Source organism: Orcinus orca, unplaced genomic scaffold (genome assembly GCF_937001465.1).
Source record: "Orcinus orca unplaced genomic scaffold, mOrcOrc1.1 scaffold_96, whole genome shotgun sequence".
In the NCBI taxonomy this organism is placed as follows: domain Eukaryota; kingdom Metazoa; phylum Chordata; class Mammalia; order Artiodactyla; family Delphinidae; genus Orcinus; species Orcinus orca.
The window spans coordinates 344926-917057 of NW_026043972.1; the positions used below are offsets into that span (position 1 = coordinate 344926).

Genomic DNA, 572132 nt, shown 5'->3' on the forward strand with positions numbered 1-572132 from the left:
TTTAAAACAAGATTGAAACTTTAACCAAGATTATTAGATGTACATCCTTGGAAAGAAATCACTTCATTTCTCTAATATTGACCTGACAAATAAGACAAACCTTTTCACTGAACTTGCTTATAATAAAGTGATGGAAATATCAAATGGAAGTGTTAGAAACATCTTATTTTACCCGAGCCTTATAAACTGTTCTATGTTAACTACAGTTTGGCTCACACATCTGTTCATTGAAGTTACAGTAGTCTCAATTTCTGTTACTGATCCTCCAGAGTGGACCCCAACAAGGGTCCCCCTGCCCAGTGTCATTGGGGCCAACAGATCGAGACTGAGTTTGGTTCACAAGCAAAGGAAACTTTATATTTTGATCAGAGAATGGAGAGGTGAGAGCATGCACTACCCCGTGGGCTGTGGGCTGGGCTGCTGTGTAGAGATCCTGTCAGAGTCAGTGGGAGGGAGGGGGCGGAGCTCTCGAGGGCCGGGTTGGCTGCAGCTCAGGCTCTATATCGCGGAGTCTGCACTGGGCCCCAGGAGCTGAGGTGTCGACCCAGCCATTCTGCACTAGGAAATCTGGTCTGAAGTGCCGGGTGTGGAACCTCTGCATGCGGGACCCTAGGAGCACGTGAAATTAGACAAAGCACAAAGGATAAAAAAGGTCAGACTTGACTTTATTGCCCAGATTCTATTTTTATCTCCCAGGGATTTTTAATGGGCTTTGCTGGGGACAAACCCCTCCTCTGCCTTTTGTCCCGTTCCTCATTCTTGGAGTGCTGAGGGTGCAGACCCTTCTTCTGTAACTGCTGAGTGCTGAGTTGGGAGCCCTCATACCAGGGGACGAGGGTCAGAACTTCTCCCCAGCAGCCTCCAGATGACGTTGATTGGCCCCAGGACCCCTGCCTCCCTGCTCGTCCGCCTGAGCACCAGCATTGGAAGTGTTATAGATTCTAATGACCTTTAAGGGTCCAGGAAAGAGATGTGCAGAGACGCTGTGGGGGCCGATTTCACCCCGCCCCACATTTGTTCGGCCACCTTAGGCTGACCGTTTCTGCCAGCCTAGATGCTCTGACCAGTAGTCTGCTCTTTCTTCAATTAGGCCCCTGAATTAATGTAAAAACAGCACCAGGTGTCAGAGCCCTGCCCGCTCAACTCCCAGACAGTCCAGGGTCAGTGGTGATCAAGGACCATGATGGCCACTGAGTCAACAGCCTTTTGAAGTAAACAGGAGTCCAGCCGGTCTTATTGGCCACCATCATCACGGTGTCTGTAGGCTTTTCTATGGTGACAGTGTGATATACGGTTCCCCCGCCAAGATTATTAGCTCCCCTCCGGGTGCAGTAAGTCCTGCAAGCAGTAGTCTACTCCTTCGGGACACACTATTGTTGTTTTATGAGAGAAACTCCAGGTCAAGTGATGTTCACACGAGTCGTCATGGTGCCCTGTTGCCCCTGGTTATCTCTCTGGATGTTGGAGTTGGAGGGCCTCCTCACTCGAGGTCGATGTGCCCACGGAGCGAACTCTGCAACTTCAGGGCATGGTTGGTGATTAGGATCACCACGTGGGGTCCTTTCCCCTTAGGAGGGAGGTGGCCTTTTGGGCTGCTGATTTCCAGGTTTTTAGATACCGCCAGTATCTTGGCCAGATGTGGCAGTGGGCCAAGCCCCTTGGTGACTGTAGTTTATCCTACCTGGATGGCATTCTTGCGTTGTTCCATTTCAAGTGGTCCCAGTTTTTGCACTAATTCTCCAATGGCGATTCACCTTTCACCAGGAATGGAAAGGTCAAAGGGTTTAGCTCAATTAGGGAGTTCCAGGGCAAGGGTCTGAATTGACTGCTCTTTCCATTCTTGAAAGGCCACTTCTGGATTATGTTCAAAAGGATCATCATCTTTTCCTTTCAGTGTTTCATATAGAGTCCCAGCTAGTAGACTGTAGTTAGGGATCCAGAAGCAGCAAACCCTGGCCTCCCCAGGAACCCCTAAGCTGTCTTCTAGTTTTAGAAAGGGGTAAGGCTGCAAATGGTTTCTTCCCTTTCCTGGGATGGGCTTCTCTGACCTTGTGTGAGAATGAAGCCCAGGCAGGTCACCGGAGTCTGTGATATTTGAGCTTTTTCTTGGACAACTTCTATCCTTTATTGGCTTGGTAGTTCAGAGGCCTCCTTAGTAGGGCTGGTGATCAGAATGTCATCTGCATATTGAAGGAGGGTTTCCTTTTCCAGAGGTAGAACTTTTCGGTCTTTAGCTAAGCTTTCCCCAAAGATGGTGTGGGAATTTTTGAACCCTTGGGGCAAGACGGCCCGGAAGTATTGTTTTAGTTGTATGTTGAGTCCTGCCACTCACAAGCCAAAATTTCTTGTGACTCTGGGACTAATGGAATACAAAAGAAGGCATCATTGAAGACTAATACAGAATACCAGTCCTGGTGGTTGGTAGAATGACCAGCAGGGTGTAGGAATCAGGAGCAACTGGAGGTATATCCTCGGTGGCTTCACTGACTGTCCTGACATAATTTACCAGGTCCCCAGCAGCCCATGGGGCTCTCGTGGTCAGGCCAATCCCAGGATATGGAGCTCTCCTGGGCAGGTACCCCACCCCCAACCCAGCCCACGGGGCTCTCATGGTTAGGCCCCTCCCAGGATACAGAGCTACCCTTGCAGGTACCGTGGCAGGGCTGGGCACACAGGAACTGTGCACATAGCCCTCATTGAAGAGCACCCCCAGCTCACCTGTCGCTCAGAGCTGACACAGAGCACCTCAGAGCAGGACTTGAACTAACAAACAGCAGCTCCGACAGGTCTGTGACCCTGGGCATCACTCTGTGTGGCCTCCCTCCACCTGGTCTTCCAGAGACTTCCACTGCACCCGGGGCAGCAGGCCTCTGTCTCCAACCACCACCCACCCCTCCTCTCCCTGACTCCTGGGTTCCTCTCATTAGGAGAGGGTTTTCTTGAAGTTGTCTCCCACTCATGGGCCAGATAAAATGATTAGAAAACAAGCCAAAGCTGCAGCCCCTTGTCTATCCTGACTCTCAGGAGCCCACACCTGTTCCTTGGATCTGGCCGGTTCAGCAAGTTCCATTTTCTGCAACTGTGAGCCCCTGAGGGGTGATGATTGGCTGACCTGGGCAGCCTTACCGTGCCGGCCAGCCCTCCCCAGGTGTGCCTGGGTTGCGATCAATATAAATACCACTCCAGGCAGCAAGAGCCCCTGCAGCTGTGCCTGACGCCATTTTCTCTGCTCTGTCAGCAGTCTCGGGGCTGGGCTGGTGGGAGGGAGTGAGAGGCCACAGCTTTGTGGGTGGCCCAGTGTGAGTGGGGCTCTGCTGGACTTTCTGCAGCAGTTGCCAGGCTGCCACCTGCTAAAGAAGAGGATGTGTCACCCATACCTGCTGCTGGAATTTCTCCCTGGGCAGAGGTGAGGAAGGAAAAAAGCAGTGGGGGCAGGGACAGGACGGGTATCTCAGGCAGGGAAATGGAAATCTTCCAGAAGAGCACCCAGGGCCAGGACCATCCTGGCTTGCCTGCAGGCACCAAGTCAGCTGGCATGCTGTCACTCGTGTGGCTCCATGGCCCTTCCTCTAGGCTTTCAAGTCCTTGTATATATTCAGGTGTTTTACCTGGGACGGGTGGGAATAGTTCAGCAGCAACTGGCCTGGGGCTCAGCTCACGTTTACTCACAGATGCCTCGGCACGGTGCCCCAGCTTTGCAATGAGGACGCTTGTTGTGTGGGGGCTGCTGGCTGAATGGGAGACGATTCCCCACCACTGACCAACTTCAGAATTGTTTACAACTGGAGCAAGTGCCCTGATACGGTTTTCCTCTGAGTAACTGGTGGGTTCTGTTTTTTTTTTTCTCTTTTTCGTTTTTGGTTCAAGGTAGATTTTATTCCTCTTTTTTGTATTTACAGATATAAGCATGGAAATAATTTATTCATATAAATACATGTATGTGAAGGGAATAATTGTTTTTTCTGTTTTATCTTTTAAATTTTATTTCTTTTTAATTTTGAATTTTATTTTATATTTTTATACAGCAGGTTCTTATTGGTTATCTATTTTATACATATAAATGTTTACATGCCAATCCCAATCTCTCAACTCCTCCCACCCCCACCCACCCAAGAGCTTTCCCCCCTTGTTGTCCATACGATTGTTGTCTACATCTGTTGCTCTATTTATGCCTTGCAAAACGGTTAATCTGTACAGTTTTTCTAGGTTCCACATATATGCATGAATATACAAGATTTGTTTTTCTCTTTCTGACTTACTTCACTCTGTATGACAGTCTCTAGATCCATCGACGTCTCTACAAATGACCCAATTTCATTCCTTTCATGGCTTAGTAATATTCCATTTTATATATGTACCACATCTTTATGCATTCGTCTGTCTGTGGGCATTTAGGTTGCTTCCATTACCTCGATATTGTAAATAGTGATGCAATGAACATTGCGGTGAATGTCTCTTTTTGATTTATGGTTTTGTCTGGGTATATGTCCAGTACTGGGATTGCTGTATCATATGGTAATTCTATTATTAGTTTCTTAAGAAACTCCATATTGTTCTCCATAGTGACTGTATCAATTTATATTCCCAACAATAGTGGAAGAGGCTTCCTTTTCTCCACACCCTTTCCAGCATTTGTTGTTTGTAGATTTTCAGATGATGCCCATTCTAACAGGTGTGAGGTGATACCTCATTGTTGAGTCCATTTCATTGAGCAAGGGGTAGGTCTTGTCTATCACATATTTGGCTTATGGAACGGTATCTGTGCTAATTTCAAACTCTGGTTTTATGCAGCACCCCAATTCACCTTTCCCCTTAAGCAAGCATAAGTTGGTTTTCTAAACTTGAGACCCTGTTCTGTTTTGTAATTCAGTTCCTGTGTAGCCAAGTTTACATTCCGTGCATTAGTGATATCTTATGATGTTTCTTTTTCTGTGTGACTTATTTCACTTAGAATCATCGTGCCTCAATCCACTCATTATGCTGGTACAGGCCTGGTGACAGATTTCATTGCTGAGTGTTATTCTGTTGTACGTAAGTACCGCAACTTCTTTATCAATTATTTGTTCTCTGGGATATTTAACTTGTACTGTAGAAGAGGTTCCTGTAAACAGAGCCGTCTCAAATTTTGGGGGTGGCTGTGTCTTTTTGATTTTAATTTCCCTAAGCTATAGTACCATAAGTGGAAATGCCCTAGACTCTGTTGCTTTGTTTTTCAGATGTATCAGGAAACACCATACACTTCTCCAGAGTGGCTGTTGGCAATTTACATCCCGCCCATCAGCATAACAAGGCTCCTTTTTCCCCATGGCCTGTCTTGCCTTTCTGGATTTTACACTTTTTTCAGATGGCCCTTTAGACCGGGGGGAAAGTGACACTTCATAGTAGTTTGGATTTCCATTGCAAGCTTGCTTGGTTTGCCAAAAAGGGCGTATGTGTTTTTTCCTGAATATATTCAGGAACAAACTCATACGCCCTTTTTTGCCAAGTGCATCATTGTCGATGTTCTGCCTCTTTTCCTATGCTTTAAATGCAAATCCAGTCTGCCTCCTGAAATCGGTTTCCTGAAATTCTGCCCCGCTTTCAAGTCCTCTTCGCAGCCTTACTTCAATATATTTTTGAACGTTATCTGTCATTTATAACTCTGCAGGCTTGTGAATTACAGGGCCCCTGAGCTCCTTTCTTCAACTCGCTTTCTTGTGAGCTGGCCGCAAACCCACAAGACTGCTTCAGGCCCTAATCTGCTTCTGGCAGGGCACGCTGAGCCTTTGGTTAATTCCTCTTCCTGGTGGGAAATGAGTGTTAAATATGCCCATCCAGACACCTACCTCACTCTCAACCCCTTGGTGATGTGGGTCCTCTGGTTTGTGGCCACCTTTGCTGGGTTCCTCACCTTAAGATGATGTGGCCCCACTAGTGTGAGGACACTCCTGCCTGGTTCTCATCCACGTGGTTATGTGGACCCCCTGGTGAGGGTCTGTTCCTGGCTGTGTTCCTCACCCTTCTGTGAGGGAGACCCTCTGCTGATAGGTCACTCCTGCATGGCTGGCACACATTGCCTTGGTGAAGTCAGCCGTGTGGTGGCAGTTGGAGCATGCTGCGAATCTCCTCCCACCGGTGATGAGGGCCCTCTTGGGTCAGGCCCTAACTGCTGGGCTCACCAACTTTTCTTAGTGAGCCCAGTGATGCTTTGGCACTCCTCTTAGGATCCCATCTCCATGGGGATGTGGGCCTTCTGCTCTGAGGTCCCAACGGCTGGGTTGTTCACATTTTCATGATGTGGGCTCTCTGGTGTTAGTTCACAGAGGCCTGGATCCCATAGCCTCTGTGCACTTGGCCGCCTGCTGGGAGGTTCCAACTGCTGGATTCCTCACTTTTTTAATTTTTTGGGCCCTCTGTTGTGAGGATCCTCCTGCCTGCCTCACTCCCAGCCCCTTCGTGATGTGTGTCGTCTGGTTTGAGGCCACATGTGCTGGGTTCCTCACCTTTCGATGATGTGGGACCAATGGTCTTAGGAGACTCCTGCCTGGTTCACATCCCCTTGGTGATGTGGGCCCTCTGTTGAGAGTCTGATCCTGGTTGGGTTCCTCACCCATCTGTGAGGTGGGCCGTCTGCTGTGAGGTCACTCCTGCCTGGCTTGCTCACCTCGCCTTGTGGACATGAGCCCTCTGGTGGCACTTGGAGCCTGCTGGGAGCCTCCTCCCCTCGGTGATGAGGGCCCTCTGGCGTCAGGCCCTAACTGCTGGGCTCCCCACATTTTGTGATGTGCGCCCAGTGGTGCGAGGACACTCCAGCCAGGTTCACATCCCCACTGGGATGTGGGCCTTCTGCTCTGAGGTCCCAACGCCTGGGTTGCTCACAGTTTCATGATGTGGGCTCTCTGCTGTTAGTTCACTCCTGCCTGCATCCCATAACTTCTGTGCTCTCGGCCGCCTGCTGGGAGGTTCCAACTGCTGGATTCCTCACCTTTCTTATTCTTTGGGCCCTCTGTTTTTAGGCTACTGCTGCCTGCCTCACTCCCATTCCCTTTGTGATATGTGTCCTCTGATTTGAGGTCACATGTGCTGGGTTCCGCACCTTTCGATGATGTGGCCCCACTGGAGGGAAGACAGTCCTGACTGGTTCCCATCCCCTTGCAGATGTGGGCCCTCAGGTGAGAGTCTGATCCTGGCTGGGTTCCTCACCCTTCTGTGAGGTGGGCCCTCTGCTGTGAGGTCAATCATGCCTGTCTGGCACACGTCACCTTGGCGACGTGGGCCCTCTGGTGGTAGTTGGAGTGTGCTGGGATCCTCCTCCCCTCGGTGATGAGGGCCCTCTTGCCTTAGGCCATAACTGCTGGGCTCCCCACATTTTCTGATGTGCGCCAAGTGAGTGAGGACACTCTTGCCAGGTTCCCATCCCCATGGGGATATGGGCCTTCTGCTCTGAGGTCAAAACGGCTGGCTTGCTCACAGTACCATGATGTGGGCTCTCTGCTGTGAGTTCACTCCGGCAAGGATCCCTTATAATCGGTGCTCTGAGCCGCCTGCTGGGAGGTTCCAACTGCTGGATTCCTCAACTTTTTTATTCTATGTGCCCTCTGTTGTGAGGCTCCTCCTGCCTGCCTCACTGCCAGCCCCTTGGTGATGACTGTCCTATGGCTTGAGGCCACATGTGCTGCGTTCCTCACCTTTCGATGATGTGGCCCCACTCGTGTGAGGACAGTCCTGCCTGGTTCCCATCCCCTTGGTGAGGTGGGCCCTCTGGCGAGAGTCTAATCCTGGCTGGGTTCCTCAACGTTCTGTGAGGTAGGCCCTCTGCTGTGAGGTCACTCCTGCCTGGCTGGCACACATCACCTTGGAGACATGAGCCCTCTGGTGGCAGTTGGAGCGTGCAGGGTGCCTCCTCCTTTTGGTGATGACGGCCCTCTGGCGTCAGGCCCTAAATGGTGGGCTCCCCACATTTTCTGATGTGCGCCCAGTGGTGCGAGGACACTCCAGCCAGGTTCCCATTCCCATGGGGATGTGGGCCTTCTGCGCTGAGGTCCCAACGCCTGGGTTGCTCACAGTTTTATGATGTGGGCCCTCTGCTGTGAGTTCACTGTGGCCTGGATCCCATAGCCTCGGTGTTCTGGGCCGCCTGCTGGAAGGTCTAAATGCTGGAATCCTCATGTTTTTTATATTATGTGCCCTGTGTTGTGAGGCTACTCCTGCCTGCCTCACTCCAAGGCCCTTGGTGATGTGGGTCCTCTGGTTTGAGGACACATGTGCTGGGTTCCTCACCTTAAGATGCTGAGGCCCCACTGGTGTGAGGATAATCCTGACTGGTTCCCATCCCCTTTGTGATGTGGGCCCTCTGGTGAGAGTCTGATCCTGGCTGGGTTCCTCACCCATCTGTGAGGTGGGCCCTCTACTATCAGGTAACTCTTGCCTGGCTTGCTCACCTCGCCTTGTTGACATGAGCCCTCTGGTGGCACTTGGACCCTGCTGGGAGCCTCCTCACCTCTGTGATGAGGGCCCTCTGAGGTCAGGCCCTAACTGCTGGGCTCCCCAACTTTTCTTAGTGAGCCCAGTGATGCTAGGACACTCCTCTTAGGTTCCCATCTCCACGGGGATGTGGGCTTTCTGCTCTGAGGTTCCAACAGCTGGGTTGATCACAATTTCATGATGTGGGCTCTCTGGTGTTAGTTCACTGTGGCCTGGATCCCATAGCCTCTGTGCTCTTGGCCGCCTGCTGGGAGGTTCCAACTCCTCGATTCCTCAACTTTTGTATTCTATGGGTCCTGTGTTGTGATGCTCCTCCTGCCTGCCTCACTCGCAACCACTTCGTGATGTGGGTCTTTTGGTTTGAGGCCACATGTGCTGGGTTCCACAACTTTCAATGATGTGGCCCCACTGGTGTGAGGACACTCCTGCCTGGTTCCCATCCCCTTGGTGATGTGGGCCTTCTGGTGACAGTCTTATCCTGGCTGGGTTCCTCACTCTTCTGTGAGGTAGGCCCTCTGCTGTGAGGTCAATCCTGCCTGACTTGCACACATCACCTTGGCGATATGGGCCCTTTGTTGGCACATGGAACCTGCTGGGAGCCTCCTGCCCTCGGTGATGACGGCCCTCTAGCATCAGGCTCTAACTGCTGGGCTCCCCACGTTTTCTGATGTGAGCCCAGTGATGCCAGGACACTCCTGTCAGGTTCCCATCCCCATGGGGATGTGGGCTTTCTGCTCTGAGGTCCCAACGCCTGGGTTGCTCACAGTTTCATGATGTGGGCTCTCTGCTGTTAGTTCACTCCTGCCTGCATCCCATAGCTTCTGTGCTCTCGGCCGCCTGCTGGGAGGTTCCAAATGCTGGATTCCTCACCTTTTTTATTCTTTGGGCCCTCTGTTTTTAGGCTACTCCTACCTGCCTCACTCCCATCCCCTTTGTGATGTATGTCCTCTGATATGAGGCCACATGTGCTGGGTTCCTCACCTTTCGATGATGTGGCCCCACTGGTGGGAGGACAGTCCTGACTGGTTCCCATCCCCTTGGTGTTGTGAGCCCTCTGGCGAGAGTCTCATCCTGCCTCGGTTCCTCACCCTTCTGTGAGATAGGCCCTCTGCTGTGAGGTCACTACTGCCTGGCTGGCGCATGCCACCTTGTAGACATGGGCCCTCTGTTGGCAGTTGGAACCTGCTGGGAGTCTCCTCCCCTCAGTTATGAGGGCCCCCTGGCGTCAGGCCCTAACTGCTGGGCTCCTAACATTTTCTGATATGTGCTAAGTGGTGCGAAGCCACTCCTGCCAGGTTCCCATCCCAATGGGGATGTGGGCCTTCTGTTCTGAGGTCCCAACGGCTGGGCTGCTCACAGGTTCATGATGTGGGCCCTCTGCTGTGAGTTCACTGCGGCCTGGATCCCATAGCCTTGGTGCTCTGGGCCACTTGCTGGGAGGTTCCAACTGCTGGATTCCTCAACTTTTATATTCTATGGACCCTGTGTTGTGAGGCCGGTCCTGCCAGCCTCATTCCGAACCCCTTGGTGATGTGGTTCCTCTGGTTTGAGGCTACATGTGCTGGGATCCTCACCATTCCATGATGTTGTCCCACTGGTGTGGGGACACTCCTGCCTGGTTCCCATCCCCTTGGTGATGTGGGCCCTCTGGTGAGAGTCTGATCCTGGCTGTGTTCCTCACCCTTCTGTGAGGTGGGCCCTCTGCTGTGAGGTCACTCCTGCCGGGCTGGCACACATCGCCTTGGCGACGTTGGCCCTCTGGTGGCAGCTGGAGCCTGCTGGGAGCCTCCTCCTCTCGGTGATGAGTGCCCTCTAGCGTCAGGCCCTAACTTCTGAGCACCCCACGTTTTCTGATGTGAGCCCAGTGATGCCAGGACACTCCTGTCATGTTCCCATCACCATGGGGATGTGGGTCTTCTGCTCTGAGGTCCCAATGTCTGGGTTGCTCACAGTTTCATGATGTGGGCTGTCTGGTGTTAGTTCACTCCAGCCTGGATCCCCTAGCCTCTGTGATCTTGGCCGCCTGCTGGGAGGTTCCAACTGCTGGATTCCTCACCTTTTTTATTTTTGGGCCCTCTGTTATGAGGCTCCTCCTGCCTGCCTCACTCCCAGCCCCTTGATGAGGGGTGTCCTATGGTTTGAAGCCACATGTTCTGGGTTCCTCACCTTTAGATGATGTGGCCCTACTCATGTGAGGACACTCCTGCCTGGTTCCAATCCATTTGGTGATGTGGGCCCTCTGGTGCGAGTCTGATCCTCACTGGGTTCGTCACACTTCTCTGAGGTGGGCCCTCTGCTGTGAGGTCATTCGTGCCTGGTTGGCACACATCACCTTGGCGACGTCAGCCCTCTGGTGGCAGTTGGAGCCTGCTGGGAGCCTCCTTCCATTGGTGATGAGGGTGCTCTGGCGTCAGGCCCTAACTGCTGGTCGCCCAAAATTTTCTGATACGTTCTCAGTGGTGCGAGGACACTCCTACCAGATTTCCATCCCCATGGGGATGTGGGCCTCCTGCTCTGAGGTCCCAATGGCTGGGTTGCTCAGTTTTATGACATGGGCCCTCTTCTGTGAGTTCACTGTGGCCTGGATCCCATAGCCTCGGTGCTCTGGGCCGCCTGCTGGGAGGTTCCAACTGCTGGATTCCTCACTTTTTTATGCTATGGGCCCAGTGTTGTGAGGCTACTCCTGCCTGCCTCACTCCGAGGCCCTTGGTGATGTGGGTCCTCTGGTTTGAGGACACATGTGCTGAGTACCTCACCTTTCGATGATGTGGCCCCACTGGTGTGAAGACACTCCTGCCTGGTTCCCATCCCCTTGGTGATGTGGGCCCTCTGGTGAGAGTCTGATGTTGGCTGGGTTTCTCACCCTTCTGTGAGGTGGGACATCTGCTGTGAGGTAACTCCTGCCTGGCTTGCTCACGTTGCCTTGGCAACGTGAGCCCTCAGGTGGCAGTTGGAGCCTGCTGGGAATCTCCTCCCCTCATTTATGAGAGCTCTGGATAAAACACATATGCCCTTTTTTGCCAAGTGCATTATTTTCCAAGTTATGTCTCTTTTCCTATGCTTTAAGAGCGACTCTCGTGTACCTTCTGAAATCGGTTTCCAGCAATTCTGCCCCGCATTCAAGTCCTCTTCGCAGCCTTACTACAGTATAATTTTGGATGATAGCTGTCATTTATAACTCCGGAGGTTTGTGAATTACAGTGCCCCTCAGCTCCTTTCTTCAACTCGCTTTCTTGTGAGCTGGCCGCAAAACCACAGGATCTCTTCAGGCCCTAATCTAGTTGCAGCATGGCACGTGGAGCCTTTGGTTCATTCGTCTTCCTGGTGGGAAATGAGAGTTAAATTTGCCCGTCCAGACACCTACAGATAGTCTCCCATTGCTTCTCCTTATTCCTGTTCATCTTCCGAAGAAATTGCAAACTGGGCCAAACAGGAGGTTAAAGGCACTAACTCTCCAAGTGGGGAGAGTGTTAGTAAAGTGTCTGGAAAGTAGCACCGAGTAGCAGTGGACGAAAAATGAGATACATTTGAACACGTTTCCCGATCACACGGTGGATCATACTCTGGGTTCCACATACATGTTTTAGCTGAGGGAAGAATCCCTTACACCAGGATAGTTGGGACCCATGGAATGTGTACCATGCAATATGATTTCAAAGGGTCTGCATTTGCTCACCAAACCTCACCAATCCTATAACTGCTGCGTTTATGCCGTTGTACACACACTTAATTCTCTTTTGGAGACATATAAATCCATAGGTTTTAAGATTCTTACTAGTCAGGTATATTCTTAGGCGTTTAATATGGCGTGTTGAGTCCACTTCACTGAGCAAGGAGTAGCTCTTGTCTATTACATATTTGGCTTATGGAACGGTATCTGTGCTAATTTCAATCTCTGGTTTTATGCAGCACCCCAACTCACCTTTCCCCTTAAGCAAGCATAAGTTGGTTTTCTACATTTGAGACCCTGTTCTGTTTTGTAATTCAGTTCCTGTGTAGCCAAGTTTACATTCCGTGTAGTAGTGATATCTTATGATGTTTCTTTTTCTGTGTGACTTATTTCACTTAGAATCATCGTACCTGAATCCACTCATTATGCTTCTACGGGCCTGATGGCATAGATTTCATTGCTGAGTGATATTGCATTGTACATAAATACCACAACTTCTTTATCCAGTTTTCGCTTTCTGCAATATTCAACTTGTACCGTAAACGAGGTTCTTGTAAACAGAGCCATCCCAAACTTTGGGGTGGCTGTGTCTTTTTTATTTTAATTTCCCTAAGCTATAGGACCATAAGTGGAAGTGCCCTAGGCTCTGTTGCTTTGTTTTTTAGATGTTTCAGGAAACACCATACACTTCTCCAGAGTGGCTGTTGGCAATTTACATCCCGCCCATCAGCATAACAAGGCTCTCAGTTCTCCATGGCCTGTCCTGCCTTTCTAGATTTTACAGTTTTTTCAGATGGCCGTTTTGCCCGGGGGCAGTGAGACTTCATTGTAGTGCAGATTTCCTTTGCAAGGTTGCTTGGTTGGCCAAAAAGGGCGTATGCGTTTTTTCCTGAATATATTCAGGAAAAAACGCATACGCCCTTTTTGGCCAAGTGCATCATTGTGGACGTTCTGCCTCTTTTCCTATGCTTTAAATGCAATTCCAGTCTACCTCCTGAAATCGGTTTCCTGCAATTCTGCCCCGCTTTCAAGTCCTCTTGGCAGCCTTACTTCAATATATTTTTGGACGATAGCTGTCATTTATAACTCTGCAGGTTTGTGAATTACAGTGCCCCTGAGCTCCTTTCTTCAACTCGCTTTCTTTTGAGCTGGCCGCAACACCGCTGGATTGCTTCAGGCCCTAGTGTGGTTCTGGCATGGCACGCTGAGCCTTTGGTTAATTCCTCTTCCTGGTGGGAAATGAGAGTTAAATTTGCCCGTCCAGACACCTCCAGCTAGTCTCTCATTGGTTCTCCCTATTCCTGTTCATTTTCCGCAGAAATTGCAAACTGGGCCAAACAGGAGGTTAAAGGCACTGACTCTCCAAGTGGGGAGAGTGTTAGTAAAGCGTCTGGAATGTTGCACCCGAGTACCAGGGGACGAAAACTGAGACACATTTGAACACGTTTCCCGATCACACGGTGGATCATACTCTGGGTTCCACATGCATGTTTTAGCTGAAGGAAGAATCCCTTAAACCTGGAGAGTTGAGACCCATGGAATGGGTACCATGCAATATGACTTCAAAGGGTCTGCATTTGCTCACCGAACCTCACCAATCCTATCACTGCTGCGTTTATGCCGCTGTACACACGCTTGATTCTCTTTCGGAGACATATAAATCTATAGGTTTCAAGATTCTTACCAGTCAGGTATATTCTTAGGCGTTTAATATGGGGTGTTGAGTCCACTTCGCTGAGCAAGGAGTAGCTCTTGTCTATTACATATTTGGCTTATGGAATGGTATCTGTGCTAATTTCAATCTCTGGTTTTATGCAGCACCCCAACTCACCTTTCCCCTTAAGCAAGCATAAGTTGGTTTTCTACATTTGAGACCCTGTTCTGTTTTGTAATTCAGTTCCTCTGTAGCCAAGTTTACATTCCGTGTATTAGTGATATCTTATGATGTTTCATTTTCTGTGTGACTTATTTCACTTAGAATCATCGTACCTGAATCCACTCATTATGCTGCTACGGAGCTGATGACATAGATTTCATTGCTGAGTGATATTGCATTGTACGTAAGTACCACAACGTCTTTATCCATTTTTCGCTTTCTGCGATATTGAACATGTACCGTAAACGAGGTTCTTGTAAACAGAGCCGTCCCAAACTTTGGGGTGGCTGTGTCTTTTTTATTTTAATTTCCCTAAGCTATAGGACCATAAGTGGAAGTGCCCTAGGCTCTGTTGCTTTGTTTTTTAGATGTTAGGAAACACCATACACTTCTCCAGAGTGGCTGTTGGCAATTTACATCCCACCCATCAGCATAACAAGGTCCCCAGTTCTCCATGGCCTGTCCTGCTTTTCTGGATTTTACACTTTTTTCAGATGGCCCTTTTGACCGGGGGGCAGTGAGACTTCATTGTAGTGCACATTTCCTTTGCAAGCTTGCTTGGTTGCCCAAAAAGGGCGTATGCGATTTTTCCTGAATATATTCAGGAAAAACCACATATGACCTTTTTGACCAAGTGCATCATTGTGGACGTTCTGCCTCTTTTCCTATGCTTTACATGCCATTCCAGTCTACCTCCTGAAATCGGTTTCCTGCAATTCTGCCCCGCTTTGAAGTCCTCTTGGCAGCCTTACTTCAATATATTTTTGGACGATAGCTGTCATTTATAACTCTGCAGGTTTGTGAATTACAGTGCCCCTGAGCTCCTTTCTTCAACTCGCTTTCTTGTGAGCTGACCGCAACACCACAAGATTGCTTCAGGCCCTAGTGTGGTTCCGGCACGGCACGCTGAGCCTTTGGTTAATTCCTCTTCCTGGTGGCAAATGAGAGTTAAATTTGCCCGTCCAGACACCTCCAGCTCGTCTCTCATTGGTTCTCCCTATTCCTGTTCATCTTCCGCAGAAATTGCAAACTGGGCCAAACAGGAGGTTAAAGGCCCTGACTCTCCAAGTGAGGAGAGTTTTAGTAAAGCGTCTGGAATGTTGCACCCGAGTACCAGGGGACGAAAACTGAGACACATTTGAACACGTTTCGTGAACACACAGTGGATCGTACTCTGGGTTCCACATGCATGTTTTAGCTGAAGGAAGAATCCCTTAAACCTGGAGAGTTGAGACCCATGGAATGGGTACCATGCAATATGACTTCAAAGAGTCTGCATTTGCTCACCGAATCTCACCTATCCTATGAGCCCCATGTGTCCAGCCTTATGTGTCACCCAGCTCTAGGTTTAGATGTTGTAAATCCAGGTTACATCACAAGCCTTGAATGAGTTACTTAAGTATTGCTCTCTATTTCTCTGTCATTGTGTTTTGTTTAAGAAATTTATTTTTATTATGGGATTTAGCTGATTTTCACTGCTGCATTTATGCCGCTGTAGACACGCTTGATTCTCTTACGGAGATATATAAATCCATACGTTTTATGATTCTTACTAGTCAGGTATATTCCCAGGCGTTGAATATGGGGTGTTGAGTCCATTTCGTTGAGCAAGGAGTAGCTCTTGTCTATTACATATTTGACTTATGGAACGGTATCTGTGCTCATTTCAATCTCTGGTTTTATGAGGCACCCCAACTCACCTTTCCCCTTAAGCAAGCATAAGTTGGTTTTCTAAATTTGAGACCCTGTTTTGTTTTGTAATTCAGTTCCTGTGTAGCCAAGTTTACATTCCGTGTATTAGTGATATCTTATGATGTTTCTTTTTCTGTGTGACTTATTTCAATTAGAATCATCATACCTGAATCCACTCATTATGCTGCTACAGGCCTGATGACATAGATTTCATTGCTGAGTCATATTGCATTGTACCACAACTTCTTTATCCATTTTTTGCTTTCTGTGATATTGAACTTGTACCGTAAACGAGGTTCTTGTAAACAGAGCTATCCCAATCTTGGGGTGGCTGTGTATTTTTGATTTTAATTTCCCTAAGCTATAGGACCATAAGTGGAAGTGCCCTAGGCTCTGTTGCTTTGTTTTTTAGATGTTTCAGGAAACACCATACACTTCCCCAGAGTTGCTGTTGGCAATTTACATCCTGCCCTTTGGCATAAGAAGGCTCCCAGTTCTCCATGTCCTGTCCTGCCTTTCTGGATTTTACACTTTTTTCAGATGGCCCTTTTGACTGGGGGGAAGTGAGACTTCATTGTAGTGCAGATTTCCTTTGCAAGCTTGCTTGGTTGGCCTAAAAGTGCGTATGCGTTTTTTCCTGAATATATTCAGGAAAAAATGCATACGCCCTTTTTGGCCAAGTGCATCATTGTCGAGGTTCTGACTTTCTTCATATGTTTTCAGTGCAATTCCAGTCTACCTCCTGAAATCGGTTTCCTGCAATTCTGCCTTGCTTTCATTGCGTCTTCATAGCCTTACCTCAATATATTTTTTGAAAATAGTTGTCCTTTATAACTCTGCATATTTTTGAATTGCAGTGGCCCTTAGCTCCATTTTTCAGCTCTTATTTTTGTGATTTTGCCTCACAACCACAGGATTCCTTCAGGCCCTATTCTTCTGGGGCACCTTGCTGTGCCTTTGGTTAATTCTTCTTACTGATGTGAAATTAGAGTGACATGTGCCCATTGAAACCGCTACAGCCAGTTTCTCACTGGTTCCCCCTATTCCTATTCATCCTCCGCACTAACTGCAGACTGTGCGATACCAGAACTTAAAGGCATTGACTCTCCATGTGGGGATGTTGTTAGTAAAGTGGCTGGAATGTCGATCCGGAGCCCCAGGAGAGGAAAAATGAGGTGCGTTTTAGAAAGCTTTCCCGATCATATGGTATACCAGTCGCTGGGTTTCCCAAGCATGGTTTAGATGTAGGAAGATTCCCTTCAACCTGGAGTGTTGGGACCCTTGGAATGAGTAGCATGAAGTATTGCATTAAACTTTCGGCAGTTGCTCACCAAAGCTCACCAATCCTCTCAGCCCCAAGTGTCCAGCCTTATGTCTTATCCAGCTGTGGGTTTATATGTGGTCAATCCAGGTTGCATCACAGCCCCTGAGCGAATTTTGTAAGAATTTTTCTCTCTTTCATTGTTTCTGCATTTTGTTTTTAAAATTTATTTCTATAATGGGGTTTAGCTCATTTTCACTGCTGTGTTTGTGCCGCTCTGCACACGCTTGATTCCCTTATGGACATATATCAATACATGGGTTTTAAGATTCTTATTACTCAGATATATTTCTCTGCGGTGTATAGGGTGTGTTGAGGCCAGTTCATTGAGCAAGATGTAGATCTTGTCTAATACCTATTTGGTTTATTGAACGGTATCTGTGCTAATTTCAAACTCTGGTTTTATGCATCACCCCACCTCTCCTTTCCCCTTAAGCTGACATAAGTGTGTTTTCTAAATGTGAGACACTGTTCTGTTCTGTAATTCATTTCTTGTGCAGCCATATTTACCCTCCGTCTATAGGTGATATCTTATGATATGTTTCTTTTTCTGTTTGACTTATTTCAAGTAGTATTATCGGACCTAAATCCACTCTTTATCCTTCTACTAGCCTTATTACATTGATTTCATGGTGAAGAGATATTCCATTGTACATAAGTACCACATCTTCTTTATCCATTGTTCTCTTTCCTGGGATATTTAAGGTGTACTGAAGTTGAGGTTCTTGTAAACAGAGTAGCCCTAAACTGTGGTGTGCTTGTGTCTTGTTGATTTTTAGACTTCCCTAGATATACTCCCATGATTGGAAGTGTCCTATGCTCTGTAGCTCTGTTTTTTAGATGATTTAGGAACCACCATACACTTCTCCAGAGTGGCTCTCAGCAGTTCACACACTGCCCATCAGCGTATAAAGGCTCCCTGTTCTCCATGGCCTGTCCTGCATTTCTGGTTTTTACAATTTTTTAGGATGGCCCTTTTGACCGGTGGGAAATGAGACTTCTTTGTTGTGCACATTTGCATTGATTGCTTGCTTCGTTGACCATAAAGTGCATGTGCGTTTTTTCCTGGATATAATCAGGAAAAAACGCATACGCCCTTTTCGGCCAACTGCATCATTGTCGAAATTCTGCCGCTTTTCATGTGCTTTAAAGACGAGTCCAATCTATCTCTTGAAATCTGTTTCTTGCAATTCTGTCTTGCATTCAGATCCTCTTCTTTGCCTTACCTCAACATAGTTTTGGACGTTAGTTTTCATTTATAACTCTGCAGGTTTGTGAATTGCAGTGACCCTGAGCTCCATTTTTTAAGTTGCTCTTTTGTGAGCTGGCCTCAAAGCCACAGGATTGCTTCAGGCCCTATTTTGGCTGCTGCGAGGCGGGCTGAGCCTTTTTTCAATTCTTATTCTTAATGGGAAATTAGAGTGATATGTGCCCGTCCAAACCCCTACAACTATTCTCTCATTGGTTCCCCCTCTTCCCGTTCATCCTCCTCACAATTTGCAAAATGTGTGAAACAGAAGTTTAAATGTGCTGATTCTCTAAGTGGGGAGATTCTAAGTAACGTGGCTGGAATGGTGAACAGGAGCACCAGGAGAGGATAAATGAGCTGCATTTTAGACACATCTCCCGATCACATGGTGTACAGTCCTCTGGGTTTTCCATGCATGTTTTAGCTGTAGGAAGATCCCTTGAACCTGCAGATTTGGGACCCATTGAATGGGTACCAGGTAGTATTACTTTCAAGGGTGTGCATTTCCTCACCCAACCTCACATTTCTCTTAGTGCAAACAGTTTCCAGCCTTATGTCTCATCCTGCTGTGGGTCTAGATGTGTTCAATCCATGTTGCATCACCGTCCCTGAGGAAAAGTTGTAAGAGGTTTTCTCTGTCTCTCTGTCATTTATTTTTTTCAATTTATTACTATATTGGTTACAGCTGATTTTCAAAGCTCTGTTTCTTGCTGCTGTACATCCACTTGATTCACGTACAGAGAGACATCAGTAAATTCTTTTTCAGATTCTTACCAGTCGTATATATTCTTTTCTGGTGACTTGAGTGTGCTGAGTGCAGTTCTTTTAGCTACTGCGTAGGCCTTGTTGATTATCAGTTTGGTATTTGGAATGGTATCTTTGCTAATTTCAACCTCCTGGATGATGCCTCACCCCTCCCCACCTTTCCCGTTTAGCAGCCTTATGCGTGTTTTCTACATATTTGACTATGTTTTTGTTTTGTAATTTATTTCATGTGTAGCCATTTTGGATTCCACCTTTAAGTGATATCTTATGATATGTGTCTTTTTCTTTTTGAATTATGTCACTTAGAATGATCATACGTAACTCCTCCGGAGTTGTTACAACTGGCCATATTTCATTGATTTCCAGGCTGAATAATATTCCACTCTACCTAAGTACCATATCTCTATCCATTTTTTCCCTCCAGAGACATTTAAGTTATATCCTAGTCGAGGATCTTTTAAACAGAGAGGGGGTAAACATTGGGGTGCCTGTGTCCTCTCGATTTTTGTTTTTCCCAAGATATACGCCCATGAGTGCAAGTGCCCTATGCTCTGTAGCTCATTTTTTAGATGCTTTAGTAAACACAATACACTTCTCCAGAATGGCCGTTGGCAATATACATTTCCACTATAAGTCTCACAGGGCTCCCTCTTCTCCTTGCCCTGTCCTGCATTTCTGTTGTTTACACTTTATGAGGATGGCTCTTCTGACTGATGCGAAGTGATATCTTTTGTAGTATTGATTTCCAGTGCCCACCTGTTTGGTTGGCTAAAAAAGTGTATGCCCTTTTCTTGAATATATACAGAAAAAAACGCATACACCCTTTTTGGCCAACTGCAATGTTGGCAATGTTCAGCTCCTTTTCTTGTGCTTAATGGCGAGTCCTTTCTACCTCCTCAAATCCCTTTCCTGCCATTCTCCCTTGCTTACAAGTCCTTTTCTCTGACTTTCCTCAAGACATTTTTCAGTGATGGATATTTTCAACTCTGCAGTTTCGTGAATTTTACTGCCCCTGAGTTCCATTGTTCAACTTGTGTTTATGGGAACTGGCCACAAAGCAGCGGGATTTCCTCAAGCCCTATACTGTTTCCATGGGCAACCCTAGCCTTTGGTCAATTCATCTTCCTGATTGGAAATTAGAGTGACATGTGCCTGTCTGAACACCTAGGACTTGTCTCTCATTGTTCCTCATCCTTCCGCTTCATCCTCTGGACAAATTCCAAACTGTATGCAACAGGATGTTGACAGTGCTGACATCTCCAAGTGGGGAGACTGTTAGTAAAGACGCTGGAGGGGTGAACCCGAGCACCAGTAGATGAGGAGATGAGATGCCTTTTCCAAACTCTTCCCGATCAGATGGTATACCATCCTCTGGGTGTGACAGACATGTTTTAGCAGTAAGAAGAGTCCCATTCATGTAAGGAGAACACCAGGGCTTTTTCAAAATCAGTGTCTCCCCGAAACCCAAACTGGGGAATTTTTTAAGCTACGGCTACACATATGTTCATTAAGGGTCTTGGGAAGTAGGCAGAGTCCAAACTTTAGATGATTGAAGTCTTCAGGGTCAGAAGCACTCACCACCAGCTTCCCTTAGGTTACACTTTAACTGTCATTGATAGATGATGTCAATAAAAATATCTATTCTTTTTCAGATTATTTCCCCTTATAGGTTATTGCAAAATGTTGAGTGTAGTTCCCTGTGCTATACAGTAGTTCCTTGTTGATGATCTATTTTATACATAGCAGTGTGTATGTGTTAATCCCAAACTGTTAATTTATCCCTCCTCCCACCTTTCCCCTTTGGTAATAATAAATTATAAGATTTTATACTTCTCAGAAATGGGGGAGCTGAAAGAGAGGTATCATTTTCAATGGAAAAGCATTTAAAACAAGATTGAAGCTTTAACCAAGATTATTAGATGTACATCCTTGGAAAGAAATCACTTCGTTTCTCTAATATTGACCTGACAAATAAGACAAACCTTTTCACTGAAGCTGCTTTTAATAAAGTGATGGAAATATCAAATGGAAGTGTTAGAAACATCTTATTTTACCCGAGCCTTATACACTGTTCTATGTTAACTACAGTTTGGCTCACACATCTGTTCATTGAGGTTACAATAGTCTCAATTTCTGTTACTGATCCTCCAGAGTGGACCCCAACAAGTGTCCCCCTGCCCAGTGTCATTGGGGCCAACAGATCGAGACTGAGTTTGGTTCACAAGCAAAGGAAACTTTATATTTTGATCAGAGAATGGAGAGGTGAGAGCATGCACTACCCCGTGGGCTGTGGGCTGGGCTGCTGTGTAGAGATCCTGTCAGAGTCAGTGGGAGGGAAGGGACAGAGCTTTCAAGGGCTGGGTTGGCTGCAGCTCAGGCTCTATATCGCGGAGTCTGCACTGGGCCCCAGGAGCTGAGGTGTCGACCCAGCCATTCTGCACTAGGAAATCTGGTCTGAAGTGCCGGGTGTGGAACCTCTGCATGCGGGACCCTAGGAGCACGTGAAATTAGACAAAGCACAAAGGATAAAAAAGGTTAGACTTGACTTTATTGCCCAGATTCTATTTTTATCTCCCAGGGATTTTTAATGGGCTTTGCTGGGAACAAACCCCTCCTCTGCCTTTCGTCCCATTCCTCATTCTTGGAGTGCTGAGGGTGCAGACCCTTCTTCTGTAACTGCTGAGTGCTGAGTTGGGAGCCCTCATACCCAGGGGCGAGGGTCAGAACTTCTCCCCAGCAGCCTCCAGATGACGTTGATTGTCCCCAGGACCCCTGCCTCCTTGCTTGTCTGCCTGAGCACCAGCATTAGAAGTGTTATAGATTCTAATGACCTTTAAGGGTCCAGGAAAGAGATGTGCAGAGACGCTGTGGGGGCCGGTTTCACCCCACCCCACATTTGTTCGGCCACCTTAGGCTGACCGTTTCTGCCAGCCTAGATGCTCTGACCAGTAGTCTGTGCTTTCTTCAATTAGGCCCCTGAATTAACGTACAAACAGCACCAGGTGTCAGAGCCCTGCCCGCTCAACTCCCAGACAGTCCAGGGTCAGTGGTGATCAAGGACCATGATGGCCACTGAGTCAACAGCCTTTTGAAGTAAACAGGAGTCCAGCCGGTCTTATTGGCCACCATCATCACGGTGTCTGTAGGCTTTTCTATGGTGACAGTGTGATATACGGTTCCCCCGCCAAGATTATTAGCTCCCCTCTGGGTGCAGTAAGTCCTGCAAGCAGTAGTCTACTCTTTTGGGACACACTCTTGTTGTTTTATGAGAGAAACTCCAGGTCAAGTGATGTTCACACGAGTCATCATGGTGCCCTGTTGCCCCCAGTTATCTCTCTGGATGTTGGAGTCGGAGGGCCTCCTCACTCGAGGTCGGTGTGCCCACGGAGCGAACCCTGCAACTTCAGGGCATGGTTGGTGGTTAGGATCACCACGTGGGGTCCTTTTCCCTTAGGAGGGAGGTGGCCTTTTGGGCTGCTGATTTCCAGGTTTTTAGATACCGCCAGTATCTTGGCCAGATGTGGCAGTGGGCCAAGCCCCTTGGTGACCGTAGTTTATCCTACCTGGATGGCATTCTTGCATTGTTCCATTTCAAGTGGTCCCAGTTTTTGCACTAATTCTCCAGTGGTGATTCACCTTTCACCAGGAATGTAAAGGTCAAAGGGTTTAGCTAAATTAGGGAGTTCCAGGGCAAGGGTCTGAATTGACTGCTCTTTCCATTCTTGAAAGGCCACTTCTGGATTCTATTCAAAAGGATCATCATCTTTTCCTTTCAGTGTTTCATATAGAGGCCCAGCTAGTAGACTGTAGTTAGGGATCCAGAAGCAGCAAACCCTGGCCTCCCCAGGAACCCCTAAGCTGTCTTCTAGTTTTAGAAAGGGGTAAGGCTGAAAATGGTTTCTTCCCTTTCCTGGGATGGGCTTCTCCGACCTCCTGTGAGAATGAAGCCCAGGCAGGTCACCGCAGTCTGTGATATTTGAGCTTTTTCTTGGACAACTTCTATCCTTTATTGGCTTGGTAGTTCAGAGGCCTCCTTAGTAGGGCTGGCGATCAGAATGTCGTCTGCGTATTGAAGGAGGGTTTCCTTTTCCAGAGGTAGAACTTTTAGGTCTTTACCGAAGCTTTCCCCAAAGACGGTGTGGGAATTTTTGAACCCTTGGGGCAAGACGGCCCGGAAGTATTGTTTTAGTTGTATGTTGAGTCCTGCCACTCACAAGCCAAAATTTCTTGTGACTCTGGGACTAATGGAATACAAAAGAAAGCATCATTGAAGACTAATACAGAATACCATGTCCTGGTGGTTGGTAGAATGACCAGCAGGGTGTAGGAATTAGGAGCAACTGGAGGTATATCCTCGGTGGCTTCACTGACTGTCCTGACATAATTTACCAGGTCCCCAGCAGCCCATGGGGCTCTCGTGGTCACACCAATCCCAGGATACAGAGCTACCCTTGCAGGTACCGTGGCAGGGCTGGTCACACAGGAACCATGCACATAGCCCTCATTGCAGAGCACCCCCAGCTCACCTGTCGCTCAGAGCTGACACAGAGCACCTCAGAGCAGGACTTGAACTAACAAACAGCAGCTCCGACAGGTCTGTGACCCTGGGCATCACTCTGTGCGGCCTCCCTCCACCTGGTCTTCCAGAGACTTCCACTGCACCCGGGGCACCAGGGCTCTGTCTCCAACCACCACCCACCCCTCCTCTCCCTGACTCCTGGGTTCCTCTCATTAGGAGAGGGTTTTCTTGAAGTTGTCTCCCACTCATGGGCCAGATAAAATGATTAGAAAACAAGCCAAAGCTGCAGCCCCTTGTCTATCCTGACTCTCAGGAGCCCATACCTGTTCCTTGGACCTGGCCGGTTCAGCAAGTTCCATTTTCTGCAACTGTGAGCCCCTGAGGGGTGATGATTGTCTGACCTGGGCAGCCTTACCGTGCTGGCCAGCCCTCCCCAGGTGTGCCTGGGTTGAGATCAATATAAATACCACTCCAGGCAGCAAGAGCCCCTGCAGCTGTGCCTGAAGCCATTTTCTCTGCCCTGTCAGCAGTCTCGGGGCTGGGCTGGTGGGAGGGAGTGAGAGGCCACAGCTTTGTGGGTGGCCCAGTGTGAGTGGGGCTCTGCTGGACTTTCTGCAGCAGTTGCCAGGCTGCCACCTGCTAAAGAAGAGGATGTGTCGCCCATACCTGCTGCTGGAATTTCTCCCTGGGCAGAGGTGAGGAAGGAAAAAAGCAGTGGGGGCAGGGACAGGACGGGTATCTCAGGCAGGGAAATGGAAATCTTCCAGAAGAGCACCCAGGGCCAGGACCATCCTGGCTGGCCTGCAGGCACCAAGTTGGCTGGCATGCTGTCACTCGTGTGGCTCCATGGCCCTTCCTTCAAGTCCTTGTACATATTCAGGTGTTTTACCTGGGTAGGTTGGGAACAGTTCAGCAGCAGCTGGCCTGGGGCTCATCTCACGTTTACTCACAGATGCCTCGGCACGGTCCCCCAGGCTTGTAATGAGGACACTCCTTGCGGGGGGGCTGCTGGCTGCATGCGAGACGATTCCCCACCTCTGACCAACTTCAGAATTGTCTACCACTGGAGCAAGTGCCCTGATAGGGTTTTCATCTGTATAACTGGTGAGTTCTGTTTGTTTTTTTCTTTTTTGTTCCAAGGTAGGTTTTATTCCTCTTTTTTGTACTTATGGATGTAAGCATGGAAATAATTCATTCATATAAATACATGTATGTGAAGGGAATAACTTTTTTCCATTTTTTAGAAAATTTTATTTTTCATTTTATTTTATTTATTTTTTTTACAGCAGGTTCTTATTGGTTATCTATTTTATACATATAAATGTATACATGTCAATCCCAATCTCCCAACTCCTCCCACCGCCACCCCCCCCATGGCTTTCCCCTCTTTGTGTCCATATATTTGTTCTCTACATCTGTGTCTCTATTTCTTCCCTTCAAACCGGTTCATCTGTACCATTTTTCTAGGTTCCACATATATGCGTTAATATACAATATTTGTTTTTCTCTTTCTGACTTACTTCACTCTGTATGACAGTCTCTAGATCCATCGACGTCTCTACAAATGACCCAATATCATTCCTTTTTATGGCTAATAGTCCATTTTATATATGTACCACATCTTTATCCATTCGTCTGTCTGTGGGCATTTAGGTTGCTTCCATTACCTGGCTATTGTAAATAGTGCTGCAATGAACATTGTGGTGAATGTGTCTTTTTGATTTATGGTTTTCTCTGGGTATATGTCCAGTAGTGGGTTGCTGGATCATATGGTAATTCTATTTTTAGTTTTTTAAGGAACCTCCATACTGTTTTCCATAGTGACTATCAATTTACATTCCCACCAATCGTGGAAGAGGGTTCCTTTTCTCCACACCCTCTCCAGCATTTGTTGTTTGTAGATTTTCTGATGATGCCCATTCTAACAGGTGTGAGGTGATACCTCATTGTAGTTTTGATTTGCATTTCTCTAATAATTAGTGAGGTAGAGCAGCTTTTCATGTGCTCCTTGGCCATCTCTACGTCTTCTTGGAAGAAATGTCTATTTAGATCTTCTGCCCATTTTTGTATTGGGTTGTTTGTTTTTTTAATATTGAGCTGCATGAGCTGTTTATATATATTGGAGATTAATCCTTTGTCCATTGATTCAGTTGCAAATATATTCTCCCATTCTGAGGGTTGTCTTTTTGTGTTTGTAGTTTCCATTGCTTTGCAGAAGCTTTTACGTTTCATTAGGTCCCATTTGTTTAGTTTTCTTTTTTATGTCATTACTCTAAGAGGTGGATCAAAAAAGATCTTGCTGTGATTTATGTTAGAGTATTCTTCCTATGTTTTCCTCTAAGAGTTTTATACTGTCCGGTCTTACATTAAGGTCTCTAATCCATTTTGAATTTATTTTTGTGTATGGTGTTAGGGGGTGTTCTAATTTCATTCTTTTACATGTAGCTGTCCATTTTTCCCAGCACCACTGATTGAAGACACTGTCTTTTCTCCATTGTATAGTCTTGCCTACTTTGTCATAGATTAGTTGACCATAGGTGTGTAGGTTTATCTCTGGGCTTCTTTCTTTTTTATTTTCCTTTTACACCTTTATTGGAGTATAATTGCTTTACAATGGAGTGTTAGTTTCTGCTGTATAGCAAAGTGAATCAATTATACATATACATATATCACCATATCCCCTCCCTCTTACATCTCCCTCCCACCCTCCACATCCCACCCCTTTAGGTGGTCGCAAAGCACCGAGCTGATCTCCCTGTGCTATGTGGCTGCTTCCCAGTAGCTATCGATGTTACATTTGGTAATGTATATATGTCCATGGCACTCTCTCACTTCGTCCCAGCTTACCCTTCCCCCTCCCCGTGTCCTCAAGTCCTTTCTCTATGTCTGTGTCCTTAATCCTGTCCTGCCCCTAGGTTCTTCATAAACCTTTTTCTTTAGATTCCATATATCTCTGTTAGCACACGGTATTTATTTTTCTCTTTCTGACTTACTTCACTGTGTAGGACAGACTCTAAGTCCATCCCCCTCACTACAAATAACTCAGTTTTGTTTCTTTTTATGGCTGAGTAATATTCCATTTATATATGTGCCAGATATTCTTTATCCATTCATCTGTCGATGGACACTTAGGTTGCTTCCATGTCCTGGCTATTGTAAGTAGAACTGCAATGAACATTGTTGTATATAACTCTTTTTGAATTATGGTTTTCTCAGGGCAAATGCCCAGTAGTTGGATTGCTGGGTCGTATGGTACTTCTATTTTTAGTTTTTTAAGGAACCTCTATACTGTTATCCCTAGTGGGTATAGCAATTTACATTCCCAGCAACAGTGCAAGAACGTTCCCTTTTCTCCAGTAAATGCCTCTCCAGCATTTATTGTTTGTAGATTTTTTGATGATTGCCATTCTGACTGCTGGGAGGTGATACCTCACTGTAGTTTTGATTTACATTTCTCTAATGATTAGTGATGTTCAGCATCCTTTCATGTGTTTATTGGCAATCTGTATATCTCCTTTGGAGAAATGTCTATTTAGGTCTTCTGCCCATTTTTGGATTGTGTTGTTTGTTTTTGTGATATTGAGCTACACGAGCTGCTTGTAAATTTTGGAGATTAATCTTTTGTCATTTGCTTCATTTGAAAACATTTTCTCCCATTCTGAGGGTTGTATTTTCGTCTTGTTTATGTTTTCCTTTGCTGTGCAAAAGCTTTGAAGTTTCATTAGGTCCCATTTGTTTATTTTTGTTTTTATTTCCACTTCTCTAGGAGGTGGGTCAAAAAGGATCTTGCTGTGATTTATGTCATAGAGTGTTCTGCCTATGTTTTCCTCTAATAATTTTATAGTGTCTGGTCTAACATTTAGATCTCTAATTCATTTTGAGTTTATTTTTGTGTATGGTGTTATGGAGTGTTCTAATTTCATTCTTTCACGTGTAGTTGTCCAGTTTTCCCAGCACCACTTACTGAAGAGACTGTCTTTTCTTCATTGTATATCTTTGCCTCCTTTGTCATAGATGAGTTAGCCATAGGTACATAGGTTTATCTCTGGGCTTTCTATCTTGTTCAATTGATCTATATTTCTGTTTTTGTGCCAGTACCATATAGTCTTGCTTAATGTAGCTTTGTAGTATAGTCTGAAGTTAGGAAGTCTGATTCCTCCAGCTCTTTTAATTTCCCTCAAGACTGCTTTGGCTATTCGGGGTCTTTTGTGTCTCCATACAAATTTTAAGATTTTTTTTTTCTAGTTCTGTAGAAAATGCCAGTGGTATTTGATAGGGATTGCATTGAATCTGTAGCTTGCTTTGGGTACTATAGTCATTTTCACAATATTGATTCTTCTAATCCAAGAACATGGTTTATACCTCCATATGTTTATATCATCTTTGATTTCTTTCAGCAGTGTCTTATAGTTTTCTGAGTACAGGTCTTTTACCTCCTTATGTAGGTTCATTCCTCCGTATTTTATTCTTTTTGTTGCAATGGTGAATGAGATTGTTTCCTTAATTTCTCTTTCTGATCTTTCATTGTTAGTGTATAGGAATGCAAGAGATTTCTGTGCATTAATTTTGTATCCTGCAACTTTACCAAATTCATTGATTAGCTCTAGTAGTTTTCTGGTGGCATCTTTAGGATTCACTATGTGTAGTATCGTGTCATTTGCAAACAGTGACAATTTTACTTCTTCTTTTCCAATTTGTATTCCTTTTATTTCTTTTTCTTCTCTGATTACTGTGTCTAGGACTTCCAAAACTATGTTGAGTAATAGTGGTGAGAGTGGACATCCTTGTCTTGTTCCTGATCTTAGAGGAAATGCTTTTAGTTTTTCACTATTGAGAATGATGTTTGCTGTGGGTTTGTCATATACTGCCTTTATTATGTTGAGGTAGATTCCCTCTATGCCCACTTTTTGGAGACTTTTAATCATAAATTGGTGTTGAATTTTGTCGAAAGCTTTTCCTGCATCTATTGGGATGATCATATTTTTATTCTACAATTTGTTAATATGGTGTATCACATTGATTGATTTGTGTATATTGAAGAATTCTTGCATCCCTGGGATAAACCCCACCTGATCATGGTGCATGATCCTTTTAATGTGTTGTTCAATTCTGTTTCCTAGTATTTTGTTGAGGATTTTTACATCTATATTAATCAGTGATATTGGTCTCTAATTTTCTTTTTCTGTAGTATCTTTGTCTGGTTTTGGTATCAGGGTTATGGTGGCCTCATATAATGAGTTTGGGAGTGTTCCTTCCCCTGAAAAGTTCTGAAGAGTTTGAGAAGATTGGGTGTTAGCTCTTGTCTAAATGTTTGATAGAATTCACCTCTGATGCCATCTAGTTCTGGACTTTTGTTTGTTGGAAGATTTTTAATCACACTTTCAATTTCATTACTTGTGATAGGTCTGTTCATATTTTCTATTTCTTCCCGGTTCAGTCTTGGAAGGTTATACCTTTCTAAGAATTTGTCCATTTCTTCCAGGTTGTCCATTTTATTGGCATAGAGCTGCTTGTAGAGGTCTCTTAGGATGCTTTGTATTTCTGTGGTGTCTGTTACAACTTCTCCTTTTTCATTTCTAATTTTATTGATTTGAGTCCTCTCCCTCTTTTACTTGAGTCTGGCTACAGGTTTATCATTTTTGTTTATCTTCTCAAAGAACCAGCTTTTAGTTTTATTGATCTTTGCTATTGTTTTTATTTCATTTATTTCTGCTCTGATCTTTATGATTTCTTTCCTTCTATTAACTTTGGGTTTTGTTCTTCGTTCTCTAGTTCCTTTAGGTGTAGGGTTAGATTGTTTATTTGAGATTTTTCTGGTTTCTTGAGGTAGGCTTTTATTGCTATAAACTTCCCTCTTAGAACTGCTTTTGCTGCATCCCATAGGTTTTCAATCATCGTGTTTTTGTTGTCATTTGTCTCTAGGTAGTTTTTGATTTCCTCTTTTATTTCTTCAGTGATCTCTTGGTTATTTAGAAACGTATTGTTTAGCCTCCATGTGTTTGTTTTTTACGTTATTTTCCCTGTAATTGAGTTCTAATCTCATAGCATTGTGGTCGGAACAGCTGCTTGATATGATTTCAGTTTTCTTAAATTTACTGAGGCTTTATTTGTGACCCAAGATGTGATCTATCCCGGAGAATGTTCCGTGTACCATTGAGAAGAACTTGTAGTCTGCTGTTTTTGGATGGAATGTCCTATAAATATCCATTAAATCTATCTGGTCTATTGTGTCATTTAAAGCTTGTGTTTCCTTATTAATTTTCTGTCTGGATGATCTCCATTGGTGTAAGTGAGGTGTTAAAGTCCCTTGCTATTATTGTGTTACTGTTGATTTCCTCTTTTATAGCTGTTAGCAGTTGCCTTATATATTGAGGTGTTCCTGTGTTGGGTACATATATATTTATAATTGTTATATCTTGGATTGATCCCTTGATCATTATGTAGTGTCCTTCCTTGTCTCTTGTAACATTCTTTATTTTAAAATCTATTTTATCTGATATGAGTATTGCTACTCCAGCTTTCTTTTGATTTTCATTTGCATGGAATATATTTTTCCATCCCCTCACTTTCAGTCTGTATGTGTCCCTAGGTCTGAAATGGGTCTCTTGTAGACAGCATATATATGGATCTTGTTTTTGTATCCATTCAGTGAGCCTGTGTCATTTGGTTGGAGCATTTAATCCATTCATGTTTAAGGTAATTATCAATATGTATGTTCCTATTATTATTTTCTTAATTGTTATGGGTTTGTCTTAGTGGGTCCTTTTCTTCTCTTGTGTTTCCCACTTAGAGAAGTTCCTTTAGCATTTGTTGTAGAGCTGGTTTCATGGTGCTGAATTCTCTTAGCTTTTGCTTGTCTGTAAAGCTTTTGATTTCTCCATCAAATCTGAATGAGATACTTGCTGGGTGGAGTACTCTTGGTGGTAGGTTCTTCCCTTTCATCACGTTAAATTTATCATGCTACTCCCTTCTGTAGATTTTCTGCTGAGAAATCAGCTGTTAACCTTATGGGAGTTCCGTTGTATGTTGTCATTTTTCCCTTGTTGCTTTCAATAATTTTTCTTTGTCTTTAATTTTTTCAATTTGATTACTGTGTGTCTCGGCATTTTTCTCTTTTGGTTTATCCTGGCTGGGACTCTCTGCGCTTCGTGGACTTCGGTGGCTATTTCTTTTCTCATGCTAGGGAAGTTTTCAACTATAATCTCTTCAGATATTTTCTCGAGTCCTTTCTCTCTCTGTTCTCCAGCTGGGACCCCTATAATGCGAATGTTGTTGCATTTAATGTTGTCCCAGAAGTCTCTTAAGTTGTCTTCATTTATTTTCATTCTTTTTCTTTATTCTGTTCCATGGCAGTGATTTCCACCTTTCTGTCTTCCAGGTCACTTATCCGTTCTTCTGTCACAGTTATTCTGCTACTGATTCCTTCTAGTGTATTTTTCATTTCAGTTATTGTATTGTTCATCTCTGTTTGTTTGTTCTTTAATTCTTCTAGGTGTTTGTTCCTTAATTCTTCTAGGTCTTTGTTAAGCATTTCTTGCATCTTCTCGATCTTTGCCTCCATTATTTTTCTAAGGTCTTGGATCATCTTCACTATCATTATTCTGAATTCTTTTACTGGAAGGTTACCTATCCCCACTTCATTTCGTTGTTTTTCTGAGGATTTATCTTGTTCCTTGATCTGGTATAAAGTCCTCTGCCTTTTCATTTTCTCTATCTTTCTGTGAATGTGGTTTTCCTTCCACAGGCTGCAGAATTGTAGTTCTTCTTGCTTCTGCTGTCTGCTCTCCAGTGATTGAGTCTATCTGAGAGGCTTGTGCAAGCTTCCTTATGCAAGGGACTGGTGGTGGGTAGAGCTGGGTGTTGCTCTGGTGGGCAGAGCTTTAATCTGCTTGTCTGTGGATTAAATAAAAGTTTAATAAAAAGTTTAATCCGCTTGTCTGCTGATGCATGGGGCTGGATTCCCTCCCTGTTGGTTGTTTGGACTGAGGCGACCCAGCACTGGAGCCTACCTTGCTCTTGGTGAGGCTAATGGTGGACTCTGGGAGAGTTCACGCCAAGGAGTATTTCCCAGAACTTCTGCTGTCAGTGTCGTTGTCCCCATGGTGAGCCGCAGCCACACCCCACCTCTGCAGGAGACCCTCTAAAACTAGCAGCTAGGTATGATCATTCACCTATGGGGTGACTGCTCCTTCCCCTGGGTCCTGATGTGCACACTACTTTGTGTGTGTCCTCCAAGAGGGGAGTCTCTGTTGAGACTCTGAGTCTCTGAGTGCAGTTGAGACTCTGAGTGGAGTCACACAGACTCTGGGTCCTGTGAAGCTTCGATGTTTTGTGGTTCTAGAAATCCTATAGGAGACGGTCCACAGCAGGTGAAGCTAATGCTGTCATAGAGGTGGTGAAACCAAAGATCTGCAGTTCCGACTAGAGGTGCTGATGTACAAACAGGACAAAATCATCTCATGTGAATGTACTTCAGGCATGTTTAAAATGAATGCAGTCATGTTAATGCCTAACATCTTCTATCTTGTGCCTCTCCTCAAGGACCCCCTCCTCAGTTCCTGAGGCTCCTGTAAGTCATGTACAGGGGAATGGAGAGTGGGCTCTGTCCAGTCTGAGCCCTGAGTTACCCTGTGTGTATCTTAGGATACTTTGTATTTCTGTGGTGGCTCTTGTAACATCATCTCTTTCAGTTCTGATTTATTTGGGCCCTCTCTTTTAAAAAAAGTACTACTGTTGTCTTTTATTCTTTACAGAAGTTTAATAAGTGTTTGATCTACTACCCTTACTCTATGTATACTTTTTGCCGTGAGATTTTTACTTTTGTTTGTTTTCTTGTTACTGTCAATAATTAGTGAGAATTCTTTTAAGCTACCTTCAACATTGCTTATAAAGCTGCTTTATTAGTGATGACAGAGCTTTAATGGAAGTCGTGTTCTGGTTGTAAACTAGAATGCAATGTGCCAGCAAAAAGTCCCTTAAGTGTATGTCTCATTACTTCTTGTTCTTTTTTTTTTTTCCTTTTTTCTCTGTTTTTTTTTCTTGTTCTTTTTTTAATTTTTATTTTTTATCAGAGCAAATTTGATTAAAATGTTTTGTTTGTTCTAGGTGTGTAAGATGTGGTTCTTTTACACATATACATGTATCTATACTTCTTCAGATCGTTTTCTCATGTAGCTTGTGACACAATGTTGAGTAGTCTTCTCTTGGTATTCCGTAGGTCTTTGGTGATTATATATTTCACATGTGTTTCTATATCTATGTTAACCCCACTATCCTAATATATCCAGTCCTCACACCTTTCCATTTGGTGAACCTTAACTTTGTTTAATGAATCTGTGATTGCCTTTCTCTGTGGAAATATCTTCATTGGTATCAATTTTTAGCTAACACCTATAAGTGATATTATAGGATATGTGTCTTTTGCTGTCTGACTTAGTACAATTTGCCTGATTACCTCTAGAATAATCTACGGTGCTGCAAATGGCATTGTTTCATTTTTTTCCCTAGATAATATTCCATCTGTACATGTACCAGTTCTTCTTTGTCCACTCACCTCTTGATGGACTTTTTGGTTGCCTCCATGTCTCAGCTATTGTAATACTGCTGCACTGCACATTTGCCTGCCTGTGTCTTTCCAATTCTGTCTTCTTATGTTATAGGCCCAAGAGTGGGCCTCCTGTATCATATAGTATCTCAGGGTTTACCATTTAAATGCACCACGATTCTGTGCTCATTAGTGGCTCTTTCCAGGTTACATCTCACTTAAAGTTGAGGGTATGCATTTCTCCACAACACCTTCAGCATTTATTTATTTATTTATTTTTAACATCTTTATTGAAGTATAATTGCTTTACAATGGTGTGCTAGCTTGTGCTTTACAACAAAATGAATCAGTTATACATATACATATGTTCCCATATCACTTCTCTCTTGCGTCTCCCTCCCTCCCACCCTCCCTCCCCTCCAGGCAGTCACAAAGCACCGAGCTGATCTCCCTGTGCCATGCTGCTGCTTCCCACTAGCTATCTACCTTACGTTTGGTAGTGTATATATGTCCATGCCTCTCTCTCCCTTTGTCACAGCTTACCCTTCCCCCTCCCCATATCCTCAAGTCCATTCTCTAGTAGGTCTCTGTCTTTATTCCTGTTTTACCCCTAGGTTCTTCATGACATTTCTTTTCTTAAATTCCAGGTATATGTGTTAGCATACGGTATTTGTCTCTCTCTTTCTGACTTACTTCACTGTGTATGACAGACTCTAGGTCTATCCACCTCATTACAAATAGCTCAATTTCGTTTCTTTTTATGGCTTCAGCATTTATTGTTTGTAGTTTTCTTGCTGATGGATATTCTGACTGGTGTGAGCTGATACCTCTTTGTGGTTGAATTTGCATATGACTCATAATCCTTTGAAATTGAGCTTTAAGGCATGTCCTTTTTATTTTTCAAACTGTGATTACAGCTTAGCTCTTCAAAGTGTTTTCTAAAGTATGTGTTACATTTTGAAATTTATTGGCCATTACCTCCCTCAAAACATTTTGAGGGCAGGTTTCATTTACAGCCCTGCAGTACTTGTTCACATGAAGTGACCATTAGCACAGGCTTTAAAGCTGCTTTTGCAGGTAATGGCCAGATTGCGGCAGCCTTTCTTTGTTCCCCATGTTGGTACTAGGGAAACAGAGCTTCCGGCCAGTGGTCTTCCTCGGTTATAAATTAGAGTGGAATGTGCCCGGATAAACCCCCAAAGGCTGATGTCTCCTTATTTTTGTTTGTTTTTTAAATTTAATTTATATTTTTATCGGAGTAATATTCCATTGTGTATATGGACCACTTCTTGGTGCATAGCTCTGTTGAGGGACATTTTCGTTGCTTCCAAGTGTTGGCTATATTAAATATTGCTGGAGTGCAAGATTGCCAGCCTGTGACTTTTTGATTCTCATTTTCTCAGGTGATAGGCCCAGCAGTGGGTGTGATTGATTGACTAGTAGCTCAATGTTTACCTTTTCAAAGCACCTCCATTGTGTTTTCATTAGTGGCTCTTACCATGTCTCCCTTAGAACCGAGGGTACGAACTTCTCCACAATCCCTTCAGCATTTATAGTTTGCAGCATTTTTGCTAATGGCCAATCTGACTGATGTGACCTGATAAGTTTTTGTAATTTGGGTTTGCATGACTTTAAAAATTCCTAAAATTCATCATTTTCCATGCCTTTTTCCTTTCTGTTAAAAATCAAGTGTGAGTACAATATATCTCTTGAAGTTCTCTTCTTGGAAGGTTGCCCTCTTTTGAATTTTTGGTGGATATTCGACCCCAGGATTTTTTTGGAGGGCAGATGTCATTACAGAACTGCAAGTTTGGTGAATATTTAGTGACCATTAGCACTGGGTTTAAAGCTGCTGTTGTGGGAAACGGCCACAAGGAGGCAGCATTTGTCCTTTCCCAAATCTGAGTACTAGGGCAGCAGAGCCTTTCTGGAAGTCGTGGTCCTAGGTTTTAAGTTAGAATGGAATGTGCCAGGAGGAACGCCCATAAGTTTATGTCTCATTACATCTTGGTTTTTAAAATTTATTTAATCGGGGTAATGATTAGATATTGTTTGTCCAGATGTACACAATCTGGTTCATTTGTACAATATATATGTCTATTCATGTTCAGATCCTCTTCCCATGTAAAATATTACAGTGTTCCGTAGACCTCCCTTGCTATATGGTCCGTCTTTTTGATATATGTTTATTATATGTATTTGTATACGTATGGTAACGTTAATCTTAATTTATCCATTCTGCCCACCTTTCCTTTTAGATAAGCATACTTAATTTCTAAGTCTGTGAGTGTCTTTCTCTGTGGAAATATGTTCATTTGTGTTAGTTATTAGATAACGCCTATAAGTGATATCATAGGATATAGGTCTTTTGCTTTCTGACTTACCTCATATTCTGTGATTATCTCCAAGCTCATCTATGGCACCTCAAATAGCAGTGTTTCATTGTTTTCCATGGCTAATATTCTATTGTGAACGTGGACCACTTCTTCTTCATCCATACATCTGTTGATGGACATTTTGGTGGCTTCACTGTCTTGGCTATTGTGAATAAGGCTGCAGTGCAGCTTTTGCAGCCCACGTCTTCTCGATTCTGGTCTTCTCAGGTGAGAGGCCCAGTGGTGTGACTGCTGCATCGAATGGTATCTCAACTTTTACTTTTAATCATAGCTCCTTTCTGTTCTCATTATTGGCTCTTACCACGTTACATCTCACCAGCAGCTAGAGGGTACACAGTTCTCTAAAACCCCTTCAGAATTTATTGTTTGTAGACCTTTTGCTGATGGTCAGTCGACTGGTGTGAGTTGAAACCTTTTTGTACATTAGATTTGCATGAGTCTAATAATTCCTGAGGTTGAGCTTTCACCCATTTTCCTTTTTTTAAACAAGAGAGTGAGTCAAACTTACCTCTTCATACTATCGTCTTGAAAAATCTGTCAGTTTTGAATTTTATTGTCCATTCCCTACCTCAGCACAGTTGTTTAGGGCAGGTGTCCTTTGCAGCCCTGAGTCCTTGTGAATGTTAAGAGAACATTAGCTGTGGGCTTAACGCTGCTCTTGCGGAAAACGGCCACAAGGCAGCAGAATTTCTACATTTCCAACTCTGGGTTTTTGGGCAGCAGAGCCTTCCTGGAAATCGTATTAGTAGGCTGCAAATTAGAGTGGAATGTGCCAGAGCATATCCCCAAGAGCTTATATCTCCTTACTTCTTGTTTGTTTTATAAATTTAATTTTTATTAATTATCAGAGCAAACTTGATAAAAATATTTTGTTTCTCCTAGGTGTACAGAATCTGGTTCATTATATCAATGTATCTGTCATTTATCTTTGCATTCTTTACCGTGTAGGTTATTACAGAGTGTTGCCTAGACCTCTCTTGGTATTCCATAGGTATTTTGTGATTATATATTTCATATGTATTAGTACATGTCTGTTAACCCTCATATCCTAATTCACACATTCCTTACACTTTTCCATTTGGCTAAACATAATTTTTTTTTTCTTAATCCATGCTTTTCCTTCTCTTGGAAATAAGTTCATGAGTATCAACTTTTAGGTAACACCTAGAAGTGATGTCATAGGATATCTGTCTTTCACTTTCTTTCTTTAATTTGAGTGATTATCTCTAGGTCCTTATATGGTGGTGCAAACGGCATTGTTTTCCATGGCTAATATTCCATTGTTTACATGGACCACTTCCTCTTTGTGCATTTTTCTGTTGATGGACATTTTGGTTTCTTCCAAGTCTTGGCTATGTTAAATATTCCTGCAGTACAGGATTGCCAGCCTGTGTCTTTTCCATTCTGCTCTGCTCAGGTGATAGGCACATCAAAGGACTTACCAGATCACATGGTAGCTCAATTTTTACCCTTAAACGCACCTCCATTATGTTCTCACTACTGGCTGTTACCAGTTTACATCTCCCCAGCAGCTGGAGGGTACACAGTTCTCTGAAACCCCTTCAGCATTTATTCTTTGTAGACTTTTTGCTGAAGAACATTCTGACGGCTGTGAGGTGAACATTTTTGTAATTGGATTTGCATGGCTTTATTCATTGCTGATGTTGCGCATTTTTCAATTTCCTTTTATTTTAAAGAGAAAAAAAAGAAAAGACAAAATGTGCGTAAAATATGCCTCTTGACATTGTCTTCTTGAAATGTTGACGTCTTTTGAATTTTCTGGTCGATTACGACCCCAGGACATTTTTTGAGGCCCGGTGTCCTTTACAGTGCTGCACATATTTTGAATATTAAGTGAACATTACCTCTTGGTTTAAAGCTGCTGTTGTGTGAAACAGCCACAAGGCGGCAGCATTTCTCCTTTACCAAATCTGGTTACCAGGGCAACAGAGCCTTAATGGAAGTCCTGTTCTAGGTTGAAAATTAGAATGGGATGTGCCAGGAAAAATTCCTTTCAGTTTATGTCTCATTATTTCTTGTTCATATTTTTAATTTAATTTTTATTTTTTATCGCAGCAAATTTGATTACAATGTTTTTTTTTTTTTGTTCTAGGTGTGCAAGATGTGGTTCTTTCACACACATACATATATCTATTCTTCTTTGGAACCTTTTCCCAGGTAGGTTATGACACAATATTGAGTAGTCTTCTCTTGGTATTCCGTAGGTCTTTGGTGATTATATATTTCACATGTGTTTCTATATCTATGTTAACCCCAATATCGTAATGTATCCAATCCTCACACCTTTCGATTTGGGGAACCATAAGTTTGTTCAATGAATCTGTGATTGCCTTTCTCTGTGGAAATATCTTCATTGTTATCAATTTTCAGGTAACACCTATAAGTGATATACGTTAGGTGTCTTTCGCTTTCTCACTTACTACAAGTTGCATGGTTACCTCTAGACTCATCTATGGTGCTGCAAATGGCATTGTTTCATTTTTTTCCCGAGCTAATATTCCATCTCTACATGTAACAGTTCCTCTTTGTCCACTCATCTGTTGATGGACTTTTGGTTGCTTCCATGTCTTGGCTATTGTAATACTGCTGCAGTGCAGATTTGCCTGCCTGTGTCTTTCCAATTATGTCTTCTTATGTTATAGGCCCAGGAGTGGGCCTCCTGGATCATATAGTAGCTCAATGTTTACCTTTTAAAGGCACCTCCACCCTGTTCCCATTAGTGACTCTTACCAGGTTATGTCCCACTTCAAATTAAGGGTATGCATTTCTCCACAACCTCTTCAGCATTGATCATTTGTAGTTTCTTTCCTGATGGTTATTCTGAATGGTGTGAGCTGATACCTCTGTGTGGTTGGATTTGCATGTGTCTCATAATCCTTTGAAATTGAGCTTTCAGGCATGTCCTTTTATTTTTCAAACGGTTATTACAGCTTAGTTCTTCAAATGGTTTTCTTGAAATATGTGCCACATTTTGAAATACTTTGGCCTTTACCTCCCGCAAAACATGATGAAGGCAGGTTTCCTTTACAGCCCTGCAGGACTTGTTCATATGAAGTGAAAATTAGCATAGGTTTTAAAGCTGCTTTTGCAGGTAATGGCCAGAGGGTAGAGCATTTCATAATTCTATGAAACGTAACTGAACACACAATATATATTTTTTCTTTTAAATTTCCATTGTTACTTTTTTAAAGTACAATTATAATTGAAGTTCTTTGTAACAAGTGAAATTTAAAAAATTAAAGGAAAAGATAATATTTTACCACTTGCCATCCTTTCCCATTTACTGAAACGACCAGCATAATGTGTAGAGTTCTCATTTTATCCAGGTGTTCTATACATCTGGAATATCATGCTTCTCACTGTAGAAAAACAGATTTAGCTCTCACACTTTTTATAAGCTACATAACAGTCCATAGAACAGAAGTACCAACTATTTCAGACTTAGCTTTTTGAGGGACACTCAGGTTACTTTCTGTTTTATTTTGTTGTTCTTTTTCTGGGGGGGGGTAGGAGTTTATTATTTATTCATTTATTTTTGTTGTGTTGGGTCTGAGTTTCCATATGAGGGCTTTCTCTAGTTGTGGCAAGTGGGGGGCCACTCTTGATCTCGGTGCATGGGCCTCTCACTATTGCGGCCTCTCTTGTTGCAGAGCACAGGCTCCAGATGCGAGGGCTCACTGGTTGTGGCTTATGGGCCTAGTTGCTCCATGGCATGTGGGATCCTCCCAGACCAGGGCTCGAACCTGTGTCCCCTGCATTAGCAGGCAGATTCTAACCACCGCACCACCAGCGAAGCCCCCTATTTTGTTGTTCTGCTAGTTTGTTTTAACCCAAGAAAATATTTTTTTAAATACAAAAAAACAAAATTAAGCTAGGGGTAAGGATTAGGGTTTAGGGTAAGGTTTAGGGTTAGGATACAGGTTAGGATTATTGTACGGCTTAGAGTATGGTTTAGGGTTATGGTTATGGTACGGGTTAGTGTTAGGGTACAGTTTAGGGTATGGCTATGGTTTAGTGTTAGGGTACGGGTTAAGGTATGGGTTAGTGTTAGGGTATGGGTTAGGATTAGGGTATGGTTTACATTCAGGGTTATGGTTAGGTTTAGTGTATGGGTTAGTGTTAGGTACGGGTTAGGATAAGGGTTAGGGTTAGGTTTAGTGTTAAGGAAGGGGTACAGTTTAGGGTACAGTATAGGGAACAACAAAGGGTTAGGGTTAGGGTACGTGTTAGGGTACAGTTTAGTGTTAGTGTACGGGTTAGGATTAAGGTATGGTTTAGGGTAAGGTTTAGGGTTAGGGTTAGGGAACGGGTATGGTTTGGGGTACAGTTTAGTGTATGACCACGGGTTAGGAGTAGGGTAAGTGTTAGGGTACGGTTTAGTGTTAGTGTACAGGTTAGGATTATGGTACGGGATAGTGTAAGGGTTAGGGTTAGGGTTAGGGAATGGGTACAGATTAGGTTACAGGTTAGGGTATGACAACGGGTTAGGGTTAGGGTACGTGTTAGTGTATGGGTTAGGATTAGGGTATGGGTTAGGTTATGGGTTAATGTTAGGGGATGGGTTAGGATTAGGGTACGGGTTATGGTACGGTTTAGGGAAAGGGTTAGGATATGGGGTAGGGTAAGGATAAAGTTTAGTGTATGGCTATGTGTTACTGTTAGGGTACATGTTAGCATACGGGTTAGTGTTTGTGTACAGCTTAAGGTAAGGGTTAGGGTTAGGGAATGGGTATGGTCTCAGGTACAGGTTAGGGTACGGTAGCGGGATAGGGTTAGGGTACGTGTTAGGATGAGACTTCATTGTAGTGCGGATTTCCATTGCACGCTTCCTTGGTTGGCAAAAAAGGCCGTATGCGTTTTTTCCTGTATATATTCAGGAAAAAACGCATATGCATTTTTTGGCCAAGTGCATCATTGTCGAAGTTCTGCCGCTTTTCATATGCTTTAAATGCAGTTTCCATCTACCTCCTGAAATATATTTCCTGCAATTGTGCCGTGCTTTCAAGTCCTCTTTGCAGCCTTACCTCAATATATTTTTGGACGATAGCTGTCATTTATAACTCTGCAGGTTTAGGAATTGCAGTGCCCCTGAGCTCCTTTTTTCAACTCGCTTTCTGTGAGCTGGCCACAAATCAACAGGATTGCTTCAGGCCCTATTCTGGTTCCGGCATGGCACGCTGAGTCTTTGGTTAATTCTACATCCTGGTGGGAAATTAGAGTGAAATGTGCCCGTCCAAACACCTACAGCTAGTCTCTCATTGGTTCTCCCTATTCCCGTTCATCCTCCACAGAAATTGCAGAGTGTGCCAAACAGGAGGTTACAAGCACTGACTCTCCAAGTGGGGAGACTGTTAGTAAAGTGTCTGGAATGGCGAACCTGAGTACCAGCGGACGAATAATGAGATACGTTTTAGAAACCTTGCCCGATCACACTGTGGACCATCCTCTGGGTTTCCCATGCATGTTTTAGCTGTAGGAAGAATCCCTTAAACCAGGAGAGTTGGGACCCATGGAATGGGTAGCATACAGTATTACTTCAAAGGGTCTCCATTTGCTCACCGAACCTCACCAATCCTCTCAGCCCCAAATGTCCTGCCTTATGTCTCACCCAGCTGTGGGTGTAGATGTGGTAAATCCAAGTTTCGTCACAAGCCCTGAACGAATTATTTAAGAACTTTCTCTCCTTCACTGTCTTTGTGTTTTGATTTTGAAATTTATTTTAATAATGGGGTTTAGCTGATTTTCACTGCTGTGTTTATGCCGCTCGATGCACACTTGATTCTCTTACGGAGACATATAAATACATATGTTTTAATATTCTTATTGTCAGATATATTCCTCTGCAGTGAATAGGCGGTGTTGAGTCTAATTCGTTGAGCAAGGAGTATATCTCGTCTATTACTGGCTTATGGAACTGTATCTGTGCTAATTTCAATCTCTGGTTTTACGTAGCACCCCAACTCATCATTCCCCTTAAGAAAGCATAAGTTTGTTTTCTAAATGTGAGACTCTGTTCTGTTTTGTAATTCAGTTCATGTGTAGCCAAGTTTACATTCCCTCTATAAGTGATATCTTATGATAAGTTTCTTTTTCTGTGTGACTTATTTCCTTTGAATCATTGTACCTAAATCCATTCATTATGCTTGTACGGGCCAGACGACATTGATTTCATTGCTGAGTGATGTTCCATTGTACATAAGTATGAAAACTTCTTTATCCATTTCTCTCTTTCAAGGATATATAATTTGTACCGTAGTCGAGACTCTTGTAAACAGAGCAGCCCTAAACTTTGGGGTGGTTGTTTCTTGTTATTTTAATTTTCCTGAGTTATAGTGCTATAAGTAGGTTTAGGGTTAGGGTTAAGGTTAGGGTTAGGGAACGGGTATGGTTTAGGATGCGACAATGGTTTAGAGTGAGCGAAAGTGTTAGGGTACAGGTCAGTGTTAGTGTACCGTTTAGGATTAGGGTAAGTGTTAGGGTAATGCTTCAGGTTAGGGTTATGGTTAGGGAATGGGGATGGTTTAGGGTAGAAGTTAGGGTACGACAACAGTTTAGGGATAGCGTACATGTAAGGGTAAGTGTTAGTGTTAGCGTACGGGTTAGGATTAGGGGACGGGTTAGGGTAAGGCTTCGGGTAAGGGTTAGGGTTAGCGTTAGGGATAGGGGACAGTGACCGTTTAGGGAACAGGTTAGGGTATGACAATGGTTGAGAGTCAGCATTCATGTTAGGGTATGAGTTAGAGTTAGCGTATGGGTTAGGATTAGGGGACCGGATAGGGTAAGACTTCGGGTAAGGGTTAGGGATAGGGTTAGGGGATGGGGAAAGTTTAGGGTACAGGTTAGGGTACGACAAGAGTTTAGGGTGAGCGTACGTGTTAGGGTATGGGTTAGTGTTAGAATACGGGTTAGAATTAGGAGACGGGTTATGGTAAGGCTTCAGGTAAAGTTTAAGGTTAGGATTAGGGGACTGGGAAGGTTTAGGGTACAGGTTAGGGAACGACGATGGTTTAGGGTGAGTGTACATGTTAGGGCATGGGTTAGTGTTAGCATACGGGTTAGGATTAGGGGACAGGTTAAGGTAAGGCTTCGGGTAAAGGTTAGGGTTAGGGTAAGGGGACGGGGAAGGTTTAGAGTACAGTTTAGGTTACGACAATGGTTTAGGGTGAGTGTACGTGTTAGGGTACGGGTTAGTTTAGCGTACGGGTTAGGATTAGGGGACAGGTTAGGGTAAGGCTTCAGGTAAGGATTAGGGTTAGGAGAGGGGGGCAGTTTAGGGTACAGGTTAGGGTGTGACAGCGGTTTAGGGTGACCGTACGTGTTAGGGTATGGGTTAGTGTTAGCGTACGGGTTAGGATTAGGTGACGGGTTAGGGTAAGGCTTCAGGTAAGGGTTAGGGTTAGGGTTAGGGTTAAGGGACGGGGACAGTTTAGGGTACAGATTAGGGTACTACAACGGTTTAAGGTGAGTGTACGTGTTAGGATAAGAGTTAGTGTTAACGTACGGGTTAGGATGAGGGGACAGGATGGGATAAGGCTTCCGGTAAGTGTTAGGGTTAGGCTTATGGGACGGGGACGGTTTAGGGTACATGTTAGGGTACAACAACGGTTTAGGGTGAGCATAGGTATTAGAGTACAGGTTAGTGTTAGGGTATGGCTTAGGATTAGGGGACGAGTTAGGGTAAGGCCTCGGGTAAGTGTTAGGGTTAGGGGACAGTGTCGGATTAGGGTACAGTTTAGGGTACGACAATGGTTAAGGGTGAGCGTACATGTTAGGGTACAGGATAGTGTCAGCGTACGAGTAAGGATTAGGGGAAAGTTTAGGGTACGGCTTCCAGTAAAGGGTACGGTTAGGGTTAGGGAATGGAGACGGTTTAGGGCATAGGTTAGGGTACAACAACGGTTTAGGGTGAGCATAAGTGTTAGGGTATGGGTTAGTGTTAGCGTACAGGTTAGGATTAGGGGACGGGTTAGGGTAAGGCTTCGGGTAAGGGTTAGGGTTACGGTTAGGGGACAGGGACGGTTTATGGTACAGGTTAGGGTACGACAAAGGTTTAGGGTGAGGCGTACGTGTTAGGGTACGGGTTAGTGTTAGCGTACTGGTTAGGATTAGGGGACGGGTTAGGGTAAGGCTTCGGTTAAGGGTTAGGGTTAGGGGACGGGGACAGTTTAGGGGACAGGTAAGTGTACGACAATGGTTTAGGGTGCGCGTAAGTGTGAGGGCACAGGTTAGTGTTATCGTACGGGTTAGGATTAGGTGACGGGTTAGGCTAAGGCTTCGGGTAGGGGTTAGGGTTAGGTAAGGGTTAGGGTTACTGTTAGGGTTAGGTGGACAGGGACGGTTTTGGGTACAGGTTAAGGTATGACAATGGTTTAGGGTAAGCATACGTGTGAGGGCACGGGTTATTGTTAGCGTAAGGGTTAGGATTAGGGGAGGGGTTAGGGTTAGGGTTAGGGTTAGGGGACGGGGACGGTTTAGGGGACAGGTTAGGATACGACAACGGTTTAGGGTGAGTGTACGCATGAGGGCACGGTTTAGTGTTAGCGTACGGGTTAGGATTAGGGGACGGGTTAGGGTAAGGCTTCGGGTAGGGTTAGGTTTAGGGTTAGGTTTAGGGGACGGGGACGGTTTAGGGGACAGGTTTGGGTACGACAACGGTTTAGGGTGAGCGTACGTGTGAGGGCACTGGTTAGTGTTAGCGTATGGGTTAGGATTAGTAGACGGGTTAGGGTAAGGCTTCGGGTAAGGGTTAGGGTTAGGGTTAGGGTTAGGGGATGGGGACGGTTTAGGGGACAGGTTAGGGTATGACAACGGTTTAGGGTAAGCGTATGTGTGAGGGCACGGATTAGTGTTAGCGTACGGGTTAGTATTAGGGGACGGGTTAGGGTAAGGCTTCGGGTAAGGGTTAGGGTTAGGGGACGGGGAAGGTTTAGGGGACAGGTTAGGTTACGACAATAGTTTAGGGTGAGCGTACGTGTGAGGGCACGGGTGAGTGTTAGCGTACACGTTAGGATTAGAGGATGGGTTCGGGTAAGGCTTCGGGTAAGCGTTAGGGTTAGGGTTAGAGTTAGGGGACGGGGACGGTTTAGGGGACAGGTTAGGGAACGACAACGGTTTAGGGTGAGCATACGCGTGAGGGCACGGTTTAGTGTTAGCGTAAGGGTTAGGATTACTGGACGGGTTAGGTTACGTCTTCGGGTAAGGGTTAGGGTTAGGGTTAGGGGACGGGGATGGTTTATGGGACAGCTCAGGGTACGACAACGGTTTAGGGTGAGCATACGTGTGAGGGCACGGGTTAGTGTTAGCGTATGGGTTAGGATTAGGGGACGGGTTAGGGTAAGGCTTCGGGTAAGTGTTAGGGTTAGGGTTAGGATTAGGGGACGGGAATGGGGACGGTTTAGGGTGAGCGTACTTGTGAGGGCACGGGTTAGTGTTAGCGTACGGGTAAGGATTAGGGGACAGGTTAGTCTAAGGCTTAGGGTAAGGGTTAGGGTTAGGGTTAGAGTTATGGTTAGGGTTAGGGGACGGGGACGGTTTAGGGGACAGGTTTGGGTACGACAATGGTTTAGGGTGAGCGTACATGTGAGGGCATGGGTTAGTGTTAGCGTACGGGTTAGGATTAATGACGGGTTAGGGTAAGGCTTCGGGTAAGATGTAGGTTTAGGGTTAGGGTTAGGGTTAGCGGACGGGGACGCTTTAGGGGACAGGTTAGGGTATGACAACAGTTTAGGGTGAGCGTACGTCTGAGGGCATGGGTTAGTGTTAGCGTATGGTTTAGGATTAGGGGACAGGTTAGGGTAAGGCTTCGGGTAAGGGTTAGGGTTAGGGTTAGGGGAAGGGAAGGTTTAGGGAACAGGTTAGGGTACGACAATGGTTTAGGGTAAGCATAAGTGTGAGGGCACGGGTTAGTCTTAGCATACGGGTTAGGATTACGGGATGGGTTAGGGTAAGGCTTCGGGTAAGGGTTAGGGTTAGGTTTAGGTTTAGGGTTAGAGGACGGGGACGGTTTAGGGGACTGGTTAGGGTACGACAATGGTTTAGTGTGAGTGTACCTCTGAGGGCATGGGTTAGTGTTAGCGTAGGGATTAGGATTAGTAGACGGGATGGAGTAAGGCTTTGGGTATGGGTTAGGGTTAGGGTTAGGGTTAGGGTTAGGGTTAGGGGACGGGGATGGTTTAGGGTACAGGTTAGGGTATGAAAACGGTTTAGGGTGAGCATACGTGTGAGGGCACGAGTTAGTGTTAGCATATGGGTTAGGATTAGGGAAGAAGTTAGGGTTAGGATTAGGTTTAGTGTTAGGGGACGGGGACGGTTTATGGGACAGGTTAGGGTACGACAACGGTTTAGGGTGAGGGTACGTGTGAGGGCACGGGTTAGTGTTAGCTTACGTGTTAGGATTAGGGCACGGGTTAGGGTAAGGCTTCGGGTAAGTGTTAAGGTTAGGGGACGGGGACGGTTTAGGGGACAGGTTAGGGTACGACAATGGTTTAGGGTGAGCGTACATGTGAGGGCAGGGGTTAGTGATAGCGTACGGGTTAGGATTAGGCGACGGGTTAGGGTAAGGCTTCGGGTTAGGTTTAGGGTTAGTGTTAGGGGACGGGGACGGTTTAGGGAACAGGTTAGGGTACGACAATGGTTTAGGGTAAGCGTACGTGTGAGGGAACGGGTTAGTCTTAGCGTATTGGTTAGGATAAGGGGACGGGTTAGGGTAAGGCTTCGGGTAAGTGTTAGGGTTAGGGTTAGTGTTAGGGTTAGGGTTAGGTTTAGGTTTAGGGAACGGGGACAGTTTAGGGGACAGGTTAGGGTATGACAACGGTTTAGGGTGAGCGTACGTGTGAGGGCACGGGTTAGTGTTACCGTACGGGTTAGGATTAGGGGATGGGTTAGGTTAAGGCTTCAGGTTAGGGTTGGTTAGGGGACGGGTACGGTTTAGGAGACAGGTTAGGTTAAGACAACGGTCTGTGGTGAGCGTACGTGTGAGGGCACAGGTTAGTGTTAGCGTACGGTTTGGGATTACGGGACGGGTTAGGGTAAGACTTCTGGTAAGAGTTAAGGTTAGGGTTAGGGTTAGGGGATGGGGACGGTTTAGGGGACAGGTTAGGGTACGACAATGTTTTAGGGTGAGCGTACGTGTGAGGGCACGGGTTACTGTTAGCGTACGGGTTAGGATTAGGGAACGGGTTAGGGTAAGGCTTCGGGTAAGTGTGAGGGTTGGGGTTAGGGTTAGGGTTAGGGAACGGGGACGGTTTAGGGGACAGGTTAGGGTACAACAACGGTTTAGGGTGAGCGTACTTGTGAGGGCACTGGTTAGTGTAAGCGTACGGGTTAGGATTTGGTGATGTGTTAGGGTAAGGCTTCGGGTAAGGCTTCGGATTAGGGTTTGGGCTAGGGTTATGGTGAGGGTTAGGGGACAGGGACGGTTTAGGGGACAGGTTAGGGTACACCAACGGTTTAGAGTGAGTGTACGTGTGAGGGCACGGGTTAGTGTTAGCGAACGGGTTAGGATTACGGGATGGGTTAGGGTAAGGCTTCGGGTAAGGGTTAGGGTTAGGGTTAGGGTTAGGTTAGGGGATGGGGACGGTTTAGGGGACAGGTTAGGGTACGACAACAGTTTAGGGTGAGCGTACGTGTGAGGGCACGGATTAGTGTTAGCGTACGGGTTAGTATTAGGGGACGGTTTAGGGTAAGGCTTCGGGTAAGGGTTAGTGTTACGAGAAGGGGACGGTTTAGGGGACATGTTAGGGTACGACAATGGTTTAGGGTGAGCGTACCTGTGAGGGCACAGGTTAGTGTTAGCGTACGGGTTAGGATTAGGGGACGGGTTAGGGTAAGGCTTCGGGTAAGGTTTAGGGTTAGGGTTAGGGTTAGGGGACGGGGACGGTTTAGGGGACAGGGTAGGGTACGACAACGGTTTAGGGTGAGCGTACGTGTGAGGGCATTGGTTAGTATTAGCGTACGGATTAGTATTAGGGGACGGGTTAGGGTAAGGTTAGGGTTAGTGTTAGGGTTAGGGGACAGGGATGGTTTAGGGGACAGGTTAGGGTACGTCAATGGTTTAGGGTGAGCGTAAGTGTAAGGGCACGGGTTAGTGTTAGCGTACGGGTTAGGATTAGGGGATGGTTTAGGGTAAGGCTTCGGGTAAGGGTTAGGGTTAGGGGACGGGGACGGTTTAGGGGACAGGTTAGGGTACGACAAAGTTTTAGGGTGAGCATACGTGTGAGGGCACGGGTTAGTGTTAGCGTATGGGTTAGGATTAGGGGTTGAGTTAGGGTTAGGATTAGGGTTAGGGTTAGGGGACGGAGACGGTTTAGGGGACAGGTTAGGTTACGACAACGGTTTAAGGTGAGCGTACATCTGAGGGCATGGGTTAGTGTTAGCGTATGGGTTAGGATTAGTGGACGGGTTAGGGTAAGGCTTCGGGTAAGCGTTAGGGTTAGGTTTAGAGTTAGGGTTAGGGGACAGGGACGGTTTAGGGGACAGGTTAGGGTATGACAACGGTTTAGGGTGAGCGTACATTTGAGGGCATGGGTTAGTGTTAGCGTATGGGTTAGGATTAGGGGACGGGATAGAGTAAGACTTTGGGTATGGGTTAGGGTTAGGGTTAGGGTTAGGGTTATGGTGAGGGTTAAGGGATGGAGATGGTTTAGGGGACAGGTTAGGGTACATCAACGGTTTAGGGTGTGTGTGCGTGTGAGGGCATGGGTTAGTGTTAGCGTACGGGTTAGGATTAGAGGACAGGATAGGGTAAGGCTTTGGGTAAGGGTTAGGGTTAGGGTTAGGTTTAGTGTTAGGGTTAGGGGATCGGGACGGTTTAGGGGACAGTTTAGGGTACGACAACAGTTTAGGTTGTGCGTACGTGTGAGGGCACAGATTAGTGTTAGCGTACGGTTTAGGATTAAGGGACGGGTTAGGGTAAGGCTTCGGGTAAGGGTTAGGATTAGGGTTAGGGTTAGGGTTAGGGGATGGGGACGGTTTAGGGGAGAAGTTAGGGTATGCCAACTGCTTAGGGTGAGCGTTCGTGTGAGGGCACGTGTTAGTGTTACCGTAGGGGTTAGGATTAGGGGACGCTTTAGGGTAAGGCTTCGGGTAAGGTTTAGTGTTAGAGTTAGGGTTAGGGTTAGGGGACGGGGACGGTTTAGGGGACAGCTTAGGGTACCACAGTGGTTTAGGGTGAGCGTACGTGTGAGGGCACGGGTTATCGTTAGAGTACGGGTTAGGATTAGGGGACGGGTTAGGGTAAGGCTTTGGGTAGGGTTAGGGTTAGGGGACGGGGACGTTTTAGGGGACAGGTTAGGGTACCACAGCAGTTTAGGGTGAGCGTACGTGTGAGGGAATGGGTTAGTGTTAGCGTACGGGTTAGGATTAGGGGACGCATTAGGTTAAGGCTTCGGGTAAGGGTTAGGGTTTAGGGACGGGGACAGGGACGGGGACGGTTTAGGGGACAGGTTAGGGTACGACAACGGTTTAGGGTGATCGTATGTGTGAGGGCACGGGTTAGTATTAGCGTACGGGTTAGGATTAGGGGACGGGTTACGGTAAGGCTTCGGGTAAGGTTTAGGGCTAGGGTTTGGGGACGGAGACGGTTTAGGGGACAGGTTAGGGTACGACAACGGTTTAGGTTGAGCGTACGTGTGAGGGAATGGGTTAGTGTTAGCGTACGGGTTAGGATTAGGGGACGGGTTAGGGTAAGGCTTCGGTTAAGGGTTAGGGTTAGGGTTAGTGTTAAGGTTATTGTTAGGGTTAGGGTTAGGATGAGGGGACAGGGACGGTTTAGGGGACAGGTTAGGGTACAACAACCGTTTAGGGTGAGCGTACGTTTCAGGGCACGGGTTAGTGTTACCGTACGATTTAGGATTAGGGGACGGGTTAGGGTAAGGCTTCGGGTAAGGGTTATGGTTATGGTTAGGGTTAGGGTCAGGGGACGAGGACGGTTTAGGGGACAGGTTAGGGTATGACAACGGTTTAGGGTGATCATACGTGTGAGGGCACGGGTTAGTGTTAGTGTACGAGATAGGATTATGGGACAGGTTAGTGTAAGGCTTCGGGTAAGGGTTAGGGTTAGGTTTAGGGGATGGGGACGGTTTAGGGGACAGGTTAGGGTATGACAAGGTTTTAGGGTGAGCGTACATGTGTGGTCATGGGTTAGTGTTAGTGTACGAGTTAGGATTAGGGGACGGGTTAGCGTAAGGCTTCGGGTAAGTCTTAGTGTAAGTATTAGGGTAAGGTTTAGGGGATAGGGATGGATTAGGGGACAGTTTAGGGTACGAAAACAGTTTAGAGTGAACGTATGTGTGAGGGCAGGGGTTAGTGTTAGCGTACGGGTTACGATTAGGGGACGGGTTAGGGTAACGCTTCGGGTAAGTGTTAGGGTTAGGGTTAGGGTTAGGGGACGGGAACGGTTTAGGGGACAGGTTAGTGTACGCCAACGGTTTAGGGTGAGCATACGTGTGAGGGCACGGGTTAGTGTTAGTGTACGGGTTAGGATTAGAGGACGGGTTAGGGTAAGGCTTCGGGTAAGTGTTAGCATTAGGGTTAGGGTTATGGGATGGGGATGTTTTAGGGGACTGGTTCGGGTATGACAATGGTTTAGGGTGAGCGTAAGTTTGAGAGCACGTGTTAGTGTTAGCGTATGGGTTAGGATTAGGGGACAGGTGAGGGGAAGGCTTCGGGGAAGGGTTAGGGTTAGGGTTCGGGCTAGGGTTAGGGTTAGGGGACGGGGACGGTTTAGGATCCAGGTGAGGGTACGATAACGGTTTAGGGGGAGCGTACGTGTGAGGGCACGGGTTAGTGTTATCAAACGGGTTACGATTAGGGGACGGGTGAGGGGAAGGCTTCGGGGAAGTGTTAGGGTTAGGGTTCGGGCTAGGGTTAGAGTTAGGGGACGGGGACGGTTTAGGGTCCAGGTGAGGGTATGAAAACCGTTTAGGGTGAGCGTACGTGTGAGGGCATGGGTTAGTGTTAGCGTACGGGTTAGGATTAGGGGACGGGTGAGGGGAAGGCTTCGGGGAAGGGTTAGGTTAAGGGCTCGTGCTAGGGTTAGGGTTAGGCGACGGGGACGGTTTAGGGTCCAGGTGAGGGTACGACAACGGTTGAGGGGAGCGTACGTGTGAGGGCACGGGTTAGTTTTAGCGTACGGGTTAGGATTAGGGGACGGGTGAGGAGAAGGCTTCGAAGAAGGGTTAGGGTTAGGGTTCGGGCTAGGGTTTGGGTTAGGGGACGGGGATGATTTAGGGTCCAGATGAGGGTACGACAACGGTTTAGGAGGAGGGTACGTGTGAGGGCAAGGGTTATTGTTAGCGTACAGGTTACAATTAGGGAAATGGTGAGGGGAAGGCTTCAGGGAAGGGTTAGTGTTAGGGTTCGGTCTAGGGTTAGGGTTAGGGGACGGGGAGGTTTTAGGGTCCAGGTGAGGGTACGACAACAGTTTAGAGTGAGCGTACGTGTGAGAGCAAGGGTTCGTGTTAGCGTACGGGTTAGGATTAGGGGACGGGTGAGGGGAAGGCTTCGGGGAAGGGTTAGGTGTAGGGTTCAGGCTAGGGTTAGGGTTAGGGGACGGGGACGGTTTAGGGTCCAGGTGAGGGTACGGCAAAGGTTTCGGGGGAGCGTACGTGTGAGGGCACGGGTTAATGATAGCGTACGGCTTAGGATTAGGGGACGGGAGAGGGGAAGGCTTCGGGGAAGGGTTTGGGTTAGGGTTCAGGCTAGGGTTAGGTTTCGGGGACGGGGACTCTTTAGGGTACAGGTGAGAGTATGACAACGGTTTAGGGGGAGCGTACATGTGAGGGCACTGTTTAGTTTTAGCATACGGGTTAGGCTTAGGGGACGGGTGAGGGGAAGGCTTCGAGGAAGGGTTAGGGTTAGGGTTCGGGCTAGGGTTAGGGTTAGGGGACGGGGACAGTTTAGGGTCCAGGTGAGGGTAGGGTTAGGGTTAGTGGGAGCGTACGTGTGACGGCACAGGTTAGTGTTAGCTTACGCATTAGGATTAAGGGACGGGTGAGGGGAAGGCTTCGGGGAAGGGTTAAGTTTAGGGTTCGGGCTAAGGTTAAGGTTAGGGGACGGGGACGGTTTAGGGTCCAGGTGAGGGTACGAAAACGGTTCACGGGGAGCGTACGTGTGAGGGCACGGGTTAGTGTTAGCATACTGCTTAGGATTAGGGGACGGGTGAGGGGAAGGCTTCGGGGAAGTGTTAGGGTTAGGGTTCGGGATAGTGTTAGGCTTAGGGGACGGGGACGGTTTAGGGTCCAGGTGAGGGTACGACAACGTTTTAGAGGGAGCGTACATGTGAGGGCACGGGTTAGTGTTAGCGTACGGGTTAGGATTAGGGGACGGCTGAGGGGAAGGCTTAGGGGAAGGTTTATGGTTAGGGTTCGGCCTAGGTTTAGTGTTAGGGGATGGCGATGGTTTAGGGTCCAGGTGAGGGTACGACAATGGTTTAGGGGGAGCGTAGGTGTGAGAGCACGGGTTAGTGTTAGCGTACAGGTTAGGATTAGGGGACGGGTGAGGGGAAGGGTTCGGGGAAGGGTTAGGCTTAGGGTTCGGGCTAGGGTTAGGGTTAGGGGACGAGGACGGTTTGGGGTCCAGGTGAGGGTACGACAACGGTTGAGGGGGAGCGTACGTGTGAGGGCATGGGTTAGTGTTAGCGTACGGTTTAGGACTAGGGGACGGGTGAGGGGAAGGCTTCCAGGAAGGGTTAGGGTTAGGGTTCGGGCTAGGGTTAGGCTTAGGGGACGGGGTCAGTTTAGGGTCCAGGTGAGGGTACGAAAACGGTTTAGGGGGAGCGTACGTGTGAGGGCACGGGTTAGTGTTAGCGTACGGGATAGGATTAAGGGACTGGTGAGGGGAAGTCTTCGGAGAAGGGTTAGGGTTAGTGTTCGGGCTAGGGTTAGGGTTAGGGGACGGGGACGGTTTAGAGTCCAGGTGAGAGTACGACAACGGTTTATGGGGAGCGTACGTGTGAGGGCATGGGTTAGCGTTAGCGTACGCGTTAGGATTAGGGGACGTGTGAGGGTAAGGCTTCGGGAAGTTTTAGGGTTAGGGTTCGGGCTAGGGTTAGGGTTAGGGGACGGGGACCGTTTAGGGTGCAGGTGAGGGTATGACAGCAGTTTAAGGGTAGCGTATGTGTGAGGGCACGGGTTAGTGTTAGCGTACGTGTTAGGATTAGGGGATGGGTGAGGGGAAGGCTTCGGGCAAGGGTTACGGTTAGGGTTCGGGCTAGGTTTAGTGTTCGGGGATGGGGACGGTTTAGGGTCCAGGTGAGGGTACGACAACGGTTGAGGGGGAGCGTACGTGTGAGGGCATGGGTTAGTTTTACCATACGGGTTAGGATTAGGGGAAGAGTGAGGGGAAGGCTTCGGGGAAGGTTTAGGGTTAGGGTTCAGACTAGGGTTAGGGTTAGGGGACGGGGACGGTTTAGGGTCCAGGTGAGTGTAGGGTTAGGGTTAGTGGGAGCGTACGTGTGAGGGCACGGGTTAGTGTTAGCCTACGGTTTAGATTAGGGTATGGGTGAGGGGAAGGGTTCGGGGAAAGGTTAGGGTTATGGTTCGGGCTAAGGTTAGGTTTAGGGGACGGGGACGGTTTAGGGTCCAGGTGAGGGTACGACAACGGTTTAGGGGGAGCGTACGTGTGAGGGCATGGGTTACTGTTAGGGTAGCGGTTAGGATTAGGGGACGGGTGAGTGTAAGGCTTCGAGGAAGGGTTAGGGTTAGGGTTCGGGCTAGGGTTATGGTTAGGGGACGAAGACGATTTAGGGTCCAGCTGAGGGTATGACAACGGTTTAGGGGGAGCGTACGTGTGAGGGCATGGGTTAGTGTTAGCGTACGGGATAAGATTAGGGGACGGGTGAGGGGAAGGCTTCGGGGAAGGGTTAGGGTTAGGGTTCGGGCTAGGGTTAGCGTTACGGGACGGGGACGGTTTAGGTTCCAGGTGAGTGTACGATAACGGTTTAGGGGGAGGGTACGTGTGAGGGCACGGGTTACTGTTAGCGTACGGCTTAGGATTAGGGGACGGGTGAGGGGAAGGCTTCGGGGAAGTGTTAGGGTTAGGGTTCGGGCTAGGGTTAGGGGACGGGGACGGTTTAGGGTCCAGGTGATGGTACGACAACGGTTTAGGGGGAGCGTACGTGTGAGGGCATGGGTTAGTGTTAGCGTACGGGTTAGGATTAGGGGACGGGTGAGGGGAAGGTTTCGGGGAAGGGTTAGGGTTCGGGCTAGGGTTAGGTTTAGGGTTAGGGGACGGTTCAGGGTCCAGGTGAGGGGGCGACAAAGGTTTAGGGGGAGCGTACGTGTGAGGGCACAGGTTAGTGTTAGCGTACGGGTTAGGATTAGGGGACGGGTGAGGGGAAGGCTTCGAGGAAGTGTTAGGTTTAGGGTTCGGGCTAGGTTTAGGTTTAGGGGACGGTGACGGTTTAGGGTCCAGGTGAGGGTACGACAACGGTTTAGGGGGCGCGTAAGTGTGAGGGAACGGGTTACTGGTAGCGTACGTGTTAGGATTAGAGGACGGGTGAGGGGAAGGCTTCGGGAAAGGGTTAGGGTTAGGGTTCGGGCTAGGTTTAGGGTTAGGGGACGGGGACGGTTTAGGGTCCAGGTGAGGGTAAGACAACCATTTAGGAGGAGGGTACGTGTGAGGGCACGGGTTAGTGTTAGCGTACGGCTTACGATTTGGGGACGGGTGAGGGGAAGGCTTCGCGGAAATGTTAGGGTTAGGGTTCGGGCTAGAGTTAGGTTTAGGGGACGGGGACGTTTTAGGGTCCAGGTGAGGGTACGACAACGGTTTAGGGGGCGCGTACGTGTGAGGGCAAGGGTTAGTGTTAGCCTACCGGTTAGGAATAGAGGACGGGTGAGGGGAAGGCTTCGGGAAGGGTTAGGGTTAGTGTTCGTGCTAGGGTTAGGGTTAGGGGACGGGGAGGCTTTAGGGTCAGGTGAGGGTACGACAACGTTTTAGGGGGAGCGTATGTGTGAGGGCACGGGTTAGTGTTAGCGTACGAGTTAGGATTAGGGGACGGCTGAGGGGAAGGCTTCGGGGAAGGGTTAGGGTTAGGGTTCAGGCTAGGGTTAGGGTTAGGGGACGGGGACGGTTTAGGGTCCAGGTGAGGGTACGACAATGATTTAGGGGGAGCGTACGTGTGAGGGCACGGTTTAGTGTTAGCGTACGGGTTAGGATTAGGGGACGGGTGAGGGGAAGGCTTCGGGGAAGGTTTAGGGTTAGGGTTCGGACTAGGGTTAGGGTTAGGGGACGGGGAAGTTTAGGGTCCAGGTGAGCGTACGACGAAGGTTTAGGGGGAGCGTACGTGTGAGGGCACGGGTTAGTGTTAGCGTACCGGTTAGGATTAGGGGACGGTTGGGGGGAAGGCTTCGGGGAAGGGTTCGGGTTAGGGTTTGGGCTAGAGTTAGGTTTAGGGTACGGGGACGGTTTAGGGTCCAGGTGAGGGTACGATAACGGTTTAGGGGGAGCGTACGTGTGAGGGCACGGGTTAGTGTTAGCGTACGGGTTAGGATTAGGGGACGGGTGAGGGGAATGCTTCAGGGAAGGGTTAGGGTTAGGGTTCGAGCTAGGGTTAGGGTTAGGGGACGGGGAGGGTTTAGGGTCCAGGTGAGAGTACGACAATGGTTTAGGGTGAGTGTACGTGTGAGAGCACGGGTTAGTGTTAACGTATGGGTTAGGATTAGGGGACGGGTGAGGGGAAGTCTTCGGGGAAGGGTTAGGGTTAGGGTTCGGGCTAGGGTTAGGGTTAGGGGACGGGGACGGTTTAGGGTCCAGGTGAGAGTATGACAACGGTTTAGGGGGAGCGTACGTGTGAGGGCACGGGTTAGTGTTAGCGTACGTGTTAGGATTAGGGGACAGCTGAGGGGAAGGCTTCGGGGAAGGGTTAGGGTTAGGGTTCAGGCTATGGTTAGGGTTAGGGGATGGAGATGGTGTAGGGTCCAGGTGAGGGTGCGACAACGGTTTAGGGGGAGCGTACGTGTGAGGGCACGGTTTACTGTTAGCGTACGGTTTAGGATTAGGGGATGGGTGAGGGGAAGGCTTCGGGGAAGGTTTAAGATTAGGGTTCGGGCTAGGGTTAGGGTTAGGGGATGGGGACGGTTTAGGGTCCAGGTGAGGGTACGACAACAGTTTAGGGGGAGCGTACGTGTGAGGGCATGGGTTAGGGTTAGCGTACGGGTTAGGATTAGGGGTCGGGTGAGGGGAAGGCTTCGGGGAAGGGTTAGGGTTAGGGTTTGGGCTAGAGTTAGGTTTAGGGTACGGGGACGGTTTAGCGTCCAGGTGAGGGTACGACAACGGTTTAGGGGGAGCGTACGTGTGAAGGCACGGGTTAGTGTTAGCGTACGGGTTAGGATTAGGGGACGGGTGAGGGGAAGGCTTCTGGGAAAGATTAGGGTTTGGGTTCGGGCTAAGGTTAGGGTTAGGGGACGGGGCCGGTTTAGGGTGCAGGTGAGGGTATGACAACCGTTTAGGGTGAGCGTATGTGTGAGGGCATGGGTTAGTGTTATCGTACGGGTTAGGATTAGGGGACGGGTGAGGGGAAGGCTTTGAGGAAGGGTTAGGGTTAGGGTTCGGGCTAGGGTTAGGGTTAGGGGACGGGGACGGTTTAGGATCCAGGTGAGGGTACGATAACGGTTTAGGGGGAGCGTACGTGTGAGGGCACGGGTTAGTGTTAGCGTACGGGTTAGGATTAGGGGACGGCTGAGGGGAAGGCTTCGGGGAAGGGTTATGGTTAGGGTTCGGGCTAGGTTTAGTGTTAGGGGATGGCGACGGTTTAGGGTGCAGGTGAGGGTACGACAACGGTTTAGGGGGAGCGTAGGTGTGAGGGCACGGGTTAGTGTTAGCGTATAGGTTAGGATTAGGGGACGGGTGAGGGGAAGGCTTCGGGGAAGGGTTAGGCTTAGGGTTCGGGCTAGGGTTAGGGTTAGGGGACGGGGACGGTTTGGGGTCCAGGTGAGGGTACGACAACGGTTTAGGGGGAGCGTACGTGTGAGGGCACGGGTTAGTGTTAGCATACGGGTTAGGATTAGGGAACGGATGAAGGAAAGGCTTTGGACAAGGGTTAGGGTTAGGGTTCGGCCTAGGGTTAGGATTAGGGGACGGGGACGGTTTAGGGTCCAGGTGAGGGTACGATGACGGTTTAGGGGGCGCGTAAGTGTGAGGGCACGGGTTACTGTTAGCGTACGGCTTAGGATTAGGGGACGGGTGAGGGGAAGGCTTCGGGGAAGTGTTAGGGTTAGGGTTCGGGCTAGGGTTAGGGTTAGGGGACGGGAACGGTGTAGGGTCCAGGTGAGGGTACGACAACGGTTTAGGGGGCGCGTATGTGTGAAGGCACGGGTTAGTGTTAGCGTACGGGTTAGGAATAGGGGACGGGTGAGGGGAAGGCTTCGGGGAAGGATTAGGGTTAGGGTTCCGGCTAGTATTAGGGTTAGGGGACGGGGACGGTTTAGGTTCCAGGTGAGGGTACGACATCGGTTTAGGAGGAGGGTACGTGTGAGGGCATGGCTTAGTGTTTGCCTATGGGTTAGGATTAGGGGACGGGTGAGGGGAAGGCTTCGGGGAAGGGTTAGTATTAGGGTTCGGGCGAGGGTTAGGGTTAGGGTACAGGGATGGTTTAGGGTCCAGTTGAGGGTACGACAACGGTTTAGGGGCAGTGTACATGTGAGGGCAAGGTTTAGTGTTAGCGTACGGGTTAGGATTAGGGGACGGGTGAGGGGAAGGCTTCGAGGAAGGGTTAGTGTTAGGGTCCGGGCTAGGGTTAGGTTTAGGGAACTGGGACCGTTTAGGGTCCAGGAGAGGGTACGATAACCGTTTAGGCGGAGCGTAGGTGTGAGGGCATGGGTTAGTGTTAGCGTACGGGTTAGGATTAGGGGACGTGTGAGGGGAAGGCTTCGGGGAAGGGTTAGGTTTAGGGTTCGAGCTAGGGTTAGGGTTAGGGGATGGGGAGGGTTTAGGGTCCAGGTGAGAGTACGACAATGGTTTAGGGTGAGCGTACGTGTGAGAGCACGGGTTAGTGTTAACGTTCGGGTTAGGATTAGGGGACGGGTGAGGGGAAGCCTTCGGGGAAGGGTTAGGGTTAGCGTTAGGGCTAGGGTTAGGGTTAGGGGATGGGGACGGTTTAGGGTCCAAGTGAGGGTGCGACAACGGTTTAGGGGGAGCGTACGTGGGAGGGCACAGGTTAGTGTTAGCGTACGGGTTAGGATTAGGGGACGGGTGAGGGGAAGGCTTCGAGGAAGGGTTAGGTTAGGGTTCAGGCTATGGTTAGGTTTAGGGGACGGGGACGGTTTAGGGTCCAGGTGAGGGTACGACAACGGTTTAGGGGGAGCGTACGTGTGAGGGCACGGTTTAGTGTTAGCGTACGGGTTAGGATTAGGGGACGGGTGAGGGGAAGGCTTCGGGGAAGGTTTAGGGTTAGGGTTCGGGGTAGGGTTAGGGTTAGGGGACGGGGACGGTTTAGGGTCCAGGTGAGGGTACGACGACGGTTTAGGGGGAGCGTACGTGTGAGGGCACGGGTTAGTGTTAGCGTACGGGTTAGGATTAGGGGACCGTAGGGGGAAGGCTTCGGGGAAGGGTTAGGGTTAGGGTTCGGGCTAGGGTTTGGGTTAGGGGACGTGGATGGTTTAGGGTCCTGGAGACGGTACGACAACCGTTTAGGTGGAGCGTAGGTGTGAGGGCATGGGTTAGTGTTAGCGTACGGGTTAGGATTAGGGGACGGGTGAGGGTAAGGCTTCGGGAAGGTTTAGGGTTAGGGTTTGTGCTAGGGTTAGTGATAGGGGACGGGGACGGTTTAGGTTTCAGGTGAGGGTATGGTTAGGGTTAGTGGGAGCACACGTGTGAGGGCACGGGTTTGTGTTAGCCTACGGTTTAGGATTAGGGGACGAGTGAGGGGAAGGGTTTGGGGAAAGGTTAGGGTTATGGTTTGGGCTAGGGTTAGGTTTAGGGGACGGGGACGGTTTAGGGTCCAGGTGAGAGTACGACAACAGTTTAGGGGGAGCGTACGTGTGAGGGCACGGGTTAGTGTTAGGGTACGGGTTAGGATTAGGGGACGGGTGAGTGTAATGCTTCGAAGAAGGGTTAGGGTTAGGGTTCCGGCTAGAGTTAGGGTTAGGGGACGAGGACGATTTAGGGTCCAGGTGAGGGTATGACAACGGTTTAGGGGGAGCGTACGTGTGAGGGCACGGTTTAGTGTTAGCGTACGGGTTAGGATTAGGGGACGGGTGAGGGGAAGGCTTCGGGGAAGGGTTAGGGTTAGGATTCGGGCTAGGGTTAGGGTTACGGGACGGGGACGGTTTAGGGTCCAGGTGAGTGTACACCAAATGTTTAGGGGGAGGGTACATGTTAGGGCACGGGTTACTGTTAGCGTACGAGTTAGGATTAGGGGACGGGTGAGGGGAAGGCTTCGGGGAAGGGTTAGGGTTAGGGTTCGGGCTACGGTTAGGGTTAGGTGTCGGGGACGGTTTAGGGTCCAGGTGATGGTACGACAACGGTTTAGGGGGAGCGTACGTGTGAGGGCACGGGTTAGTGTTAGCGTACGGGTTAGGATTAGGGGACGGGTGAGGGGTAGGTTTCGGGGAAGTGTTAGGGTTAGGGTTCGGGCTAGGGTTAGGGTTAGGGGACGGGGACGGTGTAGGGTCCAGGTGAGGGTATGACAACGGTTTAGGGGGCGCGTACGTGTGAGGGCACGGTTTAGTGTTAGCGTACGGCTTAGGATTAGGGGACGGGTGAATGGAAGGCTTCGGGGAAGGGTTAGGGTTAGGGTTCGGGCTACGGTTAGGGTTAGGGGACGGGGACGGTTTAGGGTCCAGGTGAGTGTACGACAACGGTTTAGGGGGAGCGTACTTGTGGAGGCACGGGTTAGTGTTAGCGTACGTGTTAGGATTAGGGGACGGGTGAGGGGAAGGCTTCGGGGAAGGGTTAGGGTTAGGGTTCCGGCTACTATTAGGGTTAGGGGACGGGGAAGGTTTAGGTTCCAGGTGAGGGTACGACATCGGTTTAGGAGGAGCGTACGTGTGAGGGCACGGCTTAGTGTTTGCGTACGGGTTAGCATTAGGGGACGGGTGAGGGGAAGGCTTCGGGGAAGGGTTAGGGTTAGGGTTCGGGCTAGGTTTAGGGTTAGGGGACGGGGACGGTTTAGGATCCAGTTGAGGGTACGACAACGGTTTATGGGGAGCATACGTGTGAGGGCACGTGTTAGTGTTAGCGTACGGCTTAGGATTAGGGGACGTGTGAGGGGAAGGCTTCGGTGAAGGGTTAGGGTTAGGGTTCGGGCTAGGGTTAGGGTTAGGGGACGGGGACGGTGTAGGGTCCAGGTGAGAGTACGACAACGGTTTAGGGGGAGCGTACGTGTGAGGGCACGGGTTAGTGTTAGCGTACGGGTTAGGATTCGGGGACGGGTTAGGGGAAGGCTTCGAGGAAGGGTTAGGTTTAGGGTTCGGGCTAGGGTTAGGTTTAGGGGACGGGGACGGTTTACGGTCCAGGTGAGGGTACGACAACGGTTTAGGGGGCGCGTACGTGTGAGGGCACGGGTTAGTGTTAGCGTATGGGTTAGGATTAGGGGACGGTTGAGAGGAAGGCTTCTGGGAAGTTTTAGGGTTAGGGTTCCGGCTAGGGTTAGGGTTAGGGGACGGGGACGGTTTAGGTTCCAGGTGGGGTTACGACATCGGTTTAGGAGGAGCGTACATGTGAAAGCACGGCTTAGTGTTAGCGTACGGGTGAGGATTAGGGGACGGGTGAGGGGAAGGCTTCGGGGAAGGGTTAGTGTTAGGGTTCGGGCTAGGGTTAGGTTTAGGGAACGGGGACGGTTTAGGGTCCAGGTGAGGGTACAACAACGGTTTAGGGGGAGCGTACGTGTGAGGGCACAGGTTAGTGTTAGCGTACGGGTTAGGATTAGGGGACGGGTAAGGGGAAGGCTTCGGGGAAGGGTTAGTGTTAGGGTTCGGGTTAGGGTTAGGTTTAGGGGACGGGGACTGTTTCGGGTCCAGGTGAGGGTACGACAACGGTTTAGGTGGAGCGTACGTGTGAGGGCATGGGTTAGTGTTAGCGTACGGGTTAGGATTAGGGGACGGGTGAGGGGAAGGCTTCGGGGAAGGGTTAGGGTTAGGGTTCAGGTTAGGGTTAGGGGACGGGGACGGTTTAGGGTCCAGGTGAGGGTACGACAACCGTTTAGGAGGAGGGTACGTGTGAGGGCACTGGGTAGTGTTAGCGTATGGCTTACGATTAGGGGATGGGTGAGGGGAAGGCTTCGCGGAAGGGTTAGGGTTAGGGTTCGGGCTAGGGTTAGGGTTAGGGGACGGGGACGGTTTAGGGTCCAGGTGAGGGTACGACAACGGTTTAGGGGGAGTGTACGTGTGAGGGCACGGTTTAGTGTTAACGTACGGGTTAGGATTAGGGGACGGGTGAGTGGAAGGCTTCGGGGAAGGTTTAGGGTTAGGGTTCGGGCTAGGGTTAGGGTTAGGGGACGGGGACGGTTTAGGGTCCAGGTGAGGGTACGAAAACGGTTTAGGGGGAGAGTACATGTGAGGGCACGGGTTAGTGTTAGAGTACGGGTTAGGATTAGGAGACGGGTGAGGGGAAGGCTTCGGGGAAGGGTTAGGGTTAGGGTTCGGGCTAGGGTTAGGGTTAGGGGACGGGGACGGTTTAGGGTCCAGGTGAGGGTACGACAACGGTTTAGGGGGAGCATACGTGTGAGGGAACGGGTTAGTGTTAGCTTACGGGTTAGGATTAGGGGACGGGTGAGGGGAAGGCTTCGGGGAAGTGTTAGGGTTAGGGTTCGGGCTAGGGTTAGGGTTAGGGGACGTGGAGGGTTTAGGGTCCAGGAGGGGGTACGACAACCGTTTAGGGGGACCGTAGGTGTGAGGGCACGGGTTAGTGTTAGCGTACGGGTAAGGATTAGGGGACGCGTGAGGGGAAGGCTTCGGGGAATGTTTAGGGTTAGGGTTCAGGTTAGGGTTAGGGGACGGGGACGGTTTAGGGTCCAGGTGAGGGTACGACAACCGTTTAGGAGGAGGGTACGTGTGAGGGCACTGGTTAGTGTTAGCGTATGGCTTACGATTAGGGGATGGGTGAGGGGAAGGCTTCGCGGAAGGGTTAGGGTTAGGGTTCGGGCTAGGGTTAGGGATAGGGGGCGGGGACGGTTTAGGGTCCAGGTGAGGGTACGACAACGGTTTAGGGGGAGTGTACGTGTGAGGGCACGGTTTAGTGTTAACGTACGGGTTAGGATTAGGGGACGGGTGAGTGGAAGGCTTCGGGGAAAGTTTAGGGTTAGGGTTCGGGCTAGGGTTAGGGTTAGGGGACGGGGACGGTTTAGGGTCCAGGTGAGGGTACGACAACGGTTTAGGGGAGAGTACATGTGAGGGCACGGGTTAGTGTTAGAGTACGGGTTAGGATTAGGGGACGGGTGAGGGGAAGGCTTCGGGGATGTGTTAGGGTTAGGGTTCGGGCTAGGGTTAGGGTTAGGGGACGGGGATGGTTTAGGATCCAGGTGAGGGTACGACAACGGTTTAGGGGGAGCATGTGTGTGAGGGCACGTGTTAGTGTTAGCGTACGGCTTAGGATTAGGGGACGTTTGAGGGGAAGGCTTCGGTGAAGGGTTAGGGTTAGTGTTCGGGCTAGGGTTAGGGTTAGGGGACGGGGACGGTTTAGGGTCCAGGTGAGAGTACGGCAACGGTTTAGGGGGAGCGTACGTGTGAGGGCACGGGTTAGTGTTAGCGTATGGGTTAGGATTAGGGGACGGGTTAGGGGAAGGCTTCGAGGAAGGGTTAGGTTTAGGGTTCGGGCTAGGGTTAGGTTTAGGGGACGGGGACGGTTTACGGTCCAGGTGAGGGTACGACAACGGTTTAGGAGGAGCGTACATGTGAGAGCACGGCTTAGTGTTAGCGTACGGGTGAGGATTAGGGGACGGGTGAGGGGAAGGCTTCGGGGAAGGGTTAGGGTTAGGGTTTGGGCTAGGGTTAGGGTTAGGGGACGGGGACGGTTTAGGGTCCAGGTGAGGGTACGACAACGGTTTAGGGGGAGTGTACGTGTGAGGGCACGGGTTAGTGTTAGCGTACGGGTTAGGATTAGGGGACGGGTGAGGGGAAGGCTTCGGGGAAGGGTTAGTGTTAGGGTTCGGGCTAGGGTTAGGTTTAGGGAACGGGGACGGTTTAGGGTCCAGGTGAGGGTACGACAACGGTTTAGGGTGAGCGTACGTGTGAGGGCACGGGTTAGTGTTAGCGTACGGGTTAGGATTAGGGGACGGGTAAGGGGAAGGCTTCGGGGAAGGGTTAGTGTTAGGGTTCGGGTTAGGGTTAGGTTTAGGGGACGGGGACTGTTTCGGGTCCAGGTGAGGGTACGACAACGGTTTAAGTGGAGCGTACGTGTGAGGGCATGGGTTAGTGTTAGCGTACGGGTTAGGATTAGGGGACGGGTGAGGGCAAGGCTTCGGGGAAGGGTTAGGGTTAGGGTTAGGGCTAGGGTTAGGGTTAGGGGACGGGGACGGTTTAGTATCCAGGTGAGGGTACGACAACGGTTTAGGGGGAGCATACGTGTGAGGGCACGGGTTAGTGTTAGCGTATGGGTTAGGATTAGGGGACGGTTGAGAGGAAGGCTTCGGGGAAATTTTAGGGTTAGGGTTCCGGCTAGGGTTAGGGTTAGGGGACGGGGACGGTTTAGGTTCCAGGTGGGGGTACGACATCGGTTTAGGAGGAGCGTATATGTGCGTGCACGGGTCAGTGTTAGCGTACGTGTGAGGATTAGGGGACGGGTGAGGGGAAGGCTTCGGGGAAGGGTTAGGGTTAGGGTTCGGGCTAGGGTTAGGGTTAGGGGACGGGGACGGTTTAGGGTCCAGGTGAGGGTACGACAACGGTTTAGGGGGAGCGTACGTGTGAGGGAACGGGTTAGTGTTAGCGTACGGCTTAGGATTAGGGGACGAGTGAGGGGAAGGCTTCGGGGAAGTGTTAGGGTTAGGGTTCTGGCTAGGGTTAGGGTTAGGGGACGTGGACGGTTTAGGGTCCAGGAGGGTGTACGACAACCGTTTAGAGGGACCGTAGGTGTGAGGGCACGGGTTAGTGTTAGCGTACGGGTAAGGATTAGGGGACGCGTGAGGGGAAGGCTTCGGGGAAGGGTTAGGGTTAGGGTTCAGGTTAGGGTTAGGGGACGGGGACGGTTTAGGATCCAGGTGATGGTACGACAACGGTTTAGGGGGAGCATACGTGTGAGGGCACGTTTTAGTGTTAGCGTACGGCTTAGGATTAGGGGACGTGTGAGGGGAAGGCTTCGGGGAAGTGTTAGGGTTAGTGTTCGGGCTAGGGTTAGGGTTAGGGGACGGGGACGGTTTAGGGTCCAGGTGAGAGTACGACAACGGTTTAGGGGGAGCGTACGTGTGAGGGCACGGGTTAGTGTTAGCGTACGGGTTAGGATTCGGGGACGGGTTAGGGGAAGGCTTCGAGGAAGGGTTAGGTTTAGGGTTCGGGCTAGGGTTAGGTTTAGGGGACGGGGACGGTTTACGGTCCAGGTGAGGGTACTACAACGGTTTAGGGGGCGCGTACGTGTGAGGGCACGGGTTAGTGTTAGCGTATGGGTTAGGATTAGGGGACGGTTGAGAGGAAGGCTTCGGGGAAGGTTTAGGGTTAGGGTTCCGGCTAGGGTTAGGGTTAGGGGACGGGGACGGTTTATGTTCCAGGTGGGGGTACGACATCGGTTTAGGAGGAGCGTACATGTGAGAGCACGGGTTAGTGTTAGCGTACGGGTGAGGATTAGGGGACGGGTGAGGGGAAGGCTTCGGGGAAGTGTTAGGGTTAGGGTTCGGGCTAGGGTTAGGGTTAGGGGACGTGGAGGGTTTAGGGTCCAGGAGGGGGTACGACAACCGTTTAGGGGGACCGTAGGTGTGAGGGCACGGGTTAGTGTTAGCGTACGGGTAAGGATTAGGGGACGCGTGAGGGGAAGGCTTCGGGGAATGGTTAGGGTTAGGGTTCAGGTTAGGGTTAGGGGACGGGGACGGTTTAGGGTCCAGGTGAGGGTACGACAACCGTTTAGGAGGAGGGTACGTGTGAGGGCACTGGTTAGTGTTAGCGTATGGCTTACGATTAGGGGATGGGTGAGGGGAAGGCTTTGCGTAAGGGTTAGGGTTAGGGTTCGGGCTAGGGTTAGGGTTAGGGGGCGGGGACGGTTTAGGGTCCAGGTGAGGGTACGACAATGGTTTAGGGGGAGTGTACGTGTGAGGGCACGGTTTAGTGTTAACGTACGGGTTAGGATTAGGGGACGGGTGAGTGGAAGGCTTCGGGGAAGGTTTAGGGTTAGGGTTCGGGCTAGGGTTAGGGTTAGGGGACGGGGACGGTTTAGGGTCCAGGTGAGGGTACGACAACGGTTTAGGGGAGAGTACATGTGAGGGCACGGGTTAGTGTTAGCGTACGGCTTAGGATTAGGGGACGTTTGAGGGGAAGGCTTCGGTGAAGGGATAGGGTTAGTGTTCGGGCTAGGGTTAGTGTTAGGGGACGGGGACGGTTTAGGGTCCAGGTGAGAGTACGGCAACGGTTTAGGGGGAGCGTACGTGTGAGGGCACGGGTTAGTGTTAGCGTATGGGTTAGGATTAGGGGACGGGTTAGGGGAAGGCTTCGAGGAAGGGTTAGGTTTAGGGTTCGGGCTAGGGTTAGGTTTAGGGGACGGGGACGGTTTACGGTCCAGGTGAGTGTACGACAACGGTTTAGGAGGAGCGTACATGTGAGAGCACGGGTTAGTGTTAGCGTACGGGTGAGGATTAGGGGACGGGTGAGGGGAAGGCTTCGGGGAAGGGTTAGGGTTAGGGTTTGGGCTAGGGTTAGGGTTAGGGGACGGGGACGGTTTAGGGTCCAGGTGAGGGTACGACAACGGTTTAGGGGGAGTGTACGTGTGAGGGCACGGGTTAGTGTTAGCGTACGGGTTAGGATTAGGGGACGGGTGAGGGGAAGGCTTCGGGGAAGGGTTAGTGTTAGGATTCGGGCTAGGGTTAGGTTTAGGGAACGGGGACGGTTTAGGGTCCAGGTGAGGGTACGACAACGGTTTAGGGGGAGCGTACGTGTGAGGGCACGGGTTAGTGTTAGCGTACGGGTTAGGATTAGGGGACGGGTAAGGGGAAGGCTTCGGGGAAGGGTTAGTGTTAGGGTTCGGGTTAGGGTTAGGTTTAGGGGACGGGGACTGTTTCGGGTCCAGGTGAGGGTACGACAACGGTTTAGGTGGAGCGTACGTGTGAGGGCATGGGTTAGTGTTAGCGTACGGGTTAGGATTAGGGGACGGGTGAGGGCAAGGCTTCGGGGAAGGGTTAGGGTTAGGGTTCGGGCTAGGGTTAGGGTTAGGGGACGGGGACGGTTTAGCGTCCAGGTGAGGTTACGAAAAACGTTTTCGGGGAGCGTACGTGTGAAGGCACGGGTTAGTGTTAGCGTATGGGTTAGTATTAGGGGACGGGTGAGGGGAAGGCTTCGGGGAAGGGTTAGGGTTAGGGTTCAGGTTAGGGTTAGGGGACGGGGACGGTTTAGGGTCCAGGTGAGGGTACGACAACCGTTTAGGAGGAGGGTACGTGTGAGGGCACTGGTTAGTGTTAGCGTATGGCTTACGATTAGGGGATGGGTGAGGGGAAGGCTTCGCGGAAGGGATAGGGTTAGGGTTCGGGCTAGGGTTAGGGTTAGGGGACGGGGACGGTTTAGGGTCCAGGTGAGGGTACGACAACGGTTTAGGGGGAGTGTACGTGTGAGGGCACGGTTTAGTGTTAACGTACGGGTTAGGATTAGGGGACGGGTGAGTGGAAGGCTTCGGGGAAGGTTTAGGGTTAGGGTTCGGGCTAGGGTTAGGGTTAGGGGACGGGGACGGTTTAGGGTCCAGGAGAGGGTACGACAACCGTTTAGGTGGAGCGTAGGTATGAGGGCATGGGTTAGTGTTAGCGTACGGGCTAGGATTAGGGGACGGGTGAGGGGAAGGCTTCGGGGAAGTGTTAGGGTTAGGGTTTGAGCTAGAGTTAGGGTTAGGGGACGGGGAGGGTTTAGGGTCCAGGTGAGAGTACGACAATGGTTTAGGGTGAGCGTGTGAGAGCACGGGTTAGTGTTAACGTACGGGTTAGGATTAGGGGACGGGAGAGGGGACGTCTTCGGGGAAAGGTTAGGGTTAGGGTTCGGGCTAGGGTTAGGGTTATGGGACGGGGACGGTTTAGGGTCCAGGTGAGAGTATGACAACGCTTTAGGGGGAGCGTACATGTGAGAGCACGGGTTAGTGTTAGCGTACGGGTTAGGATTAGGGGACGGGTGAGGGGAAGGCTTCTAGGAAGGGTTAGGGTTAGGTTTCGGGCTAGGGTTAGGGTTAGGGGACGGGGACGGTTTAGGGTCCAGGTGAGGGTACGACAACGGTTTAGGGGGAGCGAACGTGTGAGGGCACGGGGTAGTGTTATGGTACGGGTTAGGATTAGGGGACGGGTGAGGGTAAGGCTTCGAGGAAGGGTTAGGGTTAGGGTTCGGGCTAGGGTTAGGGTTAGGGGACGAAGACGATTTAGGGTCCAGGTGAGGGTATGACAACGGTTTAGGGGGAGCATACGTTTGAGGGCACGGGTTAGTGTTAGCGTACGGGTTAGGATTAGGGGACGGGTGACGGGAAGGCTTCAGGGAAGGGTTAGGGTTAGGGTTCGGGCTAGGGTTAGGGTTACGGGACGGGGACGGTTTAGGTTCCAGGTGAGTGTACGACAACGGTTTAGGGGGAGGTTACGTGTGAGGGCACGGGTTACTGTTAGCGTACGGCTTAGGATTAGGGGACGGGTGAGGGGAAGGCTTCGGGGAAGTGTTAGGGTTAGGGTTCGGGCTAGGGTTAGGGTTAGGGGACGGGAACGGTGTAGGGTCCAGGTGAGGGTACGACAACGGTTTAGGGGGCGCATATGTGTGAAGGCACGGGTTAGTGTTAGCGTACGGGTTAGGAATAGGGGACGGGTGAGGGGAAGGCTTCGGGGAAGGGTTAGGGTTAGGGTTCCGGCTAGTATTAGGGTTAGGGGACGGGGACGGTTTAGGTTCCAGGTGAGGGTACGACATCGGTTTAGGAGGAGGGTACGTGTGAGGGCATGGCTTAGTGTTTGCCTACGGGTTAGGATTAGGGGACGGGTGAGGGGAAGGCTTCGGGGAAGGGTTAGTGTTAGGGTTCGGGCGAGGGTTAGGATTAGGGTACAGGGATGGTTTAGGGTCCAGTTGAGGGTACGACAACGGTTTAGGGGCAGTGTACGTGTGAGGGCAAGGTTTAGTGTTAGCTTACGGGTTAGGATTAGGGGACGGGTGAGGGGAAGGCTTCGAGGAAGGGTTAGTGTTAGGGTCCGGGTTAGGGTTAGGTTTAGGGAACTGGGACCGTTTAGGGTCCAGGAGAGGGTACGATAACCGTTTAGGCGGAGCGTAGGTGTGAGGGTATGGGTTAGTGTAAGTGTACGGGTTAGGATTAGGGGACGTGTGAGGGGAAGGCTTCGGGGAAGGGTTAGGTTTAGGGTTCGAGCTAGGGTTAGTGTTAGGGGACGGGGAGGGTTTAGGGTCCAGGTGAGAGTACGACAATGGTTTAGGGTGAGCATACGTGTGAGAGCACGGGTTAGTGTTAACGTTCGGGTTAGGATTAGGGGACGGGTGAGGGGAAGCCTTCGGGGAAGGGTTAGGGTTAGGGTTCGGGCTAGGGTTAGGGTTAGGGGACGGGGACGGTTTAGGGTCCAAGTGAGGGTGCGACAACGGTTTAGGGGGAGCGTACGTGGGAGGGCACAGGTTAGTGTTAGCGTACGGGTTAGGATTAGGGGACGGGTGAGGGGAAGGCTTCGAGGAAGGGTTAGGTTAGGGTTCAGGCTATGGTTAGGTTTTGGGGACGGGGACGGTTTAGGGTCCAGGTGAGGGTACGACGACGGTTTAGGGGGAGCGTACGTGTGAGGGCACGGGTTAGTGTTAGCGTACGGGTTAGGATTAGGGGACCGTTGGGGGAAGGCTTCGGGGAAGGGTTAGGGTTAGGGTTCGGGCTAGGGTTTAGGTTAGGGGACGTGGACGGTTTAGGGTCCTGGAGACGGTACGACAACCGTTTAGGTGGAGCGTAGGTGTGAGGGCATGGGTTAGTGTTAGCGTACGAGTTAGGATTAGGGGACGGGTGAGGGTAAGGCTTCGGGAAGGTTTAGGGTTAGGGTTTGGGCTAGGGTTAGTGATAGGGGACGGGGACGGTTTAGGTTTCAGGTGAGGGTATGGTTAGGGTTAGTGGGAGCACACGTGTGAGGGCACGGGTTTGTGTTACCCTACGGTTTAGGATTAGGGGACGGGTGAGGGGAAGGGTTTGGGGAAAGGTTAGGGTTATGGTTCGGGCTAGGGTTAGGTTTAGGGGACGGGGACGGTTTAGGGTCCAGGTGAGAGTACGACAACAGTTTAGGGGGAGCGTACGTGTGAGGGCATGGTTTAGTGTTAACGTACGGGTTAGGATTAGGGGACGGGTGAGTGGAAGGCTTCGGGGAAGGTTTAGGGTTAGGGTTCGGGCTAGGGTTAGGGTTAGGGGACGGGGACGGTTTAGGGTCCAGGTGAGGGCACGACAACCGTTTAGGGAGAGAGTACATGTGAGGGCACGGGTTAGTGTTAGAGTACGGGTTAGGATTAGGAGACGGGTGAGGGGAAGGCTTCGGGGAAGGGTTAGGGTTAGGGTTCGGGCTAGGGTTAGGTTTAGGGGACGGGGACGGTTTAGGGTCCAGGTGAGGGTACGACAACGGTTTAGGGGGAGCGTACGTGTGAGGGAACGGGTTAGTGTTAACTTACGGGTTAGGATTAGGGGACGGGTGAGGGGAAGGCTTCGGGGAAGTGTTAGGGTTAGGGTTCGGGCTAGGGTTAGGGTTAGGGGACGTGGACAGTTTAGGGTCCAGGAGGGGGTACGACAACCGTTTAGGGGGACCGTAGGTGTGAGGGCACGGGTTAGTGTTAGCGTACGGGTAAGGATTAGGGGAGGCGTGAGGGGAAGGCTTCGGGGAAGGGTTAGGGTTAGGGTTCAGGTTAGGGTTAGGGGACGGGGACGGTTTAGGGTCCAGGTGAGGGTACGACAACCGTTTAGGAGGAGGGTACGTGTGAGGGCACTGGTTAGTGTTAGCGTATGGCTTACGATTAGGGGATGGGTGAGGGGAAGGCTTCGCGGAAGGGTTAGGGTTAGGGTTCGGGCTAGGGTTAGGGTTACGGGGCGGGGACGGTTTAGGGTCCAGGTGAGGGTACGACAACGGTTTAGGGGGAGTGTACGTGTGAGGGCACGGTTTAGTGTTAACGTACGGGTTAGGATTAGGGGACGGGTGAGGGGAAGGCTTCGGGGAAGGGTTAGGGTTAGGGTTCGGGCTAGGGTTAGGGTTAGGGGACGGGGACGGTTTAGGATCCAGGTGATGGTACGACAACGGTTTAGGGGGAGCATACGTGTGAGGGCACGTTTTAGTGTTAGCGTACGGCTTAGGATTAGGGGACGTGTGAGGGGAAGGCTTCGGTGAAGGGTTAGGGTTAGTGTTCGGGCTAGGGTTAGGGTTAGGGGACGGGGACGGTTTAGGGTCCAGGTGAGAGTACGACAACGGTTTAGGGGGAGCGTACGTGTGAGGGCACGGGTTAGTGTTAGCGTACGGGTTAGGATTCGGGGACGGGTCAGGGGAAGGCTTCGAGGAAGGGTTAGGTTTAGGGTTCGGGCTATGGTTAGGTTTAAGGGACGGGGACGGTTTACGGTCCAGGTGAGGGTACGACAACGGTTTAGGGGGCGCGTACGTGTGAGGGCACGGGTTAGTGTTAGCGTATGGGTTAGGATTAGGGGACGGTTGAGAGGAAGGCTTCGGGGAAGTTTTAGTGTTAGGGTTCCGGCTAGGGTTAGGGTTAGGGGACGGGGACGGTTTAGGTTCCAGGTGGGGGTACGACATCGGTTTAGGAGGAGCGTACATGTGAGAGCACGGGTTAGTGTTAGCGTACGGGTGAGGATTAGGGGACGGGTGAGGGGAAGGCTTCGGGGAAGGGTTAGGGTTAGGGTTTGGGCTAGGGTTAGGGTTAGGGGACGGGGACGGTTTAGGTTCCAGGTGGGGGTACAACATCGGTTTAGGAGGAGCGTACATGTGAGAGCACGGTTTAGTGTTAGCGTACGGCTTAGGATTAGGGGACGGGTGAATGGAAGGCTTCGGGGAAGGGTTAGGGTTAGGGTTCGGGCTAGGGTTAGGGTTAGGGGATGGGGACGGTTTAGGGTCCAGGTGAGAGTACGACAACGGTTTAGGGGGAGCGTACTTGTGAGGGCACGGGTTAGTGTTAGCGTACGTGTTAGGATTAGGGGACGGGTGAGGGGAAGGCTTCGGGGAAGGGTTAGGGTTAGGGTTCCGGCTACTATTAGGGTTAGGGGACGGGGAAGGTTTAGGTTCCAGGTGAGGGTACGACATTGGTTTAGGAGGAGCGTACGTGTGAGGGCACGGCTTAGTGTTTGCGTACGGGTTAGCATTAGGGGACGGGTGAGGGGAAGGCTTCGGGGAAGGGTTAGGGTTAGGGTTCGGGCTAGGTTTAGGGTTAGGGGACGGGGACGGTTTAGGATCCAGTTGAGGGTACGACAACGGTTTATGGGGAGCATACGTGTGAGGGCACGTGTTAGTGTTAGCGTACGGCTTAGGATTAGGGGACGTGTGAGGGGAAGGCTTCGGTGAAGGGTTAGGGTTAGGGTTCGGGCTAGGGTTAGGGTTAGGGGACGGGGACGGTGTAGGGTCCAGGTGAGAGTACGACAACGGTTTAGGGGGAGCGTACGTTTGAGGGCACGGGTTAGTGTTAGCGTACGGGTTAGGATTCGGGGACGGGTTAGGGGAAGGCTTCGAGGAAGGGTTAGGTTTAGGGTTCGGGCTAGGGTTAGGTTTAGGGGACGGGGACTGTTTCGGGTCCAGGTGAGGGTACGAAAACAGTTTAGGTGGAGCGTACGTGTGAGGGCATGGGTTAGTGTTAGCGTACGGGTTAGGATTAGGGGACGGGTGAGGGGAAGGCTTCGGGGAAGGGTTAGTGTTAGGGTTCGGGTTAGGGTTAGGTTTAGGGGACGGGGACTGTTTCGGGTCCAGGTGAGGGTACGAAAACAGTTTAGGTGGAGCGTACGTGTGAGGGCATGGGTTAGTGTTAGCGTACGGGTTAGGATTAGGGGACGGGTGAGGGGAAGGCTTCGGGGAAGGGTTAGGGTTAGGGTTCAGGTTAGGGTTAGGGGACGGGGACGGTTTAGGGTCCAGGTGAGGGTACGACAACCGTTTAGGAGGAGGGTACGTGTGAGGGCACTGGGTAGTGTTAGCGTATGGCTTACGATTAGGGGATGGGTGAGGGGAAGGCTTCGGGGAAGGGTTAGGGTTAGGGTTCGGGCTAGGGTTAGGTTTAGGGAACGGGGACCGTTTAGGGTCCAGGTGAGGGTACGACAACGGTTTAGGGGGAGCATACGTGTGAGGGCACGGGTTAGTGTTAGCGTACGGGTTAGGATTAGGGGACGGGTAAGGGGAAGGCTTCGGGGAAGGGTTAGTGTTAGGGTTCGGGTTAGGGTTAGGTTTAGGAGACGGGGAATGTTTCGGGTCCAGGTGAGGGTACGACAACGGATTAGGTGGAGCGTACGTGTGAGGGCATCGGTTAGTGTTAGCGTACGGGTTAGGATTAGGGGACGGGTGAGGGCAAGGCTTCGGGGAAGGGTTAGGGTTAGGGTTCGGGCTAGGGTTAGGGTTAGGGGACGGGGACGGTTTAGCGTCCAGGTGAGGTTACGAAAACCGTTTTCGGGGAGCGTACGTGTGAGGGCACGGGTTAGTGTTAGCGTACGGGTTAGTATTAGGGGACGGGTGAGGGGAAGGCTTCGGGGAAGGGTTAGGGTTAGGGTTCAGGTTAGGGTTAGGGGACGGGGACGGTTTAGGGTCCAGGTGAGGGTACGACAACCGTTTAGGAGGAGGGTACGTGTGAGGGCACTGGTTAGTGTTAGCGTATGGCTTACGATTAGGGGATGGGTGAGGGGAAGGCTTCGCGGAAGGGTTAGGGTTAGGGTTCGGGCTAGGGTTAGGGTTAGGGGACGGGGACGGTTTAGTGTCCAGGTGAGGGTACGACAACGGTTTAGGGGGAGTGTACGTGTGAGGGCACGGTTTAGTGTTAACGTACGGGTTAGGATTAGGGGACGGGTGAGTGGAAGGCTTCGGGGAAGGTTTAGGGTTAGGGTTCGGGCTAGGGTTAGGGTTAGGGGATGGGGACGGTTTAGGGTCCAGGTGAGGGTACGACAACGGTTTAGGGGGAGACTACATGTGAGGGCACGGGTTAGTGTTAGAGTACGGGTTAGGATTAGGAGACGAGTGAGGGGAAGGCTTCGGGGAAGTGTTAGGGTTAGGGTTCGGGCTAGGGTTAGGGTTAGGGGACGTGGAGGGTTTAGGGTCCAGGAGGGTGTACGACAACCGTTTAAGGGGACCGTAGGTGTGAGGGCACGGGTTAGTGTTAGCGTACGGGTAAGGATTAGGGGACGCGTGAGGGGAAGGCTTCGGGGAATGGTTAGGGTTAGGGTTCAGGTTAGGGTTAGGGGACGGGGACGGTTTAGGGTCCAGGTGAGGGTACGACAACCGTTTAGGAGGAGGGTACGTGTGAGGGCACTGGTTAGTGTTAGCGTATGGCTTACGATTAGGGGATGGGTGAGGGGAAGGCTTCGCGGAAGTGTTAGGGTTAGGGTTCGGGCTAGGGTTAGGGTTAGGGGGCGGGGACGGTTTAGGGTCCAGGTGAGGGTACGACAACGTTTTATGGGGAGTGTACGTGTGAGGGCACGGTTTAGTGTTAACGTACGGGTTAGGATTAGGGGACGGGTGAGTGGAAGGCTTCGGGGAAGGTTTAGCGTTAGGGTTCGGGCTAGGGTTAGGGTTAGGGGACGGGGACGGTTTAGGGTCCAGGTGAGGGTACGACAACGGTTTAGGGGAGAGTACATGTGAGGGCACGGGTTAGTGTTAGAGTACGGGTTAGGATTAGGGGACGGCTGAGGGGAAGGCTTCGGGGAAGTGTTAGGGTTAGGGTTCGGGCTAGGGTTAGGGTTAGGGGACGGGGATGGTTTAGGATCCAGGTGAGGGTACGACAACGGTTTAGGGGGAGCATACGTGTGAGGGCACGTGTTAGTGTTAGCGTACGGCTTAGGATTAGGGGACGTTTGAGGGGAAGGCTTCGGTGAAGGGTTAGGGTTAGTGTTCGGGCTAGGGTTAGGGTTAGGGGACGGGGACGGTTTAGGGTCCAGGTGAGAGTACGGCAACGGTTTAGGGGGAGCGTACGTGTGAGGGCACGGGTTAGTGTTAGCGTATGGGTTAGGATTAGGGGACGGGTCAGGGGAAGGCTTCGAGGAAGGGTTAGGTTTAGGGTTCGGGCTAGGGTTAGGTTTAGGGTACGGGGACGGTTTACGGTCCAGGTGAGTGTACGACAACGGTTTAGGAGGAGCGTACATGTGAGAGCACGGGTTAGTGTTAGCGTACGGGTGAGGATTAGGGGACGGGTGAGGGGAAGGCTTCGGGGAAGGGTTAGGGTTAGGTTTTGGGCTAGGGTTAGGGTTAGGGGACGGGGACGATTTAGGGTCCAGGTAAGGGTACGACAACGGTTTAGGGGGAGTGTACGTGTGAGGGCACGGGTTAGTGTTAGCGTACGGGTTAGGATTAGGGGACGGGTGAGGGGAAGGCTTCGGGGAAGGGTTAGTGTTAGGGTTCGGGCTAGGGTTAGGTTTAGGGAACGGGGACGGTTTAGGGTCCAGGTGAGGGTACGACAACGGTTTAGGGGGAGCGTACGTGTGAGGGCACGGGTTAGTGTTAGCGTACGGGTTAGGATTAGGGGACGGGTAAGGGGAAGGCTTCGGGGAAGGGTTAGTGTTAGGGTTCGGGTTAGGGTTAGGTTTAGGGGACGGGGACTGTTTCGGGTCCAGATGAGGGTACGACAACGGTTTAGGTGGAGCGTACGTGTGAGGGCATGGGTTAGTGTTAGCGTACGGGTTAGGATTAGGGGACGGGTGAGGGCAAGGCTTCGGGGAAGGGTTAGGGTTAGGGTTAGGGCTAGGGTTAGGGTTAGGGGACGGGGACGGTTTAGCGTCCAGGTGAGGTTACGAAAACCGTTTTGGGGGAGCGTACGTGTGAGGGCACGGGTTAGTGTTAGAGTACGGGTTAGTATTAGGGGACGGGTGAGGGGAAGGCTTCGGGGAAGGGTTAGGGTTAGGGTTCAGGTTAGGGTTAGGGGACGGGGACGGTTTAGGGTCCAGGTGAGGGTACGACAACCGTTTAGGAGGAGGGTACGTGTGAGGGCACTGGTTAGTGTTAGCGTATGGCTTACGATTAGGGGATGGGTGAGGGGAAGGCTTCGCGGAAGGGTTAGGGTTAGGGTTCGGGCTAGGGTTACGGTTAGGGGACGGGGACGGTTTAGGGTCCAGGTGAGGGTACGACAACGGTTTAGGGGGATCGTACGTGTGAGGGAACGGGTTAGTGTTAGCTTACGGGTTAGAATTAGGGGACGGGTGAGGGGAAGGCTTCGGGGAAGTGTTAGGGTTAGGGTTCGGGCTAGGGTTAGGGTTAGGGGACGTGGACGGTTTAGGGTCCAGGAGGGGGTACGACAACCGTTTAGGGGGACCGTAGGTGTGAGGGCACGGGTTAGTGTTAGCGTACGGGTAAGGATTAGGGGACGCGTGAGGGGAAGGCTTCGGGGAAGGGTTAGGGTTAGGGTTCAGGTTAGGGTTAGGGGACGGGGACGGTTTAGGGTCCAGGTGAGGGTACGACAACCGTTTAGGAGGATGGTACGTGTGAGGGCACTGGTTAGTGTTAGCGTATGGCTTACGATTAGGGGATGGGTGAGGGGAAGGCTTCGCGGAAGGGTTAGGGTTAGGGTTCGGGCTAGGGTTAGGGTTAGGGGGCAGGGACGGTTTAGGGTCCAGGTGAGGGTACGACAACGGTTTAGGGGGAGTGTACGTGTGAGGGTACGGTTTAGTGTTAACGTACGGGTTAGGATTAGGGGACGGGTGAGTGGAAGGCTTCGGGGAAGTTTTAGGGTTAGGGTTCGGGCTAGGGTTAGGGTTAGGGGACGGGGACGGTTTAGGATCCAGGTGAGGGTACGACAACGGTTTAGGGGGAGCATACGTGTGAGGGCACGTGTTAGTGTTAGCGTACGGCTTAGGATTAGGGGACGTGTGAGGGGAAGGCTTCGGTGAAGGGTTAGGGTTAGTGTTCGGGCTAGGGTTAGGGTTAGGGGACGGGGACGGTTTAGGGTCCAGGTGAGAGTACGGCAACGGTTTAGGGGGAGCGTACGTGTGAGGGCACGGGTTAGTGTTAGCGTACGGGTTAGGATTCGGGGACGGGTTAGGGGAAGGCTTCGAGGAAGGGTTAGGTTTAGGGTTCGGGCTAGGGTTAGGTTTAGGGGACGGGGACGGTTTACGGTCCAGGTGAGTGTACGACAACGGTTTAGGGGGCGCGTACGTGTGAGGGCACGGGTTAGTGTTAGCGTATGGGTTAGGATTAGGGGACGGTTGAGAGGAAGGCTTCGGGGAAGTTTTAGGGTTAGGGTTCCGGCTAGGGTTAGGGTTAGGGGACGGGGACGGTTTAGGTTCCAGGTGGGGGTACGACATCGGTTTAGGAGGAGCGTATATGTGCGTGCACGGGTTAGTGTTAGCGTACGGGTGAGGATTAGGGGACGGGTGAGGGGAAGGCTTCGGGGAAGGGTTAGGGTTAGGGTTCGGGCTAGGGTTAGGGTTAGGGGACGGGGACGGTTTAGGGTCCAGGTGAGGGTACGAAAACGGTTTAGGGGGAGCGTACGTGTGAGGGCACGGGTTAGTGTTAGCGTACGGGTTAGGATTAGGGGACGGGTAAGGGGAAGGCTTCGGGGAAGGGTTAGTGTTAGGGTTCGGGTTAGGGTTAGGTTTAGGGGACGGGGACTGTTTCGGGTCCAGGTGAGGGTACGACAACGGTTTAGGTGGAACGTACGTGTGAGGGCATGGGTTAGTGTTAGCGTACGGGTTAGGATTAGCGACGGGTGAGGGCAAGGCTTCAGGGAAGGGTTAGGGTTAGGGTTCGGGCTAGGGTTAGGGTTAGGGGACGGGGACGGTTTAGCGTCCAGGTGAGGTTACGAAAACCGTTTTCGGGGAGCGTACGTGTGAGGGCACGGGTTAGTGTTAGCGTACGGGTTAGTATTAGGGGACGGGTGAGTGGAAGGCTTCGGGGAAGGGTTAGGGTTAGGGTTCAGGTTAGGGTTAGGGGACGGGGACGGTTTAGGGTCCAGGTGAGGGTACGACAACCGTTTAGTAGGAGGGTACGTGTGAGGGCACTGGTTAGTGTTAGCGTATGGCTTACGATTAGGGGATGGGTGAGGGGAAGGCTTCACGGAAGGGTTAGGGTTAGGGTTCGGGCTAGGGTTAGGGTTAGGGGACGGGGACGGTTTAGGGTCCAGGTGAGCGTAGGACAACGGTTTAGGGGGAGCGTACGTGTGAGGGAACGGGTTAGTGTTAGCTTACGGGTTAGGATTAGGGGACGGGTGAGGGGAAGGCTTCGGGGAAGTGTTAGGGTTAGGGTTCGGGCTAGGGTTAGGGTTAGGGGACGGGGACGGTTTAGGGTCCAGGTGAGGGTACGACAACGGTTTAGGGGGAGAGTACATGTGAGGGCACGGGTTAGTGTTAGCGTACGGGTTAGGATTAGGGGACGGGTGAGGGGAAGGCTTCGGGGAAGGGTTAGGGTTAGGGTTCGGGCTAGGGTTAGGGTTAGGGGACGGGGACGGTTTAGGATCCAGGTGATGGTACGACAACGGTTTAGGGGGAGCATACGTGTGAGGGCACGTTTTAGTGTTAGCGTACGGCTTAGGATTAGGGGACGTGTGAGGGGAAGGCTTCGGTGAAGGGTTAGGGTTAGTGTTCGGGCTAGGGTTAGGGTTAGGGGACGGGGACGGTTTAGGGTCCAGGTGAGAGTACGACAACGGTTTAGGGGGAGCATACGTGTGAGGGCACGGGTTAGTGTTAGCGTACGGGTTAGGATTAGGGGACGGGTAAGGGGAAGGCTTCGGGGAAGGGTTAGTGTTAGGGTTCGGGTTAGGGTTAGGTTTAGGGGACGGGGACTGTTTCGGGTCCAGGTGAGGGTACAACAACGGTTTAGGTGGAGCGTACGTGTGAGGGCATGGGTTAGTGTTAGCGTACGGGTTAGGATTAGGGGACGGGTGAGGGGAAGGCTTCGGGGAAGGGTTAGGGTTAGGGTTCGGGCTAGGGTTAGGGTTAGGGGACGGGGACGGTTTAGCGTCCAGGTGAGGTTACGAAAACCGTTTTCGGGGAGCGTACGTGTGAGGGCACGGGTTAGTGTTAGCATACGGGTTAGTATTAGGGGACTGGTGAGGGGAAGGCTTCGGGGAAGGGTTAGGGTTAGGGTTCAGGTTAGGGTTAGGGGACGGGGACGGTTTAGGGTCCAGGTGAGGGTACGACAACCGTTTAGTAGGAGGGTACGTGTGAGGGCACTGGTTAGTGTTAGCGTATGGCTTACGATTAGGGGATGGGTGAGGGGAAGGCTTCGCGGAAGGGTTAGGGTTAGGGTTCGGGCTAGGGTTAGGGTTAGGGGACGGGGACGGTTTAGGGTCCAGGTGAGGGTACGACAACGGTTTAGGGGGAGAGTACATGTGAGGGCACGGGTTAGTGTTAGAGTACAGGTTAGGATTAGGAGACGGGTGAGGGGAAGGCTTCGGGGAAGGGTTAGGGTTAGGGTTCGGGCTAGGGTTAGGGTTAGGGGACGGAGAAGGTTTAGGGTCCAGGTGAGGGTACGACAACGGTTTAGGGGGAGAATACATGTGAGGGCACGGGTTAGTGTTAGAGTACAGGTTAGGATTAGGAGACGGGTGAGGGGAAGGCTTCGGGGAAGGGTTAGGGTTAGGGTTCGGGCTAGGGTTAGGGTTAGGGGACGGGGACGGTTTAGGGTCCAGGTGAGGGTACGACAACGGTTTAGGGGGAGCGTACGTGTGAGGGAACGGGTTAGTGTTAGCTTACGGGTTAGGATTAGGGGACGGGTGAGGGGAAGGCTTCGGGGAAGTGTTAGGGTTAGGGTTCGGTCTAGGGTTAGGGTTAGGGGACGTGGAGGGTTTAGGGTCCAGCAGGGGGTACGACAACCGTTTAGGGGGACCGTAGGTGTGAGGGCACGGGTTAGTGTTAGTGTACGGGTAAGGATTAGGGGACGCGTGAGGGGAAGGCTTCGGGGAATGGTTAGGGTTAGGGTTCAGGTTAGGGTTAGGGGACGGGGACGGTTTAGTGTCCAGGTGAGGGTACGACAACCGTTTAGGAGGAGGGTACGTGTGAGGGCACTGGTTAGTGTTAGCGTATGGCTTACGATTAGGGGGTGGGTGAGGGGAAGGCTTCGCAGAAGGGTTAGGGTTAGTGTTCGCGCTAGGGTTAGGGTTAGGGGACGGGGACGGTTTAGGGTCCAGGTGAGAGTACGGCAACGGTTTAGGGGGAGCGTACGTGTGAGGGAACGGGTTAGTGTTAGCGTATGGGTTAGGTTTAGGGGACGGGTTAGGGGAAGGCTTCGAGGAAGGGTTAGGTTTAGGGTTCGGGCTAGGGTTAGGTTTAGGGGACGGGGACGGTTTACGGTCCAGGTGAGTGTACGACAACGGTTTAGGAGGAGCGTACATGTGAGAGCACGGGTTAGTGTTAGCGTACGGGTGAGGATTAGGGGACGGGTGAGGGGAAGGCTTCGGGGAAGGGTTAGGGTTAGGGTTTGGGCTAGGGTTAGGGTTAGGGGACGGGGACAGTTTAGGGTCCAGGTGAGGGTACGACAACGGTTTAGGGGGAGTGTACGTGTGAGGGCACGGGTTAGTGTTAGCGTACGGGTTAGGATTAGGGGACGGGTGAGGGGAAGGCTTCGGGGAAGGGTTAGTGTTAGGGTTCGGGCTAGGCTTAGGTTTAGGGAACGGGGACGGTTTAGGGTCCAGGTGAGGGTACGACAACGGTTTAGGGGGAGCGTACGTGTGAGGGCACGGGTTAGTGTTAGCGTACGGGTTAGGATTAGGGGACGGGTAAGGGGAAGGCTTCGGGGAAGGGTTAGTGTTAGGGTTCGGGTTAGGGTTAGGTTTAGGGGACGGGGACTGTTTCGGGTCCAGGTGAGGGTACGACAACGGTTTAGGTGGAGCGTACGTGTGAGGGCATGGGTTAGTGTTAGCGTACGGGTTAGGATTAGTGGACGGGTGAGGGCAAGGCTTCGGGGAAGGGTTAGGGTTAGGGTTAGGGCTAGGGTTAGGGTTAGGGGACGGGGACGGTTTAGCGTCCAGGTGAGGTTACGAAAACCGTTTTGGGGGAGCGTACGTGTGAGGGCACGGGTTAGTGTTAGCGTACGGGTTATTATTAGGGGACGGGTGAGGGGAAGGCTTCGGGGAAGAGTTAGGGTTAGGGTTCAGGTTAGGGTTATGGGACGGGGACGGTTTAGGGTCCAGGTGAGGGTACGACAACCGTTTAGGAGGAGGGTACGTGTGAGGGCACTGGTTAGTGTTAGCGTATGGCTTACGATTAGGGGATGGGTGAGGGGAAGGCTTCGCGGAAGGGTTAGGGTTAGGGTTCGGGCTAGGGTTAGGGTTAGGGGACGGGGACGGTTTAGGGTCCAGGTGAGGGTACGACAACGGTTTAGGGGGAGTGTACGTGTGAGGGCACGGTTTAGTGTTAACGTACGGGTTAGGATTAGGGGACAGGTGAGTGGAAGGCTTCGGGGAAGGTTTAGGGTTAGGGTTCGGGCTAGGGTTAGGGTTAGGGGACGGGGACGGTTTAGGGTCCAGGTGAGGGCACGACAACGGTTTAGGGGGAGAGTACATGTGAGGGCACGGGTTAGTGTTAGAGTACGGGTTAGGATTAGGAGACGGGTGAGGGGAAGGCTTCGGGGAAGTGTTAGGGTTAGGGTTCGGGCTAGGGTTAGGGTTAGGGGACGGGGACGGTTTAGGGTCCAGGTGAGGGTACGACAACGGTTTAGGGGGAGCGTACGTGTGAGGGAACGGGTTAGTGTTAGCTTACGAGGTAGGATTAGGGGACGGGTGAGGGGAAGGCTTCGGGGAAGTGTTAGGGTTAGGGTTCGGGCTAGGGTTAGGGTTAGGGGACGTGGACGGTTTAGGGTCCAGGAGGGGGTACGACAACCGTTTAGGGGGACTGTAGGTGTGAGGGCACGGGTTAGTGTTAGCGTACGGGTAAGGATTAGGGGACGCGTGAGGGGAAGGCTTCGGGGAAGGGTTAGGGTTAGGGTTCAGGTTAGGGTTAGGGGACGGGGACGGTTTAGGGTCCAGGTGAGGGTACGACAACCGTTTAGGAGGAGGGTACGTGTGAGGGCACTGGTTAGTGTTAGCGTATGGCTTACGATTAGGGGATGGGTGAGGGGAAGGCTTCGCGGAAGGGTTAGGGTTAGGGTTCGGGCTAGGGTTAGGGTTAGGGGGCGGGGACGGTTTAGGGTCCAGGTGAGGGTACGACAACGGTTTAGGGGGAGTGTACGTGTGAGGGCACGGTTTAGTGTTAACGTACGGGTTAGGATTAGGGGACGGGTGAGTGGAAGGCTTCGGGGAAGTTTTAGGGTTAGGGTTCGGGCTAGGGTTAGGGTTAGGGGACGGGGACGGTTTAGGATCCAGGTGAGGGTACGACAACGGTTTAGGGGGAGCATATGTGTGAGGGCCCGTGTTAGTGTTAGCGTACGGCTTAGGATTAGGGGACGTGTGAGGGGAAGGCTTCGGTGAAGGGTTAGGGTTAGTGTTCGGGCTAGGGTTAGGGTTAGGGGACGGGGACGGTTTAGGGTCCAGGTGAGAGTACGGCAACGGTTTAGGGGGAGCATACGTGTGAGGGCACGTTTTAGTGTTAGCGTACGGCTTAGGATTAGGGGACGTGTGAGGGGAAGGCTTCGGTGAAGGGTTAGGGTTAGTGTTCGGGCTAGGGTTAGGGTTAGGGAACGGGGACGGTTTAGGGTCCAGGTGAGAGTACGAAAACGGTTTAGGGGGAGCGTATGTGTGAGGGCACGGGTTAGTGTTAGCGTACGGGTTAGGATTCGGGGACGGGTTAGGGGAAGGCTTCGAGGAAGGGTTAGGTTTAGGGTTCGGGCTAGGGTTAGGTTTAGGGGACGGGGACGGTTTACGGTCCAGGTGAGGGTACGACAACGGTTTAGGTGGCACGTACGTGTGAGGGCACGGGTTAGTGTTAGCGTATGGGTTAGGATTAGGGGACGGTTGAGAGGAAGGCTTCGGGGAAGTTTTAGGGTTAGGGTTCCGGCTAGGGTTAGGGTTAGGGGACGGGGACGGTTTAGGTTCCAGGTGGGGGTACGACATCGGTTTAGGAGGAGCGTACATGTGAGAGCACGGGTTAGTGTTAGCGTACGGGTGAGGATTAGGGGACGGGTGAGGGGAAGGCTTCGGGGAAGGGTTAGGGTTAGGGTTTGGGCTAGGGTTAGGGTTAGGGGACGGGGACGGTTTAGGGTCCAGGTGAGGGTACGACAACGGTTTAGGGGGAGTGTACATGTGAGGGCACGGGTTAGTGTTAGCGTACGGGTTAGGATTAGGGGACGGGTGAGGGGAAGGCTTCGGGGAAGGGTTAGTGTTAGGGTTCGGGCTAGGGTTAGGTTTAGGGAACGGGGACGGTTTAGGGTCCAGGTGAGTGTACGACAACGGTTTAGGGGGAGCGTACGTGTGAGGGCACGGGTTAGTGTTAGCGTACGGGTTAGGATTAGGGGACGGGTAAGGGGAAGGCTTCGGGGAAGGGTTAGTGTTAGGGTTCGGGTTAGGGTTAGGTTTAGGGGACGGGGACTGTTTCGGGTCCAGGTGAGGGTACGACAACGGTTTAGGTGGAGCGTACGTGTGAGGGCATGGGTTACTGTTAGCGTACGGGTTAGGATTAGGGGACGGGTGAGGGCAAGGCTTCGGGGAAGGGTTAGGGTTAGGGTTGGGGCTAGGGTTAGGGTTAGGGGACGGGGACGGTTTAGCGTCCAGGTGAGGTTACGAAAACCGTTTTCGGGGAGCGTACGTGTGAGGGCACGGGTTAGTGTTAGCGTACGGGTTAGTATTAGGGGACGGGTGAGGGGAAGGCTTCGGGGAAGAGTTAGGGTTAGGGTTCAGGTTAGGGTTAGGGGACGGGGACGGTTTAGGGTCCAGGTGAGGGTACGACAACCGTTTAGGAGGGTGGTACGTGTGAGGGCACGGGTTAGTGTTAGCGTACGGGTAAGGATTAGGGGACGCGTGAGGGGAAGGCTTCGGGGAAGGGTTAGGGTTAGGGTTCGGGCTAGGGTTAGGGTTAGGGGACGGGGGCGGTTTAGGGTCCAGGTGAGGGTACGACAATGGTTTAGGGGGAGCGTACGTGTGAGGGCACGGTTTAGTGTTAGTGAACGGATTAGGATTAGGGGACGGGTGAGGGGAAGGCTTCGGGGAAGGGTAAGGGTTAGGGTTCAGGCTAGGATTAGTGTTAGGGGACGGGGACGGTTTTGGGTCCAGGTGAGGGTATGACAACGGTTTAGGGGGAGCGTACGTGTGAGGGCACGGGTTAGTGTTAGCGTACGGGTTAGGATTAGGGGACGGGTGAGGGGAAGGCTTCGGGGAAGGGTTAGGGTTAGGGTTCGGGCTAGGGTTAGGGTTAGGGGATGGGGACTGTTTAGGGTCCAGGTGAGGGTACGACAACGGTTTACTGGGAGCGTACGTGTGAGGGCACGGGTTAGTGTTAGCGTATGGGTTAGGATTAGGGGACGGGTGAGGGGAAGGCTTCGGGGAAGGGTAAGGTTTAGGGTTCGGGCTGGGGTTAGGGTTAGGGGACGGGGACGGTTTTGGGTGCAGGTGAGGGTACGACAACGGTTTAGGGGGAGCGTAAGTGTGAGGGCACGGGTTAGTGTTAGCGTACGGGTTACGATTAGGGGACGGGTGAGGGGAAGGCTTCGGGGAAGGGTTAGGGTTAGGGTTCGGGCTAGGGTTAGGGTTAGGGGACGGGGCCGGTTTAGTGTCCAGGTGAGGGTATGACAACGGTTTAAGGGGAGCGTACGTGTGAGGGCACGGGTTAGTGTTAGCGTACGGGTTAGGATTAGGGGACGGTTGAGGGGAAGGCTTCGGGGAAGGGTTAGGGTTAGGGTTCGGGCTAGGGTTAGGGTGAGGGGATGGGGATGGTTTAGGGTCCAGGTGAGGGTACGACAACAGTTTAAGGGGAGCGTACATGTGAGGGCACGGGTTAGTGTTAGCGTACGGGTTAGGATTAGGGGACGGGTGAGGGGAAGGCTTCGGGGAAGGGTTAGGGTTAGGATTCGGGCTAGGGTTAGGCTTAGGGGATGGGGACGGTTTTGGGTCCAGGTGAGGGTACGACAAAGTTTTAGGGGGAGCGTACGTGTGAGGGCACAGACTAGTGTTAGCATACGGGTTAGGATTAGGGGACGGGTGAGTGGAAGGCTTCGGGGAAGGGTTAGGGTTAGTGTTCGGGCTAGGGTTAGGGTTAGGGGACGGGAACGGTTTAAGGTCCCGGTGAGGGTACGACAACGGTTTAGGGGGAGCGTACGTGTGAGGGCACGGGTTAGTGATAGCGTACGGCTTAGGATTAGGGAACGGGAGAGGGAAAGGCTTCATGGAAGTGTTTGGGTTAGGGTTCAGGCTAGGGTTAGGGTTAGGGTACGGGGACGGTTTAGGGTCCAGGTGAGGGTAGGGTTAGGGTTAGTGGGAGTGTAAGTGTGAGGGCACGGGTTAGTGTTAGCCTACGGTTTAGGATTAGGGGACGGGTGAGGGGAAGGCTTCGGGGAAGGGTTAGGGTTAGAGTTCGGACTAGGGTTAGGGTTAGGGGACAGGGACGGTTTAGGGTCCAGGTGAGGGTAGGGTTAGGGTTAGTGGGAGCGTAAGTGTGAGGGCACGGGTTAGTGTTAGCCTACGGTTTAGGATTAGGGGACGGGTGAGGGGGAGGCTTCTGGGAAGGGTTAGGGTTAGAGTTCGGACTAGGGTTAGGGTTAGGGGACGGGGACGGTTTAGGGTCCAGGTGAGGGTACGACAACGGTTTAGGGGGAGCGTACGTGTGAGGGCACGGGTTAGTGTTAGCGTACGAGTTAGGATTATGGGACGGGTGAGGGGAAGGCTTCGGGGAAGTGCTAGGGTTAGGGTTCGGGCTAGGGTTAGGGGACGGGGACGGTTTAGGGTCCAGGTGAGGGTACGACAGCGGTTTAGGGGTAGCGTATGTGTGAGGGCATGGGTTAGTGTTAGCGTACGGGTTAGGATTAGGGGACGGGTGAGGGGAAGACTTCGGGGAAGGGTTAGGGTTAGGGTTTTGGTTAGGGTTAGGGTTAGGGGACGAGGACGGTTTAGGGTCCAGTTGAGTGTATAACAACCGTTTAGGGGGAGCGTACGTGTGAGGGCACGGGTTAGTGTTAGCTTACGGGTTAGGATTAGGGGACGGGTGAGGGGAAGGCTTCGGGGAAGGGTTAGGGTTAGGGTTCGGGCTAGGGTTAAGGTTAGGGGACGGGGATGGTTTAGGGTCCAGGTGAGGGTAGGGTTAGGGTTAGTGGGAGCGTACTTGTGAGGGCACGGGTTAGTGTTAGCGTACGGTTTAGGATTAGGGGACGGGTGAGGGGAAGGCTTCGGGGAAGGGTTAAGTTTAGGGTTCGGGCTAAGGTTAGGGTTAGGGGACGGGACGGTTTAGGGTCCAGGTGAGGGTACTACAATGGTTTAGGGGGAGCGTACATGTGAGGGCACGGGTTAGTGTTAGTGTACGGGTTAGGATTAGGGGACGGGTGAGGGGAAGGCTTCGGGGAACGGTTAGGGTTAGGGTTCGGGCTAGGTTTAGGGTTAGGAGATGGGGACGGTTTAGGGTCCAGGTGAGGGTACGACAACGGTTTAGGGGGAGCGTACGTGTGAGGACACGGGTTAGTGTTAGCATACTGGTTAGGATTAGGGGACGGGTGTGGGGAAGTTTTAGGGTTAGGGTTCGGGCTAGTGTTAGTCTTAGTGGACGGGGAAGGTTTAGGGTCCAGGTGAGGGTACGACAACGGTTTAGGGGGAGCGTACGTGTGAGGGCACGTGTTAGTGTTAGCGTACGGCTTAGGATTAGGGGACGGGTGAGGGGAAGGCTTCGGGGAAGGGTTAGGTTTAGGGTTCGGGCTAGGGTTAGGGTTAGGGTACGGGGACAGTTTAGGTTCCAGGTGAGGGTACGACATCGGTTTAGGAGGAGGGTACGTGTGAGGTCACGGGTTAGTGTTAACTTACGGGTTAGGATTAGGGGACGGGTGAGAGGAAGGCTTCGGAGAAGGGTTAGTGTTCGGGCTAGGGATAGGGTTAGAGGACGAGGACGGTTTAGGGTCCAGGTGAGGGTACGACAACGGTTTAGGGGGAGCGTACGTGTTAGGGCACGGGTTAGTGTTAGCGTACGGGAAGGATTAGGGGACGGGTGAGTGGAAGGCTTCGGGGAAGGGTTAGGGTTAGGGTTCGGGCTAGGTTTAAGGTTAGGGGACGGGGACGGTTTAGCGTCTAGGTGAGGGTAGGGTTAGGGTTAGTGGGAGCGTATGTGTGAGGGCACGGGTTAGTGTTAGCGTACGGGTTACGATTAGGGGACGGGTGAGTTGAAGGCTTCGGGGAAGTGTTAGGGTTAGTGTTCGGGCTAGGGTTAGTGTTAGGGGACGGGGACGGTTTAGGGTCCAGGTGAGGGTACGACAACGTTTTACGGGGAGCGTACGTGTGAGGGCACGGGTTAGTGTTAGCGTACGGGTTAGGATTAGGGGACGGGTGAGGGGAAGGCTTCGGGGAAGGTTTAGGGTTAGGTTTCGGGCTAGGGTTAGGGTTAGGGGACGGGGACGGTTTAGAGTCCAGGTGAGGGTACGACAATGGTTTAGGGTGAGCGTATGTGTGAGAGCACGGATTAGTGTTAACGTATGGGTTAGGATTAGGGGACGGGTGAGGGGAAGGCTTCGGGGAAGTGTTAGGGTTAGGGTTCGGGCTAGGGTTAGGGTTAGGGGACGGGGACGGTTTTGGGTCCAGGTGAGGGTACGACAACGGTTTAGGGGGAGCGTACGTGTGAGGGCACGGGTTAGAGTTAGTGTACGGGTTAGGATTAGGGAACGGGTGAGGGGAAGGCTTCGGGGAAGGGTTAGGGTTAGGGTTCGGGCTAGGGTTAGGGTTAGGGGACGGGGACTGTTTAGGGTCCAGGTAGGGTACGACAACGGTTTACTGGGAGCGTACGTGTGAGGGCACGTGTTAGTGTTAGCGTACGGGTTAGGATTAGGGGACAGGTGAGGGGAAGGCTTCGAGGAAGGGTTAGGGTTAGGGTTCGGGCTAGGGTTAGGGTGAGGGGACGGGGACGGTTTAGGGTCCAGGTGAGGGTACGACAACGTTTTAGGGGGAGCATACGTGTGAGGGCACGGGTTATCGTTAGCGTACGGGTTAGGATTAGGGGACGGGTGAGGGGAAGGCTTCGGGGAAGGGTTAGGGTTAGGGTTTGGGATAGGGTTAGGGTTAGGGGACTGGGACGGTTTAGGGTCCAGGTGAGGGTACGACAACGGTTTAGAGGGAGCGTACGTGTGAGGGCACGGGTTAGTGTTAGCGTACGGGTTAGGATTAGGGGACGGGTGAGGGGAAGGCTTCGGGGTAGTGTTAGGTTCAGGGTACGGGCTACGGTTAGGGTTAGGGGTCGGGGACGGTTTAGGGTCCAGGTGAGTGTACGACGACGGTTTAGGGGTAGCGTACGTATGAGGGCATGGGTTAGTGTTAGCGTACGGGTTAGGATTAGGGGACGGGTGGGGGAAGGCTTAGAGGAAGGGTTAGGGTTAGGGTTCGGGCTAGGGTTAGGGTTAGGGGACGGGGACGGTTTAGGGTCCAGGTGAGGGTACGACAACGTTTTAGGGGGAGCGTACGTGTGAGGCCACGGGTTAGTGTTAGCGTACAGGTTAGGATTAGGGGACGGGTGAGGGGAAGGCTTCGGGGAAAGTATAAGGTTAGGGTTCGGGCTAGGGTTAGGGTTAGGGGACAGGGACGGTTTAGGGTCCAGGTGAGGGTACGACAATGGTTTAGGGGGAGCGTATGTGTGTGGGCATGGGTTAGTGTTAGCGTACGGGTTAGGATTAGGGGACGGGTGAGGGGAAGGCTTCGGGGAAGGGTAAGGGTTAGGGTTCGGGCTAGGGTTAGGGTTAGGGGACGGGGAAGGTTTTGGGTCCAGGGGAGGGTACGACAATGGTTTAGGGGGAGCGTACGTGTGAGGGCACGGGTTAGTGTTAGCGTACGGGTTAGGATTAGGGGACGGGTGAGGGGAAGGCTTCGGGGAAGGGTTAGGGTTAGGGTTCGGGCTAGGGTTAGGGTTAGGGGACGGGGACTGTTTAGGGTCCAGGTGAGGGTACGACAACGGTTTACTGGGAGCGTACGTGAGAGGGCACGTGTTAGTGTTAGCGTACGGGTTAGGATTAGGGGACGGGTGAGGGGAAGGCTTCGGGGAAGATTTAGTGTTAGGGTTCGGGCTAGGGTTAGGGTTAGGGGACGGGGACGGTTTAGGGTCCAGGTGAGGGTACAACGGTTTAGGGGGAGCGTACGTGTGAGGGCACGGTTTAGTGTTAGCGTACGGGTTAGGATTAGGGGACGGGTGAGGGGAAGGCTTCAGGGAAGGGTTAGGGTTAGGGTTCGGGCTAGGGTTATGGTTAGGGGACGGGGACGGTTTAAGGTCCAGGTGAGGGTACGACAACAGTTTAGGGGGAGCGTACGTGTGAGGACACTGGTTAGTGTTAGCGTACGGGTTAGGATTAGGGGACGGGTGAGGGGAAGGCTTCGGAGAAGTGTTAGGGTTAGGGTTCGGGCTAGGGTTAGGGTTAGGGTACGGGGACGGTTTAGGGTCCAGGTAAGGTACGACAACGGTTTAGGGGGAGCGTACGTGTGAGGGCATGGGTTACTGTGTGCGTACGGTTTAGGATTAGGGGACGGGTGAGGGGAAGGCTTCGGGGAAGTGTTAGGGTTAGGGTTAGGGGACGGGGACGCTTTAGGGTCCAGGTGAGGGTACGACAACGATTTAGGGGGAGCATACGTGTGAGGGCACGGGTTAGTGTTAGCGTAAGGGTTAGGATTAGGGGACGGGTGAGGCGAAGGCTTCGGGGAAGCTTTAGGGTTAGGGTTCGGCCTAGGGTTAGGGTTAGGGGACGGGGACGGTTTAGGGTCCAGGTGAGGGTATGACAACGGTTTAGGAGGAGGGTACGTGTTAGGGCAAGGGTTAGTGTTAGCGTACGGGTTACGATTAGGGGACTGGTGAGGGGAAGGCTTCGGGGAACGTTTAGGGTTAGGGTTCGGGCTAGGGTTAGAGTTAGGGGACGGGGAGGCTTTAGGGTCCAGGTGAGGGTACGACAACAGTTTAGAGTCACCGTACGTGTGAGAGCACGGGTTCGTGTTAGCGTACGGGTTAGGATTAGGGGACGGGTGAGGGGAAGGCTTCGGGGAAGGGTTAGGGTTAGTTTTCGGGCTAGGGTTAGGGTTAGGGGACGGGGACCGTTTAAGGTCCAGGTGAGGGTACGACAACGGTTTAGGGGGAGCGTACGTGTGAGGGCACGGGTTAATGATAGCGTACGGCTTAGCATTAGGGGACGGGAGAGGGAAAGGCTTCATGGAAGTGTTTGGGTTAGGGTTCAGGCTAGGGTTAGGGTTAGGGTACGGGGACGGTTTAGGGTCCAGGTGAGAGTACGACAATGGTTTAGGGGGAGCGTACGTGTGAGGGCATGGGTTAGTGTTAGCATACGGGATAGGATTAGGGGACGGGTGAGGGGAAGGCTTCGAGGAAGGTTAGGGTTAGGGTTCGGGCGAGGGTTAAGGTTAGGGGACGGGGACGGTTTAGGGTCCAGGTGCGGGTAGGGTTAGGGTTAGTGGGAGCGTACTTGTGATGGCACGGGTTAGTGTTACCGTACGGGTTAGGATTAGGGGACGGGTGAGGGGAAGGCTTCGGGGAAGGGTTAGGGTTAGTGTTCGGACTAGGGTTAGGGTTAGGGGACGGGGACGGTTTAGGGTCCAGGTGAGTGTACGACGACGGTTTAGGGGGTGCGTACGTGTGAGGGCACGGGTTAGAGTTAGCGTACGGGTTTGGATTAGGGGACGGTTGGGGGAAGGCTTCGGGGAAGGGTTAGGGTTAGGGTTCGGACTAGGGTTAGGGTTAGGGGACGGGGACGGTTAGGGTCCAGGTGAGGGCACGACAAAGGTTTAGCGGGAGCGTACGTGTGAGGGAATGGGTTAGTGTTAGAGTACGGGTTAGGATTAGGGGACGGGTGAGGGGAAGGCTTCGGGGAAGTGCTAGGGTTATGGTTCGGGCTAGGGTTAGGGTTAGGGGACGTGGACGATTTAGGGTCTAGGAGAGGGTACGACAACCGTTTAGGGGGATCGTACGTGTGAGGGCACGGGTTAGTGTTAGTGAACGGATTAGGATTAGGTGTCGGGTGATGGGAAGGCTTCGGGGAAGGGTTAGGGTTAGGGTTTTGGTTAGGGTTAGGGTTAGGGGACGGGGACGGATTAGGGTCCAGGTGAGTGTATGACAACCGTTTAGGTGGAGCGTACGTGTGAGGGCACGGGTTAGTGTTAGCGTACTGGTTAGGATTAGGTGAAGTGTGAGGAGAAGGCTTCGGGGAAGGGTTAGGTTTAGGGTTCGGGCTAGGGTTAGGGTTAGGGGACGGGGACGGTTAAGGGTCCAGGTGAGGGTACGACAACGGTTTAGGGGGAGCGTACGTGTGAGGGCACGGGTTAGTGTTAGCGTACGGGTTAGGATTAGGGGACGGGTGAGGGGAAGGCTTCGGGGAAGGGTTAGGGTTAGGTTTCGTGCTAGGGTTAAGGTTAGGGGACGGGGACGGTTTAGGGTCCAGGTGAGGGTAGGGTTAGGGTTAGTGGGAGCGTACTTGTGAGGGCACGGGTTAGTGTTAGCGTACGGTTTAGGATTAGGGGATGCTTGAGGGGAAGGCTTCGGGGAAGGGTTAAGTTTAGGGTTCGGGCTAAGTTTAGGGTTAGGGGACGGGACGGTTTAGGGTCCAGGTGAGTGTACGACAACGGTTTAGGGGGAGCATATGTGTGAGGGCACGTGTTAGTGTTAGCGTATGGGTTAGGATTAGGGGACTTGTGAGGGGAAGGCTTCGAGGAAGGGTTACGGTTAGGGTTCGGGCTAGGGTTAGGGTTAGGGTACGGGGACGGTTTAGGGTCCAGGTGAGGGTATGACAACGGTTTAGGGGGAGCGGAAGTGTGAGGGCACGGGTTAGTGTTAGCGTACAGGTTAGGATTAGGGGACGGGTGAGGGGAAGGCTTCGGGGAAGGGTTAGGGTTATGGTTCGGGGTAGGGTTAGGGTTAGGGTACGGGGACGGTTTAGGGTCCAGGTGAGGGTACGAGAACGTTTTACGGGGAGCGTACGTGTGAGGGCACGGGTTAGTGTTAGCGTACGGGTTAGGATTAGGGGACGGGTGAGGGGAAGGCTTCGGGGAAGTGTTAGGGTTAGGGTTCGGGCTAGGGTTAGTGTTAGGGGACGGGGAGGGTTTTGGGTCCAGGTGAGGGTACGACAACGGTTTAGGGTGAGCGTACGTGTGAGATCATGGGTTAGTGTTAGCGTATGGGTTAGGATTAGGGGACGGGTGAGGGGAAGGCTTCGGGGAAGGGTTAGGGTTAGGGATCGGGCTAGGGTTAGTGTTAGGGGATGGGGACGGTTTAGGGTCCAGGTGAGGGTACGACAACGGTTTAATGGGATCGTACGTGTGAGGGCACGGGTTAGTGTTAGCGTACGGGTTAGGATTAGGGGACGGGTGAGGGGAAGGCTTTGGGGAAGGTTTAGGGTTAGGGTTTGGGCTAGGGTTAGGCTTAGGGGACGGGGACGGTTTAGGGTCCAGGTGAGGGTACGACAACGTTTTAGGGGGAGTGTACGTGTGAGGGCACGTGTGAGTGTTAGCATACGGGTTAGGATTAGTGGACGGGTGAGGGGAAGGCTTCGGGGAAGTTTTAGGGTTAGGGTTCGGGCTAGGGTTAGGGTTAGGGGTCGGGGACGGTTTAGGGTCCAGGTGAGGGTAGGGTTAGGGTTAGTGGGAGCGTATGTGTGAGGGCACGGTTTAGTGTTAGCGTACGGGTTAGGATTAGGAGACGGGTGAGGGGAAGGCTTCGGGGAAGTTTTAGGGTTAGGTTTCGGGCTAGGGTTAGGGTTAGGGGACGGGGAGGGTTTAGGGTCCAGGTGAGGGTACGACAACGGTTTAGGGGGAGCGTACGTGTGAGGGCACGTGTTAGTGTTAGCGTACGGCTTAGAATTAGGGGAAGGGTGAGGGGAAGGCTTCGGGGAAGTGTTAGGGTTAGGGTTCGGGCCAGGGTTAGGGTTAGGGGACGGGGACAGTTTAGGTTCCAGGTGAGGGTACGACATCGGTTTAGGAGGAGGGTACGTGTGAGGGCACGGGTTAGTGTTAGCGTACGGGTTAGGATTAGGGGACGGGTGAGAGGAAGGCTTCGGGGAAGGGTTAGGGTTAGGGTTCGGGCTAGGGTTAGGTTTAGGGGATGGGGACGGTTTAGGGTCCAGGTGAGGGTATGACAATTGTTTAGGGGGAGCGTACGTGTGAGGGCATAGGTTTGTGTTAGCGTACGGGTTAGGATTACGGGACGGGTGAGGGGAAGGTTAAGGGGAAGTGTTAGGGTTAGGGTTCGGGCTAGGGTTAGGGTTAGGGGACGGGGACGGTTTAGGGTCCAGGTGAGAGTACGACAACGGTTTAGGGGGAGCGTACGTGTAAGGGCACGGGTAAGTGTTAGCGTACGGGTTAGGATTAGGGGACGTGTGAGTGGAAGGCTTCGGGGAAGGGTTAGGGTTAGGGTTCGGGCTCTGGTTAGGGTTAGGGGACGGGGACGGTTTAGGGTCCAGGTGAGTGTACGACAACGGTTTAGGGGGACGGTACGTGTGAGGGCATGGGTTAGTGTTAGCGTACGGGTTAGGATTAGGGGACGGGTGAGGGGAAGGCTTCGGGGAAGGTTTAGGGTTAGGGTTCAGGCTAGGGTTAGGGTTAAGTGACGGGGACGGTTTAGGGTCCAGGTGAGGGTACGACAATGGTTTAGGGGGAGCATACGTGTGAGGGCACTGGTTAGTGTTAGCGTACGGGTTAGGATTATGGGACGGGTGAGTTGAAGGCTTCGTGGAAGTGTTAGGGTTAGGAGTCGGGCTAGGGTTAGTGGTAGGGGACGGGGACGGTTTAGGGTCCAGGTGAGTGTACGACAATGGTTTAGGGGGAGCGTACGTGTGAGGGCACGGGTTAGTGTTAGCGTACGGGTTAGGATTAGGGGAAGGGTGAAGAGAAGGCTTTGGGGAAGTGTTAGTGTTAGGGTTCGGGCTAGGGTTAGGTTTAGGGGACGGGGACGGTTTAGGGTCCAGGTGAGGGTACGACAACGGTTTAGGGGGAGCGTACGTGTGAGGGCATGGGTTATTGTTAGCGTACGGGTTAGGAGTATGGGACGGCTGTGGGGAACGCTTCGGGGAAGTGTTAGGGTTAGGGTTCGGACTAGGGTTAGGGTTAGGGGACGGGGACGGTTTAGGGTTCAGGTGAGGGTATGACAACAGTTTAGGGGGAGGGTACGTGTGAGGGCACGGGTTAGTGTTAGCGTACGGGTTAGGATTAGGGGACGGGTGAGAGGAAGGGTTCGGGGAAGGGTTAGGGTTAGGGTTAGGGTTAGGGGACGGGGACGGTTTAGGATCCAGGTGAGGGTATGACAACGGTTTAGGGGGAGCGTACGTGTGAGGGCATGGGTTAGTGTAAACGTACGGGTTAGGATTAGGGGACGTGTGAAGGGAAGGCTTCGGGGAAGTGTTAGGGTTAGGGGTCGGGCTAGGGTTAGGGTTAGGGGTCAGGGACGGTTACGAGTCCAGGTGAGGGTACGACAACGGTTTAGGGGGAGCGTACGTTTGAGGGCACGGGTTAGTGTTAGCCTACGGATTAGGATTAGGGGACGGGTGAGGGGAAGGATTCGGGGAAGGGTTAGGGTTAGGGTTCGGACTAGGGTTAGGGTTAGGGGACGGGGACGGTTTAGGGTCCAGGTGAGGGTACGACGACGGTTTAGGGGGAGCGTACGTGTGAGGGCACGGGTTAGTGTTAGCGTACGGGTTAGGATTAGTGGACGGTTGCGGGAAGGCTTCGGGGAATGGTTAGGCTTAGGGTTCGGACTAGGGTTAGGTTTAAGGGACGGGGAGAGTTTAGGGTCCAGGTGAGGGCACGACACCGGTTTAGGGGGAGCGTACGTGTGAGGGCACGGGTTAGTGTTAGCGTACGGGTTAGGATTAGGGGACGGGTGAGGGGAAGGCTTCGGGGAAGTGTTAGGGTTAGGGTTACGGCTAGGGTTAGGGTTAGGGGACGGGGACGGTTTAGGGTCCAGGTGAGGGTACGACAATGGTTTAGGGGGAGTGTACGTGTGAGGGCACGGGTCAGTGTTAGCATACGGGATAGGATTAGGGGACGGGTGAGGGGAAGGCTTCGAGGAAGGTTAGGGTTAGGGTTCGGGCGAGGGTTAAGGTTAGGGGACGGGGACGGTTTAGGGTCCAGGTGCGGGTAGGGTTAGGGTTAGTGGGAGCGTACTTGTGATGGCACGGGTTAGTGTTACCGTACGGGTTAGGATTAGGGGACGGGTGAGGGGAAGGCTTCGGGGAAGGGTTAGGGTTAGTGTTCGGACTAGGGTTAGGGTTAGGGGACGGGGACGGTTTAGGGTCCAGGTGAGTGTACGACGACGGTTTAGGGGGTGCGTACGTGTGAGGGCACGGGTTAGAGTTAGCGTACGGGTTTGGATTAGGGGACGGTTGGGGGAAGGCTTCGGGGAAGGGTTAGGGTTAGGGTTCGGACTAGGGTTAGGGTTAGGGGACGGGGACGGTTAGGGTCCAGGTGAGGGCACGACAAAGGTTTAGCGGGAGCGTACGTGTGAGGGAATGGGTTAGTGTTAGAGTACGGGTTAGGATTAGGGGACGGGTGAGGGGAAGGCTTCGGGGAAGTGCTAGGGTTATGGTTCGGGCTAGGGTTAGGGTTAGGGGACGTGGACGATTTAGGGTCTAGGAGAGGGTACGACAACCGTTTAGGGGGATCGTACGTGTGAGGGCACGGGTTAGTGTTAGTGAACGGATTAGGATTAGGTGTCGGGTGATGGGAAGGCTTCGGGGAAGGGTTAGGGTTAGGGTTTTGGTTAGGGTTAGGGTTAGGGGACGGGGACGGATTAGGGTCCAGGTGAGTGTATGACAACCGTTTAGGTGGAGCGTACGTGTGAGGGCACGGGTTAGTGTTAGCGTACTGGTTAGGATTAGGTGAAGTGTGAGGAGAAGGCTTCGGGGAAGGGTTAGGTTTAGGGTTCGGGCTAGGGTTAGGGTTAGGGGACGGGGACGGTTAAGGGTCCAGGTGAGGGTACGACAACGGTTTAGGGGGAGCGTACGTGTGAGGGCACGGGTTAGTGTTAGCGTACGGGTTAGGATTAGGGGACGGGTGAGGGGAAGGCTTCGGGGAAGGGTTAGGGTTAGGTTTCGTGCTAGGGTTAAGGTTAGGGGACGGGGACGGTTTAGGGTCCAGGTGAGGGTAGGGTTAGGGTTAGTGGGAGCGTACTTGTGAGGGCACGGGTTAGTGTTAGCGTACGGTTTAGGATTAGGGGATGCTTGAGGGGAAGTCTTCGGGGAAGGGTTAAGTTTAGGGTTCGGGCTAAGTTTAGGGTTAGGGGACGGGACGGTTTAGGGTCCAGGTGAGTGTACGACAACGGTTTAGGGGGAGCATATGTGTGAGGGCACGTGTTAGTGTTAGCGTATGGGTTAGGATTAGGGGACTTGTGAGGGGAAGGCTTCGAGGAAGGGTTACGGTTAGGGTTCGGGCTAGGGTTAGGGTTAGGGTACGGGGACGGTTTAGGGTCCAGGTGAGGGTATGACAACGGTTTAGGGGGAGCGGAAGTGTGAGGGCACGGGTTAGTGTTAGCGTACAGGTTAGGATTAGGGGACGGGTGAGGGGAAGGCTTCGGGGAAGGGTTAGGGTTATGGTTCGGGGTAGGGTTAGGGTTAGGGTACGGGGACGGTTTAGGGTCCAGGTGAGGGTACGAGAACGTTTTACGGGGAGCGTACGTGTGAGGGCACGGGTTAGTGTTAGCGTACGGGTTAGGATTAGGGGACGGGTGAGGGGAAGGCTTCGGGGAAGTGTTAGGGTTAGGGTTCGGGCTAGGGTTAGTGTTAGGGGACGGGGAGGGTTTTGGGTCCAGGTGAGGGTACGACAACGGTTTAGGGTGAGCGTACGTGTGAGATCATGGGTTAGTGTTAGCGTATGGGTTAGGATTAGGGGACGGGTGAGGGGAAGGCTTCGGGGAAGGGTTAGGGTTAGGGATCGGGCTAGGGTTAGTGTTAGGGGATGGGGACGGTTTAGGGTCCAGGTGAGGGTACGACAACGGTTTAATGGGATCGTACGTGTGAGGGCACGGGTTAGTGTTAGCGTACGGGTTAGGATTAGGGGACGGGTGAGGGGAAGGCTTTGGGGAAGGTTTAGGGTTAGGGTTTGGGCTAGGGTTAGGCTTAGGGGACGGGGACGGTTTAGGGTCCAGGTGAGGGTACGACAACGTTTTAGGGGGAGTGTACGTGTGAGGGCACGTGTGAGTGTTAGCATACGGGTTAGGATTAGTGGACGGGTGAGGGGAAGGCTTCGGGGAAGTTTTAGGGTTAGGGTTCGGGCTAGGGTTAGGGTTAGGGGTCGGGGACGGTTTAGGGTCCAGGTGAGGGTAGGGTTAGGGTTAGTGGGAGCGTATGTGTGAGGGCACGGTTTAGTGTTAGCGTACGGGTTAGGATTAGGAGACGGGTGAGGGGAAGGCTTCGGGGAAGTTTTAGGGTTAGGTTTCGGGCTAGGGTTAGGGTTAGGGGACGGGGAGGGTTTAGGGTCCAGGTGAGGGTACGACAACGGTTTAGGGGGAGCGTACGTGTGAGGGCACGTGTTAGTGTTAGCGTACGGCTTAGAATTAGGGGAAGGGTGAGGGGAAGGCTTCGGGGAAGTGTTAGGGTTAGGGTTCGGGCCAGGGTTAGGGTTAGGGGACGGGGACAGTTTAGGTTCCAGGTGAGGGTACGACATCGGTTTAGGAGGAGGGTACGTGTGAGGGCACGGGTTAGTGTTAGCGTACGGGTTAGGATTAGGGGACGGGTGAGAGGAAGGCTTCGGGGAAGGGTTAGGGTTAGGGTTCGGGCTAGGGTTAGGTTTAGGGGATGGGGACGGTTTAGGGTCCAGGTGAGGGTATGACAATTGTTTAGGGGGAGCGTACGTGTGAGGGCATAGGTTTGTGTTAGCGTACGGGTTAGGATTACGGGACGGGTGAGGGGAAGGTTAAGGGGAAGTGTTAGGGTTAGGGTTCGGGCTAGGGTTAGGGTTAGGGGACGGGGACGGTTTAGGGTCCAGGTGAGAGTACGACAACGGTTTAGGGGGAGCGTACGTGTAAGGGCACGGGTAAGTGTTAGCGTACGGGTTAGGATTAGGGGACGTGTGAGTGGAAGGCTTCGGGGAAGGGTTAGGGTTAGGGTTCGGGCTCTGGTTAGGGTTAGGGGACGGGGACGGTTTAGGGTCCAGGTGAGTGTACGACAACGGTTTAGGGGGACGGTACGTGTGAGGGCATGGGTTAGTGTTAGCGTACGGGTTAGGATTAGGGGACGGGTGAGGGGAAGGCTTCGGGGAAGGTTTAGGGTTAGGGTTCAGGCTAGGGTTAGGGTTAAGTGACGGGGACGGTTTAGGGTCCAGGTGAGGGTACGACAATGGTTTAGGGGGAGCATACGTGTGAGGGCACTGGTTAGTGTTAGCGTACGGGTTAGGATTATGGGACGGGTGAGTTGAAGGCTTCGTGGAAGTGTTAGGGTTAGGAGTCGGGCTAGGGTTAGTGGTAGGGGACGGGGACGGTTTAGGGTCCAGGTGAGTGTACGACAATGGTTTAGGGGGAGCGTACGTGTGAGGGCACGGGTTAGTGTTAGCGTACGGGTTAGGATTAGGGGAAGGGTGAAGAGAAGGCTTTGGGGAAGTGTTAGTGTTAGGGTTCGGGCTAGGGTTAGGTTTAGGGGACGGGGACGGTTTAGGGTCCAGGTGAGGGTACGACAACGGTTTAGGGGGAGCGTACGTGTGAGGGCATGGGTTATTGTTAGCGTACGGGTTAGGAGTATGGGACGGCTGTGGGGAACGCTTCGGGGAAGTGTTAGGGTTAGGGTTCGGACTAGGGTTAGGGTTAGGGGACGGGGACGGTTTAGGGTTCAGGTGAGGGTATGACAACAGTTTAGGGGGAGGGTACGTGTGAGGGCACGGGTTAGTGTTAGCGTACGGGTTAGGATTAGGGGACGGGTGAGAGGAAGGGTTCGGGGAAGGGTTAGGGTTAGGGTTAGGGTTAGGGGACGGGGACGGTTTAGGATCCAGGTGAGGGTATGACAACGGTTTAGGGGGAGCGTACGTGTGAGGGCATGGGTTAGTGTAAACGTACGGGTTAGGATTAGGGGACGTGTGAAGGGAAGGCTTCGGGGAAGTGTTAGGGTTAGGGGTCGGGCTAGGGTTAGGGTTAGGGGTCAGGGACGGTTACGAGTCCAGGTGAGGGTACGACAACGGTTTAGGGGGAGCGTACGTTTGAGGGCACGGGTTAGTGTTAGCCTACGGATTAGGATTAGGGGACGGGTGAGGGGAAGGATTCGGGGAAGGGTTAGGGTTAGGGTTCGGACTAGGGTTAGGGTTAGGGGACGGGGACGGTTTAGGGTCCAGGTGAGGGTACGACGACGGTTTAGGGGGAGCGTACGTGTGAGGGCACGGGTTAGTGTTAGCGTACGGGTTAGGATTAGTGGACGGTTGCGGGAAGGCTTCGGGGAATGGTTAGGCTTAGGGTTCGGACTAGGGTTAGGTTTAAGGGACGGGGAGAGTTTAGGGTCCAGGTGAGGGCACGACACCGGTTTAGGGGGAGCGTACGTGTGAGGGCACGGGTTAGTGTTAGCGTACGGGTTAGGATTAGGGGACGGGTGAGGGGAAGGCTTCGGGGAAGTGTTAGGGTTAGGGTTCCGGCTAGGGTTAGGGTTAGGGGACGGGGACGGTTTAGGGTCCAGGTGAGGGTACGACAATGGTTTAGGGGGAGTGTACGTGTGAGGGCACTGGTCAGTGTTAGCGTACGGGTTAGGATTAGGGGACAGGTGAGGGGAATGCTTCGGGGAAGGGTTAGGGTTAGGGTTTGGGCTAGGGTTAGGGTTAGAGGACGGGGACGGTTTAGGGTCCAGGTGAGGGTATGACAACCGTTTAGGGGGAGCGTACGTGTGAGGGCACGGGTTAGTGTTAGTGTACGGGTTAGGATTAGGGGACGTGTGAGGGGAAGGATTCGAGGAAGGGTTAGGGTTAGGGTTCGGGCTAGGGTTAGGGTTAGGGGACGGGGACGGTTTAGGATCCAGGTGAGTGTATGACAACGGTTTAGGGGGAGCGTACGTGTGAGGGCACGGGTAAGTGTTAGCATACGTGTTAGGATTAGGGGACGGGTGAGTGGAAGGCTTCGGGGAAGGGTTAGGGTTAGGGTTCGGGCTAGGTTTAAGGTTAGGGGACGGGGACGGTTTAGGGTCTAGGTGAGGGTAGGGTTAGGGTTAGTGGGAGCGTATGTGTGAGGGCACGGGTTAGTGTTAGCGTATGGGTTAGGATTAGGAGACGGGTGAGGGGAAGGCTTCGGGGAAGTTTTAGGGTTAGGGTTTGGGCTACGGTTAGGGTTAGGGGTCGGGGACGGTTTAGGGTCCAGGTGAGGGTACAACGGTTTAGGGGGAGCGTACGTGTGAGGGCACAGTTTAGTGTTAGCGTACGGGTTAGGATTAGGGGACGGGTGAGGGGAAGGCTTCAGGGATGGGTTAGGGTTAGGGTTCGGGCTAGGGTTAGGGTTAGGGGACGGGGAGGGTTTAGGGTCCAGGTGAGGGTACGACAACGGTTTAGGGGGAGCGTACGTGTGAGTGCACGTGTTAGTGTTAGCGTACGGCTTAGAATTAGGGGAAGGGTGAGGGGAAGGCTTCGGGGAAGGGTTAGAGTTAGGGTTCGGGTCAGGGTTAGGGTTAGGGGACGGGGACAGTTTAGGTTCCAGGTGAGGGTACGACATCGGTTTAGGAGGAGGGTACGTGTGAGGGCACGGGTTAGTGTTAGCGTACGGGTTAGGATTAGGGGACGGGTGAGAGGAAGGCTTCGGGGAAGGGTTAGGGTTAGGGTTCGGGCTAGGGTTAGGTTTAGGGGATGGGGACGGTTTAGGGTCCAGGTGAGGGTACGACAATTGTTTAGGGGGAGCGTACGTGTGAGGGCACAGGTTTGTGTTAGCGTACGGGTTAGGATTACGGGACGGGTGAGGGGTAGGCTAAGGGGAAGTGTTAGGGTTAGGGTTCGGGCTAGGGTTAGGGTTAGGGGACGGGTACGGTTTAGGGTCCAGGTGAGAGTACGACAACGGTTTAGGGGGAGCGTACGTGTAGGGGCACGGGTAAGTGTTAGCGTACGGGTTAGGATTAGGGGACGTGTGAGTGGAAGGCTTCGGGGAAGGGTTAGGGTTAGGGTTCGGGCTCTGGTTAGGGTTAGGGGACGGGGACGGTTTAGGGTCCAGGTGAGGGTACGACAACGGTTTAGGGGGACGGTACGTGTGAGGGCATGGGTTAGTGTTAGCGTACGGGTTAGGATTAGGGGACGGGTGAGGGGAAGGCTTAGGGGAAGTGTTAGGGTTAGGGTTCCGGCTAGGGTTAGGGTTAGGGGACGGGGACGGTTTAGGTTCCAGGTGAGGGTACGACATCGGTTTAGGAGGAGGGTACGTGTGAGGGCACGGGTTAGTGTTTGCGTACGGGTTAGGATTAGGGGACGGGTGAGGGGAAGGCTTCGGGGAAGAGTTAAGTTTAGGGTTCGGGCTAAGTTTAGGGTTAGGGGACTGGGACGGTTTAGGGTCCAGGTCAGGTTACGACAACGGTTTAGGGGGAGCGTATGTATGAGAGCACGGGTTAGTGTTAGCGTACAGGTTAGAATTAGGGGCCGGGTGAGGGGAAGGCTTCGGGCAAGGGTTAGGGTTAGAGTTTGGGCTAGGGTTAGGGTTAGGGGATGGGGACAGTTTAGGTTCCAGGTGAGGGTACGACATCGGTTTAGGAGGAGGGTACGTGTGAGGGCACGGGTTAGTGTTAGCGTACGGGTTAGGATTAGGGGACGGGTGAGGTGAAGGCTTCGGGGAAGGGTTACGGTTAGTGTTCGGGCTAGGGTTAGGGTTAGGGGACGGGGACGGTTTAGGGTCCAGGGGAGGGTACGTCAACGGTTTAGGGGGAGCGTATGTGTGAGGGCATGGGTTAGTGTTAGCGTACGGGTTAGGATTAGGTGACGGGTGAGGGGAAGGCTTCGGGGAAGTGTTAGGGTTAGGGTTCCGGCTAGGGTTAGGGTTAGGGGACGGGGACGGTTTAGGTTCCAGGTGAGGGTACGACATCGGTTTAGGAGGAGGGTACGTGTGAGGGCACGGGTTAGTGTTAGCGTACGGGTTAGGATTAGGGGACGGGTGAGGGGAAGGCTTCGGGGAAGGATTAGTGTTAGGGTTCGGGCTAGGGTTAGGGTTAGGGGACGGGGATGGTTTAGGGTCCAGGTGAGGGTATGACAACGGTTTAGGGGGAGTGTACATGTGAGCGCTCGGGTTAGTGTTAGCGTACTCGTTAGGATTAGGGGACGTGTGAGGGGAAGGCTTCGGGAAAGGGTTAGTGTTAGTTTTCGGGCTAGGGTTAGGGTTAGGGGACGGGGACGGTTTAAGGTCGAGGTGAGGGTACGACAACGGTTTAGGGGGAGCGTACGTGTGAGGGCACGGGTTAGTGATAGCGTACGGCTTAGGATTAGGGGACGGGAGAGGGAAAGGCTTCATGGAAGTGTTTGGGTAAGGGTTCAGGCTAGGGTCAGGGTTAGGGTACGGGGACGGTTTAGGGTCCAGGTGAGAGTACGACAATGGTTTAGGGGGAGCGTATGTGTGAGGGCACGAGTTAGTGTTAGCATACGGGATAGGATTAGGGGACGGGTGAGGGGAAGGCTTCGAGGAAGGGTTAGGGTTAGGGTTCGGGCTAGGGTTAAGGTTAGGGGACGGGGACGGTTTAGGGTCCAGGTGAGGGTAGGGTTAGGGTTAGTGGGAGCGTACGTGTGAGGGCACGGGTTAGTGTTAGCATACAGGTTAGGATTAGGGGACGGGTGAGGGGAAGGCTTCGAGGAAGGGTTAGGGTTAGGGTTTGGGTTAGGGTTAGGTTTAGGGGAAGGGGACGGTTTACGGTCCATGTGAGTGTACGACAACGCTTTAGGGGGCGCGTACGTGTGAGGGCACGGGTTAGTGTTAGCGTACGGGTTAGGATTAGGGGACGGGTGAGGGGAAGGCTGCGGGGAAGGGTTAGGGTTAGGGTTCCGGCTAGGGTTAGGGTTAGGGGACGGGGACGGTTTAGGGTCCAGGTGAGGGTACGACAATGGTTTAGGGGGAGCGTAAGTGTGAGGGCACGGGTTTGTGTTAGCGTACGGGTTACGATTACGGGACGGGTGAGGGGAAGGCTTCGGGGAAGTGCTAGGGTTAGGGTTCGGGCTAGGGTTAGGGGACGGGGACGGTTTAGGGTCCAGGTGAGGGTACGACAGCGATTTAGGTGTAGCGTATGTGTGAGGGCACGGGTTAGTGTTAGCGTACGGGTTAGGATTAGGGGACGGGTGAGGGGAAGGCTTCGGGTAAGGGTTAGGTTTAGGGTTCGGGCTAGGGTTAGGGTTCGGGGATGGGGACGGTTTAGGGTCCAGGTGAGGGTACGACAACGTTTTACGGGGAGCGTACGTGTGAGGGCACGGGTTAGTGTTAGCGTACGGGTTAGGATTAGGGGACGGGTGAGGGGAAGGCTTCGGGGAAGGTTTAGGGTTAGGGTTCGGGCTAGGGTTAGGGTTAGGGGACGGGGACGGTTTAGAGTCCAGGTGAGGGTACGACAACGGTTTAGGGGGAGCGTACGTGTGAGGGCACAGGTTAGTGTTAGCGTACGTGTTAGCATTAGGGGACGGGTGAGGGGAAGGCTTCGGCGAAGGGTTAGGGTTAGGTTTCAGGCTAGGGTTAGGGTTAGGTGACAGGGAGGGTTTAGGGTCCAGGTGAGAGTACGACAATGGTTTAGGGTGAGCGTACATGTGAGAGCACGGATTAGTGTTAACGTATGGGTTAGGATTAGGGGACGGGTGAGGGGAAGGCTTCGGGGAAGTGTTTGGGTTAGGGTTCAGGCTAGGGTTAGGGTTAGGGTACGGGGACGGTTTAGGGTCCAGGTGAGAGTACGACAATGGTTTAGGGGGAGCGTACGTGTGAGGGCATGGGTTAGTGTTAGCATACGGGATAGGATTAGGGGACGGGTGAGGGGAAGGCTTCGAGGAAGGTTAGGGTTAGGGTTCGGGCGAGGGTTAAGGTTAGGGGACGGGGACGGTTTAGGGTCCAGGTGCGCGTAGGGTTAGGGTTAGTGGGAGCGTACGTGTGATGGCACGGGTTAGTGTTACCGTACGGGTTAGGATTAGGGGACGGGTGAGGGGAAGGCTTCGGGGAAGGGTTAGGGTTAGTGTTCGGACTAGGGTTAGGGTTAGGGGACGGGGACGGTTTAGGGTCCAGGTGAGTGTACGACGACGGTTTAGGGGGTGCGTACGTGTGAGGGCACGGGTTAGAGTTAGCGTACGGGTTTGGATTAGGGGACGGTTGGGGGAAGGCTTCGGGGAAGGGTTAGGGTTAGGGTTCGGACTAGGGTTAGGGTTAGGGGACGGGGACGGTTTAGGGTCCAGGTGAGGGCACGACAAAGGTTTAGCGGGAGCGTACGTGTGAGGGAATGGGTTAGTGTTAGCGTACGGCTTAGGATTAGGGGACGGGTGAGGGGAAGGCTTCGGGGAAGGGTTAGGTTTAGGGTTCGGGCTAGGGTTAGGGTTAGGGTACGGGGACAGTTTAGGTTCCAGGTGAGGGTACGACATCGGTTTAGGAGGAGGGTACGTGTGAGGGCACGGGTTAGTGTTAACGTACGGGTTAGGATTAGGGGACGGGTGAGAGGAAGGCTTCGGAGAAGGGTTAGGGTTCGGGCTAGGGATAGGGTTAGGGGACGGGGACGGTTTAGGGTCCAGGTGAGGGTACGACAACGGTTTAGGGGGAGCGTACGTGTTAGGGCACGGGTTAGTGTTAGCGTACGGGAAAGGATTAGGGGACGGGTGAGTGGAAGGCTTCGGGGAAGGGTTAGGGTTAGGGTTCGGGCTAGGTTTAAGGTTAGGGGACGGGGACGGTTTAGCGTCTAGGTGAGGGTAGGGTTAGGGTTAGTGGGAGCGTATGTGTGAGGGCACGGGTTAGTGTTAGCGTACGGGTTACGATTAGGGGACGGGTGAGTTGAAGGCTTCGGGGAAGTGTTAGGGTTAGTGTTCGGGCTAGGGATAGTGTTAGGGGACGGGGACGGTTTAGGGTCCAGGTGAGGGTACGACAACGTTTTACGGGGAGCGTACGTGTGAGGGCACGGGTTAGTGTTAGCGTACGGGTTAGGATTAGGGGACGGGTGAGGGGAAGGCTTCGGGGAAGGTTTAGGGTTAGGGTTCGGGCTAGGGTTAGGGTTAGGGGACGGGGACGGTTTAGAGTCCAGGTGAGGGTACGACAACGGTTTAGGGGGAGCGTACGTGTGAGGGCACAGGTTAGTGTTAGCGTACGTGTTAGGATTAGGGTACAGGTGAGGGGAAGGCTTCGGCGAAGGGTTAGGGTTAGGTTTCAGGCTAGGGTTAGGGTTAGGTGACGGGGAGGGTTTAGGGTCCAGGTGAGAGTACGACAATGGTTTAGGGTGAGCGTACGTGTGAGAGCACGGATTAGTGTTAACGTATGGGTTAGGATTAGGGGACGGGTGAGGGGAAGGCTTCGGGGAAGTGTTAGGGTTAGGGTTCGGGCTAGGGTTAGGGTTAGGGGACGGGGACGGTTTTGGGTCCAGGTGAGGGTACGACAACGGTTTAGGGGGAGCGTACGTGTGAGGGCACGGGTTAGTGTTAGTGTACGGGTTAGGATTAGGGAACGGGTGAGGGGAAGGCTTCGGGGAAGGGTTAGGGTTAGGGTTCGGCTAGGGTTAGGGTTAGGGGACGGGGACTGTTTAGGGTCCAGGTAGGGTACGACAATGGTTTACTGGGAGCGTACGTGTGAGGGCACGTGTTAGTGTTAGCGTATGGGTTAGGATTAGGGGACGGGTGAGGGGAAGGCTTCGGGGAAGGGTAAGGGTTAGGGTTCGGGCTAGGGTTAGGGTTAGGGGACGGGGACGGTTTTGGGTCCAGGTGAGGGTACGACAACGGTTTAGGGGGAGCGTACGTGTGAGGGCACGGGTTAGTGTTAGCGTACGGGTTAGGATTAGGGGACGGGTGAGGGGAAGGCTTCGGGGAAGGGTTAGGGTTAGGGTTCGGGCTAGGGTTAGGGTTAGGGGACGGGGCCGGTTTAGGGTCCAGGTGAGGGTATGACAACGGTTTAAGGGGAGCGTACGTGTGAGGGCACGGATTAGTGTTAGCGTACGGGTTAGTTTTAGGGGACGGGTGAGGGGAAGGCTTCGGGGAAGGGTTAGGGTTAGGGTTCGGGCTAGGGTTAGGGTTAGGGGATGGGGACGGTTTAGGGTCCAGGTGAGGGTACGACAACAGTTTAAGGGGAGCGTACGTGTGAGGGCACGGGTTAGTGTTAGCGTACGGGTTAGGATTAGGGGACGGGTGAGGGGAAGGCTTCGGGGAAGGGTTAGGGTTAGGGTTCGGGCTAGGGTTAGGCTTAGGGGATGGGGACGGTTTAGGGTCCAGGTGAGGGTACGACAACGGTTTAGGGGTAGCATACGTGTGAGGGCACGGGTTAGTGTTAGCATACGGGTTAGGATTAGGGGACGGGTGAGGGGAAGGCTTCGGGGAAGGCTTAGGGTTAGTGTTCGGGCTAGGATTAGGGTTAGGGGACGGGGACGGTTTAGGGTCCAGGTGAGGGTACGACAACGGTTTAGGGGGAGCGTACATGTGAGGGCACGGGGTTAGTGTTAGCGTACGGGTTAGGATTAGGGGACAGGTGAGGGGAAGGCTTCGAGGAAGGGTTAGGGTTAGGGTTCGGGCTAGGGTTAGGGTTAGGGGACGGGGACGGTTTAGGGTCCAGGTGAGGGTACGACAACGTTTTAGGGGGAGCATACGTGTGAGGGCACGGGTTATCGTTAGCGTACGGGTTAGGATTAGGGGACGGGTGAGGGGAAGGCTTCGGGGAAGGGTTAGGGTTAGGGTTCGGGATAGGGTTAGGGTTAGGGGACTGGGACGGTTTAGGGTCCAGGTGAGGGTACGACAACGGTTTAGAGGGAGCGTACGTGTGAGGGCACGGGTTAGTGTTAGCGTACGGGTTAGGATTAGGGGACGGGTGAGGGGAAGGCTTCGGGGTAGTGTTAGGTTCAGGGTACGGGCTACGGTTAGGGTTAGGGGTCGGGGACGGTTTAGGGTCCAGGTGAGTGTACGACGATGGTTTAGGGGTAGCGTACGTATGAGGGCATGGGTTAGTGTTAGCGTACGGGTTAGGATTAGGGGACGGGTGGGGGAAGGCTTAGAGGAAGGGTTAGGGTTAGGGTTCGGGCTAGGGTTAGGGTTAGGGGACGGGGACGGTTTAGGGTCCAGGTGAGGGTACGACAACGTTTTAGGGGGAGCGTACGTGTGAGGCCACGGGTTAGTGTTAGCGTACAGGTTAGGATTAGGGGACGGGTGAGGGGAAGGCTTCGGGGAAGGGATAAGGTTAGGGTTCGGGCTAGGGTTAGGGTTAGGGGACAGGGACGGTTTATGGTCCAGGTGCGGGTACGACAACGGTTTAGGTGGAGCGTATGTGTGTGGGCACGGGTTAGTGTTAGCGTACGGGTTAGGATTAGGGGACGGGTGAGGGGAAGGCTTCGGGGAAGGGTAAGGGTTAGGGTTCGGGCTAGGGTTAGGGTTAGGGGACGGGGAAGGTTTTGGGTCCAGGGGAGGGTACGACAACGGTTTAGGGGGAGCGTACGTGTGAGGGCACGGGTTAGTGTTAGCGTACGGGTTAGGATTAGGGGACGGGTGAGGGGAAGGCTTCGGGGAAGGGTTAGGGTTAGGGTTCGGGCTAGGGTTAGGGTTAGGGGACGGGGACTGTTTAGGGTCCAGGTGAGGGTACGACAACGGTTTACTGGGAGCGTACGTGAGAGGGCACGTGTTAGTGTTAGCGTACGGGTTAGGATTAGGGGACGGGTGAGGGGAAGGCTTCGGGGAAGATTTAGTGTTAGGGTTCGGGCTAGGGTTAGGGTTAGGGGACGGGGACGGTTTAGGGTCCAGGTGAGGGTACAACGGTTTAGGGGGAGCGTACGTGTGAGGGCACGGTTTAGTGTTAGCGTACGGGTTAGGATTAGGGGACGGGTGAGGGGAAGGCTTCGGGGAAGGGTTAGGGTTAGGGTTCGGGCTAGGGTTAGGGTTAGGGGACGGGGACGGTTTAAGGTCCAGGTGAGGGTACGACAACAGTTTAGGGGGAGCGTACGTGTGAGGACACTGGTTAGTGTTAGCGTACGGGTTAGGATTAGGGGACGGGTGAGGGGAAGGCTTCGGAGAAGGGTTAGGGTTAGGGTTCGGGCTAGGGTTAGGGTTAGGGTACGGGGACGGTTTAGGGTCCAGGTAAGGTACGACAACGGTTTAGGGGGAGCGTACGTGTGAGGGCATGGGTTACTGTGTGCGTACGGGTTAGGATTAGGGGACGGGTGAGGGGAAGGCTTCGGGGAAGGGTTAGGGTTAGGGTTAGGGGACGGGGACGCTTTAGGGTCCAGGTGAGGGTACGACAACGATTTAGGGGGAGCATACGTGTGAGGGCATGGGTTAGTGTTAGCGTAAGGGTTAGGATTAGGGGACGGGTGAGGGGAAGGCTTCGGGGAAGCTTTAGGGTTAGGGTTCGGGCTAGGGTTAGGGTTAGGGGACGGGGACGGTTTAGGGTCCAGGTGAGGGTATGACAACGGTTTAGGAGGAGGGTACGTGTTAGGGCAAGGGTTAGTGTTAGCGTACGGGTTACGATTAGGGGACTGGTGAGGGGAAGGCTTTGGGGAACGTTTAGGGTTAGGGTTCGGGCTAGGGTTAGAGTTAGGGGACGGGGAGGCTTTAGGGTCCAGGTGAGGGTACGACAACAGTTTAGAGTCAGCGTACGTGTGAGAGCAAGGGTTCGTGTTAGCGTACGGGTTAGGATTAGGGGACGGGTGAGAGGAAGGCTTCGGGGAAGGGTTATGTTTAGTGTTCGGCCTAGGGTTAGTGTTAGGGGATGGCGACGGTTAAGGGTCCAGGTGAGGGTACGACATCGGTTTAGGAGGAGGGTACGTGTGAGGGCACGGGTTAGTGTTAGCGTACGGGTTAGGATTAGGTGACGGGTGAGGGGAAGGCTTCGGGGAAGTGTTAGGTTTAGGGTTCCGGCTAGGGTTAGGGTTAGGGGACGGGGACGGTTTAGGTTCCAGGTGAGGGTACGACATCGGTTTAGGAGGAGGGTACGTGTGAGGGCACAGGTTAGTGTTAGCGTACGGGTTAGGATTAGGGGACGGGTGAGGGGAAGGCTTCGGGGAAGGATTAGTGTTAGGGTTCGGGCTAGGGTTAGGGTTAGGGGACGGGGATGGTTTAGGGTCCAGGTGAGGGTATGACAACGGTTTAGGGGGAGTGTACATGTGAGCGCTCGGGTTAGTGTTAGCGTACTCGTTAGGATTAGGGGACGTGTGAGGGGAAGGCTTCGGGAAAGGGTTAGTGTTAGTTTTCGGGCTAGGGTTAGGGTTAGGGGACGGGGACGGTTTAAGGTCGAGGTGAGGGTACGACAACGGTTTAGGGGGAGCGTACGTGTGAGGGCATGGGTTAGTGATAGCGTACGGCTTAGGATTAGGGGACGGGAGAGGGAAAGGCTTCATGGAAGTGTTTGGGTTAGGGTTCAGGGTAGGGTTAGGGTTAGGGTACGGGGACGGTTTAGGGTCCAGGTGAGAGTACGACAATGGTTTAGGGGGAGCGTATGTGTGAGGGCACGAGTTAGTGTTAGCATACGGGATAGGATTAGGGGACGGGTGAGGGGAAGGCTTCGAGGAAGGGTTAGGGTTAGGGTTCGGGCTAGGGTTAGGTTTAGGGGAAGGGGACGGTTTACGGTCCATGTGAGTGTACGACAACGCTTTAGGGGGCGCGTACGTGTGAGGGCACGGGTTAGTGTTAGCGTACTGGTTAGGATTAGGGGACGGGTGAGGGGAAGGCTGCGGGGAAGGGTTAGGGTTAGGGTTCCGGCTAGGGTTAGGGTTAGGGGACGGGGACGGTTTAGGTTCCAGGTGAGGGTAGGGTTAGGGTTAGTGGGAGCGTACGTGTGAGGGCACGGGTTAGTGTTAGCATACAGGTTAGGATTAGGGGACGGGTGAGGGGAAGGCTTCGAGGAAGGGTTACGGTTAGGGTTCGGGCTAGGGTTAGGTTTAGGGGACGGGGACGGTTTAGGATCCAGGTGAGGGTATGACAACGGTTTAGGGGGAGCGTACGTGTGAGGGCACAGGTTAGTGTTAGCGTACGGGTTAGGATAAGGGGACGGGTGAGGGGAAGGCTTCGGGGAAGGGTTATGGTTAGGGTTCGGGCTAGGGTTAGGCTTAGGGGACGGGGACGGGTTAGGTTCCAGGTGAGGGTACGACAACGGTTTAGGGGGAGCGTACGTGTGAGGGTACGGGTTAGTGTTACCGTACGGGTTAGGATTATGGGACGGGTGAGGGGAAGGCTTCGGGGAAGTGTTAGGGTTAGGGTTCGGGCTAGGGTTAGGGTTAGGGGACGGGGACGGTTTAGGGTCCAGGTGAGGGTACGACAGCGGTTTAGAGGGAGCGTACGTGTGAGGGCACGGGTTAGTGTTAGCGTACGGGTTAGGATTAGGGGACGGGTGAGGGGAAGGCTTCGGGGAAGTGTTAGGGTTAGGGTTCGGGCTAGGGTTAGGGTTAGGGGACGGGGACGGTTTAGGGTCCAGGTGAGGGTATGACAAAGTTTTATGGGGAGCGTACGTGTGAGGGCACGGGTTAGTGTTAGCGTACGGGTTAGGATTAGGGGACGTGTTAGTGGAAGGCTTCGGGGAAGGGTTAGGTTTAGGGTTCGGGCTAGGGTTAGGATTAGGAGACGGGGAGGGTTTAGGGTCCAGGTGAGAGTACGACAACGGTTTATGGTGAGCGTACGTGTGATACCATGGGTTAGTGTTAGCGTACGGGTTAGGATTAGGGGACGGGTGAGGGGAAGGCTTCGGGGAAAGTTTAGGGTTAGGGTTCAGGCTAGGGTTAGGGTTAGGGGACAGGGACGGCTTAGGGTCCAGGTGAGGGCACGACCACGGTTTAGGGGGAGCGTACGTGTGAGGGCACGGGTTAGTGTTAGCGTAAGGGTTAGGATTAGGGGATGGGTGAGGGGAAGGCTTCGGGGAAGGGTTAGGGTTAGGGTTCGGGCCAGGTTTAAGGTTAGGGGACGGGGACGGTTTAGGGTCCAGGTGAGGGTAGGGTTAGGGTTAGTGGGAGTGTACGTGTGAGGGCACGGGTTAGTGTTAGCGTACGGGTTAGGATCAGGGGACGGGTGAGGGGAAGGCTTCAGGGAAGGGTTAAGTTTAGGGTTCGGTCTAAGGTTAGGGTTAGGGGACGGGGACGGTTTAGGGTCCAGGTGAGGTTACGACAACGGTTTAGGGGGAGCATACGTGTGAGGGCATGGGTTAGTGTTAGCGTACGCGTTAGGATTAGGGGACGGGTGAGGGGAAGGCTTAGGGGAAGGGTTATGTTTAGGGTTCGGGCTAGGGTTAGTGTTAGGGGATGGCGACGGTTTAGGGTCCAGGTGAGGGTACGACAACGGTTTAGGGGGAGCGTACGTGTGAGAGCACGGGTTAGTGTTAGCGTTCAGGTTAGGAATAGGGGCCGGGTGAGGGGAAGGCTTCGGGCAAAGGTTAGGGTTAGGGTTTGGGCTAGGGTTAGGGTTAAGGGACGGGGACGGTTTAGGGTCCATGTGAGGGTACGAACACGGTTTAGGGGGAGCGTACGTGTGAGGGCATGTGTTAGTGTTAGCGTACGGCTTAGGATTAGGGGACGGGTGAGGGGAAGGCTTCGGGGAAGTGTTAGGGTTAGGGTTCGGGCTAGGGTTAGGGTTAGGGGACGGGGACAGTTTAGGTTCCAGGTGAGGGTACGACATCGGTTTTGTAGGAGGGTACGTGTGAGGGCACGCGTTAGTGTTAGCGTAGGGGTTCGGATTCGGGGACGGTGAGAGGAAGGCTTCGGGGAAGGGTTAGGGTTAGGGTTCGGGCTAGGTTTAAGGTTAGGGGACGGGGACAGTTTAGGTTCCAGGAGAGGGTACGACATCGGTTTAGGAGGAGGGTACGTGTGAGGGCACGGGTTTCTGTTAGCGTACGGGTTAGGATTAGGGGACGGGTGAGGGGAATGCTTCGGGGAAGTGTTAGGGTTAGGTTTCGGGCGAGGGTTAGGGTTAGGGGACGGGGACGGTTTAGGGTCCCGGTGAGGGTACGACAACGGTTTAGGGAGAGCGTACATGTGAGGGCACGGGTTAGTGTTAGCATACGGGTTAGGATTAGGGGACGGGTGAGGGGAAGGCTTCGGGGAAGGGTTAGGGTTAGGGTTCGGGCTAGGGTTAGGATTAGGAGACGGGGAAGGTTTAGGGTCCAGATGAGGGTACGACAACGGTTTAGAGGGAGCGTATGGGTGAGGGCATGGGTTAGTGTTAGCGTACGAGTTAGGATTAGGGGACGGGTGAGGGGAAGACTTCGGGGAACTGTTAGGTTTAGGGTACGGGCTAGGGTTAGGGTTACGGGTCGGGGACGGTTTAGGGTCCAGGTGAGGTTACGACAACGGTTTATGGGGAGCGTACGTGTGAGGGCACGGGTTAGTGTTAGGGTACGGGTTAGGATTAGGGGACGTGTGAGGGGAAGCCTTCGAGGAAGGGTTAGGGTTAGGGTTCGGGCTAGGGTTAGGGTTAGGGGTCGGGGACGGTTTAGGATCCAGGTTTGGGTATGACAACGGTTTAGGGGGAGCGTACGTGTGAGAGCACGGGTAAGTGTTAGCGTAAGGTTTAGGATTAGGGGACGGGTGAGTGGAAGGCTTCGGGGAAGGGTTATGGTTAGGGTTCGGGCTAGGTTTAAGTTTAGGGGACGGGGACGGTTTAGGGTCTAGGTGAGGGTAGGGTTAGGGTTAGTGGGAGCGTATGTGTGAGGGCACGGGTTAGTGTTAGCGTACGGGTTAGGATAAGGGGACGGGTGAGGGGAAGGCTTCGGGGAAGGGTTAGGGTTAGGGTTCGGGCTAGGGTTAGGGTTAGGGGACGGGGACGGTTTAGGGTCCAGGTGAGGGTACGACAACGGTTTAGGGGGAGCGTACGTGTGAGGGCACGTGTTAGCGTTAGCGTACGGCTTAGGATTAGGGGACGGGTGAGGGGAAGGCTTCGGGGAAGGGTTAGGTTTAGGGTTGGGCTAGGGTTAGGGGACGGGGACAGTTTAGGTTCCAGGTGAGGGTACGACATCGGTTTAGGAGGAGGGTACGTGTGAGGGCACGGGTTAGTGTTAGCGTACGGTTTAGGATTAGGGGACGGGTGAGAGGAAGGCTTCGGGGAAGGGTTAGGGTTAGGGTTCGGGCTAGGGTTAGGGTTAGGGGACGGGGACGGTTTAGGGTCCAGGTGAGGGTACGACAACGGTTTAGGGGGAGCGTACGTGTTAGGGCACGGGTTAGTGTTAGCGTACGGGTTAGGATTAGGGGACGGGTGAGGGGAAGGCTTCGGGGAAGGTTTAGGGTTAGGGTTCGGGCTAGGGTTAGGGTTAGGGGACGGGGACGGTTTAGGGTCCAGGTGAGGGTACGACAATGGTTCACGGGGAGCGTACGTGTGAGGGCATGGGTTAGTGTTAGCGTACGGGTTAGGATTAGGGGACGGGTGAGGGCAAGGCTTCGGGGAAGGGTTAGGGTTAGGGTTCGGGCTAGGGTTAGTGTTAGGGGATGGGGACGGTTTAGGGTCCAGGTGAGGGTGCGACAACGGTTTAATGGGAGCGTACGTGTGAGGGCACGGGTTAGTGTTAGCGTACGGGTTAGGATTAGGAGACGGGTGAGGGGAAGGCTTCGGGGAAGGGTTAGGGTTAGGGTTCGGGCTAGGGTTAGGCTTAGGGGACGGGGACGGTTTAGGGTCCAGGTGAGGGTACGACAACGTTTTAGGGGGAGTGTACGTGTGAGGGCACGGGATAGTGTTAGCATACGGGTTAGGATTAGGGTATGGGTGAGGGGACGGCTTCGGGGAAGGGTTAGGTTTAGTGTTCGGGCTAGGGTTAAGGTTAGGGGACGGGGACGGTTTAGGGTCCAGGTGAGGGTACGACGACGGTTTAGGGGCAGCGTACGTATGAGGCCATGGGTTAGTGTTAGCATACGGGTTAGGATTAGGGGACAGGTGAGGGGAAGGCTTCGGGGAAGGGTTAGGGTTAGGGTTCGGGCTAAGGTTAGGGTTAGGGGACGGGGACGGTTTAGGGTCCAGGTGAGGGTATGACAACGGTTTAGGGGGAGCGTACGTGTGAGGGCATGGGTTAGTGTTAGCGTACTGGTTAGGATTAGGGGACGGGTGAGGGGAAGGCTTCGGGGAAGGGTTAGTGTTAGGGTTCGGGCTAGGGTTAGGTTTAGGGGACGGGGACCGATTCGGATCCAGGTGAGAGTACGACAACCGTTTAGGGGGAGCGTACGTGTGAGGGCACGGGTTAGTGTTAGGGTACGGGTTAGGATTAGGGGACGTGTGAGGGGAAGCCTTCGAGGAAGGGTTAGGGTTAGGGTTCGGGCTAGGGTTAGGGTTAGGGTTCGGGGACGGTTTAGGATCCAGGTTTGGGTATGACAACGGTTAAGGGGGAGCGTACGTGTGAGCGCACGGGTAAGTGTTAGCGTAAGGTTTAGGATTAGGGGACGGGTGAGTGGAAGGCTTCGGGGAAGGGTTACGGTTAGGGTTCGGGCTAGGTTTAAGTTTAGGGGACGGGGACGGTTTAGGGTCTAGGTGAGGGTAGGGTTAGGGTTAGTGGGAGCGTATGTGTGAGGGCACGGGTTAGTGTTAGCGCACGGGTTAGGATAAGGGGACGGGTGAGGGGAAGGCTTCGGGGAAGGGTTAGGGTTAGGGTTCGGGCTAGGGTTAGGGTTAGGGGACGGGGACGGTTTAGGGTCCAGGTGAGGGTACGACAACGGTTTAGGGGGAGCGTACGTGTGAGGGCACGTGTTAGTGTTAGCGTACGGCTTAGGATTAGGGGACGGGTGAGGGGAAGGCTTCGGGGAAGGGTTAGGGTTAGGGTTCGGGCTAGGTTTAAGCTTAGGGGACGGGGACAGTTTAGGGTCCAGGTGAGGGTAGGGTTAGGGTTAGTGGCAGCGTACGTGTGAGGGCACGGGTTAGTGTTAGCGTACGGGTTAGGATTAGGGGACGGTTGAGGGGAAGGCTTCGGGGAAGGGTTAGGGTTAGCGTTCGGTCTAGGGTTAGGGTTAGGGGATGGGGAAGGTTTAGGGTCCAGGTGAGGGTACGACAACAGTTTAGGGGGAGTGTACGTGTGAGGGCATGGGTTAGTGTTAACGTACGGGTTAGGATTAGGGGACGGGTGAGGGGAAGGGTTCGGGGAAGGGTAAGGGTTAGGGTTCGGGCTAGGGTTAGGGTTAGGGGACGGGGACGGTTTAGGGTCCAGGTGAGTGTACGACAACGGTTTAGGGGGAGCGTATGTGTGAGGGCACGGGTTAGTGTTAGCGTACGGGTTAGGATTAGGGGACGGGTGAGGGGAAGGCTTCGGGGAAGGGTTAGGGTTAGGGTTCGGGCTCGGGTTAGGGTTAGGGTTAGGGGACGGGGACGGTTTAGGGTCCAGGTGAGGGTACAACAATGGTTTAGGGGGAGCGTACGTGTGAGGGCACGTGTTTGTTTTAGCGTACGGGTTAGGATTAGGGGACGGGTGAGGGGAAGGCTTCGGGGAAGGGTTAGGGTTAGGGTTCGGGCTAGGGTTAGGGTTAGGGGACGGGGACGGTTTAGGGTCCAGGTGAGGGTACGACAACGGTTTAGGGGGAGCATACGTGTGAGGGCACGTGTTAGCGTTAGCGTACGGCTTAGGATTAGGGGACGGGTGAGGGGAAGGCTTCGGGGAAGGGTTAGGTTTAGGGTTGGGCTAGGGTTAGGGGACGGGGACAGTTTAGGTTCCAGGTGAGGGTACGACATCGGTTTAGGAGGAGGGTACGTGTGAGGGCACGGGTTAGTGTTAGCGTACGGTTTAGGATTAGGGGACGGGTGAGAGGAAGGCTTCGGGGAAGGGTTAGGGTTAGGGTTCGGGCTAGGGTTAGGGTTAGGGGACGGGGACGGTTTAGGGTCCAGGTGAGGGTACGACAACGGTTTAGGGGGAGCGTACGTGTTAGGGCACGGGTTAGTGTTAGCGTACGGGTTAGGATTAGGGGACGGGTGAGGGGAAGGCTTCGGGGAAGGTTTAGGGTTAGGGTTCGGGCTAGGGTTAGGGTTAGGGGACGGGGACGGTTTAGGGTCCAGGTGAGGGTACGACAACGGTTCACGGGGAGCGTACGTGTGAGGGCATGGGTTAGTGTTAGCGTACGGGTTAGGATTAGGGGACGGGTGAGGGGAAGGCTTCGGGGAAGGGTTAGGGTTAGGGTTCGGGCTAGGGTTAGGGTTAGGGGATGGGGACGGTTTAAGGTCCAGGTGAGGGTACGACAACAGTTTAGGGGGAGCGGACGTGTGAGGACACTGGTTAGTGTTAGCGTACGGGTTAGGATTAGGGGACGGGTGAGGGGAAGGCTTCGGAGAAGGGTTAGGGTTAGGGTTCGGGCTAGGGTTAGGGTTAGGGGACGGGGACGGTTTAGGGTCCAGGTAAGGTACGACAACGGTTTAGGGGGAGCGTACGTGTGAGGGCACGGGTTACTGTGTGCCTACGGGTTAGGATTAGGGGACGGGTGACGGGAAGGCTTCGGGGAAGGGTTAAGGTTAGGGTTAGGGGACGGGGACGCTTTAGGGTCCAGGTGAGGGTACGACAACGATTTAGGGGGAGCATACGTGTGAGGCCATGGGTTAGTGTTAGCGTACGGGTTAGGATTAGGGGACGGGTGAGGGGAAGGCTTCGGGGAACGTTTAGGGTTAGGGTTCGGGCTAGGGTTAGAGTTAGGGGACGGGGAGGCTTTATGGTCCAGGTGAGGGAACGACAACAGTTTAGAGTGAGCGTACGTGTGAGAGCACGGGTTCGTGTTAGCGTACGGTTTAGGATTAGGGGACGGGTGAGGGGAAGGCTTCGGGGAAGGGTTAGGGTTAGTTTTCGGGCTAGGGTTAGGGTTAGGGGACGGGGACCGTTTAAGGTCCAGGTGAGGGTACGACAACGGTTTAGGGGGAGCGTACGTGTGAGGGCACGGGTTAATGATAGCGTACGGCTTAGGATTAGGGGACGGGAGAGGGAAAGGCTTCATGGAAGTGTTTGGGTTAGGGTTCAGTCTAGGGTTAGGGTTAGGGTACGGGGATGGTTTAGGGTCCAGGTGAGAGTACGACAATGGTTTAGGGGGAGCGTACGTGTGAGGGCACGGGTTAGTGTTAGCATACGGGATAGGATTAGGGGACGGGTGAGGGGAAGGCTTCGAGGAAGGGTTAGGGTTAGGATTCGGGCTAGGGTTAAGGTTAGGGGACGGGGACGGTTTAGGTTCCAGGTGCGGGTAGGGTTAGGTTTAGTGGGAGCGTACGTGTGAGGGCACGGGTTAGTGTTAGCCTACGGTTTAGGATTAGGGGACGGGTGAGTGGAAGGCTTCGGGGAAGGGTTAGGGTTAGGGTTCGGACTAGGGTTAGGGTAAGGGGACGGGGACGGTTTAGGGTCCAGGTGAGGGTACGACAACGGTTTAGGGAGAGCGTACGTGTGAGGGCACGGGTTAGTGTTAGCGTACGGGTTAGGATTATGGGACGTGTGAGAGGAACGCTTCGGGGAAGTGTTAGGGTTAGAGGTCGGGCTAGGGTTAGGGTTAGGGGACGGGGACGGTTTAGGGTCCAGAGGAGGGTACGACAACGGTTTAGGGGGAGCGTACGTGTGAGGGCACGGGTTAGTGTTAGCGTACGGGTTAGGATTAGGGGACGGGTGAGGGGAAGGCTTCGGGGAAGGGTTAGTGTTAGGGTTCTGGCTAGGGTTAGGGTTACGGGACGGGGATGGTTTAGGGTCCAGGTGAGTGTACAACAATGGTTTAGAGGGAGGGTACGTGTGAGGGCACGGGTTAGTGTTAGCGTACGGGTTAGGATTAGGGGACGGGTGAGGGGAAGGCTTCAGCGTAGGGTTAGGGTTAGGGTTCGGGCTAGGGTTAGGGTTAGTGGACGGGGACGGTTTAGGGTCCAGGTGAGGATACGACAAGCGTTTAGGGTGAGCGTACGTGTGAGGGCACGGGTTAGTATTAGGGTACGGGTTAGGATTAGGGGACGGGTCAGGGGAAGGCTTCGGGGAAGGGTTAGGGTTAGGGTTCGGGCTAGGTTTAGGGTTAGGGGACGGGGATGGTTTAGGGTCCAGGTGAGGGTTCGAAATCGGTTTCGGGGAGCGTACGTGTGAGGGCACGTGTTAGTTTTAGCGTACGGGTTAGGATTAGGAGACGGGTGAGGGGAAGTCTTCGGGGAAGGGTTAGGGTTAGGGTTCGGGCTAGGGTTAGGGTTCGGGGACGGGTACGGTTTAGGGTCCAGGTGAGGGTACGACAACGGTTGAGGGGGAGCGTACGTGTGATGGCACGGGTTAGTGTTACCGTACGGGTTAGGATTAGGGGACGGGTGAGGGGAAGGCTTCGGGGAAGGGTTAGGGTTAGTGTACGGACTAGGGTTAGGGTTAGGGGACGGGGACGGTTTAGGGTCCAGGTGAGTGTACGACGACGGTTTAGGGGGTGCGTACGTGTGAGGGCACGGGTTAGTGTTAGCGTACGGGTTAGGATTAGGGGACGGGTGAGGGGAAGGCTTCGGGGAAGGGTTAGGATTAGGGTTCGGGCTAGGTTTAGGATTAGGGGACGGGGACGGTTTAGGGTTCAGGTGAGTGTATGACAACCGTTTAGGAGGAGCGTACGTGTGAGGGCACGGGTTAGTGTTAGCGTACTGGTTAGGATTAGGTGAAGTGTGAGGAGAAGGCTTCGGGGAAGGGTTAGGTTTAGGGTTCGGGCTAGGGTTAGGGTTAGGGGACGGGGACGGTTTAGGGTCCAGGTGAGGGTACGACAACGGTTTAGGGGGAGCGTACGTGTGAGGGCACGGGTTAGTGTTAGCGTACGGGTTAGGATTAGGGTACGGGTGAGGGGAAGGCTTCGGGGAAGGGTTAGGGTTAGGGTTCGGTCTAGGGTTAAGGTTAGGGGACGGGGACGGTTTAGGGTCCAGGTGAGGGTAGGGTTAGGGTTAGTGGGAGCGTACTTGTGAGGGCACGGGTTAGTGTTAGCGTACGGTTTAGGATTAGGGGATGGTTGAGGGGAAGGCTTCGGGGAAGTGTTAAGTTTAGGGTTCGGGCTAAGTTTAGGGTTAGGGGACGGGACGGTTTAGGGTCCAGGTGAGGGTACGACAACGGTTTAGGGGGAGCATATGTGTGAGGGCACGTGTTAGTGTTAGCGTATGGGTTAGGATTAGGGGACTTGTGAGGGGAAGGCTTCGAGGAAGGGTTACGGTTAGGGTTCGGGCTAGGGTTAGGGTTACGGGACGGGGACGGTTTAGGGTCCAGGTGAGGGTATGACAACGGTTTAGGGGGAGCGTACGTGTGAGGGCACGGGTTAGTGTTAGCGTACGGGTTAGGATTAGGGGACGGGTGAGGGGAAGGCTTCGGGGAAGGGTTAGGGTTAGGGTTCGGGCTAGGGTTAGGGTTAGGGGACGGGGACGGTTCAGGGTCCAGGTGAGGGTACGACAACGGTTTAGGGGGAGCGTACGTGTGAGGGCACGGCTTAGTGTTAGGGTACGGGTTAGGATTAGGGGACGGGTGAGGGGAAGGCTTCGGGGAAGGGTAAGGGTTAGGGTTCGGGCTAGGGTTAGGGTTAGGGGACGGGGACGGTTTTGGGTCCAGGTGAGGGTACGACAACGGTTTAGGGGGAGCGTATGTGTGAGGGCACGGGTTAGTGTTAGCGTACGGGTTAGGATTAGGGGACGGGTGAGGGGAAGGCTTCGGGGAAGGGTTGGGGTTAGGGTTCGTTGTAGGGTTAGGGTTAGGGGACGGGGCCGGTTTAGGGTCCCGGTGAGGGTATGACAACGGTTTAAGGGGAGCGTACATGTGAGGGCACGGATTAGTGTTAGTGTACGGGTTAGGATTAGGGGACGGGTGAGAGGAAGGCTTCGGGTAAGGGTTAGGTTTAGTGTTCGGGCTAGGGTTAGGGTTAGGGGATGGGGACGGTTTAGGGTCCAGGTGAGGGTACGACAACAGTTTAAGAGGTGCATACGTGTGAGGGCACGGGTTAGTGTTAGCGTATGGGTTAGGATTAGGGGACGGGTGAGGGGAAGGCTTCGGAGAAGGGTTAGGGTTAGTGTTCGGGCTAGGGTTAGGGTTAGGGGACGGGGACGGTTTAGGGTCCAGGTGAGGGTACGACAACAGTTTAGAGGGAGCATACAGGTGAGGGCATGGGTTAGTGTTAGCGTACGAGTTAGGATTAGGGCACGGGTGAGGGGAAGACTTCGGGGAACTGTTAGGGTTAGCGTACGGGCTAGGGTTAGGGTTAGGGGACGGGGACGGTTTAGGGTCCAGGTGAGTTTACGACAACGGTTTAGGGGGAGCGTACGTGTGAGGGCATGGGTTAGTGTTAGCGTACGGGTTAGGATTAGGGGACGGGTGAGGGGAAGGCTTCGGGGAAAGGTTAGGGTTAGGGTTAGCGTTAGGGGATGGGGACGGTTTAGGGTCCAGGTGAGGGTATGACAACGGTTTAGGGGGAGCGTACGTGTGAGGGCATGGGTTAGTGTTAACGTACGGGTTAGGATTAGGGGACGTGTGAGGGGAAGGCTTCGGGGAAGTGTTAGTGTTAGGGGTCGGGCTAGGGTTAGGGTTAGGGGTCAGGGACGGTTTCGAGTCCAGGTGAGGGTACGACAACGGTTTAGTGGGAGCGTACGTGTGAGGGCACGTATTAGTGTTAGCATACGGGTTAGGATTAGCGGACGGGTGAGCGGAAGGCTTCGGGGAAGGGTTAGGTTTAGGGTTCGGGCTAGGGTTAGGTTTTGGGGACGGGGACGGTTTAGGGTCCAGGTGAGAGTACGACAACGGTTTAGGAGGAGCATATGTGTGAGGGCACGTGTTAGTTTTAGCGTACGTGTTAGGATTAGGGGACTTGTGAGGGGAAGGCTTCGGGGAAGGGTTACGGTTAGGGTTCGGGCTAGGGTTAGGGTTACGGGACGGGGACGGTTTAGGGTCCAGGTGAGGGTATGACAACAGTTTAGGGGGAGCGTATGTGTGAGGGCATGGGTTAATGATAGCGTACGGGTTAGGATTAGGGGACGGGTGAGGGGAAGGCTTCGGGGAAGGGTTAGGGTTAGGGTTCGGGCTAGGGTTAGGGTTAGGGGATGGGGACGGTTTAGGATCCAGGTGAGGGTATGACAACGGTTTATGGGGAGCGTACGTGTGAGCGCACGGGTAAGTGTTAGCGTATGGGGTAGAATTAGGGGACGGGTGAGTGGAAGGCTTCGGGGAAGGGTTAGGGTTAGGGTTCGGGCTAGGTTTAAGTTTAGGGGACGGGGACGGTTTAGGGTCTAGGTGAGGGTAGGGTTAGGGTTAGTGGGAGCGTATGTGTGAGGGCACGGGTTAGTGTTAGCGTACGGGTTAGGATAAGGGGACGGGTGAGGGGAAGGCTTCGGGGAAGGGTTAGGGTTAGGGTTCGGGCTAGTGTTAGGGTTAGGGGACGGGGACGGTTTAGGGTCCAGGTGAGGGTACGACAACGGTTTACGGGGAGCGTACGTGTGAGGGCACGTGTTAGTGTTAGCGTACGGCTTAGGATTAGGGAACGGGTGAGGGGAAGGCTTCGGGGAAGGGTTAGGGTTAGGGTTCGGGCTAGGGTTAGGGTTAGGGGACGGGGACGGTTTAGGATCCAGGTCAGGGTACGAAGCGGTTTAGAGGGAGCGTACGTGTGAGGGCACGGGTTACTGTTAGCGTACGGGTTAGGATTAGGGGACGGGTGAGTGGAAGGCTTCGGGGAAGGGTTAGGGTTAGGGTTCGGGCTAGGGTTGGGATTAGGGGACGGGGAGGGTTTAGGGTCCAGTTGAGGGTACGACAACAGTTTAGGGGAAGCGTACGTGTGAGGGCACGGGTTAGTGTTAGCGTACGGGTTAGGATTAGGGGACGGGTGAGGGGAAGGCTTCGGGGAAGGGTTAGGGTTAGGGTTCGGGCTAGGTTTAAGGTAAGGGGACGGGGACGGTTTAGGGTCCAGGTGAGGGTAGGGTTAGGGTTAGTGGGAGCGTACGTGTGAGGGCACGGGTTAGTGTTAGCCTACGGTTTAGGATAAGGGGACGGGTGAGGGGAAGGATTCGGGGAAGGGTTAGGGTTAGGGTTCGGACTAGGGTTAGGGTTAGGGGACGGGGACAGTTTAGGGTCCAGGTGAGGGTACGACGACGGTTTAGGGGGAGCGTACGTGTGAGGGCACGGGTTAGTGTTAGCGTACGGGTTAGGATTAGGGGACGGGTGAGGGGAAGGCTTCGGGGAAGTGTTAGGGTTAGGGTTCCGGCTAGGGTTAGGGTTAGGGGACGGGGACGGTTTAGGGTCCCGGTGAGGGTACGACAATGGTTTAGGGGGAGCGTACGTGTGAGGGCACGGGTCAGTGTTAGGGTACGGGTTAGGATTAGGGGACGGGTGAGGGGAATGCTTCGGGGAAGGTTTAGGGTTAGGGTTCGGGCTAGGGTTAGGGTTAGAGGACGGGGACGGTTTAGGGTCCAGATGAGGGTATGACAACCGTTTAGGGGTAGCGTACGTGTGAGGGCATGGGTTAGTGTTAGCGTACGGGTTAGGATTAGGGGACGGGTGAGGGGAAGGCTTCGGGGAAGGGTTAGGGTTAGGGTTCGGGCTAGGGTTAGGGTTAGGGGATGGGGACGGTTTAGGGTCCAGGTGAGGGTACGACAACGGTTTAGGGGGAGCGTACGTGTGAGGGCACGGGTTATTGTTAGCGTACGGGTTAGGATTAGGGGACGGGTGAGGGGAAGGCTTCGGGGAAGTGTTAGGGTTAGGGTTCGGACTAGGGTTAGGGTTAGGGGACGGGGACGGTTTAGGGTCCAGGTGAGGGTATGACAACAGTTTAGGGGGAGGGTACGTGTGAGGGCACGGGTTAGTGTTAGCGTACGGGTTAGGATTAGGGGACGGGTGAGAGGAAGGCTTCGGGGAAGGGTTAGGGTTAGGGTTCGGGCTAGGGTTAGGTTTAGGGGACGGGGACGGTTTAGGGTCCAGGTGAGGGTACGACAATTGTTTAGGGGGAGCGTACGTGTGAGGGCACGGGTTTGTGTTAGCGTACGGGTTACGATTAGGGGACGGGTGAGGGGAAGGCTAAGAGGAAGGGTTAGGGTTACGGTTCGGGCTAGGGTTAGGGTTAGGGGACGGGGACGGTTTAGGGTCCAGGTGAGGGTATGACAACGTTTTACGGGGAGCGTACGTGTGAGGGCACGGTTTAGTGTTAGCGCACGGGTTAGGATTAGGGGACGGGTGAGTGGAAGGCTTCGGGGATGGGTTAGGGTTAGGGTTCGGGCTAGGGTTAGGTTTAGGGGACGGGGAGGGTTTAGGGTCCAGGTGAGGGTATGACAATGGTTTAGGGTGAGCGTACGTGTGATACCATGGGTTAGTGTTAGAGTACGGGTTAGGATTAGGGGACGGGTGAGGGGAAGGCTTCGGGGAAGGGTTAGGGTTAGGGTTCAGGCTAGGGTTAGGGTTAGGGGACGGGGACGGTTTAGGGTCCAGGTGATGGTACGACAACGGTTGAGAGGGAGCGTACGTGTGAGGGCAAGTGTTAGTGTTAGCGTACGGGTTAGGATTAGGGGACGGGTGAGGGGAAGGCTTCGGGGAAGTGTTAGGTTTAGGGTACGGGCTAGGGTTAGGGTTAGGGGTCGGGGACGGTTTAGGGTCCAGGTGAGGGTACGACAACGGTTTAGTGTGAGAGTACGTGTGAGGGCACGGGTTAGTGTTAGCGTACGGGTTAGGATTAGGGGACGGGTGAGGGGAAGGCTTCGGGGAAGTGTTAGTGTTAAGGTTCGGGCTAGGGTTAGGGTTAGGGAACGGGGACGGTTTAGGGTCCAGGTGAGAGTACGACAACCGTTTAGGGGGAGCGTACGTGTGAGGGCACGGGTTAGTGTTAGGTTACGGGTTAGGATTAGGGGACGGGTGAGGGGAAGGCTTCGAGGAAGGGTTAGAGTTAGGGTTCGGGCTAGGGTTAGGGTTAGGGGACGGGGACGGTTTAGGATCCAGGTGAGGGTATGACAACGGTTTAGGGGGAGCGTACGTGTGAGGGCACGGGTAAGTGTTAGCGTACGGGTTAGGATTAGGGGACGGGTGAGTGGAAGGCTTCGGGAAAGGGTTAGGGTTAGGGTTCGGGCTAGGTTTAAGGTTAGGGGACGGGGACGGTTTAGGGTCTAGGTGAGGGTAGGGTTAGGGTTAGTGGGAGCGTATGTGTGAGGGCACAGGTTAGTGTTAGCGTACGGGTTAGGATAAGGGGACGGGTGAGGGGAAGGCTTCGGGGAAGGGTTAGGGTTAGGGTTCGGGCTAGGTTTAAGGTTAGGGGACGGGGACGGTTTAGGGTCTAGGTGAGGGTAGGGTTAGGTTTAGTGGGAGCGTATGTGTGAGGGCACAGGTTAGTGTTAGCGTACAGGTTAGGATTAGGGGACGGGTGAGGGGAAGGCTTCGGGGAAGGGTTAGGGTTAGGGTTCGGGCTAGGGTTAGGGTTAGGGGACGGGGACAGTTTAGGTTCCAGGTGAGGGTACGACAACGGTTTAGGGGGAGCGTACGTGTGAGCGCACGGGTAAGTGTTAGCGTACGGGTTAGGATTAGGGGACGGGTGAGTGGAAGGCTTCGGGGAAGGGTTAGGGTTAGGGTTCGGGCTAGGTTTAAGTTTAGGGGACGGGGACGGTTTAGGGTCTAGGTGAGGGTAGGGTTAGGGTTAGTGGGAGCGTATGTGTGAGGGCACGGGTTAGTGTTAGCGTACAGGTTAGGATTAGGGGACGGGTGAGGGGAAGGCTTCGGGGAAGGGTTAGGGTTAGGGTTCGGGCTAGGGTTAGGGTTAGGGGACGGGGACAGTTTAGGTTCCAGGTGAGGGTACGACAACGGTTTAGGGGGAGCGTACGTGTGAGGGCACGGGTTAGTGTTAGCGTACGGGTTAGGATTAGGGGACGGGTGAGGGGAAGGCTTCGGGGAAGTGTTAGGGTTAGGGTTCCGGCTAGGGTTAGGGTTAGGGGACGGGGACGGTTTAGGTTCCAAGTGAGGGTACAACATCGGTTTAGGAGGAGGATACGTGTGAGGGCACGGGTTAGTGTTAGCGTACGGGTTAGGATTAGGGGACGGGTGAGGGGAAGGCTTCGGGGAAGGGTTAGGGTTAGGGTTCGGGCTAGTGTTAGGGTTAGGGGATGGGGATGGTTTAGGGTCCAGGTGAGGGTACGACAACGGTTTAGGGGGAGTGTACATGTGAGGGTAAGGGTTAGTGTTAGCGTACGCGTTAGGATTAGGGGACGGGTGAGGGGAAGGCTTCAGGGAAGGGTTAGGTTTAGGGTTCGGGCTAGGGTTAGGGTTAGGGGACGGGGACGGTTTAGGGTCCAGGTGAGGGTACAACAACGGTTTAGGGGGAGCGTACGTGTGAGGGCACGGGTTAGTGTTAACGTTCGGGTTAGGATTAGGGGACGGATGAGGGGAAGGCTTCGGGGAAGGGTTAGGGTTAGGGTTTGGGCTAGGGTTAGGGTTAGGGGACGGGGACGGTTTAGGGTCCAGGTGAGGGTACGACACCGGTTTAGAGGGACCGTACGTGTGAGGGCATGTGTTAGTGTTAGCGTACGGGTTAGGATTATGGGACGGGTGAGGGGAAGGCTTCGGGGAAGCGTTAGGGTTAGGGTTCGGGCTAGGGTTAGGATTAGTGAACGGGGAGGGTTTAGGGTCCAGGTCAGGGTACGACAACGGTTTAGGTTGAGCGTACGTGTGAGACCATGGGTTAGTGTTAGCGTACGGGTTAGGATTAGGGGACTTGTGAGGGGAAGGCTTCGGGAAAGGGTTAGGGTTAGGGTTCGGGCTAGGGTTAGGGTTAGGGGATGGGGACGGTTTAGGGTCCAGGTGAGGGTGCGACAATGGTTTAATGGGAGCGTACGTGTGAGGGCACGGGTTAGTGTTAGCGTACGGGTTAGGATTAGGGGACGGGTGAGGGGAAGGCTTCGGGGAAGGGTTAGGGTTAGGGTTCGGGCTAGGGTTAGGGTTAGGGGACGGGGACGGTTTAGGGTCCAGGTGAGGGTACGACAACGTTTTAGGGGGAGTGTACGTGTGAGGGCACGGGATAGTGTTAGCATACGGGTTAGGATTAGGGTACGGGTGAGGGGAAGGCTTCCGGGAAGGGTTAGGGTTAGTGTTCGGGCTAGGGTTATGGTTAGGGGACGGGGACGGTTTAGGGTCCAGGTGAGGGTACGACGACGGTTTAGGGGGAGCGTACGTATGAGGGCATGGGTTAGTGTTAGCATACGAGTTAGGATTAGGGGACAGGTGAGGGGAAGGCTTCGGGGAAGGGGAAGGGTTAGGGTTCGGGCTAGGGTTAGGGTTAGGGGACGGGGACGGTTTTGGGTCCAGGTGAGGGTACGACAACGGTTTAGGGGGAGCGTACATGTGAGGGCACGGGTTAGTGTTAGCGTACGGGTTAGGATTAGGGGACGGGTGAGGGGAAGGCTTCGGGGAAGGGTTAGAGTTAGGGTTCGGGCTAGGGTTAGGGTTAGGGGACGGGGCCGGTTTAGGGTCCAGGTGAGGGTATGACAACGGTTTAAGGGGAGCGTACGTGTGAGGGCACAGATTAGTGTTAGCGTACGGGTTAGGATTAGGGGACGGGTGAGGGGAAGGCTTCGGGGAAGGGTTAGGGTTAGGGTTCAGGCTAGGGTTAGGGTTAGGGGATGGGGACGGTTTAGGGTCCAGGTGAGGGTACGACAACGGTTTAAGGGGTGCGTACGTGTGAGGGCATGGGTTAGTGTTAGCGTATGGGTTAGGATTAGGGGACGGGTGAGGGGAAGGCTTCGGGGAAGGGTTAGGGTTAGTGTTCGGGCTAGGGTTATGGTTAGGGTATGGGGACGGTTTAGGGTCCAGGTGAGGGTACGACAACGGTTTAGGGGGAGCGTATGTGTGAGGGCACGGGTTAGTGTTAGCGTACGGGTTAGAATTAGGGGACGGGTGAGGGGAAGGCTTCGAGGAAGGGTTAGGGTTAGGGTTCGGGCTAGGGTTAGGATTAGGGGACGGGGACGGTTTAGGGTCCAGATGAGGGTACGACAACGGTTTAGAGGGAGCGTATGGGTGAGGGCATGGCTTAGTGTTACCGTACGAGTTAGGATTAGGGGACGGGTGAGGGGAAGACTTCGGGGAACTGTTAGGTTTAGGGTACGGGCTAGGGTTAGGGTTAGGGTTCGGGGACGGTTTAGGGTCCAGGTGAGATTATGACAACGGTTTAGGGGGAGCGTACTTGTGAGGGCACGGGTTAGTGTTAGCATACGGGTTAGGATTAGCGGACGGGTGAGGGGAAGGGTTCGTGGAAGGGTTAGGTTTAGGGTTCGGGCTAAGGTTAGGGTTAGGGGACGGGGACGGTTTAGGGTCCAGGTGAGGGTATGACAACGGTTTAGGGGGAGCGTACGTGTGAGGGCACGGGTTAGTGTTAGCGTACGGGTTAGGATTAGGGGACGGGTGAGGGGAAGGCTTCGGGGAAGGGTTAGGGTTAGGGTTCGGGCTAGGGTTAGGGTTAGGGGACGGGGACGGTTTAGGGTCCAGGTCAGGGTACGACAGCGGTTTAGGGGGAGCGTACGTGTGAGGGCACGGGTTAATGTTAGCGTACGGGTTAGGATTAGGGGACGGGTGAGGGGAAGGCTTCGGGGAAGGGTTAGGGTTAGGGTTCGGGCTAGGGCCAGGGTTAGGGTTAGGGGACGGGGAGGGTTTAGGTTCCAGGTGAGGGTACGACATCGGTTTAGGAGGAGGGTACGTGTGAGGGCACGGGTTAGTGTTAGCGTACGGGTTAGGATTAGGGGACGGGTGAGGGGAAGGCTTCGGGGAAGGGTTAGGGTTAGGGTTCGGGCTAGGTTTACGGTTAGGGGAAGGGGACGGTTTAGGGTCCATGTGACGGTAGGGTTAGGGTTAGTGGGAGTGTACGTGTGAGGGCACGGGTTAGTGTTAGCCTACGGTTTAGGGTTAGGGGACGGGTGAGGGGAAGGCTTCGGGGAAGGGTTAGGGTTAGGGTTTGGACTAGGGTTAGGGTTAGGGGATGAGGACGGTTTAGGGTCCAGGTGAGGGTACGACGATGGTTTAGGGGGAGCGTACGTGTGAGGGCACGGGTTAGTGTTAGCGTACGGGTTAGGATTAGGGGACGGTTGGGGGAAGGCTTCGGGGAATGGTTAGGGTTAGGGTTCGGGCTAGGGTTAGGGTTAGTGGCCAGGGACAGTTTAGGTTCCAGGTGAGGGTACGACATCGGTTTAGGAGGAGGGTACGTGTGAGAGCACGGGTTAGTGTTAGCGTACGGGTTAGGATTAGGGGACGGGTGAGAGGAAGGCTTCGGGGAAGGTTTAAGGTTAAGGTTCGGGCTTTTGTTAGTGTTAGGGGACGGGGACGGTTTAGGGTACAGGTCAGGGTACGACAGTGGTTTAGAGGGAGCGTACGGGTGAGGGTACGGGTTAGTGTTAGCGTACGGGTTAGGATTATGGGACGGGTGAGGGGCAGGCTTCGGGGAAGTGTTAGGGTTAGGGAACGGGCTAGGGTTAGGGTTAGGGGACGGGGACGGTTTAGGGTCCAGGTGAGGGTACGAAAACGTTTTACGGGGAGCGTACGTGTGAGGGCACGGGTTAGTGTTAGCGTACGGGTTAGGATTAGGGGAAGGGTGAGTGGAAGGCTTCGGGGAAGGGTTAGGGTTAGGGTTCGGGCTAGGGTTAGGGTTAGGGGACAGGGACGGTTTAGGGTCCAGGTGAGGGTATGACGACGGATTAGGGGGAGCGTACGTGTGAGGGCACGGGTTAGTGTTAGCGTACGGGTTAGGATTAGGGGACGGTTGGGGGAAGGCTTCGGGGAATGGTTAGGGTTAGGGTTCGGACTAGGGTTAGGGTTAGGGGACGGGGAGGGTTTAGGGTCCAGGTGAGGGTACGACAACGGTTTAGGGGGAGCGTACGTGTGAGAGCACGGGTTAGTGTTAGCGTACGGGTTAGGATTAGGGGAAGGGTGAAGAGAAGGCTTCGGGGAAGTGTTAGTGTTAGGTTTCGGGCTAGGGTTAGGTTTAGGGGACGGGGACGGTTTAGGGTCCAGGTGAGGGTACGACAACGGTTTAGGGGGAGCGTACGTGTGAGGGCACGGGTTAGTGTTAGCGTACGGGTTAGGATTAGGGGACAGGTGAGGGGAAGGCTTCGGGGAAGGGTTAGGGTTAGGGTTCAGGCTAGTTTTAGGTTAAGGGGACGGGGACGGTTTAGGATCCAAGTGAGAGTACGACAACCGTTTAGGGGGAGCGTACGTGTGAGGGCACGGGTTAGTGTTAGAGTACGGGTTAGGATTAGGGGACGGGTGAGGGGAAGGCTTCGAGGAAGGGTTAGGTTTAGGGTTCGGGCTAGGGTTAGGGTTAGGGGACGGGGACGGTTTAGGATCCAGGTGAGGGTATGACAACGGTTTAGGGGGAGCGTACGTGTGAGGGCATGGGTAAGTGTTAGCGTACGGGTTAGGATTAGGGGACGGGTGAGTGGAAGGCTTCGGGGAAGGGTTAGGGTTAGGGTTCGGGCTAGGTTTAAGGTTAGGGGACGGGGACGGTTTAGGGTCTAGGTGAGGGTAGGGTTAGGGATAGTGGGAGCGTATGTGTGAGGGCACAGGTTAGTGTTAGCGTACGGGTTAGGATAAGGGGACGGGTGAGGGGAAGGCTTCGGGGAAGGGTTAGGGTTAGGGTTCGGGCTAGCGTTAGGGTTAGGGAACGGGGACGGTTTAGGGTCCAGGTGAGAGTACGACAACTGTTTAGGGGGAGCGTACGTGTGAGGGCACGGGTTAGTGTTAGGGTACAGGTTAGGATTAGGGGACGGTTGAGTGGAAGGCTTCGGGGAAGGGTTAGGGTTAGGGTTCGGGCTAGGTTTAAGGTTAGGGGGCGGGGACGGTTTAGGGTCTAGGTGAGTGTAGGGTTAGGGATAGTGGGAGCGTATGTGTGAGGGCACAGGTTAGTGTTAGCGTACGGGTTAGGATAAGGGGACGGGTGAGGGGAAGGCTTCGGGGAAGGGTTAGGGTTAGGGTTCGGGCTAGGGTTAGGCTTAGGGGATGGGGACGGTTTAGGTTCCAGGTGAGGGTACGACAACGGTTTAGGGGGAGCGTACGTGTGAGCGCATGGGTAAGTGTTAGCGTACGGGTTAGGATTAGGGGACGGGTGAGTGGAAGGCTTCGGGGAAGGGTTAGGGTTAGGGTTCGGGCTAGGTTTAAGTTTAGGGGACGGGGACGGTTTAGGGTCTAGGTGAGGGTAGGGTTATGGTTAGTGGGAGCGTATGTGTGACGGCACGGGTTAGTGTTAGCGTACAGGTTAGGATTAGGGGACGGGTGAGGGGAAGGCTTCGGGGAAGGGTTAGGGTTAGGGTTTGGGCTAGGGTTAGGGTTAGGGGTCGGGGACGGTTTAGGGTCCCGGTGAGGGTACGACAATGGTTTAGGGGGAGCGTACATGTGAGGGCACGGGTTAGTGTTAGCGTACGGGTTAGGATTAGGGGACGGGTGAGGGGAAGGCTTCGGGGAAGTGTTAGGGTTAGTGTTCCGGCTAGGGTTAGGGTTAGGGGACGGGGACGGTTTAGGTTCCAAGTGAGGGTACAACATCGGTTTAGGAGGAGGATACGTGTGAGGGCACGGGTTAGTGTTAGCGTACGGGTTAGGATTAGGGGACGGGTGAGGGGAAGGCTTCGGGGAAGGGTTAGGGTTAGGGTTCGGGCTAGGGTTAGGGTTAGGGGATGGGGATGGTTTAGGGTCCAGGTGAGGGTACGACAACGGTTTAGGGGGAGTGTACATGTGAGGGTAAGGGTTAGTGTTAGCGTACGCGTTAGGATTAGGGGACGGGTGAGGGGAAGGCTTCTGGGAAGGGTTAGGGTTAGGTTTCGGGCTAGGGTTAGGGTTAGGGGACGGGGACGGTTTAGGGTCCAGGTGAGGGTACAACAACGGTTTAGGGGGAGCGTACGTGTGAGGGCACGGGTTAGTGTTAACGTACGGGTTAGGATTAGGGGACGGATGATGGGAAGGCTTCGGGGAAGGGTTAGGGTTAGGGTTTGGGCTAGGGTTAGGGTTAGGGGACGGGGACGGTTTAGGGTCCAGGTGAGGGTACGACACCGGTTTAGAGGGACCGTACGTGTGAGGGCATGGGTTAGTGTTAGCGTACGGGTTAGGATTACGGGACGGGTGAGGGGAAGGCTTCGGGGAAGGGTTAGGGTTAGGGTTCGGGCTAGGGTTAGGATTAGTGGACCGGGAGGGTTTAGGGTCCAGGTCAGGGTACGAAAACGGTTTAGGTTGAGCGTACGTGTGAGACCATGGGTTAGTGTTAGCGTACGGGTTAGGATTAGGGGACTTATGAGGGGAAGGCTTCGGGGAAGGGTTAGGGTTAGGGTTCGGGGTAGGGTTAGGGTTAGGGGATGGGGACGGTTTAGGGTCCAGGTGAGTGTGCGACAATGGTTTAATGGGAGCGTACGTGTGAGGGCACGGGTTAGTGTTAGCATACGGGTTAGGATTAGGGTACGGGTGAGGGGAAGGCTTCGGGGAAGGGTTAGGGTTAGTGTTCGGGCTAGGGTTAGGGTTAGGGGACGGGGACGGTTTAGGGTCCAGGTGAGGGTATGATGACGGTTTAGGGGGAGCGTACGTATGAGGGCATGGGTTAGTGTTAGCATACGAGTTAGGATTAGGGGACAGGTGAGGGGAAGGCTTCGGGGAAGGGGAAGGGTTAGGGTTCGGGCTAGGGTTAGGGTTAGGGGACGGGGACGGTTTTGGGTCCAGGTGAGGGTACGACAACGGTTTAGGGGGAGCGTACATGTGAGGGCACGGGTTAGTGTTAGCGTACGGGTTAGGATTAGGGGACGGGTGAGGGGAAGGCTTCGGGGAAGGGTTAGAGTTAGGGTTCGGGCTAGGGTTAGGGTTAGGGGACGGGGCCGGTTTAGGGTCCAGGTGAGGGTATGACAACGGTTTAAGGGGAGCGTACGTGTGAGGGCACAGATTAGTGTTAGCGTACGGGTTAGGATTAGGGGACGGGTGAGGGGAAGGCTTCGGGGAAGGGTTAGGGTTAGGGTTCGGGCTAGGGTTAGGGTTAGGTGCCAGGGACAGTTTAGGTTCCAGGTGAGGGTACGACATCGGTTTAGGAGGAGGGTACGTGTGAGAGCACGGGTTAGTGTTAGCGTACGGGTTAGGATTAGGGGACGGGTGAGAGTAAGGCTTCGGGGAAGGTTTAAGGTTAGGGTTCGGGCTAGTGTTAGTGTTAGGGGACGGGGACGGTTTAGGGTACAGGTCAGGGTACGACAGTGGTTTAGAGGGAGCGTACGTGTGAGGGCACGGGTTAGTGTTAGCGTACGGGTTAGGATTATGGGACGGGTGAGGGGCAGGCTTCGGGGAAGTGTTAGGGTTAGGGTTCGGGCTAGGGTTAGGGTTAGGGGACGGGGACGGTTTAGGGTCCAGGTGAGGGTACGAAAACGTTTTACGGGGAGCGTACGTGTGAGGGCACGGGTTAGTGTTAGCGTACGGGTTAGGATTAGGGGACGGGTGAGTGGAAGGCTTCGGGGAAGGGTTAGGGTTAGGGTTCGGGCTAGGGTTAAGATTAGGGGACGGGGAGGGTTTAGGGTCCAGCTGAGGGTACGACAACGGTTTAGGGGAAGCGTACGTGTGAGGGCACGGGTTAGTGTTAGCGTACGGGTTAGGATTAGGGGACGGGTGAGGGGAAGCCTTCGGGGAAGGTTTAGGGTTAGGGTTCGGGCTAGGTTTAAGGTTAGGGGATGGGGACGGTTTAGGGTCCAGGTGAGGGTACGACAACGGTTTAGGGGGAGCATACCTGTGAGGGCACGGGTTAGTGTTAGCGTACGGGTTAGGATTAGGGGACGGGTGAGTTGAAGGCTTCGGGGAAGGGTTAGGGTTAGGGTTCGGTCTAGGGTTAGGGTTAGGGGACGGGGACGGTTTAGGGTCCAGGTGAGGGTACGACAATGGTTTAGGGGGAGCATACGTGTGAGGGCACGGGTTAGTGTTAGGGTACGGGTTAGGATTAGGGGACGGGTGAGGGGAAGGCTTCGAGGAAGGGTTAGGTTTAGGGTTCGGGCTAGGGTTAGGGTTAGGGGACGGGGACGGTTTAGGATCCAGGTGAGGGTATGACAACGGTTTAGGGGGAGCGTACGTGTGAGGGCCCGGGTAAGTGTTAGCGTACGGGTTAGGATTAGGGGTTGGGTGAGTGGAAGGCTTCGGGGAAGGGTTAGGGTTAGGGTTCGGGCTAGGGTTAGGGTTAGGGGATGGGGACGGTTTAGGGTCCAGGTGAGGGTACGACAACAGTTTAAGGGGAGCGTACGTGTGAGGGCACGGGTTAGTGTTAGCGTACGGGTTAGGATTAGGGGACGGGTGAGGGGAAGGCTTCGGGGAAGGGTTAGGGTTAGGGTTCGGGCTAGGGTTAGGCTTAGGGGATGGGGACGGTTTAGGGTCCAGGTGAGGGTACGACAACAGTTTAGGGGTAGCGTACGTGTGAGGGCAAGGGTTAGTGTTAGCATACGGGTTAGGATTAGGGGACGGGTGAGGGGAAGGCTTCGGGGAAGGCTTAGGGTTAGTGTTCGGGCTAGGATTAGGGTTAGGGGACGGGGACGGTTTAGGGTCCAGGTGAGGGTACGACAACGGTTTAGGGGGAGCGTACATGTGAGGGCACGGGTTAGTGTTAGCGTACGGGTTAGGATTAGGGGACAGGTGAGGGGAAGGCTTCGAGGAAGGGTTAGGGTTAGGGTTCGGGCTAGGGTTAGGGTTAGGGGACGGGGACGGTTTAGGGTCCAGGTGAGGGTACGACAACGTTTTAGGGGGAGCATACGTGTGAGGGCACGGGTTATCGTTAGCGTACGGGTTAGGATTAGGGGACGGGTGAGGGGAAGGCTTCGGGGAAGGGTTAGGGTTAGGGTTCGGGATAGGGTTAGGGTTAGGGGACTGGGACGGTTTAGGGTCCAGGTGAGGGTACGACAACGGTTTAGAGGGAGCGTACGTGTGAGGGCACGGTTTAGTGTTAGCGTACGGGTTAGGATTAGGGGACGGGTGAGGGGAAGGCTTCGGGGTAGTGTTAGGTTCAGGGTACGGGCTACGGTTAGGGTTAGGGGTCGGGGACGGTTTAGGGTCCAGGTGAGTGTACGACGATGGTTTAGGGGTAGCGTACGTATGAGGGCATGGGTTAGTGTTAGCGTACGGGTTAGGATTAGGGGACGGGTGGGGGAAGGCTTAGAGGAAGGGTTAGGGTTAGGGTTCGGGCTAGGGTTAGGGTTAGGGGACGGGGACGGTTTAGGGTCCAGGTGAGGGTACGACAACATTTTAGGGGGAGCGTACGTGTGAGGCCACGGGTTAGTGTTAGCGTACAGGTTAGGATTAGGGGACGGGTGAGGGGAAGGCTTCGGGGAAGGGATAAGGTTAGGGTTCGGGCTAGGGTTAGGGTTAGGGGACAGGGACGGTTTATGGTCCAGGTGCGGGTACGACAACGGTTTAGGGGGAGCGTATGTGTGTGGGCACGGGTTAGTGTTAGCGTACGGGTTAGGATTAGGGGACGGGTGAGGGGAAGGCTTCGGGGAAGGGTAAGGGTTAGGGTTCGGGCTAGGGTTAGGGTTAGGGGACGGGGAAGGTTTTGGGTCCAGGGGAGGGTACGACAACGGTTTAGGGGGAGCGTACGTGTGAGGGCGCGGGTTAGTGTTAGCGTACGGGTTAGGATTAGGGGACGGGTGAGGGGAAGGCTTCGGGGAAGGGTTAGGGTTAGGGTTCGGGCTAGGGTTAGGGTTAGGGGACGGGAACTGTTTAGGGTCCAGGTGAGGGTACGACAACGGTTTACTGGGAGCGTACGTGAGAGGGCACGTGTTAGTGTTAGCGTACGGGTTAGGATTAGGGGACGGGTGAGGGGAAGGCTTCGGGGAAGATTTAGTGTTAGGGTTCGGGCTAGGGTTAGGGTTAGGGGACGGGGACGGTTTAGGGTCCAGGTGAGGGTACAACGGTTTAGGGGGAGCGTACGTGTGAGGGCACGGTTTATTGTTAGCGTACGGGTTAGGATTAGGGGACGGGTGAGGGGAAGGCTTCGGGGAAGGGTTAGGGTTAGGGTTCGGGCTAGGGTTAGGGTTAGGGGACGGGGACGGTTTAAGGTCCAGGTGAGGGTACGACAACAGTTTAGGGGGAGCGTACGTGTGAGGACACTGGTTAGTGTTAGCGTACGGGTTAGGATTAGGGGACGGGTGAGGGGAAGGCTTCGGAGAAGGGTTAGGGTTAGGGTTCGGGCTAGGGTTAGGGTTAGGGTACGGGGACGGTTTAGGGTCCAGGTAAGGTACGACAACGGTTTAGGGGGAGCGTACGTGTGAGGGCATGGGTTACTGTGTGCGTACGGGTTAGGATTAGGGGACGGGTGAGGGGAAGGCTTCGGGGAAGGGTTAGGGTTAGGGTTAGGGGACGGGGACGCTTTAGGGTCCAGGTGAGGGTACGACAACGATTTAGGGGGAGCATACGTGTGAGGGCATGGGTTAGTGTTAGCGTAAGGGTTAGGATTAGGGGACGGGTGAGGGGAAGGCTTCGGGGAAGCTTTAGGGTTAGGGTTAGGGCTAGGGTTAGGGTTAGGGGACGGGGACGGTTTAGGGTCCAGGTGAGGGTATGACAACGGTTTAGGAGGAGGGTACGTGTTAGGGCAAGGGTTAGTGTTAGCGTACGGGTTACGATTAGGGGACTGGTGAGGGGAAGGCTTTGGGGAACGTTTAGGGTTAGGGTTCGGCCTAGGGTTAGAGTTAGGGGACGGGGAGGCTTTAGGGTCCAGGTGAGGGTACGACAACAGTTTAGAGTCAGCGTACGTGTGAGAGCACGGGTTCGTGTTAGCGTACGGGTTAGGATTAGGGGACGGGTGAGAGGAAGGCTTCGGGGAAGGGTTATGTTTAGTGTTCGGCCTAGGGTTAGTGTTAGGGGATGGCGACGGTTAAGGGTCCAGGTGAGGGTACGACATCGGTTTAGGAGGAGGGTACGTGTGAGGGCACGGGTTAGTGTTAGCGTACGGGTTAGGATTAGGTGACGGGTGAGGGGAAGGCTTCGGGGAAGTTTTAGGTTTAGGGTTCCGGCTAGGGTTAGGGTTAGGGGACGGGGACGGTTTAGGTTCCAGGTGAGGGTACGACATCGGTTTAGGAGGAGGGTACGTGTGAGGGCACAGGTTAGTCTTAGCGTACGGGTTAGGATTAGGGGACGGGTGAGGGGAAGGCTTCGGGGAAGGATTAGTGTTAGGGTTCGGGCTAGAGTTAGGGTTAGGGGACGGGGATGGTTTAGGGTCCAGGTGAGGGTATGACAACGGTTTAGGGGGAGTGTACATGTGAGCGCTCGGGTTAGTGTTAGCGTACTCGTTAGGATTAGGGGACGTGTGAGGGGAAGGCTTCGGGAAAGGGTTAGTGTTAGTTTTCGGGCTAGGGTTAGGGTTAGGGGACAGGGACGGTTTAAGGTCGAGGTGAGGGTACGACAACGGTTTAGGGGGAGCGTACGTGTGAGGGCATGGGTTAGTGATAGCGTACGGCTTAGGATTAGGGGACGGGAGAGGGAAAGGCTTCATGGAAGTGTTTGGGTTAGGGTTCAGGGTAGGGTTAGGGTTAGGGTACGGGGACGGTTTAGGGTCCAGGTGAGAGTACGACAACGCTTTAGGGGGCGCGTACGTGTGAGGGCACGGGTTAGTGTTAGCGTACTGGTTAGGATTAGGGGACGGGTGAGGGGAAGGCTGCGGGGAAGGGTTAGGGTTAGGGTTCCGGCTAGGGTTAGGGTTAGGGGACGGGGACGGTTTAGGGTCCAGGTGAGGGTAGGGTTAGGGTTAGTGGGAGCGTACGTGTGAGGGCACGGGTTAGTGTTAGCATACAGGTTAGGATTAGGGGACGGGTGAGGGGAAGGCTTCGAGGAAGGGTTACGGTTAGGGTTCGGGCTAGGGTTAGGTTTAGGGGACGGGGACGGTTTAGGATCCAGGTGAGGGTATGACAACTGTTTAGGGGGAGCGTACGTGTGAGGGCACAGGTTAGTGTTAGCGTACGGGTTAGGATAAGGGGACGGGTGAGGGGAAGGCTTCGGGGAAGGGTTATGGTTAGGGTTCGGGCTAGGGTTAGGCTTAGGGGACGGGGACGGGTTAGGTTCCATGTGAGGGTACGACAACGGTTTAGGGGGAGCGTACGTGTGAGGGCACGTGTTAGTGTTAGCGTACGGGTTAGGATTAGGGGACGGGTGAGGGGAAGGCTTCGGGGAAGTGTTAGGGTTAGGGTTCGGGCTAGGGTTAGGGTTAGGGGACGGGGAGTGTTTAGGGTCCAGGTCAGGGTACGACAGCGGTTTAGAGGGAGCGTACGTGTGAGGGCCCGGGTTAGTGTTAGCGTACGGGTTAGGATTAGGGGACGTGTGAGGGGCAGGCTGCGGGGAAGTGTTAGGGTTAGGGTTCGGGCTAGGGTTAGGGTTAGGGGACGGGGACGGTTTACGGTCCAGGTGAGGGTACGACAACGGTTTAGGGGGAGCATACGTGTGAGGGCACGGGTTAGTGTTAGCGTACGGGTTAGGATTAGGGGACGGGTGAGTTGAAGGCTTCGGGGAAGGGTTAGGGTTAGGGTTCGGTCTAGGGATAGGGTTAGGGGACGGGGACGGTTTAGGGTCCAGTTGAGAGTAAGACAACGGTTTAGGGTGAGCGTACGTGTGAGGGCACGGGTTAGTGTTACCGTACGGGTTAGGATTATGGGACGGGTGAGGGGAAGGCTTCGGGGAAGTGTTAGGGTTAGGGTTCGGGCTAGGGTTAGGGTTAGGGGACGGGGACGGTTTAGGGTCCAGGTGAGGGTACGACAGCGGTTTAGAGGGAGCGTACGTGTGAGGGCACGGGTTAGTGTTAGCGTACGGGTTAGGATTAGGGGACGGGTGAGGGGAAGGCTTCGGGGAAGTGTTAGGGTTAGGGTTCGGGCTAGGGTTAGGGTTAAGGGACGGGTACGGTTTAGGGTCCATGTGAGGGTACGAACACGGTTTAGGGGGAGCGTACGTGTGAGGGCATGTGTTAGTGTTAGCGTACGGCTTAGGATTAGGGGACGGGTGAGGGGAAGGCTTCGGGGAAGTGTTAGGGTTAGGGTTCGGGCTAGGGTTAGGGTTAGGGGACGGGGACAGTTTAGGTTCCAGGTGAGGGTACGACATCGGTTTTGTAGGAGGGTACGTGTGAGGGCACGCGTTAGTGTTAGCGTAGGGGTTCGGATTCGGGGACGGTGAGAGGAAGGCTTCGGGGAAGGGTTAGGGTTAGGGTTCGGGCTAGGTTTAAGGTTAGGGGACGGGGACAGTTTAGGTTCCAGGAGAGGGTACGACATCGGTTTAGGAGGAGGGTACGTGTGAGGGCACGGGTTTGTGTTAGCGTACGGGTTAGGATTAGGGGACGGGTGAGGGGAATGCTTCGGGGAAGTGTTAGGGTTAGGTTTCGGGCGAGGGTTAGGGTTAGGGGACGGGGACGGTTTAGGGTCCCGGTGAGGGTACGACAACGGTTTAGGGGGAGCGTACGTGTGAGGGAACGGGTTAGTGTTAGCGTACGGGTTAGGATTAGGGGACGGGTGAGGGGAAGGCATCGGGGAAGTGTTCGGGTTAGGGTTCGGGCTAGGGTTAGGGTTAGGGGACGGGGACGGTTTAGGGTCCACGTGAGGGTACAACAGCGATTTAGAGGGAGCGTACGTGTGAGGGCATGGGATAGTGTTAGCGTACGGGTTAGGATTACGGGACGGGTGAGGGGAAGGCTTCGGGGAAGGGTTAGGGTTAGGGTTCGTGCTAGGGTTAGGATTAGTGGACGGGGAGGGTTTAGGGTCCAGGTCAGGGTACGACAACGGTTTAGGTTGAGCGTACGTGTGAGACCATGGGTTAGTGTTAGCGTTCGGGTTAGGATTAGGGGACGGGTGAGGGGAAGGCTTAGGGGAAGTGTTAGGGTTAGGGTTCGGGCTAGGGTTAGGGTTAGGGGATGGGGACGGTTTAGGGTCCAGGTGAGGGTGCGACAACGGTTTAATGGGAGCGTACGTGTGAGGGCACGGGTTAGTGTTAGCGTACGGGTTAGGATTAGGAGACGGGTGAGGGGAAGGCTTCGGGGAAGGGTTAGGGTTAGGGTTCGGGCTAGGGTTAGGCTTAGGGGACGGGGACGGTTTAGGGTCCAGGTGAGGGTACGACAACGTTTTAGGGGGAGTGTACGTGTGAGGGCACGGGATAGTGTTAGCATACGGGTTAGGATTAGGGTATGGGTGAGGGGACGGCTTCGGGGAAGGGTTAGGTTTAGTGTTCGGGCTAGGGTTAAGGTTAGGGGACGGGGACGGTTTAGGGTCCAGGTGAGGGTACGACGACGGTTTAGGGGCAGCGTACGTATGAGGCCATGGGTTAGTGTTAGCATACGGATTAGGATTAGGGGACAGGTGAGGGGAAGGCTTCGGGGAAGGGTAAGGGTTAGGGTTCGGGCTAGGGTTAGGGTTAGGGGACGGGGACGGTTTTGGGTCCAGGTGAGGGTACGACAACGGTTTAGGGAGAGCGTACATGTGAGGGCACGGGTTAGTGTTAGCGTACGGGTTAGGATTAGGGGACGGGTGAGGGGAAGGCTTCGGGGAAGGGTTAGGGTTAGGGTTCGGGCTAGGGTTAGGATTAGGGGACGGGGACGGTTTAGGGTCCAGATGAGGGTACGACAACGGTTTAGAGGGAGCGTATGGGTGAGGGCATGGGTTAGTGTTAGCGTACGAGTTAGGATTAGGGGACGGGTGAGGGGAAGACTTCGGGGAACTGTTAGGTTTAGGGTACGGGCTAGGGTTAGGGTTACGGGTCGGGGACGGTTTAGGGTCCAGGTGAGGTTACGACAACGGTTTATGGGGAGCGTACGTGTGAGGGCACGGGTTAGTGTTAGCATACGGGTTAGGATTAGCGGACGGGTGAGGGGAAGGGTTCGGGGAAGCGTTAGTGTCAGGGTTCGGGCTAAGGTTAGGTTTAGGGGACGGGGACGGTTTAGGGTCCAGGTGAGGGTATGACAACGGTTTAGGGGGAGCGTACGTGTGAGGGCATGGGTTAGTGTTAGCGTACTGGTTAGGATTAGGGGACGGGTGAGGGGAAGGCTTCGGGGAAGGGTTAGTGTTAGGGTTCGGGCTAGGGTTAGGTTTAGGGGACGGGGACGGATTCGGATCCAGGTGAGAGTACGACAACCGTTTAGGGGGAGCGTACGTGTGAGGGCACGGGTTAGTGTTAGGGTACGGGTTAGGATTAGGGGACGTGTGAGGGGAAGCCTTCGAGGAAGGGTTAGGGTTAGGGTTCGGGCTAGGGTTAGGGTTAGGGGTCGGGGACGGTTTAGGATCCAGGTTTGGGTATGACAACGGTTTAGGGGGAGCGTACGTGTGAGCGCACGGGTAAGTGTTAGCGTAAGGTTTAGGATTAGGGGACGGGTGAGTGGAAGGCTTCGGGGAAGGGTTACGGTTAGGGTTCGGGCTAGGTTTAAGTTTAGGGGACGGGGACGGTTTAGGGTCTAGGTGAGGGTAGGGTTAGGGTTAGTGGGAGCGTATGTGTGAGGGCACGGGTTAGTGTTAGCGTACGGGTTAGGATAAGGGGACGGGTGAGGGGAAGGCTTCTGGGAAGGGTTAGGGTTAGGGTTCGGGCTAGGGTTAGGGTTAGGGGACGGGGACGGTTTAGGGTCCAGGTGAGGGTACGACAACGGTTTAGGGGGAGCGTACGTGTGAGGGCACGTGTTAGTGTTAGCGTACGGCTTAGGATTAGGGGACGGGTGAGGGGAAGGCTTCGGGGAAGGGTTAGGGTTAGGGTTCGGGCTAGGTTTAAGCTTAGGGGACGGGGACGGTTTAGGGTCCAGGTGAGGGTAGGGTTAGGGTTAGTGGCAGCGTACGTGTGAGGGCATGGGTTAGTGTTAGCGTACGGGTTAGGATTAGGGGACGGTTGAGGGGAAGGCTTCGGGGAAGGGTTAGGGTTAGCGTTCGGTCTAGGGTTAGGGTTAGGGGATGGGGAAGGTTTAGGGTCCAGGTGAGGGTACGACAACAGTTTAGGGGGAGTGTACGTGTGAGGGCATGGGTTAGTGTTAACGTACGGGTTAGGATTAGGGGACGGGTGAGGGGAAGGTTTCGGGGAAGGGTAAGGGTTAGGGTTCGGGCTAGGGTTAGGGTTAGGGGACGGGGACGGTTTAGGGTCCAGGTGAGTGTACGACAACGGTTTCGGGGGAGCGTATGTGTGAGGGCACGGGTTAGTGTTAGCGTACGGGTTAGGATTAGGGGACGGGTGAGGGGAAGGCTTCGGGGAAGGGTTAGGGTTAGGGTTCGGGCTCGGGTTAGGGTTAGGGTTAGGGGACGGGGACGGTTTAGGGTCCAGGTGAGAGTACAACAATGGTTTAGGGGGAGCGTACGTGTGAGGGCACGTGTTTGTTTTAGCGTACGGGTTAGGATTAGGGGACGGGTGAGGGGAAGGCTTCGGGGAAGGGTTAGGGTTAGGGTTCGGGCTAGGGTTAGGGTTAGGGGACGGGGACGGTTTAGGGTCCAGGTGAGGGTACGACAACGGTTTAGGGGGAGCGTACGTGTGAGGGCACGTGTTAGCGTTAGCGTACGGCTTAGGATTAGGGGACGGGTGAGGGGAAGGCTTCGGGGAAGGGTTAGGTTTAGGGTTGGGCTAGGGTTAGGGGACGGGGACAGTTTAGGTTCCAGGTGAGGGTACGACATCGGTTTAGGAGGAGGGTACGTGTGAGGGCACGGGTTAGTGTTAGCGTACGGTTTAGGATTAGGGGACGGGTGAGAGGAAGGCTTCGGGGAAGGGTTAGGGTTAGGGTTCGGGCTAGGGTTAGGGTTAGGGGACGGGGACGGTTTAGGGTCCAGGTGAGGGTACGACAACGGTTTAGGAGGAGCGTACGTGTTAGGGCACGGGTTAGTGTTAGCGTACGGGTTAGGATTAGGGGACGGGTGAGGGGAAGGCTTCGGGGAAGGTTTAGGGTTAGGGTTCGGGCTAGGGTTAGGGTTAGGGGACGGGGACGGTTTAGGGTCCAGGTGAGGGTACGACAACGGTTCACGGGGAGCGTACGTGTGAGGGCATGGGTTAGTGTTAGCGTACGGGTTAGGATTAGGGGACGGGTGAGGGGAAGGCTTCGGGGAAGGGTTAGGGTTAGGGTTCGGGCTAGGGTTAGGGTTAGGGGATGGGGACGGTTTAGGGTCCAGGTGAGGGTGCGACAACGGTTTAATGGGAGCGTACGTGTGAGGGCACGGGTTAGTGTTAGCGTACGGGTTAGGATTAGGAGACGGGTGAGGGGAAGGCTTCGGGGAAGGGTTAGGGTTAGGGTTCGGGCTAGGGTTAGGCTTAGGGGACGGGGACGGTTTAGGGTCCAGGTGAGGGTACGACAACGTTTTAGGGGGAGTGTACGTGTGAGGGCACGGGATAGTGTTAGCATACGGGTTAGGATTAGGGTATGGGTGAGGGGACGGCTTCGGGGAAGGGTTAGGTTTAGTGTTCGGGCTAGGGTTAAGGTTAGGGGACGGGGACGGTTTAGGGTCCAGGTGAGGGTACGACGACGGTTTAGGGGCAGCGTACGTATGAGGCCATGGGTTAGTGTTAGCATACGGGTTAGGATTAGGGGACAGGTGAGGGGAAGGCTTCGGGGAAGGGTAAGGGTTAGGGTTCGGGCTAGGGTTAGGGTTAGGGGACGGGGACGGTTTTGGGTCCAGGTGAGGGTACGACAACGGTTTAGGGAGAGCGTACATGTGAGGGCACGGGTTAGTGTTAGCGTACGGGTTAGGATTAGGGGACGGGTGAGGGGAAGGCTTCGGGGAAGGGTTAGGGTTAGGGTTCGGGCTAGGGTTAGGATTAGGGGACGGGGACGGTTTAGGGTCCAGATGAGGGTACGACAACGGTTTAGAGGGAGCGTATGGGTGAGGGCATGGGTTAGTGTTAGCGTACGAGTTAGTATTAGGGGACGGGTGAGGGGAAGACTTCGGGGAACTGTTAGGTTTAGGGTACGGGCTAGGGTTAGGGTTACGGGTCGGGGACGGTTTAGGGTCCAGGTGAGGTTACGACAACGGTTTATGGGGAGCGTACGTGTGAGGGCACGGGTTAGTGTTAGCATACGGGTTAGGATTAGCGGACGGGTGAGGGGAAGGGTTCGGGGAAGCGTTAGTGTCAGGGTTCGGGCTAAGGTTAGGGTTAGGGGACGGGGACGGTTTAGGGTCCAGGTGAGGGTATGACAACGGTTTAGGGGGAGCGTACGTGTGAGGGCATGGGTTAGTGTTAGCGTACTGGTTAGGATTAGGGGACGGGTGAGGGGAAGGCTTCGGGGAAGGGTTAGTGTTAGGGTTCGGGCTAGGGTTAGGTTTAGGGGACGGGGACGGATTCGGATCCAGGTGAGAGTACGACAACCGTTTAGGGGGAGCGTACGTGTGAGGGCACGGGTTAGTGTTAGGGTACGGGTTAGGATTAGGGGACGTGTGAGGGGAAGCCTTCGAGGAAGGGTTAGGGTTAGGGTTCGGGCTAGGGTTAGGGTTAGGGGTCGGGGACGGTTTAGGATCCAGGTTTGGGTATGACAACGGTTTAGGGGGAGCGTACGTGTGAGCGCACGGGTAAGTGTTAGCGTAAGGTTTAGGATTAGGGGACGGGTGAGTGGAAGGCTTCGGGGAAGGGTTACGGTTAGGGTTCGGGCTAGGTTTAAGTTTAGGGGACGGGGACGGTTTAGGGTCTAGGTGAGGGTAGGGTTAGGGTTAGTGGGAGCGTATGTGTGAGGGCACGGGTTAGTGTTAGCGTACGGGTTAGGATAAGGGGACGGGTGAGGGGAAGGCTTCTGGGAAGGGTTAGGGTTAGGGTTCGGGCTAGGGTTAGGGTTAGGGGACGGGGACGGTTTAGGGTCCAGGTGAGGGTACGACAACGGTTTAGGGGGAGCGTACGTGTGAGGGCACGTGTTAGTGTTAGCGTACGGCTTAGGATTAGGGGACGGGTGAGGGGAAGGCTTCGGGGAAGGGTTAGGGTTAGGGTTCGGGCTAGGTTTAAGCTTAGGGGACGGGGACGGTTTAGGGTCCAGGTGAGGGTAGGGTTAGGGTTAGTGGCAGCGTACGTGTGAGGGCATGGGTTAGTGTTAGCGTACGGGTTAGGATTAGGGGACGGTTGAGGGGAAGGCTTCGGGGAAGGGTTAGGGTTAGCGTTCGGTCTAGGGTTAGGGTTAGGGGATGGGGAAGGTTTAGGGTCCAGGTGAGGGTACGACAACAGTTTAGGGGGAGTGTACGTGTGAGGGCATGGGTTAGTGTTAACGTACGGGTTAGGATTAGGGGACGGGTGAGGGGAAGGTTTCGGGGAAGGGTAAGGGTTAGGGTTCGGGCTAGGGTTAGGGTTAGGGGACGGGGACGGTTTAGGGTCCAGGTGAGTGTACGACAACGGTTTCGGGGGAGCGTATGTGTGAGGGCACGGGTTAGTGTTAGCGTACGGGTTAGGATTAGGGGACGGGTGAGGGGAAGGCTTCGGGGAAGGGTTAGGGTTAGGGTTCGGGCTCGGGTTAGGGTTAGGGTTAGGGGACGGGGACGGTTTAGGGTCCAGGTGAGAGTACAACAATGGTTTAGGGGGAGCGTACGTGTGAGGGCACGTGTTTGTTTTAGCGTACGGGTTAGGATTAGGGGACGGGTGAGGGGAAGGCTTCGGGGAAGGGTTAGGGTTAGGGTTCGGGCTAGGGTTAGGGTTAGGGGACGGGGACGGTTTAGGGTCCAGGTGAGGGTACGACAACGGTTTAGGGGGAGCGTACGTGTGAGGGCACGTGTTAGCGTTAGCGTACGGCTTAGGATTAGGGGACGGGTGAGGGGAAGGCTTCGGGGAAGGGTTAGGTTTAGGGTTGGGCTAGGGTTAGGGGACGGGGACAGTTTAGGTTCCAGGTGAGGGTACGACATCGGTTTAGGAGGAGGGTACGTGTGAGGGCACGGGTTAGTGTTAGCGTACGGTTTAGGATTAGGGGACGGGTGAGAGGAAGGCTTCGGGGAAGGGTTAGGGTTAGGGTTCGGGCTAGGGTTAGGGTTAGGGGACGGGGACGGTTTAGGGTCCAGGTGAGGGTACGACAACGGTTTAGGAGGAGCGTACGTGTTAGGGCACGGGTTAGTGTTAGCGTACGGGTTAGGATTAGGGGACGGGTGAGGGGAAGGCTTCGGGGAAGGTTTAGGGTTAGGGTTCGGGCTAGGGTTAGGGTTAGGGGACGGGGACGGTTTAGGGTCCAGGTGAGGGTACGACAACGGTTCACGGGGAGCGTACGTGTGAGGGCATGGGTTAGTGTTAGCGTACGGGTTAGGATTAGGGGACGGGTGAGGGGAAGGCTTCGGGGAAGGGTTAGGGTTAGGGTTCGGGCTAGGGTTAGGGTTAGGGGATGGGGACGGTTTAGGGTCCAGGTGAGGGTGCGACAACGGTTTAATGGGAGCGTACGTGTGAGGGCACGGGTTAGTGTTAGCGTACGGGTTAGGATTAGGAGACGGGTGAGGGGAAGGCTTCGGGGAAGGGTTAGGGTTAGGGTTCGGGCTAGGGTTAGGCTTAGGGGACGGGGACGGTTTAGGGTCCAGGTGAGGGTACGACAACGTTTTAGGGGGAGTGTACGTGTGAGGGCACGGGATAGTGTTAGCATACGGGTTAGGATTAGGGTATGGGTGAGGGGACGGCTTCGGGGAAGGGTTAGGTTTAGTGTTCGGGCTAGGGTTAAGGTTAGGGGACGGGGACGGTTTAGGGTCCAGGTGAGGGTACGACGACGGTTTAGGGGCAGCGTACGTATGAGGCCATGGGTTAGTGTTAGCATACGGGTTAGGATTAGGGGACAGGTGAGGGGAAGGCTTCGGGGAAGGGTAAGGGTTAGGGTTCGGGCTAGGGTTAGGGTTAGGGGACGGGGACGGTTTTGGGTCCAGGTGAGGGTACGACAACGGTTTAGGGAGAGCGTACATGTGAGGGCACGGGTTAGTGTTAGCGTACGGGTTAGGATTAGGGGACGGGTGAGGGGAAGGCTTCGGGGAAGGGTTAGGGTTAGGGTTCGGGCTAGGGTTAGGATTAGGGGACGGGGACGGTTTAGGGTCCAGATGAGGGTACGACAACGGTTTAGAGGGAGCGTATGGGTGAGGGCATGGGTTAGTGTTAGCGTACGAGTTAGTATTAGGGGACGGGTGAGGGGAAGACTTCGGGGAACTGTTAGGTTTAGGGTACGGGCTAGGGTTAGGGTTACGGGTCGGGGACGGTTTAGGGTCCAGGTGAGGTTACGACAACGGTTTATGGGGAGCGTACGTGTGAGGGCACGGGTTAGTGTTAGCATACGGGTTAGGATTAGCGGACGGGTGAGGGGAAGGGTTCGGGGAAGCGTTAGTGTCAGGGTTCGGGCTAAGGTTAGGGTTAGGGGACGGGGACGGTTTAGGGTCCAGGTGAGGGTATGACAACGGTTTAGGGGGAGCGTACGTGTGAGGGCATGGGTTAGTGTTAGCGTACTGGTTAGGATTAGGGGACGGGTGAGGGGAAGGCTTCGGGGAAGGGTTAGTGTTAGGGTTCGGGCTAGGGTTAGGTTTAGGGGACGGGGACGGATTCGGATCCAGGTGAGAGTACGACAACCGTTTAGGGGGAGCGTACGTGTGAGGGCACGGGTTAGTGTTAGGGTACGGGTTAGGATTAGGGGACGTGTGAGGGGAAGCCTTCGAGGAAGGGTTAGGGTTAGGGTTCGGGCTAGGGTTAGGGTTAGGGGTCGGGGACGGTTTAGGATCCAGGTTTGGGTATGACAACGGTTTAGGGGGAGCGTACGTGTGAGCGCACGGGTAAGTGTTAGCGTAAGGTTTAGGATTAGGGGACGGGTGAGTGGAAGGCTTCGGGGAAGGGTTACGGTTAGGGTTCGGGCTAGGTTTAAGTTTAGGGGACGGGGACGGTTTAGGGTCTAGGTGAGGGTAGGGTTAGGGTTAGTGGGAGCGTATGTGTGAGGGCACGGGTTAGTGTTAGCGTACGGGTTAGGATAAGGGGACGGGTGAGGGGAAGGCTTCGGGGAAGGGTTAGGGTTAGGGTTCGGGCTAGGGTTAGGGTTAGGGGACGGGGACGGTTTAGGGTCCAGGTGAGGGTACGACAACGGTTTAGGGGGAGCGTACGTGTGAGGGCACGTGTTAGTGTTAGCGTACGGCTTAGGATTAGGGGACGGGTGAGGGGAAGGCTTCGGGGAAGGGTTAGGGTTAGGGTTCGGGCTAGGTTTAAGCTTAGGGGACGGGGACGGTTTAGGGTCCAGGTGAGGGTAGGGTTAGGGTTAGTGGCAGCGTACGTGTGAGGGCACGGGTTAGTGTTAGCGTACGGGTTAGGATTAGGGGACGGGTGAGGGGAAGGGTTCGGGGAAGGGTAAGGGTTAGGGTTCGGGCTAGGGTTAGGGTTAGGGGACGGGGACGGTTTAGGGTCCAGGTGAGTGTACGACAACAGTTTAGGGGGAGCGTATGTGTGAGGGCACGGGTTAGTGTTAGCGTACGGGTTAGGATTAGGGGACGGGTGAGGGGAAGGCTTCGGGGAAGGGTTAGGGTTAGGGTTCGGGCTCGGGTTAGGGTTAGGGTTAGGGGACGGGGACGGTTTAGGGTCCAGGTGAGGGTACAACAATGGTTTAGGGGGAGCGTACGTGTGAGGGCACGTGTTTGTTTTAGCGTACGGGTTAGGATTAGGGGACGGGTGAGGGGAAGGCTTCGGGGAAGGGTTAGGGTTAGGGTTCGGGCTAGGGTTAGGGTTAGGGGACGGGGACGGTTTAGGGTCCAGGTGAGGGTACGACAACGGTTTAGGGGGAGCGTACGTGTGAGGGCACGTGTTAGCGTTAGCGTACGGCTTAGGATTAGGGGACGGGTGAGGGGAAGGCTTCGGGGAAGGGTTAGGTTTAGGGTTGGGCTAGGGTTAGGGGACGGGGACAGTTTAGGTTCCAGGTGAGGGTACGACATCGGTTTAGGAGGAGGGTACGTGTGAGGGCACGGGTTAGTGTTAGCGTACGGTTTAGGATTAGGGGACGGGTGAGAGGAAGGCTTCGGGGAAGGGTTAGGGTTAGGGTTCGGGCTAGGGTTAGGGTTAGGGTACGGGGACGGTTTAGGGTCCAGGTGAGGGTACGACAACGGTTTAGGGGGAGCGTACGTGTTAGGGCACGGGTTAGTGTTAGCGTACGGGTTAGGATTAGGGGACGGGTGAGGGGAAGGCTTCGGGGAAGGTTTAGGGTTAGGGTTCGGGCTAGGGTTAGGGTTAGGGTTAGGGGACGGTTTAGGGTCCAGGTGAGGGTACGACAACGGTTCACGGGGAGCGTACGTGTGAGGGCATGGGTTAGTGTTAGCGTACGGGTTAGGATTAGGGGACGGGTGAGGGGAAGGCTTCGGGGAAGGGTTAGGGTTAGGGTTCAGGCTAGGGTTAGGGTTAGGGGATGGGGACGGTTTAAGGTCCAGGTGAGGGTACGACAACAGTTTAGGGGGAGCGGACGTGTGAGGACACTGGTTAGTGTTAGCGTGCGGGTTAGGATTAGGGGACGGGTGAGGGGAAGGCTTCGGAGAAGGGTTAGGGTTAGGGTTCGGGCTAGGGTTAGGGTTAGGGGACGGGGACGGTTTAGGGTCCAGGTAAGGTACGACAACGGTTTAGGGGGAGCGTACGTGTGAGGGCACGGGTTACTGTGTGCCTACGGGTTAGGATTAGGGGACGGGTGAGGGGAAGGCTTCGGGGAAGGGTTAAGGTTAGGGTTAGGGGACGGGGACGCTTTAGGGTCCAGGTGAGGGTACGACAACGATTTAGGGGGAGCATACGTGTGAGGCCATGGGTTAGTGTTAGCGTACGGGTTAGGATTAGGGGACGGGTGAGGGGAAGGCTTCGGGGAACGTTTAGGGTTAGGGTTCGGGCTAGGGTTAGAGTTAGGGGACGGGGAGGCTTTATGGTCCAGGTGAGGGAACGACAACAGTTTAGAGTGAGCGTACGTGTGAGAGCACGGGTTCGTGTTAGCGTACGGTTTAGGATTAGGGGACGGGTGAGGGGAAGGCTTCGGGGAAGGGTTAGGGTTAGTTTTCGGGCTAGGGTTAGGGTTAGGGGACGGGGACCGTTTAAGGTCCAGGTGAGGGTACGACAACGGTTTAGGGGGAGCGTACGTGTGAGGGCACGGGTTAATGATAGCGTACGGCTTAGGATTAGGGGACGGGAGAGGGAAAGGCTTCATGGAAGTGTTTGGGTTAGGGTTCAGTCTAGGGTTAGGGTTAGGGTACGGGGACGGTTTAGGGTCCAGGTGAGAGTACGACAATGGTTTAGGGGGAGCGTAAGTGTGAGGGCACGGGTTAGTGTTAGCATACGGGATAGGATTAGGGGACGGGTGAGGGGAAGGCTTCGAGGAAGGGTTAGGGTTAGGATTCGGGCTAGGGTTAAGGTTAGGGGACGGGGACGGTTTAGGTTCCAGGTGCGGGTAGGGTTAGGTTTAGTGGGAGCGTACGTGTGAGGGCACGGGTTAGTGTTAGCCTACGGTTTAGGATTAGGGGACGGGTGAGTGGAAGGCTTCGGGGAAGGGTTAGGGTTAGGGTTCGGACTAGGGTTAGGGTAAGGGGACGGGTACGGTTTAGGGTCCAGGTGAGGGTACGACAACGGTTTAGGGAGAGCGTACGTGTGAGAGCACGGGTTAGTGTTAGCGTACGGGTTAGGATTAGGGGACGTGTGAGAGGAACGCTTCGGGGAAGTGTTAGGGTTAGAGGTCGGGCTAGGGTTAGGGTTAGGGGACGGGGACGGTTTAGGGTCCAGGGGAGGGTACGACAAGCGTTTAGGGTGAGCGTACGTGTGAGGGCACGGGTTAGTATTAGGGTACGGGTTAGGATTAGGGGACGGGTCAGGGGAAGGCTTCGGGGAAGGGTTAGGGTTAGGGTTCGGGCTAGGTTTAGGGTTAGGGGACGGGGATGGTTTAGGGTCCAGGTGAGGGTTCGAAATCGGTTTCGGGGAGCGTACGTGTGAGGGCACGTGTTAGTTTTAGTGTACGGGTTAGGATTAGGAGACGGGTGAGGGGAAGTCTTCGGGGAAGGGTTAGGGTTAGGGTTCGGGCTAGGGTTAGGGTTCGGGGACGGGGACGGTTTAGGGTCCAGGTGAGGGTACGACAACGGTTGAGGGGGAGCGTACGTGTGATGGCACGGGTTAGTGTTACCGTACGGGTTAGGATTAGGGGACGGGTGAGGGGAAGGCTTCGGGGAAGGGTTAGGGTTAGTGTACGGACTAGGGTTAGGGTTAGGGGACGGGGACGGTTTAGGGTCCAGGTGAGTGTACGACGACGGTTTAGGGGGTGCGTACGTGTGAGGGCACGGGTTAGTGTTAGCGTACGGGTTAGGATTAGGGGACGGGTGAGGGGAAGGCTTCGGGGAAGGGTTAGGATTAGGGTTCGGGCTAGGTTTAGGATTAGGGGACGGGGACGGTTTAGGGTTCAGGTGAGTGTATGACAACCGTTTAGGAGGAGCGTACGTGTGAGGGCACGGGTTAGTGTTAGCGTACTGGTTAGGATTAGGTGAAGTGTGAGGAGAAGGCTTCGGGGAAGGGTTAGGTTTAGGGTTCGGGCTAGGGTTAGGGTTAGGGGACGGGGACGGTTTAGGGTCCAGGTGAGGGTACGACAACGGTTTAGGGGGAGCGTACGTGTGAGGGCACGTGTTAGTGTTAGCGTACGGCTTAGGATTAGGGGACGGGTGAGGGGAAGGCTTCGGGGAAGGGTTAGGGTTAGGGTTCGGGCTAGGTTTAAGCTTAGGGGACGGGGACGGTTTAGGGTCCAGGTGAGGGTAGGGTTAGGGTTAGTGGCAGCGTACGTGTGAGGGCACGGGTTAGTGTTAGCGTACGGGTTAGGATTAGGGGACGGTTGAGGGGAAGGCTTCGGGGAAGGGTTAGGGTTAGCGTTCGGTCTAGGGTTAGGGTTAGGGGATGGGGAAGGTTTAGGGTCCAGGTGAGGGTACGACAACAGTTTAGGGGGAGTGTACGTGTGAGGGCATGGGTTAGTGTTAACGTACGGGTTAGGATTAGGGGACGGGTGAGGGGAAGGTTTCGGGGAAGGGTAAGGGTTAGGGTTCGGGCTAGGGTTAGGGTTAGGGGACGGGGACGGTTTAGGGTCCAGGTGAGTGTACGACAACGGTTTAGGGGGAGCGTATGTGTGAGGGCACGGGTTAGTGTTAGCGTACGGGTTAGGATTAGGGGACGGGTGAGGGGAAGGCTTCGGGGAAGGATTAGGGTTAGGGTTCGGGCTCGGGTTAGGGTTAGGGTTAGGGGACGGGGACGGTTTAGGGTCCAGGTGAGAGTACAACAATGGTTTAGGGGGAGCGTACGTGTGAGGGCACGTGTTTGTTTTAGCGTACGGGTTAGGATTAGGGGACGGGTGAGGGGAAGGCTTCGGGGAAGGGTTAGGGTTAGGGTTCGGGCTAGGGTTAGGGTTAGGGGACGGGGACGGTTTAGGGTCCAGGTGAGGGTACGACAACGGTTTAGGGGGAGCGTACGTGTGAGGGCACGTGTTAGCGTTAGCGTACGGCTTAGGATTAGGGGACGGGTGAGGGGAAGGCTTCGGGGAAGGGTTAGGTTTAGGGTTGGGCTAGGGTTAGGGGACGGGGACAGTTTAGGTTCCAGGTGAGGGTACGACATCGGTTTAGGAGGAGGGTACGTGTGAGGGCACGGGTTAGTGTTAGCGTACGGTTTAGGATTAGGGGACGGGTGAGAGGAAGGCTTCGGGGAAGGGTTAGGGTTAGGGTTCGGGCTAGGGTTAGGGTTAGGGGACGGGGACGGTTTAGGGTCCAGGTGAGGGTACGACAACGGTTTAGGGGGAGCGTACGTGTTAGGGCACGGGTTAGTGTTAGCGTACGGGTTAGGATTAGGGGACGGGTGAGGGGAAGGCTTCGGGGAAGGTTTAGGGTTAGGGTTCGGGCTAGGGTTAGGGTTAGGGGACGGGGACGGTTTAGGGTCCAGGTGAGGGTACGACAACGGTTCACGGGGAGCGTACGTGTGAGGGCATGGGTTAGTGTTAGCGTACGGGTTAGGATTAGGGGACGGGTGAGGGGAAGGCTTCGGGGAAGGGTTAGGGTTAGGGTTCGGGCTAGGGTTAGGGTTAGGGGATGGGGACGGTTTAGGGTCCAGGTGAGGGTGCGACAACGGTTTAATGGGAGCGTACGTGTGAGGGCACGGGTTAGTGTTAGCGTACGGGTTAGGATTAGGAGACGGGTGAGGGGAAGGCTTCGGGGAAGGGTTAGGGTTAGGGTTCGGGCTAGGGTTAGGCTTAGGGGACGGGGACGGTTTAGGGTCCAGGTGAGGGTACGACAACGTTTTAGGGGGAGTGTACGTGTGAGGGCACGGGATAGTGTTAGCATACGGGTTAGGATTAGGGTATGGGTGAGGGGACGGCTTCGGGGAAGGGTTAGGTTTAGTGTTCGGGCTAGGGTTAAGGTTAGGGGACGGGGACGGTTTAGGGTCCAGGTGAGGGTACGACGACGGTTTAGGGGCAGCGTACGTATGAGGCCATGGGTTAGTGTTAGCATACGGGTTAGGATTAGGGGACAGGTGAGGGGAAGGCTTCGGGGAAGGGTAAGGGTTAGGGTTCGGGCTAGGGTTAGGGTTAGGGGACGGGGACGGTTTTGGGTCCAGGTGAGGGTACGACAACGGTTTAGGGAGAGCGTACATGTGAGGGCACGGGTTAGTGTTAGCGTACGGGTTAGGATTAGGGGACGGGTGAGGGGAAGGCTTCGGGGAAGGGTTAGGGTTAGGGTTCGGGCTAGGGTTAGGATTAGGGCACGGGGACGGTTTAGGGTCCAGATGAGGGTACGACAACGGTTTAGAGGGAGCGTATGGGTGAGGGCATGGGTTAGTGTTAGCGTACGAGTTAGTATTAGGGGACGGGTGAGGGGAAGACTTCGGGGAACTGTTAGGTTTAGGGTACGGGCTAGGGTTAGGGTTACGGGTCGGGGACGGTTTAGGGTCCAGGTGAGGTTACGACAACGGTTTATGGGGAGCGTACGTGTGAGGGCACGGGTTAGTGTTAGCATACGGGTTAGGATTAGCGGACGGGTGAGGGGAAGGGTTCGGGGAAGCGTTAGTGTCAGGGTTCGGGCTAAGGTTAGGGTTAGGGGACGGGGACGGTTTAGGGTCCAGGTGAGGGTATGACAACGGTTTAGGGGGAGCGTACGTGTGAGGGCATGGGTTAGTGTTAGCGTACTGGTTAGGATTAGGGGACGGGTGAGGGGAAGGCTTCGGGGAAGGGTTAGTGTTAGGGTTCGGGCTAGGGTTAGGTTTAGGGGACGGGGACGGATTCGGATCCAGGTGAGAGTACGACAACCGTTTAGGGGGAGCGTACGTGTGAGGGCACGGGTTAGTGTTAGGGTACGGGTTAGGATTAGGGGACGTGTGAGGGGAAGCCTTCGAGGAAGGGTTAGGGTTAGGGTTCGGGCTAGGGTTAGGGTTAGGGGTCGGGGACGGTTTAGGATCCAGGTTTGGGTATGACAACGGTTTAGGGGGAGCGTACGTGTGAGCGCACGGGTAAGTGTTAGCGTAAGGTTTAGGATTAGGGGACGGGTGAGTGGAAGGCTTCGGGGAAGGGTTACGGTTAGGGTTCGGGCTATGTTTAAGTTTAGGGGACGGGGACGGTTTAGGGTCTAGGTGAGGGTAGGGTTAGGGTTAGTGGGAGCGTATGTGTGAGGGCACGGGTTAGTGTTAGCGTACGGGTTAGGATAAGGGGACGGGTGAGGGGAAGGCTTCGGGGAAGGGTTAGGGTTAGGGTTCGGGCTAGGGTTAGGGTTAGGGGACGGGGACGGTTTAGGGTCCAGGTGAGGGTACGACAACGGTTTAGGGGGAGCGTACGTGTGAGGGCACGTGTTAGTGTTAGCGTACGGCTTAGGATTAGGGGACGGGTGAGGGGAAGGCTTCGGGGAAGGGTTAGGGTTAGGGTTCGGGCTAGGTTTAAGCTTAGGGGACGGGGACGGTTTAGGGTCCAGGTGAGGGTAGGGTTAGGGTTAGTGGCAGCGTACGTGTGAGGGCACGGGTTAGTGTTAGCGTACGGGTTAGGATTAGGGGACGGTTGAGGGGAAGGCTTCGGGGAAGGGTTAGGGTTAGCGTTCGGTCTAGGGTTAGGGTTAGGGGATGGGGAAGGTTTAGGGTCCAGGTGAGGGTACGACAACAGTTTAGGGGGAGTGTACGTGTGAGGGCATGGGTTAGTGTTAACGTACGGGTTAGGATTAGGGGACGGGTGAGGGGAAGGGTTCGGGGAAGGGTAAGGGTTAGGGTTCGGGCTAGGGTTAGGGTTAGGGGACGGGGACGGTTTAGGGTCCAGGTGAGTGTACGACAACGGTTTAGGGGGAGCGTATGTGTGAGGGCACGGGTTAGTGTTAGCGTACGGGTTAGGATTAGGGGACGGGTGAGGGGAAGGCTTCGGGGAAGGGTTAGGGTTAGGGTTCGGGCTCGGGTTAGGGTTAGGGTTAGGGGACGGGGACGGTTTAGGGTCCAGGTGAGGGTACAACAATGGTTTAGGGGGAGCGTACGTGTGAGGGCACGTGTTTGTTTTAGCGTACGGGTTAGGATTAGGGGACGGGTGAGGGGAAGGCTTCGGGGAAGGGATAGGGTTAGGGTTCGGGCTAGGGTTAGGGTTAGGGGACGGGGACGGTTTAGGGTCCAGGTGAGGGTACGACAACGGTTTAGGGGGAGCGTACGTGTGAGGGCACGTGTTAGCGTTAGCGTACGGCTTAGGATTAGGGGACGGGTGAGGGGAAGGCTTCGGGGAAGGGTTAGGTTTAGGGTTGGGCTAGGGTTAGGGGACGGGGACAGTTTAGGTTCCAGGTGAGGGTACGACATCGGTTTAGGAGGAGGGTACGTGTGAGGGCACGGGTTAGTGTTAGCGTACGGTTTAGGATTAGGGGACGGGTGAGAGGAAGGCTTCGGGGAAGGGTTAGGGTTAGGGTTCGGGCTAGGGTTAGGGTTAGGGGACGGGGACGGTTTAGGGTCCAGGTGAGGGTACGACAACGGTTTAGGGGGAGCGTACGTGTTAGGGCACGGGTTAGTGTTAGCGTACGGGTTAGGATTAGGGGACGGGTGAGGGGAAGGCTTCGGGGAAGGTTTAGGGTTAGGGTTCGGGCTAGGGTTAGGGTTAGGGGACGGGGACGGTTTAGGGTCCAGGTGAGGGTACGACAACGGTTCACGGGGAGCGTACGTGTGAGGGCATGGGTTAGTGTTAGCGTACGGGTTAGGATTAGGGGACGGGTGAGGGGAAGGCTTCGGGGAAGGGTTAGGGTTAGGGTTCGGGCTAGGGTTAGGGTTAGGGGATGGGGACGGTTTAAGGTCCAGGTGAGGGTACGACAACAGTTTAGGGGGAGCGGACGTGTGAGGACACTGGTTAGTGTTAGCGTACGGGTTAGGATTAGGGGACGGGTGAGGGGAAGGCTTCGGAGAAGGGTTAGGGTTAGGGTTCGGGCTAGGGTTAGGGTTAGGGGACGGGGACGGTTTAGGGTCCAGGTAAGGTACGACAACGGTTTAGGGGGAGCGTACGTGTGAGGGCACGGGTTACTGTGTGCCTACGGGTTAGGATTAGGGGACGGGTGAGGGGAAGGCTTCGGGGAAGGGTTAAGGTTAGGGTTAGGGGACGGGGACGCTTTAGGGTCCAGGTGAGGGTACGACAACGATTTAGGGGGAGCATACGTGTGAGGCCATGGGTTAGTGTTAGCGTACGGGTTAGGATTAGGGGACGGGTGAGGGGAAGGCTTCGGGGAACGTTTAGGGTTAGGGTTCGGGCTAGGGTTAGAGTTAGGGGACGGGGAGGCTTTATGGTCCAGGTGAGGGAACGACAACAGTTTAGAGTGAGCGTACGTGTGAGAGCACGGGTTCGTGTTAGCGTACGGTTTAGGATTAGGGGACGGGTGAGGGGAAGGCTTCGGGGAAGGGTTAGGGTTAGTTTTCGGGCTAGGGTTAGGGTTAGGGGACGGGGACCGTTTAAGGTCCAGGTGAGGGTACGACAACGGTTTAGGGGGAGCGTACGTGTGAGGGCACGGGTTAATGATAGCGTACGGCTTAGGATTAGGGGACGGGAGAGGGAAAGGCTTCATGGAAGTGTTTGGGTTAGGGTTCAGTCTAGGGTTAGGGTTAGGGTACGGGGACGGTTTAGGGTCCAGGTGAGAGTACGACAATGGTTTAGGGGGAGCGTACGTGTGAGGGCACGGGTTAGTGTTAGCATACGGGATAGGATTAGGGGACGGGTGAGGGGAAGGCTTCGAGGAAGGGTTAGGGTTAGGATTCGGGCTAGGGTTAAGGTTAGGGGACGGGGACGGTTTAGGTTCCAGGTGCGGGTAGGGTTAGGTTTAGTGGGAGCGTACGTGTGAGTGCACGGGTTAGTGTTAGCCTACGGTTTAGGATTAGGGGACGGGTGAGTAGAAGGCTTCGGGGAAGGGTTAGGGTTAGGGTTCGGACTAGGGTTAGGGTAAGGGGACGGGTACGGTTTAGGGTCCAGGTGAGGGTACGACAACGGTTTAGGGAGAGCGTACGTGTGAGGGCACGGGTTAGTGTTAGCGTACGGGTTAGGATTAGGGGACGTGTGAGAGGAACGCTTCGGGGAAGTGTTAGGGTTAGAGGTCGGGCTAGGGTTAGGGTTAGGGGACGGGGACGGTTTAGGGTCCAGGGGAGGGTACGACAAGCGTTTAGGGTGAGCGTACGTGTGAGGGCACGGGTTAGTATTAGGGTACGGGTTAGGATTAGGGGACGGGTCAGGGGAAGGCTTCGGGGAAGGGTTAGGGTTAGGGTTCGGGCTAGGTTTAGGGTTAGGGGACGGGGATGGTTTAGGGTCCAGGTGAGGGTTCGAAATCGGTTTCGGGGAGCGTACGTGTGAGGGCACGTGTTAGTTTTAGCGTACGGGTTAGGATTAGGAGACGGGTGAGGGGAAGTCTTCGGGGAAGGGTTAGGGTTAGGGTTCGGGCTAGGGTTAGGGTTCGGGGACGGGGACGGTTTAGGGTCCAGGTGAGGGTACGACAACGGTTGAGGGGGAGCGTACGTGTGATGGCACGGGTTAGTGTTACCGTACGGGTTAGGATTAGGGGACGGGTGAGGGGAAGGCTTCGGGGAAGGGTTAGGGTTAGTGTACGGACTAGGGTTAGGGTTAGGGGACGGGGACGGTTTAGGGTCCAGGTGAGTGTACGACGACGGTTTAGGGGGTGCGTACGTGTGAGGGCACGGGTTAGTGTTAGCGTACGGGTTAGGATTAGGGGACGGGTGAGGGGAAGGCTTCGGGGAAGGGTTAGGATTAGGGTTCGGGCTAGGTTTAGGATTAGGGGACGGGGACGGTTTAGGGTTCAGGTGAGTGTATGACAACCGTTTAGGAGGAGCGTACGTGTGAGGGCACGGGTTAGTGTTAGCGTACTGGTTAGGATTAGGTGAAGTGTGAGGAGAAGGCTTCGGGGAAGGGTTAGGTTTAGGGTTCGGGCTAGGGTTTGGGTTAGGGGACGGGGACGGTTTAGGGTCCAGGTGAGGGTACGACAACGGTTTAGGGGGAGCGTACGTGTGAGGGCACGGGTTAGTGTTAGCGTACGGGTTAGGATTAGGGTACGGGTGAGGGGAAGGCTTCGGGGAAGGGTTAGGGTTAGGGTTCGGTCTAGGGTTAAGGTTAGGGGACGGGGACGGTTTAGGGTCCAGGTGAGGGTAGGGTTAGGGTTAGTGGGAGCGTACTTGTGAGGGCACGGGTTAGTGTTAGCGTACGGTTTAGGATTAGGGGATGGTTGAGGGGAAGGCTTCGGGGAAGTGTTAAGTTTAGGGTTCGGGCTAAGTTTAGGGTTAGGGGACGGGACGGTTTAGGGTCCAGGTGAGGGTACGACAACGGTTTAGGGGGAGCATATGTGTGAGGGCACGTGTTAGTGTTAGCGTATGGGTTAGGATTAGGGGACTTGTGAGGGGAAGGCTTCGAGGAAGGGTTACGGTTAGGGTTCGGGCTAGGGTTAGGGTTACGGGACGGGGACGGTTTAGGGTCCAGGTGAGGGTATGACAACGGTTTAGGGGGAGCGTACGTGTGAGGGCACGGGTTAGTGTTAGCGTACGGGTTAGGATTAGGGGACGGGTGAGGGGAAGGCTTCGGGGAAGGGTTAGGGTTAGGGTTCGGGCTAGGGTTAGGGTTAGGGGACGGGGACGGTTCAGGGTCCAGGTGAGGGTACGACAACGGTTTAGGGGGAGCGTACGTGTGAGGGCACGGCTTAGTGTTAGGGTACGGGTTAGGATTAGGGGACGGGTGAGGGGAAGGCTTCGGGGAAGGGTTAGGGTTAGGGTTCGTTGTAGGGTTAGGGTTAGGGGACGGGGCCGGTTTAGGGTCCAGGTGAGGGTATGACAACGGTTTAAGGGGAGCGTACATGTGAGGGCACGGATTAGTGTTAGTGTACGGCTTAGGATTAGGGGACGGGTGAGAGGAAGGCTTCGGGTAAGGGTTAGGGTTAGTGTTCGGGCTAGGGTTAGGGTTAGGGGATGGGGACGGTTTAGGGTCCAGGTGAGGGTACGACAACAGTTTAAGAGGTGCATACGTGTGAGGGCACGAGTTAGTGTTAGCGTACGGGTTAGGATTAGGGGACGGGTGAGGGGAAGGCTTCGGAGAAGGGTTAGGGTTAGTGTTCGGGCTAGGGTTAGGGTTAGGGGACGGGGACGGTTTAGGGTCCAGGTGAGGGTACGACAACAGTTTAGAGGGAGCATACAGGTGAGGGCATGGGTTAGTGTTAGCGTACGAGTTAGGATTAGGGCACGGGTGAGGGGAAGACTTCGGGGAACTGTTAGGGTTAGCGTACAGGCTAGGGTTAGGGTTAGGGGACGGTTTATGGTCCAGGTGAGGGTACGACAACGGTTTAGGGGGAGCATACGTGTGAGGGCACGTGTTAGTGTTAGCGTACGGGTTAGGATTAAGGGACGGGTGAGGGGAAGGCTTCGGGGAAGGGTTAGGGTTAGGGTTCGGGCTAGGGTTAGGGTTAGGGGATGGGGACGGTTTACGGTCCAGGTGACGTTACGACAACGCTTTAGGGGGAGCGTACATGTGAGGGCATGGGTTAGTGTTAGTGTACGCGTTAGGATTAGGGGACGGGTGAGGGGAAGGCTTCGGGGAAGGGTTAAGGTTAGGGTTCGGGCTAGGGTTAGGGTTAGGGGATGGGGACGGTTTAGGGTCCAGGTGAGGGTACGACAACGGTTCACGGGGAGCGTACGTGTGAGGGCATGGTTTAGTGTTAGCATACGGGTTAGGATTAGGGGACGGGTGAGGGGAAGGCTTCGGGGAAGGGTTAAGGTTAGGGTTCGGGCTAGGGTTAGGGTTAGGGGACGGGGACGGTTTAGGGTCCAGGTGAGGGTACGACATCGGATTAGGAGGAGGGTACGTGAGAGGGCACGGGTTAGTGTTAGCGTACGGTTTAGGATTAGGGGACGGGAAAAGGGAAGGCTTCGGGGAAGGGTTAGGGTTAGGGTTCGGGCTAGGGTTAGGGTTAGGGGACGGGGACGGTTTAGGGTCCAGGTGAGGGTACGACAACGGTTTAGGGGGAGCGTACGTGTGAGGGCACGGGTTAGTGTTAGCGTATGGGTTAGGATTAGGGGACGGGTGAGGGGAAGGCTTCGGGGAAGGGTTAGGTTTAGGGTTCGGGCTAGGGTTAGGGTTAGTGGACGGGGTCTGTTTAGGGTCCAGATGAGGGTACGAAAACTGTTCACGGGGAGCGTAGGTGTGAGGGCACGGGTTAGTGTTAGCGTATGGGTTAGGATTACGGGACGGGTGAGGGGAAGGCTTCGGGGAAGGGTTAGGGTTAGGGTTCGGGTTAGCGTTAGTGTTAGGGGATGGGGACGGTTTTGGGTCCAGGTGAGGGTACAACAACGGTTTAGGGGGAGCGTACGTGTGAGGGCATGGGTTAGTGTTAGTGTACGGGTTATGATTAAGGGACGGGTGAGGGGAAGCCTTCGGGGAAGGGTTAGGGTTAGGGTTCGGCCTAGGGTTAGGGTTAGGGGACGGGGACGGTTTAGGGTCCAGGTATGGGTATGACAACGGTTTAAGGGCAGCGTACGTGTGAGGGCACTCATTAGTGTTAGCGTACGGGTTAGGATTAGGGGACGGGTGAGGGGAAGGCTTCGGGGAAGTGTTAGAGTTAGGGTTCGGGCTAGGGTTAGGGTTAGGGGACGGGGACGGTTTAGGTTCCAGGTGAGGGTACGACAACGGTTTAGGGGGAGCGTATGTGTGAGGGCACGGGTTAGTGTTAGCGTACGGGTTAGGATTAGGGGATGGGTGAGGGGAAGGCTTCGGGGAAGGTTTAGGGTTAGGGTTCAGGCTAGGGTTAGGGTTAGGTGACGGGGATGGTTTACGGTCCAGGTGAGGTTACGACAACGGTTTAGGGGGAGCGTACATGTGAGGGCATGGGTTAGTGTTAGTGTACGCGTTAGGATTAGGGGACGGGTGAGGGGAAGGCTTCGGGGAAGGGTTAAGGTTAGGGTTCGGGCTAGGGTTAGGGTTAGGGGACGGGGACGGTTTAGGTTCCAGGTGAGGGTACGACAACGGTTTAGGGGGAGCGTATGTGTGAGGGCACGGGTTAGTGTTAGCGTACGGGTTAGGATTAGGGGACGGGTGAGGGGAAGGCTTCGGGGAAGGGTTAGGGTTAGGGTTCGGGCTAGGGTTAGGGTTAGGGGACGGGGACGGTTTAGGATCCAGGTGGGGGTATGACAACGGTTTAGAGGGAGCGTACGGGTGAGGGCACGGGTTAGTGTTAGCGTACGAGTTAGGATTAGGGGACGGGTGAGGGGAAGGCTTCGGGGAAGTGTTAGGGTTAGGGTACGGGCTAGGGTTAGGGTTAGGGGTCGGGGACGGTTTAGGGTCCAGGTGAGGGTACGACAATGCTTTAGGGGGAGCATACGTGTGAGGGCATGGGTAGTGTTAGCGTACGGGTTAGGATTAGGGGACGGGTGAGGGGAAGGCTTCGGGGAAAGTTTAGGGTTAGGTTTCGGGCTAGGGTTAGGGTTAGGGGACGGGGACGGTTTAGGGTCCAGGTGAGTGTACGACAAAGGTTTAGGGGGAGCGTACGTGTGAGACCATGGGTTAGTGTTAGCGTACAGGTTAGGATTAGGGGACGGGTGAAGGGAAGGCTTCGGGGAAGTGTTAGGGTTAGGGTACGGGCTAGGGTTAGGGTTAGGGGTCGGGGTCGGTTTAGGGTCCAGGTGAGGGTACGACAACGGTTTAGGGGGAGCATACGTGTGAGGGCATGGGTTAGTGTGAGCATACAGGTTAGGATTAGGGGACGGGTGAGGGGAAGGCTTCGGGGAAAGTTTAGGGTTAGGGTTCGGGCTAGGGTTAGGGTTAGGGGACGGGGACGGTTTAGGGTCCAGGTGAGGGTACGACAACGGTTTAGGGGTAGCATACGTGTGAGACCATGGGTTAGTGTTAGCGTACGGGTTAGGATTAGGGGACGGGAGAGGGGAAGGCTTCGGGGAAGGGTTAGGGTTAGTGTTCGGGCTAGGGTTAGGGTTAGGGGACGGGGACGGTTTAGGGTCCAGGTGAGGGTATGACAACGGTTTAGAGGGAGCATACGGGTGAGGGCACGGGTTAGTGTTAGTGTACAAGTTAGGATTAGGGGACGGGTGAGGGGAAGGCTTTGGGGAAGGGTTAGGGTTAGGGTTCGGTCTAGGGTTATGGTTAGAGGACGGGGACGGTTTAGGGTCCAGGTGAGGGTACGACAACAGTTTAGGGGGAGCGTACGTGTGAGGGCACGGGTTAGTGTTAACGTACGGGTTAGGATTAGGGGACGGGTGACGGGCAGGCTTCGGGGAAGTGTTAGGATTAGGGTTCGGGCTAGGGTTAGGGTTAGGGGACGGGGACGGTTTAGGTCCAGGTGAGGGTGTGACAACGGTTTAGGGGGAGCGTACGGGTGAGGGCACGGATTAGTGTTAGCGTACGAGTTAGGATTAGGGGACGGGTGAGGGGAAGGCTTCGGGTAAGGGTTAGGGTTAGGGTTCGGGCTAGGGTTAGGGTTAGGGGACGGGGAGGGTTTAGGGTCCAGGTGAGGGTACGACAACGGTTTAGGGTGAGCGTACGTGTGAGACCATGGGTTAGTGTTAGCGTACGGGGTAGGATTAGGGGACGGGTGAGGGGAAGGCTTCGGGGAAGGGTTAGGGTTAGGGTTCAGGCTAGGGTTAGGGTTAGGGGACGGGGACGGTTTAGGGTCCAGGTGAGGGTACGACAACGGTTTAGAGGGAGCGTACGGGTGAGGGCACGGATTAGTGTTAGCGTACGAGTTAGGATTAGGGGACGGGTGAGGGGAAGGCTTCGGGGAAGGGTTAGGGTTAGGGTTCGGGCTAGGTTTAGGGTTAGGGGACGGGGAGGGTTTAGGGTCCAGGTGAGGGTACGACAACGGTTTAGGGTGAGCGTACCTGTGAGACCATGGGTTAGTGTTAGCGTACGGGGTAGGATTAGGGGACGGGTGAGGGGAAGGCTTCGGGGAAGGGTTAGGGTTAGGGTTCGGGCTAGGGTTAGGGTTAGGGGACGGGGACGGTTTAGGGTCCAGGTGAGGGTACGACAACGGTTTAGAGGGAGCGTACGGGTGAGGGAACGGGTTAGTGTTAGCGTACGGGTTAGGATTAGGGGACGGGTGAGGGGAAGGCTTCGAGGAAGGTTTAGGGTTAGGGTTCGGGCTAGGGTTAGGGTGAGGGGACGGGGACGGTTTACGGTCCAGGTGAGGTTACGACAACGGTTTAGGGGGAGCGTACATGTGAGGGCATGGGTTAGTGTTAGTGTATGCGTTAGGATTAGGGGACGGGTGAGGGGAAGGCTTCGTGGAAGGGTTAAGGTTAGGGTTCGGGCTAGGGTTAGGGTTAGGGGACGGGGACGGTTTAGGGTTCAGGTGAGGGTATGACATCGGATTAGGAGGAGGGTACGTGAGAGGGCACGGGTTAGTGTTAGCGTACGGTTTAGGATTAGGGGACGGGAAAAGGGAAGGCTTCGGGGAAGGGTTAGGGTTAGGGTTCGGGCTAGGGTTAGGGTTAGGGGACGGGGACGGTTTAGGGTCCAGGTGAGGGTACGATAACGGTTTAGGGGGAGCGTATGTGTGAGGGCACGGGTTAGTGTTAGCGTACGGGTTAGGATTAGGGGACGGGTGAGTGGAAGGCTTCGGGGAAGGGTTAGGTTTAGGGTTCAGGCTAGGGTTAGGTTTAGGGAATGGGGACGTTTAGGGTCCAGGTGAGAGTACGACAACGGTTTAGGGGGAGCGTACGTGTGAGGGCACGGGTTAGTGTTAGCGTATGGGTTAGGATTATGGGACGGGTGAGGGGAAGGCTTCGGTGAAGTGTTAGGGTTAGGGTTCGGGCTAAGGTTAGGGTTAGGGGACGGGGTCTGTTTAGGGTCCAGGTGAGGGTACGACAACGGTTTACGGGGAGCGTGCGTGTGAGGCCACGGGTTAGTGTTATCGTACGGGTTAGGATTAGGGGACGGGTGAGGGGAAGGCTTCGGGGAAGTGTTAGGGTTAGGGTTCGGGCTAGGGTTAGGGTTAGGGGACGGTTTATGGTCCAGGTGAGGGTACGACAACGGTTTAGGGGGAGCATACATGTGAGGGCACGGGTTAGTGTTAGCGTACGGGTTAGGATTAGGGGACGGGTGAGGTGAAGGCTTCGGGGAAGGGTTAGGGTTAGGGTTTGGTCTAGGGTTAGGGTTAGGGGACGGGGACGGTTTAGGGTCCAGGTGAGGGTATGACAACGGTTTAAGGGCAGCGTACGTGTGAGGGCACGCATTAGTGTTACCGTACGGGTTAGGATTAGGGGACAGGTGAGGGGAAGGCTTCGGGGAAGGGTTAGGGTTAGGGTTCGGGCTAGGGTTAGGCTTAGGGGACGGACACGGTTTAGGGTCCAGGTGAGGGTACGACAACAGTTTAGGGGGAGCGTACGTGTGAGGGCACGTGTTAGTGTTAGCGTACGGGTTAGGATTAAGGGACGGGTGAGGGGAAGGCTTCGGGGAAGGGTTAGGGTTAGGGTTCGGGCTAGGGTTAGGGTTAGGGGACGGGGACGGTTTACGGTCCAGGTGAGGTTACGACAACGGTTTAGGGGGAGCGTACATGTGAGGGCATGGGTTAGTGTTAGTGTACGCGTTAGGATTAGGGGACGGGTGAGGGGAAGGCTTCGGGGAAGGGTTACGGTTAGGGTTCGGGCTAGGGTTAGGGTTAGGGGACGGGGACGGCTTAGGGTCCAGGTGAGGGTACGACATCGGATTAGGAGGAGGGTACGTGAGAGGGCACGGGTTAGTGTTAGCGTACGGTTTAGGATTAGGGGACGGGAAAAGGGAAGGCTTCGGGGAAGGGTTAGGGTTAGGGTACGGGCTAGGGTTAGGGTTAGGGGTCGGGGACGGTTTAGGGTCCAGGTGAGGGTACGACAATGGTTTAGGGGGAGCATACGTGTGAGGGCATGGGTAGTGATAGCGTACGGGTTAGGATTAGGGGACGGGTGAGGGGAAGGCTTCGGGGAAAGTTTAGGGTTAGGTTTCGGGCAAGGGTTAGGGTTAGGGGATGGGGACGGTTTAGGGTCCAGGTGAGGGTACGACAACGGTTTAGGGGGAGCGTACGTGTGAGGGCACGGGTTAGTGTTAGCGTATGGGTTAGGATTAGGGGACGGGTGAGGGGAAGGCTTCGGGGAAGGGTTAGGGTTAGGGTTCGGGCTAGGGTTAGGGTTAGTGGACGGGGTCTGTTTAGGGTCCAGATGAGGGTACGAAAACTGTTCACGGGGAGCGTAGGTGTGAGGGCACGGGTTAGTGTTAGCGTATGGGTTAGGATTACGGGACGGGTTAGGGGAAGGCTTCGGGGAAGGGTTAGGGTTAGGGTTCGGGTTAGCGTTAGTGTTAGGGGATGGGGACGGTTTTGGGTCCAGGTGAGGGTACAACAACGGTTTAGGGGGAGCGTACGTGTGAGGGCATGGGTTAGTGTTAGTGTACGGGTTATGATTAAGGGACGGGTGAGGGGAAGGCTTCGGGGAAGGGTTAGGGTTAGGGTTCGGCCTAGGGTTAGGGTTAGGGGACGGGGACGGTTTAGGGTCCAGGTATGGGTATGACAACGGTTTAAGGGCAGCGTACGTGTGAGGGCACTCATTAGTGTTAGCGTACGGGTTAGGATTAGGGGACGGGTGAGGGGAAGGCTTCGGGGAAGTGTTAGAGTTAGGGTTCGGGCTAGGGTTAGGGTTAGGGGACGGGGACGGTTTAGGTTCCAGGTGAGGGTACGACAACGGTTTAGGGGGAGCGTATGTGTGAGGGCACGGGTTAGTGTTAGCGTACGGGTTAGAATTAGGGGATGGGTGAGGGGAAGGCTTCGGGGAAGGTTTAGGGTTAGGGTTCAGGCTAGGGTTAGGGTTAGGTGACGGGGATGGTTTACGGTCCAGGTGAGGTTACGACAACGGTTTAGGGGGAGCGTACATGTGAGGGCATGGGTTAGTGTTAGTGTACGCGTTAGGATTAGGGGACGGGTGAGGGGAAGGCTTCGGGGAAGGGTTAAGGTTAGGGTTCGGGCTAGGGTTAGGGTTAGGGGACGGGGACGGTTTAGGTTCCAGGTGAGGGTACGACAACGGTTTAGGGGGAGCGTATGTGTGAGGGCACGGGTTAGTGTTAGCGTACGGGTTAGGATTAGGGAACGGGTGAGGGGAAGGCTTCGGGGAAGGGTTAGGGTTAGGGTTCGGGCTAGGGTTAGGGTTAGGGGACGGGGACGGTTTAGGATCCAGGTGGGGGTATGACAACGGTTTAGAGGGAGCGTACGGGTGAGGGCACGGGTTAGTGTTAGCGTACGAGTTAGGATTAGGGGACGGGTGAGGGGAAGGCTTCGGGGAAGTGTTAGGGTTAGGGTACGGGCTAGCGTTAGGGTTAGGGGTCGGGGACGGTTTAGGGTCCAGGTGAGGGTACGACAATGCTTTAGGGGGAGCATACGTGTGAGGGCATGGGTAGTGTTAGCGTACGGGTTAGGATTAGGGGACGGGTGAGGGGAAGGCTTCGGGGAAAGTTTAGGGTTAGGTTTCGGGCTAGGGTTAGGGTTAGGGGACGGGGACGGTTTAGGGTCCAGGTGAGTGTACGACAAAGGTTTAGGGGGAGCGTACGTGTGAGACCATGGGTTAGTGTTAGCGTACAGGTTAGGATTAGGGGACGGGTGAAGGGAAGGCTTCGGGGAAGTGTTAGGGTTAGGGTACGGGCTAGGGTTAGGGTTAGGGGTCGGGGTCGGTTTAGGGTCCAGGTGAGGGTACGACAACGGTTTAGGGGGAGCATACGTGTGAGGGCATGGGTTAGTGTGAGCATACAGGTTAGGATTAGGGGACGGGTGAGGGGAAGGCTTCGGGGAAAGTTTAGGGTTAGGGTTCGGGCTAGGGTTAGGGTTAGGGGACGGGGACGGTTTAGGGTCCAGGTGAGGGTACGACAACGGTTTAGGGGTAGCATACGTGTGAGACCATGGGTTAGTGTTAGCGTACGGGTTAGGATTAGGGGACGGGAGAGGGGAAGGCTTCGGGGAAGGGTTAGGGTTAGTGTTCGGGCTAGGGTTAGGGTTAGGGGACGGGGACGGTTTAGGGTCCAGGTGAGGGTATGACAACGGTTTAGAGGGAGCATACGGGTGAGGGCATGGGTTAGTGTTAGTGTACAAGTTAGGATTAGGGGACGGGTGAGGGGAAGGCTTTGGGGAAGGGTTAGGGTTAGGGTTCGGTCTAGGGTTAGGGTTAGAGGACGGGGACGGTTTAGGGTCCAGGTGAGGGTACGACAACAGTTTAGGGGGAGCGTACGTGTGAGGGCACGGGTTAGTGTTAACGTACGGGTTAGGATTAGGGGACGGGTGACGGGCAGGCTTCGGGGAAGTGTTAGGATTAGGGTTCGGGCTAGGGTTAGGGTTAGGGGACGGGGACGGTTTAGGTCCAGGTGAGGGTGTGACAACGGTTTAGGGGGAGCGTACGGGTGAGGGCACGGATTAGTGTTAGCGTACGAGTTAGGATTAGGGGACGGGTGAGGGGAAGGCTTCGGGTAAGGGTTAGGGTTAGGGTTCGGGCTAGGGTTAGGTTTAGGGGACGGGGACGGTTTAGGGTCCAGGTGAGGGTATGACAACGGTTTAAGGGCAGCGTACGTGTGAGGGCACGCATTAGTGTTACCGTACGGGTTAGGATTAGGGGACAGGTGAGGGGAAGGCTTCGGGGAAGGGTTAGGGTTAGGGTTCGGGCTAGGGTTAGGCTTAGGGGACGGACACGGTTTAGGGTCCAGGTGAGGGTACGACAACAGTTTAGGGGGAGCGTACGTGTGAGGGCACGTGTTAGTGTTAGCGTACGGGTTAGGATTAAGGGACGGGTGAGGGGAAGGCTTCGGGGAAGGGTTAGGGTTAGGGTTCGGGCTAGGGTTAGGGTTAGGGGACGGGGACGGTTTACGGTCCAGGTGAGGTTACGACAACGGTTTAGGGGGAGCGTACATGTGAGGGCATGGGTTAGTGTTAGTGTACGCGTTAGGATTAGGGGACGGGTGAGGGGAAGGCTTCGGGGAAGGGTTACGGTTAGGGTTCGGGCTAGGGTTAGGGTTAGGGGACGGGGACGGCTTAGGGTCCAGGTGAGGGTACGACATCGGATTAGGAGGAGGGTACGTGAGAGGGCACGGGTTAGTGTTAGCGTACGGTTTAGGATTAGGGGACGGGAAAAGGGAAGGCTTCGGGGAAGGGTTAGGGTTAGGGTACGGGCTAGGGTTAGGGTTAGGGGTCGGGGACGGTTTAGGGTCCAGGTGAGGGTACGACAATGGTTTAGGGGGAGCATACGTGTGAGGGCATGGGTAGTGATAGCGTACGGGTTAGGATTAGGGGACGGGTGAGGGGAAGGCTTCGGGGAAAGTTTAGGGTTAGGTTTCGGGCTAGGGTTAGGGTTAGGGGACGGGGACGGTTTAGGGTCCAGGTGAGGGTACGACAACGGTTTAGGGGGAGCGTACGTGTGAGACCGTGGGTTAGTGTTAGCGTACGGGTTAGGATTAGGGGACGGGTGAGGGGAAGGCTTCGGGGAAGTGTTAGGGTTAGGGTACGGGCTAGGGTTAGGGTTAGGGGTCGGGGTCGGTTTAGGGTCCAGGTGAGGGTACGACAACGGTTTAGGGGGAGCATACGTGTGAGGGCATGGGTTAGTGTTAGCGTACAGGTTAGGATTAGGGGACGGGTGAGGGGAAGGCTTCGGGGAAAGTTTAGGGTTAGGTTTCGGGCTAGGGTTAGGGTTAGGGGACGGGGACGGTTTAGGGTCCAGGTGAGGGTACGACAACGGTTTAAGGGTAGCGTACGTGTGAGACCATGGGTTAGTGTTAGCGTACGGGTTAGGATTAGGGGACGGGAGAGGGGAAGGCTTCGGGGAAGGGTTAGGGTTAGTGTTCGGGCTAGGGTTAGGGTTAGGAGACGGGGACGGTTTAGGGTCCAGGTGAGGGTATGACAACGGTTTAGAGGGAGCATACGGGTGAGGGCACGGGTTAGTGTTAGTGTACGAGTTAGGATTAGGAGACGGGTGAGGGGAAGGCTTTGGGGAAGGGTTAGGGTTAGGGTTCGGTCTAGGGTTAGGGTTAGAGGACGGGGACGGTTTACGGTCCAGGTGAGGGTACGACAACAGTTTAGGGGGAGCGTACGTGTGAGGGCACGGGTTAGTGTTAATGTACGGGTTAGGATTAGGGGACGGGTGACGGGAAGGCTTCGGGGAAGGGTTAGGGTTAGGGTTCGGGCTAGGGTTAGGGTTAGGGGACGGGGACGGTTTAGGGTCCAGGTGAGAGTATGACAACGGTTTAGGGGGAGCGTACGGGTGAGGGCACGGATTAGTGTTAGCGTACGAGTTAGGATTAGGGGACGGGTGAGGGGAAGGCTTCGGGGAAGGGTTAGGGTTAGGGTTCGTTGTAGGGTTAGGGTTAGGGGACGGGGCCGGTTTAGGGTCCAGGTGAGGGTATGACAACGGTTTAAGGGGAGCGTACATGTGAGGGCACGGATTAGTGTTAGTGTACGGGTTAGGATTAGGGGACGGGTGAGAGGAAGGCTTCGGGTAAGGGTTAGGGTTAGTGTTCGGGCTAGGGTTAGGGTTAGGGGATGGGGACGGTTTAGGGTCCAGGTGAGGGTACGACAACAGTTTAAGAGGTGCATACGTGTGAGGGCACGAGTTAGTGTTAGCGTACGGGTTAGGATTAGGGGACGGGTGAGGGGAAGGCTTCGGAGAAGGGTTAGGGTTAGTGTTCGGGCTAGGGTTAGGGTTAGGGGACGGGGACGGTTTAGGGTCCAGGTGAGGGTACGACAACAGTTTAGAGGGAGCATACAGGTGAGGGCATGGGTTAGTGTTAGCGTACGAGTTAGGATTAGGGCACGGGTGAGGGGAAGACTTCGGGGAACTGTTAGGGTTAGCGTACGGGCTAGGGTTAGGGTTAGGGGACGGGGACGGTTTAGGGTCCAGGTGAGGTTACGACAACGGTTTAGGGGGAGCGTACGTGTGAGGGCATGGGTTAGTGTTAGCGTACGGGTTAGGATTAGGGGACGGGTGAGGGGAAGGCTTCGGGGAAAGGTTAGGGTTAGGGTTAGCGTTAGGGGATGGGGACGGTTTAGGGTCCAGGTGAGGGTATGACAACGGTTTAGGGGGAGCGTACATGTGAGGGCATGGGTTAGTGTTAACGTACGGGTTAGGATTAGGGGACGTGTGAGGGGAAGGCTTCGGGGAAGTGTTAGTGTTAGGGGTCGGGCTAGGGTTAGGGTTAGGGGTCAGGGACAGTTTCGAGTCCAGGTGAGGGTACGACAACGGTTTAGTGGGAGCGTACGTGTGAGGGCACGTATTAGTGTTAGCATACGGGTTAGGATTAGCGGACGGGTGAGCGGAAGGCTTCGGGGAAGGGTTAGGTTTAGGGTTCGGGCTAGGGTTAGGTTTTGGGGACGGGGACGGTTTAGGGTCCAGGTGAGAGTACGACAACGGTTTAGGAGGAGCATATGTGTGAGGGCACATGTTAGTTTTAGCGTACGTGTTAGGATTAGGGGACTTGTGAGGGGAAGGCTTCGGGGAAGGGTTACGGTTAGGGTTCGGGCTAGGGTTAGGGTTACGGGACGGGGACGGTTTAGGGTCCAGGTGAGGGTATGACAACGGTTTAGGGGGAGCGTATGTGTGAGGGCATGGGTTAATGATAGCGTACGGGTTAGGATTAGGGGACGGGTGAGGGGAAGGCTTCGGGGAAGGGTTAGGGTTAGGGTTCGGGCTAGGGTTAGGGTTAGGGGATGGGGACGGTTTAGGATCCAGGTGAGGGTATGACAACGGTTTAGGGGGAGCGTACGTGTGAGCGCACGGGTAAGTGTTAGCGTATGGGGTAGAATTAGGGGACGGGTGAGTGGAAGGCTTCGGGGAAGGGTTAGGGTTAGGGTTCGGGCTAGGTTTACGTTTAGGGGATGGGGACGGTTTAGGGTCTAGGTGAGGGTAGGGTTAGGGTTAGTGGGAGCGTATGTGTGAGGGCACGGGTTAGTGTTAGCGTACGGGTTAGGATAAGGGGACGGGTGAGGGGAAGGCTTCGGGGAAGGGTTAGGGTTAGGGTTCGGGCTAGTGTTAGGGTTAGGGGACGGGGACGGTTTAGGGTCCAGGTGAGGGTACGACAACGGTTTACGGGGAGCGTACGTGTGAGGGCACGTGTTAGTGTTAGCGTACGGCTTAGGATTAGGGGACGGGTGAGGGGAAGGCTTCGGGGAAGGGTTAGGGTTAGGGTTCGGGCTAGGGTTAGGGTTAGGGGACGGGGACGGTTTAGGATCCAGGTCAGGGTACGAAGCGGTTTAGAGGGAGCGTACGTGTGAGGGCACGGGTTACTGTTAGCGTACGGGTTAGGATTAGGGGACGGGTGAGTGGAAGGCTTCGGGGAAGGGTTAGGGTTAGGGTTCGGGCTAGGGTTGGGATTAGGGGACGGGGAGGGTTTAGGGTCCAGTTGAGGGTACGACAACAGTTTAGGGGAAGCGTACGTGTGAGGGCACGGGTTAGTGTTAGCGTACGGGTTAGGATTAGGGGACGGGTGAGGGGAAGGCTTCGGGGAAGGGTTAGGGTTAGGGTTCGGGCTAGGTTTAAGGTAAGGGGACGGGGACGGTTTAGGGTCCAGGTGAGGGTAGGGTTAGGGTTAGTGGCAGCGTACGTGTGAGGGCACGGGTTAGTGTTAGCCTACGGTTTAGGATAAGGGGACGGGTGAGGGGAAGGATTCGGGGAAGGGTTAGGGTTAGGGTTCGGACTAGGGTTAGGGTTAGGGGACGGGGACAGTTTAGGGTCCAGGTGAGGGTACGACGACGGTTTAGGGGGAGCGTACGTGTGAGGGCACGGGTTAGTGTTAGCGTACGGGTTAGGATTAGGGGACGGGTGAGGGGAAGGCTTCGGGGAAGTGTTAGGGTTAGGGTTCCGGCTAGTGTTAGGGTTAGGGGACGGGGACGGTTTAGGGTCCAGGTGAGGGTACGACAATGGTTTAGGGGGAGCGTACGTGTGAGGGCACGGGTCAGTGTTAGGGTACGGGTTAGGATTAGGGGACGGGTGAGGGGAATGCTTCGGGGAAGGTTTAGGGTTAGGGTTCGGGCTAGGGTTAGGGTTAGAGGACGGGGACGGTTTAGGGTCCAGATGAGGGTATGACAACCGTTTAGGGGGAGCGTACGTGTGAGGGCATGGGTTAGTGTTAGCGTACGGGTTAGGATTAGGGGACGGGTGAGTGGAAGGCTTCGGGGAGGGTTAGGGTTAGGGTTCGGGCTAGGTTTAAGGTTAAGGGACGGGGACGGTTTAGGGTCTAGGTGAGGGTAGGGTTAGGGTTAGTGGGAGCGTATGTGTGAGGGCACGGGTTAGTGTTAGCGTACGGGTTAGGATTAGGAGACGGGTGAGGGGAAGGCTTCGGGGAAGGTTTAGGGTTAGGGTTCGGGCTAGGGTTAGGGTTAGGGGACGGGGACGGTTTAGGGTCCAGGTGAGGGTACAACGGTTTAGGGGGAGCGTACGTGTTAGGGCACGGTTTAGTGTTAGCGTACGGGTTAGGATTAGGGGACGGGTGAGGGGAAGGCTTCGGGGAAGGGTTAGGGTTAGGGTTCGGGCTAGGGTTAGGGTTAGGGGATGGGGACGGTTTAGGGTCCAGGTGAGGGTACGACAACGGTTTAGGGGGAGCGTACGTGTGAGGGCACGGGTTATTGTTAGCGTACGGGTTAGGATTAGGGGACGGGTGAGGGGAAGGCTTCGGGGAAGTGTTAGGGTTAGGGTTCGGACTAGGGTTAGGGTTAGGGGACGGGGACGGTTTAGGGTCCAGGTGAGGGTATGACAACAGTTTAGGGGGAGGGTACGTGTGAGGGCACGGGTTAGTGTTAGCGTACGGGTTAGGATTAGGGGACGGGTGAGAGGAAGGCTTCGGGGAAGGGTTAGGGTTAGGGTTCGGGCTAGGGTTAGGTTTAGGGGACGGGGACGGTTTAGGGTCCAGGTGAGGGTACGACAATTGTTTAGGGGGAGCGTACGTGTGAGGGCACGGGTTTGTGTTAGCGTACGGGTTACGATTAGGGGACGGGTGAGGGGAAGGCTAAGAGGAAGGTTAGGGTTACGGTTCGGGCTAGGGTTAGGGTTAGGGGACGGGGAGGGTTTAGGGTCCAGGTGAGGGTACGACAATGGTTTAGGGTGAGCGTACGTGTGATACCATGGGTTAGTGTTAGAGTACGGGTTAGGATTAGGGGACGGGTGAGGGGAAGGCTTCGGGGAAGGGTTAGGGTTAGGGTTCAGGCTAGGGTTAGGGTTAGGGGACGGGGACGGTTTAGGGTCCAGGTGATGGTACGACAACGGTTGAGAGGGAGCGTACGTGTGAGGGCAAGTGTTAGTGTTAGCGTACGGGTTAGGATTAGGGGACGGGTGAGGGGAAGGCTTCGGGGAAGTGTTAGGTTTAGGGTACGGGCTAGGGTTAGGGTTAGGGGTCGGGGACGGTTTAGGGTCCAGGTGAGGGTACGACAACGGTTTAGTGTGAGAGTACGTGTGAGGGCACGGGTTAGTGTTAGCGTACGGTTTAGGATTAGGGGACGGGTGAGGGGAAGGCTTCGGGGAAGTGTTAGGGTTAAGGTTCGGGCTAGGGTTAGGGTTAGGGAACGGGGACGGTTTAGGGTCCAGGTGAGAGTACGACAACCGTTTAGGGGGAGCGTACGTGTGAGGGCACGGGTTAGTGTTAGGGTACGGGTTAGGATTAGGGGACGGGTGAGGGGAAGGCTTCGAGGAAGTGTTAGAGTTAGGGTTCGGGCTAGGGTTAGGGTTAGGGGACGGGGACGGTTTAGGATCCAGGTGAGGGTATGACAACGGTTTAGGGGGAGCGTACGTGTGAGGGCACGGGTAAGTGTTAGCGTACGGGTTAGGATTAGGGGACGGGTGAGTGGAAGGCTTCGGGAAAGGGTTAGGGTTAGGGTTCGGGCTAGGTTTAAGGTTAGGGGACGGGGACGGTTTAGGGTCTAGGTGAGGGTAGGGTTAGGGTTAGTGGGAGCGTATGTGTGAGGGCACAGGTTAGTGTTAGCGTACGGGTTAGGATAAGGGGACGGGTGAGGGGAAGGCTTCTGGGAAGGGTTAGGGTTAGGCTTCGGGCTAGGGTTAGGCTTAGGGGACGGGGACGGTTTAGGTTCCAGGTGAGGGTACGACAACGGTTAAGGGGGAGCGTACGTGTGAGGGCACGGGTTATTGTTAGCGTACAGGTTAGGATTAGGCGACGGGTGAGGGGAAGGCTTCGGAGAAGTGTTAGGGTTAGGGTTCGGGCTAGGTTTAAGGTTAGGGGATGGGGACGGTTTAGGGTCTAGGTGAGGGTAGGGTTAGGGTTAGTGGGAGCGTATGTGTGAGGGCACGGGTTAGTGTTAGCGTACGGGTTAGGATTAGGGGACGGGTGAGGGGAAGGCTTCGGGGAAGGGTTAGGGTTAGGGTTCGGGCTAGGGTTAGGGTTAGGGGATGGGGACAGTTTAGGTTCCAGGTGAGGGTACGACAACGGTTTAGGGGGAGCGTACGTGTGAGCGCACGGGTAAGTGTTAGCGTACGGGTTAGGATTAGGGGACGGGTGAGTTGAAGGCTTCGGGGAAGGGTTAGGGTTAGGGTTCGGGCTAGGTTTAAGTTTAGGGGACGGGGACGGTTTAGGGTCTAGGTGAGGGTAGGGTTAGGGTTAGTGGGAGCGTATGTGTGAGGGCACGGGTTAGTGTTAGCGTACAGGTTAGGATTAGGGGACGGGTGAGGGGAAGGCTTCGGGGAAGGTTTAGGGTTAGGGTTCGGGCTAGGGTTAGGGTTAGGGGTCGGGGACGGTTTAGGGTCCCGTTGAGGGTAGGACAACGGTTTAGGGGGAGCGTACGTGTGAGGGCACGGGTTAGTGTTAGCGTACGGGTTAGGATTAGCGGACGGGTGAGGGGAAGGCTTCGGGGAAGGGTTAGGTTTAGAGTTCGGGCTAGGGTTAGGTTTTGGGGACGGGGACGGTTTAGGGTCCAGGTGAGAGTACGACAACGGTTTAGGAGGAGCATATGTGTGAGGGCATGTGTTAGTTTTATCGTACGTGTTAGGATTAGGGGACTTGTGAGGGGAAGGCTTCAGGGAAGGGTTATGGTTAGGGTTCGGGCTAGGGTTAGGGTTACGGGACGGGGACGGTTTAGGGTCCAGGTGAGGGTATGACAACGGTTTAGGGGGAGCGTATGTGTGAGGGCATGGGTTAATGATAGCGTACGGGTTAGGATTAGGGGACGGGTGAGGGGAAGGCTTCGGGGAAGGGTTAGGGTTAGGGTTCGGGCTAGGGTTAGGGTTAGGGGATGGGGACGGTTTAGGATCCAGGTGAGGGTATGACAACGGTTTATGGGGAGCGTACGTGTGAGCGCACGGGTAAGTGTTAGCGTATGGGGTAGAATTAGGGGACGGGTGAGTGGAAGGCTTCGGGGAAGGGTTAGGGTTAGGGTTCGGGCTAGGTTTAAGTTTAGGGGACGGGGACGGTTTAGGGTCTAGGTGAGGGTAGGGTTAGGGTTAGTGGGAGCGTATGTGTGAGGGCACGGGTTAGTGTTAGCGTACGGGTTAGGATAAGGGGACGGGTGAGGGGAAGGCTTCGGGGAAGGGTTAGGGTTAGGGTTCGGGCTAGTGTTAGGGTTAGGGGACGGGGACGGTTTAGGGTCCAGGTGAGGGTACGACAATGGTTTACGGGGAGCGTACGTGTGAGGGCACGTGTTAGTGTTAGCGTACGGCTTAGGATTAGGGGACTGGTGAGGGGAAGGCTTCAGGGAAGGGTTAGGGTTAGGGTTCGGGTTAGGGTTAGGGTTAGGGGACGGGGACGGTTTAGGATCCAGGTCAGGGTACGAAGCGGTTTAGAGGGAGCGTACGTGTGAGGGCACGGGTTACTGTTAGCGTACGGGTTAGGATTAGGGGACGGGTGAGTGGAAGGCTTCGGGGAAGGGTTAGGGTTAGGGTTCGGGCTAGGGTTGGGATTAGGGGACGGGGAGGGTTTAGGGTCCAGTTGAGGGTACGACAACAGTTTAGGGGAAGCGTACGTGTGAGGGCACGGGTTAGTGTTAGCGTACGGGTTAGGATTAGGAGACGGGTGAGGGGAAGGCTTCGGGGAAGGTTTAGGGTTAGGGTTCGGGCTAGGGTTAGGGTTAGGGGACGGGGACGGTTTAGGGTCCAGGTGAGGGTACAACGGTTTAGGGGGAGCGTACGTGTTAGGGCACGGTTTAGTGTTAGCGTACGGGTTAGGATTAGGGGACGGGTGAGGGGAAGGCTTCGGGGAAGGGTTAGGGTTAGGGTTCGGGCTAGGGTTAGGGTTAGGGGATGGGGACGGTTTAGGGTCCAGGTGAGGGTACGACAACGGTTTAGGGGGAGCGTACGTGTGAGGGCACGGGTTATTGTTAGCGTACGGGTTAGGATTAGGGGACGGGTGAGGGGAAGGCTTCGGGGAAGGGTTAGGGTTCGGACTAGGGTTAGGGTTAGGGGACGGGGACGGTTTAGGGTCCAGGTGAGGGTATGACAACAGTTTAGGGGGAGGGTACGTGTGAGGGCACGGGTTAGTGTTAGCGTATGGGTTAGGATTAGGGGACGGGTGAGAGGAAGGCTTCGGGGAAGGGTTAGGGTTAGGGTTCGGGCTAGGGTTAGGTTTAGGGGACGGGGACGGTTTAGGGTCCAGGTGAGGGTACGACAATTGTTTAGGGGGAGCGTACGTGTGAGGGCACGGGTTTGTGTTAGCGTACGGGTTACGATTAGGGGAAGGGTGAGGGGAAGGCTAAGAGGAAGGGTTAGGGTTACGGTTCGGGCTAGGGTTAGGGTTAGGGGACGGGGACGGTTTAGGGTCCAGGTGAGGGTATGACAACGTTTTACGGGGAGCGTACGTGTGAGGGCACGGTTTAGTGTTAGCGCACGGGTTAGGATTAGGGGACGGGTGAGTGGAAGGCTTCGGGGAAGGGTTAGGGTTAGGGTTCGGGCTAGGGTTAGGATTAGGGGACGGGGAGGGTTTAGGGTCCAGGTGAGGGTACGACAATGGTTTAGGGTGAGCGTACGTGTGATACCATGGGTTAGTGTTAGAGTACGGGTTAGGATTAGGGGACGGGTGAGGGGAAGGCTTCGGGGAAGGGTTAGGGTTAGGGTTCAGGCTAGGGTTAGGGTTAGGGGACGGGGACGGTTTAGGGTCCAGGTGATGGTACGACAACGGTTGAGAGGGAGCGTACGTGTGAGGGCAAGGGTTAGTGTTAGCGTACGGGTTAGGATTAGGGGACGGGTGAGGGGAAGGCTTCGGGGAAGTGTTAGGTTTAGGGTACGGGCTAGGGTTAGGGTTAGGGGTCGGGGACGGTTTAGGGTCCAGGTGAGGGTACGACAACGGTTTAGTGTGAGAGTACGTGTGAGGGCACGGGTTAGTGTTAGCGTACGGGTTAGGATTAGGGGACGGGTGAGGGGAAGGCTTCGGGGAAGTGTTAGGGTTAAGGTTCGGGCTAGGGTTAGGGTTAGGGAACGGGGACGGTTTAGGGTCCAGGTGAGAGTACGACAACCGTTTAGGGGGAGCGTACGTGTGAGGGCACGGGTTAGTGTTAGGTTACGGGTTAGGATTAGGGGACGGGTGAGGGGAAGGCTTCGAGGAAGGGTTAGAGTTAGGGTTCGGGCTAGGGTTAGGGTTAGGGGACGGGGACGGTTTAGGATCCAGGTGAGGGTATGACAACGGTTTAGGGGGAGCGTACGTGTGAGGGCACGGGTAAGTGTTAGCGTACGGGTTAGGATTAGGGGACGGGTGAGTGGAAGGCTTCGGGAAAGGGTTAGGGTTAGGGTTCGGGCTAGGTTTAAGGTTAGGGGACGGGGACGGTTTAGGGTCTAGGTGAGGGTAGGGTTAGGGTTAGTGGGAGCGTATGTGTGAGGGCACAGGTTAGTGTTAGCGTACGGGTTAGGATAAGGGGACGGGTGAGGGGAAGGCTTCGGGGAAGGGTTAGGTTTAGGGTTCGGGCTAGGGTTAGGCTTAGGGGACGGGGATGGTTTAGGTTCCACGTGAGGGTACGACAACGGTTAAGGGGGAGCGTACGTGTGAGGGCACGGGTTATTGTTAGCGTACAGGTTAGGTTTAGGCGACGGGTGAGGGGAAGGCTTCGGAGAAGTGTTAGGGTTAGGGTTCGGGCTAGGTTTAAGGTTAGGGGATGGGGACGGTTTAGGGTCTAGGTGAGGGTAGGGTTAGGGTTAGTGGGAGCGTATGTGTGAGGGCACGGGTTAGTGTTAGCGTACAGGTTAGGATTAGGGGACGGGTGAGGGGAAGGCTTCGGGGAAGGGTTAGGGTTAGGTTTCGGGCTAGGGTTAGGGTTAGGGGATGGGGATGGTTTAGGGTCCAGGTGAGGGTACGACAACGGTTTAGGGGGAGTGTACATGTGAGGGTAAGGGTTAGTGTTAGCGTACGCGTTAGGATTAGGGGACGGGTGAGGGGAAGGCTTCAGGGAAGGGTTAGGTTTAGGGTTCGGGCTAGGGTTAGGGTTAGGGGACGGGGACGGTTTAGGGTCCAGGTGAGGGTACAACAACGGTTTAGGGGGAGCGTACGTGTGAGGGCACGGGTTAGTGTTAACGTTCGGGTTAGGATTAGGGGACGGATGAGGGGAAGGCTTCGGGGAAGGGTTAGGGTTAGGGTTTGGGCTAGGGTTAGGGTTAGGGGACGGGGACGGTTTAGGGTCCAGGTGAGGGTACGACACCGGTTTAGAGGGACCGTACGTGTGAGGGCATGTGTTAGTGTTAGCGTACGGGTTAGGATTATGGGACGGGTGAGGGGAAGGCTTCGGGGAAGCGTTAGGGTTAGGGTTCGGTCTAGGGTTAGGATTAGTGAACGGGGAGGGTTTAGGGTCCAGGTCAGGGTACGACAACGGTTTAGGTTGAGCGTACGTGTGAGACCATGGGTTAGTGTTAGCGTACGGGTTAGGATTAGGGGACTTGTGAGGGGAAGGCTTCGGGGAAGGGTTAGGGTTAGGGTTCGGGCTAGGGTTAGGGTTAGGGGATGGGGACGGTTTAGGGTCCAGGTGAGGGTGCGACAATGGTTTAATGGGAGCGTACGTGTGAGGGCACGGGTTAGTGTTAGCGTACGGGTTAGGATTAGGGGACGGGTGAGGGGAAGGCTTCGGGGAAGGGTTAGGGTTAGGGTTCGGGCTAGGGTTAGGCTTAGGGGACGGGGACGGTTTAGGGTCCAGGTGAGGGTACGACAACGTTTTAGGGGGAGTGTACGTGTGAGGGCACGGGATAGTGTTAGCATATGGGTTAGGATTAGGGTACGGGTGAGGGGAAGGCTTCCGGGAAGGGTTAGGGTTAGTGTTCGGGCTAAGGTTATGGTTAGGGGACGGGGACGGTTTAGGGTCCAGGTGAGGGTACGACGACGGTTTAGGGGGAGCGTACGTATGAGGGCATGGGTTAGTGTTAGCATACGAGTTAGGATTAGGGGACAGGTGAGGGGAAGGCTTCGGGGAAGGGGAAGGGTTAGGGTTCGGGCTAGGGTTAGGGTTAGGGGACGGGGACGGTTTTGGGTCCAGGTGAGGGTACGACAACGGTTTAGAGGGAGCGTACATGTGAGGGCACGGGTTAGTGTTAGCGTACGGGTTAGGATTAGGGGACGGGTGAGGGGAAGGCTTCGGGGAAGGGTTAGAGTTAGGGTTCGGGCTAGGGTTAGGGTTAGGGGACGGGGCCGGTTTAGGGTCCAGGTGAGGGTATGACAACGGTTTAAGGGGAGCGTACGTGTGAGGGCACAGATTAGTGTTAGCGTACGGGTTAGGATTAGGGGACGGGTGAGGGGAAGGCTTCGGGGAAGGGTTAGGGTTAGGGTTCGGGCTAGGGTTAGGGTTAGGGGATGGGGACGGTTTAGGGTCCAGGTGAGGGTACGACAACGGTTTAAGGGGTGCGTACGTGTGAGGGCATGGGTTAGTGTTAGCGTATGGGTTAGGATTAGGGGACGGGTGAGGGGAAGGCTTCGGGGAAGGGTTAGGGTTAGTGTTCGGGCTAGGGTTATGGTTAGGGTATGGGGACGGTTTAGGGTCCAGGTGAGATTATGACAACGGTTTAGGGGGAGCGTACGTGTGAGGGCACGGGTTAGTGTTAGCATACGGGTTAGGATTAGCGGACGGGTGAGGGGAAGGGTTCGTGGAAGGGTTAGGTTTAGGGTTCGGGCTAAGGTTAGGGTTAGGGGACGGGGACGGTTTAGGGTCCAGGTGAGGGTATGACAACGGTTTAGGGGGAGCGTACGTGTGAGGGCACGGGTTAGTGTTAGCGTACGGGTTAGGATTAGGGGACGGGTGAGGGGAAGGCTTCGGGGAAGGGTTAGGGTTAGGGTTCGGGCTAGGGTTAGGGTTAGGGGACGGGGACGGTTTAGGGTCCAGGTCAGGGTACGACAGCGGTTTAGGGGGAGCGTACGTGTGAGGGCACGGGTTAATGTTAGCGTACTGGTTAGGATTAGGGGACGGGTGAGGGGAAGGCTTCGGGGAAGGGTTAGGGTTAGGGTTCGGGCTAGGGCCAGGGTTAGGGTTAGGGGACGGGGAGGGTTTAGGTTCCAGGTGAGGGTACGACATCGGTTTAGGAGGAGGGTACGTGTGAGGGCACGGGTTAGTGTTAGCGTACGGGTTAGGATTAGGGGACGGGTGAGGGGAAGGCTTCGGGGAAGGGTTAGGGTTAGGGTTCGGGCTAGGTTTACGGTTAGGGGAAGGGGACGGTTTAGGGTCCATGTGAGGGTAGGGTTAGGGTTAGTGGGAGTGTACGTGTGAGGGCACGGGTTAGTGTTAGCCTACGGTTTAGGGTTAGGGGACGGGTGAGGGGAAGGCTTCGGGGAAGGGTTAGGGTTAGGGTTTGGACTAGGGTTAGGGTTAGGGGATGAGGACGGTTTAGGGTCCAGGTGAGGGTACGACGATGGTTTAGGGGGAGCGTACGTGTGAGGGCACGGGTTAGTGTTAGCGTACGGGTTAGGATTAGGGGACGGTTGGGGGAAGGCTTCGGGGAATGGTTAGGGTTAGGGTTCGGGCTAGGGTTAGGGTTAGGGGCCAGGGACAGTTTAGGTTCCAGGTGAGGGTACGACATCGGTTTAGGAGGAGGGTACGTGTGAGAGCACGGGTTAGTGTTAGCGTACGGGTTAGGATTAGGGGACGGGTGAGAGGAAGGCTTCGGGGAAGGTTTAAGTTTAAGGTTCGGGCTTTTGTTAGTGTTAGGGGACGGGGACGGTTTAGGGTACAGGTCAGGGTACGACAGTGGTTTAGAGGGAGCGTACGGGTGAGGGTACGGGTTAGTGTTAGCGTACGGGTTAGGATTATGGGACGGGTGAGGGGCAGGCTTCGGGGAAGTGTTAGGGTTAGGGTTCGGGCTAGGGTTAGGGTTAGGGGACGGGGACGGTTTAGGGTCCAGGTGAGGGTACGAAAACGTTTTACGGGGAGCGTACGTGTGAGGGCACGGGTTAGTGTTAGCGTACGGGTTAGGATTAGGGGAAGGGTGAGTGGAAGGCTTCGGGGAAGGGTTAGGGTTAGGGTTCGGGCTAGGGTTAGGGTTAGGGGACAGGGACGGTTTAGGGTCCAGGTGAGGGTATGACGACGGATTAGGGGGAGCGTACGTGTGAGGGCACGGGTTAGTGTTAGCGTACGGGTTAGGATTAGGGGACGGTTGGGGGAAGGCTTCGGGGAATGGTTAGGGTTAGGGTTCGGACTAGGGTTAGGGTTAGGGGACGGGGAGGGTTTAGGGTCCAGGTGAGGGTACGACAACGGTTTAGGGGGAGCGTACGTGTGAGAGCACGGGTTAGTGTTAGCGTACGGGTTAGGATTAGGGGAAGGGTGAAGAGAAGGCTTCGGGGAAGTGTTAGTGTTAGGTTTCGGGCTAGGGTTAGGTTTAGGGGACGGGGACGGTTTAGGGTCCAGGTGAGGGTACGACAACGGTTTAGGGGGAGCGTACGTGTGAGGGCACGGGTTAGTGTTAGCGTACGGGTTAGGATTAGGGGACAGGTGAGGGGAAGGCTTCGGGGAAGGGTTAGGGTTAGGGTTCAGGCTAGTTTTAGGTTAAGGGGACGGGGACGGTTTAGGATCCAGGTGAGAGTACGACAACCGTTTAGGGGGAGCGTACGTGTGAGGGCACGGGTTAGTGTTAGAGTACGGGTTAGGATTAGGGGACGGGTGAGGGGAAGGCTTCGAGGAAGGGTTAGGTTTAGGGTTCGGGCTAGGGTTAGGGTTAGGGGACGGGGACGGTTTAGGATCCAGGTGAGGGTATGACAACGGTTTAGGGGGAGCGTACGTGTGAGGGCACGGGTAAGTGTTAGCGTACGGGTTAGGATTAGGGGACGGGTGAGTGGAAGGCTTCGGGGAAGGGTTAGGGTTAGGGTTCGGGCTAGGTTTAAGGTTAGGGGACGGGGACGGTTTAGGGTCTAGGTGAGGGTAGGGTTAGGGATAGTGGGAGCGTATGTGTGAGGGCACAGGTTAGTGTTAGCGTACGGGTTAGGATAAGGGGACGGGTGAGGGGAAGGCTTCGGGGAAGGGTTAGGGTTAGGGTTCGGGCTAGCGTTAGGGTTAGGGAACGGGGACGGTTTAGGGTCCAGGTGAGAGTACGACAACTGTTTAGGGGGAGCGTACGTGTGAGGGCACGGGTTAGTGTTAGGGTACGGGTTAGGATTAGGGGACGGGTGAGGGGAAGGCTTCGGGGAAGGGTTAGGGTTAGGGTTCGGTCTAGGGTTAGGGTTAGGGGACAGGGACGGTTTAGGGTCCAGGTGAGGGTATGACGACGGATTAGGGGGAGCGTACGTGTGAGGGCACGGTTTAGTGTTACCGTACGGGTTAGGATTAGGGGACGGTTGGGGGAAGGCTTCGGGGAATGGTTAGGGTTAGGGTTCGGACTAGGGTTAGGGTTAGGGGACGGGGAGGGTTTAGGGTCCAGGTGAGGGTACGACAACGGTTTAGGGGGAGCGTACGTGTGAGAGCACGGGTTAGTGTTAGCGTACGGGTTAGGATTAGGGGAAGGGTGAAGAGAAGGCTTCGGGGAAGTGTTAGTGTTAGGTTTCGGGCTAGGGTTAGGTTTAGGGGACGGGGACGGTTTAGGGTCCAGGTGAGGGTACGACAACGGTTTAGGGGGAGCGTACGTGTGAGGGCACGGGTTAGTGTTAGCGTACGGGTTAGGATTAGGGGACGGGTGAGGGGAAGGCTTCGGGGAAGTGTTAGGGTTAGGGTTCAGGCTAGTTTTAGGTTAAGGGGACGGGGACGGTTTAGGATCCAGGTGAGAGTACGACAACCGTTTAGGGGGAGCGTACGTGTGAGGGCACGGGTTAGTGTTAGAGTACGGGTTAGGATTAGGGGACGGGTGAGGGGAAGGCTTCGAGGAAGGGTTAGGTTTAGGGTTCGGGCTAGGGTTAGGGTTAGGGGACGGGGACGGTTTAGGATCCAGGTGAGGGTATGACAACGGTTTAGGGGGAGCGTACGTGTGAGGGCACGGGTAAGTGTTAGCGTACGGGTTAGGATTAGGGGACGGGTGAGTGGAAGGCTTCGGGGAAGGGTTAGGGTTAGGGTTCGGGCTAGGTTTAAGGTTAGGGGACGGGGACGGTTTAGGGTCTAGGTGAGGGTAGGGTTAGGGATAGTGGGAGCGTATGTGTGAGGGCACAGGTTAGTGTTAGCGTACGGGGTAGGATAAGGGGAGGGATGAGGGGAAGGCTTCGGGGAAGGGTTAGGGTTAGGGTTCGGGCTAGGGTTAGGCTTAGGGGATGGGGACGGTTTAGGTTCCAGGTGAGGATACGACAACGGTTTAGGGGGAGCGTACGTGTGAGCGCACGGGTAAGTGTTAGCGTACGGGTTAGGATTAGGGGACGGGTGAGTGGAAGGCTTCGGGGAAGGGTTAGGGTTAGGGTTCGGGCTAGGTTTAAGTTTAGGGGACGGGGACGGTTTAGGGTCTAGGTGAGGGTAGGGTTAGGGTTAGTGGGAGCGTATGTGTGACGGCACGGGTTAGTGTTAGCGTACAGTTTAGGATTAGGGGACGGGTGAGGGGAAGGCTTCGGGGAAGGGTTAGGGTTAGGGTTTGGGCTAGGGTTAGGGTTAGGGGTCGGGGACGGTTTAGGGTCCCGGTGAGGGTACGACAATGGTTTAGGGGGAGCGTACGTGTGAGGGCACGGGTTAGTGTTAGCGTACGGGTTAGGATTAGGGGACGGGTGAGGGGAAGGCTTCGGGGAAGTGTTAGGGTTAGTGTTCCGGCTAGGGTTAGGGTTAGGGGACGGGGACGGTTTAGGTTCCAAGTGAGGGTACAACATCGGTTTAGGAGGAGGATACGTGTGAGGGCACGGGTTAGTGTTAGCGTACGGGTTAGGATTAGGGGACGGGTGAGGGGAAGGCTTCGGGGAAGGGTTAGGGTTAGGGTTCGGGCTAGGGTTAGGGTTAGGGGATGGGGATGGTTTAGGGTCCAGGTGAGGGTACGACAACGGTTTAGGGGGAGTGTACATGTGAGGGTAAGGGTTAGTGTTAGCGTACGCGTTAGGATTAGGGGACGGGTGAGGGGAAGGCTTCTGGGAAGGGTTAGGGTTAGGTTTCGGGCTAGGGTTAGGGTTAGGGGACGGGGACGGTTTAGGGTCCAGGTGAGGGTACAACAACGGTTTAGGGGGAGCGTACGTGTGAGGGCACGGGTTAGTGTTAACGTACGGGTTAGGATTAGGGGACGGATGATGGGAAGGCTTCGGGGAAGGGTTAGGGTTAGGGTTTGGGCTAGGGTTAGGGTTAGGGGACGGGGACAGTTTAGGGTCCAGGTGAGGGTACGACACCGGTTTAGAGGGACCGTACGTGTGAGGGCATGGGTTAGTGTTAGCGTACGGGTTAGGATTACGGGACGGGTGAGGGGAAGGCTTCGGGGAAGGGTTAGGGTTAGGGTTCGGGCTAGGGTTAGGATTAGTGGACCGGGAGGGTTTAGGGTCCAGGTCAGGGTACGAAAACGGTTTAGGTTGAGCGTACGTGTGAGACCATGGGTTAGTGTAAGCGTACGGGTTAGGATTAGGGGACTTATGAGGGGAAGGCTTCGGGGAAGGGTTAGGGTTAGGGTTCGGGGTAGGGTTAGGGTTAGGGGATGGGGACGGTTTAGGGTCCAGGTGAGTGTGCGACAATGGTTTAATGGGAGCGTACGTGTGAGGGCACGGGTTAGTGTTAGCATACGGGTTAGGATTAGGGTACGGGTGAGGGGAAGGCTTCGGGGAAGGGTTAGGGTTAGTGTTCGGGCTAGGGTTAGGGTTAGGGGACGGGGACGGTTTAGGGTCCAGGTGAGGGTACGATGACGGTTTAGGGGGAGCGTACGTATGAGGGCATGGGTTAGTGTTAGCATACGAGTTAGGATTAGGGGACAGGTGAGGGGAAGGCTTCGGGGAAGGGGAAGGGTTAGGGTTCGGGCTAGGGTTAGGGTTAGGGGACGGGGACGGTTTTGGGTCCAGGTGAGGGTACGACAACGGTTTAGGGGGAGCGTACATGTGAGGGCACGGGTTAGTGTTAGCGTACGGGTTAGGATTAGGGGACGGGTGAGGGGAAGGCTTCGGGGAAGGGTTAGAGTTAGGGTTCGGGCTAGGGTTAGGGTTAGGGGACGGGGCCGGTTTAGGGTCCAGGTGAGGGTATGACAACGGTTTAAGGGGAGCGTACGTGTGAGGGCACAGATTAGTGTTAGCGTACGGGTTAGGATTAGGGGACGGGTGAGGGGAAGGCTTCGGGGAAGGGTTAGGGTTAGGGTTCGGGCTAGGGTTAGGGTTAGGGGCCAGGGACAGTTTAGGTTCCAGGTGAGGGTACGACATCGGTTTAGGAGGAGGGTACGTGTGAGAGCACGGGTTAGTGTTAGCGTACGGGTTAGGATTAGGGGACGGGTGAGAGTAAGGCTTCGGGGAAGGTTTAAGGTTAGGGTTCGGGCTAGTGTTAGTGTTAGGGGACGGGGACGGTTTAGGGTACAGGTCAGGGTATGACAGTGGTTTAGAGGGAGCGTACGTGTGAGGGCACGGGTTAGTGTTAGCGTACGGGTTAGGATTATGGGACGGGTGAGGGGCAGGCTTCGGGGAAGTGTTAGGGTTAGGGTTCGGGCTAGGGTTAGGGTTAGGGGACGGGGACGGTTTAGGGTCCAGGTGAGGGTACGAAAACGTTTTACGGGGAGCGTACGTGTGAGGGCACGGGTTATTGTTAGCGTACGGGTTAGGATTAGGGGACGGGTGAGTGGAAGGCTTCGGGGAAGGGTTAGGGTTAGGGTTCGGGCTAGGGTTAAGATTAGGGGACGGGGAGGGTTTAGGGTCCAGCTGAGGGTACGACAACGGTTTAGGGGAAGCGTACGTGTGAGGGCACGGGTTAGTGTTAGCGTACGGGTTAGGATTAGGGGACGGGTGAGGGGAAGCCTTCGGGGAAGGTTTAGGGTTAGGGTTCGGGCTAGGTTTAAGGTTAGGGGATGGGGACGGTTTAGGGTCCAGGTGAGGGTACGACAACGGTTTAGGGGGAGCATACGTGTGAGGGCACGGGTTAGTGTTAGCGTACGGGTTAGGATTAGGGGACGGGTGAGTTGAAGGCTTCGGGGAAGGGTTAGGGTTAGGGTTCGGTCTAGGGTTAGGGTTAGGGGACGGGGACGGTTTGGGGTCCAGGTGAGGGTACGACAATGGTTTAGGGGGAGCATACGTGTGAGGGCACGGGTTAGTGTTAGGGTACGGGTTAGGATTAGGGGACGGGTGAGGGGAAGGCTTCGAGGAAGGGTTAGGTTTAGGGTTCGGGCTAGGGTTAGGGTTAGGGGACGGGGACGGTTTAGGATCCAGGTGAGGGTATGACAACGGTTTAGGGGGAGCGTACGTGTGAGGGCCCGGGTAAGTGTTAGCGTATGGGTTAGGATTAGGGGTTGGGTGAGTGGAAGGCTTCGGGGAAGGGTTAGGGTTAGGGTTCGGGCTAGGTTTAAGGTTAGGGGACGGGGACGGTTTAGGGTCTAGGTGAGGGTAGGGTTAGGGTTAGTGGGAGCGTATGTGTGAGGGCACAGGTTAGTGTTAGCGTACGGGTTAGGATAAGGGTACGGGTGAGGGGAAGGCTTCGGGGAAGGGTTAGGGTTAGGGTTCGGGCTAGGTTTAGGCTTAGGGGATGGGGACGGTTTAGGTTCCAGGTGAGGGTACGACAACGGTTAAGGGGGAGCGTACGTGTGAGGGCACGGGTTATTGTTAGCGTACGGGTTAGGATTAGGGGACGGGTGAGTGGAAGGCTTCGGGGAAGGGTTAGGGTTAGTGTTCGGGCTAGGTTTAAGTTTAGGGGACGGGGACGGTTTAGGGTCTAGGTGAGGGTAGGGTTAGGGTTAGTGGGAGCGTATGTGTGAGGGCACGGGTTAGTGTTAGCGTACAGGTTAGGATTAGGGGACGGGTGAGGGGAAGGCTTTGGGGAAGGGTTAGGGTTAGGGTTCGGGCTAGGTTTAAGGTTAGGGGATGGGGACGGTTTAGGGTCTAGGTGAGGGTAGGGTTAGGGTTAGTGGGAGCGTATGTGTGAGGGCACGGGTTAGTGTCAGCGTACAGGTTAGGATTAGGGGACGGGTGAGGGGAAGGCTTCGGGGAAGGGTTAGGGTTAGGGTTCGGGCTAGGGTTAGGGTTAGGGGACGGGGACAGTTTAGGTTCCAGGTCAGGGTACGACAACAGTTTAGGGGGAGCGTACGTGTGAGCGCACGGGTAAGTGTTAGCGTACGGGTTAGGATTAGGGGACGGGTGAGTGGAAGGCTTCGGGGAAGGGTTAGGGTTAGTGTTCGGGCTAGGTTTAAGTTTAGGGGACGGGGACGGTTTAGGGTCTAGGTGAGGGTAGGGTTAGGGTTAGTGGGAGCGTATGTGTGAGGGCACGGGTTAGTGTTAGCGTACAGGTTAGGATTAGGGGACGGGTGAGGGGAAGGCTTTGGGGTAGGGTTAGGGTTAGGGTTCGGGCTAGGGTTAGGGTTAGGGGTCGGGGACGGTTTAGGGTCCCGGTGAGGGTACGACAACGGTTTAGGGGGAGCGTACGTGTGAGGGCACGGGTTAGTGTTAGCGTACGGGTTAGGATTAGGGGACGGGTGAGGGGAAGGCTTCGGGGAAGTGTTAGGGTTAGGGTTCCGGCTAGGGTTAGGGTTAGGGGACGGGGAAGGTTTAGGTTCCAAGTGAGGGTACAACATCTGTTTAGGAGGAGGATACGTGTGAGGGCACGGGTTAGTGTTAGCGTACGGGTTAGGATTAGGGGACGGGTGAGGGGAAGGCTTCGGGGAAGGGCTAGGGTTAGGGTTCGGGCTAGGGTTAGGGTTAGGGGATGGGGATGGTTTAGGGTCCAGGTGAGGGGACGACAACGGTTTAGGGGGAGTGTACATGTGAGGGTAAGGGTTAGTGTTAGCGTACGCGTTAGGATTAGGGGACGGGTGAGGGGAAGGCTTCAGGGAAGGGTTAGGGTTAGGGTTCGGGCTAGGGTTAGGGTTAGGGCACGGGGACGGTTTAGGGTCCAGGTGAGGGTACAACAACGGTTTAGGGGGAGCGTACGTGTGAGGGCACGGGTTAGTGTTAACGTACTGGTTAGGATTAGGGGACGGATGAGGGGAAGGCTTCGGGGAAGGGTTAGGGTTAGGGTTTGGGCTAGGGTTAGGGTTAGGGGACGGGGACGGTTTAGGGTCCAGGTGAGGGTACGACACCGGTTTAGAGGGACCGTACGTGTGAGGGCATGGGTTAGTGTTACCGTACGGGTTAGGATTATGGGACGGGTGAGGGGAAGGCTTCGGGGAAGGGTTAGGGTTAGGGTTCGGGCTAGGGTTAGGATTAGTGGACGGGGAGGGTTTAGGGTCCAGGTCAGGGTACGACAACGGTTTAGGTTGAGCGTACGTGTGAGACCATGGGTTAGTGTTAGCGTACGGGTTAGGATTAGGGGACTTGTGAGGGGAAGGCTTCTTGGAAGGGTTAGGGTTAGGGTTCGGGCTAGGGTTAGGGTTAGGGGATGGGGACGGTTTAGGGTCCAGGTGAGGGTGCGACAATGGTTTAATGGGAGCGTACGTGTGAGGGCACGGGTTAGTGTTAGCGTACGGGTTAGGATTAGGGGACGGGTGAGGGGAAGGCTTCGGGGAAGGGTTAGGGTTAGGGTTCGGGCTAGGGTTAGGCTTAGGGGACGGGGACGGTTTAGGGTCCAGGTGAGGGTACGAGAACGTTTTAGGGGGAGTGTACGTGTGAGGGCACGGGATAGTGTTAGCATACGGGTTAGGATTAGGGTACGGGTGAGGGGAAGGCTTCGGGGAAGGGTTAGGGTTAGTGTTCGGGCTAGGGTTATGGTTAGGGGACGGGGACGGTTTAGGGTCCAGGTGAGGGTACGACGACGGTTTAGGGGGAGCGTACGTATGAGGGCATGGGTTAGTGTTAGCATACGAGTTAGGATTAGGGGACAGGTGAGGGGAAGGCTTCGGGGAAGGGGAAGGGTTAGGGTTCGGGCTAGGGTTAGGGTTAGGGGACGGGGCCGGTTTAGGGTCCAGGTGAGGGTATGACAACGGTTTAAGGGGAGCGTACGTGTGAGGGCACAGATTAGTGTTAGTGTACGGGTTAGGATTAGGGGTCGGGTGAGGGGAAGGCTTCGGGGAAGGGTTAGGGTTAGGGTTCGGGCTAGGGTTAGGGTTAGGGGATGGGGACGGTTTAGGGTCCAGGTGAGGGTAGGGTTAGGGTTAGTGGGAGCGTACGTGTGAGGGCACGGGTTAGTGTTAGCCTACGGTTTAGGATTAGGGGACGGGTGAGTGGAAGGCTTCGGGGAAGGGTTAGGTTTAGGGTTTGGACTAGGGTTAGGGTTAGGGGATGGGGACGGTTTAGGGTCCAGGTGAGGGTACGACGATGGTTTAGGGGGAGCGTACGTGTGAGGGCACGGGTTAGTGTTAGCGTACGGGTTAGGATTAGGGGACGGTTGGGGGAAGGCTTCGGGGAATGGTTAGGGTTAGGGTTCGGGCTAGGGTTAGGGTTAGGGGCCGGGGACAGTTTAGGTTCCAGGTGAGGGTACGACATCGGTTTAGGAGGAGGGTACGTGTGAGAGCACGGGTCAGTGTTAGCGTACGGGTTAGGATTAGGGGACGGGTGAGAGGAAGGCTTCGGGGAAGGTTTAAGGTTAAGGTTCGGGCTAGTGTTAGTGTTAGGGGACGGGGACGGTTTAGGGTACAGGTCAGGGTACGACAGTGGTTTAGAGGGAGCGTACGTGTGAGGGCACGGGTTAGTGTTAGCGTACGGGTTAGGATTATGGGACGGGTGAGGGGCAGGCTTCGGGGAAGTGTTAGGGTTAGTGTTCGGGCTAGGGTTAGGGTTAGGGGACGGGGACGGTTTAGGGTCCAGGTGAGGGTACGAAAACGTTTTACGGGGAGCGTACGTGTGAGGGCACGGGTTAGTGTTAGCGTACGGGTTAGGATTAGGGGATGGGTGAGGGGAAGGCTTCGGGGAATGGTTAGGGTTAGGGTTCGGGCTAGGGTTAAGATTAGGGGACGGGGAGGGTTTAGGGTCCAGGTGAGGGTACGACAACGGTTTAGGGGAAGCGTACGTGTGAGGGCACGGGTTAGTGTTAGCGTACGGGTTAGGATTAGGGGACGGGTGAGGGGAAGGCTTCGGGGAAGGGTTAGGGTTCGGGTTCGGGCTAGGTTTAAGGTTAGGGGACGGGGACGGTTTAGGGTCCAGGTGAGGGTACGACAACGGTTTAGGGGGAGCATACGTGTGAGGGCACGGGTTAGTGTTAGCGTACGGGTTAGGATTAGGGGACGGGTGAGTTGAAGGCTTCGGGGAAGGGTTAGGGTTAGGGTTCGGTCTAGGGTTAGGTTTAGGGGACGGGGACGGTTTAGGGTCCAGGTGAGTGTACGACAATGGTGTAGGGGGACCGTACGTGTGAGGGCACGGGTTAGTGTTACCGTACGGATTAGGATTAGGGGATGGGTGAGGGGAAGGCTTCGGGGAAGGGTCAGGTTTAGGGTTCGGGCTAGGGTTAGGGTTAGGGGACGGGGACGGTTTAGGGTCCAGGTGAGGGTACGACAGCGGTTTAGAGGGAGCGTTCGTGTGAGGGCACGAGTTAGTGTTAGCGTACGGGTTATGATTAGGGGACGGGTGAGGGGAAGGCTTCGGGGAAGTGTTAGGGTTAGGGTTCGGGCTAGGGTTAAGGTTACGGGACGGGGACGGTTTAGGGTCCAGGTGAGGGAAGGGTTAGGGTTAGTGGGAGTGTACGTGTGAGGGCACGGGTTAGTGTTAGCGTACGGGTTAGGATTAGGGGATGGGTGAGGGGAAGGCTTCGGGGAAGGGTTAGGGTTAGGGTTCGGGCTAGGGTTCGGGCTAGGGTTAGGGTTAGGGGATGGGGACGGTTTAGGGTCCAGGTGAGGGTACAACAACGGTTTAATTGGAGCGTACGTGTGAGGGCACGGGTTAGTGTTAGCGTACGGGTTAGGATTAGGGGACGGGTGAGGGGAAGGCTTCGGGGAAGTGTTAGGGTTAGGGTTCGGGATAGGGTTAGGCTTAGGGGACGGGGACGGTTTAGGGTCCAGGTGAGGGTACGACAACGTTTTAGGGGGAGCGTACGTGTGAGGGCAAGGGTTAGTGTTAGCATACGGGTTAGGATTATGGGACGGGTGAGGGGAAGGCTTCGGTGAAGGGTTAGGGTTAGAGTTCGGGCTAGGGTTAGGGTTAGGGGACGGGGACGGTTTAGGGTCCAGGTGAGGGTACGACGACGGTTTAGGGGGAGCGTACATATGAGGGCATGGGTTAGTGTTAGCATACGGGTTAGTATTAGGGGACGGGTGAGGGGAAGGCTTCCAGGAAGGGTTAGGGTTAGGGTTTGGGCTAGGGTTAGGGTTAGGGGACGGGGACGGTTTAGAGTCCAGGTGAGGGTACGACAACGTTTTAGGGGGAGCGTACGTGTGAGGCCATGGGTTAGTGTTAGCGTACAGGTTAGGATTAGTGGACGGGTGAAGTGAAGGCTTCGGGGAAGGGTTAGGGTTAGGGTTCGGGCTAGGGTTAGGGTTAGGGGACGGGGACGGTTTAGGGTTCAGGGGAGGGTACGAAAACGGTTTAGGGGGAGCGTATGTGTGCGGGCACGGGTTAGTGTTAGCGTACGGGTTAGGATTAGGGGACGGGTGAGGGGAAGGGTTAGGGTTAGGGTTCGGGCTAGGGTTAGGTTTAGGGAACGGGGACGGTTTAGGGTCGAGGTGAGGTTACGACAACGGTTTAGGGGGAGCGTACGTGTGAGGGCACGGGTTAGTGTTAGCGTACGGGTTAGGATTAGGGGACGGGTGAGGGGAAGGCTTCGGGGAAGGGTTAGGTTTAGGGTTCGGGCTAGGGTTAGTGTTAGGGGACGGGGACTGTTTAGGGTCCAGGTGAGTGTACGACAACGGTTTACGGGGAGTGTATGTGTGAGGGCATGGGTTAATGTTAGCGTATGGGTTAGGATTAGGGGACGGGTGAGGGGAAGGCTTCGGGGAAGGGTAAGCGTTAGGGTTCGGGCTAGGGTTAAGTTTAGGGGACGGGGACGGGTTAGGGTCCAGGCGAGGGTACGACCACGGTTTAGGGGGAGCGTACGTGTGAGGGCACGGGTTAGTGTTAGCGTATGGGTTAGGATTATGGGACGGGTGAGGGGAAGGCTTCGGGGAAGTGTTAGGTTTAGGGTTCCGGCTAGGGTTAGGGTTAGGGTTAGGGGACGGGGACGGTTTAGGGTCCAGGTAAGGGTACGACATCGGTTTAGGAGGAGGGTACGTGTGAGGGCAAGGGTTAGTGTTAGCGTACGGGTTAGGATTAGGGGACGGGTGAGGGGAAGGCTTCGGGGAAGGGTTAAGGTTAGGGTTCGGGCTAGGGTTAGGGTTAGGGAACGGGGACGGTTTAGGGTCCAGGTGACGGTACGACAACCTTTCACGGGGAGCGTACGTGTGAGGGCACGTGTTAGTTTTAGCATACGGGTTAGGATTAGGGGACGGGTGAGGGTAAGGCTTCGGGGAAGGGTTAGGGGTAGTGTTCGGGCTAGGGTTAGGGTTAGGGTACGGGTACGATTTAGGGTCCAGGTGAGGGTACGACAACGGTTTAGTTGGAGTGTACGTGTGAGGCCACGTGTTAGTGTTAGCGTACGGGTTAGGATTAGGTGACGGGTGAGGGGAAGGCTTCGGGAAAGTGTTAGGGTTAGGATACGGGCTAGGGTTAGGGTTAGGGGACGGGGACGGTTTAGGGTCCAGGTGAGTGTACGACAACTGTTTAGGGGGAGCGCACATGTGAGGGCACGAGTTAGTGTTAGCGTACGAGTTAGGATTAGGGGACGTGTGAGGGGAAGGCTTCGGGGAAGTGTTAGGGTTAGGGTACGGGCTAGGGTTAGGGTTAGGGGTCGGGGACGGTTTAGGGTCCAGGTGAGAGTACGACAACTGTTTAGGGGGAGCGCACGTATGAGGGCACGGGTTAGTGTTAGCGTACGGGTTAGGATTACGGGACGCGTGAGGGGAAGGCTTCGGGGAAGGCTTAGGGTTAGGGTTCGGGCTAGGGTTAGGGTTAGGGGACGGGGACGGTTTAGGGTCCAGGTGAGGGTACGACAACGGTTTAGGGGGAGCATACGTGTGAGGGCACGGGTTAGTGTTAGCGTATGGGTTAGGGTTAGCGGACGGTTGAGGGGAAGGATTCGGGGAAGGTTTAGGGTTAGGGTTCGGTCTAGGGTTAGGGTTAGGGGACGGGGACGGTTTAGGGTCCAGATGAAGGTACGACAACAGTTCAGGGGGAGTGTACGTGTGAGGGCACGGGTTAGTGTTAATGTACGGGTTAGGATTAGGGGACGGGTGAGGGGAAGGCTTCTGGGAAGGGTTAGGGTTAGGGTTCGGGCTAGGGTTAGGGTTAGGAGACGGGGACGGTTTAGGGTCCAGGTGAGGTTACGACAACGGTTTAGTGGGAGCGTACGTGTGAGGGCATGGGTTAGTGTTAACATACGGGTTAGGATTAGGGGATGGGTGGGGGAAGTCTTCGGGGAAGGGTTAGGTTTAGGGTTAGGGTTAGGGGACGGGGACGGTTTAGGGTCCAGGTGAGGGTACAACAACGGTTTAGGGGGAGTGTACATGTGAGGGCATGGGTTAGTGTTAGCGTACGGCTTAGGGTTAGGGGACGGGTGGGGGAAGGCTTTGGGGAAGGGTTAGGTTTAGGGTTCGGGCTAGGGTTAGGGTTAGGGGACAGGGACGGTTTAGGGTCCAGGTGAGGGTATGACAACGGTTTAGGGGGAGTGTACATGTGAGGGCACGGGTTAGTGTTAGCGTACGGGTTAGGATTAGGGGACGGGTGAGGGTAAGGCTTCGGGGAAGGGTTAGGGTTAGGGTTCGAGCTAGGGTGAGCTTTAGGGGACGGGGACGGTTTAGGGTCCACGTTAGGGTACGACAACGGTTTAGGGGGAGCGTACGTGTGAGGGCACGGGTTATTGTTAGCATACGGGTTAGGATTAGGGGACGGGTTAGGCTAAGGCTTCGGGGAAGGATTATGGTTAGAGTTTGGGCTACGGTTAGGGTTAGGTGACGGGGACGGTTTAGGGTCCAGGTGAGGGTACGATAACGGTTTAGTGGGAGCGTACGTGTGAGGGCATGGGTTAGTGTTAGCGTACGGGTTAAGATTAGGGGACGGGTGAGGGGAAGGCTTCGGGGAAGGGTTAGGGTTAGGGTTCGGGCTAGGGTTAGGGTTAGAGGACGGGGATGGTTTAGGGTCCAGGTGAGTGTACGACAACGGTTTAGGGGGAGCGTACGTGTGAGGGTACGGGTTAGTGTTAGCATACGGGTTAGGATTAGGGGAAGGGTGAGGGGAAGGCTTCGGGGAAGGGTCAGAGTTAGGGTTCGGGCTGGGGTTAGGGTTAGGGGACGGGGACGGTTTAGGGTCCAGGTGAGGGTACGACAACAGTTAACGGGGAGCGTACGCGTGAGGGCATGGGCTGGTGTTAGCGTACGGGTTAGGATTATGGGCCGGGTGAGGGGAAGGCTTCGGGGAAGGGTTAGGGTTAGGGTTCGGGCTGGGGTTAGGGTTAGGGGACGGGGAGGGTTTAGGGTCCAGGTGAGGGTACGATAACAGTTTAGGGTGAGTGTACGTGTGAGAGCACGGGTTAGTGTTTGAGTACGGGTTAGGATTAGGGGACGGGTAAGGGGAAGGCTTCGGGGAAGGGTTAGTTTAGGGTTCGGGCTAGGGTTAGGGTTAGGGTTGGGGACGGTTTAGGGTCCAGGTGAGGGTACGACAACGGTTCACGGGGAGCATACGTGTGACGGCACGGGTTAGTGTTAGCAACATGTTAGGATTAGGGGACGGGTGAGTGGAAGGCTTCGGGGAAGTTTTAGGGTTAGGGTTCAGCCTAGGGTTAGGGTTAGGGGACTGGGACGTTTTAGGGTTCAGGTGAGTGTACGACAACATTTTAGGGGGAGCGTACGTGTGAGGGCACGGGTTAATGTTAGCGTACGGGTTAGGATAGGGGATGGGTTAGGTTAAGGCTTCGGGGAAGTGTTAGTGTGGATCATACTCTGGGTTCCACATGCATGTTTTAGCTGAAGGAAGAATCCCTTAAACCTGGAGAGTTGAGACCCATGGAATGGGTACCATGCAATATGACTTCAAAGGGTCTGCATTTGCTCACCGAACCTCACCAATCCTATCACTGCTACGTTTATGCCGCTGTACACATGCTTGATTCTCTTTCGGAGACATATCTATCCATAGGTTTTAAGATTCTTACTAGTCAGGTATATTCTTAGGCATTTAATATTGCGTCTTGAATCCACTTCGTTGAGCAAGGAGTAGCTCTTGTGTATTACATATTTGGCTTATGGAACGTTATCTGTGCTAATTTCAATCTCTGGTTTTATGCAGCACCCCAACTCACTTTTCCCCTTAAGCAAGCATAAGTTGGTTTTCTACATTTGAGACCGTGTTCTGTTTTGTAATTCAGTTCCTGTGTAGCCAAGTTTACATTCCGTGTAGTAGTGATATCTTATGATGTTTCTTTTTCTGTGTGACTTATTTCACTTAGAATCAACGTACCTGAATCCACTCATTATGCTGCTATGGGCCTGATGACATAGATTTCATTGCTGAGTGATATTGCATTGTATGTAAGTACCACAACGTCTTTATCCATTTTTCGCTTTCTGTGATATTGAACTTGTACCGTAAACGAGGTTCTTGTAAACAGAGCCGTCCCAAACTTTGGGGTGGCTGTGTCTTTTTGATTTTAATTTCCCTAAGCTATAGGACCATAAGTGGAAGTGCCCTAGGCTCTGTTGCTTTGTTTTGTAGATGTTTCAGGAAACACCATACACTTCTCCAGAGTGGCTGTTGGCAATTTACATCCCGCCCATCAGCATAACAAGGCTCCCAGTTCTCCGTTGCCTGTCCTGCCTTTCTGGATTTTTCACTTTTTTCACATGGCCCTTTTGAAAAGGGTGCAGTGAGACTTCATTGTAGTGCAGATTTCCTTTGCAAGCTTGCTTGGTTGGCCAAAAAGGGCGTATGCGTTTTTTCCTGAATACATTCAGGAAAAAACGCATACGCCCTTTTTGGACAAGTGCATCACTGTGGACATTCTGCCTCTTTTCCTGTGCTTTACATGCAATTCCAGTCTACCTCCTGAAATCGGTTTCCTGCAATTCTGCCCCGCTTTCAAGTCCTCTTGGCAGCCTTACTTCAATATATTTTTGGACGATAGCTGTCATTTATAACTCTGCAGATTTGTGAATGACAGTGCCTCTGAGCTCCTTTCTTCAACTCACTTTCTTGTGAGCTGGCCGCAACACCGCAGGATTGCTTCAGGCCCTAGTGTGGTTCCGGTATGGCACGCTGAGCCTTTGGATAATTCCTCTTCCTGGTGCGAAATGAGAGTTAAATTTGCCCGTCCAGACACCTCCAGCTAGTCTCTCATTGGTTCTCCCTATTCCTGTTCATTTTCTGCAGAAATTGCAAACTGGGCCAAACAGGAGTTTAAAGGCACTGACTCTCCAAGTGGGTAGAGTGTTAGTAAAGCGTTTGGAATGTTGCACCCGAGTACCAGGGGACGAAAACTGAGACACATTTGAACACGTTTCCTGATCACACGGTGGATCATACTCTGGGTTCCACATGCATGTTTGAGCTAAAGGAAGAATCCCTTAAACCTGGAGAGTTGAGACCCGTGGAATGGGTACCATGCAATATGACTTCAAAGGGTCTGCATTTGCTCACAGAACCTCACCAATCCTATCCCTGCTGCATTTATGCCGCTGTAACACGCTTGATTCTCTTTTGGAGACATATAAATCCATAGGTTTTAAGATTCTTACTAGTCAGGTATATTATTAGGCGTTTAATATGGGGTGTTGAGTCCACTTCGTTGAGCAAGGAGTAGCTCTTGTCTATTACATATTTGGCTTATCGAACGGTATCTGTGCTAATTTCAATCTCTGGTTTTATGCAGCACCCAACTCACCTTTCCCCAAGCAAGCATAAGTTGGTTTTCTACATTTGAGTCCCTGTTCTGTTTTGTAATTCAGTTCCTGTGTACCCAAGTTTACATTCCGTGTATTAGTGATATCTTATGATGTTTCTTTTTCTGTGTGACTTATTTCACATAGAATCATCGTACCTGAATCCACTCATTATGCTGCTATGGGCCTGATGATATAGATTTCATTGCTGACTGATATTGCATTGTACGTAAGTACCACAGCTTCTTTATCAATTTTTTGCTTTCTGTGATATTGAACTTGGACCATAAACGAGGTTCTTGTAAACAGAGCTGTCCCAAACTTTGGAGTGGCTGTGTCTTTTTTATTTTAATTTCCCTAAGCTATAGGACAATAAGAGGAAGTGCCCTAGGCTCTGTTGCTTTGTTTTTTAGATGTTTCAAGAAACACCATACACTTCTCCAGAGTGGCTGTTGGCAATTTACATCCCGCCTATCAGCATAACAAGGCTCCCAGTTCTCCATGGCCTGTCCTGCCTTTCTGGATTTTACACTTTTTTCAGATGGCCCTTTTGACCGGGGGGCAGTGAGACTTCATTGTAGTGCAGATTTCCTTTGCAAGCTTGCTTGGTTGGCCAAAAGGTGCGTATGAGTTTTTTCCTGAATATATTCAGGAAAAAACGCATACGCCCTTTTTGGCCAAGTGCATCACTGTGGACGTTCTCCCTCTTTTCCTATGCTTTACATGCAATTCCAGTCTACCTCCTGAAATCGGCTTCCTGCAATTCTGCCCCGCTTTCAAGTCCTCTTGGCAGCCTTACTTCAATATATTTTTGGACGATAGCTGTCATTTATAACTCTGCCGGTTTGTGAAATACAGTGCCCCTGAGCTCCTTTCTTCAACTCGCTCTCTTGTGAGCTGGCTGCAACACCGCAGGATTGCTTCAGGCCCTAGTGTGGTTCCGGCACGGCACGCTGAGCCTTTGGTTAATTCCTCTTCCTGGTGGGAAATGAGAGTTAAATTTGCCCGTCCAGACACCTCCAGCTGGTCTCTCATCGGTTCTCCCTATTCCTGTTCATCTTCCATAGAAATTGCAAACTGGGCCAAACAGGAGGTTAAAGGCACTGAGTCTCCAAGTGGGGAGAGTGTTAGTAAAGCGTCTGGAATGTTGCACCCGAGTACCAGGGGACGAAAACTGAGACACATTTGAACACGTTTCCCGATCACACGGTTTATCATACTCTGGGTTCCACATGCATGTTTTAGCTGAAGGAAGAATCCCTTAAACCTAGAGAGTTGAGACCCATGGAATGGGTACCATGCAATATGACTTCAAAGGGTCTGCATTTGCTCACCAAACCTCACCAATGCTATCACTGCTGCGCTTATGCCGCTGTACACACGCTTGATTCTCTTTCGGAGACATATAAATCCATAGGTTTTAAGATTCTTACTAGTCAGGTATATTCTTAGGCGTTTAATATGGCGTCTTGAGTCCACTTCGTTGAGCAAGGAGTAGCTCTTTTTTGTTACATATTTGGCTTATGGAACGGTATCTGTGCTAATTTCAATCTCTGGTTTTATGCAGCACCCCAACTCACCTTTCCCCTTAAGCACGCATAAGTTGGTTTTCTACATTTGAGACCCTGTTCTGTTTTGTAATTCAGTTCCTGTATAGCCAAGTCTACATTCCGTGTATTACTGATATCTTATGATGTTTCCTTTTCTGTGTGACTTATTTCACTTAGAAACATCGTACCTGAATCCACTCATTATGCTGCTATGGGCCTGATGACATAGATTTCATTGCTGAGTGATATTGCCTTGTACATAAGTACCACAACGTCTTTATCCAGTTTTCGCTTTCTGTGAACTGAACTTGTACCGTACAGGAGGTTCTTGTAAACAGAGCTGTCCCAAACTTTGGGGTGGCTGTGTCTTTTTGATTTTAATTTCCCTAAGCTATAGGACAGTAAGTGGAAGTGCCCTAGGCTCTGTTGCTTTGTTTTTTAGATGTTTCAGGAAACACCATACACTTCTCCAGAGTGGCTGTTGGCAATTTACATCCCGCCCATCAGCATAACAAGGCTCCCAGTTCTCCATGGCCTGTCCTGCCTTTCTGGATTTTACACTTTTTTCAGATGGCCTTTTTGACCAGGGGGCAGTGAGACTTCATTGTAGTGCAGATTTCCTTTGCAAGCTTGCTTGGTTGGCCAAAAAGGGCGTATGCGTTTTTTCCTGAATATATTCAGGAAAAAACGCATACGCCCTTTTTGGCCAAGTGCATCATTGTGGACGTTCTGCCTCTTTTCCTATGCTTTACATGCAATTCCAGTCTACCTCCTGAAATCGGTTTTCCTGCACTTCTGCGCCATTTTCAACTCCTCTTGGCAGCCTTACTTCAATATATTTTTGGACGATAGCTGTCATTTATAACTCTGCCGGTTTGTGAATTACAGTGCCCCTGAGCTCCTTTCTTCAACTCGCTTTCTTGTGAGCAGGCCGCAACACCGCATGATTGCTTCAGGCCCTAGTGTGGTTCCGGCACGGCACGCTGAGCCTTTGGTTAATTCCTCTTCCTGGTGGGAAATGAGAGTTAAATTTGCCCGTCCAGACACCTCCAGCTAGTCTCTCATTGGTTCTCCCTATTCCTGTTCATTTTCCGCAGAAATTGCAAACTGGGCCAAACAGGAGGTTAAAGGCACTGACTCTCCAAGTGGGGAGAGTGTTAGTAAAGCGTCTGGAATGTTGCACCCGAGTACCAGGGGATGAAAACTGAGACACATTTGAACACGTTTCCCGATCACACGGTGGATCATACTCTGGGTTCCACATGCATGTTTTAGCTGAAGGAAGAATCCCTTAAACCTGGAGAGTTGAGACCCATGGAATGGGTACCATGCAATATGACTTCAAAGGGTCTGCATTTGCTCACAGAACCTCACCAATCCTATCACTGATACGTTTATGCCGCTGTACACACGCTTGATTCTCTTTCGGAGACATATAAATCCATAGGTTTTAAGATTCTTACTAGTCAGGTATATTCTTAGGCGTTTAATATGGCGTCTTGGGTCTACTTCGTTGAGCAAGGAGTAGCTCTTTTCTGTTACATATTTGGCTTATGGAACGTTATCTGTGCTAATTTCAATCTCTGGTTTTATGCAGCACCCCAACTCACCTTTCCCCTTAAGCAAGCATAAGTTGGTTTTCTACATTTGAGACCCTGTTCTGTTTTGTAATTCAGTTCCTGTGTAGCCAAGTTTACATTCCGTGTATTACTGATATCTTATGATGTTTTCTTTTCTGTGTGACTTATTTCACTTAGAATCATCGTACCTGAATCCACTCATTATGCTGCTATGGGCCTGATGACATAGATTTCATTGCTGAGTGATATTGCATTGTACGTAAGTACCACAACGTCTTTATCCATTTTTCGCTTTCTGTGATATTGAACTTGTACCGTATACGAGGTTCTTGTAAACAGAGCCGTCCCAAACTTTGGGGTGGCTGTGTCTTTTTGATTTTAATTTCCCTAAGCTCTAGGACCATAAGTGGAAGTGCCCTAGGCTCTGTTTCTTTGTTTTGTAGATGTTTCAGGAAACACCATACACTTCTCCAGAGTGGCTGTTGGCAATTTTCATCCCGCCCATCAGCATAACAAGGCTCCCAGATCTCCGTGGCCTGTCCTGCCTTTCTGGATTTTTCACTTTTTTCACATGGCCCTTTTGACAAGGGTGCAGTGAGACTTCATTGTAGTGCAGATTTCCTTTGCATGCTTGCTTGGTTGGCCAAAAAGGGCATATGCGTTTTTTCCTGAATACATTCAGGAAAAAACGCATATGCCCTTTTTGGCCAAGTGCATCACTGTGGACGTTCTGCTTGTTTTCCTATGCTTTACATGCAATTCCAGTCAACCTCCTGAAATCGGTTTCCTGCAATTCTGCCCCGCTTTCAAGTCCTCTTGGCAGCCTATCTTCAATATATTTTTGGACGATAGCTGTCATATATAACTCTGCAGGTTTGTGAATGACAGTGCCCCTGAGCTCCTTTCTTCAACTCGCTTTCTTGTGAGCTGGCCGCAACACCGCACGATTGCTTCAGGCCCTAGTGTGGTTCCGGTATGGCACGCTGAGCCTTTGGTTAATTCCTGTTCCTGGTGGGAAATGAGAGTTAAATGTACCGGTCTAGACACCTCCAGCTGGTCTCTCATTGGTTCTCCCTATTCCTGTTCATTTTCCGCAGAAATTGCAAACTGGGCCAAACAGGAGTTTAAAGGCACTGACTCTCCAAGTGGAGAGACTGTTAGTAAAGCATCTGGAATGTTGCACCCGAGTACCAGGGGACGAAAACTGAGACACATTTAAACACGTTTCCCAATCACATGGTGGATCATACTGTGGGTTCCACATGCATGTTTTAGCTGAAGGAAGAATCCCTTCAACCTGGAGAGTTGAGACCCATGGAATGGGTACCATGCAATATGACTTCAAATGGTCTGCATTTGCTCACCAAACCTCACCAATCCTATCACTGCTGCATTTATGCCGCTGTACACACGCTTGATTCTCTTTCGGAGACATAGAAATCCATAGGTTTTAAGATTCTTACTAGTCAGGTATATTCTTAGGCGTTTAATATGGGGTGTTGAGTCCACTTCGTTGAGCAAGGGGTAGCTCTTGTCTATTACATATTTGGCTTATGGAACGGTATCTGTGCTAATTTCAATCTCTGGTTTTATGCAGCACCCCAACTCACCTTTCCCCTTAAGCAAGCATAAGTTGGTTTTCTACATTTGAGACCCTGTTCTGTTTTGTAATTCAGTTCCTGTGTAGCCAAGTTTACATTCCGTGTAGTAGTGATATCTTATGATGTTTCTTTTTCTGTGTGACTTATTTCACTTAGAATCATCTTACCTGAATCCACTCATTATGCTGCTACGGGCCTGATGAAATAGATTTCATTGCTGAGTGATATTGCATTGTACGTAAGTACCGCAACTTCTTTATCCATTTTTCGCTTTCTGCGATATTGAACTTGTACCGCAAACGAGGTTCTTGTTAACAGAGCCGTCCCAAACATTGGGTTGGCTGTGTCTTTTTGATTTTAATTTCCCTAAGCTATAGGACCATAAGTGGAAGTGCCCTAAGCTCTGTTGCTTTGTTTTTTAGATGTTTCAGGAAACACCATACACTTCTCCAGAGTGGCTGTTGGCAATTTACATCCCGCCCATCAGCATAACAAGGCTCCCAGTTCTCCATGGCCTCTCCTGCCTTTCTGGATTTTACACTTTTTCCAGATGGCCCTTTTGACCGGGGGGGCTGTGAGACTTCATTGTAGTGCAGATTTCCTTTGCAAGCTTGCTTGGTTGGCCAAAAAGGGCGTATGCGTTTTTTCCTGAATATATTCAGGAAAAAACGCATACGCCCTTTTTGGCCAAGTGCATCATTGTGGACGTTCTGCTTCTTTTCCTATGCTTCACATGCAATTCCAGTCTACCTCCTGAAATCGGTTTCCTGCAATTCTGTCCTGCTTTCAAGTCCTCTTGGCAGCCTTACTTCAATATATTTTTGGACGATAACTGTCATTTATAACTCTGCAGGTTTGTGAATTACAGTGCCCCTGAGCTCCTTTCTTCAACTCGCTTTCTTGTGAGCTGGCCGCAACACTGCAGGATTTTCAGGCCCTAGTGTGGTTCCGGCACGGCACGCTGAGCCTTTGGTTAATTCCTCTTCCTGGTGGGAAATGAGAGTTAAATTTGCCCGTCCAGACACCTCCAGATAGTCTCTCATTTGTTCTCTCTATTCCTTTTCATGTTCCACAGAAATTGCAATCTGGGCCAAATAGGAAGTTAAGGGCACTGAGTCTCCAAGTGGGGAGAGTGTCAGTAAAGAGTCTGGAATGTTGCACCTGTGTACCGGGTTACGAAAACTGAAACACATTTAAACAAGTTTCCCGATCCCATGGTGGATCATACTCTGGGTTCCACATGCATGTTTTAGCTGAAGGAAGAATCCCTTAAACCTGGAGAGTTGAGACCCTTGGAATGGGTACCATGAAATATGACTTCAAAGTGTCTACATTTGCTCACCGAACCTCACCAATCCTATCACTGCTGCATTTATGCCGCTGTACACACGCTTGATTCTCTTTCGGAGACATATAAATCCATAGGTTTTAAGATTCTTACTAGTCAGGTATATTCTTAGGCGTTTAATATGGGGTGTTGTGTCCACTTCGTTGAGCAAGGAGTACCTCTTGTCTATTACATATTTGGCTTATGGAACAGTATCTGTGCTAATTTCAATCTCTGGTTTTATGCAGCACCCCAACTCACCTTTCCCCTTAAGCAAGCATAAGTTGGTTTTCTACATTTGAGACCCTGTTCTGTTTTGTAATTCAGTTCCTGTGTAGCCAAGTTTACATTCCGTGTAGTAGTGATATCTTATGATGTTTCTTTTTCTGTGTGACTTATTTCACTTAGAATCATCTTACCTGAATCCACTTATTATGCTGCTACGGGCCTGATGACATAGATTTCATTGCTGAGTGATATTGCATTGTACGTAATTACCACAACTTCTTTATCCATTTTTCGCTTTCTGTGATATTGAACTTGTACTGTAAACGAGATTCTTGTAAACAGAGCCATCCCAAACTTTCGGGTGGCTGTGTCTTTTTGATTTTAATTTCCCTAAGCTATAGGACCATAAGTGGAAGTGCCCTAGGTTCTGTTGCTTGTTTTTTGGATGTTTCAGAAAACACCATACACTTCTCCAGAGTGGCTGTTGGCAATTTACATCCCGCCCATCAGCATAACAAGGCTCCCAGTTCTCCACGGCCTGTCCTGCCTTTCTGGATTTTACACGTTTTTCAGATGTCCCTTTTGACCGTGGGGCAGTGAGACTTCATTGTAGTACAGATTTCCTTTTCAAGCTTGCTTGGTTGGCCCAAAAGGGCGTATGCGTTTTTTCCTGAATATATTCAGGAATAAACGCATACGCCGTTTTTGGTCAAGTGCGTCAAATTGGACGTTCTGCCTCTTTTCCTATGCTTTACATGCAATTCCAGTTTACCTCTGGAAATCGGTTTCCTGCAATTCTGCCCCACTTTCAAGTCCTCTTGGCAGCCTTCCATCATATATTTTTGGACGATAGCTGTCATTTATAACTCTGCAGGTTTGTGAAATACAGTACCCCTGAGCTCCTTTCGTCAACTCGCTTTCTTGCGTGCTGGCCACAACACTGCAGGACTGTTTCAGGCCCTAGTGTGATTCCGGCATGGCATGCTGAGCCTTTGGTTAATTCCTCTTCCTGGTGGGAAATGAGAGTTAAATTTGCCCGTCCAGACACCTCCAGATAGTATCTCATTGGTTCTCCCTGTTCCTTTCCATGTTCCACAGAAATTGCAAACTTGGCCAAACAGGAGGTTAAAGGCACTGACTCTCCAAGTGGGGAGAGTGTTAGTAAAGAGTCTGGAATGTTGCACCCGAGTACCGGGGGACGAAAACTGAAACACATTTAAACAAGTTTCCTGATCACATGGTGGATCATACTCTGGGTTCCACATGCATGTTTTAGCTGAAGGAAGAATCCTTTAAACCTGGAGAGTTGAGATCCATCGAATGGGTACCATGCAATATGACTTCAAAGGGTCTGCATTTGCTCACCGAACCTCACCAATACTATCACTGCTGCATTTATGCCGCTGTACACACGCTTGATTCTCTTTCGGAGACATATAAATCCATAGGTTTTAAGATTCTTACTAGTCAGGTATATTCTTAGGTGTTTAATATTGGGTGTTGAGTCCACTTCGTTGAGCAAGGAGTAGCTCTTGTCTATTACATATTTGGCTTATGGAACGGTATCTGTGCTAATTTCAATCTCTGGTTTTATGCAGCACCCCAACTCACCTTTCCCCTTAAGCAAGCATAAGATGGTTTTCTGCATTTGAGACACTGTGCTGTTTTGTAATTCAGTTCCTGTGTAGCCAAGTTTACATTCCGTGTAGTAGTGATATCTTATGATGTTTCTTTTTCTGTGTGACTTATTTCACTTAGAATCATCGTACCTGAATCCACTCATTATGCTGCTACGGGCCTGATGACATAGACTTCATTGCTGAGTGATATTGCATTGTACGTAAGTACCACAACTTCTTTATCCATTTTTCGCTTTCTGTGATATTGAACTTGTACCACAAACGAGGTTCTTGTTAACAGAGCCGTCCCAAACTTTGGGGTGGCTGTGTCTTTTTGATTTTAATTTCCCTAAGCTATAGGACCATAAGTGGAAGTGCCCTAAACTCTGTTGCTTTGTTTTGTAGATGTTTCAGGAAACACCATACACTTCTCCAGAATGGCTGTTGGCAATTTACATCCCGCCCATCAGCATAACAAGGCTCCCAGTTCTCCATGGCCTGTCCTGCCTTTCTGGATTTTACACTTTTTTCAGATGGCCCTTTTGACCGGGGGGCAGTGAGACTTCATTATAGTGCAGATGTCTTTGCAAGATTGCTTGGTTGGCCAAAAAGGGCGTATGCGTTTTTTCCTGAATATATTCAGGAAAAAACGCATACGCCCTTTTTGGCCAAGTGCATCATTGTGGACATTCTGCCTCTTTTCCTATGTTTTACATGCAATTCCAGTCAACCTCCTAAAATCGGTTTCCTGCAATTCTGCCCCGCTTTCAAGTCCTCTTGGCAGCCTTACTTCAATATATTTTTGGACGATAGCTGTCATTTATGACTCTGCAGGTTTGTGAAATACAGTGCCCCTGAGCTCCTTTCTTCAACTCGCTTTCTTGTGAGCTGGCCGCAACACCGCAGGATTGCTTCAGGCCCTAGTGTGGTTCCGGCACGGCACGCTGAGCCTTTGGTTAATTCCTCTTCCTGGTGGGAAATGAGAGTTAAATTTGCCCGTCCAGACACCTCCAGCTAGTCTCTCATTGGTTCTCCCTATTCCTGTTCATTTTCCGCAGAAATTGCAAACTGGGCCAAACAGGAGTTTAAAGGCACTGACTCTCCAAGTGGGGAGAGTGTTAGTAAAGCGTGTGGAATGTTGCACCCGAGTACCAGGGGACGAAAACTGAGACACATTTGAACACGTTTCCCAATCACATGGTGGATCATACTCTGGGTTCCACATGCATGTTTTAGCTGAAGGAAGAATCCCTTAAACCTGGAGAGTTGAGACCCGTGGAATGGGTACCATGCAATATGACTTCAAAGGGTCTGCATTTGGTCACCGAACCTCACCATTCCTATCACTGCTACATTTATGCCGCTGTACACACGCTTGATTCTCTTTCGGAGACATATCAATCTATAGGTTTTAAGATTCTTACTAGTCAGGTATATTCTTAGGCGTTTAATATGGCGTCTTGAGTCCACTTCGTTGAGCAAGGAGTAGCTCTTGTCTATTACATATTTGGTTAAAGGAACTTTATCTGTGCTCATTTCAATCTCTGGTTTTATGCAGCACCCCAACTCACCTTTCCCCTTAAGCAAGCATAAGTTGGTTTTCTACGTTTGAGGCGCTGTTCTGTTTTGTAATTCAGTTCCTGTGTAGCCAAGTTTACATTCCGTGTAGTGGTGATATCTTATGATGTTTCTTTTTCTCTGTGACTTATTTCACTTAGAATCATCGTACCTGAATCCATTCATTATGCTGCTACAGGCCAGATGAAATAGATTTCATTGCTGAGTGATATTGCCTTGTACGTAAGTACCACAACGTCTTTATCCATTTTTCGCTTTCTGTGAAATTGAACTTGTACCGTAAACGAGGTTCTTGTAAACAGAGCTGTCCCAAACTTTGGGGTGGCTGTGTCTTTTTGATTTTAATTTCCCTAAGCTATAGGACCATAAGTGGAAGTGCCCTAGGCTCTGTTGCTTTGTTTTGTAGATGTTTCAGGAAACAGCATACACTTCTCCAAGGTGGCTGTTGGCAATTTACATCCCGCCCATCAGCATAACAAGGCTCCCAGTTCTCCATGGCCTGTCCTACCTTTCTGGATTTTACACGTTTTTCAGATGGCCCTTTTGACAGTGGGGCAGTGAGACTTCATTGTAGTGCAGATTTCCTTTGCAAGCTTGCTTGGTTGGCCAAAAAGGGCGTATGCGTTTTTTCCTGAATATATTCAGGAAAAAACGCATACGCCCTTTTTGGCCAAGTGCATCATTGTGGACGTTCTGCCTCTTTTCCTATGCTTTAAATGCAATTCCAGTCTACCTCCTGAAATCGGTTTCCTGCAATTCTGCCCCGCTTTCAAGTCCTCTTGGAAGCCTTACTTCAATATATTTTTGGACGATAGCTGTCATTTATAACTCTGCAGGTTTGTGAATTACAGTGTCCCGAGCTCCTTGCTTCAACTCGCTTTCTTGTGAGCTCGCCGCAACACCGCAGGATTGCTTCAGGCCCTAGTGTGGTTCTGGCACGGCACGCTGAGCCTTTGGTTAATTCCTCTTCCTGGTGGGAAATGAGAGTTAATTTTGCCCGTCCAGACACCTCCAGCTAGTCTCTCATGGGTTCTCCCTATTTCTGTTCATTTTCCGCAGAAATTGCAAACTGGGCCAAACAGGAGGTTAAAGGCACTGACTCTCCAAGTGGGGAGAGTGTTAGTAAAGCGTGTGGAATGTTGCACCCGAGTACCAGGGGACGAAAACTGAGACACATTTGAACACGTTTCCTGATCACACGGTGGATCATACTCTGGGTTCCACATGCATGTTTTAGCTGAAGGAAGAATCCCTTAAACCTGGAGAGTTGAGACCCATGGAATGGGTACCATGCAATATGACTTCAAAGGGTCTGCATTTGCTCACCGAACCTCACCAATCCTATCACTGCTGCGTTTATGCCACTGTACACACGCTTCATTCTCTTTCGGAGACATATAAATTCATAGGTTTTAAGATTCTTACTAGTCAGGTATATTCTTAGGCGTTTAATATGGGGTGTTGAGTCCACTTCGTTGAGCAAGGAGTAGCTCTTGTCTATTACATATTTGGCTTATGGAACGGTATCTGTGCTCATTTCAATCTCTGGTTTTATGCAGCACCCCAACTCACCTTTCCCCTTAAGCAAGCATAAGTTGGTTTTCTACGTTTGAGGCGCTGTTCTGTTTTGTAATTCAGTTCCTGTGTAGCCAAGTTTACATTCCGTGTAGTGGTGATATCTTATGATGTTTCTTTTTCTCTGTGACTTATTTCACTTAGAATCATCGTACCTGAATCCATTCATTATGCTGCTACAGGCCAGATGAAATAGATTTCATTGCTGAGTGATATTGCCTTGTACGTAAGTACCACAACGTCTTTATCCATTTTTCGCTTTCTGTGAAATTGAACTTGTACCGTAAACGAGGTTCTTGTAAACAGAGCTGTCCCAAACTTTGGGGTGGCTGTGTCTTTTTGATTTTAATTTCCCTAAGCTATAGGACCATAAGTGGAAGTGCCCTAGGCTCTGTTGCTTTGTTTTGTAGATGTTTCAGGAAACAGCATACACTTCTCCAAGGTGGCTGTTGGCAATTTACATCCCGCCCATCAGCATAACAAGGCTCCCAGTTCTCCATGGCCTGTCCTACCTTTCTGGATTTTACACGTTTTTCAGATGGCCCTTTTGACAGTGGGGCAGTGAGACTTCATTGTAGTGCAGATTTCCTTTGCAAGCTTGCTTGGTTGGCCAAAAAGGGCGTATGCGTTTTTTCCTGAATATATTCAGGAAAAAACGCATACGCCCTTTTTGGCCAAGTGCATCATTGTGGACGTTCTGCCTCTTTTCCTATGCTTTAAATGCAATTCCAGTCTACCTCCTGAAATCGGTTTCCTGCAATTCTGCCCCGCTTTCAAGTCCTCTTGGAAGCCTTACTTCAATATATTTTTGGACGATAGCTGTCATTTATAACTCTGCAGGTTTGTGAATTACAGTGTCCCGAGCTCCTTGCTTCAACTCGCTTTCTTGTGAGCTCGCCGCAACACCGCAGGATTGCTTCAGGCCCTAGTGTGGTTCTGGCACGGCACGCTGAGCCTTTGGTTAATTCCTCTTCCTGGTGGGAAATGAGAGTTAATTTTGCCCGTCCAGACACCTCCAGCTAGTCTCTCATGGGTTCTCCCTATTTCTGTTCATTTTCCGCAGAAATTGCAAACTGGGCCAAACAGGAGGTTAAAGGCACTGACTCTCCAAGTGGGGAGAGTGTTAGTAAAGCGTGTGGAATGTTGCACCCGAGTACCAGGGGACGAAAACTGAGACACATTTGAACACGTTTCCTGATCACACGGTGGATCATACTCTGGGTTCCACATGCATGTTTTAGCTGAAGGAAGAATCCCTTAAACCTGGAGAGTTGAGACCCATGGAATGGGTACCATGCAATATGACTTCAAAGGGTCTGCATTTGCTCACCGAACCTCACCAATCCTATCACTGCTGCGTTTATGCCACTGTACACACGCTTCATTCTCTTTCGGAGACATATAAATTCATAGGTTTTAAGATTCTTACTAGTCAGGTATATTCTTAGGCGTTTAATATGGGGTGTTGAGTCCACTTCGTTGAGCAAGGAGTAGCTCTTGTCTATTACATATTTGGCTTATGGAACGGTATCTGTGCTCATTTCAATCTCTGGTTTTATGCAGCACCCCAACTCACCTTTCCCCTTAAGCAAGCATAAGTTGGTTTTCTACGTTTGAGGCGCTGTTCTGTTTTGTAATTCAGTTCCTGTGTAGCCAAGTTTACATTCCGTGTAGTGGTGATATCTTATGATGTTTCTTTTTCTCTGTGACTTATTTCACTTAGAATCATCGTACCTGAATCCACTCCTTATGCTGCTATGGCCCTGATGACATAGATTTCATTGCTGAGTGATACTGCATTGTATGTAAGTACCACAACTTCTTTATCCATTTTTCGCTTTCTGTGATATTGAACTTGTACCGTATACGAGGTTCTTGTAAACAGAGCCATCCCAAAATTTGGGGTGGCTGTGTCTTTTTGATTTTAATTTTCCTAAACCATAGGACCATAAGTGGAAGTGCCCTAGGCTCTGTTGCTTTGTTTTCTAGATGTTTAGGAAACACCATACACTTCTCCAGACTGGCTGTTGGCAATTTACATCTCGCCCATCATAATAACAAGGCTCCCAGTTCTCCATGGCCTGTCCTGCCTTTCTGGATTTTACACTTTTTTCAGATGGCCCTTTTGACCGGGGGGCAGTGAGACTTCATTGTAGTGCAGATTTCCTTTGCAAGCTTGCTTGGTTGGCCAAAAAGTGCGTATGCGTTTTTTCCTGAATATATTCAGGAAAAAACGCATACTCCCTTTTTGGCCAAGTGCATCATTGTGGACGTTCTGCCTCTTTTCCTATGCGTTACATGCAATTCCAGTCTACCTCCTGAAATCGGTTTCCTGCAATTCTGCCCCGCTTTCAAGTCCTCTTGGCAGCCTTACTTCAATATATTTTTGGACGATAGCTGTCATTTATAACTCTGCAGGTTTGTGAATTACAGTGCCCCTGAACTCCTTTCTTCAACTCGCTTTCTTGTGAGCTGGCCGCAACACTGCAGGATTGCTTCAGGCCCTACTGTGGTTCCGGCATGGTACGCTGAGCCTTTGGTTAATTCCTCTTCCTGGTGGGAAATGAGAGTAAAATTTGCCCATCCACACACCTCCAGCTAGTCTCTCATTGGTTATCCCTAATTCTGTTCATCTTACGCAGAAATTACAAACTGGGCCAAACAGGAGGTTAAAGGCACTGACTCTCCAAGTGGGGAGAGTGTTAGTAAAGCGTCTGGAATGTTGCACCCGAGTAGCAGGGGCCGAAAACTGAGACACATTTGAACACGTTTCCCGATCACACGGTGGATCATACTCTGGGTTCCACATGCATGTTTTAGCTGAAGGAAGAATCCCTTAAACCTGGAGAGTTGAGACCCATGGAATGGGTACCATGCAATATGACTTCAAACGGTTTGCATTTCTCACCGAACCTCAAAAATCCTATCACTGCTGCGTTTATGCCGCTGTACACACGCTTGATTCTCTTTCGGAGACATATAAATCCATAGGTTTTAAGATTCTTACTAGTCAGGTATATTCTTAGGCGTTTAATATGGGGTGTTGAGTCCACTTCGTTGAGCAAGGAGTAGCTCTTGTCTATTACATATTTGGCTTATGGAACGGTATCTGTGCTAATTTCAATCTCTGGTTTTATGAAGCACCCCATCTCACCTTTCCCCTTAAGCAAGCATAAATTTGTTTTCTACATTTGAGACACTGTTCTGTTTTGTAATTCAGTTCCTGTGTAGCCAAGTTTACATTCCGTGTAGTAGTGATATCTTATGATGTTTCTTTTTCTGTGTGTCTTATTTCACTTAGAATCATCGTACCTGAATCCACTCATTATGCTGCTACGGGCCTGATGACATAGATTTCATTGCTGAGTGATATTGCATTGTACGTAAGTACCACATTTTTTTATCCATTTTTCCCTTTCTGCGATATTGAACTTGTACCGTAAACGAGGTTCTTGTAAACAGAGCTGTCCCAAACTTTGGGGTGGCTGTGTCTTTTTGATTTTAATTTCCCTAAGCTATAGGACCATAAGTGGACGTGCCCTAGGCTCTGTTGCTTTGTTTTTTAGATGTTTCAGGAAACACCATACACTTCTCCAGAGTGGCTGTTGGCAATTTACATCCCGCCCATCAGCATAACAAGGCTCCCAGTTCTCCATGGCCTGTCCTGGCTTTCTGGATTTTACACTTTTTTCAGATAGCCCTTTTGACCCGGGGGGAAGGGAGACTTCATTGTAGTGCACATTTCCTTTGCAAGCTTGCTTGGTTGGCCAAAAAGTGTGTATGCGTTTTTTCCTGAATATATTCAGGAAAAAACGCATACGCCGTTTTTGACCAAGTGCATCATTGTGGACGTTCTGCCTCTTTTCCTATGCTTTACATGCAATTCCAGTCTACCTCCTGAAATCGGTTTCCTGCAATTCTGCCCCGATTTCAAGTCCTCTTGGCAGCCTTATTTCAATATATTTTTGGACGATAGATGTCATTTATAACTCTGCAGGTTTGTGAATTACAGTGCCCCTGAGCTCCTTTCTTCAACTCGCTTTCTTGTGAGCTGGCCGCAATACCGCAAGATTGCTTCAGGCCCTAGTGTGGTTCCGGCATGGCACGCTGAGCCTTTGGTTAATTCCTCTTCCTGGTGGGAAATGAGAGTTACATTTACCCGTCCAGACACCTGCATCTAGTCTCTAATTGGTTCTCCCTATTCCTGTTCATTTTCCGCAGAAATTGCAAACTGGGCCTAACAGGAGTTTAAAGGCACTGACTCTCCAAGTGGGGAGAGTGTAAGTAAAGCATCTTGAATGTTGCACCCAAGTACCAGGGGACGTAAACTGAGACACATTTGAACACATTTCCCGATCACACGGTGGATCATACTCTGGGTTCCACATGCATGTTTTAGCTGAAGGAAGAATCCCTTAAACCTGGAGAGTTGAGACCCATGGAATGGGTACCATGCAATATGACTTCAAAGGGTCTGCATTTGCTCACCGATCCTCACCAATCCTATCACTCCTGCACTTATGCCGCTGTACTCATGCTTGATTCTCTTTCAGAGACATATAAATCCATAGGTTTTAAGATTCTTACTAGTCAGGTATATTCTTAGGTGTTTAATATGGGGTTTTGTGTCCTCTTCATTGAGCAAGGAGTAGCTCTTGTCTATTACATATTTGGCTTATGGAACGGTATCTGTGCTAATTTCAATCTCTGGTTTTATGCAGCACCCCAACTCACCTTTCCCCTTAAGCAAGCATAAGTTTGTTTTCAACATTTGAGACGCTGTTCTGTTTTGTAATTCAGTTCCTGTGTAGCCAAGTTTACATTCCGTGTAGTAGTGATATCTAATGATGTTTCTTTATCTCTGTGATGTATTTCACTTAGAATCATCGTACCTGAATCCACTCATTATGCTGCTACGGGCCTGATGACATAGATTTCATTGCTGAGTGATATTGCATTGTTCATAAGTACCACAACTTCTTTATCCATTTTTCGCTTTCTGTGATATTGAACTTGTACAGTAAACGAGGTTCTTGTAAACAGAGCCGTCCCAAAGATTGGGGTGGCTGTGTCTTTTTGATTTTAATTTCCCTAAGCTATAGGACCATAAGTGAAAGTACCCTAGGCTCTGTTGCTTTGTTTCTTAGATGTTTCAGGAAACACCATACACTTCTTCAGAGTGGCTGTTGGCAATTTACATCCCGCCCATCAGCATAACAAGGCTCCCAGTTCTCCATGACCTGTCCTGCCTTTCTGGATTTTACAATTTTTTCAGATGGCCCTTTTGACCGGGGGACACTGAGACTTCATTGTAGTGCAGATTTCCTTTGCAAGCTTGCTTGGTTGGCCAAAAAGGGCGTATGCGTTTTTTCCTGAATATATTCAGGAAAAAACGCATACGCTATTTTTGGCCAAGTGCATCATTGTGGACGTTCTGCTTCTTTTCCTATGCTTTACATGCAATTCCTGTCTACCTCCTGAAATCGGTTTCCTGCAATTCTGCCCCGCTTTCAAGTCCTCTTGGCAGCCTTACTTCAATATATTTTTGGACGATAGCTGTTAATTATAACTCTGCAGGTTTGTGAATTACAGTGCCCCTGAGCTCCTTTCTTCAACTCGTTTTCTCGTGAGCTGGCCGCAACACCGCAGCATTGCGTCCGGCCCTATGTGGTTCCGGCATGGCACCCTGAGCCTTTGGTTAATTCCTCTTCCTGGTGGGAAATGAGATTTAAATTTGCCCGTCCAGAAACCTCCAGCTAGTCTCTCATTGGTTCTCCCTATTCCTGTTCATTTTCCGCAGAAATAGCAAACTGGGCCAAACAGGACGTTAAAGGCACTGACTCTCCAAGTGGGGAGAGTATTAGTAAAGCGTCTGGAATATTGCGCACGAGTACCAGGGGACAAAAACTGAGACACATTTCAACACGTTTCGCGAACACACGGTGGATCATACTCTGGGTTCCACATGCATGTTTTAGATGAAGGAAGAATCCCTTAAAGCTGGAGAGTTGAGACCCATGGAATGGGTACCATGCAATATGACTACAAAGGGTCTGCATTTGCTCACCGAACCTCACCAATCCTATCACTGCTGCATTTATGCCACTGCACACACGCTTGATTCTCTTTCGGAGACATATAAATCCATAGGTTTTAAGATTATTACAAGTCAGGTATATTCTTAGGTGTTTAATATGGGGTGTTGAGTCCACTTCGTTGAGCAAGGAATAGCTCTTGTCTATTACATATTTGGCTTATGGAATTGTATCTGTGCTAATTTCAATCTCTGGTTTTATGCAGCACCCCAACTCACCTTTCCCGTTAAGCAAGCATAAGTTGGTTTTCTATATTTGAGACCCTGTTCTGTTTTGGAATTCAGTTCCTGTGTCGCCAAGTATATATTCCGTGTAGTAGTGATATCTTATGATGTTCATTTTTCTGTGTGACCTATTTCACTTAGAATCATCGTACCTGAATCCACTCATTATGCTGCTACGGGCCTGATGACATAGATTTCATTGCTGAGTGATATTGCATTGTACGTAAGTACCACAACTTCTTTATCCATTTTTTGCTTTCTGTGAAATTGAACTTGTACCGTATACGAGGTTCTTGTAAACAGAGCCGTCCCAAAATTTGGGGTGGCTGTGTCTTTTTGATTTTAATTTCCCTAAGCTATAGGACCACAAGTGGAAGTGCCCTAGGCTCCGTTGCTTTGTTTCTTAGATATTTCAGGAAACACCATACTCTTCCCCAGAGTGGCTGTTGGCAATTTACATCACGCCCATCAGCATAACAAGGCTCCCAGTTCTCCATGGCCTGTCCTGCCTTTCTGGATTTTACACTTTTTTCAGATGGCCCTTTTGACCGGGGGGCAGTGAGACTTCATTTTAGTGCAGATTTCCTTTGCAAGCTTGCTTGGTTGGCCAAAAAGGGCGTATACGTTGTTTCCTGAATATATTCAGGAAACAACGCATACGCCCTTTTTGGCCAAGTGCATCATTGTGGACGTTCTGCCTCTTTTCCTATGCTTTAAATGCAATTCCAGTCTACCTCCTGAAATCGGTTTCCTGCAATTCTGCCCCGCTTTCAAGTCCTCTTGGAAGCCTTACTTCAATATATTTTAGGACGATAGCTGTCATTTATAACTCTGCAGGTTTGTGAATTACAGTGCCCCTGAGCTCGTTTCTTCAACTCGCTTTCTTGTGAGCTGGCCGCAACACCGCAGGATTGCTTCAGGCCCTAGTGTGGTTCCGGCACGGCATGCTGAGCCTTTGGTTAATTCCTCTTCCTGGTGGGAAATGAGAGTTAAATTTGCCCGTCCAGACACCTCCAGCTAGTCTCTCATTGGTTCTCCCTATTCCTGTTCATCTTCCGCAGAAATTGCAAACTGGGCCAAACAGGAGGTTAAAGGCCCTGACTTTCCAAGTGGCGATAGTGTTAGTACTGCGTCTGGAACGTTGCATCCGAGTACTAGGGGACAGAAACTGAGACACATTTGAACACGTTTCCCAAACACACGGTGGATCATACTCTGGGTTCCACATGCATGTTTTAGATGAAAGAAGAATCCCTTCAACCTTGAGAGTAGAGACCCATGGAATGGGTACCATGCAATATGACTTCAAAGGGTCTGCATTTGCTCACCGAACCTCACCAATCTTATCACTGCTGCGTTTATGCCGCTGTACACATGCCTTGATTCTCTTTCGGAGACATATCAATCCATAGGTTTTAAGATTCTTACTAGTCAGGTATATTCCTAGGCGTTTAATATGGGGTGTTGAGTCCATTTCGTTGAGCAAGGAGTAGCTCTTGTCTATTACATATTTGGTTTATGGAATCGTATCTGTGCTCATTTCAATCTCTGGTTTTACGCAGCGCCCCAACTCACCTTTCCCCTTAAGCAAGCATAAGTTCGTTTTCTACGTTTGAGACCCTGTTCTGTTTTGTAATTCAGTTCCTCTGTAGCCAAGTTTACATTCCGTGTAGTAGTGATATCTTATGATGTTTCTTTTTCTGTGTGACTTATTTCACTTAGAATCATCGTACATAAATCCACTAGTTATGCTGCTACGGGCCTGATAACATATATTTCATTGCTGAGTGATACTCCATTGTATGTAAGTACCACAACTTCTTTATCCGTTTTTTGCTTTCTGCGATATTGAACTTGTACCGTAAATGAGGTTCTTGTAAACAGAGTCGTCCCAAACTTTGGGGTGGCTGTGTCTTTTTGATTTTAATTTCCCTAAGCTATAGGACCATAAGTGGAAGTGCCCTAGGCTCCGTTGCTTTGTTTTTTAGATATTTCAGGAAACACCATACTCTTCTCCAGAGTGGCTGTTGGCAATTTACATCCCGCCCATCAGCATAACAAGGCGCCCAGTTCTCCATGGCCTGTCCTGCCTTTCTGGATTTTACACCTTTTTCAGATGGCCCTTTTGACCGGCGGGAAGTGAGTCTTCATTGTAGTGCAGATTTCCTTTTCAAGCTTGATTGGTTGGCCAAAAAGTACGTATGCGTTTTTTCCTGAATATATTCAGGAAAAAACGCATACGTCCTTTTTGGCCAAGTGCATCATTGTGGACGTTCTGCCTCTTTTCCTATGCTTTAAATGCAATTCCAGTCTACATCCTGAAATTGGTTTCTGGAAAATCTGCCCCGCTTTCAAGTCCTCTTGAAAGACTTACTTCAATATATTTTTGGACGATAGCTGTCATTTATAACTCTGCAGGTTTGTGAATGACAGTGCCCCTGAGCTCCTTTCTTCAACTCGCTTCCTTGTGAGCTGGCCACCACACCGCAGGATTGCTTCAGGCCCTAGTGTGGTTCCGGCATGGCATGCTGAGCCTTTGGTTAATTCCTCTTCCTGGTGGGAAATGAGAGTTAAATTTGCCCGTCCAGACACCTTCAGCTAGTATCTCATTGGTTCTCCCTATTCCTGTTCATCTTCCGCAGAAATTGCAAACTGGGCCAAACAGGAGGTTAAAGGCACTGACTCTCCAAGTGGGGAGAGTGTTAGTAAAGCATCTGGAATGTTGCACCCGAGTACCAGGGGACGAAAACTGAGACACATTTGAACACGTTTCCCGATCACACGGTGGATCATACTCTGGGTTCCACGTGCATGTTTTAGCTGAAGGAAGAATCCCTTAAACCTGGAGAGTTGAGACCCATGGAATGGGTACCATGCGATATGACTTCAAAGGGTCTGCATTTGTTCACCGAACCTCACCAATCCTATCACTGCTGCATTTATGCCGCTGTACACACGCTTGATTCTCTTTCGGAGACATATAAATCCATAGGTTTTAAGATTCTTACTAGTCAGGTATATACTTAGGCGTTTAATATGGGGTGTTGAGTCCACTTCGTTGAGCAAGGAGTAGCTCTTGTCTATTACATATTTGGCTTATGGAACGGTATCTGTGCTAATTTCAATCTCTGGTTTTATGCAGCAACCCAACTCACCTTTCCCCTTAAGCAAGCATAAGTTGGTTTTCTACATTTGAGACCCTGTTCTGTTTTGTAATTCAGTTCCTGTGTAGCCAAGTTTACATTCCGTGTAGTAGTGATATCTTATGATGTTTCTTTTTCTGTGTGACTTATTTCACTTAGAATCATCGTAACTGAATCCACTCATTATGCTGCTACGGGCCTGATGACATAGATTTCATTGCTGAGTGATATTGCATTGTACGTAAGTACCACAACTTCTTTATCCATTTTTCGCTTTCTGTGATATTGAACTTGTACCGTACACGAGGTTCTTGTAAACAGAGCCGGCCAAAGCTTTGGGGTGGCTGTGTCTTTTTGATTTTAATTTCCCTAAGCTATGGGACCATAAGTGGAAGTGCCCTAGGCTCTGTTGCTTTGTTTTTTAGATGTTTCAGGAAACACCATACACTTCTCCAGAGTGGCTGTTGGTAATTTTCATCCCGCCCATCAGCATAACAAGGCTCCCAGTTCTCCATGGCCTGTCCTGCCCTTCTGGATTTTATACTTTTTTCAGATGGCCCTTTTGACCGGGGGGCAGTGAGACTTCATTGTAGTGCAGATTTCCTTTGCAAGCTTGCTTGGTTGGCCAAAAAGGGCATATGCGTTTTTTCCTGAATATATTCAGGAAAAAACGCATATGCCCTTTTTGGCCAAGTGCATCATTGTGGACGTTCTGCGTCTTTTCCTATGCTTTACATGCAATTCCAGTCTTCCTCCTGAAATCGGTTTCCTGCAATTCTGCCCCGCTTTCAAGTCCTCTTGGCAGCCTTACTTCAATATATTTTTGGACGATAGCTGTCATTTATAACTCTGCAGGTTTGTGAATTACAGTGCCCCTGAGCTCCTTTCTTCAACTCGCTTTCTTGTGAGCTGGCCGCAACACCGCAGGATTGCTTCAGGCCCTAGTGCGGTTCCGGCATGCCACGCTGAGCCTTTGGTTAATTCCTCTTCCTGGTGGGAAATGAGAGTTAAATTTGCCCGTCCAGACACCTCCAGCTAGTCTCTCATTGGTTCTCCCTATTCCTGTTCATTTTCCGCAGAAATTGCAAACTGGGCCAAACAGGAGTTTAAAGGCACTGACTCTCCAAGTGGGCAGAGTGTTAGTAAAGCGTCTGGAATGTTGCACCCAAGTACCAGGGGACGAAAACTGAGAAACATTTGAACACGTTTCCCGATCACACGGTGGATCATACTCTGGGTTCCACATGCATGTTTTAGCTGAAGGAAGAATCCCTTAAACCTGGAGAGTTGAGACCCATGGAATGGGTACCATGCAATATGACTTCAAAGGGTCTGCATTTGCTCACCAAACCTCACCAGTTCTATCACTGCTGCGTTTATGCTGCTGTACACACGCTTGATTCTCTTTTGGAAACATATTAATCCATAGGTTGTAAGATGCTTACTAGTCAGGTATATTCTTAGGTGTTTAATACGGGGTTTTGTGTCCTCTTCATTGAGCAAGGAGTAGCTCTTGTCTATTACATATTTGGCTTATGGAACGGTATCTGTGCTAATTTCAATCTCTGGTTTTATGCAGCAACCCAACTCACCTTTCCCCTTAAGCAAGCATAAGTTTGTTTTCTACATTTGAGACCCTGTTCTGTTTTGTAATTCAGTTCCTGTGTAGCCAAGTTTACATTCCGTGTAGTAGTGATATCTTATGATGTTTCTTTATCTCTGTGATGTATTTCACTTAGAATCATCGTCCCTGAATCCACTCATTATGCTGCTACGGGCCTGATGACATAGATTTCATTGCTGAGTGATATTGCATTGTTCATAAGTACCACAACTTCTTTATCCATTTTTCGCTTTCTTTGATATTGAACTTGTACAGTAAACGAGGTTCTTGTAAACAGAGCCGTCCCAAAGATTGGGGTGGCTGTGTCTTTTTGATTTTAATTTCCCTAAGCTATAGGACCATAAGTGAAAATACCCTAGGCTCTGTTGCTTTGTTTCTTAGATGTTTCAGGAAACACCATACACTTCTTCAGAGTGGCTGTTGGCAATTTACATCCCGCCCATCAGCATAACAAGGCTCCCAGTTCTCCATGGCCTGTCCTGCCTTTCTGGATTTTATACTTTTTTCAGATGGCCCTTTTGACCGGGGGGCACTGAGACTTTATTGTAGTGCAGATTTCCTTTGCAAGCTTGCTTGGTTGGCCAAAAAGGGCATATGCGTTTTTTCATGAATATATTCAGGAAAAAACGCATATGCCCTTTTTGGCCAAGTGCATCATTGTGGACGTTCTGCGTCTTTTCCTATGCTTTACATGCAATTCCAGTCTACCTCCTGAAATTGGTTTCTGGAAAATCTGCCCCGCTTTCAAGTCCTCTTGGAAGACTTACTTCAATATATTTTTGGACGATAGCTGTCATTTATAACTCTGCAGGTTTGTGAATGACAGTGCCCCTGAGCTCCTTTCTTCAACTCGCTTTCTTGTGATCTGGCCACCACACCGCAGGATTGCTTCATGCCCTAGTGTGGTTCCCGCATGGCATGCTGAGCCTTTGGTTAATTCCTCTTCCTGGTGGGAAATGAGAGTTAAATTTGCCCGTCCAGACACCTTCAGCTAGTATCTCATTGGTTCTCCCTATTCCTGTTCATCTTCCGCAGTATTTGCAAACTGGGCCAAACAGGAGGTTAAAGGCACTTACTCTCCAAGTGGGGAGAGTGTTAGTAAAGCATCTGGAATGTTGCACCCGAGTACCAGGGGACGAAAACTGAGACACATTTGAACACGTTTCCCGATCACATGGTGGATCATACTCTGGGTTCCACGTGCATGTTTTAGCTGAAGGAAGAATCCCTTAAACCTGGAGAGTTGAGACACATGGAATGGGTACCATGCAATATGACTTCAAAGGGTCTGCATTTGCTCACCGAACCTCACCAATCCTATCACTGCTGCGTTTATGCCGCTGTACACACGCTTGATTCCCTTTCGGAGACATATAAATCCATAGGTTTTAAGATTCTTACTAGTCAGGTATATACTTAGGCGTTTAATATGGGGTGTTGAGTCCACTTCGTTGAGCAAGGAGTAGCTCTTTTCTATTACATATTTGGCTTATGGAACGGTATCTGTGCTAATTTCAATCTCTGGTTTTATGCAGCAACCCAACTCACCTTTCCCCTTAAGCAAGCATAAGTTGGTTTTCTACATTTGAGACCCTGTTCTGTTTTGTAATTCAGTTCCTGTGTAGCCAAGTTTACATTCTGTGTAGTAGTGATATCTTATGATGTTTCTGTTTCTGTGTGACTTATTTTACTTAGAATCATCGTACCTGAATCCACTCATTATGCTGCTACGGGCCTGATGACATAGATTTCATTGCTGAGTGATATTGCATTGTACGTAAGTACCACAACTTCTTTATCCATTTTTCGCTTTCTGTGATATTGAACTTGTACCTTACACGAGGTTCTTGTAAAGATAGCCGTCCCAAACTTTAGGGTAGCTGTGTCTTTTTTATTTTAATTTCCCTAAGCTATAGGACCATAAGTGGAAGTGCCCTAGGCTCTGTTGATTTGTTTTTTAGATGTTTCAGGAAACACCATACACTTCTCCAGAGTGGCTGTTGGCAATTTACATCCCGCCCATCAGCATAACAAGGCTCCCAGTTCTCCATGTCCTGTCCTGCCTTTCTGGATTTTACACTTTTTTTTAGATGGTCCTTTTGACCGGGGGGAAGTGAGACTTCATTTTAGTGCAGATTTCCTTTGCAAGCTTGCTTGGTTGGCCAAAAAGTGCGTATGCGTTTTTTCCTGAATATATTCAGGAAAAAACGCATATGCCCTTTTTGGCCAAGTGCATCATTGTGGACGTTCTGCCTCTTTTCCTATGCTTTAAATGCAATTCCAGTCTACCTCCTGAAATCGGTTTCTTGCAATTCTGCCCCGCTTTCAAGTCCTCTTCGCACCAATACTTCAATATATTTTTGGACGATAGCTGTCATTTATAACTCTGCAGTTTTGTGAATTACAGGGCCCCTGAGCTCCTTTCTTCAATTCGCTTTCTTGTGAGCTGGCCGCAAACCCGCAAGACTGCTTCAGGCCCTAATCTGCTTCTGGCAGGGCACGCTGAGCCTTTGGTTAATTCCTCTTCCTGGTGGGAAATGAGTGTTAAATATGCCCGTCCAGACACCTACCTCACTCTCAACCCCTTGGTGATGTGGGTCCTCTGGTTTGCGGCCACCTTTGCTGGGTTCCTCACCTTTCGATGATGTGGCCCCACTAGTGTGAGGACACTCCTGCCTGGTTCTCATCCACGTGGTTATGTGGACCCCCTGGTGAGAGTCTGTTCCTGGCTGTGTTCCTCACCCTTCTGTGAGGGAGACCCTCTGCTGATAGGTCACTCCTGCATGGCTGGCACACATTGCCTTGGTGAAGTCAGCCATGTGATGGCAGTTGGAGCATGCTGGGAATCTCCTCCCCCCGGTGATGAGGGCCCTCTTGGCTCAGGCCCTAACTGCTGGGCTCACCAACTTTTCTTAGTGAGCCCAATGATGCTTGGGCACTCCTCTTAGGATCCCATCTCCATGGGGATGTGGGCCTTCTGCTCTGAGGTTCCAATGGCTGGGTTGTTCACATTTTCATGATGTGGGCTCTCTGGTGTTAGTTCACAGAGGCCTGGATCCCATAGCCTCTGTGCTCTTGGCCGCCTGCTGGGAGGTCCCAACTGCTGGATTCCTTACTTTTTTAATTTTGTGGGCCCTCTGTTGTGAGGATCCTCCTGCCTGCCTCACTCCCAGCCCCTTCGTGATGTGTGTCGTCTGGTTTGAGGCCACATGTGCTGGGTTCCTCACCTTTTGATGGTGTGGGACCAATGGTCTTAGGAGAGTCCTGCCTGGTTCACATCCCCTTGGTGATGTGGGCCCTCTGTTGAGAGTCTGATCCTGGCTGGGTTCCTCACCCATCTGTGAGGTGGGCCGTCTGCTGTGAGGTCACTCCTGCCTTGCTTGCTCACCTCGCCTTGTGGACATGAGCCCTCTGGTGGCACTTGGAGCCTGCTGGGAGCCTCCTCCCCTCGGTGATGAGGGCCCTCTGGCGTCAGGCCCTAACTGCTGAGCTCCCCACATTTTGTGATGTGTGCCCAGTGGTGCAAGGACACTCCAGTCAGGTTCACATCCCCATTGGGATGTGGGCCTTCTGCTCTGAGGTCCCAACGCCTGGGTTGCTCACAGTTTCATGATGTGGGCTCTCTGCTGTTAGTTCACTCCTGCCTGCATCCCATAACTTCTGTGCACTCGGTCGCCTGCTGGGAGGTTCCAACTGCTGGATTCCTCACCTTTCTTATTCTTCGGGCCCTCTGTTTTTAGGCTACTCCTGCCTGCCTCACTCCCATTCTCTTTGTGATATGTGTCCTCTGATTTGAGGCCACATGTGCTGGGTTCCGCACCTTTCGATGATGTGGCCCCACTGGAGGGAAGACAGTCCTGACTGGTTCCCATCCCCTTGCTGATGTGGACCCTCAGGTGAGAGTCTGATCCTGGCTGGGTTCCTCAACCTTCTGTGAGGTGGGCCCTCTGCTGTGAGGTCAATCATGCCTGTCTGGCACACGTCACCTTGGCGATTTGGGCCCTCTGGTGGCAGTTGGAGTGTGCTGGGATCCTCCTCCCCTCGGTGATGAGGGCCCTCTTGCCTTAGGCCATAACTGCTGGGCTCCCCACATTATCTGATGTGCACCAAGTGAGTGAGGACACTCTTGCCATGTTCCCATCCCCATGGGGATATGGGCCTTCTGCTCTGAGGTCAAAACGGCTGGCTTGCTCACAGTACTATGATATGGGCCCTCTGCTGTGAGTTCACTCCGGCAAGGATCCCTTATCATCGGTGCTCTGAGCCGCCTGCTGGGAGGTTCCAACTGCTGGATTCCTCATCTTTTTTATTCTATGTGCCCTCTGTTGTGAGGCTACTCCTGTCTGCCTCACTGCCAGCCCCTTGGTGATGACTGTCCTATTGCTTGAGGCCACATGTGCTGCATTCCTCACCTTTCGATGTTGTGGCCCCACTCGTGTGAGGACACTCCTGCCTGGTTCCCATTCCCTTGGTGAGGTGGGCTCTCTGGCGAGAGTCTAATCCTGGCTGGGTTCAACAACGTTCTGTGAGGTAGGCCCTCTGCTGTGAGGTCACTCCTGCCTGCCTGGCACACATCACCTTGGAGATGTGAGCCCTCTGGTGGCAGTTGGAGCATGCAGGGTGCCTCCTCCTCTCGGTGATGACGGCCCTCTGGCGTCAGGCCCTAAATGGTGGGCTCCCCACATTTTCTGATGTGCGCCCAGTGGTGCGAGGACACTCCAGCCAGGTTCCCATTCCCATGGGGATGTGGGCCTTGTGCGCTGAGGTCCCAACGCCAGGGTTGCTCACAGTTTTATGATGTGGGCCCTCTGCTGTGAGTTCATTGCGGCCTGGATCCCATAGCCTCGGTGTTCTGAGCCGCCTGCTGGAGGTCTAAATGCTGGAATCCTCACGTTTTTTATATTATGTGCCCTGTGTTGTGAGGCTACTCCTGCCTGCCTCACTCCAAGGCCCTTGGTGATGTGGGTCCTCTGGTTTGAGGACACATGTGCTGGGTTCCTCACCTTAAGATGATGACGCCCCACTGGTGTGAGGATAATCCTGACTGGTTCCCATCCCCTTTGTGATGTGGGTCCTCTGGTGAGAGTCTGATCCTGGCTGGGTTCCTCACCCATCTGTGAGGTGGGTCCTCTACTATCAGGTAACTCTTGCCTGGTTTGCTCACCTCGCCTTGTTGACATTAGCCCTCTGGTGGCACTTGGACCCTGCTGGGAGCCTCCTCACCTCTGTGATGAGGGCCCTCTGACGTCAGGTCCTAACTGCTGGGCTCCCCAACTTTTCTTAGTGAGCCCAGTGATGCTCGGGCACTCCTCTTAGGTTCCCATCTCCATGGGGATGTGGGCCTTCTGCTCTGAGGTTCCAACGGCTGGGTTGATCACAATTTCATGATGTGGGCTCTCTGGTGTTAGTTCACTGTGGCCTGGATCCCATAGCCTCTGTGCTCTTGGCCACCTGCTGGGAGGTTCCAACTGCTGGATTCCTCACTTTTTTAATTTTTTAGGCCCTCTGTTGTGAGGATCTTCCTGCCTGCCTCACTCCCAGCCCCTTCGTGATGTGTGTCGTCTGGTTTGAGGCCACATGTGCTGGGTTCCTCACCTTTCGATGATGTGGGACCAATGGTCTTAGGAGACTCCTGCCTGGTTCACATCCCCTTGGTGATGTGGGCCCTCTGTTGAGAGTCTGATCCTGGCTGGGTTCCTCACCCATCTGTGAGGTGGCCCGTCTGCTGTGAGGTCACTCCTGCCTGGCTTGCTCACCTCACCTTGTGGACATGAGCCCTCTGGTGGCACTTGGAGCCTGCTGGGAGCCTCCTCCCCTCGGTGATGGGGGCCCTCTGGCATCAGGCCCTAACTGCTGGGCTCCCCACATTTTGTGATGTGCGCCCAGTGGTTCGAGGACACTCCATCCAGGTTCACATCCCCATTGGGATGTGGGCCTTCTGCTCTGAGGTCCCAATGGCTGGGTTGTTCACAGTTTCATGATGTGGGCTCTCTGCTGTTAGTTCACTCTGGCCTGGATGCCATAGCCTCTGTGCTCTGGGCCGCCTGCTGGGAGGTTCCAACTTCTCGATTCCTCAACTTTTGTATTCTATGGGTCCTGTGTTGCGATGCTCCTCCTGCTTGCCTCACTCGCAACCCCTTCCTGATGTGGGTCCTCTGGTTTGAGGCCACATGTGCTGGGTTCCACAACTTTCAATGATGTGGCCCCACTGGTGTGAGGACACTCCTGCCTGGTTCCCATCCCCTTGGTGATGTGGGTCTTCTGGTGACAGTCTTATCCTGGCTGGGTTCCTCACTCTTCTGTGAGGTAGGCCCTCTGCTGTGAGGTCAGTCCTGCCTGACTTGCACACATCACCTTGGTGACGTGGGCCCTCTGTTGGCACATGGAACCTGCTGGGAGCCTCCTGCCCTCGGTGATGATGGCCCTCTAGCATCAGGCCCTAACTGCTGGGCTCCCCACATTTTCTGATGTGAGCCCAGTGATGCCAGGACACTCCTGTCAGGTTCCCATCCCCATGGGGATGTGGGCTTTCTGCTCTGAGGTCCCAACGCCTGGGTTGCTCACAGTTTCATGATGTGGGCTCTCTGGTGTTAGTTCACTCCTGCCTGCATCCCATAGCTTCTGTGCTCTCGGCCGCCTGCTGGGAGGTTCCAAATGCTGGATTCCTCACCTTTTTTATTCTTTGGGCCCTCTGTTTTTAGGCTACTCCTACCTGCCTCACTCCCATCCCCTTTGTGATGTATGTCCTCTGATATGAGGCCGCATGTGCTGGGTTCCTCACCTTTCGATGATGTGGCCCCACTGGTGGGAGGACAGTCCTGACTGGTTCCCATCCCCTTGGTGTTGTGAGCTCTCTGGCGAGAGTCTCATCCTGCCTTGGTTCCTCACCCTTCTGTGAGATAGGCCCTCTGCTGTGAGGTCACTACTGCCTGGCTGATGCATGTCACCTTGTAGACGTGGGCCATCTGTTGGCAGTTGGAACCTGCTGGGAGTCTCCTCCCCTCAGTTATGAGGGCCCCCTGGTGTCAGGCCCTAACTGCTGGGCTCCTAACATTTTCTGATATGTGCTAAGTGGTTCAAGGCCACTCCTGCCAGGTTCCCATCCCAATGGGGATGTGGGCCTTCTGTTCTGAGGTCCCAACGGCTGGGCTGCTCACAGGTTCATGATGTGGGCCCTCTGCTGTGAGTTCACTGCAGCCTGGATCCCATAGCCTCGGTGCTCTGGGCCACTTGCTGGGAGGTTCCAACTGGTGGATTCCTCAACTTTTATATTCTGTGGACCCTGTGTTGGGAGGCCGGTCCTGCCAGCCTAATTCTGAACCCCTTGGTGATGTGGTTCCTCTGGTTTGAGGCTACATGTGCTGGGATCCTCACCTTTCGATGATGTTGTCCCACTGGTGTGGGGACACTCCTGCCTGGTTCCCATCCCCTTGGTGATGTGGGCCCACTGGTGCGAGTCTGATCCTGACTGGGTTCGTCACACTTCTCTGAGGTGAGCCCTCTGCTGTGAGGTCATTCGTGCCTGGTTGGCACACATCGCCTTGGCAACGTCAGCCCTCTGGTGGCAGTTGGAGCCTGCTGGGAGCCTCCTTCCCTTGGTGATGAGGGTCCTCTGGCGTCAGGCCCTAACTGCTGGTCTCCCAAAATTTTCTGATACGTTCTCAGTGGTGCGAGGACACTCCTACCAGATTTCCATCCCCATGGGGATGTGGGCCTCCTGCTCTGAGGTCCCAATGGCTGGGTTGCTCAGTTTCATGACATGGGTCCTCTTCTGTGAGTTCACTGTGGCCTGGATCCCATAGCCTCGGTGCTCTGGGCCGCCTGCTGGGAGGTTCCAACTGCTGGATTCCTCACTTTTTTATTCTATGGGCCCAGTGTTGTGAGGCTACTCCTGCCTGCCTCACTCCAAGGCCCTTGGTGATGTGGGTCCTCTGGATTGAGGACACATGTGCTGAGTACCTCACCTGTCAATGATGTGGCCCCACTGCTGTGAAGACACTCCTGCCTGGTTCCCATCCCCTTGGTGATGTGGGCCCTCTGGTGAGAGTCTGATGTTGGCTGGGTTTCTCACCCTTCTGTGAGGTGGGACCTCTGCTGTGAGGTAACTCCTGCCTGGCTTGCTCACGTTGCCTTGGCAACGTGAGCCCTCAGGTGGCAGTTGGAGCCTGCTGGGAATCTCCTCCCCTCAGTTATGAGAGCTCTGGATAAAACACATATGCACTTTTTTGCCAAGTGCATTATTTTCCAAGTTCTGTCTCTTTCCTATGCTTTAAGAGCGACTCCCGTGTACGTTCTGAAATCGGTGTCCTGCAATTCTGCCCCGCTTTCAAGTCCTCTTGGCAGCCTTACTTCAATATATTTTTGGACCATAGCTGTCATTTATAACTCTGCAGGTTTGTGAATGACAGTGCCCCTGAGCTCCTTTCTTCAACTCGCTTTCTTGTGAGCTCTCCGCAACACCGCAGGATTGCTTCAGGCCCTAGTGTGGTTCCGGCACGGCACGCTGAGCCTTTGCTTAATTCCTCTTCCTGGTGGGAAATGAGAGTTAAATTTGCCCGTCCAGACACCTCCAGCTAGTCTCTCATTGGTTCTCCCTATTCCTGTACATTTTCCGCAGAAATTGCAAACTGGGCCAAACAGGAGGTTAAAGGCACTGACTCTCCAAGTGGGGAGAGTGTTAGTAAAGCATCTGGAATGTTGCACCCGAGGACCAGGGAACGAAAACTGAGACACATTTGAACACGTTTCCCGATCACACGGTGGATCATACTCTGGGTTCCACATGCATGTTTTAGCTGAAGGAAGAATCCCTTAAACCTGGAGAGTTGAGACCCATGGAATGGGTACCATGCAATATGACTTCAAAGGGACTGTATTTGCTCACCGAACCTCACCAATCCTATCACTGCTGCATTTATGCCACTGTACACACGCTTGATTCTCTTTCGGAGACATATAAATCCATAGGTTTTAAGATTCTTACTAGTCAGGTATATTCTTAGGCGTTTAATAAGGGGTGATGAGTCCACTTCGTTGAGCAAGGAGTAGCTCTTGTCTATTACATATTTGGCTTATGGAACGGTATCTGTGCTAATTTAAATCTCTGGTTTTATGCAGCACCCCAACTCACCTTTCCCCTTAAGCAAGCATAAGTTGGTTTTCTACCTTTGAGACCCTGTTCTGTTTTGTAATTCAGTTCCTGTGTAGCCAAGTTTACATTCCGTGTATTAGTGATATCTTATGAAGTTTCTTTTTCTGTGTGACTTATTTCACTTAGAATCATCGTACCTGAATCCACTCATTATGTTGCTACGGGCCTGATGACATAGATTTCATTGCTAAGTGATATTGGATTGTACGTAAGTACCACAACTTCTTTATCCATTTTTCGCTTTCTGTGATATTGAACTTGTACTGTAAACGAGGTTCTTCTAAACAGAGCCATCCCAAACTTTGGGGTGGCTGTGTCTTTTTGATTTTAATTTCCCTAAGCTATACGACCATAAGTGGAAGTGCCCTAGGCTCTGTTTCTTCGTTTTTTAGATGTTTCAGGAAACACCATACACTTCTCCAGAGTGGCTGTTGGCAATTTACATCCCGCCCATCAGCATAACAAGGCTCCCAGTTCTCCATGGCCTGTCCTGCCTTTGTGGATTTTACAATTTTTTCAGATGGCCCTTTTGACCAGGGGCCCTGAGACTTCACTGTAGTGCAGATTTCCTTTGCAAGCTTGCTTGGTTGGCCAAAAAGTGCTTATGCATTTTTTCCTGAATATATTCAGGAAAAAATGCATACGCACTTTTTCGCCAAGTGCATCATTGTGGACGTTCGGCCTCTTTTCCTATGCTTTACATGCAATTCCAATCTACCTCCTGAAATCGGTTTCCTGCAATTCTGCCCCGCTTTGAAGTCCTCTTGGCAGCCTTACTTCAATAAACTTTTGGACGATAGCTGTCATTTTTAACTCTGCAGGTTTGTGAATTACAGTGTCCCTGAGCTCCTTTCTTCAACTCGCTTTCTTGTGAGCTGGCCTCAACACTGCAGGATTGCTTCAGGCCCTAGTGTGGTTCCGGCATGGCACGCTGGGCCTTTGGTTAATTCCTCTTCCTCGTGGGAAATGAGAGTTAAATTTGCTGGTCCAGACACCTCCAGCTAATCTCTCATTTGTTCTCCCTATTCCTGTTCATTTTCCGCAGAAATTGCAAACTGGGCCAAACAGGAGGTTAAAGGCACTGACTCTCCAAGTGGGGAGAGTGTTAGTAAAGCGTCTGGAATGTTGCACCCGAGTACCAGGGGACGAAAACTGAGACACATTTGAACACGTTTCCCGATCACATGGTGGATCATACTCTGGGATCCACATGCATGTTTTAGCTGAAGGAAGAATCCCTTAAACCTGGAGAGTTGAGATCCATGGAATGGGTACCATGCAATATGACTTCAAAGGGTCTGCATTTGCTCACCGAACCTCACCAATCCTATCACTGCTGCGTTTATTCTGCTGTTCACATGCTTGATTCTCTTTCGGAGAGATATAAATCCATAGGTTGTAAGATTCTTACTAGTCAGGTATATTCTTAGGCGTTTAATATGCGGTGTTTAGTTCAATTCGTTGAGCAAGGAGTAGCTCTTGTCTATTACATATTTGGCTTATGGAACGGTATCTGTGCTAATTTCAATCTCTGGTTTTATGCAGCACCCCAACTCACCTTTTCCCTTAAGCAAGCATAAGTTGGTTTTCTACATTTGAGACCCTGTTCTGTTTTGTAATTCAGTTCCTGTGTAGCCAAGTTTACATTCCGTGTATTAGTGATATCTTATGATGTTTCTTTTTCTGTGTGACTTATTTCACTTAGAATCATCGTACCTGTATCCACTCATTATGTTGCTACGGGCCTGATGACATAGATTTCATTGCTGAGTGATATTGTATTGTACGTAAGTACCACAATTTCTTTATCCATTTTTCACTTTCTGTGATATTGAACTTGTACCGTAAACGAGGTTCTTGTAAACAGAGCCATCCCAAACCTTGGGGTGGCTGTGTGTTTTTGATTTTAATTTCCCTAAGCTATAGGACCATAAGTGGAAGTGCCCTAGGCTCTGTTGCTTTGATTTTTGGATGTTTCAGGAAACACCATACACTTCTCCAGAGTGGCTGTTGGCAATTTACATCCCGCCCATCAGCATAACAAGGCTCCCAGTTCTCCATGGCCTGTCCTGCCTTTCTGGATTTTACACTTTTTTCAGATGGCCCTTTTGACCGGGGGGCGGTGAGACTTCATTGTAGTGCAGATTTCCTTTGCAAGCTTGCTTGGTTGGCCAAAAAGGGCGTATGCAGTTTTTTCCTGAATATATTCAGGAAAAAACGCATATGCCCTTTTTGGCCAAGTGCATCATTGTGGACGTTCTGCGTCTTTTCCTATGCTTTACATGCAATTCCAGTCTACCTCCTGAAATCGGTTTCCTGCAATTCTGCCCCACTTTCCAGTCCTCTTGGCAGCCTTACTTCAATATATTTTTGGACGATAGCTGTCATTTATAACTCTGCAGGTTTGTGAATTACAGTGCCCCTGAGCTCCTTTCTTCAACTCGCTTTCTTGTGAGCTGGCCGCAACACCGAAGGATTGCTTCAGGCCCTAGTGTGGTTCCGGCACGGCACGCTGAGCCTTTGGTTAATTCTTCTTCCTGGTGGGAAATGAGAGTTAAATTTGCCCGTCCAGACACCGCCAGCTAGTCTCTGATTGGTTCTCCCTATTCCTGTACATTTTCCGCAGAAATTGCAAACTGGGCCAAACAGGAGGTTAAAGGCACTGACTCTCCAAGTGGGGAGAGTGTTAGTAAAGCGTCTGGAATGTTGCACCCGAGTACCAGGGGACGAAAACTGAAACACATTTAAACACGTTTCCCGATCACACGGTGGATCATATTCTGGGTTCCACATGCATGTCTTAGTTGAAGGAAGAATCCCTTAAACTTGGAGAGTTGAGACCCATGGAATGTGTAGCATGCAATATGACTTCAAAGGGTCTGCGTTTGCTCACCGAACCTCACCAATCCTATCACTGGTGCGTTTATGCCGCTGTACACTCGCTTGATTCTCTTTCAGACACATATAAATCCATAGGTTTTAAGATTCTTACTAGTCAGGTATATTCTTAGGCGTTTAATATGGGGTGTTGAGTCCACTTCGTTGAGCAAGGAGTAGCTCTTGTCTATTACATATTTGGCTTATGGAACGGTATCTGTGCTAATTTCAATCTCTGGTTTTATGCAGCACCCCAATTCACCTTTCCCATTAAGCAAGCATAAGTTGGTTTTCTACATTTGAGAGCCTGTTCTGTTTTGTAATTCTGTTCCTGTGTAGCCAAGTTTACATTCCGTGTATTAGTGATATCTTATGATGTTTCTTTTTCCGTGTGACTTATTTCACTTAGAATCATCGTACCTGAATCCACTCATTATGCTGCTACGGGCCTGATGACATAGATTTCATTGCTGAGTGATATTGCATGGGACGTAAGTACCACAACGTCTTTATCCATTTTTCGCACTCTGTGATATTGAACTTGTACCATAAACGAGGTTCTTGTAAACAGACCCATCCCAAACTTTGGGGTGGCTGTGTCTTTTTGATTTTAATTTCCCTAAGCTATAGGACCATAAGTGGAATTGCCCTAGGCTCTGTTGCTTTGTTTTTTAGATGTTTCAGGAAACACCATACACTTCTCCAGAGTGGCTGTTGGCAATTTACATCCCGCCCATCAGCATAACAAGGCTCCCAGTTCTCCATGGCCTGTCCTGCCTTTCTGGATTTTACACTTTTTTTAGATGGCCCTTTTGACCGGGGGGCAGTGAGACTTCATTTTAGTGCAGATTTCCTTTGCAAGCTTGCTTGGTTGGCCAAAAAGGGCGTATGCGTTTTTTCCTGAATATATTCAGGAAAAAACGCATACGCCCTTTTTGGCCAAGTGCATCATTGTGGACGTTCTGCCTCTTTTCCTATGCTTTACATGCAATTCCAGTCTACCTCCTGAAATCGGTTTCCTGCGACTCTGCCCCGCTTTCAAGTCCTCTTGGCAGCCTGACATCAATATATTTTTGGACGATAGCTGTCATTTATAACTCTGCAGGTTTGTGAATGGCAGTGCCCCTGAGCTCCTTTCTTCAACTCGCTTTCTTGTGAGCTGGCCGCAACACCGCAGGATTGCTTCAGGCCCTAGAGTGGTTCCGGCATGGCACGCTTAGCCTTTGGTTAATTCCTCTTCCTGGTGGGAAATGAGAGTTAAATTTGCCCGTCCAGACACCTCCAGCTAGTCTCTCATTGGTTCTCCCTATTCCTGTTCATCTTACGCAGAAATTGCAAACTGGGCCAAACAGGAGTTTAAAGGCACTGACTCTCCAAGTGGGGAGAGTGTTAGTAAAGCGTCTGGAATGTTGCACCCAAGTACCAGGGGACGAAAACTGAGACACATTTGAACACGTTTCCCGATCACACGGTGGATCATACTCTGGTTTCCACATGCATGTTTTAGCTGAAGGAAGAATCCCTTCAAACTGGAGAGTTGAGACCCATGGAATGGGTACCATGCAATATGACTTCAAAGGGTCTGCATTTGCTCACCGAACGTCACCAATCCTATCACTGCTGCGTTTATGCTGCTGTACACACGCTTGATTCTCTTTCGGAGACATATAAATCCATAGGTTTTAAGATTCTTACTAGTCAGGTATATTCTTAGGCTTTTAATATGGCGTCTTGAGTCCACTTCGTTGAGCAAGGAGTAGCTCTTGTCTATTACATATTTGGCTTATGGAACGGTATCTGTGCTAATTTCAATCTCTGGTTTTATGCAGCACCCCAACTCACCTTTCCCCTTAAGCAAGCATAAGTTGGTTTTCTACATTTGAGACCCTGTTCTGTTTTGTAATTCAGTTCCTGTGTAGCCAAGTTTACATTCCGTGTAGTAGTGATATGTTATGATGTTTCTTTTTCTGTGTGACTTATTTCACTTAGAATCATTGTACCTGAATCCACTGATTATGCTGCTACGGGCCTGATGATATAAATTTCATTGCTGAGTGATATTGCATTGTACGTAAGTACCACAACTTCTTTATCCATTTTTCGCTTTCTGTGACATTGAACTTGTACCGTAAACAAGGTTCTTGTAAACAGAGCCGTCCCAAACTTTGGGGTGGCTCTGTCTTTTTGATTTTAATTTCCCTAAGCTATAGGACCATAAGTGGAAGTGCCCTAGGCTCTGTTGCTTTGTTTTGTAGATGTTTCAGGAAACACCATACACTTCGCCAGAGTGGCTGTTGGCAATTTACAGCCCGCCCATCAGCATAACAAGGCTCCCAGTTCTCCATGGCCTGTCCTGCCTTTCTGGATTTTACACTTTTTTCAGATGGCCCTTTTGACCGGGGGGCAGTGACACGTTATTGTAGTGCAGATTTCCTTTGCAAGATTGCTTGGTTGGCTAGAAAGGGCGTATGCGTTTTTTCCTGAATATATTCAGGAAAAAACACATACGCCCTTTTTGGCCAAGTGCATCATTGTGAACGTTCTGCCTCTTTTCCTATGCTTTACATGCAATTCCAGTCTACCTCCTGAAATCGGTTTCCTGCAATTCTGCCCCGTTTTCAAGTCCTCTTGGCAGCCTTACTTCAATATATTTTTGGACGATAGCTGTCATTTATAACTCTGCAGGTTTGTGATTGACAGTGCCCCTGAGCTCCTTTCTTCAACTAACTTTCTTGTGAGCTGGCCGTAACACCGCAGGATTGCTTCAGGCCCTAGTGTGGTTCCGGCATGGCACGCTGAGCCTTTGGTTAATTCCTCTAGCTGCTGGGAAATTAGAGTTAAATTTGCCCGTCCAGACACCTCCAGCTAGTCTCTCATTGGTTCTCCCTATTCTTGTTCATTTTCGGCAGAAATTGCAAACTGGGCCAAACAGGAGGTTAAAGGCACTGACTCTCCAAGTGGGGAGAGTGTTAGTAAAGCGTCTGGAATGTTGCACCCAAGTACCAGGGGACGAAAACTGAGACACATTTGAACACGTTTCCCGATCACATGGTGGATCATACTCTGGGTTCCACATGCATGTTTTAGCTGAAGGAAGAATCCCTTAAACCTGGAGAGTTGAGACCGATGGAATGGGTACCATGCAATATGACTTCAAAGGGTCTGCATTTGCTCACCGAACCTCACCAATCCTATCACTGCTGCGTTTATGCAGCTGTACACACACTTGATTCTCTTTCGGAGACATATAAATCCATAGGTTTTAAGATTCTTACTAGTCAGGTATATTCTTAGGCTTTTAATATGGCGTCTTGAGTCCACTTCGTTGAGCAAGGAGTAGCTCTTGTCTATTACATATTTGGCTTATGGAACGGTATCTGTGCTAATTTCAATCTCTGGTTTTATGCAGCACCCCAACTCACCTTTCCCCTTAAGCAAGCATAAGTTGGTTTTCTACATTTGAGACCCTGTTCTGTTTTGTAATTCAGTTCCTGTGTAGCCAAGTTTACATTCCGTGTAGTAGTGATATGTTATGATGTTTCTTTTTCTGTGTGACTTATTTCACTTAGAATCATTGTACCTGAATCCACTGATTACGCTGCTACGGGCCTGATGATATAAATTTCATTGCTGAGTGATATTGCATTGTACGTAAGTACCACAACTTCTTTATCCATTTTTCGCTTTCTGTGACATTGAACTTGTACTGTAAACGAGGTTCTTGTAAACAGAGCCGTCCCAAACTTTAGGGTGGCTGTGTCTTTTTGATTTTAATTTCCCTAAGCTATAGGACCATAAGTGGAAGTGCCCTAGGCTCTGTTGCTTTGTTTTGTAGATGTTTCAGGAAACACCATACACTTCGCCAGAGTGGCTGTTGGCAATTTACAGCCCGCCCATCAGCATAACAAGGCTCCCAGTTCTCCATGGCCTGTCCTGCCTTTCTGGATTTTACACGTTTTTCAGATGGCCCTTTTGACCGTGGGGCAGTGAGACTTCATTGTAGTGCAGATTTCCTTTGCAAGCTTGCTTGGTTGGCCAGAAAGGGCGTATGCGTTTTTTCTTGAATATATTCAGGAAAAAACGCATACACCCTTTTTGGCCAAGTGCATCATTGCGGACGTTCTGCCTCTTTTCCTATGCTTTACATGCAATTCCAGTCTACCTCCTGAAATCGGTTTCCTGCAATTCTGCCCCGTTTTCAAGTCCTCTTGGCAGCCTTACTTCAATATATTTTTGGATGATAGCTGTCATTTATAACTCTGCAGGTTTGTGAATGACAGTGCCCCTGAGCTCCTTTCTTCAACTCGCTTTCTTGTGAGCTGGCCGCAACACCGCAGGATTGCTTCAGGCCCTAGTGTGGTTCCGGCATGGCACGCTGAGCCTTTGGTTAATTCCCTTTCCTGGTGGGAAATGAGAGTTAATTTTGCCTGTCCAGACGCCTCCAGCTAGTCTCTCATTGGTTCTCCCTATTCCTGTTCATTTTCCACAGAAATTGCAAACTGGGCCAAACAGGAGGTTAAAGGCACTGACTCTCCAAGTGGGGAGAGTGTTAGTAAAGCGTCTGGAATGTTGCACCCAGGTACCAGGGGATGAAAACTGATACATATTTGAACACGTTTCCCGATCACACGGTGGATCGTACTCTGGGTTCCACATGCATGTTTTAACTGAAGGAAGAATCCCTTAAACCTGGAGAGTTGAGACCCATGGAATTGGTAGCATGCAATATGACTTCAAAGGGTCTGCATTTGCTCACCGAACCTCACCAATCCTATCACTGCTGCATTTATGCTTCTGTACACACACTTCAGTCTCTTTCGGAGACATATAAATCCATAGGTTCTAAGATTCTTACTAGTCAGGTATATTCTTAGGCGTTTAATATGGGGTGTTGAGTCCACTTCGTTGAGCAAGGAGTAGCTCTTGTCTATTACAGATTTGGCTTATGGAATGGTATCTGTGCTAATTTCAATCTCTGGTTTTATGCAGCACCCCAACTCACCTTTCCCCTTAAGAAAGCATAAGTTGGTTTTCTACATTTGAGACCCTGTTCTGTTTTGTAATTCAGTTCCTGTGTAGCCAAGTTTACATTCCGTGTAGTAGTGATATGTTATGATGTTTCTTTTTCTGTGTGACTTATTTCACTTAGAATCATCATACCTGAATCCACTCATTATGCTGCTATGGGCCTGATGACATAGATTTCATTGCTGAGTGATATTGCATTGTACGTAAGTACCACAACTTCTTTATCCATTTTTCGCTTTCTGTGATATTGAACTTGTACCGTAAAAGAGGTTCTTGTCAACGGAGCCGTCCCAAACTTTGGGGTGGCTGTGTCTTTCTGATTTTAATTTCCCTAAGCTATAGGACCATAAGTGGAAGTGCCCTAGGCTCTGTTGCTTTGTTTTGTAGATGTTTCAGGAAACACCATACACTTCTCCAGAGTGGCTGTTGGCAATTTACATCCCGCCCATCAGCATAACAAGGCTCCCAGTTCTCCATGGCCTGTCCTGCCTTTCTGGATTTTACACCTTTTTCAGATGGCCCTTTTGACCGGGGGGCAGTGAGACTTCATTGTACTGCAGATTTCCTTTGCAAGCTTGCTTGGTTGGCCAAAAAGTGCGTATGCGTTTTTTCCTGAATATATTCAGGAAGAAACGCATATGCCCTTTTTGTCCAAGTGCATCATTGTGGACTTTCTGCCTATTTTCCTATGCTTTACATGCAATTCCAGTCTACCTCCTGAAATCGATTTCCTGCAATTCTGCCCCGCTTTCAAGTCCTCTTGGCAGCCTTACTTCAATATATTTTTGGACGATAGCTGTCATTTATAACTCTGCAGGTTTGTGAATGACAGTGCCCCTGAGCTCCTTTCTTCAACTCGCTTTCTTGTGAGCTGGCCGCCACACTGCAGGATTGCTTCAGGCCCTAGTGTGGTTCCGGCATGGCACGCTGAGCCTTTGGTTAATTCCTCTTCCTGGTGGGAAATGAGAGTTAAATTTGCCCGTCCAGACACCTCCTGCTAGTCTCTCATTGGTTCTCCCTATTCCTGTTCATTTTCCGCAGAAATTGCAAACTGGGCCAAACAGGTCGTTAAAGTCACTGACTCTCCAAGTGGGGAGAGTGTTAGTAAAGCATCTGGAATGTTGCACCCGAGACCCAGGGGACGAAAACTGAGACACATTTGAACACGTTTCCCGATCACACGGTGGATCATACTCTGGGTTCCACATGCGTGTTTCAGCTGAAGGAAGAATCCCTTAAACCTGGAGAGTTGAGACCCGTGGATTGGGTAACATGCAATATGAGTTCAAAGGGTCTTCATTTGCTCACCGAACCTCTCCAATCCCATCACTGCTGCGTTTATGCCGCTGTACACACGCTTGATTCTCTTTCGGAGACATAGCAATCCATAGGTTTTAAGATACTTACTAGTCAGGTACATTCTTAGGCATTTAGTATGTGGTGTTGAGTCCATTTCGTTGAGCAAGGAGTAGCTCTTGTCTCTTACATATTTGGCTTAAGGAACTTTATCTGTGCTCATTTCAATCTCTGGTTTTATGCAGCACCCCAACTCACCTTTCCCCTTAAGCAAGCATAAGTTGTTTTTCAACATTTGAGACCCTGTTCTGTTTTGTAATTCAGTTCCTGTGTAGCCAAGTTTACATTCCGTGTAGTAGTGATATCTTATGATGTTTCCTTTTCTGTGTGATTTATTTCACTTAGAGTCATTGTACCTGAATCCACTGATTATGCTGCTACGGGCCTGATGACATAAATTTCATTGCTGAGTGATATTGCATTGTACGTAAGTACCACAACTTCTTTATCCATTTTTCGCTTTCTGTGATATTGAACTTGTACCGTAAACGAGGTTCTTGTAAACAGAGCCGTCCCAAACTTTGGGGTGGCTGTGTCTTTTTGATTTTAATTTCCCTAAGCTATAGGACCATAAGTGGAAGTGCCCTAGGCTCTGTTGCTTTGTTTTTTAGATGTTTCAGGAAACACCATACACTTCTCCAGAGTATCTGTTGGCAATTTACAGCCCGCCCATCAGCATAACAAGGCTCCCTGTTCTCCATGGCCTGTCCTGCCTTTCTGGATTTTACACTTTTTTCAGATGGCCCTTTTGACCGGGGGGCAGTGAGACTTCATTGTAGTGCAGATTTCCTTTGCAAGTTTGCTTGGTTGGCCAAAAAGTGCGTATTCGTTTTTTCCTGAATATATTCGGGAAGAAACGCATACGCCCTTTTTGGCCAAGTGCATCATTGTGGACGTTCTGCCTCTTTTCCTATGCTTTACATGCAATTCCAGTCTACCTCCTGAAATCGGTTTCCTGCAATTCTGCCCCGTTTTCAAGTCCTCTTGGCAGCCTTACTTCAATATATTTTTGGACGATAGCTGTCATTTATAACTCTGCAGGTTTTTGAATTACAATGCCCCTGAGCTCCTGTCTTCAACTCGCTTTCTTGTGAGCTGGCTGCCACACCGCAGGATTGCTTCAGGCCCTAGTGTGGTTCCGGCATGGCAAGCTGAGCCTTTGGTTAATTCCTCTTCCTGGTGGGAAATGAGAGTTAAATTTGCCCGTCCAGACACCTCCAGCTAGTCTCTCATTGGTTCTCCCTATTCCTGTTCATTTTCCACAGAAATTGCAAACTGGGCCAAACAGGAGGTTAAAGGCACTGACTCTCCAAGTGGGGAGAGTGTTAGTAAAACGTGTGGAATGTTACGCCCGAGTACCAGGGGACGAAAACTGAGACACATTTGAACACGTTTCCCGATCACACGGTGGATCATACTCTGGGTTCCACATGCATGTTTTAGCTGAAGGAAGAATCCCTTAAACCTGGAGAGTTGAGACCCATGGAATGGGTACCATGCAATATGACTTCAAAGGGTCTGCATTTGCTCACCGAACCTCACCAATCCTATCACTGCTGCATTTATGCCACTGTACACACGCTTGATTCTCTTTCGGAGACATAGAAATCCATAGGTTTTAAGATTGTTACTAGTCAGGTATATTCTTAGGCGTTTAATATGGCGTCTTAAGTCCACTTCGTTGAGAAAGGAGTAGCTCTTGTCTATTACATATTTGGCTTATGGAACGGTATCTGTGCTAATTTCAATCTCTGGTTTTACGCAGCACCCCTACTCACCTTTCCCCTTAAGCAAGCATAAGTTGGTTTTCTACATTTGAGACGCTATTCTGTTTTTTAATTCAGTTCCTGTGTAGCCAAGTTTACATTCCGTGTATTAGTGATATCTTATGATGTTTCTTTTTCTGTGTGACTTATTTCACTTAGAATCATCGTACCTGAATCCACTCATTATGCTGTTATGGGCCTGATGACATAGATTTCATTGCTGAGTGATATTGCATTGGACGTAAGTACCACAACTTCTTTATTCATTTTTCGCTATCTGTGATATTGAACTTGTACCGTAAACGAGGTTCTTGTAAAGAGAGCCGTCCCAAACTTTGGGGTGGCTGTGTCTTTTTGATTTTAATTTCCCTAAACTGTAAGACCAGAAGTGGAAGTGCCCTAGGCTCTGTTGCTTTGTTTTTTAGATGTTTCAGGAAACACCATACACTTCTCCAGAGTGGCTGTTGGCAATTTACATCCTGCCCATCAGCATAACAAGGCTGCCAGTTCTCCATGGCGTGTCCTGCCTTTCTGGATTTTACAGTTTTTTCAGATGGCCCTTTTTTCCGTGGGGTAGTGAGACTTCATTGTAGTGCAGATTTCCTTTGCAAGCTTGCTTGGTTGGCCAAAAAGTGCGTATGCGTTTTTTCCTGAATATATTCAGGAAAAAACGCATACGCCCTTTTTGGCCAAGTGCATCATTGTGGACGTTCTGCCTCTTTTCCTATGCTTTACATGCAATTCCAGTCTACCTCCTGAAATCGGTTTCCTGCAATTCTGCCCCGCTTTCAAGTCCTCTTGGCAGCCTTACTTCAATATATTTTTGGACATTATCTGTCATTTATAACTCTGCAGGTTTGTGAATTACAGGGCCCCTGAGCTCCTTTCTTCACCTCGCTTTCTTGTGAGCTGGCCGCAACACCGCAGGATTGCTTCAGGCACTTGTGTGGTTCCGGCATGGCATTTTTCAGTGATAGATATTTTCAACTCTGCAGTTTCGTGAATTTTACTGCCCCTGAGTTCCATTGTTCAACTTGTTTTTATGGGAACTGGCCACAAAGCAGTGGGATTTCCTCAAGCCCTATACTGTTTCCATGGGCAACCCTAGCCTTTGGTCAATTCGTCTTCCTGATTGGAAATTAGAGTGACATGTGCCTGTCTGAACACCTAGGACTTGTCTCTCATTGTTCCTCATCCTTCCGCTTCATCCTCTGGACAAATTCCAAACTGTACGCAACAGGATGTTGACAGTGCTGACATCTCCAAGTGGGGAGACTGTTAGTAAAGACGCTGGAGGGGTGAACCCGAGCACCAGGAGATGAGGAGACGAGATGCCTTTTCCAAACTCTTCCCGATCAGACGGTATACCATCCTCTGGATGTGACAGACATGTTTTAGCAGTAGGAAGAGTCCCATTCATGTAAGGAGAACACCAGGGCTTTTTCAAAATCAGTGTCTCCCCGAAACCCAAACTGGGGAGTTTTTTAAGTTACAGCTACACATATGTTCATTAAGGGCCTTGGGAAGTAGGCAGAGTCCAAACTTTAGATGATTGAAGTCTTCAGGGTCAGAAGCACTCACCACCGGCTTCCCTTAGGTTACACTTTAACTGTCATTGATAGATGATGTCAATAAAAATATCTATTCTTTTTCCGATTATTTCCCCTTATAGGTTATTGCAAAATATTGAGTGTAGTTCCGTGTGCTATCCAGTAGTTCCTTGTTGATGATCTATTTTATACATAGCAGTGTGTATGTGTTAATTCCAAACTGTTAATTTATCCCTCCTCCCACCTTTCCCCTTTGATAATAATAAATTATAAGGTTTTATACTTCTCAGAAATGGGGGAGCTGAAAGAGAGGTATCATTTTCAATGGAAAAGCATTTAAAACAAGATTGAAGCTTTAACCAAGATTATTAGATGTACATCCTTGGAAAGAAATCACTTCATTTCTCTAATATTGACCTGACAAATAAGACAAACCTTTTCACTGAACTTGCTTATAGTAAAGTTATGGAAATATCAAATGGAAGTGTTAGAAACATCTTATTTTACCCGAGCCTTCTAAACTGTTCTATGTTAACTACAGTTTGGCTCACACATCTGTTCATTGAAGTTACAATAGTCTCAATTTCTGTTACTGATCCTCCAGAGTGGACCCCAACAAGTGTCCCCCTGCCCAGTGTCATTGGGGCCAACAGATCGAGACTGAGTTTGGTTCACAAGCAAAGGAAACTTTATATTTTGATCAGAGAATGGAGAGGTGAGAGCATGCACTACCCCGTGGGCTGTGGGCTGGGCTGCTGTGTAGAGATCCTGTCAGAGTCAGTGGGAGGGAGGGGGCGGAGCTCTGGAGGGCCGGGTTGGCTGCAGCTCAGGCTCTATATCTCGGAGTCTGCACTGGGCCCCAGGAGCTGAGGTGTCGACCCAGCCATTCTGCACTAGGAAATCTGGTCTGAAGTGCCGGGTGTGGAACCTCTGCATGCGGGACCCTAGGAGCACGTGAAATTAGACAAAGCACAAAGGATCAAAAAGGTCAGACTTGACTTTATTGCCCAGATTCTATTTTTATCTCCCAGGGATTTTTAATGGGCTTTGCTGGGGACAAACCCCTCCTCTGCCTTTTGTCCCATTCCTCATTCTTGGAGTGCTGAGGGTGCAGACCCTTCTTCTGTAACTGCTGAGTGCTGAGTTGGGAGCCCTCATACCAGGGGACGAGGGTCAGAACTTCTCCCCAGCAGCCTCCAGGTGACGTTGATTGGCCCCAGGACCCCTGCCTCCCTGCTCGTCCGCCTGAGCACCAGCATTGGAAGTGTTATAGATTCTAATGACATTTAAGGGTCCAGGAAAGAGATGTGCAGAGACGCTGTGGGGGCCGATTTCACCCCGCCCCACATTTGTTCGGCCACCTTAGGCTGACCGTTTCTGCCAGCCTACATGCTCTGACCAGTAGTCTGCTCTTTCTTCAATTAGGCCCCTGAATTAACGTAAAAACAGCACCAGGTGTCAGAGCCCTGCCCGCTCAACTCCCAGACAGTCCAGGGTCAGTGGTGATCAAGGACCATGATGGCCACTGAGTCAACAGCCTTTTGAAGTAAACAGGAGTCCAGCCGGTCTTATTGGCCACCATCATCACGGTGTCTGTAGGCTTTTCTATGGTGACAGTGTGATATACGGTTCCCCCGCCAAGATTATTAGCTCCCCTCCGGGTGCAGTAAGTCCTGCAAGCAGTAGTCTACTCCTTCGGGACACACTATTGTTGTTTTATGAGAGAAACTCCAGGTCAAGTGATGTTCACACGAGTCGTCATGGTGCCCTGTTGCCCCCGGTTATCTCTCTGGATGTTGGAGTTGGAGGGCCTCCTCACTCGAGGTCGGTGTGCCCACGGAGCGAACCCTGCAACTTCAGGGCATGGTTGGTGATTAGGATCACCACGTGGGGTCCTTTCCCCTTAGGAGGGAGGTGGCCTTTTGGGCTGCTGATTTCCAGGTTTTTAGATACCGCCAGTATCTTGGCCAGATGTGGCAGTGGGCCAAGCCCCTTGGTGACTGTAGTTTATCCTACCTGGATGGCATTCTTGCGTTGTTCCATTTCAAGTGGTCCCAGTTTTTGCACTAATTCTCCAATGGCGATTCACCTTTCACCGGGAATGGAAAGGTCAAAGGGTTTAGCTCAATTAGGGAGTTCCAGGGCAAGGGTCTGAATTGACTGCTCTTTCCATTCTTGAAAGGCCACTTCTGGATTCTATTCAAAAGGATCATCATCTTTTCCTTTCAGTGTTTCATATAGAGGCCCAGCTAGTAGACTGTAGTTAGGGATCCAGAAGCAGCAAACCCTGGCCTCCCCAGGAACCCCTAAGCTGTCTTCTAGTTTTAGAAAGGGGTAAGGCTGAAAATGGTTTCTTCCCTTTCCTGGGATGGGCTTCTCTGACCTTGTGTGAGAATGAAGCCCAGGCAGGTCACCGCAGTCTGTGATATTTGAGCTTTTTCTTGGACAACTTCTATCCTTTATTGGCTTGGTAGTTCAGAGGCCTCCTTAGTAGGGCTGGCGATCAGAATGTCATCTGCATATTGAAGGAGGGTTTCCTTTTCCAGAGGTAGAACTTTTCGGTCTTTAGCTAAGCTTTCCCCAAAGATGGTGTGGGAATTTTTGAACCCTTGGGGCAAGACGGCCCGGAAGTATTGTTTTAGTTGTATGTTGAGTCCTGCCACTCACAAGCCAAAATTTCTTGTGACTCTGGGACTAATGGAATACAAAAGAAGGCATCATTGAAGACTAATACAGAATACCATGTCCTGGTGGTTGGTAGAATGACCAGCAGGGTGTAGGAATCAGGAGCAACTGGAGGTATATCCTCGGTGGCTTCACTGACTGTCCTGACATAATTTACCAGGTCCCCAGCAGCCCATGGGGCTCTCGTGGTCAGGCCAATCCCAGGATATGGAGCTCTCCTGGGCAGGTACCCCACCCCCAACCCAGCCCACGGGGCTCTCATGGTCAGGCCCCTCCCAGGATACAGAGCTACCCTTGCAGGTACCGTGGCAGGGCTGGGCACACAGGAACCGTGCACATAGCCCTCATTGAAGAGCATCCCCAGCTCACCTGTCGCTCAGAGCTGACACAGAGCACCTCAGAGCAGGACTTGAACTAACAAACAACAGCTCCGACAGGTCTGTGACCCTGGGCATCACTCTGTGTGGCCTCCCTCCACCTGGTCTTCCAGAGACTTCCACTGCACCCGGGGCAGCAGGCCTCTGTCTCCAACCACCACCCACCCCTCCTCTCCCTGACTCCTGGGTTCCTCTCATTAGGAGAGGGTTTTCTTGAAGTTGTCTCCCACTCATGGGCCAGATAAAATGATTAGAAAACAAGCCAAAGCTGCAGCCCCTTGTCTATCCTGACTCTCAGGAGCCCACACCTGTTCCTTGGACCTGGCCGGTTCAGCAAGTTCCATTTTCTGCAACTGTGAGCCCCTGAGGGGTGATGATTGGCTGACCTGGGCAGCCTTACCGTGCCGGCCAGCCCTCCCCAGGTGTGCCTGGGTTGATATCAATATAAATACCACTCCAGGCAGCAAGAGCCCCTGCAGCCGTGCCTGACGCCATTTTCTCTGCCCTGTCAGCAGTCTCGGGGCTGGGCTGGTGGGAGGGAGTGAGAGGCCACGGCTTTGTGGGTGGCCCAGTGTGAGTGGGGCTCTGCTGGACTTTCTGCAGCAGTTGCCAGGCTGCCACCTGCTAAAGAAGAGGATGTGTCACCCATACCTGCTGCTGGAATTTCTCCCTGGGCAGAGGTGAGGAAGGAAAAAAGCAGTGGGGGCAGGGACAGGACGGGTATCTCAGGCAGGGAAATGGAAATCTTCCAGAAGAGCACCCAGGGCCAGGACCATCCTGGCTGGCCTGCAGGCACCAAGTCGGCCGGCATGCTGTCAGTCGTGTGGCTCTATGGCCCTTCCTCTAGGCTTTCAAGTCCTTGTATATATTCAGGTGTTTTACCTGGGACGGGTGGGAATAGTTCAGCAGCAACTGGCCTGGGGCTCAGCTCACGTTTACTCACAGATGCCTCGGCACGGTGCCCCAGCTTTGCAATGAGGACGCTTGTTGCGTGGGGGCTGCTGGCTGAATGGGAGACGATTCCCCACCACTGACCAACTTCAGAATTGTTTACAACTGGAGCAAGTGCCCTGATACGGTTTTCCTCTGTGGAACTGGTGGGTTCTGTGTTTTTTTTCTCTTTTTCGTTTTTGGTTCAAGGTAGATTTTATTCCTCTTTTTTGTATTTACAGATATAAGCATGGAAATAATTTATTCATATAAATACATGTATGTGAAGGGAATAATTGTTTTTTCTGTTTTATCTTTTAAATTTTATTTCTTTTTAATTTTGAATTTTATTTTATATTTTTATACAGCAGGTTCTTATTGGTTATCTATTTTATACATATAAATGTATACATGCCAATCCCAGTCTCTCAACTCCTCCCACCACCACCCCCCCAACAGCTTTCCCCCCTTGTTGTCCATACGTTTGTTGTCTACATCTGTTGCTCTATTTATGCCTTGCAAAATGGTTAATCTGTACAGTTTTTCTAGGTTCCACATATATGCATGAATATACAAGATTTGTTTTTCTCTTTCTGACTTACTTCACTCTGTATGACAGTCTCTAGATCCATCGACGTCTCTGCAAATGACCCAATTTCATTCCTTTTCATTGCTTAGTAATATTCCATTTTATATATGTACCACTTCTTTATGCATTCGTCTGTCTGTGGGCATTTAGGTTGCTTCCATTACCTCGATATTGTAAATAGTGATGCAATGAACATTGCGGTGAATGTCTCATTTTGATTTATGGTTTTTTCTGGGTATATGTCCACTACTGGGATTGCTGTATCATATGGTAATTCTATTGTTAGTTTCTTAAGAAACTCCATATTGTTCTCCATAGTGACTGTATCAATTTTTATTCGCAACAATAGTGGAAGAGGGTTCCTTTTCTCCACACCCTTTCCAGCATTTTTTGTTTGTAGATTTTCTGATGATGCCCATACTATCAGGTGTGAGGTGGTACCTCATTGTTGAGTCCATTTCGTTGAGCAAGGAGTAGCTCTTGTCTATTACATATTTGGCTTAAGGGACTTTATCTGTGCTCATTTCTATCTCTGGTTTTCTGCAGCACCCCAACTCACCTTTCCCCTTAAGCAAGCATAAGTTGGTTTTCTACATTTGAGACCCTGTTCTGTTTTGTAATTCAGTTCCTGTGTATCCAAGTTTACATTCCGTGTAGTAGTGATATCTTATGATGTTTCTATTTCTGTGTGACTTATTTCACTTAGAATCATCGTACCTGAATCCACTCATTATGATGCTACGGGCCTGATGACATAGATTTCATTGCTGAGTGATATTGCATTGTACGTAAGTACCACAACTTCTTTATCCATTTTTCGCTTTCTGTGATATTGAACTTGTACCGTAAACAAGGTTCTTGTAAACAGAGCCATCACAAACTTTGGGGTGGCTGTGTCTTTTTTATTTAAATTTCCCTAAGCTATAGGACCATAAGTGGAAGTGCCCTAGGCTCTGTTGCTTTGTGTTTTAGATGTTTCAGGAAACACCATACACTTCTCCAGAGTGGCTGTTGGCAATTTACATCCCGCCCATCAGCATAACAAGGCTCCCAGTTCTCCATGGCCTGTCCTGCCTTCCTGGATTTTACACTTTTTTCAGATGGCCCTTTTGACCAGGGGGCAGTGAGACTTCATTGTAGTGCAGATTTCGTTTGCAAGCTTGCTTGGTTGGCCAAAAAGGGCGTATGCGGTTTTTCCTGAATATATTCAGGAAAAAACGCATACGCCCTTTTTGGCCAAGTGCATCATTGTGGACGTTCTGCCTCTTTTCCTATGCTTTACATGCAATTCCAGTCTACCTCCTGAAATCCGTTTCCTGCAATTCTGCCCCGCCTTCAAGTCCTCTTGGAAGCCTTACTTCAATATATTTTTCGACGATAGCTGTCATTTATAACTCTGCAGGTTTGTGAATGACAGTGCCCCTGAGCTCCTTTCTTCAACTCACTTTCTTGTGAGCTAGCCGCAACACTTCAGGATTGCTTCAGGCCCTAGTGTGTTTCCAGCATGGCATGCTGAGCCTTTGGTTAATTCCTCTTCCTGGTGGGAAATGAGAGTTAAATTTGCCCGTTCAGACACCTCCAGCTGGTCTCTCATTGGTTCTCCATATTCCTGTTCATCTTACGCAGAAATTGCAAACTGGGCCAAACAGGAGGTTAAAGGCCCTGACTCTCCAAGTGGGGAGAGTGTTAGTAAAGCGTCTGGAATGTTGCACCCGAGTACCAGGGGACGAAAACTGAGACACATTTGAACACGTTTCCCGATCGCATGGTGGATCATACTCTGGGTTCCACATGCATGTTTTAGCTGAAGGCAGAATCCCTTAAACCTGGAGAGTTGAGACCCATGGAATGGGTACCATGCAATATGACTTCAAAGGGTCTGCATTTGCTCACCGAACCTCACCAATCCTATCACTGCTGCATTTATGCTGCTGTACACACGCTTGATTCTCTTTCGGAGACATATAAATCCGTTGGTTGTAAGATTCTTACCAGTCAGGTATATTCTTAGGCGTTTAATATGGGGTGTTGAGTCCACTTCGTTGAGCATGGAGTAGCTCTTGTCTATTACATATTTGGCTTATGGAACGGTATCTGTGCTAATTTCAATCTCTGGTTTTATGCAGCACCCCAACTCACCTTTCCCCTTAAGAAAGCATAAGTTGGTTTTCTACATTTGAGACCCTGTTCTGTTTTGTAATTCAGTTCCTGTGTAGCCAAGTTTACATTCCGTGTAGTAGTGATATCTTATGATGTTTCTATTTCTGTGTGACTTATTTCACTTAGAATCATCGTACCTGAATCCACTCATTATGATGCTACGGGCCTGATGACATAGATTTCATTGCTGAGTGATATTGCATTGTACGTAAGTACCACAACTTCTTTATCCATTTTTCGCTTTCTGTGATATTGAACTTGTACCGTAAACAAGGTTCTTGTAAACAGAGCCATCCCAAACTTTGCAGTGGCTGTGTCTTTTTTATTTTAATTTCCCTAAGCTATAGGACCATAAGTGGAAGTGCCCTAGGGTGTGTTGCTTTGTTTTTTAGATGTTTCAGGAAACACCATACACTTCTCCAGAGTGGCTGTTGGCAATTTACATCCCGCTCATCAGCATAACAAGGCTCCCAGTTCTCCATGGCCTGTCCTGCCTTCCTGGATTTTACACTTTTTTCAGATGGCCCTTTTGACCAGGGGGCAGTGAGACTTCATTGTAGTGCAGATTTCTTTGCAAGCTTGCTTGGTTGGCCAAAAAGGGAGTATGCGTTTTTTCCTGAATATATTCAGGAAAATCGCATACGCCCTTTTTGGCCAAGTGCATCATTGTGGACGTTCTGCCTCTTTTCCTATGCTTTACATGCAATTCCAGTCTACCTCCTGAAATCGGTTTCCTGCAATTCTGCCCCGCCTTCAAGTCCTCTTGGAAGCCTTACTTCAATATATTTTTTGACGATAGCTGTCATTTATAACTCTGCAGGTTTGTGAATGACAGTGCCCCTGAGCTCCTTTCTTCAACTCAATTTCTTGTGAGCTGGCCGCAACACTGCAGGATTGCTTCAGGCCCTAGTGTGGTTCCAGCATGGCATGCTGAGCCTTTGGTTAATTCCTCTTCCTGGTGGGAAATGAGAGTTAAATTTGCCCGTCCAGACACCTCCAGCTAGTCTCTCATTGGTTCTCCCTATTCCTGTACATCTTATGCAGAAATTGCAAACTGGGCCAAACAGGAGGTTAAAGGCACTGACTCTCCAAGTGGGGAGAGTGTTAGTAAAGCGTCTGCAATGTTGCACCCGAGTATCAGGGGACGAAAACTGAGACACATTTGAACATGTTTCCCGATCGCACGGTGGATCATACTCTGAGTTCCACATGCATGCTTTAGCTGAAGGCAGAATCCCTTAAACCTGGAGAGTTGAGACCCATGGAATGGGTACCATGCAATATGACTTCAAAGGGTCTGCATTTGCTCACCGAACCTCACCAATCCTATCACTGCTGCGTTTATGCCGCTGTACACACGCTTGATTCTCTTTCAGAGACATAGAAATCCATAGGTTTTAAGATTCTTACTAGTCAGGTATATTCTTAGGCGTTTAATATGGGGTGTTGAGTCCACTTCGTTGAGCAAGGAGTAGCTCTTGTCTATTACATATTTGGCTTATGGAACGGTATCTGTGCTAATTTCAATCTCTGGTTTTATGCAGCACCCCAACTCACCTTTCCCCTTAAGCAAGCATAAGTTGGTTTTCGACATTTGAGACCCTGTTCTGTTTTGTAATTCAGGTCCTGTGTAGCCAAGTTTACATTCCGTGTAGTAGTGATATCTTATGATGTTTCTTTTTCTGTGTGACTTATTTCACTTAGCGTCATCGTACCTGAATCCACTCATTATGCTGTTACGGGCCTGATGACATAGATTTCATTGCTGAGTGATATTGCATTGTACGTAAGTACCACAACTTCTTTATCCATTTTTCGCTTTCTGTGATATTGAACTTGTACCGTAAACGAGGTTCTTGTAAACAGAGCCGTCCCAAACTTTGGGGTGGCTGTGTCTTTTTGATTTTAATTTCCCTAAGCTATAGGACCATAAGTGGAAGTGCCCTAGGCTCTGTTGCTTTGTTTTTTAGATGTTTCAGGAAACACCATACACTTCTCCAGAGTGGCTGTTGGCAATTTACATCCCGCCCATCAGCATAACAAGGCTCCCAGTTCTCCATGGCCTGTCCTGCCTTTCTGGATTTTACACTTTTTAAGATGGCCCTTTTGACCCGGGGGCAGTGAGACTTCATTGTAGTGCAGATTTCCTTTGCAAGCTTGCTTGGTTGGCCAAAAAGGGCGTATGCGTTTTTTCCTGAATATATTCAGGAAAAAAAGCATACGCCCTTTTTGGCCAAGTGCATCATTGTGGACGTTCTGCCTCTTTTCCTATGCTTTACGTGCAATTCCAGTCTACCTCCTGAAATCGGTTTCCTGTATTCTGCCCCGCTTTCAACTCCTCTTGGCAGCCTTACTTCAATATATTTTTGGACGATAGCTGTCATTTATAACTCTGCAGGTTTGTGAATTACAGGGTCCGAAGCTCCTTGCTTCAACTTGCTTTCTTGTGAGCTGGCCGCAACACCGCAGGATTGCTTCAGGCCCTAGTGTGGTTCCGGCATGGCATGCTGAGCCTTTGGTTAATTCCTCTTCCTGGTGGGAAATGAGAGTTAAATTTGCCCGTCCAGACACCTCCAGCTAGTCTCTCATTGGTTCTCCCTATTCATGTTCATTTTCCACAGAAATTGCAAACTGGGCCAAACAGGAGGTTAAAGGCCCTGACTCTCGAAGTGGGGAGAGTGTTAGTAAAGCATCTGGAATGTTGCACCCGAGTACCACGGGACGAAAACTGAGACACATTTGAACACGTTCCCGATCTCATGTTGGATCATACTCTGGGTTCCACATGCATGTTTTAGCTGAAGGAAGAATCCCTTAAACCTGGAGAGTTGAGACCCATGGAATGGGTACCATGCAATATGACTTCAAAGGGTCTGCATTTGCTCACCGAACCTCACCAATCCTATCACTGCTGCGTTTATGCCACTGTACACACGCTTGATTCTCTTTCGGAGACATATAAATCCATAGGTTTTAAGGTTCTTACTAGTCAGGTATATTCTTAGGCATTTAATATGGCGTCTTGAGTCCACTTCGTTGAGCAAGGTGTAGCTCTTGATTATTCCATATTTGGCTTATGGAACGGTATCTGTGTTAATTTCAATCTCTGCTTTTATGCAGCACCCCAACTCACCTTTCCCCTTAAGCAAGCATAAGTTGGTTTTCTACATTTGAGACCCTGTTCTGTTTTGTAATTCAGTTCCTGTGTTGCCAAGTTTACATTCCGTGTAGTAGTGATATCTAATGATGTTTCTTTTTCTCTGTGACTTATTTCTCTTAGAATCATTGTACCTGAATCCACTCATTATGCTGCTACGGGCCCGATGACATAGATTTCATTGCTGAGTGATATTGCATTGTACGTAAGTACCACAACTTCTTTATCCATTTTTCGCTTTCTGTGATATTGAACTTGTACCGTAAACGAGGTTCTTGTAAACAGAGCCGTCCCAAACTTTGGGGTGGCTGTGTCTTTTTGATTTTAATTTCCCTAAGCTATAGGACCATAAGTGGAAGTGCCCTAGGCTCTGTTGCTTTGTTTTTTAGATGTTTCAGGAAACACCATACACTTCTCCAGAGTGGCTGTTGGCAATTTACATCCCGCCCATCAGCATAACAAGGCTCCCAGTTCTCCATGGCCTGTCCTGCCTTTCTGGATTTTACACTTTTTAAGATGGCCCTTTTGACCCGGGGGCAGTGAGACTTCATTGTAGTGCAGATTTCCTTTGCAAGCTTGCTTGGTTGGCCAAAAAGGGCGTATGCGTTTTTTCCTGAATATATTCAGGAAAAAAAGCATACGCCCTTTTTGGCCAAGTGCATCATTGTGGACGTTCTGCCTCTTTTCCTATGCTTTACGTGCAATTCCAGTCTACCTCCTGAAATCGGTTTCCTGTATTCTGCCCCGCTTTCAACTCCTCTTGGCAGCCTTACTTCAATATATTTTTGGACGATAGCTGTCATTTATAACTCTGCAGGTTTGTGAATTACAGGGTCCGAAGCTCCTTGCTTCAACTTGCTTTCTTGTGAGCTGGCCGCAACACTGCAGGATTGCTTCAGGCCCTAGTGTGGTTCCGGCATGGCATGCTGAGCCTTTGGTTAATTCCTCTTCCTGGTGGGAAATGAGAGTTAAATTTGCCCGTCCAGACACCTCCAGCTAGTCTCTCATTGGTTCTCCCTATTCATGTTCATTTTCCACAGAAATTGCAAACTGGGCCAAACAGGAGGTTAAAGGCCCTGACTCTCGAAGTGGGGAGAGTGTTAGTAAAGCATCTGGAATGTTGCACCCGAGTACCACGGGACGAAAACTGAGACACATTTGAACACGTTCCCGATCTCATGTTGGATCATACTCTGGGTTCCACATGCATGTTTTAGCTGAAGGAAGAATCCCTTAAACCTGGAGAGTTGAGACCCATGGAATGGGTACCATGCAATATGACTTCAAAGGGTCTGCATTTGCTCACCGAACCTCACCAATCCTATCACTGCTGCGTTTATGCCACTGTACACACGCTTGATTCTCTTTCGGAGACATATAAATCCATAGGTTTTAAGGTTCTTACTAGTCAGGTATATTCTTAGGCATTTAATATGGCGTCTTGAGTCCACTTCGTTGAGCAAGGTGTAGCTCTTGATTATTCCATATTTGGCTTATGGAACGGTATCTGTGTTAATTTCAATCTCTGCTTTTATGCAGCACCCCAACTCACCTTTCCCCTTAAGCAAGCATAAGTTGGTTTTCTACATTTGAGACCCTGTTCTGTTTTGTAATTCAGTTCCTGTGTTGCCAAGTTTACATTCCGTGTAGTAGTGATATCTAATGATGTTTCTTTTTCTCTGTGACTTATTTCTCTTAGAATCATTGTACCTGAATCCACTCATTATGCTGCTACGGGCCCGATGACATAGATTTCATTGCTGAGTGATATTGCATTGTACATAAGTACCACAACTTCTTTATCCATTTTTCGCTTTCTGTGATATTGAACTTGTACCGTAAACGAGGTTCTTGTAAACAGAGCCGTCCCAAACTTTGGGGTGGCTGTGTCTTTTTGATTTTAATTTCCCTAAGCTATAGGACCATAAGTGGAAGTGCCCTAGGCTCTGTTGCTTTGTTTTTTAGATGTTTCAGGAAACACCATACACTTCTCCAGAGTGGCTGTTGGCAATTTACATCCCGCCCATCAGCATAACAAGGCTCCCAGTTCTCCATGGCCTGTCCTGCCTTTCTGGATTTTACACTTTTTAAGATGGCCCTTTTGACCCGGGGGCAGTGAGACTTCATTGTAGTGCAGATTTCCTTTGCAAGCTTGCTTGGTTGGCCAAAAAGGGCGTATGCGTTTTTTCCTGAATATATTCAGGAAAAAACGCATACGCCCTTTTTGGCCAAGTGCATCATTGTGGACGTTCTGCCTCTTTTCCTATGCTTTACGTGCAATTCCAGTCTACCTCCTGAAATCGGTTTCCTGTATTCTGCCCCGCTTTCAACTCCTCTTGGCAGCCTTACTTCAATATATTTTTGGACGATAGCTGTCATTTATAACTCTGCAGGTTTGTGAATTACAGGGTCCGAAGCTCCTTGCTTCAACTTGCTTTCTTGTGAGCTGGCCGCAACACCGCAGGATTGCTTCAGGCCCTAGTGTGGTTCCGGCATGGCATGCTGAGCCTTTGGTTAATTCCTCTTCCTGGTGGGAAATGAGAGTTAAATTTGCCCGTCCAGACACCTCCAGCTAGTCTCTCATTGGTTCTCCCTATTCATGTTCATTTTCCACAGAAATTGCAAACTGGGCCAAACAGGAGGTTAAAGGCCCTGACTCTCGAAGTGGGGAGAGTGTTAGTAAAGCATCTGGAATGTTGCACCCGAGTACCACGGGACGAAAACTGAGACACATTTGAACACGTTCCCGATCTCATGTTGGATCATACTCTGGGTTCCACATGCATGTTTTAGCTGAAGGAAGAATCCCTTAAACCTGGAGAGTTGAGACCCATGGAATGGGTACCATGCAATATGACTTCAAAGGGTCTGCATTTGCTCACCGAACCTCACCAATCCTATCACTGCTGCGTTTATGCCACTGTACACACGCTTGATTCTCTTTCGGAGACATATAAATCCATAGGTTTTAAGGTTCTTACTAGTCAGGTATATTCTTAGGCATTTAATATGGCGTCTTGAGTCCACTTCGTTGAGCAAGGTGTAGCTCTTGATTATTCCATATTTGGCTTATGGAACGGTATCTGTGTTAATTTCAATCTCTGCTTTTATGCAGCACCCCAACTCACCTTTCCCCTTAAGCAAGCATAAGTTGGTTTTCTACATTTGAGACCCTGTTCTGTTTTGTAATTCAGTTCCTGTGTTGCCAAGTTTACATTCCGTGTAGTAGTGATATCTAATGATGTTTCTTTTTCTCTGTGACTTATTTCTCTTAGAATCATTGTACCTGAATCCACTCATTATGCTGCTACGGGCCCGATGACATAGATTTCATTGCTGAGTGATATTGCATTGTACGTAAGTACCACAACTTCTTTATCCATTTTTCGCTTTCTGTGATATTGAACTTGTACCGTAAACGAGGTTCTTGTAAACAGAGCCGTCCCAAACTTTGGGGTGGCTGTGTCTTTTTGATTTTAATTTCCCTAAGCTATAGGACCATAAGTGGAAGTGCCCTAGGCTCTGTTGCTTTGTTTTTTAGATGTTTCAGGAAACACCATACACTTCTCCAGAGTGGCTGTTGGCAATTTACATCCCGCCCATCAGCATAACAAGGCTCCCAGTTCTCCATGGCCTGTCCTGCCTTTCTGGATTTTACACTTTTTAAGATGGCCCTTTTGACCCGGGGGCAGTGAGACTTCATTGTAGTGCAGATTTCCTTTGCAAGCTTGCTTGGTTGGCCAAAAAGGGCGTATGCGTTTTTTCCTGAATATATTCAGGAAAAAACGCATACGCCCTTTTTGGCCAAGTGCATCATTGTGGACGTTCTGCCTCTTTTCCTATGCTTTACGTGCAATTCCAGTCTACCTCCTGAAATCGGTTTCCTGTATTCTGCCCCGCTTTCAACTCCTCTTGGCAGCCTTACTTCAATATATTTTTGGACGATAGCTGTCATTTATAACTCTGCAGGTTTGTGAATTACAGGGTCCGAAGCTCCTTGCTTCAACTTGCTTTCTTGTGAGCTGGCCGCAACACTGCAGGATTGCTTCAGGCCCTAGTGTGGTTCCGGCATGGCATGCTGAGCCTTTGGTTAATTCCTCTTCCTGGTGGGAAATGAGAGTTAAATTTGCCCGTCCAGACACCTCCAGCTAGTCTCTCATTGGTTCTCCCTATTCATGTTCATTTTCCACAGAAATTGCAAACTGGGCCAAACAGGAGGTTAAAGGCCCTGACTCTCGAAGTGGGGAGAGTGTTAGTAAAGCATCTGGAATGTTGCACCCGAGTACCACGGGACGAAAACTGAGACACATTTGAACACGTTCCCGATCTCATGTTGGATCATACTCTGGGTTCCACATGCATGTTTTAGCTGAAGGAAGAATCCCTTAAACCTGGAGAGTTGAGACCCATGGAATGGGTACCATGCAATATGACTTCAAAGGGTCTGCATTTGCTCACCGAACCTCACCAATCCTATCACTGCTGCGTTTATGCCACTGTACACACGCTTGATTCTCTTTCGGAGACATATAAATCCATAGGTTTTAAGGTTCTTACTAGTCAGGTATATTCTTAGGCATTTAATATGGCGTCTTGAGTCCACTTCGTTGAGCAAGGTGTAGCTCTTGATTATTCCATATTTGGCTTATGGAACGGTATCTGTGTTAATTTCAATCTCTGCTTTTATGCAGCACCCCAACTCACCTTTCCCCTTAAGCAAGCATAAGTTGGTTTTCTACATTTGAGACCCTGTTCTGTTTTGTAATTCAGTTCCTGTGTTGCCAAGTTTACATTCCGTGTAGTAGTGATATCTAATGATGTTTCTTTTTCTCTGTGACTTATTTCTCTTAGAATCATTGTACCTGAATCCACTCATTATGCTGCTATGGGCCCGATGACATAGATTTCATTGCTGAGTGATATTGCATTGTACGTAAGTACCACAACTTCTTTATCCATTTTTCGCTTTCTGTGATATTGAACTTGTACCGTAAACGAGGTTCTTGTAAACAGAGCCGTCCCAAACTTTGGGGTGGCTGTGTCTTTTTGATTTTAATTTCCCTAAGCTATAGGACCATAAGTGGAAGTGCCCTAGGCTCTGTTGCTTTGTTTTTTAGATGTTTCAGGAAACACCATACACTTCTCCAGAGTGGCTGTTGGCAATTTACATCCCACCCATCAGCATAACAAGGCTCCCAGTTCTCCATGGCCTGTCCTGCCTTTCTGGATTTTACACTTTTTAAGATGGCCCTTTTGACCCGGGGGCAGTGAGACTTCATTGTAGTGCAGATTTCCTTTGCAAGCTTGCTTGGTTGGCCAAAAAGGGCGTATGCGTTTTTTCCTGAATATATTCAGGAAAAAACGCATACGCCCTTTTTGGCCAAGTGCATCATTGTGGACGTTCTGCCTCTTTTCCTATGCTTTACGTGCAATTCCAGTCTACCTCCTGAAATCGGTTTCCTGTATTCTGCCCCGCTTTCAACTCCTCTTGGCAGCCTTACTTCAATATATTTTTGGACGATAGCTGTCATTTATAACTCTGCAGGTTTGTGAATTACAGGGTCCGAAGCTCCTTGCTTCAACTTGCTTTCTTGTGAGCTGGCCGCAACACCGCAGGATTGCTTCAGGCCCTAGTGTGGTTCCGGCATGGCATGCTGAGCCTTTGGTTAATTCCTCTTCCTGGTGGGAAATGAGAGTTAAATTTGCCCGTCCAGACACCTCCAGCTAGTCTCTCATTGGTTCTCCCTATTCATGTTCATTTTCCACAGAAATTGCAAACTGGGCCAAACAGGAGGTTAAAGGCCCTGACTCTCGAAGTGGGGAGAGTGTTAGTAAAGCATCTGGAATGTTGCACCCGAGTACCACGGGACGAAAACTGAGACACATTTGAACACGTTCCCGATCTCATGTTGGATCATACTCTGGGTTCCACATGCATGTTTTAGCTGAAGGAAGAATCCCTTAAACCTGGAGAGTTGAGACCCATGGAATGGGTACCATGCAATATGACTTCAAAGGGTCTGCATTTGCTCACCGAACCTCACCAATCCTATCACTGCTGCGTTTATGCCACTGTACACACGCTTGATTCTCTTTCGGAGACATATAAATCCATAGGTTTTAAGGTTCTTACTAGTCAGGTATATTCTTAGGCATTTAATATGGCGTCTTGAGTCCACTTCGTTGAGCAAGGTGTAGCTCTTGATTATTCCATATTTGGCTTATGGAACGGTATCTGTGTTAATTTCAATCTCTGCTTTTATGCAGCACCCCAACTCACCTTTCCCCTTAAGCAAGCATAAGTTGGTTTTCTACATTTGAGACCCTGTTCTGTTTTGTAATTCAGTTCCTGTGTTGCCAAGTTTACATTCCGTGTAGTAGTGATATCTAATGATGTTTCTTTTTCTCTGTGACTTATTTCTCTTAGAATCATTGTACCTGAATCCACTCATTATGCTGCTACGGGCCCGATGACATAGATTTCATTGCTGAGTGATATTGCATTGTACGTAAGTACCACAACTTCTTTATCCATTTTTCGCTTTCTGTGATATTGAACTTGTACCGTAAACGAGGTTCTTGTAAACAGAGCCGTCCCAAACTTTGGGGTGGCTGTGTCTTTTTGATTTTAATTTCCCTAAGCTATAGGACCATAAGTGGAAGTGCCCTAGGCTCTGTTGCTTTGTTTTTTAGATGTTTCAGGAAACACCATACACTTCCCCAGAGTGGCTGTTGGCAATTTACATCCCGCCCATCAGCATAACAAGGCTCCCAGTTCTCCATGGCCTGTCCTGCCTTTCTGGATTTTACACTTTTTAAGATGGCCCTTTTGACCCGGGGGCAGTGAGACTTCATTGTAGTGCAGATTTCCTTTGCAAGCTTGCTTGGTTGGCCAAAAAGGGCGTATGCGTTTTTTCCTGAATATATTCAGGAAAAAAAGCATACGCCCTTTTTGGCCAAGTGCATCATTGTGGACGTTCTGCCTCTTTTCCTATGCTTTACGTGCAATTCCAGTCTACCTCCTGAAATCGGTTTCCTGTATTCTGCCCCGCTTTCAACTCCTCTTGGCAGCCTTACTTCAATATATTTTTGGACGATAGCTGTCATTTATAACTCTGCAGGTTTGTGAATTACAGGGTCCGAAGCTCCTTGCTTCAACTTGCTTTCTTGTGAGCTGGCCGCAACACCGCAGGATTGCTTCAGGCCCTAGTGTGGTTCCGGCATGGCATGCTGAGCCTTTGGTTAATTCCTCTTCCTGGTGGGAAATGAGAGTTAAATTTGCCCGTCCAGACACCTCCAGCTAGTCTCTCATTGCTTCTCCCTATTCCTGTTCATCTTACGCAGAAATTGCAAACTGGGCCAAACAGGAGGTTAAAGGCCCTGACTCTCGAAGTGAGGAGAGTTTTAGTAAAGCGTCTGGAATGTTGCACCCCAGTACCAGGGGACGAAAAATGAGACACATTTGAACACATTTCCCGATCACACAGTGGATCATACTCTGGGTTCCACATGCATGGTTTAGCTGAAGGAAGAATCCCTTAAACCTGGAGAGTTGAGACCCATGGAATGGGTACCATGCAATATGACTTCAAAGGGTCTGCATTTGCTCACCGAATCTCACCTATCCTATGAGCCCCATGTGTCCAGCCTTATGTGTCACCCAGCTCTAGGTTTAGATGTTGTAAATCCAGGTTACATCACAAGCCTTGAATGAATTACTTAAGTATTGCTCTCTATTTCACTGTCATTGTGTTTTGTTTAAGAAATTTATTTTTATTATGGGATTTAGCTGATTTTCACTGCTGCATTTATGCCGCTGTAGACACACTTGATTCTCTTACGGAGATATATAAATCCATACGTTTTATGATTCTTACTACTCAGGTATATTCCCAGGCGTTGAATATGGGGTGTTGAGTCCATTTCGTTGAGCAAGGAGTAGCTCTTGTCTATTACATATTTGACTTATGGAACGGTATCTGTGCTCATTTCAATCTCTGGTTTTATGAGGCACCCCAACTCACCTTTCCCCTTAAGCAAGCATAAGTTGGTTTTCTAAATTTGAGACCCTGTTTTGTTTTGTAATTCAGTTCCTGTGTAGCCAAGTTTACATTCCGTGTATTAGTGATATCTTATGATGTTTCTTTTTCTGTGTGACTTATTTCAATTAGAATCATCATACCTGAATCCACTCATTATGCTGCTACGGGCCTGATGACATAGATTTCATTGCTGAGTGATATTGCATTGTACCACAACTTCTTTATCCATTTTTTGCTTTCTGCGATATTGAACTTGTACCGTAAACGAGGTTCTTGTAAACAGAGCTATCCCAATCTTGGGGTGGCTGTGTCTTTTTGATTTTAATTTCCCTAAGCTATAGGACCATAAGTGGAAGTGCCCTAGGCTCTGTTGCTTTGTTTTTTAGATGTTTCAGGAAACACCATACACTTCCCCAGAGTTGCTGTTGGCAATTTACATCCTGCCCTTTGGCATAAGAAGGCTCCCAGTTCTCCATGTCCTGTCCTGCCTTTCTGGATTTTACACTTTTTTCAGATGGCCCTTTTGACCAGGGGGAAGTGAGACTTCATTGTAGTGCAGATTTCCTTTGCAAGCTTGCTTGGTTGGCCTAAAAGTGCGTATGCGTTTTTTCCTGAATATATTCAGGAAAAAATGCATACGCCCTTTTTGGCCAAGTGCATCATTGTCGAGGTTCTGACTTTCTTCATATGTTTTCAATGCAATTCCAGTCTATCTCCTGAAATCGGTTTCCTGCAATTCTGCCTTGCTTTCATTGCGTCTTCATAGCCTTACCTCAATATATTTTTTGAAAATAGTTGTCCTTTATAACTCTGCATATTTTTGAATTGCAGTGGCCCTTAGCTCCATTTTTCAGCTCTTATTTTTGTGATTTTGCGTCACAACCACAGGATTCCTTCAGGCCCTATTCTTCTGGGGCACCTTGCTGTGCCTTTGGTTAATTCTTCTTACTGATGTGAAATTAGAGTGACATGTGCCCATTGAAACCGCTACAGCCAGTTTCTCACTGGTTCCCCCTATTCCTATTCATCCTCCGCACTAACTGCAGACTGTGCGATACCAGAACTTAAAGGCATTGACTCTCCATGTGGGGATGTTGTTAGTAAAGTGGCTGGAATGTCGATCCGGAGCCCCAGGAGAGGAAAAATGAGGTGCGTTTTAGAAAGCTTTCCTGATCATATGGTATACCAGTCGCTGGGTTTCCCAAGCATGGTTTAGCTGTAGGAAGATTCCCTTCAACCTGGAGTGTTGGGACCCTTGGAATGAGTAGCATGAAGTATTGCATTAAACTTTCGGCAGTTGCTCACCAAAGCTCACCAATCCTCTCAGCCCCAAGTGTCCAGCCTTATGTCTTATCCAGCTGTGGGTTTATATGTGGTCAATCCAGGTTGCATCACAGCCCCTGAGCGAATTTTGTAAGAATTTTTCTCTCTTTCATTGTTTCTGCATTTTGTTTTTAAAATTTATTTCTATAATGGGGTTTAGCTCATTTTCACTGCTGTGTTTGTGCCGCTCTGCACACACTTGATTCCCTTATGGACATATATCAATACATGGGTTTTAAGATTCTTATTACTCAGATATATTTCTCTGCGGTGTATAGGGTGTGTTGAGGCCAGTTCATTGAGCAAGATGTAGATCTTGTCTAATACCTATTTGGTTTATTGAACGGTATCTGTGCTAATTTCAAACTCTGGTTTTATGCATCACCCCACCTCTCCTTTCCCCTTAAGCTGACATAAGTGTGTTTTCTAAATGTGAGACACTGTTCTGTTCTGTAATTCATTTCTTGTGCAGCCATATTTACCCTCCCTCTATAGGTGATATCTTATGATATGTTTCTTTTTCTGTTTGACTTATTTCAAGTAGTATTATCGGACCTAAATCCACTCTTTATCCTTCTACTAGCCTTATTACATTGATTTCATGGTGAAGAGATATTCCATTGTACATAAGTACCACATCTTCTTTATCCATTGTTCTCTTTCCTGGGATATTTAAGGTGTACTGAAGTTGAGGTTCTTGTAAACAGAGTAGCCCTAAACTGTGGTGTGCTTGTGTCTTGTTGATTTTTAGACTTCCCTAGATATACTCCCATGATTGGAAGTGTCCTATGCTCTGTAGCTCTGTTTTTTAGATGATTTAGGAACCACCATACACTTCTCCAGAGTGGCTCTCGGCAGTTCACACACTGCCCATCAGCATATAAAGGCTCCCTGTTCTCCATGGCCTGTCCTGCATTTCTGGTTTTTACAATTTTTTCGGATGGCCCTTTTGACCGGTGGGAAATGAGACTTCTTTGTTGTGCACATTTGCATTGCTTGCTTGCTTCGTTGACCATAAAGTGCGTATGCGTTTTTTCCTGGATATAATCAGGAAAAAACGCATACGCCCTTTTCGGCCAACTGCATCATTGTCGAAATTCTGCCGCTTTTCATGTGCTTTAAAGACGAGTCCAATCTATCTCTTGAAATCTGTTTCTTGCAATTCTGTCTTGCATTCAGATCCTCTTCTTTGCCTTACCTCAACATAGTTTTGGACGTTAGTTTTCATTTATAACTCTGCAGGTTTGTGAATTGCAGTGACCCTGAGCTCCATTTTTTAAGTTGCTCTTTTGTGAGCTGGCCTCAAACCCGCAGGATTGCTTCAGGCCCTATTTTGGCTCCGGCGAGGCGGGCTGAGCCTTTTTTCAATTCTTATTCTTAATGGGAAATTAGAGTGATATGTGCCCGTCCAAACCCCTACAACTATTCTCTCATTGGTTCCCCCTCTTCCCGTTCATCCTCCTCACAATTTGCAAAATGTGTGAAACAGAAGTTGAAATGTGCTGATTCTCCAAGTGGGGAGATTCTAAGTAACGTGGCTGGAATGGTGAACAGGAGCACCAGGAGAGGATAAATGAGCTGCATTTTAGACACATCTCCCGATCACATGGTGTACAGTCCTCTGGGTTTTCCATGCATGTTTTAGCTGTAGGAAGATCCCTTGAACCTGCAGATTTGGGACCCATTGAATGGGTACCAGGTAGTATTACTTTCAAGGGTGTGCATTTCCTCACCCAACCTCACATTTCTCTTAGTGCAAACAGTTTCCAGCCTTATGTCTCATCCTGCTGTGGGTCTAGATGTGTTCAATCCATGTTGCATCACCGTCCCTGAGGAAAAGTTGTAAGAGGTTTTCTCTGTCTCTCTGTCGTTTATTTTTTTCAATTTATTACTATATTGGTTACAGCTGATTTTCAAAGCTCTGTTTCTTGCTGCTGTACATCCACTTGATTCACGTACAGAGAGACATCAGTAAATTCTTTTTCAGATTCTTACCAGTCGTATATATTCTTTTCTGGTGACTTGAGTGTGCTGAGTGCAGTTCTTTTAGCTACCGCGTAGGCCTTGTTGATTATCAGTTTGGTATTTGGAATGGTATCTTTGCTAATTTCAACCTCCTGGATGATGCCTCACCCCTCCCCACCTTTCCCGTTTAGCAGCCTTATGCGTGTTTTCTACATATTTGACTATGTTTTTGTTTTGTAATTTATTTCATGTGTAGCCATTTTGGATTCCACCTTTAAGTGATATCTTATGATATGTGTCTTTTTCTTTTTGAATTATGTCACTTAGAATGATCATACGTAACTCCTCCGGAGTTGTTACAACTGGCCATATTTCATTGATTTCCAGGCTGAATAATATTCCACTCTACCTAAGTACCATATCTCTATCCATTTTTTCCCTCCAGAGACATTTAAGTTATATCCTAGTCGAGGATCTTTTAAACAGAGAGGGGGTAAACATTGGGGTGCCTGTGTCCTCTCGATTTTTGTTTTTCCCAAGATATACGCCCATGAGTGCAAGTGCCCTATGCTCTGTAGCTCATTTTTTAGATGCTTTAGTAAACACAATACACTTCTCCAGAATGGCCGTTGGCAATATACATTTCCACTATAAGTCTCACAGGGCTCCCTCTTCTCCTTGCCCTGTCCTGCATTTCTGTTGTTTACACTTTATGAGGATGGCTCTTCTGACTGATGCAAAGTGATATCTTTTGTAGTATTGACTTCCAGTGCCCACCTGTTTGGCTGGCTAAAAAAGTGTATGCCCTTTTCTTGAATATATACAGAAAAAAACGCATACAGGCTTTTTGGCCAACTGCAATGTTGGCAATGTTCAGCCCCTTTTCTTGTGCTTAATGGCGAGTCCTTTCTACCTCCTCAAATCCCTTTCCTGCCATTCTCCCTTGCTTACAAGTCCTTTTCTCTGACTTTCCTCAAGACATTTTTCAGTGATGGATATTTTCAACTCTGCAGTTTCGTGAATTTTACTGCCCCTGAGTTCCATTGTTCAACTTGTGTTTATGGGAACTGGCCACAAAGCAGTGGGATTTCCTCAAGCCCTATACTGTTTCCATGGGCAACCCTAGCCTTTGGTCAATTCGTCTTCCTGATTGGAAATTAGAGTGACATGTGCCTGTCTGAACACCTAGGACTTGTCTCTCATTGTTCCTCATCCTTCCGCTTCATCCTCTGGACAAATTCCAAACTGTACGCAACAGGATGTTGACAGTGCTGACATCTCCAAGTGGGGAGACTGTTAGTAAAGACGCTGGAGGGGTGAACCCGAGCACCAGGAGATGAGGAGATGAGATGCCTTTTCCAAACTCTTCCCGATCAGATGGTATACCATCCTCTGGGTGTGACAGACATGTTTTAGCAGTAAGAAGAGTCCCATTCATGTAAGGAGAACACCAGGGCTTTTTCAAAATCAGTGTCTCCCCAAAACCCAAACTGGGGAATTTTTTAAGCTACGGCTACACATATGTTCATTAAGGGCCTTGGGAAGTAGGCAGAGTCCAAACTTTAGATGATTGAAGTCTTCAGGGTCAGAAGCACTCACCACCAGCTTCCCTTAGGTTACACTTTAACTGTCATTGATAGATGATGTCAATAAAAATATCTATTCTTTTTCAGATTATTTCCCCTTATAGGTTATTGCAAAATGTTGAGTGTAGTTCCCTGTGCTGTACAGTAGTTCCTTGTTGATGATCTATTTTATACATAGCAGTGTGTATGTGTTAATCCCAAACTGTTAATTTATCCCTCCTCCCACCTTTCCCCTTTGGTAATAATAAATTATAAGATTTTATACTTCTCAGAAATGGGGGAGCTGAAAGAGAGGTATCATTTTCAATGGAAAAGCATTTAAAACAAGATTGAAGCTTTAACCAAGATTATTAGATGTACATCCTTGGAAAGAAATCACTTCGTTTCTCTAATATTGACCTGACAAATAAGACAAACCTTTTCACTGAACCTGCTTATAATAAAGTGATGGAAATATCAAATGGAAGTGTTAGAAACATCTTATTTTACCCGAGCCTTATACACTGTTCTATGTTAACTACAGTTTGGCTCACACATCTGTTCATTGAGGTTACAATAGTCTCAATTTCTGTTACTGATCCTCCAGAGTGGACCCCAACAAGTGTCCCCCTGCCCAGTGTCATTGGGGCCAACAGATCGAGACTGAGTTTGGTTCACAAGCAAAGGAAACTTTATATTTTGATCAGAGAATGGAGAGGTGAGAGCATGCACTACCCCGTGGGCTGTGGGCTGGGCTGCTGTGTAGAGATCCTGTCAGAGTCAGTGGGAGGGAAGGGACAGAGCTTTCAAGGGCTGGGTTGGCTGCAGCTCAGGCTCTATATCTCGGAGTCTGCACTGGGCCCCAGGAGCTGAGGTGTCGACCCAGCCATTCTGCACTAGGAAATCTGGTCTGAAGTGCCGGGTGTGGAACCTCTGCATGCGGGACCCTAGGAGCACGTGAAATTAGACAAAGCACAAAGGATAAAAAAGGTCAGACTTGACTTTATTGCCCAGATTCTATTTTTATCTCCCAGGGATTTTTAATGGGCTTTGCTGGGGACAAACCCCTCCTCTGCCTTTCGTCCCGTTCCTCATTCTTGGAGTTCTGAGGGTGCAGACCCTTCTTCTGTAACTGCTGAGTGCTGAGTTGGGAGCCCTCATACCCAGGGGCGAGGGTCAGAACTTCTCCCCAGCAGCCTCCAGATGACGTTGATTGTCCCCAGGACCCCTGCCTCCTTGCTCGTCTGCCTGAGCACCAGCATTAGAAGTGTTATAGATTCTAATGACCTTTAAGGGTCCAGGAAAGAGATGTGCAGAGACGCTGTGGGGGCCAGTTTCACCCCACCCCACATTTGTTCGGCCACCTTAGGCTGACCGTTTCTGCCAGCCTAGATGCTCTGACCAGTAGTCTGTGCTTTCTTCAATTAGGCCCCTGAATTAACGTACAAACAGCACCAGGTGTCAGAGCCCTGCCCGCTCAACTCCCAGACAGTCCAGGGTCAGTGGTGATCAAGGACCATGATGACCACTGAGTCAACAGCCTTTTGAAGTAAACAGGAGTCCAGCCGGTCTTATTGGCCACCATCATCACGGTGTCTGTAGGCTTTTCTATGGTGACAGTGTGATATACGGTTCCCCCACCAAGATTATTAGCTCCCCTCTGGGTGCAGTAAGTCCTGCAAGCAGTAGTCTACTCTTTTGGGACACACTCTTGTTGTTTTATGAGAGAAACTCCAGGTCAAGTGATGTTCACACGAGTCGTCATGGTGCCCTGTTGCCCCCAGTTATCTCTCTGGATGTTGGAGTTGGAGGGCCTCCTCACTCGAGGTCGGTGTGCCCACGGAGCGAACCCTGCAACTTCAGGGCATGGTTGGTGATTAGGATCACCACGTGGGGTCCTTTTCCCTTAGGAGGGAGGTGGCCTTTTGGGCTGCTGATTTCCAGGTTTTTAGATACCGCCAGTATCTTGGCCAGATGTGGCAGTGGGCCAAGGCCCTTGGTGACCGTAGTTTATCCTACCTGGATGGCATTCTTGCATTGTTCCTTTTCAAGTGGTCCCAGTTTTTGCACTAATTCTCCAGTGGTGATTCACCTTTCACCAGGAATGTAAAGGTCAAAGGGTTTAGCTAAATTAGGGAGTTCCAGGGCAAGGGTCTGAATTGACTGCTCTTTCCATTCTTGAAAGGCCACTTCTGGATTCTATTCAAAAGGATCATCATCTTTTCCTTTCAGTGTTTCATATAGAGGCCCAGCTAGTAGACTGTAGTTAGGGATCCAGAAGCAGCAAACCCTGGCCTCCCCAGGAACCCCTAAGCTGTCTTCTAGTTTTAGAAAGGGGTAAGGCTGAAAATGGTTTCTTCCCTTTCCTGGGATGGGCTTCTCCGACCTCCTGTGAGAATGAAGCCCAGGCAGGTCACCGCAGTCTGTGATATTTGAGCTTTTTCTTGGACAACTTCTATCCTTTATTGGCTTGGTAGTTCAGAGGCCTCCTTAGTAGGGCTGGCGATCAGAATGTCATCTGCGTATTGAAGGAGGGTTTCCTTTTCCAGAGGTAGAACTTTTAGGTCTTTACCGAAGCTTTCCCCAAAGACGGTGTGGGAATTTTTGAACCCTTGGGGCAAGACGGCCCGGAAGTATTGTTTTAGTTGTATGTTGAGTCCTGCCACTCACAAGCCAAAATTTCTTGTGACTCTGGGACTAATGGAATACAAAAGAAGGCATCATTGAAGACTAATACGGAATACCATGTCCTGGTGGTTGGTAGAATGACCAGCAGGGTGTAGGAATTAGGAGCAACTGGAGGTATATCCTCGGTGGCTTCACTGACTGTCCTGACATCCTTTACCAGGTCCCCAGCAGCCCATGGGGCTCTCGTGGTCACACCAATCCCAGGATACAGAGCTACCCTTGCAGGTACCGTGGCAGGGCTGGTCACACAGGAACCATGCACATAGCCCTCATTGCAGAGCACCCCCAGCTCACCTGTCGCTCAGAGCTGACACAGAGCACCTCAGAGCAGGACTTGAACTAACAAACAGCAGCTCCGACAGGTCTGTGACCCTGGGCATCACTCTGTGCGGCCTCCCTCCACCTGGTCTTCCAGAGACTTCCACTGCACCCGGGGCACCAGGGCTCTGTCTCCAACCACCACCCACCCCTCCTCTCCCTGACTCCTGGGTTCCTCTCATTAGGAGAGGGTTTTCTTGAAGTTGTCTCCCACTCATGGGCCAGATAAAATGATTAGAAAACAAGCCAAAGCTGCAGCCCCTTGTCTATCCTGACTCTCAGGAGCCCATACCTGTTCCTTGGACCTGGCCGGTTCAGCAAGTTCCATTTTCTGCAACTGTGAGCCCCTGAGGGGTGATGATTGGCTGACCTGGGCAGCCTTACCGTGCTGGCCAGCCTTCCCCAGGTGTGCCTGGGTTGAGATCAATATAAATACCACTCCAGGCAGCAAGAGCCCCTGCAGCTGTGCCTGACGCCATTTTCTCTGCCCTGTCAGCAGTCTCGGGGCTGGGCTGGTGGGAGGGAGTGAGAGGCCACAGCTTTGTGGGTGGCCCAGTGTGAGTGGGGCTCTGCTGGACTTTCTGCAGCAGTTGCCAGGCTGCCACCTGCTAAAGAAGAGGATGTGTCACCCATACCTGCTGCTGGAATTTCTCCCTGGGCAGAGGTGAGGAAGGAAAAAAGCAGTGGGGGCAGGGACAGGACGGGTATCTCAGGCAGGGAAATGGAAATCTTCCAGAAGAGCACCCAGGGCCAGGACCATCCTGGCTGGCCTGCAGGCACCAAGTCGGCTGGCATGCTGTCACTCGTGTGGCTCCATGGCCCTTCCTCTAGGCTTTCAAGTCCTTGTACATATTCAGGTGTTTTACCTGGGTAGGTTGGGAACAGTTCAGCAGCAGCTGGCCTGGGGCTCATCTCACGTTTACTCACAGATGCCTCGGCACGGTCCCCCAGGCTTGTAATGAGGACACTCCTTGCGGGGGGGCTGCTGGCTGCATGCGAGACGATTCCCCACCTCTGACCAACTTCAGAATTGTCTACCACTGGAGCAAGTGCCCTGATAGGGTTTTCATCTGTATAACTGGTGAGTTCTGTTTGTTTTTTTCTTTTTTGTTTCAAGGTAGGTTTTATTCCTCTTTTTTGTACTTATGGATGTAAGCATGGAAATAATTCATTCATATAAATACATGTATGTGAAGGGAATAACTTTTTTCCATTTTTTAGAAAATTTTATTTTTCATTTTATTTTATTTATTTTTTTTACAGCAGGTTCTTATTGGTTATCTATTTTATACATATAAATGTATACATGTCAATCCCAATCTCCCAACTCCTCCCACCGCCACCCCCCCCATGGCTTTCCCCTCTTTGTGTCCATATATTTGTTCTCTACATCTGTGTCTCTATTTCTTCCCTTCAAACCGGTTCATCTGTACCATTTTTCTAGGTTCCACATATATGCGTTAATATACAATATTTGTTTTTCTCTTTCTGACTTACTTCACTCTGTATGACAGTCTCTAGATCCATCGACGTCTCTACAAATGACCCAATATCATTCCTTTTTATGGCTAATAGTCCATTTTATATATGTACCACATCTTTATCCATTCGTCTGTCTGTGGGCATTTAGGTTGCTTCCATTACCTGGCTATTGTAAATAGTGCTGCAATGAACATTGTGGTGAATGTGTCTTTTTGATTTATGGTTTTCTCTGGGTATATGCCCAGTAGTGGGTTGCTGGATCATATGGTAATTCTATTTTTAGTTTTTTAAGGAACCTCCATACTGTTCTCCATAGTGACTATCAATTTACATTCCCACCAATCGTGGAAGAGGGTTCCTTTTCTCCACACCCTCTCCAGCATTTGTTGTTTGTAGATTTTCTGATGATGCCCATTCTAACAGGTGTGAGGTGATACCTCATTGTAGTTTTGATTTGCATTTCTCTAATAATTAGTGAGGTAGAGCAGCTTTTCATGTGCTCCTTGGCCATCTCTACGTCTTCTTGGAAGAAATGTCTATTTAGATCTTCTGCCCATTTTTGTATTGGGTTGTTTGTTTTTTTAATATTGAGCTGCATGAGCTGTTTATATATATTGGAGATTAATCTTTTGTCCATTGATTCAGTTGCAAATATATTCTCCCATTCTGAGGGTTGTCTTTTTGTGTTTGTAGTTTCCATTGCTTTGCAGAAGCTTTTACGTTTCATTAGGTCCCATTTGTTTAGTTTTCTTTTTTATGTCATTACTCTAAGAGGTGGATCAAAAAAGATCTTGCTGTGATTTATGTTAGAGTATTCTTCCTATGTTTTCCTCTAAGAGTTTTATACTGTCCGGTCTTACATTAAGGTCTCTAATCCATTTTGAATTTATTTTTGTGTATGGTGTTAGGGGGTGTTCTAATTTCATTCTTTTACATGTAGCTGTCCATTTTTCCCAGCACCACTGATTGAAGACACTGTATAGTGTTTTCATTTCTCCATTGTATAGTCTTGCCTACTTTGTCATAGATTAGTTGACCATAGGTGTGTAGGTTTATCTCTGGGCTTCTTTCTTTTTTATTTTCCTTTTACACCTTTATTGGAGTATAATTGCTTTACAATGGAGTGTTAGTTTCTGCTGTATAGCAAAGTGAATCAATTATACATATACATATATCACCATATCCCCTCCCTCTTACATCTCCCTCCCACCCTCCACATCCCACCCCTTTAGGTGGTCGCAAAGCACCGAGCTGATCTCCCTGTGCTATGTGGCTGCTTCCCAGTAGCTATCGATGTTACATTTGGTAATGTATATATGTCCATGGCACTCTCTCACTTCGTCCCAGCTTACCCTTCCCCCTCCCCGTGTCCTCAAGTCCTTTCTCTATGTCTGTGTCCTTAATCCTGTCCTGCCCCTAGGTTCTTCATAAACCTTTTTCTTTAGATTCCATATATCTCTGTTAGCACACGGTATTTATTTTTCTCTTTCTGACTTACTTCACTGTGTAGGACAGACTCTAAGTCCATCCCCCTCACTACAAATAACTCAGTTTTGTTTCTTTTTATGGCTGAGTAATATTCCATTTATATATGTGCCAGATATTCTTTATCCATTCATCTGTCGATGGACACTTAGGTTGCTTCCATGTCCTGGCTATTGTAAGTAGAACTGCAATGAACATTGTTGTATATAACTCTTTTTGAATTATGGTTTTCTCAGGGCAAATGCCCAGTAGTTGGATTGCTGGGTCGTATGGTACTTCTATTTTTAGTTTTTTAAGGAACCTCTATACTGTTATCCCTAGTGGGTATAGCAATTTACATTCCCAGCAACAGTGCAAGAACGTTCCCTTTTCTCCAGTAAATGCCTCTCCAGCATTTATTGTTTGTAGATTTTTTGATGATTGCCATTCTGACTGCTGGGAGGTGATACCTCACTGTAGTTTTGATTTGCATTTCTCTAATGATTAGTGATGTTCAGCATCCTTTCATGTGTTTATTGGCAATCTGTATATCTCCTTTGGAGAAATGTCTATTTAGGTCTTCTGCCCATTTTTGGATTGTGTTGTTTGTTTTTGTGATATTGAGCTACACGAGCTGCTTGTAAATTTTGGAGATTAATCTTTTGTCATTTGCTTCATTTGAAAACATTTTCTCCCATTCTGAGGGTTGTATTTTCGTTTGTTTATGTTTTCCTTTGCTGTGCAAAAGCTTTGAAGTTTCATTAGGTCCCATTTGTTTATTTTTGTTTTTATTTCCACTTCTCTAGGAGGTGGGTCAAAAAGGATCTTGCTGTGATTTATGTCATAGAGTGTTCTGCCTATGTTTTCCTCTAATAATTTTATAGTGTCTGGTCTAACATTTAGATCTCTAATTCATTTTGAGTTTATTTTTGTGTATGGTGTTATGGAGTGTTCTAATTTCATTCTTTCACGTGTAGTTGTCCAGTTTTCCCAGCACCACTTACTGAAGAGACTGTCTTTTCTTCATTGTATATCTTTGCCTCCTTTGTCATAGATGAGTTAGCCATAGGTACATAGGTTTATCTCTGGGCTTTCTATCTTGTTCAATTGATCTATATTTCTGTTTTTGTGCCAGTACCATATAGTCTTGATTAATGTAGCTTTGTAGTATAGTCTGAAGTTAGGAAGTCTGATTCCTCCAGCTCTTTTAATTTCCCTCAAGACTGCTTTGGCTATTCGGGGTCTTTTGTGTCTCCATACAAATTTTAAGATTTTTTTTTTCTAGTTCTGTAGAAAATGCCAGTGGTATTTGATAGGGATTGCATTGAATCTGTAGCTTGCTTTGGGTACTATAGTCATTTTCACAATATTGATTCTTCTAATCCAAGAACATGGTTTATACCTCCATATGTTTATATCATCTTTGATTTCTTTCAGCAGTGTCTTATAGTTTTCTGAGTACAGGTCTTTTACCTCCTTATGTAGGTTCATTCCTCCGTATTTTATTCTTTTTGTTGCAATGGTGAATGAGATTGTTTCCTTAATTTCTCTTTCTGATCTTTCATTGTTAGTGTATAGGAATGCAAGAGATTTCTGTGCATTAATTTTGTATCCTGCAACTTTACCAAATTCATTGATTAGCTCTAGTAGTTTTCTGGTGGCATCTTTAGGATTCACTATGTGTAGTATCGTGTCATTTGCAAACAGTGACAATTTTACTTCTTCTTTTCCAATTTGTATTCCTTTTATTTCTTTTTCTTCTCTGATTACTGTGTCTAGGACTTCCAAAACTATGTTGAGTAATAGTGGTGAGAGTGGACATCCTTGTCTTGTTCCTGATCTTAGAGGAAATGCTTTTAGTTTTTCACTATTGAGATGTTTGCTGTGGGTTTGTCATATACTGCCTTTATTATGTTGAGGTAGATTCCCTCTATGCCCACTTTTTGGAGACTTTTAATCATAAATTGGTGTTGAATTTTGTCGAAAGCTTTTCCTGCATCTATTGGGATGATCATATTTTTATTCTACAATTTGTTAATATGGTGTATCACATTGATTGATTTGTGTATATTGAAGAATTCTTGCATCCCTGGGATAAACCCCACCTGATCATGGTGCATGATCCTTTTAATGTGTTGTTCAATTCTGTTTCCTAGTATTTTGTTGAGGATTTTTACATCTATATTAATCAGTGATATTGGTCTCTAATTTTCTTTTTCTGTAGTATCTTTGTCTGGTTTTGGTATCAGGGTTATGGTGGCCTCATATAATGAGTTTGGGAGTGTTCCTTCCCCTGAAAAGTTCTGAAGAGTTTGAGAAGATTGGGTGTTAGCTCTTGTCTAAATGTTTGATAGAATTCACCTCTGATGCCATCTAGTTCTGGACTTTTGTTTGTTGGAAGATTTTTAATCACACTTTCAATTTCATTACTTGTGATAGGTCTGTTCATATTTTCTATTTCTTCCCGGTTCAGTCTTCGAAGGTTATACCTTTCTAAGAATTTGTCCATTTCTTCCAGGTTGTCCATTTTATTGGCATAGAGTTGCTTGTAGAGGTCTCTTAGGATGCTTTGTATTTCTGTGGTGTCTGTTACAACTTCTCCTTTTTCATTTCTAATTTTATTGATTTGAGTCCTCTCCCTCTTTTACTTGAGTCTGGCTACAGGTTTATCATTTTTGTTTATCTTCTCAAAGAACCAGCTTTTAGTTTTATTGATCTTTGCTATTGTTTTTATTTCATTTATTTCTGCTCTGATCTTTATGATTTCTTTCCTTCTATTAACTTTGGGTTTTGTTCTTCGTTCTCTAGTTCCTTTAGGTGTAGGGTTAGATTGTTTATTTGAGATTTTTCTGGTTTCTTGAGGTAGGCTTTTATTGCTATAAACTTCCCTCTTAGAACTGCTTTTGCTGCATCCCATAGGTTTTCAATCATCGTGTTTTTGTTGTCATTTGTCTCTAGGTAGTTTTTGATTTCCTCTTTTATTTCTTCAGTGATCTCTTGGTTATTTAGAAACGTATTGTTTAGCCTCCATGTGTTTGTTTTTTACGTTATTTTCCCTGTAATTGAGTTCTAATCTCATAGCATTGTGGTCGGAACAGCTGCTTGATATGATTTCAGTTTTCTTAAATTTACTGAGGCTTTATTTGTGACCCAAGATGTGATCTATCCCGGAGAATGTTCCGTGTACCATTGAGAAGAACTTGTAGTCTGCTGTTTTTGGATGGAATGTCCTATAAATATCCATTAAATCTATCTGGTCTATTGTGTCATTTAAAGCTTGTGTTTCCTTATTAATTTTCTGTCTGGATGATCTCCATTGGTGTAAGTGAGGTGTTAAAGTCCCTTGCTGTTATTGTGTTACTGTTGATTTCCTCTTTTATAGCTGTTAGCAGTTGCCTTATATATTGAGGTGTTCCTGTGTTGGGTACATATATATTTATAATTGTTATATCTTGGATTGATCCCTTGATCATTATGTAGTGTCCTTCCTTGTCTCTTGTAACATTCTTTATTTTAAAATCTATTTTATCTGATATGAGTATTGCTACTCCAGCTTTCTTTTGATATTCATTTGCATGGAATATATTTTTCCATCCCCTCACTTTCAATCTGTATGTGTCCCTAGGTCTGAAATGGGTCTCTTGTAGACAGCATATACATGGATCTTGTTTTTGTATCCATTCAGTGAGCCTGTGTCATTTGGTTGGAGCATTTAATCCATTCATGTTTAAGGTAATTATCAATATGTATGTTCCTATTATTATTTTCTTAATTGTTATGGGTTTGTCTTAGTGGGTCCTTTTCTTCTCTTGTGTTTCCCACTTAGAGAAGTTCCTTTAGCATTTGTTGTAGAGCTGGTTTCATGGTGCTGAATTCTCTTAGCTTTTGCTTGTCTGTAAAGCTTTTGATTTCTCCATCAAATCTGAATGAGATACTTGCTGGGTGGAGTACTCTTGGTGGTAGGTTCTTCCCTTTCATCACGTTAAATTTATCATGCCACTCCCTTCTGTAGATTTTCTGCTGAGAAATCAGCTGTTAACCTTATGGGAGTTCCGTTGTATGTTGTCATTTTTCCCTTGTTGCTTTCAATAATTTTTCTTTGTCTTTAATTTTTTCAATTTGATTACTGTGTGTCTCGGCATTTTTCTCTTTTGGTTTATCCTGGCTGGGACTCTCTGCGCTTCGTGGACTTCGGTGGCTATTTCTTTTCTCATGCTAGGGAAGTTTTCAACTATAATCTCTTCAGATATTTTCTCGAGTCCTTTCTCTCTCTGTTCTCCATCTGGGACCCCTATAATGCGAATGTTGTTGCATTTAATGTTGTCCCAGAAGTCTCTTAAGTTGTCTTCATTTATTTTCATTCTTTTTCTTTATTCTGTTCCATGGCAGTGATTTCCACCTTTCTGTCTTCCAGGTCACTTATCCGTTCTTCTGTCACAGTTATTCTGCTACTGATTCCTTCTAGTGTATTTTTCATTTCAGTTATTGTATTGTTCATCTCTGTTTGTTTGTTCTTTAATTCTTCTAGGTGTTTGTTCCTTAATTCTTCTAGGTCTTTGTTAAGCATTTCTTGCATCTTCTCGATCTTTGCCTCCATTATTTTTCTAAGGTCTTGGATCATCTTCACTATCATTATTCTGAATTCTTTTACTGGAAGGTTACCTATCCCCACTTCATTTCGTTGTTTTTCTGAGGATTTATCTTGTTCCTTGATCTGGTATAAAGTCCTCTGCCTTTTCATTTTCTCTATCTTTCTGTGAATGTGGTTTTCCTTCCACAGGCTGCAGAATTGTAGTTCTTCTTGCTTCTGCTGTCTGCTCTCCAGTGATTGAGTCTATCTGAGAGGCTTGTGCAAGCTTCCTTATGCAAGGGACTGGTGGTGGGTAGAGCTGGGTGTTGCTCTGGTGGGCAGAGCTTTAATCTGCTTGTCTGTGGATTAAATAAAAGTTTAATAAAAAGTTTAATCCGCTTGTCTGCTGATGCATGGGGCTGGGTTCCCTCCCTGTTGGTTGTTTGGACTGAGGCGACCCAGCACTGGAGCCTACCTTGCTCTTGGTGAGGCTAATGGTGGACTCTGGGAGAGTTCACGCCAAGGAGTATTTCCCAGAACTTCTGCTGTCAGTGTCGTTGTCCCCATGGTGAGCCGCAGCCACACCCCACCTCTGCAGGAGACCCTCTAAAACTAGCAGCTAGGTATGATCATTCACCTATGGGGTGACTGCTCCTTCCCCTGGGTCCTGATGTGCACACTACTTTGTGTGTGTCCTCCAAGAGGGGAGTCTCTGTTGAGACTCTGAGTCTCTGAGTGCAGTTGAGACTCTGAGTGGAGTCGCACAGACTCTGGGTCCTGTGAAGCTTCAATGTTTTGTGGTTCTAGAAATCCTATAGGAGACGGTCCACAGCAGGTGAAGCTAATGCTGTCATAGAGGTGGTGAAACCAAAGATCTGCAGTTCCGACTAGAGGTGCTGATGTACAAACAGGACAAAATCATCTCATGTGAATGTACTTCAGGCATGTTTAAAATGAATGCAGTCATGTTAATGCCTAACATCTTCTATCTTGTGCCTCTCCTCAAGGACCCCCTCCTCAGTTCCTGAGGCTCCTGTAAGTCATGTACAGGGGAATGGAGAGTGGGCTCTGTCCAGTCTGAGCCCTGAGTTACCCTGTGTGTATCTTAGGATACTTTGTATTTCTGTGGTGGCTCTTGTAACATCATCTCTTTCAGTTCTGATTTATTTGGGCCCTCTCTTTTAAAAAAAGTACTACTGTTGTCTTTTATTCTTTACAGAAGTTTAATAAGTGTTTGATCTACTACCCTTACTCTATGTATACTTTTTGCCGTGAGATTTTTACTTTTGTTTGTTTTCTTGTTACTGTCAATAATTAGTGAGAATTCTTTTAAGCTACCTTCAACATTGCTTATAAAGCTGCTTTATTAGTGATGACAGAGCTTTAATGGAAGTCGTGTTCTGGTTGTAAACTAGAATGCAATGTGCCAGCAAAAAGTCCCTTAAGTGTATGTCTCATTACTTCTTGTTCTTTTTTTTTTCCTTTTTTCTCTGTTTTTTTTCTTGTTCTTTTTTTAATTTTTATTTTTTATCAGAGCAAATTTGATTAAAATGTTTTGTTTGTTCTAGGTGTGTAAGATGTGGTTCTTTTACACATATACATGTATCTATACTTCTTCAGATCGTTTTCTCATGTAGCTTGTGACACAATGTTGAGTAGTCTTCTCTTGGTATTCCGTAGGTCTTTGGTGATTATATATTTCACATGTGTTTCTATATCTATGTTAACCCCACTATCCTAATATATCCAGTCCTCACACCTTTCCATTTGGTGAACCTTAACTTTGTTTAATGAATCTGTGATTGCCTTTCTCTGTGGAAATATCTTCATTGGTATCAATTTTTAGCTAACACCTATAAGTGATATTATAGGATATGTGTCTTTTGCTGTCTGACTTAGTACAATTTGCCTGATTACCTCTAGAATCATCTACGGTGCTGCAAATGGCATTGTTTCATTTTTTTCCCTAGATAATATTCCATCTGTACATGTACCAGTTCTTCTTTGTCCACTCACCTCTTGATGGACTTTTTGGTTGCCTCCATGTCTTAGCTATTGTAATACTGCTGCACTGCACATTTGCCTGCCTGTGTCTTTCCAATTCTGTCTTCTTATGTTATAGGCCCAAGAGTGGGCCTCCTGTATCATATAGTATCTCAGGGTTTACCGTTTAAATGCACCACGATTCTGTGCTCATTAGTGGCTCTTTCCAGGTTACATCTCACTTAAAGTTGAGGGTATGCATTTCTCCACAACACCTTCAGCATTTATTTATTTATTTATTTATTTTTAACATCTTTATTGAAGTATAATTGCTTTACAATAGTGTGCTAGCTTGTGCTTTACAACAAAATGAATCAGTTATACATATACATATGTTCCCATATCACTTCCCTCTTGCGTCTCCCTCCCTCCCACCCTCCCTCCCCTCCAGGCAGTCACAAAGCACCGAGCTGATCTCCCTGTGCCATGCTGCTGCTTCCCACTAGCTATCTACCTTACGTTTGGTAGTGTATATATGTCCATGCCTCTCTCTCCCTTTGTCACAGCTTACCCTTCCCCCTCCCCATATCCTCAAGTCCATTCTCTAGTAGGTCTCTGTCTTTATTCCTGTTTTACCCCTAGGTTCTTCATGACATTTTTTTTCTTAAATTCCAGGTATATGTGTTAGCATACGGTATTTGTCTCTCTCTTTCTGACTTACTTCACTGTGTATGACAGACTCTAGGTCTATCCACCTCATTACAAATAGCTCAATTTCGTTTCTTTTTATGGCTTCAGCATTTATTGTTTGTAGTTTTCTTGCTGATGGATATTCTGACTGGTGTGAGCTGATACCTCTTTGTGGTTGAATTTGCATATGACTCATAATCCTTTGAAATTGAGCTTTAAGGCATGTCCTTTTTATTTTTCAAACTGTGATTACAGCTTAGCTCTTCAAAGTGTTTTCTAAAGTATGTGTTACATTTTGAAATTTATTGGCCATTACCTCCCTCAAAACATTTTGAGGGCAGGTTTCATTTACAGCCCTGCAGTACTTGTTCACATGAAGTGACCATTAGCACAGGCTTTAAAGCTGCTTTTGCAGGTAATGGCCAGATTGCGGCAGCCTTTCTTTGTTCCCCATGCTGGTACTAGGGAAACAGAGCTTCCGGCCAGTGGTCTTCCTCGGTTATAAATTAGAGTGGAATGTGCCCGGATAAACCCCCAAAGGCTGATGTCTCCTTATTTTTGTTTGTTTTTTAAATTTAATTTATATTTTTATCGGAGTAATATTCCATTGTGTATATGGACCACTTCTTGGTGCATAGCTTTGTTGAGGGACATTTTCGTTGCTTCCAAGTGTTGGCTATATTAAATATTGCTGGAGTGCAAGATTGCCAGCCTGTGACTTTTTGATTCTCATTTTCTCAGGTGATAGGCCCAGCAGTGGGTGTGATTGATTGACTAGTAACTCAATGTTTACCTTTTCAAAGCACCTCCATTGTGTTTTCATTAGTGGCTCTTACCATGTCTCCCTTAGAACCGAGGGTACGAACTTCTCCACAATCCCTTCAGCATTTATAGTTTGCAGCATTTTTGCTAATGGCCAATCTGACTGCTGTGACCTGATAAGTTTTTGTAATTTGGGTTTGCATGACTTTAAAAATTCCTAAAATTCATCATTGTCCATGCCTTTTTCCTTTCTGTTAAAAATCAAGTGTGGGTACAATATATCTCTTGAAGCTCTCTTCTTGGAAGGTTGCCCTCTTTTGAATTTTTGGTGGATATTCGACCCCAGGATTTTTTTGGAGGGCAGATGTCATTACAGAACTGCAAGTTTGGTGAATATTTAGTGACCATTAGCACTGGGTTTAAAGCTGCTGTTGTGGGAAACGGCCACAAGGAGGCAGCATTTGTCCTTTCCCAAATCTGAGTACTAGGGCAGCAGAGCCTTTCTGGAAGTCGTGGTCCTAGGTTTTAAGTTAGAATGGAATGTGCCAGGAGGAACGCCCATAAGTTTATGTCTCATTACATCTTGGTTTTTAAAATTTATTTAATCGGGGTAATGATTAGATATTGTTTGTCCAGATGTACACAATCTGGTTCATTTGTACAATATATATGTCTATTCATGTTCAGATCCTCTTCCCATGTAAAATATTACAGTGTTCCGTAGACCTCCCTTGCTATATGGTCCGTCTTTTTGATATATGTTTATTATATGTATTTGTATACGTATGGTAACGTTAATCTTAATTTATCCATTCTGCCCACCTTTCCTTTTAGATAAGCATACTTAATTTCTAAGTCTGTGAGTGTCTTTCTCTGTGGAAATATGTTCATTTGTGTTAGTTATTAGATAACGCCTATAAGTGATATCATAGGATATAGGTCTTTTGCTTTCTGACTTACCTCATATTCTGTGATTATCTCCAAGCTCATCTATGGCACCTCAAATAGCAGTGTTTCATTGTTTTCCATGGCTAATATTCTATTGTGAACGTGGACCACTTCTTCTTCATCCATACATCTGTTGATGGACATTTTGGTGGCTTCACTGTCTTGGCTATTGTGAATAAGGCTGCAGTGCAGCTTTTGCAGCCCGCGTCTTCTCGATTCTGGTCTTCTCAGGTGAGAGGCCCAGTGGTGTGACTGCTGCATCGAATGGTATCTCAACTTTTACTTTTAATCATAGCTCCTTTCTGTTCTCATTATTGGCTCTTACCACGTTACATCTCACCAGCAGCTAGAGGGTACACAGTTCTCTAAAACCCCTTCAGATTTTATTGTTTGTAGACCTTTTGCTGATGGTCAGTCGACTGGTGTGAGTTGAAACCTCTTTGTACATTAGATTTGCATGAGTCTAATAATTCCTGAGGTTGAGCTTTCACCCATTTTCCTTTTTTTAAACAAGAGAGTGAGTCAAACTTACCTCTTCATACTATCGTCTTGAAAAATCTGTCAGTTTTGAATTTTATTGTCCATTCCCTACCTCAGCACAGTTGTTTAGGGCAGGTGTCCTTTGCAGCCCTGAGTCCTTGTGAATGTTAAGAGAACATTAGCTGTGGGCTTAACGCTGCTCTTGCGGAAAACGGCCACAAGGCAGCAGAATTTCTACATTTCCAACTCTGGGTTTTTGGGCAGCAGAGCCTTCCTGGAAATCGTGTTAGTAGGCTGCAAATTAGAGTGGAATGTGCCAGAGCATATCCCCAAGAGCTTATATCTCCTTACTTCTTGTTTGTTTTATAAATTTAATTTTTATTAATTATCAGAGCAAACTTGATAAAAATATTTTGTTTCTCCTAGGTGTACAGAATCTGGTTCATTATATCAATGTATCTGTCATTGATCTTTGCATTCTTTACCGTGTAGGTTATTACAGAGTGTTGCCTAGACCTCTCTTGGTATTCCATAGGTATTTTGTGATTATATATTTCATATGTATTAGTACATATCTGTTAACCCTCATATCCTAATTCACACATTCCTTACACTTTTCCATTTGGTTAAACATAATTTTTTTTTCTTAATCCATGCTTTTCCTTCTCTTGGAAATAAGTTCATGAGTATCAACTTTTAGGTAACACCTAGAAGTGATGTCATAGGATATCTGTCTTTCACTTTCTTTCTTTAATTTGAGTGATTATCTCTAGGTCCTTATATGGTGGTGCAAACGGCATTGTTTTCCATGGCTAATATTCCATTGTTTACATGGACCACTTCCTCTTTGTGCATTTTTCTGTTGATGGACATTTTGGTTTCTTCCAAGTCTTGGCTATGTTAAATATTCCTGCAGTACAGGATTGCCAGCCTGTGTCTTTTCCATTCTGCTCTGCTCAGGTGATAGGCACATCAAAGGACCTACCAGATCACATGGTAGCTCAATTTTTACCCTTAAACGCACTTCCATTATGTTCTCACTACTGGCTGTTACCAGTTTACATCTCCCCAGCAGCTGGAGGGTACACAGTTCTCTGAAACCCCTTCAGCATTTATTCTTTGTAGACTTTTTGCTGAAGAACATTCTGACGGCTGTGAGGTGAACATTTTTGTAATTGGATTTGCATGGCTTTATTCATTGCTGATGTTGCGCATTTTTCAATTTCCTTTTATTTTAAAGAGAAAAAAAAGAAAAGACAAAATGTGCGTAAAATATGCCTCTTGACATTGTCTTCTTGAAATGTTGACGTCTTTTGAATTTTCTGGTCGATTACGACCCCAGGACATTTTTTGAGGCCCGGTGTCCTTTACAGTGCTGCACATATTTTGAATATTAAGTGAACATTACCTCTTGGTTTAAAGCTGCTGTTGTGTGAAACAGCCACAAGGCGGCAGCATTTCTCCTTTACCAAATCTGGTTACCAGGGCAACAGAGCCTTAATGGAAGTCCTGTTCTAGGTTGAAAATTAGAATGGGATGTGCCAGGAAAAATTCCTTTCAGTTTATGTCTCATTATTTCTTGTTCATATTTTTAATTTAATTTTTATTTTTTATCGCAGCAAATTTGATTACAATGTTTTTTTTTTTGTTCTAGGTGTGCAAGATGTGGTTCTTTCACACACATACATATATCTATTCTTCTTTGGAACCTTTTCCCAGGTAGGTTATGACACAATGTTGAGTAGTCTTCTCTTGGTATTCCGTAGGTCTTTGGTGATTATATATTTCACATGTGTTTCTATATCTATGTTAACCCCAATATCGTAATGTATCCAATCCTCACACCTTTCGATTTGGGGAACCATAAGTTTGTTCAATGAATCTGTGATTGCCTTTCTCTGTGGAAATATCTTCATTGTTATCAATTTTCAGGTAACACCTATAAGTGATATACGTTAGGTGTCTTTCGCTTTCTCACTTACTACAAGTTGCATGGTTACCTCTAGACTCATCTATGGTGCTGCAAATGGCATTGTTTCATTTTTTTCCCGAGCTAATATTCCATCTCTACATGTAACAGTTCCTCTTTGTCCACTCATCTGTTGATGGACTTTTGGTTGCTTCCATGTCTTGGCTATTGTAATACTGCTGCAGTGCAGATTTGCCTGCCTGTGTCTTTCCAATTATGTCTTCTTATGTTATAGGCCCAGGAGTGGGCCTGCTGGATCATATAGTAGCTCAATGTTTACCTTTTAAAGGCACCTCCACCCTGTTCCCATTAGTGACTCTTACCAGGTTATGTCCCACTTCAAATTAAGGGTATGCATTTCTCCACAACCTCTTCAGCATTGATCATTTGTAGTTTCTTTCCTGATGGTTATTCTGAATGGTGTGAGCTGATACCTCTGTGTGGTTGGATTTGCATGTGTCTCATAATCCTTTGAAATTGAGCTTTCAGGCATGTCCTTTTATTTTTCAAACGGTTATTACAGCTTAGTTCTTCAAATGGTTTTCTTGAAATATGTGCCACATTTTGAAATACTTTGGCCTTTACCTCCCGCAAAACATGATGAAGGCAGGTTTCCTTTACAGCCCTGCAGGACTTGTTCATATGAAGTGAAAATTAGCATAGGTTTTAAAGCTGCTTTTGCAGGTAATGGCCAGAGGGTAGAGCATTTCATAATTCTATGAAACGTAACTGAACACACAATATATATTTTTTCTTTTAAATTTCCATTGTTACTTTTTTAAAGTACAATTATAATTGAAGTTCTTTGTAACAAGTGAAATTTAAAAAATTAAAGGAAAAGATAATATTTTACCACTTGCCATCCTTTCCCATTTACTGAAACGACCAGCATAATGTGTAGAGTTCTCATTTTATCCAGGTGTTCTATACATCTGGAATATCATGCTTCTCACTGTAGAAAAACAGATTTAGCTCTCACACTTTTTATAAGCTACATAACAGTCCATAGAACAGAAGTACCAACTATTTCAGACTTAGCTTTTTGAGGGACACTCAGGTTACTTTCTGTTTTATTTTGTTGTTCTTTTTCTGGGGGGGGGTAGGAGTTTATTATTTATTCATTTATTTTTGTTGTGTTGGGTCTGAGTTTCCATATGAGGGCTTTCTCTAGTTGTGGCAAGTGGGGGGCCACTCTTGATCTTGGTGCATGGGCCTCTCACTATTGCGGCCTCTCTTGTAGCAGAGCACAGGCTCCAGATGCGAGGGTTCACTGGTTGTGGCTTATGGGCCTAGTTGCTCCATGGCATGTGGGATCCTCCCAGACCAGGGCTCGAACCTGTGTCCCCTGCATTAGCAGGCAGATTCTAACCACCGCACCACCAGCGAAGCCCCCTATTTTGTTGTTCTGCTAGTTTGTTTTAACCCAAGAAAATATTTTTTTAAATACAAAAAAACAAAATTAAGCTAGGGGTAAGGATTAGGGTTTAGGGTAAGGTTTAGGGTTAGGATACAGGTTAGGATTATTGTACGGCTTAGAGTATGGTTTAGGGTTATGGTTATGGTACGGGTTAGTGTTAGGGTACAGTTTAGGGTATGGCTATGGTTTAGTGTTAGGGTACGGGTTAAGGTATGGGTTAGTGTTAGGGTATGGGTTAGGATTAGGGTATGGTTTACATTCAGGGTTATGGTTAGGTTTAGTGTATGGGTTAGTGTTAGGTACGGGTTAGGATAAGGGTTAGGGTTAGGTTTAGTGTTAAGGAAGGGGTACAGTTTAGGGTACAGTATAGGGAACAACAAAGGGTTAGGGTTAGGGTACGTGTTAGGGTACAGTTTAGTGTTAGTGTACGGGTTAGGATTAAGGTATGGTTTAGGGTAAGGTTTAGGGTTAGGGTTAGGGAACGGGTATGGTTTGGGGTACAGTTTAGTGTATGACCACGGGTTAGGAGTAGGGTAAGTGTTAGGGTACGGTTTAGTGTTAGTGTACAGGTTAGGATTATGGTACGGGATAGTGTAAGGGTTAGGGTTAGGGTTAGGGAATGGGTACAGATTAGGTTACAGGTTAGGGTATGACAACGGGTTAGGGTTAGGGTACGTGTTAGTGTATGGGTTAGGATTAGGGTACGGGTTAGGTTATGGGTTAATGTTAGGGGATGGGTTAGGATTAGGGTACGGGTTATGGTACGGTTTAGGGAAAGGGTTAGGATATGGGGTAGGGTAAGGATAAAGTTTAGTGTATGGCTATGTGTTACTGTTAGGGTACATGTTAGCATACGGGTTAGTGTTTGTGTACAGCTTAAGGTAAGGGTTAGGGTTAGGGAATGGGTACGGTCTCAGGTACAGGTTAGGGTACGGTAGCGGGATAGGGTTAGGGTACGTGTTAGGATGAGACTTCATTGTAGTGCGGATTTCCATTGCACGCTTCCTTGGTTGGCAAAAAAGGCCGTATGCGTTTTTTCCTGGATATATTCAGGAAAAAACGCATATGCATTTTTTGGCCAAGTGCATCGTTGTCGAAGTTCTGCCGCTTTTCATATGCTTTAAATGCAGTTTCCATCTACCTCCTGAAATATATTTCCTGCAATTGTGCCGTGCTTTCAAGTCCTCTTTGCAGCCTTACCTCAATATATTTTTGGACGATAGCTGTCATTTATAACTCTGCAGGTTTAGGAATTGCAGTGCCCCTGAGCTCCTTTTTTCAACTCGCTTTCTGTGAGCTGGCCACAAATCAACAGGATTGCTTCAGGCCCTATTCTGGTTCCGGCACGGCACGCTGAGTCTTTGGTTAATTCTACATCCTGGTGGGAAATTAGAGTGAAATGTGCCCGTCCAAACACCTACAGCTAGTCTCTCATTGGTTCTCCCTATTCCCGTTCATCCTCCGCAGAAATTGCAGAGTGTGCCAAACAGGAGGTTACAAGCACTGACTCTCCAAGTGGGGAGACTGTTAGTAAAGTGTCTGGAATGGCGAACCCGAGTACCAGCGGACGAATAATGAGATACGTTTTAGAAACCTTGCCCGATCACACTGTGGACCATCCTCTGGGTTTCCCATGCATGTTTTAGCTGTAGGAAGAATCCCTTAAACCAGGAGAGTTGGGACCCATGGAATGGGTAGCATACAGTATTACTTCAAAGGGTCTCCATTTGCTCACCGAACCTCACCAATCCTCTCAGCCCCAAATGTCCTGCCTTATGTCTCACCCAGCTGTGGGTGTAGATGTGGTAAATCCAAGTTTCGTCACAAGCCCTGAACGAATTATTTAAGAACTTTCTCTCCTTCACTGTCTTTGTGTTTTGATTTTGAAATTTATTTTAATAATGGGGTTTAGCTGATTTTCACTGCTGTGTTTATGCCGCTCGATGCACACTTGATTCTCTTACGGAGACATATAAATACATATGTTTTAATATTCTTATTGTCAGATATATTCCTCTGCAGTGAATAGGCGGTGTTGAGTCTAATTCGTTGAGCAAGGAGTATATCTCGTCTATTACTGGCTTATGGAACTGTATCTGTGCTAATTTCAATCTCCGGTTTTACGTAGCACCCCAACTCATCATTCCCCTTAAGAAAGCATAAGTTTGTTTTCTAAATGTGAGACTCTGTTCTGTTTTGTAATTCAGTTCATGTGTAGCCAAGTTTACATTCCCTCTATAAGTGATATCTTATGATAAGTTTCTTTTTCTGTGTGACTTATTTCCTTTGAATCATTGTACCTAAATCCATTCATTATGCTTGTACGGGCCAGACGACATTGATTTCATTGCTGAGTGATGTTCCATTGTACATAAGTATGAAAACTTCTTTATCCATTTCTCTCTTTCAAGGATATATAATTTGTACCATAGTCGAGACTCTTGTAAACAGAGCAGCCCTAAACATTGGGGTGGTTGTTTCTTGTTATTTTAATTTTCCTGAGTTATAGTGCTATAAGTAGGTTTAGGGTTAGGGTTAAGGTTAGGGTTAGGGAACGGGTATGGTTTAGGATGCGACAATGGTTTAGAGTGAGCGAAAGTGTTAGGGTACAGGTCAGTGTTAGTGTACCGTTTAGGATTAGGGTAAGTGTTAGGGTAATGCTTCAGGTTAGGGTTATGGTTAGGGAATGGGGATGGTTTAGGGTAGAAGTTAGGGTACGACAACAGTTTAGGGATAGCGTACATGTAAGGGTAAGTGTTAGTGTTAGCGTACGGGTTAGGATTAGGGGACGGGTTAGGGTAAGGCTTCAGGTAAGGGTTAGGGTTAGCGTTAGGGATAGGGGACAGTGACCGTTTAGGGAACAGGTTAGGGTATGACAATGGTTGAGAGTCAGCATTCGTGTTAGGGTATGAGTTAGAGTTAGCGTATGGGTTAGGATTAGGGGACCGGATAGGGTAAGACTTCGGGTAAGGGTTAGGGATAGGGTTAGGGGATGGGGAAAGTTTAGGGTACAGGTTAGGGTACGACAAGAGTTTAGGGTGAGCGTACGTGTTAGGGTATGGGTTAGTGTTAGAATACGGGTTAGAATTAGGGGACGGGTTATGGTAAGGCTTCAGGTAAAGTTTAAGGTTAGGATTAGGGGACTGGGAAGGTTTAGGGTACAGGTTAGGGAACGACGATGGTTTAGGGTGAGTGTACATGTTAGGGCATGGGTTAGTGTTAGCATACGGGTTAGGATTAGGGGACAGGTTAAGGTAAGGCTTCGGGTAAAGGTTAGGGTTAGGGTAAGGGGACAGGGAAGGTTTAGAGTACAGTTTAGGTTACGACAATGGTTTAGGGTGAGTGTACGTGTTAGGGTACGGGTTAGTTTAGCGTACGGGTTAGGATTAGGGGACGGGTTAGGGTAAGGCTTCAGGTAAGGATTAGGGTTAGGAGAGGGAGGCAGTTTAGGGTACAGGTTAGGGTGTGACAGCGGTTTAGGGTGACCGTACGTGTTAGGGTATGGGTTAGTGTTAGCGTACGGGTTAGGATTAGGTGACGGGTTAGGGTAAGGCTTCAGGTAAGGGTTAGGGTTAGGGTTAGGGTTAAGGGACGGGGACGGTTTAGGGTACAGATTAGGGTACTACAACGGTTTAAGGTGAGTGTACGTGTTAGGATAAGAGTTAGTGTTAGCGTACGGGTTAGGATGAGGGGACAGGATGGGATAAGGCTTCCGGTAAGTGTTAGGGTTAGGCTTATGGGACGGGGACGGTTTAGGGTACATGTTAGGGTACAACAACGGTTTAGGGTGAGCATAGGTATTAGAGTACAGGTTAGTGTTAGGGTATGGCTTAGGATTAGGGGACGAGTTAGGGTAAGGCCTCGGGTAAGTGTTAGGGTTAGGGGACAGTGTCGGATTAGGGTACAGTTTAGGGTACGACAATGGTTAAGGGTGAGCGTACGTGTTAGGGTACAGGATAGTGTCAGCGTACGAGTAAGGATTAGGGGAAATTTTAGGGTACGGCTTCCAGTAAGGGGTACGGTTAGGGTTAGGGAATGGAGACGGTTTAGGGCACAGGTTAGGGTACAACAACGGTTTAGGGTGAGCATAAGTGTTAGGGTATGGGTTAGTGTTAGCGTACAGGTTAGGATTAGGGGACGGGTTAGGGTAAGGCTTCGGGTAAGGGTTAGGGTTACGGTTAGGGGACAGGGACGGTTTATGGTACAGGTTAGGGTACGACAAAGGTTTAGAGTGAGGCGTACATGTTAGGGTACGGGTTAGTGTTAGCGTACTGGTTAGGATTAGGGGACGGGTTAGGGTAAGGCTTCGGTTAAGGGTTAGGGTTAGGGGACAGGGACAGTTTAGGGGACAGGTAAGTGTACGACAATGGTTTAGGGTGCGCGTAAGTGTGAGGGCACAGGTTAGTGTTATCGTACGGGTTAGGATTAGGTGACGGGTTAGGGTAAGGCTTCGGGTAGGGGTTAGGGTTAGGTAAGGGTTAGGGTTACTGTTAGGGTTAGGTGGACAGGGACGGTTTTGGGTACAGGTTAAGGTACGACAATGGTTTAGGGCAAGCATACGTGTGAGGGCACGGGTTATTGTTAGCGTAAGGGTTAGGATTAGGGGACGGGTTAGGGTTAGGGTTAGGGTTAGGGGATGGGGACGGTTTAGGGGACAGGTTAGGATACAACAACGGTTTAGGGTGAGTGTACGCGTGAGGGCACGGTTTAGTGTTAGCGTACGGGTTAGGATTAGGGGACGGGTTAGAGTAAGGCTTCGGGTAGGGTTAGGTTTAGGGTTAGGGTTAGGGGACGGGGACGGTTTAGGGGACAGGTTTGGGTACGACAACGGTTTAGGGTGAGCGTACGTGTGAGGGCACTGGTTAGTGTTAGCGTATGGGTTAGGATTAGGAGACGGGTTAGGGTAAGGCTTCGGGTAAGGGTTAGGGTTAGGGTTAGGGTTAGGGGATGGGGACGGTTTAGGGGACAGGTTAGGGTATGACAACGGTTTAGGGTAAGCGTATGTGTGAGGGCACGGATTAGTGTTAGCGTACGGGTTAGTATTAGGGGACGGGTTAGGGTAAGGCTTTGGGTAAGGGTTAGGGTTAGGGGACGGGGAAGGTTTAGGGGACAGGTTAGGTTACGACAATAGTTTAGGGTGAGCGTACGTGTGAGGGCACGGGTGAGTGTTAGCGTACGCGTTAGGATTAGAGGATGGGTTCGGGTAAGGCTTCGGGTAAGTGTTAGGGTTAGGGTTAGAGTTAGGGGACGGGGACGGTTTAGGGGACAGGTTAGGGAACGACAACGGTTTAGGGTGAGCGTATGCGTGAGGGCACGGTTTAGTGTTAGCGTAAGGGTTAGGATTACTGGACGGGTTAGGTTACGTCTTCGGGTAAGGGTTAGGGTTAGGGTTAGGGGATGGGGATGGTTTATGGGACAGCTCAGGGTACGACAACGGTTTAGGGTGAGCATACGTGTGAGGGCACGGGTTAGTGTTAGCGTATGGGTTAGGATTAGGGGACGGGTTAGGGTAAGGCTTCGGGTAAGTGTTAGGGTTAGGGTTAGGATTAGGGGACGGGGATGGGGACGGTTTAGGGGACAGGTTAGGGTACGACAACGGTTTTGGGTGAGCGTACTTGTGAGGGCACGGGTTAGTGTTAGCGTACGGGTAAGGATTAGGGGACAGGTTAGTCTAAGGCTTAGGGTAAGGGTTAGGGTTAGGGTTAGAGTTATGGTTAGGGTTAGGGGACGGGGACGGTTTAGGGGACAGGTTTCGGTACGACAACGGTTTAGGGTGAGCGTACGTGTGAGGGCATGGGTTAGTGTTAGCGTACGGGTTAGGATTAATGACGGGTTAGGGTAAGGCTTCGGGTAAGATGTAGGTTTAGGGTTAGGGTTAGGGGACGGGGACGCTTTAGGGGACAGGTTAGGGTATGACAACAGTTTAGGGTGAGCGTACGTCTGAGGGCATGGGTTAGTGTTAGCGTATGGTTTAGGATTAGGGGACGGGTTAGGGTAAGGCTTCGGGTAAGGGTTAGGGTTAGGGTTAGGGGAAGGGAAGGTTTAGGGAACAGGTTAGGGTACGACAATGGTTTAGGGTAAGCATAAGTGTGAGGGCACGGGTTAGTCTTAGCATACGGGTTAGGATTACGGGATGGGTTAGGGTAAGGCTTCGGGTAAGGGTTAGGGTTAGGTTTAGGGTTAGGGTTAGGGGACGGGGACGGTTTAGGGGACTGGTTAGGGTACGACAACGGTTTAGTGTGAGTGTACCTCTGAGGGCATGGGTTAGTGTTAGCGTAGGGATTAGGATTAGTAGACGGGATGGAGTAAGGCTTTGGGTATGGGTTAGGGTTAGGGTTAGGGTTAGGGATAGGGGACGGGGATGGTTTAGGGTACAGGTTAGGGTATGAAAACGGTTTAGGGTAAGCATACGTGTGAGGGCACGAGTTAGTGTTAGCATATGGGTTAGGATTAGGGAACAAGTTAGGGTTAGGATTAGGGTTAGTGTTAGGGGACGGGGACGGTTTATGGGACAGGTTAGGGTACGACAACGGTTTAGGGTGAGGGTACGTGTGAGGGCACGGGTTAGTGTTAGCTTACGTGTTAGGATTAGGGGACGGGTTAGGGTAAGGCTTCGGGTAAGTGTTAAGGTTAGGGGACGGGGACGGTTTAGGGGACAGGTTAGGGTACGACAATGGTTTAGGGTGAGCGTACATGTGAGGGCAGGGGTTAGTGATAGCGTACGGGTTAGGATTAGGCGACGGGTTAGGGTAAGGCTTCGGGTTAGGTTTAGGGTTAGTGTTAGGGGACGGGGACGGTTTAGGGAACAGGTTAGGGTACGACAATGGTTTAGGGTAAGCGTACGTGTGAGGGAACGGGTTAGTCTTAGCGTATTGGTTAGGATAAGGGGATGGGTTAGGGTAAGGCTTCGGGTAAGTGTTAGGGTTAGGGTTAGTGTTAGGGTTAGGGTTAGGTTTAGGTTTAGGGAACGGGGACGGTTTAGGGGACAGGTTAGGGTATGACAACGGTTTAGGGTGAGCGTACGTGCGAGGGCACGGGTTAGTGTTACCGTACGGGTTAGGATTAGGGGATGGGTTAGGTTAAGGCTTCAGGTTAGGGTTGGTTAGGGGACGGGTACGGTTTAGGAGACAGGTTAGGTTAAGACAACGGTCTGTGGTGAGCGTACGTGTGAGGGCACAGGTTAGTGTTAGCGTACGGTTTGGGATTACGGGACGGGTTAGGGTAAGACTTCTGGTAAGAGTTAAGGTTAGTGTTAGGGTTAGGGGATGGGGACGGTTTAGGGGACAGGTTAGGGTACGACAATGTTTTAGGGTGAGCGTACGTGTGAGGGCACGGGTTACTGTTAGCGTACGGGTTAGGATTAGGGAACGGGTTAGGGTAAGGCTTCGGGTAAGTGTGAGGGTTAGGGTTAGGGTTAGGGTTAGGGAACGGGGACGGTTTAGGGGACAGGTTAGGGTACAACAACGGTTTAGGGTGAGCGTACTTGTGAGGGCACTGGTTAGTGTAAGCGTACGGGTTAGGATTTGGTGATGGGTTAGGGTAAGGCTTCGGGTAAGGCTTCGGATTAGGGTTTGGGCTAGGGTTATGGTGAGGGTTAAGGGACAGGGACGGTTTAGGGGACAGGTTAGGGTACACCAACGGTTTAGGGTGAGTGTACGTGTGAGGGCACGGGTTAGTGTTAGCGAATGGGTTAGGATTACGGGATGGGTTAGGGTAAGGCTTCGGGTAAGGGTTAGGGTTAGGGTTAGGGTTAGGTTAGGGGATGGGGACGGTTTAGGGGACAGGTTAGGGTACGACAACGGTTTAGGGTGAGCGTACGTGTGAGGGCACGGATTAGTGTTAGCGTACGGGTTAGTATTAGGGGACGGGTTAGGGTAAGGCTTCGGGTAAGGGTTAGTGTTACGAGAAGGGGACGGTTTAGGGGACATGTTAGGGTACGACAATGGTTTAGGGTGAGCGTACCTGTGAGGGCACAGGTTAGTGTTAGCGTACGGGTTAGGATTAGGGGACGGGTTAGGGTAAGGCTTCGGGTAAGGTTTAGGGTTAGGGTTAGGGTTAGGGGACGGGGACGGTTTAGGGGACAGGGTAGGGTACGACAACGGTTTAGGGTGAGCGTACGTGTGAGGGCATTGGTTAGTATTAGCGTACGGATTAGTATTAAGGGACGGGTTAGGGTAAGGTTAGGGTTAGTGTTAGGGTTAGGGTTAGGGTTAGGGTTAGGGTTAGGGTTAGGGTTAGGGTTAGGGGACGGGGACGGTTTAGGGGACAGGTTAGGGTACGACAAAGTTTTAGGGTGAGCATACGTGTGAGGGCACGGGTTAGTGTTAGCGTATGGGTTCGGATTAGGGGTCGAGTTAGGGTTAGGATTAGGGTTAGGGTTAGGGGTCGGAGACGGTTTAGGGGACAGGTTAGGTTACGACAACGGTTTAAGGTGAGCGTACATCTGAGGGCATGGGTTAGTGTTAGCGTATGGGTTAGGATTAGGGGACGGGTTAGGGTAAGGCTTCGGGTAAGCGTTAGGGTTAGGTTTAGGGTTAGGGTTAGGGGACAGGGACGGTTTAGGGGACAGGTTAGGGTATGACAACGGTTTAGGGTGAGCGTACATCTGAGGGCATGGGTTAGTGTTAGCGTACGGGTTACGATTAGGGGACAGGATAGAGTAAGACTTTGGGTATGGTTTAGGGTTAGGGTTAGGGTTAGGGTTATGGTGAGGGTTAGGGGATGGAGATGGTTTAGGGGACAGGTTAGGGTACATCAACGGTTTAGGGTGAGTGTGCGTGTGAGGGCACGGGTTAGTGTTAGCGTACGGGTTAGGATTAGGGGACGGGATAGGGTAAGGCTTTGGGTAAGGGTTAGGGTTAGGGTTAGGTTTAGTGTTAGGGTTAGGGGATCGGGACGGTTTAGGGGACAGTTTAGGGTACGACAACAGTTTAGGTTGTGCGTACGTGTGAGGGCACAGATTAGTGTTAGCGTACGGTTTAGGATTAAGGGACGGGTTAGGGTAAGGCTTCGGGTAAGGGTTAGGATTAGGGTTAGGGTTAGGGTTAGGGGATGGGGACGGTTTAGGGGAGAAGTTAGGGTATGCCAACTGCTTAGGGTGAGCGTTCGTGTGAGGGCACGTGTTAGTGTTACCGTAGGGGTTAGGATTAGGGGACGCTTTAGGGTAAGGCTTCGGGTAAGGTTTAGTGTTAGAGTTAGGGTTAGGGTTAGGGGACGGGGACGGTTTAGGGGACAGCTTAGGGTACCACAGCGGTTTAGGGTGAGCGTACGTGTGAGGGCACGGGTTATCGTTAGAGTACGGGTTAGGATTAGGGGACGGGTTAGGGTAAGGCTTTGGGTAGGGTTAGGGTTAGGGGACGGGGACATTTTAGGGGACAGGTTAGGGTACCACAGCAGTTAGGGTGAGCGTACGTGTGAGGGAATGGGTTAGTGTTAGCGTACGGGTTAGGATTAGGGGACGCATTAGGTTAAGACTTCGGGTAAGGGTTAGGGTTTAGGGACAGGGACGGGGACGGGGACGGTTTAGGGGACAGGTTAGGGTACGACAACGGTTTAGGGTGAGCGTATGTGTGAGGGCACGGGTTAGTATTAGCGTACAGGTTAGGATTAGGGGACGGGTTACGGTAAGGCTTCGGGTAAGGTTTAGGGATAGGGTTTGGGGACGGAGACGGTTTAGGGGACAGGATAGGGTACGACAACGGTTTAGGTTGAGCGTACGTGTGAGGGAATGGGTTAGTGTTAGCGTACGGGTTAGGATTAGGGGACGGGTTAGGGTAAGGCTTCGGTTAAGGGTTAGGGTTAGTGTTAAGGTTATTGTTAGGGTTAGGGTTAGGATGAGGGGACAGGGACGGTTTAGGGGACAGGTTAGGGTACAACAACCGTTTAGGGTGAGCGTACGTTTCAGGGCACGGGTTAGTGTTACCGTACGATTTAGGATTAGGGGACGGGTTAGGGTAAGGCTTCGGGTAAGGGTTATGGTTATGGTTATGGTTAGGGTTAGGGTTAGGGTCAGGGGACGAGGACGGTTTAGGGGACAGGTTAGGGTATGACAACGGTTTAGGGTGATCATACGTGTGAGGGCACGGGTTAGTGTTAGTGTACGAGATAGGATTATGGGACATGTTAGTGTAAGGCTTCGGGTAAGGGTTAGGGTTAGGTTTAGGGGATGGGGACGGTTTAGGGGACAGGTTAGGGTATGACAAGGTTTTAGGGTGAGCGTACATGTGTGGTCACGGGTTAGTGTTAGTGTACGAGTTAGGATTAGGGGACGGGTTAGCGTAAGGCTTCGGGTAAGTCTTAGTGTAAGGATTAGGGTAAGGTTTAGGGGATAGGGACGGATTAGGGGACAGTTTAGGGTACGAAAACAGTTTAGAGTGAACGTATGTGTGAGGGCAGGGGTTAGTGTTAGCGTACGGGTTACGATTAGGGAACGGGTTATGGTAACGCTTCGGGTAAGTGTTAGGGTTAGGGTTAGGGTTAGCGGACGGGAACGGTTTAGGGGACAGGTTAGTGTACGCCAACGGTTTAGGGTGAGCATACGTGTGAGGGCACGGGTTAGTGTTAGCGTACGGGTTAGGATTAGAGGACGGCTTAGGGTAAGGCTTCGGGTAAGTGTTAGCATTAGGGTTAGGGTTATGGGATGGGGATGTTTTAGGGGACTGGTTCGGGTATGACAATGGTTTAGGGTGAGTGTAAGTTTGAGGGCACGTGTTAGTGTTAGCGTATGGGTTAGGATTAGGGGACAGGTGAGGGGAAGGCTTCGGGGAAGGGTTAGGGTTAGGGTTCGGGCTAGGGTTAGGGTTAGGGGACGGGGACGGTTTAGGATCTAGGTGAGGGTACGATAACGGTTTAGGGGGAGCGTACGTGTGAGGGCATGGGTTAGTGTTATCGTACGGGTTACGATTAGGGGACGGGTGAGAGGAAGGCTTCGGGGAAGTGTTAGGGTTAGGGTTCGGGCTAGGGTTAGGGTTAGGGTACGGGGACGGTTTAGGGTCCAGGTGAGGGTATGACAACCGTTTAGGGAGAGCGTACGTGTGAGGGCATGGGTTAGTGTTAGCGTACGGGTTAGGATTAGGGGACGGGTGAGGGGAAGGCTTCGGGGAAGGGTTAGGTTAAGGGCTCGTGCTAGGGTTAGGGTTAGGCGACGGGGACGGTTTAGGGTCCAGGTGAGGGTACGACAACGGTTGAGGGGAGCGAACGTGTGAGGGCACGTTTAGTTTTAGCGTACGGGTTAGGATTAGGGGACGGGTGAGGAGAAGGCTTCGGGGAAGGGTTAGAGTTAGGGTTCGGGCTAGTGTTAGGGTTAGGGGACGGGGACAGTTTAGGGTCCAGGTGAGAGTACGACAACGGTTTAGGGGGAGCGTACGTGTGAGGGCACTGGTTAGTGTTAGCGTACGGGTTAGGATTAGGGGACGAGTGAAGGGAAGGCTTCGAGGAAGAGTTAGGGTTAGGGTTCGGGCTAGGGTTTGGGTTAGGGGACGGGGACGGTTTAGGGTCCAGATGAGGGTACGACAAAGGTTCAGGAGGAGGGTACGTGTGAGGGCAAGGGTTATTGTTAGCGTACGGGTTACAATTAGGGAACTGGTGAGGGGAAGGCTTCAGGGAAGGGTTAGTGTTAGGGTTCGGTCTAGGGTTAGGGTTAGGGGACGGGGAGGTTTTAGGGTCCAGGTGAGGGTACGACAACAGTTTAGAGTGAGCGTACGTGTGAGAGTATGGGTTCGTGTTAGCGTACGGGTTAGGATTAGGGGACGGGTGAGGGGAAGGTTTCGGGGAAGGGTTAGGTGTAGGGTTCGGGCTAGGGTTAGGGTTAGGGGACGGGGACGGTTTAGGGTCCAGGTGAGGGTACGAAAACGGTTCACGGGGAGCGTACGTGTGAGGGCACGGGTTAGTGTTACCATACTGCTTAAAATTAGGGGACGGGTGAGGGGAAGGCTTCGGGGAAGTGTTAGGGTTAGGGTTCGGGATAGTGTTAGGCTTAGGGGACGGGGACGGTTTAGGGTCCAGGTGAGGGTACGACAACGCTTTAGAAGGAGCGTACGTGTGAGGGCATGGGTTAGTGTAAGCGTACGGGTTAGGATTATGGGACGGCTGAGGGGAAGGCTTAGGGGAAGGGTTATGGTTAGGGTTCGGCCTAGGTTTAGTGTTAGGGGATGGCGACGGTTTAGGGTCCAGGTGAGGGTACGACAACGGTTTAGGGGGAGCGTAGGTGTGAGAGCACGGGTTAGTGTTAGCGTACAGGTTAGGATTAGGGGACGGGTGAGGGGAAGGCTTCGGGGAAGGGTTAGGCTTAGGGTTCGGGCTAGGGTTAGGGTTAGGGGACGGGGACGGTTTGGGGTCCAGGTGAGGGTAGGACAACGGTTTAGGGGGAGCGTACGTGTGAGGGCATGGGTTAGTGTTAGCGTACGGGTTAGGACTAGGGGACGGGTGAGGGGAAGGCTTCCAGGAAGGGTTAGGTTTAGGGTTCGGGCTAGGGTTAGGCTTAGGGGACGGGGTCAGTTTAGGGTCCAGGTGAGCCTACGACAACGGTTTAGGGGGAGCGTACGTGTGAGGGCACGGGTTAGTGTTAGCGTACGGGATAGGATTAAGGGACTGGTGAGGGGAAGACTTCGGAGAAGGGTTAGGGTTAGGGTTCAGGCTAGGGTTAGGGTTAGGGGACGGGGACGGTTTAGGGTCCAGGTGAGAGTACGACAAGGGTTTACGGGGAGCGTACGTGTGAGGGCATGGGTTAGCGTTAGCGTACGGGTTAGGATTAGGAGACGTGTGAGGGTAAGGCTTCGGGAAGTTTTAGGGTTAGGGTTCGGGCTAGGGTTAGTGTTAGGGGACGGGGACGGTTTAGGGTCCAAGTGAGGGTACGACAACGGTTTAGGGGGAGCGTACGTATGAGGGCACGGGTTAGTGTTAGCGTACGGGTAAGAATTAGGGGATGGGTGAGTTGAAGGCTTCGGGGAAGGGTTCGGTTTACGGTTCGGTCTAGGGTTAGGGTTAGGGGACGGGGACGGTTTAGGGTCCAGGTGAGGGTACAACAACGGTTTAGTGGGAGCGTATGTGTGAGGGCATGGGTTAGTGTTAACGTACGGGTTAGGATTAGGGGACGGATGAGGGGAAGGCTTCGGGGAAGGGTTAGGGTTAGGGTTTGGGCTAGGGTTAGTGTTAGGGGACGGGGACGGTTTAAGGTCCAGGTGAGGGTACGACAATGGTTTAGAGTGAGCGTACGTGTGAGAGCACGGGTTCGTGTTAGCGTACTGGTTAAGATTAGGGGACGGGTGAGGGGAAGGCTTCGGGATAGTGTTAGTGTTAGTTTTCGGGCTAGGGTTAGGGTTAGGGGACGGGGACGGTTTAAGGTCCAGGTGAGGGTATGACAACGGTTTAGTGGGAGCGTATGTGTGAGGGCATGGGTTAGTGATAGCGTACGGCTTAGGATTAGGGGACGGGAGAGGGAAAGGCTTCATGGAAGTGTTTGGGTTAGGGTTCAGGCTAGGGTTAAGGTTAGGGTACGGGGACGGTTTAGGGTCAAGGTGAGAGTACGACAATGGTTTAGGGGGAGCGTATGTGTGAGGGCACGGGTTAGTGTTAGCATACGGTATAGGATTAGGGGACGGGTGAGGGGAAGGCTTCGAGGAAGGGTTAGGGTTAGGGTTCGGGCTAGGGTTAAGGTTAGGGGACGGGGACGGTTTAGGGTCCAGGTGAGGGTAGGGTTAGGGTTAGTGGGAGCGTACGTGTGAGGGCACGGGTTAGTGTTAGCATACGGGTTAGGATTAGGGGACAGGTGAGGGGAAGGCTTCGAGGAAGGGTTAGGGTTAGGGTTTGGGTTAGGGTTAGGTTTAGGGGAAGGGGACGGTTTACGGTCCATGTGAGTGTACGACAACGGTTTAGGGGGCGCGTACGTGTGAGGGCACGGGTTAGTGTTAGCGTACGGGTTACGATTACGGGACGGGTGAGGGGAAGGCTTCGGGGAAGGCTAGGGTTAGGGTTCGGTCTAGGGTTAGGGGACGGGGACAGTTTAGGGTCCAGGTGAGGGTACGACAGCGGTTTAGGTGTAGCGTATGTGTGAGGGCATGGGTTAGTGTTAGCGTACGGGTTAGGATTAGGGGACGGGTGAGGGGAAGGCTTCGGGTAAGGGTTAGCTTTAGGGTTCGGGCTAGGGTAAGGGTTCGGCGACGGGGACGGTTTAGGGTCCAGGTGAGGGTACGACAACGGTTGAGGGGGAGCGTACGTGTGATGGCACGGATTAGTGTTACCGTACGGCTTAGGATTAGGGGACGGGTGAGGGGAAGGCTTCGGTGAAGTGTTAGGCTTAGGGTACGGGCTAGGGTTAGGGTTAGGGGACGTGGACGGTTTAGGGTCCAGGAGAGGGTACGACAACCGTTTAGGGGGAGCGTAGGTGTGAGGGCACGGGTTAGTGTTAGCGTACGGGTTAGGATTAGGGGACGTGTGAGGGGAAGGCTTCGGGGAAGGGTTAGGGTTAGGGTTCGGGCAAGGTTTAGGGTTAGGGGACGGGGGCGGTTTAGGGTCCAGGTGAGGGTACAACGGTTTAGGGGGAGCGTACGTGTGAGGGCACGGGTTAGTGTTAGCGTACGGGTTAGGATTAGCGGACGGGTGAGGGGAAGGCTTCGGGGAAGGGTTAGGGTTAGGGTTCGGGCTAGGGTTAGGTTTAGGGGATGGGGACGGTTTAGGATCCAGGTGAGAGTACGACAACCGTTTAGGGGGAGCGTACGTGTGAGGGCACAGGTTAGTGTTAGGGTACGGGTTAGGATTGGGGACGGGTGAGGGGAAGGCTTCGAGGAAGTGTTAGGGTTAGGGTTCGGGCTAGGGTTAGGGTTAGGGGACGGTGACAGTTTAGGATCCAGGTGAGGGTATGACAACGATTTAGGGGGAGCGTACGTGTGAGGGCACGGGTAAGTGTTAGCGTATGGGTTAGGATTAGGGGACGGGTGAGTGGAAGGCTTCGGGGAAGGGTTAGGGTTAGGGTTCGGGCTAGGTTTAAGGTTAGGGGACGGGGACGGTTTCGGGTCTAAGTGAGGGTACGACAACGGTTTAGGGGAGAGTACATGTGAGGGCACGGGTTAGTGTTAGCGTACGGGTTAGGATTAGGGGACGGGTGAGGGGAAGGCTTCAGGGAAGTGTTAGGGTTAGGGTTCCGGCTAGGGTTAGGGTTAGGGGACGGGGACAGTTTAGGTTCCAGGTGAGGGTACGACATCGGATTAGGAGGAGGGTATGTGTGAGGGCAAGGGTTAGTGTTGGCGTACGGGTTTGGATTAAGGGACGGGTGAAGGGAAGGCTTCGGGGAAGGGTTAGGGTTAGGGTTCGGGCTAGGGTTAGGGTTAGGGGACGGGGACGGTTTATGGTCCAGGTGAGGGTACGACAACGGTTTCGTGGGAGCCTATCTGTGAGGGCACGGGTTAGTGTTAGCGTACGTGTTAGGATTAGGGGACAGGTGAGGGGAAGGCTTCGGGGAAGGGTTAGGGTTAGGTTTCGGGCTAGGGTTAGGGTTAGGGGACGGGGACTCTTTAGGGTCCAGGTGAGGGTACGACAACGGTTTACGGGGAGCGTACGTGTGAGGCACGGGTTAGTGTTAGCGTATGGGTTAGGATTAGGGGACGGGTGAGTGGAAGGCTTCGGGGAAGGGTTAGGGTTAGGGTTAGGGGACGGGGACGAGGACGGTTTAGGGTCCAGGTGAGGGTACAACAACGGTTTAGGGGGAGCATACGTGTGAGGGCACGCGTTAGTGTTAACGTACGGGTTAGGATTAGGGCATGGGAGGGGGAAGGTTTCGGGGAAGAGTTAGGGTTAGAGTTCGGGCTAGGGTTAGGGTTAGGGGACGGGGACGGTGTAGGGTACGGGTGAGGGTACGACAACGGTTTAGGGTGAGCGTACGTGTGAGGGCACGGGTTAGTGTTAGCCTACGGGTTAGGATTAGGGGACGGGTGAGGAGAAGGCTTCGGGGAAGGGTTAGGGTTAGGGTTCGGGCTAGGGTTAGGGTTAGGGGACTGGAACGGTTTACGGTCCAGGTGAGGTTACGACAACGGTTTAGGGGGAGCGTACATGTGAGGGCACGGGTTAGTGTTAGTGTATGGGTTAGGATTAGGGGACGGGTGAGGGGATGGCTTCGGGGAAGGGTTAAGGTTAGGGTTCGGGCTAGGGTTAGGGTTAGGGAATGGGGACGGTTTAGGGTCCAGGAGACGGTACGACAACCTTTCACGGGGAGCGTACGTGTGAGGGCACGGGTTACTGTTAGCGTATGGGTTAGGATTAGGGGACAGGTGAGGGGAAGGCTTTGGGGAAGGGTTAGGGTTAGTGTTCGGGATAGGGTTAGGGTTAGGGGACGGGGACGATTTAGGGTCCAGGTGGGGGTACGACAACGGTTTAGGGGGAGCGTAGGTGTGAGGGCATGGGTTAGTGTTAGCGTACGGGTTAGGATTAGGGGACGTGTGAGGGGAAGGCTTCGGGGAAGTGTTAGGGTTAGGGTTCGGGCTAGAGTTAGGGTTAGGGGTCAGGGACGGTTTAGAATCCAGGTGAGGGTACGACAACGGTTTAGGGGGAGCGTGCGTGAGAGGGCACGGGTTAGTGTTAGCGTACGGGTTAGGATTAGGGGACGGGTGAGGGGAAGGCTTCGGGGAAGGGTTAGGTTTAGGGTTCGGGCTAGGGTTAGGTTTAGGGGACGGGGACGGTTTAGGGTCCAGGTGAGAGTACGACAACGGTTTAGGGGGACCGTATGTGTGAGGGCACGGGTTAGTGTTAGCGTACGGGTTAGGATTAGGGGACGGGTGAGGGGAAGGCTTCGGGGAAGGGTTAGGGTTAGGGTTCGCCTAGGGTTAGGTTTAGGGAACGGGGACGGTTTACGGTCCAGGTGAGGGTACAACAAAGGTTTAGGGGGAGCGTACGTGTGAGGGCACGGGTTAGTGTTAGCGTACGGGTTAGGATTAGGGGACGGGTGAGGGGAAGGCTTCAGGGAAGGGTTAGGGTTAGGGTTTGGGCTAGGGTTAGTGTTAGGGGATGGGGACTGTTTAGGGTCCAGGTTAGGGTACGACAACCGTTTACGGGGAGCGTACGTGTGAGGGCATGTTTTAGTGTTAGTGTATGGGTTAGGATTAGGGGACGGGTGAGGGGAAGGCTTCGGGGAAGGGTTAGGGTTAGGGTTCAGGCTAGGGTTAGTGTTAGGGGACGGGGACGGTTTAGGGTCCAGGTGAGGGTACGACAACGGTTTAGGGGGAGCGTACATGTGAGGGCACTGGTTAGTGTTAGCGTACGGGTAAGGATTAGGGGACGGGTGAGGGGAAGGCTTCGGGGAAGGGTTAGGGTTAGGGTTTTGGTTAGGGTTAGGGGATGGGGACGGGGACGGTTTAGGGTCCAGGTGAGGGTATTACAACCGTTTAGGGGGAGCGTACGTGTGAGGGCACGGGTTAGTGTTAGCGTATTGGTTAGGATTAGGGGAAGGGTGAGGAGAAGGTTCGGGGAATAGTTAGGTTTAGGGTTCTGGCTAGGATTAGGGTTAGGGGACGGGGACGGTTTAGGGTCCAGGTGAGAGTACGACAACGGTTTAGGGGGAGCGTACTTGTGAGGGCACGGGTTAGTGTTAGCGTAAGGGTTAGGATTAGGGGACGGGTGAGGGGAAGGCTTCGAGGAAGGGTTAGGGTTAGGGTTCGGGCTAGGATTATGGTTAGGGGACGGGGACAGTTTAGGGTCCAGGTGAGTGTATGACAACTGTTTAGGGGGAGCGTACGTGTGAGGGCACGGGTTACTGTTAGCGTACGGGTTAGGATTAGGGGAAGGGTGAGGGGAAGGCTTCGGGGAAGGTTTAGGGTTAGGGTTCGGGCTAGGGTTAGGGTTATGGGACGGGGACGGTTTAGGGTCCAGGTGAGGGAATGACAACGGTTTACAGGGAGCATACGTGTGAGGGCACGGGTTAGTGTTAGCGTACGGGTTAGGATAAGGGGACGGGTGAGGGGAGGGCTTCGAGGAAGGGTTACGGTTAGGGTTCGGGCTAGGGTTAGGGTTAGGGGACGGGGACGGTTTAGGGTCCAGGTGAGGGTACGACAACGTTTTAGGGGGAGCGTACGTGTGAGGCCACGGGTTAGTGTTAGCGTATGGGTTAGGATTTTGGGACGGGTGAGGTGAAGGCTTCGGGGAAGGGTTAGGGTTAGGGTTCGGGCTAGGGTTAGTGTTAGGGGACGGGGAGGGTTTAACTTCCAGGTGAGTGTACCACAACGGTTTAGGGTGAGCGTACGTGTGAGACCATGGGTTAGTGTTAGCGTACGGGTTAGGATAAGGGGACGGGTGAGGGGAAGGCTTCGGGGAAGGTTTAGGGTTCGGGCTAGGGTTAGGGTTAGGGGACGGGGACGGTTTAGGGTCCAGGTGAGTGTACGACAACGGTTTAGAGGGAGCGTACAGGTGAGGGCACGGGTTAGTGTTAGAGTACGAGTTAGGATTAGGGGACGGGTGAGGGAAGGCTTCGGGGAAGTGTTAGGGTGAGGGTACGGGCTAGGGTTAGGGTTAGGGGTCGGGGACGGTTTAGGGTCCAGGTGAGGGTACGACAACTGTTTAGGGAGAGCGCACGTGTGAGGGCACGGGTTAGTGTTAGCGTACGGGTTAGGATTAGGGGACGTGTGAGGGGAAGGCTTCGGGGAAGGGTTAGGGTTAGGGTTCGGGCTAGGGTTAGGTTTAGGAAACGGGGAGTGTTTAGGGTCCAGGTGAGGGTACGACAACGGTTTAGGGGGAGCATACGTGTGAAGGCACGGGTTAGTGTTAGCGTACGTGTTAGGATTAGGGGACGGGTGAGGGGAAGGCTTCGGGGAAGGGTTAGGGTTAGGGTTCGGGCTAGTGTTAGCGTTAGGGGACGGGGACTGTTTAGGGTCCAGGTGAGGGTACGACATCGGATTAGGAGGAGGGTACGTGTGAGGGCACTGGTTAGTGTTAGCGTACGGGTTAGGATTAGGGGACTGGTGAAGGGAAGGCTTCGGGGAAGGGTTAGGGTTAGGGTTCGGGCTAGGGTTAGGGTTAGGGGACGGGGACTGTTTAGGGTCCAGGTGAGGGTACGACAACGGTTTAGGGGGAGCGTATCTGTGAGGGCACGGGTTAGTGTTAACGTACGTGTTAGGATTAGGGGACGGGTGAGGGGAAGGCTTCGGGGAAGGGTTAGGGTTAGGGTTCGGGCTATGGTTACGTTTAGGGAACGGGGACGGTTTAGGGTTCAGGTGAGGGTACGACAACGGTTTGGGGGAGCATACGTGTGAGGGCACGGGTTAGTGTTAGCGTACGTGTTAGTATTAGGGGACGGGTGAGGGGAAGGCTTCGGGGAAGGGTTAGGGTTAGGGTTAGGGTTAGGGTTAGGGGATTGGGACGGTTTAGGGTCCAGGTGAGGGTACGACAACGGTTTAGGGGGAGCATACGTGTGTGGGCACGCGTTAGTGTTAACGTACGGGGTAGGATTAGGGGATGGGTGGGGGAAGGCTTCGGGGAAGAGTTAGGGTTAGGGTTCGGGCTAGGGTTAGGATTAGGGGACGGGGACGGTGTAGGGTACGGGTGAGGTTACGACAACGGTTTAGGGGGAGCGTACATGTGAGGGCACGGGTTAGTGTTAGTGTACGGTTTAGGATTAGGAGATGGGTGAGGGGAAGGCTTCGGGGAAGGGTTAAGGTTAGAGTTCGGGCTAGGGTTAGGGTTAGGTGACGGGGACGGTTTAGGGTCCAGGTGACGGTACGACAACCTTTCACGGGGAGCGTACGTGTGAGGGCACGGGTTAGTGTTAACGTACGGGTTAGGATTAGGGGACGGGTGAGTGGAAGGCTTCGGGAAGGTTTAGGGTTAGGGTTCGGACTAGGGTTAGGGTTAGGGGACGGGGACGGTTTAGGGTCCAGGTGAGGGTATGACAACGGTTTAGGGGGAGCGTACGGGTGTGGGCACGGGTTAGTGTTAGCGTACGGGTTAGGATTAGGGGACGGGTGAGGGGAAGGCTTCGGGGAAGAGTTAGGGTTAGGGTTCCGGGTAGGGTTAGGGTTAGGGTTAGGGGACAGTTTAGGTTCCAGGTGAGTGTACGACATCAGATTAGGAGGAGGGTACGTGTGAGGGCACGGGTTAGTGTTAGCGTACGGGTTAGGATTATGGGACGGGTGAAGGGAAGGCTTCGCGGAAGGGTTAGGTTTAGGGTTCGGGCTAGGGTTAGGGTTACGGGACGGGGACGGTTTAGGGTCCATGTGAGTGTACGACAACGGTTTAGGGGGACCGTATGTGTGAGGGCACGGGTTAGTGTTAGCGTACGGGTTAGGATTAGGGGACGGGTGAGGGGAAGGCTTCGGGGAAGGGTTAGGGTTAGGGTTCGCCTAGGGTTAGGTTTAGGGAACGGGGACGGTTTACGGTCCAGGTGAGGGTACAACAAAGGTTTAGGGGGAGCGTACGTGTGAGGGCACGGGTTAGTGTTAGCGTACGGGTTAGGATTAGGGGACGGGTGAGGAGAAGGTTCGGGGAAGAGTTAGGTTTAAGGTTCTGGCTAGGATTAGGGTTAGGGGACGGGGACGGTTTAGGGTCCAGGTGAGGGTACGACAACGGTTTAGGGGGAGCGTACGTGTGAGGGCACGGGTTAGTGTTAGCCTACGGGTTAGGATTAGGGGACGGGTGAGGGGAAGGCTTCGGGGAAGGATTAGGGTTAGGGTTCGGGCTAGGGTTAAGGTTAGGGGACGGGGATGGTTTAGGGTCCAGGTGAGGGTAGGGTTAGGGTTAGTGGGAGCGTACGTGTGAGGGCACGGGATAGTGTTAGCGTACGGGTTAGGATTAGGGGACGGGTGAGGGGAAGGCTTCAGGGAAGTGTTAAGTTTAGGGTTCGGGCTAAGGTTAGGGTTAGGGGACGGGGATGGTTTAGGGTCCAGGTGAGGGTACGACAACGGTTTAGGGGGAGCGTACGTGTGAGGGCACGATTTAGTGTTAGCATACTGGTTAGGATTAAGGTACGGGTGAGGGGAAGGCTTCGGGGAAAGGTTAGGGTTAGGGTTGGGGCTAGTGTTAGTCTTAGGGGACGGGGACGGTTTAGGGTCCAGGTGAGGGTACGACAACGCTTTAGATGGAGCGTACGTGTCAGGGCATGGGTTAGTGTTAGCGTACGGGTTAGGATTAGGGGACGGGTGAGGGGAAGGCTTAGGGGAAGGGTTATGGTTAGGGTTCGGGCTAGGGTTAGTGTTAGGGGATGGCGACGGTTTAGGGTCCAGGTGAGGGTACGACAACGGTTTAGGTGGAGCGTACGTGTGAGGGCACGGGTTAGTGTTAGCATACAGGTTAGGATTAGGGGACGGGTGAGGGGAAGGCTTCGGGGAAGGGTTAGGGTTAGGGTTCGCGCTAGGGTAAGTGTTAGGGGATGGGGACGGTTTAGGGTCCAGGTGAGGGTACGACAGCGGTTTAGGGGGAGCGTACATGTGAGGGCACGGGTTAGAGTTAGCGTACGGGTTAGGATTAGGGGACGGGTGAGGGGAAGGCTTCCGGGAAGGTTTAGGTTTAGGGTTCGGGCTAGGGTTAGGCTTAGGGGACGGGGACGGTTTAGGGTCCTGTTGAGGGTACGACAACGGTTTAGGGGGAGCGTACGTGTGAGGGCACGGGTTTGTGTTAGTGTACGGCTTAGGATTAGGGGACGGGTGAGGGGAAGGCTTCTTGGAAGAGTTAGGGTTAGGGTTCGGGCTAGGGTTAGGGTTAGGGGACGGGGACAGTTTAGGTTCCAGGTGAGGTTACGATATCGGTTTAGGAGGAGGGTACCTGTGAGGGCACGGGTTAGTGTTAGCGTACGGGTTAGGATTAGGGGACGGGTGAAGGGAAGGCTTCGGGGAAGGGTTAGGGTTAGGGTTCGGGCTAGGGTTAGGGTTAGGGTTAGGGGACGCTTTAGGGTCCAGGTGAGGCTACGACAACAGTTTAGGGGGAGCGTACTTCTGAGGGCACGGGTTAGTGTTAGCGTACGGGTTAGGATTAGGGGACGGGTGAGGGGAAGGCTTCCAGGAAGGGTTAGGGTTAGTTTTTGGGCTAGAGTTAGGTTTAGGGGACGGGGACGGTTTACGGTCCAGATGAGTGTACGACAACGGTTTAGGGGGCGCGTACGTGTGAGGGCACGGGTTAGTGTTAGCGTACGGGTTAGGATTAGGGGACGGGTGAGGGGAAGGCTTCAGGGAAGGGTTAGGGTTAGGGTTCGGCCTAGGGTTAGTGTTAGGGGACGGGGACTGTTTAGGGTCCAGGTGAGTGTACGACGATGGTTTAGGGGGAGCGTACGTGTGAGGGTACTGGTTAGTGTTAGCGTACGGGTTAGGATTAGGGGACGGGTGAGGGGAAGGCTTCGGGGAAGGGTTAGGTTTAGGGTTCGGGCTAGGGTTAGGTTTAGGTGACGGGGACGGTTTAGGGTCCAGGTGAGGGTACGACAATGGTTTATGGGGAGCGTACGTGTGAGGGCATGGGTTTGTGTTAGCGTACGGGTTAGGATTAGGGGACGGGTGAGGGGAAGGCTTCGGGGAAGGGTTAGGGTTAGGGTTCGGGTTAGGGTTAGGGTTAAGGGACGGGGAAGGTTTAGGGTCTAGGTGAGGGTACGGCAGCGGTTTAGGGGGAGCGTACGTGTAAGGGCATGGGTTACTGTTAGCGTACGTGTTAGGATTAGGGGACGGGTGAGGGGAAGGCTTCGGGGAAGGGTTAGGGTTAGGGTTCGGGCTAGGGTTAAGGTTAGGGGACGGGGATGGTTTAGGGTCCAGGTGAGGGTAGGGTTAGGGTTAGTGGGAGCGTACGTGTGAGGGCACGGGATAGTGTTAGCGTACGGGTTAGGATTAGGGGACGGGTGAGGGGAAGGCTTCAGGGAAGTGTTAAGGTTAGGGTTCGGGCTAAGGTTAGGGTTAGGGGACGGGGACGGTTTAGGGTCCAGTTGAGGGTACGAAAACGCTTTAGAGGGAGCGTACGTGTCAGGGTATGGGTTAGTGTTAGCCTACGGGTTAGGATTAGGGGACGGGTGAGGGGAAGGCTTCGGGGAAGGGTTAGGGTTAGGGTTCGGGCTATGGTTACGTTTAGGGAACGGGGACGGTTTAGGGTTCAGGTGAGGGTACGACAGCGGTTTGGGGGAGCATACGTGTGAGGGCACGGGTTAGTGTTAGCGTACGTGTTAGTATTAGGGGACGGGTGAGGGGAAGGCTTCGGGGAAGGGTTAGGATTAGGTTTCGGGCTAGGGTTTGGGTTAGGGGACGGGGACTGTTTAGGGTCCAGGTGAGGGTACGACAACGGTTTACAGGGACCGTACGTGTGAGGGCACGGGTTAGTGTTAGCGTATGGGTTAGGAATAGGGGACGGGTGAGGGGAAGGCTTCGGGGAAGGGTTAGGGTTAGGGTTAGGGTTAGGGGATTGGGACGGTTTAGGGTCCAGGTGAGGGTACGACAACGGTTTAGGGGGAGCATACGTGTGTGGGCACGCGTTAGTGTTAACGTACGGGTTAGGATTAGGGGATGGGTGGGGGAAGGCTTCGGGGAAGAGTTAGGGTTAGGGTTCGGGCTAGGGTTAGGATTAGGGGACGGGGACGGTGTAGGGTACGGGTGAGGTTACGACAACGGTTTAGGGGGAGCGTACATGTGAGGGCACGGGTTAGTGTTAGTGTACGGTTTAGGATTAGGAGATGGGTGAGGGGAAGGCTTCGGGGAAGGGTTAAAGTTAGGGTTCTGGCTAGGGTTAGGGTTAGGTGACGGGGACGGTTTAGGGTCCAGGTGACGGTACGACAGCCTTTCACGGGGAGCGTACGTGTGAGGGCACGGGTTAGTGTTAACGTACGGGTTAGGATTAGGGGACGGGTGAGTGGAAGGCTTCGGGAAGGTTTAGGGTTAGGGTTCGGACTAGGGTTAGGGTTACGGGACGGGGACGGTTTAGGGTCCAGGTGAGGGTACGACAACGGTTTAGGGGGAGCGTACGGGTGTGGGCACGGGTTAGTGTTAGCGTACGGGTTAGGATTAGGGGACGGGTGAGGGGAAGGCTTCGGGGAAGGGTTAGGGTTAGGGTTCCGGCTAGGGTTAGGGTTAGGGTTAGGGGACAGTTTAGGTTCCAGGTGAGTGTACGACATCAGATTAGGAGGAGGGTACGTGTGAGGGCACGGGTTAGTGTTAGCGTACGGGTTAGGATTATGGGACGGGTGAAGGGAAGGCTTCGCGGAAGGGTTAGGTTTAGGGTTCGGGCTAGGGTTAGGGTTACGGGACGGGGACGGTTTAGGGTCCATGTGAGTGTACGACAACGGTTTAGGGGGACCGTATGTGTGAGGGCACGGGTTAGTGTTAGCGTACGGGTTAGGATTAGGGGACGGGTGAGGGGAAGGCTTCGGGGAAGGGTTAGGGTTAGGGTTCGCCTAGGGTTAGGTTTAGGGAACGGGGACGGTTTACGGTCCAGGTGAGGGTACAACAAAGGTTTAGGGGGAGCGTACGTGTGAGGGCACGGGTTAGTGTTAGCGTACGGGTTAGGATTAGGGGACGGGTGAGGGGAAGGCTTCAGGGAAGGGTTAGGGTTAGGGTTTGGGCTAGGGTTAGTGATAGGGGATGGGGACTGTTTAGGGTCCAGGTTAGGGTACGACAACGGTTTACGGGGAGCGTACGTGTGAGGGCATGTTTTAGTGTTAGTGTATGGGTTAGGATTAGGGGACGGGTGAGGGGAAGGCTTCGGGGAAGGGTTAGGGTTAGGGTTCAGGCTAGGGTTAGTGTTAGGGGACGGGGACGGTTTAGGGTCCAGGTGAGGGTACGACAACGGTTTATGGGGAGCGTACATGTGAGGGCACGGGTTAGTGTTAGCGTACGGGTAAGGATTAGGGGACGGGTGAGGGGAAGGCTTCGGGGAAGGGTTAGGGTTAGGGTTTTGGTTAGGGTTAGGGGATGGGGACGGGGACGGTTTAGGGTCCAGGTGAGGGTATTACAACCGTTTAGGGGGAGCGTACGTGTGAGGGCACGGGTTAGTGTTAGCGTATTGTTTAGGATTAGGGGAAGGGTGAGGAGAAGGTTCGGGGAAGAGTTAGGTTTAGGGTTCTGGCTAGGATTAGGGTTAGGGGACGGGGACGGTTTAGGGTCCAGGTGAGGGTACGACAACGGTTTATGGGGAGCGTACGTGTGTGGGCACGGGTTATTGTTAGCGTACGGGTTAGGATTAGGGGACGGGTGAGGGGAAGGCTTCGAGGAAGGGTTAGGGTTAGGGTTTGGGCTAGGGTTAGGTTAGGGGACGGGGACGGTTTACGGTCCAGGTGAGTGTACGACAACGGTTTAGGGGGCGCGTACGTGTGAGGGCACGGGTTAGTGTTAGCGTACGGGTTAGGATTAGGGGACGGGTGAGGGGAAGGCTTCAGGGAAGGTTTAGGGTTAGGGTTCGGCCTAGGGTTAGTGTTAGGGGACGGGGACTGTTTAGGGTCCAGGTGAGTGTACGACGATGGTTTAGGGGGAGCGTACGTGTGAGGGTACTGGTTAGTGTTAGCGTACGGGTTAGGATTAGGGGACGGGTGAGGGGAAGGCTTCGGGGAAGGGTTAGGTTTAGGGTTCGGGCTAGGGTTAGGTTTAGGTGACGGGGACGGTTTAGGGTCCAGGTGAGGGTACGACAATGGTTTAGGGGGAGCGTACGTGTGAGGGCATGGGTTTGTGTTAGCGTACGGGTTAGGATTAGGGGACGGGTGAGGGGAAGGCTTCGGGGAAGGGTTAGGATTAGGGATCGGGTTAGGGTTAGGGTTAGGGGACGGGGAAGGTTTAGGGTCTAGGTGAGGGTACGGCAGCGGTTTAGGGGGAGCGTACGTGTGAGGGTACTGGTTAGTGTTAGCGTACAGGGTAGGATTAGGGGACGGGTGAGGGGAAGGCTTCGGGGAAGGTTTAGGGTTAGGGTTCGGGCTAGGGTTAGGGTTAGGGGACGGGGACGGTTTAGGGTCCAGGTGAGTGTACGACAACGGTTTAGAGGGAGCGTACGGGTGAGGGCACGGGTTAGTGTTAGAGTACGAGTTAGGATTAGGGGACGGGTGAGGGGAAGGCTTCGGGGAAGTGTTAGGGTGAGGGTACGGGCTAGGGTTAGGGTTAGGGGTCGGGGACGGTTTAGGGTCCAGGTGAGGGTACGACAACTGTTTAGGGAGAGCGCACGTGTGAGGGCACGGGTTAGTGTTAGCGTACGGGTTAGGATTAGGGGACGTGTGAGGGGAAGGCTTCAGGGAAGGGTTAGGGTTAGGGTTCGGGCTAGGGTTAGGTTTAGGAACGGGGAGAGTTTAGGGTCCAGGTGAGGGTACGACAACGGTTTAGGGGGAGCATACGTGTGAAGGCACGGGTTAGTGTTAGCGTACGGGTTAGGATTAGGGGACGGGTGAAGGGAAGGCTTCGGGGAAGGGTTAGGGTTAGGGTTCGGGCTAGGGTTAGGGTTAGGGGACGGGGACTGTTTAGGGTCCAGGTGAGAGTACGACAACGGTTTAGGGGGAGCGTATCTGTGAAGGCACGGGTTAGTGTTAACGTACGTGTTAGGATTAGGGGACGGGTGAGGGGAAGGCTTCGGGGAAGGGTTAGGGTTAGGGTTCGGGCTATGGTTACGTTTAGGGAACGGGGACGGTTTAGGGTTCAGGTGAGGGTACGACAACGGTTTGGGGGAGCATACGTGTGAGGGCACGGGTTAGTGTTAGCGTACGTGTTAGTATTAGGGGACGGGTGAGGGGAAGGCTTCGGGGAAGGGTTAGGGTTAGGTTTCGGGCTAGGGTTTGGGTTAGGGGACGGGGACTGTTTAGGGTCCAGGTGAGGGTACGACAACGGTTTACGGGGACCGTACGTGTGAGGGCACGGGTTAGTGTTAGCGTATGGGTTAGGAATAGGGGACGGGTGAGGGGAAGGCTTCAGGGAAGGGTTGGGGTTAGGGTTAGGGTTAGAGGATTGGGACGGTTTAGGGTCCAGGTGAGGGTACGACAACGGTTTAGGGGGAGCATACGTGTGAGGGCACGCGTTAGTGTTAACGTACGGGTTAGGATTAGGGGATGGGTGGGGGAAGGCTTCGGGGAAGAGTTAGGTTTAGGGTTCGGGCTAGGGTTAGGATTAGGTGACGGGGACGGTGTAGGGTACGGGTGAGGTTACGACAACGGTTTAGGGGGAGCGTACATGTGAGGGCACGGGTTAGTGTTAGTGTACGGTTTAGGATTAGGAGATGGGTGAGGGGAAGGCTTCGGGCAAGGGTTAAGGTTAGGGTTCGGGCTAGGGTTAGGGTTAGGTGACGGGGACGGTTTAGAGTCCAGGTGAGGGTACGACAAAGGTTTAGGTGGAGCGTACGTGTGAGTGCACGGGTTAGTGTTAGAATACGGGTTAGGATTAGCGGACCGGTGAGGGGAAGGCTTCGGGGAAGGGTTAGGGTTAGGGTTCGGGCTAGGGTTAGGTTTAGGGGACGGGGACGGTTTAGGGTCCAGGTGAGAGTACGACAACGGTTTAGGGGGAGCGTACGTGTGAGGGCACGGGTTAGTGTTAGCGTACAGGTTAGGATTAGGGGACGTGTGAGGGAAAGGCTTCGAGGAAGGGTTAGTGTTAGGGTTCGGGCTAGGGTTAGGTTTAGGGGACGGGGACGGTTTAGGGTCCAGGTGAGTGTATGACAATGGTTTAGGGGGAGCGTACTTGTGAGGGCACGGGTTAGTGTTAGCATATGGGTTAGGATTAGGGGACGGGTGAGGGGAAGGCTTCGGGGAAGTTTTAGGGTTAGGGTTCAGGCTAGGGTTAGGGTTAGGGGACGGGGACGGTTTAGGGTCCAGGTGAAGCTACAACGGTTTAGGGAGAGCGTACGTGTGAGGGCACGGGTTAGTGTTAGCGTACGGGTTAGGATTAGGGGACGTGTAAGGGGAAGGCTTCGGGGAAGTGTTAGGGTTAGGGTTCGGGCTAGGGTTAGGTTTAGGGGATGGGGACGGTTAAGGGTCCAGGTGAGGGTACAACGTTTTAGTGGGAGCGTATGTGTCAGGGCACGGGTTAGTGTTAGCATACGGGTTAGGATTAGGGGACAGGTGAGGGGAAGGCTTCGGAGAAGGGTTAGGGTTAGGGTTCGGTCTAGGGTTAGGGTTAGGGGACGGGGACGGTTTAGGGTCCAGGTGAGGGTACGACAACTGTTTAGTGGGAGCGTACGTGTGAGGGCACGGGTTATTGTTAGCGTACGGTTTAGGATTAGGGGACGGGTGAGGGGAAGGCTTCTGGGAAAGGTTAGGGTTAAGGGACGGGGACGATTTAGGGTCCAGGTGAGGGTACGTAAACGGTTTAGGGGGAGCGTACGTGTGAGGGCATGGGTTAGTGTTAGCGTACGGGTTAGGATTAGGGGACGGGTGAGGGGAAGGCTTCGGGGAAGAGTTAGGGTTAGTGTTCGGGCTAGGGTTAGGGTTAGGGGACGGGGACAGTTTAGGTTCCAGCTGAGGGTACGACATCGGTTTAGGAGGAGGGTACGTGTGAGGGCACAGGTTAGTGTTAGCGTACAGGTTAGGATTAGGGGACGGGTGAGGGGAAGGCTTCGGGGAAGGGTTAGGGTTAGGGTTCGGGCTAGGGTTAGATTTGGGAACGGGAACGCTTTAGCGTCCAGGTGAGGGTACGACAACGGTATAGGGGGAGCGTACATGTGAGGGCACGGGTTAGTGTTTGCGTACGGGTTAGGATTAGGGGACGGGTGAGGGGAAGGCTTCGAGGAAGGGTTAGGGTTAGGGTTTGGGCTAGGGTTAGGTTAGGGGACGGGGACGGTTTACGGTCCAGGTGAGTGTACGACAACGGTTTAGGGGGCGCGTACGTGTGAGGGCACGGGTTAGTGTTAGCGTACGGGTTAGGATTAGGGGACGGGTGAGGGGAAGGCTTCAGGGAAGGTTTAGGGTTAGGGTTCGGCCTAGGGTTAGTGTTAGGGGACGGGGACTGTTTAGGGTCCAGGTGAGTGTACGACGATGGTTTAGGGGGAGCGTACGTGTGAGGGTACTGGTTAGTGTTAGCGTACGGGTTAGGATTAGGGGACGGGTGAGGGGAAGGCTTCGGGGAAGGGTTAGGTTTAGGGTTCGGGCTAGGGTTAGGTTTAGGTGACGGGGACGGTTTAGGGTCCAGGTGAGGGTACGACAATGGTTTAGGGGGAGCGTACGTGTGAGGGCATGGGTTTGTGTTAGCGTACGGGTTAGGATTAGGGGACGGGTGAGGGGAAGGCTTCGGGGAAGGGTTAGGATTAGGGATCGGGTTAGGGTTAGGGTTAGGGGACGGGGAAGGTTTAGGGTCTAGGTGAGGGTACGGCAGCGGTTTAGGGGGAGCGTACGTGTGAGGGTACTGGTTAGTGTTAGCGTACGGGGTAGGATTAGGGGACGGGTGAGGGGAAGGCTTCGGGGAAGGTTTAGGGTTAGGGTTCGGGCTAGGGTTAGGGTTAGGGGACGGGGACGGTTTAGGGTCCAGGTGAGTGTACGACAACGGTTTAGAGGGAGCGTACGGGTGAGGGCACGGGTTAGTGTTAGAATACGAGTTAGGATTAGGGGACGGGTGAGGGGAAGGCTTCGGGGAAGTGTTAGGGTGAGGGTACGGGCTAGGGTTAGGGTTAGGGGTCGGGGACGGTTTAGGGTCCAGGTGAGTGTACGACAACTGTTTAGGGAGAGCGCACGTGTGAGGGCACGGGTTAGTGTTAGCGTACGGGTTAGGATTAGGGGACGTGTGAGGGGAAGGCTTCAGGGAAGGGTTAGGGTTAGGGTTCGGGCTAGGGTTAGGTTTAGGAACGGGGAGAGTTTAGGGTCCAGGTGAGGGTACGACAACGGTTTAGGGGGAGCATACGTGTGAAGGCACGGGTTAGTGTTAGCGTACGGGTTAGGATTAGGGGACGGGTGAAGGGAAGGCTTCGGGGAAGGGTTTAGGGTTAGGGTTCGGGCTAGGGTTAGGGTTAGGGGACGGGGACTGTTTAGGGTCCAGGTGAGAGTACGACAACGGTTTAGGGGGAGCGTATCTGTGAAGGCACGGGTTAGTGTTAACGTACGTGTTAGGATTAGGGGACGGGTGAGGGGAAGGCTTCGGGGAAGGGTTAGGGTTAGGGTTCGGGCTATGGTTACGTTTAGGGAACGGGGACGGTTTAGGGTTCAGGTGAGGGTACGACAACGGTTTGGGGGAGCATACGTGTGAGGGCACGGGTTAGTGTTAGCGTACGTGTTAGTATTAGGGGACGGGTGAGGGGAAGGCTTCGGGGAAGGGTTAGGGTTAGGTTTCGGGCTAGGGTTTGGGTTAGGGGACGGGGACTGTTTAGGGTCCAGGTGAGGGTACGACAACGGTTTACGGGGACCGTACGTGTGAGGGCACGGGTTAGTGTTAGCGTATGGGTTAGGAATAGGGGACGGGTGAGGGGAAGGCTTCGGGGAAGGGTTGGGGTTAGGGTTAGGGTTAGAGGATTGGGACGGTTTAGGGTCTAGGTGAGGGTACGACAACGGTTTAGGGGGAGCATACGTGTGAGGGCACGCGTTAGTGTTAACGTACGGGTTAGGATTAGGGAATGGGTGGGGGAAGGCTTCGGGGAAGAGTTAGGTTTAGGGTTCGGGCTAGGGTTAGGATTAGGTGACGGGGACGGTGTAGGGTACGGGTGAGGTTACGACAATGGTTTAGGGGGAGCGTACATGTGAGGGCACGGGTTAGTGTTAGTGTACGGTTTAGGATTAGGAGATGGGTGAGGGGAAGGCTTCGGGCAAGGGTTAAGGTTAGGGTTCGGGCTAGGGTTAGGGTTAGGTGACGGGGACGGTTTAGAGTCCAGGTGAGGGTACGACAAAGGTTTAGGTGGAGCGTACGTGTGAGGGCACGGGTTAGTGTTAGAATACGGGTTAGGATTAGCGGACCGGTGAGGGGAAGGCTTCGGGGAAGGGTTAGGGTTAGGGTTCGGGCTAGGGTTAGGTTTAGGGGACGGGGACGGTTTAGGGTCCAGGTGAGAGTACGACAACGGTTTAGGGGGAGCGTACGTGTGAGGGCACGGGTTAGTGTTAGCATACAGGTTAGGATTAGGGGACGTGTGAGGGAAAGGCTTCGAGGAAGGGTTAGTGTTAGGGTTCGGGCTAGGGTTAGGTTTAGGGGACGGGGACGGTTTAGGGTCCAGGTGAGTGTATGACAATGGTTTAGGGGGAGCGTACTTGTGAGGGCACGGGTTAGTGTTAGCATATGGGTTAGGATTAGGGGACGGGTGAGGGGAAGGCTTCGGGGAAGTTTTAGGGTTAGGGTTCAGGCTAGGGTTAGGGTTAGGGGACGGGGACGGTTTAGGGTCCAGGTGAAGCTACAACGGTTTAGGGAGAGCGTACGTGTGAGGGCACGGGTTAGTGTTAGCGTACGGGTTAGGATTAGGGGACGTGTAAGGGGAAGGCTTCGGGGAAGTGTTAGGGTTAGGGTTCGGGCTAGGGTTAGGTTTAGGGGATGGGGACGGTTAAGGGTCCAGGTGAGGGTACAACGTTTTAGTGGGAGCGTATGTGTCAGGGCACGGGTTAGTGTTAGCATACGGGTTAGGATTAGGGGACAGGTGAGGGGAAGGCTTCGGAGAAGGGTTAGGGTTAGGGTTCGGTCTAGGGTTAGGGTTAGGGGACGGGGACGGTTTAGGGTCCAGGTGAGGGTACGACAACTGTTTAGTGGGAGCGTACGTGTGAGGGCACGGGTTATTGTTAGCGTACGGGTTAGGATTAGGGGACGGGTGAGGGGAAGGCTTCGGAGAAGGGTTAGGGTTAGGTTTCCGGCTAGGGTTAGGGTTAGGGGATGGTGACGGTTTAGGGTCCACGTGAGGGTATGACAACGGGTTAGGGGGAGCGTACCTGTGAGGGCATGGTTTAGTGTTAGCGTACGGTTTAGGATTAGGGGACGGGTGAGGGGAAGGCTTCTGGGAAAGGTTAGGGTTAAGGGACGGGGACGATTTAGGGTCCAGGTGAGGGTACGTAAACGGTTTAGGGGGAGCGTACGTGTGAGGGCATGGGTTAGTGTTAGCGTACGGGTTAGGATTAGGGGACGGGTGAGGGGTAGGCTTCGGGGAAGGGTTAGGGTTAGGGTTAGGGTTAGGGGACGGGGACGGTTTAGGGTCCAGGTGAGGGTACGACAATGGTTTAGGGGGAGCGTACATGTGAGGGCACGGGTTAGTGTTAACGTACGTGTTAGGATTAGGGGTCGGGTTAGGGGAACACTTCGGGGAAGGGTTAGGGTTAGGGTTCGGGCTAGGGTGAGGGTTAGGGGACGGGGATGGTTTAGGGTCCAGGTGAGGGTACGACAACGGTTTAGGGTGAGCGTACGTGTGAGGGCACGGGTTAGTGTTAGCGTACGGGTTAGGATTAGGGGATGGGTGAGGGGAAGGCTTCTGGGAAAGGTTAGGGTTAAGGGACGGGGACGGTTTAGGGTCCAGGTGAGGGTACGTAAACGGTTTAGGGGGAGCGTACGTGTGAGGGCATGGGTTAGTGTTAGCGTACGGGTTAGGATTAGGGGACGGGAGAGGGGTAGGCTTCGGGGAAGTGTTAGGGTTAGGGTTAGGGTTAGGGGACGTGGACGGTTTAGGGTCCAGGTGAGGGTACGACAATGGTTTAGGGGGAGCGTACATGTGAGGGCACGGGTTAGTGTAAACGTACGTGTTAGGATTAGGGGTTGGGTGAGGGGAACGCTTCGGGGAAGGGTTAGGGTTAGGGTTCGGGCTAGCGTGAGGGTTAGGGGACGGGGATGGTTTAGGGTCCAGGTGAGGGTACGACAACGGTTTAGGGGGAGCGTACGTGTGAGGGCAAGGGTTAGTGTTAGCGTACGGGTTAGGATTAGGGGACGGGTGAGGGGAAGGCTTCGGGGAAGGGTTAAGGTTAGTGTTCGGGCTAGGGTTAGGGTTAGGGGACGGGGACAGTTTAGGGTCCAGGTGAGGGTACGAAAACGGTGTACGGGGAGCGTACATGTGAGGGCACGGGTAAGTGTTAGCATACGGGTTAGGATTAGTGGACGGGTGAGGGGAAGGCTTCAGGGAAGGGTTAGGGTTAGGGTTCGGGCTAGGGTTAGGGTTTGGGGATGGGGACGGTTTAGGGTCCAGGTGAGGGTATGACAATGGTTTAGGGGGAGCATAGGTGTGAGGGCATGGTTTAGTGTTGGCGTACAGGTAAGGACTAGGGCATGGGTGAGGGGAAGGCTTCGGGGAAGGGTTAGGGTTAGGGTTCGGGCTAGGGTTAGGTTTAGGGAATGGGGACGGTTTATGGTCCAGTTGAGGGTACGACAACGTTTTAGTGTGAGCGTACGTGTGAGGGCACGGGTTAGTGTTACCGTACGGGTTAGGATTAGGGGACGGGTGAGGGGAAGGCTTCGGGGAAGGGTTAGGGTTAGGGTTCGGGCTAGGGTTAGGATTAGGGGACGGGGACGGTTTAGGGTCCAGGTGAGGGTACGACAACAGTTTAGGGGGAGTGTACGCGTGAGAGCACGGGCTGGTGTTAGCGTACGGGTTAGGATTTGGGGATGGGTGAGGGGAAGGCTTTGGGGAAGGGTTACGGTTAGGGTTCGGGCTGGGGTTAGGGTTTGGGGACGGGGAGGTTTTAGAGTCCAGGTGAGGGTACGACCACGGTTCACGGGGAGCATATGTGTGACGGCACGGGTTAGTGTTAGCGTACGGGTTAGGATTAGGGGACGGGTGAGGGGAAGGCTTCGGGGAAGGGTTAGGGTTAGGATTCGGGCTAGGGTTAGTGTTAGGGGACGGGGACGGTTTAGGGTCCAGGTGAGGGTACGACAATGGTTTAGGGTGAGCGTACCTGTGAGGGCATGGGTTAGTGGTAGCGTTCGGTTTAGGATTACGGGACAGGTGAGGGGAAGGCTTCGGGGAAGCATTATGTTTAGGGTTCGGGCTAGGGTTAAGGTTAGGGGACGGGGACGGTTTAGGGTCCAGATGAGGGTACGACAACAGTTTAGGGGGAGCGTACGTGTGAGGGCACGGTTTAGTGGTAGCGTACGGCTTAGTATTAGGGGATGGGTGAGGGGAAGGCTTCGGGGAAGGGTTAGGGTTAGGGTTCGGGCTAGGGTTAGGGGACGGGGACGGTTTAGGGTCCAGGTGAGGGTACGACAACGGTTTAGGGGGAGCGTACGTGTGAGGGCACGGGTTAGTGTTAGCGTACGGGTTAGGATTAGGGGATGGGTGAGGGGAAGGCTTCGGGGAAGGGTTAAGGTTAGGGTTCGGGCTAGGGTTAGGGTTAGGGGACGGGGACGGTTTAGGGTCCAGGTGAGGGTACGACAATGGTGTAGTGGGAGCGTACGTGTGAGGGCACGGGTTAGTGTTAGCGTATGGGTTAGTATTAGGGGACGGGTGATGGGAAGGCTTCGTTGAAGGGTTAGGGTTAGGGTTCGGGTAAGGGTTAGGGTTAGGGGACGGGGACGGTTTACGGTCCAGGTGAATGTACGACAACGGTTTAGGGGGAGCGTACGTGTGAGGGCACGGATTAGTGTTAGCGTACGGGTTAGGATTAGGGGACGGGTGAGGGGAAGGCTTCGGGGAAGGGTTAGGGTTATGGTTCGGGCTACGGTTAGGGTTAGGGGACGGTGACGGTTTAGGGTCCAGGTGAGGGTAGGACAACGGTTTAGGGGGAGCGTACGTGTGAGGGCACGGGTTAGTGTTAGCGTACGGGTTAGGATTTGGGGATGGGTAAGGGGAAGGCTTCGGGAAGTGTTAGGGTTAGGGTTCGGGCTAGGGTTAGGCTTAGGGGACGGGGACGGTTTAGGTTCCTGGTGAAGGTATGACAATGGTTGAGGGGGAGCGTACGTGTGAGGGCACGGGTTAGTGTTAGCGTACGTGTTAGGATTAGGGGATGGGAGAGGGGAAGGCTTCGGGGCAGGGTTAGGGTTAGGGTTCCGGCTAGGGTTAGGGTTAGGGGACGGGGACAGTTGAGGGTCCAGGTGAGGGTACAACAACGGTTTAGGGGGAGCGTATGTGTGAGGGCACGGGTTAGTGTAAGCGTAAGGGTTAGGATTAGGGGACGGGTGAGGGGACGGCTTCGGGGAAGGGTTAGGGTTAGGGTTCGGGCTAGGGTTAGGGTTAGGGGACAGGGACGGTTTAGGTTCCAGGTGAGGGTACGACAACGGTTTAGGGGGAGCGTACGTGTGAGGGCATGGGTTAGTGTTAGCGTACGGGTTAGGATTAGGGGACAGGTGAGGGGAAGGCTTCGGGCAAGGGTTAGGGCTAGGGTTCGGGCTAGGCTTAGGGTTAGGGGACGGGGACGGTTTAGGGTCCAGGTGAGGGTACAACAACGGTTTAGGGGGAGCGTACGTGTGAGGGCACGGGTTAGTGTTAGCGTAAGGGTTAGGATTAGGGGACGGGTGAGGGGAAGGCTTCGGGGAAGGGTTAGGGTTAGGGTTCGGGCTACGGTTACGGTTAGGGGACGGGGACGGTTTAGGGTCCAGGTGAGGGTACGACAACGGTTTAGGGGGAGCGTACGTGTGAGGGCACGGGTTAGTGTTAGCGTACGGGTTAGGATTAGGAGACGGGTGAGGCGAAGGCTTCGGAGAAGGGTTAGGGTTAGGGTTCGGGCTAGAGTTAGGGTTAGGGGACGGGGACGGTTTAGGGTCCAGGTGAGGGTACGACAACAGTTTATGGGGAGCGTACCTGTGAGAGCATGGGTTAGTGTTAGCGTACAGTTAAGGACTAGGGGACGGGTGAGGGGAAGGCTTCGGGGAAGGGTTAGGGTTAGTTTTCGGGCTAGGGTTAGGGTTAGGCGACGGGGACAGTTTAGGGTTCAGGTGAGGGTATGACAACGGTTTAGGGGGACCGTACGTGTAGGGCACGGGTTAGTGTTAGCGTACGGGTTAGGATTAGGGGACGGGTGAGGGGAAGGCTTCGGGGAAGGGTTAGGGTTACGGTTCGGGCTAGGGTTAGGGTTAGGGGACGAAGACGGTTTAGGGTCCAGGTGAGGGTACGACAACGGTTTAGGGGTAGCGTACGTGTGAGGGCACGGGTTAGTGTTAGCTTACGGGTTAGGATTAGGGGACGGGTGAGGGGAAGGCTTCGGGGAATGGTTAAGGTTAGGGGACGGGGACGGTTTAGGGTCCAGGTGAGGGTACGACAAGAGTTTAGAGGGAGCGTACGTGTGAGGGCACGGGTTAGTGTTAGCGTACGGGTTAGGATTAGCGGACGGGTGAGGGGAAGGCTTCGGGGAAGGGTTAGGTTTATGGTTCGGGCTAGGGTTAGGGGACGGGGACGGTTTAGGGTCCAGGTGAGGGTACGACAACGGTTTAGGGGGAGCGTACGTGTGAGGGCATGGGTTAGTGTTAGCGTACAGGTAAGGACTAGGGGACGGGTGAGGGGAAGGCTTCGGGGAAGGGTTAGGGTTAGGTTTCGGGCTAGGGTTAGGGTTATGGAATGGGGACGGTTTAGGTTCCAGGTGAGGGTACGACAACGTTTTAGTGTGAGCGTACGTGTGAGTGCATGGGTTAGTGTTAGCGTACGGATTAGGATTAGGGGCGGTTGAGGGAAAGGCTTCGGGAAGTGTTAGGGTTAGGGTTCGGGCTAGGTTTAGGCTTAGGGGACGGGGACGGTTTAGGGTCCAGGTGAAGGTATGACAACGGTTTAGGGGGAGCGTACGTGTGAGGGCACGGGTTAGTGTTAGTGTAAGGGTTAGGATTAGGGGACGGGTGAGGGGAAGGCTTCGGGGAAGGGTTAGGGATAGAGTTCGGGCTAGTGTTAGGGTTAGGGGACGGGGACGGTTTAGGGTCCAGGAGAGTGTACGACAAGGGTTTAGGGGGAGCGTACGTGTGAGGGCACGGGTTAGTGTTAGCGTACGGGTTAGGATTAGGGGACGGGTGAGGGGAATGTTTCGGGGAAGGGTTAGTGTTAGGGTTCGGGCTAGGGTTAGGGTTAGGGGACGGGGACGGTTTAGGGTCCAGGTGAGGGTACGACAACGGTTTAGGGGGAGCGTACGTGTGAGGGCATGGGTTAGTGTTAACGTACGGGTTAGGATTAGGGGACGGGTGAGGGGAAGGCTTCGGGGAAGGGTTAGGGTTAGGGTTCGGGCTAGGGTTAGGGTTAGGGGACGGGGACGGTTTAGGGTCCAGGTGAGGGTACGACAACGGTTTAGGGGGAGCGTACGTGTGAGGGCATGGGTAAGTGTTAGCGTACGGGTTAGGATTAGGGGACGGGTGAGGGGAAGGCTTCGGGGAAGGGTTAGTGTTAGGGTTCGGGCTAGCGTTAGGGTTAGGGGACGGGGACGGTTTAGGGTCCAGGTGAGGGTACGACAACGGTTTAGGGGGAGCGTACGTGTGAGGGCACGGGTTAGTGTTAGCGTAAGGGTTAGGATTAGGGGACGGGTGAGGGGAAGGCTTCGGGGAAGGGTTAGGGTTAGAGTTCGGGCTAGTGTTAGGGTTAGGGGACGGGGACGGTTTAGGGTCCAGGAGAGGGTACGACAACGGTTTAGGGGCAGCGTACGTGTGAGGGCACGGGTTAGTGTTAGCGTACGGGTTACGATTAGGGGACGGGTGAGGGGAAGGCTTCGGGGAAGGGTTAGGGTTAGGGTTCGGACTAGGGTTAGTGTTAGGGGACGGGGACGGTTTAGGGTCCAGGTGAGGGTACGACAACGGTTTAGGGGGAGCGTATGTGTGAGGGCATGGGTTAGTGTTAACGTACGGGTTAGGATTAGGGGACAGGTGAGGGGAAGGCTTCGGGGAAGTGTTAGGGTTAGGGTTCAGGCTAGGGTTAGGGTTAGGGAATGGGGACGGTTTAGGGTCCAGGTGAGGGTACGACAGCATTTTAGTGTGAGCGTACGTGTGAGTGCACGGGTTAGTGTTAGCGTACGGGTTAGGATTAGGGGACGGGTAGAGGGGAAGGCTTCGGGGAAGGGTTAGGGTTAGGGTTTGGGCTAGGGTTAGGGTTAGGGGACGGGGACTGTTTAGGGTCCAGGTGAGGGTACGACAACGGTTTAGGGGGAGCGTACGTGTGAGGGCACGGGTTAGTGTTAGCGTACGGGTTAGGATTAGGGGACGTGTGAGGGGAAGGCTTCGGGAAGGGTTACGGTTAGGGTTCGGGCTAGGGTTACGGTTAGGGGACGGGGACGGTTTTGGGTCCAGGTGAGGGTACGACAATGGTTTAGGGGGAGCGTACATGTGAGGGCATGGTTTAGTGTTAGCGTACAGGTAAGGACTAGGGGACGGGTGAGGGGAAGGCTTCGGGGAAGGGTTAGTGTTAGGATTCAGGCTAGGGTTAGGGTTAGGGAATGGGGACGGTTTAGGTTCCAGGTGAGTGTACGACAACGGTTTAGGGGGAGCGTACGTGTGAGGGCACGGATTTGTGTTAGCGTACGGGTTAGGATTAGGGGACGGGTGAGGGGAAGGCTTCAGGAAGGGTTAGGGTTACGGTTCAGGCTAGGGTTAGGCTTAGGGGACGGGGACGGTTTAGGGTCCAGGTGAAGGTATGACAACGGTTTAGGGGGAGCGTACATGTGAGGGCACGGGTTAGTGTTAGCGTACGGGTTAGGATTAGGGGATGGGTGAGGGGAAGGCTTCGGGGAAGGGTTAGGGTTAGGGTTCGGGCTAGGGTTAGGGTTAGGGGACGGGGATGGTTTAGGGTCCAGGTGAGGGTACGAAAACGGTTTAGGGGGAGCATACCTGTGAGGGCACGGGTTAGTGCTAGCATACGGGTTAGGATTAGGGGACGGGTGAGGGGAAGGCTTTGGGGAAGGGTTAGGGTTAGGGTTCGGGCTAGGGTTAGGGTTAGGGGACGGGGACGGTTTAGGGTCCAGGTGAGTGTACGACAACAGTTTAGGGGGAGCGTACGCGTGAGGGCATGGGTTAGCGTTAGCATACGGGTTAGGATTAGGGGACGGGTGAGGGGAAGGCTTCGGGGAAGTGTTAGGGTTATGGTTCAGGCTAGGGTTACCTTTAGGGGACGGGGACGGTTTAGGGTCCAGGTGAGGGTACGACAACGGCTTACGGGAGCGTACGCGTGAGGGCAAGGGTTAGTGTTAGCGTACGGGTTACGATTAGGGGACGGTGAGGAGAATGTTCCGGGGAAGGGTTAGGGTTAGGGTCCGGGCTAGGGTTAGGGTTAGGGTTAGGGGACGGTTTACGGTCCAGGTGAGGGTACGACAACTGTTTAGGGGGAGCGTACGTGGGAGGGCACGGGTTAGTGTTAGCGTACGGGTTAGGATTAGGGGATGGGAGAGGGGAAGGCTGCGGGGAAGGGTTAGGGTTAGGGTTCGGACTGGGGTTAGGGTTAGGGAACGGGGACGGTTTAGGGTCCAGGTGAGAGTACGACAAGGGTTTAGGGGGAGCATATGTGTGAGGGCATGGGTTAGTGTTAGCTTACGGGTTAGGATTAGGGGACGGGTGAGGGGAAGGCTTCGGGGAAGGGTTAGGGTTAGGGTTTGGTCTAGGGTTAGGGTTAGGGGATGGGGACGGTTTACGGTCCAGGTGAGTGCACGACAACGGTTTAGGGGTAGAGTACGTGTGAGGGCTCGGATTAGTGTTAGCGTACGGGTTAAGATTAGGGGACGGATGAGGGGAAGGCTTCAGGGAGGGGTTAGGGTTAGGGTTCGGGCTACGGTTAGGGTTAGGGGACGGAGACGGTTTAGGGTCCAGGTGAGGGTAGGACAATGGTTTAGGGGGAGCGTACGACTGAGGGCACGGGTTAGTGTTAGCATACGGGTTAGGATTAGGGGACGGGTGAGGGGAAGGCTTCGGGGAAGGGTTAGGGTTAGGGTTCGGGCTAGGGTTAGGATTAGGAGACGGGGACTGTTTAGGGTCCAGGTGAGGGTACGACAGCAGTTTAGGGGGAGCGTACGCGTGAGAGCACGGGCTGGTGTTAGCGTACGGGTTAGGATTTGGGGATGGGTGAGGGGAAGGCTTCGGGGAAGGGTTACGGTTAGGGTTCGGGCTGGGGTTAGGGTTAGGGGACGGGGAGGTTTTAGAGTCCAGGTGAGGGTACGACAACAGTTTAGGGTGAGTGTACGTGTGAGAGCACGGGTTAGTGTTAGCGTACGGGTTAGGATTAGGGGACGGGTGAGGGGAAGGCTTCGGGGAAGGGTTAGGGTTAGGGTTCAGGCTAGGGTTAGGGTTAGGGTCGGGGACGGTTTAGGGTCCAGGTGAGGGTACGACCACGGTTCACCGGGAGCATATGTGTGACGGCACGGGTTAGTGTTAGCGTACGGGTTAGGATTAGGGGACGGGTGAGGGGAAGGCTTCGGGGAAGGGTTAGGTTTAGGATTCGGGCTAGGGTTAGTGTTAGGGGATGGGGACGGTTTAGGGTCCAGGTGAGGGTACGACAATGGTTTAGGGTGAGCGTACGTGTGAGGGCATGGGTTAGTGGTAGCGTTCGGTTTAGGATTACGGGACAGGTGAGGGGAAGGCTTTGGGGAAGCATTATGTTTAGGGTTCGGGCTAGGGTTAGGGTTAGGGGACGGGGACGGTTTAGGGTCCAGATGAGGGTACGACAACAGTTTAGGGGGAGCGTACGTGTGAGGGCACGGTTTAGTGTTAGCGTACGGCTTAGGATTAGGGGATGGGTGAGGGGAAGGCTTCGGGGAGGGGTTAGGGTTAGGGGACGGGGACGGTTTAGGGTCCAGGTGAGGGTACGACAACGGTTTAGGGGAAGTGTACATGTTAGGGCACGGGTTAGTGTTAGCGTACGGGTTAGGATTAGGGGACGGGTGAGGGTAAGGCTTCGGGGAAAGGTTAGGGTTAGGGTTCGTGCTAGGGTTAGCTTTAGGGGACGGGGACGGTTTAGGGTCCACGTTAGGGTACGACAACGGTTTAGGGGGAGCGTACGTGTGAGGGCATGGGTTATTGTTAGCATACGGGTTAGGATTAGGGGACGGGTTAGGCTAAGGCTTCGGGGAAGGGTTAGGGTTAGAGTTTGGGCTACGGTTAGGGTTAGGGGACGGGGACGGTTTAGGGTCCAGGTGAGGGTACGACAACGGTTTAGGGGGAGCGTACGTGTGAGTGCATGGTTTAGTGTTAGCGTACGGGTTAGGATTAGGGGACGGGTGAGGGGAAGGCTTCGGGGAAGGGTTAGGGTTAGGGTTCGGGCTGGGGTTAGGGTTAGGGGACGGGGAGGGTTTAGGGTCCAGGTGAGGGTACGACAACAGTTTAGGGTGAGTTTACGTGTGAGAGCACGGGTTAGTGTTTGAGTACGGGTTAGGATTAGGGGACGAGTAAGGGGAAGGCTTCGGGGAAGGGTTAGGGTTAGGGTTCGGGCTAGGGTTAGGGTTAGGGTTGGGGACGGTTTAGGGTCCAGGTGAGGGTACGACAACGGTTCATGGGGATCATACGTGTGACGGCACGGGTTAGTGTTAGCATACATGTTAGGATTAGGGGACGGGTGAGTGGAAGGCTTCGGGGAAGGGTTAGGGTTAGGGTTCGGGCTAGGGTTAGAGTTAGGGGATGGGGACGGTTTAGGGTCCAGGTGAGGGTATGACAACAGTTTAGGGGGAGCATACGTGTGAGGGCACGGGTTAGTGTTAGAGTACGGGTTAGGATTAGGGGACGGGTGAGGGGAAGGCTTCGGGGAAGGGTTAGGGTTAGGATTTGGGCTAGGGTTAGTGTTAGGGGACGGGGACGGTTTAGGGTCCAGGTGAGGGTACGACAATGGTTTAGGGTGAGCGTACGTGTGAGGGCATGTGTTAGTGGTAGCGTATGGTTTAGGATTAGGGGACGGGTGAGGGGAAGGCTTCGGGGAAGCATTATGGTTAGGGTTCGGGCTAGGGTTAGGGTTAGGGAACGGGGACGGTTTAGGGTCCAGATGAGGGTACGACAACGGTTTAGGGTGAGCCTACGTGTGAGGGCACGGGTTAGTGTTAGCGTACGGGTTAGGATTAGGGGACGGGTGAGGGGAAGGCTTCGGGGAAGGGTTATGGTTAGGGTTCGGACTAGGGTTAGCGTTAGGGGACGTGGATGGTTTAGGGTCCAGGTGAGTGTACGACAACGGTTTAGGGGGAGCGTAGGTGTGAGGGTACGGGTTCGTGTTAGCGTACGGGTTAGGCTTAGGGGAAGGGAGAGGGGAAGGCTTCGGGGAAGGGTTAGGGTTAGGGTTCGGGCTAGGGTTAGGGTTAGGCGACGGGGACGGTTTAGGGTCCAGTTGAGGGTACAACAACGGTTTATGGGAGGCGTACGTGTGAGGGCATGGGTTAGTGTTAGCTTACGGGTTAGGATTAGGGGACGGGTGAGGGGAAGGCTTCGGGGAAGGGTTAGGGTTAGGGTTCGGGCTAGGGTTAGGGTTAGGGGACGGGGACGGTTTAGGGTCCAGGTGAGGGTACGACAACGGTTTAGGGGGAGCGTACGTGTGAGGGCACGTGTTAGTGTTAGCGTACGGGTTAGGATTAGGGGACGGGTGAGGGGAAGGCTTCGGGGAAGGGTTAGGGTTAAGGTTCGGTGTAGGGTTAGGGTTAGGGAACGGGGATGGTTTAGGGTCCAGGTGAGGGTACGACAGCGGTTTAGGGTGAGCGTACGTGTGAGGGCACGCGTTAGTGTTAGCGTACGGGTTAGGATTAGGGGACGGGTGAGGGGAAGGCTTCGGGGAAGGGTTAGGGTTAGGGTTCGGGCTAGGGTTAGGGTTAGGGGATGGGGACGGTTTAGGGTCCAGGTGAGGGTACGACAACAGTTAACGGGGAGCGTACGCGTTAGGGCACGGACTGGTGTTAGCGTACAGGTTAGGATTATGGGACGGGTGAGTGGAAGGCTTCGGGGAAGGGTTAGGGTTAGGGTTCGGGCTGGGGTTAGGGTTAGGGGATGGGGAGGGTTTAGGGTCCAGGTGAGGGTACGATAACAGTTTAGGGTGAGTGTACGTGTGAGAGCACGGGTTAGTGTTTGAGTACGGGTTAGGATTAGGGGACGGGTAAGGGGAAGTCTTCGGGGAAGGGTTAGGCTTAGGGTTCGGGCTAGGGTTAGGGTTAGGGTTGGGGACGGTTTAGGGTCCAGGTGAGGGTACGACAACGGTTCACGGGGAGCATACGTGTGAAGGCACGGGTTAGTGTTAGCATACATGTTAGTATTAGGGGACAGGTGAGTGGAAGGCTTCGGGGAAGGGTTAGGGTTAGGGTTCGGGCTAGGGTTAGAGTTAGGGTATGGGGACGGTTTAGGGTCCAGGTGAGGGTACGACAACAGTTTAGGGGGAGCATACGTGTGAGGGCACGGGTTAGTGTTAGAGTACGGGTTAGGATTAGGGGACGGGTGAGGGGAAGGCTTCGGGGAAGGGTTAGGGTTAGGATTTGGGCTAGGGTTAGTATTAGGGGACGGGGACGGTTTAGGGTCCAGGTGAGGGTACGACAATGGTTTAGGGTGAGCGTACGTGTGAGGGCACGGGTTAGTGGTAGCGTACGGTTTAGGATTAGGGGATGGGTGAGGGGAAGGCTTCGGGGAAGCATTATGGTTAGGGTTCGGGCTAGGGTGAGGGTTAGGGAACGGGGACGGTTTAGGGTCCAGATGAGGGTACGACAACGGTTTAGGGGGAGCATACGTGTGAGGGCACGGGTTAGTGTTAGCGTACGGGTTAGGATTAGGGGACGGGTGAGGGGAAGGCTTCGGGGAAGGGTTAGGTTTAGGGTTCGGACTAGGGTTAGGGTTAGGCGACGGGGACGGTTTAGGGTCCAGTTGAGGGTAAAACAACGGTTTATGGGAGGCGAACGTGTGAGGGCATGGGTTAATGTTAGCGTACGGGTTAGGATTAAGGGACGGGTGAGTGGAAGGCTTCGGGGAAGGCTTAGGGTTAGGGTTCTGGCTAGGGTTAGTGTTAGGGGACAGGGACGGTTTAGGGTCCAGGTGAGGGTACGACAACGGTTTAGGGGGAGTGTACGTGTGAGGGCACGGGTTAGTGTTAGCGTACGGGTTAGGATTAGGGACGGTTGAGGGGAAGGCTTCGGGGAAGTTTTAGGGTTAGGGTTCAGCCTAGGGTTAGGTTTAGGGGACAGGGACGTTTTAGGGTCCAGGTGAGTGTACGACAACATTTTAGGGGGAGCGTACGTGTGAGGGCACGGGTTAATGTTAGCGTACGGGTTAGGATAGGGGATGGGTTAGGGTAAGGCTTCGGGGAAGTGTTAGTGTGGATCATACTCTGGGTTCCACATGCATGTTTTAGCTGAAGGAAGAATCCCTTAAACCTGGAGAGTTGAGACCCATGGAATGGGTACCATGCAATATGACTTCAAACGGTTTGCATTTCTCACCGAACCTCAAAAATCCTATCACTGCTGCATTTATGCCGCTGTACACACGCTTGATTCTCTTTTGGAGACATATAAATCCATAGGTTTTAAGATTCTTACTAGTCAGGTATATTCTTAGGCGTTTAATATGGGGTGTTGAGTCCACTTCGTTGAGCAAGGAGTAGCTCTTGTCTATTACATATTTGGCTTATGGAACGGTATCTGTGCTAATTTCAATCTCTGGTTTTATGCAGCACCCCAATTCACCTTTCCCCTTAAGCAAGCATAAGTTTGTTTTCTACATTTGAGACACTGTTCTGTTTTGTAATTCAGTTCCTGTGTAGCCAAGTTTACATTCCGTGTATTAGTGATATCTTATGATGTTTCTTTTTCTGTGTGACTTATTTCACTTAGAATCATCGTACCTGAATCCACTCATTATGCTGCTACGGGCCTGATGACATAGATTTCATTGCTGAGTGATATTGCATGGGACGTAAGTACCACAACGTCTTTATCCATTTTTCGCTCTCTGTGATATTGAACTTGTACCATAAACGAGGTTCTTGTAAACAGAGCCGTCCCAAACTTTGGGGTGGCTGTGTCTTTTTGATTTTAATTTCCCTAAGCTATAGGACCATAAATGGAATTGCCCTAGGCTCTGTTGCTTTGTTTTTTAGATGTTTCAGGAAACACCATACACTTCTCCAGAGTGGGTGTTGGCAATTTACATCCCGCCCATCAGCATAACAAGGTTCCCAGTTCTCCATGGCCTGTCCTGCCTTTCTGGATTTTACACTTTTTTCAGATGGCCCTTTTGACCGGGGGGCAGTGAGACTTCATTGTAGTGCAGATTTCCTTTGCAAGCTTGCTTGGTTGGCCAAAAAGGGCGTATGCATTTTTTCCTGAATATATTCAGGAAAAAACGCATACGCCCTTTTTGGCCAAGTGCATCATTGTGGACATTCTGCCTCTTTTCCTATGCTTTACATGCAATTCCAGTCTACCTCCTGAAATCGGTTTCCTGCAATTCTGCCCCGCTTTCAAGTCCTCTTGGCAGCCTTACTTCAATATATTTTTGGACGATAGCTGTCATTTATAACTCTGCAGGTTTGTGAATGACAGTGCCCCTGAGCTCCTTTCTTCAACTCGCTTTCTTGTGAGCTGGCCGCAACACCGCAGGATTGCTTCAGGCCCTAGTGTGGTTCCGGCACGGCATGCTGAGCCTTTGGTTAATTCCTCTTCCTGGTGGGAAATGAGAGTTAAATTTGCCCGTCCAGACACCTCCAGCTAGTCTCTCATTGGTTCTCCCTATTCCTGTTCATTTTCCGCAGAAATTGCAAACTGGGCCAAACAGGAGTTTAAAGGCACTGACTCTCCAAGTGGGGAGAGTGTTAGTAAAGCGTCTGGAATGTTGCACCCGAGTACCAGGGGATGAAAACTGAGACATATTTGAAAACGTCTCCCGATCACACGGTTGATCATACTCTCGGTTCCACATGCATGTTTTAGCTGAAGGAAGAATCCCTTAAACCTGGAGAGTTGAGATCCATGGAATGGGTACCATGCAATATGACTTCAAAGGGTGTGCATTTGGTCACCGAACCTCACCATTCCTATCACTGCTACATTTATGCCGCTGTACACACGCTTGATTCTCTTTCGGAGACATAACAATCTATAGGTTTTAAGATTCTTACTAGTCAGGTATATTCTTTGGCGTTTAATATGGCGTCTTGAGTCCACTTCGTTGAGCAAGAAGTAGCTCTTGTCTATTACATATTTGGTTAAAGGAACTTTATCTGTGCTAATTTCAATCTCTGGTTTTATGCAGCACCCCAACTCACCTTTCCCCTTAAGCAAGCATAAGTTGGTTTTCTACATTTGAGAACCTGTTCTGTTTTGTAATTCAGTTCCTGTGTAGCCAAGTTTACATTCCGTGTAGTAGTGATATCTTATGATGTTTCTTTTTCTGTGTGACTTATTTCACTTAGAATCATCGTACCTGAATCCACTCATTATGCTGCTACAGGCCTGATGAAATAGATTTCATTGCTGAGTGATATTGCCTTGTACGTAAGTACCACAACGTCTTTATCCATTTTTCGCTTTCTGTGAAATTGAACTTGTACCGTACACGAGGTTCTTGTAAACAGAGCTGTCCCAAACTTTGGGGTGGCTGTGTCTTTTTGATTTTAATTTCCCTAAGCTATAGGACCATAAGTGGAAGTGCCCTAGGCTCTGTTGCTTTGTTTTGTAGATGTTTCAGGAAACAGCATACACTTCTCCAGAGTGGCTGTTGGCAATTTACATCCCGCCCATCAACATAACAAGGCTCCCAGTTCTCCATGGCCTGTCCTGCCTTTCTGGATTTTACACGTTTTTCAGATGGCCCTTTTGACCGTGGGGCAGTGAGACTTCATTGTAGTGCAGATTTCCTTTGCAAGCTTGCTTGGTTGGCCAAAAAGGGCGTATGCGTTTTTTCCTGAATATATTCAGGAAAAAACGCATACGCCCTTTTTGGCCAAGTGCATCATTGTGGACGTTCTGCCTCTTTTCCTATGCTTTATATGCAATTCCAGTCTACCTCCTGAAATCGGTTTCCTGCAATTCTGCCCCGCTTTCAAGTCCTCTTGGAAGCCTTACTTCAATATATTTTTGGACGATAGCTGTCATTTATAACTCTGCAGGTTTGTGAATTACATTGCCCCTGAGCTCCTTGCTTCAACTTGCTTTCTTGTGAGCTGGCCGCAACACTGCAGGTTTGCTTCAGGCCCTAGTGTGGTTCCGGCCTGGCACGCTGAGCCTTTGTTTAATTCCTCCTCCTGGTGGGAAATGAGAGTTAAATTTGCCGTCCAGACACCTCCAGCTAGTCTCTCATTGTTTCTCCCTATTCCTGTTCATTTTCCGCAGAAATTGCAAACTGGGCCAAACAGGAGGTTAAAGGCACTGACTCTCCAAGTGGGGAGAGTGTTAGTAAAGCGTCTGGAATGTTGCACCCGAGTAGCAGGGGACGAAAACTGAGACACATTTGAACACGTTTCCCAATCACACGGTGGATCATACTCTGGTTTCCACATGCATGTTTTAGCTGAAGGAAGAATCCCTTAAACCTGGAGAGTTGAGACCCATGGAATTGGTACCATGCAATATGACTTCAAACGGTTTGCATTTCTCACCGAACCTCAAAAATCCTATCACTGCTGCATTTATGCCGCTGTACACACGCTTGATTCTCTTTCGGAGACATATAAATCCATAGGTTTTCAGATTCTTACTAGTCAGGTATATTCTTAGGCGTTTAATATGGCGTGTTGAGTCCACTTCGTTGAGCAAGGAGTAGCTCTTGTCTATTACATATTTGGCTTATGGAACGGTATCTGTGCTCATTTCAATCTTTGGTTTTATGCAGCACCCCAACTCACCTTTTCCCTTAAGCAAGCATAAGATGGTTTTCTACATTTGAGACCCTGTTCTGTTTTGTAATTCAGTTCCTGTGTAGCCAAGTTTACATTCCGTGTATTAGTGATATCTTATGATGTTTCTTTTTCTGTGTGACTTATTTCACTTAGAATCATCGTACCTGAATCCACTCATTATGATGCTACGGGCCTGATGACATAGATTTCTTTGCTGAGTGATATTGCATTGTACATAAGTACCACAACTTCTTTATCCATTTTTCGCTTTCTGTGATATTGAACTTGTACCGTACACGAGGTTCTTGTAAACAGAGCCGGCCCAAGCTTTGGGGTGGCTGTGTCTTTTTGATTTTAATTTCCCTAAGCTATGGGACCATAAGTGGAAGTGCCCTAGGCTCTGTTGCTTTGTTTTTTAGATGTTTCAGGAAACACCATACACTTCTCCAGAGTGGCTGTTGGCAATTTTCATCCCGCCCATCAGCATAACAAGGCTCCCAGTTCTCCATGGCCTGTCCTGCCTTTCTGCATTTTATACTTTTTTCAGATGGCCCTTTTGACCGGGGGGCAGCGTGACTTCATTGTAGTGCAGATTTCCTTTGCAAGCTTGCTTGGTTGGCCAAAAAGGGCATATGCGTTTTTTCCTGAATATATTCAGGAAAAAACGCATATGCCCTTTTTGGCCAAGTGCATCATTGTGGACGTTCTGCGTCTTTTCCTATGCTTTACATGCAATTCCAGTCTACCTCCTGAAATCGGTTTCCTGCAATTCTGCCCCGCTTTCAAGTCCTCTTGGCAGCCTTACTTCAATATATTTTTGGACGATAGCTGTCATTTATAACTCTGCAGGTTTGTGAATGACAGTGCCCCTGAGCTCCTTTCTTCAACTCGCTTTCTTGTGAGCTGGCCGCAACACCGCAGGATTGCTTCAGGCCCTACTGTGGTTCCGGCATGGCACGCTGAGCCTTTGGTTAATTCCTCTTCCTGGTGGGAAATGAGAGTTAAATTTGCCCGTCCAGACACCTCCAGCTAGTCTCTCATTGGTTCTCCCTATTCCTGTTCATCTTACGCAGAAATTGCAAACTGGGCCAAACAGGAGGTTAAAGGCACTGACTCTCCAAGTGGGGAGAGTGTTAGTAAAGCGTCTGGAATGTTGCACCCGAGTACCAGAGGACGAAAACTGAGACACATTTGAACACGTTTCCCGATCACACGGTGGATCATACTCTGGGTTCCACATGCATGTTTTAGCTGAAGGAAGAATCCCTTCAACCTGGAGAGTTGAGACCCATGGAATGGGTACCATGCAATATGACTTCAAAGGGTCTGCAATTGCTCACCGAACCTCACCAGTTCTATCACTGCTGCGTTTATGCTGCTGTATACACGCTTGATTCTCTTTTGGAAACATATTAATCCATAGGTTGTAAGATGCTTACTAGTCAGGTATATTCTTAGGCGTTTAATATGCGGTGTTGAGTTCACTTCGTTGAGCAAGGAGTAGCTCTTGTCTATTACATATTTGGCTTATGGAACGGTATCTGTGCTAATTTCAATCTCTGGTTTTATGCAGCACCCCAACTTACCTTTCCCCTTAGCAAGCATAAGTTGGTTTTCTACATTTGAGACCCTGTTCTGTTTTGTAATTCAGTTCCTGTGTAGCCAAGTTTACATTCCGTGTAGTAGTGATATCTTATGATGTTTCTTTTTCTGTGTGACTTATTTCACTTAGAATCATCGTACCTGAATCCACTCATTATGCTGCTACGGGCCTGATGACATAGATTTCTTTGCTGAGTGATATTGCATTGTACATAAGTACCACAACTTCTTTATCCATTTTTCGCTTTCTGTGATATTGAACTTGTACCGTACACAAGGTTCTTGTAAACAGAGCCGGCCCAAGCTTTGGGGTGGCTGTGTCTTTTTGATTTTAATTTCCCTAAGCTATGGGACCATAAGTGGAAGTGCCCTAGGCTCTGTTGCTTTGTTTTTTAGATGTTTCAGGAAACACCATACACTTCTCCAGAGTGGCTGTTGGCAATTTTCATCCCGCCCATCAGCATAACAAGGCTCCCAGTTCTCCATGGCCTGTCCTGCCTTTCTGCATTTTATACTTTTTTCACATGGCCCTTTTGACCGGGGGGAAGTGAGACTTCATTGTAGTGCAGATTTCCTTTGCAAGCTTGCTTGGTTGGCCAAAAAGTGCATATGCGTTTTTTCCTGAATATATTCAGGAAAAAACGCATATGCCCTTTTTGGCCAAGTGCATCATTGTGGACGTTCTGCGTCTTTTCCTATGCTTTACATGCAATTCCAGTCTACCTCCTGAAATCGGTTTCCTGCAATTCTGCCCCGCTTTCAAGTCCTCTTGGCAGCCTTACTTCAATATATTTTTGGACGATAGCTGTCATTTATAACTCTGCAGGTTTGTGAATTACAGTGCCCCTGAGCTCCTTTCTTCAACTCGCTTTCTTGTGAGCTGGCCGCAACACCGCAGAATTGCTTCAGGCCCTACTGTGGTTCCGGCATGGCACGCTGAGCCTTTGGTTAATTCCTCTTCCTGGTGGGAAATGAGAGTTAAATTTGCCCGTCCAGACACCTCCAGCTAGTCTCTCATTGGTTCTCCCTATTCCTGTTCATCTTACGCAGAAATTGCAAACTGGGCCAAACAGGAGGTTAAAGGCACTGACTCTCCAAGTGGGGAGAGTGTTAGTAAAGCGTCTGGAATGTTGCACCCGAGTACCAGAGGACGAAAACTGAGACACATTTGAAAACGTTTCCCGATCACACGGTGGATCATACTCTGGGTTCCACATGCATGTTTTAGCTGAAGGAAGAATCCCTTCAACCTGGAGAGTTGAGACCCATGGAATGGGTACCATGCAATATGACTTCAAAGGGTCTGCATTTGCTCACCGATCCTCACCAATCCTATCACTGCTGCATTTATGCTGCTGTACACACGCTTGATTCTCCTTCGGAGACATATAAATCCATAGGTTGTAACATTCTTACTAGTCAGGTATATTCTTAGGCGTTTAATATGGGGTGTTGTGTCCACTTCGTTGAGCTAGGAGTAGCTCTTGTCTATTACATATTTGGCTTATGGAACGGTATCTGTGCTAATTTCAATCTCTGGTTTTATGCAGCACTCCATCTCACATTTCCCCTTAAGCAAGCATAAGTTGGTTTTCTACATTTGAGACCCTGTTCTGTTTTGTAATTCAGTTCCTGTGTAGCCAAGTTTACATTCCGTGTAGTAGTGATATCTTATGATGTTTCTTTTTCTGTGTGACTTATTTCACTTAGAATCATCGTACCTGAATCCACTCATTATGCTGCTACGGGCCTGATGACATAGATTTCATTGCTGAGTGATATTGCATTGTACGTAAGTACCACAACTTCTTTACCCATTTTTCACTTTCTGTGATATTGAACTTGTACCGTACACGAGGTTCTTGTAAATAGAGCCGGCCAAAACTTTGGGGTGGCTGTGTCTTTTTGATTTTAATTTCCCTAAGCTATAGGACCATAAGTGGAAGTGCCCTAGGCTCTGTTGCTTTGTTTTTTAGATGTTTCAGGAAACACCATACAATTCTCCAGAGTGGCTGTTGGCAATTTTCATCCCGCCCATCAGCATAACAAGGCTCTGAGTTCTCCATGGCCTGTCCTGCCTTTCTGGATTTTACACTTTTTTCAAATGGCCCTTTTGACCGGGGGGCAGTGAGACTTCATTGTAGTGCAGATTTCCTTTGCAAGCTTGCTTGGTTGGCCAAAAAGGGCGTATGCGTTTTTTCCTGAATATATTCAGGAAAAAACGCATACGCCCTTTTTGGCCAAGTGCATCACTGTGGACGTTCTGCCTCTTTTCCTATGCTTTACATGCAATTCCAGTCTACCTCCTGAAATCGGTTTCCTGCAATTCTGCCCCGCTTTCAAGTCCTCTTGGCAGCCTTACTTCAATATATTTTTGGACGATAGCTGTCATTTATAACTCTGCAGGTTTGTGAATGACAGTACCCCTGAGCTCGTTTCTTCAACTCACTTTCTTGTGAGCTGGCCGCAACACCGCAGTATTGCTTCAGGCCCTAGTGTGGTTCTGGCACGGCACGCTGAGCCTTTGGATAATTCCTCTTCCTGGTGGGAAATGAGAGTTAAATTTGCCCGTCCAGACACCTCCAGCTAGTCTCTCATCGGTTCTCCCTATTCCTGTTCATTTTCCGCAGAAATTGCAAACTGGGCCAAACAGGAGTTTAAAGGCACTGACTCTCCAAGTGGGGAGAGTGTTAGTAAAGCGTCTGGAATGTTGCACCCGAGTACCAGGGGACAAAAACTGAGACACATTTGAACACGTTTCCCGATCACACAGTGGATCATACTCTGGGTTCCACATGCATGTTTTAGCTGAAGGAAGAATCCCTTAAACCTGGAGAGTTGAGACCCATGGAATGGGTACCATGCAATATGACTTCAAAGGGTCTGCATTTGCTCACCGAACCTCACCAATCCTATCCCTGCTGCATTTATGCCGCTGTAACACGCTTGATTCTCTTTTGGAGACATATAAATCCATAGGTTTTAAGATTCTTACTGGTCAGGTATATTCTTAGGCGTTTAATATGGGGTGTTGAGTCCACTTCGTTGAGCAAGGAGTAGCTCTTGTCTATTACATATTTGGCTTATCGAATGGTATCTGTGCTAATTTCAATCTCTGGTTTTATGCAGCACCCCAACTCACCTTTCCCCAAGCAAGCATAAGTTGGTTTTCTACATTTGAGTCCCTGTTCTGTTTTGTAATTCAGTTCCTGTGTAGCCAAGTTTACATTCCGTGTATTAGTGATATCTTATGATGTTTCTTTTTCTGTGTGACTTATTTCACATAGAATCATCGTACCTGAATCCACTCATTATGCTGCTATGGGCCTGATGATATAGATTTCATTGCTGACTGATATTGCATTGTACGTAAGTACCACAACTTCTTTATCCATTTTTCACTTTCTGTGATATTGAACTTGGACCGTAAACGAGGTTCTTGTAAACAGAGCTGTCCCAAACTTTGGGGTGGCTGTGACTTTTTTAATTTAATTTCCCTAAGCTATAGGACAATAAGAGGAAGTGCCCTAGGCTCTGTTGCTTTGTTTTTTAGATGTTTCAGGAAACACCATACACTTCTCCAGAGTGGCTGTTGGCAATTTACATCCCGCCCATCAGCATAACAAGGCTCCCAGTTCTCCATGGCCTGTCCTGCCTTTCTGGATTTTACACTTTTTTCAGAAGGCCCTTTTGACCGGGGGCAGTGAGACTTCATTGTAGTGCAGATTTCCTTTGCAAGCTTGCTTGGTTGGCCAAAAGTTGCGTATGCGTTTTTTCCTGAATATATTCAGGAAAAAACGCATACGCCCTTTTTGGCCAAGTGCATCACTGTGGACGTTCTGCCTCTTTTCCTATGCTTTACATGCAATTCCAGTCTACCTCCTGAAATCGGTTTCCTGCAATTCTGCCCCACTTTCAAGTCCTCTTGGCAGCCTTACTTCAATATATTTTTGGACGATAGCTGTCATTTATAACTCTGCCAGTTTGTGAATGACAGTGCCCCTGAGCTCCTTTCTTCAACTATCTTTCTTGCGAGCTGGCTGCAACACCGCAGGATTGCTTCAGGCCCTAGTGTGGTTCCGGCATGGCACGCTGAGCCTTTGGTTAATTCCTCTTCCTGGTGGGAAATGAGAGTTAAATTTGCCCGTCCAGACACCTCCAGCTGGTCTCTCATCGGTTCTCCCTATTCCTGTTCATCTTCCATAGAATTTGCAAACTGGGCCAAACAGGAGGTTAAAGGCACTGACTCTCCAAGTGGGGAGAGTGTTAGTAAAGCGTCTGGAATGTTGCACCCGAGTACCAGGGGATGAAAACTGAGACACATTTGAACACGTTTCCCGATCACACGGTGGATCATACTCTGGGTTCCACATGCATGTTTTAGCTGAAGGAAGAATCCCTTAAACCTGGAGAGTTGAGACCCATGGAATGGGTACCATGCAATATGACTTCAAAGGGTCTGCATTTGCTCACCGAACCTCACCAATCCTATCACTGCTACGTTTATGCCACTGTACACATGTTTGGTTCTCTTTCGGAGACATATCAATCCATAGGTTTTAAGATTCTTACTAGTCAGGTATATTCTTAGGCGTTTAATATTGCGTCTTGAATCCACGTCGTTGAGCAAGGAGTAGCTCTTGTCTATTACATATTTGGCTTATCGAACGGTATCTGTGCTAATTTCAATCTCTGGTTTTATGCAGCACCCCAACTCACCTTTCCCCAAGCAAGCATAAGTTGGTTTTCTACATTTGAGACCCTGTTCTGTTTTGTAATTCAGTTCCTGTGTAGCCAAGTTTACATTCCGTGTACTAGTGATATCTTATGATGTTTCTTTTTCTGTGTGACTTATTTCACTTAGAATCATCGTACCTGAATCCACTCATTATGCTGGTACGGGCCTGATGACATAGATTTCATTGCTGACTGATATTGCATTGTACGTAAGTACCACAACTTCTTTATCCATTTTTCGCTTTCTGTGATATTGAACTTGTACCGTACATGAGGTTCTTGTAAATAGAGCCGGCCAAAACTTTGGGGTGGCTGTGTCTTTTTGATTTTAATTTCCCTAAGCTATAGGACCATAAGTGGAAGTGCCCTAGGCTCTGTTGCTTTGTTTTTTAGATGTTTCAGGAAACACCATACAATTCTCCAGAGTGGCTGTTGGCAATTTTCATCCCGCCCATCAGCATAACAAGGCTCCGAGTTCTCCATGGCCTGTCCTGCCTTTCTGGATTTTACACTTTTTTCAAATGGCCCTTTTGACCGGGGGGCAGTGAGACTTCATTGTAGTGCAGATTTCCTTTGCAAGCTTGCTTGGTTGGCCTAAAAGGGCGTATGCGTTTTTTCCTGAATATATTCAGGAAAAAACGCATACGCCCTTTTTGGCCAAGTGCATCACTGTGGACGTTCTGCCTCTTTTCCTATGCTTTACATGCAATTCCAGTCTACCTCCTGAAATCGGTTTCCTGCAATTCTGCCCCGCTTTCAAGTCCTCTTGGCAGCCTTACTTCAATATATTTTTGGACGATAGCTGTCATTTATAACTCTGCAGGTTTGTGAATGACAGTGCCCCTGAGCTCCTTTCTTCAACTCACTTTCTTGTGAGCTGGCCGCAACACCGCAGGATTGCTTCAGGTCCTAGTGTGGTTCTGGCACGGCACGCTGAGCCTTTGGATAATTCCTCTTCCTGGTGGGAAATGAGAGTTAAATTTGCCCGTCCAGACACCTCCAGCTAGTCTCTCATCGGTTCTCCCTATTCCTGTTTATCTTCCATAGAATTTGCAAACTGGGCCAAACAGGAGGTTAAAGGCACTGACTCTCCAAGTGGGGACAGTGTTAGTAAAGCATCTGGAATGTTGCACCCGAGTACCAGGGGACGAAAACTGAGACACATTTGAACACGTTTCCCGATCACACGGTGGATCATACTCTGGGTTCCACATGCATGTTTTAGCTGAAGGAAGAATCCCTTAAACCTGGAGAGTTGAGACCCATGGAATGGGTACCATGCAATATGACTTCAAAGGGTCTGCATTTGCTCACCGAACCTCACCAATCCTATCACTGCTACGTTTATGCCGCTGTACACACGCTTGATTCTCTTTCGGAGACATATCAATCCATAGGTTTTAAGATTCTTACTAGTCAGGTATATTCTTAGGCGTTTAATATTGCGTCTTGAATCCACTTCATTGAGCAAGGAGTAGCTCTTGTCTATTACATATTTGGCTTATCGAACGGTATCTGTGCTAATTTCAATCTCTGGTTTTATGCAGCACCCCAACTCACCTTTCCCCAAGCAAGCATAAGTTGGTTTTCTACATTGGAGACCCTGTTCTGTTTTGTAATTCAGTTCCTGTGTAGCCAAGTTTACATTCCGTGTAGTAGTGATATCTTATGATGTTTCTTTTTCTGTGTGACTTATTTCACTTAGAATCATCGTACCTGAATCCACTCATTATGCTGGTACGGGCCTGATGACATAGATTTCATTGCTGACTGATATTGCATTGTACGTAAGTACCACAACTTCTTTATCCATTTTTTGCTTTCTGTGATATTGAACTTGGACCGTAAACGAGGTTCTTGTAAACAGAGCTGTCCCAAACTTTGGGGTGGCTGTGTCTTTTTTATTTTAATTTCCCTAAGCTATAGGACAATAAGAGGAAGTGCCCTAGGCTCTGTTGCTTTGTTTTTTAGATGTTTCAGGAAACACCATACACTTCTCCAGAGTGGCTGTTGGCAATTTACATCCCGCCCATCAGCATAACAAGGCTCCCAGTTCTCCATGGCCTGTCCTGCCTTTCTGGATTTTACACTTTTTTCTGATGGCCCTTTTGACCGGGGGGCAGTGAGACTTCATTGTAGTGCAGATTTCCTTTGCAAGCTTGCTTGGTTGGCCAAAAGGTGCGTATGCGTTTTTTCCTGAATATATTCAGGAAAAAACGCAAACGCCCTTTTTGGCCAAGTGCATCACTGTGGACGTTCTGCCTCTTTTCCTATGCTTTACATGCAATTCCAGTCTACCTCCTGAAATCGGTTTCCTGCAATTCTGCCCCGCTTTCAAGTCCTCTTGGCAGCCTTACTTCAATATATTTTTGGACGATAGCTGTCATTTATAACTCTGCCGGTTTGTGAATTACAGTGCCCCTGAGCTCCTTTCTTCAACTCTCTTTCTTGCGAGCTGGCTGCAACACCGCAGGATTGCTTCAGGCCCTAGTGTGGTTCCGGCACGGCACGCTGAGCCTTTGGTTAATTCCTCTTCCTGGTGGGAAATGAGAGTTAAATTTGCCCGTCCAGACACCTCCAGCTAGTCTCTCATCGGTTCTCCCTATTCCTGTTCATCTTCCATAGAATTTGCAAACTGGGCCAAACAGGAGGTTAAAGGCACTGACTCTCCAAGTGGGGAGAGTGTTAGTAAAGCATCTGGAATGTTGCACCCGAGTAGCAGGGGACGAAAACTGAGACACATTTGAACACGTTTCCCGATCACACGGTGGATGATACTCTGGGTTCCACATGCATGTTTTAGCTGAAGGAAGAATCCCTTAAACCTGGAGAGTTGAGACCCATGGAATGGGTACCATGCAATATGACTTCAAAGGGTCTGCATTTGCTCACCGAACCTCACCAATGCTATCACTGCTGCGCTTATGCCGCTGTACACACGCTTGATTCTCTTTCGGAGACATATAAATCCATAGGTTTTAAGATTCTTACTGGTCAGGTATATTCTTAGGCGTTTAATATGGCGTCTTGAGTCCAGTTCGTTGAGCAAGGAGTAGCTCTTTTCTCTTACATATTTGACTTATGGAACGGTATCTGTGCTAATTTCAATCTCTGGTTTTATGCAGCACCCCAACTCACCTTTCCCCTTAAGCAAGCATAAGTTGGTTTTCTACATTTGAGACCCTGTTCTGTTTTGTAATTCAGTTCCTGTGTAGCCAAGTTTACATTCCGTGTATTACTGATATCTTATGATGTTTCCTTTTCTGTGTGACTTATTTCACTTAGAATCATCGTACCTGAATCCACTCATTATGCTGCTATGGGCCTGATGACATAGATTTCATTGCTGAGTGATATTGCCTTGTACGTAAGTACCACAACGTCTTTATCCATTTTTCGCTTTCTGTGATACTGAACTTGTACCGTACAGGAGGTTCTTGTAAACAGAGCCGTCCCAAACTTTGGGGTGGCTGTGTCTTTTTGATTTTAATTTCCCTAAGCTATAGGACAGTAAGTGGAAGTGCCCTAGGCTCTGTTGCTTTGTTTTGTAGATGTTTCAGGAAACACCATACACTTCTCCAGAGTGGCTGTTGGCAATTTACATCCCACCCATCAGCATAACAAGGCTCCCAGTTCTCCATGGCCTGTCCTGCCTTTCTGGATTTTACACATTTTTCAGATGGCCGTTTTGACCAGGGGGCAGTGAGACTTCATTGTAGTGCAGATTTCCTTTGCAAGCTTGCTTGGTTGGCCAAAAAGCGCGTATGCGTTTTTTCCTGAATATATTCAGGAAAAAACGCATACGCGCTTTTTGGCCAAGTGCATCATTGTGGACTTTCTGCCTCTTTTCGTATGCTTTACATGCAATTCCAGTCTACCTCCTGAAATCGGTTTTCCTACACTTCTGCACCATTTTCAAGTCCTCTTGGTAGCCTTACTTCAATATATTTTTGGACGATAGCTGTCATTTATAACTCTGCCGGTTTGTGAATTACAGTGCCCCTGAGCTCCTTTCTTCAACTCGCTTTCTTGTGAGCAGGCCGCAACACCGCATGATTGCTTCAGGCCCTAGTGTGGTTCCGGCACGGCACGCTGAGCCTTTGGTTAATTCCTCTTCCTGGTGGGAAATGAGAGTTAAATTTGCCCGTCCAGAGACCTCCAGCTAGTCTCTCATTGGTTCTCCCTATTCCTGTTCATTTTCCGCAGAAATTGAAAACTGGGCCAAACAGGAGGTTAAAGGCACTGACTCTCCAAGTGGGGAGAGTGTTAGTAAAGCGTCTGGAATGTTGCACCCGAGTACCAGGGGACGAAAACTGAGACACATTTGAACACGTTTCCCGATCACACGGTGGATCATACTCTGGGTTCCACATGCATGTTTTAGCTGAAGGAAGAATCCCTTAAACCTGGAGAGTTGAGACCCATGGAATGGGTACCATGCAATATGACTTCAAAGGGTCTGCATTTGCTCACCGAACCTCACCAATCCTATCACTGCTACATTTATGCCGCTGTACACACGCTTGATTCTCTTTCGGAGACATATCAATCCATAGGTTTTAAGATTCTTACTAGTCAGGTATATTCTTAGGCGTTTAATATTGCGTCTTGAATCCACTTCGTTGAGCAAGGAGTAGCTCTTTTCTCTTATATATTTGGCTTATGGAACGGTATCTGTGCTAATTTCAATCTCTGGTTTTATGCAGCACCCCAACTCACCTTTCCCCAAGCAAGCATAAGTTGGTTTTCTACATTTGAGTCCGTGTTCTGTTTTGTAATTCAGTTCCTGTGTAGCCAAGTTTACATTCCGTGTATTAGTGATATCTTATGATGTTTCTTTTTCTCTGTGACTTATTTCACATAGAATCATCGTACCTGAATCCACTCACTATGCTGCTATGGGCCTGATGATATAGATTTCATTGCTGACTGATATTGCATTGTACGTAAGTACCAAAACTTCTTTATCCATTTTTTGCTTTCTGTGATATTGAACTTGGACCGTAAACGAGGTTCTTGTAAACAGAGCTGTCCCAAACTTTGGGGTGGCTGTGTCTTTTTTATTTTAATTTCCCTAAGCTATAGGACAATAAGAGGAAGTGCCCTAGGCTCTGTTGCTTTGTTTTTTAGATGTTTCAGGAAACACCATACACTTCTCCAGAGTGGCTGTTGGCAATTTACATCCCGCCCATCAGCATAACAAGGCTCCCAGTTCTCCATGGCCTCTCCTGCCTTTCTGGATTTTACACTTTTTCCAGATGGCCCTTTTGACCGGGGGGGCTGTGAGACTTCATTGTAGTGCAGATTTCCTTTGCAAGCTTGCTTGGTTGGCCAAAAAGGGCGTATGCATTTTTTCCTGAATATATTCAGGAAAAAACGCATACGCCCTTTTTGGCCAGTGCATCATTGTGGACGTTCTGCTTCTTTTCCTATGCTTTACATGCAATTCCAGTCTACCTCCTGAAATCGGTTTCCTGCAATTCTGTCCCGCTTTCAAGTCCTCTTGGCAGCCTTACTTCAATATATTTTTGGACAATAACTGTCATTTATAACTCTGCAGGTTTGTGAATTACAGTGCCCCTGAGCTCCTTTCTTCAACTCGCTTTCTTGTGAGCTGGCCGCAACACTGCAGGATTTTCAGGCCCTAGTGTGGTTCCGGCACGTCACGCTGAGCCTTTGGTTAATTCCTCTTCCTGGTGGGAAATGAGAGTTAAATTTGCCCGTCCAGACACCTCCAGATAGTCTCTCATTTGTTCTCCCTATTCCTTTTCATGTTCGACAGAAATTGCAATCTGGGCCAAACAGGAGGTTAAGGGCTCTGAGTCTCCAAGTGGGGAGAGTGTCAGTAAAGAGTCTGGAATGTTGCACCTGTGTACCGGGTTACGAAAACTGAAACACATTTAAACAAGTTTCCAGATCACATGGTGGATCTTACTCTGGTTCCACATGCATGTTTTAGCTGAAGAAAGAATCCCTTAAACCTGGAGAGTTGAGACCCATGGAATGGGTACCATGCAATATGACTTCAAAGGGTCTGCATTTGCTCACCGAACCTCACCAATCCTATCACTGCTGCATTTATGCCGCTGTACACACGCTTGATTCTCTTTCGGAGACATATAAATCCATAGGTTTTCAGATTCTTACTAGTCAGGTATATTCTTAGGCGTTTAATATGGGGTGTTGAGTCCACTTCGTTGAGCAAGGAGTAGCTCTTGTCTATTACATATTTGGCTTATGGAACGGTATCTGTGCTAATTTCAATCTCTGGTTTTATGCAGCACCCCAACTCACCTTTCCCCTTAAGCAAGCATAAGTTGGTTTTCTACATTTGAGACCCTGTTCTGTTTTGTAATTCAGTTCCTGTGTAGCCAAGTTTACATTCCGTGTAGTAGTGATATCTTATGATGTTTCTTTTTCTGTGTGACTTATTTCACTTATTATCATCTTACCTGAATCCACTTATTATGCTGCTACGGGCCTGATGACATAGATTTCATTGCTGAGTGATATTGCATTGTACGTAATTACCACAACTTCTTTATCCATTTTTCGCTTTCTGCGATATTGAACTTGTACTGTAAACGAGATTCTTGTAAACAGAGCCATCCCAAACTTTCGGGTGGCTGTGTCTTTTTGATTTTAATTTCCCTAAGCTATAGGACCATAAGTGGAAGTGCCCTAGGTTCTGTTGCTTGTTTTTTGGATGTTTCAGGAAACACCATACACTTCTCCAGAGTGGCTGTTGGCAATTTACATCCCGCCCATCAGCATAACAAGGCTCCCAGTTCTCCATGGCCTGTCCTGCCTTTCTGGATTTTACACTTTATTCAGATGTCCCTTTTGACCGTGGGGCAGTGAGACTTCATTGTAGTACAGATTTCCCTTTCAAGCTTGCTTGGTTGGCCCAAAAGGGCGCATGCGTTTATTCCTGAATATATTCAGGAATAAACGCATACGCCGTTTTTGGCCAAGTGCATCACTGTGGACGTTCTGCCTCTTTTCCTATGCTTTACATGCAATTCCAGTCTACCTCTGGAAATCGGTTTCCTGCAATTCTGCCCCACTTTCAAGTCCTCTTGGCAGCCTTCCTTCATATATTTTTGGACGATAGCTGTCATTTATAACTCTGCAGGTTTGTGAATGACAGTACCCCTGAGCTCCTTTCTTCAACTCGCTTTCTTGTGAGCTGGCCGCAATAACGCAGGATTGCTTCAGGCCCTAGTGTGTTTACGGCACGGCACGCTGAGCCTTTGGTTAATCCCTCTTCGTGGTGTGAAATGAGAGTTAAATTTGCCCATCCAGACACCTCCAGCTAGTCTCTCATTGGTTATCCCTATTCCTTTTCATGTTCCAGAGAAATTGAAAACTGAGCCAAACAGGAGGTTAAAGGCAGTGACTCTCCAAGTGGGGAGAGTGTCAGTAAAGAGTCTGGAATGTTGCACCGAGTACCGGGGGACAAAAACTGAAAAACATTTAAACAAGTTTCCCGATCACATGGTGGATCATACTCTGGGTTCCACATGCATGTATTAGCTGAAGGAAGAATCCCTTAAACCTGGAGAGTTGAGACCCATGGAATGGGTACCATGCAATATGACTTCAAAGGGTCTTCATTTGCTCACCGAACCTCACCAATCCTATCACTGCTGCGTTTATGCCGCTGTACACACGCTTGATTCTCTTTCGGAGACATATAAATCCATAGGTTTTAAGATTCTTACTAGTCAGGTATATTCTTAGGCGTTTAATATGGGGTGTTGTGTCCACTTCGTTGAGCAAGGAGTAGCTCTTGTCTATTATATATTTGGGTTATGGAATGGTATCTGTGCTAATTTCAATCTCTGGTTTTATGCAGCACCCCAACTCACCTTTCCCCTTAAGCAAGCATAAGTTGGTTTTCTACGTTTGAGACGCTGTTCTGTTTTGTAATTCAGTTCCTGTGTAGCCAAGTTTACATTCCGTGTAGTAGTGATATCTTATGATATTTCTTTTTCTGTGTGACTTATTTCACTTAGAATCATCTTACCTGAATCCACTTATTATGCTGCTACGGGCCTGATGACATAGATTTCATTGCTGAGTGATATTGCATTGTACGTAAGTACCACAACTTCTTTATCCATTTTTCGCTTTCTGCGATATTGAACTTGTACCGTAAACGAGATTCTTGTAAACAGAGCCGTCCCAAAATTTGGGGTGGCTGTGTCTTTTTGATTTTAATTTTCCTAAACCATAGGACCATAAGTGGAAGTGCCCTAGGCTCTGTTGCTTTGTTTTCTAGATGTTTAGGAAACACCATACACTTCTCCAGACTGGCTGTTGGCAATTTACATCTCGCCCATCATAATAACAAGGCTCCCAGTTCTCCATGGCCTGTCCTGCCTTTCTGGATTTTACACTTTTTTCAGATGGCCCTTTTGACCGGGGGGCAGTGAGACTTCATTGTAGTGCAGATTTCCTTTGCAAGCTTGCTTGGTTGGCCAAAAAGTGCGTATGCGTTTTTTCCTGAATATATTCAGGAAAAAACGCATACTCCCTTTTTGGCCAAGTGCATCATTGTGGACGTTCTGCCTCTTTTCCTATGCGTTACATGCAATTCCAGTCTACCTCCTGAAATCGGTTTCTTGCAATTCTGCCCCGCTTTCAAGTCCTCTTGGCAGCCTTACTTCAATATATTTTTGGACAATAGCGGTCATTTATAACTCTGCAGGTTTGTGAATTATAGTGCCCCTGAACTCCTTTCTTCAACTCGCTTTCTTGTGAGCTGGCCGCAACACCGCAGGATTGCTTCAGGCCCTACTGTGGTTCCGGCATGGCACGCTGAGGCTTTGGTTAATTCCTCTTCCTGGTGGGAAATGAGAGTTAAATTTGCCCATCCACACACCTCCAGCTAGTCTCTCATTGGTTATCCCTATTTCTGTTCATCTTACGCAGAAATTGCAAACTGGGCCAAACAGGAGGTTAAAGGCACTGACTCTCCAAGTGGGGAGAGTGTTAGTAAAGCGTCTGGAGTGTTGCACCCGAGTAGCAGGGGACGAAAACTGAGACACATTTGAACACGTTTCCCGATCACACGGTGGATCATACTCTGGGTTCCACATGCATGTTTTAGCTGAAGGAAGAATCCCTTAAACCTGGAGAGTTGAGACCCATGGAATGGGTACCATGCAATATGACTTCAAACGGTTTGCATTTCTCACCGAACCTCAAAAATCCTATCTCTGCTGCGTTTATGCCGCTGTACACACGCTTGATTCTCTTTCGGAGACATATAAATCCATAGGTTTTAAGATTCTTACTAGTCAGGTATATTCTTAGGCGTTTAATATGGGGTGTTGAGTCCACTTCGTTGAGCAAGGAGTAGCTCTTGTCTATTACATATTTGGCTTATGGAACGGTATCTGTGCTAATTTCAATCTCTGGTTTTATGAAGCACCCCATCTCACCTTTCCCCTTAAGCAAGCATAAGTTTGTTTTCTACATTTGAGACACTGTTCTGTTTTATAATTCAGTTCCTGTGTAGCCAAGTTTACATTCCGTGTAGTAGTGATATCTTATGATGTTTCTTTTTCTGTGTGATTTATTTCAGTTAGAGTCATCATACCTGAATCCACTCATTATGCTGCTATGGGCCTGATGACATAGATTTCATTGCTGAGTGATATTGCATTGTACGTAAGTACCACAACTTCTTTATCTATTTTATACTTTTTGCGATATTGAACTTGTACCGTAAACGAGGTTCTTGTAAACAGAGCCATCCCAAACTCTGGGGTGGCTGTGTCTTTTTGATGTTAATTTCCCTAAGCTATAGGACCATAAGTGGAAGTGACCTAGGCTCTGTTGCTTTGTTTTTTAGATGTTTCAGGAAACACCATAGACTTCTCCAGAGTGGCTGTTGGCAATTTACATCCCGCCCATCAGCATAACAAGGCTCCCAGTTCTCCATGGCCTGTCCTGCATTTCTGGATTTTACACTTTTTTCAGATGGCCCTTTTGACCAGGGGGAAGTGAGACTTCATTGTAGTGCAGATTTCCTTTGCAAGCTTGCTTGGTTGGCCAAAAAGGACGTATGCGTTTTTTCCTGAATATATTCAGGAAAAAACGCATACGCCCTTTTTGGCCAAGTGCATCATTGTCGATATTCTGCCTCTTTTCCTAATCTTTAATTGCAATTCCTGTCTACCTCCTGAAATCTGTTTCCTGCCATTCTGCCCCGCTTTCAAGTCCTCTTGGCAGCCTTACTTCAATATATTTTTGGATGATAGCTGTCATTTATATCTCTGCAGGTTTGTGAATTACAGTGCCCCTGAGCTCCTTTCTTCAACTCGCTTTCTTGTGAGCTGGCCGCAACACTGCAGGATTGCTTCAGGCCCTAATCTGGTTCAGGCACGGAACGCTGAGCCTTTGGTTAATTCCTCTTCCTGGTGGGAAATGAGAGTTAAATTTGCCCGTCCAGACACCTCCAGCTAGTCTCTCATTGGTTCTCCCTATTCCTGTTCATCTTACGCAGAAATTGCAAACTGGGCCAAACAGGAGGTTAAAGGCACTGACTCTCCAAGTGGGGAGAGTGTTAGTAAAGCGTCTGGAATGTTGCACCCGAGTACCAGGGGACGAAAACTGAGACATATTTGAACACGTTTGCCGATCACACGGTGGATCATACTCTGGGTTCCACATGCATGATTTAGCTGAAGGAAGAATCCCTTAAACCTGGAGAGTTGAGACCCATGGAATGGGTACCATGCAATATGACTTCAAAGGGTCTGCATTTGCTCACCAAACCTCACCAATCCTATAACTGCTGCATTCATGCCGCTGTAAACACGCTTGATTCTCTTTTGGAGACATATAAATCCATAGGTTTTCAGGTTATTGCTAGTCAGGTATATTCTTAGGCGTTTAATATAGGGTGTTGTGTCCACTTCGTTGAGCAAGGAGTAGCTCTTGTCTATTACATATTTGGCTTATGGAATGGTATCTGTGCTAATTTCAATCTCTGCTTTTATGCAACACTCCAACTCACCTTTCCCCTTAAGCAAGCATAAGTTGCTTTTCTACATTTGAGACCCTGTTCTGTTTTGTAATTCAGTTCCTGTGTAGCCAAGTTTACATTCCGTGTAGTAGTGATATCTTATGATATTTCTTTTTCTGTGTGACTTATTTCACTTAGAATTATCACCTGAATCCACTCATTATGCTGCTATGGGCCTGATGACATAGATTTCATTGCTGAGTGATATTGCATTGTACGTAAGTACCACAACTTCTTTATCCATTTTTCGCTTTCTGTGATATAGAACTTGTACTGTAAACGAGGTTCTTGTAAACAGAGCCGTCCCAAACCTTGGGTGGCTGTTTCTTTTTGATTTTAATTTCCCTAAGCTATAGGACCATAAGTGGAAGTGCCGTACGCTCTGTTGCTTTGTTTTTTAGATGTTTCAGGAAACACCATACACTTCTCCAGAGTGGCTGTTGGCAATTTACATCCCGCCCATCAGCATAACAAGGCTCCCAGTTCTCCATGGCCTGTCCTGCCTTTCTGGATTTTACACTTTTTTCAGATGGCCCTTTTGACCAGGGGGCAGTGAGACTTCATTGTAGTGCAGATTTCCTTTGCAAGCTTGCTTGGTTAGCCAAAAAGGGCATATGCGTTTTTTCCTGAATATATTCAGGAAAAAACGCATATGCCCTTTTTGGCCAAGTGCATCATTGTCGACGTTCTGCCTCTTTTCCTATTCTTTAAATGCAATTCCAGTCTACCTCCTGAAATCGGTTTCCTGTAATTCTGCCCCGCCTTCAAGTCCTCTTGGCAGCCTTACTTCAGTATATTTTTGGACGATAACTGTCATTTATAACTCTGCAGGTTTGTGAATTACAGTGCCCCTGAGCTCCTTTCTTCAACTCGCTTTCTTGTGAGCTGGCCGCAACACCGCATGATTGCTTCAGGCCCTAATCTAGTTCCGGCACGGCATACTGAACCTTTGGTTAATTCCTCTTCCTGGTGGGAAATGAGAGTTAAATTTGCCCGTCCAGACAACTCCAGCTAGTCTCTCATTGGTTCTCCCTATTCCTGTTCATATTCCGCAGAAATTGCAAACTGGGCCAAACAGGAGGTTAAAGGCACTGACTCTCCAAGTCGGGAGAGTGTTAGTAAAGCGTCTGGAATGTTGCACCCAAGTACCAGGGGACGAAAACTGAGACATATTTGAACACGTGTCCCGATCTCATGGATGATCATCCTCTGGGTTCCACATGCATGTTTTAGCTGAAGGAAGAATCCCTTAAACCTGGAGAGTTGAGACCCGTGGAATGGGTACCATGCAATATGACTTCAAAGGGTCTTCATTTGCTCACCGAACCTCTCCAATCCTATCACTGCTGCGTTTATGCCCCTGTACACATGCTTGATTCTCTTTCGAAGACATAGCAATGCATAGGTTTTAAGATACTTACTAGTCAGGTACATTCTTAGGCGTTTAATATGGGGTGTTGAGCCCATTTCGTTGAGCAAGGAGTAGCTCTTGTCTATTACATATTTGGCTTAAGGAAATTTATATGTGCTCATTTCAATCTCTGCTTTTATGCAGCACCCCAACTCACCTTTCCCCTTAAGCAAACATAAGTTGGTTTTCTAAATATGAGACCCTGTTCTGTTTTGTAATCCAGTTCCTGTGTAGCCAAGTTTACATTCCGTGTATTACTGATATCTTATGATGTTTCTTTTTCTGTGTGACTTATTTCAGTTAGAATCATCATACCTGAATCCACTCATTATGCTGCTACGGGCCTGATGACATATATTTCATTGCTGAGTGATATTGCATTGTATGTAAGTACCACAACTTCTTTATCCATTTTTCACTTTCTGCGATATTGAACTTGTACCGTAAACGAGGTTCTTGTAAACAGAGCCGTTCCAAAATTTGGGGTGGCTGTCTCTTTTCGATTTTAATTTCCCTAAGCTGTAGGACCATAAGTGGAAGTGCTCTAGGCTCTGTTGCTTTGTTTTTTGGATGTTTCAGGAAACACCATACACTTCTCCAGAGTGGCTGTTGGCAATTTACATCCCGCTCATCAGCATAACAAGGCTCCCAGTTCTCCATGGCCTGTCCTGCCTTTCTGGATTTTACACTTTTTTCAGATGGCCCTTTTGACCGGGGGGAATTGAGACTTCATTGTAGTACAGATTTCCTTTGCAGGCTTGCTTGGTTGGCCAAAAAGGACGTATGCGTTTTTTCCTGAATATATTCAGGAAAAAACGCATACGCCCTTTTTGGCCAAGTGCATCATTGTGTACGTTCTGCCTATTTTCCTATGCTTTAAATGCAATTCCAGTCTACCTCCTGAAATCAGTTTCCTGCAATTCTGCCCCGCTTTCAAGTCCTCTTGGCAGCCTTACTTCAGTATATTTTTGGCCGATAGCTGTTATTTATAACTCTGCAGGTTTGTGAATTACAGTGCCCCTGAGCTCCTTTCTTCAACTCGCTTTCTTGTGAGCTGGCCGCAACACCGCAGGATTGCTTCAGGCCCTAATCTGGTTCCGGCACGGCACGCTGAGCCTTTGGTTAATTCCTCTTCCTGGTGGGAAATGAGAGTTAAATTTGCCCGTCCAGACACCTCCAGCTAGTCTCTCATTGGTTCTCCCTGTTGCTGTTTATCTTCCGCAGAAATTGCAAACTGGACCAAAGAGGAGATTAAAGGCACTGACTCTCCAAGTGGGGAGAGTGTTAGTAAAGCGTCTGGAATGTTGCACCCGAGTACCACGGGACGAAAACTGAGACACATTTGAACACGTTTCCCAATCACACGGTGGATCATACGCTGGGTTCCACATGCATGTTTTAGCTGAAGGAAGAATCCCTTAAACCTGGAGAGTTGAGACCCATGGAATGGGTACCATGCAATATGACTTCAAAGGGTCTGCATTTGCTCGCCAAACCTCACCAATCCTATCAATGCTGCGTTTATGCTGCTGTACACACGCTTGATTCTCTTCTGGAGACATATAAATTCATAGATTTTAAGATTATTACTAGTCAGGTGTATTCTTAGGCGTTTAATATGGGGTGTTGAGTCCACTTCGTTGAGCAAGGAGTAGCTGTTTTCTGTTACATATTTGGCTTATGGAAAGGTATCTGTGCTAATTTCAATCTCTGGTTTTATGCAGCTCCCCAACTCACCTTTCCCCTTAAGCAAGCATAAGTTGGTTTTCTACATTTGAGACCCTGTTCTGTTTTGTAATTCGGTTCCTGTGTAGCAAAGGTTACATTCCCTGTATTAGTGATATCTTCTGATGTTTCTTTTTCTGTGTGACTTATTTCACTTAGAATCATCGTACTTGAATCCACTCATTATGCTGCTACAGGCCTCATGACATAGATTTCATTGCTGAGTGATATTGCATTCTACGTAAGTACCACAACTTCTTTATCCATTTTTCACTTTCTGTGATATTGAACTTGTACCGTAAACGAGGTTCTTGTAAACAGAGCCGTTCCAAACTTTGGGGTGGCTGTGTCTTTTTGATTTTAATTTCCCTAAACTATAGGACCATAAATGGAAGTGCCCTAGGCTCTGTTGCTTTGTTTTTCAGATGTTTCAGGAAACACCATACACTTCTCAAGAGTGGCTGTTGGCAATTTACATCCCGCCCATTAGCATAACAAGGCTCCCAGTTCTCAATGGACTTTCCTGCCTTTCTGGATTTTACACTTTTTTCAGATGGCCCTTTTGACCGGGGGGGAAGTGAGACTTCATTGTAGTGCAGATTTCCCTTGCAAGCTTGCTTGCTTGGCCAAAAAGGGCGTATGCGTTTCTTCCTGCATATATTCAGGAAAAAACGCATACGTTCTTTTTGGCCAAGTGCATCATTGAGGACGTTCTGCCTCTTTTCCTATGCTTTAAATGCAATTCCAGTCTACCTCCTGAAATCGGTTTCCTGCAAATCTGCCCCGCTTTCAAGTCCTCGTGGCAGCCTTACTTCAATATACTTTTGCACGGTAGCTGTCATTTATAACTCTGCAGGTTTGTGAAAGACAGTGCCCCTGAGCTCCTATCCTCTACTCGCTTTCTTGTGAGCTGGCCGCAACACCGCAGGATTGCTTCAGGCCCTAGTGTGGTTCTGCCACAGCATGCTGAGCCTTTGGTTAATACCTCTTCCTGGTGGGAAATGAGAGTTAAATTTGCCCGTCGAGACACCTCCAGCTATTCTCACATTTGTTCTCACTATTCCTGTTCACCTTCCGCAGAAATTGCAAACTGGGCCAAACAGGAGGTTAAAGGCACTGACTCTCCAAGTGGGGAGAGTGTTAGTAAAGCGTCTGGAATGTTGCACCCGAGTACCAGGGGATGAAAACTGAGACACATTTGAACACGTTTCCCGATCACACGGTGGATCATACTCAGGGTTCCACATGCATGTTTTAGCTGAAGGAAGAATCCCTTAAACCTGGAGAGTTGGGACCCATGGAATGGGTAGCATGCAATATGACTTCAAACGGTCTGCATTTTCTCACTGAACCTCAGCAATCCTATCACTGCTGCGCTTATACCGCTGTACACAGGCTTGATTCTCTTTCGGAGACATATAAATCCATAGGTTTTAAGATTATTACTAGTCAGGTATATTCTTAGGCGTTTAATATGGGGGGTTGAGTCCACTTCGTTGAGCAAGGAGTAGCTCTTGTCTATTACATATTTGGCTTATGGAACGGTATCTGTGCTAATTTCAATCTCTGGTTTTATGCAGCACCCCAACTCACCTTTCCCCTTAAGCAAGCATAAGTTGGTTTTCTACATATGAGACCCTGTTCTGTTTTGTAATTCAGTTCCTGTGTAGCCAAGTTTACATTTGGTGTATTAGTGATATCTTATGATGTTTCTTTTTCTGTGTGACTTATTTCCCTTAGAATCATCGTATGTGAATCCACTCATTATGCTGCTACGGGCCTGATGACATAGATTTCATTGCTGAGTGATATTGCATTGTACGTAAGTACCACAAGTTCATTATCCATTTTTCGCTTTCTGTGATATGGAACTTGTACCGTAAACGAGGTTCTTGTAAACAGAGCTGTCCGAAACTTTGGGGTGGCTGTGTCTTTTTGATTTTAATTTCCCTAAGCTATAGGACCATAAGTGGTAGTGCCCTAGGCTCTGTTGCTTTGTTTTTTAGATGTTTCAGGAAACACCATACACTTCTCCAGAGTGGCTGTTGGCAGTTTACATCCCGCCCATCAGTATAACAAGGCTCCCAGTTCTCCATGGCCTGTCCTGCCTCTGGATTTTACACTTTTTTCAGATGGGCCTTTTGACTGGGGGGAAGTGAGACTTCCTTGTAGTGCAGATTTCCTTTGCAAGCTTGCTTGGTTTGTCAAAAAGTGCGTATGAGTTTTTGCCTGAATATATTCATGTAAAAACGCATATGCCCTTTTTGCCCAAGTGCATCATTGTGGACATTCTGCCTCTTTTCTTGTGCTTTAAATGCAATACCAGTCTACCTCCTGAAATCGGTTTCCTGCAATTCTGCCCTGCTTTCAAGTCCTCTTGGCAGCCTCACTTCAATATATTTTTGTACGGTAGCTGTCATTTATATCTCTGCAGGTTTGTGAATGACAGTGCCCCTAAGTTCCTTTCTTCAAATCACTTTCTTGTGAGCTGGCCGCAACACCGCATGATTGCCTCAGTCCCCAGTTTGGTTCCGGCATGGCACGCTGAGACTTTGGTTAATTCCTCTTCCTCGTGGGAAATGAGAGTTCAATTTTCCCGTCCAGACACATCCAGCTAGTCTCTCATTGGTTCTCCCTATTCCTGTTCATTTTCCGCAGAATTTGCAAACTGGGTCAAACAGGAGGTTAAAGGCACTGACTCTCCAAGTGGGGTGAGTGTTAGTTAAGCATCTGAATGTTGCACCCGAGTACCAGGGGACGAAAACTGAGACAGATTTGAACACGTTTCCCGATCACACGGTGGATCATACTCTGGGTTCCACATGCATGTTTTAGCTGAAGGAAGAATCCCTTAAACCTGGAGAGTTGAGACCCATGGAATGGGTACCATGCAATATGACCTCAAAGGGTCTGTATTTGCTCACTGAACCTCACCAATCCTATCACTGCTGCGTTTATGCCGCTGTACACACACTTGATTCTCTTTTGGAGACATATAAATCCATAGGTTTTAAGATTCTTACTAGTCAGGTATATTCTTAGGCGTTTAATATGTGGTGTTGAGTCCACTTCGTTGAGCAAGGAGTAGCTCTTGTCTATTACATATTTGGCTTATGGAACGGTATCTGTGCTAATTTCCATCTCTGGGTTTATGCAGCACCCCAACTCACCTTTCCCCTTAAGCAAGCATAAGTTTGTTTTCTACATTTGAGACCCTGTTCTGTTTTGTAATTCAGTTCCTTAGTAGTCAAGCTTACATTCCGTGTATTAGTGATATCTTATGATGTTTCTTTTTCTGTGTGACTTATTTCACTTAGAATCATCGTACCTGAATCCACTCATTATGCTGCTACAGGCCTCATGACATAGATTTCATTGCTGAGTGATATTGCATTGTACGTGAGTACCACAACTTCTTTATCCATTTTTCGCTTTCTGTGATATTGAACTTGTACCGTAAACGAGGTTCTTGTAAACAGAGCCGTCCCAAACTTTGGGGTGGCTGTGTCTTTTTGATTTTAATTTCCCTAAGCTAGAGGACCATAAGTGGAAGTGCCCTAGGCTCTGTTGCTTTGTTTTTTGGATGTTTCAGGAAACACCATACACTTCTCCAGAGTGGCTGTTGGCAATTTACATCCCGCCCATCAGCATAACAAGGCTCCCAGTTCTCCATGGCCTGTCCTGCCTTTCTGGGTTTTACACTTTTTTCAGATGGCCCTTTTGCCCAGGGGGCAGTGAGACTTCATTGTAGTGCAGATTTCCTTTGCAAGCTTGCTTTGTTGGCCTAAAAGTGCGTATGCGTTTTTTCCTGAATATATTCAGGAAAAAACGCATATGCCCGTTTTGGCCAAGTGCATCATTGTGGACGTTCTGCCTCTTTTCCTATGCTTTACTTGCAATTCCAGTCTACCTCCTGAAATCGGTTTCCTGCAATTCTGCCCCAATTTCAAGTCCTCTTGGCAGCCTTATTTCAATATATTTTTGGACGATAGCTGTCATTTATAACTCTGCAGGTTTGTGAATGACAGTGCCCCTGAGCTCCTTTCTTCAACTCGCTTTCTTGTGAGCTGGCCGCAACACCGCAGGACTGCTTCAGGCCCTAGTGTGATTCCAGCACAGCATGCTGAGCCTTTGGTTAATTCCTCTTCCTGGTGGGAAATGAGAGTTAAATTTGCCCGTCCAGACACCTCCAGCTAGTCTCTCATTGGTTCTCCTTATTCCTGTTCATTTTCCGCAGAAATTGCAAACTGAGCCAAACAGGAAGTTAAAGGCACTGACTCTCCAAGTGGGGAGAGTGTTAGTAAAGCGTCTGGAATGTTGCACCCGAGTACCAGGGGCCGAAAACTGAGACACATTTGAACACGTTTCCCGATCACACGGTGGATCATACTCTGGGTTCCACATGCATGTTTTAGCTGAAGGAAGAATCCCTGAAACCCGGAGAGTTGAGACCCATGGAATGGGTATCATGCAATATGACTTCAAAGGGTCTGCATTTGCTCACCAATCCTATCACTGCTGCGTTTATGCCACTGTACACAAGCTTGATTCTCTTTCGGAGACATATAAATCCATAGGTTTTAAGATTCTTACTAGTCAGGTATATTCTTAGGCGTTTAATATGGGGTGTTGAGTCCACTTCGTTGACCAAGGTGTAGCTCTTGTCTATTACATATTTGGCTTATGGAACGGTATCTGTGCTAATTTCAATCTCTGGTTTTATGCAGCACCCCAACTCACCTTTCCCCTTAAGCCAGCATAAGTTGGTTTTCTACATTTGAGACCCTGTTCTGTTTTGTAATTCAGTTCCTGTGTAGCCAAGTTTACATTCCGTGTAGTAGTGATATCTTATGATGTTTCTTTTTCTGTGTGATTTATTTCCTTTAGAATCATAATACCTGAATCCACTCATTATACTGCTATGGGCCTGATGACATAGATTTCATTGCTGAGTGATATTGTATTGTATGTAAGTGCCACAACTTCTTTATCCATTTTTCGCTTTCTGTGATATTGAACTTGTACCGTAAACGAGGTTCTTGTAAACAGAGCCGTCCCAAACTTTAGGGTGCCTGTGTCTTTTTGATTTTAATTTCCCTAAGCTATAGGACCATAAGTGGAAGTGCCCTAGGCTCTGTTGCTTTGTTTTTAGATGTTTCAGGAAACACCATACACTTCTGCAGAGTGGCTGTTGGCTATTTACATCCCGCCCATCAGCATAACAAGGCTCCCAGTTCTCCATGGCCTGTCCTGCCTTTCTGGATATTACACTTTTTTCAGATGGACCTTTTGACCTGTGGGAAGTGAGACTTCATTGTAGTGCAGATTTCCTTTGCGAGCTTGCTTGGTTGGCCAAAAAGTGCGTATGTGATTTTTCCTCAATATATTCAATAAAAAACGCATACGCACTTTTTAGCCAAGTGCATCATTGTGGACGTTCTGCCTCTTTTCCTATGCTTTAAATGCAATTCCAGTGTACTTCCTAAAATCGGTTTCCTGCAATTCTGCCCTGCTTTCAAGTCCTCTTGGCAGCCTTACTTCAATATATTTTTGGACGATAGCTGTCATTTATAACTCTGCAGTTTTGTGAATTACAGTGCCCCTGAGCTCCTTTCTTCAAATCACTTTCTTGTGAGCTGGCCGCAACACCGCAGGATTGCTTCAGGCCCTAGTGTGTTTCCCGCACGGCACGATGAGCCTTTGGTTAATTCCTCTTCCTGGTGGGAAATGAGAGTTAAATTTGCCCGTCCAGACACCTCCAGCTAGTCTCACATTTGTTCTCACTATTCCTGTTCATCTTCCGCAGAAATTGCAAACTGGGCCAAACAGGAGGTTAAAGGCACTGACTCTCCAAGTGGGGAGAGTGTTAGTAAAGCGTCTGGAATGTTGCACCCGAGTACCAGGGGATGAAAACTGATACACTTTTGAACACGTTTCCCAATCACACGGTGGATCATACTCTGGGTTCCACATGCATGTTTTAGCTGAAGGAAGAATCCCTTAAACCTGGAGAGTTGAGACCCATGGAATGGGTACCATGCAATATGACTTCAAAGGGCCTGCATTTGCTCACCGAACCTCACCAATCCTGTCACTGCTGCGCTTATGCCGCTGTACACACGCTTGATTCTCTTTCAGAGACATATACATCCATAGGTTTTAAGATTATTACTAGTCAGGTATATTCTTAGGCGTTTAATATGGGGTGTTGAGTCCACTTCGTTGAGCAAGGAGTAGCTCTTGTCTATTTCATATTTGGCTTATGGAAAGGTATCTGTGCTAATTTCAATCTCTGGTTTTATGCAGCGCCCCAACTCACCTTTCCCCTTAAGCAAGCATAAGTTGGTTTTCTACATTTGAGATCCTGTTCTGTTTTGTAATTTAGTTCCTGTGTAGCCAAGGTTACATTCCGTGTATTAGTGATATCTTTTTTTTTTTTTTAAACATCTTTATTGGAGCATCTTATGATGTTTCTTTTTCTGTGTGACTTATGTCACTTAGAATCATCGTACCTGAATCCACTCATTATGCTGCTACGGGCCTGATGACATATATTTCACTGCTGAGTGATATTGCATTGTACGTAAGTACCACAACTTCTTTATCCATTTTTCGCTTTCTTTGATACTGAACTTGTACCGTAAACGAGGTTATTGTAAACAGAGCCGTCCCAAACTTTGGGGTGGCTGTGTCTTTTTCATTTAAATTTCCCTAAGCTATAGGACCATAAGTGGAAGTGCCCTAGGCTCTGTTGCTTTGTTTTTTAGATATTTCAGGAAACACCATACACTTCTCCAGAGTGGCTGTTGGCAATTTTCATCCTGCCCATGAGCATAACAAGGCTCCCAGTTCTCCATGGCCTGTCCTGCCTTTCTGGATTTTACACTTTTTTCAGATGGCCCTTTTGACAGGGGGGCAGTGAGACTTCATTGTACTGCAGATTTCCTTTGCAAGCATGCTTGGTTGGCCAAAAAGGGCGTATGCGTTTTTTCCTGAATATATTCAGGAAAAAACGCATACGCCCTTTTTGTCCAAGTGCATCATTGTGGAAGTTCTGTCTCTTTTCCTATGCTTTACATGCAATTCCAGTCTACCTCCTGAAATCGGTTTCCCGCAATTCTGCCCTGCTTTCAAGTCCTCTTGGCAGCCTTACTTCAATATATTTTTGGACGATAGCTGTCATTTATAACTCTGCAGGTTTGTGAATTACAGTGCCCCTGAGCTCCTTTCTTCAACTCGCTTTCTTGTGAGCTGGCCGCAACACCGCAGGATTGCTTCCGGCCCTAGTGTGGTTCTGGTATGGCACGCTGAGCCTTTGGTTAATTCCTCTTCCTGGTGGGAAATGAGAGTTAAACTTGCCCGTCCAGACACCTCCACCTAGTCTCTCATGGGTTCTGCCTATTCTTGTTCATTTTCCGCAGAAATCGCAAACTGGGCCAAACAGGAGGTTAAAGACACTGACTCTCCAAGTGGGGAGAGATTTAGTAAAGCGTCTGGAATGTTGCACCCGAGTACCAGGGGATGAAAACTGATACACTTTTGAACACGTTTCCCAATCACACGGTGGATCATACTCTGGGTTCCACATGCATGTTTTAGCTGAAGGAAGAATCCCTTAAACCTGGAGAGTTGAGACCCATGGAATGGGTACCATGCAATATGACTTCAAAGGGCCTGCATTTGCTCACCGAACCTCACCAATCCTGTCACTGCTGCGCTTATGCCGCTGTACACACGCTTGATTCTCTTTCAGAGACATATACATCCATAGGTTTTAAGATTATTACTAGTCAGGTATATTCTTAGGCGTTTAATATGGGGTGTTGAGTCCACTTCGTTGAGCAAGGAGTAGCTCTTGTCTATTTCATATTTGGCTTATGGAAAGGTATCTGTGCTAATTTCAATCTCTGGTTTTATGCAGCGCCCCAACTCACCTTTCCCCTTAAGCAAGCATAAGTTGGTTTTCTACATTTGAGATCCTGTTCTGTTTTGTAATTCAGTTCCTGTGTAGCCAAGGTTACATTCCGTGTATTAGTGATATCTTTTTTTTTTTTTTTAAACATCTTTATTGGAGCATCTTATGATGTTTCTTTTTCTGTGTGACTTATGTCACTTAGAATCATCGTACCTGAATCCACTCATTATGCTGCTACGGGCCTGATGACATATATTTCACTGCTGAGTGATATTGCATTGTACGTAAGTACCACAACTTCTTTATCCATTTTTCGCTTTCTTTGATACTGAACTTGTACCGTAAACGAGGTTATTGTAAACAGAGCCGTCCCAAACTTTGGGGTGGCTGTGTCTTTTTCATTTAAATTTCCCTAAGCTATAGGACCATAAGTGGAAGTGCCCTAGGCTCTGTTGCTTTGTTTTTTAGATATTTCAGGAAACACCATACACTTCTCCAGAGTGGCTGTTGGCAATTTTCATCCTGCCCATGAGCATAACAAGGCTCCCAGTTCTCCATGGCCTGTCCTGCCTTTCTGGATTTTACACTTTTTTCAGATGGCCCTTTTGACAGGGGGGCAGTGAGACTTCATTGTACTGCAGATTTCCTTTGCAAGCATGCTTGGTTGGCCAAAAAGGGCGTATGCGTTTTTTCCTGAATATATTCAGGAAAAAACGCATACGCCCTTTTTGTCCAAGTGCATCATTGTGGAAGTTCTGTCTCTTTTCCTATGCTTTACATGCAATTCCAGTCTACCTCCTGAAATCGGTTTCCCGCAATTCTGCCCTGCTTTCAAGTCCTCTTGGCAGCCTTACTTCAATATATTTTTGGACGATAGCTGTCATTTATAACTCTGCAGGTTTGTGAATTACAGTGCCCCTGAGCTCCTTTCTTCAACTCGCTTTCTTGTGAGCTGGCCGCAACACCGCAGGATTGCTTCCGGCCCTAGTGTGGTTCTGGTATGGCACGCTGAGCCTTTGGTTAATTCCTCTTCCTGGTGGGAAATGAGAGTTAAACTTGCCCGTCCAGACACCTCCACCTAGTCTCTCATGGGTTCTGCCTATTCTTGTTCATTTTCCGCAGAAATCGCAAACTGGGCCAAACAGGAGGTTAAAGACACTGACTCTCCAAGTGGGGAGAGATTTAGTAAAGCGTCTGGAATGTTGCACCCGAGTACCAGGGGATGAAAACTGAGACAAATTTGAGCACGTTTCCCGATCACACGGTGGATCATACTCTGCGTTCCACATGCATGTTTTAGATGAAGGAAGAATACTTAAACCTGGAGAGTTGAGACCCATGGAATGGGTACCATGCAATATGACTTCTAAGGGTCTGCATTTGCTCACCGAACCTCACCGATCCTATCACTGCTGCGTTTATGCTGCTGTACACACGCTTGATTCTCTTTCAGAGCCATATAAATCCATAGGTTTTAAGATTCTTACTAGTCTGGTATATTCTTAGGCGTTTAATATGGGGTGTTGAGTCCACTTCGCTGAGCAAGGAGTAGGTCTTGTCTATTACATATTTGGCTTATGGAACGGTATCTGTGCTAATTTCAATCTCTGGTTTTATGCAGCACCCCAACTCACCTTTCCCCTTAAGCAAGCATACGTTGGTTTTCTACATTTGAGACCCTTTTCTGTTTTGTAATTGAGTTCCTTTGTAGCCAAGTTTACATTCCGTGTATTAGTGATATCTTATGATGTTTCTTTTTCTGTGTGACTTATTTCACTTAGAATCATCGTACCTGAATCCACTCATTATAATGGTACGGGCCTGATGACATAGATTTCATTGCTGAGTGATATTGCATTGTACGTAAGTACCACAACTTCTTTATCCAATTTTCGCTTTCTGCGATATTGAACTTGTACTGTAAACGAGGTTCTTGTAAACAGAGCCATCCCAAACTTTGGGGTGGCTGTGTCTTTTTGATTTTAATTTCCCTAAGCTATAGGACCATAAGTGGAAGTGCCCTAGGCTCTGTTGCTTTGTTTTTTAGATGTTTCAGGAAACACCATACACTTCTCCAGAGTGGCTGTTGGCAATTTACATCCCGCCCATCAGCATAACAAGGTTCCCAGTTCTCATGACCTGTCCTGCCTCTGGATTTTACACTTTTTTCAGATGGCCCTTTTGACCGGGGGGCAGTGAGACTTCATTGTAGTGCAGATTTCCATTGCAAGCTTGCTTCGTTGGCCAAAAAGGGCGTATGCGTTTTTTCCTGAATATATTCAGGAGAAACCGCATACGCCCTTTTTGCCCAAGTGCATGATTGTGGACGTTCTGCCTCTTTTCCTATGCTTTACATGCAATTCCAGTCTACCTCCTGAAATCGGTTTCCTGCAATTCTGCCCCGCTTTCAAGTCCTCTTGGCAGCCTTACTTCAATATATTTTTGGACGATAGCTGTCATTTATAACTCTGCAGGTTTGTGAATTACAGCGCTCCTGAGCTCCTTTCTTCAACTCGCTTTCTTGTGAGCTGGCCGCAACACCGCAGGATTGCTTCAGGCCCTAGTGTGGTTCCGGCATCGCACGCTGAGCCTTTGGTTAATTCCTCTTCCTGGTGGGAAATGAGAGTTAAATTTGCCAGTCCAGACACCTCCAGCTAGTCTCTCATTGGTTCTCCCTATTCCAGTTCATTTTCCACAGAAATTGCAAACTGGGCCAAACAGGAGGTTAAAGGCACTGACTCTCCAAGTGGGGAGAGTGTTAGTAAAGCGTCTGGAATGTTGCACCCGAGTACCAGGGGACGAAAACTGAGACACATTTGAACACGTTTCCCGATCACACGGTGGATCATACTCTGGGTTCCACATGCATGTTTTAGCTGAAGGAAGAATCCCTTAAACTTGGAGAGTTGAGACCCATGGAATGGGTATCATGCAATATGACTTCAAAGGGTCTTCATTTGCTCACCGATACTCACCAATCCTATCACTGCTGCGTTTATGCCGCTGTACACACGCTTGATTCTCTTTCGGAGACATAGAAATCCATAGGTTTTCAGATTATTACTAGTCAGGTATATTCATAGCCGTTTAATATGGGCTGTTGAGTCCACTTCGTTTAGCAAGGAGTAGGTCTTGTCTATTACATATTTGGCTTATGGAACGGTATCTGTGCTAATTTCAATCTCTGGTTTTATGCAGCACCCCAACTCACCTTTCCCCTTAAGCAAGCATAAGTTGGTTTTCTACATTTGAGACCCTGTTCTGTTTTGTAATTCAGTTCCTGTGTAGCCTAGTTTACATTCCGTGTAGTAGTGATATCTTATGATGTTTCTTTTTCTGTGTGACTTATTTCACTTAGAATCATTGTACCTGAATCCACTCATTATGCTGCTACGGGCCTGATGACATAGATTTCATTGCTGAGTGATATTGCATTGTACGTAAGTACCACAACTTGTTTATCCATTTTTCGCTTTCTGCGATATTGTACTTGTACCATAAACGAGGTTCTTGTAAACAGAACCGTCCCAAACTTTGGGGTGGCTGTGTCTTTTTTATTTTAATTTCCCTAAGCTATAGGACCATAAGTGGAAGTGCCCTAGGCTCTGTTGCTTTGTTTTTTTTTTTTTAACATCTTTATTGGGGTATAATTACTTTACAATGGTGTGTTAGTTTCTGCTTTATAACAAAGTGAATCAGTTATACATATACATATGTTCCCATATCTCCTCCCTCTTGCGTCTCCCTCCCTCCCACCCTCCCTATCCCACCCCTCCAGGCTGTCACAAAGCACCGAGCCAATATCCCTGTGCCATGCGGCTGCTTCCCACTAACTATCTACCTTACTACGTTTGTTAGTGTGTATATGTCCATGACTCTCTCTCGCCCCGTCACAGCTCACCCTTCCCCCTCCCCATAACCTCAAGTCCCTTCTCTAGGAGGTCTGCGTCTTTATTCCTGCCTTACCACTAGGTTCTTCATGACATTTTTTTTTCTTAAATTCCATATATATGTGTTAGCATACTGTATTTGTCTTTTTCTTTCTGACTTACTTCACTGTGTATGACAGACTCTAGGTCTATCCACCTCATTACAAATAGCTCAATTTCATTTCTTTTATGGCTGAGTAATATTCCATTGTATATATGTGCCACATCTTCTTTATCCATTCATCCGGTGATGGGCACTTAGGTTGTTTCCATCTCCGGGCTATTGTAAATAGAGCTGCGATGAACATTTTGGTACCTGACTCTTTTTGAATTTCGGTTTTCTCTGGGTATATGCCCAGTAGTGGGATTGCTGGGTCATATGGTAGTTCTATTTGTAGTTTTTTAAGGAACCTCCATACTGTTCTCCATAGTGGCTGAACCAATTCACATTCCCACCAGCAGTGCAAGAGGGTTCCCTTTTCTCCACACCCTCTCCAGCATTTATTGTTTCTAGATTTTTTGATGATGGCCATTCTGACTGGTGTGAGATGATATCTCATTGTAGTTTTGATTTGCATTTCTCTAATGATAAATGATGTTGAGCATTCTTTCATGTGTTTGTTGGCAGTCTGTATATCTTCCTTGGAGAAATGTCTATTTAGGTCTTCTGCCCATTTTTGGATTGGGTTGTTTGCTTTTTTGTTGTTGAGCTGCATGAGCTGCTTGTAAATTTTGGAGATTAATCCTTTGTCGGTTGCTTCATTTGCAAATATTTTCTCCCATTCTGAGGGTTGTCTTTTGGTCTTGTTTATGGTTTCCTTTGCTGTGCGAAAGCTTTGAAGTTTCATTAGGTCCCATTTGTTTATTTCTGTTTTTATTTCCATTACTCTAGGGGTGGGTCAGAAAGAATCTTGCTGTGATTTATGTCATAGAGTGTTCTGCCTATGTTTTCCTCTAATAGTTTGATAGTTTCTGGCCTTATATTTAGGTCTTTAATCCATTTTGAGCTTATTTTTGTGTATGGTGTTAGGGAGTGATCTAATCTCATACTTTTACATGTACCTGTCCAGTTTTCCCAGCACCACTTATTGAAGAGGCTGTCCTTTCTCCACTGTACATTCCTGCCACCTTTATCAAAGATAAGGTGTCCATATGTGCATGGGTTTATCTCTGGGCTTTCTATCCTGTTCCATTGATCTATCTTTCTGTTTTTGTGCCAGTACCATACCGTCTTGATAACTGTAGCTTTGTAGTATAGTCTGAAGTCAGGGAGCCTGATTCCTCCAGTTCCTTTTTTCGTTCTCAAGATTGCTTTGGCTATTCGGGGTCTTTTGTGTTTCCATACAAATTGCGAAATTTTTTGTTCTAGTTCTGTGAAAAATGCCAGTGGTAGTTTGATAGGGATTGCATTGAATCTATAGATTGCTTTGGGTAGTAGAGTCATTTTCACAATGTTGATTCTTCCAATCCAAGAACATGGTATATGTCTCCATCTATTTGTATCATCTTTAATTTCTTTCATCAGTGTCTTATAGTTTTCTGCATACAGGTCTTTTGTCTCCTTAGGTAGGTTTATTCCTAGATATTTTATTCATTTTGTTGCAATGGTAAATGGGAGTGTTTTCTTGATTTCACTTTCAGATTTTTCATCATTAGTATATAGGAATGCCAGAGATTTCTGTGCATTAATTTTGTATCCTGCCACTTTACCAAATTCATTGATTAGCTCTAGTAGTTTTCTGGTAGCATCTTTAGGATTCTCTATGTATAGGATCATGTCATCTGCAAACAGTGACAGCTTTACTTCTTCTTTTCCGATTTGGATTCCTTTTATTTCCTTCTCTTCTCTGATTGCTGTGGCTAAAACTTCCAAAACTATGTTGAATAAGAGTGGTGAGAGTGGGCACCCTTGTCTTGTTCCTGATCTTAGTGGAAATGCTTTCAGTTTTTCACCACTGAGGATGATGTTTGCTGTGGGCTTGTCGTATATGGCCTTTATTATGTTGAGGAAAGTTCCCTCTATGCCTACTTTCTCCAGGGTTTTTATCATAAATGGGTGTTGAATTTTGTCAAAAGCTTTCTCTGCATCTATTGAGATGATCATATGGTTTTTCTCCTTCAATTTGTTAATATGGTTTATCACATTGATAGATTTGCGTATATTGAAGAATCCTTGCATTCCTGGAATAAACCCCACTTGATCATGGTGTATGATCCTTTTAATGTGCTGTTGGATTCTGTTTGCTAGTATTTTGTTGAGGATTTTTGCATCTATGTTCATCAGTGATATTGGTCTGTAGTTTTCTTTCTTTGTGACATCCTTGCCTGGTTTTGGTATCAAGGTGATGGTGGCCTCGTAGAATGAGTTTGGGAGTGTTCCTCCCTCTGCTATATTTTGGAAGAGTTTGAGAAGGATAGGTGTTAGCTCTTCTCTAAATGTTTGATAGAATTTGCCTGTGAAGCCATCTGGTCCTGGGCTTTTCTTTGTTGGAAGATTTTTAATCACAGTTTCAATTTCAGTGCTTGTGATTGGTCTGTTCATATTTTCTATTTCTTCCTGATTCAGTCTTGGCAGGTTGTGCATTTCTAAGAATTTGTCCATTTCTTCCAGATTGTCCATTTTATTGGCATAGAGTTGCTTGTAGTAATCTCTCATGATCTCTTTTATTTCTGCAGTGTCAGTTGTTACCTCTCCTTTTTCATTTCTAATTCTATTGATTTGAGTCTTCTCCCTTTTTTTCTTGATGAGTCTGGCTAGTGGTTTATCAATTTTGTTTATCTTCTCAAAGAACCAGCTTTTAGTTTTATTGATCTTTGCTATTGTTTCCTTCATTGCTTTTTCATTTATTTCTGATCTGATTTTTATGATTTCTTTCCTTCTGCTAGCTTTGGGGTTTTTTTGTTCTTCTTTCTCTAATTGCTTGAGGTGCAAGGTTAGGTTGTTTATTCTAGATGTTTCCTGCTTCTTAAGGTGGGCTTGTATTGCTATAAACTTCCCCCTTAGAACTGCTTTTGCTGCATCCCACAGGTTTTGGGTCGTTGTGTCTCCATTGTCATTTGTTTCTAGGTATTTTTTGATTTCCTCTTTGATTTCTTCAGTGATCATTTCATTATTAAGTAGTGTATTGTTTAGCCTCCATGTGTTTGTATTTTTTACAGATCTTTTCCTGTAATTGATATCTAGTCTCATGGCGTTGTGGTCAGAAAAGATACTTGATACAATTTCAATTTTCTTAAATTTGCCAAGGCTTGATTTGTGACCCAAGATATGATGTATCCTGGAGAATGTTCCATGAGCACTTGAGAAAAATGTGTATTCTGTTGTTTTTGGATGGAGTGTCCTATAAATATCAATTAAGTCCATCTTGTTTAATGTATCATTTAAAGCTTGTGTTTCCTTATTTATTTTCATTTTGGGTGATCTGTCCATGGGTGAAAGTGGGGTGTTTAAGTCCCCTACTATGAATGTGTTACTGTCGATTTCCCCTTTTATGGCTGTTAGTATTTGCCTTATGTATTGAGGTGCTCCTATGTTGGGTGCATAAATATTTACAATTGTTATATCTTCTTCTTGGATCGATCCCTTGATCATTATGTAGTGTCCTTCTTTGTCTCTTTTAATAGTCCTTATTTTAAAGTCTATTTTGTCTGATATGAGAATTGCTACTCCAGCTTTCTTTTGGTTTCCATTTGCATGGAATATCTTTTTCCATCCCCTTACTTTCAGTCTGTATGTGTCTCTAGGTCTGAAGTGGGTCTCTTGTAGACAGCATATGTAAGGGTCTTATTTTTGTATCCATTCAGCTAATCTGTGTCTTTTGGTGGGAGCATTTAGTCCATTTACATTTAAGGTAATTATCGATATGTATGTTCCTATTCCTATTTTCTATATTGTTTTGGGTTCGTTATTATAGGTCTTTCCCTTCTCTTGTGTTTCTTGCCTAGAGAAGATCCTTTAGCATTTGTTGTAAAGCTGGTTTGGTGGTGCTGAACTCTCTCAGCTTTTGCTTGTCTGTAAAGGTTTTAATTTCTCCATCAAATCTGAATGAGATCCTTGCTGGGTAGAGTAGTCTTGGCTGCAGGTTTTTCTCCTTCATCACTTTCAGTATGTCCTGCCACTCCCTTCTGGCTTGTAGGGTTTCTGCTGAGAGATCAGCTGTTAACCTTATGGGGATTCCCTTATGTGTTATTTGTTGTTTTTCCCTTGCTGCTTTTAATATGCTTTCTTTGTATTTAATTTTTGACAGTTTGATTAATATGTGTCTTGGCGTATTTCTCCTTGTATTTATCCTGTATGGGACTCTCTGTGCTTCCTGGACTTGATTAACTATTTCCTTTCCCATATTAGGGAAGTTTTCAACTATAATCTCTTCAAATATTTTCTCAGTCCCTTTCTTTTTCTCTTCTTCTTCTGGAACCCCTATAATTCGAATGTTGGTGCGTTTAATGTTGTCCCAGAGGTCTCTGAGACTGTCCTCAGTTCTTTTCATTCTTTTTTCTTTATTCTGCTCTGCAGTAGTTATTTCCACTATTTTATCTTCCAGGTCACTTATCCGTTCTTCTGCCTCAGTTATTCTGCTATTGATCCCATCTAGAGTATTTTTAATTTCATTTATTGTGTTGTTCATCATTGCTTGTTTCATCTTTAGTTCTTCTAGGTCCTTGTTAACTGATTCTTGCATTTTGTCCATTCTATTGTCCATTCTATCTCCAAGATTTCGGATCAACCTTACTATCATTATTCTGAATTCTTTTTCAGGTAGACTGCCTATTTCCTCTTCATTTGTTAGGTCTGGTGCATTTTTATCTTGCTCCTTTATCTGCTGTGTGTTTTTCTGTTTTCTCATTTTGCTTATCTTACTGTGTTTGGGGTCTCCTTTTTGCAGGCTGCAGGTTCGTAGTTCCTCCTGTTTTTGATGTCTGTCTCCAGTGGCTAAGGTTGGTTCAGTGGGTTGTGTAGGCTTCCTGGTGGAGGGGACTAGTGCCTGTGTTGTGGTGGATGAGGCTGGATCTTGTCTCTCTAGTGGGCAGGTTCATGTCTGGTGGTGTGTTTTGGGGTGTCTGTGGCCTTATTATGATTTTAGGCAGCCTCTCTGCTAATGGGTGGGGTTGTGTTCCTGTCTTGCTAGTTGTTTGGCACAGGTTGTCCAGCACTGTGGCTTGCTGGTCGTTGAGTGAAGCTGGGTGCTGGTGTTAAGATGGAGGTCTCTGGGAGATTTTCGCCATTTGATATTATGTGGAGCTGGGAGGTCTCTTGTGGACCAGTGTCCTGAAGTTGGCTCTCCTACCTCAGAGGCAGAGCCCTGACTCCTGGCTGGAGCACCAAGAGCCTTTCATCCACACGGCTCAGAATAAAAGGGAGAAAAAGTAGAGGGAATTAGTAGAAGTATGAGGAAAGAAAGAAGGAAAGGAGGGAAGGAAGGAGGGAAGGAAGGAAGGAAGGAAGGAAGAAAGAAAGAAAGAAGCAAAGAAGGAAAGAAGGCAAGAAGGAACGAAAGGAGGGAGGGAGGGAGGAAGGAAGGAAGGAGGGAAAGAAGGAAAAACAGAAAGAAAGAAGATACAGTAAAAATAAAGTATAATAAAGTTATTGAATTAAAAAATTCTTAATTAGAAGAAAAAAAAAAAGGGACGGATAGAACCTTAGGACAACTGTTGGAAGCAAAGCTATACAGACAAAGTCTTACACAGAAGCGTACACATACACCCTCACAAAAAGAGGTAAAGGGGGAAAAATCATAAATCTTGCTGTCAGAGACCACCTCCTCAATTTGGGATGATTCGTTGTCTAAAGGAGGGAAGGAAGGAGGGAAGGAAGGAAGGAAGAAAGAAAGAAAGAAACAAAGAAGGAAAGAAGGCAAGAAGGAACGAAAGGAGGGAGGGAGGGAGGGAGGAAGGAAGGAAGGAGGGAAAGAAGGAAAAACAGAAAGAAAGAAGATACAGTAAAAATAAAATAAAGTATAATAAAGTTATTGAATTAAAAAATTCTTAATTAGAAAAAAAAAAAGGGACGGATAGAACCTTAGGACAAATGTTGGAAGCAAAGCTATACAGACAAAGTCTTACACAGAAGCGTACACATACACCCTCACAAAAAGAGGTAAAGGGGGAAAAATCATAAATCTTGCTGTCAGAGACCACCTCCTCAATTTGGGATGATTTGTTGTCTAAAGGAGGGAAGGAAGGAAGGAAAGAAAGAAAGAAAGAAAGGACGAAGGTAAAGTATAATAACGTTCTTAAAATTAAAATTGATTATTAAGAAAAAAATTTTAAGAAAAAACCATGGACGGATAGAACCCTAGGACAAATGGTGGAAGCAAGACTATACAGACAAGATCTCACACAGAAGCATACACATACACATTCACAAAAAGAGGAATAGGGAGAAAAATCATAGATCTTGCTCCCAAAGTCCACCTCCTTAATTTGGGATGATTGGCTGTCTATTCATGTATTCCACAGATGCAGGGTACATCAAGTTGATTGTGGAGCTTTAATCTGCTGCTTCTGAGGCTGCTGGGAGAGATTTCCCTTTCTCTTCTTTGTTCTCACAGCTCACAGGGGCTCAGCTTTGGATTTGGCCCTGCCTCTGCGTGTAGGTCGCTGGAGGGCGTCTGTTTTTTGCTCAGACAGGACGGGGTTAAAGGAGCCGCTGATTCGGGGGTTCTGGTGTGCTGAGGCCGGCGGGGAGGGAGGGGCACGGAATGCGGGGCGGGCCTGCGGTGGCAAAGTCCAGCGTGACCATGCACCAGCCCGAGGCCCGCCGTGCGCTCTCCCGGGGAAGTCGTCCCCGGATCCCGGGAACCCGGCAGTGGTGGGCTGCACAGGCTCCGCGGAAGAGGGGAGTGGAGAGCGACCTGCGCTCGCACACAGGCCCCTTGGTGGCGGCAGCAGCAGCCCCAACGTCTCCCGCCCGCCTCTGGGGTCCACGCCTCCAGCCGCAGCTTGCGCCCGTCTCTGGAGTCAGCGCCCTCAGCCGCGGCTCGCGCCCGTCTCTGGGGTCCGCGCTTTCAGCCGCGGCTCGTGCCCGTCTCTGGGGTCCGCGCTTTCAGCCGCGGCTTGCGCCCGTCTCTGGGGTCCGTGCTTTCAGCCGCAGCTCGCACCCATCTCTGGGGTCCGCGCTTTCAGCCGCGGCTCGCGCCCGTCTCTGGGGTTCGCGCTTTTAGCCGCGGCTCACGCCCGTCTCTGGAGTTCCTTTAAGCAGCGTTCTTAAACCCCTCTCCTCACGCACCAGGAAACAAAGAGGGAAGAAAAAGTCTCTTGCCTCTTCAGCAGGTGCAGGCTTTTACCCAGACTCCCTCCTGGCTAGCTGTGGTGCACTAACCCCTTCAGGCTATGTTCAAGCCGCCAACCCCAGTCCTCTCCCTGTGCTCCGTCCGAAACCGAAACCCGAGCCTCAGAGCCTCAGCTCGCAGCCCCGCCCGTCCCCGGCGGGTGAGCAGACAAGCCTCTCGGGCTGGTGAGTGCCAGTCGGCACCGATCCTCTGTGCGGGAATCTCCCCGCTTTGCCCTCCGCACACGTTGCTGTGCACTCCTCCGCGGCTTCGAAGCTCCCCCCTCCGCCTACTGCAGTCTCCGCCCGCGAAGGGGCTTCCTAGTGTGTGGAAACTTTTCCTCCTTTACAGCTCCCTCCCACTGGTGCAGGTGCCGTCCCTATTCTTTTGTCTCTGTTTATTCTTTTTTCCTTTTGCCCTACCGAGGTATGTGGGGAGTTTCTTGCCTTTTGGGAGGTCTGAGGTCTTCTGCCAGCCTTCAGTAGGTGTTCTGTAGGAGTTGATCCACGTGTAGATGTATTTCTGGTGTATCTGTGGAGAGGAAGGTGATCTGTTGCTTTGTTTTTTAGATGTTTCAGGAAACACCATACACTTCTCCAGAGTGGCTGTTGGCAATTTACATCCCACCCATCAGCATAACAAGGCTCCCAGTTCTCCATGGCCTGCCCTGTCTTTCTGGATTTTACACTTTTTTCAGATGGCCCTTTTGACCGGGGGGCAGTGAGACTTCATTGTAGTGCAGATTTCCTTTGCGAGCTTGCTTGGTTGGCCAAAATGTGCATATGCGTTTTTTCCTGAACACATTCAGGAAAAAACGCATACGCCCTTTTTGGCCAAGTGCATCATTGTGGACGTTCTGCCTCTTTTCCTATGCTTTACATGCAATTCCAGTCTACCTCCTGAAAGCAGTTTCCTGCAATTCTGCCCCGCTTTCAAGTCCTCTTGGCAGCCTTACTTCAATATATTTTTGGACGATAGCTGTCATGTATAACTCTGCATGTTTATGAATTACAGTGCCCCTGAGCTCCTTTCTTCAACTCGCTTTCTTGTGAGCTGGCCGCAACACCGCAGGATTGCTTCAGGCCCTAGTTTGTTTCCGGCACGGCACGCTGAGCCTTTGTTTAATTCCTCTTCCTGGTGAGAAATGAGAGTTAAATTTGCCCTCCAGACACCTCCAGGTAGTCTCTCATTGGTTCTCCCTATTCCTGTTCATTTTCCGCAGAAACTGCAAACTGAGCCAAACAGGAGGTTAAAGGCACTGACTCTCCAAGTGGGGAGAGTTTTAGTAAAGTGTCTGGAATGTTGCACCCGAGTACCAGGGGCCAAAAACTGAGACATATTCGAACACATTTCCCGATCACATGGTGGATCATATTCTGGGTTCCACATGCATGATTTAGCTGAAGGAAGAATCCCTTAAACCTGGAGAGTTGAGACCCATGGAATGGGTACCATGCAATATGACTTCAAAGGGTCTGCATTTGCTCACGGAACCTCACCAATCCTATCACTGCTGCGTTTATGATGCTGCACACACGCTTGATTCTCTTTCAGAGACATATAAATCCATAGGTTTTAACACTCTTACTAGACAGGTATATTCTTAGGCGTTTAATATGGGGTGTTGAGTCCATTTCGTTGAGCAAGGAGTAGCTCTTGTCTATTACATATTTGGCTTATGGAATGGTATCTGTGCTAATTTCAATCTCTGGTTTTATGCAGCACCCCAACTCACCTTTCCCCTTAAGCAAGTATAAGTTGGTTTTCTACATTTGAGACCCTGTTCTGTTTTGTAATTCAGTTCCTGTGTAGCCAAGTTTAGATTCCGTGTATTAGTGATATCTTATAATGTTTCTTTTTCTCTGTGACTTATTTCACTTAGAATCATCGTACCTGAATCCACTCATTATGCTGCTACGGCCCTGATGACATAGATTTCATTGGTGAGTGATACTGAATTGTATGTAAGTACCACAACTTCTTTATCCATTTTTCGCTTTGTGCCGTATTGAACTTGTACCGTAAACGAGGTTATTGTAAACAGAGCCGGCCCAAACTTTGGGGTGGCTGTGTCTTTTTTATTTTAATTTCCCTGAGCTATAGGACCATAAGTGGAAATGCCCTAGGCTCTGTTGTTTTGTTTTTTAGATGTTTCAGGAAACACCATACACTTCTCCAGAGTGGCTGTTGGCAATGTACATCCCGCCCATCAGCATAACAAGGCTCCCAGTTCTACATGGCCTGACCTGGTTTTCTAGATTTTACACTTTTTTCAGATGGCCCTTTTGACCGGGGGGCAGTGAGACTTTATTGATGTGCAGATTTCCTTTGCAAGCTTGCTTGGTTGGCCAAAAAGGGCGTATGCGTTTTTTCCTGAATATACTCAGGAAAAAACGTATACGCCCTTTTTGGCCAAGTGCATCATTGTGGACTTTCTGCCTCTTTTCCTATGCTTTACATGCAATTCCAGTCTATCTCCTGAAATCGGTTTCCTACAATTATGCCCCGCTTTCAAGTCCTCTTGGCAGCCTTACTATAATATATTTTTGGACGATACCTGTCATTTATAACTGTGCAGGTTTGTGAATTACAGTGCCCCTGAGCTCCTTCCTTCAGCTCGCTTTCTTGTGAGCCGGCCGCAACACCGCAGGATTGCTTCAGGCCCTAGTGTGCTTCTGGCATAACACGCAGAGCCTTTAGTTAATTCCTCTTCCTGGTGGGAAATGAGAGTTAAATTTGCCCGTCCAGACACCTCCAGCTAGTCTCTCATGGGTTCTCCCTATTCCTGTTCAACTTCCACAGAAATTGCAACCTGGGCCAAACAGGAGATTAAAGACACTGACTCTCCAAGTGGGGAGAGTGTTAGTAAAGCATCTGGAATGTTGCACCCGAGTACCAGGGGACGAAAACTGAGACACATTTGAACACGTTTCCCCATCACACAGTGGATCATACTCTGGGTTCCACATGCATGTTTTAGCTGAAGGAAGAATCCCTTAAACCTGGAGAGTTGAGACCCATGGAATGGGTACCGTGCAATATGACTTCAAAGGGTCTGCAGTTGCTCACTGAACCTCACCAATCCTATCACTGCTGCGTTTATGCCGCTGTACACATGCTTGATTCTCTTTCGGAGACATATAAATCCATAGGTTTTAAGATTCTTACTAGTCAGGTATATTCTTAGGCGTTTAATATGTCGTCTTGAGTCCACCTTGTTGAACAAGGAGTAGCTCTTGTCTATTACATGTTTGGCTTATGGAACGGTATCTGTGCTAATTTCAATTTCTGGTTTTATGCAGCACCCCAACTCACCTTTCCCCTTAAGCAAGCATAAGTTGGTTTTCTACATTTGAGACCCTGTTCTGGTTTGTAATTCAGTTCCTGTGTAGCCAAGTTTACATTCCATGTAGAAGTGATATCTTATGATGTTTCTTTTTCTGTGTGACTTATTTCACTTAGAATCATCGTACCTGAATCCACTCATTATGCCTCTACGGGACTGATGACATCGATTTCATTGCTGAGTGATATTGCATTGTACGTAAGTACCACAACTTCTTTATCCATTTTTCACTTTCTCTGATATTGAACTTGTACGGTAACCGAGGTTCTTGTAAAAAGAGCCGTCCCAGAATATGGGGTGGCTGTGTCTTTTTGAATTTAATTTCCCTAAGCTATAGGACCATAATTGGAAGTGCCCTAGGCTCTGTTGCTTTGTTTTTTAGATGTTTTAGAAAACACCATACACTTCTCCAGAGTGGCTGTTGGCAATTTACATCCCGCGCATCAGCATAACAAGGCTACCAGTTCTCCATGGCCTGTCCTGCCTTTCTGGATTTTACACTTTTTTCAGATGGCCCTTATGACCGGGGGGCAATGAGACTTCATTGTAGTGCAGATTTCCTTTGCAAGCTTGCTTGGTTGGCCAAAAAGGGCGTATGCGTTTTTTCCTGAATATATTCAGGAAAAAACGCATACGCCCTTTTTGGCCAAGTGCATCATTGTGGTCGTTCTGCCTCTTTTCCTATGCTTTACATGCAATTCCTGTCTACCTCCTGAAATCGGTTTCCTGTAATTCTGCCCCGCTTTCAAGTCGTCTTGGCAGCCTTACTTCAATATATTTTTGGACGATAGCTGTCATTTATAACTCTGCAGGTTTGTGAATTACACTGCCCCTGAGCTCCTTTCTTCAACACGCTTTCTCGTGAGCTAGCCACAACACTGCAGGATTGCTTCAGGCCCTAGTGTGGTTCTGGCATGGCACGCTGAACCTTTGGTTAATTCCTCTTCCTGGTGGGAAATGAGAGGTAAATTTGCCCGTCCAGACACGTCCACCTAGTCTCTCATTCGTTCTCCCTATTCATGTTCATTTTCCGCAGAAAATGCAAACTGGGCCAAACAGGAGGTTAAAGGAACTGACTCTCCAAGTAGAGAGAGTGTTAGTAAAGCCTCTGGAATGTTGCACCCGAGTACTAGAGGACGAAAACTGAGACACATTTGAACACGTTTCCCGATCACACGGTGGATCATACTCTGGGTTCCACATGCATGTTTTAGCTGAAGGAAGAATCCCTTAAACCTGGAGAGTTGAGACCCATGGAATGGGTACCATGCAATATGACTTCAAAGGGTCTGCATTTGCTCACCGATCCTCACCAATACTATCACTGCTGTATTTATGCCGCTGTACACACGCTTGATTCTCTTTCGGAGACATATAAATCCATAGGTTTTAAGATTCTTACTAGTCAGGTATATTCTCAGGCGTTTAATATGGGATGTTGAGTCCACTTCGTTGAGCAAGGAGTAGCTCTTGTCTATTACATATTTGGCTTATGGAACGGTATCTGTGCTAATTTCAATCTCTGGTTTTATGCAGCACCCCAACTCACCTTTCCCCTTAAGCAAGCATAAGTTGGTTTTCTACATTTGAGACCCTCTTCTGGTTTGTAATTCAGTTCCTGTGTAGCCTAGTTTACATTCCGTGTATTAGTAATATCTTATGATGTTTCTTTTTCTCTGTGACTTATTTCACTTAGAATCATCGTATCTGAATCCACTCATTATGCTGCTACGGGCCTGATGACATAGATATCCTTGCTGAGTGATATTGCATTGTACGTAAGTACCACAAGTTCTTTATCCATTTTTCGCTTTCTGTGATATTGAACTTGTACCGTTATCGAGGTTCTTGTAAACAGAGCTGTCCCAAACTTTGGGGTGTCTGTGTCTTTTTGATTTTAATTTCCCTAAGCTATAGGACCATAAGTGGAAGTGCCCTAGGCTCTGTTGCTTTGTTTTGTAGATGTTTCAGGAAACACCATACACTTCTCCAGAGTGGCTGTTGGCAATTTACATCCCGCCCATCAGCATAACAAGGATCCCAGTTCTCCATGGCCTGTCCTGCCTTTCTGGATTTTACACTTTTTTCAGATGGCCCTTTCGACCGGGGGGCAGTGAGACTTCATTGTAGTGCAGATTTCCTTTGCAAGCTTGCTTGGTTGGCCAAAAAGGGCATATGCGTTTTTTCCTGAATATATTCAGAAAAAAACGCATACGCTCTTTTTGGCCAAGGGCATCATTATGGACGTTCTGCCTCTTTTCCTATGCTTTACAGACAATTCCAGTCTACCTCCTAAAATCGGTCTCCTGCAATTCTGCCCCGCTTTCAAGTCCTTTAGGCAGCCTTACTTCAATATATTTTTGGATGATAGCTGTCATTTATAACTCTGCAGGTTTGTGAATTACAGTGCCCCTGAGCTCCTTTCTTCAACTCGCTTTCTTGTGAGCTGGCCGCAACACCGCAGGATTGCTTCAGGCCCTAGTGTGGTTCCGGCACGGCACGATGAACCTTTGGTTAATTCCTCTTCCTGGTGGGAAATGAGAGTTAAATTTGCCCGTCCAGACACCTCCAGCTAGTCTCTCATGGGTTCTCCCTATTCCTGTTCATGTTCTGCAGAAATTGCAAACTGGGCGAAATAGGAGGTTAAAGGCACTGACTCTCCAAGTGGGGAGAGTGTTAGTAAAGCGTCTGATATGTTGCGCCCGTGTACCAGGGGACGTAAACTGAGACACATTTGAACACATTTCCCGAACACACGGTGGATCATACTCTGGGTTCCACATGCATGTTTTAGCTGAAGGAAGAATACCTTAAACCTGGAGAGTTAACACCCTTTGAATGGGTACCATGCAATATGACTTTAAAGGGTCTGCAGTTGCTCACTGAACCTCACCAATCCTATCACTGCTGCGTTTATGCTGCTGTACACACGCTTGATTCTCTTTGGGAGACATATAAATCCATAGGTTTTAAGATTCTTACTAGTCAGGTATATTCTTAGACGTTTAATATGGGGTGTTGAGTCCACTTCGTTCAGCAAGGAGTAGTTCTCGTCTATTACATATTTGGCTTATGGAACGGTATCTGTGCTAATTTCAATCTCTGGTTTTATGCAGCACCCCAACTCACCCTTCCCCTTAAGCAAGCATAAGTTGGTTTTCTGCATTTGAGACCCTGTTCTGTTTTGTAATTCAGTTCCTGTGTAGCCAAGTTTACATTCCGTGTAGTAGTGATATCTTATGAGGTTTCTTTTTCTGTGTGACTTATTTCACTTAGAATCATCGTACCTGAATCCACTCATTATGCTGCTACGGGCCTGATGACACAGATTTCATTGCTGAGTGATATTACATTGTACGTAAGTACCACAATGTCTTTATCCATTTTTCACTTTCTGTGATATTGAACTTGTACCGTAAACGAGGTTCTTGTAAACAGAGCCGGCCCAAACTTTGGGGTGGCTGTGTCTTTTTGATTTTAATTTCCCTAAGCTATAGGACCATAAGTGGAAGTGCCCTAGGCTCTGTTGCTTTGTTTCTTAGATGTTTCAGGAAACACCATACACTTCTCCAGAGTGGCTGTTGGCAATTTACATCCCGCCCATCAGCATAACAAGGCTCCCAGTTCTCCATGGCCTGTCCTGCCTTTCTGGATTGTACACTTTTTTCAGATGGCCCTTTTGACCGGGGGGCAGTGAGACTTCATTGTGGTGCAGATTTCCTTTGCAAGCTTGCTTGGTTGGCCAAAAAGGCGTATGCGTTTTTTCCTGAGGAAAAAACGCATACGCCCTTTTTGGCCAAGTGCATCATTGTGGACGTTCTGCCTCTTTTCCTATGCTTTACATGCAATTCCAGTCTACCTCCTGAAATCGATTTCCCGCAATTCTGCCCCGCTTTCAAGTCCTCTTGGCAGCCTTACTTCAATATATTTTTGGATGATAGCTGTCATTTATAATGTTGCAGGTTTGTGAATGACAGTGCCCCTGATCTCCTTTCTTTAACTCGCTTTCTTGTGAGCTGGTGCAACACCACAGGATTGCTTCAGGCCCTAGTGTGTTTCTGGCATGGCACGCTGAGCCTTTGGTTAATTCCTCTTCCTGGTGGGAAATGAGAGTTAAATTTGCCCGTCCAGACACCTCCAGCTAGTCTCTCATTGGTTCTCCCTATTCCTGTTCATTTTCCGCAGAAATTGCAAACTGGACCAAACAAGAGGTTAAAGGCACTGACTCTCCATCAGGGAGAGTGTTAGTAAAGTGTCTGGAATGTTGCACCCAAGTACCAGGGGACGAAAACTGAGACACATTTGAACACGTTTCCCGATCACATGGTGGATCATACTCTGGGTTCCACATGCATGTTTTAGCTGAAGGAAGAATCCCTTAAACCTGGAGAGTTGACACCCATGGAATCGGTTCCATGCAATATGACTTCAAAGGGTCTGCATTTGCTCACTGAACCTCACCAATCCTATCACTGCTGCGTTTATGCTGCTGTACACACGCTTGATTTTCTTTCGGAGACATATCAATCCATAGGTTGTAAGATTCTTACTAGTCAGGTATATTCTTAGGCGTTTAATATGGGGTGTTGATTCCACTTCGTTGAGCATGGAGTAGCTCTTGTCTATTACATATTTGGCTTATGGAACGGTATCTGTGCTAATTTCAATCTCTGGTTTTATGCAGCACCCCAACTCACCTTTCCCCTTAAGCAAGCATAAGTTTTTTTTGTATATTTGAGACCCTGTTCTGTTTTGTAATTCAGTTCCTGTGTAGCCAAGTTTATATTCCGTGTAGTAGTGATATCTTATGATGTTTCTTTTTCTGTGTGACTTATTTCACTTAGAATCATCGTACCTGAATCCACTCATTATGATGCTACGTGCCTGATGACATAGATTTCATTGCTGAGTGATATTGCATTGCACGTAACTACCATAACTTCTTTATCCATTTTTCGCTTTCTGTGATATTGAATTTGTACCGTAAACGAGGCTCTTGTAAACAGAGCAGTCCCAAACTTTGGGGTGGCTCTCTCTTTTTGATTTTAATTTCCCTAAGCTATAGGACCATAAGTGGATGTGCCATAGCCTCTGTTGCTTTGTTTTTAGATGTTTCAGGAAACACCATACACTTCTCCAGAGTGGCTGTTGGCAAATTACATCCCGCCCATCAGCATAACAAGGCTCCCAGTTCTCCATGGCCTGTCCTGCCTTTCTGGATATTACACTTTTTTTCAGATGGACCTTTTTACCAGGGGGAAGTGAGACTTCATTGTAGTGCAGATTTCCTTTGCAAGCTTGCTCTTTGGCCAAAAAGGGCGTAGGCGTTTTTTCCAGAATATATTCAGGAATAAACGCATACGCCCTTTTTGGCCAAGTGCATCATTGTGGAAGTTCTGCCTCTTTTCCTATGCTTTACATGCAATTCCAGTCTACCTCCTGAAATCGGTTTCCTGCAATTCTGCCCCGCTTTCAAGTCCTCTTGGCAGCCTTACTTCAATATATTTTTGGATGATAGCTGTCATTTATAACTCTGCAGGTTTGTGAATGACAGTGCCCCTGAGCTCCTTTCCTCAACTCACTTTCTTGTGAGCTGGCCGCAACACCGCAGGATTGCTTCAGGCCCTAGTGTGGTTCCGGCACGGCACGCTGAGCCTTTGGTTAATTCCTCTTCCTGGTGGGAAATGAGAGTTAAATTTGCCCATCCAGACACCTCCAGATAGTCTCACATTTGTTCTCACTATTCCTGTTCATTTTCCGCAGAAATTGCAAACTGGGCCAAACAGGAGGCTAAAGGCACTGACTCTCCAAGTGGGGAGAGTGTTAGTAAAGCGTCTGGAATGTTGCACCCGAGTACCAGGGGACAAAAACTGATACACATTTGAACACGTTTCCCGATCACACGGTGGATCATACTCTGGGTTCCACATGCATGTTTTAGCTGAAGGAAGAATCCCTTAAACCTGGAGAGTGGAGACCCATGGAATGGGTACCATGCAATATGACTTCAAAGGGTCTGCATTTGCTCACCGAACCTCACCAATCCTATCACTGCTGCGTTTATGCCGCTGTACACACGCTTGATTCTCTTTCGGAGACACATAAATCCATAGGTTTTAAGATACTTACTAGTCAGTATATTCTTAGGCGTTTAATATGGTGTGTTGAGTCCACTTCGTTGAGCAAGGAGTAGCTCTTGTCTATTACATATTTGGCTTATGGAACGGTATCTGTGCTAATTTCAATCTCTGTTTTTTTGCAGCACCCCAACTCACCTTTCCCCTTAAGCAAGCATACGTTGGTTTTCTACATTTGAGACCCTGTTCTGTTTTGTAATTCAGTTCCTGTGTAGCCAAGTTTACATTCCGTGTATTAGTGATATCTTATGATGTTTCTTTTTCTGTGTGACTTATTTCACTTAGAATCATCGTACCTGAATCCACTCATTATGCTGCTATGGGCCTGATGACATAGATTTCATTGCTGAGTGATATTGCATTGTACATAAGTACCACAACATCTTTATCCAATTTTCGCTTTCTGCGATATTGAACTTGTACTGTAAACGAGGTTCTTGTAAACAGAGCCGTCCCAAACTCTGGGGTGGCTGTGTCTTTTTGATTTAAATTTCCCTAAGCTATAGACCATAAGTGGAAGTGCCCTAGGCTCTGTTGCTTTGTTTTTCAAATGTTTCAGGAAACACCATACACTTCTCCAGAGTGGCTGTTGGCAATTTACATCCCGCCCATCAGCATAACAAGGATCCCTGTTCTCATGGCCTGTCCTGACTTTCTGGATTTTACACTTTTTTCAGATGGCCCTTTTGACCGGGGGGCAGTGGGACTTCATTGTAGTGCAGACTTCCTTTGCAAGCTTGCTTGGTTGGACAAAAAGTGCGTATGCATTTTTTATTGAATATATTCAGGAAAAAACGCATATGCCCTTTTTGGCCAAGTGCATCATTGTGGAAGTTCTGCCTCTTTTCCTATGCTTTACATGCAATTCCAGTCTACCTCCTGAAATCGGTTTCCTGCAATTCTGCCCCTATTTCAACTCCTCTTGGCAGCCTTACTTCAATATATTTTTGGACGATAGCTGTCATTTATAACTCTGCAGGTTTGTGAATTACAGTGCCCCTGAGCTCCTTTCTTCAACTCGCTTTCTTGTGAGCTGGCTGCAACACCGCAGGATTGCTTCCGGCCCTAGTGTGGTTCTGGTATGGCACTCTGAGCCTTTGGTTAATTCCTCTTCCTGGTGGGAAATGAGAGTTAAATTTGCCTGTCCAGACACCTCCACCTTGTCTCTCATGGGTTCTCCCTATTCCTGTTCATTTTCCGCAGAAATTGCAAACTGGGCCAAACAGGAGGTTAAAGACACTGACTCTCCAAGTGGGGAGAGATTTAGTAAAGCGTCTGGAATGTTGCACCTGAGTACCAGGGGATGAAAACTGTGACAAATTTGAACACGTTTCCCGATCACACGGAGGATCATAGTCTACGTTCCACATGCATGTTTTAGATGAAGGAAGAATACGTAAACCTGGAGAGTTGAGACCCATAGAATGGGTACCATGCAATATGACTTCTAAGGGTCTGCATTTGCTCACCGAACCTCACCAATCCTATCACTGCTTCATTTATGCTGCTGTACACACGCTTGATTCTCTTTCAGAGACATATAAATCCATAGGTTTTAAGATTCTTACTAGTCAGGTATATTCTTAGGCGTTTAATATGGGGTGTTGAGTCCACTTAGCTGAGCAAGGAGTAGGTCTTGTCTATTACATATTTGGCTTATGGAATGGTATCTGTGCTAATTTCAATCTCTGGTTTTATGCAGCACCCCAACTCACCTTTCCCCTTAAGCAAGCATACGTTGGTTTTCTACATTTGAGACCCTGTTCTGTTTTGTAATTCAGTTCCTGTGTAGCCAAGTTTACATTCCGTGTATTAGTGATATCTTATGATGTTTCTTTTTCTGTGTGACTTATTTCACTTAGAATCATCGTACCTGAATCCACTCATTATGATGGTACGGGCCTGATGACATAGATTTCATTGCTGAGTGATATTGCATTTTACGTAAGTACCACAACTTCTTTATCCAATTTTCGCTTTCTGCGATATTGAACTTGTACTGTAAATGAGGTTCTTGTAAACAGAGCCATCCCAAACTTTACGGTGGCTGTGTCTTTTTTATTTTAATTTCCCTAAACTATAGGACCATAAGTGGAAGTGCCCAAGGCTCTGTTGCTTTATTTTTTAGATGTTTCAGGAAACAGCATACACTTCTCCAGAGTGGCTGTTGGCAATTTACATTCCGCCCATCAGCATAACAAGGCTCCCAGTTCTCCGTGACCTGTCCTGCCTTTCTGGATTTTACACTTTTTTCAGATGGCCCTTTTGACCGGGGGGCAGTGAGACTTCATTGTAGTGCAGATTTCCTTTGCAAGCTTGCTTGGTTAGCCAAAAAGGGTGTATGGGTTTTTTCCTGAATATATTCAGGAAAAAACTCATACGTCATTTTTGGTCAAGTGCATCATTGTGGACGTTTTGCCTCTTTTCCTATGCTTTACATGCAATTCCAGTCTACCTCCTGAAATTGGTTTCCTGCAATTCTGCCCCGCTTTCAAGTCCTCTTGGCAGCCTTACTTCAATATATTTTTGGACGATAGCTGTCATTTATAAATCTGCAGGTTTCTGAATTACAGTGCCCCTGAGCTCCTTTCTTCAACTCGCTTTCTTGTGAGCTGGCCGCAACACCAGAGGATTGCTTCAGGCCCTAGTGTGGTTCCGGCATGGCACGCTGAGCCTTTGGTTAATTCTTCTTCTGGGAAATGAGAGTTACATTTGCCCATCCAGACACCTCCAGCTAGTCTCTCATTGGTTCTCCCTATTTCTGTTCATCTTCAATATAAATTGCAATCTGGGGCAAACAGGAGGTTAAAGGCACTGAGTCTCCAAGTGCGGAGAGTGTTACTAAAGCGTCTGGAATGTTGCACCCGAGTACCAGGGGACGAAAACTGAGACACATTTGAACACATTTCTCGATCACACGGTGGATCATACTCTGGGTTCCACATGCATGTTTTAGCTGAAGGAAGAATCCCTTAAACCTGGAGAGTTGAGACCCATGGAATGGGTACCATGCAATATGACTTCAAAGGGTCTGCATTTGCTCACCGAACCTAACCAATCCTATCACTGCTGCGTTTTTGCCTCTGTCCACACGCTTGATTCTCTTTCGGAGACATATAAATCCATAGGTTTTAAGATACTTACTAGTCAGTATATTCTTAGGCGTTTAATATGGTGTGTTGAGTCCACTTCGTTGAGCAAGGAGTAGCTCTTGTCTATTACATATTTGGCTTATGGAACGGTATCTGTGCTAATTTCAATCTCTGTTTTTTTGCAGCACCCCAACTCACCTTTCCCCTTAAGCAAGCATACGTTGGTTTTCTACATTTGAGACCCTGTTCTGTTTTGTAATTCAGTTCCTGTGTAGCCTAGTTTACATTCCGTGTATTAGTGATAACTTATGATGTTTCTTTTTCTCTGTGACTTATTTCACTTAGAATCATCGTACCTGAATCTACTCATTATGCTGCTACGGGCCTGATGACATAGATTTCATTCCTGAGTGATATTGCATTGTTCGTAAGTTCCACAACTTCTTTATCCATTTTTCGCTTTCTGCGATATTGTACTTGTACCATAAACGAGGTTCTTGTAAACAGAACCGTCCCAAACTTTGGGGTGGCTGTGTCTTTTTGATTTTAATTTCCCTAAGCTATAGGACCATAAGTGGAAGTGCCCTAGGCTCTGTTGCTTTGTTTTTTTTTTTTTAACATCTTTATTGGGGTATAATTACTTTACAATGGTGTGTTAGTTTCTGCTTTATAACAAAGTGAATCAGTTATACATATACATATGTTCCCATATCTCCTCCCTCTTGCGTCTCCCTCCCTCCCACCCTCCCTATCCCACCCCTTCAGGCTGTCACAAAGCACCGAGCCAATATCCCTGTGCCATGCGGCTGCTTCCCACTAGCTATCTACCTTACTACGTTTGTTAGTGTGTATATGTCCATGACTTTCTCTCGCCCCGTCACAGCTCACCCTTCCCCCTCCCCATAACCTCAAGTCCCTTCTCTAGGAGGTCTGCGTCTTTATTCCTGCCTTACCCCTAGGTTCTTCATGACATTTTTTTTTCTTAAATTCCATATATATGTGTTAGCATACTGTATTTGTCTTTTTCTTTCTGACTTACTTCACTGTGTATGACAGACTCTAGGTCTATCCACCTCATTACAAATAGCTCAATTTCATTTCTTTTTATGGCTGAGTAATATTCCATTGTATATATGTGCCACATCTTCTTTATCCATTCATCCGGTGATGGGCACTTAGGTTGTTTCCATCTCCGGGCTATTGTAAATAGAGCTGCGATGAACATTTTGGTACATGACTCTTTTTGAATTTCGGTTTTCTCAGGGTATATGCCCAGTAGTGGGATTGCTGGGTCATATGGTAGTTCTATTTGTAGTTTTTTTAAGGAACCTCCATACTGTTCTCCATAGTGGCTGAACCAATTCACATTCCCACCAGCAGTGCAAGAGGGTTCCCTTTTCTCCACACCCTCTCCAGCATTTATTGTTTCTAGATTTTTTGATGATGGCCATTCTGACTGGTGTGAGATGATATCTCATTGTAGTTTTGATTTGCATTTCTCTAATGATTAATGATGTTGAGCATTCTTTCATGTGTTTGTTGGCAGTCTGTATATCTTCCTTGGAGAAATGTCTATTTAGGTCTTCTGCCCATTTTTGGATTGGGTTGTTTGCTTTTTTGTTGTTGAGCTGCATGAGCTGCTTGTAAATTTTGGAGATTAATCCTTTGTCGGTTGCTTCATTTGCAAATATTTTCTCCCATTCTGAGGGTTGTCTTTTGGTCTTGTTTATGGTTTCCTTTGCTGTGCGAAAGCTTTGAAGTTTCATTAGGTCCCATTTGTTTATTTTTGTTTTTATTTCCATTACTCTAGGGGGTGGGTCAGAAAGAATCTTGCTGTGATTTATGTCATAGAGTGTTCTGCCTATGTTTTCCTCTAATAGTTTGATAGTTTCTGGCCTTATATTTAGGTCTTTAATCCATTTTGAGCTTATTTTTGTGTATGGTGTTAGGGAGTGTTCTAATTTCATTCTTTTACATGTACCTGTCCAGTTTTCCCAGCACCACTTATTGAAGAGGCTGTCCTTTCTCCACTGTACATTCCTGCCACCTTTATCAAAGATAAGGTGTCCATATGTGCATGGGTTTATCTCTGGGCTTTCTATCCTGTTCCATTGATCTATCTTTCTGTTTTTGTGCCAGTACCATACCGTCTTGATAACTGTAGCTTTGTAGTATAGTCTGAAGTCAGGGAGCCTGATTCCTCCAGTTCCTTTTTTTGTTCTCAAGATTGCTTTGGCTATTCGGGGTCTTTTGTGTTTCCATACAAATTGCGAAATTTTTTGTTCTAGTTCTGTGAAAAATGCCAGTGGTAGTTTGATAGGGATTGCATTGAATCTATAGATTGCTTTGGGTAGTAGAGTCATTTTCACAATGTTGATTCTTCCAATCCAAGAACATGGTATATGTCTCCATCTATTTGTATCATCTTTAATTTCTTTCATCAGTGTCTTATAGTTTTCTGCATACAGGTCTTTTGTCTCCTTAGGTAGGTTTATTCCTAGATATTTTATTCATTTTGTTGCAATGGTAAATGGGAGTGTTTTCTTGATTTCACTTTCAGATTTTTCATCATTAGTATATAGGAATGCCAGAGATTTCTGTGCATTAATTTTGTATCCTGCCACTTTACCAAATTCATTGATTAGCTCTAGTAGTTTTCTGGTAGCATCTTTAGGATTCTCTATGTATAGGATCATGTCATCTGCAAACAGTGACAGCTTTACTTCTTCTTTTCCGATTTGGATTCCTTTTATTTCCTTCTCTTCTCTGATTGCTGTGGCTAAAACTTCCAAAACTATGTTGAATAAGAGTGGTGAGAGTGGGCACCCTTGTTTTGTTCCTGATCTTAGTGGAAATGCTTTCAGTTTTTCACCATTGAGGATGATGTTTGCTGTGGGCTTGTCATATATGGCCTTTATTATGTTGAGGAAAGTTCCCTCTATGCCTACTTTCTGCAGGGTTTTTATCATAAATGGGTGTTGAATTTTGTCAAAAGCTTTCTCTGCATCTATTGAGATGATCATATGGTTTTTCTCCTTCGATTTGTTAATATGGTTTATCACATTGATAGATTTGCGTATATTGAAGAATCCTTGCATTCCTGGAATAAACCCCACTTGATCATGGTGTATGATCCTTTTAATGTGCTGTTGGATTCTGTTTGCTAGTATTTTGTTGAGGATTTTTGCATCTATGTTCATCAGTGATATTGGTCTGTAGTTTTCTTTCTTTGTGACATCCTTGCCTGGTTTTGGTATCAAGGTGATGGTGGCCTCGTAGAATGAGTTTGGGAGTGTTCCTCCCTCTGCTATATTTTGGAAGAGTTTGAGAAGGATAGGTGTTAGCTCTTCTCTAAATGTTTGATAGAATTCGCCTGTGAAGCCATCTGGTCCTGGGCTTTTCTTTGTTGGAAGATTTTTAATCACAGTTTCAATTTCAGTGCTTGTGATTGGTCTGTTCATATTTTCTATTTCTTCCTGATTCAGTCTTGGCAGGTTGTGCATTTCTAAGAATTTGTCCATTTCTTCCAGATTGTCCATTTTATTGGCATAGAGTTGCTTGTAGTAATCTCTCATGATCTCTTTTATTTCTGCAGTGTCAGTTGTTACCTCTCCTTTTTCATTTCTAATTCTATTGATTTGAGTCTTCTCCCTTTTTTTCTTGATGAGTCTGGCTAGTGGTTTATCTATTTTGTTTATCTTCTCAAAGAACCAGCTTTTAGTTTTATTGATCTTTGCTATTGTTTCCTTCATTGCTTTTTCATTTATTTCTGATCTGATTTTTATGATTTCTTTCCTTCTGCTAGCTTTGGGGTTTTTTTGTTCTTCTTTCTCTAATTGCTTGAGGTGCAAGGTTAGGTTGTTTATTCTAGATGTTTCCTGCTTCTTAAGGTGGGCTTGTATTGCTATAAACTTCCCCCTTAGAACTGCTTTTGCTGCATCCCACAGGTTTTGGGTCGTTGTGTCTCCATTGTCATTTGTTTCTAGGTATTTTTTGATTTCCTCTTTGATTTCTTCAGTGATCATTTCATTATTAAGTAGTGTATTGTTTAGCCTCCATGTGTTTGTATTTTTTACAGATCTTTTCCTGTAATTGATATCTAGTCTCATGGCGTTGTGGTCAGAAAAGATACTTGATACAATTTCAATTTTCTTAAATTTGCCAAGGCTTGATTTGTGACCCAAGATATGATCTATCCTGGAGAATGTTCCATGAGCACTTGAGAAAAATGTGTATTCTGTTGTTTTTGGATGGAGTGTCCTATAAATATCAATTAAGTCCATCTTGTTTAATGTATCATTTAAAGCTTGTGTTTCCTTATTGATTTTCATTTTGGATGATCTGTCCTTGGGTGAAAGTGGGGTGTTTAAGTCCCCTACTATGAATGTGTTACTGTCGATTTCCCCTTTTATGGCTGTTAGTATTTGCCTTATGTATTGAGGTGCTCCTATGTTGGGTGCATAAATATTTACAATTGTTATATCTTCTTCTTGGATCGATCCCTTGATCATTATGTAGTGTCCTTCTTTGTCTCTTTTAATAGTCCTTATTTTAAAGTCTATTTTGTCTGATATGAGAATTGCTACTCCAGCTTTCTTTTGGTTTCTATTTGCATGGAATATCTTTTTCCATCCCCTTACTTTTAGTCTGTATGTGTCTCTAGGTCTGAAGTGGGTCTCTTGTAGACAGCATATGTAAGGGTCTTGTTTTTGTATCCATTCAGCTAATCTGTGTCTTTTGGTGGGAGCATTTAGTCCATTTACATTTAAGGTAATTATCGATATGTATGTTCCTATTCCCATTTTCTATATTGTTTTGGGTTCGTTATTATAGGTCTTTTCCTTCTCTTGTGTTTCTTGCCTAGAGAAGATCCTTTAGCATTTGTTGTAAAGCTGGTTTGGTGGTGCTGAACTCTCTCAGCTTTTGCTTGTCTGTAAAGGTTTTAATTTCTCCATCAAATCTGAATGAGATCCTTGCTGGGTAGAGTAGTCTTGGTTGCAGGTTTTTCTCCTTCATCACTTTCAGTATGTCCTGCCACTCCCTTCTGGCTTGTAGGGTTTCTGCTGAGAGATCAGCTGTTAACCTTATGGGGATTCCCTTATGTGTTATTTGTTGTTTTTCCCTTGCTGCTTTTAATATGCTTTCTTTGTATTTAATTTTTGACAGTTTGATTAATATGTGTCTTGGCGTATTTCTCCTTGTATTTATCCTGTATGGGACTCTCTGTGCTTCCTGGACTTGATTAACTATTTCCTTTCCCATATTAGGGAAGTTTTCAACTATAATCTCTTCAAATATTTTCTCAGTCCCTTTCTTTTTCTCTTCTTCTTCTGGAACCCCTATAATTCGAATGTTGGTGCGTTTAATGTTGTCCCAGAGGTCTCTGAGACTGTCCTCAGTTCTTTTCATTCTTTTTTCTTTATTCTGCTCTGCAGTAGTTATTTCCACTATTTTATCTTCCAGGTCACTTATCCGTTCTTCTGCCTCAGTTATTCTGCTATTGATCCCATCTAGAGTATTTTTAATTTCATTTATTGTGTTGTTCATCGTTGCTTGTTTCATCTTTAGTTCTTCTAGGTCCTTGTTAACTGATTCTTGCATTTTGTCCATTCTATTGTCCATTCTATCTCCAAGATTTCGGATCAACCTTACTATCATTATTCTGAATTCTTTTTCAGGTAGACTGCCTATTTCCTCTTCATTTGTTAGGTCTGGTGCATTTTTATCTTGCTCCTTTATCTGCTGTGTGTTTTTCTGTTTTCTCATTTTGCTTATCTTACTGTGTTTGGGGTCTCCTTTTTGCAGGCTGCAGGTTCGTAGTTCCTCCTGTTTTTGATGTCTGTCTCCAGTGGCTAAGGTTGGTTCAGTGGGTTGTGTAGGCTTCCTGGTGGAGGGGACTAGTGCCTGTGTTGTGGTGGATGAGGCTGGATCTTGTCTCTCTAGTGGGCAGGTTCACGTCTGGTGGTGTGTTTTAGGGTGTCTGTGGCCTTATTATGATTTTAGGCAGCCTCTCTGCTAATGGGTGGGGTTGTGTTCCTGTCTTGCTAGTTGTTTGGCACAGGTTGTCCAGCACTGTGGCTTGCTGGTCGTTGAGTGAAGCTGGGTGCTGGTGTTAAGATGGAGGTCTCTGGGAGATTTTTGCCATTTGATATTATGTGGAGCTGGGAGGTCTCTTGTGGACCAGTGTCCTGAAGTTGGCTCTCCTACCTCAGAGGCAGAGCCCTGACTCCTGGCTGGAGCACCAAGAGCCTTTCATCCACACGGCTCAGAATAAAAGGGAGAAAAAGTAGAGGGAATTAGTAGAAGTATGAGGAAAGAAAGAAGGAAAGGAGGGAAGGAAGGAGGGAAGGAAGGAAGGAAGGAAGGAAGAAAGAAAGAAAGAAGCAAAGAAGGAAAGAAGACAAGAAAGAACAAAAGGAGGGAGGGAGGGAGGGAGGAAGGAAGGAAGGAGGGAAAGAAGGAAAAACAGAAAGAAAGAAGATACAGTAAAAATAAAGTATAATAAAGTTATTGAATTAAAAAATTCTTAATTAGAAGAAAAAAAAAAGGGACGGATAGAACCTTAGGACAACTGTTGGAAGCAAAGCTATACAGACAAAATCTTACACAGAAGCGTACACATACACCCTCACAAAAAGAGGTAAAGGGGGAAAAATCATAAATCTTGCTGTCAGAGACCACCTCCTCAATTTGGGATGATTCGTTGTCTAAAGGAGGGAAGGAAGGAGGGAAGGAAGGAAGGAAGGAAGGAAGAAAGAAAGAAAGAAGCAAAGAAGGAAAGAAGGCAAGAAGGAACGAAAGGAGGGAGGGAGGGAGGGAGGAAGGAAGGAAGGAGGGAAAGAAGGAAAAACAGAAAGAAAGAAGATACAGTAAAAATAAAATAAAGTATAATAAAGTTATTGAATTAAAAAATTCTTAATTAGAAAAAAAAAAAGGGACGGATAGAACCTTAGGACAAATGTTGGAAGCAAAGCTATACAGACAAAGTCTTACACAGAAGCGTACACATACACCCTCACAAAAAGAGGTAAAGGGGGAAAAATCATAAATCTTGCTGTCAGAGACCACCTCCTCAATTTGGGATGATTCGTTGTCTAAAGGAGGGAAGGAAGGAAGGAAAGAAAGAAAGAAAGGACGAAGGTAAAGTATAACAACGTTCTTAAAATTAAAATTGATTATTAAGAAAAAAATTTTAAGAAAAAACCATGGACGGATAGAACCCTAGGACAAATGGTGGAAGCAAGACTATACAGACAAGATCTCACACAGAAGCATACACATACACATTCACAAAAAGAGGAATAGGGAGAAAAATCATAGATCTTGCTCCCAAAGTCCACCTCCTTAATTTGGGATGATTGGCTGTCTATTCATGTATTCCACAGATGCAGGGTACATCAAGTTGATTGTGGAGCTTTAATCTGCTGCTTCTGAGGCTGCTGGGAGAGATTTCCCTTTCTCTTCTTTGTTCTCACAGCTCACAGGGGCTCAGCTTTGGATTTGGCCCTGCCTCTGCGTGTAGGTCGCTGGAGGGCGTCTGTTTTTTGCTCAGAAAGGACGGGGTTAAAGGAGCCGCTGATTCGGGGGTTCTGGTGTGCTGAGGCCGGCGGGGAGGGAGGGGCACGTAATGCGGGGCGGGCCTGCGGCGGCAAAATCCGGCGTGACCATGCACCAGCCCAAGGCCCGCCGTGCGCTCTCCCGGGGAAGTCGTCCCCGGATCCCGGGAACCCGGCAGTGGTGGGCTGCACAGGCTCCGCGGAAGAGGGGAGTGGAGAGCGACCTGCGCTCGCACACAGGCCCCTTGGTGGCGGCAGCAGCAGCCCCAACGTCTCCCGCCTGCCTCTGGGGTCCGCGCCTCCAGCCGCAGCTTGCGCCCGTCTCTGGAGTCAGCGCCCTCAGCCACGGCTCGCGCCTGTCTCTGGGGTCCGCGCCCTCAGCCGCGGCTCGCGCCCGTCTCTGGGGTCCGTGCTTTCAGCCGCGGCTCGTGCCCGTCTCTGGGGTCCGCGCTTTCAGCCGCGGCTCGCGCCCGTCTCTGGGGTCCGTGCTTTCAGCCACGGCTCGCACCCATCTCTGGGGTCCGCGCTTTCAGCCGCGGCTCGCGCCCGTCTCTGGGGTTCACGCTTTTAGCCGCGGCTCACGCCCGTCTCTGGAGTTCCTTTAAGCAGCGTTCTTAAACCCCTATCCTCACGCACCAGGAAACAAAGAGGGAAGAAAAAGTCTCTTGCCTCTTCGGCAGGTGCAGGCTTTTCCCCAGACTCCCTCCTGGCTAGCTGTGGTGCACTAACCCCTTCAGGCTATGTTCAAGCCGCCAACCCCAGTCCTCTCCCTGCGCTCCATCCGAAACCGAAACCCGAGCCTCAGAGCCTCAGCTCGCAGCCCCGCCCGTCCCCGGCGGGTGAGCAGACAAGCCTCTCGGGCTGGTGAGTGCCAGTCGGCACCGATCCTCTGTGCGGGAATCTCCCCGCTTTGCCCTCCGCACACGTTGCTGTGCACTCCTCCGCGGCTTCGAAGCTCCCCCCTCCGCCTCCCGCAGTCTCCGCCCGCGAAGGGGCTTCCTAGTGTGTGGAAACTTTTCCTCCTTTACAGCTCCCTCCCACTGGTGCAGGTGCCGTCCCTATTCTTTTGTCTCTGTTTATTCTTTTTTCCTTTTGCCCTACCGAGGTACGTGGGGAGTTTCTTGCCTTTTGGGAGGTCTGAGGTCTTCTGCCAGCCTTCAGTAGGTGTTCTGTAGGAGTTGTTCCACGTGTAGATGTATTTCTGGTGTGTCTGTGGAGAGGAAGGTGATCTGTTGCTTTGTTTTTTAGATGTTTCAGGAAACACCATACACTTCTCCAGAGTGGCTGTTGGCAATTTACATCACGCCCATCAGCATAACAAGGCTCCCAGTTCTCCATGGCCTGCCCTGCCTTTCTGGATTTTACACTTTTTTCAGATGGCCCTTTTGAGGGGGGGGGAAGTGAGACTTCATTGTAGTGCAGATTTCCTTTGCAAGCTTGCTTGGTTGGCCAAAATGTGCATATGCGTTTTTTCCTGAATATATTCAGGAAAAAACGCATACGCCCTTTTTGGCCAAGTGCATCATTGTGGACGTTCTGCTTCTTTTCCTATGCTTTACATGCAATTCCAGTCTACCTCCTGAAATCGGTTTCCTGCAATTCTGCCCCGCTTTCAACTCCTCTTGGCAGACTTACTTCAATATATTTTTGGACGATAGCTGTCATTTATAACTCTGCAGGTTTGTGAATTACAGTGCCCCTCAGGTCCTTTCTTCAACTCGGTTTTTGGGAGCTGGCCGCAACACCGCAGGACTGCTTCAGGCCCTAGTGTGATTCCGGCACAGCACGCTGAGCCTTTGGTTGATTGCTCTTCCTGGTGGGAAATGAGTTAAATTTGCCCGTCCAGACACCTCCAGCTGGTCTCTCATTGGTTCTCCCTATTCCTGTTCATCTTACGCAGAAATTGCAAACTGGGCCAAACAGGAGGTTAAAGGCACTGACTGTCCAAGTGGGGAGAGTGTTAGTAAAGCGTCTGGAATGTTGCACCCGAGTACCAGGGGATGAAAATTGAGACACATTTGAACACGTTTCCCAATCACACGGTGGATCATACTCTGGGTTCCACATGCATGTTTTAGCTGAAGGAAGAATCCCTTAAACCTGGAGAGTTGACACCCATGGAATGGGTACCATGCAATATGACTTCAAAGGGTCTGCATTTGCTCACCGAACCTCACCAATCCTATCACTGCTGCGTTTATGCTGCTGTACACACGCTTGATTCTCTTTCAGAGACATATCAATCCATAGGTTTTAAGATTCTTACTAGTCAGGTATATTCTTAGGCGTTTAATATGGGGTGTTGAGTCCATTTCGTTGAGCAAGGAGTAGGTCTTGTCTACTACATATTTGGCTTATGGAACGGTATCTGTGCTCATTTCAATCTCTGGTTTTATGCAGCGCCCCAACTCACCTTTCCCCTTAAGCAAGGATAAGTTGGTTTTCTACTTTTGAGACCCTGTTCTGTTTTGTAATTCAGTTCCTGTGTAGCCAAGTTTACATTCCGTGTATTAGTGACATCTTATGATGTTTCTTTTTCTGTGTGACTTATTTCACGTAGAATCATCGTACCTGAATCCACTTATTATGCTGCTACGTGCCTGATGACATAGATTTCATTGCTGAGTGATATTGTATTATACGTAAGTACCACAACTTCTTTATCCATTTTTCGCTTTCTGCGATATTGAACTTGTACCGTAAACGAGGTTCTTGTAAACAGAGCTGTCCCAAACTTTGGGGTGGCTGTGTCTTTTTGATTTTAATTTCCCTAAGCTATAGGACCATAAGTGGAAGTGCCCTAGGCTCTGTTGCTGTGTTTTTTAGATGTTTCAGGAAACACCATACACTTCTCCAGAGTGGCTGTTGGCAATTTACATCCCGCCCATCAGCATAACAAGGCTCCCAGTTCTCCATGGCCTGTCCTGCCTTTCTGGATTTTACACTTTTTTCAGATGGCCCTTTTGACCGAGGGGAAGTGAGACTTCATTGTAGTGCAGACTTCCTTTGCAAGCTTGCTTGGTTGGCCAAAAAGGGCGTATGCGTTTTTTCCTGAATATATTCAGGAAAAAACGCATACGCCCTTTTTGGCCAAGTGCATCATTGTGGACGTTCTGCCTCTTTTCCTATGCTTTAAATGCAATTCCAGTCTACCTCCTGAAATCGGTTTCCTGCAATTCTGCCTTGCTCTCAGTGCCTCTTCATAGCCTTACCTCAAGATACTTTTGGAAAATAGTTGGCCTTTATAACTCTGCAGGTTTTTGAATTGCAGTTGCCCTTAGTTCCATTTTTCATCTCTTATTTTTGTGATCTTGCCTCATATCCACAGGATTTCTTCAGGCCCTATTCTTCTTCTGGGGCGCCTTGCTGTGCCTTTGGATAATTCATGTTCCTATGTGAAATTAGAGTGACATGTGGCCATTGAAACCGCTACAGCTATTTTCTCACTGGTTCCCCCTATTCCCATTCATCCTCTGCACTAACTGCAGACTGTGCGATACCGGAACTTAAAGGCATTGACTCTCCATGTGGGGATGTTGTTAGTAAAGTGGCTGGAATGTTGATCCGGAGCCCCAGGAGAGGAAAATGAGGTGCGTTTTAGAAACCTTTCCCGATCATATGGTATACCATCGGCTGGATTTCCCATGCATGGTTTAGCTGTAGGAAGATTCCCTTCAACCTGGAGTGTTGGGACCCTTGGAATGAGTAGCATGAAGTATTGCATTAAACTTTCGGCAGTTGCTCACCAAAGCTCACCAATCCTCTCAGCCCCAAGTGTCCAGCCTTATGTCTTATCCAGCTGTGGGTTTATATGTGGTCATTCCAGGTTGCATCACAGCCCCTGAGCGAATTTTGTAAGAATTTTTCTCTCTTTCATTGTTTCTGCGTTTTGGTTTTAAAATTTATTTCTATAATGGGGTTTAGCTCATTTTCACTGCTGTGTTTGTGCCGCTCTGCACACACTTGATTCCCTTATGGAGATATATCAATACATGGGTTTTAAGATTCTTATTACTCAGATATATTTCTCTGCGGTGTATAGGGTGTGTTGAGGCCAGTTCATTGAGCAAGGTGTAGATCTTGTCTCATAGCTATTTGGTTTATTGAACGGTATCTGTGCTAATTTCAAACTCTGGTTTTATGCATCACCCCACCTCTCCTTTCCCCTTAAGCTGACATAAGTGTGTTTTCTAAATGTGAGACACTGTTGTGTTTTGTAATTCATTTTTTGTGCAGCCATATTTATCCTCCCTCTATAAGTGATATCTTATGATATGTTTCTTTTTCTGTTTGACTTATTTTAAGTAGTATTATCGGACCTAAATCCATTCTTTATCCTTCTACTAGCCTTATTACATTGATTTCATGGTGAAGAGATATTCCATTGTACATAAGTACCACATTTTCTTTATCCATTGTTCTCTTTCCTGGGATATTTAAGGTGTACTGAAGTTGAGGTTCTTGTAAACAGAGTAGCCCTAAACTGTGCTGTGCTTGTGTCTTTTTGATTTTTAGACTTCCCTAGATATACTTCCGTGATTGGAAGTGCCCTATGCTCTGTAGCTCTGTGTTTTAGATGATTTAGGAACCACCATACACTTCTCCAGAGTGGCTCTCGGCAGTTCACACACTGTCCATCAGCGTATAAAGGCTCCCTGTTCTCCATGGCCTGTCCTGCATTTCTGGTTTTTACAATTTTTTTGATGGCCCTTTTGACCGGTGGGAAATGAGACTTCTTTGTTGTGCACATTTGCATTGCTTGCTTGCTTGGTTGCCCATAAAGTGCGTATGCGTTTTTTCCTAGATATATTCAGGAAAAAACGCATACTCCCTTTTGGGCCAACTGCATCATTGTCGAAATTCTGCCGCTTTTCATGTGCTTTAAAGACGAGTCCAATCTATCTCTTGAAATCTGTTTCTTGCAATTCTGTCTTGCATTCAGATCCTCTTCTTTGCCTTACCTCAACATATTTTTGGATGTTAGTTTTCATTTATAACTCTGCAGGTTTGTGAATTGCAGTGACCATGAGCTCCATTTTTTAAGTTGCTCTTTTGTGAGCTGGCCTCAAAGCCGCAGGATTGCTTCAGGCCCTCTTTTGGCTCCGGCGAGGCGGGCTGAGCCTTTTTTTAATTCTTATTCTTAATGGGAAATTAGAGTGACATGTGCCCGTCCAAACCCCTACAACTATTCTCTCATTAGTTCCCCCTCTTCCCGTTCATCCTCCTCACAATTTGCAAAATGTGTGAAACAGAAGTTTAAATGTGCTGATTCTCTAAGTGGGGAGATTCTAAGTAACATGGCTGGAATGATGAACAGGAGCACCAGGAGAGGATAAATGAGGTGCATTTTAGACACATCTCCCGATCACATGGTGTACAGTCCTCTGGGTTTTCCATGCATGTTTTAGCTGTAGGAAGATTCCTTGAACCTGCAGATTTGGGACCCATTGAATGGGTACCAGGTAGTATTACTTTAAAGGGTGTGCATTTCCTCACCCAACCTCACATTTCTCTTAGCGCAAACAGTTTCCAGCCTTATGTCTCATCCTGCTGTGGGTCTAGATGTGTTCAATCCATGTTGCATCACCGTCCCTGAGGAAAAGTTGTAAGAGGTTTTCTCTGTCTCTCTGTCGTTTATTTTTTTCAATTTATTACTATATTGGTTACAGCTGATTTTCAAAGCTCTGTTTCTTGCTGCTGTACATCCACTTGATTCACGTACAGAGAGACATCAATAAATTCTTTTTCAGATTCTTACCAGTCATAGATATTCTTTTCCGGTGACTTGAGTGTGCTGAGTGCAGTTCTTTTAGCTACCGTGTAGGCCTTGTTGATTATCAGTTTGGTATTTGGAATGGTATCTTTGCTAATTTCAACCTCCTGGATGATGCCTCACCCCTCCCCACCTTTCCCGTTTAGCAGCCTTACGTGTGTTTTCTACATATTTGACTATGTTTTTGTTTTGTAATTTATTTCATGTGTAGCCATTTTGGATTCCACCTTTAAGTGATATCTTATGATATGTGTCTTTTTCTTTTTGAATTATGTCACTTAGAATGATCATACGTAACTCCTCCGGAGTTGTTACAACTGGCCATATTTCATTGATTTCCAGGCTGAGTAATATTCCACTCTACATAAGTACCACATCTCTATCCATTTTTTCCCTCCAGAGACATTTAAGTTATATCCTAGTCGAGGATCTTTTAAACAGAGAGGCAGTAAACATTGGGGTGCCTGTGTCCTCTCGATTTTTGTTTTTCCCAAGATATACGCCCATGAGTGCAAGTGCCCTATGCTCTGTAGCTCATTTTTTAGATGCTTTAGTAAACACAATACACTTCTCCAGAATGGCCGTTGGCAATATACATTTCCACTATAAGCCTCACAGGGCTCCCTCTTCTCCTTGCCCTGTCCTGCATTTCTGGTGATTACACTTTATGAGGATGGCTCTTCTGACTGATGTGAAGTGATATCTTTTGTAGTATTGATTTCCAGTGCCCACCTGTTTGGTTGGCTAAAAAAGTGTATGCCCTTTTCTTGAATATATACAGAAAAAAATGCATACAGCCTTTTTGGCCAACTGCAATGTTGGCAATGTTCAGCCCCTTTTCTTGTGCTTAATGGCGAGTCCTTTCTACCTCGTCAAATCCCTTTCCTGCCATTCTCCCTTGCTTACCAATCCTTTTCTCTGACTTTCCTCAAGACATTTTTCAGTGATAGATATTTTCAACTCTGCAGTTTCGTGAATTTTACTGCCCCTGAGTTCCATTGTTCAACTTGTGTTTATGGGAACTGGCCACAAAGCAGTGGGATTTCCTCAAGCCCTATACTGTTTCCATGGGCAACCCTAGCCTTTGGTCAATTCGTCTTCCTGATTGGAAATTAGAGTGACATGTGCCTGTCTGAACACCTAGGACTTGTCTCTCATTGTTCCTCATCTTTCCGCTTCATCCTCTGGACAAATTCCAAACTGTACGCAACAGGATGTTGACAGTGCTGACATCTCCAAGTGGGGAGACTGTTAGTAAAGACGCTGGAGGGGTGAACCCGAGCACCAGGAGATGAGGAGATGAGATGCCTTTTCCAAACTCTTCCCGATCAGACGGTATACCATCCTCTGGGTGTGACAGACATGTTTTAGCAGTAGGAAGAGTCCCATTCATGTAAGGAGAACACCAGGGCTTTTTCAAAATCAGTGTCTCCCCGAAACCCCAACTGGGGAATTTTTTAAGCTATGGCTACACATATGTTCATTAAGGGCCTTGGGAAGTAGGCAGAGTCCAAACTTTAGATGATTGAAGTCTTCAGGGTCAGAAGCACTCACCACCGGCTTCCCTTAGGTTACACTTTAACTGTTGTTGATAGATGATGTCAATAAAAATATCTATTCTTTTTCCGATTATTTCCCCTTATAGGTTATTGCAAAATATTAAGTGTAGTTCCCTGTGCTATCCAGTAGTTCCTTGTTGATGATCTATTTTATACATAGCAGTGTGTATGTGTTAATTCCAAACTGTTAATTTATCCCTCCTCCCACCTTTCCCCTTTGGTAATAATAAATTATAAGATTTTATACTTCTCAGAAATGGGGGAGCTGAAAGAGAGGTATCATTTTCATTGGAAAAGCATTTAAAACAAGATTGAAGCTTTAACCAAGATTATTAGGTGTACATCCTTGGAAAGAAATCACTTCATTTCTCTAATATTGACCTGACAAATAAGACAAACCTTTTCACTGAACTTGCTTATAATAAAGTGATGGAAATATCAAATGGAAGTGTTAGAAACATCTTAATTTACCCGAGCCTTATAAACTGTTCTATGTTAACTACAGTTTGGCTCACACATCTGTTCATTGAAGTTACAATAGTCTCAATTTCTGTTACTGATCCTCCAGAGTGGACCCCAACAAGTGTCCCCCTGCCCAGTGTCATTGGGGCCAACAGATCGAGACTGAGTTTGGTTCACAAGCAAAGGAAACTTTGTATTTTGATCAGAGAATGGAGAGGTGAGAGCATACACTACCCTGTGGGCTGTGGGCTGGGCTGCTGTGTAGAGATCCTGTCAGAGTCAGTGGGAGGGAGGGGGTGGAGCTCTCGAGGGCCGGGTTGGCTGCAGCTCAGGCTCTATATCTCGGAGTCTGCACTGGGCCCCAGGAGCTGAGGTGTCGACCCAGCCATTCTGCACTAGGAAATCTGGTCTGAAGTGCCGGGTGTGGAACCTCTGCATGCGGGACCCTAGGAGCACGTGAAATTAGACAAAGCACAAAGGATAAAAAAGGTCAGACTTGACTTTATTGCCCAGATTCTATTTTTATCTCCCAGGGATTTTTAATGGGCTTTGCTGGGGACAACCCCCTCCTCTGCCTTTTGTCCTGTTCCTCATTCTTGGAGTGCTGAGGGTGCAGACCCTTCTTCTGTAACTGCTGAGTGCTGAGTTGGGAGCCCTCATACCAGGGAACGAGGGTCAGAACTTCTCCCCAGCAGCCTCCAGGTGACGTTGATTGGCCCCAGGACCCCTGCCTCCCTGCTCGTCCGCCTGAGCACCAGCATTGGAAGTGTTATAGATTCTAATGACCTTTAAGGGTCCAGGAAAGAGATGTGCAGAGATGCTGTGGGGGCCGATTTCACCCCGCCCCACATTTGTTCGGCCACCTTAGGCTGACCGTTTCTGCCAGCCTAGATGCTCTGACCAGTAGTCTGCTCTTTCTTCAATTAGGCCCCTGAATTAACGTACAAACAGCACCAGGTGTCAGAGCCCTGCCCGCTCAACTCCCAGACAGTCCAGGGTCAGTGGTGATCAAGGACCATGATGGCCACTGAGTCAACAGCCTTTTGAAGTAAACAGGAGTCCAGCTGGTCTTATTGGCCACCATCATCACGGTGTCTGTAGGCTTTTCTATGGTGACAGTGTGATATACGGTTCCCCCGCCAAGATTATTAGCTCCCCTCCGGGTGCAGTAAGTCCTGCAAGCAGTAGTCTACTCCTTCGGGACACACTATTGTTGTTTTATGAGAGAAACTCCAGGTCAAGTGATGTTCACACGAGTCGTCATGGTGCCCTGTTGCCCCCAGTTATCTCTCTGGATGTTGGAGTTGGAGGGCCTCCTCACTCGAGGTCGGTGTGCCCACGGAGTGAACCCTGCAACTTCAGGGCATGGTTGGTGATTAGGATCACCACGTGGGGTGCTTTTCCCTTAGGAGGGAGGTGGCCTTTTGGGCTGCTGATTTCCAGGTTTTTAGATACTGCCAGTATCTTGGCCAGATGTGGCAGTGGGCCAAGCCCCTTGGTGACTGTAGTTTATCCTACCTGGATAGCATTCTTGCATTGTTCCATTTCAAGTGGTCCCAGTTTTTGCACTAATTCTCCAATGGCGATTCACCTTTCACCAGGAATGGAAAGGTCAAAGGGTTTAGCTCAATTAGGGAGTTCCAGGGCAAGGGTCTGAATTGACTGCTCTTTCCATTCTTGAAAGGCCACTTCTAGATTCTGTTCAAAAGGATCATCATCTTTTCCTTTCAGTGTTTCATATAGAGGCCCAGCTAGTAGACTGTAGTTAGGGATCCAGAAGCAGCAAACCCTGGCCTCCCCAGGAACCCCTAAGCTGTCTTCTAGTTTTGGAAAGGGGTAAGGCTGCAAATGGTTTCTTCCCTTTCCTGGGATGGGCTTCTCTGACCTTGTGTGAGAATGAAGCCCAGGCAGGTCACTGCAGTCTGTGATATTTGAGCTTTTTCTTGGACAACTTCTATCCTTTATTGGCTTGGTAGTTCAGAGGCCTCCTTAGTAGGGCTGGTGATCAGAATGTCTTCTGCATATTGAAGGAGGGTTTCTTTTTCCAGAGGTAGAACTTTTCGGTCTTTAGCTAAGCTTTCCCCAAAGATGGTGTGGAACTTTTTGAACCCTTGGGGCAAGACGGCCCAGAAGTATTGTTTTAGTTGTATGTTGAGTCCTGCCACTCACAAGCCAAAATTTCTTGTGACTCTGGGACTAATGGAATACAAAAGAAGGCATCATTGAAGACTAATACAGAATACCATGTCCTGGTGGTTGGTAGAATGACCAGCAGGGTGTAGGAATCAGGAGCAACTGGAGGTATATCCTCGGTGGCTTCACTGACTGTCCTGACATCCTTTACCAAGTCCCCAACAGCCCATGGGTCTCTCGTGGTCAGGCCAATCCCAGGATATGGAGCTCTCCTGGGCAGGTACCCCACCCCCAACCCAGCCCACGGGGCTCTCATGGTCAGGCCCCTCCCAGGATACAGAGCTACCCTTGCAGGGACCGTGGCAGAGCTGGGCACACAGGAACCGTGCACATAGCCCTCATTGAAGAGCACCCCCAGCTCACCTGTCGCTCAGAGCTGACACAGAGCACCTCAGAGCAGGACTTGAACTAACAAACAGCAGCTCCGACAGGTCTGTGACCCTGGGCATCACTCTGTGTGGCCTCCCTCCACCTGGTCTTCCAGAGACTTCCACTGCACCCAGGGCACCAGGCCTCTGTCTCCAACCACCACCCACCCCTCCTCTCCCTGACTCCTGGGTTCCTCTCATTAGGAGAGGGTTTTCTTGAAGTTGTCTCCCACTCATGGGCCAGATAAAATGATTAGAAAACAAGCCAAAGCTGCAGCCCCTTGTCTCTCCTGACTCTCAGGAGCCCACACCTGTTCCTTGGACCTGGCCGGTTCAGCAAGTTCCATTTTCTGCAACTGTGAGCCCCGAGGGTTGATGATTGGCTGACCTGGGCAGCCTTACCGTGCCGGCCAGCCCTCCCCAGGTGTGCCTGGGTTGAGATCAAGATAAATACCACTCCAGGCAGCAAGAGCCCCTGCAGCTGTGCCTGACGCCATTTTCTCTGCCCTGTCAGCAGTCTCGGGGCTGGGCTGGTGGGAGGGAGTGAGAGGCCACGGCTTTGTGGGTGGCCCAGTGTGAGTGGGGCTCTGCTGGACTTTCTGCAGCAGTTGCCAGGCTGCCACCTGCTAAAGAAGAGGATGTGTCACCCATACCTGCTGCTGGAATTTCTCCCTGGGCAGAGGTGAGGAAGGAAAAAAGCAGTGGGGGCAGGGACAGGACGGGTATCTCAGGCAGGGAAATGGAAATCTTCCAGAAGAGCACCCAGGGCCAGGACCATCCTGGCTGGCCTGCAGGCACCAAGTCAGCTGGCATGCTGTCACTCGTGTGGCTCCATGGCCCTTCCTCTAGGCTTTCAAGTCCTTGTATATATTCAGGTGTTTTACCTGGGAAGGGTGGGAACAGTTCAGCAGCAACTGGCCTGGGGCTCAGCTCACGTTTACTCACAGATGCCTCGGCACGGTGCCCCAGCTTTGCAATGAGGACGCTTGTTGTGTGGGGGCTGCTGGCTGAATGGGAGACGATTCCCCACCACTGACCAACTTCAGAATTGTTTACAACTGGAGCAAGTGCCCTGATACGGTTTTCCTCTGAGTAACTGGTGGGTTCTGTTTTTTTTTTCTCTTTTTCGTTTTTGGTTCAAGGTAGATTTTATTCCTCTTTTTTGTATTTACAGATATAAGCATGGAAATAATTTATTCATATAAATACATGTATGTGAAGGGAATAATTGTTTTTTCTGTTTTATTTTTTAAATTTTATTTCTTTTTAATTTTGAATTTTATTTTATACTTTTATACAGCAGGTTCTTATTGGTCATCTATTTTATACATATAAATGTTTACATGCCAATCCCAATCTCTCAACTCCTCCCACCACCACCCCCCCAAGAGCTTTCCCCCCTTGTTGTCCATACGATTGTTGTCTACATCTGTTGCTCTATTTATGCCTTGCAAAACGGTTAATCTGTACAGTTTTTCTAGGTTCCACATATATGCATGAATATACAAGATTTGTTTTTCTCTTTCTGACTTACTTCACTCTGTATGACAGTCTCTAGATCCATCGACGTCTCTACAAATGACCCAATTTCATTCCTTTCATGGCTTAGTAATATTCCATTTTATATATGTACCACATCTTTATGCATTCGTCTGTCTGTGGGCATTTAGGTTGCTTCCATTACCTCGATATTGTAAATAGTGATGCAATGAACATTGCGGTGAATGTCTCTTTTTGATTTATGGTTTTGTCTGGGTATATGTCCAGTACTGGGATTGCTGTATCATATGGTAATTCTATTATTAGTTTCTTAAGAAACTCCATATTGTTCTCCATAGTGACTGTATCAATTTATATTCCCAACAATAGTGGAAGAGGCTTCCTTTTCTCCACACACTTTCCAGCATTTGTTGTTTGTAGATTTTCAGATGATGCCCATTCTAACAGGTGTGAGGTGATACCTCATTGTTGAGTCCATTTCGTTGAGCAAGGGGTAGGTCTTGTCTATTTCATATTTGGCTTATGGAACGGTATCTGTGCTAATTTCAAACTCTGGTTTTATGCAGCACCCCAACTCACGTTTCCTCTTAAGCAAGCATAAGTTGGTTTTCTAAACTTGAGACCCTGTTCTGTTTTGTAATTCAGTTCATGTGTAGCCAAGTTTACATTCCGTGCATTAGTGATATCTTATGATGTTTCTTTTTCTGTGTGACTTATTTCACTTAGAATCATCGTGCCTCAATCCACTCATTATGCTGGTACAGGCCTGGTGACACAGATTTCATTGCTGAGTGGTATTCTGTTGCACGTAAGTACCGCAACTTCTTTATCAATTATTTGTTCTCTGGGATATTTAACTTGTACTGTAGAAGAGGTTCCTGTAAACAGAGCCGTCCCAAATTTTGGGGTGGCTGTGTCTTTTTGATTTTAATTTCCCTAAGCTATAGGACCATAAGTGGAAATGCCCTAGACTCTGTTGCTTTGTTTTTCAGATGTATCAGGAAACACCATACACTTCTCCAGAGTGGCTGTTGGCAATTTACATCCCGCCCATCAGCATAACAAGGCTCCTTTTTCCCCATGGCCTGTCTTGCCTTTCTGGATTTTACACTTTTCTCAGATGGCCCTTTAGACCGGGGGGAAGTGACACTTCATAGTAGTTCGGATTTCCATTGCAAGCTTGCTTGGTTTGCCAAAAAGGGCGTATGTGTTTTTTCCTAAATATATTCAGGAACAAACTCATACGCCCTTTTTGCCAAGTGCATCATTGTCGATGTTCTGCCTCTTTTCCTATGCTTTAAATGCAAATCCAGTCTACCTCCTGAAATCAGTTTCCTGAAATTCTGCCCCGCTTTCAAGTCCTCTTCGCAGCCTTACTTCAATATATTTTTGGACGTTATCTGTCATTTATAACTCTGCAGGTTTGTGAATTACAGGGCCCCTGAGCTCCTTTCTTCAATGCGCTTTCTTGTGAGATGGCCGCAAACCCGCAAGACTTCTGCAGGCCCTAATCTGCTTCTGGCAGGGCACGCTGAGCCTTTGGTTAATTCCTCTTCCTGGTGGGAAATGAGTGTTAAATATGCCCGTGCAGACACCTACCTCACTCTCAACCCCTTGGTGATGTGGGTTCTCTGGTTTGTGGCCACCTTTGCTGGGTTCCTCACCTTTCGATGATGTGGCCCCACTAGTGTGAGGACACTCCTGCCTGGTTCTCATCCACGTGGTTATGTGGACCCCCTCATGAGAGTCTGTTCCTGGCTGTGTTCCTCACCCTTCTGTGAGGGAGACCCTCTGCTGATAGGTCACTCCTGCATGGCTGGCACACATTGCCTTGGTGAAGTCAGCCATGTGGTGGCAGTTGGAGCGTGCTGGGAATCTCCTCCCCCCGGTGATGAGGGCCCTCTTGCGTCAGGCCCTAACTGCTGGGATCCCCACATTTTGTGATGTGCGCCCAGTTGTGCGAGGACACTCCAGCCAGGTTCACATCCCCAATGGGATGTGGGCCTTCTGCTCTGAGGTCCCTACGCCTGGGTTGCTCACAGTTTCATGATGTGGGCTCTCTGCTGTTAGTTCACTCCTGCCTGCATCCCATAGCTTCTGTGCTCTCGGCCGCCTGCTGGGAGGTTCCAAATGCTGGATTCCTCACCTTTCTTATTCTTTGGGCCCTCTGTTTTTAGGCTACTCCTGCCTGCCTCACTCCCATTCCCTTTGTGATATGTGTCCTCTGATTTGAGGCCACATGTGCTGGGTTCCGCACCTTTCGATGATGTGGCCCCACTGGAGGGAAGACAGTCCTGACTGGTTCCCATCCGCTTGCTGATGTGGGCCCTCAGGTGAGAGTCTGATCCTGGCTGGGTTCCTCACCCTTCTGTGAGGTGGGCCCTCTGCTGTGAGGTCAATCATGCCTGTCTGGCACACGTCACCTTGGTGACGTGGGCCCTCTGGTGGCAGTTGGAGTGTGCTGGGATCCTCCTCCCCTCAGTGATGAGGGCCCTCTTGCCTTAGGCCATAACTGCTGGGCTCCCCACATTTTCTGATGTGCGCCAAGTGAGTGAGGACACTCTTGCCAGGTTTCCATCCCCATGGGGATATGGGCCTTCTGCTCTGAGGTCAAAACGGCTGGCTTGCTCACAGTACCATGATGTGGGCCCTCTGCTGTGAGTTCACTCCGGCAAGGATCCCTTATCATTGGTGCTCTGAGCTGCCTGCTGGGAGGTTCCAACTGCTGGATTCCTCAACTTATTTATTCTATGTGCCCTCTGTTGTGAGGCTCCTTCTGCCTGCCTCACTGCCAGCGCCTTGGTGATGACTGTCCTATGGCTTGAGGCCACATGTGCTGCGTTCCTCACCTTTCGATGATGTGGCCCCACTCGTGTGAGGACACTCCTGCCTGGTTCCCATCCCCTTGGTGAGGTGGGCCCTCTGGCGAGAGTCTAATCCTGGCTGGGTTCCTCAACGTTCTGTGAGGTAGGCCCTCTGCTGTGAGGTAAATCCTGCCTGGCTTGCTCACGTTGCCTTGGCAATGTGGGCCATCAGGTGGCAGTTGGAGCCTGCTGGGAATCTCCTCCCCTCGGTTATGAGAGCTCTGGATAAAACACATATGCACTTTTTTGCCAAGTGCATTATTTTCCAAGTTCTGTCTCTTTTCCTATGCTTTAAGAGCGACTACCGTGTACCTTCTGAAATCGGTTACCTGCAATTCTGCCCCGCTTTCAAGTCCTCTTGGCAGCCTTACTTCAATATATTTTTGGACGATAGCTGTCATGTATAACACTGCAGGTTTGTGAATGACAGTGCCCCTGAGCTCCTTTCTTCAACTCGCTTTCTTGTGAGCTGGCCGCAACACCGCAGGATTGCTTCAGGCCATAGTGTGGTTCCGGCATGGCACGCTGAGCCTTTGGTTAATTCCTCTTCCTGGTGGGAAATGAGAGTTAAATTTGCCCGTCCAGACACCTCCAGCTAGTCTCTCATGGGTTCTCCCTATTCCTGTTCATCTTACGCAGAAATTGCAAACTGGGCCAAACAGGAGGTTAAAGGCACTGACTCTCCAAGTGGGGAGAGTGTTAGTACTGCATCTAGAACGTTGCACCCGAGAACCAGGGGACAGAAACTGAGACACATTGAACACTTTTCCCGATCACACGGTGGATCATACCCTGGGTTCCACATGCATGTTTTAGCTGAAGGAAGAATCCCTTCAACCTGGAGAGTTGAGACCCATGGAATGGGTACCATGCAATATGACTTCAAAGGGTCTGCATTTGCTCACTAACCCTCACCAATCCTATCACTGCTGCATTCATGTCACTACACATGCTTAATTCTCTTTTGGAGACATATAAATCCATAGGTTTTAAGATTTTACTAGTCAGGTACATTCTTAGGCGTTTAATATGTGGTGTTGAGTCCACTTCTTTGAGCAACGTGTAGCTCTTGTCTATTACATATTTGGCTTATGGAACGTTATCTGTGCTCATTTCAATCTCTGGTTTTATGCAGCACCCCAACTCACCTTTCCCCTTACGCAAGTATAAGTTGGTGTTCTACATTTGAGTCCCTGTTCTGTTTTGTAATTCAGTTCCTGTGTAGCCAAGTTTACATTCCGTGTAGTAGTGATATCTTATGATGTTTCTTTTTCTGTGTGAATTATTTCACTTAGAATCATCGTACCTGAATCCACTCATTATACTGCTATGGGCCTGATGACATAGATTTAATTGCTGAGTGATATTGCATTGTACGTAAGTACCACAACTTCTTTATCCATTTTTCGCTTTCTGTGATATTGAACTTGTACCGTAAACGAGGTTTTTGTAAACAGAACCGTCCCAAACTTTGGGGTGGCTGTGTCTTTTTGATTTAAATTTCCCTAAGCTATAGGACCATAAGTGGAAGTGCCCTAGGCTCTGTTGCTTTGTTTTGTAGATGTTTCAGGAAACACCATACACTTCTCCAGAGTGAGTGTTGGCAATTTACATCCCGCCCATCAGCATAACAAGGCTCCCAGTTCTCCATGGCCTGTCCTTCCTTTCTGGATTTTACACTTTTTTTAGATGGCCCTTTTCACAGGGGGGGCAGTGAGACTTCATTGTAGTGCAGATTTCCTTTGCAAGCTTGCTTGGTTGGCCAAAAAGGGCGTATGCGTTTTTTCCTGAATATATTCAGGAAAAAACGCATACGCCCTTTTTGGCCAAGTGCATCATTGTGGACGTTCTGCCTCTTTTCCTATGCTTTACATGCAATTCCAGTCTACCTCCTGAAATCGGTTTCCTGCAATTCTGCCCCGCTTTCAAGTCCTCTTGGCAGCCTTACTTCAATATATTTTTGGACGATAGCTGTCATGTATAACTCTGCAGGTTTGTGAATGACAGTGCCCCTGAGCTCCTTTCTTCAACTCGCTTTCTTGTGAGCTGGCCGCAACACTGCAGTATTTCTTCAGGCCCTAGTGTGGTTCCGGCATGGCACGCTGAGCCTTTGGTTAATTCCACTTCCTGGTGGGAAATGAGAGTTAAATTTGCCCGTCCAGACACCTCCAGCTACTCTCTCATTTGTTTTCCCTATTCCTGTTCATTTTCCGCAGAAATTGCAAACAGGGCCAAACAGGCCGTTAAAGGCACAGACTCTCCAAGTGGGGAGAGTGCTAGTAAAGCGTCTCGAATGTTGTACCCGAGTACCAGGGGACGAAAACTGAGACACATTTGAACATGTTTCCCGATCACATGGTGGATCGTACTCTGGGTTCCACATGCACGTTTTAGCTGAAGGAAGAATCCCTTAAACCTGGAGAGTTGAGACCCATGGAATGGGTACCATGCAATATGACTTCAAAGGGTCTGCATTTGCTCACCGATCCTCACCAATCCTATCACTGCTGCATTTATGCCACTGTACACACGCTTGATTCTCTTTCGGAGACATATAAATCCATAGGTTTTAAGATTCCTACTAGTCAGGTATATTGTTAGGCGTTTAATATGCGGTGTTGAGTCCACTTCGTTGAGCAAGGAGTAGATCTTGTCTATTATATATTTGGCTTATGGAATGGTATCTGTGCTAATTTCAATCTCTGGTTTTATGCAGCACCCCAACTCACCTTTCAACTTAAGCAAGCATAAGTTGGTTTTCTTCATTTGAAACCCTGTTCTGTTTTGTAATTCAGTTCCTGTGTAGCCAAGTTTACATTCCGTGTATTAGTGATATCTTATGATGTTTCTTTTTCTGTGTGACTTATTTCACTTAGAATCATCGTACCTCAATCCACTCATTATGCTGCTACGGGCCTGATGACATAGATTTCATTGCAGTGTGATATTCCATTGTACGTAAGTACCACAACTTCTTTATCCATTTTTTGCTTTCTGTGATATTGAACTTGTACCGTAAACGAGGTTCTTGTAAACAGAGCCGGCCCAAACTTTGGGGTGGCTGTGTCTTTTTTATTTTAATTTCCCTGAGCTATAGGACCATAAGTGGAAGTGCCCTAGGCTCTGTTGTTTTGTTTTTTAGATGTTTCAGGAAACACCATACACTTCTGTAGAGTGGCTGTTGGAAATGTACATCCCGCCCATCAGCATAACAAGGCTCCCAGTTCTACATGGCCTGACCTGCTTTTCTAGATTTTACACTTTTTTCAGATGACCCTTTTGATTGGGGGAAGTGAGACTACATTGATGTGCAGATTTCCTTTGCAAGCTTGCTTGGTTGGCCAAAAAGGGCGTATGCGTTTTTTCCTGAATATATTCAGGAAAAAACGCATACGCCCTTTTTGGCCAAGTGCATCATTGTGGACTTTCTGCCTCTTTTCCTATGCTTTACATGCAATTCCAGTCTACCTCCTGAAATCGGTTTCCTACAATTATGCCCCGCTTTCAAGTCCTCTTGGCAGCCTTACTATAATATATTTTTGGACGATACCTGTCATTTATAACTGTGCCGGTTTGTGAATTACAGTGCCCCTGAGCTCCTTTCTTCAACTCGCTTTCTTGTGAGCTGGCCGCAACACCGCAGGATTGCTTCAGGCCCTAGTGTGGTTCCGGCATGGCACGCTGAGCCTTTGGTTAATTCCTCTTCCTGGTGGGAAATGAGAGTTAAATTTGCCCGTCTAGACACCTCCAGCTAGTCTCTCATGGGTTCTCCCTATTCCTGTTCATTTTCCGCAGAAATTGCAAACTGGGCCAAACAGGAGGTTAAAGGCACTGACTCTCCAAGTGGGGAGAGTGTTAGTAAAGCGTCTGGAATGTTGCACCCGTGTACCAGGGGACGAAAACTGAGACACATTTGAACACGTTTCCCGATCACACGGTGGATCATACTCTGGGTTCCACATGCATGTTTTAGCTGAAGGAAGAATCCCTTCAACCTGGAGAGTTGAGACCCATGGAATGGGTACCATGCAATATGACTTCAAAGGGTCTGCATTTGCTCACCGAACCTCACCTATCCTATCACTGCTGCATTTATGCCGCTGTACACACGCTTGATTCTCTTTCAGAGACATATAAATCCATAGGTTTTAAGATTTTTACTAGTCAGGTATATTCTTAGGCGTTTAATATGGGGTGTTGAGTCCACTTCGTTGAGCAAGGAGTAGCTCTTGTCTATTACATATTTGGCTTATGGAACGGTATCTGTGCTAATTTCAATCTCTGGTTTTATGCAGCACCCCAACTCACCTTTCCCCTTAAGCAAGCATAAGTTGGTTTTCTACATTTGAGACCCTGTTCTGTTTTGTAATTCAGTTCCTGTGTATCCAAGTTTACATTCCATGTATTAGTGATATCTTATGATGTTTCTTTTTCTGTGTGACTTATTTCACTTAGAATCATCGTACCTGAATCCACTCATTATGCTGCTACGGGTCTGATGACAAAGATTTCATTGCTGAGTGATATTGCATTGTACGTAAGTACCACAAGTTCTTTATCCATTTTTCCCTTTCTGAGATATTGAACTTGTACCGTAAACGAGGTTCTTGTAAACAGAGCTGTCCCAAACTTTGGGGTGGCTGTGTCTTTTTGATTTTAATTTCCCTAAGCTATAGGACCATAAGTGGAAGTGCCCTAGGCTCTGTTGCTTTGTTTCTTAGATGTTTCAGGAAACACCATACACTTCTCCAGAGTGGCTGTTGGCAATTTACATCCCGCCCATCAGCATAACAAGGCTCCCAGTTCTCCATGGCCTGTCCTGCCTTTCTGGATTTTACACTTTTTTCAGATGGCCCTTTTGACCGGGGGGTGTGAGACATCATTGTAGTGCAGATTTCCTTTGCAAGCCTGCTTGGTTGACCAAAAAGGGCGTATGCGTTTTTTCCTGAATATATTCAGGAAAAAATGCTTACGCCCTTTTTGGCCAAGTGCATCATTGTGGACGTTCTGCCTCTTTTCCTATGCTTTACATGCAATTTCAGTCTACCTCCTGAAGTCGGTTTCCTGCAGTTCTGCCCCGCTTTCAAGTCCGCTTGGCAGCCTTACTTCAATATATTTTTGGACGATAGCTGTCATTTATAACTCTGCAGGTTTGTGAATTACAGTGCCCCTGAGCTCCTTCCTTCAACTCGCTTTCTTGTGAGCTGTCGGAAACACCGCAGGATTGCTTCAGGCCTTCATGTGGTTCTGGCATAGCACGCTGAGCCTTTGGTTAATTCCTCTTCCTGGTGGGAAATGAGAGTTGAATTTGCCCGTCCAGACACCTCCAGCTAGTCTCTCATTGGTTCTCCTTATTCCTGTTCATCTTCCACAGAAATTGCAAACTGGGCCAAACAGGAGATTAAAGGCACTGACTCTCCAATTTGGGAGAGTGTTAGTAAAGCGTCTGGAATGTTGCACCTGAGTACCAGGGCATGAAAACTGAGACACATTTGAACACATTTCCCGATCACACGGTGGATCATACTCTGGGTTCCACATGCATGTTTTAGCTGAAGGAAGAATCCCTTAAACATGGAGAGTTGAGACCCATGGAATGGGTACCATGCACTATTATTTCAAAGGGTCTGCATTTGCTCACTGAACCTCACCAATCCTATGACTCCTGCGTTTATGCCACTGTACACCCGCTTGATTCTCTTTCGGAGACATATAAATCCATAGGTTTTAAGATTCTTACTGGTCAGGTATATTCTTAGGCGTTTAATATGGGGTGTTGAGTCAACATCGTTGAGCAAGGAGTAGCTCTTGTCTATTACATATTTGGCTTATGGAACGGTATCTGTGCTAATTTCAATCTCTGGTTTTATGCAGCACCCCAACTCACCTTTCCCCTTAAGCAAGCATAAGTTGGTTTTCTACATTTGAGACCCTGTTCTGTTTTGTAATTCAGTTCCTGTGTAGCCAAGTTTACATTCCTTGTAGTAGTGATATCTTATGATGTTTCTTTTTCTGTGTGACTTATTTCACTTAGAATCATCGGACCTGAATCCACTCATTATACTGCTACGGGCCTGATGACATAGATTTCATTGCTGAGTGATATTGCATTGTACGTAAGTACCACAACTTCTTTATCCATTTTTCGCTTTCTGTGATATTGAACTTGTACCGTAAACGAGGTTCTTGTAAACAGAGCCGTCCCAAACTTTGGGGTGGCTGTGTCTTTTTGATTTTAATTTCCCTAAGCTATAGGACCATTAGTGGACATGCCCTAGGCTCTGTTGCTTTGTTTTGTAGATGTTTCAGGAAACACCATACACTTCTCCAGAGTGGGTGTTGGCAATTTACATCCCGCCCATCAGCATAACAAGGCTCCCAGTTCTCCATGGCCTGTCCTGCCTTACTGGATTTTACACTTTTTTCAGATGGCCCTTTTGATTGGGGGAAGTGAGACTTCATTGATGTGCAGATTTCCTTTGCAAGCTTGCTTGGTTGGCCAAAAAGGGAGTATGCGTTTTTTCCTGAATATACTCAGGAAAAAACGCATACGCCCTTTTTGGCCAAGTGCATCATTGTGGACTTTCTGCCTCTTTTCCTATGCTTTACATGCAATTCCAGTCTACCTCCTGAAATCGGTTTCCTGCAATTCTGCCCCACTTTCAAGTCCTCTTGGCAGCCTTACTTCAATATATTTTTGGACGATAGCTGTTATTTATAACTCTGCAGGTTTGTGAATGACAGTGCCCTTGAGCTCCTTTCTTCAACTCGCTTTCCTGTGAGCTGGCCGCAACACCGCAGGATTGCTTCAGGCCCTAGTGTGGTTCTGGCATAACATGCTGAGCCTTTGGTTAGTTCCTCTTCCTGTTGGGAAATGAGAGTAAAATTTGCCCATCCAGACACCTCCAGCTAGTGTCTCATGGGTTCTCCCTATTCCTGTTCAACTTCCACAGAAATTGCAAACTGTGCCAAACAGGAGATTAAAGAAACTGACTCTCCAAGTGGGGAGAGTGTTAGTAAAGCATCTGGAATGTTGCACCCGAGTACCAGGGGATGAAAACTGAGACACATTTGAACACATTTCCCAATCACACGGTGGATCATACTCTGGGTTCCACATGCATGTTTTAGCTGAAGGAAGAATCCCTTAAACCTGGAGGGTTCAGAACCATGGAATGGGTATGATGCATTATGACTTCAAAGGGTCTGCGTTTGCTCACCGAACCTCACCAATCCTATCACTGCTGCGTTTATGCCACTGTACACATGCTTGATTCTCTTTCGGAGACATATAAATCCATAGGTTTTAAGATTCTTACTAGTCAGGTATATTCTTAGGCGTTTAATATGGGGTGTTGAGTCCACTTCGTTGAGCAAGGAGTAGCTCTTGTCTATTACATATTTGGCTTATGGAACGGTGTCTGTGCTAATTTCAATCTCTGGTTTTATGCAGCACCCCAACTCACCTTTCCCCTTAAGCAAGCATAAGTTGGTTTTCTACATTTGAGACCCTGTTCTGTTTTGTAATTCAGTTCCTGTGTAGCCAAGTTTACATTCCGTGTAGTAGTGATATCTTATGATGTTTCTTTTTCTGTGTGACTTATTTCACTTAGAATCATCGTACCTGAATCCACTCATTATGCTGCTACGGGCCTGATGACATAGATTTCATTGCTGAGTGATATTGCATTGTACGTAAGTACCACAACTTCTTTATCCATTTTTCGCTTTCTGTGATATTGAACTTGTACCATTTACGAGGTTCTTGTAAACAGAGCCGTCCCAAACTTTGGGGTGGCTGTGTCTTTTTGATTTTAATTTCCCTAAGCTATAGGACCATAAGTGGATGTGCACTAGGCTCTGTTGCTTTGTTTTGTAGATGTTTCAGGAAACACCATACACTTCTCCAGAGTGGCTGTTGCCAATTTACATCCCAGCCATCAGCATAACAAGGCTCCCAGTTCTCCATGGCCTGTCCTGCCTTTCTGGATTTTACACTTTTTTCAGATGGCCGTTTTGACCGGGGGGCAGTGAGACTTCATTGTAGTGCAGATTTCCTTTGCAAGCTTGCTTGGTTGGCCAAAAAGGGCGTATGAGTTTTTTCCTGATTCAGGAAAAAACGTATATGCCCTTTTTGGCCAAGTGCATCATTGTGGACGTTCTGCCTCTTTTCCTGTGCTTTACATGCAATTCCAGTCTACCTCCTGAAATCGGTTTCCTGCAATTCTGCCCCGCTTTCAAGTCCTCTTGGCAGCCTTACTTCAATATATTTTTGGACGATAGCTGTCATTTATAATTCTGCAGGTTTGTGAATTACAGTGCCCCTGAGCTCCTTTCTTCAACTCGCTTTCTTGTGAGCAGGCCGCAACACCGCAGAATTGCTTTAGGCCCTAGTGTGGTTCCGGCACGGCATGCTGAGCCTTTGGTTAATTCCTCTTCCTGGTGGGAAATGAGAGTTACATTTGCCCGTCCAGAGACCTCCAGATAGGCTCTCATTGGTTCTCCCTATTCCTGTTCATCTTCCGCAGAAATTGCAAACTGGGCCAAACAGGAGGTTAAAGGCCCTGACTTTCCAAGTGGCGATAGTGTTAGTACAGCATCTGGAACGTTGCATCCGAGTACTAGGGGACAGAAACTGAGACACATTTGAACACGTTTCCCGATCACACGGTGGATCATACTCTGGGTTCCACATGCATGTTTTAGCTGAACGAAGAATCCCTTCAACCTTGAGAGTAGAGACCCATGGAATGGGTACCATGCAATATGACTTCAAAGGGTCTGCATTTGCTCACCGAACCTCACCAATCCTATCACTGCTGCGTTTATGCCGCTGTACACATGCCTTGATTCTCTTTCGGAGACATATCAATCCATAGGTTTTAAGATTCTTACTAGTCAGGTATATTCTTAGGCGTTTAATATGGGGTGTTGAGTCCATTTCGTTGAGCAAGGAGTAGCTCTTGTCTATTACATATTTGGTTTATGGAATCGTATCTGTGCTCATTTCAATCTCTGGTTTTACGCAGCACCCCAACTCACCTTTCCCCTTAAGCAAGCATAAGTTCGTTTTCTACATTTGAGACCCTGTTCTGTTTTGTAATTCAGTTCCTGTGTACCCAAGTTTACATTCCGTGTAGTAGTGATATCTTATGATGTTTCTTTTTCTGTGTGACTTATTTCACTTAGAATCATCATACCTAAATCCACTAGTTATGCTGCTACGGGCCTGCTAACATATATTTCATAGCTGAGTGATACTCCATTGTACGTAAGTACCACAACTTGTTTATCCGTTTTTCGCTTTCTGCGATATTGAACTTGTACCGTAAATGAGGTTCTTGTAAACAGAGCCGTCCCAAACTTTGGGGTGGCTGTGTCTTTTTGATTTTAATTTCCCTAAGCTATAGGACCATAAGTGGAAGTGCCCTAGTCTCCATTGTTTTGTTTTTTAGATGTTTCAGGAAACACCATACTCTTCTCCAGAGTGGCTGTTGGCAATTTACATCCCGCCCATCAGCATAACAAGGCGCCCAGTTCTCCATGGCCTGTCCTGCCTTTCTGGATTTTACACATTTTTCAGATGGCCCTTTTGACCGGCGGGAAGTGAGACTTCATTGTAGTGCAGATTTCCTTTGCAAGCTTGCTTGGTTGGCCAAGGAAGAAACGCATACGCCCTTTTGGCCAAGTGCATCATTGTGGACATTCTGCCTCTTTTCCTATGCTTTAAATGCAATTCTAGTCTACCTCGTGCAATCGGTTTCCTGCAATTCTGCCCTGCTTTCAAGTCCTGTTATCAGACTTACTTCAATATATTTTTGGAGGATAGCTGTCATTTATAATTCTGAAGGTTTGTGAATTACAGTGCCCCTGAGCTCCTTTCTTCAACTCGCTTTCTTGTGAGCTGGCCGCAACACCGCAGGATTGCTTCAGGCCCTAGTGTGGTTCTGGCATGGCACGCTGAGCCTTTGGTTAATTCCTCTTCCTGGTGGGAAATGAGAGTTAAATTTGCCCGTCCAGACACCTCCAGCTAGTTTCTCATTGGTTCTCCCTATTCCTGTTCATTTTCCACAGAAATTGCAAACTGGGCCAAACAGGAGGTTAAAGGCACTGACTCTCCAAGTGTGGAGAGTGTTAGTAAAGCGTCTGGAATGTTGCACCCGAGTACCAGGGGACGAAAACTGAGACACATTTGAACACGTTTCCCGATCACACGGTGGATCATACTCTGGCTTCCACATGCATGTTTTAGCTGAAGGAAGAATCCCTTTAACCTGGAGCGTTGAGACCCATGGATTGGGTACCATGCAATATGACTTCAAAGGGTCTGCATTTGCTCACCAAACCTCACAGATCCTATCACTGCTGCGTTTATGCCGCTGTACACACGCTTGATTCTCTTTCGGAGACATATAAATCCATAGGTTTTAAGATTCTTACTAGTCAGATATATTCTTAGGCGTTTAATATGGGGTGTTGAGGCCACTTCGTTGAGCAAGGAGTAGCTCTTGTCTATTATATATTTGGCTTATGGAACGGTATCTGTGCTAATTTCAATCTCTGGTTTTACGCAGCACCCCAACTCACCTTTCCCCTTAAGCAAGCATAAGTTGGTTTTCTACATTTGAGACCCTGTTCTGTTTTGTAATTCAGTTCCTGTGTAGCCAAGTTTATATTCTGTGTAGTAGTGATAACTTTTGATATTACTTTTTCTGTGTGACTTATTTCACTTAGAATCATCGTACCTGAATTCACTCATTATGCTGCTACGGGCCTGATGACATAGATTTCATTGCTGAGTGATATTGCATTGTACGCAAATACCACAACTTCTTTACCCAAATTTCGCTTTCTGCGATATTGAACTTGTACCGTAAACGAGGTTCTTGTAAACAGAGCCATCCCAAACTTTAGGGTGGCTGTGTCTTTTTGATTTCAATTTCCCTAAGCTATAGGACAATAAGTGGAAGTTCCCTAGGCTCTGTTACTTTGTTTTTTAGATGTTACAGGAAACACCATACACTTCTCCAGAGTGGCTGTTGGCAATTTATATCCCGCCCATCAGCATAACAAGGCTCCAGTTCTCCATGGCCTGTCCTGACTTTCTGGATTTTACACATTTTTCAGATGGCCCTTTTGACCTGGGGGCAGTGAGACTTCATTGTAGTGCAGATTTCCTTTGCAAGCTTGCTTGGTTGGCCAGGAAGTGCGTATGCGTTTTTTCCAGAATATATTCAGGAAAAAACGCATACGCCGTTTTTGGCCAAGTGCATCACTATGGACGTTCTGCCTCTTTTCCTATGCTTTAAGTGCAATTCCAGTCTACCACCTGAAATCGCTTTCCTGCAATTCTGCCCCATATTCAAGTCCTCTTGGCAGCATTACTTCAATATATTTTTGGACGATAGCTGTCATTTATAACTCTGCAGGTTTGTGAATGACAGTGCCCCTGAGCTCCTTTCTTCAACTCGCTTTCTTGTGAGCTGGCCACAACACCGCAGGATTGCTTCAGCCACTAGTGTTGTGCCAGCACAGCATGCTGAGCCTTTGGTTAATTCCTCTTTCTGGTGGAAAATGAGAGTTAAATTTGCCCGTCCAGACACCTCCAGCTAGTCTCTCATGGGTTCTCCCTATTCCTGTACATCTTCCACAGAAATTGCAAACTGGGCCAAACAGGAGGTTTAAGGCACTGACTCTCCAAGTGGGGAGAGTGTTAATAAATGTCTGGAATGTTGCACCCGAGTACCAGGGGACGAAAACTGAGACACATTTGAACAGGTTTCCCATTCACACGGTGGATCATACTCTGGGTTCCACATGCATGTTTTAGCTGAAGGAAGAATCCTTTAAACCTGGAGAGTTGAGACCCATGGAATGGGTACCATGCAATATGACTTCAGAGGGTCTGCATTTGCTCACCGAACCTCACCAATCCTATCACTGCTGCGTTTATGCCGCTGTACACACGCTTGATTCTCTTTCGGAGATATATAAATCCATAGGTTTTAAGATTCTTACTAGTCAGGTATATTCTTAGGCGTTTAATATGGGGTGTTGAGTCCACTTCATTGAGCAAGGAGTAGCTCTTGTCTATTATATATTTGGCTTATGGAACGGTATCTGTGCTAATTTCAATCTCTGGTTTTATGCAGCACCCCAACTCACCTTTCCCCTTAAGCAAGCATAAGTTGGTTTTCTACCTTTGAGACCCTGTTCTGTTTTTTAATTCAGTTCCTGTGTACCAAGTTTACATTCCATGTAGTAGTGATATTATGATGTTTCTTTTTCTGTGTGACTTATTTCACTTAGAATCATCGTACCTGAATCCACTCATTACGCTGCTACGTGCCTGATGACATAGATTTCATTGCTGAGTGATATAGCATTGTACATAAGTACCACAACTTCTTTTTCCATTTTTCGCTTTCTGTGATATTGAAATTGTACCGTAAATGAGGTTCTTCTAAACCGAGCCATCCCAAACTTTGGGGTGGCTGTGTCTTTTTGATTTTAATTTCCCTAAGCTATAGGACCATAAGTGGAAGTGCCCTAGGCTCTGTTGCTGTGTTTTTTAGATGGTTCAGGAAACACCATACACTTCTCCAGAGAGGCTGTTGGCAATTTACATCCCGCCCATCAGCATAACAAGGCTCCCAGTTCTCCATGGCCTGTCCTGCCTTTCTGGATTTTACACTTTTTTCAGATGGCCCTTTTGACCGGGGGGAAGTGAGACTTCATTGTAGTGCAGATTTCCTTTGCAAGCTTGCTTGGTTGGCCAAAAAGGGCGTATGCGTTTTTTCCTGAATATATTGCTGAATATATTCAGGAAAAAATGCATACGCCCTTTTTGGCCAAGTGCATCATTGTGGACGTTCTGCCTCTTTTCCTATGGTTTACATGCAATTCCAGTCTACCTCCTGAAATCGGTTTCCTGCAATTCTGCCCCACTTGCAAGTCCTCTTGGCAGCCTTACTTCAATATATTTTTGGACGATAGCTGTCATTTATAACTCTGCAGGTTTGTGAATGACAGTGACCCTGAGCTCCTTTCTTCAACTCCTTTCTTGTGAGCTGGCCGCAACACCGCAGGATTGCTTCAGGCCCTAGTGTGGTTCCGGCACGTCACGCTGAGCCTTTGGTTAATTCCTCTTCCTGGTGGGAAATGAGAGTTAAATTTGCCCGTCCAGACACCTCCAGCTAGTCTCTCATTGGTTCTCCCTATTCCTGTTCATCTTCCGCAGAAACTGCAAACTGTTCCAAACAGGAGGTTAAAGGCACTGACTCTCCAAGTGGGGAGAGTGTTAGTAAAGCGTCTGGAATGTTGCACCCGAGTACCAGGGGACGAAAACTGAGACACATTTGAACACGTTTCACGATCACACGGTGGATCATACTCTGGGTTCCACATGCATGTTTTAGCTGAAGGAAGAATCCCTTAAACCTGGAGAGTTGAGACCCATGGAATGTGTACCATGCAATATGACTTCAAAGGGTCTGCATTTGCTCACCGAACCTCACCAATTCTATCACTGTTGCGCTTATGCTGCTGTACACATGCTTGATTCTCTTTCGGAGACATATAAATCCATAGGTTTTAAGATTCTTACTAGTCAGTTATATTCTTAGGCGTTTAGTATGGCGTCTTCAGTCCACTTCATTGAGCAAGGAGTAGCTGTTGTCTATTAAATATTTGGCTTATGGAACGGTATCTGTGCCAATTTCAATCTCTGGTTTCATGCAGCACCCCAACTCATCATTCCCTTTAAGCAAGCATAAGTTGGTTTTCTACATTGCAGACACTGTTCTGTTTTGTAATTCAGTTCCTGTGTAGCCAAGTTTACATTCTGTGTAGTAGTGTTATCTTATGATGTTTCTTTTTCTCTGTGACTTATTTCACTTAGAATCATCGTACCTGAATCCACTCATTAGGCTGCTACGGGCCTGATGACATAGATTTCATTGCTGAGTGATATTGCATTGTACGCAAATACCACAACTTCTTTATCCATATTTCGCTTTCTGCGATATTGAACTTGTACCGTAAACGAGGTTCTTGTAAACAGAGCCGTCCCAAACTTTGGGGTGGCTGTGTCTTTTTGATTTCAATTTCCCTAAGCTATAGGACCATAAGTGGAAGTGCCCTAGGCTGTGTTACCTTGTTTTTTAGATGTTTCAGGAAACACCATACACTTCTCCAGAGTGGCTGTTGGCAATTTACATCCCGCTCATCAGCATAACAAGTCTCCACTTCTCCATTGCCTGTCCTGCCTTTCTGGATTTTACACTTTTTTCAGATGGCCCTTTTGACCGGGGGGAAGTGAGACTTCATTGTAGTGCAGATTTCCTTTGCAACCTTGCTTAGTTGGCCAAAAAGTGCGTATGTGTTTTTTCCTGAATATATTCAGGAAAAAACGCATACGCCCTTTTTGGCCAAGTGCATCATTGTGGACGTTCTGCCTCTTTTCCTATGTTTTAAATGCAATTTGAGTCTACTTCCTGAAATCGGTTTCCTGCAATTCTGCCCCGCTTTCAAGTCCTGTTGGCAGCCTTACTTCAATATATTTTTGGATGATAGCTGTCATTTATAACTCTGCAGGTTTGTGAATTACAGTGCCCCTGAGCTCCTTTCTTCAACTCGCTTTCTTGTGAGGTGGCCGCAACACCGCATGATTGCTTCAGGCCCTAGTGTGGTTCCGGCACGTCATGCTGAGCCTTTGGTTAATTCCTCTTCCTGGTGGGAAATGAGAGTTAAATTTACCCGTCCAGACACCTCCAGCTAGTCTCTCATGGGTTCTCCCTATTCCTGTTCATTTCCCGCAGAAATTGCAAACTGGGCCAAACAGGAGGTTTAAGGCACTGACTCTCCAAGTGGGGAGAGTGTTAATAAACGTCTGGAATGTTGCACCCGAGTACCAGGGGATGACAACTGAGACACATTTGAACACGTTTCCCGATCACACGGTGGATCATACGCTGGGTTCCACATGCATGTTTTAGCTGAAGGAAGAATCCCTTAAACCTGGAGAGTTGAGACCCATGGAATGGGTACCATGCAATATGACATCAAAGGGTCTGCATTTGCTCACTGAACCTCACCATTCCTATAACTGCTGCGCTTATGCCTCTGTACACACGCTTGATTCTCTTTTGGAGACCTATAAATCCATAAGTTTTAATATTCTTACTAGTCAGGTATATCCTTATGCGTTTAATATGGCGTGTTGAGTCCACTTCGTTGAGCAAGGAGTAGCTCTGGTCTATTACATATTTGGCTTATGGAACGGTATCTGTGCTAATTTCAATCTCTTGTTTTATGCAGCACCCCAACTCACCTTTCCCCTTAAGCAAGCATAAGTTGGTTTTCTACATTTGAGACCCTGTTCTGTTTTGTAATTCAGTTCCTGTGTAGCCAAGTTTACATTCCGTGTATTAGAGATATCTTATGATGTTTCTTTTTCTGTGTGACTTATTTCACTTAGAATCATCGTACCTGAATCCACTCATTATGCTGCTACAGGCCTGATGACATAGGTTTCATTGCTGAGTGATATTGCATTGTACGTAAGTACCACAACTTCTTTATCCATTTTTCGCTTTCTGCGATATTGAACTTGTACCGTAAACGAGGTTCTTGTAAACAGAGCCGTCCCAAACTTTGGGTTGGCTGTGTATTTCTGATTTTAATTTCCCTAAGCTATAGGACCATAAGTGGAAGTGCCCTAGGCTCTGTTGCTGTGTTTTTTAGATGGTTCAGGAAACACCATACACTTCTCCAGAGAGGCTGTTGGCAATTTACATCCCGCCCATCAGCATAACAAGGCTCCCAGTTCTCCATGGCCTGTCCTGCCTTTCTGGATTTTACACATTTTTCAGATGGCCCTTTTGACCGGGGGGAAGTGAGACTTCATTGTAGTGCAGATTTCCTTTGCAAGCTTGCTTGGTTGGCCAAAAAGGGCGTATGCGTTTTTTCCTGAATATATTCCTGAATATATTCAGGAAAAAATGCATACGCCCTTTTTGGCCAAGTGCATCATTGTGGACGTTCTGCCTCTTTTCCTATGCTTTACATGCAATTCCAGTCTACCTCCTGAAATCGGTTTCCTGCAATTCTGCCCCACTTGCAAGTCCTCTTGGCAGCCTTACTTCAATATATTTTTGGACGATAGCTGTCATTTATAACTCTGCAGGTTTGTGAATGACAGTGACCCTGAGCTCCTTTCTTCAACTCCTTTCTTGTGAGCTGGCCGCAACACCGCAGGATTGCTTCAGGCCCTAGTGTGGTTCCGGCACGTCACGCTGAGCCTTTGGTTAATTCCTCTTCCTGGTGGGAAATGAGAGTTAAATTTGCCCGTCCAGACACCTCCAGCTAGTCTTTCTTTGGTTCTCCGTATTTCTGTTCATTTTCCGCAGGAATTGCAAACTGGGCCAAACAGGAGGTTAAAGGCACTGACTCTCCAAGTGGGGAGAGTGTTAGTAAAGCGTCTGGAATGTTGCACCCGAGTACCAGGGGACGAAAACTGAGACACATTTGAACACGTTTCCCGATCACACGGTGGATCATACTCTGGGTTCCACATGCATGTTTTAGCTGAAGGAAGAATCCCTTTAACCTGGAGCGTTGAGACCCATGGAATGTGTACCATGCAATATGACTTCAAAGGGTCTGCATTTGCTCACCAAACCTCACAGATCCTATCACTGCTGCGTTTATGCCGCTGTACACACGCTTGATTCTCTTTCGGAGACATATAAATCCATAGGTTTTAAGATTCTTACTAGTCAGATATATTCTTAGGCGTTTAATATGGGGTGTTGAGGCCACTTCGTTGAGCAAGGAGTAGCTCTTGTCTATTATATATTTGGCTTATGGAACGGTATCTGTGCTAATTTAAATCTCTGGTTTTATGCAGCACCCCAACTCACCTTTCCCCTTGAGCAAGCATAAGTTGGTTTTCTACATTTGAGACCCTGTTCTGTTTTGTAATTCAGTTCCTGTGTAGCCAAGTTTATATTCTGTGTAGTAGTGATAACTTTTGATGTTTCTTTTTCTGTGTGTCTTATTTCACTTAGAATCATCGTACCTGAATCCACTCATTATGCTGCTACGGGCCTGATGACATAGATTTCATTGCTGAGTGATATTGCATTGTACGCAAATACCACAACTTCTTTACCCATATTTCGCTTTCTGCGATATTGAACTTGTACCGTAAACGAGGTTCTTGTAAACAGAGCCATCCCAAACTTTGGGTTGGCTGTGTATTTCTGATTTCAATTTCCCTAAGCTATAGGACAATAAGTGGAAGTTCCCTAGGCTCTGTTACTTTGTTTTTTAGATGTTACAGGAAACACCATACACTTCTCCAGAGTGGCTGTTGGCAATTTATATCCCGCCCATCAGCATAACAAGGCTCCAGTTCTCCATGGCCTGTCCTGCCTTTCTGGATTTTACACATTTTTCAGATGGCCCTTTTGACCAGGGGGCAGTGAGACTTCATTGTTGTGCAGATTTCCTTTGCAAGCTTGCTTGGTTGGCCAGGAAGTGCGTATGCGTTTTTTCCAGAATATATTCAGGAAAAAACGCATACGCCGTTTTTGGCCAAGTGCATCACTGTGGACGTTCTGCCTCTTTTCCTATGCTTTAAGTGCAATTCCAGTCTACCACCTGAAATCGCTTTCCTGCAATTCTGCCCCATATTCAAGTCCTCTTGGCAGCATTACTTCAATATATTTTTGGACGATAGCTGTCATTTATAACTCTGCAGGTTTGTGAATGACAGTGCCCCTGAGCTCCTTTCTTCAACTCGCTTTCTTGTGAGCTGGCCACAACACCGCAGGATTGCTTCAGCCCCTAGTGTTGTGCCAGCACAGCATGCTGAGCCTTTGGTTAGTTCCTCTTCCTGGTGGAAAATGAGAGTTAAATTTGCCCGTCCAGACACCTCCAGCTAGTCTCTCATGGGTTCTCCCTATTCCTGTACATCTTCCGCAGAAATTGCAAACTGGGCCAAACAGGAGGTTTAAGGCACTGACTCTCCAAGTGGGGAGAGTGTGAATAAATGTCTGGAATGTTGCACCCGAGTACCAGGGGACGAAAACTGAGACACATTTGAACACGTTTCCCATTCACACGGTGGATCATACTCTGGGTTCCACATGCATGTTTTAGCTGAAGGAAGAATCCTTTAAACCTGGAGAGTTGAGACCCATGGAATGGGTACCATGCAATATGACTTCAGAGGGTCTGCATTTGCTCACCAAACCTCACCAATCCTATCACTGCTGCGTTTATGCCGCTGTACACACGCTTGATTCTCTTTCGGAGACATATAAATCCATAGGTTTTAAGATTCTTACTAGTCAGGTATATTCTTAGGCGTTTAATATGGGGTGTTGAGTCCACTTCGTTGAGCAAGGAGTAGCTCTTGTGTATTATATATTTGGCTTATGGAACGGTATCTGTGCTAATTTCAATCTCTGGTTTTATGCAGCACCCCAACTCACCTTTCCCCTTAAGCAAGCATAAGTTGGTTTTCTACCTTTGAGACCCTGTTCTGTTTTTTAATTCAGTTCCTGTGTACCAAGTTTACATTCCGTGTAGTAGTGATATTATGATGTTTCTTTTTCTGTGTGACTTATTTCACTTAGAATCATCGTACCTGAATCCACTCATTACGCTGCTACGTGCCTGATGACATAGATTTCATTGCTGAGTGATATAGCATTGTACATAAGTACCACAACTTCTTTTTCCATTTTTCGCTTTCTGTGATATTGAAATTGTACCGTAAATGAGGTTCTTGTAAACAGAGCCATCCCAAACATTGGGGTGGCTGTGTCTTTTTGATTTTAATTTCCCTAAGCTATAGGACCATAAGTGGAAGTGCCCTAGGCTCTGTTGCTTTGTTTTTTAGATGTTTCAGGAAACACCATACACTTCTCCAGAGTGGCTGTTGGCAATTTACATCCCGCCCATCAGCATAACAAGGCTCCCAGTTCTCCATGGCCTGTCCTGCTTTTCTGGATTTTACACTTTTTTCAGATGGCCCTTTTGACCGGGGGGAAGTGAGACTTCATTGTAGTGCAGATTTCCTTTGCGAGCTTGCTTGGTTGGCCAAAAAGGGCTTATGCGTTTTTTCCTGAATATATTCAGGAATATATTCAGGAAAAAACGCATAAGCACTCTTTTGCCAAGTGCATCATTGAGGACGTTCTGCCTCTTTTCCTATGCTTTACATGCAATTCCAGTCTACTTCCTGAAATCAGTTTCCTGCAATTCTGCCCCGCATTCAAGTCCTCTTGGCAGCCTTACTTCAATATATTTTTGGACAATAGCTGTCATTTATAACTCTGCAGGTTTGTGAATTACAGTGCCCCTGAGCTCCGTTCTTCAACTCGCTTTCTTGTGAGCTGGCCGCAACACCGCAAGATTGCTTCAGGCCCTAGTGTGGTTCCGGCATGGCACGCTGAGCCTTTGGTTAATTCCTCTTCCTGGTGGGAAATGAGAGTTAAATTTGCCCGTCCAGACACCTCCAGCTAGTCTCTCATTGGTTCTCCCTATTCCTGTTCATTTTCCGCAGAAATTGCAAACTGGGCCAAACAGGAGGTTAAAGGCACTGACTCTCCAAGTGAGGAGAGTGTTAGTAAAGCGTCTGGAATGTTGCACCCGAGTACCAGGGGATGAAAACTGAGACACATTCGAGCACGTTTCCCGATCACATGGTGGATCATACACTGGGTTCCACATGCATGTTTTAGCTGAAGGAAGAATCCCTTAAACCTGGAGAGTTGAGACCCATGGAATGGGTACCATGCAATATGACTTCAAAGGGTCTGCATTTGCTCACCGAACCTCACCAATCCTATCATTGCTGCGTTTATGCCACTGTACATACGCTTGATTCTCTTTCAGAGACATATAAATCCATAAGTTTTAAGATTCTTACTAGTCAGCTATAATATTAGGCGTTTAATATGGGGTGTTGAGTCCACTTCGTTGAGCAAGGAGTAGCTCTTGTTTATTACATATTTGGCTTATGGAACGGTATCTGTGCCAATTTCAATCTCTGGTTTCATGCAGCACCCCAACTCATCATTCCCCTTAATCAAGCATAAGTTGGTTTTCTACATTGCAGACACTGTTCTGTTTTGTAATTCAGTTCCTGTGTAGCCAAGTTTACATTCTGTGTAGTAGTGTTATCTTATGATGTTTCTTTTTCTCTGTGACTTATTTCACTTAGAATCATCGTACCTGAATCCACTCATTAGGCTGCTACGGGCCTGATGACATAGATTTCATTGCTGAGTGATATTGCATTGTACGCAAATACCACAACTTCTTTATCCATATTTCGCTTTCTGCGATATTGAACTTGTACCGTAAACGAGGTTCTTGTAAACAGAGCCGTCCCAAACTTTGGGGTGGCTGTGTCTTTTTGATTTCAATTTCCCTAAGCTATAGGACCATAAGTGGAAGTGCCCTAGGCTGTGTTACCTTGTTTTTCAGATGTTTCAGGAAACACCATACACTTCTCCAGAGTGGCTGTTGGCAATTTACATCCCGCTCATCAGCATAACAAGTCTCCACTTCTCCATTGCCTGTCCTGCCTTTCTGGATTTTACACTTTTTTCAGATGGCCCTTTTGACCGGGGGGAAGTGAGACTTCATTGTAGTGCAGATTTCCTTTGCAACCTTGCTTAGTTGGCCAAAAACGGCGTATGTGTTTTTTCCTGAATATATTCAGGAAAAAACGCATACGCCCTTTTTGGCCAAGTGCATCATTGTGGACGTTCTGCCTCTTTTCCTATGTTTTAAATGCAATTTGAGTCTACTTCCTGAAATCGGTTTCCTGCAATTCTGCCCCGCTTTCAAGTCCTGTTGGCAGTCTTACTTCAATATATTTTTGGATGATAGCTGTCATTTATAACTCTGCAGGTTTGTGAATTACAGTGCCCCTGAGCTCCTTTCTTCAACTCGCTTTCTTGTGAGGTGGCCGCAACACCGCATGATTGCTTCAGGCCCTAGTGTGGTTCCGGCACGGCATGCTGAGCCTTTGGTTAATTCCTCTTCCTGTTGGGAAATGAGAGTTAAATTTACCCGTCCAGACACCTCCAGCTAGTCTCTCATGGGTTCTCCCTATTCCTGTTCATTTCCCGCAGAAATTGCAAACTGGGCCAAACAGGAGGTTTAAGGCACTGACTCTCCAAGTGGGGAGAGTGTTAATAAACGTCTGGAATGTTGCACCCGAGTACCAGGGGATGACAACTGAGACACATTTGAACACGTTTCCCGATCACACGGTGGATCATACGCTGGGTTCCACATGCATGTTTTAGCTGAAGGAAGAATCCCTTAAACCTGGAGAGTTGAGACCCATGGAATGGGTACCATGCAATATGACATCAAAGGGTCTGCATTTGCTCACTGAACCTCACCATTCCTATAACTGCTGCGCTTATGCCTCTGTACACACGCTTGATTCTCTTTCGGAGACCTATAAATCCATAGGTTTTAATATTCTTACAAGTCAGGTATATCCTTATGCGTTTAATATGGCGTGTTGAGTCCACTTCGTTGAGCAAGGAGTAGCTCTGGTCTATTACATATTTGGCTTATGGAACGGTATCTGTGCTAATTTCAATCTCTTGTTTTATGCAGCACCCCAACTCACCTTTCCCCTTAAGCAAGCATAAGTTGGTTTTCTACATTTGAGACCCTGTTCTGTTTTGTAATTCAGTTCCTGTGTAGCCAAGTTTACATTCCGTGTATTAGAGATATCTTATGATGTTTCTTTTTCTGTGTGACTTATTTCACTTAGAATCATCGTACCTGAATCCACTCATTATGCTGCTACGGGCCTGATGACATAGATTTCATTGCTGAGTGATATTGCATTGTACGTAAGTACCACAACTTCTTTATCCATTTTTCGCTTTCTGCGATATTGAACTTGTACCGTAAACGAGGTTCTTGTAAACAGAGCCGTCCCAAACTTTGGGTTGGCTGTGTATTTCTGATTTTAATTTCCCTAAGCTATAGGACCATAAGTGGAAGTGCCCTAGGCTCTGTTGCTTTGTTTTTTAGATGTTTCAGGAAACACCATACACTTCTCCAGAGAGGCTGTTGGCAATTTACATCCCGCCCATCAGCATAACAAGGCTCCCAGTTCTCCATGGCCTGTCCTGCCTTTCTGGATTTTACACTTTTTTCAGATGGCCCTTTTGACCGGGGGGAAGTGAGACTTCATTGTAGTGCAGATTTCCTTTGCAAGCTTGCTTGGTTGGCCAAAAAGGGCGTATGCGTTTTTTCCTGAATAAATTCCTGAATATATTCAGGAAAAAATGCATACGCCCTTTTTGGCCAAGTGCATCATTGTGGACGTTCTGCCTCTTTTCCTATGCTTTACATGCAATTCCAGTCTACCTCCTGAAATCGGTTTCCTGCAATTCTGCCCCACTTGCAAGTCCTCTTGGCAGCCTTACTTCAATATATTTTTGGACGATAGCTGTCATTTATAACTCTGCAGGTTTGTGAATGACAGTGACCCTGAGCTCCTTTCTTCAACTCCTTTCTTGTGAGCTGGCCGCCACACCGCAGGATTGCTTCAGGCCCTAGTGTGGTTCCGGCACGTCATGCTGAGCCTTTGGTTAATTCCTCTTCCTGGTGGGAAATGAGAGTTAAATTTGCCCGTCCAGACACCTCCAGCTAGTCTTTCTTTGGTTCTCCCTATTTCTGTTCATTTTCCGCAGGAATTGCAAACTGGGCCAAACAGGAGGTTAAAGGCACTGACTCTCCAAGTGGGGAGAGTGTTAGTAAAGCATCTGGAATGTTGCACCCGAGTACCAGGGGACGAAAACTGAGACACATTTGAACACATTTCCCTATCACACGGTGGATCATACTCTGGGTTCCACATGCATGTTTTAGCTGAAGGAAGAATCCCTTAAACCTGGAGAGTTGAGACTCATGGAATGAGTACCATGCAATATGACTTCAAAGGGTCTGCATTTGCTCACCTAACCTCACCAATCCTATCACTGCTGCATTTATGCCACTGTACACATGCTTGATTCTGTTTCGGAGACATATAAATCCATAGGTTTTAAGATTCTTAGTAGTCAAGAATATTTTAGGCGTTTAATATGAGGTGTTGAGTCAATGTCGTTGAGCAAGGAGTAGCTCTTGTCTATTACATATTTCGATTATGGAACCGTATATGTGCTAATTTCAATCTCTGATTTTATGCAGCACCCCAACTCACCTTTCCCCTTAAGCAAGCATAAGTTGGTTTTCTACATTTGAGACCCTGTTCTGTTTTGTAATTCAGTTCCTGTGTAGCCAAGTTTACATTCCGTGTAGTAGTGATATCTTATGATGTTTCTTTTTCTGTGTGACTTATTTCACTTAGAATCATCGTACCTGAATCCACTCATTTTGCTGCTACGGGCCTGATGACATAGATTTCATTGCTGAGTGATATTGCATTGTACGTAAGTACAACAATTTCTTTATCCATTCTTCGCTTTCTGCTATATTGAACTTGTACCATAAATGAGTTTCTTGTCAACAGAGCCATCCCAAACATTGGGGTGGCTGTGTCTTTTTGATTTTAATTTCCCTAATCTATAGGACCATAAGTGGAAGTGCCCTAGGCTCTGTTGCTTTGTATTTTAGATGTTTCAGGAAACACCATACAGTTCTCCAGAGTGGCTGTTGGCAATTTACATCCCGCCCATCAGCATAAAAAGGCTCCTAGTTCTCCATGGCCTGTCCTGCATTTCTGGATTTTACACTTTTTTCAGATGGCCCTTTTGACCAGGGGGAAGTGAGACTTCATTGTAGTGCAGATTTCCTTTGCAAGCTTGCTTGGTTGGCCAAAAAGTGCGTATGCGTTTTTTCCTGAATATATTCAGGAAAAAATGCATACGCCCTTTTTGGCCAAGTGCATCATTGTGGACGTTCTGCCTCTTTTCCTATGCTCTATATGCAATTCCATTCTACCTCCTGAAATCGGTTTCCTGCAATTCTGCCCCACTTTGAAGTCCTCTTGGCAGCCTTACTTCAATATATTTTTGGACGATAGCTGTCATTTATAACTCTGCAGTTTTGTGAATTACAGTGCCCCTGAGCTCCTTCTTCAACTCAGTTTCTTGTGAGCAGGCCGCGATACCGCAGGATTGCTTCAGGCACTAGTGTGGTTCCGACATGGCACGCTGAGCTGATGTTTAATTTCTCTTCCTGGTGGGAAATGAGAGTTAAAATTGCCCGACCAGACACCTCCAGCTACTCTCTCATTAGTTCTCCCTATTCTTGTTCATCTTCCGCAGAAATTGCAAACTGGGCCAAACAGGAGGTTAAAGGCACTGACTCTCCAAGTGGGGAGAGTGTTAGTAAAGCATCTGGAATGTTGCACCCAAGTACCAGGGGACGAAAACTGAGACACATTTGAACACGTTTCCTGATCACACGGTGTATCATACTCTGGGTTCCACATGCATGTTTTAGCTGAAGGAAGAATCCCTTAAACCAGGAGATTTGAGACCCATGGAATGGGTACCATGCAATATGACTTCAGAGGGTCTGCATTTGCTTACCGAACCTCACCAATCCTATCACTGCTGCGTTTATGCCGCTGTACACACGCTTGATTCTTTTTCGGAGACATATAAATCCATAAGTTTTAAGATTCTTACTAGTCAGGTATATACTTAGCCGTTTAATATGGGGTGTTGAGTCCACTTCGTTGAGCAAGGAGTAACTCTTGTCTATTATATATTTGGCTTATGGAACGGTATCTGTGCTAATTTCAATCTCTTGTTTTATGCAGCACCCCAACTCACCTTTCCCCTTAAGCAAGTATAAGTAGGTTTTCTACATTTGAGACCCTGTTCTATTTTTTAATTCAGTTCCTGTGTAGCCAAGTTTACATTCCGTGTAGTAGTGATATTATGATGTTTCTTTTTCTGTGTGACTTATTTCACTTACAATCATCGTACCTGAATCCACTCATTAGGCTGCTACGGGCTTGATGACATAGATTTCATTGCTGAGTGATATTGCATTGTACGTAAGTACCACAACTTCTTTATCCATTTTTCGCTTTCTGTGATATTGAACTTGTACCGTAAACGAGGTTCTTGTAAACAGAGCCGTCCCAAACTTTGGGGTGGCTGTGTCTTTTTGATTTCAATTTCCCTAAGCTATAGGACAGTAAGTGGAAGTGCCCTAGGCTCTGTTGCTTTGTTTTGTAGATGTTTCAGGAAACACCATACACTTCTCCAGAGTGGCTGTTGGCAATTTACATCCCGCCCATGAGCATAACAAGGCTCCCAGTTCTCCATGGCCTGTCCTGCCTTTCTGGATTTTACACTTTTTTCAGATGACCCTTTTGACCAGGGGGAATTGAGACTTCATTGTAGGGCAGATTTCCTTTGCAAGCTTGCTTGGTTGGCCAAAAAGGGCGTATGCATTTTTTCCTGAATATATTCAGGAAAAAACGCATACACACTTTTTGGCCATGTGCATCATTGTGGACGTTCTGCCTCTTTTCCTATGCTTTACATGCAATTCCAGTCTACCTCCTGAAATCGGTTTCCTGCAATTCTGCCCCGTTTTCAAGTCCTCTTGGCAGCCTTACTTCAATATATTTTTGGACGATAGCTGTCATTTATAACTCTGCATGTTTCTGAATTACAGTGCCCCTGAGCTCCTTTCTTCAACTCGCTTTCTTGTGAGCTGGCCACAACACCGCAGGATTGCTTCAGCCCCTAGTGTTGTTCCGGCACAGCATGCTGAGCCTGTGGTTAATTCCTCTTCCTGGAGGGAAATGAGAGTTAAATTTGCCCGTCCAGACACCTCCAGCTAGTCTCTCATTGATTCTCCCTATTCCTGTTCATCTTACGCAGAAATTGCAAACTGGGCCAAACAGGAGGTTAAAGGCACTGACTCTCCAAGTGGGGAGAGTGTTAGTAAAGCGTCTGGAATGTTGCACCCGAGTACCAGGGGACGAAAACTGAGACACATTTGAACACGTTTCCCGATCACACGGTGGATCATACTCTGGGTTCCACATGCATGTTTTAGCTGAAGGAAGAATCCCTTAAACCTGGAGAGTTGAGACCCATGGAATGGGTACCATGCAATATGACTTCAAACGTTCTGTATTTGCTCACGGAACCTCACCAATCCTATCACTGCTGCGTTTATGCCACTGTACACACGCTTGATTCTCTTTCGGAGACATATAAATCCATAGGTTTTAAGATTCTTACTGGTCAGGTATATTCTTAGGCGTTTAATATGGGGTGTTGAGTCAACATCGTTGAGCAAGGAGTAGCTCTTGTCTATTACATATTTGGCTTATGGAACGGTATCTGTGCTAATTTCAATCTCTGGTTTTATGCAGCACCCCAACTCACCTTTCCCGTTAAGCAAGCATAAGTTGGTTTTCTACATTTGAGACCCTGTTCTGTTTTGTAATTCAGTTCCTGTGTAGCCAAGTTTACATTCTGTGTAGTAGTGATATCTTATGATGTTTCTTTTTCTCTGTGACTTATTTCACTTAGAATCATCGTACCTGAATCCACTCATTAGGCTGCTACGGGCCTGATGACATAGATTTTATTGCTTAGTGATATTCCATTGTACGTAAGTACCACAACTTCTTTATCAATTTTTCGCTTTCTGCGATATTGAACTTCTACCGTAAACGAGGTTCTTGTAAACAGAGCTGTCCCAAACTTTGGGGTGGCTGTGTCTTTTTGATTTTAATTTCCCTAAGCTATAGGACCATAAGTGGAAGTGCCCTAGGCTCTGTTGCTTTGTTTTTTAGATGTTTCAGGAAACACCATACACTTCTCCAGAGTGGCTGTTGGCAATTTACATCCCGCCCATCAGCATAACAGGGCTCCCCGTTCTCCATGGCCTGTCCTGCCTTTCTGGATTTTACACTTTTTTCAGATGGCCCTTTTGACCAGGGGGAATTGAGACTTCATTGTAGTGCACATTTCCTTTGCAATCTTGCTTGGTTGGCCAAAAAGGGCGTATGCGTTTTTTCCTGAATATATTCAGAAAAAAACGCATACGCCCTTTTTGGCCAAGTGCATCATTGTGGACGTTCTGCCTCTTTTCCTATGCTTTACATGCAATTCCAGTCTACCTCCTGAAATCGGTTTCCTGCAATTCTGCCCCGCTTTCAAGTCCTCTTGGCAGCCTTACTTCAATATATTTTTGGACGATAGCTGTCATTTATAACTCTGCAGGTTTGTGAATGACAGTGCCCCTGAGCTCCTTTCTTCAACTCGCTTTCTTGTGAGCTGGCCGCAACACCGCAGGATTGCTTCAGCCCCTAGTGTTGTTCCGGCACAGCATGCTGAGCCTTTGGTTAATTCCTCTTCCTGTTGGGAAATGAGAGTTAAATTTGCCCGTCCAGACACCTCCACCTAGTCTCTCATTGATTCTCCCTATTCCTGTTCATTTTCCACAGAAATTGCAAACTGGGCCAAACAGGAGGTTAAAGGCACTGACTCTCCAAGTGGGGAGAGTGTTAGTAAAGCGTCTGGAATGTTGTACCCGAGTACCAGGGGACGAAAACTGAGACACATTTGAACACGTTTCCCGATCACACGGTGGATCATACTCTGGGTTCCACATGCATGTTTTAGCTGAAGGAAGAATCCCTTTAACCTGGAGCGTTGAGACCCATGGATTGGGTACCATGAAATATGACTTCAAAGGGTCTGCATTTGCTCACCAAACCTCACAGATCCTATCACTGCTGCGTTTATGCCGCTGTACACACGCTTGATTCTCTTTCGGAGACATATAAATCCATAGGTTTTAAGATTCTTACTAGTCAGATATATTCTTAGGCGTTTAATATGGGGTGTTGAGGCCACTTCGTTGAGCAAGGAGTAGCTCTTGTCTATTATATATTTGGCTTATGGAACGGTATCTGTGCTAATTTAAATCTCTGGTTTTATGCAGCACCCCAACTCACCTTTCCCCTTAAGCAAGCATAAGTTGGTTTTCTACATTTGAGACCCTGTTCTGTTTTGTAATTCAGTTCCTGTGTAGCCAAGTTTATATTCTGTGTAGTAGTGATAACTTTTGATGTTTCTTTTTCTGTGTGTCTTATTTCACTTAGAATCATCGTACCTGAATCCACTCATTATGCTGCTACGGGCCTGATGACATAGATTTCATTGCTGAGTGATATTGCATTGTACGCAAATACCACAACTTCTTTACCCATATTTCGCTTTCTGCGATATTGAACTTGTACCGTAAACGAGGTTCTTGTAAACAGAGCCATCCCAAACTTTGGGTTGGCTGTGTATTTCTGATTTCAATTTCCCTAAGCTATAGGACAATAAGTGGAAGTTCCCTAGGCTCTGTTACTTTGTTTTTTAGATGTTACAGGAAACACCATACACTTCTCCAGAGTGGCTGTTGGCAATTTATATCCCGCCCATCAGCATAACAAGGCTCCAGTTCTCCATGGCCTGTCCTGCCTTTCTGGATTTTACACATTTTTCAGATGGCCCTTTTGACCAGGGGGCAGTGAGACTTCATTGTTGTGCAGATTTCCTTTGCAAGCTTGCTTGGTTGGCCAGGAAGTGCGTATGCGTTTTTTCCAGAATATATTCAGGAAAAAACGCATACTCCGTTTTTGGCCAAGTGCATCACTGTGGACGTTCTGCCTCTTTTCCTATGCTTTAAGTGCAATTCCAGTCTACCACCTGAAATCGCTTTCCTGCAATTCTGCCCCATATTCAAGTCCTCTTGGCAGCATTACTTCAATATATTTTTGGACGATAGCTGTCATTTATAACTCTGCAGGTTTGTGAATGACAGTGCCCCTGAGCTCCTTTCTTCAACTCGCTTTCTTGTGAGCTGGCCACAACACCGCAGGATTGCTTCAGCCCCTAGTGTTGTGCCAGCACAGCATGCTGAGCCTTTGGTTAGTTCCTCTTCCTGGTGGAAAATGAGAGTTAAATTTGCCCGTCCAGACACCTCCAGCTAGTCTCTCATGGGTTCTCCCTATTCCTGTACATCTTCCGCAGAAATTGCAAACTGGGCCAAACAGGAGGTTTAAGGCACTGACTCTCCAAGTGGGGAGAGTGTGAATAAATGTCTGGAATGTTGCACCCGAGTACCAGGGGACGAAAACTGAGACACATTTGAACACGTTTCCCATTCACACGGTGGATCATACTCTGGGTTCCACATGCATGTTTTAGCTGAAGGAAGAATCCTTTAAACCTGGAGAGTTGAGACCCATGGAATGGGTACCATGCAATATGACTTCAGAGGGTCTGCATTTGCTCACCAAACCTCACCAATCCTATCACTGCTGCGTTTATGCTGCTGTACACACGCTTGATTCTCTTTCGGAGACATATAAATCCATAGGTTTTAAGATTCTTACTAGTCAGGTATATTCTTAGGCGTTTAATATGGGGTGTTGAGTCCACTTCGTTGAGCAAGGAGTAGCTCTTGTGTATTATATATTTGGCTTATGGAACGGTATCTGTGCTAATTTCAATCTCTGGTTTTATGCAGCACCCCAACTCACCTTTCCCCTTAAGCAAGCATAAGTTGGTTTTCTACCTTTGAGACCCTGTTCTGTTTTTTAATTCAGTTCCTGTGTACCAAGTTTACATTCCGTGTAGTAGTGATATTATGATGTTTCTTTTTCTGTGTGACTTATTTCACTTAGAATCATCGTACCTGAATCCACTCATTACGCTGCTACGTGCCTGATGACATAGATTTCATTGCTGAGTGATATAGCATTGTACATAAGTACCACAACTTCTTTTTCCATTTTTCGCTTTCTGTGATATTGAAATTGTACCGTAAATGAGGTTCTTGTAAACAGAGCCATCCCAAACTTTGGGGTGGCTGTGTCTTTTTGATTTTAATTTCCCTAAGCTATAGGACCATAAGTGGAAGTGCCCTAGGCTCTGTTGCTTTGTTTTTTAGATGTTTCAGGAAACACCATACACTTCTCCAGAGTGGCTGTTGGCAATTTACATCCCGCCCATCAGCATAACAAGGCTCCCAGTTCTCCATGGCCTGTCCTGCCTTTCTGGATTTTACACTTTTTTCAGATGGCCCTTTTGACCGGGGGGAAGTGAGACTTCATTGTAGTGCAGATTTCCTTTGCGAGCTTGCTTGGTTGGCCAAAAAGGGCTTATGCGTTTTTTCCTGAATATATTCAGGAATATATTCAGGAAAAAACGCATAAGCACTTTTTTGCCAAGTGCATCATTGAGGACGTTCTGCCTCTTTTCCTATGCTTTACATGCAATTCCAGTCTACTTCCTGAAATCAGTTTCCTGCAATTCTGCCCCGCATTCAAGTCCTCTTGGCAGCCTTACTTCAATATATTTTTGGACAATAGCTGTCATTTATAACTCTGCAGGTTTGTGAATTACAGTGCCCCTGAGCTCCGTTCTTCAACTCGCTTTCTTGTGAGCTGGCCGCAACACCGCAAGATTGCTTCAGGCCCTAGTGTGGTTCCGGCATGGCACGCTGAGCCTTTGGTTAATTCCTCTTCCTGGTGGGAAATGAGAGTTAAATTTGCCCATCCAGACACCTCCAGCTAGTCTCTCATTGGTTCTCCCTATTCCTGTTCATTTTCCGCAGAAATTGCAAACTGGGCCAAACAGGAGGTTAAAGGCACTGACTCTCCAAGTGAGGAGAGTGTTAGTAAAGCGTCTGGAATGTTGCACCCGAGTACCAGGGGATGAAAACTGAGACACATTTGAGCACGTTTCCCGATCACATGGTGGATCATACACTGGGTTCCACATGCATGTTTTAGCTGAAGGAAGAATCCCTTAAACCTGGAGAGTTGAGACCCATGGAATGTGTACCATGCAATATGACTTCAAAGGGTCTGCATTTGCTCACCGAACCTCACCAATCCTATCATTGCTGCGTTTATGCCACTGTACATACGCTTGATTCTCTTTCAGAGACATATAAATCCATAAGTTTTAAGATTCTTACTAGTCAGCTATAATATTAGGCGTTTAATATGGGGTGTTGAGTCCACTTCGTTGAGCAAGGAGTAGCTCTTGTTTATTACATATTTGGCTTATGGAACGGTATCTGTGCCAATTTCAATCTCTGGTTTCATGCAGCACCCCAACTCATCATTCCCCTTAATCAAGCATAAGTTGGTTTTCTACATTGCAGACACTGTTCTGTTTTGTAATTCAGTTCCTGTGTAGCCAAGTTTACATTCTGTGTAGTAGTGTTATCTTATGATGTTTCTTTTTCTCTGTGACTTATTTCACTTAGAATCATCGTACCTGAATCCACTCATTAGGCTGCTACGGGCCTGATGACATAGATTTCATTGCTGAGTGATATTGCATTGTACGCAAATACCACAACTTCTTTATCCATATTTCGCTTTCTGCGATATTGAACTTGTACCGTAAACGAGGTTCTTGTAAACAGAGCCGTCCCAAACTTTGGGGTGGCTGTGTCTTTTTGATTTCAATTTCCCTAAGCTATAGGCCCATAAGTGGAATTGCCCTAGGCTCTGTTACCTTGTTTTTTAGATGTTTCAGGAAACACCATACACTTCTCCAGAGTGGCTGTTGGCAATTTACATCCCGCTCATCAGCATAACAAGTCTCCACTTCTCCATTGCCTGTCCTGCCTTTCTGGATTTTACACTTTTTTCAGATGGCCCTTTTGACCGGGGGGAAGTGAGACTTCATTGTAGTGCAGATTTCCTTTGCAACCTTGCTTAGTTGGCCAAAAAGGGCGTATGTGTTTTTTCCTGAATATATTCAGGAAAAAACGCATACGCCCTTTTTGGCCAAGTGCATCATTGTGGACGTTCTACATCTTTTCCTATGCTTTACATGCAATTCCAGTCTACCTCCTGAAATCGGTTTCCTACAATTCTGCCCCGCTTTCAAGTCCTGTTGGCAGCCTTACTTCAATATATTTTTGGATGATAGCTGTCATTTATAACTCTGCAGGTTTGTGAATTACAGTGCCCCTGAGCTCCTTTCTTCAACTCGCTTTCTTGTGAGGTGGCCGCAACACCGCATGATTGCTTCAGGCCCTAGTGTGGTTCCGGCACGGCATGCTGAGCCTTTGGTTAATTCCTCTTCCTGGTGGGAAATGAGAGTTAAATTTACCCGTCCAGACACCTCCAGCTAGTCTCTCATGGGTTCTCCCTATTCCTGTTCATTTCCCGCAGAAATTGCAAACTGGGCCAAACAGGAGGTTTAAGGCACTGACTCTCCAAGTGGGGAGAGTGTTAATAAACGTCTGGAATGTTGCACCCGAGTACCAGGGGATGACAACTGAGACACATTTGAACACGTTTCCCGATTACACGGTGGATCATATGCTGGGTTCCACATGCATGTTTTAGCTGAAGGAAGAATTCCTTAAACCTGGAGAGTTGAGACCCATGGAATGGGTACCATGCAATATGACATCAAAGAATCTGCATTTGCTCACTGAACCTCACCATTCCTATAACTGCTGCGCTTATGCCTCTGTACACACGCTTGATTCTCTTTCGGAGACCTATAAATCCATAGGTTTTAATATTCTTACTAGTCAGGTATATCCTTATGCGTTTAATATGGCGTGTTGAGTCCACTTCGTTGAGCAAGGAGTAGCTCTGGTCTATTACATATTTGGCTTATGGAACGGTATCTGTGCTAATTTCAATCTCTTGTTTTATGCAGCACCCCAACTCACCTTTCCCCTTAAGCAAGCATAAGTTGGTTTTCTACATTTGAGACCCTGTTCTGTTTTGTAATTCAGTTCCTGTGTAGCCAAGTTTACATTCCGTGTATTAGAGATATCTTATGATGTTTCTTTTTCTGTGTGACTTATTTCACTTAGAATCATCGTACCTGAATCCACTCATTATGCTGCTACGGGCCTGATGACATAGATTTCATTGCTGAGTGATATTGCATTGTACGCAAATACCACAACTTCTTTACCCATATTTCGCTTTCTGCGATATTGAACTTGTACCGTAAACGAGGTTCTTGTAAACAGAGCCATCCCAAACTTTGGGTTGGCTGTGTATTTCTGATTTCAATTTCCCTAAGCTATAGGACCATAAGTGGAAGTGCCCTAGGCTCTGTTGCTGTGTTTTTTAGATGTTTCAGGAAACACCATACACTTCTCCAGAGAGGCTGTTGGCAATATACATCCCGCCCATCAGCATAACAAGGCTCCCAGTTCTCCATGGCCTGTCCTGCCTTTCTGGATTTTACACTTTTTTCAGATGGCCCTTTTGACCGGGGGAAGTGAGACTTCATTGTAGTGCAGATTTCCTTTGCAAGCTTGCTTGGTTGGCCAAAAAGGGCGTATGCGTTTTTTCCTGAATATATTCCTGCATATATTCAGGAAAAAATGCATACGCCCTTTTTGGCCAAGTGCATCATTGTGGACGTTCTGCCTCTTTTCCTATGCTTTACATGCAATTCCAGTCTACCTCCTGAAATCGGTTTCCTGCAATTCTGCCCCACTTGCAAGTCCTCTTGGCAGCCTTACTTCAATATATTTTTGGACGATAGCTGTCATTTATAACTCTGCAGGTTTGTGAATGACAGTGACCGTGAGCTCCTTTCTTCAACACCTTTCTTGTGAGCTGGCCGCAACACCGCAGGATTGCTTCAGGCCCTAGTGTGTTTCCGGCACGTCACGCTGAGCCTTTGGTTAATTCCTCTTCCTGGTGGGAAATGAGAGTTAAATTTGCCCGTCCAGACACCTCCAGCTAGTCTTTCTTTGGTTCTCCCTATTCCTGTTCATCTTACGCAGAAATTGCAAACTGGGCCAAAAAGGAGGTTAAACGCACTGACTCTCCAAGTGGGGAGAGTGTTAGTAAAGCGTCTGGAATGTTGCACCCGAGTACCAGGGGACGAAAACTGAGACACATTTGAACACGTTTCCCGATCACACGGTGGATCATACTCTGGGTTCCACATGCATGTTTTAGCTGAAGGAAGAATCCCTTCAACCTGGAGAGTTTAGACCCATGGAATGGGTACCATGCAATATGACTTCAAACGTTCTGCATTTGCTCACGGAACCTCACCAATCCTATCACTGCTGCGTTTATGCCGCTGTACACACGCTTGATTCTCTGTCGGAGACATATAAATCCATAGGTTTTAAGATTCTTACTAGTCAGGTATATTCTTAGGCGTTTAATATGGGGTGTTGAGTCCACTTCGTTGAGCAAGGAGTAGCTCTTGTCTATTACATATTTGGCTTATGGAACGGTATCTGTGCTAATTTCAATCTCTGGTTTTATGCAGCACCCCAACTCACCTTTCCTGTTAAGCAAGCATAAGTTGGTTTTCTACATTTGAGACCCTGTTCTGTTTTGAAATTCAGTTCCTGTGTACCAAGTTTACATTCTGTGTTGTAGTGATATCTTATGATGTTTCTTTTTCTCTGTGACTTATTTCACTTAGAATCATCGTACCTGAATCCACTCATTAGGCTGCTACGGGCCTGATGACATAGATTTCATTGCTGAGTGATATTGCATTGTACGCAAATACCACAACTTCTTTACCCATATTTCGTTTTCTGCGATATTGAACTTTTACCGTAAACGAGGTTCTTGTAAACAGAGGCATCCCAAACTTTGGGGTGGCTGTGTCTTTTTGATTTCAATTTCCCTAAGCTATAGGACAATAAGCGGAAGTTCCCTAGGCTCTGTTACTTTGTTTTTTAGATGTTACAGGAAACACCATACACTTCTCCAGAGTGGCTGTTGGCAATTTATATCCCGCCCATCAGCATAACAAGGCTCCAGTTCTCCATGGCCTGTCCTGCCTTTCTGGATTTTACACATTTTTCAGATGGCCCTTATGACCTGGGGGCAGTGAGACTTCATTGTTGTGCACATTTCCTTTACAAGCTTGCTTGGTTGGCCAGGAAGTGCATATGCGTTTTTTCCAGAATATATTCAGGAAAAAACGCATACGCCGTTTTTGGCCAAGTGCATCACTGTGGACGTTCTGCCTCTTTTCCTATGCTTTAAGTGCAATTCCAGTCTACCACCTGAAATCGCTTTCCTGCAATTCTGCCCCATATTCAAGTCCTCTTGGCAGCATTACTTCAATATATTTTTGGACGATAGCTGTCATTTATAACTCTGCAGGTTTGTGAATGACAGTGCCCCTGAGCTCCTTTCTTCAACTCGCTTTCTTGTGAGCTGGCCACAACACCGCAGGACTGCTTCAGCCCCTAGTGTTGTGCCAGCACAGCATGCTGAGCCTTTGGTTAATTCCTCTTCCTGGTGGAAAATGAGAGTTAAATTTGCCCGTCCAGACACCTCCACCTAGTCTCTCATGGGTTCTCCCTATTCCTGTACATCTTCCGCAGAAATTGCAAACTGGGCCAAACAGGAGGTTTAAGGCACTGACTCTCCAAGTGGGGAGAGTGTTAATAAATGTCTGGAATGTTGCACCCGAGTACCAGGGGACGAATACTGAGACACATTTGAACACGTTTCCCGATCACACGGTGGATCATACTCTGGGTTCCACATGCATGTTTTAGCTGAAGGAAGAATCCTTTAAACCTGGAGAGTTGAGACCCATGGAATGGGTACCATGCAATATGACTTCAGAGGGTCTGCATTTGCTCACCGAACCTCACCAATCCTATCACTGCTGCGTTTATGCCGCTGTACACACGCTTGATTCTCTTTCAGAGATATATAAATCCATAGGTTTTAAGATTCTTACTAGTCAGGTATATTCTTAGGCGTTTAATATGGGGTGTTGAGTCCACTTCATTGAGCAAGGAGTAGCTCTTGTCTATTATATATTTGGCTTATGGAACGGTATCTGTGCTAATTTCAATCTCTGGTTTAATGCAGCACCCCAACTCACCTTTCCCCTTAAGCAAGCATAAGTTGGATTTCTACCTTTGAGACCGTGTTCTGTTTTTTAATTCAGTTCCTGTGTAGCAAGTTTACATTCCGTGTAGTAGTGATATTATGATGTTTCTTTTTCTGTGTGACTTATTTCACTTAGAATCATCGTACCTAAATCCACTCATTACGCTGCTACGTGCCTGATGACATCGATTTCATTGCTGAGTGATATAGCATTGTACATAAGTACCACAACTTCTTTTTCCATTTTTCGCTTTCTGTGATATTGAAATTGTACCGTAAATGAGGTTCTTGTAAACAGAGCCAACCCAAACTTTGGGGTGGCTGTGTATTTCTGATTTTAATTTCCCTAAGCTATAGGACCATAAGTGGAAGTGCCCTAGGCTCTGTTGCTTTGTTTTTTAGATGTTTCAGGAAACACCATACACTTCTCCAGAGTGGCTGTTGGCAATTTACATCCCGCCCATCAGCATAACAAGGCTCCCAGTTCTCCATGGCCTGTCCTGCCTTTCTGGATTTTACACTTTTTTCAGATGGCCCTTTTGAGCGGTGGGCAGTGAGACTTCATTGTAGTGCAGATTTCCTTTGCGAGCTTGCTTGGTTGGCCAAAAAGGGCATATGCGTTTTTTCCTGAATATATTCAGGAATATATTCAGGAAAAAATGCATACGCCCTTTTTGGCCAAGTGCATCATTGAGGACGTTCTGCCTCTTTTCCTATGCTTTACATGCAATTCCAGTCTACTTCCTGAAATCAGTTTCCTGCAATTCTGCCCCGCATTCAAGTCCTCTTGGCAGCCTTACTTCAATATATTTTTGGACAATAGCTGTCATTTATAACTCTGCAGGTTTGTGAATTACAGTGCCCCTGAGCTCCGTTCTTCAACTCGCTTTCTTGTGAGCTGGCCGCAACACCGCAAGATTGCTTCAGGCCCTAGTGTGGTTCCGGCATGGCACGCTGAGCCTTTGGTTAATTCCTCTTCCTGGTGGGAAATGAGAGTTAAATTTGCCCGTCCAGACACCTCCAGCTAGTCTCTCATTGGTTCTCCCTATTCCTGTTCATTTTCCGCAGAAATTGCAAACTGGGCCAAACAGGAGGTTAGAGGCACTGACTCTCCAAGTGGGGAGAGTGTTAGTAAAGCGTCTGGAATGTTGCACCCGAGTACCAGGGGATGAAAACTGAGACACATTTGAGCACGTTTCCCGATCACATGGTGGATCATACACTGGGTTCCACATGCATGTTTTAGCTGAAGGAAGAATCCCTTAAACCTGGAGAGTTGAGACCCATGGAATGGGTACCATGCAATATGACTTCAAAGGGTCTGCATTTGCTCACCGAACCTCACCAATCCTATCATTGCTGCGTTTATGCCACTGTACATACCCTTGATTCTCTTTCAGAGACATATAAATCCATAACTTTTAAGATTCTTACTAGTTAGGTATAATATTAGGCGTTTTATATGGGGTGTTGAGTCCACTTCATTGAGCAAGGAGTAGCTGTTGTCTATTACATATTTGGCTTATGGAACGCTATCTGTGCCAATTTCAATCTCTGGTTTCATTCAGCACCCCAACTCATCATTCCCCTTAAGCAAGCATAAGTTGGTTTTCTACATTGCAGACACTGTTCTGTTTTGTAATTCAGTTCCTGTGTAGCCAAGTTTACATTCTGTGTAGTAGTGTTATCTTATGATGTTTCTTTTTCTCTGTGACTTATTTCACTTAGAATCATCGTACCTGAATCCACTCATTAGGCTGCTACGGGCCTGATGACATAGATTTCATTGCTGAGTGATATTGCCTTCTACACAAATACCACAAATTCTTTATCCATATTTCGCTTTCTGCGATATTGAACTTGTACCGTAAACGAGGTTCTTGTAAACAGAGCCGTCCCAAACTTTGGGGTGGCTGTGTCTTTTTGATTTCAATTTCCCTAAGCTATAGGACCATAAGTGGAAGTGCCCTAGGCTGTGTTACCTTGTTTTTTAGATGTTTCAGGAAACACCATACACTTCTCCAGAGTGGCTGTTGGCAATTTACATCCCGCCCATCAGCATAACAAGGCTCCCAGTTCTCCATGGCCTGTCCTGCCTTTCTGGATTTTACACTTTTTTCAGATGGCCCTTTTGACCGGGGGGAATTGAGACTTCATTGTAGTGCAGATTTCCTTTGCAAGTTTGCTTGGTTGGCCAAAAAGGGCGTATGCGTTTTTTCCTGAATATATTCCTGAATATATTCAGGAAAAAACGCATACGCCCTTTTTGGCCAAGTGCATCATTGTGGACGTTCTGCCTCTTTTCCTATGCTTTACATGCAATTCCAGTCTACCTCCTGAAATCGGTTTCCTGCAATTCTGCCCCACTTGCAAGTCCTCTTGGCAGCCTTACTTCAATATATTTTTGGACGATAGCTGTCATTTATAACTCTGCAGGTTTGTGAATGACAGTGACCCTGAGCTCCTATCTTCAACTCCTTTCTTGTGAGCTGGCCGCAACACCGCAGGATTGCTTCAGGCCCTAGTGTGGTTCCGGCACATCACGCTGAGCCTTTGGTTAATTCCTCTTCCTGGTGGGAAATGAGAGTTAAATTTGCCCGTCCAGACACCTCCAGCTAGTCTCTCATTGGTTCTCCCTATTCCTGTTCATCTTCTGCAGAAACTGCAAACTGTTCCAAACAGGAGGTTAAAGGCACTGACTCTCCAAGTGGGGAGAGTGTTAGTAAAGCGTCTGGAATGTTGCACCCGAGTACCAGGGGACGAAAACTGAGACACATTTGAACACGTTTCACGATCACACGGTGGATCATACTCTGGGTTCCACATGCATGTTTTAGCTGAAGGAAGAATCCCTTAAACCTGGAGAGTTGAGACCCATGGAATGTATACCATGCAATATGACTTCAAAGGGTCTGCATTTGCTCACCGAACCTCACCAATTATATCACTGTTGCGCTTATGCTGCTGTACACATGCTTGATTCTCTTTCGGAGACATATAAATCCATAGGTTTTAAGATTCTTACTAGTCAGTTATATTCTTAGGCGTTTAGTATGGCGTCTTCAGTCCACTTCATTGAGCAAGGAGTAGCTGTTGTCTATTACATATTTGGCTTATGGAACGCTATCTGTGCCAATTTCAATCTCTGGTTTCATGCAGCACCCCAACTCATCATTCCCCTTAAGCAAGCATAAGTTGGTTTTCTACATTGCAGACACTGTTCTGTTTTGTAATTCAGTTCCTGTGTAGCCAAGTTTACATTCTGTGTAGTAGTGTTATCTTATGATGTTTCTTTTTCTCTGTGACTTATTTCACTTAGAATCATCGTACCTGAATCCACTCATTAGGCTGCTACGGGCCTGATGACATAGATTTCATTGCTGAGTGATATTGCATTGTACGCAAATACCACAACTTCTTCATCCATATTTCGCTTTCTGCGATATTGAACTTGTACCGTAAACGAGGTTCTTGTAAACAGAGCCGTCCCAAACTTTGGGGTGGCTGTGTCTTTTTGATTTCAATTTCCCTAAGCTATAGGACCATAAGTGGAAGTGCCCTAGGCTGTGTTACCTTGTTTTTTAGATGTTTCAGGAAACACCATACACTTCTCCAGAGTGGCTGTTGGCAATTTACATCCCGCTAATCAGCATAACAAGTCTCCACTTCTCCATTGCCTGTCCTGCCTTTCTGGATTTTACACTTTTTTCAGGTGGCCCTTTTGACAGGGGGGAAGTGAGACTTCATTGTAGTGCAGATTTCCTTTGCAACCTTGCTTAGTTGGCCAAAAAGGGCGTATGTGTTTTTTCCTGAATATATTCAGGAAAAAACGCATACGCCCTTTTTGGCCAAGTGCATCATTGTGGACGTTCTGCCTCTTTTCCTATGTTTTAAATGCAATTTGAGTCTACTTCCTGAAATCGGTTTCCTGCAATTCTGCCCCGCTTTCAAGTCCTGTTGGCAGCCTTACTTCAATATATTTTTGGATGATAGCTGTCATTTATAACTCTGCAGGTTTGTGAATTACAGTGCCCCTGAGCTCCTTTCTTCAACTCGCTTTCTTGTGAGGTGGCCGCAACACCGCATGATTGCTTCAGGCCCTAGTGTGGTTCCGGCACGGCATGCTGAGCCTTTGGTTAATTCCTCTTCCTGGTGGGAAATGTGAGTTAAATTTACCCGTCCAGACACCTCCAGCTAGTCTCTCATGGGTTCTCCCTATTCCTGTTCATTTCCCGCAGAAATTGCAAACTGGGCCAAACAGGAGGTTTAAGGCACTGACTCTCCAAGTGGGGAGAGTGTTAATAAACGTCTGGAATGTTGCACCCGAGTACCAGGGGATGACAACTGAGACACATTTAAACACGTTTCCCGATCACACGGTGGATCATACGCTGGGTTCCACATGCATGTTTTTGCTGAAGGAAGAATCCCTTAAACCTGGAGAGTTGAGACCCATGGAATGGGTACCATGCAATATGACATCAAAGGGTCTGCATTTGCTCACTGAACCTCACCATTCCTATAACTGCTGCACTTATGCCTCTGTACACACGCTTCATTCTCTTTCGGAGACCTATAAATCCATTGGTTTTAATATTCTTACTAGTCAGGTATATCCTTATGCGTTTAATATGGCGTGTTGAGTCCACTTCGTTGAGCAAGGAGTAGCTCTGGTCTATTACATATTTGGCTTATGGAACGGTATCTGTGCTAATTTCAATCTCTTGTTTTATGCAGCACCCCAACTCACCTTTCCCCTTAAGCAAGCATAAGTTGGTTTTCTACATTTGAGACCCTGTTCTGTTTTGTAATTCAGTTCCTGTGTAGCCAAGTTTACATTCCGTGTATTAGAGATATCTTATGATGTTTCTTTTTCTGTGTGACTTATTTCACTTAGAATCATCGTACCTGAATCCACTCATTATGCTGCTACGGGCCTGATGACATAGATTTCATTGCTGAGTGATATTGCATTGTACGTAAGTACCACAACTTCTTTATCCATTTTTCGCTTTCTGCGATATTGAACTTGTACCGTAAACGAGGTTCTTGTAAACAGAGCCGTCCCAAACTTTGGGTTGGCTGTGTATTTCTGATTTTAATTTCCCTAAGCTATAGGACCATAAGTGGAAGTGCCCTAGGCTCTGTTGCTGTGTTTTTTAGATGTTTCAGGAAACACCATACACTTCTCCAGAGAGGCTGTTGGCAATTTACATCCCGCCCATCAGCATAACAAGGCTCCCAGTTCTCCATGGCCTGTCCTGCCTTTCTGGATTTTACACTTTTTTCAGATGGCCCTTTTGACCGGGGGGAAGTGAGACTTCATTGTAGTGCAGATTTCCTTTGCAAGCTTTCTTGGTTGGCCAAAAAGGGCGTATGCGTTTTTTCCTGAATATATTCCTGAATATATTCAGGAAAAAACGCATACGCCCTTTTTGGCCAAGTGCATCATTGTGGACGTTCTGCCTCTTTTCCTATGCTTTACATGCAATTCCAGTCTACCTCCTGAAATCGGTTTCCTGCAATTCTGCCCCACTTGCAAGTCCTCTTGGCAGCCTTACTTCAATATATTTTTGGACGATAGCTGTCATTTATAATTCTGCAGGTTTGTGAATGACAGTGACCCTGAGCTCCTTTCTTCAACTCCTCTCTTGTGAGCTGGCCGCAACACCGCAGGATTGCTTCAGGCCCTAGTGTGGTTCCGGCACGTCACGCTTAGCCTTTGGTTAATTCCTCTTCCTGGTGGGAAATGAGAGTTAAATTTGCCCGTCCAGACACCTCCAGCTAGTCTCTCATTGGTTCTCCCTATTCCTGTTCATCTTCCGCAGAAACTGCAAACTGTTCCAAACAGGAGGTTAAAGGCACTGACTCTCCAAGTGGTGAGAGTGTTAGTAAAGCGTCTGGAATGTTGCACCCGAGTACCAGGGGACAAAAACTGAGACACATTTGAACACGTTTCACGATCACACGGTGGATCATACTCTGGGTTCCACATGCATGTTTTAGCTGAAGGAAGAATCCCTTAAACCTGGAGAGTTGAGACCCATGGAATGTGTACCATGCAATATGACTTCAAAGGGTCTGCATTTGCTCACCGAACCTCACCAATTCTATCACTGTTGCGCTTATGCTGCTGTACACATGCTTGATTCTCTTTTGGAGACATATAAATCCATAGGTTTTAAGATTCTTACTAGTCAGTTATATTCTTAGGCGTTTAGTATGGCGTCTTCAGTCCACTTCATTGAGCAAGGAGTAGCTGTTGTCTATTACATATTTGGCTTATGGAACGCTATCTGTGCCAATTTCAATCTCTGGTTTCATGCAGCACCCCAACTCATCATTCCCCTTAAGCAAGCATAAGTTGGTTTTCTACATTGCAGACATTGTTCTGTTTTGTAATTCAGTTCCTGTGTAGCCAAGTTTACATTCTGTGTAGTAGTGTTATCTTATGATGTTTCTTTTTCTCTGTGACTTATTTCACTTAGAATCATCGTAACTGAATCCACTCATTAGGCTGCTACGGGCCTGATGACATAGATTTCATTGCTGAGTGATATTGCATTGTACGCAAATACCACAACTTCTTTATCCATATTTCGCTTTCTGCGATATTGAACTTGTACCGTAAACGAGGTTCTTGTAAACAGAGCCGTCCCAAATTTTGGGGTGGCTGTGTCTTTTTGATTTCAATTTCCCTAAGCTATAGGACCATAAGTGGAAGTGCCCTAGGCTGTGTTACCTTGTTTTTTAGATGTTTCAGGAAACACCATACACTTCTCCAGAGAGGCTGTTGGCAATTTACATCCCGCCCATCAGCATAACAAGGCTCCCAGTTCTCCATGGCCTGTCCTGCCTTTCTGGATTTTACACTTTTTTCAGATGGCCCTTTTGACCGGGGGGAATTGAGACTTCATTGTAGTGCAGATTTCCTTTGCAAGCTTGCTTGGTTGGCCAAAAAGGGCGTATGCGTTTTTTCCTGAATATATTCCTGAATATATTCAGGAAAAAACGCATACGCCCTTTTTGGCCAAGTGCATCATTGTGGACGTTCTGCCTCTTTTCCTATGCTTTATATGCAATTCCAGTCTACCTCCTGAAATCGGTTTCCTGCAATCTGCCCCACTTGCAAGTCCTCTTGGCAGCCTTACTTCAATATATTTTTGGACGATAGCTGTCATTTATAACTCTGCAGTTTTGTGAATGACAGTGACACTGAGCTCCTTTCTTCAACTCCTTTCTTGTGAGCTGGCCGCAACACCACAGGATTGCTTCAGGCCCTAGTGTGGTTCCGGCACGTCACGCTGAGCCTTTGGTTAATTCCTCTTCCTGGTGGGAAATGAGAGTTAAATTTGCCCGTCCAGACACCTCCAGCTAGTCTTTCTTTGCTTCTCCCTATTTCTGTTCATTTTCCGCAGGAATTGCAAACTGGGCCAAACAGGAGGTTAAAGGCACTGACTCTCCAAGTGGGGAGAGTGTTAGTAAAGCATCTGGAATGTTGTACCCGAGTACCAGGGGACGAAAACTGAGACACATTTGAACACGTTTCCCGATCACACGGTGGATCATACTCTGGGTTCCACATGCATGTTTTAGCTGAAGGAAGAATCCCTTAAACCTGGAGAGTTGAGACTCATGGAATGAGTACCATGCAATATGACTTCAAAGGGTCTGCATTTGCTCACCGAACCTCACCAATCCTATCACTGCTGCATTTATGCCACTGTACACATGCTTGATTCTCTTTCGGAGACATATAAATCCATAGGTTTTAAGATTCTTAGTAGTCAAGAATATTCTTAGGCGTTTAATATGAGGTGTTGAGTCAATTTCGTTGAGCAAGTAGCTCTTGTCTATTACATATTTGGCTTATGGAACCGTATATGTGCTAATTTCAATCTCTGATTTTATGCAGCACCCCAACTCACCTTTCCCCTTAAGCAAGCATAAGTTGGTTTTCTACATTTGAGACCCTGTTCTGTTTTGTAATTCAGTTCCTGTGTAGCCAAGTTTACATTCCGTGTAGTAGTGATATCTTATGATGTTTCTTTTTCAGTGTGACTTATTTCACTTAGAATCATCGTACCTGAATCCACTCATTTTGCTGCTACGGGCCTGATGACATAGATTTCATTGCTGAGTGATATTGCATTGTACGTAAGTACCACAATTTCTTTATCCATTCTTCGCTTTCTGCGATATTGCACTTGTACCATAAACGAGTTTCTTGTCAACAGAGCCATCCCAAACTGGGGTGGCTGTGTCTTTTTGATTTTAATTTCCCTAAGCTATAGGACCATAAGTGGAAGTGCCCTAGGCTCTGTTGCTTTGTATTTTAGATGTTTCAGGAAACACCATACAGTTCTCCAGAGTGGCTGTTGGCAATTTACATCCCGCCCATCAGCATAAAAAGGCTCCTAGTTCTCCATGGCCTGTCCTGCCTTTCTGGATTTTACACTTTTTTCAGATGGCCCTTTTGACCAGGGGGAAGTGAGACTTCATTGTACTGCAGATTTCCTTTGCAAGGTTGCTTGGTTGGCCAAAAAGGGCGTATGCGTTTTTTCCTGAATATATTCAGGAAAAAATGCATACGCCCTTTTTGGCCAAGTGCATCATTGTGGACATTCTGCCTCTTTTCCTATGCTCTATATGCAATTCCAGTCTACCTCCTGAAATCGGTTTCCTGCAATTCTGCCCCACTATGAAGTCCTCTTGGCAGTCTTACTTCAATATATTTTTGGACGTTAGCTGTCATTTATAACTCTGCAGGATTGTGAATTACAGTGCCCCTGAGCTCCTTTCTTCAACTCGCTTTCTTGTGAGCTGGCCGCAACACCACATGATTGCTTCAGGCCCTAGTGTGGTTCCCGCACGGCACACTGAGCCTTTGGTTAATTCCTCTTCCTGGTGGGAAATGAGAGTTAAATTTGCCCGTCCAGACACCTCCAGCTAGTCTCTCATTGGTTCTCCCTATTCCTGTTCATCTTCCGCAGAAATTGCAAACTGGGACAAACAGGAGGTTAAAGGCACTGACTCTCTAAGAGGGGAGAGTGTTAGTAAAGCGTCTGGAATGTCGCACCCGAGTACCAGGGGACGAAATCTGAGACACATTTGAACACGTTTCCCAATCACACGGTGGATCATACTCTGGGTTCCACATGCATGTTTTAGCTGAAGGAAGAATCCCTTAAACCTGGAGAGTTGAGACCCATGGAATGGGTACCATGCAATATGACTTCAAAGGGTCTGCATTTGCTCACCGAACCTCACCAATCCTATCACTGCTGCATTTATGCCGCTGTACACACGCTTGATTCTCTTTCGGAGACATATAAATCCATAGGTTTTAAGATTCTTAATTCTCAGTTATATTCTATGGTGTTTAATATGGGGTGTTGTGTCCACTTCGTTGAGCAAGGAGTAGCTCTTGTCTGTTACATATTTGGCTTATGGAACGGTATCTGTGCTAATTTCCATCTCTGGTTTTATGCAGCACCCCAACTCACCTTTCCCCTTAAGCAAGCATAAGTTGGTTTTCTACATTTGAGACACTGTTCTGCTTTGTAATTCAGTTCCTGTGTAGCCAAGTTTACATTCCGTGTATTAGAGATATCTTATGATGTTTCTTTTTCTGTGTGACTTATTTCACTTAGAATCATCGTACCTGAATCCACTCATTATGCTGCTACGGGCCTGATGACATAGATTTCATTGCTGAGTGATATTGCATTGTACGTAAGTACCACAACTTCTTTATCCATTTTTCACTTTCTGCGATATTGAACTTGTACCGTAAACGAGGTTCTTGTAAACAGAGCCGTCCCAAACTTTGGGGTGGCTGTGTCTTTTTGATTTTAATTTCCCTAAGCTATAGGACCATAAGTGGAAGTGCCCTAGGCTCTGTTGCTTTGTTTTTTGGATGTTTCAGGAAACACCATACACTTCTCCAGAGTGGCTGTTGGCAATTTACATCCCGCCCATCAGCATAACAAGGCTCCCAGTTCTCCATGGCCTGTCCTGCCTTTCTGGATTTTACACTTTTTTCAGATGGCCCTTTTGACCGGGGGGCAGTGAGACTTCATTGTAGTGCAGATTCCCTTTGCAAGCTTGCTTGGTTGGCCAAAAAGGGCGTATGCGTTTTTTCCTGAATATATTCAGGTAAAAACGCATACGCCCTTTTTTGCCAAGTGCATGATTGTCGATGTTCTGAGTCTTTTCATATGTTTTCAATGCAATTCCAGTCTATCTCTTGAAATCGGTTTCCTGCAATTCTGCCTTGCTCTCAGTGCCTCTTCATAGCCTTACCTCAATATACTTTTGGAAAATAGTTGGCCTTTATAACTCTGCAGGTTTTTGAATTGCAGTTGCCCTTAGTTCCATTTTTCAGCTCTTATTTTTGTGATCTTGCCTCATATCCACAGGAGTTCTTCAGGCCCTATTCTTCTTCTGGGGCGCCTTTCTCTGCCTTTGGTTAATTCTTCCTGATGTGAAATTAGAGTGACATGTGCCCATTGAAACCGCTACAGCTATTTTCTCACTGGTTCCCCCTATTCCCATTCATCCTCCGCACTAACTGCAGACTGTGCGATACCGGAACTTAAAGGCATTGACCCTCCATGTGGAGATGTTGTTAGTAAAGTGGCTGGAATGTTGATCCGGAGCCCCAGGAGAGGAAAATGAGGTGCGTTTTAGAAACCTTTCCCAATGATATGGTATACCATCCGCTGGATTTCCCATGCATGGTTTAGCTGTAGGAAGATTCCCTTCAACCTGGAGTGTTGGGACCCTTGGAATGAGTAGCATGAAGTATTGCATTAAACTTTCGGCAGTTGCTCACTAAAGCTCACCAATCCTCTCAGCCCCAAGTGTCCAGCCTTATGTCTTATCCAGCTGTGGGTTTATATATGGTCATTCCAGGTTGCATCACAGCCCCTGAGCGAATTTTGTAAGAATTTTTCTCTCTTTCATTGTTTCTGCATTTTGGTTTTAAAATTTATTTCTATAATGGGGTTTAGCTCATTTTCACTGCTGTGTTTGTGCCGCTCTGCGCACACTTGATTCCCTTATGGAGATATATCAATACATGGGTTTTAAGATTCTTATTACTCAGATATATTTTTCTGTGGTGTATAGGGTATGTTGAGGTCAGTTCATTGAGCAAGGTGTAGATCTTGTCTCATAGCTATTTGGTTTATTGAACGGTATCTGTGCTAATTTCAAACTCTGGTTTTATGCATCACCCCACCTCTCCTTTCCCCTTAAGCTGACATAAGTGTGTTTTCTAAATGTGAGACACTGTTGTGTTTTGTAATTCATTTTTTGTGCAGCCATATTTATCCTCCCTCTATAAGTGATATCTTATGATATGTTTCTTTTTCTGTTTGACTTATTTCAAGTAGTATTATCGGACCTAAATCCACTCTTTATCCTTCTACTAGCCTTATTACATTGATTTCATGGTGAAGAGATATTCCATTGTACATAAGTACCACATTTTCTTTATCCATTGTTCTCTTTCCTGGGATATTTAAGGTGTACTGAAGTTGAGGTTCTTGTAAACAGAGGAGCCCTAAACTGTGGTGTGCTTGTGTCTTGTTGATTTTTAGACTTCCCTAGATATACTTCCGTGATTGGAAGTGCCCTATGCTCTGTAGCTCTGTTTTTTAGATGATTTAGGAACCACCATACACTTCTCCAGAGTGGCTCTCGGCAGTTCACACACTGTCCATCAGCGTATAAAGGCTCCCTGTTCTCCATGGCCTGTCCTGCATTTCTGGTTTTTACAATTTTTTCGGATGGCCCTTTTGACCGGTGGGAAATGAGACTTCTTTGTTGTGCACATTTGCATTGCTTGCTTGCTTGGTTGCCCATAAAGTGCGTATGCGTTTTTTCCTGGATATATTCAGGAAAAAACGCATACTCCCTTTTGGGCCAACTGCATCATTGTCGAAATTCTGCCGCTTTTCATGTGCCTTAAACACGAGTCCAATCTATCTCTTGAAATCTGTTTCTTGCAATTCTGTCTTGCATTCAGATCCTCTTCTTTGCCTTACCTCAACATATTTTTGGACGTTAGTTTTCATTTATAACTCTGCAGGTTTGTGAATTGCAGTGACCCTGAGCTCCATTTTTTAAGTTGCTCTTTTGTGAGCTGACCTCAAAGCCGCAGGATTGCTTCAGGCCCTATTTTGGCTCCGGCGAGGCGGGCTGAGCCTTTTTTTAATTCTTATTCTTAATGGGAAATTAGAGTGACATGTGCCCGTCCACACTCCTACAACTATTCTCTCATTGGTTCCCCCTCTTCCCGTTCATCCTCCTCACAATTTGCAAAATGTGTGAAACAGAAGTTTAAATGTGCTTATTCTCTAAGTGGGGAGATTCTAAGTAACGTGGCTGGAATGATGAACAGGAGCACCAGGAGAGGATAAATGAGGTGCATTTTAGACACATCTCCCGATCACATGGTGTACAGTCCTCTGGGTTGTCCATGCATGTTTTAGCTGTAGGAAGATTCCTTGAACCTGCAGATTTGGGACCCATTGAATGGGTACCAGGTAGTATTACTTTAAAGGGTGTGCATTTCCTCACCCAACCTCACATTTCTCTTAGCGCGAACAGTTTCCAGCCTTATGTCTCATCCTGCTGTGGGTCTAGATGTGTTCAATCCATGTTGCATCACCGTCTCTGAGGAAAAGTTGTAAGAGATTTTCTCTGTCTCTGTCGTTTATTTTTTTCAATTTATTACTATATTGGTTACAGCTGATTTTCAAAGCTCTGTTTCTTGCTGCTGTACATCCACTTGATTCACGTACAGAGAGACATCAATAAATTCTTTTTCAGATTCTTACCAGTCATAGATATTCTTTTCCGGTGACTTGAGTGTGCTGAGTGCAGTTCTTTTAGCTACCGCGTAGGCCTTGTTGATTATCAGTTTGGTATTTGGAATGGTATCTTTGCTAATTTCAACCTCCTGGATGATGCCTCACCCCTCCCCACCTTTCCCGTTTAGCAGCCTTACGCGTGTTTTCTACATATTTGACTATGTTTTTGTTTTGTAATTTATTTCATGTGTAGCCATTTTGGATTCCACCTTTAAGTGATATCTTATGATATGTGTCTTTTTCTTTTTGAATTATGTCACTTAGAATGATCATACATAACTCCTCCGGAGTTGTTACAACTGGCCATATTTCATTGATTTCCAGGCTGAGTAATATTCCACTCTACATAAGTACCACATCTCTATCCATTTTTTCCCTCCAGAGACATTTAAGTTATATCCTAGTCGAGGATCTTTTAAACAGAGAGGCAGTAAACATTGGGGTGCCTGTGTCCTCTCGATTTTTGTTTTTCCCAAGATATACGCCCATGAGTGCAAGTGCCCTATGCTCTGTAGCTCATTTTTTAGATGCTTTAGCAAACACAATACACTTCTCCAGAATGGCCGTTGGCAATATACATTTCCACTATAAGCCTCACAGGGCTCCCTCTTCTCCTTGCCCTGTCCTGCATTTCTGGTGTTTACACTTTATGAGGATGGCTCTTCTGACTGATGCGAAGTGATATCTTTTGTAGTATTGATTTCCAGTGCCCACCTGTTTGGTTGGCTAAAAAAGTGTATGCCCTTTTCTTGAATATATACAGAGAAAAACGCATACAGCCTTTTTGGCCAACTGCAATGTTGGCAATGTTCAGCCCCTTTTCTTGTGCTTAATGGCGAGTCCTTTCTACCTCCTCAAATCCCTTTCCTGCCATTCTCCCTTGCTTACCAATCCTTTTCTCTGACTTTCCTCAAGACATTTTTCAGTGATAGATATTTTCAACTCTGCAGTTTCATGAATTTTACTGCCCCTGAGTTCCATTGTTCAACTTGTGTTTATGGGAACTGACCACAAAGCAGTGGGATTTCCTCAAGCCCTATACTGTTTCCATGGGCAACCCTAGCCTTTGGTCAATTCATCTTCCTGATTGGAAATTAGAGTGACATGTGCCTGTCTGAACACCTAGGACTTGTCTCTCATTGTACCTCATCCTTCCGCTTCATCCTCTGGACAAATTCCAAACTGTACGCAACAGGATGTTGACAGTGCTGACATCTCCAAGTGGGGAGACTGTTAGTAAAGACGCTGGAGGGGTGAACCCGAGCACCAGGAGATGAGGAGATGAGATGCCTTTTCCAAACTCTTCCCGATCAGACGGTATACCATCCTCTGGATGTGACAGACATGTTTTAGCAGTAGAAAGAGTCCCATTCATGTAAGGAGAACACCAGGGCTTTTTCAAAATCAGTGTCTCCCCGAAACCGAAACTGGGGAGTTTTTTAAGCTACGGCTACACATATGTTCATTAAGGGCCTTGGGAAGTAGGCAGAGTCCAAACTTTAGATGATTGAAGTCTTCAGGGTCAGAAGCACTCACCACCGGCTTCCCTTAGGTTACACTTTAACTGTCATTGATAGATGATGTCAATAAAAATATCTATTCTTTTTCCGATTATTTCCCCTTATAGGTTATTGCAAAATATTGAGTGTAGTTCCCTGTGCTATACAGTAGTTCCTTGTTGATGATCTATTTTATACATAGCAGTGTGTATGTGTTAATTCCAAACTGTTAATTTATCCCTCCTCCCACCTTTCCCCTTTGATAATAATAAATTATAAGATTTTATACTTCTCAGAAATGGGGGAGCTGAAAGAGAGGTATCATTTTCAATGGAAAAGCATTTAAAACAAGATTGAAGCTTTAACCAAGATTATTAGATGTACATCCTTGGAAAGAAATCACTTCATTTCTCTAATATTGACCTGACAAATAAGACAAACCTTTTCACTGAACTTGCTGATAATAAAGTGATGGAAATATCAAATGGAAGTGTTAGAAACATCTTATTTTACCCGAGCCTTCTAAACTGTTCTATGTTAACTACAGTTTGGCTCACACATCTGTTCATTGAAGTTACAATAGTCTCAATTTCTGTTACTGATCCTCCAGAGTGGACCCCAACAAGTGTCCCCCTGCCCAGTGTCATTGGGGCCAACAGATCGAGACTGAGTTTGGTTCCCAAGCAAAGGAAACTTTATATTTTGATCAGAGAATGGAGAGGTGAGAGCATGCACTACCCTGTGGGCTGTGGGCTGGGCTGCTGTGTAGAGATCCTGTCAGAGTCAGTGGGAGGGAGGGAGCGGAGCTCTCGAGGGCTGGGTTGGCTGCAGCTCAGGCTCTATATCTCGGAGTCTGCACTGGGCCCCAGGAGCTGAGGTGTCGACCCAGCCATTCTGCACTAGGAAATCTGGTCTGAAGTGCCGGGTGTGGAACCTCTGCATGCGGGACCCTAGGAGCACGTGAAATTAGACAAAGCACAAAGGATAAAAAAGGTCAGACTTGACTTTATTGCCCAGATTCTATTTTTATCTCCCAGGGATTTTTAATGGGCTTTGCTGGGGACAAACCCCTCCTCTGCCTTTTGTCCCGTTCCTCATTCTTGGAGTGCTGAGGGTGCAGACCCTTCTTCTGTAACTGCTGAGTGCTGAGTTGGGAACCCTCATACCAGGGGACGAGGGTCAGAACTTCTCCCCAGCAGCCTCCAGGTGACGTTGATTGGCCCCAGGACCCCTGCCTCCCTGCTCGTCCGCCTGAGCACCAGCATTGGAAGTGTTATAGATTCTAATGACCTTTAAGGGTCCAGGAAAGAGATGTGCAGAGACGCTGTGGGGGCCGGTTTCACCCCGCCCCACATTTGTTCGGCCACCTTAGGCTGACCGTTTCTGCCAGCCTAGATGCTCTGACCAGTAGTCTGCTCTTTCTTCAATTAGGCCCCTGAATTAACGTAAAAACAGCACCAGGTGTCAGAGCCCTGCCCACTCAACTCCCAGACAGTCCAGGGTCAGTGGTGATCAAGGACCATGATGGCCACTGAGTCAACAGCCTTTTGAAGTAAACAGGAGTCCAGCCGGTCTTATTGGCCACCATCATCACGGTGTCTGTAGGCTTTTCTATGGTGACAGTGTGATATACGGTTCCCCCGCCAAGATTATTAGCTCCCCTCTGGGTGCAGTAAGTCCTGCAAGCAGTAGTCTACTCCTTCGGGACACACTATTGTTGTTTTATGAGAGAAACTCCAGGTCAAGTGATGTTCACACGAGTCGTCATGGTGCCCTGTTGCCCCCGGTTATCTCTCTGGATGTTGGAGTTGGAGGGCCTCCTCACTCGAGGTCGGTGTGCCCACGGAGCGAACCCTGCAACTTCAGGGCATGGTTGGTGATTAGGATCACCACGTGGGGTCCTTTTCCCTTAGGAGGGAGGTGGCCTTTTGGGCTGCTGATTTCCAGGTTTTTAGATACTGCCAGTATCTTGGCCAGATGTGGCAGTGGGCCAAACCCCTTGGTGACTGTAGTTTATCCTACCTGGTTGGCATTCTTGCGTTGTTCCATTTCAAGTGGTCCCAGTTTTTGCACTAATTCTCCAATGGCGATTCACCTTTCACCAGGAATGGAAAGGTCAAAGGGTTTAGCTCAATTAGGGAGTTCCAGGGCAAGGGTCTGAATTGACTGCTCTTTCCATTCTTGAAAGGCCACTTCTGGATTCTGTTCAAAAGGATCATCATCTTTTCCTTTCAGTGTTTCATATAGAGGCCCAGCTAGTAGACTGTAGTTAGGGATCCAGAAGCAGCAAACCCTGGCCTCCCCAGGAACCCCTAAGCTGTCTTCTAGTTTTAGAAAGGGGTAAGGCTGCAAATGGTTTCTTCCCTTTCCTGGGATGGGCTTCTCTGACCTTGTGTGAGAATGAAGCCCAGGCAGGTCACTGCAGTCTGTGATATTTGAGCTTTTTCTTGGACAACTTCTATCCTTTATTGGCTTGGTAGTTCAGAGGCCTCCTTAGTAGGGCTGGTGATCAGAATGTCATCTGCATATTGAAGGAGGGTTTCCTTTTCCAGAGGTAGAACTTTTCGGTCTTTAGCTAAGCTTTCCCCAAAGATGGTGTGGAACTTTTTGAACCCTTGGGGCAAGACGGCCCAGAAGTATTGTTTTAGTTGTATGTTGAGTCCTGCCACTCACAAGCCAAAATTTCTTGTGACTCTGGGACTAATGGAATACAAAAGAAGGCATCATTGAAGACTAATACAGAATACCATGTCCTGGTGGTTGGTAGAATGACCAGCAGGGTGTAGGAATCAGGAGCAACTGGAGGTATATCCTCGGTGGCTTCACTGACTGTCCTGACATCCTTTACCAAGTCCCCAGCAGCCCATGGGGCTCTCGTGGTCAGGCCAATCCCAGGATATGGAGCTCTCCTGGGCAGGTACCCCACCCCCAACCCAGCCCACGGGGCTCTCATGGTCAGGCCCCTCCCAGGATACAGAGCTACCCTTGCAGGTACCGTGGCAGGGCTGGGCACACAGGAACCGTGCACATAGCCCTCATTGAAGAGCACCCCCAGCTCACCTGTCGCTCAGAGCTGACACAGAGCACCTCAGAGCAGGACTTGAACTAACAAACAGCAGCTCCGACAGGTCTGTGACCCTGGGCATCACTCTGTGTGGCCTCCCTCCACCTGGTCTTCCAGAGACTTCCACTGCACCCAGGGCACCAGGCCTCTGTCTCCAACCACCACCCACCCCTCCTCTCCCTGACTCCTGGGTTCCTCTCATTAGGAGAGGGTTTTCTTGAAGTTGTCTCCCACTCATGGGCCAGATAAAATGATTAGAAAACAAGCCAAAGCTGCAGCCCCTTGTCTCTCCTGACTCTCAGGAGCCCACACCTGTTCCTTGGACCTGGCCGGTTCAGCAAGTTCCATTTTCTGCAACTGTGAGCCCCGAGGGTTGATGATTGGCTGACCTGGGCAGCCTTACCGTGCCGGCCAGCCCTCCCCAGGTGTGCCTGGGTTGAGATCAAGATAAATACCACTCCAGGCAGCAAGAGCCCCTGCAGCTGTGCCTGACGCCATTTTCTCTGCCCTGTCAGCAGTCTCGGGGCTGGGCTGGTGGGAGGGAGTGAGAGGCCACGGCTTTGTGGGTGGCCCAGTGTGAGTGGGGCTCTGCTGGACTTTCTGCAGCAGTTGCCAGGCTGCCACCTGCTAAAGAAGAGGATGTGTCACCCATACCTGCTGCTGGAATTTCTCCCTGGGCAGAGGTGAGGAAGGAAAAAAGCAGTGGGGGCAGGGACAGGACGGGTATCTCAGGCAGGGAAATGGAAATCTTCCAGAAGAGCACCCAGGGCCAGGACCATCCTGGCTGGCCTGCAGGCACCAAGTCAGCTGGCATGCTGTCACTCGTGTGGCTCCATGGCCCTTCCTCTAGGCTTTCAAGTCCTTGTATATATTCAGGTGTTTTACCTGGGAAGGGTGGGAACAGTTCAGCAGCAACTGGCCTGGGGCTCAGCTCACGTTTACTCACAGATGCCTCGGCACGGTGCCCCAGCTTTGCAATGAGGACGCTTGTTGTGTGGGGGCTGCTGGCTGAATGGGAGACGATTCCCCACCACTGACCAACTTCAGAATTGTTTACAACTGGAGCAAGTGCCCTGATACGGGTTTCCTCTGAGTAACTGGTGGGTTCTGTTTTTTTTTTCTCTTTTTCGTTTTTGGTTCAAGGTAGATTTTATTCCTCTTTTTTGTATTTACAGATATAAGCATGGAAATAATTTATTCATATAAATACATGTATGTGAAGGGAATAATTGTTTTTTCTGTTTTATTTTTTAAATTTTATTTGTTTTTAATTTTGAATTTTATTTTATATTTTTATACAGCAGGTTCTTATTGGTTATCTATTTTATACATATAAATGTTTACATGCCAATCCCAATCTCTCAACTCCTCCCACCACCACCCCCTCAAGAGCTTTCCCCTCTTGTTGTCCATACGATTGTTGTCTACATCTGTTGCTCTATTTATGCCTTGCAAAACGGTTAATCTGTACAGTTTTTCTAGGTTCCACATATATGCATGAATATACAAGATTTGTTTTTCTCTTTCTGACTTACTTCACTCTGTATGACAGTCTCTAGATCCATCGACCTCTCTACAAATGACCCAATTTCATTCCTTTCATGGCTTAGTAATATTCCATTTTATATATGTACCACATCTTTATGCATTCGTCTGTGTGTGGGCATTTAGGTTGCTTGCATTACCTCGATATTGTAAATAGTGATGCAATGAACATTGCGGTGAATGTCTCTTTTTGATTTATGGTTTTGTCTGGGTATATGTCCAGTACTGGGATTGCTGTATCATATGGTAATTCTATTATTAGTTTCTTAAGAAACTCCATATTGTTCTCCATAGTGACTGTATCAATTTATATTCCCAACAATAGTGGAAGAGGGTTCCTTTTCTCCACACCCTTTCCAGCATTTGTTGTTTGTAGATTTTCAGATGATGCCCATTCTAACAGGTGTGAGGTGATACCTCATTGTTGAGTCCATTTCGTTGAGCAAGGGGTAGGTCTTGTCTATTATATATTTGGCTTATGGAACGGTATCTGTGCTAATTTCAAACTCTGGTTTTATGCAGAACCACAACTCAACTTTCCCCTTAAGCAAGCATAAGTTGGTTTTCTAAACTTGAGACCCTGTTCTGTTTTGTAATTCAGTTCATGTGTAGCCAAGTTTACATTCCGTGCATTAGTGATACCTTATGATGTTTCTTTTTCTGTGTGACTTATTTCACTTAGAATCATCGTGCCTCAATCCACTCATTATGCTGGTACAGGCCTGGTGACACAGATTTCATTGCTGAGTGGTATTCTGTTGCACGTAAGTACCGCAACTTCTTTATCAATTATTTGTTCTCTGGGATATTTCACTTGTACTGTAGAAGAGGTTCCTGTAAACAGAGCCGTCCCAAATTTTGGGGTGGCTGTGTCTTTTTGATTTTAATTTCCCTAAGCTATAGGACCATAAGTGGAAATGCCCTAGACTCTGTTGCTTTGTTTTTCAGATGTATCAGGAAACACCATACACTTCTCCAGAGTGGCTGTTGGCAATTTACATCCCGCCCATCAGCATAACAAGGCTCCTTTTTCCCCATGGCCTGTCTTGCCTTTCTGGATTTTACACTTTTTTCAGATGGCCCTTTAGACTGGGGGGAAGTGACACTTCATAGTAGTTCGGATTTCCATTGCAAGCTTGCTTGGTTTGCCAAAAAGGGCGTATGTGTTTTTTCCTGAATATATTCAGGAACAAACTCATACGCAATTTTTGCCAAGTGCATCATTGTCGATGTTCTGCCTCTTTTCCTATGCTTTAAATGCAAATCCAGTCTACCTCCTGAAATCAGTTTCCTGAAATTCTGCCCCGCTTTCAAGTCCTCTTCGCAGCCTTACTTCAATATATTTTTGGACGTTATATGTCATTTATAACTCTGCAGGTTTGTGAATTACAGGGCCCCTGAGCTCCTTTCTTCAACTCGCTTTCTTGTGAGCTGGCCGCAAACCCGCAAGACTGCTTCAGGCCCTAATCTGCTTCTGGCAGGGCACGCTGAGCCTTTGGTTAATTCCTCTTCCTGGTGGGAAATGAGTGTTAAATATGCCCGTCCAGACACCTACCTCACTCTCAACCCCTTGGTGATGTGGGTCCTCTGGTTTGTGGCCACCTTTGCTGGGTTCCTCACCTTTCGATGATGTGGCCCCACTAGTGTGAGGACACTCCCGCCTGGTTCTCATCCACGTGGTTATGTGGACCCCCTGGTGAGAGTCTGTTCCTGGCTGTGTTCCTCACCCTTCTGTGAGGGAGACCCTCTGCTGATAGGTCACTCCTGCATGGCTGGCACACATTGCCTTGGTGAAGTCAGCCGTGTAGTGGCAGTTGGAGCGTGCTGGGAATCTGCTCCCCCCGGTGATGAGGGCCCTCTTGGGTCAGGCCCTAACTGCTGGGCTCACCAACTTTTCTTAGTGAGCCCAGTGATGCTTGGGCACTCCTCTTAGGATCCCATCTCCATGGGGATGTGGGCCTTCTGCTCTGAGGTCCCAACGGCTGGGTTGTTCACATTTTCATGATGTGGGCTCTCTGGTGTTAGTTCACAGAGGCCTGGATCCCATAGCCTCTGTGCTCTTGGCCGCCTGCTGGAAGGTTCCAACTGCTGGATTCCTCACTTTTTTAATTTTTTGGGCCCTCTGTTGTGAGGATTCTCCTGCCTGCCTCACTCCCAGCCCCTTCATGATGTGTGTCGTCTGGTTTGAGGCCATATGTGCTGGGTTCCTCACCTTTCGATGATGTGGGACCAATGGTCTTAGGACACTCCTGCCTGGTTCACATCCCCTTGGTGATGTGGGCCCTCTGTTGAGAGTCTGATCCTGGCTGGGTTCCTCACCCATCTGTGAGGTGGGCCGTCTGCTGTGAGGTCACTCCTGCCTGGCTTGCTCACCTCGCCTTGTGGACATGAGCCCTCTGGTGGCACTTGGAGCCTGCTGGGAGCCTCCTCCCCTAGGTGATGAGGGCCCTCTGGCATCACTCCCTAACTGCTGGGCTCCCCACATTTTGTGATGTGCACCCAGTGGTGCGAGGACACTCCAGCCAGGTTCACATCCCCATTGGGATGTGGGCCTTCTGCTCTGAGGTCCCAACGCCTGGGTTGCTCACAGTTTCATGATGTGGGCTCTCTGCTGTTAGTTCACTCCTGCCTGCATCCCATAGCTTCTGTGCTCTCGGCCGCCTGCTGGGAGGTTCCAACTGCTGGATTCCTCACCTTTCTTATTCTTTGAGCCCTCTGTTTTTAGGCTACTCCTGCCTGCCTCACTCCCATTCCCTTTGTGATATGTGTCCTCTGATTTGAGGCCACATGTGCTGGGTTCCGCACCTTTCGATAATGTGGCCCCAATGGAGGGAAGACAGTCCTGACTGTTTCCCATCCCCTTGCTGATGTGGGCCCTCAGGTGACAGTCTGATCCTGGCTGGGTTCCTCACCCTTCTGTGAGGTGGGCCCTCTGCTGTGAGGTCAATCATGCCTGTCTGGCACACGTCACCTTGGCGACGTGGGCCCTCTGGTGGTAGTTGGAGTGTGCTGGGATCCTCCTCCCCTCGGTGATGAGGGCCCTCTTGCCTTAGGCCATAACTGCTGGGCTCCCCACATTTTCTGATGTGCGGCAAGTGAGTGAGGACACTCTTGCCAGGTTCCCATCCCCATCGGGATATGGGCCTTCTGCTCTGAGGTCTAAACGGCTGGCTTGCTCACAGTACCATGATGTGGGTCCTCTGCTGTGAATTCACTCCGGCAAGGATCCCTTATCATCGGTGCTCTGAGCCGCCTGCTGGGAGGTTCCAACCTCTGGATGCCTCAACTTTTTTATTCTATGTGCCCTCTGTTTTGAGGCTCCTCCTGCCTGCCTCACTGCCAGCCCCTTGGTGATGACTGTCCTATGGCTTGAGGCCACATGTGCTGCATTCCTCACCTTTCGATTATGTGGCCCCACTCGTGTGAGGACACTCCTGCCTGTTTCCCATCCCCTTGGTGAGGTGGGCCTTCTGGCGAGAGTCTAATCCTGGCTGGGTTCCTCAACGTTCTGTGAGGTAGGCCCTCTGCTGTGAGGTCACTCCTGCCTGGCTGGCACACGTCACCTTGGAGACGTGAGCCCTCTGGTGGAAGTTGGAGCGTGCACGGTGCTTCTTCCTCTCGGTGTTGATGGCCCTCTGGCGTCAGGCCCTAAATGGTGGGCTCCCCACATTTTCTGATGTGCGCCCAGTGGTGCGAGGACACTCCAGCCAGGTTCCCATTCCCATGGGGATGTGGGCCTTCTGCGCTGAGGTCCCAACGCCTGGGTTGCTCACAGTTTTATGATGTGGGCCCTCTGCTGTGAGTTCACTGTGGCCTGGATCCCATAGCCTCGGTCTCTGGGCCGCCTGCTGGAAGGTCTAAATGCTGGAATCCTCATGTTTTTTATATTATGTGCCCTGTGTTGTGAGGCGACTCCTGCCTGCCTCACTCCAAGGCCCTTGGTGATGTGGGTCCTCTGGTTTGAGGACACATGTGCTGGGTTCCTCACCTTAAGATGATGAGGCCCCACTGGTGTGAGGATAATCCTGACTGGTTCCCATCTCCTTTGTAATGTGGGCCCTCTGGTGAGAGTCTGATCCTGGCTGGGTTCCTCACCCATCTGTGAGGTGGGCCCTCTACTATCAGGTAACTCTTGCCTGGCTTGCTCACCTCGCCTTGTTGACATGAGCCCTCTGGTGGCACTTGGACCCTGCTGGGAGCCTCCTCACCTCTGTGATGAGGGCCCTCTGACGTCAGGCCCTAACTGCTGGGCTCCCCAACTTTTCTTAGTGAGTCCAGTGATGCTCGGGCACTCCTCTTAGGTTCCCATCTCCATGGGGATGTGGGCCTTCTGCTCTGAGGTTCCAACAGCTGTGTTGATCACAATTTCATGATGTGGGCTCTCTGGTGTTAGTTCACTGTGTCCTGGATCCCATAGCCTCTGTGCTCTTGGCTGCCTGCTGGGAGGTTCCAACTGCTCGATTCCTCACCTTTTGTATTCTATGGGTCCTCTGTTGTGATGCTCCTCCTGCCTGCCTCACTCGCAACCCCTTCGTGATGTGGGTCTTCTGGTTTGAGGCCACATGTGCTGGGTTCCGCAACTTTCAATGATGTGGCCCCACTGGTGTGAGGACACTCCTGCCTGGTTCCCATCCCCTTGGTGATGTGGGCCTTCTGGTGACAGTCTTATCCTGGCTGGGTTCCTCACTCTTCTGTGAGGTAGGCCCTCTGCAGTGAGGTAAATCCTGCCTGACTTGCACACATCACCTTGGCGACGTGGGCCCTCTGTTGGCACATGGAACCTGCTGGGATCCTCCTGCCCTCGGTGATGATGGCCCTCTAGCATCAGGCTCTAACTGCTGGGCTCCCCAAGTTTTGTGATGTGAGCCCAGTGATGCCAGGACACTCCTGTCAGGTTCCCATCCCCATGGGGATGTGGGCTTTCTGCTCTGAGGTCCCAACGCCTGGGTTGCTCACAGTTTCATGATGTGGGCTCTCTGGTGTTAGTTCACTCCTGCCTGTATCCCATAGCCTCAGTGCTCTGGGCAGCCTGCTGGGAGGTTCCAACTGCTGGATTCCTCACTTTTTTATTCTATGGGCCCAGTGTTGTGAGGCTACTCCTGCCTGCCTAACTCCGAGGCCCTTGGTGATGTGGGTCCTCTGGTTTGAGGACACATGTGTTGAGTACCTCACCTTTCAATGATGTGGCCCCACTGGTGTGAAGACACTCCTGCCTGGTTCCCATCCCCTTGGTGATGTGGGCCCTCTGGTGAGAGTCTGAGGTTGGCTGGGTTTCTCACCCTTCTGTGAGGTGGGACCTCTGCTGTGAGGTAACTCCTAGCTGGCTTGCTCAAGTTGCCTTGGCAACGTGAGCCCTCAGGTGGCAGTTGGAGCCTGCTGGGAATCTCCTCCCCTCAGTTATGAGAGCTCTGGATAAAACACATATGCCCTTTTTTGCCAAGTGCATTATTTTCCAAGTTATGTCTCTTTTCCTATGCTTTAAGAGCGACTCCCGTGTACCTTCTGAAATCGGTTTCCAGCAATTCTGCCCCGCATTCACGTCCTCTTTGCAGCCGTATTACAGTATAATTTTGGATGATAGCTGTCATTTATAACTCCGGAGGTTTGTGAATTACAGTGCCCCTGAGCTCCTTTCTTCAACTCGCTTTCTTGTGAGCTGGCCACAACACCACAGGATCTCTTCAGGCCCTAATCTAGTTCCAGCACGGCACGCGGAGTCTTTGGTTCATTCGTCTTCCTGGTGGGAAACGAGAGTTAAATTTGCCCGTCCAGACACCTACAGATAGTCTCCCATTGCTTCTCCTTATTCCTGTTCATCTTCCGAAGGAATTGCAAACTGGGACAAACAGGAGGTTAAAGGCACTGACTCTCCAAGTGGGGAGAGTGTTAGTAAAGCGTCTGGAAAGATGCACCAAATAGCAGGGGACGAAAACTGAGATACATTTGAACACGTTTCCCGATCACATGGTGGATCATATTCTGGGTTCCACATGCATGTTTTAGCTGAAGGAAGAATCCCTTACACCAGTAGAGTTGGGACCCTTGGAATGGGTACCATGCAATATGACTTCAAAGGGTCTGCATTTGCTCACCAAACCTCACCAATCCTATCACTGCTGCGTTTATGCCATTGTACACACACTTAATTCTCTTTTGGAGACATATAAATCCATAGGTTTTAAGATTCTCACTAGTCAAGTATATTCTTAGGCATTTAATATGGCGTGTTGAGTCCACTTCGTTGAGCAAGGAGTAGCTCTTGTCTATTACATATTTGGCTTATGGAACGGTATCTGTGCTCATTTCAATCTTTGGTTTTATGCAGCACCCCAACTCACCTTTTCCCTTAAGCAAGCATAAGATGGTTTTCTACATTTGAGACCCTGTTCTGTTTTGTAATTCAGTTCCTGTGTAGCCAAGTTTACATTCCGTGTATTAGTGATATCTTATGATGTTTCTTTTTCTGTGTGATTTATTTCACTTAGAATCATTGTACCTGAATCTACTCATTATGCTGCTACGGGCCTGATGACATAGATTTCATTGCTGAGTGATATTGCATTGTACGTAAGTACCACAACTTCTTTATCCATTTTTCGCTTTCTGCGATATTGAACTTGTACCGTAAACGAGGTTCTTGTAAACAGAGCCGTCCCAAATTTTGGGGTGGCTGTGTCTTTTTTATTTTAATTTCCCTAAGCTATAGGACCATAAGAGGAAGTGCCCTAGGCTCTGTTTTTTGTTTTTTAGATGTTTCAGGAAAAACCATACAATTCTCCAGAGTGGCTGTTGGCAATTTACATCCCACCCATCAACATAACAAGGCTCCCAGTTCTCCATGGCCTGTCCTGCCTTTCTGGATTTTACACTTTTTTCAGATGGCCCTTTTGACCGGTGGGACGTGAGAGTTCATTTTAGTGCAGATATCCTTTGCAAGCTTGCTTGGTTTGCCAAAAAGGGCGTATGCGTTTTCTCCTGAATATATTCAGGAAAAAACGCATACGCCCTTTTTGGCCAAGTACATCACTGTGGACGTTCTGCCTCTTTTCCTATGCTTTACATGCAATTCCAGTCTACCTTCTGAAATCGGTTTCCTGCAATTCTTCCCCGCTTTCAAGTCCTTTTGGCAGCCTTACTTCAATATATTTTTGGATGATAGCTGTCATTTACAACTCTGCAGGTTTGTGAATTACAGTGCCCGTGAGCTCCTTTCTTCAACTTTATTACTTGTGAGCTGGCCGCAACAGCACTGGATTGCTTCAGACCCTAGTGTGGTTCCGGCAAGGCACGCTGAGCCTTTGGTTAATTCCTCTTCCTGGTGGGAAATGAGAGTTAAATTTGCCCGTCCAGACACCTCCAGCTAGTCTCTCATTGGTTCTCCCTATTCCTGTTCACCTTCTGCAGAATTTGCAAACTGGGCCAAACAGGAGGTTAAAGGCACTGACTCTCCAAGTGGGGAGAGTGTTAGTAAAGCGTCTGGAATGTTGCACCCGAGTACCAGGGGACTAAAACTGAGACACATTTGAACACGTTTTCCGATCACACGGTGGATCATACTCTGGGTTCCACATGCATGTTTTAGCTGAAGGAAGAATCCCTTAAACCTGGAGAGTTAAGACCCATGGAATGGGTAGCATGCAATATGACTTCAAAGGGTCTGCATTTGCTCACCGAACCTCACCAATCCTATCACTGCTGCGCTGATGCCGCTGTACACACGTTTGATTCTCTTTCGGAGACATATAAATCCATAGGTTTTAAGATTCTTACTAGTCAGGTATATTTTTAAGCGTTTAATATGGCCTGTTGAGTCCACTTCGTTGAGCAAAAAGTAGCTCTTGTTTATTACATATTTGGCTTATGGAATGGTATCTGTGCCAATTTCCATCTCTGATGCCATGCAACACCCCAACTCCCCATTCCCCTTAAGCAAGCATAAGTTGGTTTTCTACATTTGAGACCCTGTTCTGTTTTGTATTGCAGTTCCTCTGTAGCCAAGTTTACATTCCGTGTAGTAGTGATATCTTATGATGTTTCTTTTTCTGTGTGACTTATTTCACTTAGAATCAACGTACCTGAATCCACTCATTATGCTGCTACGGGCCTGGTGACATAGATTTCATTGCTGAGTGATATTGCTTTGTACGTAAGTACCACAACTTCTTTATGCATTTTTCGCTTTCTGTGATATTGAATTTGTACCGTAAATGAGTTTCTTGTAAACAGAGCCTTCCCAAATTTTGGGGTGGCTGTGTCTTTTTGATTTTAATTTCCCTAATCTATAGGACCATAAGTGGAAGTGCCCTAGGCTCTGTTGCTTTGTTTTTTAGATGTTTCAGGAAACACCATACACTTCTCCAGAGTGGCTGTTGGCAATTTACATCCCGCCCATGAGCATAACAAGGCTCCCAGTTCTCCATGGCCTGTCCTGCCTTTCTGGATTTTACACTTTTTTCAGATGTCCCTTTTGATCGGGGGGCAGTGAGACTTCATTGTAGTGCAGATTTCCTTTGCAAGCTTGCTTGGTTGGCCAAAAAGGGTGTATGCGTTTTTTCCTGAATATATTCAGGAAAAAACGCATACGTCCTTTTTGGCCAAGTGCATCATTGTGGACGTTCTGCCTCTTTTCCTATGCTTTACATGCAATTCCAGTCTACCTCCTGAAATCGGTTTCCTGCAATTCTGCCCCGCTTTCAAGTCCTCTTGGCAGCCTTACTTCAATATATTTTTGGACGATAGCTGTCATTTATAACTCTGCAGGTTTGTGAATTACAGTGCCCCTGAGCTCCTTTCTTCAACTCGCTTTCTTGTGAGCTGGCCGCAACACCGCAGGATTGCTTCAGGCCCTAGTGTGATTCCGGCATAGCACGCTGAGCCTTTGGTTAATTCCTCTTCCTGGTGGGAAGTGAGAGTTAAAATTGCCCGTCCAGATACCTCCAGCTAATCTCTCATTGGTTCTCCCTATTCGTGTTCATTTTCCGCAGAAATTGCAAACTGGGCCAAACAGGAGGTTAAAGGCACTGACTCTCCAAGTGGGGAGAGTGTTAGTAAAGCGTCTGGAACGTTGCACCCAAGTACCAGGGGACGAAAACTGAGACACGTTTGAACACGTTTCCCGATCACACGGTGGATCATACTCTGGGTTCCACATGCATGTTTTAGCTGAAGGAAGAATCCCTTAAACCTGGAGAGTTGAGACCCATGGAATGGGTACCATGCAATATGACTTCAAAGGGTCTGCATTTGCTCACCGAACCTCACCAATCCTATCACTGCTGCGTTTATGCCGCAGTACACATGGTTGATTCTCTTTCGGAGACATATAAATCCATAGGTTTTAAGATTCTTACTAGTCAGGTATATTCTTCAGCGTTTAATATGTGGTGTTGAGTCCACTTCGTTGAGCAAGGAGTAGCTCTTGTGTATTACATATTTGGCTTATGGAACGGTATCTGTGCTAATTTCAAACTCTGGTTTTATGCAGCACCCCAACTCACCTTTCCCCTTAAGCAAGCATAAGATGGTTTTCTACATTTGAGACCCTGTTCTGTTTTGTAATTCAGTTCCTGTGTAGCCAAGTTTACATTCCGTGTATTAGTGATATCTTATGATGTTTCTTTTTCTGTGTGATTTATTTCACTTAGAATCATTGTACCTGAATCTACTCATTATGCTGCTACGGGCCTGATGACATAGATTTCATTGCTGAGTGATATTGCATTGTACGTAAGTACCACAACTTCTTTATCCATTTTTCGCTTTCTGCGATATTGAACTTGTACCGTAAACGAGGTTCTTGTAAACAGAGCCGTCCCAAATTTTGGGGTGGCTGTGTCTTTTTTATTTTAATTTCCCTAAGCTATAGGACCATAAGAGGAAGTGCCCTAGGCTCTGTTGCTTTGTTTTTTAGATGTTTCAGGAAAAACCATACAATTCTCCAGAGTGGCTGTTGGCAATTTACATCCCACCCATCAACATAACAAGGCTCCCAGTTCTCCATGGCCTGTCCTGCCTTTCTGGATTTTACACTTTTTTCAGATGGCCCTTTTGACCGGTGGGACGTGAGAGTTCATTTTAGTGCAGATATCCTTTGCAAGCTTGCTTGGTTTGCCAAAAAGGGCGTATGCGTTTTCTCCTGAATATATTCAGGAAAAAACGCATACGCCGTTTTTGGCCAAGTACATCACTGTGGACGTTCTGCCTCTTTTCCTATGCTTTACATGCAATTCCAGTCTACCTTCTGAAATCGGTTTCCTGCAATTCTTCCCCGCTTTCAAGTCCTTTTGGCAGCCTTACTTCAATATATTTTTGGATGATAGCTGTCATTTACAACTCTGCAGGTTTGTGAATTACAGTGCCCGTGAGCTCCTTTCTTCAACTTTATTACTTGTGAGCTGGCCGCAACAGCACTGGATTGCTTCAGACCCTAGTGTGGTTCCGGCAAGGCACGCTGAGCCTTTGGTTAATTCCTCTTCCTGGTGGGAAATGAGAGTTAAATTTGCCCGTCCAGACACCTCCAGCTAGTCTCTCATTGGTTCTCCCTATTCCTGTTCACCTTCTGCAGAATTTGCAAACTGGGCCAAACAGGAGGTTAAAGGCACTGACTCTCCAAGTGGGGAGAGTGTTAGTAAAGCGTCTGGAATGTTGCACCCGAGTACCAGGGGACTAAAACTGAGACACATTTGAACACGTTTTCCGATCACACGGTGGATCATACTCTGGGTTCCACATGCATGTTTTAGCTGAAGGAAGAATCCCTTAAACCTGGAGAGTTAAGACCCATGGAATGGGTAGCATGCAATATGACTTCAAAGGGTCTGCATTTGCTCACCGAACCTCACCAATCCTATCACTGCTGCGCTGATGCCGCTGTACACACGTTTGATTCTCTTTCGGAGACATATAAATCCATAGGTTTTAAGATTCTTACTAGTCAGGTATATTTTTAAGCGTTTAATATGGCCTGTTGAGTCCACTTCGTTGAGCAAAAAGTAGCTCTTGTCTATTACATATTTGGCTTATGGAATGGTATCTGTGCCAATTTCCATCTCTGATGCCATGCAACACCCCAACTCCCCATTCCCCTTAAGCAAGCATAAGTTGTTTTTCTACATTTGAGACCCTGTTCTGTTTTGTATTGCAGTTCCTGTGTAGCCAAGTTTACATTCCGTGTAGTAGTGATATCTTATGATGTTTCTTTTTCTGTGTGACTTATTTCACTTAGAATCAACGTACCTGAATCCACTCATTATGCTGCTACGGGCCTGGTGACATAGATTTCATTGCTGAGTGATATTGCTTTGTACGTAAGTACCACAACTTCTTTATGCATTTTTCGCTTTCTGTGATATTGAATTTGTACCGTAAATGAGTTTCTTGTAAACAGAGCCTTCCCAAATTTTGGGGTGGCTGTGTCTTTTTGATTTTAATTTCCCTAATCTATAGGACCATAAGTGGAAGTGCCCTAGGCTCTGTTGCTTTGTTTTTTAGATGTTTCAGGAAACACCATACACTTCTCCAGAGTGGCTGTTGGCAATTTACATCCCGCCCATGAGCATAACAAGGCTCCCAGTTCTCCATGGCCTGTCCTGCCTTTCTGGATTTTACACTTTTTTCAGATGTCCCTTTTGATCGGGGGGCAGTGAGACTTCATTGTAGTGCAGATTTCCTTTGCAAGCTTGCTTGGTTGGCCAAAAAGGGTGTATGCGTTTTTTCCTGAATATATTCAGGAAAAAACGCATACGTCCTTTTTGGCCAAGTGCATCATTGTGGACGTTCTGCCTCTTTTCCTATGCTTTACATGCAATTCCAGTCTACCTCCTGAAATCGGTTTCCTGCAATTCTGCCCCGCTTTCAAGTCCTCTTGGCAGCCTTACTTCAATATATTTTTGGACGATAGCTGTCATTTATAACTCTGCAGGTTTGTGAATTACAGTGCCCCTGAGCTCCTTTCTTCAACTCGCTTTCTTGTGAGCTGGCCGCAACACCGCAGGATTGCTTCAGGCCCTAGTGTGATTCCGGCATAGCACGCTGAGCCTTTGGTTAATTCCTCTTCCTGGTGGGAAGTGAGAGTTAAATTTGCCCGTCCAGATACCTCCAGCTAATCTCTCATTGGTTCTCCCTATTCGTGTTCATTTTCCGCAGAAATTGCAAACTGGGCCAAACAGGAGGTTAAAGGCACTGACTCTCCAAGTGGGGAGAGTGTTAGTAAAGCGTCTGGAACGTTGCACCCAAGTACCAGGGGACGAAAACTGAGACACGTTTGAACACGTTTCCCGATCACACGGTGGATCATACTCTGGGTTCCACATGCATGTTTTAGCTGAAGGAAGAATCCCTTAAACCTGGAGAGTTGAGACCCATGGAATGGGTACCATGCAATATGACTTCAAAGGGTCTGCATTTGCTCACCGAACCTCACCAATCCTATCACTGCTGCGTTTATGCCGCAGTACACATGGTTGATTCTCTTTCGGAGACATATAAATCCATAGGTTTTAAGATTCTTACTAGTCAGGTATATTCTTCAGCGTTTAATATGTGGTGTTGAGTCCACTTCGTTGAGCAAGGAGTAGCTCTTGTGTATTACATATTTGGCTTATGGAACGGTATCTGTGCTAATTTCAAACTCTGGTTTTATGCAGCACCCCAACTCACCTTTCCCCTTAAGCAAGCATAAGATGGTTTTCTACATTTGAGACCCTGTTCTGTTTTGTAATTCAGTTCCTGTGTAGCCAAGTTTACATTCCGTGTATTAGTGATATCTTATGATGTTTCTTTTTCTGTGTGATTTATTTCACTTAGAATCATTGTACCTGAATCTACTCATTATGCTGCTACGGGCCTGATGACATAGATTTCATTGCTGAGTGATATTGCATTGTACGTAAGTACCACAACTTCTTTATCCATTTTTCGCTTTCTGCGATATTGAACTTGTACCGTAAACGAGGTTCTTGTAAACAGAGCCGTCCCAAATTTTGGGGTGGCTGTGTCTTTTTTATTTTAATTTCCCTAAGCTATAGGACCATAAGAGGAAGTGCCCTAGGCTCTGTTGCTTTGTTTTTTAGATGTTTCAGGAAAAACCATACAATTCTCCAGAGTGGCTGTTGGCAATTTACATCCCACCCATCAACATAACAAGGCTCCCAGTTCTCCATGGCCTGTCCTGCCTTTCTGGATTTTACACTTTTTTCAGATGGCCCTTTTGACCGGTGGGACGTGAGAGTTCATTTTAGTGCAGATATCCTTTGCAAGCTTGCTTGGTTTGCCAAAAAGGGCGTATGCGTTTTCTCCTGAATATATTCAGGAAAAAACGCATACGCCCTTTTTGGCCAAGTACATCACTGTGGACGTTCTGCCTCTTTTCCTATGCTTTACATGCAATTCCAGTCTACCTTCTGAAATCGGTTTCCTGCAATTCTTCCCCGCTTTCAAGTCCTTTTGGCAGCCTTACTTCAATATATTTTTGGATGATAGCTGTCATTTACAACTCTGCAGGTTTGTGAATTACAGTGCCCGTGAGCTCCTTTCTTCAACTTTATTACTTGTGAGCTGGCCGCAACAGCACTGGATTGCTTCAGACCCTAGTGTGGTTCCGGCAAGGCACGCTGAGCCTTTGGTTAATTCCTCTTCCTGGTGGGAAATGAGAGTTAAATTTGCCCGTCCAGACACCTCCAGCTAGTCTCTCATTGGTTCTCCCTATTCCTGTTCACCTTCTGCAGAATTTGCAAACTGGGCCAAACAGGAGGTTAAAGGCACTGACTCTCCAAGTGGGGAGAGTGTTAGTAAAGCGTCTGGAATGTTGCACCCGAGTACCAGGGGACTAAAACTGAGACACATTTGAACACGTTTTCCGATCACACGGTGGATCATACTCTGGGTTCCACATGCATGTTTTAGCTGAAGGAAGAATCCCTTAAACCTGGAGAGTTAAGACCCATGGAATGGGTAGCATGCAATATGACTTCAAAGGGTCTGCATTTGCTCACCGAACCTCACCAATCCTATCACTGCTGCGCTGATGCCGCTGTACACACGTTTGATTCTCTTTCGGAGACATATAAATCCATAGGTTTTAAGATTCTTACCAGTCAGGTATATTTTTAAGCGTTTAATATGGCCTGTTGAGTCCACTTCGTTGAGCAAAAAGTAGCTCTTGTCTATTACATATTTGGCTTATGGAATGGTATCTGTGCCAATTTCCATCTCTGGTGCCATGCAACACCCCAACTCCCCATTCCCCTTAAGCAAGCATAAGTTGGTTTTCTACATTTGAGACCCTGTTCTGTTTTGTATTGCAGTTCCTCTGTAGCCAAGTTTACATTCCGTGTAGTAGTGATATCTTATGATGTTTCTTTTTCTGTGTGACTTATTTCACTTAGAATCAACGTACCTGAATCCACTCATTATGCTGCTACGGGCCTGGTGACATAGATTTCATTGCTGAGTGATATTGCTTTGTACGTAAGTACCACAACTTCTTTATGCATTTTTCGCTTTCTGTGATATTGAATTTGTACCGTAAATGAGTTTCTTGTAAACAGAGCCTTCCCAAATTTTGGGGTGGCTGTGTCTTTTTGATTTTAATTTCCCTAATCTATAGGACCATAAGTGGAAGTGCCCTAGGCTCTGTTGCTTTGTTTTTTAGATGTTTCAGGAAACACCATACACTTCTCCAGAGTGGCTGTTGGCAATTTACATCCCGCCCATGAGCATAACAAGGCTCCCAGTTCTCCATGGCCTGTCCTGCCTTTCTGGATTTTACACTTTTTTCAGATGTCCCTTTTGATCGGGGGGCAGTGAGACTTCATTGTAGTGCAGATTTCCTTTGCAAGCTTGCTTGGTTGGCCAAAAAGGGCGTATGCGTTTTTTCCTGAATATATTCAGGAAAAAACGCATACGTCCTTTTTGGCCAAGTGCATCATTGTGGACGTTCTGCCTCTTTTCCTATGCTTTACATGCAATTCCAGTCTACCTCCTGAAATCGGTTTCCTGCAATTCTGCCCCGCTTTCAAGTCCTCTTGGCAGCCTTACTTCAATATATTTTTGGACGATAGCTGTCATTTATAACTCTGCAGGTTTGTGAATTACAGTGCCCCTGAGCTCCTTTCTTCAACTCGCTTTCTTGTGAGCTGGCCGCAACACCGCAGGATTGCTTCAGGCCCTAGTGTGATTCCGGCATGGCACGCTGAGCCTTTGGTTAATTCCTCTTCCTGGTGGGAAGTGAGAGTTAAATTTGCCCGTCCAGATACCTCCAGCTAATCTCTCATTGGTTCTCCCTATTCGTGTTCATTTTCCGCAGAAGTTGCAAACTGGGCCAAACAGGAGGTTAAAGGCACTGACTCTCCAAGTGGGGAGAGTGTTAGTAAAGCGTCTGGAACGTTGCACCCAAGTACCAGGGGACGAAAACTGAGACACGTTTGAACACGTTTCCCGATCACACGGTGGATCATACTCTGGGTTCCACATGCATGTTTTAGCTGAAGGAAGAATCCCTTAAACCTGGAGAGTTGAGACCCATGGAATGGGTACCATGCAATATGACTTCAAAGGGTCTGCATTTGCTCACCAAACCTCACCAATCCTATCACTGCTGCGTTTATGCCGCAGTACACATGGTTGATTCTCTTTCGGAGACATATAAATCCATAGGTTTTAAGATTCTTACTAGTCAGGTATATTCTTCAGCGTTTAATATGTGGTGTTGAGTCCACTTCGTTGAGCAAGGAGTAGCTCTTGTGTATTACATATTTGGCTTATGGAACGGTATCTGTGCTAATTTCAAACTCTGGTTTTATGCAGCACCCCAACTCACCTTTCCCCTTAAGCAAGCATAAGTTGGTTTTCTAAACTTGAGACCCTGTTCTGTTTTGTAATTCAGTTCATGTGTTGCCAAGTTTACAATCCGTGCATTAGTGATACCTTATGATGTTTCTTTTTCTGTGTGACTTATTTCACTTAGAATCATCGTGCCTCAATCCACTCATTATGCTGGTACAGGCCTGGTGACACAGATTTCATTGCTGAGTGGTATTCTGTTGTACGTAAGTACCGCAACTTCTTTATCAATTATTTGTTCTCTGGGATATTTAACTTGTACTGTAGAAGAGGTTCCTGTAAACAGAGCCATCCCAAATTTTGGGGTGGCTGTGTCTTTTTGATTTTAATTTCCCTAAGCTATAGGACCATAAGTGGAAATGCCCTAGACTCTGTTGCTTTGTTTTTCAGATGTATCAGGAAACACCATACACTTCTCCAGAGTGGCTGTTGGCAATTTACATCCCGGCTATCAGCATAACAAGGCTCCTTTTTCCCCATGGCCTGTCTTGCCTTTCTGGATTTTACACTTTTCTCAGATGGCCCTTTAGACCGGGGGGAAGTGACACTTCATAGTAGTTCGGATTTCCATTGCAAGCTTGCTTGGTTTGCCAAAAAGAGCGTATGTGTTTGTTCCTGAATATATTCAGGAACAAACTCATACACCCTTTTTTGCCAAGTGCATCATTGTCGATGTTCTGCCTCTTTTCCTATGCTTTACATGCAAATCCAGTCTACCTCCTGAAATCGGTTTCCTGAAATTCTGCCCCGCTTTCAAGTCCTCTTCGCAGCCTTACTTCAATATATTTTTGGACATTATCTGTCATTTATAACTCTGCAGGTTTGTGAATTACAGGGCCCCTGAGCTCCTTTCTTCAACTCGCTTTCTTGTGAGCTGGCCGCAAACCCGCAAGACTGCTTCAGACGCTAATCTGCTTCTGGCAGGGCATGCTGAGCCTTTTGTTAATTCCTCTTCCTCGTGGGAAATGAGTGTTAAATATGCCTGTCCAGACACCTAACTCACTCTCAACCCCTTGGTGATGTGGGTCCTCTGGTTTGTGGCCACCTTTGCTGGGTTCCTCACCTTTCGATGATGTGGCCCCACTAGTGTGAGGACACTCCTGCCTGGTTCTCATCCACGTGGTTATGTGGACCCCCTGGTGAGAGTCTGTTCCTGGCTGTGTTCCTCACCCTTCTGTGAGGGAGACCCTCTGCTGATAGGTCACTCCTGCATGGCTGGGACACATTGCCTTGGTGAAGTCAGCCATGTGGTGGCAGTTGGATCGTGCTGGGAATCTCCTCCCCCCGGTGATGTGGGCCCTCTTGCGTCAGGCCCTAACTGCTGGGCTCACCAACTTTTCTTAGTGAGCCCAGTGATGTTTTGGCACTCCTCTTAGGATCCCATCTCCTTGGGGATGTGGGCCTTCTGCTCTGAGGTTCCAACGGCTGGGCTGTTCACATTTTCATGATGTGGGCTCTCTGGTGTTAGTTCACAGAGGCCTGGATCCCATAGCCTCTGTGCTCTTGGCCACCTGATGGGAGGTTCCAACTGCTGGATTCCTCACTTTTCTAATTTTTTGGGCCCTCTGTTGTGAGGATCCTCCTGCCTGCCTCACTCCCAGCCCCTTCGTGATGTGTGTTGTCTGGTTTGAGGCCACATGTGCTGGATTCCTCACCTTTCGATGATGTGGGACCAATGGTCTTAGGAGACTCCTGCCTGGTTCACATCCCCTTGGTGATGTGGGCCCTCAGGTGAGAGTCTGATCCTGGCTGGGTTCCTCACCCTTCTGTGAGGTGGGCCCTCTGCTGTGAGGTCAATGATGCCTGTCTGGCAAACGTCACCTTGGCGACGTGGGCCCTCTGGTGGCAGTTGGAGTGTGCTGGGATCCTCCTCCCCTCGGTGATGAGAGCCCTCTTGCCTTAGGCCATAACTGCTGGGCTCCCCACATTTTCTGATGTGCGCCAAGTGAGTGAGGACACTCTTGCCATGTTCCCATCCCCATGGGGATATGGGCCTTCTGCTCTGAGGTCAAAACGGCTGGCTTGCTCACAGTACCATGATGTGGGCCCTCTGCTGTGAGTTCACTCTGGCAAGGATCCCTTATCATCGGTGCTCTGAGCCACCTGCTGGGAGGTTCCAACTGCTGGATTCCTCAACTTTTTTATTCTATGTGCCCTCTGTTGTGAGGCTCCTCCTGCCTGCCTCACTGCCAGCCCCTTGGTGATGACTGTCCTATGGCTTGAGGCCACATGTGCTGCGTTCCTCACCTTTCGATGATGTGGCCCCACTCGTGTGAGGACACTCCTGCCTGGTTCCCATCCCCTTGGTGAGGTGGGCCCTCTGGCGAGAGTCTAATCCTGGCTGGATTCCTCAACGTTCTGTGAGGTAGGCCCTCTGCTGTGACGTCACTCCTGCCTGGCTGGCACACGTCACCTTGGAGACGTGAGCCCTCTGGTGGAAGTTGGAGCGTGCAGGGTGCCTCCTCCTCTCGGTGATGATGGCCCTCTGGCGTCAGGCCCTAAATGGTGGGCTCCCCACATTTTCTGATGTGCGCCCAGTGGTGCGAGGACACTCCAGCCAGGTTCCCAATCCCATGGGGATGTGGGCCTTCTGTGCTGAGGTCCCAAAGCCTGGGTTGCTCACAGTTTTATGATGTGGGCCCTCTGCTGTGAGTTCACTGTGGCCTGGATCCCATAGCCTCGGTGTTCTGGGCCGCCTGCTGGAAGGTCTAAATGCTGGAATCCTCACGTTTTTTATATTATGTGCCCTGTGTTGTGAGGCTACTCCTGCCTGCCTCACTCCAAGGCCCTTGGTGATGTGGGTCCTCTGGTTTGAGGACACATGTGCTGGGTTCCTCACCTTAAGATGATGAGGCCCCACTGGTGTGAGGATAATCCTGACTGGTTCCCATCCTCTTTGTGATGTGGGCCCTCTGGTGAGAGTCTGATCCTTGCTGGGTTCCTCACCGATCTGTGAGGTGGGCCCTCTACTATCAGGTAACTCTTGCCTGGCTTGCTCACCTCGCCTTGTTGACAGGAGCCCTCTGGTGGCACTTGGACCCTGCTGGCAGCCTCCTCACCTCTGTGATGAGGGTCCTCTGACGTCAGGCCCTAACTGCTGGGCTCCCCAACTTTTCTTAGTGAGCCCAGTGATGATCGGGCACTCCTCTTAGGTTCCCATCTCCATGGGGATGTGGGCCTTCTGCTCTGAGGTTCCAACAGCTGGGTTGATCACAATTTCATGATGTGGGCTCTCTGGTGTTAGTTTACTGTGGCCTGGATCCCATAGCCTCTGTGCTCTTGGCCGCCTGCTGGGAGGTTCCAACTGTTCGATTCCTCACCTTTTGTATTCTATGGGTCCTCTGTTGTGATGCTCCTCCTGCCTGCCTCACTCGCAACCCCTTCGTGATGTGGGTCTTCTGTTTTGAGGCCACATGTGCTGGGTTCTGCAACTTTCAATGATGTGGCCCCACTGGTGTGAGGACACTCCTGCCTGGTTCCCATCCCCTTGGTGATGTGGGCCTTCTGGTGACAGTCTGATCCTGGCTGGGTTCCTCACTCTTATGTGAGGTAGGCCCTCTGCTGTGAGGTCAATCCTGCCTGACTTGCACACATCACCTTGGTGACGTGGGCCCTCTGTTGGCACATGGAACCTGCTGGGAGCCTCCTGCCCTCGGTGATGACGGCCCTCTAGCATCAGGCCCTAACTGCTGGGCTCCCCACGTTTTGTGATGTGAGCCCAGTGATGCCAGGACACTCCTGTCAGGTTCCCATCCCCATGGGGATGTGGGCTTTCTGCTCTGAGGTCCCAACGCCTGGGTTGCTCACAGTTTCATGATGTGGGCTCTCTGGTGTTAGTTCACTCCTGCCTGCATCCCATAGCTTCTGTGCTCTCGGCCGCCTGCTGGGAGGTTCCAAATGCTGGATTCCTCACCTTTTTTATTCTTTGGGCCCTCTGTTTTTAGGCTACTCCTACTTTCCTCACTCCCATCCCCTTTGTGATGTATGTCCTCTGATATGAGGCCACATGTGCTGGGTTCCTCACCTTTCGATGATGTGGCCCCACTGGTGGGAGGACAGTCCTGACTGGTTCCCATCCCCTTGGTGTTGTGGGCCCTCTGGCGAGAGTCTCATCCTGCCTCGGTTCCTCACCCTTCTGTGAGATAGGCCCTCTGCTGTGAGGTCACTACTGCCTGGCTGGCGCATGCCACCTTGTAGACGTGGGCCCTCTGTTGGCAGTTGGAACCTGCTGGGAGTCTCCTCCCCTCAGTTATGAGGGCCCCCTGGCATCAGGCCCTAACTGCTGGGCTCCTAACATTTTCTGATATGTGCTAAGTGGTGCGAAGCCACTCCTGCCAGGTTCCCATCCCAATGGGGATGTGGGCCTTCTGTTCTGAGGTCCCAACGGCTGGGCTGCTCACAGGTTCATGATGTGGGCCCTCTGCTGTGAGTTCACTGCGGCCTGGATCCCATAGCCTCGGTGCTCTGGGCCACTTGCTGGGAGTTTCCAACTGCTGGATTCCTCAACTTTTATATTCTATGGACCCTGTGTTGTGAGGCCGGTCCTGCCAGCCTCATTCCGAACCCCTTGGTGATGTGGTTCCTCTGGTTTGAGGACACATGTGCTGGGATCCTCACCTTTCAATGATGTTGTCCCACTGGTGTGGGGACACTCCTGACTGGTTCCCATCCCCTTGGTGATGTGGGCCCTCTGGTGAGAGTCTGATCCTGGCTGTGTTCCTCACCCTTCTGTGAGGTGGGCCCTCTGCTGTGAGGTCACTCCTGCTGGCCTGGCACACATTGCCTTGGCAACGTTGGCCCTCTGGTGGCAGCTGGAGCCTGCTGGGAGCCTCCTCCTCTCAGTGATGAGTGCCCTCTAGTGTCAGGCCCTAACTTCTGAGCACCCCACGTTTTCTGATGTGAGCCCAGTGATGCCAGGACACTCCTGTCATGTTCCCATCACCATGGGGATGTGGGCCTTCTGCTCTGAGGTCCCAATGTCTGGGTTGCTCACAGTTTCATGATGTGGACTGTCTGGAGTTAGTTCACTCTGGCCTGGATCCCCTAACCTCTGTGCTCTCGGCCGCCTGCTGGGAGGTTCCAACTGCTGGATTCCTCACCTTTCTTATTTTTGGGCCCTCTGTTATGAGGCTCCTCCTGCCTGCCTCACTCCCAGCCCCTTGGTGATGGGTTTCCTATGGTTTGAAGCCACATGTTCTGGGTTCCTCACCTTTAGATGATGTGGCCCTACTCATGTGAGGACACTCCTGCCTGGTTCCAATCCATTTGGTGATGTGGGCCCTCTGGTGCGAGTCTGATCCTGACTGGGTTCGTCACACTTCTCTGAGGTGGGCCCTCTGCTGTGAGGTCATTCGTGCCTGGTTGGCACACATCGGCTTGGCGACGTCAGCCCTCTGGTGGCTGTTGGAGCCTGCTGGGAGCCTCCTTCCCTTGGTGATGAGGGTCCTCTGGCGTCAGGCCCTAACTGTTGGTCTCCCAAAATTTTCTGATACGTTCTCAGTGGTGCGAGGACACTCCTACCAGATTTCCATCCCCATGGGGATGTGGGCCTCCTGCTCTGAGGTCCCAATGGCTGGGTTGCTCAGTTTCATGCCATGGGCCCTCTTCTGTGAGTTCACTGTGGCCTGGATCCCATAGCCTCAGTGCTCTGGGCCGCCTGCTGGGAGGTTCCAACTGCTGGATTCCTCACTTTTTTATTCTATAGGCCCAGTGTTGTGAGACTACTCTTGCCTGCCTCACTCCGAGGCCCTTGGTGATGTGGGTCCTCTGGTTTGAGGACACATGTACTGAGTACCTCACCTTTCGATGATGTGGCCCCACTGGTGTGAAGACACTCCTGCCTGGTTCCCATCCCCTTGGTGATGTGGGCCCTCTGGTGAGAGTCTGATGTTGGCTGGGTTTCTCACCCTTCTGTGAGGTGGGACCTCTGCTGTGAGGTAAGTCCTGCCTGGCTTGCTCACGTTGCCTTGGCAATATGAGCACTCAGGTGGCAGTTGGAGCCTGCTGGGAATCTCCTCCCCTCTGTTATGAGAGCTCTGGATAAAACACATATGTCCTTTTTTGCCAAGTGCATTATTTTCCAAGTTCTGTCTCTTTTCCTATGCTTTAAGAGCGACTCCCGTGTACCTTCTGAAATCGGTTTCCAGCAATTCTGCCCCGCATTCAAGTCCTCTTCGCAGCCTTACTTCAGTATAATTTTGGATGATGGCTGTCATTTATAACTCCGCAGGATTGTGAATTACAGTGACCCTGAGCTTCTTTCTTCAACTCGCTTTCTTGTGAGCTGGCCACAACACCACAGGATCTCTTCAGACCCTAATCTAGTTCCAGCATGGCACGCGGAGCCTTTGGTTAATTCCTCTTCCTGGTGGGAAATGAGAGTTAAATTTGCCAGTCCAGACACCTCAAGCTAGTCTCTCATTGGTTCTCCCTATTCCTGTTCATCTTCCGCAGAAATTGCAAACTGAGCCAAACAGGACTTTACAGGCGCTGACTCTCCAAGTGGGGAGAGTGTTAGTAAAGCGTCTGGAATGTTGCACCCGAGTACCAGGGGACGAAAACTGAGACACATTTGAACACGTTTCCCGATCACACGGAGGATCATACTCTGGGTTCCACATGCATGTTTTAGCTGAAGGAAGAATCCCTTAAACCTGGAGAGTTGAGACCCATGGAATGGGTACCATGCAATATGACTTCAAAGGGTCTGCATTTGCTCACCGATCTTCACCAATCCTATCACTGCTTTGTTTATGCTGCTGTACACACGCTTGACTCTCTTTCGGAGACATAGAAATCCATAGGTTTTAAGATTCTTACTAGTCAGGTATATTCTTAGGCGTTTAATATGAGGTGTAGAGTCCACTTCGTTGAGCAAGGAGTATTTCTTGTCTATTATATATTTGGCTTATGGAACAGTATCTGTGCTAATTTCAATCTCTGGTTTTATGCAGCACCCCAACTCACCTTTCCCCTTAAGCAAGCATATGTTGGTTTTCTACATTTGAGACCCTGTTCTGTTTTGTAATTCAGTTCCTGTGTAGCCAAGTTTACATTCCGTGTAGTAGTGATATCTTGTGATGTTTCTTTTTTTGTGTGACTTTTTTCACTTAGATTCATCGTACCTGAATCCACTCATTATGCTGCTATGGGCCTGATGACATAGATTTCATTGCTGAGTGACATTGCATTGTACGTAAGTACCACAACTCCTTTATCCATTTTTCGCTTCTTGTGATATTGAACTTGTACCGTAAACAAGGTTCTTGTAAACAGAGCCGTCCCAAACTTTGGGGTGGCTGTGTCTTTTTGATTTTAATTTCCCTAAGCTATAGGACCATAAGTGGAAGTGCCCTAGGCTCTGTTGCTTTGTTTTTTGGATGTTTCAGGAAACACCATACACTTCTCCAGAGTGGCTGTTGGCAATTTACATCCCGCCCATCACCATAACAAGGCTCCCAGTTCTCCATGGCCTGTCCTGCCTTTCTGGATTTTACACTTTTTTCAGATGGCCCTTTTGAACGGGGGGCAGTGAGACTTCATTGTAGTGCAGATTTCCTTTGCAAGCTTGCTTGGTTGGCCAAAAAGGGCGTATGCGTTTTTTCCTGAATATATTCAGGTAAAAACGCATACGCCCTTTTTGGCCATGTGCATCATTGTGGACGTTCTGCCTCTTTTCCTATGCTTTACATGCAATTCCAGTCTACCTCCTGAAATCAGTTTCCTGCAATTCTGCCCCACTTTCAACTCCTTTTGGCAGCCTTACTTCAGTATATTTTTGGACGATAGCTCTCATTTATAACTCTGCAGGTTTGTGAATTACAGTGCCCCTGAGCTCCTTTCTTCAACTCGCTTTCTTGTGAGCTGGCCGCAACACCGCAGGATTGCTTCAGGCCCTAGTGTGGTTCCGGCACGGGACGCTGAGCCTTTGGTTAATTCCTCTTCCTGGTGGGAAATGAGAGTTAAATTTGCCAGTCCAGACACCTCAAGCTAGTCTCTCATTGGTTCTCCCTATTCCTGTTCATCTTCCGCAGAAATTGCAAACTGAGCCAAACAGGACTTTACAGGCGCTGACTCTCCAAGTGGGGAGAGTGTTAGTAAAGCGTCTGGAATGTTGCACCCGAGTACCAGGGGACGAAAACTGAGACACATTTGAACACGTTTCCCGATCACACGGAGGATCATACTCTGGGTTCCACATGCATGTTTTAGCTGAAGGAAGAATCCCTTAAACCTGGAGAGTTGAGACCCATGGAATGGGTACCATGCAATATGACTTCAAAGGGTCTGCATTTGCTCACCGATCTTCACCAATCCTATCACTGCTTTGTTTATGCTGCTGTACACACGCTTGACTCTCTTTCGGAGACATAGAAATCCATAGGTTTTAAGATTCTTACTAGTCAGGTATATTCTTAGGCGTTTAATATGAGGTGTAGAGTCCACTTCGTTGAGCAAGGAGTATTTCTTGTCTATTATATATTTGGCTTATGGAACAGTATCTGTGCTAATTTCAATCTCTGGTTTTATGCAGCACCCCAACTCACCTTTCCCCTTAAGCAAGCATATGTTGGTTTTCTACATTTGAGACCCTGTTCTGTTTTGTAATTCAGTTCCTGTGTAGCCAAGTTTACATTCCGTGTAGTAGAGATATCTTGTGATGTTTCTTTTTCTGTGTGACTTTTTTCACTTAGAATCATCGTACCTGAATCCACTCATTATGCTGCTATGGGCCTGATGACATAGATTTCATTGCTGAGTGACATTGCATTGTACGTAAGTACCACAACTCCTTTATCCATTTTTCGCTTCTTGTGATATTGAACTTGTACCGTAAACAAGGTTCTTGTAAACAGAGCCGTCCCAAACTTTGGGGTGGCTGTGTCTTTTTGATTTTAATTTCCCTAAGCTATAGGACCATAAGTGGAAGTGCCCTAGGCTCTGTTGCTTTGTTTTTTGGATGTTTCAGGAAACACCATACACTTCTCCAGAGTGGCTGTTGGCAATTTACATCCCGCCCATCACCATAACAAGGCTCCCAGTTCTCCATGGCCTGTCCTGCCTTTCTGGATTTTACACTTTTTTCAGATGGCCCTTTTGAACGGGGGGCAGTGAGACTTCATTGTAGTGCAGATTTCCTTTGCAAGCTTGCTTGGTTGGCCAAAAAGGGCGTATGCGTTTTTTCCTGAATATATTCAGGTAAAAACGCATACGCCCTTTTTGGCCATGTGCATCATTGTGGACGTTCTGCCTCTTTTCCTATGCTTTACATGCAATTCCAGTCTACCTCCTGAAATCAGTTTCCTGCAATTCTGCCCCACTTTCAACTCCTTTTGGCAGCCTTACTTCAGTATATTTTTGGACGATAGCTCTCATTTAAAACTCTGCAGGTTTGTGAATTACAGTGCCCCTGAGCTCCTTTCTTCAACTCGCTTTCTTGTGAGCTGGCCGCAACACCGCAGGATTGCTTCAGGCCCTAGTGTGGTTCCGGCACGGGACGCTGAGCCTTTGGTTAATTCCTCTTCCTGGTGGGAAATGAGAGTTAAATTTGCCAGTCCAGACACCTCAAGCTAGTCTCTCATTGGTTCTCCCTATTCCTGTTCATCTTCCGCAGAAATTGCAAACTGAGCCAAACAGGACTTTACAGGCACTGACTCTCCAAGTGGGGAGAGTGTTAGTAAAGGGTCTGGAATGTTGCACCCGAGTACCAGGGGACGAAAACTGAGACACATTTGAACACGTTTCCCGATCACACGGAGGATCATACTCTGGGTTCCACATGCATGTTTTAGCTGAAGGAAGAATCCCTTAAACCTGGAGAGTTGAGACCCATGGAATGGGTACCATGCAATATGACTTCAAAGGGTCTGCATTTGCTCACCGATCTTCACCAATCCTATCACTGCTTTGTTTATGCTGCTGTACACACGCTTGACTCTCTTTCGGAGATATATAAATCCATAGGTTTTAAGATTCTTACTAGTCAGGTATATTCTTAGGCGTTTAATATGGGGTGTAGAGTCCACTTCGTTGAGCAAGGAGTATTTCTTGTCTATTATATATTTGGCTTATGGAACAGTATCTGTGCTAATTTCAATCTCTGGTTTTATGCAGCACCCCAACTCACCTTTCCCCTTAAGCAAGCATATGTTGGTTTTCTACATTTGAGACAGTGTTCTGTTTTGTAATTCAGTTCCTGTGTAGCCAAGTTTACATTCCATGCAGTAGTGATATCTTGTGATGTTTCTTTTTCTGTGTGACTTTTTTCACTTAGAATCATCGTACCTGAATCCACTCATTATGCTGCTATGGGCCTGATGACATAGATTTCATTGCTGAGTGATATTGCATTGTACGTAAGTACCACAACTCCTCTATCCATTTTTCGCTTTCTGTGATATTGAACTTGTACCGTAAACGAGGTTCTTGTAAACAGAGCCGTCCCAACCTTTGGGGTGGCTGTGTCTTTTTGATTTTAATTTCCCTAAGCTATAGGACCAGAAGTGGAAGTGCCCTAGGCTCTGTTGCTTTGTTTTTTGGATGTTTCAGGAAACACCATACACTTCTCCAGAGTGGCTGTTGGCAATTTACATCCCGCCCATCACCATAACAAGGCTCCCAGTTCTCCATGGCCTGTCCTGCCTTTCTGGACTTTACACATTTTTCAGATGGCCCTTTTGATGGGGGGCAGTGATACTTCATTGTAGTGCAGATTTCCTTTGCAAGCTTGCTTGGTTGGCCAAAAAGAGCGTATGCGTTTTTTCCTGAATATATTCAGGAAAAAACGCATACGCCCTGATTGGCCAAGTGCATCATTGTGGACGTTCTGCCTCTTTTCCTATGCTTCACATGCAATTCCAGTCTACCTCCTGAAATGGGTTTCCTGCAATTCTGCCCCGCTTTCAAGTCCTCTTGGCAGCCTTACTTAAATATATTTTTCGACGATAGCTGTCATTTATAACTCTGCAGGTTTGTGAATGACAGTGCCCCTGAGCTGCTTTCTTCAACTCGCTTTCTTGTGAGCTGGCCGCAACACCGCAGGATTGCTTCAGGCCCTAGTGTGGTTCCGGCACGGCATGCTGAGCGTTTGGTTAATTCCTCTTCCTGGTTGGAAATGAGAGTTAAATTTGCCCGTCCAGACACCTCCAGCTAGTCTCTCATTGGTTCTCCCTATTCCTGTTCATTATCTGCAGAAATAGCAAACTGGCCAAACAGGAGGTTAAAGGCACTGACTCTCCAAGTGGGGAGAGTGTTAGTAAAGCATCTGGAATGTTGCACCCGAGTACCAGGGGACGAAAACAGAGACACATTTGAACACATTTCCCGATCACACGGTGGATCATACTCCGGGTTCCACATGCATGCTTTGGCTGAAGGAAGAATCCCTTAAACCTGGAGAGTTGAGACCCATGGAATGGGTACCATGCAATATGACTTCAAAGGGTCTGCATTTGCTCACCGAACCTCACCAATCCTATCACTGCTGCGTTTATGCCGCTGTACACACGCTTGATTCTCTTTCGGAGACATATAAATCCATAGGTTTTAAGATTCTTACAAGTCAGGTATATTCTTAGGCGTTTAATATGGGGTGTTGAGTCCACTTCGTTGAGCAAGGAGTAGCTCTTGTCTATTACATATTTGGCTTATGGAACGGTATCTGTGCTAATTTCAATCTCTGGTTTCATGCAGCACCCCAACTCACCTTTCCCCTTAAGCAAGCATAAGTTGGTTTTCTACATTTGAGACCCTGTTCTGTTTTGGAATTCAGTTCCTGTGTAGCCAAGTTTACATTCCGTGTATTAGTGATACCTTATGATGTTTCATTTTCTGTGAGACTTATGTCACTTAGAATCATTGTACCTGAATCCACTCATTATGCTGCTACGGAACAGATGACATAGATTTCATTGCTGAGTGATATTGCATTGTACGTAAGTAACACAAGTTCTTTATCCATTTTTCCCTTTCTGCGATGTTGAACTTGTACCGTAAACGAGGTTCTTGTAAACAGAGCCATCACAAACTTTGGGGTGGCTGTGTTTTTTGATTTTAATTTCCCTAAGCTATAGGACCATAAGTGGAAGTGCCCTAGGCTCTGTTGCTTTGTTTTTCAGATGTTTCAGGAAACACCATACACTTCTCCAGAGTGGCTGTTGGCAATTAACATCCCGTCCATCAGCATAACAAGGCTCCCAGTTCTCCATGGCCTGTCCTGCCTTTCTGGATTTTACACTTTTTTCAGATGGCCCTTTTGACCAGGGGGAAGTGAGACTTCATTTTAGTGCACATTTCCTTTGCAAGCTTGCTTGGTTGGCCAAGAAGGGCGTATGCGTTTTTTCCTGAATATATTCAGGAAAAAATGCATACGCACTTTTTGGCCAAGTGCATCACTGTGGATGTTCTGCCTCTTTTCCTGTGCTTTAAATGCAATTCCAGTCTACCTCCTGAAATTGGTTTCCTGCAATTCTGCCCCGCTTTCAAGTCCTCTTGGTAGCCTTACTTCAATATATTTTTGGACGATAGCTGTCATTTATAATTCTGCAGTTTTGTGAATTATAGTGCCCCAGAGCACCTTTCTTCAACTCACTTTCTTGTGAGCTGGCCGCAACACTGCAGGATTGCTTCAGGGCCTAATCTGGTTCCGGCACAGCACGCTGAGCCTTTGGTTAATTCCTCTTCCTAGTGGGAAGTGAGAGATAATTTTGCCCGTCCAGACACCTCCAGCTAGTCTCTCATTGGTTCTCCCTATTCCTGTTCGTCTTCCGCAGAAATTGCAAACTTGGCCAAACAGGAGCTTAAAGGCACTGACTCTCCAAGTGGGGAGAGTGTTAGTAAAGCATCTGGAATGTTGCACCCGAGTACCAGGGGACGAAAACTGAGACACATTTGAACACGTTTCCCAATCACACGATGGATCATACTCTGGGTTCCACATGCATGTTTTAGCTGAAGGAAGAATCCCTTAAACCTGGAGAGTTGAGACCCATGGAATGGGTAGCATGCAATATGAATTCAAAGGTTCTGCATTTGCTCTCGAACCTCACCAATCCTATCACTGCTGCGTTTTTGCCACTGTACACACGCTTGATTCTCTTTCGGAGACATATAAATCCATAGGTTTTAAGATTCTTATTAGTCAGGTATATTCTTAGTCAGTTAATATGGGGTGTTGTGTCCACTTCGTTGAGCAAGGAGTAGCTCTTGTCTATTATATATTTGGCTTATGGAATGGTATCTGTGCTAATTTCAATCTCTGGATTTATGCAGCACCTCAACTCACCTTTCCCCTTAAGCAAGCATAAGTTGGTTTTCTAAATTTGAGACCATGTTCTGTTTTGTAATTCAGTTCCTGTGTAGCCAAGTTTACATTCCGTGTATTAGAGATATCTTATGATCTTTCTTTTTCTGTGTGACTTATTTCACTTAGAATCATCGTACCTGAATCCACTCATTGTGCTGCTATGGGCCTGATGACATAGATTTCATTGCTGAGTGATATTGCATTGTACGTAAGTACCACATCTTCTTTATCCATTTTTCGGTTTCTGCGTTATTGAACTTGTACCGTAAACGAGGTTCTTGTAAACAGAGCCGGCCCAAACTTTGGGGTGGCTGTGTGTTTTTGATTTTAATTTCCGTAAGCTATAGGACCATAAGTGGAAGTGCCCTAGGCTCTGTTGGTTTGATTTTTAGATGTTTCAGGAAAAACCATACACTTCTCCAGAGTGGCTGTTGGCAATTTACATCCTGCCGATCAGCATAACAAGGCTCCCAGTTCTCCATGGCCTGTCCTGCCTTTCTGGATTTTACACTTTTTTCAGATGTCCCTTTTGACAGGGGGGAAGTGAGAGTTCATTGTAGTGCAGATTTCCTTTGCAAGCTTGCTTGGTTGGCCAAAAGGGCGTATGCATTGTTTCCTGAATATATTCAGGAAAAACGCATATGCACTTTTTGGCCAAGTGCATCATTGTGGACGTTCTGCCTCTTTTCCTATGCTTTACATGCAATTCCAGTCTACCTCCTGAAATCGGTTTCCTGCAATTCTGCCCCGCTTTCAAGTACTCTTGGCAGCCTTACTTCAATATATTTTTGGACGATAGCTGTCATTTATAACTTTGAAGGTTTGTGAATTACAGTGCCCCTGAGCTCCTTTCTTCAACTCGCTTTCTTGTGAGCTGGCCACAAAACCACAAGATTGCTTCAGGCCCTAGTGTGGTTCCAGCACGGCACGCTGAGCCTTGGTTAATTCCTCTTCCTGGTGGGAAATGAGAGTTAAATTTGCCCGTCCAGACACCTCCAGCTAGTCTCTCATTGGTTCTCCCTATTCCTGTTCATCTTCCGCAGAAATTGCAAACTGGGCCAAACAGGAGGTTAAAGGCACTGACTCTCCAAGAGGGGAGAGTGTTAGTAAAGCGTCTGGAATGTTGCACCCGACTACCAGGGGACGAAAACTGAGACACATTTGAACACGTTTACCGATCACACGGTGGATCATACTCTGGGTTCCACATGCATGTTTTAGCTGAAGGAAGAATCCCTTAAACCTGGAGAGTTGAGACCCATGGAATGGGTACCATGCAACATGACTTCAAAGGGTCTGCATTTGCTCACCGAATCTCAGCAATCCTATCAGCCCCAAGTGTCCAGCCTTATGTGTCACCAAGCTCTGGGTGTAGATGTGGTAAATCCAGGTTGCATCACAAGCCCTGAATGAATTATTTAAGAATTGCTCTCTATTTCACTGTCATTGTGTTTTCTTTAAGGAATTTATTTTTATAATGGGATTTATCTGATTTTCACTATTGCTTTTATGCCGCTGTACACATGCATGATTCTCTTACAGAGACATATAAATCCATAGGTTTTAAGATTCTTACTAGTCAGGTATATTCCTAGGCGTTGAATATGGGGTGTTGAGTCCTTTTCCTTGAGCCAGGAGTAGGTCTGGTCTATTACATAATTGGCTTATGGAACGGTATCTGTGCTAATTTCAATCTCTGGTTTTATGAAGCTCCCCAACTCACCTTTCCCGTTAAGCCAGCATAAGGTGGTATTCTAAGTTAGAGACACTGTTCTGTTTTGTAATTCAGTTCCTGTGTAGCCAAGTTTACATTTCGTGTATTAGAGATATCTTATGATGTTTCTCTTTCTGTGTGACTTATTTCACTTAGAATCATCGTACCTGGATCCACTCATTATGCTGCTACGGGCCTCATAACATAGATATCATTGCTGAGTGATATTGCATTTTACGTAAGTACCACAATTTCTTTATCCATTTTTCGCTTTCTGGGATATTGAAATGGTACCGTAAACGAGGTTCTTGTACACACAGCTGTCCCACAATTGGGGTGGATGTGTCTTTTTGATGTTAGTTTCCCTAAGCCATAGAACCATAAGTGGAAGTGCCCTAGGCTCTGTTACTTTGTTTTTTCGATGTTTCAGGAAACACCATACACTTCTCCAGAGTGGCTGTTGGCAATTTACATTCCGCCCATCAGCATATAAGGCTCCCTGTTCTCCATGGCCTGTCCTGCCTTTCTGGGTTTTACACTTTTTTCAGATGGCCCTTTTGACCGGGGGGAAGTGAGACTTCATTGTAGTGCAGATTTCCTTTGCAAGCTTGCTTGGTTGGCCAAAAAGGGCATGTGCGTTCTTTCCTGAATATATTCAGGAAAAAACGCATACGCCCTTTTTGGCCAAGTGCATCATTGTCGACGTTCTGCCTCTTTTCTTATGCTTTAAATGCAATTCCAGTCTACCTCCTGAAATCGGTTAACTGCAATTGTGCCCCGTTTTCAAGTCCTCTTGGTAGCCTTACTTCAATATAATTTTGGACGATAGCTGTCATTTATATGTCGGCAGGTTTGTGAATTACAGTGTCCCTGAGCTCCTTTCTTCAACTCGCTTTTATGTGAGCTGGCCGCAAAACCACTAGATCACTTCAGGCCATAATCTTGTTCCCACACTGCACACTGAGCCTTTGGTTAATTCCTCTTCCTTGTGGGAATTGAGAGTTAAATTTGCCCGTCCAGACACCTCCAGCTAGTCTCTCATTGGTTCTCCCTATTCCTGATCATCTTCCGCAGAAATTGCAAACTGGGCCAAACAGGAGGTTAAAGGCCCTGACTCTCCAAGTGGGGAGAGTGTTAGTAAAGTGTCTGGGACATTGCACCCGAGTACCAGGGGATGAAAACTGAGACACATTTGAACACGTTTCCCAATCATATGGTGGATCATACTCTGGGTTTCACATGCATGTTTTAGCTGAAGGAAGAATCTCTTAAAGCTGGAGAGTTAAGACCCATGGAATGGTACCATGCAATATGAGTTCAAACGGTCTGCATTTGCTCTCCAAACCTCACCAATCCTATCACTGCTGCGCATATGCCGATGTACACACGCTTGATTCTCTTTCGGAGACATATCAAATCATAGGATTTATGATTCTTACTAGTCAGGTATATTCTTAGGCGTTTAATATGGGGTGTTGTGTCCACTTCGTTGAGCATGGAGTTGCTCTTGTCTATTACATATTTGGCTTATGGAACGGTATCTGTGCTAATTCCAATCTCTGGTTTTATGCAGCACCCCAACTCACCTTTCCCCTTAAGCAAGCATAAGTTGCTTTTCTACATTTGAGACACTGTTCTGTTGTGTAATTCAGTTCCTGTGTAGCCAAGTTTACATTCCGTGTATTAGTGATATCTTATTATGTTTCTTTTTCTGTGTGACTTATTTCACTTAGAATCATCGTACCTGAATCGACTCATTATGCTGCTACGGGCCTGATGACAGAGATTTCATTGCTGAGTGATATTGCATTGTACGTAAGTAACACAACTTCTTTATCTATTTTTCGCTTTCTGCGATATTGAACTTATACCGTAAACGAGGTTCTTGTAAACAGAGCTGTCCCAAAATTTGGGGTGGCTGTGTCTTTTTGATTTTAATTTCCCTAAGCTATAGGACCATAAGTGGAAGTGCCCTAGGCTCTGTTGCTTTGATTTTTAGATGTTTCAGGAAACACCATACACTTTCTCCAGAGTGGCTGTTGGCAATTTACATCCCGCCCATCAGCATAACAAGGCTGCCAGTTCTCCAAGGCCTGTCCTGCCTTTCTGGATTTTACACTTTTTTCAGATGGCCCTTTTGACTGGGGAGCAGTGAGACTTCATTGTAGTGCAGATGTCCTTTGCAAGCTTGCTTGGTTGGCCTAAAAGGGCGTATGCGTTTTTTCCTGAATATATTCAGGAACAAAGGAATACGCCCTTTTTGGCCAAGTGCATCATTGTGGACATTCTGCCTCTATTCCTATGCTTTACATGCAATTCCAGTCTACCTCCTGAAATCGGTTTCCTGCAATTCTGCCCCGCTTTCAAGTCCTCTTGGCAGCGTTACTTCAATATATGTTTGGACGATAGCTGTCATTTATAACTCTGCAGGTTTGTTAATGACAGTGACCCTGAGCTCCTTTCTTCAACTCACTTTCTTGTGAGCTGGCCGCAACACCGCAGGATTGCTTCAGGCCCTAGTGTTGTTCCAGCATGGCATGCAGAGCCTTTGGTTAATTCCTCTTCCTGGTGGGAAATGAGAGTTAAATTTGCCCGTCCAGACACCTCCAGCTAGTCTCTCATTGGTTCTCCCTATTCCTGTTCATTTTCCGCAGAAATTGCCAACTGGGCCAAACAGGAGTTTAAAGGCAGTGACTCTCCAAGTGGGGAGAGTGTTAGTAAAGCGTTTGGAATGTTGCACCCGAGTACCAGGGGACGAAAATTGAGACACATTTGAACACGTTTCCCAATCACACGGTGGATCATACTCTGGGTTCCACATGCATGCTTTAGCTGAAGGAAGAATCCCTTAAACCTGGAGAGTTGAGACCCATGGAATGGGTACCATGAAATATGACTTCAAAGGGTCTGCATTTGCTCACCGAACCTCACCAATCCTATCACTGCTGCACTTATGCCACTGGACACATGCTTGATTCTCTTTTGGAGACATATAAATCCACAGGTTTTAAGATTCTTACTAGTCAGGTATATTCTTAGACGTTTAATATGGCGTCTTCAGTCCACTTCATTGAACAAGGAGTAGCTCTTGTCTATTACATATTTGGCTTATGGAACGGTATCTGTGCCAATTTCAATCTCTGGTTTCATGCACTGCCCCAACTCACCTTTCCCCTTAAGCAAGGATAAGTTGGTTTTCTACATTTGAGACCCTGTTCTGTTTTGTAATTCAGTTCCTCTGTAGGCAAGTTCACATTCCGAGTATTAGTGATATCTTATGATGTTTCTTTTTCTGTGTGACTTATTTCACTTAGAATCTTCGTACCTGAATCCACTCATTATGCTGCTATGGGCCTGATGACACAGATTTCATTGCTGAGTGATATTGCATTGTACGTAAGTACCACAAATTCTTTATCCATTTTTCGCTTTCTGTGATATTGAACTTGTACCGTAAATGAAGTTCTTGTAATCAGAGCCATCCCAAACTTTGGGGTGGCTGTGTCTTTTTGATTTTAATTTCCCTAAAGTATAGGACCATAAGTGGAAGTTCCCTAGGCTCTGTTGCTTTCTTTTTTAGATGTTTCAGGAAACACCATACACTTCTCCAGAGTGCTATTGGCAATTTACATCCCGCCCTTCAGCATAACAAGGCTCCCAGTTCTCCATGGCCTGTCCTGCCTTTCTGGATTTTACAATTTTTTCAGATGACCCTTTTGACCAGGGGAAGTGAGACTTCATTGTAGTGCAGATTTCATTTGCAAGCTTGCTTGGTTGGCCAAAAAGGGCGTATGCATTTTTTCCTGAATATATTCAGGAAAGAACCCATACGCCCTTTTAGGCCAAGTGCATCATTGTGGACGTTCTGCCTCTTTTCCTATGCTTTACATGCAATTCCAGTCTACCTCCTGAAATCGGTTTCCTGCAATTCTGCCCCGCTTTCAAGTCCTCTTGGCAGCCTTACTTCAATATATTTTTGGACGATAGCTGTCATTTATAACTCTGCAGGTTTGTGAATTACAGTGCCCCTGAGCTCCTTTCTTCAACTCGCTTTCTTGTGAACTGGCCGCAACACCGCAGGATTGCTTCAGGCCCTAGTGTGTTTCTGGCACAGCACGCTGAGCCTTTGTTTAATTCCTCTTCCTGGGGGGAAATGAGAGTTAAATTTTCCCGTCCAGACACCTCCAGCTAGTCTCTCATTGGTTCTCCCTATTCCTGTTCATCTTCCGCAGAAATTGCAAACTGGGCCAAACAGGAGGTTAAAGGTACTGACACCCCAAGTGGGGAGAGTGTTAATAAAGCATCTGGTATGTTGCACCCGAGTACCAGGGGACGAAAACTGAGACACATTTGAACACCTTTCCCAATCATATGGTGGATCATACTCTGGGTTTCACATGCATGTTTTAGCTGAAGGAAGAATCCCTTAAACCTGGAGAGTTGAGACCCATGGAATGGGTACCATGCAATATGACTTCAAAGGGTCTGCATTTGCTCACCGAACCTCACCAATCCTATCACTGCTGCGCTTATGCTGATGTACACACGCTTGATTCTCTTTTGGAGACATATCAATCCATAGGATTTATGATTCTTACTAGTCAGGTATATTCTTAGGCGTTTAATATGGGGTGTTGTGTCCACTTCGTTGAGCAAGGAGTAGCTCTTGTCTATTACATATCTGGCTTATGGAACGGTATCTGTGCTAATTCCAATCTCTGGTTTTATACAGCACCCCAACTCACCTTTCCCCTTAAGCAAGCATAAGTTGCTTTTCTACATTTGAGACACTGTTCTGTTGTGTAATTCAGTTCCTGTGTATCCAAGTTTACATTCCGTGTATTAGTGATATCTTATGATGTTTCTTTTTCTGTGTGACTTATTTCACTTAGAGTCATCGTACCTGAATCCACTCATTATGCTGCTACGGGCCTGATGACATAGATTTCATTGCTGAGTGATATTGCATTGTACATAAGTACCACAACGTCTTTATCCATTTTTCGCTTTCTGCGATATTGAACTTGTACCGTAAAGGAGGTTCTTGTAAACAGAGCCATCCCAAACTTTGGGGTGGCTGTGTCTTTTTGATTTTAATTTCCCTAAGCTATAGGACTATAAGTGGAATTGCCCTAGGCTCTGTTGCTTTGTTTTTTAGATGTTTCAGGAAACACCATACACTTCTCCAGAGTGGCTGTTGGCAATTTACATCCCGCCCATCAGCATAACAAGGCTCTCAGTTCTCCATGGCCTGTCCTGCCTTTCTAGATTTTACAGTTTTTTCAGATGGCCCTTTTGCCCGGGGGGCAGTGAGACTTCATTGTAGTGCAGATTTCCTTTGCAAGCTTGCTTGGTTGGCCAAAAAGGGCGTATGCGTTTTTTCCTGAATATATTCAGGAAAAAACGCATACGCCCATTTTGGCCAAGTGCATCATTGTGGACGTTCTGCCTCTTTTCCTATGCTTTAAATGCAATTCCAGTCTACCTCCTGAAATCGGTTTCCTGCAATTCTGCCCCGCTTTCAAGTCCTCTTGGCAGCCTTACTTCAATATATTTTTGGATGATAGCTGTCATTTATAACTCTGCAGGTTTGTGAATTACAGTGCCCCTGAGCTCCTTTCTTCAACTCGCTTTCTTGTGAGCTGGCCGCAACACCGCTGCATTGCTTCAGGCCCTAGTGTGGTTCTGGCATGGCACTCTGAGCCTTTGGTTAATTCCTCTTCCTGGTGGGAAATGAGAGTTAAATTTGCCCGTCCAGACGCCTCCAGCTAGTCTCTCATTGGTTCTCCCTATTCCTGTTTATTTTCCGCAGAAATTGCAAACTGGGCCAAACAGGAGGTTAAAGGCACTGACTCTCCAAGTGGGGAGAGTGTTAGTAAAGCGTCTGGAATGTTGCACCCGAGTACCAGGGGACGAAAACTGAGACACATTTGAACACGTTTCCCGATCACACGGTGGATCATACTCTGGGTTCCACATGCATGTTTTAGCTGAAGGAAGAATCCCTTAAACCTGGAGAGTTGAGACCCATGGAATGGGTACCATGCAATATGACTTCAAAGGGTCTGCATTTGCTCACCGAACCTCACCAATCCTATCACTGCTGCGTTTATGCCGCTGTACACACGCTTGATTCTCTTTCGGAGACATATAAATCTATAGGTTTCAAGATTCTTACTAGTCAGGTATATTCTTAGGCGTTTAATATGGGGTGTTGAGTCCACTTCGCTGAGCAAGGAGTAGCTCTTGTCTATTACATATTTGGCTTATGGAACGGTATGTGTGCTAATTTCAATCTCTGGTTTTATGCAACACCCCAACTCACCTTTCCCCTTAAGCAAGCATAAGTTGGTTTTCTACATTTGAGACCCTGTTCTGTTTTGTAATTCAGTTCCTCTGTAGCCAAGTTTACATTCCGTGTATTAGTGATATCTTATGATGTTTCATTTTCTGTGTGACTTATTTCACTTAGAATCATCGTACCTGAATCCACTCATTATGCTGCTACGGAGCTGATGACATAGATTTCATTGCTGAGTGATATTGCATTGTACGTAAGTACCACAACGTCTTTATCCATTTTTCGCTTTCTGCGATATTGAACATGTACCGTAAACGAGGTTCTTGTAAACAGAGCCGTCCTAAACTTTGGGGTTGCTGTGTCTTTTTTATTTTAATTTCCCTAAGCTATAGGACCATAAGTGGAAGTGCCCTAGGCTCTGTTGCTTTGTTTTTTAGATGTTTAGGAAACACCATACACTTCTCCAGAGTGGCTGTTGGCAATTTACATCCCACCCATCAGCATAACAAGGCCCCCAGTTCTCCATGGCCTGTCCTGCTTTTCTGGATTTTACACTTTTTTCAGATGGCCCTTTTGACCGGGGGGCAGTGAGACTTCATTGTAGTGCACATTTCCTTTGCAAGCTTGCTTGGTTGGCCAAAAAGGGCGTATGCGATTTTTCCTGAATATATTCAGGAAAAACCACATACGACCTTTTTGACCAAGTGCATCATTGTGGACGTTCTGCCTCTTTTCCTATGCTTTACATGCCATTCCAGTCTACCTCATGAAATCGGTTTCCTGCAATTCTGCCCCGCTTTGAAGTCCTCTTGGCAGCCTTACTTCAATATATTTTTGGACGATAGCTGTCATTTATAACTCTGCAGGTTTGTGAATTGCAGTGCCCCTGAGCTCCTTTCTTCAACTCGCTTTCTTGTGAGCTGACCGCAACACCGCAAGATTGCTTCAGGCCCTAGTGTGGTTCCGGCACGGCATGCTGAGCCTTTGGTTAATTCCTCTTCCTGGTGGCAAATGAGAGTTAAATTTGCCCGTCCAGACACCTCCAGCTAGTCTCTCATTGCTTCTCCCTATTCCTGTTCATCTTACGCAGAAATTGCAAACTGGGCCAAACAGGAGGTTAAAGGCCCTGACTCTCCAAGTGAGGAGAGTTTTAGTAAAGCGTCTGGAATGTTGCACCCCAGTACCAGGGGAAGAAAAATGAGACACATTTGAACACGTTTCCCGATCACACAGTGGATCATACTCTGGGTTCCACATGCATGTTTTAGCTGAAGGAAGAATCCCTTAAACCTGGAGAGTTGAGACCCATGGAATGGGTACCATGCAATATGACTTCAAAGGGTCTGCATTTGCTCACCGAATGTCACCTATCCTATGAGCCCCATGTGTCCAGCCTTATGTGTCACCCAGCTCTAGGTTTAGATGTTGTAAATCCAGGTTACATCACAAGCCTTGAATGAATTACTTAAGTATTGCTCTCTATTTCACTGTCATTGTGTTTTGTTTAAGAAATTTATTTTTATTATGGGATTTAGCTGATTTTCACTGCTGCATTTATGCCGCTGTAGACACGCTTGATTCTCTTACGGAGATATATAAATCCATACGTTTTATGATTCTTACTACTCAGGTATATTCCCAGGCGTTGAATATGGGGTGTTGAGTCCATTTCGTTGAGCAAGGAGTAGCTCTTGTCTATTACATATTTGACTTATGGAACGGTATCTGTGCTCATTTCAATCTCTGGTTTTATGAGGAACCCCAACTCACCTTTCCACTTAAGCAAGCATAAGTTGGTTTTCTAAATTTGAGACCCTGTTTTGTTTTGTAATTCAGTTCCTGTGTAGCCAAGTTTACATTCCGTGTATTAGTGATATCTTATGATGTTTCTTTTTCTGTGTGACTTATTTCAATTAGAATCATCATACCTGAATCCACTCATTATGCTGCTACGGGCCTGATGACATAGATTTCATTGCTGAGAGATATTGCATTGTACCACAACTTCTTTATCCATTTTTTGCTTTCTGCGATATTGAACTTGTACCGTAAACGAGGTTCTTGTAAACAGAGCTATCCCAATCTTGGGGTGGCTGTGTCTTTTTGATTTTAATTTCCCTAAGCTATAGGACCATAAGTGGAATTGCCCTAGGCTCTGTTGCTTTGTTTTTTAGATGTTTCAGGAAACACCATACACTTCCCCAGAGTTGCTGTTGGCAATTTACATCCTGCCCTTTGGCATAAGAAGGCTCCCAGTTCTCCATGTCCTGTCCTGCCTTTCTGGATTTTACACTTTTTTCAGATGGCCCTTTTGACCGGGGGGAAGTGAGACTTCATTGTAGTGCAGATTTCCTTTGCAAGCTTGCTTGGTTGGCCTAAAAGTGCGTATGCGTTTTTTCCTGAATATATTCAGGAAAAAATGCATACGCCCTTTTTGGCCAAGTGCATCATTGTCGAGGTTCTGACTTTCTTCATATGTTTTCAATGCAATTCCAGTCTACCTCCTGAAATCGGTTTCCTGCAATTCTGCCTTGCTTTCATTTCGTCTTCATAGCCTTACCTCAATATATTTTTTGAAAATAGTTGTCCTTTATAACTCTGCATGTTTTTGAATTGCAGTGGCCCTTAGCTCCATTTTTCAGCTCTTATTTTTGTGATTTTGCCTCACAACCACAGGATTCCTTCAGGCCCTATTCTTCTGGGGCACCTTGCTGTGCCTTTGGTTAATTCTTCTTACTGATGTGAAATTAGAGTGACATGTGCCCATTGAAACCGCTACAGCCAGTTTCTCACTGGTTCCCCCTATTCCTATTCATCCTCCGCACTAACTGCAGACTGTGCGATACCAGAACTTAAAGGCATTGACTCTCCATGTGGGGATGTTGTTAGTAAAGTGGCTGGAATGTCGATCCGGAGCCCCAGGAGAGGAAAAATGAGGTGCGTTTTAGAAAGCTTTCCCGATCATATGGTATACCAGTCGCTGGGTTTCCCAAGCATGGTTTAGCTGTAGGAAGATTCCCTTCAACCTGGAGTGTTGGGACCCATGGAATGAGTAGCATGAAGTATTGCATTAAACTTTCGGCAGTTGCTCACCAAAGCTCACCAATCCTCTCAGCCCCAAGTGTCCAGCCTTATGTCTTATCCAGCTGTGGGTTTATATGTGGTCAATCCAGGTTGCATCACAGCCCCTGAGCGAATTTTGTAAGAATTTTTCTCTCTTTCATTGTTTCTGCGTTTTGTTTTTAAAATTTATTTCTATAATGGGGTTTAGCTCATTTTCACTGCTGTGTTTGTGCCGCTCTGCACACACTTGATTCCCTTATGGACATATATCAATACATGGGTTTTAAGATTCTTATTACTCAGATATATTTCTCTGCGGTGTATAGGGTGTGTTGAGGCCAGTTCATTGAGCAAGATGTAGATCTTGTCTAATACCTATTTGGTTTATTGAACGGTATCTGTGCTAATTTCAAACTCTGGTTTTATGCATCACCCCACCTCTCCTTTCCCCTTAAGCTGACATAAGTGTGTTTTCTAAATGTGAGACACTGTTCTGTTCTGTAATTCATTTCTTGTGCAGCCATATTTACCCTCCATCTATAGGTGATATCTTATGATATGTTTCTTTTTCTGTTTGACTTATTTCAAGTAGTATTATCGGACCTAAATCCACTCTTTATCCTTCTACTAGCCTTATTACATTGATTTCATGGTGAAGAGATATTCCATTGTACATAAGTACCACATCTTCTTTATCCATTGTTCTCTTTCCTGGGATATTTAAGGTGTACTGAAGTTGAGGTTCTTGTAAACAGAGTAGCCCTAAACTGTGGTGTGCTTGTGTCTTGTTGATTTTTAGACTTCCCTAGATATACTCCCATGATTGGAAGTGTCCTATGCTCTGTAGCTCTGTTTTTTAGATGATTTAGGAACCACCATACACTTCTCCAGAGTGGCTCTCGGCAGTTCACACACTGCCCATCAGCATATAAAGGCTCCCTGTTCTCCATGGCATGTCCTGCATTTCTGGTTTTTACAATTTTTTAGGATGGCCCTTTTGACCGGTGGGAAATGAGACTTCTTTGTTGTGCACATTTGCATTGATTGCTTGCTTCGTTGACCATAAAGTGCGTATGCGTTTTTTCCTGGATATAATCAGGAAAAAACGCATACGCCCTTTTCGGCCAACTGCATCATTGTTGAAATTCTGCCGCTTTTCATGTGCTTTAAAGACGAGTCCAATCTATCTCTTGAGATCTGTTTCTTGCAATTCTGTCTTGCATTCAGATCCTCTTCTTTGCCTTACCTCAACATAGTTTTGGACGTTAGTTTTCATTTATAACTCTGCAGGTTTGTGAATTGCAGTGACCCTGAGCTCCATTTTTTAAGTTGCTCTTTTGTGAGCTGGCCTCAAACCCGCAGGATTGCTTCAGGCCCTATTTTGGCTGCAGTGAGGCGGGCTGAGCCTTTTTTCAATTCTTATTCTTAATGGGAAATTAGAGTGATATGTGCCCGTCCAAACCCCTACAACTATTCTCTCATTGGTTCCCCCTCTTCCCGTTCATCCTCCTCACAATTTGCAAAATGTGTGAAACAGAAGTTGAAATGTGCTGATTCTCCAAGTGGGGAGATTCTAAGTAACGTGGCTGGAATGGTGAACAGGAGCACCAGGAGAGGATAAATGAGCTGCATTTTAGACACATCTCCCGATCACATGGTGTACAGTCCTCTGGGTTTTCCATGCATGTTTTAGCTGTAGGAAGATCCCTTGAACCTGCAGATTTGGGACCCATTGAATGGGTACCAGGTAGTATTACTTTCAAGGGTGTGCATTTCCTCACCCAACCTCACATTTCTCTTAGTGCAAACAGTTTCCAGCCTTATGTCTCATCCTGCTGTGGGTCTAGATGTGTTCAATCCATGTTGCATCACCGTCCCTGAGGAAAAGTTGTAAGAGGTTTTCTCTGTCTCTCTGTCGTTTATTTTTTTCAATTTATTACTATATTGGTTACAGCTGATTTTCAAAGCTCTGTTTCTTGCTGCTGTACATCCACTTGATTCACGTACAGAGAGACATCAGTAAATTCTTTTTCAGATTCTTACCAGTCGTATATATTCTTTTCTGGTGACTTGAGTGTGCTGAGTGCAGTTCTTTTAGCTACTGCGTAGGCCTTGTTGATTATCAGTTTGGTATTTGGAATGGTATCTTTGCTAATTTCAACCTCCTGGATGATGCCTCACCCCTCCCCACCTTTCCTGTTTAGCAGCCTTATGCGTGTTTTCTACATATTTGACTATGTTTTTGTTTTGTAATTTATTTCATGTGTAGCCATTTTGGATTCCACCTTTAAGTGATATCTTATGATATGTGTCTTTTTCTTTTTGAATTATGTCACTTAGAATGATCATACGTAACTCCTCCGGAGTTGTTACAACTGGCCATATTTCATTGATTTCCAGGCTGAATAATATTCCACTCTACCTAAGTACCACATCTCTATCCATTTTTTCTCTCCAGAGACATTTAAGTTATATCCTAGTCGAGGATCTTTTAAACAGAGAGGGGGTAAACATTGGGGTGCCTGTGTCCTCTCGATTTTTGTTTTTCCCAAGATATACGCCCATGAGTGCAAGTGCCCTATGCTCTGTAGCTCATTTTTTAGATGCTTTAGTAAATACAATACACTTCTCCAGAATGGCCGTTGGCAATATACATTTCCACTATAAGTCTCACAGGGCTCCCTCTTCTCCTTGCCCTGTCCTGCATTTCTGGTGATTACACTTTATGAGGATGGCTCTTCTGACTGATGTGAAGTGATATCTTTTGTAGTATTGACTTCCAGTGCCCACCTGTTTGGTTGGCTAAAAAAGTGTATGCCCTTTTCTTGAATATATACAGAAAAAAAAGCATACACCCTTTTTGGCCAACTGCAATGTTGGCAATGTTCAGCTCCTTTTCTTGTGCTTAATGGCGAGTCCTTTCTACCTCCTCAAATCCCTTTCCTGCCATTCTCCCTTGCTTACAAGTCCTTTTCTCTGACTTTCCTCAAGACATTTTTCAGTGATGGATATTTTCAACTCTGCAGTTTCGTGAATTTTACTGCCCCTGAATTCCATTGTTCAACTTGTGTTTATGGGAACTGGCCACAAAGCAGTGGGATTTCCTCAAGCCCTATACTGTTTCCATGGGCAACCCTAGCCTTTGGTCAATTCGTCTTCCTGATTGGAAATTAGAGTGACATGTGCCTGTCTGAACACCTAGGACTTGTCTCTCATTGTTCCTCATCCTTCCGCTTCATCCTCTGGACAAATTCCAAACTGTACGCAACAGGATGTTGACAGTGCTGACATCTCCAAGTGGGGAGACTGTTAGTAAAGACGCTGGAGGGGTGAACCCGAGCACCAGGAGATGAGGAGATGAGATGCCTTTTCCAAACTCTTCCCGATCAGACGGTATACCATCCTCTGGGTGTGACAAACATGTTTTAGCAGTAGGAGGAGTCCCATTCATGTAAGGAGAACACCAGGGCTTTTTCAAAATCAGTGTCTCCCCGAAACCCAAACTGGGGAATTTTTTAAGCTACGGCTACACATATGTTCATTAAGGGCCTTGGGAAGTAGGCAGAGTCCAAACTTTAGATGATTGAAGTCTTCAGGGTCAGAAGCACTCACCACCAGCTTCCCTTAGGTTACACTTTAACTGTCATTGATAGATGATGTCAATAAAAATATCTATTCTTTTTCAGATTATTTCCCCTTATAGGTTATTGCAAAATGTTGAGTGTAGTTCCCTGTGCTATACAGTAGTTCCTTGTTGATGATCTATTTTATACATAGCAGTGTGTATGTGTTAATCCCAAACTGTTAATTTATCCCTCCTCCCACCTTTCCCCTTTGGTAATAATAAATTATAAGATTTTATACTTCTCAGAAATGGGGGAGCTGAAAGAGAGGTATCATTTTCAATGGAAAAGCATTTAAAACAAGATTGAAGGTTTAACCAAGATTATTAGATGTACATCCTTGGAAAGAAATCACTTCGTTTCTCTAATATTGACCTGACAAATAAGACAAACCTTTTCACTGAACCTGCTTATAATAAAGTGATGGAAATATCAAATGGAAGTGTTAGAAACATCTTATTTTACCCGAGCCTTATACACTGTTCTATGTTAACTACAGTTTGGCTCACACATCTGTTCATTGAGGTTACAATAGTCTCAATTTCTGTTACTGATCCTCCAGAGTGGACCCCAACAAGTGTCCCCCTGCCCAGTGTCATTGGGGCCAACAGATCGAGACTGAGTTTGGTTCACAAGCAAAGGAAACTTTATATTTTGATCAGAGAATGGAGAGGTGAGAACATGCACTACCCCATGGGCTGTGGGCTGGGCTGCTGTGTAGAGATCCTGTCAGAGTCAGTGGGAGGGAAGGGGCGGAGGTCTCGAGGGCCGGGTTGGCTGCAGCTCAGGCTCTATATCTCGGAGTCTGCACTGGGCCCCAGGAGCTGAGGTGTCGACCCAGCCATTCTGCACTAGGAAATCTGGTCTGAAGTGCCGGGTGTGGAACCTCTGCATGCGGGACCCTAGGAGCACATGAAATTAGACAAAGCACAAAGGATAAAAATGGTTAGACTTGACTTTATTGCCCAGATTCTATTTTTATCTCCCAGGGATTTTTAATGGGCTTTCCTGGGGACAAACCCCTCCTCTGCCTTTTGTCCCGTTCCTCATTCTTGGAGTGCTGAGGGTGCAGACCCTTCTTCTGTAACTGCTGAGTGCTGAGTTGGGAGCCCTCATACCCGGGGGCGAGGGTCAGAGCTTCTCCCCAGCAGCCTCCAGGTGACGTTGATTGTCCCCAGGCCCCCTGCCTCCCTGCTCGTCCGCCTGAGCACCAGCATTGGAAGTGTTATAGATTCTAATGACCTTTAAGGGTCCAGGAAAGAGATGTGCAGAGACGCTGTGGGGGCCGGTTTCACCCCGCCCCACATTTGTTCGGCCACCTTAGGCTGACCGTTTCTGCCAGCCTAGATGCTCTGACCAGTAGTCTGCGCTTTCTTCAATTAGGCCCCTGAATTAACGTACAAACAGCACCAGGTGTCAGAGCCCTGCCCGCTCAACTCCCAGACAGTCCAGGGTCAGTGGTGATCAAGGACCATGATGGCCACTGAGTCAACAGCCTTTTGAAGTAAACAGGAGTCCAGCCGGTCTTATTGGCCACCATCATCACGGTGTCTGTAGGCTTTTCTATGGTGAAAGTGTGATATACGGTTCCCCCGCCAAGATTATTAGCTCCCCTCTGGGTGCAGTAAGTCCTGCAAGCAGTAGTCTACTCTTTTGGGACACACTCTTGTTGTTTTAAGAGAGAAACTCCAGGTCAAGTGATGTTCACACGAGTCGTCATGGTGCCCTGTTGCCCCGGTTGTCTCTCTGGATGTTGGAGTCGGAGGGCCTCCTCACTCGAGGTCGGTGTGCCCACGGAGCGAACCCTGCAACTTCAGGGCATGGTTGGTGGTTAGGATCACCACGTGGGGTCCTTTTCCCTTAGGAGGGAGGTGGCCTTTTGGGCTGCTGATTTCCAGGTTTTTAGATACCGCCAGTATCTTGGCCAGATGTGGCAGTGGGCCAAGGCCCTTGGTGACCGTAGTTTATCCTACCTGGATGGCATTCTTGCATTGTTCCATTTCAAGTGGTCCCAGTTTTTGCACTAATTCTCCAGTGGTGATTCACCTTTCACTGGGAATGTAAAGGTCAAAGGGTTTAGCTAAATTAGGGAGTTCCAGGGCAAGGGTCTGAATTGACTGCTCTTTCCATTCTTGAAAGGCCACTTCTGGATTCTATTCAAAAGGATCATCATCTTTTCCTTTCAGTGTTTCATATAGAGGCCCAGCTAGTAGACTGTAGTTAGGGATCCAGAAACAGCAAACCCTGGCCTCCCCAGGAACCCCTAAGCTGTCTTCTAGTTTTAGAAAGGGGTAAGGCTGAAAATGGTTTCTTCCCTTTCCTGGGATGGGCTTCTCCAACCTTCTGTGAGAATGAAGCCCAGGCAGGTCACCGCAGTCTGTGATATTTGAGCTTTTTCTTGGACAACTTCTATCCTTTATTGGCTTGGTAGTTCAGAGGCCTCCTTAGTAGGGCTGGCGATCAGAATGTCGTCTGCGTACTGAAGGAGGGTTTCCTTTTCCAGAGGTAGAACTTCTAGGTCTTTAGCTAAGCTTTCCCCAAAGATGGTGTGGGAATTTTTGCACCCTTGGGGCAAGATGGCCCGGAAGTATTGTTTTAGTTGTATGTTGAGTCCTGACACTCACAAGCCAAAATTTCTTGTGACTCTGGGACTAATGGAATACAAAAGAAGGCATCATTGAAGACTAATACGGAATACCATGTCCTGGTGGTTGGTAGAATGACCAGCAGGGTGTAGGAATTAGGAGCAACTGGAGGTATATCCTCGGTGGCTTCACTGACTGTCCTCACATCCTTTACCAGGTCCCCAGCAGCCCATGGGGCTCTCGTGGTCAGACCAATCCTAGAATATGGAGCTCACCTGGGCAGGTACCCCACCCCCACCCCAGCCCACGGGGCTCTCTTGGTCAGGCCCCTCCCAGGATACAGAACTACCCTTGCAGGTACCATGGCAGGGCTGGGCACACAGGAACCGTGCACATAGCCCTCATTGCAGAGCACCCCCAGCTCACCTGTCGCTCAGAGCTGACACAGAGCACCTCAGAGCAGGACTTGAACTAACAAACAGCAGCTGCGACAGGTCTGTGACCCTGGGCATCACTCTGTGCGGCCTCCCTCCACCTGGTCTTCCAGAGACTTCCACTGCACCCGGGGCACCAGGCCTCTGTCTCCAACCACCACCCACCCCTCCTCTCCCTGACTCCTGGGTTCCTCTCATTAGGAGAGGGTTTTCTTGAAGTTGTCTCCCACTCATGGGCCAGATAAAATGATTAGAAAACAAGCCAAAGCTGCAGCCCCTTGTCTATCCTGACTCTCAGGAGCCCACACCTGTTCCTTGGACCTGGCCTGTTCAGCAAGTTCCATTTTCTGCAACTGTGAGCCCCTGAGGGGTGATGATTGGCTGACCTGGGCAGCCTTACCGTGCCGGCCAGCCCTCCCCAGGTGTGCCTGGGTTGAGATCAATATAAATACCACTCCAGGCAGCAAGAGCCCCTGCAGCCGTGCCTGACGCCATTTTCTCTGCCCTGTCAGCAGTCTCGGGGCTGGGCTGGTGGGAGGGAGTGAGAGGCCACGGCTTTGTGGGTGGCCCAGTGTGAGTGGGGCTCTGCTGTACTTTCTGCAGCAGTTGCCAGGCTGCCACCTGCTAAAGAAGAGGATGTGTCACCCATACCTGCTGCTGGAATTTCTCCCTGGGCAGAGGTGAGGAAGGAAAAAAGCAGTGGGTGCAGGGACAGGACGGGTATCTCAGGCAGGGAAATGGAAATCTTCCAGAAGAGCACCCAGGGCCAGGACCATCCTGGCTGGCCTGCAGGCACCAAATCGGCCGGCATGCTGTCACTCGTGTGGCTCTATGGCCCTTCCTCTAGGCTTTCAAGTCCTTGTATATATTCAGGTGTTTTACCTGGGACGGGTGGGAATAGTTCAGCAGCAACTGGCCTGGGGCTCAGCTCACGTTTACTCACAGATGCCTCGGCACGGTGCCCCAGCTTTGCAATGAGGACGCTTGTTGCGTGGGGGCTGCTGGCTGAATGGGAGACGATTCCCCACCACTGACCAACTTCAGAATTGTTTACAACTGGAGCAAGTGCCCTGATACGCTTTTCCTCTGTGGAACTGGTGGGTTCTGTGTTTTTTTTCTCTTTTTCGTTTTTGGTTCAAGGTAGATTTTATTCCTCTTTTTTGTATTTACAGATATAAGCATGGAAATAATTTATTCATATAAATACATGTATGTGAAGGGAATAATTGTTTTTTCTGTTTTATTTTTTAAATTTTATTTCTTTTTAATTTTGAATTTTATTTTATATTTTTATACAGCAGGTTCTTATTGGTTATCTATTTTATACATATAAATGTATACATGCCAATCCCAGTCTCTCAACTCCTCCCACCACCACCCCCCCAACAGCTTTCCCCCCTTGTTGTCCATACATTTGTTGTCTACATCTGTTGCTCTATTTATGCCTTGCAAAATGGTTAATCTGTACAGTTTTTCTAGGTTCCACATATATGCATGAATATACAAGATTTGTTTTTCTCTTTCTGACTTACTTCACTCTGTATGACAGTCTCTAGATCCATCGACGTCTCTGCAAATGACCCAATTTCATTCCTTTTCATTGCTTAGTAATATTCCATTTTATATATGTACCACTTCTTTATGCATTCGTCTGTCTGTGGGCATTTAGGTTGCTTCCATTACCTCGATATTGTAAATAGTGATGCAATGAACATTGCGGTGAATGTCTCTTTTTGATTTATGGTTTTTTCTGGGTATATGTCCAGTACTGGGATTGCTGTATCATATGGTAATTCTATTGTTAGTTTCTTAAGAAACTCCATATTGTTCTCCATAGTGACTGTATCAATTTATATTCCCAACAATAGTGGAAGAGGGTTCCTTTTCTCCACACCCTTTCCAGCATTTTTTGTTTGTAGATTTTCTGATGATGCCCATACTATCAGGTGTGAGGTGGTACCTCATTGTTGAGTCCATTTCGTTGAGCAAGGAGTAGCTCTTGTCTATTACATATTTGGCTTAAGGGACTTTATCTGTGCTCATTTCTATCTCTGGTTTTCTGCAGCACCCCAACTCACCTTTCCCCTTAAGCAAGCATAAGTTGCTTTTCTAAATTTGAGACCCTGTTCTCTTTTGTGATCCAGTTCCTGTGTAGCCAAGTTTACATTCCATGTATTAGTGATATCTTATGATGTTTCTTTTTCTTGTAACTTATTTCAGTTAGAATCATCATACCTGAAACCACTCATTATGCTGCTACGGGCCTGATGACATAGATTTCATTGCTGAGTGATATTGCATTGTACGTAAGTAACAAAACTTCTTTATCCATTTTTCAATTTCTGCGATATTGAACTTGTCCCGTAAACGAGGTTCTTGTAAAGAGAGCCATCCCAAACATTGGGGTGGCTGTGTCTTTTTGATTTTAATTTCCCTAAGCTATAGGACCATAAGTGAAAGTGCCCTAGGCTCTGTTGCTTTGTTTTTTAGATGTTTCAGGAAACACCATACACTTCTCCAGAGTGGCTGTTGGCAATTTACATCCCGCCCATCAGCATAACAAGGCTCCCAGTTCTCCATGGCCTGTCCTGCCTTTCTGGATTTTACACTTTTTTCAGATGGACCTTTTGACTGGGGGGAAGTGAGACTTCATTGTAGTGCAGATTTCCTTTGCAAGCTTGCTTGGTTGGCCAAAAAGGGCGTATGCGTTTTTTCCTGAATATATTCAGGAAAAAACGCATACGCCCTTTTTGGCCAAGTGCATCATTGTGGACGTTCTGCCTCTTTTCCTATGCTTTACATGCAATTCCAGTCTACCTCCTGAAATCGGTTTCCTGCAATTCTGCCTTGCTTTCATTGCGTCTTCATAGCCTTACCTCAATATATTTTTTGAAAATAGTTGTCGTTTATAACTCTGCAGGTTTTTGAATTGCAGTGGCCCTTAGCTCCATTTTTCAGCTCTTATTTTTGTGATTTTGCCTCACAACCACAGGATTCCTTCAGGCCCTATTCTTCTGGGGCACCTTGCTGTGCCTTTGGTTAATTCTTCTTACTGATGTGAAATTAGAGTGACATGTGCCCATTGAAACCGCTACAGCTAGTTTCTCACTGGTTCCCCCTATTCCTATTCATCCTCCGCACTAACTGCAGACTGTGCGATACCAGAACTTAAAGGCATTGACTCTCCATGTGGGGATGTTGTTAGTAAAGTGGCTGGAATGTCGATCCGGAGCCCCAGGAGAGGAAAAATGAGGTGCGTTTTAGAAAGCTTTCCCGATCATATGGTATACCAGTCGCTGGGTTTCCCAAGCATGGTTTAGCTGTAGGAAGATTCCCTTCAACCTGGAGTGTTGGGACCCATGGAATGAGTAGCATGAAGTATTGCATTAAACTTTCGGCAGTTGCTCACCAAAGCTCACCAATCCTCTCAGCCCCAAGTGTCCAGCCTTATGTCTTATCCAGCTGTGGGTTTATATGTGGTCAATCCAGGTTGCATCACAGCCCCTGAGCGAATTTTGTAAGAATTTTTCTCTCTTTCATTGTTTCTGCGTTTTGTTTTTAAAATTTATTTCTATAATGGGGTTTAGCTCATTTTCACTGCTGTGTTTGTGCCGCTCTGCACACACTTGATTCCCTTATGGACATATATCAATACATGGGTTTTAAGATTCTTATTACTCAGATATATTTCTCTGCGGTGTATAGGGTGTGTTGAGGCCAGTTCATTGAGCAAGATGTAGATCTTGTCTAATACCTATTTGGTTTATTGAACGGTATCTGTGCTAATTTCAAACTCTGGTTTTATGCATCACCCCACCTCTCCTTTCCCCTTAAGCTGACATAAGTGTGTTTTCTAAATGTGAGACACTGTTCTGTTCTGTAATTCATTTCTTGTGCAGCCATATTTACCCTCCATCTATAGGTGATATCTTATGATATGTTTCTTTTTCTGTTTGACTTATTTCAAGTAGTATTATCGGACCTAAATCCACTCTTTATCCTTCTACTAGCCTTATTACATTGATTTCATGGTGAAGAGATATTCCATTGTACATAAGTACCACATCTTCTTTATCCATTGTTCTCTTTCCTGGGATATTTAAGGTGTACTGAAGTTGAGGTTCTTGTAAACAGAGTAACCCTAAACTGTGGTGTGCTTGTGTCTTGTTGATTTTTAGACTTCCCTAGATATACTCCCATGATTGGAAGTGTCCTATGCTCTGTAGCTCTGTTTTTTAGATGATTTAGGAACCACCATACACTTCTCCAGAGTGGCTCTCGGCAGTTCACACACTGCCCATCAGCATATAAAGGCTCCCTGTTCTCCATGGCATGTCCTGCATTTCTGGTTTTTACAATTTTTTAGGATGGCCCTTTTGACCGGTGGGAAATGAGACTTCTTTGTTGTGCACATTTGCATTGCTTGCTTGCTTCGTTGACCATAAAGTGCGTATGCGTTTTTTCCTGGATATAATCAGGAAAAAACGCATACGCCCTTTTCGGCCAACTGCATCATTGTCGAAATTCTGCCGCTTTTCATGTGCTTTAAAGACGAGTCCAATCTATCTCTTGAAATCTGTTTCTTGCAATTCTGTCTTGCATTCAGATCCTCTTCTTTGCCTTACCTCAACATAGTTTTGGACGTTAGTTTTCATTTATAACTCTGCAGGTTTGTGAATTGCAGTGACCCTGAGCTCCATTTTTTAAGTTGCTCTTTTGTGAGCTGGCCTCAAACCCGCAGGATTGCTTCAGGCCCTATTTTGGCTCCGGCGAGGCGGGCTGAGCCTTTTTTCAATTCTTATTCTTAATGGGAAATTAGAGTGATATGTGCCCGTCCAAACCCCTACAACTATTCTCTCATTGGTTCCCCGTCTTCCCGTTCATCCTCCTCACAATTTGCAAAATGTGTGAAACAGAAGTTGAAATGTGCTGATTCTCCAAGTGGGGAGATTCTAAGTAACGTGGCTGGAATGGTGAACAGGAGCACCAGGAGAGGATAAATGAGCTGCATTTTAGACACATCTCCCGATCACATGGTGTACAGTCCTCTGGGTTTTCCATGCATGTTTTAGCTGTAGGAAGATCCCTTGAACCTGCAGATTTGGGACCCATTGAATGGGTACCAGGTAGTATTACTTTCAAGGGTGTGCATTTCCTCACCCAACCTCACATTTCTCTTAGTGCAAACAGTTTCCAGCCTTATGTCTCATCCTGCTGTGGGTCTAGATGTGTTCAATCCATGTTGCATCACCGTCCCTGAGGAAAAGTTGTAAGAGGTTTTCTCTGTCTCTCTGTCGTTTATTTTTTTCAATTTATTACTATATTGGTTACAGCTGATTTTCAAAGCTCTGTTTCTTGCTGCTGTACATCCACTTGATTCACGTACAGAGAGACATCAGTAAATTCTTTTTCAGATTCTTACCAGTCGTATATATTCTTTTCTGGTGACTTGAGTGTGCTGAGTGCAGTTCTTTTAGCTACCGCGTAGGTCTTGTTGATTATCAGTTTGGTATTTGGAATGGTATCTTTGCTAATTTCAACCTACTGGATGATGCCTCACCCCTCCCCACCTTTCCCGTTTAGCAGCCTTATGCGTGTTTTCTACATATTTGACTATGTTTTTGTTTTGTAATTTATTTCATGTGTAGCCATTTTGGATTCCACCTTTAAGTGATATCTTATGATATGTGTCTTTTTCTTTTTGAATTATGTCACTTAGAATGATCATACGTAACTCCTCCGGAGTTGTTACAACTGGCCATATTTCATTGATTTCCAGGCTGAATAATATTCCACTCTACCTAAGTACCATATCTCTATCCATTTTTTCCCTCCAGAGACATTTAAGTTATATCCTAGTCGAGGATCTTTTAAACAGAGAGGCAGTAAACATTGGGGTGCCTGTGTCCTCTCGATTTTTGTTTTTCCCAAGATATACGCCCATGAGTGCAAGTGCCCTATGCTCTGTAGCTCATTTTTTAGATGCTTTAGTAAACACAATACACTTCTCCAGAATGGCCGTTGGCAATATACATTTCCACTATAAGTCTCACAGGGCTCCCTCTTCTCCTTGCCCTGTCCTGCATTTCTGTTGTTTACACTTTATGAGGATGGCTCTTCTGACTGATGCAAAGTGATATCTTTTGTAGTATTGACTTCCAGTGCCCACCTGTTTGGTTGGCTAAAAAAGTGTATGCCCTTTTCTTGAATATATACAGAAAAAAACGCATACACCCTTTTTGGCCAACTGCAATGTTGGCAATGTTCAGCTCCTTTTCTTGTGCTTAATGGCGAGTCCTTTCTACCTCCTCAAATCCCTTTCCTGCCATTCTCCCTTGCTTACAAGTCCTTTTCTCTGACTTTCCTCAAGACATTTTTCAGTGATGGATATTTTCAACTCTGCAGTTTCGTGAATTTTACTGCCCCTGAGTTCCATTGTTCAACTTGTGTTTATGGGAACTGGCCACAAAGCAGCGGGATTTCCTCAAGCCCTATACTGTTTCCATGGGCAACCCTAGCCTTTGGTCAATTCGTCTTCCTGATTGGAAATTAGAGTGACATGTGCCTGTCTGAACACCTAGGACTTGTCTCTCATTGTTCCTCATCCTTCCGCTTCATCCTCTGGACAAATTCCAAACTGTACGCAACAGGATGTTGACAGTGCTGACATCTCCAAGTGGGGAGACTGTTAGTAAAGATGCTGGAGGGGTGAACCCGAGCACCAGGAGATGAGGAGATGAGATGCCTTTTCCAAACTCTTCCCGATCAGATGGTATACCATCCTCTGGGTGTGACAGACATGTTTTAGCAGTAAGAAGAGTCCCATTCATGTAAGGAGAACACCAGGGCTTTTTCAAAATCAGTGTCTCCCCGAAACCCAAACTGGGGAATTTTTTAAGCTACGGCTACACATATGTTCATTAAGGGTCTTGGGAAGTAGGCAGAGTCCAAACTTTAGATGATTGAAGTCTTCAGGGTCAGAAGCACTCACCACCAGCTTCCCTTAGGTTACACTTTAACTGTCATTGATAGATGATGTCAATAAAAATATCTATTCTTTTTCAGATTATTTCCCCTTATAGGTTATTGCAAAATGTTGAGTGTAGTTCCCTGTGCTGTACAGTAGTTCCTTGTTGATGATCTATTTTATACATAGCAGTGTGTATGTGTTAATCCCAAACTGTTAATTTATCCCTCCTCCCACCTTTCCCCTTTGGTAATAATAAATTATAAGATTTTATACTTCTCAGAAATGGGGGAGCTGAAAGAGAGGTATCATTTTCAATGGAAAAGCATTTAAAACAAGATTGAAGCTTTAACCAAGATTATTAGATGTACATCCTTGGAAAGAAATCACTTCGTTTCTCTAATATTGACCTGACAAATAAGACAAACCTTTTCACTGAACCTGCTTATAATAAAGTGATGGAAATATCAAATGGAAGTGTTAGAAACATCTTATTTTACCCGAGCCTTATACACTGTTCTATGTTAACTACAGTTTGGCTCACACATCTGTTCATTGAGGTTACAATAGTCTCAATTTCTGTTACTGATCCTCCAGAGTGGACCCCAACAAGTGTCCCCCTGCCCAGTGTCATTGGGGCCAAAAGATCGAGACTGAGTTTGGTTCACAAGCAAAGGAAACTTTATATTTTGATCAGAGAATGGAGAGGTGAGAGCATGCACTACCCCGTGGGCTGTGGGCTGGGCTGCTGTGTAGAGATCCTGTCAGAGTCAGTGGGAGGGAAGGGACAGAGCTTTCAAGGGCTGGGTTGGCTGCAGCTCAGGCTCTATATCGCGGAGTCTGCACTGGGCCCCAGGAGCTGAGGTGTCGACCCAGCCATTCTGCACTAGGAAATCTGGTCTGAAGTGCCAGGTGTGGAACCTCTGCATGCGGGACCCTAGGAGCACATGAAATTAGACAAAGCACAAAGGATAAAAAAGGTCAGACTTGACTTTATTGCCCAGATTCTATTTTTATCTCCCAGGGATTTTTAATGGGCTTTGCTGGGGACAAACCCCTCCTCTGCCTTTCGTCCCGTTCCTCATTCTTGGAGTTCTGAGGGTGCAGACCCTTCTTCTGTAACTGCTGAGTGCTGAGTTGGGAGCCCTCATACCCAGGGGCGAGGGTCAGAACTTCTCCCCAGCAGCCTCCAGATGACGTTGATTGTCCCCAGGATCCCTGCCTCCTTGCTCGTCTGCCTGAGCACCAGCATTAGAAGTGTTATAGATTCTAATGACCTTTAAGGGTCCAGGAAAGAGATGTGCAGAGACGCTGTGGGGGCCAGTTTCACCCCACCCCACATTTGTTCGGCCACCTTAGGCTGACCGTTTCTGCCAGCCTAGATGCTCTGACCAGTAGTCTGTGCTTTCTTCAATTAGGCCCCTGAATTAACGTACAAACAGCACCAGGTGTCAGAGCCCTGCCCGCTCAACTCTCAGACAGTCCAGGGTCAGTGGTGATCAAGGACCATGATGGCCACTGAGTCAACAGCCTTTTGAAGTAAACAGGAGTCCAGCCGGTCTTATTGGCCACCATCATCACGGTGTCTGTAGGCTTTTCTATGGTGACAGTGTGATATACGGTTCCCCCGCCAAGATTATTAGCTCCCCTCTGGGTGCAGTAAGTCCTGCAAGCAGTAGTCTACTCTTTTGGGACACACTCTTGTTGTTTTATGAGAGAAACTCCAGGTCAAGTGATGTTCACACAAGTCGTCATGGTTCCCTGTTGCCCCCAGTTATCTCTCTGGATGTTGGAGTCGGAGGGCCTCCTCACTCGAGGTCGGTGTGCCCACGGAGCGAACCCTGCAACTTCAGGGCATGGTTGGTGGTTAGGATCACCACGTGGGGTCCTTTTCCCTTAGGAGGGAGGTGGCCTTTTGGGCTGCTGATTTCCAGGTTTTTAGATACCGCCAGTATCTTGGCCAGATGTGGCAGTGGGCCAAGGCCCTTGGTGACCGTAGTTTATCCTACCTGGATGGCATTCTTGCATTGTTCCATTTCAAGTGGTCCCAGTTTTTGCACTAATTCTCCAGTGGCGATTCACCTTTCACCAGGAATGGAAAGGTCAAAGGGTTTAGCTAAATTAGGGAGTTCCAGGGCAAGGGTCTGAATTGACTGCTCTTTCCATTCTTGAAAGGCCACTTCTGGATTCTATTCAAAAGGATCATCATCTTTTCCTTTCAGTGTTTCATATAGAGGCCCAGCTAGTAGACTGTAGTTAGGGATCCAGAAGCAGCAAACCCTGGCCTCCCCAGGAACCCCTAAGCTGTCTTCTAGTTTTAGAAAGGGGTAAGGCTGAAAATGGTTTCTTCCCTTTCCTGGGATGGGCTTCTCCGACCTCCTGTGAGAATGAAGCCCAGGCAGGTCACCGCAGTCTGTGATATTTGAGCTTTTTCTTGGACAACTTCTATCCTTTATTGGCTTGGTAGTTCAGAGGCCTCCTTAGTAGGGCTGGCGATCAGAATGTCGTCTGCGTATTGAAGGAGGGTTTCCTTTTCCAGAGGTAGAACTTTTCGGTCTTTACCGAAGCTTTCCCCAAAGACGGTGTGGGAATTTTTGAACCCTTGGGGCAAGACGGCTCGGAAGTATTGTTTTAGTTGTATGTTGAGTCCTGCCACTCACAAGCCAAAATTTCTTGTGACTCTGGGACTAATGGAATACAAAAGAAGGCATCATTGAAGACTAATACAGAATACCATGTCCTGGTGGTTGGTAGAATGACCAGCAGGGTGTAGGAATCAGGAGCAACTGGAGGTATATCCTCGGTGGCTTCACTGACTGTCCTCACATCCTTTACCAGGTCCCCAGCAGCCCATGGAGCTCTCGTGGTCACACCAATCCCAGGATACAGAGCTACCCTTGCAGGTACCGTGGCAGGGCTGGTCACACAGGAACCATGCACATAGCCCTCATTGCAGAGCACCCCCAGCTCACCTGTCGCTCAGAGCTGACACAGAGCACCTCAGAGCAGGACTTGAACTAACAAACAGCAGCTCCGACAGGTCTGTGACCCTGGGCATCACTCTGTGCGGCCTCCCTCCACCTGGTCTTCCAGAGACTTCCACTGCACCCGGGGCACCAGGCCTCTGTCTCCAACCACCACCCACCCCTCCTCTCCCTGACTCCTGGGTTCCTCTCATTAGGAGAGGGTTTTCTTGAAGTTGTCTCCCACTCATGGGCCAGATAAAATGATTAGAAAACAAGCCAAAGCTGCAGCCCCTTGTCTATCCTGACTCTCAGGAGCCCATGCCTGTTCCTTGGACCTGGCCGGTTCAGCAAGTTCCATTTTCTGCAACTGTGAGCCCCTGAGGGGTGATGATTGGCTGACCTGGGCAGCCTTACCATGCTGGCCAGCCTTCCCCAGGTGTGCCTGGGTTGAGATCAATATAAATACCACTCCAGGCAGCAAGAGCCCCTGCAGCTGTGCCTGACGCCATTTTCTCTGCCCTGTCAGCAGTCTCGGGGCTGGGCTGGTGGGAGGGAGTGAGAGGCCTCAGCTTTGTGGGTGGCCCAGTGTGAGTGGGGCTCTGCTGGACTTTCTGCAGCAGTTGCCAGGCTGCCACCTGCTAAAGAAGAGGATGTGTCACCCATACCTGCTGCTGGAATTTCTCCCTGGGCAGAGGTGAGGAAGGAAAAAAGCAGTGGGGGCAGGGACAGGACGGGTATCTCAGGCAGGGAAATGGAAATCTTCCAGAAGAGCACCCAGGGCCAGGACCATCCTGGCTGGCCTGCAGGCACCAAGTCGGCTGGCATGCTGTCACTCGTGTGGCTCCATGGCCCTTCCTCTAGGCTTTCAAGTCCTTGTACATATTCAGGTGTTTTACCTGGGTAGGTTGGGAACAGTTCAGCAGCAGCTGGCCTGGGGCTCATCTCACGTTTACTCACAGATGCCTCGGCACGGTCCCCCAGGCTTGTAATGAGGACACTCCTTGCGGGGGGGCTGCTGGCTGCATGCGAGACGATTCCCCACCTCTGACCAACTTCAGAATTGTCTACCACTGGAGCAAGTGCCCTGATAGGGTTTTCATCTGTATAACTGGTGAGTTCTGTTTGTTTTTTTCTTTTTTGTTTCAAGGTAGGTTTTATTCCTCTTTTTTGTACTTATGGATGTAAGCATGGAAATAATTCATTCATATAAATACATGTATGTGAAGGGAATAACTTTTTTCCATTTTTTAGAAAATTTTATTTTTCATTTTATTTTATTTATTTTTTTTACAGCAGGTTCTTATTGGTTATCTACTTTATACATATAAATGTATACATGTCAATCCCAATCTCCCAACTCCTCCCACCGCCACCCCCCCCATGGCTTTCCCCTCTTTGTGTCCATATATTTGTTCTCTACATCTGTGTCTCTATTTCTTCCCTTCAAACCGGTTCATCTGTACCATTTTTCTAGGTTCCACATATATGCGTTAATATACAATATTTGTTTTTCTCTTTCTGACTTACTTCACTCTGTATGACAGTCTCTAGATCCATCGATGTCTCTACAAATGACCCAATATCATTCCTTTTTATGGCTAATAGTCCATTTTATATATGTACCACATCTTTATCCATTCGTCTGTCTGTGGGCATTTAGGTTGCTTCCATTACCTGGCTATTGTAAATAGTGCTGCAATGAACATTGTGGTGAATGTGTCTTTTTGATTTATGGTTTTCTCTGGGTATATGCCCAGTAGTGGGTTGCTGGATCATATGGTAATTCTATTTTTAGTTTTTTAAGGAACCTCCATACTGTTCTCCATAGTGACTATCAATTTACATTCCCACCAATCGTGGAAGAGGGTTCCTTTTCTCCACACCCTCTCCAGCATTTGTTGTTTGTAGATTTTCTGATGATGCCCATTCTAACAGGTGTGAGGTGATACCTCATTGTAGTTTTGATTTGCATTTCTCTAATAATTAGTGAGGTAGAGCAGCTTTTCATGTGCTCCTTGGCCATCTCTACGTCTTCTTGGAAGAAATGTCTATTTAGATCTTCTGCCCATTTTTGTATTGGGTTGTTTGTTTTTTTAATATTGAGCTGCATGAGCTGTTTATATATATTGGAGATTAATCCTTTGTCCATTGATTCAGTTGCAAATATATTCTCCCATTCTGAGGGTTGTCTTTTTGTGTTTGTAGTTTCCATTGCTTTGCAGAAGCTTTTACGTTTCATTAGGTCCCATTTGTTTAGTTTTCTTTTTTATGTCATTACTCTAAGAGGTGGATCAAAAAAGATCTTGCTGTGATTTATGTTAGAGTATTCTTCCTATGTTTTCCTCTAAGAGTTTTATACTGTCCGGTCTTACATTAAGGTCTCTAATCCATTTTGAATTTATTTTTGTGTATGGTGTTAGGGGGTGTTCTAATTTCATTCTTTTACATGTAGCTGTCCATTTTTCCCAGCACCACTGATTGAAGACACTGTCTTTTCTCCATTGTATAGTCTTGCCTACTTTGTCATAGATTAGTTGACCATAGGTGTGTAGGTTTATCTCTGGGCTTCTTTCTTTTTTATTTTCCTTTTACACCTTTATTGGAGTATAATTGCTTTACAATGGAGTGTTAGTTTCTGCTGTATAGCAAAGTGAATCAATTATACATATACATATATCACCATATCCCCTCCCTCTTACATCTCCCTCCCACCCTCCACATCCCACCCCTTTAGGTGGTCGCAAAGCACCGAGCTGATCTCCCTGTGCTATGTGGCTGCTTCCCAGTAGCTATCGATGTTACATTTGGTAATGTATATATGTCCATGGCACTCTCTCACTTCGTCCCAGCTTACCCTTCCCCCTCCCCGTGTCCTCAAGTCCTTTCTCTATGTCTGTGTCCTTAATCCTGTCCTGCCCCTAGGTTCTTCATAAACCTTTTTCTTTAGATTCCATATATCTCTGTTAGCACACGGTATTTATTTTTCTCTTTCTGACTTACTTCACTGTGTAGGACAGACTCTAAGTCCATCCCCCTCACTACAAATAACTCAGTTTTGTTTCTTTTTATGGCTGAGTAATATTCCATTTATATATGTGCCAGATATTCTTTATCCATTCATCTGTCGATGGACACTTAGGTTGCTTCCATGTCCTGGCTATTGTAAGTAGAACTGCAATGAACATTGTTGTATATAACTCTTTTTGAATTATGGTTTTCTCAGGGCAAATGCCCAGTAGTTGGATTGCTGGGTCGTATGGTACTTCTATTTTTAGTTTTTTAAGGAACCTCTATACTGTTATCCCTAGTGGGTATAGCAATTTACATTCCCAGCAACAGTGCAAGAACGTTCCCTTTTCTCCAGTAAATGCCTCTCCAGCATTTATTGTTTGTAGATTTTTTGATGATTGCCATTCTGACTGCTGGGAGGTGATACCTCACTGTAGTTTTGATTTGCATTTCTCTAATGATTAGTGATGTTCAGCATCCTTTCATGTGTTTATTGGCAATCTGTATATCTCCTTTGGAGAAATGTCTATTTAGGTCTTCTGCCCATTTTTGGATTGTGTTGTTTGTTTTTGTGATATTGAGCTACACGAGCTGCTTGTAAATTTTGGAGATTAATCTTTTGTCATTTGCTTCATTTGAAAACATTTTCTCCCATTCTGAGGGTTGTATTTTCGTCTTGTTTATGTTTTCCTTTGCTGTGCAAAAGCTTTGAAGTTTCATTAGGTCCCATTTGTTTATTTTTGTTTTTATTTCCACTTCTCTAGGAGGTGGGTCAAAAAGGATCTTGCTGTGATTTATGTCATAGAGTGTTCTGCCTATGTTTTCCTCTAATAATTTTATAGTGTCTGGTCTAACATTTAGATCTCTAATTCATTTTGAGTTTATTTTTGTGTATGGTGTTATGGAGTGTTCTAATTTCATTCTTTCACGTGTAGTTGTCCAGTTTTCCCAGCACCACTTACTGAAGAGACTGTCTTTTCTTCATTGTATATCTTTGCCTCCTTTGTCATAGATGAGTTAGCCATAGGTACATAGGTTTATCTCTGGGCTTTCTATCTTGTTCAATTGATCTATATTTCTGTTTTTGTGCCAGTACCATATAGTCTTGATTAATGTAGCTTTGTAGTATAGTCTGAAGTTAGGAAGTCTGATTCCTCCAGCTCTTTTAATTTCCCTCAAGACTGCTTTGGCTATTCGGGGTCTTTTGTGTCTCCATACAAATTTTAAGATTTTTTTGTTCTAGTTCTGTAGAAAATGCCAGTGGTATTTGATAGGGATTGCATTGAATCTGTAGCTTGCTTTGGGTACTATAGTCATTTTCACAATATTGATTCTTCTAATCCAAGAACATGGTTTATACCTCCATGTGTTTATATCATCTTTGATTTCTTTCAGCAGTGTCTTATAGTTTTCTGAGTACAGGTCTTTTACCTCCTTATGTAGGTTCATTCCTCCGTATTTTATTCTTTTTGTTGCAATGGTGAATGAGATTGTTTCCTTAATTTCTCTTTCTGATCTTTCATTGTTAGTGTATAGGAATGCAAGAGATTTCTGTGCATTAATTTTGTATCCTGCAACTTTACCAAATTCATTGATTAGCTCTAGTAGTTTTCTGGTGGCATCTTTAGGATTCACTATGTGTAGTATCGTGTCATTTGCAAACAGTGACAATTTTACTTCTTCTTTTCCAATTTGTATTCCTTTTATTTCTTTTTCTTCTCTGATTACTGTGTCTAGGACTTCCAAAACTATGTTGAGTAATAGTGGTGAGAGTGGACATCCTTGTCTTGTTCCTGATCTTAGAGGAAATGCTTTTAGTTTTTCACTATTGAGAATGATGTTTGCTGTGGGTTTGTCATATACTGCCTTTATTATGTTGAGGTAGATTCCCTCTATGCCCACTTTTTGGAGACTTTTAATCATAAATTGGTGTTGAATTTTGTCGAAAGCTTTTCCTGCATCTATTGGGATGATCATATTTTTATTCTACAATTTGTTAATATGGTGTATCACATTGATTGATTTGTGTATATTGAAGAATTCTTGCATCCCTGGGATAAACCCCACCTGATCATGGTGCATGATCCTTTTAATGTGTTGTTCAATTCTGTTTCCTAGTATTTTGTTGAGGATTTTTACATCTATATTAATCAGTGATATTGGTCTCTAATTTTCTTTTTCTGTAGTATCTTTGTCTGGTTTTAGTATCAGGGTTATGGTGGCCTCATATAATGAGTTTGGGAGTGTTCCTTCCCCTGAAAAGTTCTGAAGAGTTTGAGAAGATTGGGTGTTAGCTCTTGTCTAAATGTTTGATAGAATTCACCTCTGATGCCATCTAGTTCTGGACTTTTGTTTGTTGGAAGATTTTTAATCACACTTTCAATTTCATTACTTGTGATAGGTCTGTTCATATTTTCTATTTCTTCCCGGTTCAGTCTTGGAAGGTTATACCTTTCTAAGAATTTGTCCATTTCTTCCAGGTTGTCCATTTTATTGGCATAGAGTTGCTTGTAGAGGTCTCTTAGGATGCTTTGTATTTCTGTGGTGTCTGTTACAACTTCTCCTTTTTCATTTCTAATTTTATTGATTTGAGTCCTCTCCCTCTTTTACTTGAGTCTGGCTACAGGTTTATCATTTTTGTTTATCTTCTCAAAGAACCAGCTTTTAGTTTTATTGATCTTTGCTATTGTTTTTATTTCATTTATTTCTGCTCTGATCTTTATGATTTCTTTCCTTCTATTAACTTTGGGTTTTGTTCTTCGTTCTCTAGTTCCTTTAGGTGTAGGGTTAGATTGTTTATTTGAGATTTTTCTGGTTTCTTGAGGTAGGCTTTTATTGCTATAAACTTCCCTCTTAGAACTGCTTTTGCTGCATCCCATAGGTTTTCAATCATCGTGTTTTTGTTGTCATTTGTCTCTAGGTAGTTTTTGATTTCCTCTTTTATTTCTTCAGTGATCTCTTGGTTATTTAGAAACGTATTGTTTAGCCTCCATGTGTTTGTTTTTTACGTTATTTTCCCTGTAATTGAGTTCTAATCTCATAGCATTGTGGTCGGAACAGCTGCTTGATATGATTTCAGTTTTCTTAAATTTACTGAGGCTTTATTTGTGACCCAAGATGTGATCTATCCCGGAGAATGTTCCGTGTACCATTGAGAAGAACTTGTAGTCTGCTGTTTTTGGATGGAATGTCCTATAAATATCCATTAAATCTATCTGGTCTATTGTGTCATTTAAAGCTTGTGTTTCCTTATTAATTTTCTGTCTGGATGATCTCCATTGGTGTAAGTGAGGTGTTAAAGTCCCTTGCTGTTATTGTGTTACTGTTGATTTCCTCTTTTATAGCTGTTAGCAGTTGCCTTATATATTGAGGTGTTCCTGTGTTGGGTACATATATATTTATAATTGTTATATCTTGGATTGATCCCTTGATCATTATGTAGTGTCCTTCCTTGTCTCTTGTAACATTCTTTATTTTAAAATCTATTTTATCTGATATGAGTATTGCTACTCCAGCTTTCTTTTGATTTTCATTTGCATGGAATATATTTTTCCATCCCCTCACTTTCAGTCTGTATGTGTCCCTAGGTCTGAAATGGGTCTCTTGTAGACAGCATATACATGGATCTTGTTTTTGTATCCATTCAGTGAGCCTGTGTCATTTGGTTGGAGCATTTAATCCATTCATGTTTAAGGTAATTATCAATATGTATGTTCCTATTATTATTTTCTTAATTGTTATGGGTTTGTCTTAGTGGGTCCTTTTCTTCTCTTGTGTTTCCCACTTAGAGAAGTTCCTTTAGCATTTGTTGTAGAGCTGGTTTCATGGTGCTGAATTCTCTTAGCTTTTGCTTGTCTGTAAAGCTTTTGATTTCTCCATCAAATCTGAATGAGATACTTGCTGGGTGGAGTACTCTTGGTGGTAGGTTCTTCCCTTTCATCACGTTAAATTTATCATGCCACTCCCTTCTGTAGATTTTCTGCTGAGAAATCAGCTGTTAACCTTATGGGAGTTCCGTTGTATGTTGTCATTTTTCCCTTGTTGCTTTCAATAATTTTTCTTTGTCTTTAATTTTTTCAATTTGATTACTGTGTGTCTTGGCATTTTTCTCTTTTGGTTTATCCTGGCTGGGACTCTCTGCGCTTCGTGGACTTCGGTGGCTATTTCTTTTCTCATGCTAGGGAAGTTTTCAACTATAATCTCTTCAGATATTTTCTCGAGTCCTTTCTCTCTCTGTTCTCCATCTGGGACCCCTATAATGCGAATGTTGTTGCATTTAATGTTGTCCCAGAAGTCTCTTAAGTTGTCTTCATTTATTTTCATTCTTTTTCTTTATTCTGTTCCATGGCAGTGATTTCCACCTTTCTGTCTTCCAGGTCACTTATCCGTTCTTCTGTCACAGTTATTCTGCTACTGATTCCTTCTAGTGTATTTTTCATTTCAGTTATTGTATTGTTCATCTCTGTTTGTTTGTTCTTTAATTCTTCTAGGTGTTTGTTCCTTAATTCTTCTAGGTCTTTGTTAAGCATTTCTTGCATCTTCTCGATCTTTGCCTCCATTATTTTTCTAAGGTCTTGGATCATCTTCACTATCATTATTCTGAATTCTTTTACTGGAAGGTTACCTATCCCCACTTCATTTCGTTGTTTTTCTGAGGATTTATCTTGTTCCTTGATCTGGTATAAAGTCCTCTGCCTTTTCATTTTTTCTATCTTTCTGTGAATGTGGTTTTCCTTCCACAGGCTGCAGAATTGTAGTTCTTCTTGCTTCTGCTGTCTGCTCTCCAGTGATTGAGTCTATCTGAGAGGCTTGTGCAAGCTTCCTTATGCAAGGGACTGGTGGTGGGTAGAGCTGGGTGTTGCTCTGGTGGGCAGAGCTTTAATCTGCTTGTCTGTGGATTAAATAAAAGTTTAATAAAAAGTTTAATCCGCTTGTCTGCTGATGCATGGGGCTGGGTTCCCTCCCTGTTGGTTGTTTGGACTGAGGCGACCCAGCACTGGAGCCTACCTTGCTCTTGGTGAGGCTAATGGTGGACTCTGGGAGAGTTCACGCCAAGGAGTATTTCCCAGAACTTCTGCTGTCAGTGTCGTTGTCCCAATGGTGAGCCGCAGCCACACCCCACCTCTGCAGGAGACTCTCTAAAACTAGCAGCTAGGTATGATCATTCACCTATGGGGTGACTGCTCCTTCCCCTGGGTCCTGATGTGCACACTACTTTGTGTGTGTCCTCCAAGAGGGGAGTCTCTGTTGAGACTCTGAGTCTCTGAGTGCTGTTGAGACTCTGAGTGGAGTCGCACAGACTCTGGGTCCTGTGAAGCTTCAATGTTTTGTGGTTCTAGAAATCCTATAGGAGACGGTCCACAGCAGGTGAAGCTAATGCTGTCATAGAGGTGGTGAAACCAAAGATCTGCAGTTCCGACTAGAGGTGCTGATGTACAAACAGGACAAAATCATCTCATGTGAATGTACTTCAGGCATGTTTAAAATGAATGCAGTCATGTTAATGCCTAACATCTTCTATCTTGTGCCTCTCCTCAAGGACCCCCTCCTCAGTTCCTGAGGCTCCTGTAAGTCATGTACAGGGGAATGGAGAGTGGGCTCTGTCCAGTCTGAGCCCTGAGTTACCCTGTGTGTATCTTAGGATACTTTGTATTTCTGTGGTGGCTCTTGTAACATCATCTCTTTCAGTTCTGATTTATTTGGGCCCTCTCTTTTAAAAAAAGTACTACTGTTGTCTTTTATTCTTTACAGAAGTTTAATAAGTGTTTGATCTACTACCCTTACTCTATGTATACTTTTTGCCGTGAGATTTTTACTTTTGTTTGTTTTCTTGTTACTGTCAATAATTAGTGAGAATTCTTTTAAGCTACCTTCAACATTGCTTATAAAGCTGCTTTATTAGTGATGACAGAGCTTTAATGGAAGTCGTGTTCTGGTTGTAAACTAGAATGCAATGTGCCAGCAAAAAGTCCCTTAAGTGTATGTCTCATTACTTCTTGTTCTTTTTTTTCCCTTTTTTCTCTGTTTTTTTTCTTGTTCTTTTTTTAATTTTTATTTTTTATCAGAGCAAATTTGATTAAAATGTTTTGTTTGTTCTAGGTGTGTAAGATGTGGTTCTTTTACACATATACATGTATCTATACTTCTTCAGATCGTTTTCTCATGTAGCTTGTGACACAATGTTGAGTAGTCTTCTCTTGGTATTCCGTAGGTCTTTGGTGATTATATATTTCACATGTGTTTCTATATCTATGTTAACCCCACTATCCTAATATATCCAGTCCTCACACCTTTCCATTTGGTGAACCTTAACTTTGTTTAATGAATCTGTGATTGCCTTTCTCTGTGGAAATATCTTCATTGGTATCAATTTTTAGCTAACACCTATAAGTGATATTATAGGATATGTGTCTTTTGCTGTCTGACTTAGTACAATTTGCCTGATTACCTCTAGAATCATCTACGGTGCTGCAAATGGCATTGTTTCATTTTTTTCCCTAGATAATATTCCATCTGTACATGTATCAGTTCTTCTTTGTCCACTCACCTCTTGATGGACTTTTTGGTTGCCTCCATGTCTTAGCTATTGTAATACTGCTGCACTGCACATTTGCCTGCCTGTGTCTTTCCAATTCTGTCTTCTTATGTTATAGGCCCAAGAGTGGGCCTCCTGTATCATATAGTATCTCAGGGTTTACCGTTTAAATGCACCACGATTCTGTGCTCATTAGTGGCTCTTTCCAGGTTACATCTCACTTAAAGTTGAGGGTATGCATTTCTCCACAACACCTTCAGCATTTATTTATTTATTTATTTTTAACATCTTTATTGAAGTATAATTGCTTTACAATGGTGTGCTAGCTTGTGCTTTACAACAAAATGAATCAGTTATACATATACATATGTTCCCATATCACTTCCCTCTTGCGTCTCCCTCCCTCCCACCCTCCCTCCCCTCCAGGCAGTCACAAAGCACCGAGCTGATCTCCCTGTGCCATGCTGCTGCTTCCCACTAGCTATCTACCTTACGTTTGGTAGTGTATATATGTCCATGCCTCTCTCTCCCTTTGTCACAGCTTACCCTTCCCCCTCCCCATATCCTCAAGTCCATTCTCTAGTAGGTCTCTGTCTTTATTCCTGTTTTACCCCTAGGTTCTTCATGACATTTTTTTTCTTAAATTCCAGGTATATGTGTTAGCATACGGTATTTGTCTCTCTCTTTCTGACTTACTTCACTGTGTATGACATACTCTAGGTCTATCCACCTCATTACAAATAGCTCAATTTCGTTTCTTTTTATGGCTTCAGCATTTATTGTTTGTAGTTTTCTTGCTGATGGATATTCTGACTGGTGTGAGCTGATACCTCTTTGTGGTTGAATTTGCATATGACTCATAATCCTTTGAAATTGAGCTTTAAGGCATGTCCTTTTTATTTTTCAAACTGTGATTACAGCTTAGCTCTTCAAAGTGTTTTCTAAAGTATGTGTTACATTTTGAAATTTATTGGCCATTACCTCCCTCAAAACATTTTGAGGGCAGGTTTCATTTACAGCCCTGCAGTACTTGTTCACATGAAGTGACCATTAGCACAGGCTTTAAAGCTGCTTTTGCAGGTAATGGCCAGATTGCGGCAGCCTTTCTTTGTTCCCCATGCTGGTACTAGGGAAACAGAGCTTCCGGCCAGTGGTCTTCCTCGGTTATAAATTAGAGTGGAATGTGCCCGGATAAACCCCCAAAGGCTGATGTCTCCTTATTTTTGTTTGTTTTTTAAATTTAATTTATATTTTTATCGGAGTAATATTCCATTGTGTATATGGACCACTTCTTGGTGCATAGCTCTGTTGAGGGACATTTTCGTTGCTTCCAAGTGTTGGCTATATTAAATATTGCTGGAGTGCAAGATTGCCAGCCTGTGACTTTTTGATTCTCATTTTCTCAGGTGATAGGCCCAGCCGTGGGTGTGATTGATTGACTAGTAGCTCAATGTTTACCTTTTCAAAGCACCTCCATTGTGTTTTCATTAGTGGCTCTTACCATGTCTCCCTTAGAACCGAGGGTACGAACTTCTCCACAATCCCTTCAGCATTTATAGTTTGCAGCATTTTTGCTAATGGCCAATCTGACTGCTGTGACCTGATAAGTTTTTGTAATTTGGGTTTGCATGACTTTAAAAATTCCTAAAATTCATCATTTTCCATGCCTTTTTCCTTTCTGTTAAAAATCAAGTGTGGGTACAATATATCTCTTGAAGCTCTCTTCTTGGAAGGTTGCCCTCTTTTGAATTTTTGGTGGATATTCGACCCCAGGATTTTTTTGGAGGGCAGATGTCATTACAGAACTGCAAGTTTGGTGAATATTTAGTGACCATTAGCACTGGGTTTAAAGCTGCTGTTGTGGGAAACGGCCACAAGGAGGCAGCATTTGTCCTTTCCCAAATCTGAGTACTAGGGCAGCAGAGCCTTTCTGGAAGTCGTGGTCCTAGGTTTTAAGTTAGAATGGAATGTGCCAGGAGGAACGCCCATAAGTTTATGTCTCATTACATCTTGGTTTTTAAAATTTATTTAATCGGGGTAATGATTAGATATTGTTTGTCCAGATGTACAAAATCTGGTTCATTTGTACAATATATATGTCTATTCATGTTCAGATCCTCTTCCCATGTAAAATATTACAGTGTTCCGTAGACCTCCCTTGCTATATGGTCCGTCTTTTTGATATATGTTTATTATATGTATTTGTATACGTATGGTAACGTTAATCTTAATTTATCCATTCTGCCCACCTTTCCTTTTAGATAAGCATACTTAATTTCTAAGTCTGTGAGTGTCTTTCTCTGTGGAAATATGTTCATTTGTGTTAGTTATTAGATAACGCCTATAAGTGATATCATAGGATATAGGTCTTTTGCTTTCTGACTTACCTCATATTCTGTGATTATCTCCAAGCTCATCTATGGCACCTCAAATAGCAGTGTTTCATTGTTTTCCATGGCTAATATTCTATTGTGAACGTGGACCACTTCTTCTTCATCCATACATCTGTTGATGGACATTTTGGTGGCTTCACTGTCTTGGCTATTGTGAATAAGGCTGCAGTGCAGCTTTTGCAGCCCGCGTCTTCTCGATTCTGGTCTTCTCAGGTGAGAGGCCCAGTGGTGTGACTGCTGCATCGAATGGTATCTCAACTTTTACTTTTAATCATAGCTCCTTTCTGTTCTCATTATTGGCTCTTACCACGTTACATCTCACCAGCAGCTAGAGGGTACACAGTTCTCTAAAACCCCTTCAGAATTTATTGTTTGTAGACCTTTTGCTGATGGTCAGTCGACTGGTGTGAGTTGAAACCTTTTTGTACATTAGATTTGCATGAGTCTAATAATTCCTGAGGTTGAGCTTTCACCCATTTTCCTTTTTTTAAACAAGAGAGTGAGTCAAACTTACCTCTTCATACTATCGTCTTGAAAAATCTGTCAGTTTTGAATTTTATTGTCCATTCCCTACCTCAGCACAGTTGTTTAGGGCAGGTGTCCTTTGCAGCCCTGAGTCCTTGTGAATGTTAAGAGAACATTAGCTGTGGGCTTAACGCTGCTCTTGCGGAAAACGGCCACAAGGCAGCAGAATTTCTACATTTCCAACTCTGGGTTTTTGGGCAGCAGAGCCTTCCTGGAAATCGTGTTAGTAGGCTGCAAATTAGAGTGGAATGTGCCAGAGCATATCCCCAAGAGCTTATATCTCCTTACTTCTTGTTTGTTTTATAAATTTAATTTTTATTAATTATCAGAGCAAACTTGATAAAAATATTTTGTTTCTCCTAGGTGTACAGAATCTGGTTCATTATATCAATGTATCTGTCATTTATCTTTGCATTCTTTACCGTGTAGGTTATTACAGAGTGTTGCCTAGACCTCTCTTGGTATTCCATAGGTATTTTGTGATTATATATTTCATATGTATTAGTACATGTCTGTTAACCCTCATATCCTAATTCACACATTCCTTACACTTTTCCATTTGGTTAAACATAATTTTTTTTTCTTAATCCATGCTTTTCCTTCTCTTGGAAATAAGTTCATGAGTATCAACTTTTAGGTAACACCTAGAAGTGATGTCATAGGATATCTGTCTTTCACTTTCTTTCTTTAATTTGAGTGATTATCTCTAGGTCCTTATATGGTGGTGCAAACGGCATTGTTTTCCATGGCTAATATTCCATTGTTTACATGGACCACTTCCTCTTTGTGCATTTTTCTGTTGATGGACATTTTGGTTTCTTCCAAGTCTTGGCTATGTTAAATATTCCTGCAGTACAGGATTGCCAGCCTGTGTCTTTTCCATTCTGCTCTGCTCAGGTGATAGGCACATCAAAGGACCTACCAGATCACATGGTAGCTCAATTTTTACCCTTAAACGCACCTCCATTATGTTCTCACTACTGGCTGTTACCAGTTTACATCTCCCCAGCAGCTGGAGGGTACACAGTTCTCTGAAACCCCTTCAGCATTTATTCTTTGTAGACTTTTTGCTGAAGAACATTCTGACGGCTGTGAGGTGAACATTTTTGTAATTGGATTTGCATGGCTTTATTCATTGCTGATGTTGCGCATTTTTCAATTTCCTTTTATTTTAAAGAGAAAAAAAAGAAAAGACAAAATGTGCGTAAAATATGCCTCTTGACATTGTCTTCTTGAAATGTTGACGTCTTTTGAATTTTCTGGTCGATTACGACCCCAGGACATTTTTTGAGGCCCGGTGTCCTTTACAGTGCTGCACATATTTTGAATATTAAGTGAACATTACCTCTTGGTTTAAAGCTGCTGTTGTGTGAAACAGCCACAAGGCGGCAGCATTTCTCCTTTACCAAATCTGGTTACCAGGGCAACAGAGCCTTAATGGAAGTCCTGTTCTAGGTTGAAAATTAGAATGGGATGTGCCAGGAAAAATTCCTTTCAGTTTATGTCTCATTATTTCTTGTTCATATTTTTAATTTAATTTTTATTTTTTATCGCAGCAAATTTGATTACAATGTTTTTTTTTTTGTTCTAGGTGTGCAAGATGTGGTTCTTTCACACACATACATATATCTATTCTTCTTTGGAACCTTTTCCCAGGTAGGTTATGACACAATGTTGAGTAGTCTTCTCTTGGTATTCCGTAGGTCTTTGGTGATTATATATTTCACATGTGTTTCTATATCTATGTTAACCCCAATATCGTAATGTATCCAATCCTCACACCTTTCGATTTGGGGAACCATAAGTTTGTTCAATGAATCTGTGATTGCCTTTCTCTGTGGAAATATCTTCATTGTTATCAATTTTCAGGTAACACCTATAAGTGATATACGTTAGGTGTCTTTCGCTTTCTCACTTACTACAAGTTGCATGGTTACCTCTAGACTCATCTATGGTGCTGCAAATGGCATTGTTTCATTTTTTTCCCGAGCTAATATTCCATCTCTACATGTAACAGTTCCTCTTTGTCCACTCATCTGTTGATGGACTTTTGGTTGCTTCCATGTCTTGGCTATTGTAATACTGCTGCAGTGCAGATTTGCCTGCCTGTGTCTTTCCAATTATGTCTTCTTATGTTATAGGCCCAGGAGTGGGCCTGCTGGATCATATAGTAGCTCAATGTTTACCTTTTAAAGGCACCTCCACCCTGTTCCCATTAGTGACTCTTACCAGGTTATGTCCCACTTCAAATTAAGGGTATGCATTTCTCCACAACCTCTTCAGCATTGATCATTTGTAGTTTCTTTCCTGATGGTTATTCTGAATGGTGTGAGCTGATACCTCTGTGTGGTTGGATTTGCATGTGTCTCATAATCCTTTGAAATTGAGCTTTCAGGCATGTCCTTTTATTTTTCAAACGGTTATTACAGCTTAGTTCTTCAAATGGTTTTCTTGAAATATGTGCCACATTTTGAAATACTTTGGCCTTTACCTCCCGCAAAACATGATGAAGGCAGGTTTCCTTTACAGCCCTGCAGGACTTGTTCATATGAAGTGAAAATTAGCATAGGTTTTAAAGCTGCTTTTGCAGGTAATGGCCAGAGGGTAGAGCATTTCATAATTCTATGAAACGTAACTGAACACACAATATATATTTTTTCTTTTAAATTTCCATTGTTACTTTTTTAAAGTACAATTATAATTGAAGTTCTTTGTAACAAGTGAAATTTAAAAAATTAAAGGAAAAGATAATATTTTACCACTTGCCATCCTTTCCCATTTACTGAAACGACCAGCATAATGTGTAGAGTTCTCATTTTATCCAGGTGTTCTATACATCTGGAATATCATGCTTCTCACTGTAGAAAAACAGATTTAGCTCTCACACTTTTTATAAGCTACATAACAGTCCATAGAACAGAAGTACCAACTATTTCAGACTTAGCTTTTTGAGGGACACTCAGGTTACTTTCTGTTTTATTTTGTTGTTCTTTTTCTGGGGGGGGTAGGAGTTTATTATTTATTCATTTATTTTTGTTGTGTTGGGTCTGAGTTTCCATGTGAGGGCTTTCTCTAGTTGTGGCAAGTGGGGGGCCACTCTTGATCTTGGTGCATGGGCCTCTCACTATTGCGGCCTCTCTTGTTGCAGAGCACAGGCTCCAGATGCGAGGGCTCACTGGTTGTGGCTTATGGGCCTAGTTGCTCCATGGCATGTGGGATCCTCCCAGACCAGGGCTCGAACCTGTGTCCCCTGCATTAGCAGGCAGATTCTAACCACCGCACCACCAGCGAAGCCCCCTATTTTGTTGTTCTGCTAGTTTGTTTTAACCCAAGAAAATATTTTTTTAAATACAAAAAAACAAAATTAAGCTAGGGGTAAGGATTAGGGTTTAGGGTAAGGTTTAGGGTTAGGATACAGGTTAGGATTATTGTACGGCTTAGAGTATGGTTTAGGGTTATGGTTATGGTACGGGTTAGTGTTAGGGTACAGTTTAGGGTATGGCTATGGTTTAGTGTTAGGGTACGGGTTAAGGTATGGGTTAGTGTTAGGGTATGGGTTAGGATTAGGGTATGGTTTACATTCAGGGTTATGGTTAGGTTTAGTGTATGGGTTAGTGTTAGGTACGGGTTAGGATAAGGGTTAGGGTTAGGTTTAGTGTTAAGGAAGGGGTACAGTTTAGGGTACAGTATAGGGAACAACAAAGGGTTAGGGTTAGGGTACGTGTTAGGGTACAGTTTAGTGTTAGTGTACGGGTTAGGATTAAGGTATGGTTTAGGGTAAGGTTTAGGGTTAGGGTTAGGGAACGGGTATGGTTTGGGGTACAGTTTAGTGTATGACCACGGGTTAGGAGTAGGGTAAGTGTTAGGGTACGGTTTAGTGTTAGTGTACAGGTTAGGATTATGGTACGGGATAGTGTAAGGGTTAGGGTTAGGGTTAGGGAATGGGTACAGATTAGGTTACAGGTTAGGGTATGACAACGGGTTAGGGTTAGGGTACGTGTTAGTGTATGGGTTAGGATTAGGGTACGGGTTAGGTTATGGGTTAATGTTAGGGGATGGGTTAGGATTAGGGTACGGGTTATGGTACGGTTTAGGGAAAGGGTTAGGATATGAGGTAGGGTAAGGATAAAATTTAGTGTATGGCTATGTGTTACTGTTAGGGTACATGTTAGCATACGGGTTAGTGTTTGTGTACAGCTTAAGGTAAGGGTTAGGGTTAGGGAATGGGTACGGTCTCAGGTTAGGGTACGGTAGCGGGATAGGGTTAGGGTACGTGTTAGGATGAGACTTCATTGTAGTGCGGATTTCCATTGCACGCTTCCTTGGTTGGCAAAAAAGGCCGTATGCGTTTTTTCCTGGATATATTCAGGAAAAAACGCATATGCATTTTTTGGCCAAGTGCATCATTGTCGAAGTTCTGCCGCTTTTCATATGCTTTAAATGCAGTTTCCATCTACCTCCTGAAATATATTTCCTGCAATTGTGCCGTGCTTTCAAGTCCTCTTTGCAGCCTTACCTCAATATATTTTTGGACGATAGCTGTCATTTATAACTCTGCAGGTTTAGGAATTGCAGTGCCCCTGAGCTCCTTTTTTCAACTCGCTTTCTGTGAGCTGGCCACAAATCAACAGGATTGCTTCAGGCCCTATTCTGGTTCCGGCATGGCACGCTGAGTCTTTGGTTAATTCTACATCCTGGTGGGAAATTAGAGTGAAATGTGCCCGTCCAAACACCTACAGCTAGTCTCTCATTGGTTCTCCCTATTCCCGTTCATCCTCCGCAGAAATTGCAGAGTGTGCCAAACAGGAGGTTACAAGCACTGACTCTCCAAGTGGGGAGACTGTTAGTAAAGTGTCTGGAATGGCGAACCCGAGTACCAGCGGACGAATAATGAGATACGTTTTAGAAACCTTGCCCGATCACACTGTGGACCATCCTCTGGGTTTCCCATGCATGTTTTAGCTGTAGGAAGAATTCCTTAAACCAGGAGAGTTGGGACCCATGGAATGGGTAGCATACAGTATTACTTCAAAGGGTCTCCATTTGCTCACCGAACCTCACCAATCCTCTCAGCCCCAAATGTCCTGCCTTATGTCTCACCCAGCTGTGGGTGTAGATGTGGTAAATCCAAGTTTCGTCACAAGCCCTGAACGAATTATTTAAGAACTTTCTCTCCTTCACTGTCTTTGTGTTTTGATTTTGAAATTTATTTTAATAATGGGGTTTAGCTGATTTTCACTGCTGTGTTTATGCCGCTCGATGCACACTTGATTCTCTTACGGAGACATATAAATACATATGTTTTAATATTCTTATTGTCAGATATATTCCTCTGCAGTGAATAGGTGGTGTTGAGTCTAATTCGTTGAGCAAGGAGTATATCTCGTCTATTACTGGCTTATGGAACTGTATCTGTGCTAATTTCAATCTCTGGTTTTACGTAGAACCCCAACTCATCATTCCCCTTAAGAAAGCATAAGTTTGTTTTCTAAATGTGAGACTCTGTTCTGTTTTGTAATTCAGTTCATGTGTAGCCAAGTTTACATTCCCTCTATAAGTGATATCTTATGATAAGTTTCTTTTTCTGTGTGACTTATTTCCTTTGAATCATTGTACCTAAATCCATTCATTATGCTTGTACGGGCCAGATGACATTGATTTCATTGCTGAGTGATGTTCCATTGTACATAAGTATGAAAACTTCTTTATCCATTTCTCTTTTTCAAGGATATATAATTTGTACCGTAGTCGAGACTCTTGTAAACAGAGCAGCCCTAAACATTGGGGTGGTTGTTTCTTGTTATTTTAATTTTCCTGAGTTATAGTGCTATAAGTAGGTTTAGGGTTAGGGTTAAGGTTAGGGTTAGGGAACGGGTATGGTTTAGGATGCGACAATGGTTTAGAGTGAGCGAAAGTGTTAGGGTACAGGTCAGTGTTAGTGTACCGTTTAGGATTAGGGTAAGTGTTAGGGTAATGCTTCAGGTTAGGGTTATGGTTAGGGAATGGGGATGGTTTAGGGTAGAAGTTAGGGTACGACAACAGTTTAGGGATAGCGTACATGTAAGGGTAAGTGTTAGTGTTAGCGTACGGGTTAGGATTAGGGGACGGGTTAGGGTAAGGCTTCGGGTAAGGGTTAGGGTTAGCGTTAGGGATAGGGGACAGTGACCGTTTAGGGAACAGGTTAGGGTATGACAATGGTTGAGAGTCAGCATTCGTGTTAGGGTATGAGTTAGAGTTAGCGTATGGGTTAGGATTAGGGGACCGGATAGGGTAAGACTTCGGGTAAGGGTTAGGGATAGGTTTAGGGGATGGGGAAAGTTTAGGGTACAGGTTAGGGTACGACAAGAGTTTAGGGTGAGCGTACGTGTTAGGGTATGGGTTAGTGTTAGAATACGGGTTAGAATTAGGGGACGGGTTATGGTAAGGCTTCAGGTAAAGTTTAAGGTTAGGATTAGGGGACTGGGAAGGTTTAGGGTACAGGTTAGGGAACGACGATGGTTTAGGGTGAGTGTACATGTTAGGGCATGGGTTAGTGTTAGCATACGGGTTAGGATTAGGGGACAGCTTAAGGTAAGGCTTCGGGTAAAGGTTAGGGTTAGGGTAAGGGGATGGAGAAGGTTTAGAGTACAGTTTAGGTTACGACAATGGTTTAGGGTGAGTGTACGTGTTAGGGTACGGGTTAGTTTAGCGTACGGGTTAGGATTAGGGGACGGGTTAGGGTAAGGCTTCAGGTAAGGATTAGGGTTAGGAGAGGGAGGCAGTTTAGGGTACAGGTTAGGGTGTGACAGCGGTTTAGGGTGACCGTACGTGTTAGGGTATGGGTTAGTGTTAGCGTACGGGTTAGGATTAGGTGACGGGTTAGGGTAAGGCTTCAGGTAAGGGTTAGGGTTAGGGTTAGGGTTAAGGGACGGGGATGGTTTAGGGTACAGATTAGGGTACTACAACGGTTTAAGGTGAGTGTACGTGTTAGGATAAGAGTTAGTGTTAGCGTACGGGTTAGGATGAGGGGACAGGATGGGATAAGGCTTCCGGTAAGTGTTAAGGTTAGGCTTATGGGACGGGGACGGTTTAGGGTACATGTTAGGGTACAACAACGGTTTAGGGTGAGCATAGGTATTAGAGTACAGGTTAGTGTTAGGGTATGGCTTAGGATTAGGGGACGAGTTAGGGTAAGGCCTCGGGTAAGTGTTAGGGTTAGGGGACAGTGTCGGATTAGGGTACAGTTTAAGGTATGACAATGGTTAAGGGTGAGCGTACGTGTTAGGGTACAGGATAGTGTCAGCGTACGAGTAAGGATTAGGGGAAAGTTTAGGGTACGGCTTCCAGTAAGGGGTACGGTTAGGGTTAGGGAATGGAGACGGTTTAGGGCACAGGTTAGGGTACAACAACGGTTTAGGGTGAGCATAAGTGTTAGGGTATGGGTTAGTGTTAGCGTACAGGTTAGGATTAGGGGACGGGTTAGGGTAAGGCTTCGGGTAAGGGTTAGGGTTACGGTTAGGGGACAGGGACGGTTTATGGTACAGGTTAGGGTACGACAAAGGTTTAGAGTGAGGCGTACGTGTTAGGGTACGGGTTAGTGTTAGCGTACTGGTTAGGATTAGGGGATGGGTTAGGGTAAGGCTTCGGTTAAGGGTTAGGGTTAGGGGACAGGGACAGTTTAGGGGACAGGTAAGTGTACGACAATGGTTTAGGGTGCGCGTAAGTGTGAGGGCACAGGTTAGTGTTATCGTACGGGTTAGGATTAGGTGACGGGTTAGGGTAAGGCTTCGGGTAGGGGTTAGTGTTAGGTAAGGGTTAGGGTTACTGTTAGGGTTAGGTGGACAGGGACGGTTTTGGGTACAGGTTAAGGTACGACAATGGTTTAGGGTAAGCATACGTGTGAGGGCACAGGTTATTGTTAGCGTAAGGGTTAGGATTAGGGGACGGGTTAGGGTTAGGGTTAGGGTTAGGGGACGGGGACGGTTTAGGGGACAGGTTAGGATACGACAACGGTTTAGGGTGAGTGTACGCGTGAGGGCACGGTTTAGTGTTAGCGTACGGGTTAGGATTAGGGGACGGGTTAGGGTAAGGCTTCGGGTAGGGTTAGGTTTAGGGTTAGGGTTAGGGGACGGGGACGGTTTAGGGGACAGGTTTGGGTACGACAACGGTTTAGGGTGAGCGTACGTGTGAGGGCACTGGTTAGTGTTAGCGTATGGGTTAGGATTAGGAGATGGGTTAGGGTAAGGCTTCGGGTAAGGGTTAGGGTTAGGGTTAGGGTTAGGGGATGGGGACGGTTTAGGGGACAGGTTAGGGTATGACAACGGTTTAGGGTAAGCGTATGTGTGAGGGCACGGATTAGTGTTAGCGTACAGGTTAGTATTAGGGGACGGGTTAGGGTAAGGCTTCGGGTAAGGGTTAGGGTTAGGGGACGGGGAAGGTTTAGGGGACAGGTTAGGTTACGACAATAGTTTAGGGTGAGCATACGTGTGAGGGCACGCGTGAGTGTTAGCGTACGCGTTAGGATTAGAGGATGGGTTCGGGTAAGGCTTCGGGTAAGTGTTAGGGTTAGGGTTAGAGTTAGGGGACGGGGACGGTTTAGGGGACAGGTTAGGGAACGACAACGGTTTAGGGTGAGCGTACGCGTGAGGGCACGGTTTAGTGTTAGCGTAAGGGTTAGGATTACTGGACGGGTTAGGTTACGTCTTCGGGTAAGGGTTAGGGTTAGGGTTAGGGGACGGGGATGGTTTATGGGACAGCTCAGGGTACGACAACGGTTTAGGGTGAGCATACGTGTGAGGGCACGGGTTAGTGTTAGCGTATGGGTTAGGATTAGGGGACGGGTTAGGGTAAGGCTTCGGGTAAGTGTTAGGGTTAGGATTAGGGGACGGGGACGGGGACGGTTTAGGGGACAGGTTAGGGTACGACAACGGTTTAGGGTGAGCGTACTTGTGAGGGCACGGGTTAGTGTTAGCGTACGGGTAAGGATTAGGGGACAGGTTAGTCTAAGGCTTAGGGTAAGGGTTAGGGTTAGGGTTAGAGTTATGGTTAGGGTTAGGGGACGGGGACGGTTTAGGGGACAGGTTTGGGTACGACAACGGTTTAGGGTGAGCGTACGTGTGAGGGCATGGGTTAGTGTTAGCGTACGGGTTAGGATTAATGACGGGTTAGGGTAAGGCTTCGGGTAAGATGTAGGTTTAGGGTTAGGGTTAGGGTTAGGGGACGGGGACGCTTTAGGGGACAGGTTAGGGTATGACAACAGTTTAGGGTGAGCGTACGTCTGAGGGCATGGGTTAGTGTTAGCGTATGGTTTAGGATTAGGGGACGGGTTAGGGTAAGGCTTCGGGTAAGGGTTAGGGTTAGGGTTAGGGGAAGGGAAGGTTTAGGGAACAGGTTAGGGTACGACAATGGTTTAGGGTAAGCATAAGTGTGAGGGCACGGGTTAGTCTTAGCATACGGGTTAGGATTACGGGATGGGTTAGGGTAAGGCTTCGGGTAAGGGTTAGGGTTAGGTTTAGGGTTAGGGTTAGGGGACGGGGACGGTTTAGGGGACTGGTTAGGGTACGACAACGGTTTAGTGTGAGTGTACCTCTGAGGGCATGGGTTAGTGTTAGCGTAGGGATTAGGATTAGTAGACGGGATGGAGTAAGGCTTTGGGTATGGGTTAGGGTTAGGGTTAGGGTTAGGGTTAGGGGACGGGGATGGTTTAGGGTACAGGTTAGGGTATGAAAACGGTTTAGGGTGAGCATACGTGTGAGGGCACGAGTTAGTGTTAGCATATGGGTTAGGATTAGGGAACAAGTTAGGGTTAGGATTAGGGTTAGTGTTAGGGGACGGGGACTGTTTATGGGACAGGTTAGGGTACGACAACGGTTTAGGGTGAGGGTACGTGTGAGGGCACGGGTTAGTGTTAGCTTACGTGTTAGGATTAGGGGACGGGTTAGGGTAAGGCTTCGGGTAAGTGTTAAGGTTAGGGGACGGGGACGGTTTAGGGGACAGGTTAGGGTACGACAATGGTTTAGGGTGAGCGTACATGTGAGGGCAGGGGTTAGTGATAGCGTACGGGTTAGGATTGGCGACGGGTTAGGGTAAGGCTTCGGGTTAGGTTTAGGGTTAGTGTTAGGGGACGGGGACGGTTTAGGGAACAGGTTAGGGTACGACAATGGTTTAGGGTAAGCGTACGTGTGAGGGAACGGGTTAGTCTTAGCGTATTGGTTAGGATAAGGGGACAGGTTAGGGTAAGGCTTCGGGTAAGTGTTAGGGTTAGGGTTAGTGTTAGGGTTAGGGTTAGGTTTAGGTTTAGGGAACGGGGACGGTTTAGGGGACAGGTTAGGGTATGACAACGGTTTAGGGTGAGCGTACGTGCGAGGGCACGGGTTAGTGTTACCGTACGGGTTAGGATTAGGGGATGGGTTAGGTTAAGGCTTCAGGTTAGGGTTGGTTAGGGGACAGGTACGGTTTAGGAGACAGGTTAGGTTAAGACAACGGTCTGTGGTGAGCGTACGTGTGAGGGCACAGGTTAGTGTTAGCGTACGGTTTGGGATTACGGGACGGGTTAGGGTAAGACTTCTGGTAAGAGTTAAGGTTAGGGTTAGGGGATGGGGATGGTTTAGGGGACAGGTTAGGGTACGACAATGTTTTAGGGTGAGCGTACGTGTGAGGGCACGGGTTACTGTTAGCGTACGGGTTAGGATTAGGGAACGGGTTAGGGTAAGGCTTCGGGTAAGTGTGAGGGTTAGGGTTAGGGTTAGGGTTAGGGAACGGGGACGGTTTAGGGGACAGGTTAGGGTACAACAACGGTTTAGGGTGAGCGTACTTGTGAGGGCACTGGTTAGTGTAAGCGTACGGGTTAGGATTTGGTGATGGGTTAAGGTAAGGCTTCGGGTAAGGCTTCGGATTAGGGTTTGGGCTAGGGTTATGGTGAGGGTTAGGGGACAGGGACGGTTTAGGGGACAGGTTAGGGTACACCAACGGTTTACGGTGAGTGTACGTGTGAGGGCACGGGTTAGTGTTAGCGAACGGGTTAGGATTACGGGATGGGTTAGGGTAAGGCTTTGGGTAAGGGTTAGGGTTAGGGTTAGGGTTAGGTTAGGGGATGGGGACGGTTTAGGGGACAGGTTAGGGTACGACAACGGTTTAGGGTGAGCGTACGTGTGAGGGCACGGATTAGTGTTAGCGTACGGGTTAGTATTAGGGGACGGGTTAGGGTAAGGCTTCGGGTAAGGGTTAGTGTTACGAGAAGGGGACGGTTTAGGGGACATGTTAGGGTACGACAATGGTTTAGGGTGAGCGTACCTGTGAGGGCACAGGTTAGTGTTAGCGTACGGGTTAGGATTAGGGGACGGGTTAGGGTAAGGCTTCGGGTAAGGTTTAGGGTTAGGGTTAGGGTTAGGGGACGGGGACGGTTTAGGGGACAGGGTAGGGTACGACAACGGTTTAGGGTGAGCGTACGTGTGAGGGCATTGGTTAGTATTAGCGTACGGATTAGTATTAGGGGACGGGTTAGGGTAAGGTTAGGGTTAGTGTTAGGGTTAGGGGACGGGGATGGTTTAGGGGACAGGTTAGGGTACGTCAATGGTTTAGGGTGAGCGTAAGTGTAAGGGCACGGGTTAGTGTTAGCGTACGGGTTAGGATTAGGGGATGGTTTAGGGTAAGGCTTCGGGTAAGGGTTAGGGTTAGGGGACGGGGACGGGGACGGTTTAGGGGACAGGTTAGGGTACGACAAAGTTTTAGGGTGAGCATACGTGTGAGGGCACGGGTAAGTGTTAGCGTATGGGTTAGGATTAGGGGTCGAGTTAGGGTTAGGATTAGGGTTAGGGTTAGGGGACGGAGACGGTTTAGGGGACAGGTTAGGTTACAACAACGGTTTAGGTGAGCGTACATCTGAGGGCATGGGTTAGTGTTAGCGTATGGGTTAGGATTAGGGGACAGGTTAGGGTAAGGCTTCGGGTAAGCGTTAGGGTTAGGTTTAGGGTTAGGGTTAGGGGACAGGGACGGTTTAGGGGACAGGTTAGGGTATGACAACGGTTTAGGGTGAGCGTACATCTGAGGGCATGGGTTAGTGTTAGCGTACGGGTTAGGATTAGGGGACGGGATAGAGTAAGACTTTGGGTATGGGTTAGGGTTAGGGTTAGGGTTAGGGTTATGGTGAGGGTTAGGGGATGGAGATGGTTTAGGGGACAGGTTAGGGTACCTCAACGGTTTAGGGTGAGTGTGCGTGTGAGGGCACGGGTTAGTGTTAGCGTACGGGTTAGGATTAGGGGACGGGATAGGGTAAGGCTTTGGGTAAGGGTTAGGGTTAGGGTTAGGTTTAGTGTTAGGGTTAGGGGATCGGGACGGTTTAGGGGACAGTTTAGGGTACGACAACAGTTTAGGTTGTGCGTACGTGTGAGGGCACAGATTAGTGTTAGCGTACGGTTTAGGATTAAGGGACGGGTTAGGGTAAGGCTTCGGGTAAGGGTTAGGATTAGGGTTAGGGTTAGGGTTAGGGGGTGGGGACGGTTTAGGGGAGAAGTTAGGGTATGCCAACTGCTTAGGGTGAGCGTTCGTGTGAGGGCACGTGTTAGTGTTACCGTAGGGGTTAGGATTAGGGGACGCTTTAGGGTAAGGCTTCGGGTAAGGTTTAGTGTTAGAGTTAGGGTTAGGGTTAGGGGACGGGGACGGTTTAGGGGACAGCTTAGGGTACCACAGCGGTTTAGGGTGAGCGTACGTGTGAGGGCACGGGTTATCGTTAGAGTACGGGTTAGGATTAGGGGAGGGGACGGGTTAGGGTAAGGCTTTGGGTAGGGTTAGGGTTAGGGGACGGGGACATTTTAGGGGACAGGTTAGGGTACCACAGCAGTTAGGGTGAGCGTACGTGTGAGGGAATGGGTTAGTGTTAGCGTACGGGTTAGGATTAGGGGACGCATTAGGTTAAGACTTCGGGTAAGGGTTAGGGTTTAGGGACAGGGACGGGGACGGGGACGGTTTAGGGGACAGGTTAGGGTACGACAACGGTTTAGGGTGAGCGTATGTGTGAGGGCACGGGTTAGTATTAGCGTACGGGTTAGGATTAGGGGACGGGTTACGGTAAGGCTTCGGGTAAGGTTTAGGGCTAGGGTTTGGGGACGGAGACGGTTTAGGGGACAGGTTAGGGTACGACAACGGTTTAGGTTGAGCGTACGTGTGAGGGAATGGGTTAGTGTTAGCCTACGGGTTAGGATTAGGGGACGGGTTAGGGTAAGGCTTCGGTTAAGGGTTAGGGTTAGTGTTAAGGTTATTGTTAGGGTTAGGGTTAGGATGAGGGGACAGGGACGGTTTAGGGGACAGGTTAGGGTACAACAACCGTTTAGGGTGAGCGTACGTTTCAGGGCACGGGTTAGTGTTACCGTACGATTTAGGATTAGGGGACGGGTTAGGTTAAGGCTTCGGGTAAGGGTTATGGTTATGGTTACGGTTAGGGTCAGGGGACGAGGACGGTTTAGGGGACAGGTTAGGGTATGACAACGGTTTAGGGTGATCATACGTGTGAGGGCACGGGTTAGTGTTAGTGTACGAGATAGGATTATGGGACAGCTTAGTGTAAGGCTTCGGGTAAGGGTTAGGGATAGGTTTAGGGGATGCGGACGGTTTAGTGGACAGGTTAGGGTATGACAAGGTTTTAGGGTGAGCGTACATGTGTGGTCACGGGTTAGTGTTAGTGTACGAGTTAGGATTAGGGGACGGGTTAGCGTAAGGCTTCGGGTAAGTCTTAGTGTAAGCATTAGGGTAAGGTTTAGGGGATAGGGACGGATTAGGGGACAGTTTAGGGTACGAAAACAGTTTAGAGTGAACGTATGTGTGAGGGCAGGGGTTAGTGTTAGCGTACGGGTTACGATTAGGGGACGGGTTAGGGTAACGCTTCGGGTAAGTGTTAGGGTTAGAGTTAGGGTTAGGGGACGGGAACGGTTTAGGGGACAGGTTAGTGTACGCCAACGGTTTAGGGTGAGCATACGTGTGAGGGCACGGGTTAGTGTTAGCGTACGGGTTAGGATTAGAGGACGGGTTAGGGTAAGGCTTCGGGTAAGTGTTAGCATTAGGGTTAGGGTTATGGGATGGGGATGTTTTAGGGGACTGGTTCGGGTATGACAATGGTTTAGGGTGAGCGTAAGTTTGAGGGCACGTGTTAGTGTTAGCGTATGGGTTAGGATTAGGGGACAGGTGAGGGGAAGGCTTCGGGGAAGGGTTAGGGTTAGGGTTCGGGCTAGGGTTAGGGTTAGGGGACGGGGACGGTTTAGGATCCAGGTGAGGGTACGATAACGGTTTAGGGGGAGTGTACGTGTGAGTGCACGGGTTAGTGTTATCGTACGGGTTACGATTAGGGGACGGGTGAGGGGAAGGCTTCGGGGAAGTGTTAGGGTTAGGGTTCGGGCTAGGGTTAGGGTTAGGGTACGGGGACGGTTTAGGGTCCAGGTGAGGGTATGACAACCGTTTAGGGTGAGCGTACGTGTGAGGGCATGGGTTAGTGTTAGCGTACGGGTTAGGATTAGGGGACGGGTGAGGGGAAGGCTTCGGGGAAGGGTTACGGTTAGGGTTCGGGCTAGGGTTAGGGTTAGGCGACGGGGACGGTTTAGGGTCCAGGTGAGGGTACGACAACGGTTGAGGGGAGCGAACGTGTGAGGGCACGGGTTAGTTTTAGCGTACGGGTTAGGATTAGGGGACGGGTGAGGAGAAGGCTTCGGGGAAGGGTTAGAGTTAGGGTTCGGGCTAGTGTTAGGGTTAGGGGACGGGGATGGTTTAGGGTCCAGGTGAGAGTACGACAACAGTTTAGGGGGAGCGTACGTGTGAGGGCACTGGTTAGTGTTAGCGTACGGGTTAGGATTAGGGGACGGGTGAGGGGAAGGCTTCGAGGAAGGGTTAGGGTTAGGGTTCGGGCTAGGGTTAGGGTTAGGGTACGGGGACGGTTTAGGGTCCAGGTGAGGGTATGACAACCGTTTAGGGTGAGCGTACGTGTGAGGGCATGGGTTAGTGTTAGCGTACGGGTTAGGATTAGGGGACGGGTGAGGGGAAGGCTTCGGGGAAGGGTTAGGTTAAGGGCTCGTGCTAGGGTTAGGGTTAGGGGACGGGGACGGTTTAGGGTCCAGGTGAGGGTACGACAACGGTTGAGGGGAGCGAACGTGTGAGGGCACGGGTTAGTTTTAGCGTACGGGTTAGGATTAGGGGACGGGTGAGGAGAAGGCTTCGGGGAAGGGTTAGGTGTAGGGTTCGGGCTAGTGTTAGGGTTAGGGGACGGGGACGGTTTAGGGTCCAGGTGAGAGTACGACAACAGTTTAGGGGGAGCGTACGTGTGAGGGCACTGGTTAGTGTTAGCGTACGGGTTAGGATTAGGGGACGTGTGAAGGGAAGGCTTCGAGGAAGGGTTAGGGTTAGGGTTCGGGTTAGGGTTTGGGTTAGGGGACGGGGACGGTTTAGGGTCCAGATGAGGGTACGACAACGGTTCAGGAGGAGGGTACGTGTGAGGGCAAGGGTTATTGTTAGCGTACGGGTTACAATTAGGGAACTGGTGAGGGGAAGGCTTCAGGGAAGGGTTAGTGTTAGGGTTCGGTCTAGGGTTAGGGTTATGGGACGGGGAGGTTTTAGGGTCCAGGTGAGGGTAAGACAACAGTTTAGAGTGAGCGTACGTGTGAGAGCACGGGTTCGTGTTAGCGTACGGGTTAGGATTAGGGGACGGGTGAGGGGAAGGCTTCGGGGAAGGGTTAGGTGTAGGGTTCGGGCTAGGGTTAGGGTTAGGGTTAGGGGACGGTTTAGGGTCCAGGTGAGGGTACGGCAACGGTTTCGGGGGAGCGTACGTGTGAGGGCACGGGTTAATGATAGCGTACGGCTTAGGATTAGGGGACGGGAGAGGGGAAGGCTTCGGGGAAGGGTTTGGGTTAGGGTTCAGGCTAGGGTTAGGTTTAGGGGACGGGGACTGTTTAGGGTCCAGGTGAGAGTACGACAACGGTTTAGGGGGAGCGTACATGTGAGGGCACTGTTTAGTGTTAGCATACGGGTTAGGCTTAGGGGACGGGTGAGGGGAAGGCTTCGAGGAAGTGTTAGGGTTAGGGTTCGGGCTAGGGTTAGGGTTAGGGGACGGGGACGGTTTAGGATCCAGGTGAGGGTAGGGTCAGGGTTAGTGGGAGCGTACGTGTGAGGGCACGGGTTAGTGTTAGCTTACGCATTAGGATTAGGGGACGGGTGAGGGGAAGGCTTCGGGGAAGGGTTAAGTTTAGGGTTCGGGCTAAGGTTAAGGTTAGGGGACGGGGACGGTTTAGGGCCCAGGTGAGGGTACGAAAACGGTTCACGGGGAGCGTACGTGTGAGGGCACGGGTTAGTGTTAGCATACTGCTTAGGATTAGGGGACGGGTGAGGGGAGGGCTTCGGGGAAGTGTTAGGGTTAGGGTTCGGGATAGTGTTAGGCTTAGGGGACGGGGAAGGTTTAGGGTCCAGGTGAGGGTACGACAACGCTTTAGAGGGAGTGTACGTGTGAGGGCACGGGTTAGTGTTAGCGTACGGGTTAGGATTAGGGGACTGCTGAGGGGAAGGCTTATGGGAAGGGTTATGGTTAGGGTTCAGCCTAGGTTCAGTGTTAGGGGATGGCGACGGTTTAGGGTCCAGGTGAGGGTATGACAACGGTTTAGGGGGAGCGTAGGTGTGAGAGCAAGGGTTAGTGTTAGCGTACAGGTTAGGATTAGGGGACGGGTGAGGGGAAGGCTTCGGGGAAGGGTTAGGCTTAGGGTTCGGGCTAGGGTTAGCGTTAGGGGACGGGGACGGTTTGGGGTCCAGGTGAGGGTACGACAACGGTTTAGGGGGAGCGTACGTGTGAGGGCATGGGTTAGTGTTAGCGTACGGGTTAGGACTAGGGGACGGGTGAGGGGAAGGCTTCCAGGAAGTGTTAGGGTTAGGGTTCGGGCTAGGGTTAGGCTTAGGGGACGGGGTCAGTTTAGGGTCCAGGTGAGGGTACGACAACGGTTTAGGGGGAGCGTACGTGTGAGGGCACGGGTTAGTGTTAGCGTACGGGATAGGATTAAGGGACTGGTGAGGGGAAGTCTTCGGAGAAGGGTTAGGGTTAGGGTTCGGGCTAGGGTTACGGTTAGGGGACGGGGACGGTTTAGGGTCCAGGTGAGAGTACGACAACGGTTTACGGGGAGCGTACGTGTGAGGGCATGGGTTAGCGTTAGCGTACGCGTTAGGATTAGGGGACGTGTGAGGGTAAGGCTTCGGGAAGTTTTAGGGTTAGGGTTCAGGCTAGGGTTAGGGTTAGGGGACGGGGACGGTTTAGGGTCCAGGTGAGGGTATGACAGCGGTTTAAGGGTAGCGTATGTGTGAGGGCACGGGTTAGTGTTAGCGTACGGATTAGGATTAGGGGACGGGTGAGGGGAAGGCTTCGGGCAAGGGTTACGGTTAGGTTTCGGGCTAAGGTTAGTGTTCGGGGATGGGGACGGTTTAGGGTCCAGGTGAGGGTACGACAACGGTTGAGGGGGAGCGTACGTGTGAGGGCACGGGTTAGTTTTACCATACGGGTTAGGAGTAGGGGAAGAGTGAGGGGAAGGCTTCGGGGAAGGGTTAGTGTTAGGGTTCAGACTAGGGTTAGGGTTAGAGGACGGGGACGGTTTAGGGTCCAGGTGAGTGTAGGGTTAGGGTTAGTGGGAGCGTACGTGTGAGGGCACGGGTTAGTGTTAGCGTACGGGTTAGGATTAGGGGACGGGTGAGGGGAAGGTTTCGGGGAAGGGTTAGGGTTCGGGCTAGGGTTAGGGTTAGGGTTAGGGGACGGGGACGGTTTAGGGTCCAGTTGAGGGTGCGACAAAGGTTTAGAGGGAGCGTACATGTGAGGGCACAGGTTAGTGTTAGCGTACGGGTTAGGATTAGGGGACGGGTGAGGGGAAGGCTTCGAGGAAGGGTTAGGTTTAGGGTTCGGGCTAGGTTTAGGTTTAGGTGACGGTGACGGTTTAGGGTCCAGGTGAGGGTACGACAACGGTTTAGGGGGCGCGTAAGTGTGAGGGAACGGGTTAGTGGTAGCGTACGGGTTAGGATTAGGGGACGGGTGAGGGGAAGGCTTCGGGAAAGGGTTAGGGTTAGGGTTCGGGCTAGGTTTAGGGTTAGGGGACAGGGACGGTTTAGGGTCCAGGTGAGGGTACGACAACCGTTTAGGAGGAGGGTACGTGTGAGGGCACGGGTTAGTGTTAGCGTACGGCTTACGATTTGGGGACGGGTGAGGGGAAGGCTTCGCGGAAGGGTTAGGGTTAGGGTTAGGGTTCGGGCTAGAGTTAGGTTTAGGGGACGGGGACGGTTTAGTGTCCAGGTGAGGGTACGACAACGGTTTAGGGGGAGCGTACGTGTGAGGGCAAGGGTTAGTGTTAGCCTACGGGTTAGGAATAGAGGATGGGTGAGGGGAAGGCTTCCGGGAAGGGTTAGGGTTAGTGTTCGGGCTAGGGTTAGGGTTAGGGGACGGGGAGGGTTTAGGGTCAGGTGAGGGTACGACAACGTTTTAGGGGGAGCGTACGTGTGAGGGCACGGGTTAGTGTTAGCGTACGGGTTAGGATTAGGGGACGGCTGAGGGGAAGGCTTCGGGGAAGGGTTAGGGTTAGGGTTCAGGCTATGGTTAGGGTTAGGGGACGGGGACGGTTTAGGGTCCAGGTGAGGGTACGACAATGGTTTAGGGGGAGCGTACGTGTGAGGGCACGGTTTAGTGTTAGCGTACGGGTTAGGATTAGGGGACGGGTGAGGGGAAGGCTTCGGGGAAGTTTTAGGGTTAGGGTTCGGACTAGGGTTAGGGTTAGGGGACGGAGAAGTTTAGGGTCCAGGTGAGGGTACGTCGACGGTTTAGGGGGAGCGTACGTGTGAGGGCACGGGTTAGTGTTAGCGTACCGGTTAGGATTAGGGGACGGTTGGGGGAAGGCTTCGCGGAAGGGTTAGGGTTAGGGTTCGGGCTAGGGTTTGGGTTAGGGGACGTGGACGGTTTAGGGTCCAGGAGAGCGTACGACAACCGTTTAGGCGGAGCGTAGGTTTGAGGGCATGGGTTAGTGTCAGCGTACGGGTTAGGATTAGGGGACGGTTGAGGGGAAGGAATCAGGGAAGGGTTAGGGTTAGGGTTCGAGCTAGGGTTAGGGTTAGGGGACGGGGAGGGTTTAGGGTCCAGGTGAGAGTACGACAATGGTTTAGGGTGAGCGTACGTGTGAGAGCACGGGTTAGTGTTAACGTACGGGTTAGGATTAGGGGACGGGTGAGGGGAAGTCTTCGGGGAAGGGTTAGGGTTAGGGTTCGGGCTAGGGTTAGGGTTAGGGGATGGGGACGGTTTAGGGTCCAGGTGAGAGTATGACAACGCTTTAGGGGGAGCGTACGTGTGAGGGCACGGGTTAGTGTTAGCGTACGGGTTAGGATTAGGGGACAGCTGAGGGGAAGGCTTCGGGGAAGGGTTAGGGTTAGGGTTCAGGCTATGGTTAGGGTTAGGGGACGGGGACGGTTTAGGGTCCAGGTGAGGGTGCGACAACGGTTTAGGGGGAGCGTACGTGTGAGGGCATGGGTTAGTGTTATCGTACGGGTTAGGATTAGGGGACGGGTGAGGGGAAGGCTTCTGGGAAAGGTTAGGGTTTGGGTTCGGGCTAAGGTTAGTGTTAGGGGACGGGGACGGTTTAGGGTGCAGGTGATGGTATGACAACCTTTTAGGGTGAGCGTATGTGTGAGGGCACGGGTTAGTGTTATCGTACGGGTTAGGATTAGGGGACGGGTGAGGGGAAGGCTTCGAGGAAGGGTTAGGGTTAGGGTTCGTGCTAGGGTTAAGGTTAGGGGACGGGGACGGTTTAGGGTCCAGGAGAGGGTACGACAAGTGTTTAGGGGGAGCATAGGTGTAAGGGCACGGGTTAGTGTTAGCGTACAGGTAAGGATTAGGGGACGGGTGAGGGGAAGGCTTCGGGGAAGGGTTAGGGTTAGGGTTCGGGCTAGGTTTAGGGTTAGGGGACGGGGGTGGTTTAGGGTCCAGGTGAGGGTAGGACAATGGTTTAGGGGGAGCGTACGTGTGAGGGCACGGGTTAGTGTTAGTGAACGGATTAGGATTAGGGGACGGGTGAGGGGAAGGCTTCGGGGAAGGGTTAGGGTTAGGGTTTTGGTTAGGTTTAGGGGATGGGGACGGTTTAGGGTCCAGGTGAGTGTATGACAACAGTTTAGGGGGATCGTACGTGTGAGGGCACGGGTTAGTGTTAGCGTACGGGTTAGGATTAGGGGACGGGTGAGTGGAAGGCTTCATGGAAGGGTTAGGGTTAGGTTTCGGGCTAGGGTTAGGGTTAGGGGACGGGGACGGATTAGGGTCCAGGTGAGGGTACGACAACCATTTAGGGGGAGTATAGGTGTGAGGGCACGGGTTAGTGTTAGCGTACGGGTTAGGATTAGGGGACGGTTGAGGATCCAGGTGAGGGTACGACAACGGTATAGGGGGAGCGTACGTGTGAGGGCATGGGTTAGTGTTAGCGTACGGGTTAGGATTAGGGGATGGGTGAGGGTAAGGCTTCGGGAAGGTTTAGGGTTAGGGTTTGGGCTAGGGTTAGTGATAGGGGACGGGGACGGTTTAGGGTTCAGGTGAGGGTATGGTTAGGGTTAGTGGGAGCACACGTGTGAGGGCATGGATTTGTGTTTGCCTACGGTTTAGGAATAGGGGACGGGTGAGGGGAAGGGTTTGGGGAAAGGTTAGGGTTATGGTTCGGGCTAGGGTTAGGTTTAGGGGACGGGGACGGTTTAGGGTCCAGGGGAGAGTACGACAACAGTTTAGGGGGAGCGTACGTGTGAGGGCACGGGTTAGTGTTAGGGTACGGGTTAGGATTAGGGGACGGGTGAGGGTAAGGCTTCGAAGAAGGGTTAGGGTTAGGGTTCCGGCTAGGGTTAGGATTAGGGGACGAGAACGATTAAGGGTCCAGGTGAGGGTATGACAACGGTTTAGGGGGAGCGTACGTGTGAGGGCACGGGTTAGTGTTAGCGTACGGCTTAGGATTAGGGGACGGGTGAGTGGAAGGCTTCGGGGAAGGGTTAGGGTTAGGGTTCAGGCTAGGGTTAGGGTTAGGGGACGGGGACGGTTTAGGGTCCAGGTGAGAGTACGACAACGGTTTAGGGGGAGCGTACGTGTGAGGGCACGGGTTAGTGTTAGCGTACGGGTTAGGATTCGGGGACAGGTGAGGGGAAGGCTTCGAGGAAGGGTTAGGTTTAGGGTTCGGGCTAGGGTTAGGTTTAGGGGACGGGGACGGTTTAGGGTCTAGGTGAGGGTAGGGTTAGGGTTAGTGGGAGCGTATGTGTGAGGGCACGGGTTAGTGTTAGCGTACGGGTTAGGATTAGGGGACGGGTGAGGGGAAGGCTTCGGGGAAGGGTTAGGGTTAGGGTTCGGGCTAGGGTTAGGTTTAGGGGACGGGGACGGTTTAGGATCCAGGTGAGAGTACGACAACCGTTTAGGGGGAGCGTACGTGTGAGGGCACGGGTTAGTGTTAGGGTACGGGTTAGGATTAGGGGACGTGTGAGGGGAAGGCTTCGAGGAAGGGTTAGGGTTAGGGTTCGGGCTAGGGTTAGGGTTAGGGGACGGGGACGGTTTAGGATCCAGGTGAGGGTATGACAACGGTTTAGGGGGAGCGTACGTGTGAGGGCACGGGTAAGTGTTAGCGTACGGGTTAGGATTAGGGGACGGGTGAGTGGAAGGCTTCGGGGAAGGGTTAGGGTTAGGGTTCGGGCTAGGTTTAAGGTTAGGGGACGGGGACGGTTTAGGGTCTAGGTGAGGGTAGGGTTAGGGTTAGTGGGAGCGTATGTGTGAGGGCACAGGTTAGTGTTAGCGTACGGGTTACGATAAGGGGACGGGTGAGGGGAAGGCTTCGGGGAAGGGTTAGGGTTAGGTTTCGGGCTAGGGTTAGGCTTAGGGGACGGGGACGGTTTAGGTTCCAGGTGAGGGTACGACAACGGTTTAGGGGGAGCGTATGTGTGAGGGCACGTGTTAGTGTTAGCGTACGGGTTAGGATTAGGGGACGGGTGAGGGGAAAGCTTCGGGGAAGTGTTAGGGTTAGGGTTCGGGCTAGGCTTAGTGTTAGGGGATGGGGACAGTTTAGGTTCCAGGTGAGGGTACGACATCGGTTTAGGAGGAGGGTACGTGTGAGGGCACGGGTTAGTGTTAGCGTATGGGTTAGGATTAGGGGAAGTGTGAGAGGAAGGCTTCGGGGAAGGTTTAGGGTTAGGGTTCGGGCTAGGGTTAGTGTTAGGGGACGGGGACGGTTTAGGGTCCAGGTCAGGGTACGACAGCGGTTTAGAGGGAGCGTACGTGTGAGGGCACGGGTTAGTGTTAGCGTACGGGTTAGGATTAGGGGACGGGTGAGGGGCAGGCTGCGGGGAAGTGTTAGGGTTAGGGTACGGGCTAGGGTTAGGGTTAGGGGACGGGGACGGTTTAGGGTCCAGGTGAGGGTACGACAATGGTTTAGGGGGAGCATACGTGTGAGGGCATGGGTTAGTGTTAGCGTATGGGTTAGGATTAGGGGACGGGTGAGTTGAAGGCTTCGGGGAAGTGTTAGGGTTAGGGTTCGGTCTAGGGATAGGGTTAGGGGACGGGGACGGTTTAGGGTCCAGTTGAGGGTAAGACAACGGTTTAGGGGGAGCGTACGTGTGAGGGCACGGGTTAGTGTTACCGTACGGGTTAGGATTAGGGGACGGGTGAGGGGAAGGCTTCGGGGAAGGGTTAGGGGTAGGGTTCGGGCTAGGGTTAGCGTTAGGGGACGGGGAGGGTTTAGGGTCCAGGTGAGGGTACGACAACGTTTTAGGGTGAGCGTACGTGTGATACCATAGGTTAGTGTTAGCGTACAGGTTAGGATTAGGGGACGGGTGAGGGGAAGGCTTCGGGGAAAGTTTAGGTTTAGGGTTCAGGCTAGGGTTAGGGTTAGGGGACGGGGACGGTTTAGGGTCCAGGTGAGGGTACGACAACGGTTTAGAGATAGCGTACGTGTGAGGGCACGGGTTAGTGTGAGCGTACGGGATAGGATTAGGGGACGGGTGAGGGGAAGGCTTCGGGGAAGTGTTAGGTTTAGGGTACGGGCTAGGGTTAGGGTTAGGGGTCGGGGACGGTTTAGGGTCCAGGTGATGGTATGACAACGGTTTAGCGTGAGCGTACGTGTGAGGGCATGGGTTAGTGTTAGCGTATGGGTTAGGATTACGGGACGGGTGAGTGGAAGGCTTCGGGGAAGGTTTAGGGTTAGGGTTCGGGCTAGGGTTAGGGTTAGGGGAAGGGGACGGTTTAGGGTCCAGGTGAGGGTACGACAACGGTTTAGGGGGAGCGTACGTGTGAGGGCACGGGTTATTGTTAGCGTACGTGTTAGGATTAGGGGACGGGTGAGGGGAAGACTTCGGGGAAGGGTTAGGGTTAGGGTTCGGGCTAGGGTTAGGGTTAGGGGACGGTGACGGTTTAGGATCCAGGTGAGGGTATGACAACGGTTTAGGGGGAGCGTACGTGTGAGGGCACGGGTAAGTGTTAGCGTATGGGTTAGGATTAGGGGACGGGTGAGTGGAAGGCTTCGGGGAAGGGTTAGGGTTAGGGTTCGGGCTAGGTTTAAGGTTAGGGGACGGGGACGCTTTAGGGTCCAGGTGAGGGTAGGGTTAGGGTTAGTGGGAGTGTACGTGTGAGGGCACGGGTTAGTGTTAGCGTAGGGGTTAGGATTAGGGGACGGGTGAGGGGAAGACTTCGGGGAAGGGTTAAATTTAGGGTTCAGTCTAAGGTTAGGGTTAGGGGACGGGGACGGTTTAGGGTCCAGGTGAGGTTACGACAACGGTTTAGGGGGAGCATACGTGTGAGGGCATGTGTTAGTGTTAGCGTACGGCTTAGGATTAGGTGACGAGTGAGGGGAAGGCTTCGGGGAAGGGTTAGGGTTAGTGTTCGGGCTAGGGTTAGGGTTAGGGGACGGGGACGGTTTAGGGTCCAGGTGAGGGTACGACGACGGTTTAGGGGGAGCGTACGTATGAGGGCATGGGTTAGTGTTAGCATACGGGTTAGGATTAGGGGACAGGTGAGGGGAAGGCTTCGGGGAAGTGTAAGGTTTAGGATTCGGGCTAGGGTTAGGGTTAGGAGACGGGGACGGATTTGGGTCCAGGTGAGGGTACGACAACGGTTTAGGGGGAGTGTACATGTGAGGGCACGGGTTAGTGTTAGCGTACGGGTTAGGATTAGGGGACGGGTGAGGGGAAGGCTTCGGGGAAGGGTTAGGGTTAGGGTTCGGGCTAGGGTTAGGGTTAGGGGACGGGGCCGGTTTAGGGTCCAGGTGACGGTATGACAGCGGTTTAAGGGGAGCGTATGTGTGAGGGCATGGATTAGTGTTAGCGTACGGGTTAGGATTAGGGCACGGGTGAGGGGAAGGCTTCGGGGAAGGCTTAGGGTTAGGGTTCGGGCTAGGGTTAGGGTTAGGGGATGGGGACGGTTTAGGGTCCAGGTGAGGGTACGACAACGGTTTAAGGGGTGCGTACGTGTGAGGGCACGGGTTAGTGTTAGCGTACGGGTTAGGATTAGGGAACGGGTGAGGGGAAGGCTTCGGGGAAGGGTTAGGGTTAGTGTTCGGGCTAGGGTTAGGGTTAGGGTTAGGGTTAGGATTAGGGGACGGGGACGGTTTAGGGTCCAGATGAGGGTACAACAACGGTTTAGAGGGAGCGTACGGGTGAGGGCATGGGTTAGTGTTAGCGTACGAGTTAGGATTAGGGGACGGGTGAGGGGAAGACTTCGGGGAACTGTTAGGTTTAGGGTACGGGCTAGGGTTAGGGTTAGGGGTCGGGGACGGTTTAGGGTCCAGGTGAGGTTACGACAACGATTTAGGGGGAGCGTACGTGTGAGGGCACGGGTTAGTGTTAGCATACGGGTTAGGATTAGCGGACGGGTGAGGGGAAGGCTTCGGGGAAGGGTTAGGGTTAGGGTTCGGGCTAGGGTTAGGTTTAGGGGACGGGGACGGTTTAGGTTCCAGGTGAGGGTATGACAACGGTTTAGGGGGAGCGTACGTGTGAGGGCACGGGTTAGTGTTAGCGTACGGGTTAGGATTAGGGGATGGGTGAGGGGAAGGCTTCGGGGAAGGGTTAGTGTTAGGGTTCGGGCTAGGGTTAGGTTTAGGGGACGGGGACGGATACGGATCCAGGTGAGAGTACGACAACCGTTTAGGGGGAGCGTACGTGTGAGGGCACGGGTTAGTGTTAGGGTACGGGTTAGGATTAGGGGACGGGTGAGGGGAAGGCTTCGAGGAAGTGTTAGGTTTAGGGTTCGGGCTAGGGTTAGGGTTAGGGGTCGGGGACGGTTTAGGATCCAGGTGAGGGTATGACAACGGTTTAGGGGGAGCGTACGTGTGAGCGCACGGGTAAGTGTTAGCGTACGGGTTAGGATTAGGGGACGGGTGAGTGGAAGGTTTCGGGGAAGGGTTAGGGTCAGGGTTCGGGCTAGGTTTAAGTTTAGGGGACGGGGACGGTTTAGGGTCTAGGTGAGGGTAGGGTTAGGTTTAGTGGGAGCGTATGTGTGAGGGCACGGGTTAGTGTTACCGTACGGGTTAGGATAAGGGGACGGGTGAGGGGAAGGCTTCGGGGAAGGGTTAGGGTTAGGGTTCGGGCTAGGGTTAAGGTTAGGGGACGGGGACGGTTTAGGGTCCAGGTGAGGGTACGACAACGGTTTAGGGGGAGCGTACATGTGAGGGCACGTGTTAGTGTTAGCGTACGGCTTAGCATTAGGGGACGGGTGAGGGGAAGGCTTCGGGGAAGGTTTAGGGTTAGGGTTCGGGCTAGGGTTAGGATTAGGGGACGGGGACGGTTTAGGGTCCAGGTGAGAGTAGGGTTAGGGTTAGTGGGAGCGTACGTGTGAGGGCACGGGTTAGTGTTAGCCTACGGTTTAGGATTAGGGGACGGGTGAGGGGAAGGCTTCGGGGAAGGGTTAGGGTTAGGGTTCGGACTAGGGTTAGGGTTAGTGGACGGGGTCTGTTTAGGGTCCAGGTGAGGGTACGACGATGGTTTAGGGGGAGCGTACATGTGAGGGCACGGGTTAGTGTTAGCGTACGGGTTAGGATTAGGAGACGGGTGAGGGGAAGGCTTCGGGGAAGGTTTAGGGTTAGGGTTCGGGCTAGGGTTAGGATTAGGGGACGGGGACGGTTTAGAGTCCAGGTGAGGTACAACGGTTTAGGGTGAGCGTACGTGTGAGGGCACGGTTTAGTGTTAGCGTACGGGTTAGGATTAGGGGACGGGTGAGGGGAAGGCTTCGGGGAAGGTTTAGGGTTAGGGTTTGGGCTAGGGTTAGGGTTAGGGGACGGGGACGGTTTAGGGTCCAGGTGAGGGTACGACAACGGTTTAGGGGGAGCGTATGTGTGAGGGCACGTGTTAGTGTTAGCGTACAGCTTACGATTAGGGGACGGGTAAGGGGAAGGCTTCGGTGAAGGGTTAGGGTTAGGGTTCGGGCTAGGGTTAGGGTTAGGGGACGGGGACAGTTTAGGTTCCAGGTGAGGGTACGACATCGGTTTAGGAGGAGGGTACGTGTGAGGGCACGGGTTAGTGTTAGCGTACGGGTTAGGATTAGGGGACGGGTGAGTGGAAGGCTTTGGGGAAGGGTTAGGGTTAGAGTTAGGGTTCGGGCTAGGGTTAGATTTAGGGGACGGGGACGGTTTAGGGTCCAGGTGAGGGTACGACAACGGTTTAGGGGGAGCGTACGTGTGAGTGCACGGGTTAGTGTTAGCGTACGGGTTAGGATTAGGGGACGGGTGAGGGGAAGGCTTCGGGGAAGGTTTAGGGTTAGGGTTCGGGCTAGGGTCAAGTTTACGGGACGGGGATGGTTTAGGGTCCAGGTGAGGGTACGACAACGATTTAGGGTGAGCGTACGTGTGAGGGCACGGGTTAGTGTTAGCGTATGGGTTAGGATTAGGGGACGGGTGAGGGGAAGGCTTCGGGGAAGGGTTAGGGTTAGGGTTCGGGCTAGGGTTAGGTTTAGGGGACGGGGACGGTTTAGGATCCAGGTGAGAGTACGACAACCGTTTAGGGGGAGCGTACGTGTGAGGGCACGGGTTAGTGTTAGGGTACGGGTTAGGATTAGGGGACGTGTGAAGGGAAGGCTTCGAGGAAGGGTTAGGGTTAGGGTTCGGGCTAGGGTTAGGGTTAGGGGACGGGGACGGTTTAGGATCCAGGTGAGGGTATGAGAACGGTTTAGGGGGAGCGTACGTGTGAGGGCACGGGTAAGTGTTAGCGTATGGGTTAGGATTACGGGACGGGTGAGTGGAAGGCTTCGGGGAAGGTTTAGGGTTAGGGTTCGGGCTAGGGTTAGGGTTAGGGGAAGGGGACGGTTTAGGGTCCAGGTGAGGGTACGACAACGGTTTAGGGGGAGCGTACGTGTGAGGGCACGGGTTATTGTTAGCGTACGTGTTAGGATTAGGGGACGGGTGAGGAGAAGGCTTCGGGGAAGGGTTAGGGTTAGGGTTCGGGCTAGGTTTAAGGTTAGGGGACGGGGACGCTTTAGGGTCCAGGTGAGGGTAGGGTTAGGGTTAGTGGGAGTGTACGTGTGAGGGCACGGGTTAGTGTTAGCGTAGGGGTTAGGATTAGGTGACGAGTGAGGGGAAGGCTTCGGGGAAGGGTTAGGGTTAGTGTTCGGGCTAGGGTTAGGGTTAGGGAACGGGGACGGTTTAGGGTCCAGGTGAGGGTACGACGACGGTTTAGGGGGAGCGTACGTATGAGGGCATGGGTTAGTGTTAGCATACGGGTTAGGATTAGGGGACAGGTGAGGGGAAGGCTTCGGGGAAGTGTAAGGTTTAGGATTCGGGCTAGGGTTAGGGTTAGGAGACGGGGACGGATTTGGGTCCAGGTGAGGGTACGACAACGGTTTAGGGGGAGTGTACATGTGAGGGCACGGGTTAGTGTTAGCGTACGGGTTAGGATTAGGGGACGGGTGAGGGGAAGGCTTCGGGGAAGGGTTAGGGTTAGGGTTCGGGCTAGGGTTAGGGTTAGGGGACGGGGCCGGTTTAGGGTCCAGGTGACGGTATGACAGCGGTTTAAGGGGAGCGTATGTGTGAGGGCATGGATTAGTGTTAGCGTACGGGTTAGGATTAGGGCACGGGTGAGGGGAAGGCTTCGGGGAAGGCTTAGGTTTAGGGTTCGGGCTAGGGTTAGGGTTAGGGGATGGGGACGGTTTAGGGTCCAGGTGAGGGTACGACAACGGTTTAAGGGGTGCGTACGTGTGAGGGCACGGGTTAGTGTTAGCGTACGGGTTAGGATTAGGGGACGGGTGAGGGGAAGGCTTCGGGGAAGGGTTAGGGTTAGTGTTCGGGCTAGGGTTAGGGTTAGGGTTAGGGTTAGGATTAGGGGACGGGGACGGTTTAGGGTCCAGATGAGGGTACAACAACGGTTTAGAGGGAGCGTACGGGTGAGGGCATGGGTTAGTGTTAGCGTACGAGTTAGGATTAGGGGACGGGTGAGGGGAAGACTTCGGGGAACTGTTAGGTTTAGGGTACGGGCTAGGGTTAGGGTTAGGGGTCGGGGACGGTTTAGGGTCCAGGTGAGGTTACGACAACGGTTTAGGGGGAGCGTACGTGTGAGGGCACGGGTTAGTGTTAGCATACGGGTTAGGATTAGCGGACGGGTGAGGGGAAGGCTTCGGGGAAGGGTTAGGGTTAGGGTTCGGGCTAGGGTTAGGTTTAGGGGACGGGGACGGTTTAGGTTCCAGGTGAGGGTATGACAACGGTTTAGGGGGAGCGTACGTGTGAGCGCACGGGTAAGTGTTAGCGTACGGGTTAGGATTAGGGGACGGGTGAGTGGAAGGTTTCGGGGAAGGGTTAGGGTCAGGGTTCGGGCTAGGTTTAAGTTTAGGGGACGGGGACGGTTTAGGGTCTAGGTGAGGGTAGGGTTAGGTTTAGTGGGAGCGTATGTGTGAGGGCACGGGTTAGTGTTACCGTACGGGTTAGGATAAGGGGACGGGTGAGGGGAAGGCTTCGGGGAAGGGTTAGGGTTAGGGTTCGGGCTAGGGTTAAGGTTAGGGGACGGGGACGGTTTAGGGTCCAGGTGAGGGTACGACAACGGTTTAGGGGGAGCGTACATGTGAGGGCACGTGTTAGTGTTAGCGTACGGCTTAGCATTAGGGGACGGGTGAGGGGAAGGCTTCGGGGAAGGTTTAGGGTTAGGGTTCGGGCTAGGGTTAGGATTAGGGGACGGGGACGGTTTAGGGTCCAGGTGAGAGTAGGGTTAGGGTTAGTGGGAGCGTACGTGTGAGGGCACGGGTTAGTGTTAGCCTACGGTTTAGGATTAGGGGACGGGTGAGGGGAAGGCTTCGGGGAAGGGTTAGGGTTAGGGTTCGGACTAGGGTTAGGGTTAGGGGATGGGGACGGTTTAGGGTCCAGGTGAGGGTACGACGATGGTTTAGGGGGAGCGTACGTTTGAGGGCACGGGTTAGTGTTAGCGTACGGGTTAGGATTAGGAGACGGGTGAGGGGAAGGCTTCGGGGAAGGTTTAGGGTTAGGGTTCGGGCTAGGGTTAGGATTAGGGGACGGGGACGGTTTAGAGTCCAGGTGAGGTACAACGGTTTAGGGTGAGCGTACGTGTGAGGGCACGGTTTAGTGTTAGCGTACGGGTTAGGATTAGGGGACGGGTGAGGGGAAGGCTTCGGGGAAGGTTTAGGGTTAGGGTTTGGGCTAGGGTTAGGGTTAGGGGACGGGGACGGTTTAGGGTCCAGGTGAGGGTACGACAACGGTTTAGGGGGAGCGTATGTGTGAGGGCACGTGTTAGTGTTAGCGTACAGCTTACGATTAGGGGACGGGTAAGGGGAAGGCTTCGGTGAAGGGTTAGGGTTAGGGTTCGGGCTAGGGTTAGGGTTAGGGGACGGGGACAGTTTAGGTTCCAGGTGAGGGTACGACATCGGTTTAGGAGGAGGGTACGTGTGAGGGCACGGGTTAGTGTTAGCGTACGGGTTAGGATTAGGGGACGGGTGAGTGGAAGGCTTTGGGGAAGGGTTAGGGTTAGAGTTAGGGTTCGGGCTAGGGTTAGATTTAGGGGACGGGGACGGTTTAGGGTCCAGGTGAGGGTACGACAACGGTTTAGGGGGAGCGTACGTGTGAGTGCACGGGTTAGTGTTAGCGTACGGGTTAGGATTAGGGGACGGGTGAGGGGAAGGCTTCGGGGAAGGTTTAGGGTTAGGGTTCGGGCTAGGGTCAAGTTTACGGGACGGGGATGGTTTAGGGTCCAGGTGAGGGTACGACAACGATTTAGGGTGAGCGTACGTGTGAGGGCACGGGTTAGTGTTAGCGTATGGGTTAGGATTAGGGGACGGGTGAGGGGAAGGCTTCGGGGAAGGTTTAGGGTTAGGGTTCGGGCTAGGGTTAGGCTTAGGGGACTGGGACGGTTTAGGGTCCAGGTGAGGGTACGACAACGGTTTAGGAGGAGCGTACGTGTGAGGGCACGGGTTAGTGTTAGCGTACAGGTTAGGATTAGGGGAAGGGTGAAGAGAAGACTTCGGGGAAGTGTAAGTGTTAGGGTTCGGGCTAGGGTTAGGTTTAGGGGACGGGGATGGTTTAGGGTCAAGGTGAGGGTACGACAACAGTTTAGGGGGAGCGTACGTGTGAGGGTACGGGTTATTGTTAGCGTACGGGTTAGGATTAGGGGACGTGTGAGGGGAACGCTTCGGGGAAGTGTTAGGGTTAGGGGTCGGGCTAGGGTTAGGGTTAGGGGACGGGGACGGTTTAGGCTCCAGGTGAGGGTACGACAACGGTTTAGGGGGAGCGTACGTGTGAGGGCACGGGTTAGTGTTAGCGTACGGGTTAGGATTAGGGGACGGGTGAGGGGAAGGCTTCGGGGAAGGGTTAGGGTTAGGGTTCGGGCTAGGGTTAGGGTTAGGGGACGGGGACGGTTTAGTGTCCAGGTGAGAGTATGACAACCGTTTAGGGGGAGCGTACGTGTGAGGGCACAGGTTAGTGTTAGGGTACGGGTTAGGATTAGGGGACGAGTGAGGGGAAGGCTTCGAGGAAGTGTTAGGGTTAGGGTTCGGGCTAGGGTTAGGGTTAGGGGACGGTGACGGTTTAGGATCCAGGTGAGGGTATGACAACGGTTTACGGGGAGCGTACGTGTGAGGGCACGGGTAAGTGTTAGCGTATGGGTTAGGATTAGGGGACGGGTGAGGGGAAGGCTTCGGGGAAGAGTTAGGGTTAGGGTTCGGGCTAGGTTTAAGGTTAGGGGACGGGGACGGTTTAGGGTCCAGGTGAGGTTAGGGTTAGGTTTAGTGGGAGCGTATGTGTGAGGGACGGGTTAGTGTTAGCGTACCGGTTAGGATAAGGGGACGGGTGAGGGGAAGGCTTCGGGGAAGGGTTAGGGTTAGGGTTCGGGCTAGGGTTAGGCTTAGGAGACGGGGACGGTTTAGGGTCCAGGTGAGGGTACGACAACGGTTTAGGGGGAGCGTACGTGTGGGGGCACGTGTTAGTGTTAGCGTACGGGTTAGGATTAGGGGACGGGTGAGGGGAAGGCTTCGGGGAAGTGTTAGGGTTAGGGTTCGGGCTAGGTTTAAGGTTAGGGGACGGGGACGGTTTAGGGTCCAGGTGAGGGTACGACAACGGTATAGGGTGAGCGTACGTGTGAGGGCACGGGTTAGTGTTAGCGTACGGGTTAGGATTAGGGGACGGGTCAGGGGAAGGTTTCGGGGAAGGTTTAGGGTTAGGGTTTGGGCTAGGGTTAGGGTTAGGGGACGGGGACGGTTTAGGGTCCAGGTGAGGGTACGACAACGGTTTAGGGGGAGCATACGTGTGAGGGCACGGGTTAGTGTTAGCGTACGGGTTAGGATTAGGGCACGGGTGAGTTTAAGGCTTCGGGGAAGGGTTAGGGTTAGGGTTCGGTCTAGGGTTAGGGTTAGGGGACGGGGACGGTTTAGGGTCCTTTTGAGGGTACGACAATGGTTTAGGGGGAGCGTACGTTTGAGGGCACGGGTTAGTGTTAGCGTACGGGTTAGGATTATGGGATGGGTGAGGGGAAGGCTTCGGGGAAGGGTTAGGTTTAGGGTTCAGGCTAGGGTTAGGGTTAGGGGACGGCGACGGTTTAGGGTCCAGGTAAGTGTATGACAACGTTGTACGGGGAGCGTACGTGTGAGGGCACGGGTTAGTGTTAGCGTACGGGTTAGGATTAGGGGACGGGTGAGTGGAAGGCTTCGGGGAAGGGTTAGGGTTAGGGTTCGGGCTAGGGTTAGGATTAGGGGACGGGGAGGGTTTAGGGTCCAGGTGAGTGTATGACAACGGTTTAGGGTGAGCGTACGTGTGATACCATGGGTTAGTGTTAGCGTACGGGTTAGGATTAGGGGACGGGTGAGGGGAAGGCTTCGGGGAAGTGTTAGGGTCAGGGTTCGGACTAGGGTTAGGGTTAGGGGACGGGGACGGTTTAGGGTCCAGGTGAGGGTACGACAACGGTTTAGAGGGAGAGTATGTGTGAGGGCACGGGTTAGTGTTAGCGTACAGGTTAGGATTAGGTGACGTGTGAGGGGAAGGCTTCGGGGAAGGGTTAGGTTTAGGGTTCGGGCTAGGGTTAGGGTTAGGGGACTGGGACGGTTTAGGGTCTAGGTGAGGGTAGGGTTAGGGTTAGTGGGAGCGTACGTGTGAGGGCACGGGTTAGTGTTAGCGTACGGCTTAGGATTAGGGGACGGGTGACGGGAAGTCTTCGGGAAAGGGTTAGGGTTAGGGTTCGGGCTAGGGTTAGGGTTAGGGGACGCGGAGAGTTTAGGTTCCAGGTGAGGGTACGACATCAGTTTAGGAGGAGGGTACCTGTGAGGGCACGGGTTAGTGTTAGCGTACGGGTTAGGATTAGGTGACGTGTGAGGGGAAGGCTTCGGGGAAGGGTTAGTGTTAGGGTTCCGGCTAGGGTAAGGATTAGGGGACGGGGACGGTTTAGGGTCCAGGTGAGGGTACGACAACGGTTTAGGGGGAGCGTACGTGTGAGGGCACAGGTTAGTGTTAGCGTACGGGTTAGGATTAGGGGACGTGTGAGGGGAAGGCTTCGGTGAAGTGTTAGGTTTAGGGTACGGGCTAGGGTTAGGGTTAGGGGACGTGGACGGTTTAGGGTCCAGGAGAGGGTACGACAACCGTTTAGGGGGAGCGTAGGTGTGAGGGCACGGGTTAGTGTTAGCGTACGGGTTAGGATTAGGGGACGGGTGAGGGGAAGGCTTCGGGGAAGGGTTAGGGTTAGGGTTCGGGCTAGGGTTAGGGTTAGGGGACGGTGACGGTTTAGGATCCAGGTGAGGGTATGACAACGGTTTAGGGGGAGCGTACGTGTGAGGGCACGGGTAAGTGTTAGCGTATGGGTTAGGATTAGGGGACGGGTGAGTGGAAGGCTTCGGGGAAGGGTTAGGGTTAGGGTTCGGGCTAGGTTTAAGGTTAGGGGACGGGGACGGTTTACGGTCCAGGTGAGGGTATGACAACGGTTTAGAGGGAGCGTACGTGTGAGGGCATGGGTTAGTGTTAGCGTACGGGTTAGGATTAGGGGACGGGTGAGGGGAAGGCTCCGGGGAATGGTTAGGGTTATGGTTCGGTCTAGGGATAGGATTAGGGGATGGGAACGGTTTAGGGTCCAGTTGAGGGTAAGACAACGGTTTAGGGGGAGCGTACGTGTGAGGGCACGGGTTAGTGTTACCGTACGGGTTAGGATTAGGGGACGGGTGAGTGGAAGGCTTCGGGGAAGGGTTAGGGTTAGGGTTCGGGCTAGGGTTAGTTTTAGGGGACGGGGACGGTTTAGGGTCCAGGTGAGGGTACGAAAACGGTTTAGGGGGAGCGTACGTGTGAGGGCACGGGTTAGTGTTAGCGTACTGGTTAGGATTAGGGGACGGGTGAGTGGAAGGCTTCGGGGAAGGGTTAGGGTTAGGGTTCGGGCTAGGGTTAGGGTTAGAGGACGGGGATGCTTTAGGGTTCAGGGAAGGGTACGAAAACGGTTTAGGGGGAGCGTATGTGTGCGGGCACGGGTTAGTGTTAGTGTACGGGTTAGGATTAGGGGACGGGTGAGGGGAAGGGTTAGGGTTAGGGTTCGGGCTAGGGTTAGATTTAGGGAACGGGGACGGTTTAGGGTCCAGGTGAGGGTACGACAACGGTTTATGGGGAGCGTACGTGTGAGGGCACGGGTTAGTGTTAGCGTACGGGTTAGGATTAGGGGACGGGTGAGGGGAAGGCTTCGGGGAAGGGTTAGGTTTAGGGTTCGGGCTAGGGTTAGGGTTAGGGGACGGGGACTGTTTAGGGTCCAGGTGAGGGTACGACAACGGTTTACGGGGAGTGTACGTGTGAGGGCACGGGTTAGTGTTAGCGTATGGGTTAGGATTAGGGGACGGGTGAGGGGAAGGCTTCGGGGAAGGGTAAGGGTTAGGGTTCGGGCTAGGGTTAGTGTTAGGGGACGGGGACGGTTTTGGGTACAGGTGAGTGTACGACAACGGTTTAGGGTGAGCGTACGTGTGAGGGCACGGGTTAGTGTTAGCGTACGGGTTAGGATTAGGGGACGGGTGAGGGGAAGGGTTAGGGTTAGGGTTCGGGCTAGGGTTAGGTTTAGGGAACGGGGACGGTTTAGGGTCCAGGTGAGCGTACGACAACGGTTTAGGGGGAGCGTACGTGTGAGGGCACGGGTTAGTGTTAGCGTACGGGTTAGGATTAGGGGACGGGTGAGGGGAAGGCTTCGGGGAAGGGTTAGGGTTAGGGTTCGGGCTAGGGTTAGGGTCAGGGTACGGGGACTGTTTAGGGTGAAGGTGAGGGTACGACAACAGTTTAGGGGGAGCGTACGTGTGAGGGCACTGGTTAGTGTTAGCATACGGGTTAGGATTAGCGGACGGGTGAGGGGAAGGCTTCGGGGAAGGGTTAGGGTTAGGGTTCGGGCTATGGTTAGGTTTAGGGGACGGGGACAGTTTAGGTCCCAGGTGAGGGTACGCCATCGGTTTAGAAGGAGGGTACGTGTGAGGGCACGGGTTAGTGTTAGCGTAGGGGTTAGGATTAGGGGACGGGTGACCGGAAGGCTTCGGGGAAGGGTTAGGGTTAGGGTTCTGGCTAGGGTTAGCGTTAGGGGATGGGGACGGTTTAGGGTCCAGGTGAGGGTACGACAACGGTTTAGGGGGAGCGTATGTGTGAGGGCACGGGTTAATGTTAGCGTACGGGTTAGGATTAGGGGACGGGTGAGGGGAAGGCTTCGGGGAAGGGTTAGGGTTAGGGTTCGGGGTAGGTTTAAGGTTAGGGGACGGGGACGGTTTAGGGTCTAGGTGAGGGTAGGGTTAGGGTTAGTGGGAGCGTACGTGTGAGGGCACGGGTTAGTGTTAGCGTACGGCTTAGGATTAGGGGACGGGTGACGGGAAGGCTTCGGGGAAGGGTTAGGGTTAGGGTTCAGGCTAGGGTTAGGATTAGGGGATGGGGACAGTTTAGGTTCCAGGTGAGGGTACGACATCGGTTTAGGAGGAGGGTACCTGTGAGGGTACGGGTTAGTGTTAGCGTACGGGTTAGGATTAGGTGACGTGTGAGGAGAAGGCTTCGGGGAAGGGTTAGGGTTAGGGTTCGGGGTAGGGTTAGGGTTAGGGGACGGGGACGGTTTAGGGTCCAGGTGAGGGTACGACAACGGTTTAGGGGGAGCGTACGTGTGAGGGCACGGGTTAGTGTTACCGTACGGGTTAGGATTAGGGGACGTGTGAGGGGAAGTCTTCGGGGAAGTGTTAGGTTTAGGATACGGGCTAGGGTTAGGGTTAGGGGACGTGGACGCTTTAGGGTCCAGGAGAGTGTACGACAACCGTTTAGGGGGAGCGTAGGTGTGAGGGCACGGGTTAGTGTTAGCGTACGGTTTAGGATTAGGGGACGGGTGAGGGGAAGGCTTCGGGGAAGGGTTAGGGTTAGGGTTCGGGCTAGGTTTAGGGTTAGGGGATGGGGGCGGTTTAGGGTCCAGGTGAGGGTACGACAACGGTTTAGGGGGAGCGTACGTGTGAGGGCACGGGTTAGTGTTAGTGAACGGATTAGGATTAGCGGACGGGTGAGGGGAAGGCTTCGGGGAAGGGTTAGGTTTAGGGATTTGGTTAGGGTTAGGGGACGGGGACTGTTTAGGGTCCAGGTGAGTGTATGACAACCGTTTAGGGGGAGCGTACGTGTGAGGGCACGGGTTAGTGTTAGCGTACTGGTTAGGATTAGGGGAAGGGTGAGGAGAAGGCTTCGGGGAAGGGTTAGGTTTAGGGTTCGGCTAGGGTTAGGCTTAGGGGACGGGGACGGTTTAGGGTCCAGGTGAGGGTACGACAACGGTTTAGGGGGAGCATACGTGTGAGGGCAAGGGGTTATTGTTAGCGTACGGGTTAGGATTAAGGGGCGGGTGAGGGGAAGGCTTCGGGGAAGGGTTAGGGTTAGGGTTCGGGCTAGGGTTAGGGTTAGGGGACGGGGACGGTTTAGGGTCCAGGTGAGGGTACGACAACGGTTTAGGAGGAGGCTACGTGTGAGGGCACGGGTTAGTGTTAGCGTACGGGTTAGGATTAGGGGACGGGTGAGGGGAAGGCTTCGGGGAAGCGTTAGGGTTAGGGTTCGGGCTAGGGTTAGTGTTAGGGGACGTTGATGGTTTAGGGTCCAGGTGAGGGTACGACAACGGTTTAGGGGGAGTGTGCGTTTGAGGGCACGGGTTAGTGTTAGCGTACGGGTTAGGATTAGGGGATGGGTGAGGGGAAGGCTTCGGGAAAGGGTTAGGGTTAGGGTTTGGGCTAGGTTTAGGTTTAGGGAACGGGAACAGTTAAGGGTCCAGGTGAGGGTACGACAACGGTTTAGGGGGAGCGTACGTGTGAGGGCACGGGTTAGTGTTAGCGTACGGGTTAGGATTAAGGGACGGGTGAGGGGAAGGCTTCGGGGAAGTGTTAGGGTTAGGGTTCGGGCTAGGGTTAGGCTTAGGGGACGGGGACGGTTTAGGGTCCAGGTGAGGGTACGACAATGGTTTAGGGGGAGCGTATGTGTGAGGGCACGGGTTTGTGTTAGCGTACGTGTTAGGATTAGGGGACGGGTGAGGGGAAGGCTAAGGGGAAGGGTTAGGGTTAGGGTTCGGGCTAGGGTTAGGGTTAGGGGACGGGGACGGTTTAGGGTTCAGGGGAGGGTACGAAAACGGTTTAGGGGGAGCGTATGTGTGCGGGCACGGGTTAGTGTTAGCGTACGGGTTAGGATTAGGGGACGGGTGAGGGGAAGGGTTAGGGTTAGGGTTCGGGCTAGGGTTAGGTTTAGGGAACGGGGACGGTTTATGGTCCAGGTGAGGGTACGACAACGGTTTAGGGGGAGCGTACGTGTGAGGGCACGGGTTAGTGTTAGCGTACGGGTTAGGATTAGGGGACGGGTGAGGGGAAGGCTTCGGGGAAGGGTTAGGGTTAGGGTTCGGGCTAGGGTTAGGGTTAGGGGACGGGGACTGTTTACGGTCCAGGTGAGGGTACGACAACGGTTTACGGGGAGTGTACATGTGAGGGCACGGGTTAGTGTTAGCGTATGGGTTAGGATTAGGGGACGGGTGAGGGGAAGGCTTCGGGGAAGGGTAAGGGTTAGGGTTCGGGCTAGGGTTAGTGTTAGGGGACGGGGACGGTTTAAGGTCCAGGTGAGGGTACGACAACGGTTTAGGGGGAGAGTATGTGTGAGGGCACGGGTTAGTGTTAGCGTACGGGTTAGGATTAGGTGACGTGTGAGGGGAAGGCTTCGGGGAAGGGTTAGGGTTAGGGTTCGGGCTAGGGTTAGGGTTAGGGGACTGGGACGGTTTAGGGTCTAGGTGAGGGTAGGGTTAGGGTTAGTGGGAGCGTACGTGTGAGGGCACGGGTTAGTGTTAGCGTACGGCTTAGGATTAGGGGACGGGTGACGGGAAGGCTTCGGGAAAGGGTTAGAGTTAGGGTTCGGGCTAGGGTTAGGGTTAGGGGACGGGGAGAGTTTAGGTTCCAGGTGAGGGTACGACATCAGTTTAGGAGGAGGGTACCTGTGAGGGCACGGGTTAGTGTTAGCGTACGGGTTAGGATTAGGTGACGTGTGAGGGGAAGGCTTCGGGGAAGGGTTAGTGTTAGGGTTCCGGCTAGGGTAAGGGTTAGGGGACGGGGACGGTTTAGGGTCCAGGTGAGGGTATGACAACGGTTTAGGGGGAGCGTACGTGTGAGGGCACAGGTTAGTGTTAGCGTACGGGTTAGGATTAGGGGACGTGTGAGGGGAAGGCTTCGGTGAAGTGTTAGGTTTAGGGTACGGGCTAGGGTTAGGGTTAGGGGACGTGGACGGTTTAGGGTCCAGGAGAGGGTACGACAACCGTTTAGGGGGAGCGTAGGTGTGAGGGCACGGGTTAGTGTTAGCGTACGGGTTAGGATTAGGGGACGGGTGAGGGGAAGGCTTCGGGGAAGGGTTAGGGTTAGGGTTCGGGGTAGGTTTAAGGTTAGGGGACGGGGACGGTTTAGGGTCTAGGTGAGGGTAGGGTTAGGGTTAGTGGGAGCGTACGTGTGAGGGCACGGGTTAGTGTTAGCGTACGGCTTAGGATTAGGGGACGGGTGACGGGAAGGCTTCGGGGAAGGGTTAGGGTTAGGGTTCAGGCTAGGGTTAGGATTAGGGGATGGGGACAGTTTAGGTTCCAGGTGAGGGTACGACATCGGTTTAGGAGGAGGGTACCTGTGAGGGTACGGGTTAGTGTTAGCGTACGGGTTAGGATTAGGTGACGTGTGAGGAGAAGGCTTCGGGGAAGGGTTAGGGTTAGGGTTCGGGCTAGGGTTAGGGTTAGGGGACGGGGACGGTTTAGGGTCCAGGTGAGGGTACGACAACGGTTTAGGGGGAGCGTACGTGTGAGGGCACGGGTTAGTGTTACCGTACGGGTTAGGATTAGGGGACGTGTGAGGGGAAGTCTTCGGGGAAGTGTTAGGTTTAGGATACGGGCTAGGGTTAGGGTTAGGGGACGTGGACGCTTTAGGGTCCAGGAGAGTGTACGACAACCGTTTAGGGGGAGCGTAGGTGTGAGGGCACGGGTTAGTGTTAGCGTACGGGTTAGGATTAGGGGACGGGTGAGGGGAAGGCTTCGGGGAAGGGTTAGGGTTAGGGTTCGGGCTAGGTTTAGGGTTAGGGGATGGGGGCGGTTTAGGGTCCAGGTGAGGGTACGACAACGGTTTAGGGGGAGCGTACGTGTGAGGGCACGGGTTAGTGTTAGTGAACGGATTAGGATTAGTGGACGGGTGAGGGGAAGGCTTCGGGGAAGGGTTAGGTTTAGGGATTTGGTTAGGGTTAGGGGACGGGGACTGTTTAGGGTCCAGGTGAGTGTATGACAACCGTTTAGGGGGAGCGTACGTGTGAGGGCACGGGTTAGTGTTAGCGTACTGGTTAGGATTAGGGGAAGGGTGAGGAGAAGGCTTCGGGGAAGGGTTAGGTTTAGGGTTCGGCTAGGGTTAGGCTTAGGGGACGGGGACGGTTTAGGGTCCAGGTGAGGGTACGACAACGGTTTAGGGGGAGCATACGTGTGAGGGCAAGGTGTTATTGTTAGCGTACGGGTTAGGATTAAGGGGCGGGTGAGGGGAAGGCTTCGGGGAAGGGTTAGGGTTAGGGTTCGGGCTAGGGTTAGGGTTAGGGGACGGGGACGGTTTAGGGTCCAGGTGAGGGTACGACAACGGTTTAGGAGGAGGCTACGTGTGAGGGCACGGGTTAGTGTTAGCGTACGGGTTAGGATTAGGGGACGGGTGAGGGGAAGGCTTCGGGGAAGCGTTAGGGTTAGGGTTCGGGCTAGGGTTAGTGTTAGGGGACGTTGATGGTTTAGGGTCCAGGTGAGGGTACGACAACGGTTTAGGGGGAGTGTGCGTTTGAGGGCACGGGTTAGTGTTAGCGTACGGGTTAGGATTAGGGGATGGGTGAGGGGAAGGCTTCGGGAAAGGGTTAGGGTTAGGGTTTGGGCTAGGTTTAGGTTTAGGGAACGGGAACAGTTAAGGGTCCAGGTGAGGGTACGACAACGGTTTAGGGGGAGCGTACGTGTGAGGGCACGGGTTAGTGTTAGCGTACGGGTTAGGATTAAGGGACGGGTGAGGGGAAGGCTTCGGGGAAGTGTTAGGGTTAGGGTTCGGGCTAGGGTTAGGCTTAGGGGATGGGGACGGTTTAGGGTCCAGGTGAGGGTACGACAATGGTTTAGGGGGAGCGTATGTGTGAGGGCACGGGTTTGTGTTAGCGTACGTGTTAGGATTAGGAGACGGGTGAGGGGAAGGCTAAGGGGAAGGGTTAGGGTTAGGGTTCGGGCTAGGGTTAGGGTTAGGGGACGGGGACGGTTTAGGGTTCAGGGGAGGGTACGAAAACGGTTTAGGGGGAGCGTATGTGTGCGGGCACGGGTTAGTGTTAGCGTACGGGTTAGGATTAGGGGACGGGTGAGGGGAAGGGTTAGGGTTAGGGTTCGGGCTAGGGTTAGGTTTAGGGAACGGGGACGGTTTAGGGTCCAGGTGAGGATACGACAACGGTTTAGGAGGAGGCTACGTGTGAGGGCACGGGTTAGTGTTAGCGTACGGATTAGGATTAGGGGACGGGTGAGGGGAAGGCTTCGGGGAAGCGTTAGGGTTAGGGTTCGGGCTAGGGTTAGTGTTAGGGGACGTTGATGGTTTAGGGTCCAGGTGAGGGTACGACAACGGTTTGGGGGAGTGTGCGTTTGAGGGCACGGGTTAGTGTTAGCGTACGGGTTAGGATTAGGGGATGGGTGAGGGGAAGGCTTCGGGAAAGGGTTAGGGTTAGGGTTTGGGCTAGGTTTAGGTTTAGGGAACGGGAACAGTTAAGGGTCCAGGTGAGGGTACGACAACGGTTTAGGGGGAGCGTACGTGTGAGGGCACGGGTTAGTGTTAGCGTACGGGTTAGGATTAAGGGACGGGTGAGGGGAAGGCTTCGGGGAAGTGTTAGGGTTAGGGTTCGGGCTAGGGTTAGGCTTAGGGGACGGGGACGGTTTAGGGTCCAGGTGAGGGTACGACAATGGTTTAGGGGGAGCGTATGTGTGAGGGCACGGGTTTGTGTTAGCGTACGTGTTAGGATTAGGAGACGGGTGAGGGGAAGGCTAAGGGGAAGGGTTAGGGTTAGGGTTCGGGCTAGGGTTAGGGTTAGGGGACGGGGACGGTTTAGGGTTCAGGGGAGGGTACGAAAACGGTTTAGGGGGAGCGTATGTGTGCGGGCACGGGTTAGTGTTAGCGTACGGGTTAGGATTAGGGGACGGGTGAGGGGAAGGCTTCGGGGAAGGGTTAGGGTTAGGGTTCGGGCTAGGGTTAGGGTTAGGGGACGGGGACTGTTTACGGTCCAGGTGAGGGTACGACAACGGTTTACGGGGAGTGTACATGTGAGGGCACGGGTTAGTGTTAGCGTATGGGTTAGGATTAGGGGACGGGTGAGGGGAAGGCTTCGGGGAAGGGTAAGGGTTAGGGTTCGGGCTAGGGTTAGTGTTAGGGGACGGGGACGGTTTAGGGTCCAGGTGAGGGTACGACAACGGTTTAGAGGGAGAGTATGTGTGAGGGCACGGGTTAGTGTTAGCGTACGGGTTAGGATTAGGTGACGTGTGAGGGGAAGGCTTCGGGGAAGGGTTAGGGTTAGGGTTCGGGCTAGGGTTAGGGTTAGGGGACTGGGACGGTTTAGGGTCTAGGTGAGGGTAGGGTTAGGGTTAGTGGGAGCGTACGTGTGAGGGCACGGGTTAGTGTTAGCGTACGGCTTAGGATTAGGGGACGGGTGACGGGAAGGCTTCGGGAAAGGGTTAGAGTTAGGGTTCGGGCTAGGGTTAGGGTTAGGGGACGGGGAGAGTTTAGGTTCCAGGTGAGGGTACATCAGTTTAGGAGGAGGGTACCTGTGAGGGCACGGGTTAGTGTTAGCGTACGGGTTAGGATTAGGTGACGTGTGAGGGGAAGGCTTCGGGGAAGGGTTAGTGTTAGGGTTCCGGCTAGGGTAAGGGTTAGGGGACGGGGACGGTTTAGGGTCCAGGTGAGGGTACGACAACGGTTTAGGGGGAGCGTACGTGTGAGGGCACAGGTTAGTGTTAGCGTACGGGTTAGGATTAGGGGACGTGTGAGGGGAAGGCTTCGGTGAAGTGTTAGGTTTAGGGTACGGGCTAGGGTTAGGGTTAGGGGACGTGGACGGTTTAGGGTCCAGGAGAGGGTACGACAACCGTTTAGGGGGAGCGTAGGTGTGAGGGCACGGGTTAGTGTTAGCGTACGTGTTAGGATTAGGGGACGGGTGAGGGGAAGGCTTCGGGGAAGGGTTAGGGTTAGGGTTCGGGCTAGGGTTAGGGTTAGGGGACGGTGACGGTTTAGGATCCAGGTGAGGGTATGACAACGGTTTAGGGGGAGCGTACGTGTGAGGGCACGGGTAAGTGTTAGCGTATGGGTTAGGATTAGGGGACGGGTGAGTGGAAGGCTTCGGGGAAGGGTTAGGGTTAGGGTTCGGGCTAGGTTTAAGGTTAGGGGACGGGGACGGTTTAGGGTCCAGGTGAGGGTATGACAACGGTTTAGAGGGAGCGTACGTGTGAGGGCATGGGTTAGTGTTAGCGTACGGGTTAGGATTAGGGGACGGGTGAGGGGAAGGCTCCGGGGAATGGTTAGGGTTATGGTTCGGTCTAGGGATAGGATTAGGGGACGGGAACGGTTTAGGGTCCAGTTGAGGGTAAGACAACGGTTTAGGGGGAGCGTACGTGTGAGGGCACGGGTTAGTGTTACTGTACGGGTTAGGATTAGGGGACGGGTGAGTGGAAGGCTTCGGGGAAGGGTTAGGGTTAGGGTTCGGGCTAGGGTTAGTTTTAGGGGACGGGGACGGTTTAGGGTCCAGGTGAGGGTACGAAAACGGTTTAGGGGGAGCGTACGTGTGAGGGCACGGGTTAGTGTTAGCGTACGGGTTAGGATTAGGGGACGGGTGAGTGGAAGGCTTCGGGGAAGGGTTAGGGTTAGGGTTCGGGCTAGGGTTAGGGTTAGAGGACGGGGATGCTTTAGGGTTCAGGGAAGCGTACGAAAACGGTTTAGGGGGAGCGTATGTGTGCGGGCACGGGTTAGTGTTAGTGTACGGGTTAGGATTAGGGGACGGGTGAGGGGAAGGTTTAGGGTTAGGGTTCGGGCTAGGGTTAGATTTAGGGAACGGGGACGGTTTAGGGTCCAGGTGAGGGTACGACAACGGTTTATGGGGAGCGTACGTGTGAGGGCACGGGTTAGTGTTAGCATACGGGTTAGGATTAGGGGACGGGTGAGGGGAAGGCTTCGGGGAAGAGTTAGGTTTAGGGTTCGGGCTAGGGTTAGGGTTAGGGGACGGGGACTGTTTAGGGTCCAGGTGAGGGTACGACAACGGTTTACGGGGAGTGTACGTGTGAGGGCACGGGTTAGTGTTAGCGTATGGGTTAGGATTAGGGGACGGGTGAGGGGAAGGCTTCGGGGAAGGGTAAGGGTTAGGGTTCGGGCTAGGGTTAGTGTTAGGGGACGGGGACGGTTTTGGGTACAGGTGAGGGTACGACAACGGTTTAGGGTGAGCGTACGTGTGAGGGCACGGGTTAGTGTTAGCGTACGGGTTAGGATTAGGGGACGGGTGAGGGGAAGGCTTCGGGGAAGCGTTAGGGTTAGGGTTCGGGCTAGGGTTAGTGTTAGGGGACGTTGATGGTTTAGGGTCCAGGTGAGGGTACGACAACGGTTTAGGGGGAGTGTGCGTTTGAGGGCACGGGTTAGTGTTAGCGTACGGGTTAGGATTAGGGGATGGGTGAGGGGAAGGCTTCGGGAAAGGGTTAGGGTTAGGGTTTGGGCTAGGTTTAGGTTTAGGGAACGGGAACAGTTAAGGGTCCAGGTGAGGGTACGACAACGGTTTAGGGGGAGCGTACGTGTGAGGGCACGGGTTAGTGTTAGCGTACGGGTTAGGATTAAGGGACGGGTGAGGGGAAGGCTTCGGGGAAGTGTTAGGGTTAGGGTTCGGGCTAGGGTTAGGCTTAGGGGATGGGGACGGTTTAGGGTCCAGGTGAGGGTACGACAATGGTTTAGGGGGAGCGTATGTGTGAGGGCACGGGTTTGTGTTAGCGTACGTGTTAGGATTAGGAGACGGGTGAGGGGAAGGCTAAGGGGAAGGGTTAGGGTTAGGGTTCGGGCTAGGGTTAGGGTTAGGGGACGGGGACGGTTTAGGGTTCAGGGGAGGGTACGAAAACGGTTTAGGGGGAGCGTATGTGTGCGGGCACGGGTTAGTGTTAGCGTACGGGTTAGGATTAGGGGACGGGTGAGGGGAAGGGTTAGGGTTAGGGTTCGGGCTAGGGTTAGGTTTAGGGAACGGGGACGGTTTAGGGTCCAGGTGAGGATACGACAACGGTTTAGGAGGAGGCTACGTGTGAGGGCACGGGTTAGTGTTAGCGTACGGATTAGGATTAGGGGACGGGTGAGGGGAAGGCTTCGGGGAAGCGTTAGGGTTAGGGTTCGGGCTAGGGTTAGTGTTAGGGGACGTTGATGGTTTAGGGTCCAGGTGAGGGTACGACAACGGTTTGGGGGAGTGTGCGTTTGAGGGCACGGGTTAGTGTTAGCGTACGGGTTAGGATTAGGGGATGGGTGAGGGGAAGGCTTCGGGAAAGGGTTAGGGTTAGGGTTTGGGCTAGGTTTAGGTTTAGGGAACGGGAACAGTTAAGGGTCCAGGTGAGGGTACGACAACGGTTTAGGGGGAGCGTACGTGTGAGGGCACGGGTTAGTGTTAGCGTACGGGTTAGGATTAAGGGACGGGTGAGGGGAAGGCTTCGGGGAAGTGTTAGGGTTAGGGTTCGGGCTAGGGTTAGGCTTAGGGGACGGGGACGGTTTAGGGTCCAGGTGAGGGTACGACAATGGTTTAGGGGGAGCGTATGTGTGAGGGCACGGGTTTGTGTTAGCGTACGTGTTAGGATTAGGAGACGGGTGAGGGGAAGGCTAAGGGGAAGGGTTAGGGTTAGGGTTCGGGCTAGGGTTAGGGTTAGGGGACGGGGACGGTTTAGGGTTCAGGGGAGGGTACGAAAACGGTTTAGGGGGAGCGTATGTGTGCGGGCACGGGTTAGTGTTAGCGTACGGGTTAGGATTAGGGGACGGGTGAGGGGAAGGCTTCGGGGAAGGGTTAGGGTTAGGGTTCGGGCTAGGGTTAGGGTTAGGGGACGGGGACTGTTTACGGTCCAGGTGAGGGTACGACAACGGTTTACGGGGAGTGTACATGTGAGGGCACGGGTTAGTGTTAGCGTATGGGTTAGGATTAGGGGACGGGTGAGGGGAAGGCTTCGGGGAAGGGTAAGGGTTAGGGTTCGGGCTAGGGTTAGTGTTAGGGGACGGGGACGGTTTAGGGTCCAGGTGAGGGTACGACAACGGTTTAGAGGGAGAGTATGTGTGAGGGCACGGGTTAGTGTTAGCGTACGGGTTAGGATTAGGTGACGTGTGAGGGGAAGGCTTCGGGGAAGGGTTAGGGTTAGGGTTCGGGCTAGGGTTAGGGTTAGGGGA

The 572132-nt window shown here is 49.0% G+C and overlaps 1 long non-coding RNA gene across 6 annotated transcripts; it reads left to right on the forward strand.

Annotated features, from left to right (window-relative positions):
* The first annotated feature begins 208112 nt into the window (after positions 1–208112).
* LOC125963354 (uncharacterized) lies at positions 208113–486894 on the forward strand. 6 transcript variants are annotated; one of them, XR_007475206.1, is made up of 3 exons: positions 208113–208157; positions 219130–219215; positions 486825–486894. It is a non-coding gene; the product is annotated as an uncharacterized LOC125963354 (long non-coding RNA). The 6 variants fall into 6 exon arrangements; XR_007475211.1 differs by lacking the exon at positions 486825–486894 and adding an exon at positions 483669–483706; XR_007475210.1 differs by lacking the exon at positions 486825–486894 and adding an exon at positions 482089–482126.
* Positions 486895–572132: the final 85238 nt, after the last annotated feature.